This window comes from Balaenoptera borealis (assembly GCF_965194805.1).
Source record: "Balaenoptera borealis genome assembly, chromosome: X".
NCBI classification, from domain to species: Eukaryota; Metazoa; Chordata; class Mammalia; order Artiodactyla; family Balaenopteridae; genus Balaenoptera; species Balaenoptera borealis.
Window position 1 is genome coordinate 37,763,908 of NC_138881.1, and position 576,716 is coordinate 38,340,623.

General features: G+C 39.6%; 3 long non-coding RNA genes and 2 pseudogenes across 5 annotated transcripts; 3 read left to right on the forward strand and 2 right to left on the reverse strand.

Moving 5' to 3' along the window:
* Positions 1 to 43,590: 43,590 nt before the first annotated feature.
* LOC309621205 lies at positions 43,591 to 239,859 on the reverse strand. Its single transcript, XR_014239819.1, has 2 exons — positions 239,222 to 239,859; positions 43,591 to 46,263 (listed from the first exon to the last, which is right to left on the reverse strand). It is a non-coding gene; the product is annotated as an uncharacterized lncRNA (long non-coding RNA).
* Positions 126,469 to 347,093, forward strand: LOC309621112 (BTB/POZ domain-containing protein 3 pseudogene; annotated as a pseudogene). Its single transcript, XR_014249878.1, has 2 exons — positions 126,469 to 126,859; positions 328,658 to 347,093. The product of XR_014249878.1 is annotated as a BTB/POZ domain-containing protein 3 pseudogene (transcript).
* Positions 347,094 to 348,243: 1,150 nt separating this feature from the next.
* On the forward strand, positions 348,244 to 354,557 carry LOC309621198. Its single transcript, XR_014239811.1, has 2 exons — positions 348,244 to 349,153; positions 349,474 to 354,557. It is a non-coding gene; the product is annotated as an uncharacterized lncRNA (long non-coding RNA).
* A 175,461-nt stretch (positions 354,558 to 530,018) lies between these two features.
* LOC309620198 (small nuclear ribonucleoprotein E pseudogene) lies at positions 530,019 to 530,557 on the forward strand (annotated as a pseudogene). The gene has a single exon. The product of its transcript is annotated as a small nuclear ribonucleoprotein E pseudogene (transcript).
* Positions 530,558 to 534,143: 3,586 nt separating this feature from the next.
* Positions 534,144 to 551,366, reverse strand: LOC309620199. The gene is made up of 2 exons (XR_014239447.1): positions 548,181 to 551,366; positions 534,144 to 540,691 (listed from the first exon to the last, which is right to left on the reverse strand). It is a non-coding gene; the product is annotated as an uncharacterized lncRNA (long non-coding RNA).
* Between the last annotated feature and the right edge of the window lie 25,350 nt (positions 551,367 to 576,716).

Here is a 576,716-nt window from a genome sequence, read left to right on the forward strand (position 1 = left end):
ACACAATTAAGTATTGGGTGGTGCAGAGAAGTCCTGACCAGTGAAGACACCTTATCTTTGCAGTGAGGCCTCATGCTGTGCAGTGCTCTGAGTAGAATAATGAGAAATGACTAGAATAATGAGAAACATAGGCTATTTGGTCAATAAGGAAATGGAGCCAATTAGAATGTCAGTCAATGCCAGTTTGCATTCTTTGAAATCGATCTGGGTGAAATATATCATTCTCATGGAGCGGTGCCTTTCTTTGGAGATAAGTTCCTAAATGATTTGTATATCTGTCAACATCTGCTCTGCATTTCAGATCTTGCCCTGGCTACTGAAGTGTTAGGGCTCCTTTCATAGGATTGTTATTATATGGGACAGAGTATTGATGCCTTGTATTGTTGTATTATTTTGGACATCAGGATGAATTTTTATTTTAGGGATGCATTTTAGATTTCAGAAGGATGTCTTCTGTAATGTTCACTCAAATGCAGTGCCAGATCACCTGATATGGGCAAATCTCAATTTAGAGGATGAAGAAATTTGGGCGATTATTTGATATATAAAAGGTCTCACAGTGAGATTTCTCTAACTGGCAAGTCCTCAAGTGCATATTAAATACGATTAAGTTAATAGTGATGTGTCTTACAACTTTTTAAGAGTCCCTTTACTGAGAATGAGGTTATTGAGAATAAATTATCATGGTCATGCTCCCATTGTAGAATGTGATTGTAATTCTAGCAAAGGTCTTGCTGATTACTGGAATGAGAGCCTCCAGAGAAGTGAGATATGTGGAAGACTTAGCAGACCTCTTGAAAAGAGCAGGGAGTAGGGAAAGGGAGCGTGAAAGCAGAGAGAGAAGAAAAAGAGTAGTGTGAGGGGTGAGTGTGATGGAGAGCCAAGTGACATGATTTTTGGGCCCCACAAACTGGGCTAGTGGGAAAAGCCATTCTCTGGGGCCTACGCCTGTTAAAGCTGCTGTTTTAGACTAGATGGTTCTAGAATCCCTGTGGCCCCATCCTGCTTGGAGATGACTGGAGCTTTTTCAACAAAAGCAAAGACTCTTTTCTTCGATGGGGAGTTGTGAGGAGCACAGACGGGAACCAGAAAGCACACATCTTGCTCAAGAAGGCATTAGAGAAACAAGATCTGTAGAGAGAAAGCAAGTGAATAACAGAATTAAAACAGACAAACAAAAACAAAAACGTTGCAAATGAAGAGAAACTGGAAGGAGATAACAGAGGTGATTGACATTATGGAATAGAATTTTGGATATCTTTAATTGTTTCCAGATTTTTTGTGATGTGATATCATAAGTTTTTCATTTTAAGAGAAAGTAAGGTAATTCCAGTAGTGTGTGCTTGTGTATGCATGTGTGTGTGTGTACTTGTAGTCAGAGGCTCTGAGTTCAGCCTCAGTTCTGTTACAAACTACTCATAGAATTTGGGGCTACTTATTTAATGCTCCCTGCCTTGGCTTCTTCATGCTGAGAACTGAAACCAACATAAGTTCCTGTTCCTGTGTTTAACAGTACAGGGACTGGGCATATTATCTTGCCCCCATGTTATAAAACACCAAGAACAAGCAAAAACAACTTAAGCTACTTGCTCCAGGAAATAATAGTTCCTAGAAGCCACAACTGTTAACTAAACTAACTTACTTAAGAAGATTACCAGCTTACTCATAAAGACTCGTTCAAAACCCTTCTTTTGCTGTGTCCACAAAGCCAAAGCTGTTATGCCATAAACTTGCCCCAGTCTCAGCCAGCTTCCTACTTTGCAAAACCCAGCTTAAAGTCACCCAGCTAAGGCCCTAAAGCTCTATAAAGATCGTCTACAATTTCTAAGGTACTATTAAAACTGTCAAGATGGTGTTCTACCTTACTGAAGTGAGTCTGATAAACAGCTTTACTTGATAACAGATTTTTCTGGGAGTTTTTTGAGGACTTGAAAATATGTAAAAGCGGATTGTTGGATACTGTACTCTTGGAAATTCCTTTTATCTCTCACTTTCTCAGATTCATGCTGGTGACATTTTCTTTTTCTTGGCTCTCTTTCTTCCATGGATTCGGCCACTTCTACAAAATTTTTTTCAAGTTTTTACATTTTTATTTTACCCTCTTTATTTTCTTTATTTATTTTTAAAATTTTATTTGCAATTTTTGTATCCATATTTGTAAGTAATATTGATTTCTTGTTTTCTTATTGCCTTTAAAAAGATTAATTAATTATTTAATTTCTATTTTTGGCTGCGTAGCGTCTTTGTTGCTGCACGTGGGCTTTCTCTAGTTGGGGCGAGCGGGGTCTACTCTGTTGTGGTGCGTGGGCTTCTCATTGCCGTGGCTTCTCTTGTTGCAGAGCACGGGCTCTAGGTGCATGGGCTTCAGTAGTTGTGGCACGCGGGCTCAGTAATTGTGGTGCATGGGCTTAGTTGCTCTGTGGCATGTGGGATCTTCCCGGACCAGGGCTCGAACCCGTGTCCCCTGCATTGGCAGGCAGATTCTTAACCACTGCGCCACCAGGGAAGTCCCTACCCTCTTTAACTTTGAAGTGCAGTCGAAGCTGGACATTTCAGAGGAATGATCACTGTCAGGTTTTAGCTGCAGTTAAGAAACTGAGAGATGGATGATGGTGATGGTTGTACAACAATGTGAATGTACTTAATGCCACAGAACTTTTCACTTAAAATGGCTAAAATGATAAATTTTATGTTGTGTGTATTTTATTACAAGAGAAAAAAAGGAAAAGAAGCTCAAGGCAACTCCCTCCTTGCAATCTTTGTTCAGGCACCATAGGATCCCAGGAAAGGGCTGTGGGAAACTCCACCTCCTTCTAGATTAAATGACATACATGAAATGCACCAGGTCCCGTGCCTGTCAGGGAGTAAGGAAGTGCTCAGAGTGTCCAGACTTTCTTCTCCTTCTCCTGCTACAGGGTAGAGTAGGACTCAACTCTTTCCTTCCTATTTAAAGTAACTCCTATTTAAAGTAAACCTACTAACATAAGGATAGAGTTGGTAAATACCCAGAACCTGGTTTAGGAAGGCCTTGGTTCAGTACTTCCCTTTATTCTGACCCCATTTTTGCACTAGTAGATGAATGGTGTGATGACAGGAGGGGTAATGGCAGAACCAACCAGGATGTATGAATACCAATTTTTCTTTGGCAGTGAAAGGGTAAGGAATACACAGGTTATTTTAAATAAGTATAAACCTGATAAATCTGGGTTTTCTAGTTCTCATCATAAGACCCATTCGGGGTCAGCTACATAATTTGTGGGCCCAGTGCAAAGTGAAAATGCAAGGTCCCTTGTTCAGAAAGCAGGGGAAAGTACAGTTAAAGCTAAAATACAAAGCTTTTTTACTTTCTCCCATGGTTTCTCTTTTGACTTTCATGATGGTTTTTATCTGCTATTTAATGTGGTTCTAAGTAAAGAAAAATTAAAAATTTAAATTATTAGCGTGAATTTTACCATTCATATTTATATTGCAGAATGATAATTTTAAATGCAAATATAAGAGCATTTAACTCATATGTGAAATCATCAAATGACACAATTTGTATTTTGTAGTTTGTATGTATATATGTATTTCATTCTTATTAGAATGACCGAAATGCTGTGCGAAAGGAACCCAACCATTTTTATTTCACTGCTTGATTCACATGCATTCTACCCACACTCTCTACCTTTGCCTCACTGATGAGTAAGGAAGGCCTGAAAGGAAAGGAAAAGGGTTTGCCCTATCTTCCCCCACCCTTTTTATGTTATCATTTTCTCTGTAAGTGGTTGACTAATACAGAGAGTAAGAAAGGACATGATAGGGTTCCTCAGTATTTCTATTTCTCAGAATGTGATTGCTTTCTTTCTCTGTTCAAAGCAAGTTCTGGTTTATATGGAAAACACGGCCTCTCTGGACCACTTACTCAGTTGTAGACATCACACACTTACCTTATACTTGCTTTGAGTCTCACTGAACTCCCACGCATCATGGGTCCATTGGAATTCTGTGCTCATGGGGGCATCACAAAAGCTGTACATGAGTGGGGTGGCAAGAAAAAGTGGACAGGCATATTGCATGTATTGCTTCAGCTCACGCACATGCTCCCATTGGGCTTTGTTTATGAAACATAAGTTTAATGATAAAATTATTTAAAATTTCAAGGTGGCAACAGCAGACATTAAACCAAGCCCCGGGGTCCTTCTGAACATAGGCCCCTGTGGGACTACATATATTGCATGTTCATGAAGTGAACCCACCGTGGTATGATATCACACCCACCCCCTCAAATACTAAGCTGCGTCCAAAAAATCTGTGAAAATCAACTTTGTTTTCACTGAAATTTTCTTGAGACTACTAGGAGAGTGTGTCAGAGCACATTACCAAGTAAAATTTGCCCCAAATCCTTTTAAAATTTCTCATCAAATTTCTCCTGTTCCAGGCAGCTGCTATGTTGGCAGGCTCTGGCCCCTGGAGCTCCAGGCTCATCCGGGATGAATGAGGGAGAGGAGGGGTTTATGGCTGGACACCTACTTGGCTGCAAGCTCCTGCTTCCTTAAGGAAGCCAGTTGCCAAGGGAGAACCAGTAGCAGCGGACTGATAAACATAGTTCCCCTTACTTCATCAGAATGTTTAACCCGTTGCTCTTTTAATGCACATATAAGGCAACTGAATTTATTTTTGTAAGTTTTGAGATACCAGGGTGGGTGGGCTTGAAGGGAAAACATAAGTTATCAAATCATCTTAGGGCATGGTGCAACATGGAAGTTGATTGGTAGCCCCAAGGTGAGTGGTGTCACTGGAATTTGAACCTAACTCTCTGCCTCTGAAGTTGAACTCTATCCTCTTGATTATGCTGGTCTCCATAAAAGGGAAGAAGACAACTATTGAGCACCTAACGTGTCCCCAAATGCGTAAGCTGCTTTATGTAACAATTGTGTGATGGAGGTATTACTATTTTCCATTTTCCTGGTAGGGGACTAAGACTCAGTGAGGCTCAGTACCTTGACCAATGTCACAGAGCAAGTAAGTGACGACGCCAGCACCTTGGAGCTCCAGGCTCATTTCTGAGTCCAAAATTCATGATGTCGCTCCAATTTGCACAGGGCTAGGGGAGAACCCAGGCTTCCTAGCTTCCCCTTCATTGATCTTTCTAGAATACCAGGCTGTTTCTATTATTAAACCCTCATTGGTTGGTTGATTGATTGATTGAAAAAAGCTACAGTAATCAAAACAGTATGATACTGACATAAAAACACACATAGATCGATGGAACAGGATAGAAAACCCAGAAATAAACCCATGCACTTATGGTCAATTAATCTATGACAAAGGAGGCAAGAATATACAGTGGAGAAAACACAGTCTCTTTAATAAGTGGTGCTCGGAAAACTGGACAGCTACATGTAAAAGAATGGAATTAGAACATTTTCTCATACCATAAGCAAAAATAAACTCAAAATGGATTAAAGACCTGAATGTAAGACTGGATACTATAAAACTCCTAGAGGAAAACATAGGCAGAATACTCTTTGATTGATTGATTGATTGACTCTTAAGGACTGTTCTCTACTTGTCCAGGGACATAGGGCTTGATGTGGAGGAAGAAAGAACAATTCCACCAATTGCCTCTTTGATTCAGTTTCTGAACATAGGAGCCCCTCCCCCAGTCCCCATTAACTTTTCTTCACCTTGGCTCTCACAAAAACATTTGCTGGGGCTGGTGGGGCATGGTGGGGGGTGGGGATGGTCAGGAACGAGGAAAGAAAGCCATACCTGCAATTCTTTTTCTTTTTGTCCTGCCCCAAGCTCTGTTGGGATATTTCTTCAAACATGTTCAGTGACCTGTCACCGCAAGAATTTGCTTAGTTCAGTGGAAATAGTCTGAACTTATATGAGATTTTAATTTCAGCTGCTGACACTTAACCCAGATAGGTTAGAATTTTAGTGCATGTAGCCAAAGGCTATCAGAAAACTTCTGGAGCAAAAATCAGTTAAGATGCTTTCTTCAGAATAAATTGTGAAATAAAAACAAACCAGTAGTACTTCTAGTTTTCAACTATGATAACTCATACTTATTGTGTAATGGTCTATAAACTTTTTGTGGGAGGTCTACTTTTATTTCTTCATGCTTAGAGAAATGAAGGAGGTGAAGATGAGGAAGGGAGAGAGAAGATAACTCTGCTGGAAGCACCAGTGAGATCTGTGAGGTGAAAGAATTCCTGGGCCTCAGCTTCTGGGATTTGTTCAAGCATTTTGGATTTTGTGTTGATGTGTGACTCTCAACTAACTAGAGGTGGGAAGTTTGTCCCAAAGAACATCTCCCTGGAGGAGAAGGTGGGCATGGTGGGAGGGCCAGTGGAGAGAGGGAAAATCCATCCCTGGGGTCCTCCTTCTCCAGATTGCTGGGGCCCTAAGGAAGAATGGCAGGTGGGAGCCCCTGAGCAGAGTGAGAAGGGGATGGTGTCTCAAGTTCTTTATCTTTATGCATCTGGGTGACCATACTAGGTTGTCTGCATTCCTGGGTGCAGCCAGTGGCCTGTGGCTTTCAAATGTCAGCACCTGTTAGTTTTGTCTACAGGTTTTCCCTGGCTGTGGGGACTTGCCTGGTCCACACCAGGAGCCGGCCAGAAATGCCAGAGAGTTAATTCCCCCATGCTCCCCCTACCCCCATCATCCCTCCACAATGACTGATGTGAGCTGGTGGACCAGTACCTCAGCTTCCTGGCCCCTTGGCAGGGAAAACTCCAACGTGTGTTCTATCCCGTCTCCCAGAGTTCCCTAGCAGGATTGAGCTCCACTGCCCCACAGCCACAGCCCTAGCCGGCTTGATAACACGCCTCGTATTGGCTGCCTTCCTTTCTCATCTCCTTTCCCCCCTCCCCTACTGCTGCTTCTTGGATCACCTCCCGAATAAAAGACTCGTACTTGAAATGTTGTCCTCAGGGTTGGCTTCTGAGGGAGCCAAGTATAAGATAGATCTTTTGTAGCCAAAATGACAAAAAGCTGGAGGGTATCTTGTTACTCCAGGTGTGACTGAGGGTCTCACTGCTGCCACAAGGACATCAGCCTCCCTCATGGGGAACTCTGGCAGGGCAGTTTTCTTTCTGTGGTTGGCCAGGTAAAGGGCAGAGCTGCCTGGAGGTCAGGGGAAGTGCTTGGTGCCCTTGCATTTTTGTAAGGTCTCACTTGTGCTTTCAAATTCATCATGGGGTACAGTGAAGGATATGAAGATGGCAAGTGTCAGCCCATACTTTCTACTAGTTTATAATCTCCACAAGTAGAATGAGGCAGGTGTTTCAATAATTTCCATACATGGCAGAAAGGAAGGGAAGAAACCAGAGTCTTCCATGATTTGAGTGTTGACCACCAAGGATTTTTTTGGGGGTATTTGAGTTGTTAACTTGAGGCAATTGGAAATGAACAGGGACAAAAATTGCTTTCACTAAATGGCACTGTTATGGAAAAAGCAACTTATTAATCATATAAAATAATGGTTCATATTCAGGAGACCCACATAAGATTGTTGGTAATGACTGAGAGTCAGAAATGTAGATCTGAGGACTTCCCTGGTGGCGCAGTGGTTAAGAATCTGCCTGCCAATGCAGGGGACGTGGGTTGGATCCCGTGAAGATCCCACATGCCACGGAGCAAATAAGCCCATGTGCCATAACTACTGAAGCCCGTGTGCCCTAGAGCTCGCGTGCTGCAACTACTGAGCCCACACACCACAACTACTAAAGCCCGTGCACTCTAGGGCCTGTGTGCCGCAACTGCTGAGCCTGTGTGCTGCATCTACTGAAGTCAGCACGCCTAGAGCCCGTGCTCTGCAACGAGAGGCCACTGTAATGAGCAGCCTGAGCACCGCAACGAAGAGTAGCCCCCGCTCGCTGCAACTAGAGAAAAGCCCGCATGCAGCAACGAAGACCCAACGCAGCCAAAAAAAAAAAAAATTGTAGACTGAGAAATCTATTCCTTGAGTTTATATTCAAAAGGAGCCACTATATTTTAGGTGACTAGACCAAAGAAAGCTGTATTATTTTTAATTATTGTTATTATTTATAACAATACTTTGAATTTGTATAGTACCTTATGAGGAGCTCGAGGCATTTCACATATATTATCTCCTTTATCTTTTATAACATCCCAGCGGGAATATGTATTATTAACTTTCTTGTGCCATGGGACTGAATTTTTTGCAAATTCATTTTCCTGGGGATGAATGGAGCTGCATCATTATGGAAGAGGATGTTGGCTGAAGTCACTCACAACTTGCTACTGAGTGCGAGCTAATTAAAATAGCTCGTTACTCTGACTTTCCTTTGGGAAACCATTTTGCCTCTCTGCCTCAGTTTATAGGAAAATGAAGGAGCTTAGTTGATAAGAAATCAACTCATTACTATAAAAAGAAAAAACAGTAGGAAAACCTCATGTATAGTTAATTAATACATATGAAGTTTGTTAGTTACAGCTAAATATTGACATAGTATTTTCAGCAGAAAAGGTTACATATGAACTTTCTCTGCTACCCACTTTTAAGTGGCGAAATCTCCAGTTTACTGAAACTGCCTGGTTTTGGTCTTAGCTGAAAGGTAAATTTCTTTGTCAAGTTCGGGAACACTGTGTCCAATCATTATTGAATAATAGTGTTTAAATTCGATTTCTACTGCACCTAAGAGGAAAAGTTAGATACGGTTTTTCTCATTAACTGGAAACACTACAAAGTTCATCCATGACTTCTTCTCCATAAATTACTGTCTAGTAAGGTTTGCCGGAAAAAGTCAGAAGAAAAATTCTTTTTCCAAGTCACATCTGAGGAGTAGCAAGGTCTCTGAGAAGCCCTGCAGAACTCTGAGAGCCACAGTCATCTCTGGGCATGAGGATATGTGTGCTAAAAATGGGGTGCCTGTGTTAGCCAGGGAGGAGAATCACCCCTTCGGTTCCCTGTAGTCTGTGTGCCTTTCTGGCTTCAGTCTGTGTTGGAGCCTTCAGCATACTGGTCAACACCTCATTAAACATACCAAAAAGAACCTCTCCCTCAAACAGTCTGAAAAATCTGTGTCGAGAAAAGCCTTTTAACTAAATATTGTCAGGCTTTACAGTTTGAATTCAGGGCCACCATTTTAAGAATTTAATTGTCGTATTTCCAAGCTGCAGAAAGTTCCATAGGATTTGCAAATGCCCCTTTTATTGAAAAGGCCAGGACAGTGGAAATAGCTGTCCTGTGAGATACAGCCGAGGAAGCTCTGCTCCCCAAGAAAGCTTACAGTTGTCCCATTGCCTGTTTGGACAGGGTTAGGTCTTTTTGTTGATCTCAGCTCAACCACTCTCTTCCATGTCTGATTAATGGAGGTGACTTGCTTCCAATTTCATGCCAGGGTTCATGCTGCATTTGGTCAGAAAATTCTCCAACAGTCATACTAGACCTCTTGCTAGGCTTTAAAGAGATAACTCTATAAGCTTCATATTTTGTTTTCAGTAATCTTACAGTCATCTGTAAAAATGATTAAGTGAATCTGGCCTCTTTTAGTTCTTTTGATTCAACAGAGTTGTCTCCTGTTTATAAATCCCTTTCCGTAGTCTAATCCATCTGGCCATGCCTTGTGGCCTCTGGACTCCCAACAGCTACCAAAACTGTAAATAAAGGGCCCCTGGATGCTTAAACAATCCATTTCTGCTGCCAAGAAACATGTGCTTTATGCAAACCATGGAAATGGAGCATAAGGAGAAGTAGGTGAGGTAGGAGGAAGAAGAATAAATATGTCAGTGATTGGAGCATAGTAGGTATGCTCTAAATATGTAGTGACTGCAATAAAAATTAAAATACAGTCTGCCACATGAGTTGGATCTTTCTTTGGCTTTCTTGTGCCAGAAATGAGGATATGATATACCTAGAATGGTGGTAAATGGGCCAGGAGGGCTAGTAACAATGTTTAGGCTGATACGTTCTGGCAGCTTTGGTTTCACATGCAGTAAGGACATTCTGCATGTTTTTCGTTTTCATAGCGTCCCTGACAGTCCCAAGAGCTTCTTGGGTGCCCATTGTGTGCAGGGTGTGGTATACCTTCCAGTGGGATCATGAGCAAGACACAGAACCCAGAGACTGTACAGCTGAAAGATACACAATGTCATTTAATGGAAGGGATAAACAATGACAACCACACTTATGCCATTTAATAGTATATTGTAAACATTTTTGAATAATAGAAAAAATTAAGGAAGGCAGCCTGTGATTTGGAAATTATAAGTGTTCTTACCTGTTTACAGGTCTAAGAATTGTGATATAGGTAAGCACACAGTACTATGTAAGCACAGAAAAGGCGAACTTGGCCTAGCCTAAAGGTTCAGTGAAGGCTTCCTGGAGGAGGGAATAGCCTGGACTAGGTCCTGAAGGAGGTACTGGAGTTAGCCAGGCCAAGAAAAGAGGCAAGAGTGATATGGACAGGAAATCTAACCTGAAGCAAACCCACAGAGGCCTTTGCATAGGAAGATCCTGGTATTCAGTTTTACTAGAGGGTGGGAGATGAAGTTGGATCATGGAGGGTCTTATATTCATTCATTCATTTACTCATTCATTCATTCAGCAAATACTTGCTGAGTGTCTGCAATGTGTCAGGTAGTGTTCTAGGTATTTTGGTTACAGTTATGAACAAGATGGACAAGATTTGCTTCTCAAGGAGCTTCTGGTGTCAGGAGGTCTTGCAGATTTCACTTAGCAACCAGGTTCTTATTCAGTAGAATAGACATCAGGGAGTCACTGAAGGGTTTCAAGCAGCAAAATGATTTCTGTTTTAGAAAAATCATGCTAGTCTAGACAGATATAATAAGTGTGGCTCCAGATACTCGGTGGCTATAATCAGAATAGTTATAACTATGCTGATGGGAAGTTTTGATGATTGGCTTATTTGAGCACAAGAGACATTCAGGTTTATAAGAAAGAATTTATGGATGATAAAACGTTGAAATATGGGAGGGTTTGTCATTCTACCTCTAGAATTGTTCAAGAAAAGAATGTATATTCTTTTTCTCTGAAAAAAATGAAGAACATGTCTTGAATAGTTCAATTGTCCTCTTAACTAAAGAGAGAAGGTTTAAAGGTTTAACAGATGATCTTTTACAGTTTCTTATGGCTTTACTACTTTACGATTTATAAGGTGAAAATAACTACAGTATAAACTGTACTTAAGACTGGGAGTAAGGATGTGATCAGTGTTTTGCAGAGGAACTGTTTACAGAGAACTTATCACGGGGTAGGTGGCCTGTGGAAGTCCTCAATATTTATTATTGCTAGTCATCGTCTCCTTCCCCTCCCCTCCCTTGCTTGCCCATCTCCTCTCCCTCTACTCCTTTCTCTTCCTCCTCCTACTTCTTCAATCCTACTGTTTTCTTTTATCCTAGAGGGATGATATTCCTCTTACCATCTTATTGTGCATATTTTAGTTGAGTGGGGATATTAGCAATGTCTGCTAAATGGATTTCATTTTTATTTACTGTGGATGACTCTCTCATTGTTCTCAATTGCTCAATCCTGCTTTCCCTATAAGGGAATTATATATCCTCACCTATTGCCAGGTAAACTTTCCATGGCTCCCTGAGGAGGACTATATTTCCCCATCTTCTTGTCAGGCTTGACCAGGTGACTTGTTTTGGCCAATGAAATATGAGTGGAAGCTTTAAGTGCGTTTGCCAGCTCTCATTCTTTGTCCTCTGTTCCAGATAGGGGAGGCTCCTTTATCTGGGGCCCTAGAATGATAACAGAAAGTTGGAGGTGACTCATGGCAGACATGGGTGAGAAATACCCTTTGCTTACATAAGCCACTGAGATTTTCATGTTATTTGTTACTGCAGCATAACATAGCAAAAGTTGCCTGATACAGATAATCAAGGGATGTTAGACTCAATTACAATGAAAGATAGTGACAATAAAAATATCTTAATTTTTACAAATTTCCAAGGTTTGTGCTAAACAATGTTTATTGCAATGAAATTCCAGTTTCTAGCAACCCCAAATTTAGAGCATACTTGTTGAACCCTAAACTGTGGTCTGTATTTGCATAAAAGAGCCCACCCTATGAAAGGATTTGAGAGTTTAAGTGGTGCTGTGGTTTTTTTTCCCTAGCTTTATTGAGGTAAAACTGACAAATATACCTTTGTTGTAAACAAATAGATCATATATGCATGAATTTATTTCTGGGCTCTCTGTTCTGTTCCATTGATCTATGTGAATGTTTTTATGCCAATACCATACTATTTTGATTAATATAGCTTTGTAATATGGTTTGAATCAGAAAGTGTGGTGCCTCCAGCTTTGTCCTTTTTCAAGATTGCTTTGACTATTTGGGGTCTTTTGTGGTTCCATAAAAAGTGGTGCTGTGTTTTAACACATAAATGAGCACTGAATTCTGTTTGAATATGAGCTGGTGGTCCATAGTACTAATGTCTGAATTTCCCGTTATATTCATAACTTAAATAAAAGTTGCAAAAGGTTGTCTCAGCTCCTTAAGTAGCCAAAGACCATGACATTCACTTAATTTAATGCTCTTCTGGTTTCTAAATCCTTTGGCTTGTGAATGCTTCCATTTTTTGAAGCTGAAGATGATTAAGTTTTTTTGTTTTGTTTTTTTTAAATTAACTGACCTCCCTACACTCAGTGTGACATTATTAGGAATGTGGCACTATTAGGACACTCTCCTCATATACTTGGTCTGCTTCTTCCCATGCCTGTTTCTGAAAGGGCCACTTCCTCACTCTGGTCAGCTTCTCTTTCTGTTTTCTCTTCTCCTCTACCTTATGATGCTTCAAACCTACTTGGCTTCTTTTTTTCTCTCACAAGCTATTAGGGATTCTTTGATGGAGGCAAATGCATATAAAGTTTAAATCGCCATAACTTTTAATGAAGTATAATCTGTAAAACTACTGAATCACTATACTGTACACCTGAAATAAATATAATACTGTAAATCAACTATACTTCAATAAGAAAGTTGTGAATGAATATTGAACTGTCTCAGTGAATGATATAATTGTCCCCAAGGATTTGAGTGGTGTGATAGAATTGGCTGCCAGAGAAAGGAAGGAAAGTTGTGAGGAAAGAGGGACTCTGTGCTTACCTTCACTCTAATCCAAGGGGTCCCATGATAGATCATTAACCCAGCCTATCCACTAGGCTAGCTTAAGCTATGTATATAAGGAATATATAGAAGGACTGCTCACTATCTATTGTTGGGAGAAAAACTTTTCCTCTATCAACTTATGTTTGAGTAGTTGGGAGCCTGCGAATTAATTGGCAACAGATATGTTAACAAGAGAAAAGTTTATTTCACATGCATGTGCGAACCCTCAAGAAGAGTTGGCTTGCTGAACAGCCAGGGGTAAGGGTTAATACCAGTTTAGCAAAAGGGGGATGTTTTAGGGCTTCAATGTGAAAGTAGAGAGGGTTCTATTGGTCTTTTTTATCTGATGCTAATGGATAGTCTCCTTCCTAGCTGGAAGCTCCACTGAAGGGGGATTTATGGCAGCTGAATTCACACCTCCCAGGTGCTAAGGGTCAGTCTTCTCCCAAACAGGAAACACCTTTGGAGGGGGGTTAATGGCAGCTGTATTTCAGGAGGCTCTGCTTACGTTTAGATAAGGTTTCTTTTCTGTGGCTGCTGTTTGTTCAGGTATTTTCAGTTTAAAGTAATCTTCATGCTACTCTGATGGGCTGTTGGTCCCTTTATCTATCTATCTATCTATCTATCTATCTATCTATCTATCTATCTATCTATCTATCTATCCATCCATCCATGACCTTTTAAAAATCACTAATAAGTTTAGAGGTAGAACAGCTTGAAGGCACAGGGACAGAAAAGAGGTCATCGGGGTTTACTTTATCTCCTTTTCTATCCTTTGACAGGCTCTTTCCGTGTTGGAGCTGACCACTACTGGCCCCAAACTCACATCTTACCAGTTAGGCAGCTCTAGCAGGGAGAGAGCCTTCCCCTCCATTCCTCTGCCATCAAAGTCTCAGAGAAGATGCCAATTTACCTGATTGGTTACATGTGCCCATACCTGACTCAACTATGACCAAGTGGAAGGGGTCCCCTGGCCCAGTCTTAGGGGCACATGCCCTCCTTTTAGCATGAAACCACATGAAATGGGTTCTTCACAGGTTTCTGTTTCTAGAAGAGGTGGTATTCCAGGCAGGGAATGTCCCTCTGTGACTCCTCTGCCTATCTTCTTTGCCCTCTAATCTCCACCTCCATTTTAATGAAACTCGAGTAAAATAATTGGATGTTTCTGAGGGAAATGCTATAAAATCAGTGAGATGGAAAAAAATTTGAAATCATATTTAAAGATTTGTTTCTCCCAGACCTAGCCATTCTTGTGTAAGTCTTAGAGCTTTTCTGTCATGAGGTTTTTTGTGTTTTTTAAAAATTAATTAATTAATTAATTTTTGGCTGCCTTGGGTCTTCGTTGCGGCGTGCAGGCTTTCTCTAGTTGCAGATATCGTGGGCTACTCTTCGTTGCAGTGCGTGGGCTTCTCATTGCAGTGGCTTCTCTTGTTGTGGAGCACGGGCTCTAGGCGTGTGGGCTTCAGTAGTTGCGGCACGCGGGCTCAGTAGTTGTGGCTCGCGGGCTCTAGAGCGCAGGCTCAGGAGTTGTGGCGCACGGGCTTAGTTGCTCTGCGGCATGTGGGATCTTCCCGGACCAGGGCTCGAACCCGTGTCCCCTGCATTGGCAGGTGGATTCTTAACCACTGCGCCAGCAGGGAAGTCCTGTCTTGAGTTTTGTTTTGAGCTTTTGACTTGTCACTGAGACATACAATAAGCCACTTCACCTTTCCACCTGATAATTACACACTCTTAAGACAATGATAGTTTCATAGGGATATATAAGGACTAATTAATTAAGGCCCGTAAAGCTCTTAGGGATCATTCAATCAGAGGTACTTTATGAAGGTACAAAATGGTAATGTTATGAGTAAGGCTCATGATAATGAACTTCAGATCTTTTGGTTGTATTGGAATTGGTATCAAGTATCATTTGAAATACGTGGTCTGGAACCCGGAAATCTTTTTGGTATACAGAGAGTATGTTCTATCACAGTTTGATTTGTATCACAGCCTCTAAATAGTTGTGAGATTCTCTTTGACAGATGGTCAACTGAGGCGGGCTATCTAGTTTAACTGAAAATTAACATTGGTAGCTGTTCCTGATAAAAGATAATCTGTCTCTTAAATTGAGTGGAGCAATGCTGACCCCTTTCCAAGTCCTTTCCTATAATTGTGGGCAAATGACAGTTTCCCTCCTGTAAACACTAAGCTCAGACACGCTGGGCCCTTCATTCTAGGTCAAGTCAAATGGGATTTACAGCTGCCCTCTGTAGTAACAGCCACTGATAGCAGTTCTGGTTTCCGTTTAACCCTGTTTTCATCATAATACTCACTGAATGAGACAGGTCACCACTGGCCTCTTGTTTAGTCTTAATACCATCTAAAATCCTTCTGATAATCTTTACTCACAATGTAAGGAATTTGAGTCACTCATGTTTGGTGGGTATGAATTTCCTTATGTTTCTTAATTTGGGGAAATGTGGAAAACATCTGCCTTAGCAGGGTTCCCTGAAACCAGACTCTGAGATGGAGATTTGGGGGCTGCCCCTGGGCATACCACCTGTGAGGGAGTGAGGGAATAGGGTTAGGTAGAGGGAGATGCTGGGCTGCAATATAGTAACAGAGGCAGTTCCAGAGTTGGGCTGGCCCTTCACAGATATCTTAAATGATGGAAAATGGGACAAATTAAGGAAAGTTGTATCCCTTTATTGACCAGTGATTAATGAGGGCTGTCCCCAGGGAAGACGAGGAGTCTCGCTGGAGGCTCCTCCCTTCAGTAGAGAGCAATGCCTAGAGAGAGCCTCAGCTGTGAGCCATCAGCAGTCAACATTCCCAGCAGCTGGGAGAACAAACACCTTGTCCTGAAGGGGACATCTGGTGGTGCACTACAGTCCACTACGGTACCAGAAAGTACAGTGATACAAAGGACCATCACCCCTACTCCTTTTACCTGAAATGAACACTGGTGATGTTTTGACACATTTGATTCTTTCTCCTATGTATATATTTAAAAATTACTCAGGTAACATGAGCATAACCTTCTAAGAGTTAGAACATTACAAATAAAGTTCCTTTGAGTACCGTCTCCATTTCTAGTCCATTGGTTGCAAAATTTAAGAGGGCTCCAGAATACCCAGTAGTCAGGATACCCAGGGAGCAAAATCAATCCAAGCAGCAGCAGCGCCGTGGCCGCAGAGGGTTTCTCTGTCCAGTGTTGCTCCCACGGCTCTGTAGCATGGGGAATATCTCTGCGAACCTCTTCAAGGGCCTTTTTGGCAAGAAAGAAATGTGCATTCTTATGGTGGGTCTAGATGCTGCAGGAAAGACCACCATCCTGTACAAACTGAAGCTGTAAAAATTTCGATATTTTGTTCATCATGCATTCTTGCATTAATTTTGATTTTTAAAAAACAATTGCATTAAAATGTTATTTATCTTGATAACTGAGTATTTTGATACCCCCATAAATTTTGTGCCTCACATATCTTACCCTAGTCCCAACCCTGAGATGTAGCTGCTGTTATACATTTGGTGCATATATTTCCAGGCCTTGAAGAAAAATCCTTATATCTCTATCTCTATCTCTATCTCTATCTCTGTCTCTATCTCTATCTCTATATCTATCTATACCCATACCTATCTGTTTATCTATCTATCTAGTCATCAGCCATCCTGTTGACTTTCTCTCTAAAGCAGATCCCCAGTCCTCCTACATCTCTGCATCCCACCACTACATCTCAGATCAAGTCACCATCTTCTCCCAACTTTTGCAGTACCCTCCTAACAACTGAGCCCTTTGTCTACAAGGCAGTGATATTTTAAAACCATAATTCAGGGCATGCCACTTTCCCACTTAAACACCCCTCCTCTCCCAGTGTCATCTCATTTCCTTTAAAACATGAGTTTCCAATATGGTCCCCAATGGCCTACATGATCTGGGCCCTGCCTGTTTCTCTGTTCTCAACGTGACTACTGTTCCCCTTGCTCACTGAGCTCAAGTCACGCTGGCCTTCTCTTTGCTTCTCTATGAAACTACGCTTCCTCTTCCCTTAATGGGGCCTTCGTACCAACTGTTTCCTCTGAATGGCCTGCTTTCTGTTCTCAGCTCCACGTGGAAGCATCCTTTTGTCATTCACACCTTAGGTCTTCTCTGACCATCTAATCAAAATAATTCCCAGTCACATTTAAACATATCCTCCTGTTTTGTTTTCATTGCAGCATTTATTACTGCTGGATATTTTTTGCATATGTTTATTTGTTTGTATGCTGCTTCTTCCTACTAGAATATAAGCCCCATGAATACAGGACATTGTTAGGATCTCATAGTCTTGTTTACCATCTTATCCACAGTACCTGGAACTGGGTCTGGCACATAGTTGATGTTTAATAAATATTTCCTGAATAACTTAATTAATTAATGTAGTCATACTAAATATGTAGGATATTTTCAGCATATGGTTTTTTTCTTCTTTCCTTTTTTTAAAGTAGACTTTTTTTTTAAATAACAGTTTTAGGTTCACAGCAAAATTGACTGGAATGTACCAAGTGTTCCCATATACTCTCTGCCCCACACATGCACAGCTTCCACTACCATCAGCACTCTGCTTCAGAATGGTACATTTGTTCCAGTCAATAAACTTATATTGACACATCGTTATCACCCAAAGTCCATAGTTTACATTAGCATTCACTCTTGGTGTTGTACATTCTATGGGTTCTGACAAATGTATAATGACGTGTATCCACTATTATAGTATCACGCAGACTAGTTTCACGGCCCTAAAAATCCTCTGTGCTTTTCCCATTCATCTCTCCCTCTCAACCCCTGGTAAGCACTGATCTTTTTACTGTCTCCACGGTTTTACCTTTTCCAGAATTTCATATAGTTGGAATCATAAAATATGTAGTCTTTTCAGATTGGCTTCTTTCACTCAGTAATATGCATTTAACATTCCTCCATGTCCCGCTCAGATGGGGACCTGCACACTCAGATGCCTACAGAGCCCCAGCAGGTTATGTAAGTGAGCAAAGAGAGCCAGTGTATCATGGTGAATTGGGACTGCCAGCCGCACTCTTGGGGAACACTGGGGAATGGCGGGGCCTGTGGTGACATGAAGAATGCATGCCCTGCCTCAAGAGGTGGCCCTACTCATCTCTGATGGATTGTTACCAGGAAATCTTCCCATTTGTCAAAAAAAGCCAAAAGTCTAGGTTTTATGTGAAATCTCCTGACTTTAAAACAAAAACTGTTGACCAGTAGTTAAATTTAAAACAATATTGGTAGGCCAACCAGTTTATGATCTCTGTCTTAGAGCTTCAACCCCTAATTTCCTACAACACTGAGGACAAGGAAGGACCCACCTGCCCCAGGGGCTCTGGGTATCAGTATGTGGATGGACTGTGGCTCCCCAGCAGCTGATGAGAATAGAAAATCCTTCGCAAGAGGGATACAAGGAACAGACACGACCGCCTTAGGTACCCACTGAGCACCGGACCAGGCAGCACCACCAAGTAAAGAAGGGAAGAAATAGCAGAGCGTGATGCCACGAGGCACCATGACTGTCAGTCAGGAGACTCAAGCTCTAATCCAGGCTGGATGACCCTGGTCAAGCCACTTAACTTCTCTGGGCCTCCATTTCCTCATCTGACCTAATAAAATCTTACTCTCGCATAACAGGCCGAAAAGTTGGAAGTTCTCTTAAATACAATGGATCCCTAAAATAGCTCTGTGAGGCATGCAGGGAAGACACCATTACCTATTTTCCAGGTGAGGAAGCAGAGCTAGTGGGTGAGAGATTTGGGACATGTGAAGTTTGATATGCCTATTGGACAGCTCTACTTGGATGACTACCAGGCCTTTCAAACTTATTTGGCCAAAATGGAACCTGCCCCCAAACCTGCTCTTCTCCCAGCCTCCCTATTTCAATAAGTGTTACCATGTGGGTGTTCAGTCCAAAATCTTCAAAGTCATCTAGACTCCTCTGGTGTCCTCTCACCCCATATCTAATCACCAGTCATTCCTATTGGCTCTACCTCCAAAATACAGAACAAATCCATATCATCTCCATATACACGGCTACTGCCTTGGATGAAGCCCATATTGCTCTCACGTGGGCTGCTACAATGGCCCCTAACTTCTTCCCTTGACCTCATGACAACCAGAGAGTCTTTGAAAGATGTAAACCAAATCAACCTCACCCCCACATCCCCAGCCCTGCTGTAACCCACCCAGGACGTCTCATCACACTTGAAATAAGTCCTAACACCTGACCATGGCCTTACAGGTCCTACATCATATGGCTCCAGCTCCTTTCCGACCCCCCAGCTCAGCTCACTCTGCTCCAGCCACACCAGTCAGTCTCCTGCTGCTTCTCACTGGTTTTGCTGAGCACATCCTTTATCCCGACCTTCACAGACTGCCTCTTTCTTGTCCCTCAGATCTCAGTGCACAAATTCCTTCTTCACAGAGACTCCCTGAGCATCTGATGTTGGACCCCACCCAGTCATTATCACTTTGCCCTCTTTCTGTTTTTCCTGGTACTTATCACTATAATATATATAAAAGTCTTATTCATCAAAAAAAAAAAGATTCCTCCATGTCTTTTTATGGCTTCATAGCTCATTTCTTTTAAGTGTTTAATAATATTCAACTGTTGATGTATCACAGTTTATTTATCCATTCATCTATTAAAGGGCATCTTGGTGGCTTCCAAGTTTTGGCAATTATGAATAAAGCTGCTACAAACATCTGCTTGCAGGTTTTTGTGTGGACATAAACTCTTATCTCACTTGGGTAAATAGCAAGGAATGTGATTGCTGGATTGTGTAGTAAGAGTATGTTTACTTTTGTAAGAAACTGCCAAACGGTCTTCCAAAGTGGCTGTACCATTTTGCATTCCCATCAGCAATGAATGAGAGTTCCTGTTGCTCCACATCCTCACGAGTATTTGGTATTGTCAGTATTCTGGATTTTAGCCATTCTAGTAAGTTTAAAGTGGTATCTCATTATTGTTTTAATTTGCAATTCTCCAGTGATACGTGATCTGGAACATTTTTTCACATGCTTATTTGCCATCTGTATATCTTCTTTGGTGAGGTGTCTGTTTAGGTCTTTTTTTTTTTTTTTTTTTTTTGGCCGTGCCGCATGGCATGTGGGATCTTAGTTCCCCAACCAGGGATCGAACCCGTGCCCCCTGCAGTGGAAGCGCAGAGTCTTAACCACTGGACCGCCAGGGAAGTCCCTGTTTAGGTCTTTTGACTACTTTTTAATTGGGTTGTTTATTGAATTTTAAGAGTTCTTTGTATATTTTGACTAACAGTCCTTTATCCCATGTGTCTTTTGTAAATATTTTCTCCCAGTCTATGGCTTGTCTTTTCATTCTCTTGACAGTGTCTTTCAGACAGCAAAGGTTTTAAAATTTTAATGAAATCCAACTTATCAGTTCCTTCTTTCATGGATTGTGCCTTTGGTGTTGTATATAAAAAGTCATCACCATACCCAAGGTCACCTAGATTTTCACCTATGTTATCTTCTAGGAGTTTTATAGTTTTGCATTTTACATTTAAGTCTATGATCCATTTTGAGTTAATTTTTATGAATCTTTTAAAAGCACTGTTCTGCTAACGTTTTCAGTCAACACAGAATTTTTGAGATCTCTTTCTCTCTCCCTGTGGATATATACAAATAGTTTTACTCTTCACTGCTGTATAGCATTCCATCATGTGTATATACCACTTTTTATTGATGTGGGATATTCAGTGATGGACATATGGGTTTTTTTCCCTTTGTTTTTTGATATCATAAGCAATGCTTCATCCTCGCACATGCCTTCTTGTGCATGTGTACAGGTGTTTCTCTAAGGGAGATGCCTGGAAGTGGAATTGCTGCATCAGAGTGTATGCAGAGTACATTTTCAGTTTTAATGGATACTAGCAGAGTGCCATTCATAGGATGAGAGTACCTGTGTTCCCACAATCTAGTCAACATTTGATGTTGTCTAACTTTAACTTTGCCAGTCTTGTGGTTGAAAAGTGATATGTCATACAAATTTTTTCTCTCTGATTATTGGTGAGGGTGCACATATTTTCTTATTTATTGATTGTTAAATATTTCATCTTTTGTTAAATACCATTTCTAATCTTGTGCCTATTGTTCCATTGAGTTGTTTGTATTTTTCTGGTTAATATGAAGGATTTCTTTACATTGGTTATTAATATTTGACTGTTGTAATTCTTGCAAATACTTTTTCACAGTCTTTTGATTGCCTTTTAAAATTGTTTATGGTATCTTTTGCCATATAGAAGTTTCTAATTTGCCTGTAGTCAAATATATCGATTTTTCTCTTGTTTCTGCTTTTTTTTTTTTTTTTTTTTTTTTTGGCCACACTGCGTGGCTTGTGGATCTTAGTTCCCCACCAGGGATTGAACCCCGGTCCCAGCAGTGAAAGCACTGAGTCTTAAGCACTGGACCGCCAGGGAATTCCCTCTTGTTTCTGCTTTTTGAGTCTTAAGAAGGCTTTCTCTATCCTTAGATTACAAAGTTATCACTTTACATTTTCTTATAATAATTTAAGATATGTATTTGTTTGTTGATTTATTTATAGGTCTTTTATCGACCGGCAATTTATATTTCTGTATGATGTGAAGGATTTAATTTTATTATTTGTAATTAATGAAATTCTAATTATTTGCTTATGCCTTATACATTAACTTGTTTTTCCACCAAGTTTATCTTTGTGGGCTGTATCTTGGTGGGCATGATGGACAGGGCACTGTATCTATAGAGTCTGGACTACCCACTTACCACATCTTTCTGAAAACTGTAAATACTTAAATTTTTAGTAGTCACGGGCTAAAAAGGAGAATACTAAGTCACTAAATGGTCAGGATGGTTGAACTGTCCACTGTATCAGGGCAAGCTACCCAAGGTCTGACAAATGTCCTTGGATCTCGATTGGAGAGAACCTTTCTAGAAATTCCTTGAGGAAGGCAATATAGCACAATGCCTTTGCAATCAGACAGAGCTGGGTTTGAATCTTAGCTCTGCCCTTTTCATCTATGTAACCCTGGGTGAGTTTGTTAATCTCTGAGACTAAGTTTCCATATCCTTAAAAAGGCAGTTATAATTCTTATTTTGTGGGTTAGTTGAGAAGATCTGAGATAATACTTATAAAGTACTTGGCACATGTTTAGTGCTCAGTCTTGTTAACCATTATTATTTCTGTTTATGATAATGACTTCTGCAGAGATGTGAATATTTGGGGGCAGGGCAGAGGAAGAGGAAGAGGAAGAATTGAGAAATGGCAACCAATCTTCTCCTTTTAAAATTTATTTTGTTGAAGTATAGTTGATTTACAATGCTGTGTTAATTTCTGCTGTACAGCAAAGTGACTCAGTTATGCATATGTACATTCTTTTTCATATTCTTTTCCATTATGGTTTATCACAGGATACTGAATATAGTTCCCTGTGCTATACAGTAGGACCTTGTTGTTTATCCATTCTATATATAATAGTTGAGAAATGGCAACCAATCTTGAAGGGTTGAGGTGGGATGGATGTGAGGCTGTTGACACTCTCAGAGAAGCCCAGGAGAGGTGTTGTAGCCTGACCACAACAGTCTAACACCCATGCTAGGCCAGTAAAAAAGCACCTGGGGCTCTAGGCTCTTGCCTTGTTAAACAAAACCATGAGTCATGACCTTGGGAAAGAGTGGGAACCCAGAGAAGGAATGTATGAACAGATGGTCTATTGTCTGAGAGCAAATAAACTGAGGATATATTCAGGTAGAGGTGGAAAAAATTGTAGCATGAGAATGACTTAATAGGGCCTAATAGAAAGCTCCTAGGGTCAAATCTGAGAGCTGCAAAAAAGGAACTCAGAGGGATGCCAAGCTAGAACGCACCTGGAGAATCATTACATGCTTCTGTGAGCCTCATTGGTTGGCGCTGGGAAGCCCTGCACCATTCTCTAGGTAAGGCGCAGTGGCTCCTGGCTTGCTGGTGGGCTCGGGCTGCAGTGGTTCAGATGCAGTAAAGACAAAAGAGGGAGGACTAGGTTCTGGAGAACATGGTCACCAGCAAGACTTGGTGACCTGTGGTAGTAGCGCTTTGTAGACACTTTGTACTCAAAGTGGAGTCCATAGGCCGTCAGCATAGGCCTTATCTGGGAGCTTACTAGAAATGCAGACTCTTGGGTTCCACTCCAGACCTACTGAAGTAGAATCTGCATTTTACCAAGATCCCCAGGTTATTTGAATTCATGCTAAAGTTTGAGAAGCGCTTATCTAGGCCAGGGATAAAATGGGCTCACGTGGAAGAAGGAGTTTCTTAGAAGATTTGTTGTTTAGACTTCTCAAAAGCAAATACATACTATTATGCAGCATGAAACACTTTTTTTTACCCTAAGATTTCAAATAATCATATTCCAGAACTGTTGCATCTATTAGTTGGTCAGGTAAAGAATACTTTGGTTTGGGATTATTTTAAAACCTAAATAATCGAACCATTTTCTTACTCTAGATGAGATAGAAATCCTATGTTAATTTTTCCACAGGGCAAAAGACTTATCAATATTAACAAGTGCTACATTTAATTCTTTTCTTTGTTTCTAATTGGGAATCATGCTTAATTATTGCAATGCTGTGTAAGAAAAAAATGCCTATTAGATATTTACTGAGATACTTAAATCTACTCAATTGAAGAATTTTGCTCAGTTGGGATCACCTCAAACACTATGTCTTAACATTAAAGAGCCTTCTAGAGTTTTCTTTTCATTTTGGTAAGTCCAGGGGGAAGTGCCTGGTGAAAATTCATTTTGTTCCATCTGCCACACTCTGGAATAAAAGCAAAACTTCATTTGGCTCCCTACCTTCTAAAACCCCATTCTCAAAGTGTGGTCCTTGGAATAGCAACATCAACGTCCCCTGGGAACTTGTTAGGAGTGCAAAATTCTCCAGCCGCATCCAAGACCTACTGAATTAGAACCTCTGGGGGTGGGGCCCAGCAAGCCACATGTTTAACAAGCCTTCCAGGTGATTCTGATTCACGCTGAAGTCTGAGAATCCCTGTTAAAAGCCATGTGGGCCAAGAGATGAGAGGTCAAATGCATAAGCATTTGTGGGAGTTGGTACAGAAGCTGTGGGTTCCATTTCCATCTGTGGCACTTCACTGTGTGACCTTGGATAAGGCATCACACTACTCCAGGCTTCAATTTCCTCATTTTTAAAATGGAGGAGTTGGACTAGCTGATATTTAAGGTTCCTTAAGTCTCTGATAGATCAGAGACAGCAATTGGAACAGAGTGAGTTTTCATTCAGGCATTTCCCCTGGAATTAACAAGATAAAAAGAATAATCTAAAAAGATCTTTTTTTTAAGCAATTAAAAAGAATTTTTTTAAAACTTGTTTATTTATTTTTGGCCGCCTTGGGTCTTCATTGCTGTGCGCGGGCTTTCTCTAGTTGTGGCAAGAGGGGGCTACTCTTTGTTGCGGTGCGCGGGCTTCTCATTGTAGTGGCTTCTCTTGTTGCGGAGCATGGACTCTAGAGCACACAGGCTTCAGTAGTTGTGGCACGCGGGCTCGAGAGCACAGGCTCGGTAGTTGTGGCACATGGGCTTAGTTGCTCTGCAGCATGTGGGATCTTCCCGTACCAGGGATGGAACCCATGTCCCCTGCATTGGCAGGTGGATTCTTAACCACTGCGCCACCAGGGAAGTCCCTAAAAAGATCTTTAATGTTAAGGCATAGACTATGAGGTGATCCCAATTGAGCAAAATAATTTTTGAGTAGATTTAATGATCTTCATTTATATAGCAGATGTCTGTTCGTGATAGATAACATTGCCAGTTATCTATCAGATAATCATATATGGATCCACTTTGCTACAAGTTAGGTCTGCTATTTGACTCCTTGTATGGCAAACACTTATAAGTTCTAACTTACAAGAATTTACTTTCCTTTCTTTTTTTTTTTTTATAAATTTATTTATTTATTGGCTACGTTGGGTCTTCATTGCTGTGCTCAGGCTTTTTCTAGTTGCGGTGAGCGGGGGCTACTCTTCGTTGCTGTGTGTGGGTTTCTCACTGTGGTGGCTTCTCTTGTTGTGGAGCACGGGCTCTAGGCTCATAGGCTTCAGTAGTTGTGACACGCAGGCTCAGTAGCCGTGGCTCACGGGCTCTAGAGCGCAGGCTCAGTAGTTGTGGTGCACGGGCTTAGTTGCTCCACGGCATGTGGGATCTTCCCGGACCAGGGCTTGAACCCATGTCCCCTGCATTGGCAGGTGGATTCCCAACCACTGCACCACCAGGGAAGTCCCTACTTTCCTTTCTGAAACAATTCAGCTTTCACCTTGGAATTATACTAAATATGTCCCCATGTGGTTGAAATAGTTATCACAAAGTCAATGTAGTTAAGCCTATTTTATTTATTTTTTTAATTTAATTTTTATTTTATATTAGAGTATAGTTGATTTACAATGTTGTGTTAGTTTCAGGTGTGTAGCAAAGTGATTCAATTATACACATACATACATCCATTCTTTTTCGGATTCTTTTCCCATATAGGCTATTACAGAATATTGAGTAGATTTCCCTGTGCTATACAGTAGGTCCTTGTTGATTATCTATTTTATATATAGTAGTGTGTATATGTTAATCCCAAACGCCTAATTTATCCCTCCCCCTACTTTTCCCCTTTGATAACCATAAGTTTGTTTCCGAAGTCTGTGAGTCTGTTTCTGTTTTGTAAATAAGTTCATTTGTATAATTTTTTTAGATTCCACATATAGATGATATCATATGATATTTGTCTTTCTCTGAAGACCATTTTATGTTTTAGCACACTTGGTTACATGGTTTTCTGTCACATGGGTGATTAGAAACAACCAGCTATAAGGTGATATCAGTGGTCAGCAGGAAGGGGCTGCACCCTGGTACTGGGAAGAAAAGACTGCTGACCTCCAGGGATATGGAGAAAGCTATAGAAGTAGGCCCAAGTACCAACAGGATAGGGCCATTTACTAAAGAGGGCATCATTCTATTGCTCTGGGTGATCATTGATGTTGCTGCTAGCAGCTTTCAGTGATGAAAAGATTAAATTCTTTTCAGTACCTCTTTTGGAAGGTAGGGATTGTGCCCTTAAAAATATTTCCTTCAAAACCTTGTTTCTGAAAGAATTATGTTTTGGTTATCTGGAAGTTGAACTTATGTAATGTACTGTTCTTTCTAACAATGATGGATTGAGTCACTACTGTACACAGAAAAAAAAAGGAAATGGGTACAGGCAGCAAATGGAGATGTATTACATCAAAAAACTAAAAGCCTTAATTGGTCATTTTAAAAATAGTATTTATTGAAATGCTTTGAAAAAGTTATTTGTAGGGATGGATTCAGACGTATTTTATGTGTTGTGGGGTGTTATGTGTGAGTTCCGTAGGCAGAGACAATCCTTTTATTAAACTATCTTTTTTTTTCTCCCCAGAGATTATTCCAACAGGTGAGTACCTGGAATAAAAATGAAAAAAATATAGCAGAACATTATCACCTAGGTCTTGGGTAAATAGAATGTAGCCATTGTTATTCTTTGTCAATTATAGGGAAAGAAATCCACCCCATATCACTGGAAGTCAGGGGACTTGGGCTCTTAGAGTAATTGTATGACCTTGGGAAATTCATAGACGCCTTTTGGGTTTCACTTCCTTTACCTGTAGAATGGTAAAGACTAGATAAAATATAAGGTTAGACTAGATTAGATAAAATATAAGACTATAAGATAAAATATAGGATTATAAAATGTAAGACTATAATCTCTACCTAGTTTAGACTAGATAAAATATAAGATTCGTTTTAGGGTTGGGATCCCATAATTTTTTATTATGCCCTCCACTCAATCTCAGCTACATTTCGTCATCGTCATGTTCAGTGGCTTTACCCTCTTCAAGCTCTCAGTCTCAAGCATCTCACTCTTTGACTACTACCTCTATGTTTTTAGCTTACTTCTTCAGATACACCCAGTCCACAACTCTTTGACCCCATCAGGATCTCCAACGCATTGACTGTACCCCATTTTTACCTCCTTATATGTCATTATAAACCTTAATTAGAATTCATGGTATATGATTACAGTCTTCCCTTTGTTTAAGCCTTCAGTTCCCTTACCTCTGTCTTCCTCCATCATGATGACTTATTGAAATTGCTTCGCTGGTGTCTGAGGGCAGGATCTCTAGGAAATAGATTTGCATGCAAGAGTTTTGTGGGGAAGTGCTTTAGGGAACATTCACATGGGAGGAGTGAAAGAAGCAGGATTGGGCAGAAGGGGACCTTCTGAACTGTGATGCATTGATCCTATGGGGTGTGCCGAAGAGCTGGAATGGCCCTTCAGAACCGTCCCACCTTGGGATAAGGTGACTGAGCTTTTTTTAACTCCTTTCATTGACCAGTTATTAAGTGCAGAAAGTCCTGGGAAGTGGGCGCAAGGCAGATTTCTTCAGGTGAGGGCAATTCCTGAGAGTGATTGAGCTGAGAGCTGTTGGCTTCCAACACTCCCAGCAGCTGGGAGAATGAGTATCTCAGTCCTGAAGGGGGAATCGGGGTGGTGCAGCACAACATCCACTACACCTAGCTAAGGCCAACTCTCCACCCCCTCCAGGCCTGCAGCTGAGCAGCTGATGAAGGCTGGAAAGAAACTTAGAACCAAGCCGAATAGTTTTACTTTAAATTCATCACCACCAACCTCAAATAAGCTTCAGTTCTGCCCACAATCCTACTATTGACACATTTCTCTGTTTCATACCTTCCCCTTGTTTCTCCAATACCCTTTTCCCATCTTCACTCTTGACTGGTAACTGACTGACTTGAGAAAATATAAACAATTAGAGAACTTCCATATTTTTCTTCCACCAATATAGCAACATACACACAAACCTATCCTTTTGCTAAAATGGTGAATTGTTGATATTCTTATCTAAGTCCAATTCCTCCTTGTGCTGAATTTCATTCATTCTTACCTACTCAAGGGCATCCCTTTTACTATTTTCCGCATTCCTCTTGCATGGTCATTTCCCCCTTTGTGCTGGATCATTCCCATTGACATAAAAACACATGGGCAACATTTTCCATCTTTAAAGTACCCTGCCATGACCCACATCATTCTTCAGCTACCACCCCTTTTCTGCTCCACTTTACAGAAAAAGTCATTGAAACCATTGTTTATATTCTCTGACTCCCCTTTGTCACTTTTCTTCTCATTCTTTCTTAAACCTTATCCAATAACTCCTACTACCTCCTACTACCTCAGCAATACTGCATTTGTCAAGGTCTCTAATCTGTCCATGTTACCTTATTTTGCCCACCTGCAGCACTGAGCATAGGTGATCATTCTTTCCTTGAAACACTTTCCTCACTTGGCTATGGGGATACTGTCATCTCCTGGTTTCCCTCTTATCTCAGTGGCGGCTCCCTTTCAGTCTGCTGTTCTGGATTGTCCAGTCTGCCCAGTCTCTAAATTTTGGACAGCTTCAGGGCTGAGTCCTTAAACTTATTTCAATATCTTTCTACACATAGTTGCTAAGTGATTTCATGCATTACATTTCCAATTGCCTATTTGATATCTCCAGTGGATAATAATAATAATAATAGCTAAAGAGATTGAATGACTCCTATATACCAGGTATTGTTCTAAGCCCCTTATGTATATTTATTCAAATAATGTGTACAATAGACATCTAAAACTCAGCATATCTAAAACCGAACTTCTGATTCTCATTCCCACTAAGACCAGCTCCTCCCTCAATATTTACCACTTCAGTGAATGGCAGTACGTTTCTGATCTAGTTGTTCAGGCTCCAAACTTCAGCATGATCCTACCTCCACTCTTCTTTCATATCCCACATCCAATCCATCAGCAAATTCTGTTAGCTCCATTTTCAGAATATATACCCAATCCAAGCAGTTCTTATCACTGCCCCCTGATTCAAGGCTTCATCATCTCTTAGCTGGAATATTGCCTCCTTACTGGTCTTTTTGCCTTCACTATTGCCCCTCTCCAAGCAGCGACTACAGTGGGCTTTTAAAAACATGTTGGATTATGTCTTTCCTTTGCTTAAAACCTACTAATGCTTTTCCATCTCACTCAGAAAATAATTCAGAGTTTTAACTGTGACTTACAAGGTCCTATGGCAGGCCCCTAGTTAACTCTCTGCCTTCATCTCCTACCACTCTTTAACTCCATCACTGTTGTTGTGGTGCACTGGCCTCCTTGCTGTCCCCTGAGCCCCCTCCCTAAGCAGGCTTCCATCTTAGCACCTGTGCATTGCGGTTCCTTCTACAGGTTGATATAGGTATCAATATGCTTAATTAAAATTGGCATTTGAAGATTGCTCCCTGGAAGAGTTTTATTTGCATGTATGGTCTGATTATCTTGAAGTAGCAAACAAAGCCATGAAGTTATTAATTATTTTTGCATGATCTTCTTATGTAAACAGACATTCTCTATATAGAAGTCAAAATACGGAAAGCGATTAAATATAGAATTGCAGCTAAGGCTACATCTTTCTGGTGTTAAACTCAACAATGGTGATTTAGTTTTAGCAAAGCAATGTAATCCATCATATTTGATCATTTGAATTTTATTGACTCTGTGGTTTTGTTTGCATTTAATATATAATGTAGCTTTAGCTTTATAGTTGAAGAAGAGTGATCAGCATAAGTTTATTTTTTACTTTTATGTTTGTGACTTTTTAAGTAATATTATAATAGAAATAATGAGACAACGCTGGAGTCTGTAAACATATTTCTCCTTTAAAAGAGGTCTATATATTAAATCAAATTTGAAAAACACATTTTAGGTGATTACATAATGATTTTCACAATAAAATTCCTTATAATAGAGAAAGCAAGGGAAAAAGCATGAGAGGCCTAAATATTTCAGACCGAAGTTAAAAAAATAAGAAAAGCATTGGCAGTACATTTAGCCAATTATAAAGAGAACTACAGAAAAAGAAATTGGTGAAATTGAAAAAAAAAGTTTCCTGGATAAGGAATTATTAAACATTTAGAGCCAGGAAAGAAGTTTATATTAATTTTCCAGACATTTTCTACTTTTCATTCCTCCATTCCATTAAATACCCTCCTCATAGAAAAGAACTAGAGACCTGAAGATGAAATCAAATAACATGGAAAATATTGAGAGAGGCTTTTTCCTATAATAAAGCTAAATGTATCCTTTTCTTTTTGAGTTTTTTGGAGGTAATTCTCATAAAGAGATGTTTGAAGTCCATGCTACGAATATCTGGTGACTACAAGACAAAACAAAAACACAAAGCACCTCTATAAACTTAGCCTTCATTTCAAAGAAAGACTTGGAAGAAGTTTTGAAAATTTCCAAAGTTTCTTCATAATTTGACTCCCCCCAAGTCACTGAAAAAATGAATAAGCTTTATAAAACACAGTTAAAGTCATTGAACAGTTAGTTAAATCAGTGTTTGGAATTATTGAGAAAGAAATTGCAATAGACAGAATTCCAAGATGGCCCTCCAAGATTCTGGATCCCTGCTGTACATGCACTTTCTCCCAGTTACTCAGTCAAACAGTAATCTCGGTGTTGTTGTGAAGGGATCTCGCAGATGCAGTCAAGGTCTTAAATCAGTTGACTCTGAGATTATCCAGGTGGACTTGACCTAATCATATGAGCTCTTTAGAAGCAGAGTTTTCCCCCAACGGTCACAGAAGAGAATGTCAGAGAGACACACATTGGCTGGTCTGGAAGAGAGCAAATATCCACAGGAACTGCCTATGGGGGCCACATGGCAAGGAACTTTGTGCAGCTTCTAGGAGCCCAGAGTGGTCCCCAGCCCACAGCTAGCAGGAAAAGGGGACCTCAGTCTGATAACTATAAGGAAATGAATTCTGCCAACTTCCAGTGAATTTCGAACGAGACTGCAAGCCTCAGAGGAGAACCACAGCCCTTGGTGGCCACTTTGATGTCAGCTCGGCAAGACCTGAGTAGAGAATCCAGTCACACTGTGCCAAGACTGTCACCTACAGAACTAGGAGATAAGAAACCTGTGTTTTTTTAAACCTACTAAGTTTGTGATAATTTATATGGCACTGGAAAGGAAATGCAGAAATCATTTCTCTTTTCAGCCAGTTGTATCGGAATCATATAGAAACTGTCAGTGTTGCCTTTTGGAGTAGGGATGGGTAGAAGTCAAAATCGCTATTTTTATTTAATCCATAATCTGAACTTTAATTAAGATAGGACTATGTCCTAAAAAACTTCAGAATGTCAAAGAATACAAAATAAATAATGAAAACCGAACAGCAACAGGGAAACCATAGGGTGTAACATGGGGTGCTGAGTTCCTTCAATTCTAGCTGTGGACCTCCAGCTGGGAGTCTAGACTTAGTCTCGAGGAACCTCTGATGCACTGGGCAGAATTATAGGTACATGCTCAGTTAATAAGGCCTCAGGGGATGAAGCTCATTTGTAGGAAGTCAGTTTTAAATAACAGAAACTGTGATAAATCAACAATATAAACTCAGACTGCATGCAAGGCATACACTGAGTACTATGAAGGCAGAATTGTTGGCATATTCTGCTTGGCGAAAAAAAATACCTCTAAGCAGGTAAAAGTTGAAGAGTGTCTCTTGTCTTTCAGATTTATTCAGTAGGAGACTATGTATACCAGGGGTTGGCAAACTTTTTCTGGAAAGGACCAGATTTTAGGCCTTGTGGGCCATGTGGCCTCTGTTGCAACTACTCAACTCAGCTGCTATAGTGTAAGATCAGCCAGAGAGGATATGTAAATGAATGAGTATAGTTACATTCCAGTAAAACTTTATTTACAGAAAAGGTAGTGGACTGGATCTGGCCAGGGCTATAGTTTGCAGACCCTGATCTAGATGGGTGAGCAGGGCCTGAACTGGTGGTGGCATCTGGGGGAATAAAAAGGAGGGTACAAATGTGAGAGACATTGTGGAAATAGAACTCACAGGACCTGACAACTAATTGGCATTGAGGAGAAGGAGAAGGAGGAGAAGATGGAAGAGTTGGGGGTGTGTGTATGTGTGCATGTGTGAATGTGTGTTGGGGGAGTAGTGGAGAAAATGAGTTGGGTATTGAAGCAATAATATTGGGGTGACTTCAGAATATTTGTGGAAAAGTCTAGGAAGCAGGTAGAAGTATAGTATCTCTTGCGCGCGCATGCGAGCGAGAGACTGATTTAGGTGATTTGGGAGTTATCTCCATGGAGATGATGTCTTGAAGCCATAGATGTAGGTAAGATCATACATGGGAGGTTTGTAGAATATGAGCTAATGTATATAAAAGTGCTTTGAAAACTGTAAGGCATTACAGAAATGCAAAATATTCTTATTATTAAATGTGACAAACAGAAGCATAAAAGGCAGTAACAACTGTTTTATGTCTCAGAATCCCTGCTAGTTCCCAATTATTGCATTTTCATCCTGTGATGGCCTTTGAACAACTCTTTTTTTCCTCCCCTTGCATACACACTGAGATTATAATGCATTAACATTATCAATGTGGTGGCATAATGCCTTTTTTTTCCCCTAACAGATACTCTCAAACCTCTTTTGGTAGACATAAACTTCTAAGAGGGGTGGGACAAAGACACAGAGATGCCGCTTTGATATTAGGGTGCAATGCTAGGAGTTGGTTTTTTTTTTAATTAATTAAATAATTTATTTATTTTTGCCTGCTTTGGGTCTTCGTTGCTGCGCGTGGGCTTTCTCTAGTTGTAGCGAGCAGGGGCTACTGTTCATTACGGCGTGTGGGCTTCTCATTGCGGTGGCTTCTCTTGTGGAGCACAGGCTCTAGGCACGCAGGCTTCAGTAGTTGTGGCACGAAGGTTCAGTAGTTGTGGCTCATGGGCTCTAGAGCAAAGGCACAGTAGTTGTGGTGCACGGGCTTAGTTGCTCTGCGGCATGTGGGATCTACCCGGACTAGGGCTTGAACCTGTGTCCCCTGCATTGGAGGCAGATTCTTTTTTTTTTTTTTAACATCTTTATTGGAGTATAATTGCTTTACAATGGTGTGTTAGTTTCTGCTTTATAACAAAGTGAATCAGTTATACATATACATATATCCCCATATCTCTTCCCTCTTGCGTCTCCCTCCTTCCTACCCTCACTATCCCACCCCTCTAGGTGGTCACAAAGCACTGAGCTGATCTCCCTGTGCTATGCGGGGCAGGCGGATTCTTAACCACTGTGCCACCAGGGAAGTCCCTAGGAGTTTTATTTAAATGAGGAATGAGGCAGCAGGTTTAGGGGTATCAATATTTAATCACTAAGACAGGGAAAGAGACACAGAATGTAGGGGCGGAGTAGACCGAAGAGATAACATCAAGTTAGAGTTGAGGAAGCCCTGAAATCTTGAAAAGTCTTTTCTGTGGGGAATTGCTCTTTCCCCTGATCTCAAGGACAGCAGTGCTGTCCCTTAAAGCAGTCTTTTTTTTTGGCCACACCACGTGGCTTGCGGGATCTTAGTTCCCCAACCAGGGATCGAACCCATGCCACCTACAGTGGAAGCGCCAAGTCTGAACTGCTGGGCCGCCAGGGAATTCCTTCCCTTAAGCAGTCTTGACTTGCATTTCCAGGGTATTTCAGTTATCTATTATGGCTCAACAAATGATTCCAAAACTCAGTGGCTTAAAACAGCAGCCATGTTATTAAATTTCATGATTTTGTGGGTCTGGAATTTGGATATGGCTTGGCTGGGTGAGTCTTCTGTTCCATGTAGTGTCAGTGGAAGTCACTTGTTGGTATTCAGCTAGTGGATGGGCTGGTCTGGGAGGTCCGAGACAGCTTCACTCACATGTATGACACCTTGATCAGATGACTGGAAGGCTGGACTCAGCTGGGACTTGGGGCTAGGGTACCTACATGTGGCCTCTGTAGCATGGTGGCCTCAGGATAGTTAGATTTCTTATATAGCAGCTCAAGGTCCAAGAGTGAGTGATCTGGCAAACGAGACATATGCTGTGTGGGTTTTCATGACCCAGCCTTGAAGTCCCATTGTGTTACTTCTGCCATATTCTATTGGTTGAAGTGGTCATGAATCTTTGAGTCTTTCCATATTTAAGGGGAAGAATGATAAACCCCACCTGTAGATGGAAAGAGCATGAAATAATTTGTGGCTATGTTTTAAGACCACCACAAGTCCCTCTGGCAGAAGGATGTGCCTCCTTGATGACAGCTCAGATGATATGGACGCTAGGAAGCCCTGCCCTCCTAGGCCTAGCATTTCTTGGAGTGACGGAGGTTGCAGCATTCCATGGGGGTTGCATATTGGTGGGATGGGTTCCCCTACCTAGAGAGCAGATCTTGAGACCAGGACTTGGATGCAGGTAGTTTATTTGGGGAAGTGATCTCAGGGAACAGGAGTTGGAGACCGGGAAGAGTGAAACAGGGAAGGAGGAAAAGCCATCCCAGCATGCACTGTTGAGTTGGTCACACTGTGGGCTTTTAGGGCTCAGTCCTGCTGAGATCTTCTAAGTTGCTGTGTAGTTGCACCTGGGAATTGTCTGTCTGGAAGACAGAAGATAAATTCACCAACTCCCATCTCCCCTTGGTCAGGGGCTGCCCCACGGGATGTTGGCTTTCTCTTACTTCCAGCTCTACCCATGGGTAAATCTTGATGGGAGCCCATATTGTAACATCAGACAGATTCTGGGTCAGACAGCCAGACACACAGAGAGTTGAATTGAGGTGCTGTCAAATTATACATGCATGAAGATGGTTGCCATAGCAACAGATGGGGTAAAAGGTGGGCTGGGAGGATGTGAGATGGTTACAAGAGGTACCTGATATGCATGCACACGCTTGAACTTCCCCATTAACTAAACCAAGGATACAGGCTTTAAAGCAAGTGGCTACACAGCAGAAACAGATACAGTATAGCTTGTTTCAGTTTCTTCTCGTCCCGTGGATTCCCACCTGAGATGAACATGCAATTGCCACCAGGAACATTCTCCTCAAGGCTCATGTCACTATTCTGGGAAAACTTACATCAGTAATCAATGAACTCCTGTTTGAGAAAAGATCTATACAGATCAGACTTTCCTGGTTCATGAACAAACAGCCCTAGCAAGGGCCATATCCTTATCCCAGAGGACAAACAACAGTCAGTGACCTGTTCAGGTGTTCCCAAACAATGCCCCTGCCCTCAGCTCTCCAGTGGGCAGGAAAACTCAATTACCACAGTGGCAGACTAATAACCATTCTCCACTCTCTAGTCCTAAGAGGGGAGTTGACACTGATCATGGCTGGTGACGTTTATCATGGCATCTGCTTGACAGTATCAGGGGACAACCAATGGATGGAATTGGAAGGAGCAAGGAGATCAGTGTAGTTTCAGAGGCCAATTTCAAGGCCGCTAGTGAGGGAGATAAGTTTTTCCTATTCTAAGTGAACCTACGTGTGAAATCCATATTTCTGTATAAAAGAAGGATGGTTCATCTCTTTGCAAAAGAAGTCTCTAGGGGACTAATTTGCCTGTTGAGCTCCCCTGTGGCATTTTATTTGTGGTTTCATTTTATTGAAAGCATAGGACTGCATGGCGTGCTGTAATGGTTCTCAGAATGATTCTAGACCATGGATATTCTGTTTGAATGAAAGCTTTTGTGAAAGTTCAATAAGTGAATCATATGGAAAGGGCTGCTCAGCTTCAAGTGGGGGTAGAGACTTGTAATTGCAGATTCTTCTCTCAGTCTGTCTTCATTCCTCCACTTTCTTTGATCCTTGAGAGACAGCAACGTACCTTGTATAGCTCCTATTATCACGGTTTAGAAGTCTCTGATATGTAGTACAAATTAGGAATGTGTCCTGCTGCAAGCAATAGAAGATTGGACAACAGTGTGTTAAAGAAATAAGGAATTACTTTTTCATCCCTTATTGAGAAGTCTGGAAGCGGGTAAACACTATTGTTTCAGCAACCCTGGCCCTTTCTCTATTTCTGCTATGCTTATTCTATTGACTTGTTGCCTTATGGCTGCAAAAGAACTACAGCATCTCTGGGTGTCACATGAGTTCAAGGCAGAAAGAAAGTTGAAGGGGAAAATGTGGATTTTTTTGCCTTCTGAGTTGCTGTTTATTTTTTGGGAGGGAGGGGGAAGTGACACATTACTAGACAACTGTCCTTTAGATCTCATTAGCCAGAAATAGCTCACAGGCCCATCATAGACTGCTGCTGACCAAAGGGCATTAGAGGGCCACTTAATCCAATAATGACTTATTTCCTGAAGCTAAGAAAGGGGTCTTTCCTCTCTGAAATCACAGAATCTCTGCCTGCTTCTTGAACAAATCCAGATTTTATTAGCAGGCAGGTAGGGAATGGAGAAGGGCAGTTGGATGGACAATTGGACAGATAACAAAATGTGTCTCTCAGAGCCAGTGTGTCAGCAAACTTGATTGTGAGTTCTAACTTGGGCACTTAACTGATTGTGAAACATTGGACAAGCCACTTGACATGGCCTGGCTGCAGTGACCTCATGTATAAATTGACAAAAGTGAACAAGTTGAGTGCCAAGTTTCCTTCTAGCTCCTATATTCAATGGTTCTGTGCAATTTTAATAACTTCCTCAATGTTCATGGCTAAACCAAAACTGGTTTGTAATTGAAACAGATGCCCTAATGGAGCTGTTCTGGCTCTAAGAACTGGCTGCTTATGTTTTCATGCAGTAGATTATGTGCTGTGAATTTCAAAGAAATTCCACTTTTTTTTTTAAACTTTGAGGAAAAATCAGCTCTCTGTTCCCCTCCATTCCATAGTTAAATTTTATATTTGAATAGTACAGCTTTCTTCCATGTAATTCTTATTTAGTTTTTCTTGATAGAAAAAAGAAAAGAAAAATCAACCTTCCTATTTGGTATAAAGCTCCTTCTAAGTAACAGGAAATTATTACCTGCCCTCTGATTGATTGTCCAATATTAAAATAAAGTAAATAAATGAAGTCTTAAAAAATATATAATTGCAATTAGTGTTTGGCTGTATCGAGTATACAGTTTTCACCAGTTGTAAACAAAAGTAAAAGCTTAAGATTCTGATTGGGTGATATACCTGTGGTTAGCACAGTGCCTGACTTTTGGTAATTATTCGGTAAGTGTTTCTTGGATCCCTGAATTATGATAAGAAGCATAAATGAGCCAGAATTGACTAGGGTAGAGTTAATTCCTCAGAGTTAGATTTTCATAGTTTTAATATCCTTGATGTTATTAAGGAGGGCATTGGAAAAGGGCTTACTTGAAACATTTGATTGATAGCTTATATTATTTGTACATTAGTCAATATACAAAAGGAAGTCAGAAATAGTGCAGCATGCCAGTTCATTCACTGACTGTTTATTAAGTGTCCTCTAGGTGCCAAGCACTCTCGTAGATAGTGCAGTACAACAGTGAATGAGCGAGACCACGGTCCCTGCTCCCATGGAGCTGCACTCCAATGGAGGAGACAGACAGTAAACAATAAGCAAAAACTATTTCAAGTAGTGATAAGAATTACGAAGAAGATGGAACAGGATAATGTAATAGTGAGTGGGCGGGTGAGCAGCATTAGTTAAGGCAGTCATGGAAGGCTTTTCTGAAGACTTGACATTTGAGCTGAGACCATGTGAAGATCAGAGGGAACAGTAAGTGCAAATGCCCTTCGGTGGTAATGAGCCTGCTGTGTTTGAAGACCAGTAAGGAAGCCAGTGTTGCTCAAGTGTAGTGAACAAGGTTAGTCGGGAGAGGTGGCCAAGGGCCAACCTGTACGAAACCTTGTAGAACAAGGATATCATTCTAACTGCAATGAAAATCTATTTAGGATTTTAAGCAGGGGAAGGACATGACCTGCTTTAAATTTTTGTAAGATCTTCTATCTTCTGGGTAGAGAATGGATTAGAGGGGGCAAGACCCGACACATAGACATCAGTTCGATAGCTATTGCAGCAGTTCCAGTGGGAGAAGATAATGCCTTATGAGCAGGGAGATGGGGAAAAGTAGATAGATTGGAGATCTATTTTGGAAGCACAGCACTAGGACTTGCTAATGGATTGTATATGGGGGTTAGTGATAGAAGGAAAGGGATTAAGCATGGCCTCTAGGTTTTCAGCTGAAGTGACTGGGAGGAAGGGGTGACTTTTTTCTGATAATCTGAAGAGGGTGGGGAGAAGCAGTTGGGGTGGGGGTGGTGGCTGACAGTCAGAAGTTCTGATTTAGAAATATTAGATCTGAGGTGCCCCGCAGACATCTGCATCTTAAAAGTCTACTTTGAAGCAGGGGCTTTACAAAGGAGTCCTCTTAGGAATGCAATGGTTAAAGACAGAAGAAAAGCAGTAATCCTTAACAAACTCTCAATAACAGAATCTCCACAGTGCTGTGTCTCTCTCTTCTTAAGTAGGCAGAGATAACTGTTCCAACGTAATCTCCCTGATCAAGAAAAGAATTGAGAACACACATGTTTAAGACCTTTGGTATGGGCTTCCCTAATCCCCTCTTCACCTTTTTGACCAGTCCAAGTGCTTACATCGGCAGAAAAATTTAAGCAGACAGAGGCAACTTTGTAGAGAAATGAATTGTGGAGAAGTCTGCTAGGATTACCAAGATTAATAGAAAAGAAAAGAACTGTCCTAAAATAAGCACAAGATAAAATACCAGAATGATACAGGGAACAGACCAGAAAAGAAAAAAACCCCCCAAACCTAGGTTAGGTTTTCATTTTAATAAAGTAGAAATATGTAGGCAGGAAATTATTTTTGAAAAATTTTCACTTGGTGAAGCTGTTCAAATAAAATCTACATACTTTTAATTATAAATGGAACAGAAAGGATTTTGTGTGTCTCTAAATTTAGGATCTGAGTTTTATGCTCTTGATGTGGGTAGAAGGTGTGAGTGCTAGAATGTGCCAGGTCTGTAACCTCACAGGCCCCTATAAATTTTTTTTTTCAATTTAAACATTTACTAAGGGCCTTCTATATGCTAGATACTATACTAGGTATTTTTTAAAATATCTTTATTGGAGTGTTACAGTGTTACAGTGTTGTGTTAGTTTCTGCTGTATAACAAAGTGAATCAGTTATATGTATACATATATCCTCATATTCCCCTCCCTCTTGTGCCTCCCTCCCACCCGCCCTATCCCACCCCTCTAGGTGAACACAAAGCACGGAGCTGATCTCCCTGTGCTATGCGGCTGCTTCCCACTAGCTATCTATTTTACATTTGGTACTGTATATATGTCAATGCTACTCTCTCACTTCGTCCCAGCTTACCATTCCCCCTCCCCGTGTCCTCAAGTCCATTTTCTAGTAGATCTGGTTTTTATTCCCGTCTTGCCCCTATGTTCTCCATGACCTTTTTTTTTTTTTTAGATTCCATATATATGTGTTAGCATACGGTATTTGTTTTTCTCTTTCTGACTTACTTCACTCTGTATGACAGACTCTATGTCCATCCACCTCATTACAAATAACTCAGTTTCGTTCCTTTTTATGGCTGAGTAATAGTCCATTGTATATATGTGCCACATCTTCTTTATCCATTCATCTGTCGATGGACATTTACTTTGTTTCCATGTCCTGGCTATTGTAAATAGTGCTGCAATGAATATTGTGGTACCTGTCTCTTTTTGAATTATGGTTTTCTCAGGGTATATGCCCAGCAGTGGGATTGCTGGGTCATATGGTAGTTCTATTTTTAGTTTTTTAAGGAACCTCCGTACTGTTCTCCATAGTGGCTGTATCAATTTACTTTCCCACCAACAGTGCAAGAGGGTACCCTTTTCTCCACACCCTCTCCAGCATTTATTGATTCTAGATTTTTTGATGATGGCCATTCTGACCGGTGTGAGATGATATCTTATTGTAGTTTTGATTTGCATTTCTCTAATGATTAATGATGTTGAGCATCCTTTCGTGTGTTTGTTGGCAATCTGTATATCTTCTTTGGAGAAATGTCTATTTAGGTCTTCTTCCCATTTTTGGATTGGGTTGTTTGTTTTTTTGATATTGAGCTGCATGAGCTGCTTAAATTTTGGAGATGAATCCTTTGTCAGTTGCTTCATTTGCAAATATTTTCTCCCATTCTGAGGGTTGTCTTTTCCTCTTGTTTATGGTTTCCTTTGCTGTGCAAAAGCTTTTAAGTTTCATTAGGTCCCATTTGTTTATGTTTGTTTTTATTTCCATTTCTCTAGGAGGTGGGTCAAAAAGGATCTTGCTGTGATTTATGTCATAGAGTGTTCTGCCTATGTTTTCCTCTAAGAGTTTGATAGTGTCTGGCCTTACATTTAGGTCTTTATTCCATTTTGAGTTTATATTTGTGTATGGTGTTAGGGAGTGTCCTAATTTCATTCTTTTACATGTACCTCTCCAGTTTTCCCAGCACCACTTATTGAAGAGGCTGTCTTTTCTCCACTGTATATTCTTGCCTCCTTTATCAAAGATAAGGTGACCATATGTGTATGGGTTTATCTCTGGGCTTTCTATCCTATTCCATTGATCTATATTTCTGTTTTTGTGCCAGTACCATACTGTCTTGATTACTGTAGCTTTGTAGTATAGTCTGAAGTCAGGGAGTCTGATTCCTCCAGCTCTGTTTTTTTCCCTCAAGACTGCTTTGGCTCTTCGGGGTCTTTTGTGTCTCCATACAAATTTTAAGATTTTTTGTTCTAGTTCTGTAAAAAAAAAAGCCACTGGTAATTTGATAGGGATTGCACTGAATCTGTAGATTGCTTTGGGTAGTATAGTCATTTTCACAATGTTGATTCTTCCGATCCAAGAACATGGTATATCTCTCCATCTGTTTGTATCATCTTTAATTTCTTTCATCAGTGTCTTACAGTTTTCTGCATACTGGTCTTTTGTCTCCTTAAGAAGGTTTATTCCTAGGTATTTTATTCTTTTTGTTGCAGTGGTAAATGGGAGTATTTCCTTAATTTCTCTTTCAGATTTTTTGATGTTAGTGTATAGGAATGCAAGAGATTTCTGTGCATTAATTTTGTATCCTGCTACTTTACCAAATTCATTGATTAGCTCTCGTAGTTTTCTGGTAGCATCTTTAGGGTTCTCTATGTACAGTATCATGTCATCTGCAAGCAGTGACACTTTTACTTCTTCTTTTCCGATTTGGATTCCTTTTATTTCTTTTTCTTCTCTGACTGCTGTGGCTGAAACTTCCAAAACTGTGTTGAATAATAGCAGTGAGAGTGGGCAACCTTGTCTTGTTCCTGATCTTAGAGGAAATGGTTTCAGTTTTTCACCATTGAGAATGATGTTGGCTGTGGGTTTGTCATACATGGCCTTTATTATGTTGAGGTAGGTTCCCTCTGTGCCAACTTTCTGGAGAGTTTTTATCATAATTGGGTGTTGAATTTTGTTGAAAGCTTTTTCTGCATCTTTTGAGATGATCATATGGTTTTTCTCCTTCAATTTGTTAATATGGTGTATCACATTGATTGATTTGCATATATTGAAGAATCCTTGCATTCCTGGGATAAGCCCCACTTGATCATGGTGTATGATCCTTTTAATGTGCTGTTGGATTCTGTTTGCTAGTATTTTGTTGAGGATTTTTGCATCTATGTTCATCAGTGATATTGGCCTGTAGTTTTCTTTTTTTGTGACATCTTTGTCTGGTTTTGGTATCAGGGTGATGGTGGCCTCGTAGAATGAGTTTGAGAGTTTTCCTCCCTCTGCTGTATTTTGGAAGAGTTTGAGAAGGATAGGTGTTAGCTCTTCTCTAAATGTTTGATAGAATGCGCCTGTGAAGCCATCTGGTCCTGGGCTTTTGTTTGTTGGAAGGTTTTTAATCACAGTTTCAATTTCAGTGCTTGTGATTGGTCTGTTCATATTTTCTATTTCTTCCTGGTTCAGTCTCGGAAGGTTGTGCATTTCTAAGAGTTTGTCCATTTCTTCCAGGTTGTCCAGTTTATTGGCATAGAGTTGCTTGTAGTAATCTCTCATGATCCTTTGTATTTCTGCAGTGTCAGTTATTACTTCTCCTTTTTCATTTCTATTTCTATTGATTTGAGTCTTCTCCCTTTTTTTCTTGATGAGTCTGGCTAATGGTTTATCAATTTTGTTTATCTTCTCAAAGAACCAGCTTTTAGTTTTATTGATCTTTGCTATTGCTTCCTTCATTTCTTTTTTATTTATTTCTGATCTGATCTTTATGATTTCTTTCCTTCTGCTAACTTTGGGGTTTTTTTGTTCTTCTTTCTCTAATTGCTTTAGGTGTAAGGTTAGGTTGTTTATTTGAGATGTTTCTTGTTTCTTAAGGTAGGATTGTATTGCTATAAACCTCCCTCTTAGAACTGCTTTTGCTGCATCCCATAGGTTTTGGGTCATTGTGTTTTCATTGTCATTTGTTTCTAGGTATTTGTTGATTTCCTCTTTGATGGCTTCTGTGATCTCTTGGTTATTAAGTAGTGTATTGTTTAGCCTCCATGTGTTTGTATTTCTTACAGATTTTTTCCTGTAATTGATATCTAGTCTCATAGCATTGTGGTCAGAAAAGATACTTGATACGATTTCAATTTTCTTAAATTTACCAAGGCTTGATTTGTGACCCAAGATATGATCTATCCTGGAGGATTATCCATGAGCACTTGAGAAGAAAGGATATTCTGCTGTTTTTGGATGGAATGTCCTACAAATATCAACTAAGCCCATCTTGTTTAATGTGTCATTTAAAGCTTGTGTTTCCTTATTTATTTTCATTTTGAATGATCTGTCCATTCGTGAATGTGGGGTGTTAAAGTCCCCTACTATGATTGTGTTACTGTCGATTTCCCCTTTTATGGCTGTTAGTATTTGCCTTATGTATTGAGGTGCTCCTATGTTGGGTGCATAAATATTTACAATTGTTATGTCTTCTTCTTGGATTGATCTTTGATCATTATGTCTTGTCCTTCTTTGTCTCTTGTAATAGTCTTTGTTTTAAAGTCTCTTTTGTCTGATGTGAGAATTGCTACTCCAGCTTTCTTTTGATTTCCATTTGCATGGAATATCTTTTTCCATCCCCTCACTTTCAGTCTGTATGTGTCCCTAGGTCTGAAGTGGGTTTCTTGTAGGCAGCATATATACAGGTGTTGTTTTTGTATCCATTCAGCCAGTCTTTGTCTTTTGGTTGGAGCATTTAATCCATTTACATTTAAGGTAATTATGGATATGTATGTTCCTATTACCATTTTCTTATTTGTTTTGTGTTTGTTATTGTAGGTCTTTTACTTTTCTTGTGTTTCCTGCCTAGAGAAGTTCCTTTAGCATTTGTTGTAAAGCTGGTTTGGTGGTGCTGAATTCCCTTAGCTTTTGCTTGTCTGTAAACGTTTTAATTTCTCTGTCAAATCTGAATGAGATCCTTGCTGGGTAGAGTAATCTTGGTTGTAGGTTTTTCCCCTTCATCATTTTAAATATGTCCTGCCACTCCCTTCTGGCTTGGAGAGTTTCTGCTGAAAGATCAGCTGTTAACCTTATGGGGATTCCCTTGTATGTTATTTGTTGATTTTCCCTTGCTGCTTTTAATATTTTTTCTTTGTATTTAATTTTTGATAGTTTTATTAATATGTGTCTTGGCGTGTTTCTCCTTGGATTTATCCTGTATGGGACTCTCTGTGCTTCCTGGGCTTGATTAACTATTTCCTTTCCCATATTAGGGAAGTTTTCAACTATAATCTCTTCAAATATTTTCTCAGTCCCTTTCTTTTTCTCTTCTTCTTCTGGGACCCCTATAATTCGAATGGTAGTGCGTTTAATGTTGTCCCAGTGGTCTCTGAGACTGTCCTCAATTCTTTTCATTTTTTTTTCTTTATTCTGCTCTGCAGTAGTTATTTCCACTGTTTTATCTTCCAGGTCACTTATCCGTTCTTCTGCCTCAGTTATTCTGCTCTCGATTCCTTCTAGAAAATTTTAAATTTCATTTATTGTGTTGTTCATCATTGTTTGTTTGCTCTTTAGTTCTTCTAAGTCCTTGTTAAACTTTTCTTGTATTTTCTCCATTCTCTTTCCGAGATTTTGGATCACCTTTACTATCATTACTCTGAATTTTTTTTCAAGTAGACTGCCTATGTCCTCTTCATTTGTTTGGTCTGGTGTGTTTTCACCTTGCTCCTTCATCTGCTGCATATTTCTGTGTTTTCTCATTTTGTTTAACTTACTATGTTTTGGGTCTTCTTTTTGCAGGCTGCAGGTTCATAGTTCCCGTTATTTTTGGTGTCTGCACCCTGTGGTTGAGGTCGGTTCAGTGGCTTGTGTAGGCTTACTGGTGGAGGGGACTGATGCCTGTGTTCTGGTGGCTGGGGCTGTATCTTGTCCTCCTGGTGGGCAGAGCTGCGTCTGGTGGTGTGTTTTGGAGTGTCTGTGACCTTAGTATGACTTTAGGCAGCCTCTCTGCTAATGGATGGGGTTTTGTTCCTGTCTTGGTTGTTGTTTGGCATGGGACTTCCAGCACTGGACCTAACTGGGCATTGGGTGGAGCTGGGTCTTAGTGTTGGGACGAAGATCTCTGGGAGAGCCCTTGCTGATTGATATTACATGGGGCTGGGAGGTTTCTGGTGGTGCAGTGTCGTGGACTCAGCCCTCCCACGTTGGAGGCTCAGGCCTGACATCCGGCTGGAGCACCAAGACCTGCCAGCCATACAGCTCAGGAGAAAAGGAAGAAAGGTTAAAACAAACAAAACAAAACAAAAAATGTACAGAGAGAACCCTAGGACAAATGGTAAAAGCAAACCTATACAGAGAAAATCACACAAGGAAGCATACACATACACACTTGCAAAAAGAGGAAAAGGAAAAAAATATATATATAGTAAAAAAAAAAAAAAAAGGAAGAGAGCAACCAAACCAATAAACAAATCCACCCATGATAGTAAGCTCTAAATACCAAACTAAGATAAACATAAAACCAGAAACAAATTTGACGCAGAAAGCAAACCCCAAGTCTACAGTTGCTCCTGAAGTCCACGGCCTTAATTTTGGGAACATATGTTGTCGCTTCAGGTATTCTTCAGGTGTAGTGTTTATCAAGTTGATTGTGGGGATTTAATCTGCTGCTCCTGAGGCTGCACAGAGAAATTTCCCTTTTTCTTCTTTGTTTGCACAGCTCCTGGGTTTTACCTTTGGTTTTTGCCCTGCCTCTGTGTGTAGGCCACCCTCAGGAATCTGTTCCCCACCCAGACAGGAGGGAGTTAAAGCAGCAGCTGATTAGGGCTCTCTTGCTCACTCAGGCAGCGGGGAGGGAGGGGTACGGTAGTCATGGAATGCATTGCGAGCCTGAGGTGGCAGAGGCTGAGGTGACCTCGCAACAGCCTGAGGCACACCGTGCTTTCTCCTGGGGAAGTTTTCCCTGGATCATGGGGCCCTGGCAGTGGCGGGCTGCACAGGTTCCTGGGGGTGGTGTGGAGAGTGACCTGCGATTGCATACAGGATTCTTGGTGGCGGCGCCCACAGTGTTAGCAGTTCATGCCGGTCTCTGGGGTCTGAGCTGATAGCCGCAGCTTGTGCCCATCTCTGGAGCTCGCTTAGGTGGTGCTCTGCCTTCTGTGGACACACTGGGAAGGAATCCCCTCTCCTCACACACCCCGAAACAAAGGTCTCTTGCCTCTCTGGCAGGTCCAGACTCTTTCCCGGACTCCCTCCTGGCTAGTTGTGGCACACTAGTCCCCTTCAGGTTGTGTTCACGCAGCCAACCCCAGTCCTCTCCCTCGGCTCTGACCTCTGAAGCCCGAGCCTCAGCTCCCAGCCCCCACCTGCCCTGGCGGGTGAGCAGACAAGCCTCTCGGGCTGGTGAGTGCTGGTCGGCACCGATCCTCTGTGTGGGAATCTCTCCGTTGCCCTCTGCACCACTGTTGCTGCGCTCTCCTCCATGGCGCCAAAGTTTCCCCCCTCCGCCACCCGCAGTCTCTGCCCACGAAGGGGCTTCCTAGTGTGTGGAAACCTTTCCTCCTTCACAGTTCCGTCCCACTGGTGCAGGTCCCGTCCCTATTCTTTTGTCTCTGTTTTTTCTTTTTTCTTTTGCCCTACCCAGGTACGTGGGGAGTTTCTTGCCTTTTGGGAGGTCTGAGGTCTTCTGCCAGCGTTCAGTAGGTGTTCTGTAGGAGTTGTTCCACATGTAGATGTATTTCTGATGCATTTGTGGGGAGGAAGGTGATCTCCATATCTTACTCCTTAGCCATCTTGAAGGTCTGTCCCTTATAAAGTATCTTGAGGTGGTATTAAGGCAAGGTGAATTTGATACTGGCCTACCCATGATACTCTAGTCCTAGGTAAATGAGATTTTTCTTAGAATCTCTTGGTTTCTGGGTTTGTTGCTAAGAATTCTGTTTTGGCGCACTTTATTCAGGCAAATGGATTGCTTCTCTCTTTTCCTGCCATCCCCATGGCCAGGTTCTGGCTAATGCACACTTGATTAGGGGCCATTCACTGGGTGATCCACTCGGGCTGGCTTTTAGCTCTCTCTTCCTCCTTCCTCTTGTGGGTGAAGGGCTGTAGAGTGAGTGGATAATCAGGCTGTCAGGCACTTGACTTTGACGGACTGGTCTACAGAGATCTTCAAAGTTTCTCTAGAGTCTCATCTCAATGTGACATTTACACGTTTTATAAGTAGTAGTGTTTTTTTTAAAAATTGTGAGTGGTGATCCATGAATATGTCATGAAATGGAGTTAGTGGTATTGACCAAGATATTAAAGAGTACAATAAGATAAATAGAATAAAAATATCAGTGTGCATTGTGCATAGTAAGGTTAAGTATTGTTTCATGGAGCTTCATTTGTAGGTAAACCTGTACGTCCTGGATTATGATGTAGAATGTATTTTTTACTCCAACTTGTGGTTAAAAAGAAAGTTTGAGAAAGACTGCCCTAGAGTGTAGGGGCTGAGAATGTAGCCTCTGCAGTTAGAAGGCTTATAGAGAAGAATCTCAGCTTCATAATTATCAGATGCCTGACAGTGGGCAAGTTTTATAACCTCTTCGGGCCTCAGACTCCTCATCTGTAAAGTAGTGATAAAGATAGATCCTGACTCAAAGGGTTATGTTTGTTGAGAGGGTTGAAGCCCTGACTACAATGATTGACACACAATAAGTAGCAATTGTTATGATTATCTATGAAAGTTGGTTGTTAATTTGTTGTGAGTGTGTGTGGCAGGAGAGTGTAATTAAAATGAGTCATATGAGCCTGTTTCCAGTCTAGTAAATGGCTACAGACTGGTTGAGTCCTTCTTAAGCCCCCGGATTCACTATTGGTCTTCTATGTGGAATGACATCTGATACCTTATTTTGAAACACTTGTTTGAAAATCAAGACTCCCTCAATGGGAAATGCTTCTTAAGATCTTTAGAAAAGCATAAATTGTACTTTGATTTCTATTTCCCTTTCCCAAAGGAATAAGATTAAGAGTAATAGATGCAGTGATTGGGTAGGGAAACCTCCTGGTATGGGAAGCACAGGGCTGTGCCCCTCTTGCTCCCTGTAAGGTCTCTCTTTGTTGAAATCAGCCTTCTGCTGCTAGGAATTAATTTCTTCAGGCTGTGCTTCTAGTAAACTCATTCACACTAAGCTGTTCTGGGGGTGCTTAACATGTTTATTTGTAATTTATTTAGGGATAGCCTTTCCTGGTAATGGTTGTGTTTATTTTTTTAAACAGATTTATTAAAGCATAATTTACATACCCTGAGTTCACTCCTTTTAAGTGTACAATTCAGTGATTCTTGAATGAAGAATTCAATGATTGTTGAATTTATAGAGTTGACTAAACATCACAATCCAGTTTTGGAACACTTCCGTCACCTCCAAAAGATCTCTCATGACCATTTGTAACCCTTCCACCTCCAGCCCTAGGCAACCATTAATCTGCTTTTTGTATTTATAGATTTGCCTTTTCTGGACATTTCATCAGAATGAAATCATACCGTGTATATGGTCTTTTGGGTCTGGCTTCTTTCACTCAGCATAATGTTTTTTGAAATTCAGCCACATTGTAGCATGTATAAGAACTTCATCGCTTTTTATTGCCTGATAGGGTTCTACTGTATGGATATACATTTGTTTCTCCATTGCCAGTTGATGGATATTTGATTGTTTCCACCTTTTGCCCATTATGAATAATGGTGCTATGAACATGTATGTACAAGTCATTGTATGGATGTATGTTTTTATTTCTCTTTCATAAATAACCAGGAGTGGAATTGATGAGTCATATGCTAAAGGAAGAGTCTAGTTTCTGTATATCCTTGCCAACACTTATTACTGTCTATCTTTATTTATTTATTTATTTATTTAATTTATTTATTTATTTATTTATTTATGGCTGAGTTGGGTCTTTGTTTCTGTGCGAGGGCTTTCTCCAGTTGCGGCAAGCGGGGGCCACTCTTCATCGCGGTGCGCAGGCCTCTCACTATCGCGGCCTCTCTTGCTGCGGAGCACAGGCTCCAGACGCACAGGCTCAGTAGTTGTGGCTCACGGGCCCAGTTGCTCCGCGGCATGTGGGATCTTCCCAGACCAGGGCTCGAACCCATGTCCCCTGCATTGGCAGGCGGATTCTCAACCACTGCCCCACCAGGGAAGCCCCTGTCTATCTTTTTTGATGATAGCCATTCTAGTGGGTGTGAAATGATAGCTCATTGTAGTTATAATTTGAATTTCACTAATGAATAATGATGTTGAGCATCTTTGTACATATTTATTATTTATAGGTTTCTTTGCTGAAATGTCTATTCAAATCTTTTGCCAAAAATTTAACTGGGTTGTTTGTCTTTTTACTGTTGTGTTGTAAGAGTTCTATACATACTCTGGATACAAATCCTTTATCAGATATATAATTTACAAATATTTCCTCTCAGTTTGTGGCTTGTCTATTAATTTTCTTAAAAGTGCCTTTTGAAGAGCAAAGTTTTAAATTTTTATACAGTGCAATTTATCATTTTTCTTTCATTGATTGTATTTTTGATGTTGTATCTAAGAAGTCTTTGCCTAGATCAAGGTCATAAAGTTTTTCTCCTGTATTTTCTTCTGGAAGTTTTATACTTTTAGCTCTTCATTTTAGGTCTATGATGCACTATGAGTTAATTTTTGTGGATAGTGTGAGGAAAGCATCTAAATTCATCTTTTTTCATGTGGATATCCAGTAGTCCCAGTGCCTTTTGTTGAAAAGATTTTTGTTTCTCTATAAAATTGCATTGACACATGCAGGTCTAAGAAATAATACAGAGTGGTCCGTGGTACACTTTGGCTAGTTTTCTGCAATGGTAACATTTTGCAAAACTACAGTGTAATATTATAACCTGGGTATTGACATTGATATGATCCATAGCTCTTATTCAGATTTTCCTAGTTTTATTTATACTCATTTGTGTGTGTGGGGGGGTGGAGTGGGGGACCATAACTTTATTAAGTCCTATACAGTTTTGTCACCTGTGTAGGTTGGTGTATCCACCACCACAGTCAAGGAACTGAACAGTTTCAACACCACAAGGATCACTCCTGTTGCCCTTTTATAACCACTCCCACTTCCCTGCCACCACCACCCTTGCCCCTCCCTGACCCTTGGCAAACACTAATCTGACCTCTGTTTCTAAAATTTCATCATTTCAAAAATGTTATATAAAGGGAACCATGTGTTATGTAACAATCTGGGATTGGCTTTTTTCACTCAAAAAAATATGGAGCACTTTAAATTTGCATATCATCCTTGCAAAGGGGCCATGCTAATCTTTTTCATCTCATTGCCATTTTCATGTATGTGATGCCAAAGTGCATATAATCATTTATTTTTTAATGTAGGTATTGATGTATTTGTATCATATCTCTCGATTTTTATTTATTTTCTATGTATCATGTCTTTTTGTTCCTGTATTCCTCCTTTATTACCTTTTTTTGTATTAAATAATTTTTTTCTAGTGTCCCCTTTAAATTCCTTTGTTTTTAATTATATTTTTTGGAATGATTTTCTTAGTGCTTCTTCTGGAGGAATTATAATATGCTTCTAAACTTAAAAACAATCTATTTCAGATAATGCTAACTTAATTCCAGTAAAATATAGAAACTGCTCCAGTATTGCTCTATTGCCTCCCCCTTCCTTTGTGATACTATTGTCATATGTATTACTTCTTTATATGCTATATTCCTCCAATTATAGCTATTCTTTATGCGATTCTTTTTTAAATATGTTAAGAGAAGAAACGAGAAAAACTCTCTTTATTCTATCTTTTTTATTTAACTACATAATTACCTTTATTCATACTCTTTATTTCTTTGTGTGAATTTGAATTACTGTCTAGTGCCATTTCTTTTCAGCCTGAAGAATTTCCTTTAGTATTTAGTATTCTTTATACGGCAAGTCATCTTTATCTGGGAATGTCTTTATTTTGCCTTCATTTTTGCTGGACATGAGATTCTTGGTTGATTTTTTTTTTTCTTTCAGTACTTTGAATATGTCACCCTCCTGCTTTCTGGGCCTCCACCATTTCTGGTGTTAAACTATTGAGTCCCCTCCCCATTGTATGTGATGGATTGTTTTTCTCTTGCTACTTTCAATATTTTCTCTTTTTCTTTGGCTTTCAACACTTCAACTATGACGTATCTCAGTGTGCATTTCTTTGTGTTTTTTTCTACTTGGAGTTAATTGAGCTTCTTGAATGTGTAGATTAATGTTTTTGATGAAGTTTGATAACGTTTTTGGCCATTATGTCTTCAAATGTTCTTTTCTACCCCTTTTTCTCTCTCTTCTTCTTGGACTCCATGTATGCTTATGTTGGTATACTTAATGATGTCTCACAGATCTCTCAGATTCTGCTAATATTTCTTCATTATGTTTTTTTTCTGTTCTTTGGATTGGACAATTTCTATTGATTTACCTTCAAGTTTGCTGATTCTTTCTTCTGCCAGCTTAAGTCTGTTGTTGTGTCCCTCTAGTGAATTTTTCCTTTCAGTTATTGTAGTTCTAAACTCCAGAATTTCAAAATGGTCCTTTTAAAATAATTTTTGTCTCTTTATTGATATTCTGTATTTGATGAGTTGCTATTGTTATATTTCCTTTTAATTCTTTTTTTTAATATCAAAGAATCAATTTATTTATATGCACTGAGAAATATAACTTTTACACGAACTATAAGTATTTGAGTCAGCAGGGTTGGCACATTGCTTCCCCATGGCCAAACTATGTGGTCATGCAATAAACATTAACCAAAGTCTGTTTTAATAATTTACTGTGAAATATTATAGTGACAAGGATCATATAACAGAGAGGCAGATGTGGAAATTAGATTTCTTGGTGAGCATGGAATCAAAACAATGGGAGTTAGATGAATTGAATGTTTAATGGCAACAGGTGAGAATACCTGTTGGTCGTTTTCACAATAGAGTTGGACTTTCCATTCAGATCAGAAAGACTTAAGAGCCGTCCCCTGGCTCCAAATCTTAAGGGCCAACCTTGCCTGTGGGACATAAGTAACTTGATGTCTAATGACTAGGGTCCCTTCTTCCTTTCATGATCATTACCTTTTGCCCAAAGTCTTGGCTTCTTTTCCTGCATTTCCACAGTTGACTGATGCCCCTTCTGTGTGGCACCTTTTTTTCTTTAAATATGTTAAAACTTCAACCAGAAGCCATCTGGTCTGTCATAAGTCTGCTGATCTATAATCTAATATTGATTTTACCATTTATCTCCCAGAGAGCCAATTATTTCCTTCACTGTCAACATTCCTAGTGGGCTTCTTATTGTAGCCTCTTAATACTAAAGAAAAAAAAAACAAGGACACTAGAATGTGTAGTTAACAACTATTATACAAACATACATATGCAGTCAAGTTAAAAAAAAACAGACATTTTTGGTTATTTAATGATGTAGTTCCACTGGTGAGTTTTGACATTCTGGAGGATGGAAGTCTGAGATTGGGGTGCCAGCATGATTGGGTTCTGGTGAGAGCTTTCTTCTTGGCATTTAGACAGCCACCTTCTTGATGTGTGCCCTTGGTTTCTGGGTTGTCTTGATTGCTCTGGTTTGGGTGCTGTTCATTTTAGTCCCTTGCAAAGCCTGGCTGAATTTCTTATCCTTGGATTTTCTGAAATATGCCAAGATTGTCCCAGGTTTTGCCACTGGAACAGGAATAGTCTTCCCCACACCTTCCTGTAGTTGCAGCTTGAAGATCTTCTTTCCTTCCAAGCAGCAGAAAAGTGCCAGCCAGCACGGGGCGCTGAGCTGTAGCCAGGGCAGAAGCGAGATTTTGGAGGCACGCCAGTGCGGGGAAAGCTCGGGGTGACTGGCATCCCGCGCCAGGCCCGGAGACAGGGAGGAAGAGAGCCGCAGAACTGCTCTGCCACCGAGCCCTTGGCGGCGGAGCGTCTCTCCCACGCAGGCTGCTGGCCCCTAGCTGAGGCAGAGACTCCGCGTTCTGGCAGCAGGCAGGCCAGGCCCACAAGGGCTCCTCCCCCCTTTTAATTCTTTAAACATGGTTTCCTTTAGTTCTTTGAACATATTTGTAATACCTGCTTTGAATTCTTTGTCTGGTAAGTCCATCACCTGAGATCTTTCAGAAACAGCTTCTATTGCCTGCCTTTTTTCTTGTGTATGGGTCACCCTGTCTTGTTTTTGTTTTTTGCATGCCTCATAACTTTTTGTTGAAAACTGGACATTTTCGATAATGTATTATAGCATCTCTGGATTCTTATTCTCCTCTCCCCTGGTTTTATTGTTGCTGTTTTTGTTTTTTTGGTGTTTATTTGTTTAGTGACTTGCCTGGACTAATTCTATGGTGTCTCTCTCCCTAGTAGTGTGCAATCACTGATGTCTCTACTCAATATTTTAAGAAAACAATTCTTTTTAAAAATTGAGGTATAACTAGCATATAAAATCATATTAGTTTCAAGTGTACAACATTTGATATTGTATATATTGTGAAATTGTCATCATAATAAGTCTAGTTAACATTCATCACCATAATAGTTACAAAAATTTTTTTTCTTGTGATGAGGACTTTTACTGCCTTAGCAACTTTCAAATATGCTGTACAGTATTATTAACTATAGTTACTATGCTGTACATTACATCCCTATGACTTATTTATTTTATAACTGGACGTTTGAACCTTTTGACTGCCTTTACCCATTTCACACACCCATCAACTCCCCGCCTCTGGCAATCATCAATCTGTCCTTTGTATCTATGAGCTCATTTTTTTTGATTCTACATATAAGTGAGATCGTATGGTATTTGTCTTTCTCTATATGACTTATTTCACTTAGCATAATGTCCCCGTGGTCCATCCATGTTATTGCAAATGGCAAGATCTCATTCTTTTTTATGGCTGAATAGTATATATATATATACACACACATATGTGTATATATATCTATATATATATCTATATATATATCTATATCTATCTCACGTCTTCTTTATCCATTCATTCATTGATGGACACTTAGGTTGTTTCCATATCTTGGCTATTGTAAATAATGCTGCAGTGAACATGGAGGTGCATATATATTTTCAAATTGGTGTTTTTGTTTTCTTTAGATAAAAAACCCCCCACTCCAATTTAAAAAAAATAATTTTTGATTTTATGTTTAAGCCTGGTTTTCTGGGGTTGCTCCTTGGTTAGCATAACTTAGTGGTTAGCCAAAGATTGGTCAGATGTTTTGTTTAAGCACCTTGAGCCAGTAGGGCTTTTACCCTTGCCAGTGGATCTGTGTGTTTGGGAAATGACATTCAGAGTTTAGGTACTGTACAAGTCCTTCACAGCTTTTGCTTTCTGTGCTTGCAAAGTTTCACATTCATCCAAGGATGAGTAGCTCACTAAGGACCTCTCCAGTCTCTTCTGAGTGTAAACACATAGCCTTTCAGACCCCCAGGGATATTTGGGAGCTTATCAAGGCTGACCGTGGCTGTCTTGATCCCCAGATCTCACTGATAATTTTTTTAGCTTTCTGAGGGCATACCCAACCAGTATGGCAATCTCAAACTAGCTTTTTTGGTCTTCTTTGATTATTTACTGCCGAGATTGCTACTGTTTTCAACAATGCCCCTGGGCATGAATTTTTCTATGCTTACTCCAAATCATGTCAAGCCCTTTAGCAATGGAGCTGCTGGTGCTTATGGCCTGCCTTGCCCTTGTAGAACCCTTGTGCCTCAGAGCTGAGAGGTAGGGAACAGCTTCAGGCAGAAACACAGTAAACTCTCCCTGTTCTTACTGAGATTCAATAGTTCTTCTTAAATAAGTGCTTATCTGTTTTTTGCATTTGGTCAATTTCCAGATTCCAGAAATTGTTGTTTTTGACAATTTTGTCCAGTTTTATTGTTGCTCTTTGGGAAGAGGATTTACCAAGCTCCTCACTCAGCTATTCTGGAAGTCCTGCTCCAGTAATGACCTTCTGTGGTTGTGTTTGCCACAGACAACACCCAAACTGGAACGCTTCTCAGAACAGAGCAGATTCATATTTGGAGTAGTGCCTGCACATCTTGGGTGGGGCAAGGGTGGAGCAAGTTCCATTGATATGCCTCTTTAATATCTCATCAACTTTCAAAAGGAGACTTACAAAGAGACTGAGCATCCTGTATTCAGAGAGAGGATGAGTAATCAGTGCCCCAGAAGTTTGCCACTCTACGTGGCAGTGAATGTGAAGGCTGATGTGGATGGGGCATCCACACACATTTTTGGAACAGTCTTCAGGATGGAAAATTGAGAAGGAGGGGGAATGTTTTCCTTCATAAGACACTAATTGTGGGAAATAGAGGATGGAAAACCACTTGTGGAGAAAACTTCCAGATTAAAAAAAATTACTAAAGGATATGTTTCTCTTCTTCTTTACGTATTTATACATCTATAAATTGCTGTGTGTCTGTTTGTGCATTGTTAGACTCAGTGTTCTCTTTGGGCCTGGCTATCAATATACTCATGAAGCTAGATGGACATCCTTCATAGTGAGAGGGAGTGATGGCTCCTGTAGTGTTTTGGGGTCTCTGTGTGTCTGTGTGTGTGCCATAGGGAATCCCTTCCAACACAAACTTTCTTGGGGTACCAGAGCTGCTATATGCCAATGAAGCTCTTTGATGTGTATTTTCAATTAATCAATGACTCTTGCATAGAATAAATGAAGTTAATTTTTTCCCCTTACCAGTCTTAAATCATAGTTCATAATGTTAATGAAGGTTGGGTTTTTCCTGATGTTGCTTCAACTTTTATGCACTGTCTTTTGCTTATTTTACTAATACCTGTGCAAGAACATAGTGTCTAAATTGGTCTAAAGGCATCTTTCTAAGTTTAAAAACAGTGTTGAAGAGCAGTACTCTTCCCAAGTATGTGTCTTATGAATGAGGGTGAGCATTTAACCAATTACTGTGCAGGAACTGGGTGCCGATTGCTGAACAAATGCCTGAAGGGAGCAGCAACTTGCATAACCCCATTTTGAAAAAGTAGATCTGTTTTTATTTTCTCTTTCTCAGTTTTAGCTGGTATTTTAAAGAGAGATGTGATTTTGCAGCTTTGGGGAGCACTCGTCTATTTTGGGCAATTGTCAGAACCGAGAACGGGAGGAATTTAAGAAGAGGGCTCCAGTGCTCTGTTCTATAAAATATTGTAGGAGCAAAGAGTCTTTGGTTTTTAACAGCCAAGTTCTGTCCATTTTGTGAGCAAATGTCATACTAAAAGACAGAAATATAGCTTAGAGAATAGCTTCAGAGGACAAATGGCAGGGGAGGTCCAGGCAGCTATGCCTTAGTGCTTTAGTCATCTTTAATGGAAATGGAACCTCTAGCCAAGCCTAATATATAATGTATCATAAAACATATGTCTGTCAGTCTCCCAGGTACGATAAATAGGGAAAACACAGACCTCAAAGGGAAGCTATGGCAGGCCTTGCAGAGGGGCTCAAATTACTTGGTTTGTTGTAGGGGGGTTAGAGACTGTGGAGGAGGAATGATGTAATGTATATTTTTAGTGTTTCTAAGAAGTGACTGTCTCCAGCCCTGTTCCGGTGGGTCGTGGGAGGGGGAATGGGGAAGGGAGGGGCTAGATTTATAGATCTGCATGGGAAAATTGAGTTGGGTGCCCGTTTTACAGATGATTAAGCTTTTTCTTTTAAATTTAGAATATATATAAATATATAGGAGTGTGTGTGTGTGTGTGTGTGTGTGTGTGTGTGTGTGTGTGTGTGTGTGTGTGTATCCCCCAGGGAATATAGTACAGCAGGGAAGAGATGGGATGCATCTAGCTGATGGCATTTCACAGAATGTCCACCACCTTTGCATCTTGCTGTTGCCTCATCCTTTTCTCCTGGTGAAACAAGGGCCCAGGGCACCCTAGTAAGGATGGCTATCTCTGTCCCGCTGCTCAAGAGCCCCAGTTAACTGCATCTCTCAGGGTGCCCTCAGCCACCATCTGAATTTCCTGCTGTCCCAGCATGTTCTGCCCCCAGCTAGACAGTCCTGCTTGGTAGATTCTTGTCCTTTCCCATTACTGAGCCTACTTCTTTGAGTGCCAGTTCCACCTATGAGCTGAAAGACCTTGGGTGTAACCTCTATGACTCTGAGTTTCCTTATCTGTATGATGGGAAGAATAAACTATCTCTTTGGGACTCAAATATAGGTCTGCTGACTTCAACCCTAAAGCATGTTCTATGGCTCACCAAAGGGTCCCTACACTCAAAATGTCATTTCTGCTGTATTTTTCCAAACTATAGTTGGCCCTTGAACAACGAAGGGGTTAGGGCTACTAAACCCCCTTCCCCACCTTGGTCAAAAATTCACCTAAAAGTTTACAGTCAGCCCTCCATATTCATGGTTCCGCATCCTCAGGTCCACATCCACAGATTCAACCAACCACGGATCGTGTAATAGTGTAGTATGTATTTATTGAAAAAAACTCGCCTACAAGGGGACCTGAGCAGTTCAAACCTGTGTTGTTCAAAGGTCAACTGTATGCCCTGTCTCTCCCTAGAAAAGCCCACTGAAATAATTTCCTATATCAAGTCTCATCAGAATAGATCAACCTGGCTCCATTCATTTTATTTATGCTAAGAATTCTCTATGCTTTTGGAACTTTCTATCATTCTACCTCTCCTGAGCCTCAGCACACAGGTCAGCATGTGCTCAAGCATACACGTGTGCACACGCATGTGCTCAAGCATAGCCATGTGCACACGCATGTGCTCATACACAGCACCACAGAGCATGGAGAGAGTGGCTCTTCATGTGATGTGTGATATGATTTAAAGTTGTACTGAGACCAGAGTCTTTGCCCTAAAATGAAGAAAGCAGCCCTTTATCTAACTTTAGCAGCCTCATTCTTTTGATTCATGGTGGGTTTTCCATGCATGTTCTGCTGGGAACAACGAAATTATCACCTCATCCTTGGCGTGCATGGGCACAGGTGAGGTACCTAGAGAGTAGGGGTGGGCTGCTATCAGAGGGGTAAATGGGCACCTAAGTCCAACCTGACTCATGTGCCAGTATTTCTCAGGATCAGCCCAGTCCACACAGCTGTGTCTGGTTTTTAGATGTTGCTGTCACTTTATGAATATTTAAGCATATTCACACTTGCTCAGCTTCTCAATGATTTAAAAACCCCCTTCAGGGCCTAAGCCCTCCTTTTCTCCTTTTGCTATCTCTTCTAATGTTGTCTATAGGGATCTTTCTTTGGTAGAATAGCTTTAACTTTCGGCCGTGACCCAGTGTAAGAAATACATTTTATACTTCAACCCAGTTCATACATGCATGTATACAAATGTATAAGTGACTGAAGGCTTTTCCAAAACTACACTAACCCTTCCTATATGCCAGGTCAAACTCAGTTTGATCTATTCTATTGTGTTGTATCCCATTTTTTAAAAAAGATTTAATTTTATTTATTTTTGGCTGCATTGGGTCTTCGTTGCTGCGTGCGGACTTTCTCTTGTTGTGGCGAGCGGGGGCTACTCTTCATTGTGGTGCACGGGCTTCTCATTGCGGTGGCTTCTCTTGTTGCGGAGCACGGGCTCTAGGTGTGTGGGCTTCAGTAGTTGTGGCTCGTGAGATCTAGAGTGCAGGCTCAGTAGTTGTGGCACACGGGCTTAGCTGCTCCGCGGCATGTGGGATCTTCCCGGACCAGGGATGGAACCCATGTCCCCTGCATTGGCAGGTGGATTCTTATCTACTGCGCCACCAGGGAAGTCCCTATATCCCATTTTTAAATGATGCTCTTGACCCACTGTGGCAAAAATGGTTACGGAACCCATTTCCTCTCTGGGCACACAGCTAGTCTACATTTTCCAGCCTCCCTCATGGTTTGATGTGGCCAAGGCACTGAATTCTAGCTAATAAAATGTGGTCAGGAGTAATGTGCCTCTTTCAGGTTTGACCTATAAAAGCTTTCCACGTGGGCTCCATCAAGGCTTTTCCCACGCCACTGGCTTGATGCAGACAAACGTGGCAATCTTGAAAGCCACATGTTTAAGATGTCAGTGCCTCAAGGTGGAGTGAGCCTGAGCCCCAGGCCCTGAGTCTCTGGTTAGAGCACCCATTTTGGACTTTATCTGAGGGCCAAATAAGCTTCTATTGTTTTGAACCACTATACATTTTGGGTTTGTTTATTATCATAGCAGCTAGCATTATCCTGACTAATGTACCCCCAATAAACTCATCGGTTTAATTTACATACACCATCGTTTTTAATTTAAAGTTTTCCAAAGAGACTTTCTGTAGCACCCGACAGCTCTCTTTGATTCCCCTGAACCCACCAGCCCCACAAGCAGCACTTCATAATTGAAGGAATAAAGCACAGGAAACTGCTAAACAGATTGTTGGATGCAGTTGTCAGAATATGTCTATGACAAGTATTTGGGCCCACATTTGCAGGCCACTGGTACTTAACCCAATCGTCTTGTGTTCACAGCACAGTGTTTCTAAAAATGGCAACTGCAGGTTGTGATAGTGAGTAGTTTAACTTGATTAGTATGGGAGTTTCTTACTATAGATTTTTGAATAAAGCAATATTCCCTGTCTGGGATGCAGAATGAGGAAAGGGACTTTGTTAAGAACGGTAAAGCCTGTCCTTCCCCTTACTTGTGCTTTCTGAGACCTTTGGGGCTTTATGGCCCCTGATTATTGCTCTTAAACTCTGGATAAACTCACAGAATAAAATTAGCCTGAACAGGGGACAGACATCCTGGCCAGCCACAGACTCCTTCATCCCTGGGGGAAATAATCAAGAGAAGAATCCACAAGCTTGTCATTCTTCAACTTCCTCCCTTCCTCCCTGTAGCCCTTTAGCCTTCCCTCTCCCTGTCTCCTTTCCTAGAACCCAAACTGAACAAGTCTGGTATTGGTAAAAGCCCTTGTTGGGCTTTTTCTTACAGTCTTGACTTGAGAAGAGTGGCTTATGTTTTCCATCTGTCATCTTCTTTCCCATCCTGCTACGACAGATACTAATAATACCCCAACTCTGTAAGCGCAAAAACTTCTCAAGTGCAGCCAGGGTTGGGAACCATCTTGGGAACCTGCAGCCAGATCACTGCTTCTCAAACTTTCTGTGCATATCAATCACCAGGGGATATTGTTAAAATGTAGATTTTGTTTCACTAGGTCTGGCCTGGATCCGATATTCTGCACTCCTAACGCATTCCCAAGAGATGTCTTTGCAGCTGGTCCTTGGTCCACACTTTGGGTAGCAAGAAGCCAAGTGACCTGGTCGGATTGCTCTTCACCACTGGATGCTATAGGCTCTCATCTGCAAGAATAAGAGGAGTCAGGGATCATTTTCTGGCTCTCGTATTCATCAGGTGATCAAACTCTATTCCACAAGGCAGGCACTGTGAGGATTAACAACCATCTCCAGACAAGGTAGGATGCTTTTGCCAGACTCTACCAGACTCTGTCTCTTAATTGCTGGGTACTCAGGTTACGTGGTGATAATTTTGAGATTCTTTGTTTAGCTGAAGTTCATTTTTTAAAATATAATCATCCTTAAACCTTTCTGAAACTTTCCCTTTGAAAATTTCTCTAACAAATAAGTTACCCCACTGAATATTTTATACCATAATTTTATTGAAGAAATCATACAGTATTGACACTGGAAGGGATCTTGGAACCCAGCTTACCCACTACCCTGCATTTGAGGAAACTGGAAAATTGCAGACTCATTCCTCATGTTGAAGTATAATCTTCAAAATGTTAAAAACATGACTCTTATGCAAATATAGAATGGACACATGTCAAAGATTTTATTCATTTCATTAATTAATGAGGGTACCAGCAAGATGGTGAGGCTGGTTCAAAGGACACATATTTATATATACTGTCAAAGCAATGCTGAAATGAATTTGCTAATAAAGACAAAACTGGTAAATGTTTTATGGGAACATAAAAAAGAAAATGAAATAGAAAAGAAATGTCATCTTTTCTACTGGACAAAAAGATGCAAATTAACATCTAACTTCACAGTCTTGGGGCCCCGTTTCAGATAGAAAATAGCAAAGCCAAACGCAAGTGCATTCTCCTGTACAGTCAAATAGTTTTTGGGTGAACCTGGTTAAAATGACATTCAAAGGATATGCCATCATTCTCCTGCTTAAGTTCCCAGTTTTGGATAATTTTTCTTAACACGAGACAGAACTTGAACCAGTACCAGGAGCCCAGGATACTTTTAAACTTCCCTGTTCTTGGCAGATCAGCAATGACATCACTTTGGGCAGCTGTTTTGAAGTTTTTCTCTACCAATGATATCAGATGACAGCCACATGTGTGACATACTTCCCTGGGCTTGCCCAAGGTTATATGGGGCCTCTAACACCACCCCTTTCTCTCCCCCTAGAGAAAGTATATGTATATGTGACCCTGATGTTATTAGGGGGAATATATGTATTCATAGATATTCTTTTTATTTAAGAAACTGGTTCTTAAACTTTGCTATTTAAACCAGTATTAGTAAAAATACATTTCCTCACAACTCACCTCAAAACTGACCTCAACATGTTGGCATGGCATGGCTTGAGGAATGCTGATTTGTGAGAGCAAAACTCCCACATGTTTTGCAAAAATCCCCTACTGCCTTGATTGAATTTGTTTCTGTTTCTTTGTATCTTGCCTTGTTTTGTGCTGTGGAATCTCAAATTCCATGTACTTGGCTTGCCAGCAAGAAGTGCTGGAACATATGGAGTTTGAGACACATTGTGTGATCCTTAACCATTTACAGCCCGGTAATTACAGCCTGTGGTCACTAGGGACATGAGATGAGCCTCTAGTTCGTCACATGGTGTCTGTCAAGCCTGTGTCTCAACTCTCTAATAGGGAGGAGGATGCATTTTTCAAATCCTCTGGGTCACATGACTCAGTGGTTTCCCTTTGCTGAGATGATGCTCAGTCAGGCTCACAATGGCTTCAGGGTTGTGGTGAACACCCTTTTCCTGGACATGTCATGAAACTCAGGGGAGGCGTTCACGTCCGTGTCTGTACTCTGCGACCTCATTCCCCCTGGCATGGCTGATGGGGAGGTAGAAACCCAACTCCACTGGGGTAGGTGAGGCTCTCTCTTTTGGAAATTTGGACCTTGGAACAGAGACAGTACTGGAGAGGCATTGGCACCAACTCCCTGCTGATCATAACTCTTTAGGGAGAAACTCTGTGAATGCTTTCTCCCGAGGGCCCTGGAAGTGCCCTGGGGCTAACAATTCATTTAATTCTGTAAGATATACCAAGTACTTTTCTATTAAATTTCACTCCACCTTTTATTGTTGTTTCTAATTTTGTCAAAGTTGGTTTCAGTTGCTTAAAAGTGAGAACACTTTAACTAATAGAGGCCTCCTTAAAGTAATGAAGTAGATGGAGGCTGAACTGGCTTGAGTGAAGGAACTTTGCTTCTAGCCTTAGCTCTGTCACTCATTTAATGTGACTTTGTTTTTTTTTTTTAAATCAATTTTATTAATTGGCATATTGCTGTTTTACAATGTTGTATTAGTTTCTACTGTACAGTAAAGTGGAGTTACCTGTGCTATACAGCAGGTTCTTATTAGTTATCTATTTTATACATATTACTATACATATGTCAATCCCAGTCTCCCAATTCATCCCACCCTCCACCCACTGCTTTCACCCCTTGGTGTCCGTACATTTGTTCTCTACATCTGTGTCTCTATTTCTGCCTTGCAAACTGGTTCATCTGTACCATTTTTCTAGATTCCACATTTATGTGTTAATATACGATATTTGTTTTTCTCTTTCTGACTTACTTCACTCTGTATGACAGTATCTAGGTCCATCCACATCTCTATGAATGACCCAGTTTCGTTCCTTTTTATGGCTGAGTAATATTCCATTGTATATATGTACCACTTCTTCTTTATCCATTTGTCTGTTGATGGGCATTTAGGTTGTTTCCATAACCTAGCTATTGTAAATAGTGCTGCAATGAACATTGGGGTGCATGTGTCTTTTTATTTTTTATTTTTTGGCTTAAAAAACACACATTTATTATCTTGCAGTTCTAAAAGTCAGATATCCAAAATATGTCTTAGGGTCTAAAATCAAAGGCTGAACTTGAGTGGACTTAGAGATTATCATATTAAGTAAAGTAGGTCAGGCAGAGAAAGACAAATGTCATATGGTATCACTTATATGTGGAATCCAAAAAAAAAAAGATACAAATGAACTTATTTACAAAACAGAAACAGATTCACAGACACAGAAAACAAGCTAATGGTTACCAAATGCAATAGCGGAGGTGGGGAGGGAAAGATAAATTAGGAGTTTGGGATTAATATTACACACTACTATACATAAAATAGGTAAACAACAAGGACCTACAGTACAGCACAGGGAACTATACTCAATATCTTGTAATAACCTATAATGGAAAATAATCTGAAAAAGAATATATACATATATAACTTAATCACCTTGCTGTACACTTGAAGCTAACACAACATTGTAAATTAACCATACTTTAGTTAAAAAAAAAAATCAAAAGCTGAGTTCCTGAGATTGGTTCAAGATGGCGGAGTAGAAGGACATGCTCTCACTCCCTCTTTCAAGAACACTGGAATCACAACTAACTGCTGAACAATCATCGACAGGAAGACACTGGAACTCACCAAAAAAGATACCCTACATGCAAAGACAAAGGAGAAGCCACAATGAGATGGTAGGAGGGGCGCAATCACAATAAAATCAAATCCCATAACTGCTGGGTGGGTGACTCACAGACTGGAGAACACTTATACCACACAAATCCAGCCACTGGAGTGAAGGTTCTGAGCCACACGTCAGGCTTCCCAACCTGGGGGTCTGGCAACGGGAGGAGGAATTCCTAGAGAACCAGACTTTGAAGCCTAGTGGGATTTGATTGCAGGACTTCAACAGGACTGGGGGAAACAGAGACTCCACTCTTGGAGGGCACACACAAAGTAGTGTGCGCATGAGGACCCAGAGGAAGGAACAGTGACCCCATAGGAGACTGAACCAGACCTACCTGCTGGTGTTGGAGGGTCTCCTGCAGAGGTGGGGGGCAGCTGTGGCTCACCAAGGGACAAGGACACTGGCAGCAGAAATTCTGGGAAGTACTCCTTGGCGTGAGCCCTCCCTGAGTCCGCCATTAGCCCCACCAAAGAGCCCGGGTAGGCTCCAGTGTTGGGTCGCCTCACGCCAAACAACCAACAGGGAGGGAACCCAGCCCCACCCATCAGCAGTCAAATGGATTAAAGTCTTACTGAGCTCTGCCCACCAGAGCAACACTCAGCTCTACCCACCACCAGTCCCTCCCATCAGGAGACTTGCACAAGCCTCTTAGATAGCCTCATCCACCAGAGGGCAGACAGCAGAAGCAAGAAGAACTACAATCCTGCAGCCTGGGGAACAAAAACCACATTCACAGAAAGATAGACAAGATGAAAAGGCAGAGGGCTATGTACCAGATGAAGGAACAAGATAAAACCCCAGAAAAACAACTGAATGAAGTGGAGATAGGAAACCTTCTAGAAAAGGAATTCAGAATAATGATAGTGAAGATGATCCAGGACCTCAGAAAAAGAATGGAGGCAAAGATCCAGAAGATGCAAGAAATGTTTAACAAAGATCTAGAAGAATTAAAGAACAAACAAACAGAGATGAACAATACAATAACTGAAGTGAAAAATACACAAGAAGGAATCAATAGCACAATAACTGAGGCAGAACGGATAAGTGACCTGGAAGACAGAATGGTGGAAATCATTGCTGTGGAACAGAATAAAGAAAAAAGAATGAAAAGAAATGAAGACAGCCTAAGAGACCTCTGGGATGACATTAAATGCAACAACATTTGCATTATAGGGGTCCCAGAAGGAGAAGAGAGAGAGAGAGGACCCGAGAAAATATTTGAAGAGATTATAGTTGAAAACTTCCCTAACATGGGAAAGGAAATAGCCACCCAAGTCCAGGAAATCCAGACAGTCCCATACAGGATAAACCCAAGGAGAAACATGCCGATACACATAGTAATCAAACTGGCAAAAATTAAAGACAAAGAAAAATTATTGAAAGCAGCAAGGGAAAAATGACAACATACAAGGGAACTCCCATAAGGTTAACAGCTGATTTCTCAGCAGAAACTCTACAAGCCAGAAGGGAGTGGCATGATATACTTAAAGTGATGAAAGGGAAGAACCTACAACCAAGATTACTCTACCCGGCAAGGATCTCATTCAGATTCGATGGAGAAATCAAAAGCTTTACAGGCAAGCAACAGCTAAGAGAATTCAGCACCACCAAACCAGCTCTACAACAAATGCTAAAGGAAACTCTCTAAGTGGGAAACACAAGAGAAGAAAAGGACCTACAAAACGAAACCCAGAACAATTAAGAAAATGGTCGTAGGAACATACATATCGATAATTACCTTAAACGTGAATGGATTAAATGCTCCAACCAAAAGACACAGGCTTGCTGAATGGATACAAAAACAAGACCCATATATATGCTGTCTACAAGAGACCCACTTCAGACCTAGGGACACATACAGACTGAAAGTGAGGGGATGGAAAACAATATTCCATGCAAATGAAAATCAAAAGAAAGCTGGAGTAGCAATACTCATTTCAGATAAAATAGACTTTAAAATAAACAGTGTTACAAGAGACAAGGAAGGACACGTAATGCTCAAAGGATCAATCCAAGAAGAAGATATAACAATTATAAATATATATGCACCCAACATAGGAGCACCTCAATACATAAAGCAACTACTAACAGCTCTAAAAGAGGAAATTGACAGTAACACATTAACAGTGGGGGACTTTAACACCTCACTTACACCAATGGACACATCATCTAAACAGAAAATTAACAAGGAACACAAGCTTTAAATGACACAATAGACCAGATAGATTTAACTGATATTTATAGGACATTCCATCCAAAAACAGCAGATTACACTTTCTTCTCAAGTGTGCACGGAACATTCTCCAGGATAGATCACATCTTGGGTCACAAATCAAGCCTGTGTAAATTTAAGAAAATTGAAATCATATCAAGCATCTTTTCTGACCACAATGCTATGAGATTAGAAATCAAATACAGGGAAGAAAATGTAAAAAAACACAAATACATGGAGGCTAAACAATACGTTACCAAATAACCAAGAGATCACTCAAGAAATCAAAGAGGAAATCAAAAAATACCTAGAGACAAATGACAACGAACACATGACGATCCAAACCTATGGGATGCAGCAAAAGCAGTTCTAAGAGGGAAGTTTGTAGCAATACTATCGTGCCTCATGAAACAAGAAACATCTCAAATAAACAACCTAACCTTAAACCTAAAGGAATTAGAGAAAGAAGAACAAAAAAACCCCAAAGTTAGCAGAAGAAAAGAAATCATAAAGATCAGGTCAGAAATAAATGAAAAAGAAGCGAAGAAAACAATAGCAAAGATCAATAAAACTAAAAGCTGGTTCTTTGAGAAGATAAACAAAATGGATAAACCATTAGCCAGACTCATCAAGAAAAAGAGGGAGAGGACCCAAATCAATAAAATTAGAAATGAAAAGTGAGAAGTTACAACAGACACCTCAGAAATACAAAGCATCCTAAGAGACTACTACAAGCAACTCTATGCCAATAAAATGGACAAACTGGAAGAAATGGACTAATTCTTAGAAAGGTATAACCTTCCAAGACTGAACCAGGAAGAAATAGAAAATATGAACAGAGTAATCACAAGTAATGAAATTGAAACTGTGATTTAAAATCTTCCAACAAGCAAAAGTGCAGGACCAGATGGCTTCACAGGTGAGTTGTATCAAACATTTAGAGAAGAGCTAACACCCATCCTTCTCAAACTCTTCCAAAAAGTTGCAGAGGAAGGAAAACATCCAAACTCATTCTATGAGGCCACCATCACCCTGATACCAAAACAAAAGATACTACAAAAAAGAAAATTACAGACCAATATCACTGATGAATATAGATGCACAAACCCTCAACAAAATACTAGCAAACAGAATCCAGCAACACATTAAAAGGATCACACACCTACATTGTTTGGCTCCTGGCCACATCACTCCGACCTCTGCTTGCATCATCATATCTCTTCCTCTGTCTCTGACCCCAGTGCCTCCCTCTTACAAGGACCCTGGGGATTACATCTGGCCCATCTGAATCCAGGGTAATATCCCTATCACAAGAGTCTTAATTTTTTTTTTTTTGTCCGCACCCCGTGTTATGCGGAACTTCCTGCACCAGGGATCAAACCCGCGGCCCCTGCGGTGGAAGCATGGAGTCTTAACCCCTGAACCACCAGAGAAGTTCACGATCCTTAATTTAATCACGTCTGTACCGTCCCTTTTACCACTTAAGGTAACATATACAAAGATGATGGGGATTAGGAGGTGAACATCTTGGGGGGGGCATTATTCTGTTTCTTACAGAGAGAGTCAAGACAGAGAAGCTGTGATTTTAGACACGGGTGTCTGGGAGAGAGCCTCACTGAGAAGGTGACATCTGCCTGAAGACCTGAAGGAAGGGAGGGAAGGAGCAGTGTGGATATTCGGGAATGGCATGCCAGGAAGCAGGAACAGGCAATGCAACGGCTCAGAGGTCTTCCCTCAGACCCATTTCCTTTTCCTGGGAACCCCTCCTTCTTGCTGCCTCTAGTCTAAACTACAGGGATCAGAAGTTGGTGCTGTCCCAGCTGTCTCCCGAATATTGCTTGCAGAGCAGAAGGGTTTGAGATTCTAATCATCATTGGTCTCTTTCACAGTCTCTATTGCCCATGGTTCCTCAAGGGGCAGCTTGGCCTGGGCTTCAGTGGGCCTCTATCTACGCAGCGTCCTCCTGCGGTGCCACTGGCACAGGGTGGCCTGGGCCTGAGAGCTGAGCCCCTGGGGCCTGTGGCCCGTGTCGGGCTGTTAGGGTAGTGGGCAATGTGGTACAGGGCCCCAAACCACGTGGTCGGGTAGTACCCGACTTCTCTCCGTCGCTCGTCCAGATCCAAGAGCTCCATGAGAAACTCCACGTCCAGCTGCGTCTCTAATGTCTGGACTCCAGATTAGTTCCTCTGTTAGCACTGGAAGGAAGGCATCAACCCCCAGGGGCTCTTGGTTTTCATCCCTAGCCAGGCCCTCGTAGACGTTACTGCACACTGCCAGCAGGAGTGACACCCCGCGGCATGGGGTGCAGGCTGCGTGGAGGTGTGCCAGGCCTCATGTGTCTTTTTGAATTATGGTTTTCTCAGGGTATATGACCAGTAGTGGGATTGCTGGGTCATATGGTAATTCTATTTTTAGTGCTTTAAGGAACCTCCATACTGTTCTCCATAGAGGCTCTATCAGTTTACATTCCCACCAACAGTGCAAGAGGGTTCCCTTTTCTCCACACCCTCTCCAGCATTTGTTGTTTGTAGATTTTCTGATGATGGCCATTCTGACCGGTGTGAGGTGATACCTCATTGTATTTTTTTTTTTAGTGTTTATAGTATGCTTTTATTTGTATGAAAAATCAAAAGGTATAGCAAAGAAAACTATTCATATTTGCTTTTATAAGCATAAAACTTCTCTGGAAGGAAACTAGAATACAGTAGTTACCAATGGGATTGGAAGGAAACAAGATAATTTTTTTGTTTTTGGATGACTTGAATAATATATATATATATATATATATATATATATATTTTATACAGCAGGTTCTTATTAGTCATCAATTTTATACACATCACTGTGTACATGTCAATCCCAGTCGCCCAATTCATCACACCACCACCCCCACCAGCCCGCCGCTTTCCCCGCTTGGCGTCCATACGTTTGTTCTCTACATCTGTGTCTCAATTTCTGCTCTGCAAACCAGTTCATCTGTACCATTTTTCTAGATTCCACATATACGCGTTAATATACGATATATGTTTTTCTCTTTCTGACTTACTTCACTCTGTATGACAGTCTCTAGATCCATCCACGTCTCTGCAAATGACCCAATTTGGTTCCTTTTTATGGCTGAGTAATATTCCATTGTATATATGTACCACATCTTCTTTATCCATTCCTCTGTCGATGGGCATTTAGGTTGCTTCCATGACCTGGCTATCGTAAATAGTGCTGCAATAAACATTGGGGTGCATGTGTCTTTTTGAATTATGGTTTTCTCAGGGTATATGCCCAGTAGTGGGATTGCTGGGTCATATGGTAATTCTAGTTTTAGTTCTTTAAGGAACCTCCATACTGTTCTCCATAGTGGCTGTATCAACTTACATTCCCACCAACAGTGCAAGAGGGTTCCCTTTTCTCCACACCCTCTCCAGCATTTGTTGTTTGTAGATTTTCTGATGACGCCCATTGTAACTGGTGTGAGGTGATACCTCATGGTAGTTTTGATTTGCATTTCTCTAATAATTAGTGATATTGAGCAGCTTTTCATGTGCTTCTTAGCCATCTGTATGTCTTCTTTGGAGAAATGTCTATTTAGGTCTTATGCCCATTTTTGGATTGGGTTGTTTGTTTTTTTGATATTGAGCTGCATGAGCTGCTTGTATATTTTGGAAAGTAATCCTTTGTCAGTTGCTTCATTTGCAAATATTTTCTCCCACTCTGAGGGTTGTCTTTTCGTCTTCTTTATGGCTCCTTTGCTGTACAGAAGCTGTGAAGTTTCATTAGGTCCCATTTGTTTATTTTTGTTTTTGTTTCCATTTCTCCAGGAGGTTGGTCAAAAAGGATCTTGTTGTGATTTATGTGATAGAGTGTTCTGCCTATGTTTTCCTCTAAGAGTTTTATACTGTCTGGCCTTACATTTAGTTCTTCAGTCCATTTTGAGTTTATGTTTGTGTATGGTGTTAGGATGTGTAATAATTTCGTTCTTTTACATGTAGCTGTCCAGTTTTCCCAGCACCACTTATTGAAGAGGGTGTCTTTTCTCCATTGTATATTCTTGCCTCCTTGATCAAAGATAAGGTGACCATATGTGCGTGGGTTTACCTCTGGGCTTTCTATCCTGTTCCACTGACTGTCTTGATTAATGTAGCTTTGTAGTACAGTCTGAAGTCAGGGAACCTGATTACTCTGGCTCTGTTTTTCTTTCTCAAGACTGCTTTGGCTATTTGGGGTCTTTTGTGTTTCCATACAAATTGTGAAATTTTTTGTTCTAGTTGTCTAAAACATGCCCTTAGTAGTTGGATAGGGATTTTACTGAATCTGTAGATTGCTTTGGGTAGTATAATCATTTTCAGAGTGTTGATTCTTCCAATCCAAGAACATGGTATATTTCTCCATCTGTTTGTATCATGTTTAATTTCTTTCATCAGGGTCTTATAGTTTTCTGCTTACAGCTCTTTTGTTTCCTTTGGTAGGTTTTTTCCTAGGTATTTTATTCTTTGTGTTGCAATAGTAAGTGGGAGTGTTTCTTTAATTTCTCTTTCAGATTTTTCATCATTAGTGTATAAGAATGCAAGAGATTTCTGTGCATTAATTTTGAATCCTGCTACTTTACCAAATTCATTGATTAGCTCTAGTAGTTTTCTAGTAGCATCTTCAGGATCTGCAAGCAGTGACAGTTTTACTTCTTCTTTTCCGATTTGGATTTCTTTTATTACTTTTTCTTCTGTGATTTCTGTGGCTAATACTTCCAAAAGTATGTTGAGTAATAGTGGTGAGAGTGGACAACCTTGCATTTTTCCTGATCTTAGAGGAAATGGTTTCAGTTTTTCACTATTGAGAACGATATTGGCTGTGGGTTTGTCATATATGGCCTTTATTATTTTGAGGTAGTTTCCCTCTATGCCTACATTCTGGAAGGTTTTTATCATAAATGGGTGATGAACTTTGTCGAAAGCTTTTTCTGCATCTATTGAGATGATTATACAGTTTTTATCCTTCAATTTGTTAATATGGTGTATCACATTGATTGATTTGAGTGTATTGAAGAAACCTTGAGTTCCTGGGATAAATCCAACTTGATCATGGTGTATGGTCCTTTTAATGTGCTGTTGGATTCTGTTTGCTAATATTCTATTGAGGATTTTTGCATCTATGTTCATCAGTGATATTGGCCTGTAGTTTTCCTTTTCTGTGACATCTTTGTCTGGTTTTGGTATCAGGGTTATGGTGGCCTCGTAGAATGAGTTTGGGAGTGTTCCTCCCTTTGCTGTATTTTGGAAGACTTTGAGAAGGATAGGTGTTAGCTCTTCTCTAAATGTTTGATAGACTTCGCCTTTGAAGCCATCTGGTCCTGGGCTTTTGTTTGTTGGAAGATTTTTAATCACAGTTTCAATTTCAGTGCTTGTGATTGGTCTGTTCATATTTTCTATTTCTTCCTGGTCAGTCTCGGAAGGTTGTGCTTTTCTAAGGATTTGTCCTTTTCTTCCAGGTTGTCCATTTTATTGGCGTACAGTTGCTTATAGTAGTCTCTCATGATCCTTTGTGTTTCTACAATGTCAGTTGTTACTTTTTTCTCACTTCTAATTCTGTTGATTTGAGTCTTCTCCCTTTTTCTCTTGATGAGTCTGGCTAGTGGTTTATCAATTTTGTTTATCTTCTCAGAACCAGCTTTTAGTTTTATTGATCTTTGCTACTGTTTCCTTCATTTCTTTTTCATTTATTTCTGATCTGATCTTTATGATTTCTTTCCTTCTGCTAACTTTGGGGTTTTTTATGTTCTTCTTTCTCTTATTGCTTTAGATGTAAGGTTACGTTGTTTATTTGAGATGTTTCTTGTTTCTTGAGGTAGGATTATATTGCTATAAACTTCCCTCTTAGAACTGCTTTTGCTGCATCCCATGGATTTTGGGTCGTCGTGTTTTCATTGTCATTTGTTTCTAGGTATTTGTTGATTTCCTCTTTGATTTCTTCAGTGATCTCTTGCTTATTTAGTAGTGTATTGTTTAGCCTCCATGTGTTTGTATTTTTTGCAGTGTTTTTCCTGTAATTGATATCTAGTCTCATAACATTGTGGTCGGAAAAGATACTTGACACGATTTCAATTTTCTTAAACTTACCAAGGCTTGATTTGTGATCCAAGATATGATCTATCATGGAGAATGTCCCATGAGCACTTGAGAAGAAAGTGTATTCTGTTGTTTTTCGATGGAATGTCCTATAAATATCAACTAAGCCCATCTTATTTAATGTGTCATTTAAAGCTTGTGTTTATTTATTTTCATTTTGCTTGATCTGTCCATTGGTGAAAGTGGGGTGTTTATGTCCCCTACTATGATTGTGTTACTGCCGATTTCCCCTTTTATGGCTGTTAGCATTTGCCTTATGTATTGAGGTGTTCCTATGTTGGGTGCATAAATATTTACAATTGTTATGTCTTCTTCTTGGATTGATCCCTTGATCATTATGTCTTGTCCTTCTTTGTCTCTTGTAATAGTCTTTATTTTAAAGTCTATTTTGTCTGATATGAGAATTACTACTCCAGCTTTCTTTTGATTTCCATTTGCATGGAATATCTTTTTCCATCCCCTCACTTTCAGTCTGTATGTGTCCCTAGGTCTGAAGTGGGTCTCTTGTAGGCAGCATATATACGGGTCTTGTTTTTGTATCCATTCAGCCAGTCTGTGTCTTTTGGTTGGAGCATTTAATCCATTTACATTTAAGGTAATTATTGATATGTAGATTCCTATTACCATTTTCTTAATTGTTTTGGGTTTGTTATTGTTTGTCTTTTCCTTCTCTGTGTTTCCTGCCCAGAGATGTTCCTTTAGCATTTGTCGTAAAGCTGGTTTGGTGGTGCTGAATTCTCTTAGCTTTTGCTTGTCTGTAAACGTTTTAATTTCTCCGTTGAATATGAATGAGATCCTTGCTGGGTAGAGTAATCTTGGTTGTAGGTTTTTCCCTTTCATCACTTTAAATATGTCCTGCCACTTCCTTTTGGCTTGCAGAGTTTCTGCTGAAAGATCAGCTGTTAACCTTATGGGGATTCCCTTTTATGTTATTTGTTGTTTTTCCCTTGCTGGTTTTAATATTTTTCCTTTGTATTTAATTTTTGATAGTTTGATTAATATGTGTCTTGTTGTGTTTCTCCTTGGATTTTTCCTGTATGGGACTCTCTGTGCTTCCTGGACTTAATTGACTATTTCCTTTCCCATATTCGGGAAGTTTTCAACTATAAGCTCTTCAAATATTTTCTCAGACCGTTTCTTTTTCTCTTTTTCTTCTGGGACCCCTATAATTCGAATGGTGGTGCGTTTAATGTTGTCCTAGAGGTCTCTGAGACTGTCCTCAATTCTTTTTATTGTTTCTTCTTTATTCAGCTCTGCAGTAGTTATTTCCACTATTTTGTCTTTCAGGTCACTTATCTGTTCTTCTGCCTCAGTTATTCTGCTATTGATTCCTTCTAGAGAATTTTTAATTTCATTTATTGTGTTGTTCATCATTGTTTGTTTGCTCTTTAGTTCTTTTAGGTCCTTGTTAAACGTTTCTTGTATTTTCTCCATTCTAATTCCAAGATTTTGGATCATCCTTACTATCATTACTCTGAATTCTTTTTTAGGTATACTGCCTATTTCCTCTTCATTTGTTTGGTCAGGTGGGTTTTTACCTTGCTCCTTAATCTGCTTCATATTTCTCTGTTTTCTCATTTTGTTTAATATACTGTCTTGGGGTCTCCTTTTCGCAGGCTGCAGGTTTGTAGTTCCCATTGTTTTTGGTGTCTGCCTCCTGTGGGTGAGGTTGGTTCAGTGGCTTTTGTAGGCTTCTTGGTGGAGGGGACTGGTGCCTGTATTCTGGTGGGTGGGGCTGGATCTTGTCTTTCTAGTGCGCAGGGCCGCATCCGGTGGTGCATTTTGGGGTGTCTGTGACCTTAGTATGACTTTAGGCAGCCTCTCCGCTAATGGGTGGGGTTGTGTTCCTGTGTTGGTGGTTGTCTGGCATGGGGCATTCAGCACTTTAGCTTGCTGGCAGTTGGGTGGAGGTGGGTCTTATCGTTGAAATGGAGATCTCTGGGAGAGCTCTCACTGATTTATATTACATGGGGCCGGGTGTCTCTCGTGGTCCAGTGTACTGAACTCGGCTCTCCCACCTCAGAGGCTCAGGTCTGACACCAGGCCGGAGCACCTAGACCCTGTCAGCCACATGGCCAGGTACGTGGGGATTTTCTTTCCTTTTGGGAAGTCTGAAGCCTTTGGCCAGCAATCAGTAGGTGTTCTGTAGGAGCTGTTCCACATTTAGATGTCTTTTTGATGCATTTGTGATGAAGAAGGTGCTCTCCATGTCTTACCCCTCTCCCATCTTGAAGGTACCCCCCTTTAATGCGACTTTGAATAAGCCTTCTAAATTCCCTGAACTTTGATTTCCTCCACCATAATAAAAGCAGGTGGACTGGAAGAGTCCTAAGGTCCCAAAGCAGTTTTAACAAGTGGCTTCAACACTCTTTGACATCCTTGATTGAGAGGTGGGGTCTACGTCTCCTTCCCTTAAATCTGGGGGACTTGTGACTGCTTCAACCAATAGAGGATGGCAGGAGTGATGCTGTGTGACTTCTGAGGCTCGGTCTGGAAAGGCAGTGTAGCCTGTCCCTTCTTTGCTGGGACACTTACGTTGGAGCCCTAGCCACTGTGTAAGATGTTTGGCTATACTATGGAGGCCTTACTGTGATGAAGCCCAAGCCACATCCATGGGCCACGTGTGTTATAGTTGAGTCTCAGTTGAGCTCCTTTCCAAGCCAGTATCAATTGTCAGCCATGTGAATGGCCGTCTTGGGTGTTCAGCCCAGTCTATCCTTCAGATGACCGCAACTCCAGCTGACATCTGCCTGCAACCACATGACAGACCCCAGATGAAGACTGTATAGCCAAGCCCTTCCCAAATTCCTGACTAGAGTTCCCCCTCTAGATTCCTGTGGGCCTAAGAAAATTATTTTTTATTTTTTATTTTTTTAGAAATTCACGTTCTTATTTATTTATTTATGACTGTGTTGAGTCTTCGTTTCTGTGCGAGGGCTTTCCCTAGTTGCGGCAAGTGGGGACCACTCTTCATCGCGGCGCGCGGGCCTCTCACCATCGCGGCCTCTCTTGTTGCGGAGCACAGGCTCCAGACGCGCAGGCTCAGTAGTTGTGGCTCACAGGCCCAGTTGCTCCGTGGCATGTGGGATCTTCCCAGACCAGGGCCCGAACCCGTGTCCCCTGCATTGGCAGGCAGATTCTCAACCACTGCGCCACCAGGGAAGCCCATGAAAATTATTTTTATGCCAGTCAGTTTTGGAGTTGTTTATTATGTAGCCATAGTAACAAAAATTATCCCCTTTGGCTTTGTTACTCCTTCACTCTCTCCCTCCATTCTTCTATCTGTCAATTCAATTCTTCCATCCAGCCAGCATTTTTTCTGTTGAAGTATAGTTGATTTACAATGTGTCAGGTGTACAGCAAAGTGATTCAGTTATATATATACATATATATATATTCTATGTATTATATATATACATATATATATATATATTTTATGTATTATATATATATATTCTTTTTCAGATTCTTTTCCATTGTAGGTTATTACAAGATATTGAGTATAGTTCCTTGTGCTGTACAGTAGGTCCTTGTTGTTTATCTATTTTATATATAGTAGTGTGTATCTGTTAATCCCAAATTCGTAACTTAACCCTCTCCCCCCCTTCCCCCTTTTGGTAGCCATAAGTTTTCTTTGTCTGTGATTCTATTTCTGTTTTGTAAATAAGTTCATTTGTATCATTTTTTTTAGAGTCCAGATATAAGTAATATCATATGATATTTGTCTTTCTCTGTTTGACTTACTTCACTTAGTATGGTACTATCTAGTTCTATTCATGTTGCTGCAAATGGCATTATTTCATTCTTTTTTATGGCTGAGTAATATTCTATTGTATGTATGTACCACATCATCTTTATCCATTCCTCTGTCCGTGGACATTTAGGTTGCTTCCATGTCTTGGCTATTGTAAATAGTGCTGCTATGAACATTGGGGTGCGTATAGCCTTTTGAATTTGAGCTTTCATCTTTTCTGGATATGTGACCAGGCAGCCAGCATTTTTACAGGTCTGACTCTGTATGGAACTGGGGCCTCAAAGAGGAATCAGTCATTGCCCATGGCATTGGAAAGCTTCCAGAGCATATGGGAAGGAGAAAGCCAGCATGAGTAAAACCACTCAAAGCACAGGAAACACTATAAAAGAGTGACAAGAAGTCATGGGCAGCAAGCTTTGGAAACTCTGCATTAGGAATGGTTAAATCTGACTGCAGAGTAAGACAGATAAGGTCCTTGGTCTCCTCAGTGGACAGCCTAATGGAGGAGACATCCAACAAAGGAATACACAGCTAACCAAGGAATACAGTGACAGTGGGGAGGGTGGGGTGAATGAGGCTGTAGCCTGGGAGGCTAATTATGAGAGTGAGGTAAAGTCCAGGTAAGAGAGGAAGAGGACAGGGACTGGGTTAGAGAGAAAGGAGGAAAGGCTGACAGGAGAGCCAAGCACAGTGGGCACTCAACTGGGTTGGCGATCAACCGAAGTGACTGGATGGGTTGGCTGGCCCACATCATTGTTTGGAGAGCACTTTGCCCTTCCAAGGGGCCATCCTTGGACTCCCCTCACTAATCTCCATATCAAAATTTGCCTTTGGGAAAGATTCTGACAAAGTCATTCATGTGAATATTCCAATGACCAATAATAAGATTTAATATGGTATCTTTTCATGGGGCATCAGTAGTCTAACATTTCAACTAAAGGACTGAAGCCCTTAAGGATCAGAATGTCAGGAATTGACAACAGGAGTGTTGTATATGACTCAAGTCAGTCTGAGACAAAATGGGGTGAATGCAGCAGGGCTACATGAAGGACCATCCAAGAGCCCTTCCTCTTTCTCCTCCGAGTTTCTCTGCCTCTTCTCCCTGCCTCTCTCTGTGGCTCTGCAGCATTCTTCTTTCTTTCAGGTTGAATGGCTTCTTTTGCATCTCTGAGCCTGTGAGCCAAACATGCGAGCACCAAATGATGTCCTCGCCCCTATGTCTGTCATCTTACATGTCCATCACCTGTAGTTAACTACTGAACTGAGTCACACTTCCAAGTTTCAGTCAAGAGACCATAACCCAGCTTGGATCCAAGTACAGTGAGCTGTGGGCAGACTTGGCCAATCAGGAAAAGTTTATCTGGGCAGGTCCTCTCTGAGCAGAGCCCTGAATGGGGAGGAGAGAGTGGTCACCTCTGTTGCACTAGAGGTGAGATTTGGGGTGGAGAGCACCCCAGGTTGCAGATTCTATCCGTTATCTGATTACTCATAGGCTGAATTTGTCCTCAGTAACCATTCTGGAGGCTATTGGCAGCCATTGCTAGGAGCATCCTCCCGTCAGCTACACTGTTCCAAAAGGAGATGGAAAAGATCAGTGACGGTGGTTTTGTTTTTATTCTTTTAAGTCTCAGATGACTGTAGTTGTCTGTTAATTAGCCTCCAGGAAAGCCCTCTTTTACTTTGTTTCCTGTGATGGACCAATGGGCATTTAAGCCTAGACATGGTGGCACCTCCACGGCAATTTTGCTCACCCTGTTTTTCCAGAAATTAAGGTAGATGCCTCCCCTGTTGACTCAGTTGCTACAAGAAAGAAGAGAGTCTGGTGCTTCTGAGAAAATCCTGCCCACTCAAACCTCAGAGAGGGGCCGGGCACTAGGCTGCATTGAGCTCCTATTGTGTGCCAGGAACATTTCCTCCAACTGCCTCCATTCATCTCATAGCAACGATGTGATGCTCAGCAGTGAGAAGTCCCATGTGGTGGGTGGGTTTGTAACTACACAGCTTCTTATTTAGATATTACCTTTTTTTATCTCAACACGGAATCATCATAGTTCCCCTTGTTTCTTGGAGCATGAAATGAAGGCACGGGGCTGTTAGAACCCTTCTTTTTCTTTGAAGTAAAACAGCACAACTGTGTTAGTAAAGAACCCACCCCTAGAATCCTTTGGCACTTCTTTTTTTGATGTGGACCATTTTTAAAGTGTTTATTGAATTTGTGACAAGATTGCTTCTGTTTTATGTTTTGGTTTTTTGGCCGCGAGGCATGTGGGATCTTAGTTACCTGACCAGGAATCGAACCCACACCCCATGCATTGGAAGGTGAAGTCCTAACCACTGGACCACCAGGGAAGTCCCCCCTTTTTTTTAAAAAGTTTTTTTTCCCTTTTTACACTTCTAAGCAGGGATGGTGTATATGTATGGGGGATTTGCTATGGGGGGTATTTTTTTGTGAAGGATGGGGGACCACAAGAAGAGAAACCTCAAATGTCCTTTGATCTTAAGTCTTCTCCTAATGAATTTTAACATTCAGTATCTTGCCTCTTGGAATGGAAGAATTCCTTTAATTGGCTTCAAACAGCAAGTTGAATGTGTGTACATTCTCAGGTTGGCTAAACATTGCTTAGTTGCTGTAATGAAATTCCTGGTCACTTGAGAACCCTCCAGGATTAATCCCTAGTTTCTAAAACTGGGGAGCCTGCCAGGAGGAAGGTGAGCAGGAAGTACTGAGGTTGGTATTTAACCCCAAAGCTGTAAATGGCTGGAAATTCTGTACCCATAATAATAGACTGCTGAAACTTACTGAGCACATGAATGACACAGGCACCTTATTTGGATTTTTTTTTTCTTTTTGGCCACGCTGAACGGCTTGCGGGATCTTAGTTCCCCGACCAGGGATTGAACCCAGGGCCCCGGTAGTGAGAGCGCTGAGTCCTAACCACTGGACCGCCAGGGAATTCTCAAGGCACCTTATTTGGTTTTCACAATGATCCTAAAATGTAAGCAGTGTTATTCCAGTCTTAGAAGGAAGGGAGCTCTAGTTTCAGAAGTTAAGTAACTTGCTCTGGAGAAGCATAAGACTTCAGATCTTAAGGGATATGGATTCAAATCCCCGCTTATAGCTTCTTAGGTGTGGGAACTTAGCCTCAGGTGTCTCATCTGTAAAATAGTGATGATCAAAGTCACGTATTTCATAGGGTTTGGGTGAGGATGAAATAAGATCCTGTATGTTTGGGTCCTCCTCTGACTACTACATAAGGCCATGCAGCCTACAAGTGGCAGGCCTGGGACTTGAACCCAGGGCTGCTGGATTCACAGCTTGTAACATTCCACACTGCCTTCCATGGGGGAGATTTTAATTCCAAAATGAAGATAAACTGGCGACAAGGAAAAAGTTTGGGGTTCAGAGTCAGCTCCTAGGTTTGACTGATGGGTGACAGTCCCTCTCCCGCATACATCTGCACATACATATTTATTTGAGAACATGTGATTTAAGGAGAATTGTATTAGGACAGGGCAAGAGATATCATACCATGGTGTAGAATGTATACTTATTGACAGATGTTAGTTCTGCTAGGCAATCCTTTTGTTCTTATTGTTTTTCTTCATAAACCAACGTCAATGAAGTATAATTTACATATAATAAAATGCACCCATTTTGGAACTTCCCTGGTGGTCCAGTGGTTAGGACTCTGCACTTCCACTGCAGGGGGCATGGGTTTGATCCCTGGTCGGGGAACTAAGATCCCACATGCCGTGCAGTGTGGCCAAAAAAAAAAAAAAAATTAAAATGCACCCATTTTAAGTTTGATGAGTTTTGACAAATGTATACATCCGTGAAACCACCATGATAAATTACAAGCATTCTCATTATCCCAGAAAGTTCTCTCATGCCTCTTTGCAGCCAGTTCCCCTACTCCCAGCCCTAGGTAACCGCTGATCTGCATTTTATCACTATAGAATCTGCCTGTTCTAGAATTTCAAATAAATGAAATCACATAGTTTATACTCTTTTGTTTCTGGTTTCCTTTGCTTAGCATAGTGTCTGAGATTCACCCATGTTGGTTTGTGTACCCGTAGTTTATCCCTTTTTCTTGCTGTGTAGTGCATCCTTGTATGGATATGTATACATGTTTATCCATTCATGTTGACAGGCAATCATTCAGCAAAGGTTAGGGCCAGACAGAGCCACCTTAGACCTGGGCAACTGGGACCACTCCCTTTGGCCCTGGGCTTTAGAAGACCTCTCTTTGGCCCTCCTCCAGACACGTCCTTCCTCATGAGGTGAAATGGCTGTGGGCCAACAGGGATGTGACCACTCGGAACTCTTGCCTAGGTGCCCAGAAGCAGGCAATCCCCTGCCCAAATGGCCCTGAGTCTGCTGCCAGGACGTGTAGGGGCCTTTCTCCTGGATAGTCCTCCTGTGGGTGTTCAGCTGCCATAGACTAAATTGCTTGTGTCCCTCCAAAATTCATTTGTTGAAACTCAGTGTATTTGCAGGTGAAGTCTTTGGGAGGTTATTAGGTCATGAGGACAGAACCCTTATGAATGGGATTAGTGCCCTCATAAAAGAGGCCCAGAGAACTCCCTCCCTCCTTCTGCCATGTGAGGACACAGTAAAAAGATGGCCGTCTATGAACCAGGAAGCGGGTTCTCACCAGACACCAAATATGCCAGCGCCTTGATCTTGGACTTCGCCACCTCCAGAACTGTGAGGAATAAAATGTTTGTTGTTTATAAGCCACCCAGTCTACAGTATTCTGTTATAGCCACCCCAATGGACTAAGACAACAGTGCTATACTCCCCAGCCTGAGGGATTGTGGTCTGCAAGGGCTGAGGGAGTGTGAGGGGTAGGGAGTGTAGGGAGAGTGCCTGGCCCTTGGATATGCATGCTGAGCTGCCCATGCTCATGCACACAAGTCTCCTCATGGAAGAGGAGAGGGGGCCTGCTGCAGGCTGGGAACCTTTATTTGTATTCTTTACCCAGCCCACAAATGATAGGGGTGGGTGTGTGGCCATAGGAGCAGGAGCAGAAGGGTGGAAGAGATTCTCATGAAGAAATAAAAATTGTAAAGAGACAGAAAAACAATTTTAGAGGTCACAGAGCAGAGGGTTTTAGAATTGGAAGTGACTTTAGATTTCATGTTCTCTCATTATGTAATTTCACAGATGAGAAAACTGAGGCCCAGAGAGGTTAAGTGACTTCTCTAAGGTCACACAGCTAGTTAGGGGCAGAGCCAAGATAAGCTGTGAGATTTTCTAATCCTAGGCCTAGAAGAGCAGTGGTCTTCAAACTCTTTTGTTTGCATATGCCCTAAATTGTTTTTGTTAAACTTATGAACCCCCTTCACATATTTTGAAGTTAACATCTAAAATATTTATAATCATAAACTTAAATAGTTGCAGATAATTTAATTTCCAGTTTTTTGGAAATATTGTCATTTTAAATAAGACACTTATCTCACACTTGGAAGTGGAATCTAAATACCATAGCCATTTGCTACCCATTAACATCATTTACAAAACACACAAACAGGTTCTTCCTTAATAGATAGAAATTTTATATCATTCCTTTTTCTCTTTGAACTGGAATTTTCTTTCTTTTCTCCTTCAAAATTGTCCTGATGTACTGTACGCTTGAAAGATTTTTATTTAATCACTCTATTACAATTTCCTGCATACAAACATACACACATGCACACATACATATATAGATATATATGTTGAAATTACCCATTGCCATTTTCCATGTCCTTTCATTCATTTATTAAACAAGTATTTATTGAATGCTTATTATGTGCCAGACATTGTTCTAGGTGCTGTTCTAGTAAACAAAACAGACAAAAATCCCCACCCTCATGGAACTTACTTTATGGTGAGGGAGACATTCAATATACAGGATAAATAAGTAAAATATATGTAATTTTAGATATTGTAACGTGCTACGAAGAGAAACAAAGCAGGGAAAGGAGATATATCATGTCAGATGGGAGGTGGTGTTGACATTTTCGATAGGGTGGCCTCCCTGAAAAGGCAACTTTTGCAAGTGATCTGAAGGAAGTAGAGGACCCAGTTATGTGAATCTGAGGGGAAGAACATGCTAGATACAGCAAATAGCTGGCGCAAGCCCCCTGAGCCTAGCGTGTGACTGTCATGTTTGGAGAAGGGCAAGAAGGCCAGCATGGCCAGAGCCAGATGGAGAGTGGGAACCCCTGGAAGTGAATTCAGAGCTCATGAGTAGTAAGATTATGTAGGGTTTAATAGGGTATTTTGAGGGTTTTTAGCTTTGATTATGGAGGGTTTTGAGCGAAGAAATTATGTCATCTGACTTAAGCTTTCATAAGATCTTTCTAGCTGCTGTGTTGAAAATACCTCAAGGGGGTATGGGCTAAAGCAGGGAGAGCTGCTAGTGGGGTGCTGGATAGCTTTCATTTGCTCTTCAGATCTACTCTCCACCTTTCTCCAGCCTGCTCTGTGCCCTGGGAGGCTGACCTCTACGGGCTACAGCAGTGGGCTACTTGCTCTCTGGCTTTCAGTGGATTCAGCTAATGCGGACCAGTAGGAGACAAGAGGGAGAGAGAAGAATGAGATCTGGGTATATATTCCATTTAGTCCTCTAGTCACTGCAGGTTGGCTGAGTCCCTCTACCTGGGCCCACAACTCCTGTCAGGTGGTGTGTTTCCCTTGTAGCTACCCTTTTGGGCTTCTGGTAACTGCTGTCTTCCGTTGCTCCTTTAGGCCTAGACACGGACATGGAATCCCCCTCACGTGAGTCCCTGGTGCTTCATTATCCTTTACCCTGGTCACATCTTTGCAAACATGGTCCCTTAATTAAACTGTCTTCAGTTACCCCTTCAGTGTGCCATCTATTTCCTGTTGGGGCTCTGGCTCTTTCAGTTATTTATTGCTGTGTAAAAAACCACCCCCAAACTTAATGGCTTAAAACAACCACAATCGTTGATTTGCTCATGCTTTTCTAATTTAGGCAAGGCTTGGCAGGGATAGCTCATCTTCACCCCATGTGGCATCGGCTAAGGTAGCTGGGGCTGGAGGATTCATTTCCAAGATGGCTCACTCAAGTGGCTGGCAAGTTGGTCCTAGCTGATTTCTAGGAGCTCAGCTGGGGCTGTCGGCCGGGGGCTTTGATTCTCCTCCAAGTGAGCTGTTAGGGCTTCCACACAGCATGGAGGCTAGGTTCCAAGAGGCAGGAAGCAGAAGCTGACAGTCCTCTTAAAGCCTGGCACAGCATGGCTTCTTCTATATGCAATTGGCTAAAGCACTCAGAGGCCAAGGCCAGGTTCAAGAGAGTAGAAAGGAGAACAATGAATTTATGACCATCTTTCATGTACCATGCCACCTGAGACAGGAGGCTGTTGCCATAATCTGGTGAGAGATGATGATGGCTTGAACCAGGGTGATGGCGAGAAGCGGTTGGATCCTGGTTATAGTTTGAAGTGAGCCGACAGGGTTTGCTGGTTGGATGTGAGGTGTGAGAGAAAGGGAGGAATGTGTTAATCTGTGTTTCCTGAGAAGCAGATGCCCAGCTGGAATTAAACATATAAGCATTTTATTATTATTATTTCCTGTGTGAAAGAAAATAGGAAAGGAGCCAGGGAAAGCTGGGTGAGCCATCCGACCATGATGGAAGTTTGACCCTGGATGAAAGGGAGGGGGAGACAATGTTGGGTGAAAGAGTCCAAGGCCACCATGCAGTCTAAGGAAGGTTTGGGAAAGCCATTGGAGAGTTCTTAAGCCAAAGTTGGCCAGCAAAGGAGTCCTGTGTCTCCCGGGAGTGGGTCTGCCTTAGTATTCCTGCCATACTCAATTATTGGTGGGGAGCAGTCCATGGAAGAGGTGGCCTCCATGCAAATGTGTTGATGGATTTCAAGCACAGCGTCTGGTGCTCTCACTCAGTTGCACTCCCTGCATGGGAGGTCTGTGAGACATAGTCTCATGGCTGCCTCTGGGGTCAAGGACAACTCTAAGGTTTTTGACCTGAGCAGCTGAAAGGATGATAGTGCCTTCATGAGCTGTGGAAGCCTACAGAAAGAGCTGGTTTGAGGAGGAATACCAGAAGTCTGATTTTAGACATGTTAAGTTTGAGATACCTATTACACATTCCAGTAGAATTATCAAATAGGCAACTGAATAAACATGCCTAAATTTGGGGGGAGATATTCATGTTGTAGATAATACATTAGAAACAGTAAGACTCTAAGTGCTTAAAAAAATCTCTTCTCAATGAAGTTATCATTACTATATTATTGGTACCAAATTGATCAAAGCAATATAATATATATCAAAGTTTGATAAATAAAATGTAAATTATTAAGCATAAAAGTAAAATTTTATTGGAAATGCATCTCTTTATAAATGTATCTGTGAATGAGTATTACTTATTGCTAGAAAGAAAACAGAGTTCAGCATCAACTGTATTCCTATTTTTCATACTTATGGATTTAAGTACCCAGAAATCTTATTCACATAAATATGCAGATCAGAGTGGAAGGAATTTTATTATAGTAACATTGCTTGGCTCTTTAAACTCCTTCTGCATCACATGCTGAAGATCCTGTAGTAAACTATTACAAAAAATTGTTTTTTTAAATTTTTAAAAATTTATATTTTTGGCCACGCTGCGCAGCATGTGGGATCTTAGTTCCCCGACCAGAGATTGAACCTGCACCCCTTGCGTTGGAAGCACAGAGTCTTAGCCACTGGACCATCAGGAAAGTACCTATCAAAAATTATTAATTATCAGCTGACAACTCCAGTAGGTCTTCCTGCAGTTTTGGTGAAAGCAAAAAATTGGATACCACCTGATTGCAACAAGATTTGTTAGGGAATGATTGGAGTTATTTGCTTCATCAACACCAGCCCCAAATTTGAAATTTTCCCTCTGTTTGATGCCTAAGACATTTTTACTGCCTGGGGCAATGCACCAGTAGAAGATTCTGGAAGGATGGGAGGTGGGCTTTTTTTTTCAGCAGAGTGTAAAAGGGAGGTAGGAAAGGTGGGTCTGCATTTCCATCACAGGCACTTCTGTAGGCAGATTTTAGGAAAGAGCATCTGAAAGCTGAGTCCCTTGAAACCCTTTTGCATGTACGATGGAAAGTCTTCTTATATTTCAATTTGCACTGTACGAAGCAGAGTGATTGTGAGGGTCCTTGGATAAGGTGCTGGGGCTTATTTAGAAGGCAATTGGAGCAGGCCTCCAAGGCATTTTGACATAGGGACACGTTGGGGAGCTGATCTGAGAGGCCCTGTGTTGGTGCAGGGCAAGGCCTGTCCCTCAGCCTGTCCCTCAGCCTTGAGGAAGGTGATTCTGTTTTCCTGGTGTCTCAGGCTGTGCCGAAGAATAAAAGCCCAGGCGTAGGCTATGGCCAGAGTAAGGTGGAAGGATTGGAGAAAGCAAACTGATATTGATGCTAAGGGAGTAGCCTGATGTGGAAGATTGGGTGTGGGGTGTGGCTTTTAAAAACCCAAGCAATGAGTTAGGCCACTTCAAGCCAGTTTCAAAAATTGAGGCTGGGTGTATAGAATGGGGATGAATTTGGGATTGGAACCAGCCTGAAGGATTGTGTAAGGAGAAGGATAGTTAGGATGGCAGGTGGAGAAATTACTTACTCTCAAGAGCTCTGGCTCCTTAGGAGATCCCTTCCCAGTCCCTTGGGTGCCATGAAGTCTCCCCACAGTGAAGGTGGGTGAGTAGCCCACTAGGGGGCCACTGCAACCCATTTCCCCCTTTCTTGGTGTTGTAGAGAGATAATTGCATTCAAGTCAGAAGGCCATCTATCCCCCACTGGTTGTGTGACCTTTGGAAAACTCCATTCTGAGCCTCAGTTTCCTTATCTCTAAAATGGGAACAAAAATATTTACTTCTGCTGCTTTTTAAAAAATTAATTTAAATGACTATTATTTTGCTGCTTTTTAATGTTTTAAAAATCAAAGGTGCATATTTGTGAATGTGCTTTCTAAATTATAAAATGCTGTATAACTAGAGGCATGGGTAATTCAACTCAGTATCAGTGAGTACCCACTATGTGCCAGGCACTATAAGATGGGGGGAATCAGACACAGAGGGCCTTGCGAGGGCAAAAATTGCCTGGGGTGAGAGCCAGGCGCTGATAAAACTCAGAATAAGGGAGAGTAAAAGAGAGAGGCTGGATGTACCCGCAAAGCAATCTGGAGCCACAGGGGGAAGTGATAATGAAGTTCAACTCAGGGGATCGAGAAGGTGTTCATGGAGGAGGATGGATTTGCCTTGGACCTTGAAGGCCAAGTGGGAATTCACTAGGCAGAGAAGTGGGACAAAGGCATTCCAGGCTGAGGCACCAGCAAGGTGCTAATACGGAGGCATGGAAGTTCCTGGAATGTGCAGAGGACTGCTGACATTTAGGTTAATTTAGGTTAGGTCTTTTTTTTTCTCTTTGAAATATTACTTCCATAAACAATCATACATGTATGCCCTTATAAGTTTCTCCAGTTATTTTCTGAATATAAATATCGGATATCAGGTCAATGGATCAAAAAGCCCTTTTTAGGCCTCTGAATTTATAATACTATATTACCCTCCCAAAAGGTTGTGCTACCATCTCTTGTACGAGAGTACTGGCTTTACCGCATCCTTCCCCTGAATCTACAATGACTTTTTAAGCCAACGTAACAAGATTACAATGTCTGACGATGGTGTTTGATCCATGATCTATGATTTGACCCCAAACCTTCTCTTCAGTCTTGTTTTTGTCTCACAGGCAGTGTGTGTTGTGGTTAGGGCTGCGGCTTTGGAGAAGACTGTTTAGGATTGAATCCTGCAACTAGCACTTCATAGAAGGGCTGAGCATTTCTGCAAGGTTACTGAGCCTCTCCATGCTTTGGTTTTCTTATCTCTGGGGGAGGGGAGTGGCCCTATGAAACTTTTTAGGGGGGCTCATTTTTGGTCTTAAAATCTTTCTATGATAATTATCCATTATGTGTGTTATTTTAAAATATCTTATGAAATGTGAGTTGTTTGACATGATCAGTCTCTTTGGAAGGTCAACAGTTGCCATTCGGACAATGAATCTGAGAAGGCAGGGGTGGGAGGCTGGCAGAGTGGCTTGGATGGATGTGCTCAAGGGTGGGAAGGCAAGATGGGAAGGGCTGAGATGCTGGTGGTGACAGTGAGTAGGGAGGGAGTCAAGTGTAAGAGAGAGTGGTGGGTGAAGGTGGTCAGGAGGTACAAACTTCCAGTTATAAGATGAATAAGTTCTGGCGATGTCATGTACAGCATGATGACTGTAGTTTACAATATTGTATTGTATATTTACAAGTTTCTGAGTAGATTTTAAAAGTTCTCATCACAAAGAAAAAAATTTGTAACTATGTGAGGTGGTGGATGTTAAATAAACTTATTGTGGCGATCATTTCACAGTGTATACATATACCAAATCATTATGTTGTATGCCTTACACTAATTCAATTATATACCACTTATTTCTCAGTAGAACTGGAAAAATATTATACAACGTAGCTGAAGAAACATGTACTATTTATATAATGTTTAATTTTAAAATAAATGGAATGTAAGTTGAAAAAATTCAGAAAAGAGAGAGAGAGCGGAGAAGGCTAGTGGAGACTCAGTGGGGCCTGGTGAAGGTGAGGATGGGGTGTGAGCGTGTGGGTTTGAGGTTCCTTTCCCAAGTCTGGGGGATGCTGTGGTCCTCTTTCACACCACCTCTGCCTGTGGGGAAAATATTGGGCTTGTTCAGCACGCCAGAGAGAGCTGGCATTTATTGCTACCTCACTGCACCACTGGTTTTATCCCGGCTTCGAAAATGCTTTTTTAATAGCAAATGCCATTTTGATGAGACTGCCTTTTCCTTGTCCTCCCTCTTTCCTCTCCCCTCACTCTTCTAAACTCCTTCATTACTGTGCCGCTGGACACGTACCATGGGTAAACACCATGGCAGGTGCCATGGGGAACATAGAAAAGACAACATGAACCTCACTCTTAAAGGGACACGGCAGGGCACCTCCAATTCCTCATGGCCTCTTCCCCAGAGGACTTTGGAAATCAAAGCGTGATGAGGGAAGTAGAGAAGGAGACCACCGGTTGTTGAGTACCTCCTGCTACATGCCAGGTAGCCTGCTGGACACTGTACATACATTTTCTTGTCTAATCCTCTCAACCAGAGTGGTAAGTATTAGTATCTTGTCTTATAGATGAGAAAATTGTGGCTCAGAGAGTTTCAGTAACTGGTGCAAGGCCATAAAACTAGAGATTTGAGGACAGATCTGTTTGGTTGACATTTGACCCCACTCTGCCTTCACTATCTTTACATCCGTTGGCAGAGGGACCATGGAAACCCCTGATCATCCCTCTCCAGCTGTTTTGAGGACCTCATTTATGATTCTTCTCAGAGGGAGGTGAGGGTTCTGGAAGTGAATGAGGAGCAGGTTCCAGCAAGCTGTTGCCTCTGAAAGGAGCCATGCGCATTGGCCTGGGTCCCGGAGGGTGGTGATTGCCTTGGACTGGTGGAAGTTCAGGAAGGGCCAAGGGCGGTGAACTTTCTAGAGTGACTTCCATTCTCAGGCTCCTCAGGACCACACTGGTAATCTGCCTGGATTCCCAGTGGCATGAGGAAAGCCAGACCTGGGTCAGCAGGAAGCCTAGTGTCCTAGCTTTCTGCAGAAAACCCTGGAAGCCACCACGTTGCTGCTGGTGGTGATGCTGAGAATTGAAGCGATTATGAGAAACAGGCTGATTGCAGAGCCTCACAGCTAAAAGGAGGTTTAGCAACCAGGTTCTGGGCCTGCTTGGTTTTACCTGTGGTGTGGCTTCTTTCAGGTTGCCATTGATTAGCCCTTTTGAGAACAGTGCAAGCTTGGCTACTCTGTGGCAGCCTGAGGTGTCTCCCAGGACAGCCTGGGAGGCCCTGGTGGCTAGGATTCCTGAGGTGGCAGCTGCCAGGAGAACTGTGGGAAGCCTCGGCCACATCGTGCTCAGCACCTGGGGGCTTCAGAGAGCCCGAGTCTGACCACCTGATACCCCAGGAAGCCGTGTTTCTTGTCGAGGGAGAGGAGGACATTCCCCTGGCTCTCAGCTCCCCAGAGACTGACAGAGACTTTTAAGGATGCACATCTCTTGGGTTCCTCCCCGAAGGGAGTTCCAGGAAGTTCTCCTGGCAGGCTGGGTAGGAGGCTTCCCTCTGCGAGTCCATAACATCACATCCACATCTTAGGCCTCCATTTATCTCATTAAGTTGAGATCTGCCACTGAAGTTAAAGACAGATCATTAGAGGCAGATAGGGAAGACCATCCCCAGCATCTAGCATGGTGCCTGGTACACAAGAGATGCTCTGTCAACGGTGACCTGTTTGTTGGACTGAGAGGGCTACCCTCAAGGACTCAGGTTCTTTCCATCTTCTGGATCTGCTTGTGTCCTCATAGTTGCAAAATGGCTGATTTGTTCCTATAGCTCATATCTGTATTACAGGCAGTAAGAAGGAGAAATGGAGAAGGTGGAGAGGATGACCTTTTAGCAAGTAAACAGAAATCCCTGGCAGATCAGTGTTATATGGCCATCTCTAAGCAGCAAGAGAGTCTGGGAAGGTTGATGTTTTCACCTGGGCTTGTTTTCTTAAACAAAATCAAGGTGCTTTTAGCTGGTAAGGGAGTGTATTCGTTTTCTAGGGCTGCTGTAACAAAGTACTACAAATTAGGTGGCTTAAACAATAGATATTTATTGTCTCACAGTTCTGGGGGCCAGAAGTCTGAGATCAAGGTGTCAGCAGGGTGAATTCCTTCTGAGGGCTGTGAGGGAAGGATCTGTTCTATGTATTTTTCATAGCTTCTGGTGGTTTGTTGGCAATCTTTGGCATCCCTTGGCTTGTTCCTTGGGATCACCCAGATCTCTGCCTTCATCTCCACATGGCATTCTCCCTGTGTGTGTGTGTTCTCTGTGTCCAAATTTCCCTTTTTTATAAGGACATAGTCATATTGGATTAGGTGAATAAGGCCCACCCTAAGGACCTCATCTTAATTTGATCATCTGCAAAGACCCTATTTCCAAATAAGGTCACATTCACAGGCCTGGGGCTAGGATTTCAACATCTTTAGGGGAACACATTTCGACCTATAGTAGGTGGTTTTAAAACATGGCCTTCACATTCTTCAACACTCCTCCCATCAAGAGGTAGGTCTTGCCCCTCCCTTTGAATCTGATTGCTCATGATTATGTCTACTAATAGAGTATGGTGGAAGTGACTTCCAAGGCTAGGTTGTAGAAGGCCTTATAGCCCCTGCTTGGCTCTCTTGGGAAACTCTGGAAGAAGCCAGTCACCATGTTAGAAGTCTGACCATCCTGAGATCACTGTCCTGGAGATGTAGGTGCTCCAGTCATTAGTCCCAGCTGAGCTCCTGGCCAACAGCTGGCATCAGCGTCTGCCCTGTGTGTACACCATGTTGGACATCCAGCCCATTCAAGCCTTCAGATGACTGCAGCCTCAGCTGGCATCTGACTGCATCCACATGAAGACTCCAAGCAAGAACTGCTCAGACAAGCCTTTCTTGAAGTCCTGACCCACAAAATCATGAACAAAATCAAACTACTGTTTTAAAGCCACTAAATTTGCTAAGTTGTTGTACATCAATAAAAAAATAGAATGATCAGCAAGAAAAAGAAGATGAATATTGGTCACCCAATAAGAGCAGTGAGGAATTTGAGACTCAGAATTATCATCAGGAAGAGAATTATCATCAGGAAGATGGCCCCCATGGAGCCCTTCATCAGAGGCTTTGTATTTTCAGGTTTCCACTGAGGGTTGGGGTCCCTCTTTCATGCTGAGATACTTGGTTAAGATAAACCTACATTTAAGTAACCAAAATGGTGATTTTTATCTGAATGTTCAAATAATCATTTTCATGGGAGAAATTGTGTCAGGGATAATCACAGTTAACTATTGTAATGAAGGCAGTGATCCTTGGCTTGCCCTATTATCAACAGGCTGCTTTGCCTGAACTGGGGGCTAGTTGTCATTGGAAAACATGGCGCTAGCTTGTATAACTTCACCAAGAAGCAGGTACCTCTGCTCCCCCATTTTATAGTCAACGGCCTTATGGGTAGCATGTTTCTGGCAGACCCTGAATTCTATACCATAGTTTTCAGTTTCCTAGTTTATTCCGGGACCCCCAGAGCCAGAATCTACTTCTCAAGTGATGGGTGAAAATAGGGGCTTGTCTTGTGATCGAATTTTATTAACGTGCTAAAGGTCATTGTGTGCTGACCGGCTCATCTGTGGGTTTTTGTGCTGCTTCCAGTGTCCAAGTTCTACTGCATTTCTGTCCATGTGGCTCTGTTCCTCTGTATGCTTTACTAGGTCTCAGGACTCAAGATTTCTCTTTTATCCCTTCTTCATATTGTGTCTAAGCTAAATCCTTGCTTTGCTCAACTTTTGTTCTATTTTCCTTGACTTCTTCGTATTCAGTTTCATGCTTTGATCGACCTCCCCAACAGCAGTTGCCAAGCAACTTCCTTTCCCTTCTACAGATTCCTCCTAAAATTCCATGTTTCATGAAGCCCTTTGCTCAGCCACACTGGTGCTCTCCAGTTTTTGTTTGCACTGTGTTAAAACTTTGGATTATAAACCAAAGGGATACTACATGGAGCAGGATGCAAAATGGTTAGGGCATAGGCTTTGGAGTCAGAGAAGCCTGGGTTCAAATTTGGCTCTGCTACATATTAACTGGGTGATATTGAGCAAGCTGTTTAACTTTCCAAACCTCTATTTCCTCAACTGTAAAATGGCTGTAACAAATTGTATTTTCCAAAGGTGGCCACAACAATCTCCCATCCCCCATTCTCTTCTAGAACCTTGCCACTTCCTCTCAGAAGATGGGGCCTATGCCCCTTGCTTTTGAATCTGGATGGGTTTGTGGCTTGCTTGTAATCAGCTGAATGCAGTGGATATAATGCTACATGACCTTAGAGGGTAGGTCAGAAAAGGTGATGCAGCTTCCACCTTGCTTGCTGGAGCACTCACGCTGAAGCCATGACCTGCCACATAAGCTGTCTGGCTGTCTAGAACCCACAATGCTGTGAGGAAGCCCAAATGAATTCTGGTTAGAAACCATATTGAGAAGCTCTGAAAGTACAGTCGATCCTCACTATTTGCACATTTTGTGTTGGTGACTCTCCCTACTTGCCAAAATTTATGTGTAACCCCAAATCAGTGCTTGCAAGGCTTTTGTGGTCCTTTGGGGACATGTGCATAGTGACAAATGATTTGAGTCGCCCGATACACACTTCCCAGCTGAGGTCGAACAAGGCAACCCTCTGCCTTCTTGTTTCAGTGCTCATACTGTAAACAAGTGTCCTTTTTGCAGTCTAATATTTAGTGCCATGGTTTTTTGTGTGTTTGTGTGTTTTTTTATTGGTGTTTTTGCTGTTTAAAGTGGCCCCCAAGCGTAGTGCTGAAGTGCTGGCTAGTGTTCCTAAGCGCAAGAAGGTTGTGATGTACTTTACAGAGAAAATACATGTGTTTGATAAGTGTCCTTCAGGCATGTGTTATATTGCTGTTGGCTGTGAGTTCAGTGTTAATGAACGAACAATATGTATCAAATAAGGTGTCTTGAAACAGAAACACACACAAAACAAGGTTACATATTGATCAGTTGTTGAAAATATTGTGACCAGAGGCTTGGAGGAACCTAACCCGGTATTTCCCCCAGGAGCAATGGTTCAGCATTTGCTAATTTAGTGTTTAGGGTGACTTTATAGGACATAAATACCTCAAATAATGAGAATAGACTGAACATGAACCTGGAGGATGCTCAGTCAGCCCCCAGCTGCTCCAGCCTCCTGCAGTTCCAGCTACGGTCACTGTCTGACTGCAGCTGCATGAAAGACCCCGAGCCACACAGTCCAAGAGGGCCTCCCAGATTCCCGACCCTGAGAAACTGTGAGATACAATAACTATGTTTGTAAACAAAAATATTTAATATATCTTATTGTCATTATTTATATATTTATAATACTTATCATATTATTTATTAATATTAAAAACTGATGCCTCAGTAGCAGCCAGAATAGCGGGGTTAACAACACGTTCCTCACAAGGTTGGGGGAGGATTAAATGAAATGGTGTGCATCAAGTTGAAAGGACTAAATGATTTTATTAAGTGCCAAGCACTATGCTACCATTAATATCATGAGTCCTCTGTATTAGCCTTTATTTTATAGAAACGCAGATTATCACGTTGGAAAGAGACTTTAAAGATCACCTAGGCTAATCCCTGTATTTTCAGGTGTGAAATCAGAGGCCCAGAGAGGGGAGATTGTCTGCATCACACAGAAAATTGATGGCAGAGTATAAATTAGGAGAAAGGCTCTATCTCTATGCTGAATAGAAAAACCTTGTAACTGTTTCCTTGCTTGTTTTAATTATAGATGTGCCTTAGTTATTGAAAAAGCAAAGCAGAATATGACTCAAATATACAGAGGCCTTGAATTTTCACTCATCCCTTTTGTCCTGGAATCACAGGTGGGATGATCTTTTATTATTGGTCTTCACAAAAGAGAGTTGTTCAGAGGGATGGGAATTGTGCCCTGGGATATGCTTCAGTAGATACCACAGTTATTATTGGTTTTTGGTTAAGGGTTTGGTCCCTTTGTGGTAACTTTCAGCACACAGTGACAGGCCAGGGCATTAGCCGCTGGGAGGGTTCAGGGGTGAGGGTGGTGAGGATGTCCGTAGTCATGGTCTTAAAACTCTTGATTTCAGATCCTGTTGACAGTAGCTGGACTTTGGTCTTAGTTCCTATTTTATACTAGAAATGAGATGTTTCTAGGGTGGTTAAGATAGTCATTTTTTGTTCTGTGTTTTCTGGGTAATCAAGTGTCATCTTGGATGGATGTTGTGCCTGTGGGCTCTGGGCCGGGCTGGTGAGTAGCAACAGGAGATCTCAATGGCTCAAGCTGGCGAGTAGGGAGGGGGAGATAGTCTAGAGTTAAGCGGGTGCAGGCACCACAAAGGAAACCAGAAGCTCGAGTCACCAGAGGTAACGGTTCATTCACCCTTGCAAATTCTTTATAAAATATCTATCCCTTTTAATAGTACTTTGGCCCATAAATGTATACCTCCCCTGGTGCATTTATTAATGAATCTTTTTCTCTTTGCGTAACTAGCATAATCTTATCATTTTGAGAAGAAAAATTTAAAAGACTATATTTTGAAGAACTGAGATGCCATTTTGGATAAACCTTAAAAGTACCAAAGCCAAATACAAAATCAGACCAGTAGCTTGGCCCTATAATTTGTCAATCTCTTATGACTCAGGATGGCCCTCTGGAGGGCTTTAGGAATGTTCTTCAGGGTTCCTTTGTTTGTCTCTGGCCACAGTGCCACAGGGACCACACGTAGAACGAGGGCTGCTGTTGCTCCACTTCCTTACCCTCTGCCAGGAATTTTCTGTTTCCTTCACTGTCCTGGGTGCTGGGACCTTAAAACTGTGGTAATCCAGAACTTAAATTTGCTCCCCAAGAATTAATGGAAGACAGATTCCATCTCTTCCCTCTGATCCTTTATGTGGTGATGTTACAGCTTAATTCTCAGAGAGAGAAGTTTCTTTAAAGAGACAGGATGACTTTCATGTCTGTAAGCCACTACGTAATGTATCCAGAGAGAAGGGATTCAGTCATTATGGGTTAATTAATAATTCAATAGATATTTATTTTATGACTCCTAATGAGGAAATGTGTCCACCAGAGGAGAAGTTTGTCCCCTCCTGGACACATAGACAAACACATGTCACCCGGGCTAATGGCAGTTCTCTTCCAAGCCTTATCCAAGACACAGGCTGCCTTGGCCCATTGGGTCCTGGGGGGAAGTGGATCCCGATTATGCAGACAGATGCACCACGCCCTCTTAACCTCTCAGCGCCCAATAATGATTCCTCTACCCAAAGCCCTTGCCTGATTCCATGCCCAGTAAGCAAACTGTTGATTATAAGCTTCTTCTCATGTTAGATTTCTTCTAGGGAGAGAATGCAGGGGTGCAAGTGTTCAGCCCTCATCTGTGGACAGATATTTCTTTGTGAATCGGTAATCTGGCATTCCTATTTTACATATTAATCTCCCTGAAGGATGTGGTTAATGGGGGTCTGTCCTGGAGAGACAAATCCGTAAACCTTTCCTGGAGGTGCCATTGAATCGTTTGGGTCAGAAAAATGTAGGTGAGGAAAGGAAACTTGTCAGGACCAAACTTTTGGGAGTTGATATGCACTGAAAAAGGACCCAGTGGGGTTAGGCAGGAAGCTCAACAAATGCCTGACAGACATGTAGGCGCGTGTCTTGTGGGTGGGCAGACATAGGGGCCTGCCTTTGTAAGCCCCAGCTCAGAGTTTTTCAAAGTATGGCCTTCGGGTGTGGGGCCCTGGGATCTGTTCTCAACAAGCTCCCAGGTGATTCTGATGCTCACTCAAGTTTGAGAACCACTACCCTGGTCCATGTGATCTTTATCCCGTTCTCTCTCCCTCCATAGCAGTGGCAGAAATAACGAGTGAAAGGATAACATTGTGTGACTAAATCTGGCTCAACACATCGAACTTCCTCTTGTTTCTGTAGCTAAGCGTCAGCAGAGCTCCACCCCAAAATGAATTTCCTGTGAACTCGCTCCCTAGCCACCAAAGAAACCTGTTTTCTAAAATTTTTATCACCTTAGTTCACATATCCATTAGGTAATGAAATAATTTGGGGGAACAAGTATTGGGGTGAAGGAGGACAAACTGTAGATGTGAGATTTAAAAAGGCATTTAAATATTTTATCCTCAGAAATGGGATTATTATGCTCTTAAACAATTAAAAGAAGCATTTATTTAGCACATAATGTACCCTTTGTATCACGAACTACGTAGAAAAATTTGAATGAGGGAACCTTTTCTTTCTTTCTACCTTTCAACATCCTTCCTTGCCCTCCTGGTCTTGGCTCCAGGGCTCTCGTGCTGGTCCCTGATGGCTCAGACTCGGCACCTATACACCCTGTGATGCAAACTTAGCTTTCTCTCCTCAGAACTTTCCTGTGTTGAAGTTTATGCTCACATGCTACTCAACTAATTGTCTCTCTGGAAAGCAATCTGACTAACTTATTCATGGCAAAGTGTTGCTAAAGGATAATAGCTGAAGGTGTTTCCCCCAAGGACCCTCGAGGGCCTAATCTGTCAGATCAGGTGAAATACATTTCTAATGGTGGCGTCTAAGGCATCACAGAAGGAAGGAGGGAGGAAAATACTTGGGCAGGCAGACCTTCCTAGGATTCCTAAAATGATATCATAGACTATTATTATTAATTTTAAGGACAGTTTTACTCAAAGCTGAGGTTTAAAGAAATAATATAAGGATATTCAATAGAACTAAAGAACCAAAGCCAACTATAATAGGTGATAAAACCCCCATGTTCAAAAAAACATAAGCAGAACTCATTAATATTGAACAAAAACCATCCAGAGACTATCACCCCAGCAGCACAGTTAAGAGGAGGCTAGAAATTCAAGAAGGGGATTTAAGGAATCAGTAAGTACTTGGCTTTTCTCCCGCCATCCCAGTGTTTTCTTGGGATGGAACAGAGCACCATGATGCAGCTCTTGGGAGAAATCTATGTGCTTCCCTTGGAATTTAAGGGTGTTTAGGATGAAAGAGACTGATGCCTACTTCTCACCTGGAGAAGTCTGAAGGGCAAAGCTGGCTGGAGCAGCAGCAAGACCAGTCCAAGGGTAGGGCGAGCAGGATAGGCTGTGTTTCCACCGTTTAGTGGGCTGGGATACAGATCCTGGGGGCCAAGAGGACTGTGGGCAAGGTAGCTGGAGTCATCTTTCAGGGACCCTGCCCAAGAAGGTGGCTTGTTGGAACAGGGGGATTCTAGAAGTAAGAGGCTTCAGGATTTCTTGCAGTTGGAAAAGCTGAAGGGAGTCAGAACTGATCAACCAGAGTGTGTCACCAGAGCCAGGAGACTGCCACTCAGAGGTCCCTGTGCACTATCCAAAAGTCCAAAGATCCCACTCCCCTTGCAGCTGCAACCCATAGAAGATCCAGCACTTTGGTGGCTGCCATGACAGAGGCATTTTATAATAGCATCATTGACATGCGACGTTGCCCTTTTCCTATAATCTTCTCTCTATCCCAGAGGAGCAAGCAGAAGTGTGCAAGAAGGGGAAGTGTACCAGTCTGGGTTTGATGAGAGGAGTAGAATTATGATGAGTAATAAAGAATAGGGGTTTATTATAGGAATTAAACCTTATACTTTGTGGGAGCTGATGGAGAAATCTACGTGGGACTGTTGCTTCTATGTCTGGTGTTGGGGCCAGCGTCTCTATAGGTCAGCCAGGCCAACTAGTCAGGAAGGGAAGCTGGATGTGAAATGCGGAAGAGCAAGGACAAACTGGAACATGTGAGGACAAACTGGAACATGTGAGGACAAACTGGAACTTGATGTCAGAGGTGACCTGTGGGGGAGGCTGGCACTGTCTGCTAGAGCTGCAGGCGTGCCTGGCCCAGGACCTAGAGCAGCTGAAGGAGGAGATCCAGCGGGATTTGGAGGAGCTGCGGGCCTGGGTGTTGCCCACACCAACGAGGTGAGCCAGCAGATCAGCAGTGGTGCATGTGAGCTGCTGCTGTGCCTGGCGCCCTGCTCCCACCTTGAGAGCATGAAAATGGTGGCTCCTTCACTTCCATCTTATGCAGATTTCTCCTGTGCTCCTTCCTAACTCAGATCCATACAGGGGAGGGAATTCTGGGAAAAGTAGTTCCAGGCCACACTACAGGAGAAAGAGTGGAAAGAACTGTTATGACTTTTATTTTAAAAAAAGTATTTTATTGAAGTATATTTTACATGAATTGAAACACAGAAATCTTTTTTTTTTTTTTGGCACCCCGTGGCATGCGGGATCTTAGTTCCCTGCCCAGGGATCGAACCTGCACCTCCTGCAGTGGAAGTGCAGAGTCTTAACCACTGGACCATCAGGGAAGTCCTGTTATGACTTCTTATCCAACTTTTTGGTTCTCTGAGCCAGGGGAAGGGGAGAAGCTTTGAATTGGATATGAGATTAAAATATTGACTTAGACTGGATTTTTTATAACCAAAATAGGGCTTGTTCTTAAAGTGGCCTAAAAGTCAGGAGATCTTACATCTGAAACTAACACAATATTGTAAATCAACTATAGGTCAATTTTTAAAAAGTCAGGAGATTTGTCTAAGACGTTTTCAAGAGGCAGGGAAACTGGTTTGATGTAACCAGGTTGAAGGCGATAATGAAGAAAAATACAGCCATTTCCTGTTTATACCCAGTCAGGTTGAGCCTGTTTAATAAACCAGTTCCACAGGCATTTAACTTGTGTGGGTTCAACTGTATACGTTGCTACATTCTTCCACATTCGTCAGTCTATCTCATATAATTTAAAATACTTAAAATTCTATTTTGCATCTCTTCTTTATTAAATATTCTCCACCACTATATACTTTATATATATAAAATACATATAGAAATTCATATAAGTATATAGGGTTGCACTGTATATACAAAATCACCTGTACTGTTCATTTAAAGCACTTTTCAAGGGTTATTTTCACAGTATGGGATTTTTGCCTTATGTACTGGTTGCTGAAGCTAACACTCTATAAAGTGAAGGTGTGGCTCTTCTGTACCACAAAATTCAGGGGCAAGGGAGGGTAGGATGAAGAAAGCATATGGTTTTTAAACTCATTGATTTGCCCAATATATCCAGTTCATCCAGTCCCTTCTAGAGAAGGTGTGTTTTCACATTTTCACTTTCTAAAATGATAACATGTTAGAGATTAAAGCAACCTTAAAGGTCACTAGTCACCCCTCATTTTAGAACAGGGAAGCCAGTTCCTAGAGAAGTGAATGAATGTGTCCACGGTTACATGGTGCCTTGGTGTCAGGTCCAGAACTAGAACCCGGTACTCCTATATCAAAATTGACTTTCCCTTCCATCTGCCATGCTACTCTGCATTCTTGCAAGTCTTTCTAGCAGGCACTGTGAGCTTGACACGGTTTCGAGCCATCTAGGGACTGAGGGTCCCCACAGCTTGGACCCAGGCCATTGCCCTTGTTTCATTCTGGGCCAGACAGGGATGCAGGGTTGATCTCAGGAATGACAAGGGCTCTTTTGTTTCAGAACTGGTTTCTTCTTCAATGCAGGATTCCCAGGGTGGATGGGATCTTTTTTTCTCCCATTTGTCCCCTTGTGTGCAGCCCAGGCCCCTTCCCTGGGCATGCTCACTGCCTACTGCTCTACTGTGGTTCAGGCCCGGGGCTGAGGCTCATCTGATGACCAAAACCAAGACTGCCACTGTGAGCAGATCAACCCCAAGGCTGTAGTCCTAGCCATGCACGGTCTCTTTAAAACAGACTTCGAAAAGCACTCTGGTCTCAATGGTTTGAACTCACACTTGGAATCAGCTTTCCCCCAAGCTTCCCCTGGGATTCCATTCTCAGCGCAAGGCTCTGTCAGGGGTTGTAGTCGCTTAAGAGTTCTTTGTGAAGGAGAATGATCATGTTCATCCACCCCCCTCCCTGGCCCATCTGATTCGTGGGGAGATAGCACTTATAATTCTTCTTGGTCCCTTTGGGATATCAGATGCGGAATGCTCTTCTTCCCCTTCAGATGTCCGTCTTGATTTTGTAGCTTTTCCTTCTAGAGTTTCAAAGCAGGTAAAGCGAAGCCTTCCTATGACATTTGGAAACCTCACCACTCAGCCCTTTTTCTGAACCTCAGTTGGTAAAGCGAGTGAGATCTCCTGATGCCCCCAAATGTCTAAGCATCTTGGTTTTAGACAACCACGGAAAATCCCGGCCTCTATTTTTTTACACCTGCTGCTCCGTGCTGCTCCCCCTACCACAGTGAGCACTGCTCTATTTCCCAGCCTGGAAGAATTCATTTGCATCCCCCACTTTCCCTTAAGACAATAAAAAGCTTAACAAAGCCCATACAAAGAACAGCAGTGCCTATGAGTAGGGGGAATTTTTCTACTTGAAATCAGTATTGCATTTTTCCTGTTGTTTTTGGCAGCTGACCACATTGAGGCCTCTCAAATAATCCGTTAATTGCAATGAGCTGAATGTCTCTCTCTCATGGAACACACATCTGATTCATGCCTTCTGCTCTTTCCCGTGCAGCCCTGACACTGTGATGCTGATGCAACTGGCATATAATTCTTCTCACTCACACTGGAGCAGAAAATAAAAGCAGAGTGTGTGCCAGCCCCCTGGGTGCCGTGGGATAAAAGGAGGCAGCCACACAGCCAGAAAGGAGTGGATGCTGTGTTCCACCAGGGTATTTCCCAGGGTGTTTCACAAGTGTGTGTGTGTGTTTGTGTGTGTGAAAACCCCCAAACTCTGGAGAAGCCACCATCCTTTAATTGGCCTCTTTGTGTGTTCTGGAATGTCCTTGAGGGCTTGGGAGGAGGCCAGGGATGATGCTGAAACTATTTCAACAGATACATATTTTTATGATGTTTTCCTAATGGTGTTAGGGGAATTCAGAAGACCAGGGTTCAGCCTTTGATCACAACATGATATCAACAAGTGCTCAGACATCGATTGAATCAAAGAGTTGGAAACAAAAGTCTTTTTCTGCCTCCAGCTGGGCAAGTCCTAACAAGCTGGTGATCAGGAAATGTCAGTCTTCAGAGGGCTTTGCCTTCTTTTTCGGGGCCCAGGCCACTTAGACTAAAGGTACCCACCATGTGCCAAACCCTTGTGTGGAGGGCTGGGTACTGAGGGTACAATATGGAGCAAGATAGACATGTTAAGGAGACCTGAAGACATAAAGGAGGCTTGGGAAGAAAGATGTGACAACTCTAGGCTCTTCAGGAGTGGATCCTTCTGTATATATATTAAATTGTGCACATATACTTTAGGCCTTGTATGACTTTCATCCAACCAGCTTCTATGTCCAAACAGCTGGGTATTTTAAATCACAACCAGATGTTTCAGATTTTCTATCTTTAGGCCAGTGGTTCTCAGAGTGTGGTCCAACAGCATCAGCATCACTGGGAACTTTTGAGACATGAGGAGTCTCAGGCCCCATCCTAACTCTGGGATGAAGCCCAGAACTCAATGCATTTTAACTGGCCATCCAGGGGATTCTGATGCACATGCAAGCTTGAGAACCACTGCTTTAGGAGAGTTTGTGCCCACTGCTTCTAGTAACATTGTCCTTTTCTGTCCTCCAAAAAGAATCCAACATGGTCAAATAAAAATCAGGTGGAACAGTCCATCCAAGAACAGTGCAATTGTTGCCTGCGTTCACTTTCTAAGATTGACCTGGTCTCTTCCAGCACCTGGTTGTGAAAGTGGGTGGAAGTGGGTGGTGTAGGAAAAAAAATGAACCGTGGGAATGATGACCTAAGAGATTTTTAATAACTCGAATTTTGGTGAGCATTTGTTCCATGAACGACTCACCTTTTCTTTGCCTTCGGGGAATTTCTTTCTTAGTAAAAAAATAATTTGAGTTGCAAAGGGGCTTCATATTAAATTTCCGGTACAGATAAAAGGGGCACAGGGAATAGATTGTCTTATAAGATGTAATGCTGTATTGAATTGAATGTCAAGTTAATGATCTCTTTTCTTTGAAGTTAAGGTTATGGAAGATCTTGAATCAAAATGATTCAATGACGCAGAAAGGCAGCAAATTCCTTTTAGTGATTTACTTGGTAACTTTGAGTAATTCTTCTGCTGTCTGCCTCATCTACTTGCCCTACTTCCTTTAATGACAGACCTGTACAGATTGTGTTTGGTATTGACGGTGCTTCACAGATCTAACATCTCTTAAACATGACATTTTTGGTGTGAAGAATTCCTACGTATATTGAGAAGATAAGAGCTTTGATATTGTGAAAAGGGGGTCTTGAATGACCTTCTGCCCAAGGAGAGAGTATTTTCTACTGTGCCAATGGGTGCACGCTCAGCCGTGCCAACTGTCTGCCTAATTGGATCCATTAATCTCCACTGATAAGTTAGCCAATGTACGATCCTGCCCAGGTAACTACAGTGAGTGTATCAGTAAACATCTGTTGAGGACAAACTAAGTGAGGAAGATGCAGAGAGTTTAGGGCTCAGGAAGAAAAGAGATGTGTAAGATGCGTTTTTTGCTTTCAAGGAACTTCAATTCTGAACAAATGGGTCTTTGAAAGAAAGCCCTAACAGAGTGACCAAGGGTGGGCCTTGTAGGGATTGTTAAAATGCAAATCAGAATATGTCCCTCCTGTGTGCAAAACTCTCCTAGACTTCCCACGTCACACAGCGTAAATGCCCCTGTCCTTACTAGGCACTCCACGTCCCAGTCCTCTGAGACCCTTCTGATGGCATCCTCTTCCTAGTCACTCCTCCTCATTCACTTATTGGTAGGGGACCCTGCCAGGCACAATCCCAACTCCCTGCTTTTGGATTTCTTGTTCCCTCTGCCTAGAATGCTTTCCTCTTCATGCTTACCTTCCCTGCAGCGCACCCCACCCCCATCACCACCTTCCCCCCACCAGTCCTTAGCATTGGTCACCATTTAACATACTTTGTACTTTTATATAGATCTTATTTATTATTTGTGTCTCCCATCAGAGTACACAGTCCATGAGGGCAAGGTTCTTTGTTTCATTCAGACGATGAAAGAATGAATGAATGCATTTGGGTCGGCCACTGAACAGAGGACAGTTTCAAAGACTCAACAGACCCTGTTTCACTGCACAAGGGCAGCCTAGAATAGGAGCTGGGACCAATATTTAAACTTCTTCTATGCCAGCACAACCTTGCCTAAAACCATTATATTTTGTTTCTTAAAACTCATGATCAAAATTCTTAGGCAAGCAAATAAATTAACCCCAAATTATGACCCAATTTGCATGTTATGCTTTAAATTGTATTTTAGGATCAAGTAAATTCTAGGACATGTTCCTCAGCCCTAAAACATGCATATTTCTTTTTGCTTTCTTAAATATCATTATCCTAGAAGTACATCCATTCATCCTTTTAATTCATTAAAGGGATTATTTATTTACTAAGTACCTGCTATGTGCCAGATATTCCTCTAGGTGCTGTAGATACAGAAATAAACAGACAAGACAAAAACCTCTGCCTTCATGGAGCTTGTATTCGTGTGGGAGAGGAAGATAATTACCAAGACAAGTATATACTATGTTGGGAAGTGATGAGTACTAGGGAAAAAAATTAAAACTGGTTACAGGGCATGGGGAAGAGCTGCTGTTTTCAATAGAGCGGTCAGGGAAAGCCTTATGATTAGGGGATTTGGGGCAGAGCCCTGGAGAGTGAGCGAGCCAAGTGGCTGTCTGGAGAAGAGCTTTCTATGCAGGAGGAAGAGCATTTGCAAAGGCTTCGATGTAGGACCATGCCTGGCATGTTTGAAGAATAGCAAGGATGCCAGTGTAGCTGAGGCAGAATAAGCAGAGGAGGGAGTAGTATGAGATGAGGTTGGGGGCAGGTCACATAGGATCTTAAAAGCTCTTGTGGGACTTTGGCTTTTCCTCTGAGTGAGGTGAGAAGCCATTGGAGGACTTTGAACAGAGGGTTGGCATTAATTGACTTGTGTTTTTAAAATATCATGCTGCCTGCTTAGAGAACATACTGAGTTGGGGCATGGGCAGACACAAAGAGACCTCGTAGAAGGACTATTTCAGTATTCCTGGAGACAGATGATGGTGGCTTGGACCAGGCTGAGGTAGTAGTGGAGGTGAGAAGTGGCTGAATCCCTATATGCTTTCAAGGTAGAACCAGCAGGATTTGCTGTCCAATTAAATGTGGGCTGTGAGAGAATGAGATGAATCAAGGATAAGACCAAGGTCTTGGCCTCAACGTCTGGAAGACCAGAGTTGTCGCTTACTGGGAAGGAGGAGACTGGGGAAGAGTGGGTTTGGAGTGGGAGTTGGAATTTAGTTTGGGCCATGGTGAGTTTGTTTTTTTTTTTTTTTTTTAGTTGAAGTATAGTTGATTTACAATGTTGTGTTAGTTTCTGGCGTATAGCAAAGTGATTCAGATGTATATATGTGTGTGTGTGTGTGTGTGTATCTCAAGATATTGAATATAGTTCCCTGTGCTATACAGTAGGCCCCTGTTGGTTATCTATTTTATATATAGTAGTTTGTATCTGCTAATCCCTTCCTCTTTGGTAACCGTAAGTTCTTTTTCTATGTCTGTGGGTCTGCTTCTGTTTTTAAAAAATTTTTTAAAAATTTATTTAATTTATTTTTGGCTGTGTTGGGTCTTTGTTGCTGCGCGCAGGCTTTCTCTAGTTGCTTCGAGCGGGGGCTACTCTTCATTGCGGTGCATGGGCTTCTCATTGCGGTGGCTTCTCTTGTTGCAGAGCACGGGCTCTAGGTGCACAGGCTTCAGTAGTTGTGGCTCGCGGGCTCTAGAGCGCAGGCTGAGTAGTTGTGGCGCACGGGCTTAGTTGCTCCATGGCATGTGGGATCTTCCTGGACCAGGGCTCGAACCTGTGTCCCCTGCATTGACAGGCCGATTCTTAACCACTGCACCACCAGGGAAGCCCTCTGTTTCTGTTTTGTAAATAATTTCATTTGTATATTTTTTTAGGTTCCACATGTAAGTGACATCATATGATACTTTTCTTTGTCTAACTTACTTCACTTAGTATGATAATCTCTAGGTCCATCCCTGTTGCTGCAAGTGGCATTATTTCATTCTTTTTATGGCTGAGTAATATTCCATTATATATATATACACATACACATATATATATGTGTGTGTGTGTGTGTATATATATATATATATATATATATATGTATGTATGTATACACACCACATCTTCTTTATCCACTCATCTATCGACGAACATTTAGATTGCTTCCCTGTCTTGGCTATTGTAACTAGTGCTGCAATGAACATTGGGGTGCATGTATCTTTCAAATTAGAGTTTTCGTCTTTTCCGGATATATGCCCAGGAGTGGGATTGCTGGATCATATGGTAACTCTATTTTTAGTTTTTTAAGGAACCTCCATATTCTTCTCCATAGTGGCTGCACTAATTTACATTCCCACCGACAGTGTAGGAGGGTTCCCTTTTCTCCACACCTTCTCCAGCATTTGTTATTTGTAGATTTTTTGATGATGGCTGTTCTGACCGGTGTGATGTGATACTTCATTGTAGTTTTGATTTGCATTTCTCTACTAATTAGCGATGTTGAACATCTTTTCATGTGCCTCTTGGCCATCTGTATGTCTTCTTTGGAGAAGTGTCTATTTAGGTCTTCTGCCCATTTTTTGATTGGGTTGTTTGTGTTTTTGATATTGAGCTGTATGAGCTGTTTGTATATTTTGGAAATTAATCCCTTGTTGGTCGCATTATTTGCAAATATTTTTCTCCCATTCTGTAGGTTGTCTTTTCATTTTGTTTATGGTTGGGCCATGGTGAGTTTAAGATAGCTATTCGACATCCAAGTGGAGGTGTGAAGTAGGCAGGTAGATGGAAATCACTGATATAACCGAGGGAGCTGGTGCACTTTAGAGTAACATCACCTCCTGACTTATGAGGGGAACTGGGCCATAACTCATCTGTTAGGCTGACTGTCTTGAACATATGGCTCTCCTAGTGGTGGGAGGGCCTTGGTGGTATCTGCAAACCTGTGACGCTTCATTTTGTTAAAAAGCCACATTCTCATCACTTCCCTTATTATGTTCAGAGAAGCAAAGACCGCCAATCTACATGAAATTTTTATTAGGGTATCAGACCTATGTGAAATTTAACTTGTTTTTTTTTTTTACACCCGGAGACAATAGCCCATCAACTTCTGGCTTTTCCTTCTCTATCAATTGGTTATGCATGTTTTCATTTCTGTATTATCAGTGAGAGTAATGAGGTGATCATCACAATCCAAGACATTATAAATCACTTATTAATATGTGTCACTATGCCTAGAGGTAAAAAGGGCCTTCTGACTTCTTGTGGGCGAGGTATGCGTGGGATGGGGAACACCCAGAATGCAAGCTGACCACTGGCCATCATCTTGGAGTTGGCAGCAGGTGGGTGAGGTGGTGGTGGTATAGCCACCAGTAGTTGGCCTGCTGTCTTTGTCATACGTGCCGTAGGTTGTCAACCTGTATGTTAGAAAATGTACAAAGCAATTAGGAGGCTTCAAGGGATCAAGATTACATTTTTTTAAACAAACAATTAATGAGCACTGTGGTAGTCAGGTTAATGGCTCCCCAAAGATTTCCTTGTCTGAATCTCCAGAATCTGTGAATATACCTTACATGGCAAAAGAGACCTTGCAGATATGATTAAATTAAGGATCTTATGAAAGGGAGATTATCATGGATTATCCTGGTGGGCACCATGTAATCACAAAGGACTGTATCAGAGGGAGGCAGGAGGATCAGAGTTACTGAAGGAGATGTGACAATGGAAGCGGAGGTTGGAGTTATGGGGCCATGAGCCAAGGAATGCAAGTGGACTCTAGAAGTAATACAGTTAATATAAGTGCTTACTATCTGTGACACCTGTGCTAAGTCTTTATTATTTTGTTTTACCTTACAAACAGCACTCTGAGTAGTTATTACTATTGTCCATTTTAAAGATGGTAAAACTGAGGCTCGGAGTAATTATGGCTAGTGAGCTCACCCATGGTCACATAGCAAGGAAGTGGCAGAGCCAGGTTTTGAACCAAGGCCCTTCCTACTGCTAAGTTGGAATTCCAAAATAATATGTTGTAGTACTTCATATATATATATGTATATGAAAAGTTGACTTTAAAAACATAAGCAAAAAAGCAGAATGGATTTTTTTTAGGGAAGAAGGGCAAAATTTACTAAACTCAAGTCCCCTTGAGGTCAGGCAACCTCCTTTCATCTGGCAGATCCCACATCTAGCGTATGGTAGATACTTCTGAGGTATTTGTTGAATGGTCAAACTGCCAGTATATGCTATTTCTTTTATATATGTTGTGGCTTCTAAATTTATCCAGCTGAATGTTTGCAGTCAGGCTTGCGTGGGAAACCTCAGCAAGGTGGCCAACCCTCGCCACGGGTGTGTGTCTCCTGGCAGAGCTGTTTGAGTATAGTGCCTCTTCCTGGGCTGCCATGCAAATGGAGGGGATCTGTGAGCCCAAATTATTAAAAAGACTGAGAATAATCAGAAATCATTTCTCCAGGGCTTTTGCATGCACATGAATACCTTTACCTCCTCATCAGATTGCTCTTAAAATGGCTTTGCATTGCCTGAATATATATCAGCTCATGTTCAGGAAGGTTGCCGGATACAGGGTGGATGTGACAGAAAAGCCAGGCTAGGGTGTAAATTGTTCTATCAATCGTCCACCAGCTAGATAATCCAGTTGAGGATAATTAAGAGTGGGCGAACTGTTTCCGGGTTGCACTGCCTTGTGTTTACTTGTGCAGATATTTATGTTGGTTCTAACCTCTCTGAAGACCAGGTCTCATGGCACACAAGGTCCCTTTGCACCTCCCGCACTAGGGTTCTGCTCCCTTCCTGGCCTTGCCTGACATTTTCCAACACCTCTGCCCATTCTTGCCTGTGGTCACCAGTTTCTCTGCTACTAAGGCCAACTTCTCTGTCCCAGTATTTCCAGTATCTTCTGTCATGGCCATTAAAATCTGTTCTGTGTGGAGTTCTCTGACCTTCAGCAGCAGAGCCTCTAGGGGAGTCACCAGGCTGGGCCCTGCCCAGCATCCTTCTCCATGTTCTCTCACATCCTCTGTTCCTGCCTATTATGGTCACTTTTGTGAAAATTAGAGCAAATGGATGTCTCTGCGGTGAATGCCCTGCCGTCAGAAGGCCTCCTGAGGCTGAGGTCCGGCATTGAGGTCCAGTGGGGGAAGGGGTCACTATTTGATCTTCTGCATCAATCACACCTCAGCATGAATAAATCTGGGGCTCTTTCCTGAAAAGAAAGTTAATTAATTAACTAATTAATCGAACAGTTTTTAGTGGGGAGTCCAAGGAAGTTATCAGAAGATTTTGCACACGGTTGGGGTTCCACAGTGATTTGTGTTGAAAGGGTGAGAGAATTAGATCCTAAAAAAAGAGAAGAGGTTTGTCTTAGGATGGGGTCCTCGGAAGCCAACTCTAAGGTGAGGATGTGAGTGGAGAGACCAGGTGGTTTATTTGAGAGGTAGAAATCCCAGGAAGCACCGCAGGGGAGGTGCACTCCCGAGCCACTTACCATTTGGGAGAGACAAATGAGAGACAATGAGGGGATATGCCTCAGTTTGATCCCACTTGAGGGGCAAGGCAGCTGGGGTGTTCCAGTCTGCAACTGGTTGAGAGCTGCCTCTGGGGTTGCTGACTGCCCAGCGCTTGCAGCCTGCCGGCGCTCAGGAGAAACATGTTCTCTGAGCCAGAAAAAGCCCCCAGACAGAAGTTGCAGGTGTTTGCAGCAAGAAGCTCTTGGCATGGATGGGGATCAGAGATATGCTGAGGAGGTATGGGTGGGACTGACAGTAGCTGATACAGCGCCAGAGTCCCGAGGGCTGTTTCAGATGCAAAACTTCCTCCTCCACAATGTTTTTCAAGCTTGGTCTTAATGCTCCTCAAATAACCTAGCTTGTAATAAAGGGCTTTGCAGGCAGTGACTTAGTCTGTTTGGGCTGCTGTAACAAAAATATCATTAACTGGGTGGCTTATAAACAACCAATATTTATTTCTCACAGTTCTGGAAGCTAAGGAATCCAAGATCCTGGCTCCTGCAGATTTGGTGTCTGGTGAGGGCCTGCTTACTCATACATGGTGCCTTCTTGCTGTGTCCTCACACGGTGGAAGGGGCAAGGGAGCTCTATGGGGTCACTTTTATAAGGGCACTAATCCCATTCCTGACGGCTCCATCCTCATGACCTAACCACCTTCCAAAGGCCCCCACCTCCTAGTACCATCACCTTGGGTATTAGGTTTTCAACATATGAATTGGGGGGACACATAATTCAATCCATAGCAGGCAGTAAGCACATAGTACGTACAAGTTGATGGATCAAATGAGTGAGTGCCCTGTGGCAGAGGTTGGATCTTCAACCCAGACATGCCTATCACCCAATACTAAGAACTATTTCCTGTGGGCCAAGCATGTGCATCTTCCAGATGCACTTCAAACTTGTTCTAGAACCTGGGCTTTCTGAGAACGGAGACGTTTCCTATTGCTGCCTCAGCTTAGCCCATAGTTTGTAGGTAATATATTTCAGTAACATTTAGGAAAATTTACTGCACAGCTTGTTCTACACACAAAAGCTAAATGTTAATGCAGTGTTTTACTAACTGTGCTAAAATCAGCTAGCCAGCTGGTGAATTACCCAGAGGCCCTTTACTGTTGAGACTCACATGGGGTTTTGTAGCCAGCCTGAATGTCATTTATGTAAAATCGCAGTGGTGATGTCAGGCGGGTGCTCTTTAGCTTTATGGCCGGACTGAGCAGATTAGATATTTACATGGGGTTTTCTCTTAACCCCTGCCACGTCCCCTTTCTCTAATCCTGCCAGGTGGATGTGCTTGCCACGTGGAGGGCCTAGGGCATGGCAGAGCCACACCAGGGTGCCAGGCAGGAAGTGTTCCTGTTCAGTGGGTCCATCATTAGCAGAAGGAACCACAGATGTAGAGTGAAAGTGAGAGGCCCAGCTTTGCCACTCAGTCTGTCTGGCTCCTGGTTTGAAGGCAGAATAGTGCCAGGGTCGATACTGGTGTGGCTGTCAGCACAAGGGAATCAGAATCTGTCTGGTGGACTCAAACACTGAATGGGTCTCTGGGTTTGGATTTTGGCCTCAGGGTTATTTCCTGCCCTGGTTCACCCTGTGATTATTTTCAGCAAGCCATTTTACTCTCTCAGAGCTCTGGTTTGCTTATTGCTAGAACATGCAGTGAATATATTTTACTTTTTGGCATACATTGGTACTGGAATGCACATTCATTCACGCGTTCATTCATTCCTTGAGTGCCCACTATTGTAGGTGTTGGGAATGTAGCTCACAACTGAAAGAGTCCTGGCTAACTCTCCCAGCCAAATCCTGACCCAGATTGGAGGAATTTGGAGGCTGTGTTTCTAGTGACTTCACTAGTAATGGCTGAACCAGGGGCAAACCGTTTGGTCCTGTTGCCAGGTGGCAGTCTTTTTAAAGAATTTAAACTCACTATTGCTTCCTTGAGGAATTGGGAAATAAGGGAATCCTTATTTCTGGAAAAGTGAAATCTTATAGTTGATATCAAGGTGGGGGGGCTCTTGTTTCCTTTTGTTCTTTATCACAGATTAAGATGCAGAGTTTGATCTGCTAGTTGAAACATTATTCTTTTTTTAAAAAATTTTATTTATTTAATTTATTTATTTTTGGCTGCCTCACTTCTGCCTCCCATAGCCAAGATGTAAAGGATGAGTTTGGGGCTACAGGACACATAAATTGAAGACATCCCAAATTTCAATAGCCAAGAATTCAAAGAAACTATCAAGTAGCTCTTGACCTCTGGAAATATCCTGCCAACTGGTTCTTGGGGCTGTATTGGAAAGATCTTAACATTGCTCTGAATGCTGAGAAATGCTGAGCTCCAGAGGTACTCCTCACTCTTCCCATTTCAGCTGAAAGCAGCTATTGGAAAGCTCCGAACACACAAAGCATAGAGCAAGAATCAAAGTTTCTCATATAAATAAATAAAATCACGTTTCTGTGTGATGGTTGCCACATCATGTGGAAATAATTGAATGGATTTTCATCAGATTTGGAAGATATGTTTTGAATTGCCTGATAAAATATATGCTGAATGGCGTATGGAAATCATATTGAGTTGCCCATCAGAGCTCCTTCTCCATGAGAGAAGTACTCAGTCTCTAGACCAGGCAAAACTGAGGTGTGACAAGATACCCCTGGGCCTCCCAATGTGGAGAGACACCTGAAAAAGATTGATTTCAACTTTGAGTCCTTAAGTGGATTCTGTGATCTGCAAGCACTGATCTGTGATCGGGATGTTCCTAAGTTGGACAACTCTAAGAAGATGCTCCACGAGGAGCTGCAGCAGAGATTAATTTATTTATTTAAAGATAGCTAGTGATTCTCCTGAGTAATGCTGGGAGACTAGCTGGTTAATATAACAAAGGTAGACTGTAAGAGCAGCAGTAACAGATAGCATTGCAATATACAAAAAAAATAATTAACTTGCCACCTAGGTATTTTATTTCATTTACTCTTGTTCTCAGCTACATTCCTCTATTGTATTTATCAATTACAGATTATCTAACCACTTTACCAATATTAGAATAAAAGTTCTCTCTCTCATTCTCTCTCTCTCTCTGTCTTTCTGTCTCTCCCTCTCTCTCTCTCTCTCTCTCTCTCACACACACACACACACACACACACACACACACACACACACACACACACACACAGAGTTGTCTGACAGATACTATAGCAGCTTCTCTCACCTCCTCCTCAGGCATGCGTTGTTATATATGTCTGTCAACCTCTCCTGGTAGCTCCACGAATTGCAGGAATAATAATAATAATAAAATAATCCTGTGATAACATATCCCCACTCCTCCAATAATATGAATTCAGATATAAGTCTTCATCACAGTACTATCTGACTGGCCCCTCACCCAAGGAGAGAGCAGGCATTTCCACTTCTACCATAAACCCCTCTTTCTGCCTCTCTTCCACAGCCTCAGTGTTCCCTAACCACCACCATCACCACCACCCCCCCCCCCCCGCCCCGGGCTGTTTTTACTTCCCACTTTGTTTCCTGAATAAGTCAAACTTTACAAATCAAAGAGGGAGAAATGTGTTAGAGGATGAGAAGGAGAACAAATAATGGGCAAACTACAGCAGTTTCTCTCTGCTGAGCTGCCATGGAAAGATTTTCATTGTGATGACATGAATACCAGGAAGAAATGCATGGTTTAAATTGTTCCCCTCTGGGAAGGTAGAGGCAAAATGAAATTGCCAAACATTGTGCTATTAAGACAAATGAGTATGAAATTAGGCAGCTTCCACATGTACAGGAGTGTGTTCTATATAGTGCGTCTTCTTTTGCACTGTATTAAGCTTACACCCACTCAGCGTCTCGGGACGCACATTTAGATCTCCTTTCTGTTTACAGTCCTCTTGTGTTCACTCCCATTGGTAGACAGCTCTGGAAGCCAGCACAGAATATGAACCAGAAGAGGACAACTCCTCAAACCAGGTCAGTGAGCATGTTAGAATATTTGAGATTATAAGCAAGATTTGTCATTGTAAGAATAATGTTTCAGGGACTTCCCTGGTGGCGAATTGGTTAAGAATCCACCTGCCAATGCAGGGGACGCAAGTTCGAGCCCTGGTCTGGGAAGATCCCACATGCCGCGGAGCAACTAAGCCCATGCGCCACAACTACTGAGCCTGCGCTCTAGAGCCTGCTAGCCACAACTACTGAGCCCGTATGCCGCAACTACGGAAGCCCGCGCGCCCAGAGCCTGTGCTCCGCAATGAGAAGCCACCTCAGTGAGAAGCCCACGCACCGCAATGAAGAGTAGCCCCACTCGCCACAGCTAGAGAAAGCTCGCGTGCAGCAACAAAGACCCAACGCAGCCAAAAATAAATAAATTAAATAAATTTTTTTAAAAAAAGAATAATGTTTCAACTAGCAGATCAAACTCTGCATCTTAATCTGTGATAAAGAACAAAAGGAAACAAGAACCCCCCCACCTTGATATCAACTATAAGATTTCACTTTTCCAGAAATAAGGATTCCCTTATTTCCCAGTTCCTCAAGGAAGCAATAGTGAGTTTAAATTCTTTAAAAAGACTGCCACCTGGCAACAGGACCAAACGGTTTGCCTCTGGTTCAACCATTACTAGTGAAGTCACTAGAAACACAGCCTCCAAATTCCTCCAATCTGGGTCCGGATTTGGCTGGGAGAGTTAGCCAGGACTCTTTCAGTTGTGAGCTACATTCCCAACATCTACAATAGTGGGCACTCAAGGAATGAATGAACGCGTGAATGAATGTGCATTCCAGTACCAATGTATGCCAAAAAGTAAAATATATTCACTGCATGTTCTAGCAATAAGCAAACCAGAGCTCTGAGAGAGTAAAATGGCTTGCTGAAAATAATCACAGGGTGAACCAGGGCAGGAAATAACCCTGAGGCCAAAATCCAAACCCAGAGACCCATTCAGTGTTTGAGTCCACCAGACAGATTCTGATTCCCTTGTGCTGACAGCCACACCAGTATCGACCCTGGCACTATTCTGCCTTCAAACCAGGAGCCAGACAGACTGAGTGGCAAAGCTGGGCCTCTCACTTTCACTCTACATCTGTGGTTCCTTCTGCTAATGATGGACCCACTGAACAGGAACACTTCCTGCCTGGCACCCTGGTGTGGCTCTGCCATGCCCTGGGCCCTCCACGTGGCAAGCACATCCACCTGGCAGGATTAGAGAAAGGGGCCATGGCAGGGGTTAAGAGATATTAAATCGTGCTTTGTGCTCGCTACATTTTTGCCTCTTGGGTTCCGAGAAGGTTTGCTAACCAGATCATTTCCCCTGTCTTGGGGAGATTTATGTCACAGGGCTAAGTACCCTGCTGTGCTCCACTTCCCTTTCTGACTTTTGTTTTCAAAAGCCACAGCATGTAGTGTTAGGGATTTTGCATTTTCTTCCATGGCTGATAATGAAAAATATCAAACATATGGCAGAATTGAAAGAATTTTACAGTGAATACCCATTACCTACCATCTAGATTTTACCATTAACATTCAACTACACTTGCTTTATCACCATCATCCATCCTTCTATCCACTCAGAGAACTGCATTTTTTTTTTTGGAAGCGGATGGTACAAAAGCATAAAGAAAAGAGGGAAACGTCTCCAAGACTGGAAAGGGGGTGATGGATTGGCGCTTTGTGGTGATGGAGGCCTATGGCCCTGGATTTCACAGTGCCTGAGAGGTGGAAGAACTGAGAGGGGCACGGCTAGGAGGTGTGCAAGGTTATCAGGTCCCCAGGCACTAAGGTGCCCAAGTGGGGCACAGACATGGCAGATCTGCATTCCAGGAACAACGCAGGCTCCAACATTGGTGATAGAGAACTTGGATTGAAGACTAGCAGGCTTTCCCTGACCTCAGTCCTGCATTAAATCCCTGGGGGCGTTTGAGCAACTTCTAGGAGTCAGGGAGAGGTTAAGTCCCTAATGAGAGTTCGTTTTTTTCAGTCTGGTGGGAATGGGACCTCACTATTAGATGTGATTTGATTTCTGAAAAATAATGAACTTTTATTTGCACAGCTGGTTTTGTAGAGTTAAATTCAGTCCTGTTATTTATAAATCTACTTGTATATGGGAACATTGTCTAGTGATATTTTTGAACAATTAGATGATACAGGGGGGAAAAGATTCATGAAGGTATTTTCTTCATCTTTCTGGTAAGTTGCGCTTCAAACATCTTAAGGGTCTTTGAGAGAGTTACCTGCTTCTACTTGTTTAATTCAGAACTAGTTACTTAAATTCAGTCTCCAGTTTAATGTTCCTTTTTAACCAGGGCAATTATGTTTTTCATTATCCACCTGTAACCTCCCGCTTAAGGGGGATGGGAGGGGAATTTCAAAGTAACAGTGGGAAGGGTGCATCAAAGCAAGAGCCAATAATGAGCAGTGATTAGTTTCCAGATTTCCACCGGATAAAAGATGTCAAATTAAATGTTTCTTCACAAAGAGTGGGAAATTATATCAATTTTCATTCTTTGGTCCCACTCTCCTGTTTAGGAAGCAATTCTATTCAAAGAAACTGTCCCATTAGAATAAAGCATTTTAGGCTCCCTTTTGTCCTAAGCCCCAAATACATGTTTGACTGGAAGATGTGATATGGAGGCTGTATGGATTAATGGGTCTTTTCACATCCAGGCATGCTATTTGAATCATATTGTTACAAAGCCAGAGGAGATAAAGTCTTTGGTGGCGTAGCTAAGCATCTCTGGTCTATGTTCTATAATAAATCACACGTTGGGGGGCTTGATGCTTTATCTCAAGGCCTTGGATTCAGTCTGTGCTTGCTTCCCATTTCCTTTCCCAGCGCCTGTTTTTCCATAAAGGGATAGTGTCAGCTTAAGAGGCAGCTCCATCCTTGGCCCGTGTGGGGCTGCTCTGTTGTGTGTGAGCAGGTTTTTGAGCTGCGCTTTAGAAGATAAGGAAAGATTGGGCGAGAAGCTGCAGAGATCTCAAGATTAAACTCAGCCATACCAATGACAAGAGCAGTGAGGCTGAAACAAGCTGACTGCTACCCTAGAGGTGAGCCTGTGCTGCCTGTGCACACAGGGGCAGGCCCTGTAGCCATGGAGCATCCCCTGCCCATGTTTGTGTTTTAGGGTCTTTGTGTTTTAGGGTATAGCCATAAGCAAGAACTGTACACTGCCTGACAATTACATAAACAGGTTAAATTAAAGAGAGATTAGCCAGGCTTTGATATTATAAAGTAGATAAGATTGACAGAGAACTTAGTCTAGAAAGTGCCCCCTTCAAGTCACCCTCTAGTCTGGCCCACGCCTTTATGTTCACCATGAAATGACAAAGTGCCCAGCATAGTGCCTGGCACATCACAATCCCTCAATAAATGTTTGAATGAGTGAATGAATGAGTAAATAAACCAATATTCAAAGCCAAGATAGCCAAAACCTCTCTGGACTCCCAAGACCTCTCTCTAGTTAGAGACCTCATATTTTCATCTCTTTTTTGTTTGGCTAGAATTCTTTAAAAATGCATAGAGAATTATGCTTTGTTCAGACCATTCTCCTTTGGACTTGTTAGGCAAAAGTCAGGCTAACCTGCCACATATGTGTTGGTCTCTACTTAAGGAGTCAACTGGGGTGTGATCAGGAACTTCTTACAGTGCTTCAGGCCCAGGAAATGATACTGACTGACCTGGAACCCTGGGTAGAGGGAAGAAGGATTTTAAATAGCCAGAGACCCCTTGTCATGTGAGTGGTTGGTTTACTGTTACTCGAATGGTCAGGGTGTAGTGTGACTAATTTATTGAAGCTCAGCGTAGGAAATGGTAGACAAGTGGAGGTGGAAGTTTGGAGTAGAATGGAGTAGAGAACCATGGTATCTTAAAATACTTTTTGATTGACATAAATGATTATTTATTTAAAAAATATGTTAACTGTGTTGGGTATAGATTCCTAGAGAGGGCCAAGAAAGGGTCTGTTTCATCGGTCACATGATCCATCATGGTTACTGAGCAGCTACCGTGATAAAAACCCAGCATTGTGCAGTGTACTCCTGCATACAGAGAGGAATATCAGGTATGGTTGTTTTCAAGGAGACAAAAGTGGGTTTTGTCTTCCCAGCCCAAAGAACCTTGAAGTGTCATTCACTTGTCTGTAGTGGAGAATGATAACATGGAGGAAGGTGGCCATGAGCTGTTTTAAAGGACCACTAGGTCAGTAGCTTCTGTCAACCATTTAATGGGCATCCTTCAACCTTTCTTCTGCGCTTGCAAACAAACAAATGCAGGTACTCTGTAGCAAATTCCCATGACACTTATCAATTCTGTACATGCTGGTTGGACTTTTATCATCGAGTGTGGATCTTTATTTAAGGATTTTTTCCAACCATGAGAGCGTGTCCTGTCTGCATTCAAGACAAGCTGGCAGTGCGAAGGACTTAACGTGCCCCAGGAGCAGACCTTAACCAATTAACTGATGAGCATTGGTATTGTATATAATCCCCCCATGTCCTCACCTCTCAGTTGGGATAATTCTAGGGTGTGTTCTAGGGTTCCCCAGAGGGCCCCAGAGGAATTAAGCTCCAGTTGCCCACAGTGTTAACCTGCTTGGTAACACATTTTTTAATTGGCTTTCTTCCCTCCCCTGTCTCACATCTTCACTCCCCGGCTGGTGTTTCCCGCGATCGCCTCCCAAACAAACTACTTGCACTTGAATCCTTGTCTCACAGTTTGCACACTAGAATATATCTATGTAAATATGTTCTGCCACTTATTGGAGTGTTGGAGATTTCATGTCAGTACATATAGATTTGTCTCATTATTTTTAGCATTTCACAGTATGGATACATCCTATTTTAGTAACCATTTTCTACTGATGAAAATTTATTTTTCCTGTTTTATTCCCCCTCTCACTAACAATGAAGCAATGAACTCCTGTTAAGACTCAGTTTGCATTGTGTCTTTTACAATGTTGGTACCAAAAAAAAAATGCTTAAGAAATCCTTCTGAAAGGTTATGGTGATGAACTTTAGCACAACATGTGCTTGAGGATCAGGAATGGGGATAGTAGGATCATTTGCTGGGGGTGACAGTGGTGTCTGCATAACTTACTCCCCCAAGTTCCATGGGAAGAATCATCTGTTCATTAGATGTCTGTGGGTCCCAAATTCAGATTCTGAAAGGAAGGAAAAGGTCGACCATAGTTCCTGTGTGAATCTAGGAAAGCCACAGTGAGTGGGGGTAGAGCTTAGGAAACCTATAACCAGGGTGACTGTTTCATATTTTGGAAGAGCTGGTAGGCATGAGATTATGTGGGCTTCCCTGTCTTATCTTTGAGATTCTCTGTCTTTGAACATCTTTGAATTTAAGGGCACCAGATTTGGAGCTGGGTTTTAGTTCTTGCTTGAGTAGTTAATTGGAAGGGCCCTTATATGATCATGTGTAGCTACCTTCCTATTTTACATATGTGGAAACTGAGGCTCAGAGCAATTAATGTCATTGTTCAAGGTCACACAGTGAGATGATAGGTTATATGGAGTTGGGGACATAATCAGAAACGTTGTTAGATTGTCTTGATGGGCATTTGGGTCATCTATGGGAATATGATTCCAGATGTAAGCTCTAATAAACATTGAAATGGAGTTATCTTCCCTGGAGATATAAAAAGAAAGAAGACACCACAATGAAATATGCTGGGAGTTTTAGATGCCGTAGCCTTTCCTAGAAACAGGAGATTAGATCAGATCAATTAATTGACAGGTTTTTCTTGAACACCTGCTACAGGTAGAGGATGCAGAGGAGGTCATACATGGTATCTGCCCTCCTGAAGCTTACGGTCTACTTGGTAGTACAAGGTGTTGTCACCAGTGTGACTGCTCAGAAGGCTGCAAGCAGGGCTGACTTATCCACTATGCACAGTAGGCACAGTGCCTGGGGCCCAGGATACTTTCAGGGGTCCATGAAAATGTTTCAGTTTCTTTTAAAATCAGAAGAAAAAAATGAATTTTTAGGTCAAGGAATGTGTTCAAATATCTAATATTTCTATATTCATCTTTATAATGAAGTCATAAAATATAATTTTTAATATTTTTGCATGGAGAAGGTGGCCCACAAAGGCAAAAGTTGTCTAGGGCCACAGACATCAAAATGTAGCCCTCTATCCTCATTCTCACTTGCTAAATGCCAAGTTAGAATTAATATATTAGTTTGCTGGGGCCGCCATAACAAAGAACCACAAACTGGATGGCTTAAATAGCAGAAATGTATTGTCTCACAGTTCTAGGGCCAAAAGCGTAAGATCAAAATGTCAGCCGTGGTGGTTCCCTCTGAGGGCTGTGAGGGAAGCACCTGTTCCTGGCCTCCCTCCTTGACTTGTAAGATGGCCATCTTTCTGCATCTTCACATCATTTTTCCTTTGTGCAAGTCTCTTTTTCTTTGCATGGTATTCTCTTTATAAAGACATTAATCATATTGGATTAGAACCCACCCTAATGACATCATCTTAACTAAGTATATCTGCAACTACCCTGTTTCCAAGTAAGGTCACATTCTGAGATACTGGAGGGATTAGGACTTCAACATATGAATTTGGCAGGGGCACAAGTCAGCTCATAACAGGTAGTGACAGTAACTGGGCTGGGGGTGTTGGTGTCAGAGTGGAAGGGAAGGTAGAGAGCCTGGAAACTGGAGGACAGAACAGGGGGACATGGACCACTCTCAAAGGATGGGATGAGGAAGAGAGAACATGTCAGGTGTGTAGAAAGAGGTGAGGTGGAAACTGCATGCGCAAAGGGTGGCAGGTGGCAATGTAGAGGGTAAACTTGGTGGACACACAAGAAGCCAGTTTATCAGGTGTTAGGGGAGTGGAGTAGCAAAGGGAAGGTTGGAAAGGGAGCTGCGTGTGTGTGTCCTGGAGAGCCTTGAACACAGGCTAAACGGGAACACTGGATGATGCTATGATTTCTGAGAGTCTCTTCCAGCTTAATTATTGCTACCCTTCCCTCTTTTGTCTACCTAAACTAACCAGCTTGGGGAGATTTAAGACCCCAGAGGCTCATTCTTGTTTTAAAAGCTGTTGGTTTGTGATACAAATTTTCTCATCTCTTTTCTGATTTTTGGGCAACACCTAAGGGAGACACCTTTATTCTTTATTTCCATCTACTCATTGCATTTTTTTTTTCCTGAAAATACCTGAACTTGCTGAAAACAGTTGCAGCTCCAAAGTGTTGAAAAAGAGAGTTTGCCTTTCGCTGATAACCTTGAAGTATTAATTAATCTGTGTGTGTTATTTAATTGGCATAAATTTTCTATATTAAGGGCATGATGAGACAGAATAGAAACCTTAGTCTGTCTCAGCTTTCAAATAAAACTCAGTCCCTTTGGAAAAACATCTGGGACTAATGTGGATGCTAAAACTGTTACCTCACACACACCAGTTTTATTTGCTCTTTCATGATGAGAATTTTCCCCTTACAGTTGCCCAGATCCACACATATATTATTCAGGATCTGATGTAGCATGGGCGCCATTTGTGGCCATATCCTCTGAAAACCACTTTAAGTGGGTTTCCAGAGTCTTTAAAAATAGGCTGGATTCTGGCAAAGCTTACAAGCATAGGAGGGAAAAACTCGACAACTTAGCTTTTTGAAAATGGTTTTAATTGTAGCCTTCTCTTCCTACTTTTACTTCCTTACAGATCTCAGGGTATTAGTAGAGCGAATATTATGAATTTCCTATTTGTTTTTTTAAAATAAATTCGAACTGACCATCTGATTTAAATTCTTCAACTACAAAAATCCTGTCTTCTGTATTGTTCTGATCTCTTAAAAGCACTTAGTTTTGTGTTTTCTGTACTCAGCAAACCACTTTGTGGTGCTGATTGAACCTCGACCACTCCTTGATTACTTCAACTGTGACTCCTCCGACATCTCTGAGCAGTAGTGTGCTTCCCATCCAATGGTGACATTAGAGCATGTTGCTTCTAAGTGGCTGTCAAGCACGTTGCCATGGCATTGCAGCTCTGCTGGTCAGCTGGAATGGAAGTTCTTCAGTTTTTGCCAGCAGTCATTCTCAGTCTTGGTGTGCCACGGAAAGAATCACCTGGGTGCTTTTCAGAAATGCTCATTCCCACACTCTACCCTTAAGCATCCTGATTCAGGAAGCTTGGGGAATGAACCTGTATGTATAACCAACTTTCCAGGTGATGACCATTCAGGTGGCCTACAATCTCATTGTCAGAAAGACTGTGTACAGCACCCAGATATGGCCAAAGTTATGCCTCTTAGAGAGTGCTGATCTTTGTCCCCATTGGGTCAATGTCCAGTATTGCCCCCTCCTCCAAGTTGCAGAAGAATTTGCATTTTGCCTTTTGCAGGATCTTTATATGTGAGTATCTGCTATGCATATGCTTTGTGTTTACTCTTTTTTTTTTCAGGGTAAGATTCCCCAGCTCCAAAAGCAAGGTCATCTGTTAGTAATTCTCTGCTTCACTTGGCAAATGACCTACCAAGGACATGCAATTGAAATTAGCATATGCATTCTGCGAGGTTTACAGTTTCCTTCTGCCTGAGACTTCCTGGATAGCTTATTAGGTGTGTGTATGGAGAGGGGAGATAAATCGAGGCGGGTATGAAACCCCTTTGAAAAGAGCAGCACATCATCTGCATGAGAAAGCAACTCCTGCTGGACTAGCAAGAGTGTTCAGGAATTTGGGGGTTCTCTTAATCCATTCTGTACTTTAGATTTTTCAATAGAGGAGGATCAAGCATGTTGATTTATGAGAATGGAAGGACTGAATTCTTTGCTGAAAGTAGCGATCAGTATCTTTGCAGTGGGTACCATTCTCCCTAGTGTTTGGGTGCTTTCGTCTTTATTTGGTTACTTTGTAAACTTACAGAGGGGAAGCGATTAGCTAACTATTAAAGAGGTGAAGTGAGATGGGTGTACAGTTGTAGTGCCAATATTGACTTAGAGCAGTAGGTGAGCTTCTCAGACCCTACCATTGTGGAAAGCCTATTTCAGCCACCTCAGATGGAGGAATATCTATCTATACATTGATTAATTTGTTAACCTCTCAACTTCTCAAAGCATATCATAGATGATTCTTTCTTCTATTTAACATTGCTCATGAATTCAACTGTATTTATTCAATGTGCATATATTGAAAGCACCAACCTGATCTTGGGCATTGTGCTAACTGAAATAGAGATTAAAAAATAATCCTTTCCTAAAAGTGTTTGAGCCCCACTTTTTTCCCCAAATGAGGTGGTTCAAACAGGAAGGACTTCACAGGGCATATACTAAATATGCCTATTTGGAACCTAAAACACACGCAGGACAATGCTTGGCCAGTACTTCTTTTTCGTTTCCCAGTGAGGCTAGAGAATCACTGATTCTACTTTCCATTTTGTGAAGTAGAATTATCCTTCAGAACCTCAACAACTCTTATTAAAGTGCTCTCAATCTTAAATCTCTCTTCTAGGCTGAACAAGTTCAGATGTCTTTGATTTCTCCCTTTTGGTCTGAGTTTTTAATTTTTCCAACCCTTATCGTTTTGAAACAAAGTTTGCTGTAAACTGAGGCAGATTTTTGCATGGAAAACACATTGCTACTTGGAAATGACTTTGTCGCAAAACGCAAGTGGATAGTGTGGAGAAGAGATGGCGCCAGATGGATTTAGGTTCAAATCTCATCTTGGCCAATTAGTAGTTATTGGAAGCTGTGCATGTTTCTTAATATCTGAGCCTCAATTTTTTCTTCTGTGAGAGGTACTAGCTCCTTGAGGAGGTCGTTGTGATGACTAAATGAACCGCTCAATATAAAGCACCTGGCACATAAATGTCAGTGTCTTTTCTCAGCTTTCCTGCTACCCAAAATAAGAACATTTAAAGATGGAAATGCATTAAGGGAAGGCTGTATGTCAAGAGGAGAAGATGAGGGAGTTTTGGTCTTAAATGACCTTGATCTTTGGTTATTTATGGAGTTATCTCTTGGTTCTGAGATTTCAAATTAGGCTTCTAAAATGTATTGGCTATTATAACTGGAAACAAAGCCAGTCTCTTTCTGTTGTTCTGCCCACCCACCACCAGCCCCCCGAAATCCTTTCTTCAAAATAAAATATCGTGGAAATAAGGTAGTTGGCCAAATGCAGTCTTTAAAGCTATAATGGTCGACTACACAGTACTTCTCATTTAGGACTGCATCTGAGAATCACCTGGGAGCTTTTTATAACTATACATTCTGGCTCCCCACCAGACCTAGTAAATCCCAGACTCTGGGTATGGAGACTTGGCCTGGGAAAGGTCCCCAGGTGATCCCAGTAATAACCATTGCTTTAGGGCAGCGTTCGCACACTTGAGCGTGCTTCAGAATCACCTAGAAGGCTTGGCTCTAACCCCACCCCACCTCATCCCAACCTCTGACTCAGGGGTGGGAACGGAGAATTTGCATTTGCAGTAAGGTGAGGCTGCTGTTTCAGGTCTGGGGCTCACTCTTTGAGGACCACTGATTTAAGGCTTCCTGTTATATGAATATAGTGGGAGCTCAATGGCAACTTCAGCAGCCCTAAACCATTACTGTACTTTCTGACCCCAAAGGATAAAGTCTAGGGAAGAAGATACAAATAAATGAAGAAATAAGCCTTTTAAGGAAACTGAAAGAAAATAATTGTCAAAAACCGTGTATGGTAAGGTTTAGAAATGAAGATTACTGTCTTCAGTAAGGTGGATATTTTTGTTTGTTATTGAATGTGACTGATTCCAGGGGTTTGCAGAGAAGCTGGTCTTTGTACCTTACTAGTGAAGGTGGGCTATGGACAAGAAGGCAGTCACATCTGGAAAGGTGGACAGCCTCTTGGGGGCCTCAGTTCCTAACTTTCCGATTGGCTGTGAAGAGATTAGGTACGTATGGAGTTTGGCAAAAAACCACAGACCAAGATCCCTTCTTATGGTGGCACTGTGGGTTGAGGTGCCCCCCTGTCCTGTGCATGGTTTTTTCCAAAGACTTTATTTTTTAGAGCAGTTTTAGGTTCACAGCAAAATCGAGGGGAAGTTAAGAGATTTCCCGTATTCCCCCTGACCTCAGACATACTTAACTTCCCCCTGACCTCAGACATACTTAACTTCCCCCAATGGCATCATCCCCGAGCAGAGTGGTACATCTGTTACAGTCAATGAACTGACATTGACACATTATCACCCAGTGTCCATAGTTTACACCAGGGTTTTTTCTTGGTGTTGTACATTTTGTAGGTTTTGACAAATGTATAATGACATGTATCCACCATTTTAGTATCATACAGAGTATTTTCACCACCCTAAAAATCCTCTGTGCTTTGCCTCTTCATCCCTCCATGGGGTTTTTAAAAGTAAAAATAAAAAAGTTTCAGAGCACAGCAAACAAAAATGACAGATCTTCTTTCTGTTCCAAAAAAAAAGCAGAAAAAGCACAGAAAGCCATATTTTGAATTATGAGAGGTAAAAAATAAAACAATATATAGTTTTGTTTTTCAATGTTTTAATCATATCTCTGTGGAAGTCCACAACCTGAGCCTTCCAGCATCAGTCAAATGGAAATGTGATTCCCAGGGTTGCCATGTCTGCAGAAGAGTTAGGCTTCTTTGTGCAAAATATTGTCTTTCTCCTTGGGAAAGATCTTCAAACAATTCCTCAAAATATGAATTTTTAATGGAGCTTGAAAGATAACACCATAATTTTCACATTGATGAAAGTAAGACTATGGAGTTTGCAGAACACATTTAAAGAAGTGGATGGAATTTTGAGTGCTGTAAAAAGAAAATATAAAAGAATCCGGGGGCTATCTACTATCTCACAGGAAATAGAAATATGAAGGACTAGCAGAGTCTGAAAATTATATAGTTTGGTCAATTTGATTATCAGTGGGTGGAGTAATTCAGTTTGTTGATTATCCGCAACAAAATTTTAATCCCAGTATGGCTTCTTCAGCTTGCTTTGCCTACAATTAGTTAGCATGTGCTTGGGGAATGCCAACAGACTCTAATATTAGCTCCAGGAAAACATAATCACCAAGGTAAATCTGCAGCTGCTGCAAGAGTGAATGTGTCCCAAAGCCAGACGCCACTGGGTTTTCTTCTGGATGTGGTTTGGGATTATTCAGGCTATAAAAATGCAGATAATCAGGAATGGAGTGAAATCTTCCCTCCCCAGCATGTGCGATTTCCTTTTGGTCATCTTTCCATAGCCCTGGTTTCACTGGGCTACCTTCCTGCTCAGAACCGACCCAAGCTTCCTGAGCTGGGAGGTAGACCACTGGCGTTTATATGCCGGTGTGGGGCAAACACAGTGAACTCCCTTGGACTTCCCTCTCTACAGTTATTGTTAATTGCTACTATAAATTTTTTTCTTTTTATTAGTCATCAATTTAATACACATCACTGTATACATGTCAATCCCAATCGCCCAATTCATCACACCACCACCCCCAACCCCCCACCGCTTTCCCCCCTTGGTGTCCATACGTTTGTTCTCTACATCTGTGTCTCAATTTCTGCCCTGCAAAACGGTTCATCTGTACCATTTTTCTAGGTTCCACATATATGCGTTAATATACGATATTTGTTTTTCTCTTTCTGACTTACTTCAATCTGTATGACAGTCTCTAGATCCATCCACGTCTCAACAAATGACCCAATTTCTTTCCTTTTTATGGCTGAGTAATATTCCATTGTATATATGTACCACTTCTTCTTGATCCATTCGTCTGTCGATGGGCATTTAGGTTGCTTCCATGACCTGGCTATTGTAAATAGTGCTGCAATGAACATTGGGGTGCATGTGTCTTTTTGAATTATGGTTTTCTCTGGGTATATGCCCAATAGTGGGATTGCTGGGTCATATGGTAATTCTATTTTTAGTTTTTTAAGGAACCTCCATACTGTTCTCCATAGTGGCTGTATCCATTTACATTCCCACCAACAGTGCAAGAGGGTTCCCTTTTCTCCACACCCTCTCCAGCATTTGTTGTTTGTAGATTTTCTGATGATGCCCATTGTAACTGGTGTGAGGTGATACCTCATGGTAGTTTTGATTTGCATTTCTCTAATAATTAGTGATGTTGAGCAGCTTTTCATGTGCTTCTTAGCCATCTGTATGTCTTCTTTGGAGATATGTCTATTTAGGTCTTCTGCCCATTTTTGGATTGGGTTGTTTGTTTTCTTAATACTGAGCTGCATGAGCTGTTTATATATTTTGGAGATTAATCCTTTGTTGATTCGTTTGCAAATATTTTCTCCCATTCTGAGGGTTGTCTTTTCGTCTTGTTTATGGTTTCCTTTGCTGTGCAAAAGCTTTGCAGTTTCATTAGGTCCCATTTGTTTATTTTTGTTTTTACTGCCATTACTCTAGGAGTTGGATCAAAAAAGATCTTGCTGTGATTTATGTCAAAGAGTGTTCTTCCTGTGTTTTCTCTAAGAGTTTGATAGTGTCCAGTCTTACATTTAGGTCTTGAATGCATTTTGAGTTTATTTTTGCGTATGGTGTTAGAGAGTGTTCTAATTTCATTCTTCTACATGAAGCTGTCCAGTTTTCCCAGCACGACTTATTGAAGAGACTATCTTTTCTCCATTGTATATCCTTGCCTCCTTTGTCATAGATTAGTTGACCATAGGTGCGTGGGTTTATCTTTGGGCTTTCTATCTTGTTCCATTGATCTATGTTTCTGTTTTTGTGCCAGTACCATATTGTCTTGATGACTGTAGCTTTGTAGTATAGTCTGAAGTCAGGGAGTCTGATTCCTCCAGCTCCGTTTTTTTCCCTCAAGGCTGCTTTGGCTATTCGGGGTCTTTTGTGTTTCCATACAAGTTATAAGATTTTTTGTTCTGGTTCTGTAAAAAATGCCATTGGTAATTTGATAGGGATTGCACTGAATCTGTAGATTGCTTTGGGTAGTATAGTCATTTTCACAATATTGATTCTTCCAATCCAAGAACATGGTATATATCTCTCCATCTGTTGGTATCATCTTTAATTTCTTTCATCAGTGTCTTATAGTTTTCTGCATACAGGTCTTTTGTCTCCCTAGGTAGGTTTATTCCTAGGTATTTTATTCTTTTTGTTGCAATGGTAAATGGAAGTGTTTCCTTAATTTCTCTTTCAGATTTTTCATCATCAGTGTATAGGAATGCAAGAGATTTCTGTGCATTAATTTTGTATCCTGCAACTTTACCAAATTCATTGACTAGCTCTAGTAGTTTTCTGGTGGCATCTTTAGGATTTTCTATGTATAGCATCATGTCATCTGCAAACAGTGACAGCTTTACTTCTTCTTTTCCAATTTGGATTCCTTTTACTTCTTTTTCTTCTCTGATTGCCGTGGCTAGGACTTCCAAAACTATGTTGACTAATAGTGGTGAGAGTGGGCATCCTTGTCTTGTTCCTGATCTTAGAGGAAATGCTTTCAGTTTTTCACCATTGAGAATGATGTTTGCTGTGGGTTTGTCGTATATGGCCTTTATCATGTTGAGGTAGATTCCCTCTATGCCCACTTTCTGGAGAGTTTTTATCATAAATGGGTGTTGAATTTTGTCGAAAGCTTTTTCTGCATCTATTGAGATGATCATATGGTTTTTATTCTTCAGTTTGTTAATATGGTGTATCACATTGATTGATTTGCGTATATTGAAGAATCCTTGCATCCCTGGGATAAATCCCACTTGATCATAGTGTATGATCCTTTTAATGTGTTGTTGGATTCTGTTTGCTAGTATTTTGTTGAGGATTTTTGCATCTATATTCATCAGCGATATTGGTCTGTAATTTTCTTTTTTTGTAGTATCTTTGTCTGGTTTTGGTATCAGGGTGATGGTGGCCTCATAGAATGAGTTTGGGAGTGTTCCTTCCTCCACAAATTTTTGGAAGAGTTTGAGAAGGATGGGTGTTAGCTCTTCTCTAAATGTTTGATAGGATTCACCTGTGAAGCCATCTGGTCCTGCACTTTTGTTTGTTGGAAGATTTTAAATCACAGTTTCAATTTCATTACTTGCGATTGGTCTGTTTATATTTTCTATTTCTTCCTGGTTCAGTCTTGGAAGGTTACACCTTTCTAAGAATTCGTCCATTTCTTCCAGGTAGTCCATTTTATTGGCATAGAGCTGCTTGTAGTAGTCTCTTAGGATGCTTTGTATTTCTGCAGTGTCTGTTGTAACTTCTCCTTTTTCATTTCTAATTTTATTGATTTGAGTCCTCTCCCCCTTTTTCTTGATGACTGGCTAATGGTTTATCCATTTTGTTTATCTTCTCAAAGAACCAGCTTTTAGTTTCATTGACCTTTGCTATTGTTTTCTTTGTTTCTATTTCATTTATTCCTGCTCTGATCTTTATGATTTCTTTCCTTCTGCTCACTTTGGGTTTTGTTTGTTCTTCTTTCTCTAGTTCCTTTAGGTGTAAGGTTAGATTGTTTATTTGAGATTTTTCTTGTTTCTTGAGGTAGGCTTGTATAGCTATAAACTTCCCTCTTAGAACTGCTTTTGCTGCATCCCATAGGTTTTGGATCGTCGTGTTTTCATTGTCATTTGTCTCTAGGTATTTTTTGATTTCCTCTTTGATTTCTTGAGTGATCTCTTGGTTATTTGGTAACGTATTGTTTAGCCTCCATGTGTTTGTGTTTTCTACATTTTTTCCCTGTAATTCCTTTCTAATCTCATAGTGTTGTGGTCAGAAAAGATGCTTGATATGATTTCAATTTTCTTAAATTTCCTGAGGCTTGATTTGTGACCTAAGATGTGATCTATCCTGGAGAATGTTCCGTGCACACTTGAGAAGAAAGTGTAATCTGCTGTTTTTGGATGGAATGTCTATAAATATCAATTAAATCTATCTGGTCTATTGTGTCATTTAAAGCTTCTGTTTCCTTATTTATTTTCATTTTGGATGATCTGTCGATTGGTGTAAGTGAGGCGTTAAAGTCCCCCACTATTATTGTGTTACTGTCGATTTCCTGTTTTATAGCTGTTAACAATTGCCTTATGTATTGAGGTGCTCCTATGTTGGGTGCATATATATTTATAATTGTTATATCTTCTTCGTGGATTGATCCCTTGATCATTATGTAGTGTTCTTCCTTGTCTCTTTTTTTTTCTTTTTTTATCATTACAAAGATATCTTATTACTCCTTTTTTAAAAAAATTATTTATTTATTTATTTATTTATTTATTTATTTATTTATGGCTGTGTTGGGTCTTCGTTTCTGTGCGGGGGCTTTCTCTAGTTGTGGCTAGCGGGGGCCACTCCTCATCGTGGTGCGTGGGCCTCTCACTATCGCGGCCTCTCTTTTTGTGGAGCGCAGGCTCTGTAATTGTGGCTCACGGGCCCAGCTGCTCCGCGGCATGTGGGATCTTCCCAGACCAGGGCTCGAACCCGTGTCCCCTGCATTGGCAGGCAGATTCTCAACCACTGCGCCACCAGGGAAGCCCCCTTCCTTGTCTCTTGTAACAGCCTTTATTTTAAAGTCTATTTTATCTGATATGAGTATTGCTACTCCAGCTTTCTTTTGATTTCCATTTGCATGGAATATCTTTTTCCATCCCCTCACTCTCAGTCTGTATGTGTCCCTAGGTCTGAAGTGGGTCTCTTGTAGATGGCATATATATGGGTCTTGTTTTTGTATCCGTTCAGCAAGCCTGTGTCTTTTGGTTGGAGCATTTAGTCCATTTACGTTTAAGGTAATTATCGATATGTATGTTCCTATGACCATTTTCTTAATTCTTTTGGGTTTGTTTTTGTAGTTCCTTTTCATCTCTTGTGTTTCCCACTTAGAGAAGTTCCTTTAGCATTTGTTGTAAAGCTGGTTTTGTTATGCTGAATTCTCTTAGCTTTTGCTTGTCTGTAAAGCTTTTGATTTCTCCATCGAATCTGAATGAGATCCTTGCCGGGTAGAGTAATCTTGGTTGTAGGTTCTTTCCTTTCATCACTTTAAGTATATCATGCCACTCCCTTCTGGCTTGTAGAGTTTCTGCTGAGAAATCAGCTGTTAACCTTATGGGAGTTCCCTTGTATGTTATTTGTTGTTTTTCCCTTGCTGCTTTCAATAATTTTTCTTTGTCTTTAATCTTTGCCAGTTTGATTACTATGTGTCTCGGCATGTTTCTCCTTGGGTTTATCCTATATGGGACTGTCTGGATTTCCTGGACTTGGGTGGCTATTTCCTTTCCCATGTTAGGGAAGTTTTCGACTATAATCTCTTCAAATATTTTCTCGGGTCCTCTCTCTCTCTCTTCTCCTTCTGGGACCCCTATAATGCAAATGTTGTTGCATTTAATGTCATCCCAGAGGTCTCTTAGGCTGTCTTCATTTCTTTTCATTCTTTTTTCTTTATTCTGTTCCACAGCAATGATTTCCACCATTCTGTCTTCCAGGTCACTTATCCGTTCTGCCTCAGTTATTGTGCTATTGATTCCTTCTTGTGTATTTTTCACTTCAGTTATTGTATTGTTCATCTCTGTTTGTTTGTTCTTTAATTCTTCTAGATCTTTGTTAAACATTTCTTGCATCTTCTGGATCTTTGCCTCCATTCTTTTTCTGAGGTCCTGGATCATCTTCACTATCATTATTCTGAATTCCTTTTCTAGAAGGTGTCCTATCTCCACTTCATTCAGTTGTTTTTCTGGGGTTTTATCTTGTTCCTTCATCTGGTACATAGCCCTCTGCCTTTTCATCTTGTCTATCTTTCTGTGAATGTGGTTTTTGTTCCCCAGGCTGCAGGATTGTAGTTCTTCTTGCTTCTGCTGTCTGCCCTCTGGTGGATGAGGCTATCTAAGAGGCTTGTGCAAGTCTCCTGATGGGAGAGACTGGTGGTGGGTAGAGCTGAGTGTTGCTCTGGTGGGCAGAGCTCAGTAAAACTTTAATCCATTTGACTGCTGATGGGTGGGGCTGGGTTCCCTCCCTGTTGGTTGTTTGGCGTGAGGCGACCCAACACTGGAGCCTACCCGGGCTCTTTGGTTGGGCTAATGGCGGACTCAGGGAGGGCTCACGCCAAGGAGTACTTCCCAGAATTTCTGCTGCCAGTGTCCTTGTCCCTTGGTGAGCCACAGCTGCCCCCCACCTCTGCAGGAGACCCTCCAACACTAGCAGGTAGGTCTGGTTCAGTCTCCTATGGGGTCACTGTTCCTTCCTCTGGGTCCTCATGCGCACACTACTTTGTGTGTGCCCTCCAAGAGTGGAGTCTCTGTTTCCCCCAGTCCTGTTGAAGTCCTGCAATCAAATCCCACTAGGCTTCAAAGTCTGGTTCTCTAGGAATTCCTCCTCCTGTTGCCGGACCCCCAGGTTGGGGAGCATGACGTGGGGCTCAGAACCTTCACTCCAGTGGGTGGACTTCTGTGGTATAAGTGTTCTCCAGTCTGTGAGTCACCCACCCAGCAGTTATGGGATTTGATTTTACTGTGATTGCGCCCCTCCTACCGTCTCATTGTGGCTTCTCCTTTGTCTTTGGATGTGGGGTATCTTTTTTGGTGAGTTCCAGTGTCTTTCTGTCGATGATTGTCCAGCCACTAGTTGTGATTCTGGTGTTCTCACAAGAGGGAGTGAGAGCAGGTCCTTCTACTCCGCTATCTTGGTTCTGATTCCCTGCCACTGTACATTTTAGGTGAAGTCTCCAAATGCCCCTTATGGTCACAGGCAAAGACTACTCTGTTCCTAGGAAACTGTGTACATGTGAGTAGCAGAAGGTAGTAATGGAGGGTGAGATTGAGTTGAAGTTTAGCTATAAATAGAAATGTATTTTTCAGAGGAACCACTGCAAAATGAAATTGAAATTCTTCAGGAAAACAAAAACCCCAAACTTTCCTCAGGGCTCCTCCCCCCATTAGTCAGGCTTTCCTTCAGCTGCCTATGACAGAGCACCCAAAATAACAGACGGTAAAAAATCAGAGTAAAAACATCAAAGTTCAAGGTCCATTTCTCTCTTTAGTAGGAGGTGGTTTTACAAGGTTATCACAGTCATGGTCTCCTGGCAGCTTGAAACTCAGCTATGCTCAACAGGTGGTCTTCACCAAGTTGGCTGCTCAAGCTCCAGTCATCACATCCACCTTTCAGCTGGCAGAAGAATGGAAGGGTCAAAGAAGGGCTTGTCCTTTCCCTGTAAGGACCAATCCTGGAAGTTACTCAGGACTGTTCAGCTTACATCCCATTGGCGGGAAGACTTAGTCATGTGGTCACATCATTGAGGCTGGGAAATGTTGTCTTTATTCTGGATGGCCCTGTGCCCAGCTAAAAATAGAGGATTTGGTTACTAAGAAAGAAGAGGAGAATGGATATCAAGAGATAATTAACAGTCTCTGTCACACACTGCTTGTCTTTTATTAAGGGCAAAGCAAACAGACCTCTAGCAGGGATGGTCTTAGATTACAGGTTGTCTTTATGTTTCAGAGGGAGGGAAAACCTATTCTCTTTCATTGTCTCTCTCCAGGTCCTCTCCAAGTCCCCTCTCTTCTGTCCTTCTTTCCCAGGCCCCTGACCTCAAGGAGCAGCTGTCGGCCCAGACCACTTTGTAGAACTTATCAGGAAAAATTGTGAAAGTCTTTGAAAAAAAAAAAAAATCACCGTGTCTTGTCTAGTGTACCTTTCATGGTCATCTCCACAATTCATTGTATTCAAGCTTCTTTACAACTCTGTAAGTTGTTGAAAACTGATAATAATGCAAATTACGTTTTCCATAGAAATGCAAATTAGTTGTGTCTAGTGGAATGCAGTTGATTTTTGACTCATTTTGCATATATTTGTAATTTCATTTCGGCGTTCCTTATCTGCTTATATATGTGTGGTGCTTTGAATTCTCCTTGGAACAGTTTGTAATGTCTTACAGGTTCCCTCATTAATTAATGAGTTAAATAAAATCTTTGACATGTGTTCATTTTGTATCTGTAAGAGAGTCATATTTATATCTTCTTTGCAAAATTATCCTTTAACAGATTCTTGGGCCTGGCTCTGGGCCTGGTGTTTTGATATATTCTGATGTTCTTAATCCTCTTCACCCCTACCAAACCTAATCCCTCAGGGTCTTTCATGCACTCTATTGTGCTTTTAGAAAACAAATTGAAAGACTGTATCAATAATAATAGTAATGACAACATCATTTACTGAGTGCTAATTAGCCAGACACAGTAAACACCAGACCCGTTCAACCTTCCTAACCTCACCCTGTTGAAATGAATGTGATGAAACTCAGTCTGAAAACTGAGGTTTGGAGTGGTTCAAAATCGTTCCCAAATTCGCATATCTGGAGAATGGCAGAGACTGGATCTGAGCTCAGGTCCAATTCCCAAGACAGTATCTATTTCCCAGTTTTCTGAGCTCAAATTTAATGGCCTGTCCTGGCCAGGATGCTATCCCTTTTAGGGACATTCACAGAAAATTTTTTTTTAAACATCTTTATTGGGCTATAATTGCTTTACAATGTTGTGTTAGTTTCTGCTTTATAACAAAGTGAATCAGCTATATGTATACATATATCCCCATATACCCTCCCTCTTGTGCCTCCCTCCCACCCTCCCTATCCCACTTCTCTATGTGAACACAAAGCACCAAGCTGATCTCCCTGTGCTATGCAACTGCTTCCCACTAGACATCCATTTTACATTTGGTAGTGTATATATGTCAATGCTACTTTCTCATTTCATCCCAGCTTCCCCTTCACCCCTGTGTCCTCACGTCCATTCTCTACGTCTGCGTCTTTTTTCCTGCCCTGCCACTAGGTTCATCAGTACCGTTTTTTTTTTTAGATTCCATATATATGCGTTAGCATACAGTGTTTGTTTTTCCTCTTTCTGACTTAGTTCACTCTGTATGACAGACTCTATGTCCATCCATCTCATTACAAATAACTCAATTTCGTTCCTTTTTATGGCTGAGTAATAGTCCATTGTATATATCTGCCACATCTTCTTTATCCATTCATCTGTCGATGGACATTTACATTGCTTCCATGTCCTGGCTATTGTAAATAGTGCCGCAATGAACATTGTGGTACCTGTCTCTTTTTGAATTATGGTTTTCTCAGGGTATATGCCCAGCAGTGGGATTTCTGGGTCATATGGTAATTCTATTTTTAGATTTTTAAGGAACCTCCATACTGTTCTCCATAGTGGCTATATCAATTTACATTCCCACCAACAGTGCAGGAGGGTACCCTTTTCTCCACACCCTGTCCAGCATTTATTGATTCTAGATTTTTTGATGATGGCCGTTCTGACCAGTGTGAGGTGATACCTCACTGTGGTTTTGATTTGCATTTCTCTAATGATTAGTGATGTTGAGCATCCCTTCATGTGTTTGTTGGCAACCTGTATATCTTCTTTGGAGAAATGTGTACTTAGGTCTTCTGCCCATTTTTGGATTGGGTTGTTTGTTTTTTTGATAATGAGCTGCATGAGCTGCTTAGATATACCATCTTCTTGGATTGGAAGAATCAGCATTGTGAAAATGACTGTACTACCCAAAGCAATCTACAGATTCAGTGCAATCCCTGTCAAGCTACCAATGGCATTTTTCACAGAACTGAACAAAAAATTTCACAATTTGTATGGAAACACAAAAGACCCCGAATAGCCAAAGCAATCTTGAGAAAGAAAAACGGAGCTGGAGGAATCAGGCTCCCTGACTTCAGACTATACTACAAAGCTACAGTAATCAAGACAGTATGGTACTGGCACAAAAACAGAAATATAGATCAATGGAACAGGATAGAAAGCCCAGAGATAAACTCACGCACATATGGTTACCTTATCTTTGATAAAGGATGCAAGAATATACAATGGAGAAAAGACAGCCTCTTCAATAAGTGGTGCTGGGAAAACTGGACAGCTGCATGTAAAAGAATGAAACTAGGACACTTCCTAACACCATACACAAAAATAAACTCAAAGTAGATTAAAGACCTAAATGTAAGGCCAGATACTATAAAACTCTTAGAGGCGAACATAGGCAGAACACTCTATGACATAAATTACAGCAAGATCCTTTTTGACCCACCTCCTTGAGAAATGAAAATAAAAACAAAAATAAACCAATGGGACCTAATGAAACTTAAAAGCTTTGGGACAGCAAAGGAAACCATAAACAAGATGAAAAGACAACCCTCACAATGGGAGAAAATATTTGCAAACGAAGCAACTGACAAAGATTTAATCTCCAAAATATACAAGCAGCTTGCAGAGAATTTTGAGACCCAAACTTTAACCCAAAAAGATGAATCCTTATTTGTGGGATTTCAGACTTTTTGGTGCTGTTGGTGTGAGATACTTCCTCAGGGGGCAACTTCAATCGTCATGCAAATTGTTCCTTGCCCATTTAGCTTATGAGTCTAGCTGGCTCTGCTCTGTGAACAATGACTATTGGGGGATGGTGGAAAGAGCTCTGGGGGCTGGAGACCCAGCTTTAGTCCCAACTCTCCTAACAACTAGCTATGGGACATACAAAAATAGGGCCAGGAAGGTCTTCGTTGCTCACTACTCATCTAATTGATGAAGAAACTGAGGGCCAAAGAAATGGCTCTGACTTTCAGGGGATCTGCTTGCTAAGACAGCACGTAGCATGGAAAGGATTTAGAGGGCAATGATGAGGATGCAAAGGAGAGAGCCAGGGAAGTGGAAAGTGTCTGCGATTTGGACTTGGAGGACTGAGGGTTGAGGGCTAACTCTGCTGTGTGATAATGAATATGTTACTTTGGCTCTTTTCACTCAAGGGGTCTCATCTTTAAAATCAGGGATATAAGGTTTCCAGGATTTTTCTAGCACTAAAAATCTTTGATCCTCTGCAGTGAATGCATTGCAGAGTTTATTATTGTTGACTATAAATCTTATGACCTGTGATGAAAAGCCAGATATCTCCTTTGTTCCACCACCTAGTACTTGGAGTTTTCACATAATTACCTAATTTAATCCTTTTAACGATTTCTGAATTAACTCAGCAGAGTTTTCTATACATGTTTTAGAGATGAAGAAACTGAGGCTAAGAGGGGTTCAGTAATCTACCCAAATGCCCTGTTTGATTTCCAGGGCCCCTAGAGGTGGATTTTTAGAGGGAGAAGCTCCCGGAGAAATTGGTATGTCAGAGGGCTTGGGGCCTTAGGGAAGTGCCAAGTCCTCAACACTATGATGAGAATGAAGCATGCTTTCTAAATGTGCTTTTTAGTAACTTGCAAGTTAAAACATTTGAAAAAACTATTTGAAGGACTTCTCTGGCTAGGAAGGTAATAGTTGGCTTCATCTCGAAATGGCTTTAATAATACCAGCCTTGCAAGGATGTCGTGGGGACTAAATGAGATAATGCATGCAAGACATCTAGGACGCTGCAGGACACACGTTGGACACCCCCCAAAGATTAGCTTTTGAGAGTTATTACTCTAAATTAGATATTACTCTTAATATTGTTGTTGTTATGTTGTAGGTACTATTATTCAGACATCTTAAAAGAGATCTGTTTGGGATACCTGTCAATGAGGCTGCCTTTGCCAATAGGCATTCAACTCGAACACTGGGTATCAATACAATAGCCCTATGAATATAACTCACTTATCTCTAATTTAAAATCAAATAAAGCTCCTCTGGAGGAAAACAATCACCTAATAGCATAGGGAATACAAACACAGTGATCGACTTGGGCAAGAGGTACATCTGTCTTTTTAATTTAAGCTGTTGGATTTGATGGAGTGTTTTCAGTCTGCAGGACTTCACAGAACCATAGAGTTTTTTTAAACTACTTTTCTTTTTTTAGCATAAAACTAATACATTCACACAGTAATACATTCACACAGTAAATATGTCAAGCAGAATACGACTTTATAAAATAAAAACTGCTGTGTAGACTAGTTTTTTCTCTAACCCCCACCCCACCCTTCAGAAATAATCCTGTTAGCCATTTTTGGAATGCTTCTAAAAATTTTTGATGCACATATAAGTGTATTTATCTCTATATCTTCTTTGAAAAAAATACTAATAGGATCATATTATTCCATACCTTGTTTTTTCTCTTAATAATGGATCATAAAGATTATTCTATACCAGCTCATCTTTACACATTTTGTTCTTTTTAACAGTGACATAGTATTCCAGGTGTGAATATACCATAATTTATTTAATCGTATTCCAGGTGTGAATATACCATAATTTATTTAATCTGTCCCTTCCTGATGGTTACCTAGGTTACTTCCTCCTTTTCTTCAAGTACAAACCATACAGCAATGAACAGCCCTATAATGTATTTGCATAGTTGTGGGAGTATCACTAGGGTTGTGTGTGGACTCATATTGGGCTGCCAATCATTAAGGATGGGTTGGGGGCTTGAAGGTGCCCAGAAGACCAACTGTGACTCTTTACCACAATGTTTATACAAAAGCAGTGACTAATGGAGAGAATACTAAAGATCACTTTACTCATCTTATTAACAGGCAAATATTTATCAGGCTCTTCCCCAAATGGACTATCTCATTAAATCAGTATGGGTCACAACATTACAGTAAGACAAAAGAAGGGATTTGAAAGGGCTCTTGTAAAGTCAAAAGTGCTATACGCGTGCCAGTTCTGTTCTGATCAGCATTATGGTACTGCTTACTAGGGTGTTCCATTGAGGTGGGGCTCATCGAGACCCAAAGCCAAGTCCTCTCTGCTCCATTCCTCTCCCTCAACCTTCACATCAATCATTTATTGAATATGCTCAGTTTCTCCTTCACAGTTGGTCCAGTTCCTTCCATACCGTTCTCCCTCTTACTATTTTCTTTCAACAGACCATCACCTCTGGCAATAGGGAAGCCCTTACTACGTGCTAGGCATTGTGTTAAGTCTTATGTACATTTTCTCCTGTAATGCTCTCAACATCTCAGTGAGGCAGGCGCCACATTCTCCCTTTTATAGGATGAGGATGAGGAAACGGAGGCTCAGATAGGTTAAGTGACACGCCCAAGATCACACAGCCTGTATTTGGTGACCTAGGATTCAAACCTAGATCTAATGAACCCCAAAGGCTATGCCTTTACTTCTGCCTGCAAACTGGTCTCTGTTAAGACTCATTTTGCCCTCTCTAGTTAATTCTGCAGGACACAGCTAGATTAGGTTCCATAAAATATAACTTAAATACAACACTTTGATACCCAAAAGCCTCCGAAGACCTACTTCCCAAAGATTTGTTAAGCTTCTCAATGAAATCGGAATGTTAACCTTTGAGCTCAGAACCCTACTTAAATTTCCAGGAAAACTGTCTATGTGTGTTTGCCCCTCTATAGTCACAGGGGAAAGAGTTTATGCGGGGGAGCCAGCTGACCTGAGCTCCCGCCCCTACTCTACTACTTATTAGCTGTATATGACCTTGGGCAAGTGAGGTAACCCCTCTATACCTCCATTTCCTCCTAAGTATGTTATGGAGATAACATACTTATATTATCTCGAATCCTTACAACAGTTATGTAAAGGGCCAGGGGGCTATTTTTTATTACCTGTGTTCTGTACCTAGCCCAATACTCTGCCCTTAGTGGGTATCAATGACAGCTACTTGAAAGAGGGGATTGAGTGAAAGGTTTGTTAAGCTGGGCAAGGCAGACTTTGGCAAGGGACCAGCTTGAGAATAGGGGGATGATGTGTATTTGTCTGCTAGAGGGGTTGTGGTGAGGAGAAAGATGTGAAAAAGAGGGGAGTCCCCAAGAAAACACATTTTTGAACAGAAAATCTGTCAAGGCCTGTGCCTTACCCCCAATGGAGAGGCAGGAAAGTCTAAGAAAAAGACATTGAAGTACTACCTATCTTCTTTCCATCAGACAGTACTTGGGCTGATTTCTTTGTACTGATCAGGTGAGTGAAGTGAGACACAATCTACATTCTACAATCCCCATGACATAGAAAATGCATGGCTGAAGTCTCAACATTACAGAGTATTAGAGTTTGACATCCTCAAAAGGGAAGATGTATTAAAAATATGCTACTATTTAGAGGATTTTGATTGATGTTCACTGTAGTTTCTTTGCATTCTCTGAAGACCCTTATTTGCTCACCCCAGAACATGTTTATTGTAGTTTTAGACTGACCATTTTAAAGTCACCTGATTGGGCATTTGATGCTTCATGAGCGTGGAGGAACAAAACAAAACAACCTCTGGGAAACACGTTCCCACTAATGTGAAATTGGTAAGTGTTCTTTGTGTTATTATTTCACAGCTGGGCCAGTTCAATGTTTGCAAAAGTTTAAGTTTCTCTACACTGCTCTTTTAGATTTTTGACTCTGGGGGGTCACAGTGTAAAATGGAGTGAGAGGCAGTGTGGCCTAGAGAAAAAAAGGTAAGGAATCAAACAAAGAAAAGTAAGAGTGATAATATAAGTATGTTCAAATTCAAATGGTATTTTAGAAATAAGTAGATTTAAGCATATGAGGAATAAAACAGATTTGTGCAGAAAAGCAGAAGTACAAAAATAGTGAAGAAATAGATCTGTTCATTTAACACCCATTGATGTAAATGTTTGGTTATCTTACATAATTTAGAGACAAAAGCATGTTTTATTCAATCTCTAAAGAAAACCAAATGGCATTAGGGTTTTCCCCAAGGAAGGACTTAAAGGGCATCAAAGGAGTTGGCCCAGGACTTATCCCCAGAGAATAACAAGAAGGTCCCACTGTGTGTATATGTGGCGGGGGGGGGGGGAGGAAATGAGAGGAGTATAGACCACTCCAGGGGGGTGATGGTGGAAACCTGGGTGGAGTCAAGACGAGAAAAAAAAGAGGGGGTTTTTGTTTTGTTTGTATATGCATATGTAATATATGCCTGGGTTTTTTAGAGCATCTGGGCGGTTCTGTAAATGTAGTGTTTCTCTAATTTATAAATAATTGGATGTTAGCAGTTTTGCCTTTCTTCTACTTCTCTGTCTATACGCAATGGATCTCTCAACCTTAGCTGCGCATTAGAATCACTTGGGGAAGTTTTATAAAATAGTTTGCCTTACTATAGACCAGTTAAGTCAGAAATTCTGGGAGGTGGAACCTGGGCATCCAGGTTTTTTTTTTTTTTTTTAAAGCTTCCCAAGTGATTCTGATGCACGGTGAAAGTTAACCATTGGCCCAAAAGTACTGCTTTAAGTGCAGGGCTTGTTACTTCAATTAGGATTGTAGCCAGCAACCTACTTCTGGAATTTAAGGGTTCTTGGTGGCCATAAAGATGTGGTACAGCCTTTATATTGCAACAGTGTATGGGTTTTGGTGACCCAAGTAGAAATCCTGCTTCTATCTCTTACTACAGGTGAGGTCTTGAGCAAGTTGCATGCTTATCTGAACTTCAGTTGTTGCACTTGTAAATTGCAGATAACATCCACTTAATGTCATTGAGAGGATTACGCGAGGGAAAGCATACATTAACAAATTATCTGGTACAAGTCACCATTTATTCAACATTTTCCACTTGTTCATTAGACTCTGCCCCACCAAAACTTAATAAAGATGTTTAAGACATTCATCAAATCTACGACACAAAACTGGGTGGTATAGCTGATGTAAGAGATGTTAGAATCAAAATTCAACAAAGATTTTGACAGTCCAGAAGGTTGGCCAACACTTGCAAGATAAATGTGGGGTCTTGAACTTAAAATTTAATAAAAAGTAGGGACTTCCCTGGTGGTGCAGTGGTTAAGAATCCTCCTGCCAATGCAGGGCACACGGGTTTGAGCCCTGGTCCGGGAAGATCCCACATGCCGTGGAGCAAGTAAGCCTGTGCGCCACAGCTACTGAGCCTGCGCTCTAGAGCCCGGGAGCCACAGCTACTGAGCCCGTGTGCCACAACTACTAAAGCCTGCGCGCCTAGAACCTGTGCTCCGCAACAAGAGAAGCCACCGCAGTGAGAAGCCCGCGCACCGCAACGAAGAGTAGCCCCCGCTCACCACAACTAGAGAAAGCCCGCGCACGGCAACAAAGACCCAACGCAGCCAAAAATAAATAAATAAATTTACAAAAAAAAAAGAAAGTTCTGGGAGTTTCACTGACAACAAATTTAGTAAGAGGTAGCTGTATATTGTGAGTGTTAAGAAAGCTGATGTGGTTGGAGGCTGAATGAAGAGAAATGTAGGATGCAGGTCTCATGTGGCCGTAGAGACCACATTGGTAATTGCATAACAATTACCAATTCCACATTAGTGGGAACGTGTTTCCCAGAGGTTGTTTTGTTTTGTTCCTCCACTCTCATGAAGCATCAAATGCCCAATCAGGTGACTTTAAAATGGTCAGTCTAAAACTACAATAAACATGTTCTGGGGTGAGCAAATAAGGGTCTTCAGAGAATGCAAAGAAACTACAGTGAATCCCATTTTTTAAAGCTCATGTATTTCTGCAACAAGATTTACTGAAAACCTACTATGTGCCAGGCCCTGTTCTAGGTTCTGGGGATACAAACTTTTTGCCCCCTTACAGCTTAAATTCTATGGGGGGGTGGTGGGAGGAGACAGTACACAAAGAAATAAATTATATGAGCTGTCAGAAAGAAATGAAAGCTTTGGGAAAAAATAAACAGGGAAGGAGGAAAGGTAGTGCTTAAGTGCAAGGGATTATTTGCAATTTTAAATAGGGTGGCAAGGGATGCCTTCATTGAAAAAGTGACTTTTGGGCAAAGATTTGATGGCAGTAAAGAACAAGAGAAGTGGATATCTAGGGGAAGAGCAATCCAGGCAGAGGAAACCACAAGTGCAAAGACCTTGATGGGGCATGTGCTTGTCTTATTCAAGAAAAATGAAAGAAGCCCTAATTGAAATATTGTGTTCAGTCCTAGGCCTAATCTTTACTCGTTTTAGCTGAGTATAAAAGTGAAATATTTGGAAACAAAGGATGGGAAAAATACGAAAAAATTTGAAGACAGTATAAATCACCGACTATTCAAGTATTCTTGATATTTTGCACATTTCCTTTTAGCATATAAGTAGACTGACATGCAGAAGTAGCAGAAAATAGCAAAGGTGAATTGAGATTTATTTTTTTAGGGGCTCTCTGGGGCTCCATTTCTAGTTCTAGTGATTCAATTCTACATTCCTAGCATGTGGTATTCAAATTTGGGCCTAAGTATACTTTCAAATTACTACTGGTTAAATCTAGCCCTTGAGGTTCCTTTCACATAGTTGAAATCGTAGATATTTATGCTATATATCCTTTACATTCAGGTTTTATAATTTTTAAAGTGCTTGCCATTTTGGCAGATGAAAAGTGCCCTCCTACTTTTAGCTTTCATTACTGTTGGCGTTGAGCATTTTTTCCTATGTTTCTTGAGCAGTTATAATTCTTCTGTGATTTTCCTGCTTACCAATAACCCTTTATAACACTCTAAACTAGAGTGCTTCTAGAAGATGCTATGCTGAATGGTGAAGACTCTTCGCCTTTCATTCTAGGTTGTAACCTTCAATGATAGGTTTTTACCAAAAATGGCTGTAACAATTCCTCCCCGGTCACGTGCTCTTTTGCAATGTGACTTTGCCCCTCCTCCTACCAAGAAGTAGAGTTGATTTTCCCTCCCTTGAATTTTGGCTGGCTTTGTGACTTACTTTGACCAACAGAATGTGGCAGAAGTGATGATGTGACTTCCCAGCATGTCCTTATGTAGAAAGATTTTCTGTAAGTTTCTGACTGAGCTTCCCAGAGCCACTGAATCTCCTGCCATTCCCAAGGCCTGCTTGTTCAGCCTTTCCTTCAGTTCTGCAAAGTCGTTTTGGTTAAAGTTAGCTAGGGTTGATTTCTGTGGCTTGTGACTGAAGGAGAGGCTGAACACGATAAAATCCCAAAGTATTAATAATCTGAGTAGATTAGGAAGCCAGCAATGTTGACCTTTATAGGTCAGCATGGGCCAGACATGATACAATTTATTTAAAAAATCATTCTGGTCTCTGTGCTTCCTCTTCTGAGCCCTTCCTGCCTTCCCCAAAACCCACTTACGGGTGCACTCTACAGTTCAGTGAGAGGTAGTGTGCTTGGCCTAGAGTGAGGGCAGAGAAGTTGCAGAAAATGAGACTCAAGGAAGAGCCTGCTTACTCCTAGTTCTCTGCTGTAGGCAGGAGAGAGAACTTGGTGGCCTGCTCCCCCTTCTCTGCCACCCTCCCAGCAGAGTTGGTCTTGATCTGCCCCATTCTATGAGTGGTGTAAGATATAGGAGACCTTTTAATACACAATGATGCCACCAGTTAGAAAATATGATCCATTGAGAGTCTTGCAATTTGACCAAGCAAATTAGTCCTCATCCTTGTGGGTAGAGTAAAAAGCCTTGATTTTGATGCATCTTTCGAAGAGGAATGAAGGATAGAAATATTGGGTTGGCCAAAAATTTTGGGTTTTTCCGTAACATCTTACGGAAAAACCCGAATGAACTTTTTGGCCAACCCAATAAGATGGAAGCCTTACTCGTCTTTTAAAGTCAGCAGAAGGTTTCTAGAGAGTTGTATGGATTGGCCAGCCTTCAGTTCATCCTTCCACTCTTCTCCTGTTTTTCTGTGCCAGCTGGCCAGATTTCTAAGGCTCCCAGGGAAAGGATACAATAAATACCCATTACCAAAGGTAATCTGAGACTGAGGGTACAGAGGAATTTGTGGCAGAAGGATTTGCCCCCTTAGCAACCTAACCTTATGAGGACTGAGTTCTCTGGGCTGAGATATGAGCTGAGGGCTCCATTGGTAACCTGGAAAATAGTCCTCAATGGCTTGGGGCTGCAGCCATGAGTATAGGAACCTGCCTCATTCTTGTTCAAGTTCCAGAAGAGAAATTAGGTGGACAGAGAGAGGATTTGAGGGGTTGTTTGCCCAGGAGGATGTCCTACTGAGGGTGCCCTGAATTCCTTGCTCAGCTCATATATGGTTGCCCTCAGCTCATATCTGGGCCCTGATCCAATCCCTTGGGGACAGAGCAGGGACATAGAGCACCTTGCCTTGATGATGGTAAGTAGAGATGGAAACTTATGGTTGGGCTGCTTTTATCCTTCCACTCATGGTGGAAGGACCCATGAGTCTTCAGAGCTTAACCCTCACAGAGTCCACTGTGGTATCCTTCAGGTGGGCACCAGTGCCCCCAGTCCTATCCCTGTATTATATTTCCAGTCAAGTTCCTGGACATTTAGCAACTCCTACTATCCCCTCCCATGCACTATAATCTTATAATTTTAGTTCAGGATAGGGCCTTAGAAGCTATCTAGACAGCTGCTCCATTTTAAAGACATGGAAACTAGGAGTAGAGCTTAGAAGTGCACACTGTAAGTTGGGATCCTGAGGTCACCTTCTATGAAAATAAAATAATTCTATAAATGAAATATTTTAGGAAGCGAGTGTTATGGTGGAGTCCCAAGGAAGAAACATGTAATTGTCAAGGTCAGTGTAAGATCCTTATATAAATGGAATAATACAAGGTAGATTGTTTTTTTTTTTAACACACTATTTTATTTATTTTATTTATTTATGGCTGTGTTGGGTCTTCGTTTCTGTGCAAGGGCCCTCTCTAGCTGCGGCAAGCGGGGGCCACTCCTCATCGCGGTGCACGGGGCCTCTCACCATCGCGGCCTCTCCCGCTGCGGGGCACAGGCTCCAGATGCGCAGGCTCAGCAATCGTGGCTCACGGGCCCAGCCGCTCTGCGGCATGCGGGATCTTCCCAGACCAGGGCCCGAACCCGTGTCCCCTGCATTGGCAGGCAGACTCCCAATCACTGCGCCACCAGGGAAGCCCGGTAGATTGTTTTTGTGTCTGGCTTATTTAGCTACAAATAATGCTTTTTATTTATTTATTTTTGGCCATGCTGTGCGGCTTGTGGGATCTTAGTTTCCCGACTAGGGATTGAACCTGTGCCCCCTACAATGGAAGTGTGGAGTCCTAACCACTGGACTGCCAGGGAATTCTCATACAAATAATGCTTTTGAGATTCATCCATGTTGTAGTGTGCATTGAGAGTATATTCCTTTTTATTGCTGAGTGGTATTCCATTTCATGGATATACCTCAACTTATTCATTCGTTCACTTGTTGATGTACCTATGGGTTGTCTCTGGCTTTTGGCTATTTTGAATAAAGCCACTATGAACATTGATGTGCATGTCTTTGGGTGGACATATATTTTTACCTCTTGGTAAATATCTAGGATTAGACTTGCTGGCTTGGGAGACATGGACTTTAATAGCAGCTCTGACACTAATTTATATACCCTCTCTGGTCCTCAGAGTCTTCATTTGCAAAAGGAAGGGGTTGGACTAGATGAGTCTTTTGATAATTTATATACCCTCTCTGGTCCTCAGAGTCTTCATTTGCAAAAGGAAGGGGTTGGACTAGATGAGTCTTTTGAAACTGTGCTCCTTAAATCCTCTAGATTCTGAATCTGTTGGTGGGGGGAGAGAGGAATGAATAGTGAAGGACTGTCCCGAGACAGCTTCACTGATGCCTAAATATTGACCTTCCCTATTGGAGTTCATTTGAAGAAGAAAGTGTTCCATGAATAGGAATGCTTAAAAACCATTGGCCTACATGATCTCTAAGATTCCTTTGACTCTGTAAAATTTTTGGAGTCTATGAGAGAATTTGCCTTCTTCCAAACTTCTATGAGTAATGGTCTGGGAACAACATCTAAGATCACAAAATAGCAATCTTGGGTGAAAATCACCTCTCTTTTCTCTTTATATATGGCAGAAGGTGAAACTAAGCTGTAACTGAGCTGAAATACATCCTCAAAAGGACATTTCAGACTTCTGGTCCAGACAAGATGTATTATAGACATACTTTTCCCTGTTCCCCCCAGCTAAATACAATTACAAACCCTGGAAATAATGTAAAAGGCAACCAAAGGAGAAGTCTGAAAGGTGGTAAGAGAAAGGCAAACTGGTTTGGGACCCCAGAATTAGAAGAACCACACAGCTGCAGGGTGTCTTATGACCACCCCCACCAACAGAAGAAGGTAACCAGACCTGGTTTTTTCCGGACCCCCAACTTAGCAATAGAAGACAGCCCAAGTTGTCTCTTTCCTCCCCCAGATCAGATGAAAGTCCTTCTGACAACACCAGGCAATCCCAGCACCACCGGTAAGGGGGATCGATGGGGAGCATTGCCAACAGTGCTTGGTTGGGGCAAGTGCTCTCCTTCCCTGCACAGCCTGAGATTCCCCTTCCCTCCTGAGAGGAACTGAGAGAGATCTAGGTGGGCAATACCAGCAAGGGAGATCTCAGCACAAGAGGCCCAGCAGGCCAGGAAGACTCTTTGTCCCTGTGGGCCTAAGACTCCCCTCCCCCACCCACAGACACCTGCCTGCCTGCCCTAGGAAACCCCTTCTGCCCCGTCAAGCAACACACAAATGAAAACATGGAAAATCTGTGCAAAAAAAGAGACATTTCTAAAGAAGAGGATATACAGATGGCGAATAGGCACATGAAGACGTTCATATCATTAGCCATCAGGGAAATGCACATTAAAATCATGATACCAAATGCTGATGAGGATGTGGAGAAACTGGATCACTCACACATTGCTGGTGGGAATATAAAATGGTTGTATGACTCTGGAAAACAGTTTGACAGTCTCTTAAAAAAATTAAATATGCAACTACCATATGACCCAGTAGTTGTAACCTTGGGCATTTATCCCAGAGAAATGAAAACTTATGTTCACATAAAAATCTGTATACAAATGTTCATAGCAGCTTTGCTTATAAAAGCCCCAAACTGGAAACAACCCAGATGTTTTTCAACTGGTAAGTGGTTAAGTAAACTGTGGTATGTCCATACTATGGAGCACTTTGCAGCATTAAAAAGGAATGAATTACTGAGACACACAACAACTTGGATGACTCTCCAGAGAATTATGTTGAATGAAAAAAGCCAATCCCCAAAGGTTGCGTACTGTGTGATTCCATGTATGTAACATTTTCGAAATTACACAATTTTAGAAAGAACAGATTAGTGGTTGCCAGGTGTCAGGGGTTAAGGACTTGGTTGTGGAGAGAGAGAAGATGGGGGTCCTAGAAGGAGGTGGGTTTGGTTATGAAAGGGCAATGGAGTTATCCTTGTGGTGATGGAACTGGTTTGTATCCTGACTGTGGTGGCGGTCACAGGAACCTACATATGGAATGAAATTGTATTAAAACTAAACACACACGCAAATGAGCACAAGTAAAATTGGGGGAATCTGAATAAGATGGATGGATTGTATTAATGTCACCACCCTGATACTATACCAGAGTTTTGTAACATGTCACCATTGAGGGAAAGTGAGTAAAGGGTACACAGGCGCTCTCTGTATTATTTCCTAAAACAGCATGGGAATCTACAGTTATTTCAATAAAAAGTTCAATTAAAAAAGGAGGCCATTTCAGAAACAAGGAAGTAGATGGTGGACACATACCCCAACCCCAGGAAGAGCAGATGTTCGAGGGAAGTAGGGCCACTCTTCACTCCTAGAGAGGACAGTGACTGGGGAGGTTTTCTTGACAGCATGTGAGATGCAGGCGGCCACACTTGCCTGCTCCTGAAGAGAGTTCTTAAGTACCTAGTGCTCTTTATTTAAATTTGAAAAATGAGGTAGCCTGCTTTTGTTTGGGCCTGCCACTAAAGGAAACTGTAATTAGTGCAGTGTTTTCAGGAGCACTAGGGTTCCTACCCATTAGTCATACTGGATCCAGGATGTTTTAATTGCCTTTTTATAACAGGTGCCTTGACAGACCCTTTTGTCTTCACTCAATGTGTGAAAAAAAAAATTCCACAGCCCCAAACACCACAGCTTAGAAGAAAAACTCTTTTGAGAAAGGATGTTTTGAATATAACATCACATCGTTGATAGAATTTAATTATATATGAACACTTAAGTTTAGCACCTTGTAGCCAATTTTTACATTTGCGATTTTAGGGTTCTTTAATATATTTACTCAGTATGCCAGATGTAACTTATTTTTCTCTAAATACTGAGTCTACAGGGAAGTTTCCTCTCCAAGTCAAGGCTGGCTACAGGAGACAGAGATGATTGAACTTGCAAGGCTGTTGAAAATTGCCAAGAAGTGGTGACAAGGCAGTGATTTAGGGGATCCCTAGTGCTCGACCCAGTCCTCTCTTAAGGGCCAATATACTCTTACTCCGGCTGCTGGGAATATCGACTACTGATGGCTCACAGATGAGCCCCTCCCTGGAAACCCTCAGGGGGCTTCAGGGAACTTCCTCACCCAAGATGAGGCCACCTCCCAAGGGTGGCCTGGGGTCAAAGACTGGCAGAGCCTCAGTTGAGGACAACTCTAAGGGGCCATCTCAGCTCCACAAGTCGCATTAGGACCTGCTGAGGTTTCGGTTGCAGATACCTTTTGAGTCAGTTTCCCCTTTATCATTCCCTTATAGGTGTATCTCCTGAGGTCACTCCTCCCTGAAACTTCTGCACACAACTCTTCATCAGAGTCGACCTCCAGGGAACTCACTCTAAGATGGTATCTTTGATTGGGTTCCCTGAAAGCAGAGCCTGAGGGGGACTTGGGTGCAGGTGGTTTATTAGGGAGGTGACCCTAGGTATCAAAAGTGAGGGAGGGGCTTCCCTGGTGGCGCAGTGGTTGAGAGTCTGCCTGCCAATGCAGGGGACACGGGTTCGAGCCCTGGTCTGGGAGGATCCCACATGCCGCGGAGCAGCTGGGCCCGTGAGCCACAATTACTGAGCCTGTGCGTCTGGACCCTGTGCTCCCAACAAGAGAGGGTGTGATGGTGAGAGGCCTGCACACCGCGATGAAGAGTGGCCCCCGCTTGCCACAACTGGAGGAAGCCCTCGCACAGAAACTAAGACCCAACACAGCCAAAAATAAATAAATTAATTAATTAAATTAAAAAAAAAAGTGAGGGAGCAGAAGGGTGAAACAGGAAAGAAATAAAAGTCAATAAGAGGTGTATCATTGAGCTGGTGATGGCTGTGGGCACCTGGGGATTGATCTCGCTGGGGATGTCTGAGGAACATGTATTGAGAGAATGTGGCTCAGATTTGTCTCACCAAATAATGGGAAGCTGGGGGCATTTATCCATATACTGTTGCTCCCAGTTAAAGGATTGTCCCTAAGGACACTAATCTGGTTGTCCTGTGCAGACTGAGCCATTTTTCAGGGTTTCTGAGAGTACCTCGCTACAGAAAATCAAAGAGGCCCAGCAGATGTGTGAGGTGGGATGCTTGGCAGCTTGCAGGGACATCATCCACCCCATTTAGCCAAAATCAGAGGTGGTTGAGGGGTCTGTGGTGTGGGGTACTCAAGGAGTCTGCTACTCAGGGGAAAGAGCGCCAGCACTTTTATTTAACAGGAGTTCGAGAAGCTCCTATATTGCAGGGGGAATTTCCAGGGCGAACTCTATCCTTTCTCGCCGAGTCTCTGTATGTGGCACAGAACTAGTAGCGGGAAGAAGGGATGTAGAAAAGTCGAAAGGAGACCAATTAAAAGGTCTTTTGTTTACTTGCCTGCTGAGCTGGTTGAGCAGTCAGTCATTTTATTGGTCCCACTTGTCTCTGTGTCAAGCTAAACCTGTAAAAATTAGGTACTGATATGAAGTCCTAGGACATCCAAATTGTAAGATGTGTTTACCTTCAGAAATTGAGAGAAAGTAAGATTGGTTTCTGAAAAAAAAAATACACAGGAGAAAACCAATGAGAAAACATCAGTGGTTGATCTGTGTCCACTTTGAAATGTTCAGGCCAGTGGCTCTCAAAGCATGGTCCCCAGACCAGCAGTATCAGCATCACCTGGGGACTTGTTAGAAATGGAAATTATTGGGTCTCACCACAGACCTACTGGATCTGAAACTCTGGGAGTTGGGCCCAGCTGTCTGTGCTTTCACAAGCTCTTCCAGGGATTCTGATGGGAGCTAAACTCGAAGAACTACCTGTCTAATTCCAGATCATTAGCTTGTACCTATGATTTCAGCAACCAAACCATGGATTTAATTCACAAATTTTGCTCCAGGTAGGCAGGTTTAGAAATGAAGGGGCATAAAGTGAAAAGTTATTCAACAAGCATTCCCTTTGTTAGTCTCTGTTGCGTAGATATAACATGAAGACAAATTTTAAAGATTTTAAAACCATCTAGAACAGAGGTCCCTAACCTTTTTGGCACCAGGGACCGGTTTCGTGGAAGACAGTTTTTCCGCGGATGGGGGTGGGGGGGGTTGGGGGGTGGGAGGGGTATGGTTCAGGCGGTAATGCGAGCGGTGGGGAGTGGCAGATGAAGCTTCACTTGCTCGAAGGCCACTCACCTCCCACTGTGCGGCCTGGTTCCTAACAGGCTGAGAATGGTGCGGGGGGTTGGGGACCCCTGATCTAGAAGATAACTTTTAGTCTTTTATGTCTCTATACTCTGCTATTGCTTACTTCTGTCCTTCCCACCCACAAAACACTGATAATCTGCAATGTGCCAAGCACTCCTACAGATGCTAGGGATGTAGCAGTGAGTGAAACAGACAAAAATTCTTGTTCTCATGGAGCATGAACTCTGATGGTGTGTGTGTGTGTGTGTGTGTGTGTGATGGGGGAGGGGGGCAGTGAGGAAGTCATCATTAAATACAAAATAAATTACATAGTATACTAGAAGGTGGTAAATGCTCTGGAGAAAAATAAAGCAGGAGAGATGGAGAGAGAGTGCCGGGGATGGTGGAGGGGATTGCAATTTTAAATAGTGTGCTCAGGGAGCCTTCATCTTGGTAACATTGGAATCAAGTTTTCAAGGGGATGAGGGAGTGAACAGTGCAGATAATTAGGGGAATGAAAGTTCCAGGCAGAAGATCAGCAGGATCAAACAGATGCCCTGAAGTGGGATTGTGCCTCTAGCATTCAACATCTGTTGTAAACCTATGTACAGAGAAAATGCTGGGTGACTGGAGAGCTTTATTTGCAACTGTCTGTAATCGACCAGCAAAACCCAGCTAGTTTTGAAAGTGGAGGCATTTGCATCTGTGTTTAAAGTGATAGTGGTAGCTATTATGAGGTCTATTTTATATATAATATAATATATAATATTTATTTATAAGTTTACCTATAACTACATTTATATGCCTATTTGTGTGGTATATATTTGTGAAACTTATTTATAATACATAAATATAAATACAGCTGGGCTGCAGTTTTAAGGAGGCAGGGAACCTGAGTGGAAGATGGGACTCATTTCTTCTCCTTGGTTTTAGAAAATGTTGTGGAGCCATCTGAAGTCATGTTCAATGGTGCAAGCTCTGAGCCCAGTAGAAGGAATTCTAGACAGTGGATGAGGCTGGTCTGCCAGCCTTGCCTCAACATTTCCTTGCCTTTGTGTCTTTAATGGTGTGTGGCTTTAACTCACTTTTGTCTAACTTCAGGCTTGAACACTTTCCTATCACAAATAGCCCCTTGGAATAATTGTAATGTGGTGTCTTAATGGCAACCCTTTCCTTTTGGTTGTGTAAGAAAATTAGTAAGGATCTCAGGGTGGACAATTTCACCCTAGCTAATAAATCAGGCAGTTCCTTACATCAAGGCAAATAGCAATTGGGGCTAGAGAGCTGGGATGATAATAACTACAGGAGAGCTTCAAGTGATTATGAAAGGAGCCTGCTGATGTGCAGCTTTGGGCTTTTCATGTCAACACTAAATGTCTTGATTCAGGTTAAACAAAAACCACCTCTGCTTGGAAGTAGCAGTCCTCAGCACACTCTGTCACACGCAGTTTGCCAGAGATGATGATTTATTCACTGTATTAAGCATTCAGTGTACTTTTCTAATCAGTGCTGGGAAGTGTTTAGAAGGCAGTCTTGGGTTTCACCATAATGGGCGGGGTTATTCTCTCCATACATCTCCAGACAGCCCCTTGGATTGTGATATATTCTGTCAACAGGTCTGCAGGAAACCCATGAAATTTAATTACAGTGTGGTTTATAACTACTGAATTCTGGGTGTTGGTTCAGTACAATATACGATGAAAACTCAACACTGATGTACCCTATCGTTGGCCATGGAGAATTCCCCTTTTGAGGAATGTTTAAGAAAACCTGTGTGGAATAAAACTTTATACCTAAAGGAATTAGAAAAAGAAAAGAAAAGAAAAAAAAAACAAACCCCAAAGTTAGTAGAAGGAAGGAAATAATAAAGATCGGAGTGGAAATAAATAAAATGGAGACCAAAAAGACAATAGAAAACATCAATGAAACTAAAAGACAGTTCTTTAAAAAGATAAACAAAATAGACAAACCTTTAGGTAGACTCATGAAGAAAAAAAGAGAGAGGGCTCAAATAAATAAAATCAGAAGTGAAGGAGGAGGAATTACAACTGACACCAAAGAAATACAAAGGATCATAGGAGATTACTCTGAACAATTATATGCCAAGAAATTGGACAACCTAGAGTAAATGGATAAATTCCTCAAAACATACAATCTTCCAAGACTAAATCATGAAGAAATTAGAAAATCTGAACAGACCAATTGCTAGTAAGGAGATTGAATCAGTAATCAAAAATCTCCCCAAAAATGTCCAGGACCAGATGGCTTCACTGGTGAATTCTACCAAACATTCAAAGAAGATTTAATACCTATCCTTCTCAAACTTTTCCAAAAAATTGAAAAAGAGGGAACGCTCCAAAATTCATTTTATAAGGTTATCATTATCCTGATACTAAAACCAAACAAGGATACCACACAAAAAAGAAAATTACAGGCCAATATCCCTGATGAACATAGATGCAAAAATCCTTGACAAAATATTAGCAATCCAAATTCAACAATACATTAAAAGGATCATACACTCTGATCAAGTGGGATTTCTTCCAAGGAATGCAAGAATGGCTTGACATCTGCAAAGCAATGATACCACATTAACAAAATGAAGGATAAAAATCATATGATTATTTCAATAGATGCAGAAAAAGCATTTGACAATATTCAACATTGATTTATGATTAAAAACTCTCAAGAAAGTGAGTATAGACAGAATGTACCTCCACATAATAAAGGCCATATATGTCATACCCACAGCTAACACTATACTCAATGGCTAAAAGTTGAAAGCTTTTCCCTTAAGTTCAGGAACAAGACGAGGATGCCCACACTTGCCATTTTTATTCAACATAGTGTTAGAAGTCCTGGCCAGAGTAATTAGGCCGGAAAAAGAAATAAAAGGCATCTAAATTGGAAAGGAAGAAGTAAAACTGTCACTACTTGCAGAAGACATGATTTTATATATAGAAAACCCTAAGGACTCCACCAAAAAAACTGTTAGAACCAATCAACAAATTCGATAGCCCATATATGTTTGAGGTGTATAGTTTATTTAACCAGTCCACAGATGAATTCATAGTTTTCACTGAACTCCTCACTCTTCCCACATGAAGTCCACAGCCTAGCGGTTGGAAATTTAGGATTAGATGGCTTTCCATAGTGAACTCTTTTGCACCTAGTAGCGCTCTACCTCCACCCTCAACAATGCAGTTTGTTCAATGCCTACACTTGCATTCTGGAGATGGAGGGATGATGTAGGAAAAATATCCTTGATACGACTACTGGAGCCTTCCCACCTATGGCAAAGGGGAGAAAGCAGGACCTGTCTGGGGTCATTGTGCAAATTTTTCAGCCTGTTATCACCCTGCTGTGTCCATATTGCATTGCCAGAGAGTTACTGGGCTTTGCTCAGGATGACTTCCTGCTGTTTTCTCTTCACTGAGTGGATTTATTTAAATATTAAGGTCAATCTGTTCCAGTGTCATCATTTATAATCTCTCCTATGACAATCTTCTCTTGCCTGTGTCACCCATACATGGAGAGCACTTCCTTTTAAGAACAAAAGGGTGAGTGTGGATTTGATTCTGAAAGGGCAACCCAATTGGAATAAAGGCCTCACTGACCCTGTAGCTCATGTTGTTGGTAAGACTTAATTTTATTTTATTTTTGAATCTTGCAAACTTGAATTTCAAAACAAGAAATTTGCTCTTCCTAAAAATGTTAGTGAAATGGCTTTGGAGTAACTCCAGTTGCTTCTCTCACTCCAGTTATTGGGTGTGGGCGTTTTATATATCCTGCCATGCGAAGGACTCACACAGACCTTTTAAAGTTAATTAAAAAGCCTTCCATGGGCTGGCAGATTTGGGCAGCAGCGTTCCTCTGTAACCTTTTGTACCAAATTAAAAAACCTCTGACAATCAGGGACCAAATTTCAAATGAAGTGTTCAGAGTAAATTCAATAAGCTGTACAATTCAGTCAGCTTCACAGTGACTCCTGTTTCTAGTTCAGCAAGAGCTGGGGGACTGATGGGGACTGAACCTCTTCCTTTGAATACCTGCTTACTATCCCGCTCTTTTCTAGAGCGCCCCCGCTGCCCCATCACCCACAATGTTTCCAACCATAGGAGAGTGTTGCCCGATGTGTCACGTGTGTTCTTTTGACAAAAAGGTTCCCTGTTACGCGCAGGCTGGGAAACCCTGCATATCAGATTCGCAATGCACATAGCATATCAAACCTTCTGAGTATTTCTGCAGAAAACTGCTTCATTTTGTTTAACACAGTGTTTTCCAGATATGTTTGACCATACTGCCTATTTTTCCCTAATAACCTTTAACAGCTTCCCAACGAGCTTGCAACATCTCACAAAGGACTGGGTCGAAGGCTCTGTGGAAATGAACCCTCTGACACATAAATCTTGTAGAAGTCATGGTTCCTGTGATAAGCACAAAAGATACATCCTCAGCAGAGCATACCAGGAGACAGCGGGCTGAGGAGGGATGTTTGGTGAGCAGAAATTTTGAGCTTCCCCAGTTTCTAGCAGGAAACTTGCTCTGGTTGGTGGTAATGAAATATTCGGAGAGAGATTCGGCCAGGTCACAGGACTAAGCTCTTCATGCTCCCAAATATATCACCCTAAAACATCACCTTGTATGTATGGTTGTAAAATCTGTCTTTAGCAAACCACATCACCATCATCTGTCATATGGCTACAATTTTTACACCACCAGCACCATCTTTCTCCTTTGTCTGCTGTGTATACGGTAAAGAGCAGGCATCACCCATGTGCAGTGACATTGCAACTGCATAAGGAAGACCAGTCTTTGGGCACACGTGCTTAGTTTTTTATGAGGTTTAAGTGGAATTCAGCACCACAGACCTGGCCAGGGTGCTCCCCAGAACTACTGCTTTGTGGAGCACATTTTGATTTGTCGTTACTGGTTTGTAAGCTCCCAGCTGTCTGGGTCAGTAGAGTTTGGAGAACACTCAACACAACTTGAATTCTTTAGTAAGGGCAGAGTCAAGGTCCCAGCAGGGAATAAGTGGTACTCTCAGAGGGATTTAACTAGAAGAAAGTTTAAGGGAGAGCTTATTGAGGTGGGAGTGAGGTTGAGGCAATCAACAGGGGATGGGGAGGCAGGAAGCTGTTACTACCCTAGGATTTCCCATTTTAAATCCAATTCATCATTTTTTTCATGAAAATAAAATTAAATGACAGTGTTTCAAAGGACACAATTGGAAGCCATACCAAAGTCAGTTACACTTCTGAGTTTCTCGAAAGGAACCATGTCTAAGGACAAAGTTTGAGATTAAGTCTCTGTCTTATTGTAGGTAAAGGAAATAATAATCATAAATAATTAGCTATAGGCATGCATAGGCCAGCTCTAGAGAACAGAGAGACCCTTGTAAAAGTTTGCCTACGTAGTACTTTCTAACCTCATCCAACTCCATCTTCATATGGGGTAATAGGAACAACAAAGGGAGTTTCACAGGAATAGCCTGAGGGGTCTAGATAAGTAGCTCCAAGAGTCTTCACATATTGGGGTCCTATATTTAACTGTAAGTTCATTTATTTATTTATTATTTATTTATTTAATTTATTTTATTTTTGGCTGCATTGGGTCTTCGTCGCTGCGCGTGGGCTTTCTCTAGTTACGGCGAGCAGGGGCTGCTCTTTGTTGCGGTGTGTGGGCTTCTCATTGTGGTGGCTTCTCTTGTTGTGGAGCACGGGCTCTAGGTGCGTGGGCTTCAGTAGTTGTGGCAGGCGGGCTCAGTAGTTGTGGCTCATGGGCTCTAGAGCGCAGGCTCGGTAGTTGTGGCACACGGGCATAGTTGCTCCACGGCATGTGGGATCTTCCCGGACCAGGGATTGAACCCATGTCCCCTGCATTAGCAAACAGATTCTTAACCACTGCGCCACCAGGGAAGCCCCTACGTGTTTATTTTATTTATTTATTTATTTAAATAAATTTATTTATTTATTTATTTTAAATTTATTTTTGGCTGCGTTGGGTCTTCGTTGCTGCGCGCGGGCTCTCTCTAGTTGAGGCAAGCGGGGGCTACTCTTTGTTGCGGTGCCTGGGCTTCTCATCGCAGTGGCTTCTCTTATTGTGGAGCACGGGCTCTAGGTGCGCGGGCCTCAGTAGTTGTGGCACACGGGCTCAGTAGTTGTGGCTCACGGGCTCTAGAGAGCAGGCTCAGTAGTTGTGGCGCACGGGCTTACTTGCTCTGCGGCATGTGGGATCTTCCCGGACCAGGGCTCGAACCCGTGTCCCCTGCATTGGCAGGCGGATGCTTAACCACTGCACCACCAGGGAATCCCCTTTATTTTTTAATATTTATTTATTTGGTTGCTCCTGGTCTTTGTTGTGGCTCACGGGCGCCTTAGTTGCAGCTCACCAGCTCGTTAGTTGTGGCACGTGGGCTCCTTAGTTGTGGCACATGGGCTCCTTAGTTGTGGAATGGGAACTCTTAGTTGCGGCATGGGAACTCTTAGTTGCGGCATGCATGTGGGATCTAGTTCCCTGACCAGGGATCGAACCCGGCCCCACTGCATTGGGAGCTTGGAATTTTATCCACTGTACCACCAGGGAAGTCCCTAACTGTAAGTTTAGAAGCAAGTAATGTGTTACTAGTACATACTTCAGGTGTAAATGTTTTGAGAAGTATTTACTTATAAATTTTAAAAAGATTAAGAGCATTCCTTGTATTGTGATACCTTTTTTGAGTGAGAGAGACAATGAATAAGAGTAGTGAGTTCACGCAAGGAATTCAGTGCCCATGTGATCACAATCTAAATGGGTACAGCTGCATGAATTTTTTAAATTGAATAAATTAAATAACAACAGTGAAGCATAGATCGTTAGCTATATAAAAATGTGGATTTTGATATAAATGCCAAAGTAGACCAAAAGTAGTTTAATCAACTTTATTCCTACAAATTCACACATTTCTAGGTCACGTGCTGGTCATTAATCAATTTTTGATAAAGTTGATGTGAAACTTGACATTTTACAGATTGAATAGGATCTACACTTCTTCAGAAGAGCTTAATTAAAGTACTTTCAGATTCATTTGTCACTTCTAGACCATTGCTCCCACCCCATTTCTTTTGAGGGTGTATCATACTCTCCCTTTTTTCCTTGGGATCATCTGTTAACCTCCAGTGTACTCTCCTCCTCATTTATTAAAGATTTTAGCCTCTGTGTCACAATTTTCATCCCCTTTATTCTGGGGGTAAATTAAATGTCCTGTGGAGGACTCATCTAATACCCTGGCTGCGCAGTTCTTTGACCTCTTCATATTCAACGACTATCTCACCCACTGTCCTCCAGCCACCCAATTCCACAGTCACCTGGACACCATCATTACTGAAAACCACACCATCTCCACACTTACTCTTTGAACATCTCAGTCTATTCACAGCTTCCTACCTTTCCAGCTTATTGCTCAAATACACCTACTGTAACAGTTCTTAAAGTCCCTCAATCCACTGACCTCTCCACTTTCTCCCCCATATACCATCCTCCTCCCAACCTCACTTCCCTCTTTATCCGGTATAGATTAGATGGTTCTCACCATTAAAATCATTCCCTTGTAAATATTCTTAACTACCATTTTCCCCTTTCTTTCAGCCACTATCACCTGGCAAAAGTATTTCCTAGGTGAACTCAATTATTTGTCACCTCCATGAAGGTCAGTTGTAAAATTCACCATTGCTGGAGGAATTCCACAACAGAATAAATTATCATGATAAACTTATCACCAATCCCAACTAGGCCTTCAACACTGCCCAGCAAGCTTACTTGCTCATCTTTCACCCTTGGAAATCACATTTCACACCTTTTCTATCTTTTTCAAGCTTCTGATGAACTCTTCCATTCCCACTCTCCTTTCATTCTTAGTGGATAACTTTGCTTCACACGTCATACAGAAAATAAACACCTTTGGAAGGGAACTCCCTTAACCTCCAGGCCATGAAATTTCAAATTCTACTTGCATGTTAAATCATTGCTCATTTTCCTTCCTTTTACAATGGGCAAAGTGCTCCTGGTTATATCAAAGGTCAAACCGTCTACTGTCTTCTGGATTTCATTATTCCTGCTTTCTGGGGGAAACTTCATTTTATTATTATTTTTTAATCTTTCCTGTGTCTTTAGTGTATCACTTTCTCTGCTGGATTCTTCCTAAACATTAAAATTGATTTAGACAATGCTATCAAAGCACACAGACACACAAAAGACATACACATAAAGGCACATATACCCCCCCACACATCCTACTCCCTGGGCATCATATCCCTGTCTAACTTTCATCCTCTCTCTCTTTTTTTTTAAACTAAGCTTCCTAAAATGGCAGTCTATACTCGCTGTCTCTGTTTCCTTATTTCCTATTTTGTATCTATCTATCTATCTATCTATCTATCTATCTATCTATCTATCTATCTATCTAGATATTACTAGAGGTCTCCAGTAGCTGATTCTCCTCCTTGTCACATGGAAAGCTTCATTTTCTGGATCCTTTTTAGTTGGGACCATGTGAGTAGTCTGGCCAATGGACCAAAAACTTTATAAATGAGTAAATGAATTTCATGCTTTCTTCCCCTGCCACAACTACTGGGGCAGGTGCATATTATATAGATGGTCCAACTTTAGGATGTCACCCTAGATTACTGAGTGACTGTAGCAGAAACAATAAGTGAGAAATAAAGTTTTGTATGTTAAACCAGTGAAATTTTGGAGTTTATTTTTACAACAGCAATACCTACCTTATAGTGACTAATTCACTCTTCCGTCCACTCCCCTCTGGTCTTTTGCCTGATTACTGTCTACCAAAACTGCTTTTGATAAGGTCATAATGTCCTCCATATTGCTAAACACAATGACTACTTTTCAGTCCTATTTTAATTGACCTCTCAGTAGCAGTCAGTACAGCCTATCATTCTTCCTTCTTTTTTTTTTTTTTTTAAACATCTTTATTGGAGTATAATTGCTTTACAATGGTGTGTTAGTTTCTGCTTTATAACAAAGTGAATCAGTTATACATATACATATGTTCCCATATCTCTTCCCTCTTGCGTCTCCCTCCCTCCCACCCTCCCTATCCCACCCCTCTAGGTGGTCACAAAGCACCGAGCTGATCTCCCTGTGCTATGCGGCTGCTTCCCACTAGCTATCTATTTTACATTTGGTAGTGTATATATGTCCATGCCACTCTCTCACCCTGTCACATCTTACCCCTCCCCCTCCCCATATCCTCAAGTCCATTCTCTAGTAGGTCTGTGTCTTTATTCCCATCTTGCCCCTAGGTTCTTCATGACCTTTTTTTTTTCCCTTAGATTCCATATATATGTGTTAGCATACTGTATTTGTTTTTCTCTTTCTGACTTACTTCACTCTGCATGACAGACTCTAACTCCATCCACCTCACTACAAATACCTCCATTTCATTTCTTTTTATGGCTGAGTAATATTCCGTTGTATATATGTGCCACATCTTCTTTATCCATTCATCCGATGATGGACACTTAGGTTGCTTCCATGTCCTGGCTATTGTAAATAGAGCTGCAATGAACATTGTGGTACATGACTCTTTTTGAATTATGGTTTTCTCAGGGTATATGCCCAGTAGTGGGATTGCTGGGTCGTATGGTAGTTCTATTTTTAGTTTTTTAAGGAACCTCCATACTGTTCTCCATAGTGGCTGTATCAATTTACATTCCCACCAACAGTGCAAGAGGGTTCCCTTTGCTCCACACCGTCTCCAGCATTTATTGTTTCTAGATTTTTTGATGATGGCCATTCTGACCGGTGTGAGATGATATCTCATTGTAGTTTTGATTTGCATTTCTGTAATGATTAATGATGTTGAGCATTTTTTCATGTGTCTGTTGGCAATCTGTATATCTTCTTTGGAGAAATGTCTATTTAGGTCTTCTGCCCATTTTTGGATTGGGTTGTTTGTTTTTTTGTTATTGAGCTGCATGAGCTGCTTGTAAATCTTGGAGATTAATCCTTTGTCAGTTGCTTCATTTACAAATATTTTCTCCCATTCTGAGGGTTGTCTTTTGGTCTTGTTTATGGTTTCCTTTGCTGTGCAAAAGCTTTTAAGTTTCATTAGGTCCCATTTGTTTATTTGTGTTTTTATTTCCATTTCTCTAGGAGCTGGGTCATTCTTCCTTCTTGAAATATTCTACTCCTTGCTTTCTATGACACCAGATTGTCTTGATCACTCCTTCTTGGTGACTTTTCCTGGCTCCTCTTTTTCTTTCTTATCTTTACCTTTTGGAGTTTCTCAAAACTCAGGCTTAATAGTTTCAGCCATAGTGGCCTTCTCTCAACTCCGAAAGAACCACACTCCTTCTATCTCATGACCTTTACACTTCTTAGCAAGGAGCAAAGAGGGGAATGGAAGTGGTAAGTCAGATGGAAGGAAGGGGAAGAGTATTCCAGACAAACCCCTATACTTTAGATTTCAACATAACTGCCTGTTCTTCAGGGAGTATGTCCCTCACCTCTCCAGACTAGGTTGGATCCCCCTAATTATTCTCTCTGATAGTACCCTGAATGTTTCCTCTATAGCATTTACCATATATGATTGTAATTATAATTATTTATGCAATTATTAAGTATCTGTCTCCCTTGTTAATATGTAAGCTTCTTAAGGGTTGTTTCTGTTTTGCCTACCATTGTATTTTTGGTGCCTATCACAGTGCTTGGTTCATAGTAGGTGATCAGTAAATTTTTGTTGAATGATTGCATGACTGGTAATTCTCATCTTTGCTATTATACTTTTATGAAATATAATGCATTTTTCAAAGTCATATGGAGCAAAGGTATGGCCACATGGTTGGAAATTTCAGTTTAATCCTGGAAATAATACACATCTTCAAATTCCAGGGACTGCATATCTTTTTAAGGGAGCATAGTTCATGTTCAGCCTAAACAGTTCCTCTTGAAACGGAGCCACTCTTATAGGACAGATGCTTAATAATTCAGATACATTGTGAGGCTTGCCTTTCAAAGAAAGTTGTAGAAATTTAAAGTATAATTTAATGCATAAAAGTGAATGAATCTCTTCTGAAATTGCAATTTTATTTCTACCTAATAGGTCTATAATTTTTAAAGTCTGCTAAACTACACTGAACTCAATGGAATCTATATAAAATAAATGCAGTTTTAATGTCAATTTGCTCAATCAGTTTCAGTGTGAAAACTTGTACTTCCTTGACTAAACAGCCAAGGCAGCCTCCCCCCACCCCTGTAGAACTTTTTGATAAGAAAAAAAATTAATCTGTGGAATTAATTTGGATTCCTGGATTATATATGTTTGTTAAAGAGATTTGCTGAGTGGCATATATTCACTTATCTGTCAAATAGCTGTTCAGTAAGGACACTGATATGAATGAATTAATGATTTTTGATAAGTTCCTCCATCTCTTATGCAGTGAACCTCTTATTTGCAAATTTAATAGTATAAATTCTTCTTACAAATGTTGCAGTGAAAGCCATGAACCTACCTTCTATTTTCAATCAAAAGGAAAAAGAAAATAATTCTAACCACGATTTTCTCAATAGATGCAGAAGAAGCATTTGACAAAATCCAACATCCATTCATGATAAAAATTCTCAACAAGTTGGAAATAGAAGGAAACTTCCTCAGCCATATAAAGAGGCTGTACAAATACCCTACAACTAACATCCTACTTAATGGTGCAAGACTAAATGCTTTCCCCTAAAGACTGGGAACAAGGCAAGTTTTTCTTCTTCTGTTGCCACCTCCTATTCAACATGTACTTGAAGGCTTAGCGCAATAAGGCAAGAAAAAGAGGTAAAAGGCATCCAGATTGAAAAGGCAGAAGTAAAACTATCCTAATTAGCAGACAGCACAATTCAGTATATAGAAAATGCTAAGATATGCACAAAAGCTACTGTTAGAATTAACAAACAACTTAAGCAAGGTCATAGGATATACCGTCAATATACAAAAATTAATTGTATTTCTATTTACTAGCAATAAACAATCCAAAAGATTAAATTAAGAAAACAATCTCATTCACAATAGCATAAAAAAGAAGAAAATACTTAGAAATAAATGTAACAAAAGAGCAAGAATTCTACACTGAAAACTATAAAACATTGCCTATAGAAATGAAAGAGGATCTTAATAAATGGAGAGACATTGCATGTTTATAGATTGGAGGACTCAGTATTATTAAGATGGCAATTCTCCCCAAACTGACATAAATTCAATGCAATCCCTATCAAAATTCCAGCTTGCTGGTTTTTTTTGCCAAAATTGACAACCTGATCCTGAAATTTATATAGAAATGCAAGGGACTCAGAATAGCCAAAACAGTCTTGAGAAGGAAGAACAAAGTTGGAGAATTTATACTTCGTGATTTCAAAACTTATTGCAAAGCTAGAGTAGTCAAGACACTGTGGTACTGGCATAAGGACAGATATTTAGATCAAAGAAATGGTATAAGGACAACTGGATAGCCACTTGCAAAAGAACGAATGTAGACCCTTACCTCACATCATACACAAAAATTAACTCAAACTTGATCACAGACCTAACTATAAGAGCTAAAACTACAAAAGTCTTAAAAGAAGGCAGAGGAGTAAATCTTTATGATCTTAGATCAGACTTCCTTAAAGTAAAAACGCTATGCTTCAAAAGACACCATTAAGAAAATGAAAAGACAAGTGATAGACTGAGAGAATATTTTCAAATCCTGTATCTAATAAAGGAATTTTATCTAGAATATATAAAGCGCTCTTGCAGCTCAACAGTAAAAATAATAACCCAATTTTAAAATGAGCAATGGATATGAATAGATACTTATACAAACAGCCAATGAACACATGAAAAACTGCTCAAATGATTAGCCATCAGGGAAACCACCCAAATGTCCATCAACTGCTGAATGGATAAACAAAATATGGTCTATCCATACAGTAGAATACTATGGGGCAATAAAAAGGAATGAGGTACTAATACATGCTCCCTCATGACTGAGCTTGAAAAACATTATGCTAAATGAAAGACAACAGAAGTAAAAGACCACATATTGTATGATTCCATTTATATGAAATGTCCAGACAGAAAGCAGATTAGTGGTTGCCAGGGGTGGGGGTTGGGTGGGCTGGGGAATTGGGAGTGCCTGCTAATTGGTATAATTGGGATAATGAAATGTTCTGGAATTAAATAGTGGTGATGGCTGCACAACTCTGTAAATTTACTAAAAACTATTGAATTGTACATTAAAAATAAGTGAATTTTATGCTATTTAAATTATACTTCAATAAAGGCATTCCAAAAAAAATAAATGTAACATTCTAATAATTCCTTTATTACCAGTGCCATTTCTGTGGCAGTTGAACTCAGTTTCTCCATATTAGATCAAACTTGAAAAATTCTTTACGTGTGGAACGTTAGTCTGTTGTTTATGTGAGCAAACTAATTAGGCATTGGATTTTTCTTTCTTTCTTTGTTGGTTATTTTTTTTCCACTAAAAGCTCAGGAGGAATCTTTCCCAGGGTCAACTGGATTGCCTTTATTGTATAATGGTTAAACCCTTAGGCTCCGTGGTTTGAGGATTCTGCCTCCATCACTTAGCTGTGTTAATTTGGACCTCAATCACTTAAACTCTCAAATTCTCCCTCATCTTTAAAGTGGAGATAACAATAGAAATGACTTCATGTTTATTGAGAAGGATTAAATAGGCTTTTTACAGTTCCTGGTGCATTGTAAAGGCTCAATCAAAATAAATGCAATCTTCTCTATGGGCTGAATGGTAGACACCCTGATATAAACCAATAAGCTACTTACTAATTACAAGACTTGCTCAAGTTTGTCTCAGGCTGAGCTGGAACTAAGATCTTCTGGCTCTTTGTTCTGTTTTCTTTCAGATTTCAGCATGCAGAGTGGATGCCCTATTTCTTCCTCCTCCCACCCCCGCCCCATCCCAGCCTTAACCTGGTCTTGATTTTGAGTTTCCTAGCCTTTGGATGTATAAAAATCTCAGAACCAGCTGTTGCAGGCTGGATGCCGCTCAGAGTCACTGTTCTGCATGTGGGAATCGTTCCAAACCCTCAGAGCCTTTGAGTGAAGCAAAAGTGGCTCTGAGAATGGTCTTAGACCTATGGTGTATACAACAGGAAGAGTTTTTCCTTTTTTTATTTTTTTTTGGCAGTGTCTATCAAATTTTACTTTCTAGCTAGCTATGATGAGATTTTTCAGAGCTTCAAAACCAGACAGGAACTGTGCCTAAGGAGGAATTTATAGCCTGGATATAAAATGAAGTGGATATCAAAGGGGGCCAAGTGTCCTCTAAAAATAACAAGATCAGAGGATAGGGAGTAATGGTCTTAGAAGCAATACTTCTTAGAGAGAGATTCATAACAGAATCCAGCTCATAGTTAAATTAGCAGTTCATAGAGTGAAAGATCCTGTCTAATGACCTGGGTCCTTAAAAGCAACTGTGGTCAGAAAGAGATGTGACAATGGAAGTAGGGTCTAAGAGATTAGATGCTGCTGGTTTTGAAGATGGAGAAAGGGAGCCATGAGCCGGGGAATGTGGACAACCTCTAGAAGCTGGAAAGGGCAAGGAAACAAATTCTCCTTTGATGACTCCAGAAGGATTGCTGCCTTGCTGACACATTGATTTTAGCCAGATCTATGCCAGTAACCTACAGAAATGTAAGATAATAAATTTATGTTGTTTTAAGCCACTAAATTTATGGCAATTTGTTATAGCAGCAATAGAAAACCAATACACCTTCGCTGTCCTTTTTTTTTAAACTTTCACTCTTCCCACACCGCTGTAGGTAGTCCCATCATTAACACCCCTTCATTTAAAACATTTGGAGTGAAATCTGTTTTCTGTTTTTACAAATGTGCCCTCTCATTTTGTTCTTCCTTCCTTTTTTCTACCATTTATTCTATATTCCCACACCCAATCTTCTCTCCCATTAGGTGCCCTTTCAAATGTTTAATACATGTCCTTATATATGTAACTTAACCTAATAGATACATGTGAATGTATACATTTTAAATTTATATAAGCTATCTTCTACAATACATTGAATTTTTTCTTAGTTTTTAGGTTTCATCCAGTGCTATATTTTAAAGAATGATCCGTGTGGCTGTCTGCCCTCTAGTTCCTTGCTTTTGATTGCTGCATCCTTGAAACATGAGATCCAGTCATCAAAGGAACCAAGTGAAACCAGGAGGGGTCTGAAGGATCCTGAGAAGAGAGCAAGGTTCCTACCTTAGAGGGTGGGGTGAAGGCAGAGAGAAAGGAGATTGGAAATAGAGGGAGATGGAAGGTAAGGAGATGTGGCTGGAGAGATATCCTCAGGAAACTTTCACTATAAGTTTATAAAATGAGTGTGAGGGAGAGATTCCATCAATAACAAGTAGCTTACCAGCCATTTCCATTTGGTCCAGTCTCCCTAAATTTCTGTGCCTTTTATTGGCTTACCTCAGACATTTCTCTCTGATCCCAGGAAGTAAAGCAAAGCAAAGCGCAGCGTGTCTCAGCCAGGTTCTTAAATCTTGGTGCCAACCAAGACCTTATTTACTCTCCTGACACCTAAATATTCATCTCCGTTGTGTAAATTTACCGCCGCCTGAATTTGGAACTATATGTAGATTTAACTCATGCAAATGACTCCTTTTTTTGACCCATGTTAGTATTTCTTTCCAAGTAATTATATATTTTCTTCTTAGTGGAAATAGCTTTTTTTTTTTGCTTTTATTCCTGATTATAAAAGCAATTCATGATTATTAAACAAAAGCATTATTACAGTAAAGTATTACCATAATATAGAAAAGAATGAAGATATAAACATTACTTATTATCCTATCATCTGATTTTAACATTTTTGGAGTACATTATTTCAGCCTTTCTTTCTCATTAATAATATTCATTCAATAAATACTTATTTTGCAATCTACTGGGCTAGGTGCTGGGATATAAGGGAGAGCAAAAACAGACACAATTGCTGCCCTCTGGACCTTGTAATCTAGTGAGGAAGAATTATATTCAATTATATGATTATTTAATGTCTGCGGCAGTTAGGATGCTTTTGCTGATGCATCAGCCAGCTATTGCCACAGTAATGCTCCATAATAGATCACCCCAAAACTCAATGGCACACAACAATAAGCACTTATGATCACAATTCTGCAGGTCAGCTGGGGCAGCTGTGCTTTAGATTGTGGGTCCATGAACTGGCAGAGGTCACTCTGCTTTAGGGTGTGGATTAAGCTTAGGTCTACTTTTTATGTATTGATTCTGATATCAGGCTTAAAGGGAAAGCAGCTACCTGGGGGATGCTTTTCTCATGGTGGATCACTGGAGAGAAAAAGAGAGCCAGCCAAACCATGAAAGCACATGGTGAGCCTTTGCTTTCATCATGTCTGCTAACATTCCACTGGCCAAAACAAGTCACACGAACAAGCCCGAAATCAAGGGGCAGGGAAGATCACTCCTCTCACCGTGAGGACTTGGTAAGGGTGTGGATGTCTATTATAGAGGAATGAAGAATTGGGATCAGTAATTCAACCTACCACATAACACACAACCAAAAGTGTTACTTATATTTTCTTCTCATGGTCACAAAATGGCTGAAACATTCTTAAGCATCATATTCTCTTATAATATCATCCAAAGACAGGAAGAGATGAGTCCTATCTTGTTCTTTCCCAGTAATCCCCACCCCATCTCCATGTCCTTTTACTTCTCATTAGCAAGCGTTGCTTCACATGCCCATTCCTAATCCAGTCACTGGTAGAGAGACTAGAATTGACATGATTGATCTGTGCTAGAAAATATTTACACCTGGGGCTAGGGAATGGTTCCTGAAACACAGGTGCCCAATATCTGAACAAAGATATTCATCATGTAGACATGAATGATGAGGTGAAATGGCAGTTAGCAAGATAACCAATAGTCTTACTACAGTCTGCTTCAGTGTATTACTGTAATTGTCATAAGGGTTCTAAACTATAAGAGATTACGTTAGGAGAACTTAAGTTTGGAGAGGGAAGTCAGGGAAATGAGTATTAAACTAAAATATGAAGGATGAGTAGGAGTTACCTGCACATAGAGGACAGGTAAGAACATTTTAGGTAGAAGAACATGCATAAAAGTTTTGTAGTAGAGTGAGCTTGGGGTATGAGAGTCTTAAGAAATGTGGAAGTGTGGTGGTAAGCATGATGGGAATCAAGGCTGTAGAGGATAAGAACCATACCATTCAGGGCCTTGCAGATCAAGTTAAGGCTTTTATTCTTCATCCTAAGAACAAGTCACTAAGGAGTTTTAAGCAAGGTAGTGATATAATCAGAATTGAGTTTAAAGGAAGGTTATACTAGCTACAGTGTGGAGACAAATTGAGGAGATTCAAGAATGAATGGAAGGGAGATCAGTTGGGAATTTATTACATAGTTCAGCTGAGAGTAGATAATAGTTTAGTTAGAACGGTAGTGGTAGAGATAAAAAGATGTGACTAAATTTTAGAAATATTTAGGAGGTAAAAATAGAACTTAATGATGAATTATGTTTGGGGGTGGTGACAAATGCAGGTATCAAGGATTACTCTTAGATTTCAGGATTATATAGCTGGATCAATGTTGGTACCAATCATTGAGACAGGGAATACGGGAAAAAGTCCAGATTTGAGCAGAAGACCACAAGTACAGATGCTGAGCTTGAGATGCCTTTGAGATAATTAAAAATAATTATCCAATAATAATTGGATTTATGGGTGTGAGATATTATGGGTTATCTGCACATAAATAACAATCGATGCCAAAGACATTAATAAAAGAGAATATAAAATGGGAGGAGTAAAGGGTCTAGGAATAAGCCTTGAGGAATACCAGCATTTAGTGCACTAGTAGGGGAGGATGAGTTTATGAGATGGCAAAGGAAGCTGAGAAAGACTAGAGGGGTAAAAAAACCCCACAAAACAAAAACAAAAAACCCAAATATAGAAAGAAGACTAGAGACCAAGGGAACAGAGTATTTCAATAAAGAGGGAGTGGTGAAGAAAACTGAAGAAGTTAAATTGGATTTGATAACATTAAGGTCATAGTTCATAAGTAAATTAGCAAATACTGTTTTGGTGAAGTGATGAATGTAGATGGATTGGAGTGGGTTGAGGGGTAGGAGTTGAGAAAATGGAGATGTTGGGTAGAAGAAGCATTTAAAATTTATTTATTTATTTATTTATTTTTGGCTGTGTTGGGTCTTCTTTGCCGCGTGCGGGCTTTCTCTAGTTGCGGCGAGCGGAGGCTACTCTTCTTTGCGGAACACGGGCTCTAGGTGCGTGGGCTTCAGTAGTTGTGGCACACGGGCTCAGTAGTTGTGGATCATGGACTCTAGAGCGCAGGTTCAGTAGTTGTGGCACACGGGCTTAGTTGCTCTGTGGCATGTGGGGTCTTCCCGGACCACGGCTCGAACCCATGTCCCCTGCATTGGCAGGCAGATAGAAGAAGCATTTTTAAAGAGCTTGGCTTTGAAGTGGACAGAGTATGAAGTGCGAAATGCAGCTAAAGGAGGTTTGGGATGATGCAGAGAACTTAAAGCTGATGAGAAGTATCCAGTTGAGAGGAAGAGGTTTTATATATGAGAGGGATGACATAAGACTAAGACTCTTCAGAAAACAGGAAGTAATGGGATCTATGTATGTATCTTTATGTATTTATGTAGTTAAAACCTACATGTTTATATATCTTCATTTTATATGAACTATTGAAACAGGATATATTTGGTTGCAAGCAATAAAATGCCCCACCAACAGAGTATTAAACAATAAAGACATTTAACTAATCTCCATAATACAAAACTCGGAAGTTAGCACTTCCAGAATTGTTTCAGTGGCTCACATACCTCACCAAACACCTGAGCTGAGTCCTGTCTTTTCCATTCTGCCTCTTCAATGTGTCAGTGACATCTCTCCTGGTCTCCAGATGGCTGCCACAGCTCTAAATATCTCATCCTCATAAACAGCATTCCAAGCATGAAAGCAAGTAGGGGAGGTATGAGTAACTAAAGTGCTTTCTGTATTTGCCATTCTCTTTATTAGGGAGAAATCTTAACCTGAAGCTATCAACAAACTTCCTCTATGTCTCATTCTCCAGAACTGGGTCACGTGAGTATCCTTAGACCAATTACTAGCAAAGGGGAATGAGATTTCCATGGTTGGCATAGACCTATCATTTTTCATCCCTGGGACTGGGCACATTGCCACCCAAAAACATCAGGGCAAGAAAGAGAGTGGAATGGGTTTGAACTGACAGCTCCAAGAGTGGCTACCATTAAGAATGTTTGCCTCAGTAGCTATATTGATTGGTTACTCTGTGTGTGTGTGTGTGTGTGTGTGTGTGTGTGTGTGTGTGTGTGTGTAATTTTAAAATTAGTTCATAATATTTAAAAAATTTACATAATATTGAAAGATACAGTAAAATAAAAATAAAATCATGTATAATCCCATTAACCCCAAAATAAGCAACTTTCATTAACATTTTGATTTAGAGCCTTTCAGAACTTTTCTATGCTAAAAAATAACTTTTTTTCTCTCTCTCGAAATTGAGAATCATACTGTGTGTGTGTGTATGACATAATTTGCTTTTTTCACATGAAACATAGTTTTTAAATGACATGCTAAAACTGTAAACTAGATCTTGGTAAATTGTGTGTTTCTGTTATGTTTATAGTTCCACACATTATTCTAGCAGTATTTGAGCATGCTTATTTCTTTATATCCTTAACAATACTTGGTATATCAATCCTTGGAATCTTTGGTAATCTTATGAGATAAAAGTGATAAATCAGTATAATTTATACTTTTTGTTTTAGGTGTAAAAGCTTTCCATGAATATATTTGCCATATGAACTTTTTTTTTCTTTTGCTTATTTTTTTATTGATTTGTGTGAATCCTTTTATATGTTAAGGACATTGATTCTTTCACATATATGTTTCAGGTATTTTTATTTTCAGTTTGTGGTTTCTGCTTTTATTTTGTTAATGATTTTTGGTAGCATGCAGAAATATTTAATTTTTAGATAAATCAATCACATCTTTCTTTTATGGCTTCTGAGGTAGTATAACATAGTATTTAATATCTGGGTCTTTGGAGACACCAGACATGGACTTGAATCCTGGCTCTTTCCATGATGTGATTGCAAAGACCTTTGAGAAAATGACAACTTTTCAAACACTTTGTTTCTCCATCTATAAAATGGAGATAATAATGCCTCCTTCAAAAGACTGTTATGCAAAGTATAGGCAAATAATGTACAAAAAGAGTTTAGTCCAATGACTGACACATTAATGCTCACTAAATTTCAGTTACTGTTATATGAATAAATATTAATATTATGATTATAAAGGATCTTTCCAGTTAAATTTTATTAAAATATACACATATATTTTCCTGTCCTTAAATGTAAAAATGAAAATATAAACTTTACTTAAAACATAATGATAACACTGAAACAGTTTCACATAGATTACAATTTGAAGTTGAGTAATATAAATTCAAAATTACTGGGGATTTTGAAGTCTTATAGAAATATAATCTACTAGACATTTATATGTTTAAGTATAGGCTCTGTTTAATGGTTAAAAGTTATTTTATGAAATTATTTATCCTTTATTCAAGCATTCCAGCTTTCTCTATTTTCAGTGAATCAAATGAATTATTGACTATGGAAGAAATCAAATATTTTTCATATTCATGTTTCATCTGAGACTGTTAATTAAAAGAGAATTTTAAAGGTTTCATGGAAACATTAAGAAAAGAAACCATAGCTCCCTTTTCAGTGTTTTCTTCCCATTTCAGTTAATATCCAGAAGGGATGGCCATGTTCTTAAGGAAGTTGACCACAAACCGAGTTACTGATGTTGTCATGGATTTCCCCTACATTTCATGGGTGATGAAGAGTTTTATGTGTATGTGTATATGTGTGTGTGTGTGTGTGTGTGTGTGTGTGTGTGTGTGTGTGTGTGTGTATTCATTCTAAAGTGCTGATGTGATGTAATGGGTAACAGGAATTATTGCTTTAAGAATGCTGACTGTGTAATGATTCCTTCCATTGGACGAAACTGTGCTTCATGGCTATACAGACATGTTGGGAGGGTTACAGAATATGTTGCTCCTTAGACAGGAATTGTGGTGCGAAGGTTAGAACAGGGCTCCAGACTGCCTGGGTTTGCATTCCAGCTGTGTGGCTTAGGAGCTCTGTGGCCTTAGGCAAGCTACCTAACCTCTCTGTACCTTGGTGTCTTTGTTTGTACAATCGGGATAAGAGTAGTATCTACCCCATAAGGGTATTGTGAAGATTCAGTGACTTAATAGCTTTAAAGCACTTAGAACAGTACCTGACATAGTAAGCAGTCAATAAATGCTATTGTTATTACTATCCTGTCCTCTATACAACTTCTATCTTGCCCTGTGGCATTTACATTTGAACTATAGTGTTGCTTACAGCTATAGAAATATCTGAGGGGGCTTCCCTGGTGGCACAGTGGTTGGGAGTCCACCTGCCAATGCAGGGGACGCGGGTTCGTGCCCCGGTCCGGGAGGATCCCACATGCCGCGGAGCAGCTAGCCCCGTGAGCCACAACTACTGAGCCTGCGCGTCTGAAGCCTGTGCTCCGCAACAGGAGAGGCCGCGATAGTGAGAGGCCTGCGCACCGCGATGAAGAGTGGCCCCCGCTCGCCGCAACTAGAGAAAGCCCTCGCACAGAAACGAAGACCCAACACACAGCCAAAAATAAATAAATAAATAAATAAATTTATAAAAAAAGAGAAATATCTGGAATTTGTTGATTGTCATTATGGAGAGGAAACCCCAGGATCTCTTAAGGGTTCATGCTCCAATCTGAATAGAGAAGGATGGAGATGGAAGGTAAGGAAAGCAGAGAGCATTTAACAGTGCATCAAGATATCAGTGCCAGCACCTCTCTCTCTAATGAAGAAAGGCACTCTTTTATATCGTATACTAAGTAAAATCTATTCTAGGCATGCATAAGATAGTGTCAAAATACATTTACGATTTCTACTGGCTATTGTGTTATTCAGGTATCTGTTCGCATATTGCTTTGTATAACTGAATGATGAAGCACTCATTCAATTTGCAGACCTGCAGTACAGTGTATTTAGGAATTAGCTTAAAGTTTCATCAGTGTTTGTTATGAAATGGACAGAGAATAGAAAGATTGCCCTGCTGTCTCGTAGCAGAAACCTCTCAAGTGATGGCTGAATGAGGCACAAGCTCACATGGAAATCCAGGTACTCTTCCTCTCCTTTCTTACTTCCCCTTTCCATAAGAATTTCTTCCATTTCCTTTGTGCTAGCTGTGGCAGAGGGCTGTAGAAAATTATCATTACATGTGGAGTTACACCTTCTGGCCTGAATTATAATTCTGTCTCAGAATTAAACAGCAGCCCTTTAAGTAGAGCAGTATCTACAGAACCAGCCCCAAGAACATCAAGCACTGACATTATTCCTGTATCGAAGATGCTTTTTGGCAACACAGTGAGGTTGAGATCTAAAAGGTAATACAGAATGCTTGCTAATAACCTCAGTACTGAAGTAAGAGGGAAAAATTCAACAGAAGTCTTCCTTTTTTAAAGAAAATGCCAATTCTTAGTGACTTGAAAAATAATCCTTAGAATTAATAAAGTACAACGTTTTTTGTTCAACTTATTATACCTCAGGTAAAATTCCTCTTTAAGACTCTAGTAACATAGTACATTTAAAACCAGATTTAAAATAATAACATCTTAGAGTTGTGTAGGGCAACCTGGTGTCTGTTAGCATACACCACTTGAGGGAATGTAACCTTATTGGCGAATGTGGCACTGAATGTCTTAGGCGTGTAATTATAGGCTGAGTGCTACTAAAGAGCAACTTAATTCAAAGTCGTTGCCAACTCTGACCTTTTTCACTCTGGTGTGAAGAGACAGATGTGGGCTTCTTTCTTTCTTTTTTTTTTAAATAAATTTATGTATTTATTTTTTAAATTTTTGGCTACGTTGGGTCTTCGTTGCTGCGCGCGGGCTTTCTCTAGTTGCAGTGAGCGGGGGCTACTCTTTGTTGCGGTGCGCAGGCTTCTCATTGCGGTGGCTTCTCTTGTTGTGGAGCATGGGCTCTAGGCGCACGGGCTTCAGTAGTTGTGGCTCGCGGGCTCTAGAGCGCAGGCTCAGTAGTTGTGGCGCACGGGTTTAGTTGCTCCACGGCATGTGGGATCTTCCCGGACCAGGACTCGAACCCATGTCCCCTGCACTGGCAGGCGGATTCTTAACCACTGCACCACCAGGGAAGTCCCTGGGCTTCTTTCTGTGGTTTGGCTATTCCTTCAAGTGGCCTCTTCAGCATGTGATCTCTTCCTGAGTGGAGAATGAATCCTACACCAAGATGGTTGTGATGATAAAATGGACCAGTCCAGGTGTGAGCTTATTGTTTGCTGCCACAGATATGTTAATTCCTCTTATTCACATTCTTCTTTTTTTTTGTGGTGAAATATACATAACATAAAATTACCATTTTAACCATTTTTATGTGTACAATTTATTGGTATTGACTACATTCACATTGTTGTGCAAACATCACCACTACCTATCTCAAGAGCTTTTTCATCATCCTAAACAGAAACTCTGTACCCATTGAACAATAACTCTCCATTCTCCCCTCTCCCCTGGCAACCACCATTTTACTTCCTGTCTCTATGAATTTGCCTATTCTAGGAAACTCATACAAATAGATTCATGTAATATTTGTCCTTTTGTGTCTGGCTTCTTTAACTTAGCAGAATGTTGTCAAGGTTCATCCATGTTGTAACGTGTATCAGAACTCCCTCTTTAAGGCTGAATAATATTCCATTGTACATATATACTGCATTTTGTTTATCTATTCATCTGTTGATGGACATTTTGGTTACATTCATAAAAGGTTGCATACAAGTGACCGGAAAGCTTATGTTGGGCCCTCTGGGGTAGAGCCCTTTATCTTGGTAGATTGTATTTGCTTACAATTCTTCCTTCCCTCCCCACACTTTTCATGGTCCACTATGAGAGTACATTTCACCATCCCGTTCATGTTCATCTTTGCCATGTGACTTGCTTTGGCCAAGGAAATGTGAGCAGAAGTTTCAATGGTGCCAGTTCTGAGCCAAGGCCTTAAGAGGTATTGCATGTTTCTGTTGGTCCCTCTTGGGCTTCTGTTATTGCCACAAGAAAAATATGGCCTGTGTAAACACTGATTCCATAAGTAGGAGACACATGAAATAACCTGATCTAACTCATAACCTGGAGCCAAGGCCAGCTAATCTCAGCAAAGTCCAGCACAACCACAGACAATCCACAGACCTGTGAGTCAGAAATATATGCTTATTGTTTTAAGCCACTGAGTTTGGGGTGATTGCTTACATAGCTTTATTTCAGCAGTAGGTGACTAATACAGGCTTTGGTGAGAAAAGGAGGAAGCTTCTCTCCCATAGTTCTAGGGCTCACTGTAGTTTATGGGTACGGAGAATTCTCTCCAGGAAAAGTTCGCCTGATCTTGACATAGCCAAATATGTTGATAAAAAGAGACACTGCTTATAACTAAAGAGTTCAGGGATAAGGTTTGAGTTTTATCATAAGCAAAAACCTCCTTTGAATTTTTACCTAGAAATTTTGATTGGCTCCCTTTAAATAAGTAAAAGGCTATATTTTAGTATGAATGTTAAGAAACAATCACTGTAATATTGTCTAGAAGAGAATTGAAAATATGCATAATTTCCCATGGGAGTTAGGAAGCCTATCCCTCAAAGTTTATTCAGGGTTCCATTGACAGTTTAATTGGAAACTTCAGGTTGGCTGACATTGTCTATAGAGATTGTCTGTTTGTGTGTTACGGGTGACATTAAGTCCAACATTAGTGTCCACTTTTCTTGAGACAAGGGAGAGAAAAGAAAGTGACATCACCTTTTGATGACATCATGCAAAAAGCAATCTTCAATTTGAATTGGTTCTTTAAAAAGCCTGCCTTAACTTAGAAGAGTCTCAGGAAAAACTATGAGTAACAGTGTATGAAAAGCAGATTGAGAAATTCAGGACCAGAATACCATGTTGCTCAATGTGCAGGTTTGGTTTGTTTGGAGGACTCTGCTGTTTAAGACACACACACACACACACACACACACACACACAGCACTGAGCTGCAATGTGGATGCTGCCTTCAGTATTTTGCAGCTTCTGACAGTTGATGAATCAGTTTTTCTGGAACTTCCAAGGGCTTAGTTTGGGGTAAATAATAATCATTTAGTGCATTAATCTTACATTTTCAAAATTGCCATTTTATTTCCTCAGGACAATAGTGTCAAGTCACATTTACTCATGGACAAATTTCCCCTGATAAAAATCCTGGTGGGCTGAACTAATATTTCACAAGAAAAATATGCCAACTGAAGTAAAGCCGTTTATAATGAGGTTGTGTCATTGAATGATGACCTTATGCAGGCTGAAGCTGGCCTACAGGCTCAATGTTTGACGTTTATACTCTAGGATATTTCAGGTTTACTTGTGCTAATAATCAAGGTAACACTTTCATAGGCTTTCAGGCTTGGAAGGGATTTTGAGAGCTCATTTATTGATGGGGAACTGAATCCTTTTCTCTTCAGTGGGAGCTTTTGTACATATGTGATACAGATGACAATATGTATTCTGTTTGACAACACTTGAAGAAATAGCAAGAGGAAATAAGCTTAAAGTGGAGGATAAGAAATTTAAGTTAAATATGAAGAAGTTACTGATAGAATAAGCAAAACACATGAGAAATAGCTATCAGTGTTGGTTTTTGAATCACTCTCTCATTCTGTGGTTGCATATTTGTAGCTGCAGTTTGTTAATGCATATTACACAATCATGATTTTTGCATTTTATTTTCCTTCTTATTCAGATTAAGTTAATTCATGGTGTTGTGGACTGAAGAGGGCATAATGATGAGTAGAAGCCTAACCTGAGTGATTGTAATCTGGTCCAATGATTGGGTTTGGCCCTTACCTTTGTCAGGCATGGTTCTAATACATGGGAGTTGACTAAAGTAAACAAATCACAAGAGACAGATGTATAAATGGAATGCCAATGTATTATGTTCTAGTGGGAATATTCCTCTCTGGTGAGCAGAGTGATTGTATCTTCCACCTAAGGTACCCACCTCCCAGAATCTGAACCAATTGCAGCGGGAAGTGTTGGTTGTCATCTTAGCAACCACCCCCTCCTTTTTGATTCCTAACTAAATCTTTATTTTATCCAGGTGTCATTTACTCCCAGACATGGTCCATAGGCCTCAGGGGAAGCTGGTTGACCCCTGCCCTTGGAGTTCTGATTAGTCTAATCTGGTTATTTCTGCCCTGGTTTACGGATAGTCTGACCCAAATCAATTTGATCCAGTGAGAAACAAAAAACTTTTCTGAGAGTGTTTGGAAATGCAACTTTCTTGTTATGAAGCATAGTTACGGGAAGTCGGCCTCTCACTGGATATGAGTGAGTAGCCATTTAGCCCTAGTTCCTATAGGGGGCATCCTAGAGCCATGAGGGCAATCAGCCTTGGGATGAAGCTGATAGGTGTCAGAATGGAAAGATGGAAGTAACATGTGTTTTTGATGATATCCTTGATCAACTAACCCTGAAGCCTCTTCTACTGCTAGAATTCAGTTTTGGTAGCCAATATACTTCATTATTGTTAAAGATAGTTTGAGTTGAATTTTCAATTTTATGCAGCTTAAAGAACCCTAACTGTTACTGAGTTTGTTACCAGGAGTGGGGTACATCAAGAAGCAGATCTTAAGATACGGAATTGGCTGAGTAGAGGAGGTACATCAGAGGGACGCTTGGATTTTCTATCATTGTCATGCCAGAGTGAAACACTTGTCATTCTTTGCAGGGAGCTTAACAAAGTGCCTGACTTACACTTTGTGTACCAAAATAAATTGATAGAACAATGTTATTTTCTCCTCTGATAGATTACCACCCTCTTCAACACACACGAATAATCCAGATGTGAACTGGAAAATAAGCCATGGTCGTGTAAAATATTTGAAGAAGCATCATGTACTAGTAACTCTGGTAGGTTGGATTATTGTTTCCAACTCTTTGCTCCCACCCTGTAATAGAATGATACATTCACTCACTTTGCCATATGACTTGTGGTACTCCTCATTTGAATATGCAGAGTGTACTTCTCCACCTCATTGCTTTTTGGACTTGGCCATGTGATTTGCTTTGACCAAAGGATTGGTAGCAGATGTGGCATTATAGTGGGTCAGATAGTGTCTCTCCTAAATTCATGTCCACCTGGAACCTGTGAATGTGACCTTATTGGAAGTAGGGTCTTTGGAGATGTAATCAAGTTAAGGTAAGGTTGTACTGGATTAGGGTGGGCCCTAAATCCAATGACTGATACCTTTATAAGAGAAAGGAAAGGGAGGTTTGGTTACAGAAATGCACACAAGGAAGAAGGCCATGTGATGATGGAGGCAGAGATTAGAGTGATGCAGCTGTAAGCCAAGGAACATCCAGATTGCCAGGAGCCACCAGAAGCCAGGAAGAGGCGAGGAAGGATTCTTCCCTAGAGCCGTCAGAGGGAGTATAGCCTTGCCAACACCTTGATTTTGGACTTCTAGCGTCCAGAACTGTGAGAGAATAAATTTCTGTTGTTTTAAGTCACCTAGTTTGTGGCATTTTGTTATGGCAGCCGTATCAAACTAATACAGACATGTACACAAACTTTAAATGTGCTTGTATGTTTGGCTTGGTCTCTTACGTCTGTCATCTGCATGAGAAGAGCATGCTTGGAGTAGGTGCTGGTCCTAGAATGAGGAGACTTGTGGAGTATACCCAAACCCAACCCACAGTTTGGAGCAAATCCCAGCTATTCCCAGCAGAGCATAGCCAGCTCACAGACTGAGCAAGAAATAAATGCATGTGGTTTTATTATATTTGGGGCTTGTTTGTTACACAGAATTATTGTAGCAATAGCTGTCTAATATAGTGATAGATTGAGAATGAGAGATGGAGAGGAAGCAGTTTCTTAGAAACTTAAAAAGTTCCAGGTTACCCCTATGTTAGTCATTGTCTTTAGGAATAGATGCAGCCCAAATGTATTGGCACAGAGGTGGGAGGAAATAAGGTTCAGGTTTAGATAGCATTTTATCTTTTCATGAGAAGGAGGAAATATGACTACTTTGCAGTCACCCATCAAGTTTTCTAGGTATCCATTTAGATGAACAGGAAATGGAATACAGTGGAAGGAGGAGAAGGGAAAGACTGGGATGGCCCCTGAGCTGTTTCTGTTCTTGCTAAAGGAGCCAGCCACCCAAACAAGAAGGGGTTGTCTTTAGAAATGACATATAGCTAGGTAAGTTTCGAAAAATTAAAAATGGAAAAAGGTTTCCAGAGCTTCTAGCTTATTAAGGCATAAAAATGAGAAACAATTTGCAAAGATGTGGACAGTAGCAGAATGGATAGTGGAGGCTGATTAGGTATGTTTGCCCAGGGCAACTCATTAAAAAGCACCTGACTACAGTACTGAGACCCCTGTAATTTCCACTGCCTCCCACCATTCCCTCCTTATCAGCTTCAGAGCTAGCCCTCAAAAAGGCCCATTTCTGAAATGTATTTATCCCCAAAGTCCTTTTCTTTCTTGTAGAAACACACTGGAATCATTCAATTGCTTTTGGATGGATGTGCATGGCAATACGCCTCCGTAGCATTGAGGCAGGAGATTAAAGACTGATATTGTGCCTCTGTTTCTGACACTCCTCTGCCTTTGTCTTTCTTCTAGTCAACAACATACCCTTACAGATGAGGTAAGACACCATGTGCTCATTCTCTGTGTGCATTTAAAATGTGGATTCAGCAAGTTCATCTCTTCTCTTTGTTTTGACAACGGGGAAGGGAAGGCTGCTTTGATCTTCAAAAATTATGACTATAAATAATGCCTATTCAACTATTGGCTCAAGATTAAAACAGTGATTGCTTTTGAGTTGTTTTTAGAATCTTTCACTTCCAAAGCCCCCTTTCCTCCTTTGGATGTGTTAGATTCTGATCAAGTTCAAATTTCCACATTATATCTATGTAACTGAAGTGTATTTGACAAACAAAGGCTGTACTGTTTTTCAGGTAAATATTTTATGTTTTAGGTTTTTTTCTTATCGTGAAAGTAATGCATGCTTACTATAAAGTTGTACTGTATACAGAAAAAGGGTAAATAAGGAAAAAATTCAAAACCTGTAAGCATTCCATTCAGAAATACTGCTAGCGTCTATATCTATATAGTTTTATAAGTATGTGTAAATGCAAACCTTATGTATGTAAATAAATTTTCCTTGAAGATTATTCACTATATTGGTTATACAGTTTTGAATTTTCCTTTTTTAAATATATGAACTAGATGGTGCTCAATTCAGTGCATTTGTTGTGTTCATGGTGAGATTTATTATTTTTCCTAGTGGTGATTTGTTTAGGGAGCTTTCCATAGCCCAGTATTTTCATTCTGGCTTCATAGTGTGTGGAGAAATGCTCTCCTATGTGTGTGAATGAGGATCTTTCATTTGCTACTCTTTCCACAGAGAATGACGAATCCAATTCTGCAGTTTTAGATTTAACTCCAAGACTGATGTGTATTTGGCCATACACTTAAACTCTAGGTAGTCAGGCTTCCAACATGTATTAATCCCATGCCACATGCAGAATGAGATGCTGATTGTTTTAGAGCTTCTTGTGGATGTAGGGAAACATCAGTCCTCAAGCGACTAGCAGTTCATGAAACAGTTGCTGAGGAGAGAATGGGTTCTGGTGGAGTCTGGCACTGGCTGGTTTTGGGGGGAGGAGAATGGAGTGGACTGGCCAAACGTGAGGGCTCAGCTCTAGAATAGGAAATGCTGTACTCACATGCGCAGAGGCAGAAAAACGTCTTTACAAATGTAAGGAATGGCAAGCAGGTTAGCTTGGCAAAAGCAGAGGAGCCACGCAGGGGAGAACAGACCGGAGGCTGATTTGTTTGGAGGGCCTGGACACAGGGCAGACAAGCCTGAATTTGACAACACAGATGGGAAAGATCCCGAGTAGGTTTCCCAGCCGTGGAGTGACATAAAGACGAGGACATTCAAAGCAGACTATTTTATTGCCTGTGTGTATCTGCAGCTCCCATTATCTAGTATGATCGTCCTAAGAGCATGCCTGCTAGGCTTCTGCCCCGTCAGAGTCTGGCCATCAAAGTTGTGTGCAGCTTGTGCAGCTAGTATCACATCCTGTCCCACTGGGAAGGTCTAAGGTGGGCCAATTCCAGCCCCTTGAAATAATTAGTTTCCACTGCTCTCTGTGTACAGAACCAAAAGGAGCAATTTATTGGCATTGTGGGTAATGCCCAGAGACTGCCAACAGCAAGAATTAAACTAACTGGATTGCAGGAAAGAACAAGGGGGATTATTTTCCAACTATAAGCCCAATTTGAGGTTACTTGTCTTCCTTTCCTCTTCTCTCTAAAATTCGCACGAATTTTTACCACATAAAGCACATGCTCCTGCCCTCATACATTGCTGGAGGGGATGCAAAATAGTAGCTATGAAGGAGAATTTGGTCATTTCTAACAAAATTACATCTGCATTTATCTTCTCAATTACTAATCCCACTTCTATGAATCTATTCCAAAGATAAAAGGGCAAAAACTATAGGAAGACATATATACAAGATCATTCATTACAACACACTGCAGCAAAAGATTGGAAACAATTCAAATTCCATCAATGGGAGATTGAAAAATTGTCATACATCTACACAAAGGAGTGCTATGTAGCAATAAAAAAGAATGAATAATATCTCTTATACTGCTAGGAGTGGTTCCTAGCATATTTTTTTATGTGAAGAAAGCAAGGTAGAGAAACGTGTATGTGTTATTTAAGAAAGAGGATTATGAATTTATATATTCATATATAATATGTTTATTATATTAAAAAAGAAGGATAAGCCTAAACCTAAAAATTTTAAGGAAGAGGTTACCAATGGGGAAGGGGGGCAGGAAACAAGAAAACAAGATGAAAGGAAAGGGATAGAAGTGAGGTTTCTCTGAATATACCTTGCTTTGTAGATTTGAATTTGAAAACATGTAATTATTCTACATAATTATAATACAAAACTGAATTTAAAAAGCAATCCTTAAAAATAAAAAAAAAAGCAATGTGAAACAGCTGAAACAAACTACATAACAAGGTTTTGGCATAACCATGCACAGAGGAACTGTTCCATACTATTTCAATTAAACACAGTAATTTGATTTTACATTCCTAGAGGGATATATGCGAAGGACAGAAAGAACTGTAAAAATATCTTGGTAATGTTGGTGTTGTAATTTTGACATTGTTGTATGTTAGTGTGGGATAAAACAAATGAGTATTTATGTTGGTGGTGTTTGGAATCAGGATTTTTGGCATAAAAAAGGAGGTAAAGGTATAATAATACAGATGAGATTAAGTAAAAACCTTGTATTCCTGAATTTGAAATGGAAATATCAGTAAAAACTCGTGTTGTTCTTCATCTTTAAAAAATCTATCTAGCAAGCTTTGAACACTGAAAAGATCTAAAAACAAAGACCAGTAGCAATGAGTATCCCTGGTGTCCAAGTTGTGGTCTTTAAATACTATTTTCCATTAAAAGGAACCAGGGCTCCTTGGGAAAATAGCTGATACCGCAGCAGAAAATGTACAAGATAAGCCTAGAACATCCTATTATACCAAGAATCAAGGACGCTTTCAAAGACTACTGTGGGCTTCTCAAAAGGACACAAGACTACTTAAAGAAGAATAATTTCAATAAGAATAACAGTTGCAATGGATGAAAACAATTATATGTATTTAACCCATGTGCTCTTTCTGATTTAAAAAAAGTAAAGCTCATTGGCCACCTTTGGCTCTCTTTTGGATGTATTAAAGACCAAGCAGGTATTTTGAAAATTAGAATATAATGGGGGAAAATCTTGCTTTTTCTTGCCTTTTCTACATGAAAGGCACATCATGATAATAAAATAATTGATAAGGGGAAGTTCTTCCTTAGAGAAGCATATTAGCTAGTAATTGAAGAAGGAATGATAGAATTATAACACTACTATTTTGCAACGTCTAATGAAATACTGGCTCCTGACAATGATCATCAGTGACTACTAACAACACCCAAAAAAGAAAATATCAGCCTTTTTTGGCTTTCTAATGGATGCCCACAACACCACCTATTAAGAAGTATTGCCAAAAAATTGAAACTGAATATAATCAAAAGTTTAGCTTTAATTACTGATTTACAGGAAATACAGGGGACAAAGGAACAATTACAGGAAATACAAGGGACAGTTAAACAACTTCATGAGATATAATTAGCAAAATCTAGACTGTGGAAAATATTATGGACTTACAACCTAATTTATTCAACAAAAATTACAAGAAAAAAAAGAGATGGGGGAAATAAAAGAGACTTAAAATAAGTAAACCAATTACTAAGTATAGATCTTATTTGGATTCAGATTCAATCAACACACTGCAAAAATACAAATATGAGGCAATCAGGGAAATTTGTTGACTATTTGATAATATTAAGAAATTATTGTTAATTTTTACCCATGATATTGGTATTCTCATTGCTTTTTTTTTTTTTGAAGTAAACACTGAGATATTTGCAGATGGCATGATAAAAAATCTTGGATTGGCATCAAAATAAAGGAGTAGCATGGGATGGGGAGGACAGTGAGTGAGGCAGTGGATGAAAAAAGATTGGCCATGACTGGTTATTAGATAACATAGGGTCTTCATTAGTTTTGTGAAGAGGGAGAATGGTACTGTTGTTGTGTGGCAAAATGTCTTATCATTTAGAGATGCACGCTGAAATATTTGGGGATGAAATAATATAATGTCTCCAATTTACCTTAAAAGACTTCAGCCAAAGCATGGATATTGCTGTTATGACAAAGGTTTTGTGGTTATGTGGGAAAATTGTTCTTATTTTTTACAGTGGCTCACTGAAATATTTAGAGTTGAATGTCATTTATGTCTGCATTTACCTTAAAATACTTTAGGAAAAAAGAAAGGCAAAATAGCAAAATATCTGAATCAATTATACCAAGGTAACTTATATGTCATTCTATCTCCTCTGTGTTTGTAAAGGTTCATAATAAGCTTTCTAAAAAGTAAACTTCAAAAGGTAAAAAAAAGATTGGCCACAAGTTATTAGTTGAAGCTAAGTGATGTGATGACTACAGGCATCACCAACTCATGACAAACAGGCTTAATTCTCTCAAACAAATATGAAGAGTAGAACACAGAGAGAAAAAGCAGTGTCTTAATTTCTTTAAAGTTTACCAATCTGCTTCAAAGTTCATGAGTAATCTTTAAGGATGCTAAGACTCTATTATGATTTTTAAAATACAGTTTATTTCATTTTTGACTCTATTATAATTACCAAGCAGAACTGGGAACTTCCGTAGAAAAATTGAATTTTAACTCAATATTTAGTGATGAATTATACAATCCTGAATGTTGGGCTTGTTAGAAAAGGTGACATTTCCAATTGTAATACGTACGCATGAGTCATCTCTCCTATCAGAGTGCACTGTTGATAGTAGCCCAGGCTTTAGATAAGTTATATTTGCTGCAGACTGTGTGCTTTATTTCTTTGTAAGTCTTGATGGGTGTTAGTGCAAACACTGCTCATTTGTCATCTTTTACTAAGCAAAAATTTTCTGTGCAGATGGCATACAAATCTACTCTTTTATCCCTGACCTTCCTGGGACCTTTGTCCCCGTCAGCAGTCTCTTCCTCGACTGCCTCACTGTCATCTCAAACAGAATCTACCAATCTCCTGGTTTCTTCTGAAGTGCTTCTCTCTTGACAAAGCCTAGCACTCCATGACCCCCAGTCCCAGGAGATACTCTTTGTGTTTGTGTTTACAGTTTCAGATATCACCAGCCACTACTGAAAAGGAAGAAAAGTGAAACTCTCTTTCCTTTGAACTGTGGAGATAAAGATATTTTAAACTCTGGAGGCCAGGAAGCGAGGGCCTCACTGAAACCTTTACCTTCATTGTCACAAGGGTCTCTACTCTTTACTTCTTATTTCAGGGTGGCTGCCGAATTGATTTCAATAGTGTCCAATTCGGAGCATGATTTTATGGTAAATAGTACTGTATGACTTTGTTTCAGAATTTTATTATATGGATGAGTAAAAATCACCAAAGCATACTTGGGAGTTAGTTTTGAATTCAATGTGATAATTTATGCAATTAAAGAGATAAATCTGTGCCACCCTCCAAACAGAGGTTAATTTTGATAACCTTATTCCTCACACTTCTCTTTGTTATGTGTAAGCATATTAATAATAGACATTAATAATGCCTTGGATTTGTAAAGTATTACTGTATTCAAACCATTGACATTGATGTTATCTCATCTTAAAAGGTAGGCAAAGCAAATATTTGAGAAATTAAGAAATTTTGATCCGAGGATGTCAGAAGACTTATCAAAGTTAGTGGCAGAACCCAGAGTCAAGAAATGCTCTTTCTACATCTTCCTCCCCACTTCTCTCCCCACAAGAAAACTAGTGTGTAAGCTTGATCCCCACCTCACTTTTTAAAGAATCAGATTTGGTTTCATTGATTTTTTTTTTTTAGCCTGGAAAAGCACTAGTTCATTTATTATCTCACAGTTTTTGTGGAGTCTGGACACAGCTTAGCTGAATACTCTACTTAGGTTCCACAAAGCTTGCAATCAAGACGTCAGCTGGAACTGTGGTCTCATCTGATGCTGTTACAAGCTCATTCAGTTTACAGGCAGAATTCCGTTCCTTGCAGAGGTAGAACTCATGGAACCTTTTACCTTCTTTGAGGCCTGTAGGAGACTATCTCTCTGGTGCTTCATCCTCTTTTACAAACTCCCCTAATTAAGTCAGGCCCATCCCAAATAATTCCCCTTTTGATTAACTCAGAATCAACTGATTAATAATCTAATTACAGGAGTGAAATTCCACACTTAAAGGGAGGAAACTATACAGGGCACATATACAGGAGGTGCTAATCTCGGGGCTATCTTTGAACTCGGCCAACCACAACTTGTATACTGAAAACTTCAAAACATTGCTGTGAGAAATTCAAGAACTAAATACATGGAGAGACATACCATGTTCATGGGTTGGAAGGCTCAATAGTGGTAAGATATCACTTCTTTCCAAATTTATTTATAGGTTCAACGCAATCCAAATTAAAATCTTAGCAGGGTTTTCTGGTGGGGTAGACGTTGATAAGCTGATTTTAAAATTCGAATAGAAATGTAAAGGACTTAGAATAGCCAAACAACTTTGAAAAAGAAGATCAAATTTGGAGTATTAACACTACCTAATTTTAAGACATCATAATGCTACAGTTATCCAGTCTGTGGTGTTGGCATCAAGATAGATGGACAGATCAATAGAACAGAATAGAGATTCAAGAACTGGACCCACACGTGTATGGACAACTGCTTTTTCCCTTCATTTATTCATTTTTTAATACTCTTCATTTCTTTTTGTAGATCTGAGTTTCTGACATATGTAATTTTCTTTCTAAAGAATTTCTTTTACATTTCTTGCAAAGGCTACATTGATTGTTCTGTATCATTTTTCTATTTTCAAATTCATTGATTTCTGATCTTAAATTTATTATTTCCTTCCTTCTGTTTGCTTTGGATTGATTTCTTTTTCTTGTTTCTTAAGCCTGAATCTTTTAAAAAAAATTAATTAATTAATTAATTGGCTGCGTTGGGTCTTCGTTGCTGCTCACGGGCTTTCTCTGGTTGCGGCGAGTGGGGGCTACTCTTCATTGCGGTGCGCGGGCTTCTTGTTGCAGTGGCTTCTCTTGTTGTGGAGCATGGGCTCTAGGCGTGCAGGCTTCAGCAGTTGTGGCTCGCGGGCTCTAGAGTGCAGGCTCAGTAGTTGTGGCGCATGGGCTTAGTTGCTCCTCGGCATGTGGGATCTTCCCAGACCAGGGCTCTAACCCGTGTCCCCTGCATTGGCAGGTGGATTCTTAACCACTGTGCCACCAGGGAAGCCCTTAAGCTTGAATCTTGGATCATTGATTTGAGACCTGTCTTCTTTTCTAATAGAAGCATTTAATGCTCTAAATTTCCTTCTAAAGACTGCTTCCTGCATGCCACACATTTTGTTATGTCTTATTTTTATTTTCTTTCAGTTCAAAATGTTTTCTATCCATAGGTTATTTAGCAGTGTGTCATTTATTAGGTTATTAAGTTCTAGTTCAATTCCATTTTGGTCGGATAATATGCTTTGTACAATTTCACTTGATTTTATTTTGTTAAGCTTTGTTTTTGGATCCAGGACATGGTGTATCTTGAGTGTTCCATGTGCACTTGAAAAGAGTGTGTATTTTACTATTGTTGGATGAAGTGTTCTAAAAATATCAGTTAGGTCATGTTGAATGATAGTGCTGTTCAGGTCTTCTACATCTGTATTAGCCAGCTCGAGCTCCTGTAACAAAATACCATGGGCTAGGTGGCTTAAACAACAGAGACTTATTTCTCACAGTTCTGGAGGCTGGGAAGTCGAAGATCAAGGTGCTGGCCAATTTGGTCCCTGCTGAGGAAAGGCTCTCTTCCTGGCTTGTAGGTGGTTCCCTTCTCACTGTGTGTTCACATGGCCTTTCCTTGGTGCACAGAGAGATCTCTCTTCCTTTTCTTATAAGGCCTCCAATCTGATCGGATTTGGACCCCATCCTTATGAACTCATTTAACCTTAATTACCTCCTAAAATCCCTTTCTCCAAATATAGTCACAATGGAGGTTAGGGCTTCAACATATGGATTTGGGGAGTACACAATTCAGTCCATAGCAATATCCTTGCTAATTTTCTAATTATTCTATCAATTACTGCGAGATGAGTGCCAAAATCTGATTACAATTGTGAATTTGTTTATTTCTCCTTTCTGATCTGTTTTTGCTACATGTATTTGAAGCTTTATTGGTAGTGCATACATTTTTAGGATTGTTATGTCTTCTTGGTAAACTGACTCTTTTGTAATTAGGTAATGTCCCTCTTTGTCCTTGGTAATTTTCCTTGTTCTGAAGTCTTCTTTTTGACATTAGTATAATACTCCAACTTTCTTTTGATTAGAGTTTGCATGGTATATCTGGTATTCTGTTTGTTCTTTCTGTTTTTTGTTCCTATTTCCCTTTTCCTACCTGCCTACTTTTGGATTATTTGAGTTTCCTTTGGTATTCCATTTTATTTTATGTATTTTTTTGCTATATCTCTTTGTATTAATTTTTATGGTTGTTCTAGGGATATATATACACACACATATATATGTGTATATATATACTACTTCAAGTAAAATGCAGAAGCCATACAACCATATATGTCCCTTTACCCTTCCCTCTTTATGTTATAGTTGTCATATATATTACATGTACACACATTGAAAACTGTACCAGACATTGTTATAATTTTTGTTTCACAGTAATACATACTTTAAAGAACTTAAGAAGAGAAAAATAGTATAATAACCCTGATATTTATGATTTCTGTTGCTCTTCCTCATTTCTGAAGTTCCAGGTTTCCCTCATGTATCATTTTGCTTCTGTCTAAAAAACTTCCTTTAACATTTCTTTTAGAGCAGGTCTTCTGGCAACTACTTCTCTTAGTTTTCCTTCATCTGAGCATGTTTTTATTTGCCTTCATTTTGAAGGGTATCTTTGTTTTATATAGAATTCTGGGTTTACCTACTTTTCTTTCGGCACTTTAAAATGTTCCACTGTCTTATGGCCTTAGTGGTTTCTGATGAGAAATCTGTAGTAATTAAAATCATTGTTGTCCTATATGCCATGTATCATTTTTTTTTCTGGCAGCTTTCAAGGTTTTTGTCTTTGTTTTTGGTTTTCAGAAGTTTGATTATTGTCTCTCTGATGTGGTGTTCTTTGTATTTTTTATCCTGTTTAGGGTTTGATGAACTTCTTGATTCTGTAAATTTATATATTTCATGTGATTTTTGACATTTTGGGTAATTATTTCTGCAACTTTTTCTGCACCAGTCTATTTATTATCTTCTTCTGAGACTCATTGACACAAATGTTAGATCTTTTGATATTGTCCCATAGTTCCTGAGTCTCTTCACTTTTAAAAATCTTTTTCTTTCTGTTCTTCAGATTGGATAATTTCTGTTGACTCATCTTCAAGTTCTCTGTCTTTTTCTTCGTTGTCTCTATTCTATTACTGAGCCCCAACAGTGAACTTTTAAGGACATTGTATTTTTGTCCTCTAAAGTTTCCATATCTCTGCTGTGAACTTCTATCCTTTCATTTACAGCAAGTATGTTTTACCTTTCCTAAGGGAGCATAGTTATAATAGCCCCTTTAAAGTCTTTGATAATTTCAACATCTGAGTCATCTTGAGGTGACATTTGTGATTTCTTTCCCTTAGAAATGGGTGACATTTACCTAGTTCTTTGTATGTTGAGTAATTTGGGGAAATATCCTGGGCATTTTGAATATTTTGCTGTGAAACGGAATCCTTTTAAAGTCACCTGGAAAATGTTACTGTGTGTGTGTGTTTGTGTGCATAATTTTAGCAGAAAATCACCCCAGTTAAGTTTAGACCATAAGTTCTGTCTCATCTTCTGTCAGCAGTAGTTCCAGTGTCTGTTTTCAAAGACTTCACTCTGCGTCTTTGGGTCTGTCCCATGCATGTGCCACTCGAGTCAGTCTGGAAATTAGTAAGTGGTTTATATTGTATTTCAGTTCTCAAAGCTTTTGCTATCCTGTTTTTGTTCTGTCCCCATGCATATACCACTCAGGGATTATTCTGGAGCTTGGGAGTGATTTTATATTTTACTTCAGTTCTCAAAGTCTTTGCTATGCTGATTTGGGTCTTTCCCAGCCATCCATAGCTCAGGTGTGAGCCCAGGTCTTGTGTGAGTTGATATACAGAATTCAGAAATCATCTTCTCCAGTTCCCTCTTCTCTGGAATTCTTAGGCCCTGTGTACTACCGCCCCCCCCCCCACCATGGACTTGCAGAGATCACTTTTCTTGGTCCTACAGCTAGACAGACAGTGTTTCTCTTGGAGATTTTGTTTTTATTGCCATGTAGCCATTGCCATAGCTCCCAACCACTGCCCATATTTGGGTCAAAGCCATGAGAGAAAAGAGGGACGCTAACTTGGGAAAGTCACCCCCCCCCATGTGGGTCACGTCTTTGATTCTTCTCCCCAGTCTGCTTGCTTTTGTTTACTTTTCAGAGTCCTCAGGTAGTTGATTTTTGTATTATGTCCAGAGTTTTCAGTTATAATCAATAGGCTCACTCCATCTTGGCTAGCACTGGAAATCTCTCCCCACTTCACTTTTTTTTTTTTAATATTATATTTATTTATTTGTTTATTTATGGCTGTGTTGGGTCTTCGTTTCTGTGCGAGGGCTTTCTCTAGTTGCGGCAAGCGGGGGCCACTCTTCATCGCGGTGCGCGGGCCTCTCACTATCGCGGCCTCTCTTGCTGCGGAGCACAAGCTACAGACGCGCAGGCTCAGCAATCGTGGCTCACGGGCCCAGTTGCTCCGCGGCATGTGGGATCTTCCCAGACCAGGGCTCGAACCCGTGTCCCCTGCACTGGCAGGCAGACTCTCAACCACTGCGCCACCAGGGAAGCCCCCCACTTCACTTTTAAGAAGAGAATACATGCTTCATATTTTCTCTACAGTCTCCTGCCAGATTCTAGGCAAAACGCAAGCCTTTTAAACAAATCATAATAGCCCTGTGTCCACTAGGAGGCAGCACTAACAAACCCTTCATTGCCCCAGACCTCTGTAGCTTCAAGGACATGGATGTAATCTTGGCAGCCTGTGGCTTCAAGTTCCCACAAAGAGAAACACTGCGCGCTCAAGCTCCCCTTCTCCACTCTACCCCATTCCTACTTTTTCCTTGTGGGTTCTAGGTGGCTGGGGTATTTGCTAACTGCAAGTTAGCTCATTCTCAGTCTGTCACTAGTGCAGCTGCCATGTCCACCTGTGGTAACATCCATAGCAGTTACTATTATACTTCCAGTGTTTGCTCAACTTGCCATGGCTGCTTGAGTGGAAGAGGGCTTTTCTTCCTGGTAGTGTTTACAGTTCATTCAGTAGAATCCCAAAGCTGACTCTTTCAATGCTTTCAAAGTCTCTTCTCTGAAGAAAGCTCTCTATATTAGGTTGAAACCTGTGGGAGTCATTAGTTGCTGTTCCTCAAATACTTCTGGCTCTCCAATTTCTCAGCACTTAGTAGGATTGTCTTTTTGGCCCACTTGTGGTTGGGTCAGTGATTAATTCTGGCCTATAAACTGAGTTGAAAGTCATGAGTATCACTTCCAGGCGGGAACATTAAGTTGCCAATGTGAGACCTTCTAGAGTTCCCTAACATTCTAGGTTGTATCTCATCTGTCAGTCTAGGTCTCAGAGTGAGAGCCACATGAAACAGAGCCCCCTGAACACCTACAATGGCCATGTAGCATGAGTCAGAAATAGATCTTTGTTGTTTTAAGTCACTGAGATTTGAGGGTAATTTATTAATGAAACATTACCTCACCTAGCCTAACTGATACAGAAACCATATGAGAGGCACTACCTAGCATCATACTAAAAAGCATTATTCCTTCTTACCCATTGCAAATAAGAGTCTCAGGGCAGACGCTAGTCATTTTGACTTGATCCCAGCTAATTTTGAGTTCTCTGCTCATCCAGGCACTCCTCTTAGAACCTGAAGCTATCTCTGTCTTGCTAGAGATTAAATCTTGGTTTCCAGGACCTGACTGTCAGTCTTGACATTTATACCCAACATTCATTCCATGAAACCAAGTGCATCTTCATGCAACCAGAACAGCTGGCAGCCTGCCATTAAAACCTGGAATTCAAGAGATGGGCTATAATTTCAACCCTCTTTTCTCCTCCATTCTACACTGAAGTTATTTACTTCTTTCCCTTCCCTTACTCCAGTCATTTTTTAAACATTCTTTCTCCTTTTTACACTTTTCTTCTTTATCCCCTTTTTGTAACATCCCACACTGAAAACATCTGGTTACTTCTTGTTGTGTTCCTATACCCTTCTTTCTCTTAGTGGACTACCCTTTTCCTTGTTTAAATTAAACTTGGTGTTCTCACTTCAAAGTCCTTTAGCACTTTTATTAAAGTTGATTCTGTCTGTAGCCCTTGTTTAATTCCTGCATACCTGCCCTAAAGAAGCAATATATTAAATCTCCTGGAACAAGAAATTATAGAAAGGGTGCCAGCTAGTCATAACAGCTAATCCTCACATAGCACTTATTATGTACCAGGCACTTTTCTAACCTTATTAGAGTCTATTAACTCATTTATAACTCACAAAAGCTCCATACACATGCATAAGTATTATAATCTCTATTTTACAGATTAGGTAACAGGCACAGAGTGTTATATGACTTGCTCAGGGTCACACAGCTTATAAGTGGCAGAAGCAGAATTAGAAACTAGGCTATCTGGCTCCAGAGCCCATGTTTTAGCCTTTAAATTCTATTGTTTCTCTATATACGCAGAGGGTTTTAAACCATGGATCAGTAAACTGTGGTCCTCAGACCATATATAACTTGCTGCATGTTTGTGTAAATAAAGTTTTATTGGGATGCAGCCACATCCATTTGTTTAATATTGTCTATGATAGCTTTCAAGATACAAGGGCAGAGTTGAGTAGTTGTGACAAAGATTGCATGGCCCACGAAGCCTAAAATACTTACTATCTGATCCCTGTTTTAAAGGATGAATAGGAATGTTCCAGACAAAGTGTTCCTGGCAAAGGGAATGACATACAAAAAATCATGGGGCATCCAACCACAGAGCTTTTCTGCACCTGCACCATAAATGTTTTAAGGGAAGAGACTCTACTTTCTCACCACAGTGGGAACACCACAAGTATTCAATAAATGCTTGTTGAAAATATTTATCCAGGTTAATCACGTTGTTACACCACTCATAAAAGTATTAACAACTGCTGTACACATTTTTTCTGTTTCCTGGCATTATTGATTATGACCCTATGGGGTAGGAACAAGGATGGGTAGTGAGTAGCCCAGTGAACTAAATACATTATGAATTCACATCATGGAAATTCTAATTACATTACATTTATTAATCAAAGTATTTGTTGATAGGTTGCATATTTTGTGCTCAGATGTGGTTCATAATAGAAAATAGTCCTAGTGAATATGATGAAATGCCAAAATGAAATATTTGTCTGGGAATTTCTGGTGGTAATGGTAGTAAGGGAGTTAGAACACAGACACACACACACACACACGCACGCACACACACACTTAATGAAACTTCACCCTCCCCAACAAACACTCACCAACATTTTAATAATTAGTGTTTTATTTAAGCCCATTTCAAAATGAACATTTTACTGAAAAAAAATTTAAATAGAAGCAGGATCAAATGGCTCTGGCATCCTATCTTTCTTGCCTTAGAACTGAGGTAGATCATTAGAGGGACTCATATTACTTATTCAGTTCTCACAGTTGTTTATTGTTTGCAGCGGTAGAAAGGAATAGTTTTGTGTCATAATAACTTCACAAGGCTTTGACACTTAGTAAAAGAGGAAACTGTTGCCTGGAAGAATTTTTTAATACAGAAGGAAATGATTGCATGTGATAAAAAATTTTTGAAATGTCATGTATATGTTAGATTGACATTTATAGGTGAAAAAGTATTTGATCTCTCTGTTTGAAAGATCATGCTGTTTTTCTTTATCTGATGAATAAAATAATGCTTTTCTTTGTACCTATTTCTGCTAAATACCTAAGATAGATGATTCATTGTATAAAATCTTATGATTATAAAAATTAAATAGATAATTCCATGTTTCTTTAATTATTATCTATTTAGAACATTCTTATTTAGACACTAGGGTATCTTTTTGTATACATATATAGGATATATAAAACATATTATAAATATATTAATAAATGAATATATATGTATAGGAAAGCAACCTACTAATTGAAAAAAATATATTTTTAATATCCTAAGGACCTGATAGCTTCTCTTTTCATGTTGCAACACTATTGGATCATTCCTCTCAACAGTGTCATCTAATAATCTGAGACTTCTTGCACAAGCAGCTTTATCATTTTCAGAAGCATGATACCTCAGACTATATTTTACTTGACTGTACAGGTAATACTTGACAAAAATGTAAGTGGGGAACTGTAAGAAACACTATTATCTTCTCCCCAGCCATTGAATTCTTGCTTAATAACTGTAGCTTAACTTATTTAATATGCTATATTTCTATAACTTTTTAGATAGATATTTTTTCTAGGTTACTATAAAACAATTTAATGGGAAGTATAGTTTTCTCTTTGGTAGAAAATAGAAGTTAGAGAACCTAAAATTGGGTTATTGGGTTGACGTTATTTAGGGGACAACTTACTCAAGCACTCATTTTATCAGTCAGCATGAATTTATTCAGCACCTGCTATTTGCACTGGCATGTGATAGGCCTGGAGTTAGAGTGATAAAAGACACAAGCCCGGTTCTCAAGGAACTTTCCGTCTACTTAGGAGACAGATAGACACCTGCACAGTTGTAATACAACATGATAAATGTTATCAAAGAGGTAATGTGCTTATCATGGGCCCTCAGACAAGGAGGGCTACTATATAATTAAGGTACAATATATAAGGTAGAATTAAATAACTAATAAAACATCAAATAATTGGAAATTAGAAAACTTAGTAATTCATGAGTCAAAGAAAAAAATCAAAATTAAAATTAAAAGAATGTGAGCTGAAAGATAAAGTAGCAAATATTGTGAGATGCAGTCCTTAGCAGTACTAAAGAGAAAATTTATAACCTTAAATTCTCAAGTTAGAAAAGAAAGATTGATGATTAATGGGTCATGTATCCAACTCAAGAAGTTTTTAAAAAGAACAACAGTGTAAGCCCAAAGCAAATACAAGTAAGGGAATAAAAGGGGTGAGACTAAAACTTTTTAAAATAGAAAACAAAGCTATAAGACTAAGCATTATCAACCAATAACTGGTTCTTTGAAAAGACAGGTGAAATAGAGAACTCTCAGGCAACGCTGGTCGAGAAAAAAGCAGGCACAAGATAACTGTAGGAATGAGAAAAGGGCAGATCCAGGAATAGAGCAGAGACTGAAACATAAAAGAATATTATGAAAAATTTTACGCCAATGATTTTGAAAACTTAGACAACATGAGAATTTTCTAAGAGAATATAACTTCCCAAGACTAATTCAAGACAACATTTAAAAACCTGATTAAGATTATAAAACTAAAGGAATTGAATCAGTAGGTAAAATCTACCCCTTTCCTCCACACACAAAAATACCAAAGATTATTTTACAGAGTAATTTATACAAAATACTCAAAAACCTTATAATCCCTATCTTGTACAAACGAATCTAGGATATAGGAAAAGAAGGAACATATGCCACAATTTTTTCATGAGATTAATCTAGCCAAGTTAAACAAACCCAACTTGGCTAAGTTAGCCTCGTGAAGTGATAGAATGAAAGGAGAGTTTAACATTAACAAATCTATTAATGTATTATGTAAACCATATGAAATTGCCCTGTTCATCATTACAAAACAGTCATATATCAGCAACTTCATCTGGCTCAACCTAATAATTTACCATCTTAGTGGACTAAAGAGGAAAGATGATTTGACCATCTCAGCAGATAAAGAAAAAATGCTTACACTGAACATCAAACTTAGTGGTGTAGAATCATAAGCATTCCCTTTGAAATCAAGGAAAAGACAAACAGCCATCACTACTTCTATTCAACATGATATTAATTTATATGGATTGGAAAGAAAAATAAAAGAAAGAAATTGCATACTATAACTTTTTTCTATATAAATAACCCAAGAGAATCTACAAATTATGAAAAATTAAAAGAATTTGATGATGTTGCTTGAAGTAAGATAATTATACAAAAATTGAATTTTTACACACAAAAAATAAACTATAAAATAGCAGTGATAAATACAAAACATCTAGGGAAAAATCTAACAAAAATGTGTAAATTTTTGGAGAAAATTATAAAACCTTTAATGAAAAACAATTAAGATGACTGAAATAAATGAAGAGCTATAAATACTACTTGGTATTTTAAAGATATTAATTCTTTCCAGGCTATTTGATAAATTCGGTATCATTCAAATAGAATAGATGATTTTCATGAAAATTTACAGCTTAGTTGTCAGATTTGTATAGAAGAAAAAAAAGAGGCTAAGAATAGTCAACACAATGTTAGGAAGAAATAGTTGGGAGGACCTGCTTTATCAGATAGCATGATTTATTAAAAGTTAAAGTAATCAGGTAACATGGTATTATCTTGGAAATATACACATAGACCTGTGAAACTAACTCGAAAGTACAGAAACAGCTTCCATGTATAGAGGACTTGACACATGACAGAAGTGGCATTGTATTATTTTCCTAGGGCTCCTGTAAAAGTTACCACAAACTTAATGGCTTAAAACAACAGAATATCAGTATCACAGATCCGGAGTCCAGGAGTTTGAAATCAAGGTGTCGGCAGAGCTGTGCTTCCTCTGTAGGTTCTAGGGGAGAATCCTTCCTTGTCTCTTCCAGCTTCTGGTGCCTCCAGGTGCTTGGCTTGTGGTAGCATAACTTCAGTCTCTGCCTCCATCTTCACATGGCCTTTTCCTTGTGTGTCTGTATCTTCTCCTCTTCTTATAAGGGCACTTTTCATTAGATATAGGGCCTGCCAGCTTAGTCCAGGATGATCTCATCTCCAGATCCTTCATTTAATTACATCTGCAAAGATTCTTTTGCAAATAAGGTCACATTCACAGGTACTAGGGGTTAGGACTTGGACATATTTTGTGTGTATGTGGGGGGCACAATTCAACCCACTATAGCAGGTAAAGGAGAGAGAGTTCAATAAATGTTGCTAAGGCAGTTGGGTATTCATCTAGAAAAAAAATTGCATTCCTAAATCACACTATATCCAAACCAAACCTCCCTGTGGATAAAATACCCAAATATGAAAAAGGCATTTTTAATTTTGGAAGAAAATATGTAGACTACTATTCTGAACTGTGTAGGAAATGATTTTTTAAACAAGACCCCAAAAGCACAGGCATAATGGAAAATAATTGATAAATTCCACTACATTGAAATTTAAAACTTGTACACATCAAAGCTACCATAAATAATGAAAACACAAGTCATGTTAAGAGAATATATTTGCAATGAATGTAACTGATAATATATACAAATGGAATAAAAACAAAAAACAGTTTAAAAAAACAATAAAAATGGGCAAAGGTATGAACAGGCAATTCAGAGAGGAGGAAACCCAAATGGCCAATAAACCTATGAAAAGATGCTCCAACTTACTACCAATTTGAGAAATGAAATTTCAAGGAGGAATGAGATTCCATTTTACAAACATTAGATTTATAAAAATTGAAGAGCCTGAGATGTATACTACCTGATTTATAGTACCTGAGATTTATACTACCCACCCTTGGTAGTATAAATTGGTATAACCACTTTGGAGAGCAAACTGGCCCTGTCTAGTAAAGTTGAAAGTGCATATACCTAGAATCCAGAAATTCCCCCTGGAGACATATACATTGCAGCTTTGGGTCATCAACAAGAGAATGAATAATGTGTAGTATATTCATGCAGTGTAATGCCTGCAGCAGTTGAAATAAATGAATTAGTGGTATCTATGTCAACCTGGATGAATCTTTAAAATATGTTAAGAAAAAAAGTACATTTCAGAAGAGTAGATATAGTATGATACCATTTATATGACGTTTTAAAACGTGAAAATCAATACTATGTATTGTTTAGCGATACCAACTAAAGTAAGATCTCATGAGAATGCTAATCAAACTCTGGAGATTGGTAGCGGAGGGAAGGAAACTTAATGGGGAGAGGTGACATATAGGGTGTAAACTTTATTTGATACACTTTAATTAGGCTGGCTCATGAGTACATGAGTATTCATTATATTATTTTCTGGACTTTTAGTATTTCTTAAATCTTTCAAAATCTTTCATAATTCCAAAAGAGAAAGGTAAGAGACAATTAAGTTATTATCAGGAGGGTATTGTTCTAATGATTTGAGTCTTCTCAAATGTAAAATAAGATGAAGTTGTAAATAAAATTATAGTAAGATGGGATTTAGCTACAAGGGAGAATGAGTGAAGAAGGAATATGGGAAGTCTGCAGGCCTGGGACTCAGTTTTGATTTTGTCATCAATTAGCTCTGGGACCATGGACAAATCCCTTAACTTGTCCAGAGCTTTGTAAAGTTAGATTGGACCATGGTCTTGATCAAATATAGGTAAACTACCTTATGTTTGCAAAATTTACAGAAACATATGGCCATGTGAACTTAATGGATTAGAGGGCTGCCCTAGAGCAGGTAAGCAAAAGCTAAATCTTTGTTGATTAAAGTTCCAGAATACTATGTTTCTTTGAAGTTAAGGCTGTGGAGTAAGGAAGACTAGAAGTTGGATAAATTTGAGGCTATTTAGCAAAATTGAAAGTGCATATACCCCAGAACCCAGCAATTGCTCTGGAAACGTGTACAAAAATATTTACTGCAGCTTTGAAAGAAATAAAAAAGAAATAGGAATATGGCAAGGAATAATCTTCTAGTACAGACATGAGATGATCAAAACTGGACAAGAAAAATTGAGAAGGATTTTGTGTGTGGTGTTTCTCATCTCGCCAATCATGTTACATCTCAAATAACGTTTGTACTGACACTTTGTGAACTGTGTAAAACAAGATGCTGTAGAATAAGCATTAACTGCAAACTCTTTTGAAGGATAGGACTGGCAGGCTGGCCGGCTGGCAGGCTGACTCCTAAGGATCCTCAAAGGGTGACATTCATCATAGCAGACCAGAGACTGCCTCTCAGTCAGTAGAAAATTCTTCTAATCATCAAAAGTATAAAATTGAAGTAGAGGATTCAGATCTTATCGATGCTTAACCAAAAATAGATGTTCTCTTCTTGAAAGAGATTTTCTCTAAATTTAACAGATAATCTTAAAAATAAATAAAATAAATGACATTATTAATAAGTTATAAGCTAAAACTTTTCTAAACTGTTAATAAAATTTTTTGAACACTCATTTTAGGAAACTAAATTATCTTTCTATTGTCTTTATTGAAATAATATTAAAAATCATTATCACATGAAAAGGCAATTAAAGCATATGTATCAAAAATGTGAGAAAAACATTATAGAGGTGGGTCAGGCTTTCAATTAGTAAAAATATTATGTTAATTTTTCTGGATTATGTTTTCATTATGGTATTTTTCAGCTCTTTAAAATGCATACTTTATTGTGATTTTTTCATTCTAAATAGATATTTATCTTTACATGTAAGTCTGTATTCTTAATTTTGTATTCTCTTCCTAAAATGTGGTACTTCAAATTGCATAAACTTCAGATTCCACAAAATCTCTATCTTTCTGGCGCTCAAAAGATTGTAAAATTCCAAATGCCAATATACCATGTACATTATGGATCCTAACTGGGTCAGGAATTACCTATGACCAACTTGTTAGATGCCTGGTGTCAGACTTACTAGAATGATAATTGTTAGTTGAAAATGGGCAAAATTTGTTACAAGAGTCTGAGTAGTTGTAAACCATATAACCTGGTTAAGAATGTATGTTGGTAGAGCTTGTTAGAAATAATAATTATAAAAAATGATAATAATCATATCTAATTTTGTTGAGCACATACTGTGTGCCAAACTCATAGTATGCCCTTTACATCTATTCTCAGTTAATCTTTGCATTGACTTTATTACAGTAGCTGTCATATAAATAAGGGCAAATGCCCAGACAACACACATGCTAAGACCTGCCAGATCAGTGATCACTGGGAAAATCTCATGGATCAATAGCAGGTGTGCAGGTCCTCTCCTGCTTATTTATTCTAGGGAAGTACATGGTGGTCTAGCAGAGTCAGACATTCAATTCCAGGAGATGTGCCCTGACTCTTGGCTGTGGGGATTTAAAAAAAAATTTTTTTATTGGAGTATAGCTGATTTACAATGTTGTGTTAGTTTCAGGTGTACAGCAAAGTGAATCAGTTATACATATACATCTATCCACTCTTTTTTAGATTCTTTCCCATATAGGCCATTACAGAGTATTGAGTAGAGTTCCCTGGGCTATATAGTAGGTCCTTATTAATTATCTATTTTATATATAGTAGTGTGTATATGTCAGTCCCAATCTTCCGATTTATCCCTCCCCCCAACCCCCTGGTAACCATAAGTTTGTTTTCTACACCTGTAACTATATTTCTGTTTTGTAGATAAGTTCATTTTTTTTGAGTCCACATATAAGTGATATCATACGATATTTGTCTTTCTCTGTCTGACTTCAGCTGTGGGGATTTTAGGCTACATGATCAGCCTTGTGAGAAGGCTTTGTAATGTGTCAACTTGTCTAGGCTAAATTACATTTCCCAGAATTCCTTTCTTCTATATTTCTGGCTAGAGTGGGCCACAGAGGGATTCCCAGAGAGATTTGGAGGACTAAAAAGGAGGCAGCTGCTATTTTGTAGCAAACACATGTTATTGCTGATCTGCTTGCTTACCTCACTGGGGTGAAACATAGGTGGGGCTACATGTGTTTTTAAGTCTTTGATGAAGGGCCCTGCTTTCTTCAGGATACCCTGGTTTCAGAGGCAACAAGAATAGATATGAATTTTCGTCCATCCTTGTCAGTTTCCAGCTTGTGCTCATGGGGATCCAGCGTGCTTATGTTCTTTTCTTCCTGACTGCTTGCCCTGTGGACTTCTGGATCCAACATCAGATGTGGAGACAATCTTACAGAAATTGCTTAGCCAGTTCCCACAATAGTAAAAACAAATCCTCTAAAATAAATGTGTATCCCTATCTATCTATCTATCCCCTATTGGTTTTATATCTCTGGTTGAATCACGACTGATACAATTGCAGACGCACTGGCCCCTCCCCTGGTATAAGGGCTCTGGGGTCCAACATTTACAGTTATAGGTACATGACATTGCAAAGTAGTGCTAAGATTTACCACTTCACTATTAATTTTAGAGAAGAATTCATTCTTTCCCTGGCATAATTGTGGAGCTAGAGCCCAGGCCTGCAATTGAGCAGGGTTGACTGTGCTCCTTACTGGGCCGTAGCTGGCTTTCATGGAACTTTGCTAGAGGCTAACTCCTTTTCTAAGAAGCCAATTTGCCAGGAATTAGTCTTGGACAAGTGTGGCAGATTTTATTTTCCAAAGATGGCTGTACTAATATACATCACATCCCACATACTCTTCTAACAATGCAGTGTTGCTATTTCTCCACTGAGAGATGGGGTCTGTGTTCCCTCCCCTTGAACCTGGGAAAACCTTATAATTTCCTTCACTAAAAGAATGCAGCAGAAGTGATACTGTGTGACCTTCAAGGCTAGATTATAAAAGGCAATATGGGTTCCATTTAGTTCTCTCTCTCTCATTCTTGCAACACCATCTCATGGAACACAGCCACCATTGTACAAGGAAGCCTAAAGTAGCCATGCTAGTTCCCTATGGGAGACCATATGGAAAGGCCCATGTGGAGAGGAGCTTAAGTCTCCAGTTGATATCCAGCATTAACCACCAGATATGTGACTGAATGAGGCTTTAGAAGTTTCCGGCTGCAACTTTTGAGACTTCCGTCTGAGGCCTCAGACATGGAACAGAGTGGAACAGAGATGAGCTGTCCTCATGAAACCCTCCCCAGGTTAAAGATTTGTGAGCAGAATAAATACTGTTTTTCACCACTAAATTTTGGAGTAACTCGTTATTTGGTATTATAAAGTGGAAAGACAAGTTAGCCTTGTGTCATAGTTACCTATTTTTTTAAAACATTTTTAAAAATAAATTTATTTTTGGCTGCATTGGGTCTTTGTTGCTGTGAGCGGGCTTTCTGTAGTTGCGGCGAGCGGGGGCTACTGTTCGTTGTGGTGCGCAGGCTTCTCATTGTGGTGGCTTCTCTTGTTGCAAATCATGGGCTCTAGGTGTGCGGGCTTCAGGAGTTGTGGCACGTGGGCTCAGTAGTTGTGGCGCACGGGTTTAGTTGCTCCGTGGCATGTGGGATCTTCCCGGACCAGGGCTCGAACCCATGTCCCATGCATTGGCAGACGGATGCTTAACCACTGCACCACCAGGGAAGTCCCCATAGTTACCTATTGCTGTATAACAACTTACTCCAAAATGTAGTGGTTTAAAAGTATAAGTATTTATTATTTCGTGCAGTTTTTGAGGGTTGAGAATTCAGGAGCTGCTTAGCTTGGTAGCTCTGGCTCAGGGTTTCCCATGAGGCTGTAGTCAAGATGTTGGCCAGGGCTATGGTCATTTAAAGGTTGTCTAGGCTGGAGGATCATCTTCTAAGATGGCTCCCTCACATGGTTATTGGTAGGAAGCCTTAATTCCTTGCTGGATGTTAGCAATAGGCCTCAGTTCCTTGCACATAGACCTCTCACAGAGCTGGCTGAATGTCCTCATGATGTGGCAGTTGGCTTCTCCTGGAGCAGATGATCAAAGAGAGAGAGCAAGAATGAAGTGAAGATGCCTTTTATGATCATCCCCACCACATTCTGTTTGTGAGAGTGCCAAGTACAGCCCACACTCAAGGGGAGGATAGTTAGGCTTCACCCTTTGAGGAGGGCAGTGTCAAAAAATCTGTGAATATATTATAAAATCACTATGCCCTGACCTCAAAGGTAGCCTCTATGTCTCTGTCTCCTACTCTGTCAGCATCTCATTCTCTTTCCACAAAAGGAAGCTGTGAGGCTAGTTATGTCATCTCCCTAGGAAACACTGGAAAGTACTAGTTTGGAAGGGCTGGGAGACTATCCAAGGATGCAGATTATGTCCCCTTGATGCAGTTGGAGGAAGGCCATTAGTAAGAAGGATCCAGGAGGCATACATTGTCTAATCTGGAAAATATAATAAGACTGGCACCTGCAGCTACTTTGTAGAGGTTGAGAAAATATTAACCAGAATTTGCAGTATTGCTCTTAAATCTCTTCCAATGACTGGGAAACCTTTGTCATCCTGGAGGAAAAGAGAGCTCTCCTGCATTGTTACTCAGCCTTGGATCCTAGGATCCATTGGTAAGGATTGGGTGTTTTAACTAAGCGGAATTTGCAAGGAGATGGGAGATACCAGTAACAAAGTTGTGTGAGGAGAAACTGGGATGGCCTCCATTCTCAATTTCCCAATGTACCAATATGTCTGGTACTGAATAGAAGAGCCATTAACAGATTAGATTAAAAGAACACTTCTTTGAGAGCAGGGTCACTTGGATGACAGTTCTCCTAGAGTGCAAGATGCCCCCTGCACTGCCCCCTGAGCCTCCGGTAATTTCTGGTGTTCCATTACTACTAGTTGAGGCACTTCTTCTTCTGGAAATATTTATTCCATTTGGCTCATTATCAAATCTCAGTGGAAACCCAGAAGTTGACCAAACACTGCCACATTAAAAAAAACTGTTACTAGTGGTCACATATTGCTTTTTTTTTATGGTTGAGGTGAAGTTCACATAACATAAAACTAACATTTTCAAGTGTAAAATTACACTTGGCATTTAGTACATTCACAGTGTTGTGCAACCACCACCTCTATCAAATTCCAAAGCATTTTCATCACTCTAAAATAAAACCCTTACCCATTAATCAGTCACTTCCCATTTTCCTTCCCCATAGACCTTGGCAACCACCATTCTTCTTTCTTTCTTTACAAATTTACCTATTCTAGATTTTTCAAAAATGGAATCATACAATTTGGGACATTTTGGGTCTGGTTTCTTTTACTTAGCGTAATGTTTTCAAAGTGCATCTATGTTGTAGCATGTATCAGTACTTCATGCCTTTTTATGGGTGAATAATATTCCATTGTATGGGTAGACCACATTTTGTTCATCTGTTGGTAGACATTTAGGTTGTTACCACCTTTTGATTATAGTGAATAGTGCTGCTATGAATATTGGTGTACAAGTATTTGCTTGAATACCTGCTTCAACTCTTTTGGGTATACACCTAGGAAAAGAATTGCTGGGTCATATAGTAATTCTATGTTTAACTTCTGAGGAACCACCAAAATGTTTTCCAGTGGATGAACCATTTTACATTCCCACCAGTAATGTACAAGGGTTCCAATTTCTCCACATCCTCGCCAACAGTTATTTTCATTTTTTAAATAATAGCCATCCTAATGGGTGTGAAGTGGTATCTCATTATGATTTTGATTTGCATTTCCCTAATAATTAGTGATATTGAGCATCTTTTCATGTGCTTGTTGACCATTTGCATATCTTTTTTGGAGAAATGTCTACTTAAATCCTTTGCTTAATTTTTCTCAGCTTTATTAAGGTATAATTGATGAATAAAATTTTAAGATATTTAAAGTGTACAATGTGATGATTTGATATACATATACATTGTGGAAGGATTCCTCTGAGCAAGTTAATTAACATATTCATCACATCATATATTTATCTTTTAGGGGGTTGAGAACATTTAAGTTCTACACTTTTAGCAAATTTCAATTATTATAATGTTATCAGCTATAGTCACCATGTTACACATCAGATCCTCAGATCATATTCATCTTTTTTTTCTATGAATACATTTTATTCAAAGAAACATTTTATTAACTAGTGAATATATACGCATACACACACACAGGCAGTTGGTTCTCATTTTTTTTATTTTTTATTTATTTATTATTATTTATTTATTATTTACTTTTGGCTGTGTTGGGTCTTCGTTTCTGTGTGAGGGCTTTCTCTTATTGCAGCAAGCGGGGGCCACTCTTCATTGCGATGCGCGGGCCTCTCACTATCGCGGCCTCTCTTGTTGCGGAGCACAGGCTCCAGACGCGCAGGCTCCGTAGTTGTGGCTCACGGGCCTAGTTGCTCTGCGGCATGTGGGATCTTCCCAGACCAGGGCTCGAATCCGTGTCCCCTGCATTGGCAGGCGAATTCTCAACCACTGCGCCACCAGGGAAGCCCCAGGTTCTCATTTTTCACAGTAGTTATATTCTATAAAGTCACCATAGACACTGAATTAGTGAATACTGGACCATTTTCCTTAGGGTAAGTACAGAGTTAGGTTCCTGTGAGCCTCTGGTCACATTTTCATCAACCAATCAATACAACCTTGTTTTATTTACGTGAGATTATGCTTAAAGGTACTTTACTTAATATATATTGTTGATTCGTTAACTCTGAACTCACAGCCAAAAGCACTATAACTCATGCCTGAATGAACGTTATTGAATACATGTATTTTCTCCATAAAGGACGTCACAACCTTTGTGTGCTTAGAAACAATAGACAGCACTTCAGCACTATGCTTAAGGATCATTTTAAACAGAAAAATCACCAACAAAAAGCACAAAAATGCAGAAAATGTAGCACTAAACAGAGTGTGAAAAGGACACTTGTTTATAGTATGAAAGCTAAAACAAGAAGACAGAGTAAGTGTTGCCTTGTTTGACCTCAGCTGGGAAAGTGCATTTTAGGCAACTCAAATTTTTTGTCACTCTGTGTATGTCCATGAATGACTGCAAAAGTACTTTTTAAAATTGAAGTGTAATTGACTTACAATATTATTTTAGTTTCAGGAGACATTATTCATCTTATAACTGAAAGTTTGTACACTTTTATCAACCTCTCCCTATCTCTCCTACTCCCATCCCCTGTAACCACTTTTCTACTCTCTAAGAGTTCAACTTTTTTTTTTCAATATTCCACATATAAGTGATACCATGCAGTATTTGTCTTTCTCTGTCTGGATTACTTAGCATTGTGCCCTCCAGATTCATCCATGTTGTCACAAATGACAAGATTTCCTTCCTTTTAAAGGCTGAATAATATTCCATTTTCTGTATCTGTATCTCTATTTCTATCTCTATGTCTATATCCCTATAGCACATTTTCTTGATCCATTCATTCATCTACAAACACTTAGGTTGTTTCCATACCTTGGCTACTATGAATAATTTTGCAATGAACATAGAAATGCAGATATCTCTTCAAGATAGTGTTTTCATTTCCTCTGGATATATATCCAGAGGTGGGATTACTGGATTGTATGGTAGTTCTATTAATTTTTTAAGGAGCCTCCATACTGTTTTCTGTCGTGGCTGTACCGGTTTACATTCTCACCAACAGTGCACAAGGGTTCCCTTTTCTCCACATCCTTGCCAGCATTTGTTATTTGTTGTCTTTTTGACAGTAGCCATCCCAGTAGCGGTGAGGTGATATCTCATTGTGGTTTTGATTTGCATTTCTTTTGTAACTAGTGATATTGAGCACCTTTTCATGTACCTGTCGGCCATTTGGATGTCTTCTTTGGAAAAATATCTATTTAGGTCCTTTACCCATTTTAAAATTGGATTATTTCTTTTTTCACTATTGAGTTATATGAGTTCCTTAAATATTTTGGATATTAACCCCTTATTGTATATATGGCTTGAAAATATTTTCTCCCATTCCATAGGTTGCCTTTTCATTTTATTGGTGGTTTTCTTTGCTGTGCAGAAGCTTTTTAGTCTGATGTAGTCCCACTTGTTTATTTTCACTTTTGTTGTCTTTGCTTTTGGTGTGAAATCCAAAACATCATTGCCAAGATTAATGTTGAGGAGATTACCCACTATGTTTTCTTCTAAGAGTTTTATGATTTCAGGTCTTATGTTCAAGTCTTTAATCCATTTTGAGTTGATTTTTGTGTATGGTGTAAGAGAGGGGTCCAGTTTCATTCAATAGCATATGGCTATTCAGTTTTCCCAATACAGTTTGTTAAAAAGGCTATCCTTTGCTCATTGTATATTCTTGGCTCCTTTGTTGTAAATTAATGGATCATATATGCATGGGTTTATTTCTGGACTCTCTGTTCTGTTCCATTTATCTATGTGTCTGTTCTTATGTTAGCACTATACTGTTTTGATTACTATAGCTTTGTAATATAGTTTGGAATTACGAAGTATGATGCCTCCAGCTTATTCTGCTTTCTTAATATTGCTTTGGCTCTTTGAGGTCTTTTGTGGTTCCATACAAATATTAGCATTATTTTTTCTATTTCTATGAAAAATGACATTGAAATTTTGATAGGGATTGCACTGAATCTGTACATCGCTTCGGGTAGTATGGACATTTTAACAATATTAATTTTTTCCAATCTGCGACCATAGACTATCTTTCCATTTATTTGTGTCTTTTAAAATTTCTTTCATCAATGTCCTATAGTTTTCAGTGTACAGATCTTTCCCCTCCTTGGTTAAATTTATTTCTAAGTATCTTTTTGATGCAATTGTAAATGGGATTGTTTTCTTAATTTCTCTGATAGTTTGTTGTTGGTGTATAAAAATGCAACTGATTCTTGTAAACGGATTTCGTATCTTGCAACTTTACTGAATTCATTTATTCTAACAGTTTTTTTTTAGTGGAGTCCTTAGGGCTTTCTATTTATAATATATGCTGTCTGCAAATAATGACAGTTTTATTTCTTCCTTTCTGATTTGAGTGCTTTTTAGTAGTTTTTCTTGCCTAATTGCTCTGGCTAAGTCTTCCAGTATTATGTTGAATAAAAATGGTGAGAGTGGGCATCCTTGTCTTGTTCCTGATCTTACAGAAAACACTTTCAGCTCTTCACCATGAGTATGATGTCAGCTGTGGGCTTGTCATATATAGCATTTATTATGTTGAGGTATGTTTTCTGTATACCCAGGGTTTTTTTTTTGAGAGTTTTTCACATGAAAGTATTTTGAATTTTGTCAAATGCTTATTCTGCATCTATTAAAATGACTACATAATTTTTATCCTTAATTTTGTTAATATGTTGTATAATATTAATTAGGTTGTGGATGTTGAACCATCCTTGCATCCCTGGAATAAATCTCATTTGATCATAGCACATTATACTTTTAATCTATTGTTGAATTTGGTTTGCTAATATTTTATGGAGGATTTTTGCATCTATATTCATCAGGGATATTGGCCTCTAATTTTCTTTTCTTGTAGGGTCCTTTTCTGGCTTTTGTATCAGGGTAATGTTGGCCTTATAAAGTAAGTTTAGAAATGTTCTCTCCTCTTCTATTTCTTTTGGAAGAGTTGGAGAAGGATTGGTATTAGATCTTTTTAAAATGTTTGGTAGAATTCACGATTGAGACCATCAGGTCCTGGGCTTTTCTTTGTTGGGAATTTTTTGATTATTGATTCAGTCTCCTTACTAGTAATTGGTCTGTTCAGATTTTCTATTTCTTCATAATTCATTCTTGATAGGTTGTGTGTTTCTAGGAATTTATCCATTTCTTCTATGTTGTCCAATTTATTGCTGTATAATTGTTCATAGTAATCTCATGATTCTTTGTATTTGTGTAATGCTTCCTCTTTCCTTTCTAATCTTATTTATTTGAGTCTTCTCTCTTTTTTCCTGGTAAGTCTAGCTAATAGTTTATCTGTTTTGTTTATATTTTCAAAAATCAGTTTTTAAGTTCATCTGTCTTCTCTATTGTCTTTTCAGTCTCTATTTCATTTATTTCCACTCTGATCTTTGTTATTTCCTTTATTTTACTATCTTTGTGCTTAGTTTGTTCTTCTTTTACCTAGTTCCTTGAATGTGCTCATTTAAAAAATTGGGTTGTTTGTATTTTTGTTGTTGAGTTGTAAGAATTCTTTATATATTCTGGATATTAAACCCTTATTAGATATATAATTTACAAATATTTTCCCCATTCTGTAGGTTGTTGAAGGTCATGAATATTTACCCCTATGTTTTCCTGTGGTAAATATTAGCTCTTAAATAGAGGCCATCAGTCCATTTTGAGTTCGTTTTTTAATATAGTTTGAGGTAGGGGTCCAACTTCATTCTTTTGTTTGTGGATATCCAATTACCTCAGCACAATTTGTTGAAGAGACTATTCTTTCCCCATTTGAATGGTCTTGGCAAACTTGTCAAAGATCAGTTGACCATAGACACATGGGTTTGTTTCTGGACTACAAATTCTTTTTCATTGAATATGTCTATTCTTATGTCATTACCACACTGTCTTGATTTCTGTTGTTTTGTAGTAAGTTTTGAAACCAGGAAGTGTGAGTCCTCCAACTTTGTTCTTTTTCAATATCATTTTGGTTATTTGGGGCTTCTTGAAATTCCATATGAATTTGAAGATCAGCTTTTTGATTTTTGCAAAAAAGAACTGTTAGAATTTTGATACAGGTATTATTGACTATGTAGATTGCTTTGGGTAATACAGTAGTCCCCTCTTATCTATGGGGGATGCACTCCAAGACCCCTGGTGGATGCCTGAAACTGTGAATAGTACCAAACCCTATATCTACTATGTTTTTATCCAGCATCACTACTCTTGGGCTTTGGGACCATTAGTAAGTAAAATAGGCATCAAAGAGGGAAAACCAGCCCTAGAATCTTAACCAGAGATAGAATCTTCAGCTGGGAGTGATAAATAACAATACTCATTGGTTTATTGTTGTTAGTTATTCAAAGCATATCTGTATTAGAATTTCATGAGATTGTTTCAATGAGTCTATGAGAGAGAGAGGATGAGTATAATCAACTTCTCAAAGAATGACCTAAGATAAATTTAGAAGTAAATAAGGTGAAATTATAGTGAATGTGACCCTTCTGAGATATAAGAGAACCTGTGGTAGCTCAAACACACACTGTCTATCTTGTGGAGTAGAATTTTGTCCATTGGAGAAGTAGAAAATACCATACCAGTCATGTCACTCAGTGCTCTTCCCATGACCACCTTGCATTCTAATTGAACTACCCCACACACAGCCTTTGACCTCCTTCCACAGGATGCTCCTATCTCCCCTTGCTTGCAGCTATTGACTGAAATTGGATACTTTGATCCTGACCCTATAAAGCAGGGCTAGGCCAATCAGATTTTCTAATAACTGAATCAAAAGATTCAGTTATTAGCCCCAATTTTTTATTTATTTATTTATTTATTTATTTATGGCTGTGTTGGGCCTTCGTTTCTGTGCGAGGGCTTTCTCTAGTTATGGCAAGCGGGGGCCACTCTTCATCGCGGTGTGAGGGCCTCTCACTATCGCGGCCTCTCTTGTTGTGGAGCACAGCCTCCAGACGCGCAGGCTCAGTAATTGTGGCTCACGGGCCCAGTTGCTCCGTGGCATGTGGGATCTTCCCAGACCAGGGCTCAAACCCGTGCGCCCTGCCTTGGCAGGCAAATTCTCAACCACTGCGCCACCAGGGAAGCCCTAGCCCTAATTTTTAACCTTCCTTGCATCCATATCCTTATCATGATCTCATTATGGTCAGAGAGTACTTTCCCATCCCTGACTTTGGGCTTGCCAAAACATGACTTGTGTTGGCCAGTGGCATATAGAAGGAAGTATCACTGTGCCATTCTGAGCCTAGGCTTTAAGAAGCCTTGTGTGTTTCTGCTTATCCTCTTGTACCCCTGTCATCCCTTGAGGAGAACTGCTCCTGGACAACTTCTGCTCTTACAGCCTGGGTCTTAGAATGTGTACATGTGGGACTTCCCTGGTGGCACAGTGGTTAAGAATCCTCCTGCCAATGTAGGGGACACGGGTTCGAGCCCTGGTCTGGGAAGATCCCACATGCCACAGAGCAGCTGAGCCCATGCACCACAACTACTGAACCTGCGCTCTAGAGCCCACAAGCCACAACTACTGAGCCCACGTACCACAACTAATGAAACCCACGTGCCTAGAGCCCGTGCTCCGCAACAAGAAAAGCCAGCGCAATGAGAAGCCCACGCACTGCAACAAAGAGTAGCCCCTGCTCGCCACAACTAGAGAAAGCCCGTGCGCAGCAACGAAGACCCAACCCAGCCAAAAAAAATAGAATGTGTACATGTGAAGCAGAGCCACCGACCTCAGCTGGTTAAGGTCAGCTAACTACCAGCTGACATACAGATCCATGAGAATAAATGGTTCATGCTTTGTCAAGTTTTCAACTAACTTGATTGATGACCAATGCTTGAGCTGAAAGCTTATGTAGACTTACGGCTTGGTCTTCAATTTTGGGCCACAGCTGAGTGAATAAAGGAAGCCAGTGTACAGAGTGAAATAGGGGGTGGAAAATACAAATGCAGAGAGAATTCTTTGGCTTTCAGCAACTCTCTAGATTCAGCTTCTACAAGGCAGAAGTTATGGGAGTAGGTAGCAGGGCTCTGGTCTGGACTGAGTTTCCTGTCTGTCATTTCTATCTGTGGGAGGACTGGCTATCATTGGCCTGTCTTGGAGAAACTGGGATATCATGTTGTTTCTTCAAATTAGGCAGAATTATGAGCAGTAGAACTGAGGAGTCATGTCAGAATACGGTCTTTACAAGGTTGTCTTAAAGCTGAGTCACCTGAAAACAAGGACAGTTTACATCTTTCTAATGGAGAACAAGATCAGTCCAAATATCTAAGGAGTGTCTGGGCCTGCAGCTGGGGATCAAGAATTTCCAAAGATGAATAAGGAGGTCCAAGGAGCTTGTTATTTTGTGTGTCCAGTTCCCTTTCCCATGTTTGCTCTGAAAATGTTCCTGTGAGAAAAATACTGCCTTTTCTAACTTTCCTATCTAACTTAAGTTATACCATCCCTCTACCAGAATCATAAGTGGTCAGCCCTAATAGTGCATCACTCTGCCCTTCCTCTCTCCTCATCATGAAGTGGATTGAACCAAGGGTGCACTCCTGCCTGGCCCAAGGGAAACCAGTCCATGTGGCTTGGATGGGCCTAATCCTGGCTACAGGGGTGCACACGTGCTGGGGACCAGTCCATCTCCTTGGCTACGGTGATTGGTTCAGTCTCAATCCAGGGCCTTAGCTAGGGCAATAAGAGTCTTTCCTGGGATTTTTTCTTCCAGAAGTTTAAGGAGAGATTATTATTTCTGCGCTGATGGCTGAACTGTCAGGATCTGAGGGTAGAGCTGCTAGTGGCTATTTTGATGATATCCCGTGACAACCTGAAGATGAATTCTGGTAATGAAAGAAGTATGGTGAAGAAACAGGAGGGAGGGAGAGAAGGAGGGAAGGGAGGAGGGAGAGAGAGAGAGAATGAGTATGAATATGAGAGAGAGAGAGACATACCGACAGGCAAAGACCTGAAAATATTGTCTGAACTTGTGGATGTAGCTCAGCTAAAGCTAACTCTACCCCTGGATTTGCCAGGTACTAGACCAATAAATCCCCTCCTCTTTTCCTTCTTAAACTAGTTTGAGTTAGGTTTCTATTACCTTAGACTGACAGGGTCTTGACTAACTCACCAGGGCAACTGAAGGAGAAAGGAGGCAGGCCATCGTGAGGACTAGGTCTGCTTTATTAGCAAAGAGCTCAGCTCCTTCAAATACAAGAGGAAAACGCTGCATAGATTTTACTGCACGCAGGAAGAAAATGGTAAAATCACAAAGGAGACCAAAACAAAAATGATCAGGCCTAATTCAGTTTGCATTCTAATTAGTACATAGAGGTTGGTGTAAGACTTTTAAGACTTACTGTGATTTCGCAATGTCAGTAGTGGGTACTGGTTAAGCTACACTGCTTATAGTCAGGAATTCATGAAGGGCCGAGGTAGGAGATTTCACTTGAGGTCTCTCACGCAGCTATAGTCAAATGTTATCTGGGGCTGCAGTCATCTGAAGTCTTGACTTGGTTGGATGTCCAAGATGATGCACTCACATGGCTGGCAATTGATGGTGGTTATCAGCTGGGAGTTCAGCTGAGGTCATCAACAGGAGCACCTGCACCTAGTCTATTCATGTAGCTTAGTTCCCTCACAGTATGGCTGCCTCAGGGCTATTGGACTTTTTACTTGGGGGCACAGGAGTGCTGTAGTGAACAAGGCAGAAGCTGCCTTTCCTTTTCTGACATAGCCCCAGGAGTCACACATCACTTCTACTGTATTCTGTTGTGTACAGGTGAGTCACAAGCCTGCTTAGGTTCAAGAAGAGCAGATACAGATCCTGTCCTTTGATAGGTAGAGTGTCACAAAATGTGTGGCCATAAAAATAAAACTTCCACAATGACCTTCTCTATATTTGTAAGTTCTATCTATGTAAATAGACCTTGCAAGGGGGAGACTTGATGTTGGTCCTTCCCCAGGTTACCTGATGTCCTTCAGGGCATGAGTCACTGAAGTACCACCTGCTCTGTTTAAAGACCTTGGGTATACACACTTTTTGTGCTGCTGCGTATTTCTAGCTCAAGCCACCAGCGAGATATTAATCTTGCCTCTGTGTGACATGGTCCTTGCTCTTTGCTCCATACCTACCCCATTCTCCTTGTTCCCACTTTCCCTGGAGGTGAGGCTGTACCCTTTGCAGCAGCTGTTCCAGAGTGAGGCTGTCATCAGCCTATTCTCCCATAAGCACCCACTCTGTGAGTTCCACTCAGCTCAGCTCAGTGAATACTGCTTTGGTGTTACGTTCTGTTCCATTGCTTATAGCCCGAAGGGTCTTCAGATTAGGTCACCGTGGTTTACGAAAATCTCCTTCCTAAATTCTCTTTAATGGAGGATGAACAGAAGAGCATAGGAGTGATCTCTGCCACTGACAGACATGAGAGAAAGCCTTGAGAAAGTCTGATACTTTTCCTGCAGAAACTTCCTAGGGGTCATTAGCATCACTGGCCAGTGGTCTCTGAAAATAATGCTGATTCTGATTCTTTGGTGATTTTTCCAGGAACCATCTAGAAACGAAACACAACACTGAGACTTTTACTGTAGTAAAAATTTTAAAGCAAATCAAAACACAAAGAATACAATATGCAGATAGATGCAATAACTTTGCATTGCTATATTTAATATTTTCAACTTTTGAAAGGATTTGGTTCACTGCCAAAATCATCTGAAACACTAGAATTTTGTTAGTTATTAAGAACCAATTAGGTGGGAAGTTGTCAATTTGTAAACTAATTTTGGACTTTAAGGAAAAAAATAAATCTAATTATTTTAAGGGACCACAAGCTTCTCTCACACTCCTAAATATAATTATGCCACAACCAACATAGATAACACTGCCCAAAATGCAACTTTAAGATAAGACTGAACAAGAACTTTTAAGCCCCAAGGAAAATATTTATGAATAGTCTAAAAGAGGAAAAACTGTAACTTATAAAGTAGATTGGGAAATGAGATTCAAAGGAATATTATATTCAAACTATATATTGTGGTTAGAGTGTCCTTGAAGCTTACAAGCCAAAAAAGCTTATAGTCCTTAGGAGTTGAAAGATGTGGTAATTATCCCAGTTGTGGTTAAGGGTACAGGTAATTCATTTTAAGTAACACAGCACTGTATTTCCCTATTTGAAATCTCACCAAAAAAGCAATTTCAGTAGGATGAAAAACATCAAATTGAAAAAATGGTTGATTTGGCTTTTTTCATCAACTCATTCGCCAAATCAAAGACTGTTTGATTGCCCTGATTATGAAGAAATGTATGGGCCAAGAAAAATGAGTCCTCCCTAAGTTAATTCAGAAGCAAACTGTAAAATTGATGGGTATTTTTCTTAATTCTTTTTCATGTGAGAATAGAGCGTCTGTATTGCTCAGATTTTTAAAGAAAGAGAGAACTCAGGAATCACAACTGAACTGCTGTGATGGTGCAGGGAGATATTATTAGGAGGTTTAATAGAATCAGGGTGGGTTGTTGAAAATAGGAGACCTGGCTGAAGATACCTGGGAGGTCTGTGTTGTGTGTGCCCTTTTGTCTCTGATAGTGAGAGATGCAGTATGCTCCCTGGTGGGAAGGCCTATAGCTTTCCTAACTCTGGATCGCTGCTTTGTGTTAGCAAAAAGTTACTTTGGGAGTCGTTGCTATAAGATTTGACACTCCCATTAAGAATTTCAGAAGTTAGAGGCTTCCCATAATGTTGGACTCAGAGGGAGAGAAAATTACCAATGGGTAGGTGAAAAATCTGGTCGTTTTTTGAAGACATACTTCAAGAGATTATAGGTGCTGCCTTAACATGACCTTAAATTGACCTGGGTGCTGATAGAGCCACATGTTAATGAAGGCCACCCAAAGGGTTGGCTGTGGAGGATCAGGCCTCTACTGCATGTTCAAGGTTGTCAGGCTGACCTTTGCAGCTTCCCTCTGCCTGCTCCAGCCACCTGTCTGACAGGCCCAGTGTAGGGGCCATGTGATAGCTCTGGATGCCTCAGAACCTCAGAGAAACATACAGGAAGCTCAAGAGGACCTCACAGAGTCCAGATCCTTTAAGGGACAGAGAAGAGTACTTCCAATGGCATCTTGAATATTAGTTTTGGCTATTTATTTATTTATTTATGATTAATGTATTTAACATTTTTTATTTATTTATTTATGGCTGTGTTGGGTCTTTGTTGCAGCATGCCGGCTTTCTCTATTTGCGGCGAGTGGGGGGCTAAGCTTTGTTGCGGTGCGCGGGCTTCTCATTGTGGTGGCTTCTCTCATTGCGGAACACGGGCTCTAGGCACGCAGGCTTCAGTACTTGTGGCACGTGGGCTCAGTAGTTGTGGCTCGCAGGCTCTAGAGCACAGGCTCAGTAGTTGTGGTGCATGTGCTTAGCTGTTCCATGGCATGTGGGATCTTCCCAGACCAGGGCTCGAACCCACATCCCTTGCATTGGCAGACGGATTCTTAACCACTGTGCCACCAGGGAAGCCCCTTCTAATTTATTTTAAGAATTTATTTCCACAGGAAGTTCCCCAAATAACCAACATCCAACTAGCAAGAATCCTTTTTTTTGCAAAAATTCTTGGTTAGAGAAATGACTGTTATTTTGCCTTATTCCGCTTCTTGTATTAGGCCCCCTTTCTACATTAAAAAACATCTTGAATCTTAATTTTGGAGAGTTTGTGGGTTCACAGGTGAAGGAAGGAAGCTGTAAGAGAGGGTGAATTCTAAGGCAGGGATGGGAAGTACTTCTCTCTTACCATCTTTCTTCCTCCTATCCTGCTGCTCATTTCAACTTCTTATTTTTCAACTTTAGTTGAAGTTGGAAGGTAAGCATTTTGGGAGCACAGGCAGTTTGCTGATCTCTAAGCCAGACTTCTCTGGACTTCAGACCAGATCCAAATCCCATTCAAGACCTCTACTTGGATGGCACAAAGGCACCTCAAACTCAATGTGTCCAATGTTGAAGTCATAATTTTCCTTCCGTACCATGTACTCTTACTCCTCTTCCAACTGAACCTGTATATAGCAACCAAAGTCAGTTTTTCAATACGTGAATCAAATCATGACCTTTGTCTGCTTAAAACTCTTGATGGTTTTCAATGGCTCTTAGAATAAAGACCCAAATCTTTAACAAGATTTGTATGACCTGGCTCCTGCTGACTCATCATACTTCCCTCCTTCTGAGTTTTCCAGGGACAGACACTGAGACAAAGTTTGGGATACACAGTGTTTACAAATAAACACCAATATCTGTGAAAGGAAATGAGGAAGAAGCAGCATAGGGCAGAGGAAGAAGTCAAACTTCGAAGCAGGCTCAACAAAGCCTCAGCCAACCCAGTGGGGAGCTCCAGAGTGAGTTCTGCTCACCAAACTTGTCAAGCCTCTGGCCTTTACATCTTACCTAGAGTGAGCTCGGGCATGACCCCAGGTATGAAGTCTGGCAAAGTGTGTCTCTGTAGCCCTGGCAGATCCTGGAGGAGCAGACAGCCGGGGCAAGTCCTTTCCTGGAGGGGGTTCTTGGTGGCCTTTCTCCACATCTGCCATACCCATATTCCAGTCATACTTGATTTTTCCACTTCCTCAAAACTCACAGAGCACTTTCTCGCTTCTTACCTTCGTGTCTACTGTTCCTGTTCTTGAGGCACTCCACCTCCCTATTATATACCTCGTTACTTCTTATAGCATGTTTCATAGTCTGTAATTTATACTTTTTAGGGGTGTAGATTTTTGGCTAATTATTCTGCTTATCTCCTCTACTATTTATACTATAAGCTTCATGAAGGCAGGATTGCACATAGTTTATCTTCAGAGACCAGTGGGGTGCCTGGCATGTAATAAATACTCCATAACCATTTGTTGAATGAATACATAAATGTATGATTGAAAAGGCAACCTGGAGTGTCTGAGGTCCTACTGAAAGAAGTACTAGGAGATAGGAGAAGGGTATTGGTGGAAAGATGGAACCACGTTAAACTAGTACATACAGCTAGCTCTTCAACAATAAAGCATCCATTTTCCATTCAGAGATTAAAAATACAAATTATTCTATTCTTATAAGGTCACCATTTTCCTAATGCTGTTGAACTGAACATATATTTGGGATCTGGTAAGCCATTTTTGTGGCAAGAAGTCCTGGTCAGGGTTCTTCTTTCTTAGCACTAAACCTCATGGGAATTTTTCTTCAAATTTATGATATTATGACTGTTGGAAAGCTCAACAATCTATAATCCTCCTTTCAGGGGCTTCTGTAGATCAAGAGGTCTAAGACCCATAGTCTGATTAGCCCTGAAATAAACCTGATTCAGGTTCTTCCATAGCTGCTCTCTAACCCCACAGGGACAGGAGGATCTTAAACATCTTACCCGATCTTAAATCCAGGAGGCCCAGCCTGGCAGTCATTCAGACCTGTCCCTTGGGCAGGCAGGGTGGAAACAAGTATAGTAATCATTAGCTCAGTATATGCTGGGCATAGTTGAGTTTCCTTGTGGGAATTCTTTTCTAACATTTCCCAAGAAATATATTTTTCAAATCTAGAATGTTCAGAAAAATCAGTAGAGAAGTCAGGAAAATGAGAAAACATATCATAATTCTCCTGCAGGAATTAAAGTTTAACAATCAACAAAGAGATGCTACTGTTTGGAAGGAATCCACTGGCATCGAATGGAAGGCGAGAGCAGGAAATGCTGACACACCGAGTGGGAGGTTTAGGTCGACATTTTTGGGGCAGGACCATGTAGAAAATAGTCATGATCTAATCAGTCTTGTTTGCAACTGTTGTCACCTAATAAGTGTGTGTTTGTGGCCCTATCTGCTGCCAGCAGTGAGTCATGCCTGCGAATGAAATAAATATTAGTCAGTTTATATGCATAGTATTCTTTAAACAAATCCTATGAATTGTGGTCCAAGAAATAACAAGTTTGGGGAGCAAAATAAGTCCTTAACTTGGCAGTTTTGACGTGTGATTCTATGTAGTACTGTTAACTTTGCTAAGAGACAGAAATGTTATGTTATTTGAATACTACCCAATAATGTTTGCTGGCATTTTCCAGTTTAAATACTGGCTATTGGCCATAGTCCTTGTAAATATTACAAAACTTAATATTTCTTAGTTATTAAATATTTCCTTTCAGATATCAGCAATAATGAGTAAAGAATATGAGGAATGTTGCAAATATTTTAAAAATAGCTTTTGATTTCGAGAATTCTTGAGAATACCCCGAAATTCTGATTTCTCGTTGCAGAATCCCAAAGTTTATAGCTATTAGGAATTCAGAAACACTAGCCTGGCATAAACTCCAGGCACCCCCGGGCTCACTCTGCTGCAGCCTTCCTTGTCAGATACCTCAGGTAGGCCTCAGGTGGGTGGCTGAGTTTCTGGCTTGATTCCTGATTTGTGGGCTGCTTTCCTGTTCTAGGTCTGGATGCCATTCTGAGCTCCAGCTTCCTTGACTGAAGCCTCTGCTCCTGGGCCCGATCCCCCTAGGTTCACCTTCTTTGCCTTTGGCAGTGGACATTACTCTCCATATTCCATGCTGGAACTGGGTTCTTGCTGTGCCCCAAACGGGCCACCTGAAGAATTGTGTGCCTGTTTTTCTCTGTTAGTGTCTTTCCCCTGGGTCTAGGTCCATTCTCTCCCCACTTGTCTGCCCTGTTCTGTGTTATAGGAGGCTGACTCTGGTGGACCGCTTCACCTGGGCTCCCTTGGGTTTGGACTTTGGCCCGTGGGTCCAGTCCACTGCCTGTTTTTGTGGATAAAGTTTTTATCAAAACACAGCCATGCTCATTTGTTTATATATTATCTATGGATATTTTCATGATACGATGGCAGAGTTGAGTAGTTGTAACATAGACTTTGTGGCTCACAAAGCCTAAAATATTTACTATCTGGCCCTTTATAGAAAATGTTTGCTGACCCCTAAGTTAGGCCAACAGATGGAGGCTCTGGCATTCCATCAGAGCTCAGCTCTGGAACCAGCGGCATCTCTCCCGGGCTATAGCTTCAACTAAGAAGGCCTCTCCTCCAAGGCTTCAGCTCTCCTGAGCTGGAGGCCTAAGGGTGGTAGTGGCTTCCTGCTGTTGCTAGTCTCTGGGTGACTCAACATCCCGTGTTAGTTCCCTAATTCTCACAATTTTGTAAGTAGACCTTAATTAAAGGCTCTTCATTTGAACCACTTGGGGTGAATTTTTCCTGCCAGGATCTGACTAATGCAACATGACTACATGCCTCACCTTGGCTGCATTCTTGAACAGACCCCATGTATGAGGTACACTAGTTTATGTTGAGCCAGAGTCTGCTGTACTGCCATGGGTAAAGGTGATTTGCCTGTTGGCTAGCTCAGTGGTCTTCACTGCTGAGTTAGTGTTCCCAGTCCAGGCTTTGTCCTTAAGAATAGCTAATCCCTTTCCATTGTTGAACCATCCTCAAAGTCCCAGCATGCTCGGTGACTGAGTCTTGTACATATTACACACGATGCCAGTAAATCTCCTTATACTTTTCTCTAGTAAAATATGATGAGTTTAGGAATCCCATGAGTTAAGCTGGTTTTAACTTCTCTGCCGGTGTCTAGATCAATTGCTTCTAAAACGAGTTGAAATAGTTTCTTCTTTCAAGTCTTATCCTATCAGAAGCACAAGTGAGTTTCTGTCTAGACTTGTAGGGTTTGGGATGGAATTGGGCTGCTATGACAGCAACTCTAAATCTGACTTCTTACAGTTTTTATTTGATGAGGTGACTTACAAATCTCTTGTCTCACTATCCAAATAATCTGTGCTTGCTGGCATTTCTTTCTCTGGAAATTATAGAAGAAACTAATTTTTTACAATGTTGACTATAACCCAGGTTGCTCTAAAGTTTTCCCAAGAATAAAAACATAATTTTCACATTTTCTATTAGGTTTGCCGTCAAAGCATTAACTACAGAACATAAACTTGACCAAGAAAGATTATGAAAGGGACATTTCAAAAGGAGAAATACCCAAGTATGAAAGTCATATATGGTGACCTTGACTCCAATAATCTTGTTTCCCATCTTGCTTCTGCCTCTCTGTTAGACTGTTTAAGATTCCCTATACAGTAATTAGTTAAATAAAACCCTACACTCCCATTCAAGGTGAGTTATATACATTTTCGGAATGTAAGTGCTGTATTCTACAACACTGGTGGTTGTTTGTTACGTGAGTACAATGACGTGAGGATAGTAAGTAATAAGCAAACTTAATAACTAACACTTACTTAGTTCTTTATAGTTTACAAAGCATTTCCTCATGTATTCCTCACTGATACTCATAATAACCCTGTAAGGTTAACTTCCCGTTTGCAAACGAGGATATTGAGGCTAACTTATTTGTTCAATGTAATATGTCTAGTAAGTTTTCATATTGTTAATGAGCTCAAGGCTGGTGTGGAGTTGGGGGATTGGGACCTGCAAGAGGAAGAAACAGAAGTGTGGCAAACTGAACCGGCTGCAGAGAATAATACCAGCAAGAACACGTAGGCAGGCTGATCCCAGGAGCTGACAGGTAGAGCAAGTTTGGGCATGCTTTAGGCAATAATCAGCATCAAGGGAGAGGCTACTCTAGATGATAAATCATGGCGGTGGAAATAATTAGACACTGAGTTATTCTGGAGTGTTCAGAAAAGAATTCCGGGTAGAAGCTCAGTGCCATGGACTGGGCGTACATGGGAGGCAGGGAAATGCCTATCAGTGATGTTAATTCTAGGTTCCACCCATGGGTGTGCTGACTTCTGTTGTATTATATCCTGCCTCTATTCCATTGACTACCTCTATGCATAGGCACTTTCAGGGCCAGGAACAGGGATAATGAGGGCAAGAGACATTAGGCAGGGGCTGAACCTGGAGGGGCAACTCTTAGTCCTTTTCTTTCATAGCCTATGCAACTTCCATTGTCATGGATGGGGCAGGGCAGAAAATGAAGAAGAGGTAGAGACAAAAGTCAAGTGATCAATTGGTGTACAGAGAGATGGGTCTAATCAGGAAAGGTTCATGGTGCAAGTGAATTTTTAGGTTTTTCTCAAAGGAAACAACACATGGCCTATTATTTGTTGTGACCCTTAATAAGGTTAAACGATAACATTAATTGTCCTAAAGCCCAATCATATATTTTATCATCTGCTCCAGTTTGGCCAACTTTCTTCCAATTTTACTTCTTTTCTAAAATATCTATTCTTAGTTCCAAAGACCGATTGAAGCAGATGATCCTGTCTCACATTTTCCATGGATATAAAAACTCTTTAGAGCTGTACTGTTCAATATGGTAGCCATTAGCTACCTGTGGCTATTGAGTACTTGAAATGTGGCTACTCTTAACTAAGATATACCACAAGTGTAAAATATATAATGGATTTTGAAGACTTAGTATGAAAAAAAAATGTAAACTCTCATTAATTTTGATATTGATTACATGTTGAAATAATACTATTTTGGAGATACTGGGTTAAGTAAAATATATTAAAATTAATTCCACCTGTTTCTTTTGACTTTTTACTGCAACTACAGAAAATTTTAAATTACATAAGTAGGTAATGTTATATTTCTATTGGAAAGTACTTCTTTAAGGAGAAGCACCAAGTTCCTAAAGGGTTGCTCCCTTTCGGCCTTTGCCAAATAATTCTCTCCCCTCTAGGCCAGTTCTAACAAGTCAAGTAATGCAGATTTCATAATTGGAAGGAAGGCTGCAAGTTATTTGGAAATTAGGTGATGAAACTGCAATAGGATCATAACTCCTGCATGACAGTTTGCTTTCCTGAGCCTTTCTTATTCCAAATGGAATAGTCACTGCTCTGGTCTCTCCTCTAGTTAATTTACATCTTATTTTCTTTCTGTCAGAAGTGTCATTTCCTGTGACTGATGAAACTGTCTTTGCTAAGTGCAAAAACAAGGCCACTACGTTATTCAAACTGGATTCACTACAAATATTTTCATCCTCTGGATCGGGAAGAATTCATATATTTGCTTGGAAACCCTTTAAAAAAACCACAATGTTTGGTTACTTTCAGAAATTGAAATCAAGACTACAGGAACAAAAAATATCATTACCATTATAAATATGAAAAAAATTGAGACATTATATGGCAGAACAATTTTTCTTTAATCCTAGGTCATGTTTATACATGGCCTCTGAATTTGCCATTTTTTGACTCAAGGGTTTTAGGGGCAACCGAATGATGGGTTTCTATACAATTAATTAGATTGACAGTGCAATAGAGTTAATTCACTTAGAGTTGATTCAGTTTTTAGAGGTGATTTTATAAGCCTGTAGCCTTCATTTATGAACACATCTAAGTCAGCAACAGCAATGTTAGAACTTTATAATTGTTATTACCTGAAGATAAGGAAGACATGTTAACCAAAAGGAAACAGACCTTTTCTCTTTAAGAGGCAACTGGGGCCAACCACGTGGTTTTACATGCTCCCATGAGGCCTTTTTCCTGCTTTTCTTGAGTTTCTTTTTAAATTATCTTTATTGAATTTATTAAAATGTCAGTAGCTCAGACTTGTTTATTATTTTGTATTATTTTAAGTTGCATATAGAAAAATTCACTTTATATTTTTAACACAGGCATAGATTTTTGTAACCACCACTAACAGGATATAGAAAAATTCCAACACCCCTCAACATTCCCTTTTGCTAACTCTGCATTCCAACACTCCTTCTATGCACAATCCCTGGCAACCACTGAGGGATTCTATGTTCCTATAATTTTGCCTTTTAGAGAATACCATATAAATGGAATCATATAGTACGTAACCTTTGGAGACTGATTTCTTCTAATTAGCATAATGTATTTGAGGATTCATTCATGTTGTTGCAACTATCAATAGTTTGTTCCTTTTTATTGCTGACTACAACAGTATGTTTATCCATTCACTTAATGAGGGATATTTGGGTTGCTTCCAGATTTTGGTGACTACAAATAATGCTGCTATAAATGTTCATGTACAGGTTTTTGTGTGAACATAAGTTTCATTTCTCTAGAGTAAATACCTAGGCGTGGGAATGCTGGGTCATATGGTAAGTGTATATTTAAATTTATAAGATTTTGCCAAACTGTTTTTCAGAGTGGCTGTGTCATTTTGCATTCCCACCAGCAACATATGAGAGCTTTAGTTGCTTTGCAGCCTCAGTGGCACTAGGTATCATCAGTATTTTTTATTTTAGCCACTCTGATAGAGGGGTATAATGGTATCTCATTTTAGCTTTAATTTGCATATCTTTAATGATTAATGATGTTGAGCATCTTTTCATGTGATTATTTGTCATCCATGTATCTTCTTTGGTGAAATGTCTATTCAAATCTTTTGCCCAGTTTTAAAAATTGGGTTGTTTATTTTCTTACAGAGTTTTGAGATATAAGTCTTTTGTCAGATATGTGACTTTCAATTATTTTTCTGTCTCTGGCCTGTCTTTTCATTTACTTTATAGTATCTTTCACAGTGCAAAATTTTTAAATTTGGAAGATGTTCATTTTTAAAACTTTTTCTTTTATGGACTTTTAGGGTGCTTTTTGTGTCATATCTAAGAAGTCTTTGTGTAATCTAAGGCCACAAGGAGTTTTTCCTATGTTTTCTTCTAAGAGTTTGGGTATTTGATCCATTTTGAGGGTTTTTGTTTTTGTTTTGTTTTTTGTATACACTGTAAAGTACAGGTCAAGGTTCATTTTTTTTTTCATATGGATTTGTAATCGCTCCAGCACCATTTGTTGAAGACTGTCCTTTCTCTACTGAATTGCCTTTGCAACTTTGTCAAAAGTCAGTTGACCACATTTATATGGGTCTATTTCAGGAATATTTTTCCCATTGATCTATATGTCTATCCTTCATCTATCCTTTTGGTCAATATCAATCTGTCTTGATTACTGTAGCCTTAGAGTATGTTTTAATATTGGGTAGTGTGAGTCCTTCAAATTTGTTCTTTGTAAAAATTGTTTTGGTTATTCTACTTCTTTTACCTTTCCATAAAGATTTTAGAATCAGCTTGTCTATATGTATAAAGAATCCTAATGGCATTTTCATTGGGATTGCTTAAAATAGAAAGACCAATTGGGGGAGAATTGACATTTTAACTATACTGAGTCTGCCAATATATGAACATGTGTCTCTCCATTATTTAGTTCTTCTTGAGAAGAGTTCTTTCATTAGCAGTTTTCCACGTATAGATCCTATCCATTTTTTAGAGATTTATACTTAAGTATTTAATATTTTTTAGTGCTATTATAAATGCTAATTTTCTTTAAATTTAAAATTCTAGCTGACCATTGCTGGTATATGGGACTGCAATTGTCTTTTGCATATCAACTTTCTATCCTATGACTCTGCTATGCTTGCTTATTACTGCCAGGAGATTTTTTGGTAGATTCTTTGGGATTTTATGCATAGGTAATCATGTCAGATGCAAAGAATATCTTCCTTTCCAATCTATATACATTTATTTCTTATTCTTGTCTTCTTGCACTACCTAGGACTTTCAGTAGGATGTTGAATAGGAGTGGTGAGAGAAAACATCCTTGCCTTGTTCCTGATTTGGGGGGAAAGTGTCCATACTTAAGTCCAGTCTCAAGTATGATAGTAGCTGTGGATACCTTGTAGATGTTCTTTATCAAGTTGAAGAAGTTTCCCTCTATTTCTAGTTTGCTGAGAGTTTTTATTACAAATGGGTTCTGGATTTGTCAAATGCTTTTTCTGCATTTATTGATATAATCATATGCTTTTACTTTTTTAGCCTGCTGATGTTATGGATTATATTGATTTAATTTTGAATGTTGAACCAACCTTGCATTCCTGGAATAAATCCCATTTGGTCATGACGTATACTTTTTTTTACACATTGTTGAATTCAACTTGTTAATATTTTGTTCAGGATTTTTGCATCTATGTTCATGACAGATACTGGTCTGTAGCTTTCTGTTCTTCCAATGTCTTTATCTGGTTTTAGTATTAGGACAATGCTGGCCTCCTAGAATGAACTAGGAAGTATTTCCTTTGCTCCTATTTTCTGGAAGATATTTTGGAAATTGGTATCATTTCTTCCTTAAATATTTGGTAGAATTCACCAGTGAAATTATCTGCATCTGGTGCTTTCTTTTAAAATATTATTAATTGTTGACAGTTTTTCTGATAGGGTTATTCAGCATACCTATTTTTCCTTTTGTAAGTTTTGGTAGTTTGCATCTTAATAGGAGTAGGTCCATTTCATCTAAGTTATCAAATATGTGGGCATAGAGTTGTTCATAGTATTCATTTATTGTCCATTTGATGTCCGTGGAATCAGTAGTGATGGTCCATCTTTCATTTCTGATATTAGCAACTTATGTCTTCTCTTTTTCTCTTGGTTAACCTGGCTATAGGTTTATTAACGTTATTGATCTTTTCAAAGAACCAGCATTTGGTTTTGTTGATTTTCCCTCTTAATTTCTTGTTTTTAATTTCACTGATTTCTGCTCTAATTTTTATTATTTCTTTCCTTCTCCTTGCTTTAGTCTTAAATTGTTCTTCTTTCTTTAGTTTTCTAATGTGGATCCTTAGGTTACTGATTTTAGATCTTTATTCTTTTCTAATATATGTATGTAATGCTACAAATTTCCCTCTACACACTGTTTCTGCTGCATCCTTTTGATAAGTTGTATCTTTACTTTTACTTAATTCCACATGTAAATCCTGAACATATTTTGTTAGATTTATACCTATATACTTTATGGGGGGGGCTATTGTAAATGGTATTGTTTTTAAATTTTAGTTTCCAATTGTTCATTGTTAGTGTACAAAAATATAACTGTTTGAACATTGACCTTGTATCTGTGACCTTGCCAAATTCACTTAGTAACTTTAAGTGCTTTTCTGAAGGTTACCTGGGATTTTCTATGTAGACAATCATGTCATCTGGGAATATGGATAGTTTTATTTATTCCTCCCCATTCTATATGCCTTTTATTTCTTTTTCTTGATTCACTGTACTTGCTAGTACTTCCAGTATGATACTGAGTAGGAGTGATGAGAGTGGCATCATTGTCTTGATCCCAGTCATAAGGAGGAACCATTCAGTCTTTTATCACTAAATATGATGTATGTTATAGGGTTTTTATAGATGCCTTTTTATCAGATTGAGAAATTCCCTTTTATTTCTTATTTGCTGAGTTTTTATCATGAACGGATGCTGAATTTTGTCAAGTGATTTCTCTGCCTCTTTTGACGTAATCATGTTTTTTCTTTAGTCTGTTAATGTAGTGGATTACATTGATTGATTTTAAAATGTCAGACTATCCTTGCATTCCTGGGGATAAACGCCACTTGGTTATGATGTACTGTTCTTTTAATATATTGCTGGGTTAAATAGGTAAGATTTTGCTGAAGATTTTTGTATCTACTTCAGGAGAGGTATTGATCTGAAATTCTCTTTTCTTGTATTGTTTTTGTTTGTTTCTGATATCAGAGTAATGGTGGCTCATCAAATGAGTTGAGGTGTCCCCTTATCTTAAATGCTTAGTAGAATTCTATAGTGAAATTACCTGTGTCTCGAGTTTTCTTTTTTGGAAGAATTTTAACTATGAATTCAATTTCCTTACTAGATATAAGGCTATTCAAGTTATTTATATTTTTCTTGTGGTGAGTTTTGGTAGGTTTTGTTTTCCAAGGAATTGGTCAATTTTGTCTAACCTGTCATATTTATGTGCATAGAATTGTTTTCAGCATTCCTTCATTTCCTTTAATGTCTGTGAGTTGGTAGCGCTATCTCCTCTAATTCCCAGTAATTATCATATGTGTCTTCTCTCTTTTACCTGCTCATCAAGCTACAGGTTTATTGGTTTTACTGATTTTTTCCACAGTATCAGCTTTTGGTTTAATTTATTTTCTCTGTTGTTTTACTGTTCTCAATTTTATTAATTTATTTTCTTCTCTTTACTATTTCCCTCTGCTTGCTTTAGGTTTAGTTGTCTTCTTTTTCTGGTTTCTTAATGTGGCAGCTGAAAATATTGATTTGAGATCTTTCTTTTCTAATATAAGCATTTAATGCTGCATTTTTTTCCCCTGAGCATTACTCTAGGTACATTTCACATATTGGGATACACTTGATTTCTGTTTTTATTCAGCTCAAAATATTTTCTAATTTTCTTGAGACTTCCTCTTTGAACCATGGATTATATACTAGTGTGTTGTTTACTTTCCAGGTGTTTGGAGATTTTTCCAGACATCCTTCTGTTAGGGGGTCAATTTCTAGTTTAATCATATCATGGTCAGAGAATGTATTTTGAATAATTTTAATTCTTATAAATTTAACAAAGTTTGTTTGTTATATGACCTAGGATATAGTTTAATTTGGTGAATGTTTCCATGAGCACTTGAAAAAGAATGTATATTCTGCTGTTGTTGGGTGGAGGGTTGTATAAATGGTCAATTTGATCCAGTTGGTTGACAGTGTTGTTCAACCTTCAATATCCTCACTGATTTTATGACTACTTGTTCTATCAATTGCTTAGAGAAGAATGTTGAAATTTACAAATATAATTGTGAATTTATATCTCCTTTTAGTTCTTTAAGCTTTTGCTTCATTTGTTTTGCATCTCTGTTGTCAGTTGTACACACATTTAGAATTTTTATGTCTTCTTAATGAATTATCGTATAGTGCCCCTCTTTGTCCCTGGTTATTTTCCTTGTTCTGAAGTCTACTTTGTCTAATATTAATATGCTCACCTCAACTTTTTTTTTTGATTCGTATTTGTATGTTATATTCTTTTCTGTCCTTTCATTTTAACCTATTTGAATCATTATGTTTCAAGTAGGTTTCTTACAGACAGCATACAGTTGCTTCTTTGTGTATGTGTGTTGTTTGTTTTTAAGTCCAATCTAAATATCACTGTCTTTTAATTGGTTTGTTTAAACCATTTACATTTAATGAAATTACAGACATAGTTGTATTTTATTATTAGTATCTGCTTTTCTCTTACAGTTTTCATTCCTTTGTTTTCCCTTACTTGCCTTCTTTGAGTTATTCAAATACTTTTTAGAATTCCATTTAAATCTCTATTGAGTTTTTCGTGATATGTCTTTGAATTATTTCTTTAGTGATTGCTGTAGGGAATACAATAAGTGCATCAAACTTTGCATGATCTAATTAGCATTAATATCTTACCATGTCACAAAAAATTAAGAAAACGTATAAGTATTTGGTCATTTTAGTCTTCCTCCTTTCAAAAGTTTTCATATGTATTATGTCTACCTACAGTGAAAATCCCATCAGATAGCATTATGATTTTTGCTTTTGACAAGCATTATATTGTTTATCCAAGTTAAGGGACAAAAATTATCTATTTTATTTAGGCAGATATTTACTACCTCTGCTGCTATTCTGTCATTACTGATTTTTCAGGTTTCCTTTAGTCATTATTTCCTTTGTACTTGACAAATCTCTGTAAAGCAAGTTTATTAGTGATGAATTCTCTTAGGTTTCCTTCATTTGAGAACATCTTTGTTTTCCCTTTATTCCTGAAGGATATTTTCACAGGGTATAGAATTCTGGGTTGACAGGCAGATCTTTTCTTTCAGCACTTTAAAAATATTGTTGCACTGGTTTTTGGTCTCCATGGTTTCTGATGAAAAAATCTGCACTCATTTGGATCTTTGTTCTCTATATGTAATACATTGTTTCTCTTTGGCTGCTTTTCAGGTTTTATTTTAATCTTTGATTTCCATCAGTTTATTTATGATGTGTATAGGCATAGTTTTCCTTGAGTTTATTCTCTTTGGGTTTCTTAGATTTCTATATTTTGTCTTCCACAAAATTTGGAGAGTTTTCACTCGTTATATATTCAAATATTTTTCTGGTCATATCTCTTTCTCCTTTCCTTCTAGAAATTCAATGATATAAATGTTAGACCTTTTGATATTGTCCCACAGGCCTCTGAGGCTCTGTTTTTGTTTTTAATCTCTACTTTTCAGATTGTATAATTTCTATTGATGTATCTTCAAATTTACTAATTCTTTCCTCTAGTTCCATTCTTTTATTAAGCCCTTCCAATTTTTTATTTCTGTTATTAGAGCTTTCAGTTTTAGGATTTCCATTTGGTTCATCTTTATAGCTCCAGTTTCTCAGATGAGAGCTTATGTCTTTCCATTTCTTTCAAGAGTATTCATCCTTACTTCTTGTAGCATGATCATAATAGCTGCTCTAAAATCTTGTAATTGCAATATTTGGTTATCTCAAGGTTAGCATCTCTTGATTGCTTTTTCCTTTGACAGTTCTTCAGATTGTCTGATTCTTTGTATGCTGAGTAATTTTGGACTGTATTCAGACATTTTGAATACCATGAGACTCTGATTCCTATAAAAATTTTCCAGAGAATGTTATTTTAAAATTTTGTTTCAGCCAGCAGTTAACCTTGTTGCATCTAGACTGCAAGTCCTGAACCAGCTTCTGTGGTGTATGGTTCCAATGTCAGTTTAATCTTCAAAGCCATTGCAGTGCTCTTCCAGTCTGTACCCCTTTGCATGTTCTTAGTGTCAGTCTGAGACCTGGGCAGTGATATATGGTGTAGTTGAGTTTAAAAAGCCTTTGCTTGGACCTCCCTGGTGGCGCAGTGGTTAAGAATCCACCTGCCAATGCAGGGGACACGGGTTCGAGCCCTGGTCCGGGAAGATCCCACGTGCCGCGGAGCAATTAAACCCGTGTGCCACAACTACTGAGCCTACACTCTAGAGCCTGCGAGCCACAACTATTGAGCCTGCATGCCACAACTACTGAAGTCCGCATGCCTAGAGCCTGTGCTCTGCAACAAGAGAAGCCACCTCAATGAGAAGCCCACGCACCACAACGAAGAGTAGCCTCCACTCACCACAACTAGAAAAAGCCCACGCACAGCAATGAAGACCCAACACAGCCAAAAATAAATAAATTAGGTTGCTTCCATGTCCTGGCTATTGTAAATAGAGCTTCAGTGAACATTGTGGTACATCGACAGATGAATGGATAAAGAAGATGTGGCACATATATACAATGAAATATTACTCAGCCATAAAAAGGAACGAAATTGAGTTATTTGTAGTGAGGTGGATGAACCTAGAGTCTGTCATACAGAGTGAAGTAAGTCAGAAAGAGAAAAACAAATACCGTATGCTAACACATATACATGGAATCTAAAAAAAAAAAAAAGGTCATGGAGAACCTAGGGGCAAGACGGGAATAAAGACACAGACGTACTAGAAAATGGACTTGAGGACACGGGGAGGAGGAAGGGTAAGCTGGGATAAAGTGAGAAAGTGGTAGTGTATATATGGACATATATACACTACCAAATGTAAAATAGATAGCTAGTGGGAAGCAGTCACATAGCACAGGGAGATCAGCTCGGTGGTTTGTGACCAGCTAGAAGGGTGGGATAGGGAGGGTGGGAGGGAGGGAGACGCAAGAGGGAAGAGATATGGGGGTATATGTATATGTATAACTGATTCACTTCGTTATAAAGCAGAAACTAAGACACCACTGTAAAGCAATTATACTCCAATAAAAACGTTAAAAAAAATAAAAGCCATAGAAGTTCATGGGAAAAAAACCCACCAAAAATAAATAAATAAATAAATAAATAAATAAATAATTTAAAAAGCCTTTGCTGTATTCATTACAGCTGGTTTCACACACGAGCAGTTTGGGTCTGAGCTAATATTTCATAAGCATTTTTTTAAAGTCCCTTTTTCTAGCTTCATCATGTCAGTAGTTCTCTCTGACTCCCAGGGGTCCTTTTCCTAGTGGTCTGATTAGAAAACCAGAACTTTAATGTCCCTGCATTTTCATGCTCTTCTTGTGACTGGGCCTAACTTGGGGCAAAGTAGTGAGAGCAAAGAGCCTGTGGAGCTGCCACTGCCACCACTTTTGCTCAGTGCAGTGCAGGGAGAGTCAAAATACACTCCTCCACTCCACAGGGGCACCGTCTGCCATACCAGTGGGGGATGGGGCTGCCTTTTCTTTGCTGGCACTCAAAATGGCTTGGGGCCATCTCCATCTTGCTGGGGGCAGGGAACTCTTGTTTTGTTGCTCATGCTGGAGAGTCGAAAGGGGTTTGCCCCACACTGACCCCCTACTCCTGCTTCTCTGGCTAGAGAGAGTGTCTGGATCTGACTTTATTTGTGCCTGTCAGCAGTTTTGGTTTTGGTCTGCCACAGAGTTTAAGTCAGGATATAGAAGACAGAAAAAAAAACAAACAGGCAACTCATTGCTGCATTGTCCTTTGAGTACTGAATTCTATACCAGTACACCTGCCATTCTTTCCTAGTCTTCTGATAGCTGCTTTTTTGTGCATGTTTCTTAGCGATAATCAGATGGGGAGATAGGATTGAGTGTATTTACTCCATTTTTACTAGAAGCAAACTCACCTGCTTTGCTTCTACAAGCACATGGTATTTATGGTATGTAAAGAAAAATATCTAGATGGGGGGAGAGAGAGAGAGAGAGAGAAAGAAAGAGAGAAAGAGAAAACGGTGTTTTTAAAATTGCAGAGTCGCAGGCCCTATCTCTAGACAAGATAAACCAGAATATTCTGGGTGCAGAGACTGAGAATCTGGATTTATGAAATATCCTCAAGGGATTCTGATGGAACAGTCATGTTATGGACCTACTGTTTCTCATCTGATTTATAGATAAGAAAACTGAGGCCTAGATGGTACTCTGTCTGCAACCCAGTCTGTCTTTTATTGTCCACAGTTTTCACCCTGTGTGACATATTTTGTGCTAATAGGAAATATTTTAACACTTTATTAGAGGCCAAGCTCATTAGGAAAACTTTGGATGTTTAAACCACAAGGCAACTGAAGAGGAAAAATGAGTAAAAATGGCTACTTGTGATAGTTGGAGCTGGTTTCTTATAAACATTTTCCACTGGGAAAAGCTTCATAGCCAATGAGCAGAGAAAAATTAGTTTACAGAAATTCACAGAATAGAAAACCTGTGGAAAGTTGCTCAAATGAGATATCTTTTGGCTAAGAGAAGCCAAATTAAAGGAATCGATCTGAGTCCTAGATAGAGAAGGAGATAGAAGAGAAATTTTCAGGTTTGGGCTGAGAATATAAGGGAAAGATGGGGAAGAAGGACTGATAAACCATAGTCTAAACGTAATCTAACGATCGAGGCTAAAATAGGATTGGCTGAGCTACTTGTGAAATTACTTACAAAATAAAGACCATGATTAATAAGTTAAGCTATATCAATCTACTTTAATTTGATGGGACTCTGTACTCGTTTGTTCCCTCATATGTATCTTCTTGTATATCATGAATGGCTGTGCAGACTGTATACCACACAACTTCAGAAGGCATCTACTCATATAGATATATCCTCCCTGGAGTTGTGTACAACTGCAAGTGGTAGACCTTCTCATATCTCTTAAGATTTTTTCACTAAGCAGGAAAATGGTACCTCTTCTAGATGACTGACTGACTATATACTATGATTGAAAGTCAGTAGTGGACGGATAGTAGTGGAAAGTAAAGTGGAAGGGCCTTAGTGTAAATTAATTTTAAGATGTATGGGGATCTAGGAATAGAGAGAACTCAAAACCTGGACTCATTAAATTCTCTACTGCCACAACCAACTTTCCCCCTGCAACATTTCCTCCATCACCCCACAGAACTGGTAGAAACATTTGGCCAGAGGACAAGGCCCAGAAAATATGCACTCTTTATTACTGTTATTCCAATATAATTCCTGGTTAGCCAAAATGAGTGACATAGAAGATCCTTTTTTCTAGGCCTAAACTTAAAGCTATTCCTTCTCATCCTTCTGTGCTCAAACCCAAATCTTTCAAATCTTACCATGTCAGTTGCCCATTCTTGTAAAAAGTAGACTCAAAGCAAGAAAGATGGAAGGTGTATTGAAAATTAAGGTTGCTGTGGAGTGGTGTGAAAAACCTTATATAAAGCTAATTTCTCCAAAGGCAACCCTGTATAAATGTAAGGGTCACCCTGGGGTTTTGCCCAAAATGGTACATTCTTAGCAAGTAGTGTCTGTAGATGTCATGTTGCTACCTAGCACTGCAAAGGTATATTCTTGAGGGACTACTTCTGTCCTGAAAAATAATTTAAAAGGATGTTTTGATTTTGTTAAAAGAAACATTTGCAAGTCACTTGGGGGAACCCATAAATTTAATTTATATATTATAAAATAGTCTGTTACATATCCTTTGACCTAGGAATTTCACTCCTAGGTATTAACCCAAGAGAAATGAAAACACATGTTCATGCATGAAAAATTCATAATAATGTTCATGGCAGCCTTATTTATAATACCTCCCAAACTTTAAACAACTCAAATGTCCAACTTTAACAGAGTAGATAAATAAATTGTGGTATATTCATACGATGGAATACTATTAAGCAAAAAAAAAAAAAAAAAAAAAGAACTACTGATCTATGTATCATCATGGATGAATCTCACAAACATGCTGACTGAAAGATCCCAGACACAAAAAAAGCAATAATAGCATATACTATATGATTCTATTTATGGAGATCTAGAATAGGCAAAATTAATCTATGGTGTGAAAAAAACCCAGAAAAGTGGTTGTCTTTGGGTTGGGGGTGTAAATTAACCAGGAATGGACACGAGGGAACTTTCTGAGATGATGAAAATGTTCTATATTTGGATAAGGAATGTGAGTTACATAGGCATTTGTCTAAATTACACAGTTAAGATTTTTGCTTTCAAATTTATGTAAATTTTACCTCTATAAAAAACTATATATAAATAATAATTGTGTGGGGAAGAGAGAGAAGTGTAAGATGAAACAAGAATGACAGAATGTTGTAGTCCCCATGTTCCTTTCAAGAGTCCAGGCAACTTGGCATCTTCTAGTTGTGTGGAGCTGGCTTTAGCAATTTCTTGGTATGATATCACCACCACCTGCTCCTGCATTTCTATTCCTCTTTGGTCCTTGAACCTACAATCCCACTTCTCTGACTTACGCCACAAAAGTGGCTTTTTTGGAGCCTGCTAATGGCTACAATCCTTGGAGGGGAATCTGGGGGAAAAAGTGATGATTTATGATAGAAGAGACTGAGGAACCTGAATGACCACTCCATCCACTTGAGGGGCATTTATATCCCATGAAGCTTACCAAAACACACACCACAAATCATGCAAAACACAGCTGCTAAGAATCATGAAATAAAGAGGGACTCGCTTCTATGTCGAGAAGACCTTGTGGATAATAAAATGATGTGGCTCTTTTATACCCATCAATCATGACCTCGGAGGCAGAGAGACTCAAATAGTATACGGCTTCTTCCAGAACAAAGGGCCTTATTTACATTGTTCAAGTTTAGGATTAGGGTTAGGGTTAGGGTTAGGGTTAGGGTTAGGTAACCTCATGGTTAACTGTGGTGTGGGTCTCTGACTGAGGACTTCTGCAGCCTCTCTAGCTTGGCTCACAATAAAGGCATCAACCTCTGGTTGCTTGTGACAAAATTTGCCTATAGTGACCACATTCTTAATCAGGAGCTTGCCCATTCCCATAATAAATTCAGCCTGAACCTGAACCATACCCCAGCAGCAAAACCCAGACTAGCCTTGTCAGCCCATGAGTACTGGGGTTATCCACACAGATGGAGATTTCCACATCCATAGGGCAAGGCTTCCCAGATCCTGATAAGTGTGGGTTCTAAGAGCTTCCTCTCCTATAGTGGCCCACAAGTATGAGTAATTCTCTTGCTTGCAAATGAGAACCCAAGCTTCCTATATCCTTTCTGCTTCTCAGAACCATCTTTCCTTTGAGCCAGTTGCTTTTTGAATGATGGTATCATTCATATTTTAGTTTATATATTATTCAGGATTGCAGCTTCCCTGTTCATGGTCTGTCTCCCTTTATCCTTCTCTATCCAGCTTGTGGTAATTTTCAAAGATGAGTTAGAAGTATTTTTACAGGAAGGTCAGGTTAAAAACCAGTGAAAGAGAATACAATAAAAGAGAAACTAGATGGCCTTAGGCAGATACATTTGATTAATTCTATAAAGTTGCTGTGCATGAATTGCTGATATGCACTGTGAGGGAGAACAGACGTTTATGGTCTTCTTGCTATTGTTATTATTGACATTATTTCCTTGTAAAAGTAGGAACCTAACTGGCAACTCTGTGATTCCTGGGGCTCTGTTGGAAAAGAAGTTATTCTTGATGTTGTCAATAATTTATTAGATCTTACCGAAAGCTGTCTATGTTATGCACACCCCATACTCCTCATCCTACCTATCCAAGGTTAAGTTTTCTCTATTGAATTCTCTCTTGTTAAACACTTCTGGAATGGACATGCCTCAGCTGGTAGCAAAGAGAGTGAGGAACATCTGGAGAGGGATGAAGAATTGCCAAACATAAGGATGCCTTCCTTCTATGTTCCCACCAACTGTTAGCAAGTTGGCTGGCTGGAAAAGAAGGGGTTAGCTTTACAGAAAGTGCCCAACTCATCACCCTTTGCTTTGCAGATGATTTGTACTACAAATAGATGACAAAGATGCCTGGAGCCCTTTACCCTGGCAGGCAATGAGTGATCTAGAGAGGTGCATATAAATCTTATGATGATGATAAGGGTTAACAAGACATTAGTGCCAAGACTAATATGAAAATTCAGCCCCTTTCTCTATTCCATTACTTATGAAAGGAGAGATGTGTTTCAGGGATCTTACCAGCAATTAGAATGCATTTACCCTTAGTACTATTTCAACAACTGTTAACCTTAATAGACATCATTGTTTCTGTTAGTAGCTGTAACTCATGTGATGTATTCCACAAACATGATATAAATGACATATCCCTTGTATATGTCCATTTAAATGCTCAAGACCAAATTTCTTAGAAATCCAGTTTCTTTCTCTCACTCTCAAAACTCTTTCTTTTTCTTCATCTCCTCCCCCCATAACCCCACCTCAACCCAAATACTCTGGGAATGCAAGGGCTTACACAGTCCAAGTGGGAGTCAGCTTGGCTTTCATACCCAAGTGGAGAGAGAGCTGGGCCTGCTCAGTCTAATACTACCTGTGATTCTGGAAGCTAGAGAATGTTGTTGAACACTCGTTCTGCACAGTCCATGGTGGGTGCTTGTTCCCTGATGCAGTGAGGCCTTGATGATCAGATTCTGGAAATGGATGCCTGGTCCTTTCTAGGGAGACCATGTCATTACCACAATGTGGGCCAACCTAATGTGCCCTATGATGGTTGTTCACACTTCACACACTTTCATAATCCTGCCCTCCCCACGGTTCAAATTGACTCCTAGAGGGTTAGGATTGGTTTAGCCATCCATCACCTAATGAAGCCTGTACTACAATTCCATTTTGTTCCCTGGGGAATCTATAGCCTAGAAGTTGGATACCTTTTACTATTAAACTTTCAGAACACAATATATATGATAATGCCCATTTTCTCTGGCATCTGAGCTCCTGGATGGCTGCTGCAACAAATTACCGCAGATTTGGTGGTTTACAACAAGAGAAATGTATTCCCTCACAGTTCTGGAAGCCAGAAGTTCAAAATCAGTTTCAGTGGTCTGAAATCAAACTGCCAGCAGGGCCAGCTTGAGGCTCTGGAGGCTCTAGGGAAGAATTCATTCCAGCTCCTGGTGGTTTCCTGCCTTCCTTGGCTTGTGACTTCATCACTCCATTCTCTGCCTTCATGGTGACATTGCCTTCTCCTTTTCCATGTGAGTGAAATTTCCCTCTGGTTCCCTCTTATAAAGATACCTGAGAATAATCCAGGATAATCTCCCCAACTCAAGATCTATAACTTCATCACATTTACAAAGTCTTTGCCATGTAAGGTAACATTCACAGTTTCTGGGGACTGGGATGTGGACCTATTTTGGGGGGACCATTATTTAGCCTACCACACATAGCTAATTTAAATTTAAGATTGACTATGTAATATGTACCTCCTACTTGCCTTTTCCTTATTCACAGACGCTCATGAAACTAAGAATTATTTAACATGTAAATATCAACTGACTGGACAATGTAAGTGAAGAATGAAATATAATTATTCAATAATATGATGTTAGTGACTCCACAATATGCTTCTGAGACAGATAAGCTTGATCAGTTATAAACACTTGTAAACATTGAAAAGAAATGCATGAGCATCTTCGTACCTCTGGGAATAATTTGGCCATTAAAAAGAGACAAGCAAAACAATAAACCAATAGAAAAACTTGCAAAATGTTTAAAAAATGAAACATTGCTATATACTGGTTACCCACTTTCTCTTTGGTTTAAGTTCAAGTACTGTGTAAATATGTGAAATAAGCACATTTAGCATACTTGGTTTATAAAAATGCCTTTTGGCAGTTTGATGCAAACTACATTGAGGGAAATAAACAATAAAATCTAGAATTAATGTTCCAGATTGCAATTGCTGGGAGCAGGGAAGGACAGTGAGAAACCTCAAATAGAAATGACACTAAAAAATAAATCCTTGGGTGACTTCCAGCCTGTCTGATATCTATTTCCCAAAGCACAGAGCATTTGTGTCTCTCATCTGAAATGGATGGTTTTGTCTTGCTGGAGCGTACACGTATGTACATTTGTTTATTCTCTGAAGGTGAGTCTTCATCATAAGGTATTGGAAACAGATTCTCTAGGGAAAACATCTGCTCAGCTATAATGCTAGCATCTGCCAACTTAGGTGTACTAAGAAAAAAAGAACTTTATCTTAGTGGTTCAGGGACCTCAAATCCACAGTCTAACATAATACCAAAGGCAGACGAGCTGCATCTTTCCTCCATTGCTCCTGCTCATAGCCTGGCTCTGGTCATGCCAGGCGCAGAACACATAGTGAGATGGCATTGGTCCTGAGGTCAGGAGTCAGTTCTGGAGGCAGAAGCCATTTCGTCCACTTAGCAAAAGGGCCTCAGACCAAACCAGACACTGGCTCTGCTTTAACGTTTCCTTATTGCTCCAGGGGGGCTTGATGTTTATGGATCAGAGGTCTTGGGTCTGACACAATGTGAGAGAGGTATAATGTAGTGGATCGGAGTATGAGCACTAGAGCTAGATTGCCATGGTTCACATGCTTGGCTCTGCCACTAACTGTGTTGCTTGGGAAACACAAGTTAGTATTGGGAAAGTTACTTAATCTCTCTGAGTCTCTATTTCCTCATCTGTCAAATAGAGATAATTAGTTCAGAATTGGACATAAACGAACAAGAAGCGTAAAGGCACTATATGTAAGCTGGAAATACATGTTCTTAGAACTGTTCAGAATGAATAGCAAAATAGTTCACACTGTCCTAGTTAAACCTAGGTAATAACTAGCCTTTTGATAAGAGTCCCCTTGGGAGATGACTCTGAGCCTCCAAAGGATTTCAATCTACATATATCTCCACTCTACCCCAACTCTTCTTACTCCAACAGAATCAATAACTTCCTTCACCTTTAGTGTGTCCTCCCTGCCATGGGGATGGTGAGCAACTTGAGTCCTTCCTGGAATTTGCAGAGGATTTACAAGACCTGAGCCGATGGAGCTTCAGCTCCCACTCCATTGTCATTCCACAAATATTTTCTGAGTGTTTCTGGAAGGCAAGGCATTTTGGCGCTGAGTAGGAGTTTGGTGCTGGCAAACTTAATTTTCGGTTCTAAAATCCGTTCACTGTCCTGTGGCTCTTGATCAACCCTTATTTGATTCTGCATTACGCATTTAACTCTGTGCTAACAGCTTCTTTTGCTCCGTCTTCTCCATTGTTCCTGTATCCACTGTAATGCAGATCCACATTGTTGTCATTCTTGGAGGCCACAATGAGATGCCAACTTAGAAACTTAAAAAGTTGAAATGAGATTTCTGTTTGAGAGTTAAACTTTAAAGGTCATATGCAGTAGATCAGGGGGGATAATTAGTGCTTTAAAGAGGTAGCATAGCTCTCAGACCAGCAAGACTGGAGAGCAAACAGAACTGCTCTGTTACCATTTGTGAAAAACAAAACAGCCTGGATGGTGGTGGAAAGGGAGTTCCACACCATCAGGATCCTTCCAAGCACAGTACAGGGAATTAGGGCCAAGTAGAGTGGCAGGTAGAGCATCCTTGGCAAGACTCCCTGTGCTAGGTGAGGAAGCTCAGGCTATTTCAGCTGAAGAATATTTCTCAGGATCACCTAAAGTTCTCTTTTTTTAATTGGAGTATAGTTGCTTTACAATATTGTGTTAGTTTATACTGTACAGCAAAGTGAATCAGCTGTATGTATACATATATCCCCTCTTTTTTAGATTTCCTTCTCCTTTAGGTCACCACAGAGCACTGAGTAGAGTTCCCTGTGCTATACAGTAGGTTCTCGTTAGTTATCTATTTTATAAATAGTATCAAGAGTGTATATATGTCAATCCCAATCTCCCAGTTCATCTCACCCCAGCCTTTCCCCCTTGTTCTCTACGTCTTTGTCTCTATTTCTGCTTTGTAAATAAGAGCATCTATACCAATTTTTTCAGATTCCACATATATGCATTAAATATACGATATTTGTTTTTCTCTTTCTGACATACTTCACTCTGTATGACAGTCTCTAGGTCCATCCATGTCTCTACAGATGACCCAATTTCATTCCTTTTTATGGCTGAGTAATATTCCATTATATGTATATACCACATCTTCTTTATCCATTCCTCTGTTGATGGACATTTAGGTTGCTTCCATGTCCTGGCTATTGTAAATAGTGCTGCAGTGAACATTGGGGTGCATGTGTCTTTTTGAATTATGGTTTTCTCTGGGTATTTGCCCAGTAGTGGAATTGCTGGGTCATATGGTAGTTCAATTTTTAGTTTTTTAGGGAACCTCCATACTGTTCTCCATAGTGGCTGTATCAATTTACATTCCCACCAACAGTGCAAGAGGGTTCCCTTTTCTCCACACCCTCTCCAGCATTTATTGTTTGTAGATTTTTTGATGATGGCCATTCTGACTGATGTGAGGTGATACCTCATTGTAGTTTTGATTTGCATTTCTCTAATAATTAGTGATGTTGCCTAAAGTTCTCTTGCGTTGACTCCGTAGTCGTCAAAATCTCTAGCCTCCCATATAGAGAGGGAATGTGCTGATCTGCCACGTTGAGTCTTTTGTTACTCTTGACATTTGTATTTCTCATGGTAAATGGATGAGTCAGCATTTTGTTGGGTCTATCATTTTGGTTCCATGAGCTTGATGAGTATGAGGATGCATCTCAGAGCAGGGGCCATGACCAATGTCCAGACAAATGAGGTTCTGGGGTCTGATACCTAAGGCCTAGGCCTTGTTTGATGACACTATTGCCCAGTGCTTGTTTACTTTGACAAAAAAGTGACCTCTTGTCTAGATTGTGACATCACTTTCCTAACTGATTTCCCATTTTTCTGTCTCTTGTTTCTTTCCCATCTAGTCCATCCTGTATCTAACTGCAAATGCTTCTTACCCCCAATTTTTATTTTATCATGTCACCTACTGAAGAAACTACAATGGCTATCTATTGCTCTCCAAAAGAATTTGAAGGGGCATGTAAAAGATCCCCACCAAAGAATGTTTTATCCCATCCTGACTGCCAAACTACCAGAAATCTCACCATCAGAGCTTCATTCCTTTTAGTTTAAGGTCCAGAATCTTGGAGCATTTTATTTCTATTGTCTTCTTACCTCCACTGCTTTTGTTCAGAAGTCAGACCTCATTCTTATTGTTTCTTTGTATATAAATGTGCTTTTTTCTTCTGGCTACTTTAAAATTTTTCTTTTTATTTCTGGTTTTCAACATTTAGACTATGATGTGCCTATATTCGGCTTCCTTTGTATTTACACTGCTTTGTGTGGGTTGGGGGGAATCATGGAGCTCCTGAATATGTGGAGTTTTGATTTTTATTAAATGTGAGAAAATTTGGTCAATATTTATTCAGATAATTTTTATGCACTTTGTCTCTCTCCTCTCAGACTGAGGCTCAAATTACACTTATGTTAGACTGCTGGATACCATTCCACATGTCACTGTGGTTCATTTCATTCTTTTTTAAAAATTTTGTTCACTCTGTGCTTCAGTTTGAGTGATTTTATTGTCCTGTTCTCACTTTTACTGATTCTTTCTTCTGTTGGATACAATCTACTGCCAAAGCCATTGAGTGAATTTTTTATTTTGATATTATATTTTTTTAGTTCTAGAATTATTTGGCTCTCTCTCTTTTTTTTTTTAGCAGTTTGAGAATCTCTCTTGAAACCCCCTATTCCTCCACTATTTACTCATTTTTTTCCCCTGTAAATTCTTTAACACACTTATCACAGTGATTTAAAAATCCTTGTGTGTAAATGACAACACCTGGATCATCTATGGGTCTGTTTATATTGACTGATTTTTTTTTTTTTTAAACATCTTTATTGAAGTATAATTGCCTTACAATAGTGTGTTAGCTTCTGCTTTATAACAAAGTGAATCAGTTATACATATACAATATGTTCCCATTTCTCTTCCCTCTTGCATCTCCCTCCCTCCCACCCTCCCCATCCCACCCCTCTAGGTGGTCACAAAGCACCGAGCTGATCTCCCTGTGCTATGCGGCTGCTTCCCACTAGCTATCTATTTTACATTTGATAGTGTATATATGTCTATGACACTCTCTTACCCTGTCACATCTCACCCCACCCCCTCCCCATATCCTCAAGTCCATTCTCTAGTAGGTCTGTGTCTTTATTCCCGTCTTGCCACTAGGTTCTTCATGGCCTTTTTTTTTTTTTTTCCTTAGATTCCGTATATATGTGTTAGCATACTGTATTTGTTTTTCTCTTTCTGACTTACTTCACTCTGTATGACAGACTCTAACTCCATCCACCTCATTACAAATACCTCCATTTCATTTCTTTTTATGGCTGAGTAATATTCCATTGTATATATGTGCCACATCTTCTTTATCCATTCATCTGTCGATGGACATTTAGGTTGCTTCCAGGTCCTGGCTATTGTAAATAGAGCTGCAATGAACATTGTGGTACATGATACTTTTTGACCTATGGTTTTCTCAGGGTATATGCCCAGTAGTGGGATTGCTGGGTCGTATGGTAGTTCTATTTGTAGTTTTTTAAGGAACCTCCATACTGTTCTCCATAGTGGCTGTATCAATTTACATTCCCACCAACAGTGCAAGAGTGTTCCCTTTCCTCCACACCCTCTCCAGCATTTATTGTTTCTAGATTTTTTGATGATGGCCATTCTGACCGGTGTGAGATGATATCTCATTGTAGTTTTGATTTGCATTTCTCTAATGATTAATGATGTTGAGCATTCTTTCATGTGATATTGACTGATTTTTTTTTCACTTATTCTTATTTGCTTTTTATCCTCACAAACCTAATTATTTTTTCTTGTACAATGCATGATATATTATTGAGATTCTGGATTCTCTTATCTTCCTCTGAAGAGTACTGAGTTTTGTTTTAGTAGGCAGTTAAATTACTGGTGGATCACCTTGATCTTTTGGAGATTTGGTTTTTGGCCTCATTAAGGCAGGTCTATTTTAGTTTTGCCTTTTGCCCTTGGATGAATCCCTTGATCCCAGCATGTGGCATTTCTTACAAAGATGTGGCCCTGATGAAATTGCAATGGAAAGTTTGAGGTGTTTAAGTTTGAGGCTTGCCCTGCTAACCTGAGACTACGCAAACTCCAAACTCTCCTCTGCAGTGGGCAGTTGTTAAAATTGCTATTCAGTTTTTCAGCTTTCTAGCTATTGTTTCTCTTTTAGGCTCCTTGGACTCTTATTCCATGTGTTATAATTCAGAAGTCAGTCATAGATTTGAGGAGTGTTTGTATGCATATTTTGTGGCTTCCCTCTTTGTGGTGCCCTCTTTTCCAGAATTTCTCCCTCCTCAGTTCCAAACTCTGTCCTCTAAATCTTCAGGTAAATAACCTCAAGATTTCTTCTTTAGCAATATCCAAGATATTTGTGAGGATTAAAGGGTACCCTAAAAAAAAGACATGTCAATGTGAATCTCAGCTAGTGTGATTCTTACCACAGTGCCTGGCATAAAGTAAGTGTTCATTAAATCATTAAAAATTTGAAAAGTCAAGAAAATATCTTTGCTATCACCATGCTGTTAGAGAGGGCAAAAGTAGCAAATTCAGGATGAATTTCCCCTGGATCACTGTTTCTCAGAATGTGATCAGCAGACCCCCTGCAACAGAATTATCTGAGATTGCTTGTTAATAAGGTAGATTTCCTGGATCCTACCTCAGAACTACTAAACCTAAATTGGCAGGGGTGGGTGGGGGGTCTAAGAATATGATACTAATCAGCTCCCCAAGTAATTCCTTTGCTCACTACATTTTAAAAACTACTGGATAATTCAGAGGCAAAGAGAAATTTCTGGGGGAAAGGGTTGGAGAGACTGCAGAACTTTGAACTCCTGCCTCATCTTCCAGAAGTCTAGATTTTATTGCCTTTCTGGCATTGATGTCTATACGCTTATTACTTTAGATAGAGACTGAAAAGTTTTAGTCATCCTTAAGTGTCTAGCTGGAGGGCAGTCAGCAGAGTGATTAAACCAAAAGAGGTTATAATTCATCCTTCAAATTCGTGGTTAAAGGCATTCTGCTGCATAACTTTTCACCTGTGAAGTACTCCACAGCTCTTAAATCATCTTTCACTAAATGGAAGTCCCAGCTTCCTAGAAGAATAGATATTATTTTTAATCCTTCACTTCTCTTGCTTTCAACAAACATGTTAAAAACAATTAAATTTTGGCTTGCAATTTTCATTTCCTTTTTATTGTTGAATAGTGACAGGGTTCTATAATCTACTTAATATTGCATCTAGACTTAACGTAACATAGGGTGATTATGAGGGCCTTAGATACGTGTGATCATGGTTTTAAAAATCTGATTCTCTGGAAAGAAAACACAAGTTTCTATCTTTTGTCAACAAATACATAGACTGAGACAGTGTGACCAAACTCAAAGGGAAAAGAGGTGAGGACAGGACTCACGGAGATCTTAGGCACTCTTAGGATCTTTGGATTCTTAGGCATATAGTATATTGCCTGTCACTCAATAGACACTCACTAGAGATTGAGTACATGAGTGAATAAATGAATGAATGCACATTATATGCTTTATACTTGGAATTGATGGAGTCCCACTTTTGAGTGGTTAAATGGTACATTCTCTCTTATGAGAGTCCTCCCCTCACAGCTTCTCCACTTTCAACCAAATGTGCTGGGATTGAATGACTTGGACAAGTGCCAATTACAGAAGTTGCTGAATGGGCTGCCAGGCTAGGACAGGGTCAGGGATGATGTATCAGTGGGTCCCTGCCTATGGCTTCCTCTATGACCAAGCTTCTCTCTATCCTGCCCTTTATCCCACAACCCACTTCCCAGAATCTGCCCCCATTTTCTCAGCATACTCATCTGTATTGCCTCCCAGAGTACTACTCAACTCAGGATCCTTCCCTACCTCCCTCCAAAGGGACCTTTTTGGAAATCTTACCAGACAAGTGAGAAGCAGAAACATATCCATGAAACAAACCCCTTTGATCTGGAAAAAAATAAATCCAACACCCGCCAAAAACTGACAGACACCTGCTCATGAACAGCAGTGGCGGTGTTGTGGATTTGCTTGCTAGCTGTTTCACTTGCTGAGGGAATTGTTTTAATTTTGCAGGCTGTGGCAGATCTGGAGAAACATACTTTAATATGCAAAGCATAGGCCCCAATTAATGTTTCACCCATTGTGTGGGGCTTGACAGTTCTCCTGACTTGCTGCAATCATAAGTGTGAAACTCTGGGGGTTTCAGTTAAATTATTTTGTGACACACAGCCTAACTTTTTCATTCCAAACCTTACCTTTTATTGAAAGAATTTTAGGGTACTGCCTGTATACAGTGACTATATATATATATATATATATACACACATATACATACACCATGTTTTGTTCAAAGAAAGATTTGTTGTAAGTGTAAGGGGCATCCCATCCCTGCTTATTGTGGTTACAGCTCTTAAAGATCAATTTATGTCTGATAAATAACCAATAAATCCACAGTTCTGTATAAGACAAGCATTCACACTATAAAAATACATAGAGGAAGGGGAAAAAAGTTGGTAGTTAACGCAGCACACACGTAGCTGAAAGCTGATCTTAGGTGAGTGGTTTGTGCTGGCGGGCTAGGAATAAGAGGATACAGAACAGGTTGATGGTGATTGTTAAGAATCACTGGATTGCAGCAGACACTGTTGAGGTCCTGCTCATACCCCCTCACCCATTCCACCTGTGGTGGGTTGAATAGTGGCCCCCTAAAAGATCAATCCATGTCCTAACCCTCAGAATGTGTGAATATGACCTTGTTTGGAAATAGTCTTTGCAGATGTAATTAAGTTAAGCATCTTGAGGTGAGATCATCTTGGCTTTAGGGTGGGTCCTAAATCCAAAGACAAATATCCTTAGAAGAGAAGAGAAGAGGAGAAGATACAGAAACACGGAAGAGAAGGTGATGTTAAGACAGAAGAAACTGGAGTGATGTAACCACAACCCAAGGAATGCCAAGGACCACCTGGAGCCGCAAGAAGCTGGAAGAGGTGAACAAGGATTCTCTGCAGAGCCTTCAGAAGGAGTGTGGCCCTGATGACACCTTGATTGCAGACTTCTGGACTCTAGAACTGTGAGAGAATCAACTTCTTCTGTGTTTAAGCCACCTAGTTTGTGGTTAGCTGTTATGGCAGCTCTAAGAGACTAATACCCCACCTCAGTGTGTGCTGGCAGGCTGGAATTCCGGCTACCAGAATCTGCATTTCTTTACCCGAAGTCTTCCTCTGGCTGCCAAGACCTACTTTTGTCCACTTGTTGATCAGGCTAGGCCAGTTGTTCTGGGGAAGAGGTAAGGAACATCCATATTAACAACTAGATGCTCATAGTTTTCAAAATTCCTTTCTCATCCTCATTGTCCAGTCAGGACTGATGGGAGTAGATGTATAAGGACACTAGCCCCCTTGCCCCTTGGGTGGGGTGACTCTGAGGCATACATCCTATGCTGGCTCCTAGAATTTAACTCCAACTATGCACAGTGGTAACTAGTGTGACGAACTTGGTACTGGTGTCCCTCCCTTCCCCAGTTTCAATTGTCTACTTCCATATCAATTTTTGGTGAGATCATCTCCCAAATAAACTCCTTCTACTTGAATGCTTGTCTTGGGGTCTGCTTCAGGGTGGAACCCAATGCAAAACATAAATATAAAGGAAATGACACATTGCCCTGGTAGCTTAGAGAAGGCACCATCTCAGTGATGTGATGCCTTGGGCATTTTCCTGGGCCGTTTTATGAAAGTTGTCTGATTCTGACCTTAGACCAAACAGAAACCTGCTGTCATTAAAAGTGATCTCTCAAGATGTGTATTTATTCACAGCCTCCTTTTGAGAAGGATTTGAGGTAGTATTTGAATTGTGCTATTTAATGTATCATATCATATTCCTTTTTCTCCCCACTGTAAAATAAAAATTATGATGCCCTGGTACATAATTGGTGCTTAATAAATATTTGTTGAATGAATGATTTACTTAATATATACATATTTTAATACCTCAGAAAGCCTCCCATATATATATTATAAAAATTAGTTTAGGTAATATCCTGGAAATGAATAAAACATTTGTCTTTCCCTTCAAGTGAAAATATTTGATTGATACTGTTTTCTAGACCACTATTCAATGAAATATGTACTTTAATCTAGTTAATATCCATAAGTAGTTTATCATATTTCAATTTTCAATTGTTCATCAGTCTATATTTTATATGTAGAAGTGATTAATAAGCTATATCCCTGCCCTCTAGGTTGGGGTCAGTGCTAGTAAATGGCGAGTGGCCATTTTTATTTTATGCAAACACGTTTTTCTCTGTGTTAGCCATCAGATGCTCTTTTTTTAGAGTTTTCAAAGTTCTTTTCTCATCCTCAGTGTCCAAGTCTACATTAGTTACTCTTCTACATACCGATTTTTGTGAAATTTGAAAAAAATTATGATAATTTAATAAGTAAAATATCATAATTAATTTTCCAGATATTATATTTCAGCTTTTCCATAAGTTTTAATTTAGTATGCCTTTCCCTTTTTGGTTCCCATAGACTCTTTCTTTGCTTGCATTTAAAACAAACAGACCAAAAATTGCTAAGTGGAGAAAAAGGTGAATCTTTTCTCTTATAATAATTTTCGCTGAATGCAAAACCTGTCCTCGTATTAAAAAATGCTTGCTTGTTTGATGTTTGTCTTAAATAACGGTTAAATGAATCTTCTCCAAATATTGATAAAAATTTTTGAAGCCACTGACTTCATTTCTCTTTTTATCTCTTTTCAAAACACCGAGGAGATGGACTGAAGGTCAAGTAAACAGGTTTATAAACAAAGGGTAATCCACTCTACAGGATTTAAAGAATAAAACCTTTTTAGTGGTGTGCCTTGGTGCAGCCAAAGTGTGTTAGTTTCAAAATTATCTGGAAATAACGACACAGTACAGTCTCTGTAGAAAATATATTTGACCTTTTAAAAATGTACTGCCCACACTGACGATTTTTTTTCCTTAAGAAAATATAGGAAATTATGACAAGTTTCAAGTTTGTTGAAAAAGAGGGCAACTGGCTGTGGAAAATTCTACTGAGGTCATACAACCAAGAAATGACTATTTCCCTCCTTCCAAAATCAGCAGGCTCTCTTTAAATTCTTATTACTCATTTCTTAACAGAACACTTTTGGGTCCATGCAGTCAATCCAGAAATCTTTATTGGAAGTTTCTTAGATCCTCAGAATGAAGTAGATAATCTTTCTTGCTTCCATTTATTAATTTATTATCAAAAACACCATTCACTGGAAAAAGTATGAGCAAACTTTATATTAATATAACTAGATAGTATATTAACTTTAATCTTTAATAAAAATTTACAGAGTGGGATAGAAATGTGATAATGTTTCAATACCCATTCTTATTGTGTGTATTCACAGTGAATGAAATGCTTATCCTTGTTTTTCCACGGCAGGAAACAAAGTATTTTTTATCAAAAGGAGGCCGTTTGCTGACTTGCAGATTTGTATGCGATTTTAAACATTGTTGAAAAGTTCAAAGTCTGGGGACAAACATCATAAGAACGAAATTAAACTGAGATATTTTGTATTGAAGTACAAAATCCAGGAATTAAGGAACTGATTGAGCCAAGGATGAAACCTAAATTAAGATTCCATTATTGTGTCAGTCTTTGAGGGAGGGAAGAAACCGCATCATCTAGATTTTATCATAAATTTAGGTGCAAATAAGTTTTCAGTTGAGGTTATGAATTGAATTTAAAGTAGCACAAAGTACTTTATTAATAACTTTTAGATCTTTTATCACTTTACGTGGCAATCGGTCCAGACATCACATAAATAAAAAGGGAAGCCTCAGCGTTTCTTTGCTGCAGAAACTATTTCACATGATTTTTTTTTTCATTTCTAGACTAATCTACTATTAGTATACTTCTCTCAATGACTTTGCCATGATTTTTAATGGGTTTTGGATGGCTTCTTTTTACATTTGTGATGCAATTTCAGGTGTAAGGATAGACCACTTCTTCCCAATTATCCTTTGGAATAGTGAGGAGTTAGAGTCAATGATAATTTAATGATTCATACACCGCTCTGTAATGCATTATGTGATATTCTTACACAGATCTGCCCAATCTGGCTGCTTATGCCAGTTCAGAAAGCTCTGGGGTCTCAGCAAAGTGGCTTCTCTGGCTTTGACGGTAGGTTTTAAGATATAAAGTTTCATCTAGCCATCTAACCTAGCAGTTGAGATAATAGGAATAATTACTGTTCTTCACTCTGGGTCAATGTGCCAAGAACTGTGTGCTAATCAGGCCTCTCCCCTAGTCCAACTCTGAACTCGGGGCTCCTGGGCTCACCAGCCCAAGGGAGATTGAGGACAAATCTCTCATCACAATGGATTCTTGCACACAGTAGTTTGGTCTCAAATTTTAAAAAAAAATTTAAAAAGAGAGAAAGCCCAAACTTCTTGCACAAAAGGAGACTGAACCAGCTTTCTGTGTGAGGTGGATGCCGCAGGGAACCGAACTGACAGGTCAAGCTTTTCCACAGGACTGGGCTGTCGTTGAAGGCGTGTGCGAGGCAAGATTCTCGTCAGCACTCAACACAAAATATCGTGCTTTGTGTTAAGTAGGATCTCAAGAGCATGTGAACTGGGACTCACCATCACCCGGGTCTGAATGGAACATTTTTCAGGGATTCTGTCACTGTTTGTCACTCCTCAGGACGCTCGTGAAGAAGGAAAACACTGAACAGAAGAGCTAGACACTCTTATACATGGAGTAGGCTTTAGCAGATTACCGTGAAAGCCATCCGTCTTCGTCAATAGCCTGTAGAAAGAGTGGCAGGATGGACACAGCACTGTTCTGTTGTCACCAGCTTTGCTTCTCTGTTGCCTGCGATTTCTGAGCCTCTCGGACATTACAGCAGAATTGTAGAACAATGGAGATTTTTCTCAGGGCTTCTGTAGTCAAGCAAATCCGTTTATAAAGAGTGATTCATTGTAGAGGTTATGTGAGACACCACCATTCAAGACATTTCCAGACACAAACCGGATGATAGCTTAACAATTCAAATACGCATGAATCTTTTCCCCCTACAGGTTTAAGCTTTATGATACTAAAGACATCAATACTTGTGTTTGGGCAGATATATTCTGTCTACAGGACTAATGATTTATGGCAACTTTATAATCCCACCAAGCCTAGCCAATGTCTTCTGTATTCCTTGGGGAGCTGGTCCACTAATGTAGGATTATAAAGAGCAGAAATTGTATCAATTTGTCAGACTGCGCCCATTGCAACTCTCCATGACAAGGCTCCAAATTATATTTATCCCTAGGATCAGCTGAGATGAACTCCTTTTACCTTACCAAAGCCTAGTTACATTGCCAAAGTATAATGTTCAAAAAGTTAAAAGCACAACTCATATGCATGTAGTATGAACACATGTTGGAGATTTATTAACTCATTAATGAGAGAATTGGTAACATGGTGAAAGCTGGTTGAAAGAGCATTTTTGAGGGACTGAGTATTTATAGGCATTTAAAAAGGATATTAAAATAAATTGCTATTAGATACAAAACTAATTTATGTTCTACAGGACAATAAAACACCGTAACCGTTGGGACTTCCTTTTCAATTGGATAGAAATTATTTGCATTGTAACTGGAAAAGATCTGCAAGTTAACATGTAATTTCACACAATTTGAGGCAGTGATTAATAGTAAATAGCAAAGTCAAACAAAGGTACATTCCTGTAGATAAGTAGACAATCCTTAGTAAGCTTGCCCCAATATGACATTGAAAGGACTTTATTTTCAAGGTTTAGATATTTTTTCTTAACACCTTGTGTTACATTAATAAGGTGAGCTTAGATTCCATTTGCTCCTGCCTGCCTCCCCACCCCTGCCCCAGTTGGATTTAAGGCCTTTAGGCCCTGCAAAATATCCACTTCCCTCGGCCAGTAGGAATTCCGGGGACTAACCAGGGGGACAACAGATCATCTTTCTGCTTGACTACAACTCTACTCCGCTGGGTGCCTTGGCTGCCACTACTGCCCCTCTGGCCCTCACAGTCTCTATTGTTCCTGCTTAGCTGTTGATGGGGTATTAGCAGCTTCTACAGGTGCACTGGAACCTTCGGTCCTGCTGTCGAGTGCATGGTGGTCTCTTCTTGGGTGGATCTGCCCTGTTCTGATAAATGTTTAACAACTGGCTCTCAAAAAAAGCCCTGATTTGTAACATTTGACAATTTTCATGGTGTAAATACTTCCACTGTGGCCAATTTCAAGCTGTCAACCAGCTAATCTGGTACAAGCCAGCTCCAGCACACCATTGGCTAGAGGCAGGAAGGGTGCCTCTCACAATTGAGATAAAAACTGTTCAAGAATCCCACAGCAGCTCTCCAGAGGCTGTCTCCAGGGTTTAGTAACTCTCAGCACTTTTTCTTACAGCTTTCCATGTTCCTCTTGATGACCTGGTAGGAGAGTCTCAGCCATTGCAGGGAAGAGGCAGTTCCAGTGGGCTTGCCAAGCCTGACCAGCACTTGGTTCACACCTGAGTCTTGAGAATGCAAAGCTATAAGAAAAAAAGCTTGGAGCTGTTTTACTAAAATCCCTGGAAACACTCAGCCTCAGGAACCCTACTGTGGGATCCTGGAGTAATCGAAACTTGTTTGAAACTGCTATAAACTAATGTGCACAACCCAAATACAAATGTACTCAGTGTTCTTTCTTAAATCTAAGTAAGAATCATATATTTGGGGGTAGGCTTAAAGGCCACCCATTTGCCAGAGGGCTAAGAATCTGCCCCAATGTTTATGCCCTGCTATTATAGCTAATACCCAAACTCTTGCCAGTTCTGAATGACAGAATAACCAATAGAGCTTTGCTCCATTGTTATGGCTAAAATTGACCAACCTAAGAATTGCCTGTCAACCTTGTCTTCTTTGAGGAGTTGCTCATTTAGGATCCTGTTTCACCACATCACCTGGAGCATTTTGTTTTCTTACACCTCCTCCTGATCCTTCATGTACTTCTTGAGTGCTGTGAACAGAGCTGCACACAGTGTCCCAGCTGGGAACACGTTGCATTTGGTACAAAGATAGAAATAAGTTCTGATTTATTTTATATACCTCTTCAGAGGTGTCGCAACATTTTGCTGGTTTCTTTTGTCTGCAGAAGCGTGCCAAATCAATGCCTTCAGGAGTTCAGCCAGATATCTGCATGTCTGGGAAATTTTCTGTTTGTTACACTCCTCACATGGGCAGGGACCCAATCATGGCTCCTGCTAACCCATTCAGGGCCTTTGTCCAAAATAGAAAGATGCTCCTTCCTCTAAGTGAAAGTAGCTCTGTGCCAAGGCACAAGACTTATTGAGCAGAACACAAGCTGGATTTCAGCATTAATATCTAGGGTGTTTGACTGCATTCACCTTCCTACCCAGAGCACTGCTGATCATTCATCCTTTTCTACTGACTCTAAACCAGACCTTTTCCCTCTACAAGAGTCCCTTCAAAGCAGAACCTTTTCCAGATCCTCTCTGAAGGAGAAATGCTACAAAGGCTATCCATTTTTTTAGAATCTGGGAAATGCAGCAGGCTGGGCATTAGCCCCATGAGGCTGAGATGCCCACTGCCTGCCCCCATTCCAGACCTCTGTTCCTGGCTAGTGGGCTTCCAACTTTTAATTTTTGCATACCTCCTAAAATAAAAAGAATTTCAATGAAAACTATGTAGCCCCTAGGACATTTTTAAGTTGACATTTAAATTTTTAAATCTTAAACCTAAATAGCTGTAAAGGATGTGATTTGTGGTATATTACAAATATTGACATTTAAAAATAAAACTCTTACATCAACCTGTCTTAGTTCGTTTGGGCCGCTATAACAAAATACTATAGACTGAGTGGCTTATAAACAACAGAAATTTATTTTTCACAGCTTGGGAAGCTGAGAAGTCTAAGATCAAGGTGCCAGATTTGGTGTTTGGTCCAAACTTCCTGGTTCATGGATGGCCATAATTTTGCTGTGTCCTCACATGGAGAAGGGAAGAGGGAGCTCTCTAGGGTCTCCATCAGGGCACAGATATCATTCGTGATGGTTCTGCCCTCATGACGTAATCATCTCCCAAAGGCCCCAACACCAAATACCATCACATTGTGGGTTAGGTTTCAACATATAAATTTTTGGGGGGGATTATTCAATCTATAGCAGAATTATCCAAAGGAATCTAAATATCATAGTGATTTGATACCAGCTATCACTCTTTTAAAACATACATGAACAAGCTCTTCTTTAACAGACAAAAATTCTATATCCTTCCTTTATCTCACTGAACTCCTGTTCCATTCTGCGTCCCTCACAGGATTTTATTTTAATGTAGTATATTTGTGTGTTTGAGAGAATTTTATTAATCACTGTATTATACTCTCTACACTAAAATATATATAAATTAACATCATTATTATTTTTATTTCCTATGACTACAAGCTCTAAGTGTTTAAAAATGTCTTCTGGGTTGAGTAATTGTTATAAAAATTAGTTGTTCCCAACTGATTAAAATAATACAAATATATTACAAATTTTGGTAACCATTAAACATAAAAAGTAAAATTTTATTGAAAATACATTTTCTAATAAAGCAAATGGGGATCTTTAAAAATATTTCATGTATCTATGGATGAATATTTTTTATTGCTAGAATGAAATGGGGCTTAGCATGATTTTATTCCAATTTTTTTAAATGATGTCAGCCATAAATAGTATTAAGGGAAGGGGTTTGTTATATCAATTTTACTCTGTTGTTTGAACTCCTTGCAAGTTATGTACCAAAAAATCCATGGAAAATGGAAATCTATTTTCAAAAATAATCTTAAATGACCTATCAGCTGGCAACTCAATAATCTGATGAGATCTGGAACCACCTGACTTGCAAAAGTTTTGTGACCCAGTCTTCAGAATCCTTCACTTTTTTAATGCCAACCCCAGTTATATTGCATTGTACCTTTGGCATTTTGGAGATTTTCACACCCCAGGGCAATGTACCAGAGTAACATTCAGGAAGGAAGACATTCAATTAACAGTCACTTTTTTTTTTTTAATATTTATTTAGTTGTTTATCTTTGGCTGCATTGGGTCTTAGTTGCTGCACGAGGGCCCTCTCCAGCTGCAGCGAGCGGGAGCCACTCTTTGCTGTGGTGTGCAGGCCCCTCACTACGGTGGCCCCTCCCATTGTGGAGCACGGGCTCCAGGCTCGCGGGCTTCAGTAGTTGTGGCATGTGGGCTCAGTAGTTGTGGCTCACGGGCTCTAGAGCACAGGCTCAGTAGTTATGGCACACGGGCTTAGTTGCTCCGTGGCATGTGGGATCTTCCTGGACCAGGGCTCGAACCCGTGTTCCCTGCATTGGCAGGCGGATTCTTAACCACTGCGCCACCAGGGAAGCCCCAACAGTCACTTTTTTATTAGGGGGGCAGCTACACTGTAATCAATAAGAGTTTGGGTTCTCAAATACAACTGCCTGGATACAAATCACTTATGAGAGTTGTGTAATTTCTCTATGCCTTAGTTTTCTCATTTGTATAGTGGAGGTAATAATAGTATGTATTTCAAAGAGTTGCTTTGAAATTTAAATGAAATAATGCAGTGTTTAGCACAATGTCTGGCACACAGTAAGCCCTTAATACATCTTGTTTGCTATTGCTACTATTATTATCTGTATTAATATGGAAAGGGAAGAATGTGAAAAAAAGTGTGATTTCATTTTATTACCTCTTTCCACTTGCACACTAGACCTGATCTCAGGCCTGCTTGTTATACCAACATGGCTGAGAAGTACGGTCCTTTAATTAATCAACCATATTGATTAAGAGACCATGGACATATATTGATTAGCAATTTCCAAAGCAGCACTGTACAATAAAATATGCAGAAAGTGAATTTTTTCATTGTATATAATCTACTCTTTAATGGATTAGGAGGGTTTAAGCCCCTGTTACAGATTGGGTTCCCCAAGAAGCGGATTATGAGATGGAAATTAACATGCAGGAAGTTTACAGGAGAGAGCCCTTGGGGTCAGCAGGAATGGAAAGAAGGTTAAGGAAGCAGGAATGAACAGGGAAAGACATCAAGCTACAGTGCAACCTCTATTGATACCTACGCCCATCTCATCAGGGAGCTCTGAGCCTTGGATACCCCCTCAGAGTTTTCGTGAGTTGGAGCAAGGGTGTCCAGCCTTTATATCTGTGCATTGTCCAAACATTTGATGCAAGCTACCCGGAAAGGAATCATGACCATGGGCAAGGTAGTTTACTTTAGCAGAGGCAATCCTCAAAGAGGGCTGACAGCTGAGGGCCACCTTCTGATAGCACTACCAACAGCTAGGGCAATAGTCCGTCCTCCCTTCTGAAGGGGGATCTGGGTGCCACATCAGAGTGTCCACTCCCTGATCCTTTGAGCACCATTATTTTAATGTCAGTTACCCGAATATGATAGTTGTACAGTTTTGTTAAAAGAGAACCTTGACCAATCAAATATCAGATGAAAGAAATTCCACAGTGCTTTGGCTTTTCACGGAAACAGAATTCAAGTGGTCTATTTACTGCCTGTGAAGCAATGTCATCCTTGTACCATGGAGGAGTTCTGAGAACTTAAGTGTTTTCGTGCATGTGTGTGTGTGTGTGTACGTTTCAGTACGATCCAGAGGCACTGTTCTCTTTCTCTCCCTTCCTGCAAACCATCTTCCCACTCTCCCAGTGTTGCTTTATCTGTCTCTTCTGTTCAGTGTTTTTAATACTACATTTCGTTGTAACAGAAGAGAATATAAGCCAGAGCCATGGGGGAATTGACCTTTTTGTGTTGGTTTCTACAGATGCTGAGGATTAGCTGAAACAGGCAGTTTTGAGGGGAAGGATTACCTGAAGGGCACAGTAGTCCCAGGGGAGGGAGGTCAGTGTTCTGGCAGAGATGATAGTCATAGCAGCTGGTATCATATGGCAATGGTGGCCTGGGGACAGTGGGGTGAACACTGGCCATTGGGTCTCGGTTTGCGAATAATGTAGGAGTGGCCATCTTTCTACCCAACCACTTTGTGCCCAGTGTCTGCTGGAGCTGAGGATTAAACATGGAGCTAGCACTAGCTTACACCTTCCTTCACCTTCATATTAACTTGTTCTATCTGGGATTTATACTTCTCAAGTTATTGAAAAGCATTCCTCTTGCCAGGACTGCTTGTTAGTAAGGGCCTGAGGAGGAAGGCAAGACACCATCATTGTTCCTACCACCGTTTCAGTTCTTATGGTAGTGCAGGTGATTATTCTTGGTAAACATTTACCATAGGGAGAACAAAGAAAATCTCAGAGACCTTATCTCTAGTGAATAGGAAATAGTGGCAGTAGATAGTGGTGTTCAAGTGAAGGGTTCCAGCATTGTTTTCCCTCCACCTCAATCCCACTAGGGATTTCTTATTTTCTTCTTTTGTACATAGGTATTGAGAATTGAGAACTAACTGGTCAAATGCATGGCCTTTTCATGGAGGAAATAAATACTAGTTATAGTGGAGTGTAGGATGTGGTAATGCAGGATGCAAAGTCAGCCAGACAACAAACATTTGTTGAGCATCTGCTGGTGGATACGCAGGAAAGCAAGGGGGCTTGAGGCAGTAGCAGATGCTGTCCATGGTCTGCCCTGTACCTTGTCTTTTAAAAATTCTTTTTAATTTTAATTGTTTGCAGGAAAAAAGTTAAATCTATGATTTTTATCTACAACTGCTTTAATTATACAAATTAAAGTATTACTGTGATAGTTTACATGAGGAGATTCTACGTGTAAATGGAAATTCATAGAATGCACAACTTTTTTCTCCTTTTGAAAAATTGTTTTCTTGTACATGTTTTATATGGTGAACATTTTGCATAAGATTTGTTTGCCAAATGAGTTAACTTTTAAAAAATACCTATTTTTACTTTCCTTTCTTAAAAAAAATTTTAAATTTTATATTGGAGTATAGTTGATTTACAATGTTGTGTTAGTTTCAGGTGTACAGCAAAGCGATTTAGTTATACATATATCTCTTCTTTTTCAGATTCTTTCCCATATAGGTTATTACAGATTACTGAGTAAAGTTCCCTGTGCTATATAGTAGGTCCTTGTTGATTATCTATTTTATGTATAGTAGTGTGTATATGTTAATCTCAACCTCCTAATTTATTCCTTTCCTTTGGTAACCATGAGTTTGTTTTCTATGTCTGTGGGTCTATTTATGTTTTGTATATAAGTTCATTTGTATCATTTTTTTATATTCCACACATAAGTGATATCATATGATATTTGTCTTTCTCTGTCCATGTTGCTGAAAATGGCATTATTTCTTTTTTTATGGCTGAGTAATATTCCATTGTATATATATACACCACATCTTCTTTATCCATTTATCTGTAGATGGACATTTAGGTTGCTTCCATGTCTTGGCTATTGTAAATAGTGCTGCAATGAACATTGGGGTGCATGTATCTTTTCGAATTATGTTTTTCTCTGAATATATGCCCAGGAGTGGGATTGCAGGATCATATGGTAGCTCTATTTTTAGTTTTTTAAGGAAACTACATACTGTTCTCCATAGTGGTTGTACCAACTTACATTCTATACACTAACAACAAAAGATCAAAAAGAGAAATGACAGAAACAACCCCATTTACCATCACATCAAAAAGAATAAAATACATAGGAATAAACCTACCTAAGGAGGCAAAAGACCTGTACTCTGAAAACTATAAGAAATCGAAGATGACACAAACAGATGGAAAGATATACCATGTTCTTGGATTGGAAGAATCAATATTGTCAAAATGTCTATACTGTCCAAGGCAATCTACAGATTCAATGCAATCCCTATCAAATTACCAATGGCATTTTTTACAGAACTAGATCAAAAAATTTTTTTAATTTGTATGGAAACACAAAAAACTCCAAATAGCCAAAGCAATCTTGAGAAAGAAATACGGAGCTGGAGGAATCAGGGTCCGTGACTTCAGACTATACTACAAAGCTATAGTAATCAAAACAGTATGGTACTGGCACAAAAACAAAAATACAGATCAATGGAACAGGATAGAAAGCCCAGAAATAAACCCAAGCACCTATGGTCAATTAATCTACAACAAAGGAGGCAAGACTATACAGTGGAGAAAGGAGAGTCTCTTCAATAAGTGGTGCTGGGAAAACTGGACAGCTACATGTAAAAGAATGAAATTAGAACATTCTCTAACACCGTACACAAAAATAAACTCAAAATGGATTAAAGACCTAAATGTAAGACCGGATACTATAAAACTCCTAGAGGAAAACATAGGCAGAACACTCTTTGACATAAATCACAGAAATATCTTTTTGGATCTGTCTACTAGAGTAATGGAAATAAAAACAAAAGTAAACAAATGGGACCTAACTAAACTTAAAAGCTTTTGCACAGCAAAAAGAACCCCATAAACAAAACAAAAAGACAGCCAACAGAATGGGACAAAATATTTGCAAACAATGTGACCGACAAGGGATTAATTTCCAAAATATACAAAAAGCTTATACAGCTCAATATCAAAAAAACGAACAACCCAATCAAATAAATGGGTAGAAGATCTAAATAGACATTTCTCCAAAGAAGACGTACAGATGGCCAAAAGGCACATGAAAAGATGCTCAACATCGCTAATTATTAGAGAAATGCAAATCAAAACTACAATGAGGTATCACCTTACACCGGTCAGCATGGCCATCATCACAGAGTCTACAAACAATAAATGCTGGAGCGGGTGTGGAGATAAAAGGAACCCTCCTACACTGTTGGTGGGAATGTACCTTGTCTTTACTATTTCAGTGCATATGGGTCCCACTTACGATTGTCAGCATGTGTATTTCATTGCCTGGGGTCTTTCTCTGGTTGTCAGAGCTCTCTTGCCTGCGTGTAGGAAATCTCAGAAGTGATGGAAATTAATGTTCCTGAGGTGCAGCCCTCAATCATGATTGACAGGAGTGGGTAAAAAACAGCTCACCTCCCTCCCTCTCTACACTGGCTCTGGTAGGTCCCCACTGGATGAAGCCCAGTGTAGTTGGCTTGATAATGGAGCGTTTATCGGCTGTCTTGTTTTTCCCTGTCTCACTTCCCTACTCTTTTGTGGGTGTTTTTAAAGATTATTTCCCAACTAAAGTACTTGTACTCTGATCCTTATCTCAAGGTCTCCTGGGGAACTCAAGCCCAATCTGTTGGGAGAAACAGACATAGTGATAAATGTGAAGAGTGCTACAAGGAGAAGTACAATTTGCTTCAACCTCAATCTTTCTGCTTAATTTTCTGTGTGACATTCAGGGTCCTTTGTCATGAAGAAGAAGAGAAATAAGTAAAGAAGTACTTGTTTTGCTATATACAATACAGCAAAGAAGTTTCATTGCTTTATTGAAAAAGGAGAAATACAATTAGGAATCCAGCTAAGAGCATGATGCCTCTGTCCTCTGTGTGGAGCAGGTTGGGCATAATTCTGAAGTGCATGGCAGAATCTGGTGAGGCATGGGGTTACCGGGCTCCACTAGGCAGCAAGGAGAGGGTAAATGTGGGTCACATTTTTAAAGACTTCTGTGATGGATTCAATAATCTTAAACACACATTTGATAACTTGATATGCAGAGTTCTTTGTTAGCCTTTAAAACTAAAACCAAAAGGACCAAAAGTAATAGAATTCGGACGAAGGAAAAATCATTTCCCAGGCTGTTGCTAACCATTACAAAGTGGTTTCCTTATGTTGATAGCAACAAGCCTCTAGCTGCCAAATTATTTATTACAGTGTAACAGCTGCAATTCTATGGATGCATTTCCTAAAATCCCTTAAGCTTTCTTTCAAATACTGATTTTAACAGCATCAGTGATTGTCTCTGTTGAGTAGTCCAGCATATAGTGAGCTGTACTGTTTATCTTTAGCCGGAGCTCAGAAAATGTTACTTAAGCAATGCAAAGGAAAGCCATTTTGTTTGAGGCACACTTGCTCAAATCACTGCTCCTCTGTTAGCCTGCTATTTACTTAAGTGTGGAAACGGCACTGCAGAGCAGAAATGGAAAGTAGGACATAAACTCCCCTTTCCATCCCTGTTCTCCATTCCCAACCCCTTTGGCACAGAGGACCTCCTTGCCTCGTGAAACAGGGGAAAGGGTGCTAATAGCATTGGGGGCAAACTGCACTCAAAATCTCAGCCACTGTGGACTGGTGTTTCATTTCCTTCCCTCTTGGCTGGAGGAGAGTGCTGTCCCAGGTATCTACCAGGCTGGGAGGAGGGCTCGAGGAAAAAGGGTGGGTTTGAGCTTCTAATCAAATGCTTGCCAAGGTGTGGGAAGTTGATTCTGTTCTCCCCACTGGAAGTATCTCCTCTGTAGTCATGTCCGCTTTTATCCAAATAAGTGCCATGTGCAGAGTAATGCATTTAGTATCCAACACGAATAGCACATCAGTATAGCTCAGTTCATCATGTCCCCTTTGAGAAGAACCTTCCTTCTTCTGAGTAACAGTAGAAAGTTGTGTTGTTGTTGTTGTTGTTTTCCCACAGGGAGAATAATAGATACCTTGATATGACAGATTCTGTGTAATGGGGAGCCCTGGCAAACAGAGCCTGCTGATTTCACAGAAAATAATTTGATTTCTGAAATTCTTATTTAAAGAGCACATCGATTTTTTTTAATGAGGAGTCCACCTGCTGTACAAGGAGGAGTGGCACCTTAAAGGTGCCAGGAAATGAAAGCCTGGTGAGGGAAATTAGAGATGGCAAAGTATTCTTAAGAAGCCACATCTAACACTGTGCATAAAGGCTGGCGTTGGAAACGGGCCAGCCTGTGAAAAAGGAGCTGACTGTACTCGCCAACTCCAGTGGGCAGAGCTAGCAGAGGGGAAGCTGAAAAAGGGCAGTTGAGGAGGATAAAAGTGAATAGGAGACTATTAATTCCTGTCTTTAAGAAGAATTTGTGCTTGAACACTGCAGCTGTTATTTAAGTTAAGGAAACCAAAGGGGAAAGAAAGGATAGAACCACAAGTCTTCTCCTAGAAGAGTTAGCAGTAAAGAACACAGACCTTTCTCTGTCACTTCATCAAAGCTTTATTTGTTCACTGCATAATTCCCCCTGGTTCTTGCTCCTCTATAAAGGCATCTGATGAATTAAGCTACACTGATGTGTTATTGAGTATTACACACTCACTGTGTTTCTTTGCACAGGTAGCATATTTGTATTTAAAAGAGGTCCAAACTTGAAGGAGTAACTTATCATGAGGGAGTGGTAAACTCAATTAGGTGAAAGCCACATTTTTCCCCCTCTTATTCTTGTCACACATCCATTCCCTGTGAGTTCAACAAAATTCTCCCTCCAGGTTTCTGTTGGACTGTTTACCACATTCCTTAAATGTGTGAAGTGTAAAATGTAAAATATTATTATAGAAGGGTGTGAAGAGATAACAAAGGCAAGTTACAAGACTGAATGGCAGAGATACATGAGCTTACCAACACCCTCACTCCAACCAGCCCCATGCTTGGGTGAAGGCATCTCTAGAAGCTGCAAGTTTTACGATTGTGTGAGGTCTGCAATGACCATCAACAGAAGACTAAATCTGGAAAGGATTCAATCAGAGCTAGCCTCTTGCCAGAATTTTCCAGGATACAATGGGTTGTTCTAGAGCCTCTCTATGCCTCTGGTACCTTGTCAGTTGACTACCTAACTCATCATTTATACTCTGGGGTACTAGGCAAGGTATAAAAACCAAATTCCAGTCTTTAGTGAATAGGTTTATTTCGATGTGCTTTAAGGTAGACTAGCACTGTTCAGTAGAATGTTTTGTGATGATGGAAATGTTCTGTATCTGCGCTCTCGTCACTAGCCACATGTTACTGAGCACATTAAATGTGGCTAGTTAGATTTGGGAAGTGGATTTTATCTAATTTTAATACTTTAAGTTTCAATAACCACATATGGCTAGTGACTACTGTGTTATACATAGCGCAGAAGTAAACCATGGAAAATAATAAAATGGGATAATTAGCAACATTTATCTTTAGCATTAAAGAGAAACCTGGTATCCTGGAGTCACCCATTTAAATAGCTGTTTATCCTTGTGGCCACATATGTCTGTGAGTTTGCATGACTAACATGTTGCTCAGTGTTTCCTTGGGGAACATGTAAATTTGGTGTCAAAGGTGAAGTCCCCTTGTCCTCTTTTTCAGCCTCTAGGTCAGGCTAATATGTAGAGCAGCTTTCACCTCCAGACAATAGGCATTGCCTCCCAAAGCTGGATCTGTTTTTTTCAGTAAGAACAATAAGCTGGAGTCTTTCCAAAGAATAAAAGCTTTCCTTAAAGACAAGACATTCTCTAGGCACTGGCTATGGAAACAAGTGGAGGCCTCTTAAGTAGAATAACAGCAGTCTGTCCTTCTACTCTCACTAGGAATGACAGCATTAGTGGTTTGAATACATTAAAGGCTGGATCATTATATACCCACTTCAGGTGGATCATATATATACATATTTTTAATTCCTTGTCCTTGGTCAACCAACAGAGGGAATTGGGACTGAAATCCCATGTGAGCCTTCTTGGAATTTAAAGCCCACTTTGCTGAGACAGGATTAGGCAAGATAAAGGAAAAAGCAAGAAAATGAACACAAACACAATTAGACTAGACCAGCCCTTAAGTCAAGTCATGTGTAATTTCCAATACAAAAAGATTTAATTATGCCATCATGACCAAAATCACTTATTAAGTGCCCATTTATATGTGATGCTGAACCAGGAAGATATACAGAAAAAGTCAGACTCGGTCTCAGCCCACTAAACAGACAAAAATGAAACAGAAAGATATTCAGGATGAGAATTAAATATATTAATGAATATTTACATTCAGTGCAAATGTAGCCCCCACAGAGCAGGCTTGAAACTCAAATGGCTAAAGAACAAAGTTCTGTACTGTTCTCACTGGATGCAGAAGGTGGGGGAGAGGTAGGATGGAGGAGGTTGTTTGGATCTCTTATTCTCTTTGCAATATGCATGACCATGCTATTTGTCCTTTGGGAAAGGTGTGTGTATGGCAGTGGGGCTGGTTCAGGACTTTGCAGCCTGGAAACTGTTCTCTTCCTGCCCCAAACCAGAGAAACACAGTGAGCCACCGCCCCTCCTGCAGCATGCACTAATAAAGGTCACAGACAGTTTGTGGAAGAGAGAGAGGGAGAGGGAGAGAAGAGAGAATGAATGAGAGTTTGAGTCAGTGAGCAATGGAACTCCATCTTCACACACCACCACAGGAGTCCCTCTAGACTGGGGTTGGAGCAGGGATTTTTCTCTTCCAAGACTGGGGAGGTGAGAGAAGCAAACTAGGCTTAAAGCTAAGCACAAGGCTGATGACCAAGAAACCAAGAAGAGCAAGAAGTGCAAAGTAGGTATGAAGTACAGAGCCAGGAATCCAGAAACCAGGAAGTTGGGAGAAAGAAAATGGTTTGAGAAAAAAAGATGAGGAGACCTTCAAGATGGTGGAGGAGTAAGACATGGAGATCACCTTCCTCCCCATAAATACATCAAAAATACATCTACATGTGGAACAACTCCTACAGAACACCTACTGAAGGCTGGCAGAAGACCTCAGACTTCCCAAAAGGCAAGAAACTGCCCACGTACCTGGGTAGGGCAAAAGAAAAAAGAAATAACAGAGACAAAAGAATAGGGACAGGACTCGCACCTCTGGGAGGGAGCTGTGAAGGAGGAAAGGTTTCCACACACTAGGAAGCCCCTTCGCGGGCAGAGACTGCAGGTGGCGGAGGGGGGAAGCTTCGGAGCCACGGAGGAGAGCGCAGCCACAGGGGAGCGGAGGGCAAAGTGGAGAGATTCCCGCACAGAGGATTGGTGCCGACCAGCACTCACCAGCCCGAGAGGCTTGTCTGCTCACCCGCCGGGGCGGGCGGGGCTGGGAGCTGAGGCTTGGGCTTCGGAGGTCAGATCCCAGGGAGAGGACTGGGGTTGGCTGCGTGAACACAGCCTGAAGAGAGCTAGTGTACCACAGCTAGCCGGGAGGGAGTCCGGGAAAAAGTCTGGACCTGCCGGAGAGGCAAGAGACCTTTGTTTCGGGGTGCGCAAGGAGAGGGGATTCCTTCCTCGTGTGCCCACAGAAGGCAGAGCACTGCCTAAGCAAGCTCCAGAGATAGGTGCAAGCCGCGGCTATCAGCTTGGACCCCAGAGACGGGTGTGAACCGCTAATGCTGCTGCTGCTGCCACCAAGAATCCTGTGTGTAAGCACAGGTCACTATCCAAACCCCCCCAGGAGCCTGTGAAGCCCGCCACTGCCAGGGTCCCGAGATCCAGGGACAAGTTCCCCAGGAGAACACATGGCACGCCTCAGGCTGTTGCAACGTCACGCTGGCCTCTGCGGCCTCAGGCTCGCCCTGCATTCCAATTATGACAACCGTACCTCTCCCTCTCTCTGGCCTGAGCGAGCAAGAGAACCCTAATCAGCCACTGCTTTAACCCCCTCCTGTCTGGACAGGGAACAGAAGCAACCTAAGTGTCCATTGACAGATGAATGGATAAAGAAGATGTGGCACATATATACAATGGAATATTACTCAGCCATAAAAAGAAATGAAATTGGGTCATTTGCAGAGACATGGATGGACCTAGAGTCTGTCATGCAGAGTGAAGTAAGTCAGAAAGAGAAAAACAAATATCGTATATTAACACATATATGTGGAACCTAGAAAAATAGTACAGATGAACCTATTTCCAGGGCAGGAATAGAGACGCAGACATAGAGAATGGACATGTGGACACAGGGTGGGAAGGGGAGGGTGGGATGAATTGGGAGATTAGGTTTGACATAAATTCATTACCATATGTAAAATAGATAGCTAGTGGGAACCTGCTGTATAGCACAGGGAGCTCAGCTCAGTGCTCTGTGATGACCTAGATCAGCAGTCCCAACCTTTTTGGCACCGGGGATCGGTTTCGTGGAGGACAGTTTTTCCACGGACTGGGGGTGGGGGGATGGTTCAAGCAGTAATGTGAGCAATGGGGGGGATGGATCAGGCAGTAATGCGAGTGATGGGGAGCAATGGGTAGCAGCAGTTGAAGCTTCACTCGCTCGCTTGCCTGCCGCTCATCTCCTGCTGTGTGGCCTGGTTCCTAACAGGCCTTGGACCAGTACCAGTCCATGGCCCGGGGGTTGGGGACCCCTAACCTAGATGGGCGGGTTGGGGGGGGATGGGAGGGAGGTCCAAGAGGGAGGGGATATATGTATACATATAGCTGATTCACTTCGTTGTGTAGCAGAAACTAACACATTGTAAAGCAATTATACTCCAATAAAAAAAAACACGTGAATAATTGATGGGTCAAAGAGGAAGTCTCAAAGAAAATAAAAAGCAGAGCATAATGAAAATGAAAAGACAACATATCAAAATATGTGGGATGCAGTTAAAGCAGTACTGAGAGAGAAATTTATAGCACTAAATTTTTACATCAGAAAAGAAGATAGGTGTCAGGTCAATAAACAACTACTTCAAGAAACTAGAAAAACAAGAGCAAAATAGTCCAAATCAAGCATAAGGAAGGAAATAATAAGGAACAGAAGTACATGACGTTGAAAATAGGAAAAGAACAGAGAAAATCAATGAATCAAAAAGCCAGTTATTTTTTAAAAATCAATAAAATAGACAACTTCTAACAAGACTGATACAGATAAAAAGTGAGAAGGTGCAAATCACCAATATCAGTAATGAAACAGAATATTAGTACAGATCCCACAACCCCTATGAATAACTTTACACTCATGAAATCCAACACTTTAGAGGAAATGAACTAATTCCTCAAAAAAGCACAAACTACCAAAACTCACCAAGATGAAGTAGACAATATGAATAGATCTATAACCCTTAAAGAAATTGAATTTGTAATCGAAGGCTTCCCAAAACAGCCATCTCCAGGCCTAGATAGTTTCACTGGAGAATTCTACCAAACATTTAAAGAACTAACACTAGTTTTACACAATCTCTTCCAGAGAATAAATGATTATGGTTGTTATAAGCTACTAAACTTTGGGGTGGGTTGTTATGTAGTAATAGATAACTGAAACACCAGATCACTTACATTCTCTTCTTGTGGTTCTTTTCTATTCTATAATCCATGCCAGTGCAAATTGCCCCTTCTTTGTGAAAGAGCTATTATATTAATTGTAGAGAATTTAGCTGGTCTATCTGTGGTTATTCAGTCTCCACACTTGGTGTACAGTTGACCAATGCCTTACTTACATCACTCTGTTATTCCTGTTTTGAAATGGTTTATCCCTTAGCTCATGCAATGCGACACACTGAAATAAAGTAAATATATAGAGTACGCTCCAGCTACCTGTCATCCCCAGTTCCTCTGTCTATCTGCCTTAGGTCTTTACTCTGCTCAGAGTGGCCATGGAGCCTGCTCTGTCTTATGGTAGGAAGATATCTCAGGCTGGTCATTAAGGTTACAGCTGTTATTTATTACTAACATTTGTTGACTTCTTACTATGTACTGGGACTGTACATGTATTCTTTAATTTTTACAATAACTTCATAAGGGAAGTACTACTGTTATCCACATTTTACAGGTGAGGAAACTGAGGCTTAGAGGGTGTAGTAGGTTGAATAGTGTCTTCGCCAAATTCATGTCCACCCAGAACTACAGAATGTGACTTCATTTAGAAATAGAGCCTTTGCAAATGTAATTAGTTAAGATGAGGTCATACAAGAGTAGAGTGGGCCTCTAATCCAAGGACAGGAGTCATTATAGGAGAGGGCACACAGAGACACAGAGAGAAGAGGCCCTGTAAAAACAGAGATTGGAGTGACACAGCTGTAAGTTGAGGAAAGCTAAGGATTGCCAGCAACCCCCAGAAGTCAGGAGAGAGGCATGGGACCGGTTCTCAGAGCCTGCAGAAAGAACCAACCCTACCAACACCTTGACTTAGGATTTCTGGCCTCCTGAATAATGAAAGAAATTTCTGTTATTTTAAGCCACCCAGTTAGTGGTCATTCGTTATAGCAGCACTAGGAAACTAATACAGAGGTGTTAAGTAGCTTGTTTAAGACCACACTGTTGAAGCCATGGCTTGAAACAAAGTCTGTCTGATTCCAGAGCCAGAATATTTAACAAATATACTCTCCTTTTTCTCTATAGTACAACATCAAACATCTCCCTACTACCCAAAAATTGCCCCCTTTATGATATACTGAGGAAGCATTAAACATCTGCCTTGGCCCCGGGAGCCTAGGTTTTGTTGCTTGACCATTTCCTGTCAACTCTATGTGAGTTACACTAGTTTCTCTGATTAAAAACATAGGTACAGGTATAGGTGCAGATGCAGATACAGATATAGATAGATATAAATAAAATTCAGTGTAAGAAAGGCTTTCTGTCCTATTTACCTTTGTTTCCTGGGTACGTGGTATAGCGTTCTCTGTATCTAACAAACGTTCAATAATGTCTGTTAATTAATTAGAAAAGAATGAATAGCTATCTTCTCTTGAGGGCCTTATAATCTCATTTCAAAGATTAAGTAAATCTCTAATCCCAAGTCTGTGCATCTAGTTAAATAATGTGAGGAGAGCTCGTAAATTAATTTTTTTTAATATAGTAATTAAGAGCATGGGCTTTTGAATCACTGTTTATGGGTGCAAATCCACTCTCTACCACTTCTTGGTTGTGTGTCATTGGGCAAGTTGATTTATCTCTCCGAGCCTCATTGTCCTGATTTTCAAAATGATGGTAATAATAGCTACTGCATAGGGTTTTGTTACTATTAACTGAGTTCATGAATAGAAAATGCTTAGCACAGTACTTGGCCCATACAAAGTGATCAAGGTATGGGAGTTTCAGAGTTTTAGATATACATATCACAAATATATACAGCATGTGCATGACTAGGATTTTTGTATTATCACACGAATATATAGAGGAACACATATATTTTAATTGCTACTAAAGGTGGATTCAATTATTTGAATGAACCTTTTGTTTTCTTCACAAAGTCCTCTGTTAATGAATCCCTCTAGGTCTCATTAAATATAGCTAATTCATAAAGGAAGTTCCAGAATTGCGATTGCTGCCAAGATTTGGTGCACTGAGTGGGCAGAGGAGGTAAGCAGTCCCCTCACGGAAAGCTGGTTGCCTTCATTAACCACCTGGACACCCATGGATGTCCCACACCTTCTACTACTGCAGCGCCTACACAGAGTAGATGCTATTTAAATGTGTCCATGGCTTGAACTGAATTTTTATTAATATCAGTCTTTCAGAAAACTCTTGGTTGGAGATTGCTAACAATCACATATCTACAAATTTCTCAGTGGGGAAGAGCTGTGTAATATCACGTAATTGGAAGATACTAGTGATCTGGCTGTGACTGTGTTTGCAGAAAGCCTGGCATCTCATCCATTTCTGGGCCTTCTAGGTTAAGCAAATGCCTGGAATTCTGATGCTCTGAATGTAAACTTCCTGGTCAGCCAGTTCCTCTGAGGCAGGCCCAGATAAATCTCCAGAGCTCTGTTCCCCTTCCTGCAAAGTAACATTCTCCTTCCTCACCTCTCATTTCTCTTGCTGAGTGGAGAAAGTGATATCTTTATGACCCTTAGCGGCAATGCATGATTTAGAATAGCTAAAGAAAGAGAGCCATAAACAATGGTTGGGATGCAGAACACTCGCCACCTTCTAATTTATTTCCTCTCCATCTGACTTCAGATGGGAAAGGAAAAGTTTCTGTTTATTTGCAGGAACAATATTTTTATGGCTCAGCTTTATCAAGTTAGGTTTTGAGTCTGTTTGACGTAAATTTCTTAGAGTTAAACCTCAATTCCATCTAAATTTTCTAAGGTGGAAGTACAAATTAAGTGAAAGTTGGGTAAGGTAAATAGTTCAGTAAAATCATCTATATAGTGCCCTCTGTGGAGGTTTCGGGTCCAGCTGGGCTGAACATACCCAGAGGAAGGTGCGTAGGCCCTCTCCCCTGTCACTGAGACTCCAATAAATGGTTGTGTTGACCCTCCAACCTCTGGATGCTTCCTCTTTTAGACTTCTCCTGCTTCCCACTGTTATGCATGTCTAGCCTACTGTCTTGGTTTAGATCATCCTCCCCCACACCCAAAAGCAGACCCTGACTGGATAAACAGCAAGGTCCTACTCTATAGCACAGGGAACTATATTCAATATCCTGGGATAAACTATAAGGGAAAAGAATATGAAAAAGAATGTATCAATATATATGTATAACTGAGTCACTTTGCTGTACAGCTGAAATTAACACAACATTGTAAATCAACTATACTTCAGTTAAAAAAAATGAGAAAAGAAGCAGACCCTGAGATGGGGATTTGGGGGCAGCTTATTTGGGAGGTGATCCCAGGCAGCACTGTGAGAGAGAGGAAGTGAGATAGGGAACGGAGGATGCCAGTAAAGGGGGTGTAACTGGGCAGGTTACCTCTGTGGGCAACTGGGGTGCATTCCCACTGAGGAGCCTCTAAGAGACTTTGTGGAATGTGCCTCAGAGGCAAGGTTGTTTATCTGCCAGCTCCCATCTCTCTTTGGTTGATGAGTAATCAAAGGGATGTTAATTCCCTGACACTTGCAGCCTGTCCTGAGGTAGGCTGAGCATTTTCTTGTAGCCAAAGTCCCCAGGGAGTGTCACAGGCACTTGTCATAGAAAGTCACTCTAGGTGGGTAATGACAATAAGGAAACTCTCCACTGAAGCTGCATGACTTCCTGAGAATGGGGAACCAACAGTGGCTGTAACTAACACCTATATTCTGCTTCCTTTATGTCTGCTCAATCCCATTTCCCACCCCACTTCCCTTGCCTCACAAATCTCATTCCAATCAGGTCAGCTCCACCCAGCAACATTTTCTATTGTCTCACACCGCCCAAACTCACATATTTAAACTCCCATGTTTAAATTATCTGCTTGGCCTCTGTAGGAATTTACTTTGTAACCCCTGGAGTAATAAACAACTGATAAGGAGGAGCCAGAGGTAACTGTTGTGACTGGGTAAGAGTGTCAAAAGTTGAAACTAGGAGAGATTAGGGCCAAATCTTGAGGCTTTGGAAGTATAGCTAAGGAATTTGGGCTGTACCATATATTTAATGATGAGGTACAGATTTTAAAGTAGTATGATTAGATAGGCATTGGAGATAGATAACCCTGGAGCAATATGGTGGGAGTAGTGTGTGTGTGTGTACACGTGTGTGTGTGTGTGTGTGTGTGTGTGTGTATAAAGCCCTCCAGGTGATCCTGATGTGGCTCCTGGCTTGAGATCCATTGACACACAAGATGAAGGGGAGGGGAAGAGCCTTTTAGAGGGAGAAACCAATGAGGAGCTGTGATGGTCAGTTTTCTGTGTCCACTTGGTTAAGGCTACAGTCCCCAGTTACTCAATCAAACACTAATCTAGGTGTTGCTGTGAAGATATTTTGTAGACATGATTAACATCTACAATCACTTGGCTTTAAGTAGAAGAGATGATTTTAGGTAATCTAGGTAGGCCTGGCCTAATCAGTTGAAAGGCCTTAAGAGAAGAACTGAGATTTCCCTAAAGAAGAAGAAATTCTGCCTGTGGATGTCAGGAGAAGCTCCCGCCTAAGCGTTTCCAGCCTACTAGCCTGCCCTCTGGATTTTAGATTTGTCAGTTCCCACACACACATCTCTCTTCTGTTAGTTCTGTTTCTCTGGCAGAACCCTGACTGACACAAGGGCCATTGACAAAGTTCAGATTAAAGGCAATGAAAACTTATCTGGGATGGTGGGAACTGAGATGAAAATTGTATTTTGAGAGGCATTTCTGAGCTGAAATCAATGGGAGTTAGAGATGAGACTTAAGGTAAGGGTGAGAAATAGAAAAAAATATATATAAGGTGAGTTTTATAGTCTGGAGATTGCATAGATGGTTATGCTATGGATGGAGATTAAGAACTCAGGTATGATAAAATGTTTGGGGAATGAAAAGAAGCCAGTTATTTTGGGACTTTGCTTTGCTGTATGTCCAGCTGGCATTTGAAAATGAGTTTGATTCTCAGGGGGAGATCTGGATGCAGAGAAGTATCTGAATATTAACTTGATTCTTGAAAAAATGTTCTCTTTTCCTTTAATTATGCCCATTTCCTTTTAGTCCAGTTCTATTTGTTCATCTTTGTTTCTTTGTTTTTTCATAATATGGCTTTCCTCAAATTTCTAGTGATTCTTGGAGGTCAATTCATATCTAGCTAGATGCTATACCCACTATATATGCTCTTGTGAAAATGTGTTAAGGAAACCTAACTCAAAATGGGAGTTGGGAAGCCATGAAGGGAGGGCTCTCACGCATGTTCCATTCATCAAAACTTGCATAGTCCAGCAGGAAGAAGGATGATTTCCTCTTGGCAGCCAACAACAACAAGCTGCTTTCGCCTGCAGCCAATGAGAAACCACCACTACTTCAAACTCTCATTTTCCTCCAATGAACTTTTGTTTAAAACAACCCCTCCCAACTTCCTCCTTTCCTCTGTAACAGAACACTCTCCTCCTTTGTTCTCTGGACTTGCCTATGGTTTGCCATAGTTTGGTTGTCCCCAGTTGCAATTCCTCTGCTATTCCCAAATAAACTTGATTTTGCTGGCTGAATCACTTACCTTTTTCTTTTAAAAGGTTGACACCTTGTATAACAACGGGGGAAGGTGTGTGAAAGCCCATTGACAGTGTGTACCTAAGGCAATTCTTTAATGAAGTACCTTAGAGACTTTTTCACTCTTAAAATTAGTTGGCTCTAATCTTAAACCCTTGAAGATGGTTACCCTGATACTTTAAGTTTCTGGTTCCCAGTTATTTTTTCCATAAACAAATTCTATCAGTTTTCCATCTTCTGGGGTTTCAGAATTTTTGTCTCTTGATTTCCTTTCTTGTGTTATGATTTCACTATTTTATGTTAAAAAATTATATTTTCCTGTCTTTGGGACCTTGGAAGGGAGGTGGTGTGGATATTCTGCACTTGCCTCTTTAGATCCATGCTCCACTCAGCTCTGCTCTGCTCTCTTCCCCAGGAGCTGAGTTGTATGGGCTGCGTCAGTGGACCCCTTTGCCTCTGTTCTGGTTGATGTCGGCCAACAGGAGGCACTTGCAAGAGAACACAGAGCAGGAAGAGAATGAGAGAGGTTAGGATACTTATACCCGCAGTTGCCTCCCTGTCAAGGTGAAAGTTTGGTAAGGCTCCATTCCTCTGCTGGTAGCCATGGCTCCTACCCATGATCCTCTCCTATAGCCACACGTCTTGCCAGGTTCTGGTAACTGCTCCCTCTTCTTGCCCATTCAGCTATGCGGGTCATAGTAGTTTACTGCTTTTGCTAACCCTGGAGTGCTTCACCATTTCCTGTTGCTTTCTCTTAATTCTGCCCATACCTTGTAAACAGTTCCTTAATTAAACTCTTTTAAATCATGCCCTTTGAGAATACCCTTTAATTCCTGCCAGGATCCTGACCCACATAGGAGTGGAGGACGATGCTTGAATTAGAAGCCCAGTGAAAGACATTAGGAAGTCATTTGGGTAAAGCAGTTTTCAACACCTATTATTTAACTTCAAATGGCCAATTCTTCCATTTGTCTATTGTTGAGACACAATCCAGAAGTTAAGACTCCGACCCAGGAGTCAGATTGCTTGGGTCTAAATACCAATTCCACAATTGCTAGCTATGCATCCTTGGAAATTCACCCAACCATTTTTAGCTTCAGTTTTTTTCATTTGTAAAATAGAGATCATAATAGTATCTACCTCATTGGGGCTGTTTTGAAGATTAAATGAGTTAATGTAAATGAATTGCTCACAATAGCTCAATAAGGACTTAGGATATGTTAGCTGCTACAATTATAGTGGTTATCATTATTATTGTCCTTCTTGTTCCCTTATCCAACATGTAAGAGACAGCATGACTCAACACTAAATTTAATGCTAGAAAGACTATCTTCTTTACAACAGGCTGCTTCTCTGGTCCCATGTGCAAGATTATTTAGGGGAACAGAAAGAAACTGAACACTTGAATCAATTCTGAGAAGTTCCCACATTCACTCCATTTGTTGCACCCAGTGCGTTAGTGCCCATGCCAGGATTCTTGACTCTTCTCTCCTCTTTCTCCTTTTCAACCCTCATAATTTAGAGGACTAAATCATGCTCTCCATCTTAGGAAAGTGAAACAGTATTTCTGTTGCTGAAACTTAACTGCATGAGTCCATGGGTCAGGGGGATTTCTAACCTCTGTACTCTGGTGTCATGCCTGTTTCCCAAGTGCATTCTCTTCTCAATGTATTTGGTCTCATGTCTAATTGAGATGGAAAATGTAGAGGTTTTACAGTTTTCATATCTGTAGCTAACATATACTGGAGACTCTACAAACAAGAAATGATAGAGTGTGAATCATAGTTACTACTCAGTGATGTTAACAGAATAAGAATCCTGCCTGTCATAGACAAGGTTCTTTTAGTTGTAAGAAATAGAAACCCACTCAAACTTGTTTAAGCCAAAAAGAGGAATTTTTTATGAGAATACAGGGATAATCACAGAGCTCAAATGAAGCAAGTGGAGCCAAGCCTCTTTGTGAACTGGAAACAAGAGTAAAAAGTTAAAACAGTAGGGTGAGCTTGCCTGTCTGTCACACTTCTTGATCTCTCCCAATGTGGCTTCCTCACTCTTTATTATTTGTAGGCTGGCTTCTCCCCATGCATGATAGGTAATGTCTGGCCTGCTGTTCCCACATTTATCTGTCCTCTCTTCCAGTCACAGGAGACTAACCAGCTATTCAGAATCTCAACTGTACATTCCAAGGAAAAAGACTGTGATTGGTCCAGTTTAGAGGCAGAGTCAGCCTTGGGTCCAATCAGCTCTGACCTGAGGCTCAGGGTCACATAATATAGACATAGTTGCCCCATCCCTATGGATGAAGAAAGCAGTTCCTTAAAGGTGTTCCTACACCTTCATTTTCTTCTTTCCACTATTTTTCCTGTTCTCCCATGGTAGAAATAAATTTTTTATTTGATTAAAAAATAAGGAGCTCTTTTTCACTCTTTTAACAATTTCTCCATACAACTAAATTAACTGAACTTGACTCAGAAATTAGATCTTAAATTATAAAACACCAGGATCTTGGAAATTTCTGTAACTAAAAACTCTAGACATGAATGGTTCCTGGTAATTTAAAGCCAAATTTTGTGGTCATAAGTTTGGGCATTTAGCATATATTACAAATACACCATTGTACTTTGTGAATAGTCAAATTATCTTCTTTGTTTTTATTACCTTTTCTAGAAACCAGCTTGAGGGAATCTTTGGGGAGTTACTGATGTCTTGTGGTCTGAAGTGAAAGTCCAGGCTCCAATTTTGGGTTATAGTTACTTCCTTAGTCCAGGATATTGTAACCCATTGATGTACAGATTGTAGTTTGTTCTTGTGAGTTGGCACCAGGAGTACAGCCTGGCCACAAAGATAGAATGAGGATTTCTCAGCAGTCAGAGCAGTGGCAACAGCAGCAGGGAAGGAAAAATGCTTATACAATGCACTGAATGCTCAGCAGTATCTCATAGGTGGAACCCATCTCTTTACGTGTCTGTGAGCAAATGGGTAATGGCCATTGGGTACAGCCTTGGTGATTTTGAGATTTATGTGTTGGCAAGGACCTTAAGAGAGTGCTTGGGACAGTCTCAAGAGAAATGACACAGGTTTCCAGTTAGGCCTGTTTTCACTTTATGTTTCTAAAGAACATCATGCTCTTGTCATTTTGCTCACTGTTAAGCCCAGAGCATCAGTGCGGCCATGGAAGGGTAATTTCTTTAAGATGACTGAAAAAGAAGGCTTAGAGTGTGAGGAGAATGTGGCTCAATTGCCTTACAGTAGTCAACTGGCTATCAGGGTCAGGCTGATTAAACATTTTGGACAGAAAGACAAAGAAACTGCTGTGAGCTCTCCATGGGGAACCTTTCAGTTTAGAAGTTTCTTGTTCACAGGACTCATCTGTTGTCTAACAAATAACACCAACAGCATTTAGATACTATGCACTCAATGGACATTTTAGTTTCTGTCTTTCTGATTTGTTTTCATTGTTGAAATAACAAGCTTTGAAAATATCATCAATGTCAGAGACATATACCTTGACCTTCACCATTCGTTCCTGGCAACCCACAGGAAAAGCAGACAGTACAGTGAGCAAGGGCTTAATCCAAAGCAGGATTTTAATTTATCATTTCTGGAACACAGACTGAAATGGACGTCATAAAAGGTAGGAGTAAGTGTGAGTACTGCTTAGTGAGTTTAACCACATATACCTTCTTAGTGGTCAAGCAAAAAAGTCACCACCCAGAACATTTAAGAAAATAAGCCATAAATAAAAAACAGTAAAGTAATGAAATACTCTTTTCCCACTAATTCTCCAACACTACTTTTTTTCTTCACCGTGGTTGAATAGGGGAACGGCATTTCTGAGGTTGCTTTACTCATTCTTTAAATAAATGTTTATTGAGCACCTACTATACACAAAAGATTATCCTAGGCCTTGTGTAAATGACAGCAGCACATGGATAAATATAAAAAAAGGGACAAACGGCACTCATGTAAATGTAAGAGCACAGATTCTTATTTCTCCCTGCCTTTGTCTTGTGCTGATTCTTTTTTCTTCATTGATCTGAAAGGATATACTGTAACTTGACAGCTTGTAACGTTCCTCCTAATCCACTTGTTATTTCTGTGGCAAAGAAGCTCTTAGCACTTGTGCTGAGTGGAGAGCGGTGGGAGCCTCCTCGCCAGTAACATCCCCCTAAGGCCTTGGGGTAACTGAATGAGAAAATACCACTTTAGTCCAGGAAGCATTTGAATTGATTTTGGTGTGCCCACACCTACTTCAGTAATACACCATTCTCTAGAGCACAGGCTTTCAGGAAACTCAGCTGTGGTGGTTGCCATGATGGGCTGATCCCCCTTTAGGAACAAAGTACTTACTCCCCCAGCTGCTGGAAATGCTGCCTGTAGACAGTCTTCAACTATTTCTTTGGAGATTGCCTCCACTGAATAAAACTGCCTTGCCCAAGATCTTGCTTCCCTCTGGGGGTAGTCTGAAAGGCTCGACCCCCTTGTCCTAACTTGAGATAACACTGAAGGCCATCCCAGCTCCATAGCTACCTGTGGGACTGGCTGAACCTTTGATGCGCTGGCAGCACAGCCCAGCTTCTCCTTCTGCCCACTCTAGCTTTCTTCCCCTCCCTTTCACAGGGATGAACCTGTAAAATACTCCATAATAAATGTCTTGGCATGCTAATTTCTGTCTCAAATTCTGCTCTCTGGAAACCCAAACTGTGACATGAACACTTCAGAACATAGCCTGAACTCAGAAGTAGGTAGGAAAGAAATGTGAGAAACTACAATAATTATCATGAACCTCTTACATAAAAGGCTTGAGGACCATGTAGAGCAAAATAGACACAGAGATAGGCGAGCAAAGTATTCTTTGTTTCTGTGTGCACTTGGTGAGCGCCTATGTTATACAAATGAGTGTGTGTGAGGCTGTGTGTACTGGGATAGTGGCTGACCATTGCTAATGACTGCCTCTCCACAGTGGAATGACAGTTGGCAGATAGAGATGGAGGTAGGGATGGGCATGAATATAGCACTTTGTTGGATTCATGTCTGTAGCTGCTTGCAAGCAGAGAGACTCCAAAAGCCCTATGGCTCTGTGGATCCTGTGTGTGCCTTTCTGGCTGGTGTATTTGTCAGTTTTGAGCATTACACATACATTCTGATGTCCTTGGCAGATGGTATTGGGAAATGCCTATCAAACCTCTGGCTTGTTTGAGAGGATAAAGGGTTTCTAAATGGAATGGAGGAAAAATTGAAGGGAAATAACTGCTTCTAAAAATGTTAAAGGGCAAGAGAATGTAGGAAAAGATCTAACTTAATAATGTGTGTAGGCACCTACTATGTGAGTAGCTGCTTCAAGGCCAATATCAAAAAATAGATGATGGAATATGGGGAGAAAATTTGAGCACTTGTGACATGCAATGAGAACACGCTGTTGAAAAAGTAAGGGTCATCTCTGATTTACTCATCTCTCCATCACTAGTGCTTAGCATAATGTCTGGTACATAGTTGGTGCTCACTACATGTTTATAGCATGAATGAATAAATGCATGGAGGTAAAAGGTGAGTGTAAGTATATGAGGACTGCAGGGGAAGAAAAGAGCATACGGTTTGGGTTGATTTAGGAAGGCTTCATGGACTTTGAGTGGGTATAGTTGGGAGTGAAAATTTTGGAATGTAGACAGCAGTGTTCTAGGCAGAAGGAGCCGTAGGGGTAAAGGTAGAGAGGCTGGAGTTTGAGGGTAGAAACAGAGAAAGGTCATGAGAACAAGTTCTCCGTTGGTGACCAAGGAAAGAGAAGGGCCTAAAGGTAAGGTGGCACCACTTAATGGGAGGCCTTGAGGGCTCCATCTGGCTTTGATCTGATGATCAGTGAGGAACCATCCAGGGCTCTTAAAGAGAGGACAGAAAATGGTATTTTGCAAAAGTAGCTGTCTTTATCTTGCTTGACAGAATTTGTGTCTTCTAGTTATCATTCCTATCACCATCACTATCATCACCTTCAATCAATATTTAATACTCAAATTATAAAAAACAATGGCCAAATTCTCTATCAAATCTGATGAATTGGCCACATGCGTTTATCTCCTCTTCCTCCCAACACCAAAATGACGGAAAGGGAATGAAAATGTCTAAGCTCATGGCAATGACAAGAATGATAGAGAGGGCTGGGAGCAGGTGAGATATTTCAACAAATTTCTAGAAGACAGAAAATATATGCAAGAGTTTACACTAAGGAAGCAGGCAGAAGATGCCATAGCCCATAGCATGCATGAAGGGGTTACAATTAAGGAGGACACATCCTGTCCTGCAGAACTACAGATATAACGTGGGGTGATAAGGGAGAGATATGGAGGACTAGTTTCTATGAAACACAAAACTCACCCATCCGCTTTGAATGCAGCACATACAGCATGTCTTTCACTCAAGCGAAAATGAGAGAATTCTTCTCAAAATAAATTAAATGCCCCCAGATAAAAATTTTCTACACTCTAGCATTTAATAGCTACACACTATAATGGCAGAGGTTACAGGTCAACAATATCCAAATATGGAGAGCTCCCTTTCTTTATCCCCTCTCCCCACCTCCAGCGGGCATTTAAGGAAAAACTTCAATATGAAAAGAGACTTAAATAAATAAATAGAAAAAAAGCAATTCCAGAGACGAGAGATAATTTGAGCAAGAAAAGAGAGTTTGAAAGTCAGAAGAAATAAAGTAAATATTGTATTAATAAAACAAGTATGGGATACTATGAAAAGGGAAAAATCTGAGAACAAGAAAGAACACTTAGAAATTTTAAATATTATTGCTAAAATAAAAAAGATGTGTAAAGAATTGGAAGATAAGGTAAAGAAAATCTTCCAAAAAGTAGTACAAAAAGATGGTATATCTGTCAGGGTTCTACCAGAGAAACAAAACCTTGACATATATATTTATATCAAGAAATTGGCTTATGTGACCCATGGGGGCTGACTAGGCAAGTTCAAAATCATTAGAAAGGGTAGGCTGGAACTCTTAGACAGGATCTGATGCTGCCATCCACAGGTGGAATTTCTTCTTCCTCATGGAAACCCCAGTTCTGCTTTTAAAAGGCCTTTCAACTGATTGTGTCAGGCCCACCCAGATTATGGAGGATACTCTCCTTAAAGTCATCTGATTGTAACTGTTAACTACAGCTACAAAATACATTCATACCAATACCCAGATTACATTTGACTGAATAACTGGGTACTTTAGCTTAGCCAAGTTGATACACAAAATTGACCAACACAGATGAAAACAACAAGAAAAGAAATAAGAAGATTCATTCAGGAGGTCTAACATCTGACTAAGAATTCCAGAAAGAGAGACTAGAGAAAATGAGAGGGGGGAGTTATCCTTGAAATTTCTAATTGTTTTTCTATTGCACTGATAAATTAGGCCCTTGACTTACAGAGGTATTCTTAGTTGAAGAGTGCTTATTTCATTAGTTAAAAGTGTCAGAAAATTCCCAGGTCTCCTTTTCTTACATTAACATGCCTTTTGGTCCTGTTTTAATTTTATTTTGGCCCTGATTCATCCTCATTTCTGGTTCTTAGTGAAGGCTGAGCTTAGGTTGCTCCAGGATACAGAATAAGAAGGAATATATGGTTCTTCAAAGCTTGCTCTGGAGTAAAAGACCAACAAACTAAATTATTACCTGAATGCTGAAAGGTCAAGATTTCCTTCCCTTACATCAGTATTTTTTAAACTACAGGTTACTACTTAATAGTGGGTCATGGAATCAATTTACTGAGTCACAATCAACATTTTAAAATAGTGAAGTAGAATAGAATAGACAGATTTCATCACCCATAGTATAGTTGAAGTACTATTTCAATAATATGTATGTATATATATTTGTATGTGTTCTGGCTGCATGTGGAATTTATATTTTACTTATTTTAGTGCTGGTTGCTATTGAGAAAGATCCTATCTTCCATGCTGGACTGGTCTTTTTTTGGCCTGGTTTCTAGTGCGGAATTTGCCCTCCTTGTCTACTGTATAACACTCCTTGGTTTAAGGAGCGGGGACCACCCCTCAGTGTATCTAATGGAGCCCCAGGCTCTGCTCCCCTTTTCCTGAGCTGTATCTTCCCAGGTGGGTTACTGAGACCTGTTATGGTTCAAGTTTCTCCTGGACTTCTAGACCTCCAGCTCCACCAGTGGGAAACTGCGGGTCTTGATCAGCGCCGCGCCTGGTGTATTGATAACCAGAGGAGATCATTTCTTAACAAAATTATCTTCAGGAATAATCATGAAATAAAATGAACAATATACTAGTTAGAAAAGAAAGGTAAACATGAGCATTTGCTTTGATTGAACTTCGAATATATTTTACCACTTAAAAAATAAATAATAAATATTACAGTAGCAAAAACCCCCCAAAAGGTACCAGATTGATAAATTTTAATTACATTACTGTCATTTTTGAAAAGCAATAAACAAAAGACACAAAAAAGGAAAACACATGAGGAAACATTTCTGAGAGGATGACTGCCACTAAGTTCAGAGATTTCATCCATGAAATGACAAAATTGAAGTAGCTCATTTTCTGTTTCTTGTCTTTACAATCATTGGCTCTCATTCTTTATTTTGAATCTACTGTTTCATTGTGGCTGGGGATTGGAGACAGGAACTGCATTCAAAGTGAGCATCAGCCTCCCTGACTTCAGACTATACTACAAAGCTACAGTCATCAAGACAATATGGTACTGGCACAAAAACAGAAATATGGATCAATGGAACAGGATAGAAAGCCCAGAGATAAACCCACACACATATGGTCACTTTATCTTTGATAAAGGAGGCAAGGATATACAATGGAGAAAAGACAGCCTCTTCAATAAGTGGTGCTGGGAAACCTGGACAGCTACATGTAAAAGAATGAAATTAGAACACTCCCTAACACCATACACAGAAATAAACTCAAAATGGGTTAAAGACCTAAATGTAAAGCCAGACACTATAAAACCCTCAGAGGGAAACATAGGCAGAACACTCTATGACATACATCACAGCAAGATCCTTTTGACCCACCTCCTAGTGAAATGGAAATAAAAACAAGAATAAATAAATGGGACCTAATGAAACTTAAAAGCTTTTACACAGCAAAGGAAACCATAAACAAGATGAAAAGACAACCCTCAGAATGGGAGAAAATATTTGCAAACGAAGGAACTGACAAAGGATTCATCTCCAAAATATATAAGCAGCTCATGCAGCTCAATATCAAAAAAACAAACAGGGCTTCCCTGGTGGTGCACTGGTTGGGAATCTGCCTGCCAATGCAGGGGACACAGGTTCGAGCCCTGGTCAGGGAAGATCCCACATGCCACGGAGCAATTAAAAAAAAAAAACCAAAAAAACAAACAACCCAATCCAAAAGTAGGCAGAAAACCTAAATAGACATTTCTCCAAAGAAGATATACAGATTGCCAACAAACACATGAAAGGATGCTCAACATCACTAATCATTAGAGAAATGCAAATCAAAATTACAATGAGGTATCACCTCACACCGGTCAGAATGGCCATCATCAAAATATCTACAAACAATAAATGCTGGAGAGGGTGTGGAGAAAAGGGAACCCTCTTGAACTGTTGGTGGGAATGTAAATTGATACAGCCACTATGGAGAACAGTATGGAGGTTCCTTAAAAAACTAAAAATAGAACTACCCTATGACCCAGCAATGCCACTACTGGGCATATACCCTGAGAAAACCATAATTCAAAAAGAGACATGGACCACAATGTTCATTGCAGCACTATTTACAATAGCCAGGACATGGAAGCAACCTAAGTGTCCATTGACAGATGAATGGATAAAGAAGATGTGGCACATATATACAATGGAATATTATTCAGCCATAAACAGAAATGAAATTGAGTTATTTGTAGTGAGGTGGATAGACCTAGAGTGTGTCCTACAGAGTAAAGTAAGTCAGAAAGAGAAAAACCAATACCGTATGCTAACACATATATATATGGAATCTAAAAAAAAATGGTTCTGATGAACCTAGGGGCTGGAAAGGAACAAAGACGCGGACGTAGAGTATGGACTTGAGGACACAGGGAGGGGGAAGGGTAAGCTGGGACAAAGTGAGAGAGTGGCATGGACATATATACACTACAAAATGTAAATAGATAGCTAGTCGGAAGCAGCCGCATAGCAAAGGGAGATCAGCTTGGTGTTTTGTGACCCCCTAGAGGGGTGGGATAGGGAGGGTGGGAGGGAGACGCAAGAGGGAGGAGATATTGGGATATATGTATATGCATATGTATAGCTGATTCACTTTGTCATAAAGCAGAAGCTAACACACCATTGTAAAGCAATTATACTCCAATAATAATGTTAAAAAAATCTATAAACAATAAATGCTGGAGAGGGTGTGGAGAAAAGGGAACCCTCTGGCACTGTTGGTGGGAATTTAAAGTGATACAGCTACTATGGAGAACAGTATGGAGGTTCTTTAAGAAACTAAAAATAGAACTACCATATGACCCAGCAATGCCACTCCTGGGCATATACCCTGAGAAAACCATAATTCAAAAAGAGACATGGACCACAATGTTCATTGCAGCTCTATTTACAATAGCCAGGACATGGAAGCAACCTACGTGTCCATCAACAGATGAATGGATAAAGAAGATGTGGCACATATATACAATGAAATATTACTCAGCCATAAAAAGAAACGAAACTGAGTTATTTGTAGTGAGGTGGATGGACCTAGAGTCTGTCCTACAGAGTGAAGTAAGTCAGAAGGAGAAAAACCAATACCGTATGCTAACACATATATATGGAATCTAAAAAAAAAATGGTTCTGATGAATTTAGTGGCGGGACAGGAACAAAGATGCAGACGTAGAGAATGGACTTGAGGACATGGGGAGGCGGAAGGGTAAGCTGGGATGCAGTGAGAGAGTGGCATGGACATATATACACTACCAAATGTAAAATAGACAGCTAGTGGGAAGCAGCCGCATAGCACAGGGAGATCAGCTCAGTGCTTTGTGACCACCTAGAGGGGCAGGATAGGGAGGGTGGGAGGGATATGCAAGAGGGAGGGTATATGGGGATATATGTATACATATAGCTGATTCACTTTGTTATACAGCAGAAACTAACACAACATTGCAAAGCAATTATACTCCAATAAAGATGTTAAAAAAAACTGAAGAAAACAAACAAACAACAACAGAAAAAAAACAAAGTGAGCCCAAGCGATTTGGAGTCGGATCTTCTCTAGAAATGAACTCATGTAGCTGAGTCTGTGTGAGGGCTGGCTCTAGGACTGGGAGTTCTCTGAATTCATTTCCTTGGAGAATCCCATGTTGATTGAAGGATAATCACTAAAGATTGCTCTTTTGAAGTTTACCTACATATCATAGTATTAAAACTTGAAAGGAACAACAGCAACCAAAGAGTTTTTGGAGGAAGACTATTTTGTCACTGACTTGTGTAGAATTGCCAGCGCATGGTGAAAAGAAAGCAGACCCGCTAGTTGGCGTTATTATTGTTTTTAAATTATCTACAAACAATGCAACCCCTTAGGGCCTGCACCTGGGACTGACCTTTCCCACTGCCCCACCTGTGGTCCACCAAATTCCGGGAAGGAAAATTACTCCCAGTCTTTCACAAGTTCTTTTGATAACTTGTTTAGAGCCCTTGAATAGCATTAGGGAAATAAGCCTGTGACACACAGCACAGTGACTCTTGCTCGAAGTTAGCCCCTCATTTTCTTTTGCTGGGCCTTAAGCCAGAGAACAGGTTTATGGACTTTTCTTGGCTCTAAGGGAGCACTCCTAGTGTGTGTGTGTGTGTGTGTGTGTGTGTGCACATTGAGGGGGCCACAGGGGAAAGAGGGTGGGTATTGGGTGGAGTGAGAAAAACACAGGAAGACAGATTTGACTACTCAGTGTTAGGGTATATGTATAATGCCAAGTGGAAGAAAAGCCCTGAATATTCCATAATACTCCTAAGATAAAGTATATTCACAACCTTGTAATTTTTTTGCCAGTATACTTGCAAGTTCACATGGCCCTCCTCAGGTACTGTCTCTGTGCTTTCCACTCACATCCCCAGTTGTTTTCCTCTCCTACAAAAGGCAACTCAAAATAAACTCTCCTCGGATTCTCTAATCAGAGCCACAATTCCCTTTGGTCCGCCCTTGCTTTTATTTTTCTTCACTGTTCGAACAGGAGAACATTTGAAACTGACTCAGTCGGCCCCCAGGATTGTCAATATGCCTCCCCAGCTTACTTTCTCACCTGCCTCAATGGCAAAGGTTTCTTTGCTTAGTGCACATGAGGCTGAGCACGTTAAGTCCACCGAGCCTAGCCTGGCACTCAGAGCCCAATGCGGGGATTTCTTCTAGAGGGAACACGAGGCTGAACATGGAGGAACAGCTAGACACCAATGAAATCTTTTGAAACGATGACTCTGGCTTTAAACAGGCTTCTCATCTTATTTTGAGCTCACCCTTCTTCTGCCTCAATTCCAGATAAGAATCAGCCTGGGCTCCTTAATTGCTCCTCTTGTTTTAGACACACCTGTGGCCTGCAGTGTGCCCCTGGGCCACCTTCTGGCTTTACTGCCAGCCTGGCCTATGCTTCCCCTTCAGCTTCAACTAGGGAAGAAGGCCCGCTCATCTTTCAAGTTTCAGCTTGGAGGCTGGGCCTTCAGTGCAGTCTAGTACTCCAGCCAAAGGTTCTTGGTCCTTCCTCTACACTTCTAAGCCCCTTACTTCCTTGTTGCCCATGTGACTTGCATAGCTTGCTACTCTACACTGTAGACATCCACTTGGGGGCCTTATGCAGCCAGTGGACTGTAAGCCACTTAAGGGAAGAGTCTACACATGTTGAACAAATTGTATCTACTAGAGTGTGTGGCACATAGCCTTGACCATGATATATGCACAGTAGATTTGCCTAGTGAATCAAAAGGTTAAAAATAGAAGGGATGAGAGAGTCAGAAAATATACTCCTGTATTAGTTTGAGTATTGAGTGTGTATGCAAAGTTATCATTTAAAAATCTTCCGTGATTTCAAGCAAAACCTTTCAAAACAACAAGAAAAAGACAAACATTGCAATAGATAATTTGGAAATGGTGTGACTATTTTTTTTAATAGATCTTTATTGGAGTATAATTGCTTCACAGTACTGTGTTAGTTTCTGTTGTACAACAAAGCGAATCAGCCATATGCATACACATGTCCCCATATACCCTCCCTCTTAAGCCTCCCTCCCACCCGCCCTATCCCACCCCTCTAGGTCATCACAAAGCACTGAGCTGATCTCCCTGTGCTATGTGGCTGCTTCCCACTAGCTATCTATTTTACATTTGGTAGTGTATATATGTCAATGCTACTCTCACTGTCCCAGCTTCACTCTCCCACCCCATGTCCTCAAGTCCATCTTCTATGTCTCCCTCTTTATTCCTGCCCCGCAACTAGGTTCATCAGTACCATTGTTTTTCTTTTTTTTAGAATCCATATATATGTGTTAGCGTACAGTATTTGTTTTTCTCTTTCTGACTTACTTCACTCTGTAGGACAGACTCTAGGTCCATCCACCTCACCACAAATAACTCAATTTCGTTTCTTTTTATGGCTGAGTAATATTCCATTGTATACACGTGCCACATCTTCTTTATCCATTCATCTGTTGATGGACACTCAGGTTGCTTCCATGTCCTGGCTATTGTAAATAGTGCTGCAATGAACACTGTGGTACGTGACTCTTTGAATTATGGTTTTCTCAGGGTATGTGCCCAGTAGTGGGATTGCTGGGTCATAGGGTAGTTCTATTTTTAGATTTTTAAGGAATCTCCGTACTATTCTCCATAGTGGCTGTATCAATTTACATTCCCACCAACAGTGCAGGAGGGTTCCCTTTTCTCCACACCCTCTCCAGCATTTATTGTTTGTAGATATTTTGATGATGGCCATTCTGACTGGTGTGAGGTGATACCTCATTGTAGTTTTGATTTGCATTTCTCTAATGATTAGTGATGTTGAGCATCCTTTCATGTGTTTGTTGGCAATCTGTATATCTTCTATGGAGAAATGTCTATTTAGGTCTTCTGCCTATTTTTGGATTGGGTTGTTTGTTTTTTTGATATTGAGCTGCATGAGCTGCTTGTATATTTTGGAGATTAATCCTTTGTCAGTTGCTTCATTTGCAAATATTTTCTCCCATTCTGAGGGTTGTCTTTTCATCTTGTTTATGGTTTCCTTTGCTGTGCAAAAGCTTTTAAGTTTCATTAGGTCCCATTTGTTTATTTTTGTTTTTATTTCCATTTCTCTAGGAGGTGGGTCAAAAAAGATCTTGCTGTGATATATGTCATAGAGTGTAGAGTGTTCTGCCTATGTTTTCCTCTAAGAGTTTTATAGTGTATGGCCTTACATTTAGGTCTTTAACCCATTTTGAGTTTATTTTTGTGTATGGTGTTAGGGAGTGTTCTAATTTCATTCTTTTACATGTAGCTGTCCAGTTTGCCCAGCACCACTTATTGAAGAGGCTGTCTTTTCTCCATTGTATATTCTTGCCTCTTTTGCCAAAGATAAGGTGACCATATGTGTGTGGATTTATCTCTGGGCTTTCTATCCTGTTCCATTGATCTATATTTCTGTTTTTGTGCCAGTACCATACTGTCCTGATGACTGTAGCTTTGTAGTATAGGTGGCAAAGGTTTTTAAAAAATGTATAATACCTACTGTTGGGAAGGGTTTCACATGGTGTCTCATATGCTGCTTGGAAAATGTAAAGGGAGAGAACCTTTGTGAATGGCAGTTTGTATCAAGATACTTAAAATGTACATATTCTATGACTACTTTGGAAAAACTGTTTGACAGTATCTACTAAAGTTGAACATATGCCATCTTTACGACCTAGCAATTCCACTCCTAGGTACATATCCAACAGAAATGTGTACATATGTTCACCAAAAGACATGTACTAGAATGTTCATAGCAACACTATTCATAATAGCCTTAAATTGAAAAGGACTCCAATGTCCATCAACAGTAGAATGGATAACGAGTGTGGCATATGCACACAGTGGAATACCATCCAGCAATGATAATGAACAAATGATTGCTACCCCCAACTACATGGATGAATTGCAGTAATGACATACTGTTGAGTGAAAGGAGCCAGATAAAAAGAGTACATAACATACAAATGATTCTATTTATAGGACGTTGAAAAACTGGTAAAATTCATTTATTGTGTTAAAGGTCAGTATAGTTGTTACCTTTAGGGTGTTTAGGAACTGGGAAGGTGGCTTCTGGGGGGCTGGTAATATTTTTTGATCTGAGTATTGGTTCCATGGATGTTTTCACTTGATAAAAATTCATCAACTGATAATACTTAGGATTTGTGAACTTTTTTGGATGGATGGTATCCTTTAATAAAAACTATCTAAATTCTGTATGCTCTTTCACCTAGTAATTTCACTTAGTGCCTAGTAATTTCACTTAGTGCTTTATCCTGGTGAAATAATTATGGATGCCCCCCCCCAAGTTTATATGCAAGGCTTTTCATTCAAAGTGTTACTTTTAACAGTGAGAAATTGAAAGTTATAGAAGCATCAGATGGTAGTGAAATGGTCAAATATATTATGGTAGGATATTTACAGCCCTGAAAAGTCATGTTTATGAGGAAGATATAATGACATGGAAAAATATGACTCCATGTAAAATGAAAAAAAGCAGGTTGCTAAACCATATACAGAGAATTATCTAAGTTCATTAAAAAATATATCCAGAGTCAATGCTTACACTGGTTATTTTGGAGTGATAGGTTTTTCAGGTGGTCTTCTTTTCTTTATTATACTTTCTTTAATTCACATTCTAAATTGTATGCAGTGATTTTACATGATTACTTTATAATCACAAAATGTATTTAAAATTTTTATAAATACGTCATCCAAAGAGGATTCTGCCATCCTCAGCCCATGCTTTTTCAAAGCCTATGAAAGCAGAAAAGTCAAACAGGCAAACTCTGTTCTCCTTGCCTTGGCACTCAAACCACATCTCCAGGCCTACTGACACCAATAGAACTATCTGAAACCCATGGAAAACCTTACAAATCCTAGAGGGAATTAAAGAGGCAAGTGAATTAACCTTGTCTCTTAATAGCGAATGTGGACTGGTGGTAGAATATAGGAACTGCAGGAGGCAGGAAACCATAAGACAGGAATATGGTAATTTTCCCTTTCCCAGGCTTATAGTGAAGTTAGCTCTCTGTGGGCTTGGAGAAAGCACTGTTGTAACAGCTGTCTGTTCTCTTTTGTCCTTGAAGCTTCACATTTGGATAGTGACAGTGGAAGACAAACCCTGGGTGATTTTTCTGTTTGTGAGACTGGGTGATAAACGACCTTGTGCCCACATTGGGGGAGAAGGCCTGGTTTGGATTACATTCTTGAAGTCAATCAGAGGCAAAGGAGAGTGGCTTTTCTTAGACCTGGGCACCAAGATTTTATCAACTGATCAGTTGAAGCAAAAAATTCTGAGTGAAGTAAGTCAGACAGAGAAAGACAAATATCATATGATATCACTTATATGTGGAATCTAAAAAAATGGTACAAATGAACTTACTTACAAAACAGAAATAGAGTCACAGGTGTAGAAAACAATCTATGGTTACCAAGGGGGAAAGAGGGGGAGGGATAAATTGGGAGATTGGGATTGACATATACACACTACTATATATAAAATAGATAACTAATAAGGACCTACTGTATAGCACAGGGAACTCTACTCAATACTCTGTAATAACCTGTATGAGAAAGGAATCTAAAAAGAGGGAATATATGTATACGTATAACTGATTCACTTTGCTGTACACCTGAAACTAACACAACATTGTAAATCACCTATACTCCAATAAAAAATTCTTGTTAACTGTAATATACACAGTTCATCTTAGATATTATAAATCACAAGGCATCTTTAAAATCAGTGTACAGAAATATATCATAATTCGCAAGGCAGTGCACCATACCTAACAGTTTGTTGTATGGTCAAAGGGACACTGTAGGCAATGATTTGCAAAATGTCCAGAATATTTGTCCAGGTCATAGTCCCTTTGCCAAATGAAGGTCTCAGCCAAAAGTGTCATAAAATGTTAAAACTATTCCTGTTCAAATGCACAACATCTGTGATTTTATTCATTGTAAACATTATAATATTAAATATAATGTGAAGATGTAGCTATATGAGGTGGTGCCTTAAGAACTCAGTAAAGGAGGTAAAATCTAAACCATATTGTATATGGGATGGTTAGCTTACTGCCTGAAAGAAGAAACCTGGAGAATTCTCTGGAGGAAACAAAGGCCCTTCCAGCTGACATCAGTCTGCCTGCAAATTGTATATTTCCACTGTGGCAGAAATACAAAAAGTTACTGAGGCCTGATGCCATCAAATCATATACCATCCCACCACCTGCTCTGATGCTCTATGAAGATGGAGACCATGCAGTTTGGGTTGCCGCTGTATTCCTCATGTGCACACAGCTGACACGCAGTTTGTGCTTATATTAGTTTCCTATAACTGCTATAACAAATTATCACAAACTTGGTATGTTAACAGAAATTCATTCTCTCACAGTTCTGGAAGCCAGAAGTCTGAAATTGGTATTACTGGGCTGAAATCAAGGCGTTCTCCCTTGGGGGAGAATCCATTCCTTGCCTCTTCCAGCTCCGGGTGGCTGCCTGCATTCCTTGGTTTGTGCCTACATCGCTCCAACCTTAAAGGACGCCATCTTCAAATCTTTATCTGCTCCATCCTCACATGGCCTCCTCTGTGGACGTGAAGTCAAATCTCCCTCTGGCTCTCTCATATAAGGATACTTGTGATTGCATTTAGAGCCCACTTGGATAAATCCAGGATAATCTTGCCATCTCAAAATGCAAATACCACTTTTCCAAATAAAGTAACATTTACAGGTTCCAGGGATTAAGACTGGTTATTTTGGGGTGTTATTATTGAGCCTACTACAGTGCTTCATAAATATTTGTTGAATGGCTGTTGTTTCTACCAATATTTGATGGATTTTTTAATCCATCTAGAAGTTTTATTTCTCATTGCAAATTAATAAATTTGCACTCTGAATTTACATGTCAGTCCCTAATGAGTTTTGTTAATTGGAGGCAGCATCCAGCATATAACCATCTTGAAGACTTCGAGAAGGCTCAGTTTGCCGAGGAACACTCTGGGACTGTGGAGATTGCTAAAGTGACTTGTGAGCACCAACCACGTTCCGAACTTTACTGCAAGTAACTTTCCTTAAGAGAAGATTTCCCAAACCGAAAGTTCTATAGTTTTGTTTTGAAAAAAATTTAAAATAAGCAATTTGATAAAATGCTTTTGAGAAACTTTGCTGCTGGCTCAGCATTGCTCAAAAATAGTTAAAAATGGATTTCAAAACTCATAGCAAAATAAAAATACATGTAAGTTCTTTTTCTTTCTTCTTTATGTTTGTTGGTAGGATTAAACTTCCAGTTCAAGCCCTGCCCTTTGTATGTGAAAGCAAGCTGCAGGGGGAATATTGCTGGACTCCATGTCTTTCTGCTTTCACACGTGGAAAAGGTGACTGGGCTGTTCCACTCCAGCAAGCCTCCCTTTTCTTCCCTGGTCTGCCTTCTCTCCTTTCATTCTCTCTGATGCTGGATGGGGATGATACCATTCACCAATCTAGGCTTTTCTTCCTCAGCTGATGACCAAGGTGAGCCCACTGGGTGAGTGACACTTTCCATATTACCACCACTAGTACCCTGGATTTTACTGAAGGATTTTCTTTGATGGGCTCTGAAGCACTTACACAGATATACATGTTATCCCCTCTATAATCCTTTGAAGTGGCAGAGACTGTGGACATTTATAAAAGACAGAGACAATGCTGGCCCTGCCCTCAAGTTGACTTAAGCATATTATGTCTGTATCTGGCATTCTGTCAACCAGGATTCTCTATTAGTCAGCAGATGTGAGTGTCAAAGTAGGCTGAGATAAAAATCCATGTTATTCATGTAGCCCTAAGTCACTGCAGAATCCTGAAGGGTTTTTAGAATTATCTGAGAAAAAAATTATATTTATCGTGGCTTTAATAGTCAGTATGGATTTATAATAGTCAAAATTTTTGAGAATTTTTAACCCCCAAATGCCACATCCTATTACTTGATTAATGAGAATGCTAAAGAACGTTGGACCTTTAAAAAAAATTCAGGTTCCCAAATCCTGCCCCTGATCCATTGATTCAGGATCTCTTGGGTGGGACCAAGGCATATCTATCTCTCTCTCTATTTATCTATCTATCATCTATCTATCTATCTCTATTTCTATATCTCTCTATATAAAGTATATGTATATATGTATATAGTGCTTTTTAAAAACTTATTATTATGTAATTTCTAAACATACACAAAAGTAGAAAAAATAGTATTCCCCATCCAACTTCAACATTTATCAACACTCTGTTGTTTTAGTTTCAACTCTTCTCTCCCTCCCCCCTTTTGTTTACTGGAGTATTTCAAAAGCAAAAACCAGACTTCAGATAATTGATTCCAAAAGATATGTCAGTATTTATCTCATGTTTTAAGAAAACATGACCGAAATATTATTATCATACCCACAAAGTTAATAATAATTCTTTATTATCTGATGTTTAGTCTATGTTTAATTTTCCCTAGTAGTCTTATAAAATGTCTTTTATATAGTACATAAAATCAGAATACAAACAAGGTTCACACATTGTATTTGGTTGTTGTGTTTCTGAAGTCTCTTCTATGATAGTTCTTCCTCCATTTATTAGCATACTATATACACTTTTCTCCATCTAGCTGTTTGTAGAGATAGTCTTATTCATTTTTATAGCTGCATAGGACTCCATTGGGTAGATATACCATATTTTATTCAATCCTTCTCTTGGTGATGAATATTTATTTGTGTTGTGTCTAGTCATTAGCTATTACAAATAGTATATTTTTCCCAGTGTATTTTTGGTATAGATTCCTAGAGATGACATTGCTGAGTCAATTATTGCATATTTAATTTTGCTCTATCATCAGGAGATTCCAGTATTTGATAATATATTTTGCTTTTATCTCAACTTTCATGCTGTTTTATGGGGAATGATGCCAATTGCTACCTTGCTGCTTTGCTTGTCACCAGCTTTCCTTTTCCACCCTGTGACTTTCTTACACTGGAATAAATGACTAGCTTCAAAGTCTTGAGGTCTTTGTTCCTAATGGTTACCAGGTTCTGAAGACTGTACACAGCCAAAAAGCCAACTCACTTATAATGCAGTTTTTTGGCATTGTTAAATTGTGCATGTTATCCATTTGGTTAGAAATTTCCTCAAGACTTTATGCCTATAAATTGGTATTTATATTTCAAAATCTACAAACAGCAGCCCTGTGGGACCCCTATCCATCACTACCCTTACTCCAATGTTATCACAATTAAGGTAATTACTCCAAGGAAATTTGCAAGAACAACAGTTATTCTGCGTCACATTTCCTGATTGAAATTGAATGACTCAATAAATTTAGGAAAAAAAGAAGGTACTCTGTATTTTAGGAATTAGGTTCATTACTGATAGCAAAACACATTCATGCTGAAAATGGGGGCTAAAAGAACTTGAGATGTAAGAAAATAAGAATACAAGAAGAAAAACAACTATTAAAGTATTCAAAACAAAAACGATCAAGTTATTATGGATAAATGACAGTCCAAACATTCAAGAACACTAATATGCATATTGAAATCTCCATGCTAATTTAGCTAAGCTATACCTGTACTTTTTCTGAGACTGAACTAGACTGGGCCAATTCATAGTAAATGGGCTAAATAGGCAACCAGGCAGGTGAGGGGACCTTGGAATGAACCAACAGTGGATCTTTCCACCCCCTGATGCAAAGCATTTGTGGTGATTCCTTCCAACCAAACGCTGGTGACTGGGGCATATGGGCAAGAAATGTTCTGTTGTACCTCGATTTCAGTCAGAAAATGGTATATTCTTTCCTTTCCATTCTCACGCTTCGCAGAAATCACATTGAACTGTTGCTTAGAAACTGAAGATGTTCCATTAACCATTTGCAAGCTGAACATGCTTTTGAGGTCAGAGACCAGAGTTTAACCTCAGCCTCTCAGTGGCTGTGTGACTTTGTGGATGATATAAGCATCCTAAGCTCCATTTCCTCATTTTAAAAATGGGCATGATGCATATCTGTGGTGTCAGGCTTAAAATTAAGGCTCAGTATTGTGTGCTACCTTGACAGTGATAAAATTGTGAGGGCTTTGAATGGCCTAACCACAAATTCCCTCCCCACTCTGTTCTGGTGGATAAGGTCCCCTAGGCACGCAACCCTCCTTATCATAGGGACCAAGCACAGTTCCTGCCTATCCCTGACTAGTGGGTTCCAGTTCTCTGCCAGCCCATTGAATTATACAAACAAGCCAATCACATTCTCCTATGGGAGCCAGGGGCCATCCCACCATCTTGATACTACAAAACCTGCCTCCTACAGCACATAAGGGTTCACTCTGTTCCCAAGTGCAACCCACATGTGGTTCTGCATGGTGTGGTGTCCTCTTCCTCTGGGTTATAAATAAATATATGTGACTAGCAAATTGCTGTCAATCTCATCTGTCCAGTATTTGGTGCCATGTGCTCAGCCATCCCTATTGCCCTAGGGTGGGAATTTGTCCCTCATTAATGAGGTAAATAGGAGGCTATTAAAACAATATCTCATGGGGTATTGTGATGAATAAATGGAATTAAGTGAAATACCTGGAGAAAAGATCTATGTTACTTCTCAGGGTATGTTGAAGTACTGAAGAGGAGAGAAAGAAGTTTGTTCCCTCAAGACATTCAAAACATAGTGGAAGAGAGATATCACATACTTGTGGAAGTGAAGGTGTAGAGGTAAACCCAGGGTTCTCTGTGAGCAAAAGAAAAGTATACATTTTAGTAACCTTTATCACTTCATCTGTAAAATGGAGATAATAATATACCTACCTCATAAGGCTGTTCTGAGGATTTAAATAAACAATGAGTAAATCCCTTATTCCAGTTTCTGGCACACAGAAAGGCCTTAATAAATAGTAGATTGAGGGACTTCCATGGTGGTGCAGTGGTTAAGACTCCACCTGCCAATGCTGGGGACACGGGTTCAAGCCCTGGTCCGGGAAGATCCCACGTGCCGCGGAGCAATTAAACCCGTGTGCCACAACTACTGAGCCTACACTCTAGAGCCTGCGAGCCACAACTATTGAGCCTGCATGCCACAACTACTGAAGTCCGCATGCCTAGAGCCTGTGCTCTGCAACAAGAGAAGCCACCTCAATGAGAAGCCCACGCACCACAACGAAGAGTAGCCTCCACTCACCACAACTAGAAAAAGCCCACGCACAGCAATGAAGACCCAACACAGCCAAAAATAAATAAATTAGGTTGCTTCCATGTCCTGGCTATTGTAAATAGAGCTTCAGTGAACATTGTGGTACATCGACAGATGAATGGATAAAGAAGATGTGGCACATATATACAATGAAATATTACTCAGCCATAAAAAGGAACGAAATTGAGTTATTTGTAGTGAGGTGGATGAACCTAGAGTCTGTCATACAGAGTGAAGTAAGTCAGAAAGAGAAAAACAAATACCGTATGCTAACACACATACATGGAATCTAAAAAAAAAAAAAAAGGTCATGGAGAACCTAGGGGCAAGACGGGAATAAAGACACAGACGTACTAGAAAATGGACTTGAGGACACGGGGAGGAGGAAGGGTAAGCTGGGATAAAGTGAGAAAGTGGTAGTGTATATATGGACATATATACACTACCAAATGTAAAATAGATAGCTAGTGGGAAGCAGTCACATAGCACAGGGAGATCAGCTCGGTGGTTTGTGACCAGCTAGAAGGGTGGGATAGGGAGGGTGGGAGGGAGGGAGACGCAAGAGGGAAGAGATATGGGGGTATATGTATATGTATAACTGATTCACTTCGTTATAAAGCAGAAACTAAGACACCACTGTAAAGCAATTATACTCCAATAAAAACGTTAAAAAAAATAAAAGCCATAGAAGTTCATGGGAAAAAAACCCACCAAAAATAAATAAATATATTAATTAATTAATTAATTAAGTATTTAAAAAGCAAACCCAAAACAATTAAGAAAATGGTCATAGGAACATACATATTGATAATTACCTTAAACGTGAATGGATTAAATGGTCCAACCAAAAGACAGAGGCTTGCTGAATGGATACAAAAACAAGACCCGTATACATGCTGTCTACAAGAGACCCACTTCAGACCTAGGGACACATACAGACTGAAAGTGAGGGGATGGAAAAAGATATTCCATGCAAATGGAAATCAAAAGAAAGCTGGAATAGCAATTCTCATATTAGACAAAACAGACTTTAAAATAAAGACTATTACAAGAGACAAAGAAGTACACTACATAATGATCAAGGGATCAGTCCAAGAATAACATATAACAATTGTAAATATTTATGCACCCAACAGAGGAGTACCTCAATACATAAGGCAGATGCTAACAGCCATAAAAGGGGAAATGGACAGTAACACAATCATAGTAGGGGACTTTAACATCCCACTTTCACCATGGACAGATCATCCAAAATTAAATAAGGAAACACAAGCTTTAAATGACACATTAAACAAAACAGACTTAAGGGCTTCCCTAGTGGCGCAGTGGTTGAGAGTCTGCCTGCCAATGCAGGAGACACGGGTTCGAGCCCTGGTCTGGGAAGATCCCACATGCCGCGGAGCAACTAGGCCCGTGAGCCACAATTACTGAGCCTGCGCGTCTGGAGCCTGTGCTCCGCAACGGGAGAGGCCGCGATGGTGAGAGGCCCGCGCACCACGATGAGGAGTGGCCCCCACTTGCCGCGGCTAGAGAAGGCCCTCACACAGAAGTGAAGACCCAACACAGCCATAAATTAAATAAATAAATAAATAAATAATTAAAAAAAAAGATTGAAACTTCTTTCTAAAAAAAAAAACAGACTTAATTGATATTTATAGGACATTCCATCCAAAAACAACAGAATACATTTCCTTCTCAAGTGCTCATGGAACATTCTCCAGGATAGATCATATCTTGGGTCACAAATCAAACCTTGGTAAATTTAAGAAAACTGAAATACTATCAAGTATCTTTTCCAACCACAATGCTATGAGACTAGATATCAATTACAGGAAAAAAAACTGTAAAAAATATAAACACATGGAGGCTAAATACGCTACTAAATAACCAAGAGATCACTGAAGAAATCAAAGAGGAAATCAAAAAATACCGAGAAACAAATGACAATGAAAACATGATGGCCCAAAAGCTATGAGATGCAGCAAAAGCAGTTCTAAGAGGGAAGTTTATAGCAATACAATCCTATCTCAGGGAACAAGAAACATCTCAAATAAACAACCTAGCCTTACACCTAAAGCAATTAGAGAGAGAAGAACAAAAAAAAAAAACCCCAAAGTTAGCAGAAGGGAAGAAATCATAAAGACCAGATTAGAAATAAATGAAAAAGAAATGAAGGAAACAATAGTAAAGATCAATAAAACTAAAAGCTGGTTCTTTGAGAAGATAAACAAAATTGATAAACCATTAGCCAGACTCATCAAGAAGAAAAGGGAGAAGACTCAAATCAACAGAATTAGAAACGAAAAAGAAGTAACAACTGACACTGCAGGAATACAAAGGATCATGAGAGATTACTGCAAGCTCTATATGCCAATGCAGTGGACAACCTGGAAGAAATGGACAAATTCTTAGAAACACACAACCTTCCGAGACTGAACAAGGAAGAAATAGAAAATATAAACAGACCAATCACAAGCACTGAAATTGAAACTGTGATTAAAAATCTTCCAACAAACAAAAGCCCAGGACCAGATGGCTTCACAGGCAAATTGTATCAAGCATTTAGACAAAAGCTAACATCTATCCTTCTCAAACTCTCCCAAAATATAGCAGAGGGAGGAACACTCCCAAACTCATTCTACGAGGTGACCATCACCCTGATACCGAAACCAGACAAAGATATCACAAAGAAAGAAAACTACAGGCCAATATCACTGATGAACATAGATGCAAAAATCCTCAACAAAATACTAGCAAACAGAATCCAGCTGCACATTATAAGGATCATATAAGGATCATACACCATGATAAAATGGGGTTTATCCCAGGAATGCAAGGATTCTTCAATATATGCAAATCACTCAATCTGATACACCATATTAACAAACTGAAGGATAAAAACCATATGGTCATCTCAATAGATTCAGAAAAAACTTTTGACAAAATTCAACACACATTTATGATAAAAACCCTCCAGCAAGTAGGCATAGAGGGAACTTACCTCAACATAATAAAGGCCATATATGACAAACCCACAGCCAGCATCGTCCTCAATGGTGAAAAACTAAAATCGTTTCCTCTGAGATCAGGAACAAGGCAAGGTTGCCCACTCTCACCACTACTATTCAACATAGTTTCAGAAGTTTTATCCACAGCAATCAGAGAGGAACAAAATAAAAGGAATCCAAATCGGAAAAGAAGTAAAACAGTCACTGTTTGCAGATGACATGGTAGTATACATAGAGAATCCTAAAGATGCTACCAGAAAACTACTAGAGTTAATCAATGAATTTGGTAAAGTAGCAGGATACAAAATTAATGCACAGAAATCTCTTGCATTCCTATACAATAATGATGAGGAATCTGAAAGAGAAATTAAGGAAACACTCCCAAAGATCATTGCAACAAAAAGAATAAAATACCTAGGCATAAACCTACCTAAGGAGGCAAAACACCTGTATGCAGAAAACTACAAGACACTGATGAAGGAAATTAAAGTTGATACAAACAGATGGAGAGATATACCATGTTCTTGGATTGGAAGAATCAACATTGTGAAAATGACTCTACTACCCAAAGCAATCTACAGATTCAATGCAATCCCTATAAAACTACCAATGGCATTTTTCACAGAACTAGAACAAAAAATTTCACAGTTTGTATGGAAGCACAAAAGACCCTGAATAGCCAAAGCAATCTTGAGAAAGAAAAACGGAGCTGGGGAATCAGGCTCCCTGACATCAGACTATACTACAAAGCTACAGTAATCAAGACAGTATGGTACTGGCACAAAAACGGAAATATAGAACAGTGGAACAGAATAGAAAGCCCAGAGATAAACCCACGCACATATGGTCACCTTATCTTTGATAAAGGAGGCAAGAATATACAATGGAGAAAAGACAGCCTCTTCAATAAGTGGTGCTGGGAAAACTGGACAGCTACATGTAAAAGAATGAAATTAGAACACTCCCTAACACCATACACAAAAATAAACTCAAAATGGATTAAAGACCTAAATGTAAGGCCAGACACTATAAAACTCTTAGAGGAAAACATAGGCAGAACACTCTATGATGTAAATCACCACAAGATCTTTTTGACCCACCTCCTAGAGAAATGGAAATAAAAACACAAATAAACAAATGGGACCTAATGAAGCTTAAAAGCCTTTGCACAGGAAAGGAAACCATAAACAAGACGAAAAGACAACCCTCAGAATGAGAGAAAATATTTGCAAACGAAGCAACTGACAAAGGATCAATCTCTAAAATATACAAGCAGCTCATGAAGCTCAATATCAAAAAAACAAACAACCCAATCCAAAAATGGGCAGAAGACCTAAATAGACATTTCTCCAAAGAAGATATATCAATTGCCAACAAACACATGAAAGGATGCTCAACGTCACTAATCATTAGAGAAATGCAAATCTAAACTACATTGAGGTATCACCACACACCAGTCAGAATGACCATCATCAAAAAATCTACAAACAATAAATGCTGGAGAGGGTGTGGAGAAAAGGGAACCCTCTTGAACTGTTGGTGGGAATTTAAAGTGATACAGCCACTATGGAGAACAGTATGGAGGTTCCTTAAAAAACTAAAAATACAACTACCGTATGACCCAGCAATCCCACTACTGGGCATATACCCTGAGAATACCATAATTCAAAAAGAGTCATGTACCTCAATATTCATTGCAGCACTATTTACAATAGCCAGGACATGGGAGCAACCTAAGTGTCCATCAACAGATGAATGGACAAAGGAGATATGGCACATATATACAATGGAATATTACTCAGCCATAAAAAGAAATGAAATTGAGTGTTTTGTAGTGAGGTGGATGGGCCTAGAGTTTGTTATACAGAGTGAAGTAAGTCAGAAAGAGAAAAACAAATACTGTATGCTAACAGATATGTATGGAATCTAAAAAAAAAAATGGTTCTGAAGAACCTAGGGACAGGACAGGAATAAAGCCTCAGATGTAGAGAATGGACTTGAGGACACGTGGAGGGGAAGGGTAATCTGGGACGAAGTGAGAGAGTGGCATGGACATATATACACTACCAAATGTAAAATAGATAGCTAGTGGGAAGCAGCCGCATAGCACAGGGGGATCAGCTCGGTGCTTTTTGACCACCTAGAGGAGTGGGATAGGGAGTGTGGGAGGAAGACCCAAGAGGGAGGGCATATGGGGATATATGTATACCTATAGCTGATTCACTTTTTTATATAGCAGAAACTAACACAACAATGTAAAGCAATTCTGCTCCAATAAAGATGTTAAAAAAAAAAAAAAGAAATACATGGAGGTCAACCATTTTGCCACACCTGGCATGTTTCTTAGGCAGCTAGAAGTAGTTGATTCCATAAATTTTGTTTGCTTAGTTGTTTCTTTCCTTTTTTCTTCTTCTTCTTTTTTTTTTAAAGTCGTCTAGTAGACTGCATTATTCTCTTAGTAATTAAAAATACAGGCAGTGTTCAGGATGCAGTGTGATAAATACCACCCCCGTCTTGTAATGCCTTCTTAAAAATGACCCATATGTAGTGGATTTTGCAATAGAGCTCTTTTAATGTGAACATAGGTTTAATTGACAATTACCTGCAATCTTTGGTGTTTTATTACCATTTATCAGATGAAAGGGCAATATGGCAGAGTAGAAAGTGACCCATTCAGGTGTCATTAGGCAGGGTGTTTTTTCGTAATTCTGCCCCAGCTAATTGTAGAATCTAGAGAATGTCTCTTAACCTTTTCACTTTTTTTCCTCTGTGAAATGAAGTGTTGGGCTAACTCAAAGATCCCTCATAACTCTAACTGGTTATAAATGGGAGGGTCAGAATTAGGGGTTTGGAGCCTGACAGATTTGGCTTTGAATTTTGATTTGTCGCTCACTAGCTCAGGGACCTAGGTAAGATCTCCTTGGTCCGTTTCTTCATCTTTCACAAATGTTATTACCCTTGCTCTATCTAGTAAGTGTTGTTATGAAGCTTAAATGATATAACAAATCCATCAATAATTCCATTGGCTCTACCTTCTAAATAATTCCAGAATCTGATGACATCTCATCTCAAAGCCACTATCGTCTCTTCCCTGGATTATTCCAGTAGCAACCCAAATAGTCTCTGTAGCTTCTTCCATCTTGTCTTCCTCACCTCCAGCAGTCTGTTTTAAGTGCAGCAGCCAGATCAATCCTTTAAAAATATGTGAACTCATGTCATTCTTCTGTTTGAAAATTCTCCAGTGGTTTCCAGTCTTACTCAGAGTGAAAACTTGAATTCTTATGATGGCTAATAAGGCTCCACATGATGAGGCTTCCCATTGCTTCCTCTCCTGTGACTCTTGGAAAAATCCACCCCAGCCACACCGGCCTTCTTTATGTTCCCTAAATACTTTTCTTTCAGATACCCTCTGGGGGCACTCCTTCACTTCCTTTGAGTATTTTCAGCTTTTTTCTTTTCAGAGGGGCTTTTCTGTCTCTTCCTCCTCTTCCCCATCCTCCTCCTCCTTCTCCTCTTTCTTCTTCTTTTTTTCATTTTGTTTACAAAGGTGTAGTGGAGATGATGGGCCCCAGGACCTCATACATGCAAATCTGTTTATCTTCTTTAAAATAGTATCCTCCAGCCTTCATCCCATCACTCTCTATCATCCTTACCCACTTTTATTTTACTTTATAGTACTTATCATCATTTTCTGTCTCTCACTGTCTGGAATGTAAGTTTCATAAAGGCAGGGACTTTATTTGCTGAGGTGGCCTCATCCCCTAGAGCAGTACTTGGCACATAGTAGGCAGTCAACAGTGATTTGTTGATGAAATTATTACTCTATAAATTTTCAGGCACTAGATAAATGTCACTTCCCAATGCTTCTCTTAAAAACATAATAGTTGGTATCTTTTAGTCATATTATTTGATTAAAATGCAATGGTGGACAGACCCTAGTTTCAGCTCTGACATGTAAAGAGCTTAGAATTCCTCACTCATATTCTTATGAGAAGAAAAATCTATACAAACTGAAAATCAACAACTCTTTTTGGAACCACTAGAGAACTGAGTTTCTGGGGCAAATCACTCTGAAGTCTGTACAGAAAGGTGCATCCAGATAGTCACAGCTGAGATCTGCTAACCTGGAGTAGAAGCCTCTGGAGATATAAACTAATAGGAACACTTAAATGGTAATTTTGATGAATTGCCGGAGGCTGAGTGCAGACTAGCAAGAGAGTAAGAAAATCCTGGGGCTGCAGTTTTAAAGAGACGCAGAATTTTGTGGGTTTTACCTCCAAACGCCCACTAGATTCTCCTGGTGGAGGTTGGAGAAAGATCCCCTCATGGTTCTGGCAGGGGGAGGAGAATAGTAAATGTCATGAAATACTCCCAGGGTCTTCTCCATAACAAAGACCTACCCTTCAGGGGAAAAGACATTTCCTGATACTTACCTCAAATGGAGGAAGAGCATCTCTCCCACTTCAGCCAGGCCCCTCTAGCCCTCCTGTCTTACCTAGGGCGGAAAAACATGATCAACAAGGGTCAGAGCTTCACTTGGGAAATAGTTTGTGAATATTGCAGCCAGGAAGAGAGTAGGGGGCAGGGAAAAAAATCTATGCCACTGGAGAGATATTTGTGAAGGTTACAGCCCTGAGACAGGACCACTAAAACACTGAGATTTAAGCAGAACATTATAGAATGCTCACCTCCCACATACTTACCACCACACCAACAAGGCTCCAGTATAGTAATGGTGAACTATAGCGGAAAGAACAGTGAGACACACTTTCTCTGAGGAGGAGTACTTTAGGAAGTGTCCTTGTTTTTGTTTTGGGGAAGAACACTAGAGTATTTTGAAGTCTTTGGCACTAATAGCTACAGAAAGCATTAAACAGAGCCCAATTTCTAGCCAGATTAACATTAATACTCACATTAAAGGCCTCTTTACCTCAGTACTTATTACCGAGTATAACATGTCTGGTTTTCAACAACAGATTACAAGGCATGCCTAGGGGCCAGATAAAACACAGTCTGAAGAGATAAAGCAATCATAAGAACCAGACTCAGATATGACACAGATGTTGGAAATATTAGACAGACAGTTTAAAATAACAGTGATTAATATATAAGGGCTGCTGTCTAAAAAATTGTACAACCTAAAAGTTGAAAGTTATGTTTTATTCAGGGTCTTACTGAAGGCTATAGCCTGGGAAGGGAGATAGCTTCTCAGACAGGACTTGAGGGACTGTTCCACAGATGTAAGGGAGGAACCAGGATATATTTAGGAGTTTTTGCTGGGAAAAAAAACAAAAGAAAACAAAACATGTAGTCAAACATCAAAAGGTTTCTGCTAATCACAAAAGAACAGACATCTCAAGTTAATGATTTTAGTGCTTTTCTATGTATGGGAACATGCCAGAGTCTGAGCTCATTGAAATTATTCCTTTGCTATGCATTTTAACTATCTAGGGCCAGTATCCGGTTTTTCTCCATCCTGAATTCCCCTCAGGGTGCACTGTCGGGGGTGGGGGGGCTGCAGTGGCTGATGGCTTGATGGCAGGCAGTAGTCATTGTTTAGTAAAATGGCAGGCAAAATATATTTTTTGTACACAGGGCTCTAATGGAAAAAGTAGACAACATGGAAGAACAGATGGGTAATGTTAAGTACAGAGATTGAAACTCTAGAAAGAATCAAAAGGAAATGCTACTGATGGACTCATCAGTAGATTTGACCTGACAGAGGAAAGATTCAATGAGTTTGAAGATAGGTTAATAGAACCTTCTCAGACTGAAGTGCAAAGAGAATAAACAATGGAAAATAACCAGAAAAGCACATCCGAGAACTGAGGGACAATTCCAAAAGGTATAATATACATGTAACTGGAATACTAGAAGAGAAAGAATGGAGCAGAACAATTTGAAGCAAAAATGGCTGGGAACTTTCCAAAACTAATGACAGACACAAGGAAGCTCAGAAAACACCAGCAAGAAAAATAGCTCCCCCTCCAAAAAAAAAAAAAACAACTAGATATATCATATTTAAACTGCAGAAACCCCAAGACAAAGAGAGAATCTTGAAAGAAGCCAGAAACTTGGAGGGGGGTGGCAGGGGGAGTGGAAACACTTTGCCTATACAGAAATGAGGATAAGAATTATAGTGGCCTTCCAACATTAGAAAGTCTACAAATAACAAATGCTGGAGAGGGTGTAGAGAGAAGGGAACCCTCCTACACTGTTGGTGGGAATGTAACTTGGTGCAGCCACTATGGAAAACAGTATGGAGGTTCTTCAAAAAACTAAAAATAGAACTACCATATGATTCAGCAATCCCACTCCTGGGCATATATCCAGAGAAAACCATAATTCAAAAAGATAAATGCACCCCAATGTTCATTGCAGCACTATTTACAATAGCCAAGACATGGAAGCCACCTAAATGTCCATGTAGAATGGATAAACAACACGGTCTTACTGTATAGCACAGGGAACTATATTTAATATCCTGTAATAAACCATAATGGAAAAGAATAAAAAAAGAATGCACTTATATGTATAACTGAATCATTTTGCTGTGCAGCAGAAATTAACATGACACTGTAAATCAACCATACTTCAATAAAAAAAAATTATAGGGGCTTCCCTGGTGGCGCAGTGGTTGAGAATCTGCCTGCTAATGCAGGGGACATGGGTTCGAGCCCTGGTCTGGGAAGATCCCACATGCCGCGGAGCAACTAGGCCCCGTGAGCCACAATTACTGAGCCTGTGCGTCTGGAGCCTGTGCTCCACAACAAGAGAGGCCGCGATAATGAGAGGCCCGCACACCGCGATGAAGAGTGGCCCCCACTTGCCACAACTAGAGAAAGCCCTCGCACAGAAACGAAGACCCAACACAGCCATAAATAAATAAATAAATAAATAATTTTTAAAAAAAGTAAAAGCAAGAATAGAGAGAAAATAGAAGAGTAAGAGAGAGAGACACAAGCACATCAAAAAAAAATTATAGTGGCCTTCTAATCAGAAACCATGCAAGCAAGAAAAGGGTGGTATGAAATATTTAAAGAGTTGAAAATAAAAAATCACCAACCTATAATTCTATATCCAAAGAAATTATCTTTCAAATATGAGGGAGAAATAAAACCTTTCTCAAACAAAAAACTGAGAGAATTCATAGCCAGCAGAATTGCCCTGCAAGAAATGTTAAAAGAAGTTCTTCAGGTAGAAGGAAAATGATATAGGTCAGAAACTTGGATCTACAAAAAGAAAGGAAGAGCACTGGGGAATAAATAATTGAAAATACAATAAAATCTTTTAATTTTTTATTCTTAATAGATCTAAAAACAACTGCTTAAAGTAATAATAGTAACAATATATTGAGTGATTATAACACATGGATAAATGAAATGAAATCTGAAATGAATGAATGACAGAAATGTTACAAAAATGGGAGGGAAAATTGGGAATACTCTATTTTAAGGTACTTGTACTACACTTAAAGCAATATAGTGTTATTTAGAGATGAAATTAGATTAGTTAAAAGCATATATTGGAAACTCTAGGACCATCACTAAAATTTTTTAAAATTGACTATAATTTATACTCTAAGAGAGGAGATAAAATGGAATCATATAAAATACTCAATTAACACCAGAGAAGGCATAAGAAAGGAGAATAAGAAACAAAGAAAAATGCAATGAATAGAAAACAATTACATAGTAGATATTAATCCAACTATATCAATAGTCATCTTAAATGCAAATGGTCAAAAATCTACGATTAAAACACTCAAAAGAAAGCAGAAAGATTCCTTTGCTGAGCAGAAGCTTTTTAGTTTGATGTAGTCCCATTTGTTTATTTTTGCTTTTGTTTCCTTCACCTGAAGAGACATATCTAGAAAGATATGCTAAGACCAGTGTCAAAGAGCATACTATGTATGTTTTCTTCTAGGAGTTTTATGGTTTCAGGTATTACATTCAAGTCTTTAATCCATTTTGAGTTGATTTTTGTGTATGGTGTGGGATAGTGGTCTAGTTTAAATTTTTCCAAGTGGCTGTCCAGTTTTCCCAACACCCTTTATTGAAAAGATTATCTTTTCTTTATTGTATGTTCTTTGCTCCTTTGTCATAAATTAATTATGAATGGATAAGATGTCACACACACACACACACACACACACACACACACACACACACACACACACACAGTGGAATACTACTCAGCCATAAAAAAGATGAAATCTTGCTGGGGGGAAAAAGAAAGTAAGTACAGTGGAGAAATCTGACAAACAGTATCTTAGCCAGGTGATCAAGGTCAACATCAACAGTGATAAAGCATGTTGATAGTATGTACCCTGGATATGATGTGTTGAGATTGGTACTTTGTTTCTGTGGTTTTCTTTCCCAAAACCCATAATCCCTGTCTAATCATGAGAAAAATATCAGAGAAATTCCAATTGAGGGACATTCTACAAAATATCTGACCAGTGCTCTTCAAAACTGTCAAGGTCCAAAAAAGTAAAGTCTAAGAAATTGTCATGGTCAAGAGGAGCTTAAGGAGACATGATGACTAAATGGAATATAGTGTCCAGGATGGGATCCTGGAACAGAAAAGAACATGAGGTAAAAACTAAGAAAATCTGCAAAAAGTACAAACTTTAATAAATAATAATGTATCAATATTGGTTCATTAATTGTGAGAAATGTACCATACTAATGTAACATGTTAATAATAGGGAAAACTGGGCGTGGGGTATATGGAGACTCTTTGTACGGTTTTTGCAACTTTTCTGTAAATTTAATCCTATTCTAAAATTTTAAAAGTTTATTTAAAATTGCAGTGCTGAAGTAGAATATTTAATTTTTTTAGATATGAGACTTTTTTTGAGCACAAGGAATGTGTTCAGGAATCTGTTGTTAGGGTAGAGAATTGGGAATTCAATGCACTGGTATTATTCACTAAAGCCCAGATTTTATCAGTAAAGTCTTCTCATTTTGTTCCTCTGCCTTTATTAGCATTTGCAACACTCTCAATTTAGCATCGGTTGGCAATGTCATTACCATGCTGGTTATTTCCTCTTCCAGATCATTAAGTTAAAATAGACCAACTCCGACACCACACCCTGTGGCAGTTTTGAGACCTTGTCCTCAAATGGCTGCAGAGCTATGAAGTTAGAAACCAGCTAAATAATAATTATCTGCAAATGGCAATTTCCTAACTTAATTGGTTGAATTTCATTCTGCAGGTGGTGATATTAAAGCAGACACTTTCCTGCTGTCCAAACAGACCCTCTGTGGTTCTGAATTCTGATGGAAAAAGTAACCAAATGAGCTTGCTATGGCATATTATTTGTCACTCCCCAAGGCTAATTGTTTATATCTCAGAAAGCTGATCATTATCAGATCAGTATTTCCATGATCCACCTTTGTCACTCTGTAAATACTACTTTCTTGTGTGTTTTAGGTTTCCCCATAGTAGCAACTAAACTAGATGTCTGTCATCAACTACTTTTTTTCTCTGGAGTCACTAGCCATAGAGAAAGGTACACATATGGCAGCTGTACAGCTCAATTCATTTTCACAAGGTAAGCACGTTCTTGTAACCAGGAACTAGATCAAGAAATAGAACATTACTAGCATCTCAGAAACCCCTCATGTGCCACTATCTAGGCTTCAGCCGCCACCACCTTCCAACCTCAAAGAGTAATCACTATCCAGATTTTGAAACCATAGATTCATTTTGATTGTCTTTTGCATGTTTTAAATAAGTAAATTGAATCATACATTATGTGCTCTTTGGGGCCTGAGTTATTTTGCTCAATGTTATGTTTGTGATATTCATCTATTCGTTGCATGTAGTTTAGATAATTCATTCTCATGGCTGTATAGCATTCCACTGTGTAAATATGCTACAATTTATCTGTTCAATGGCTGATGTGCATTTGGGTAGTTTCTAGTTTTGGGCTTTTAAGAACAGTGCTACTACTTAACTTTCTAGTTAGTATGTGTCTTTTGGTGACCATGTGAATGCATTTTTGTTGGTCGTTTTTTAGCTTTAGTAGATACATTAGGCAATGGATTATAAAGCAGCGGTCCCCAACCTTTTTGGCACCAGGGACCTCTCTGAGCTCACTTTTCTAAAATCTTTCAAATAGGGATTCAAATAGTTCCTATCTCATAGGGTTGCTGTTCAGATTAAAAGAGGAACTGTATGGCCAAAATTTAATACAGTGCTTGGCATTGAGCAAGCAAGCACTCAATATGTCAGCCACTGCTATCTTTTAATATTATTTATTGAAAAGTTGCTCAACATTATTTAAACTCGAAACAGAGGTGAAATAAACAAATTATTTACAGCAACCTTTTTTTTTAACTTGTAGGATCTTGAAAAAAATGTGTACAGACCCTATAAATACTATTCTTAAGACCTCTCCACTCAACCACGCCCCAACTATTGTTCCTTTCTCCCTCAAATTCTGAGCACAAAGCGACAAGGTCTGCAGCTAAGCCTTTTCCATGCCACAGGCTGTCATGGAAGCTGAACAGAAAATGAGGGGAATAAGTCTTCATTTCTGTCACAGTTTCCTTGTGGAAAGAATTGAGAGGATATTTGATACCTAGGACTCACTGCCAAATTTGTATCCATTTTGAACTCTTTATCTATTCTAGCTTATTCAGACCAGATCTTTATTATTAAAAATATATTTCATAGTATTGTACAAATACTATGTTGAAATAGAATGTCACACTCAAGAGATACCCATATCTTCTTTGTGTAAAAAAGAACTTTTTCCCTTTCAATAAAAATAATTCATGGTCTTTGTAAAAATACTGAAAAAATACAGAGAAGTATCAAGAAGAAAATGAAGAATATTTGTAATCCTACTGCCCAGAGATTTCTGGGTATTCTTTGCAGTCTTAAATAAATAATTTTTCAATTACAAAAATTTGAAAAGAATTTAAAAACAAAATAGCAAAGCCAAAACAACAACTAAGAAATCCCTTGCGATGTCACCATTCTGGGATGTATGATAAAATATCAACAGAGGTTGCTATTCCATTATTCTTCTCTTTTCCCTTCTCTCTTCCTCCCTTCTTTTCTTCCTTCTTTCTCCCTCAAAATAATAGTATCATGTTATAATACTCTTCTGTGGTCTTCTTTTTTTATCTTTTTGGACATATCAAATATTTTGTATTTCAATAAATATTCTAAAACCTGATTTTTAATGACTGCTTAGCATTCCATCTTATGAATCATTTGCCTAACAATTCCCTAGTGTTGAGTATTGGGTTTACATTTTTTTCACTATTATCAAGATGCCTATGAAGAAAATCATTGTATATTCATCTTTTTGCATCTCTGTTTCTTTAGGATGATTTTATAGAAGCAAAATTACAGGCATACCTCATTTTATTGCACTTCATTTTATTGTACTTTGCAGATATTGTGGTTTTTTTTTACAAAGAAAAGGTTTGCGGAAACCCAGTGTTGAGCAAGTCTTTCAGCACCATTTTTCCAACATTTGCTCACTTCATGTCTCTGTGTCACTTTTTGGTAATTCTCTCAATATTTCAAACTTTTTCATTATTATTAGATTTGTTATGGTGATCTGTGATCAGTGATCTTTGATGTTACTATTGTAAAAGTTTTGTGGCACGACAAGCCATGCCCATGTTAAATGGAAAACTTAATAAGTGTTGTGTGTGTTCTGAATGTTCCATCAGCCAGCTGTTCCCTCATCTCTCTCCCTCTCCTCGAACCTCCCTGTTCACTGAGACACAATATTGAAATAAGGGTAATTAATAACCTTACAATGCCCTCTAAGTGTTCAAGTGAAAGGAAGAGTCACACCTCTCTCACTTTAAATCAAAAGCTAGAAATGATTAAGCTTAGTGAGGAAAGCATGTTGAAAGCTGAGACAGGCTGAAATCTAGGCCTGTTGCACCAAACAGTTAGCCAAGTGGTGAATGAAAAGGAAAAGTTCTTGAAGAAAATTAAAAGTGCTACTCCAGTGAACACATGAATGATAGGAAAGCAAAACTGCCTTATTGCTGATATGGAGAAAGTTTTAGTGGTCTGGATAGAAGATCAAACCAGCCACGAGGGCTTCCCTGGTGGTGCAGTGGTTAAGAATCCGCCTGCCAATGCATGGGACAGGGGTTTGAGCCCTGGTCCGGGAAGATCCCACATGCTGCAGAGCAACTAAGCCCGTGCACTACAACTACTGAGCCTGCACTCTAGAGCCTGCGAGCCACAACTACTGAGCCTTTGTGCCACAACTACTGAAGCCCGCGTGCCTAGAGCCCGTGCTCCACAACAAGGGAAGCCACTGCAATGAGAAGCCCGTGCACCGCAATGAAGAGTAGCCCCCGCTCACCGCAACTAGAGAAAGCCCGCAGCAAAGAAAACCCAATGCAGCAAAAAAAAAAAAAAAAGAAAGAAAAAGAAAAAAACCAGCCACGACATTCCCTTAAGCTAAAGCCCAATCCCGAGCAAGGGCCTAACCCTCTTTAATTCTGTGAAGGCTGAGAGAGGTGAGAAAGCTGCAGAAGAAAAGTTTGAAGCTAACAGAGGTTGATTCATGAGGTTTAAGGAAAGAAGCCACCTCCATAACATAAAAGTGCAAAGTGACAAAAACAGACACAGAGATCAATGGAGCAAAATAGAGAGCCCAGAAATAAACCCATGCACTTATGGTCAATTAATCTATGACAAAGGAGGCAAGAATATACAGTGGAGAAAAGACAGTCTCTTCAATAAGTGGTGCTGGGAAAACTGGACAGCTACATGTAAAAGAATGAAATTAGAACATTCTCTAACACCATATACAAAACTAAACTCAAAATGGGTTAAAGACCTATATGTAAGACTGGATACTATAAAACTCTTAGAGGAAAACATAGGCAGAACACTCTTTTACGTAAACTGTAGCAATATTTTTTTGGATCTGTCTCCTAAAGCAAAAGAAATAAAAGCAAAAATAAACAAATGGGACCTAACTAAACTTAAAAGCTTAAAATATCCAACATCTATAAACAGCTCATACCAACTCAACATCAAAAAAAAAACCTGATTAAAAAAATGGGCAGAAGAACTGAATAGACATTTTTCCAAAGAGGAAATTCAGATAGCCAACAGGCACATGAAAAAATTCTCAACATTGCTAATCATCAGGGAAATGCAAATCAAAACCACTGTGAGATATTACCTCACACCTGTCAGAATGGCTATCATCAAAAAGAACACAAATAACAAATGTTGGCGAGGATGTGAAGTAAAGGGAACCCTCGTACACTGTTGGTGGGAATGTAAACTGGTGCAGCCACTGTGAAAAACAGTATGGAGTTTTCTCAAAAAACTAAAAATACAACTACCATATGACCCAGCAATCCCACTCCTGGGTATATATCCAAAAAAAACAAAAACACTAATTCGAAAAGATACATGCACCCCAATGTTCATAGCAGCCTTATCTACAATTGCCAAGCTATGGAAGCAACCTAAGTGTCCATCAACAGATGAATGGATAAAGAAGATGTGGGGTATATATATATATATATATGTGTGTGTGTGTGTGCGTGTGTGTGTATATATACACATACACAATGGAATACTACTCAGCCATAAAAAGAATGAAAATGTGCCATTTGTGGCAACATGGATGGACTTGGAGGGCATCGTGCTAAGTAAAATAAGTCAGACAGAGAAAGACAAATACTGTATGATATCACTTATATGTGGAATCTAAAAAATACAACAAACTAGTGAATATAAAAAAAAGAAGCAGACTCACAGATATAGAGAACAAACTGGTGGTTACCAGTGGAGGGGGGAGGGGCACTATGGGGGTAGGGGAGTAAGAGATACAAACTATTAGGTATAAAGTAAGCTGGAAGGATATATTGTACAACAGAGAGAATATAGCCAATATTTTATAATAACTATAAGTGGAGTATAACCTTTAAAACTTGTGAATCACTATCTTGTACACCCGTAACTTATATAATATTGTACAGGAACTATACTTCAATTAAAATGTTTTTGAAGCTGTTAGAATTGAACAGCGTGAAGATTGAAATTATAAAGTGAGTAGCATTGTGGGGGAAAAAAAGTGCAAGGTGAAGCAGCAAGTGCTGATGTAGAAGCTACAAGTTTTCCAGGACATCTAGCTAAGATTATTAATGAAGCTGGCTACACTAAACAGCAGATTTCCAATGTGGATGAAATAGTCCTCAATTGGAAGAAGATGCCATCTAGGACTTTCATAGATAGAGAGGAGAAGTCAACACCTGGCTTCAAAGGACAGACTGACTTCCTTGTTAGGGGCTAATGTAGCTGGTGACTTTAAGTTGAAGCCAATGCTCATTTACCATTCTAAAAATCCTAGAGCTCTTAAGAATTACACTAAATCTACTCTGCCTCTGCTCTAAAAATGGAACAAGAGAGCCTGGATGACAGCACATCTATTTACAACATGGTTTACTGAATATATGGAGCCCACTGTGGGGACCTACTGCTCAGAAAAAAAGATTCCTTTCAAAATGTTACTGCTCATTGACAGTGTACCCAAATGCTCTGATGGAGACGTGCAGTGAGATCCATGTTGTTTTCATGCCTGCTAGAACAACAGCCAGAGTAATTTTTACTTCTAAGTCTTATTATTTAAGAAATATATTTTGTGAGGCTATAGCTGTCATATGTAGTGATTCCTCTGATGGATCTGGGCAAAGTAAATGGAAAACCTTCTGGAAAGGATTTCTCATTCTAGATGCCATGAAGAACATTCGTGATTCATGGGAAGAAGTCAAAATATCAACATTAACACAAGTTTGGAAGAAGTTGATTCCAACCCTCATAGATGACTTTGAGGGATTCAAGACTCAATGGGGGAAGGAACTGCAATGGAGTGGAAATAGCAAGAGAACCAGCATTACAAGTGGAGCCTGAAGATGTGACTGAATTGCTGCAATCTCATGATAAAACTTTAATGGATGAGGCATTGCTTCTTATGGATGAGCAAAGAAAGTGGTTTCTTGAGATGGAATCTACTCCTGATGATGATGCTGTGAAGATTGTAGAAATGACAACAAAGGATTTAGAATACTGCATAAACTTAGTTGATAAAGCAGTGGCAGGGTTTGAGAGGATTGACTCCAATTGTGAAAGAAGTTCTACCATGGGTAAAATGCTATCAAGCAGCAGTGCATACTACAGAGAAACTGTTCATAAAAGGAAGAGTCAATTGATGCAGCAAACTTCACCACTGTCTTATTTTAAGAAATTGCCACACCATCCTCAATCTTCAGCAACCATCACTCTGATCAGTTAGCAGCCATCCACATCGAGGCAAGACCCTCAACTAGCAAAAAGATTATGACTCGCTGAAGGCTCAGATGATGGTTAGTTTTGAGCAATAAAGTATTTTTAAAATAAGCCAAGTACATTGTCTTTTTTTTAGACATAATGCTATTGCACACTTAATAAACTACACTATAGTGTAAATATAACTTTTATATGCACTGGGAAACCAAAAAATTCGTGTGACTCGCTTTATCACGATATGTGCTTTATTGCGGTGGTCTGGAACCCAACCCACAATATCTGGGAGGTATACCTGTACTGATTTATAGACTATGCACATGAAAAAAATTTGGTAACAATTGCCAAATTGCCTTCTAGAAAGTTTGTACCATTTTAATTTCTACCATCATTTTACAGGAGGGCCGTTTCATCATGCTTTTGATAGTATTGAACATTGTAATTAAATTTCTACAAATATAGTAGGTAAAAAATATTTCACTGTTCTTTTATTTTTCTTTGATTAGCAGTGAGGTTGAATATTTTTTCAGCTATTTTCCATTTTTTCTTCTATGAATTAGTTTCTTATGTCTTTTGACCATTTTTCTTAGTGTATTTATGTTTTTCTTATTGGGTTGTTAGCTTTTTGCATAAGTGATGGTTTTTACATGCTTTATATATTTTTAATATGTTAAATGCTTAATATTTCTTTTTATTTATTATATATTTCCTAGTTCATCAAATGACATTTATGGTGTTCTCGGACATATAGAAATTTTAAAATTTAAAATCAAGAACCAAATCTTCTTTTTATGTAATCATGTTGTTAGCTGTTTATAGTATGATTTCTTACTTTATATGTATACTTAGAAATCCCTTGTCAGTCAGAAATTAATGAAATTATAATTTCTGGTTAGCTCTGCCTTTAAAAAATAGTTTTGTTCTTCTCATTTGACTCATTGATTCATCTGGCATTTACTTGACATTATGAGATTATATTATAAAATAGGGTTCTAACTTGATTTTCTACAAATAGTTAATTTTCCAAATCCCTTGTGTTAGATAAGCATCCAATTCCTATTGCTTTGTGATTCCTTCTTTATCATGTTTGAAATTACAGTATATACTAAGGTGTGTTTCATGGTTATCTGTTTGCTCCTGTTGATCTTTTATTTACACAACATATTTTTTATTGAGTACCTATACTTACTATGTCCCAGACCCTGTGGCAGGCACTGGGACATATAAAGGTGAACAGGAAAGGCACCCTAAGCCCCATAAGGACAAGGACCATCATATTGTAAGAGTGTGTTACCACCCCATTGGGTCTAGTTCAAGTCTTCTTAACACTTTCTATTTTTTTCCACTTGCTTCTTAACATGCAGTTAATTTGAAAGCCTTTGGATGGTAGAAAAAAAGTCCTCTTTTTCCCCTAATTCCTGCATGGCATCTTTGCCAGGGCCAGATGGATTATAATAGGCCCTGATTGATTGGGGAAATCAAGCAAAAACATTTTCTGCTCCTTCCCTTCCACCTTGATTTAGCAAAGGCATAGATTTTCCTCTTCAAGATGCAGCTATGGTACAGGAGACCATTAAACCAAGAGTCAGAAGACCTGGGTTTGAATCGTGATTATGTATTCACTTCATGACCTTAGAAAAATGTCTTTACTTCTTGGAACCCCCGTTTCCTCATCTTTAAAGTGGGGTTAATTGTACTTGTCTTATAGGAATCTTTGAGGATGAAATGAGACTAGGTATTAAAACTCTTTGAAAAATGGAAAATGTCACAGAGATATAAATTATTATTGTTACTTTTAGTCAAGCTAAAGTACAAATAACCTGAAAGCGGGGCTCACATCTTGCTGCCTTTGTGATCCCTTGTCTAAGCACACTATTTATTTAGTACTTTACTCATAGGGAGCTCTCAGTAAATACATAAATAAATTTCCCTGCTCAGGCGGTGGCTGTTCTGACATAACCTGATGAAAACAGCCCCTGCCCAGGAAATCTAAGCAAATAACTTATTATTTGCTATGGATTTCAGTTGCCTTTAGTAGCTTATATAAGCTTCCTGCTATCCCAGAGTTTGGGAACCAACTTAAATATTGTTTAAAAGAATAGAGAGGATCTATAAGATAATACATTAAGCCTTTGACACTTGAGAGGGATACCTCCCTAAACCCTCATAAATCTCCAAATTGGCAAATACTATAATAGTGTACACTTTCCATCATTGAGTACACTAAGATGTTAACTAAAATATTTTGATCAGAGTTTTGGTGAGTCTATAAATTTGCTGCCCCCTTGGTCTTGAGTCAAACTGGTTGGACTTTGCTTTCTCTTGGGAGGTAGTCTTTCCTGTTAGCTCCTTGGCCTGCCCTTAAACAGACCCCAGCCCCTTCCTGATTTGCCTGAATCCCAAATCCAGAATGAACAGAGCTTATGCCCAATTTGACATCCCTCCTCAAACTTGAATCTTTTCTACCAGGAGGACAATTCAAAGACCTTAATGAGGTGGGTGAGGCCAGATAAATAGCCAAAAGGTTGAGGAGACTTGAGAACTCCAGCTGAAAAAAATGGGTAGCTACAGTTCATCTGTCCTGTCAGAGTTTTAATCTCATTTTACAGATGAGGAAGACTAGGACTCAGGAATTTTTAATAACTTGCCCAAGGTCAAAGAGCTGATGTAGTCAAAGAGCTGATGGAATCCATATTTCAGACTCCTAATCACCTTGTTCTATGACAATGCCAAGGGCTCTTTTGAATATCAGTTTTCTTCCTATTAGGTGCTCAATAAATATCCAGATAAGTTCAGGAATTGTAGGGAACAATTTAGGCATGTTCTGCAATTGGAAGGTAAATTTTATTCTGCTTCAAATATCTCTGTGAACAATGAGGAGAAGTAGCAGCCGGTAAGCAGTTAGGGGTCTGGACAGCTGAGCTCCACACTGGCAACCTGGTGACCCTGGGGATTCTAATCCCTGCAGCCCCATAGCACCTCCACTACTATGCTTAATTAATTCCTGCATCTGTCAGTAGACACCCAAACGTCTCCAGTCCTCATGCTGATAGCATTTGGTCTAAAGAGAAATCTGGAATGAGGAGGTCCTGCCTGATGCCCCATCTAAGAAGGGGGTTTAATTTTGTTACTGCAATATCATAAGGTTCTTTTTTGCATCTCTTCTCAGCACTGCTTGGCCTATTGAAGATACCAAATGTGCCTCCCCATAATAATACCCTTTCCCCACCCCCTGATCCATGTCATCTGTCAGGGAGACCCCATCTCACTTCTCTTATTCCCTTAATTAGGGTAAGGGAGGTAGGTACATCTTCCCATCAATGCCAGCCCTCCTCTGGGAACCAAAAAACCCACTCCAGATTTCCCTTTATTCAAGTTTGGAGCCACAGACCTCTACCAAGCATTGCAGGGATTATCTATTTCCCATCAGGACCCATGCATGGTTTTCATTACAGTTCACTGAATACACGCTTTGGCCAAATACTAAAAGGCCAGTGTTAAAAAATCACATTAAGTCAAAGCTGAAGCCAAAGCTGAAAATCGCCATCATAAAATGAACTCCTAGGTCATAAGGATAAACCTGAAGATGTACCAAAATATTTATTATGAAGAATCTAACAGTGAACTTTCACAAGATTGACATTATGGATCAGAAACATGTTTCAGATCATGACAATGTTTTCTCAGGTACTATCAGCTGCTTGATTGATTGTGTGATCACTATAATACACATTTATGGTACCAAATGGATGCTCACTTTCAAATGAAGTTGGTGGATAAGCAAGAGATTTTGAGGCTCTTTCTGTCAACATAGGATTCTACTGGGGGTAAGGCTGCCACCACATTATTAAGCCTTCCTTTCTCTCTACTAGTAACCAGCTAAGGCTAAGGATATCTATTCCTCATCTGTTGGACTTGAACTTTGGTCATGGTGATGCACTTTAGTTGAAGCAGTCCCCCTCGAAAAAGCTCTGTGCATTGCTTGAGAAAGAGATGCTTTCTTAACTGTTCAGAAACAGTCTTACATGTTATCTTGTTTAATAGTATAAATGATAGCACTGAAAACAATCCCTGGAAAGATAGACTTATGATATAGTTTAATCTGTATTATTTGGCTTTGTATTTAAATTGTTATAAAACGCTTGCTGGTTTAGAGAGGAATTAATCTTCATTAATTTATCAACTAATACTCTCACTTAATATGGTATAAACTGTCAATCTATGTCCCTACTTATTTAACTATTTGAAAATTCTAATTGTCTTTGAATATAAAATTAACAGCTTTCACATCATTATTAATTGTGGTAGTATTTAACTTTTGCGAAGATCAATATGCATTTATACTTCAACAGTTTGAAAGAATTTCAATATGTAAAGCACATGAGTTTTTTTACTCCAAGTTATATCTAGAATGCCTACCTCCAAGTACATCTAGAATTTTGATGTGAACATTCTGATAATAACAATAAATCAGAATTGTATGTGTTATTCATTCACAAGTGTTATATTGACTAAATATTAGGGTAATCTATACCATCACATGACCTTTGATTACATGCAAATATAAAGATACCAGAAATGATATGATACGTGTTTATTTATTTATTTATTTTGCCTTCCAAGGGCCAAGACAGATTCAGATTTTGTCTTTATTTCGAGTCCAAAGCCTAATGTTGGGTACATCCTTAGTTTCAGCTTAGATGGTTTTAGGACCAGGTTTTGAACCAGTCCTCCTTCACTTGACTTTAATATTCCAACTCACTATGGTTCTACTACTTCCCTTCTTTCACAGCCACACCTCTCACCAAAGGTCTTCCCCTTTTCCTCCTATTTCCACATTACTCACTCTCTCATTTATTCATCAACGTTCTCTGAACTTGTACAATATGGCAGGCAGTGTGCTAGGTCCTGGAGATACAGCTGAGAACTAAACATTCCCTCCTCCCAAGCAGCTTCTACTCTAGAGGTGGAAAGATGGGTAAACATGGGATTGCTATATATACAGTATGTGATTAATGCTATGGGCCAGGAGAGCACACGGTATATGTGTGTGTGTGTGTGTGTGTGTGTGTTATTTATTGCTGCTCAACAAATTACCCCAAAACTTAGTGGCTTAAAACAACATTATCTCATAGCTTCTGTGTGCCTGGAATTTGGGAATGGCTTGGCTGGGTGGTTGCAGTTCAAGGTTGCTCATGTCACATGACTGGGGCTGGAGGATCTGCTTCTAAGATGGCTCACTCATGTGGCTGTTGGCAGGAGGCCTCAGTTCTTTGCCATATGTGCCACTTTATTGTGCTGCTTTAATGTCCCCATATGGCAGCTGGCTCCCATAGAGAGAGTGGTGAGACAAAGAAAGTGGGAGAGAGGATGAGAGGGAGAGAAGGAGGGAGAAAGAAAAAGAGAGAGGCAATGCTTTTTATGACCTAGTTTCAGAAATTGCACACCATCACCTTTGCCACATTTTAATAGCTAGCAGAGAGTCACTAAGTCTGACCCACTCTCAATGGGAAGGAGATTAGGCTCCACCTTTTGAAGGAAGGAGTGTTAAAGACTTTTTGGACATATTTTAAAACTACCACAATTTGTGAAAAAATATTTGTAAGAATAAATGCAACATTTTAAACAATAATTATCTCTAGGTGGTGGGATTAAGAGTTATTCATTTATTTGTATTTAAAATGTTTACATGGACATGAATGTATTAAAATAATACTGTGCACATTTTTTAATAGACCACAAAAATGTTATATAGTGTTGACATTGTAGAATGCTGAACACATTTCTTGAAACATTCTCAGTGGATTTACTTAAGATGATGTGGCCAGAAATGGTTCCATGACACAGAACTTCTGAAGTGCATATCACATTATCCCCAGTTGACAAGTGATGAAACCAAGACATAGAGAGGTTAATCAAGGTTAACTGACTGCCCAAGGTCATGGAGTAAATAAGTGGTATAGATGAGGTTTGAATCTAGGTAGCCTGGTTCCACAGTCCAAGCTCTTAAACTAAATGAAACATCCACAGTGCATAGTGGACTGTATGTAATTGCACTGTAGATGATACAAACAATAGCTCAGAGAAATGAAAGAGCCAGAGCTGATCTATTCAGGCAAAGCTTCATAGAAGAAGCAAACAGTGAGCTGTGTCTTGAAGAAAAAAATGGGATTTGGGTGATCTAGGGATGACATTCAAATGAGGGGAGTAGCCTGGCCAAGGTCCAAAAAAGGGTTGAGAAGATTGGTCCTGGTAAAGTACAGGGGTTCCTGGTGAGTTGGGTGAGTAAAGGCAAAATGGAGTGCGATAGGGGATAAGGATGGAATGCCAGATTCACAGGAGCTCTGGCTGCAGGCAAGAGGGTTTACCCTTAACCTATGTTCACACACAGACTTAGAGATCTTGGTCTCTTGCCACCAGGAAGAAACTTAGAAATTTTCTGGCCCATGCCCTTTATTTTACAAATGGGAAACTAAGATCTGTAGAAGAAACCAATTCACTCACTTCCCAATTTTATTTTAATTACTTATTCTATTATATTAGGAATTGTTGGAAAGTTAGGGCATTTTTTTTTCATTTAAAGTCCTTAATTGCTATATTTTTACCATTAAAATTTTTTCTAATACAAATAATAGTAAGTTTTCTAAAATGGACCACTGCAGGTTATAGCTTATTCCATCATAACTGAACTTATTCCATCGTAATTGAACTTATGTGTGCTAGACTAGGACGCTGCCGTCGATGCCATCAATGCCCATCTCCAAAATCACCCAGGGCATTTCCTGTTGACGTTGGATGTATATTTATTTGTTTATTTAGTACAACATGTTCTGGATACAAAGGGGTTTTCAAACCAGATATACAAACCTGTCCCCAAGGATTTAGCAGTTTATGGCCCATGAAAACTTGGAATTTACCAAAATTAGATCTTTTCAATGGACATTGGTATCTTATTACTCTTAGAAGTAATTTCCAGGATGGAAAATTTTAAAATATCCAAATAACAAACGATATCATATTTGCTTTCTTTTCTTCTGTTTATCAAAGTTTACGTTGAAATGAAGACCCTAAAGAGCTGAGATCAGTTCTCCATGGTAGTACCCATTTCACACCATGGGCTCTTACATGATGTCATGTTAATTACCTGGAAAAACTGGATGAAACAGTTCTCTTCCCTTTGATGACTAATGATAACTGGTGGGTTTTATCGTGCTCTCCCTGTTTTTTACAGCAAGGATCCAAAGAGTCTGCTACAAATTGGATATGGACTCCAAGTTCTGGATCACTTCAAGTCCCCTTTTTCAGACTGAAGATCAAGGTAATTCAGAGTATGCGCATACGGCCCTGGGAACTGAACAGGACATCTTTACTTTGCTGGTAACTCCCAGGATACCAACACTGCCTTGTCCAGGGGCTGTAGTAGTTACCAAGAGTGAATTATAGTTTGCTCTTTGCACCTCCTGTCTCCTTCCTCCCTCCCTCACTCCCTCCCTCCCTCCCTCTTTTCCTTCCTTCCCAGCAACAAGGTAAGAGAAACAATATGCAATTATTGCGGGGGCAGGGGCACTTCAAAGCCAGTCAGGGAAAAGAATTGTATATGTGACATTATCAAAGAGGTTAGACCATTAGCAGGGCAGTTAATGTACCCAATGGTATCTCTCACTGAGGGTCAAGTCTCCTTAGTAGCTAATGTGGGCAAAATTATCTTCAAGCACCCATTAAGGCTCTCAGATAAATGCCCAAGAGAATTAATTCAATGGCTACCTCTACTTGGGAACAATGTTCTCCTATGACCCAGACCTTCTTACTCAGCCACAGTGCTAGCCTCTCTTAGACGACTCCTCTGGCTCAGATCCACTTCCAGATCACTGCTCGGCCTTTCACTCTTCTCACTCTTCCTGCCCTTTTGAGGGCCTCTTAATCATAGACCCATGTGGTTATCTATCTTGCTGAGCTTCCTTTCTTCTACCTCGCATCATTCAATCAACCTAAATTGTCCCCATTTTGTGTTACTTCTCAGGCTTTTTATTGAGTGCCATTTCCTCTGCATTTTTCTGCCTCTTTGATTCTTCTTGATTCATAATTTTTATTCTTAAAATCTTCCCTACTACGGTATTTTTAAAAAGACAATTGCCCCTGCTAATGAAGATTAAGTTGTGGGTATATAAGATACACATCTAGCAAATGTTTCCCAAGGACACCATATATGATTTCCCTCTCCATATATGTTTATGTGTGAATTTGTAAATTCAGGACTTTATTGTGGAGTGAAATTAAGCTGTGGATGTTATATTGGGGGGAAAAACATTTTAGCTCAATACCTGGTTATTCAATTATAATTTCTGTCACATATTAGTCATATTTCTGCTAAGAGAATGCTGCTTTTTATAAAGCAACCCCTCAAATTTTGGTAGTTTACAACAACAAGCATTTTTTTCTCACTATTGGGTCTATAGGTTGGCCAGGGAAGCAGCAAATAGGTGTATGTGATTGAAACACACACATGGGGAGGGTGTCAACAGGAAACAGGTGAAAGAAGATTAGATTGAATAGGTAGGCAGGTGACAGGTTTAGAAGGGCCTCATGCAACAAGCAGACAATGGGGAATCCCAGAGCTTTTAAAGTAAAGAAGTGGCATGATTTTATTCTAGAGGATAACACTGATGCTGTGTGGAGGGTGGGCTGAGGCTGGAGTTCCCTGGAGTCAGGTGCCCACCTGGGAGACAATAATATGAGTTGAGACAAGAGCTGGTGAGCCTGTGAAATAGGGTCTGGGCCGTAAAGATAGAGCCCAGAGGACAGATACTAGAGGTTATTTTCAGGAAGCAAAATTAGCAGTCTATTAGATGTAGGGAGTAAGGAAGAGGAGAGGCTAGGATAAAACCCAGGGTTCAAAGGTCATCTGGGAAGCGAGTGGTTCAGCCGTGGAGAGAGTAGATGAATACAGGAGAAACAGGGAGGAAAATGAGACCCCTGGCATCCAGTGCAGACCTCTCCAGTATGTAATGGGACCAGTACACCAACTTGTTTCCTTAGCCACTGAATTAGTTCAGAACGTGGGAGAAGTAGCTAGATGATGACAATGAAAATGATGCTGATAACAATTGCCATTGATGTTGACAATGAGCTAGGTGCTATCTCTTTCCATGCATTATCTCATTTGATTCTCACAACAATCCTATGGAATATCGGTACGTTTTAAAAAATTTTATATTGGAGTATATTTACTTTACAATGTTGTGTTAGTTTCAGGTGTACAGCAAAGTGATTTAGTTATACGTATAGATATATCTATTCTTTTTCAGATTCTTTTCCCATATAGGTTATTACAGAATATTGAGTAGGGTTCCCTGTGCTATACAGTAGGTTCTTGTTGATTATTTTATATACAGTAGTGTGTATATATTAATTTACTATCCTCATTTTACAAATGAGGAACCTGATGGATAGAGTTGATGAGATTCCAAAGGCACACAGCTGATGAGTAGTAGAGCGGAAATTTTATCAAGTGTGTCTGTTTCCTTTCTACTTCCACTTTGGTGAGGTGGTTGTAATCCCAAGCCTGGACTTTTTCAGGTAGGGCTGGCTGGTCTATGCCCAAAAGGATGATTCACACTTTTCTGAAGTCCTCTTGAAATAATCTGGGTCTTATAAGTCAGTGCCTTTCTTTTACACAGTCATTGACTGATTGATTGCAGTGGCTTCATGACAATCATCTTCCTAGTTAATAAAGTTGACCCCTGACATGAGTAGCATTTTTCACTTCATAAAGATCTTTCACATGCATCTTCTCATTTGTTCCTTACAAAAATGCTGCAGATGTTATGATCACCAAAGGTTTGCAAACTCTTTCCTTAAAGGGTCTGATTGTATGTATTTTAAGCTTTGTGAGCCAGATGCTGTCTCAACTACTCAACTCTGCCCTTATAGCATTAAAGCAGTTAGAGACAATACATAAATGAATGAGCATGTCTGTGTTCCAATAATGCTTTCTTTACAAAATTAGGTGACCAGCTATATTTGGTCTTTGAGCCATAGTGTGCTCTTATTCTAGATGAATGAGCTTCCATTCAAAGTGGTTAAATGATCCTCCCAATCTCACACAACTTACAGAAGCAGAAATGGAACTTAGGTCTCTTTCTTTATTCATTCTGCAAGTATTTGAGTCCCTATTATGTGTCAAGCACTGTTCTAAGTACTATGGATAAAGAAGGTCCAGATTCCCATGTAGCTTACATATTTTAGGGAGACAGATGATGAACAAGTACATGAGCAAAGAAGATAACTTCAGAAAGTGAAAAGTGCCATGAAGAAAATAAAACAGTGTCAAATAGAGGCCGACTTTAGCTGTGGGAATCAGACAAAATCTCTCTGAAACAGAAACATTTGAGCTGCAACCTAGAGGAAGAGAACAAGTCAATTACACAGAGATTTGGGGAAGATTTGTTCCAGGCAAATGGCATAGCTAGTGAAAAAACAGTGTGGCTAAAGTGAACAAGGGGGAGGGGAAGATCTGAGAAAGAGGGGGGAAATAAGGGCAAGAATTATAAGCCGTGACAAAGAATTTGGATTTTATTCTAAGTGAAGTGGGAAGCCAGTGCTGTTTCGACTATAACATGCTGTTCTTAAATCTCTTTGTGTTTCCTCTGATGCCCAAGCATGTGGCACATGCTCTCAGAAAATATTAGTTGATCGATGGGTTCTGTCACTTAGGTTCCTTCAAGGCATGAAAAACCCATCAGTATGCTGGGATCATTGATGACCTTTTGCAAGGGGTCATGTTTAATAGATCCTCTCTCATTGGAGGTTTCCAAGAAGGCTGTGCCTAATACATTTGTCCAGGGACAGCACGGCAGCCCTTTGTTCTCCCCTGGGACAGTGCTGGGCACCATCCAGACCATCTGCTCTGGCCCAGGTTCCCTGGCCATCGGCTCTGCCACCATTTGCCAAAACACCCCAAAAGCCAGGAGTGTGATGTGTCTGACATCACAGTTACTTTGTCAGGATGAGCCATCCTAGTGAATCAAGAGTTTTGTGGTGATTTAGTTCTAATTATACAATTGACCAGCTGTGGGTAAGTTTTCTGTCTCCTTTTTCTCATCTGTAAACTTTTGGGCCGGTGACATGAAATTATGTATGTTAAAGGCCTGAGCCAGAAAGTGCTCAGTGAAAGTCAATTCTTTTCCTTTTCCAAATGCTCTGGTATTTAGTGATTACTAGCTAAGTTCCATGGAAAGTAGTGATTCATTTGAATCTTCATCTTATTAGGACTTTAAAAAGTACTGAAGAATTACAGGAAGCCTTAAAGTAATTGGAAACGTTCTGAAGCAGTTTGGTCATCTCTGAAATGCCTGACTTTTCAGAGAGGATCATTGTGGTGGATCCTGTGACGCTCCTCTGCCTAGATCCCCCTTCAGTGAAGGAAGAAAGGTTGTTGCCAGCAGTCAGCCTTCAAGGTCAGCACCTTCAGAGATTGCCTCAGGCTGCAAAGAGCGGCTTCACCAAGGCCACTCCCTTCTCAGATGTTCCTCTTCCAATTGCTGATTGAGAAGACATTTTAACAATCTGACTATCTTGACCCAAAGAGGGAGAACTCCGAAGGCTCTGACCTCCTTGAGAGGGTTAGCTGAGGCCGTTGATCTTGCATCACAACCCAGCTTCTCCCGCTATTCAATCCTGCTGCCTTTTCGTTCTTTCCACAGGTGTTTATCCCAAGATTACTCCCTAAAAAACATTGTGCATGTTAAACTCCATCTCAAAAGCTTTCCAGAAAATCCAATTTGTAACAATTTTGTATAGGTGTTTTGCCTTCTTAGCATTCCCGTGACTATCTACTAGTGAATCTGGTGCTCATGTAAAGTACTTCTCTACAATTGTTAACATTTTATGTCATGTATTTCTCTGAAAGGGTATACGACCCATATATTCTTTACAAAAGACCTTTCTTCCATAAAGTTTACAAAAATGGCCCAGAGAAGTAAAACATTCACTCAAATACCTGGAACCTATCATTTCTCCGACTAAAAAAATTTTTAATTTCTTTGACTTAAATTTGGTTACTAAATGCCCAATTATGAGGCATGACTGACATGAGATATATATCAAATGAGAGATTAATCACAGAGATAGCTAATGAGGTTATGTATCACATCACCATGCCAGGGAAGGAGAAGGAAATACTGGCATTTGAGGGGTCAAGTCAGGGTCAGAAAGGCTAAGAAATTTAGAAAAGCATTAAAAAGATGGTATATTTGTTTGAATCCCAGACAGCCTGGAAGTTTGCAAATGATTTTAAATACATGCACATGGCAGTGCGTGCCCTTAGCAGAGAGTGTCCTTGGCAAACTGGTCTTAGAGAGGTTAAATGAGGGTTGTTGTGGTGATTAAATGAGAAAATGGATGGATGGTACATGGTAAGTGCTCAGTAAATGTTAGCTGTTGCTGTTGTTATTCAAAGTGGCATCTGGCTAACAGTCCCCAGGGAAGCCTCTCTCCACAGCTAACAAAAGACACTAATGAAGGCCTATGGGGAAAAATAAACCTCCCACCATGGAAAACAAAACTGATAGGTCATATAATACCAGAACCTTGAAGAAATTGGAACTAATTTCAGGACAACGGGAGCTGGGTTTGGACACAAAATGCTTCATAAAAGGTAGAAAAATATTTTGCTCTTCACCCACTAGAGATTCACCCAGATATTCAGGATTTGAACCAGCCAGAAATATGAGCATCTTTCTTTTCTCCTGAGTATGGGAAGGCATAGTACCTACACAGGTAATAAGTTTATGGGGCATTATTTACATGGGGCCATTGTAGAAAGAACCCAGGTTGTAGTGCATGCTGAGAATTACAGTTTTTCGTGTAACACATCAGTTCAGAGAACCAGAGAACCAGACCGTGGGGTAGGAAGAAGACACCCTCTCACATGGTACAAAGGTACACAGAGTTAAATTTTGTTTAAACTTGCACATCAACCTGTCATTCTGTTGTAAGTAGGAGAAGGGTATTCTATCACTAGCCGGGGACAGGGTACGGTACCAAGGACTAAGATGAATAAAGCGTAAAGTAACAGTAAGGCCTGTGAAAAATACCACAGAACAAGGGGGAAAATGGATCTAGAAGACTCAGAATAACAAACTTCTGATAATTATCTACCAGTGAGTCCAGAGGAAAACTTCAAGAAATGATTTGACATTTACAACGGGGCACAAGAAGACACAGTTTTCATAAAATAGCTGCAGAGTAGAAGGATAGTAACATTAGTAAAAAAAAAAAAAAAAAAAAACTCATTATAAAATCAAAGAAAATTGTTCAAAAATCATTCCAAAATGAGAAGATCCATGATTATTAAAAGAGATGGTGGATCTAAAATTCTTTATTATTTATTAATAAAATGTGGTGGGGGCCAGGTAGTGAGGGTAATGAATCTAAGATTGTATTGATTCCTTTGTCTCAAACAGAAGAGCCTCAAATGGTATAATTTCATTCCTCACTCATATAGGTTAGACTATAAATTGTTGATAAAGGTAACTTGTAATAACCACTAGCGAAATCAAGTCAGTTATTGTCAAAGAACAGAAAACAAAGGAAACCAGAAAGAAGTGTAAAAGGTATGAAAATATAGAATAAGATGACAGAAGCCAAATTAGTAATAATGATAAATGTCAGTAGGTTAAACCAGTGAGTTTCAAAATTTCAAGCGCTTGAATCTTATTTTCAAATAAAATACTATGTTTAATCCCAAATTACAAAACTGTACATTTTTTAGCTGCATGTATTGATTATAAAGTCAATTAATAAGGCCAATGATAATGAGAAAGTAGCCTCCACTATGTGCATACCAATGTCTTGGGCTGTCAGTTTATCTGAAAATTAATCTATAGAGCAATGTACTTCCAATCATAATGCAATACAATTTTTATTAGAACTTGACAAAATGATTCTGAAGAACATTTTGGAAAAAAGGAAGATAAAAATCAACAACAAAGACCAAAAGAAGAATATGAGGGGTGGTTGTAGAGTTGCTATACAAGATATTAAAATGTACTGAAAACCTAATAATTAAAGGCACGACAGTAGGCCCAGAAGAGTAATAGCATTTAAATAATCCAAGTATGTGTGCAGTTGTCCATATTTTTTAATTTAGAAAAGTTTGCAAATCAACTCAGTTGGGAAAGTATGGTAAATGATTTTAGACCAGAGGGCTAACTCATTTGAGAAAAATTAAATCAACAAAGTTGATTATAAGTATATTAAAGATAGAAGTTTAAAAAGTGAAGCCACAAAGTAAGAATAGATTATAGAAAATATATATCCTTTTGGTGGAGAACCACTTTCAAAACATGACACTGATAGCTTAAACCAGAGGTGGACAAACTACTGCCCACCCATGGCTGAATTTAGAATGAAGACACGCCCATTCATTGACTGTCCTCTAGGGCTGCTTCTGCTCTACAAAGACAGAGTTGTGACAGACCATTTGGCTGGCAAAGCCTGAAATATTTATTACCTGGCCCTTTATAGAAAAAGTTTGTTGACTCCTAACATCAATCATAATACAATTTTATATGGTCAAATCTAAAAAGTTTAAACTTTGGCATGGAAAATAACATCATAAATAAAAAGGAACTGGGAAGAATATTTGCAATATATATGATAGATACATGGATGTAACTGGCTTTTACAAAACAGTAAGAAAAGTTGTACAGTAGTAGAAAAATGGGCAAAAGACAGAAACAGGCAGTGCATAGCATAGATATTATAAATAACCAATAAACCAATGAAAAAATGTCAGCTCTCACTAATATTCCAAAAAAGTGCATTTCAAAATAATACCACAAATAGATATTAAGCAACTCAAAAAAAGGAATATACTCAGCGTGGGCCAAAATGCAGAAAAACAGACTCTCATGGGCTAGCGGTAGATGTGTAGAAAGAAGGAGAATTGGCAGCATATAGGAAAAGCTCTAAAATGTATATACCCTTTGATAAAGGAACTCTGCTACTAGGATTTACCCATAGGAAGTAATTAAGGAGAGGTACAAAAATTTAGTTTTAAGGATGTTCATTGCAGGATTATATATAATGGTAAAACATTGGAAACAACTTTAAATATGAAAGGATATGGCATTTCTTGAGTAAATTATAATCAACTCACAGGATACAATATTCTAAGCTATTAAAATTATGTTGCTGGGAATTCCCTGGTGGTCCAGTAGTTAGGACTCCACACTTCCACTGCAGAGGGCCCAGGTTCGATCCCTGGTCGGGGAACTAAGATCCCTCAGGCCACGTGGCGCACCCTAAAAAAAAAATTGTGTTGTTAAACACTTTTGTTAAAAAAGCACAAATGTTCAGAGTATATTCCTGAGAATAAAAGATAGGTTAAAAAACAGAAAATACATTGTAATTCAATTTTTGAAAAGAAATTCACATAAAAATCCCTGGCAAACATCAGTTAATATTAGTTATAGCCGCCTTGTGGGATAACAGATGATTTTTGTTTTCTCCTCTTTGCTTATTCATATGTAAGTGCTTTATTGAACTGTCTCATCTCTGTGGGGTACAAAGAGGAAATGGTTTTATTTTTCTCCATTCTCAGCCTTCACTCCCACAACTGTGCTATATGAAAAGTCCCACCCCACCAGGTCACAGACCCCTTAAGGACATTTTGGGATGATTCCTTGACTTCATTTTTGGATATTAAAAATCTGTCAGTTTCGTTTACCCTTCAGAGTTTTCTCTTTCTCTGGGTCTGCCAGGTTGTGGCTCAAGGGGCCTGGAGTGAACCATGGTGTGTGGCGGGCTCCTGGGGGATGCCCCTTCTTGGCACTCCTCTGTTGTGTCGCAGGGGAAAGGAGGAGGGATTAGGGAAAAGTGTAAGTAATTTAGCTGCTTTCCCTGGCAATCTGCTCTTAGTCATTGCTGCTTCTCTGACAGGTGCCAGATGCGCTCTGAGTGACAGGTCTAAACACTGGCTCTCACAAGGGGCAATGAAATGTTTACCACGTGACTCTTGGATATCTTCCAAACCCCACCTCCTCTCCAGCCTTGCTAACCACCAGCTTCCCGCTGTCAACACAGCCAGCTCAGTGTGGGGGAAGTACATGCAAATTTGCTCAAGTTTGGCTTCCTTAGAAGCCATTCACATAACCCGCATGCAACTCAGGCATTAATGCCAAACTGACCATCCATCAGGCATGCAAACTGCTCCACGGCCAGCCCTGCTCAGAAGGGCCCCCGGGAGGATCAGCAAGTCCTCTCCCTAATTACATTTCAAGACAGGACCTGGTGCCAGTCTTCACCTCTTGCAGGGACCCCGGATGTCTCTATGGGTGATTCCCTTGGAGTCTCTCCCCTGGCTTGACTTTCACTGTATTTTATAAACTGGTGAAGGAAGACTCTGCGCTATTTTGGGGTGGGGAGGGGAAGGGAACTCGGCAGCCTGCTTCACTTCTCCCATGGCTCTGGACTCCAGCAATGCCTTGCTTTCTCTGCTCCCTGGCCTTTCTTATAAATTGCTGCCATTTATGGCAGAGTGTATTCTGCCTATGTTTTCCTCTAGGAGTTTTATACTGTCCAGTCTCACATTTAGGTCTTTAATCCATTTTGAGCTTATTTTTGTGTATGGTGTTAAAGAATGGTCTAATTTCATTGTTTTTTACATGTAGCTGTTCAGCTTTCCCAGCAACATTTGTTGAAGAGACTGTCTTTCCACCACTGTGTAGTCTTGCCTGCTTTGTCATAGATTAATTGACCATAGGTGCGTGGGTTTACTTCTTGGCTTTTTATCCTGTTCCACTGATCTATATTTCTATTTTTGTGCCAGTACCATACTGTTTTATTGACTATAGCTTTGTAGTATAGTCTGAAGTCAGGGAGCCTGATTCCTCCAGCTCCATTTTTCTTTCTCAAGATTGCTTTGGCTATTTGGGGTCTTTTGTGTCTCTATACAAATTTTAAGATTTTTTGTTCTGGTGCTGTGAAAAATGCCATTGGTAATTTAATAGGGATTGCAGGGGCTTCCCTGGTGGCGCAGTGGTTGAGAATCTGCCTGCCAATGCAGGGGACACGGGTTCGAGCCCTGGTCTGGGAAGATTCCACATGCCGCGGAGCAACTGGGCCCGTGAGCCACAACTACTGAGCCTGAGCGTCTGGAGCCTCTGCTCCGCAACAAGAGAGGCCGCGATAGTGAGAGGCCCGCGCACCGCGACGAAGAGTGGCCCCCACTCGCCGCAACTGGAGAAAGCCCTCACACAGAAACGAAGACCCAACACAGCCAAAAATAAACATAATTAATAAATAAAAATTAAAAAAAAAAGTAGGGATTGCATTGAATCTGTAGATTGCCTTGGGTAGTATAGTTATTTTGACAATATTGATTCTTCCAATCCATGAACATGGATCTGTTTGTGTCTTCTGTGATTTCTTTCATCAGCGTCTTATAGCTTTCGGAGTACAGGTCTTTTGTCTCCTTAGGTAGGTTTATTCCTAGGTATTTTATTCTTTCTGATGCAATGGTAAATGGGATTGTTTCTTGAATTTCTCTTTCTGATCTTTTGTTGTTAATGTATAGAAATGCAACAGATTTCTCTGTATTAATTTTGTAACTTGCAACTTTACCAAATTCATTGATGAGCTCTAGTAGTTTTCCGGTAGCATCTTTAGGATTTTCTGTGTATAGTATCATGTCATCTGCAAACAGTGACAGTTTAACTTCTTCTATTCCAATTTGGATTCTTTTAGTTTCTTTTTATTCTCTGATTGCCATAGCTAGGACTTCCAAAACTATGTTGAATAAAAGTGGCGAGAGTGGACATCCTTGCCTTGTTTCTGATCTTAGAGGAAATGCTTTCAGCTTTTCACCATTGAGTATGATGGTAGCTGTGGGTTTGTCATATATGGCCTTTATTATGTTGAGGTATGTTCCCTCTATGCCTACTTTCTGGAGAGTTTTTATCATAAATGGGTGTTGAATTTTGTCAGAGGCTTTTTCTGCATCTATTGAGATGATCATATGGTTTTTATTCTTCAGTTTGTTGATATGGTGTATCACACTGATTGATTTGCAGATACTGAAAAATCCTTGCATCCCTGGGATAAATCCCACTTGATCATGGTATATGATCCTTTTAATGTATTGTTGGATTTGGATTGCTAGTATTTTGTTGAGGATTTTTGTGTCTATGTTCATCAGTGATATTGGCCTGTAGTTTTCTTTTTTTTTTTTTTTGGTATCTTTGTCTGCTGTTGGTATCAGGGTGATGGTGCCCTCATAGAATGAGTTTGGGAGTTTTCCTTCCTCTGAAATTTTTTGAAAGAGTTTGAGAAGGATAGGTGTTAGCTCTTCTCTAAATGTTTGATAGAATTCGCCTGTGAAGCCATCAGGTCCTGGACTTTTGTTTGTTGGGAATTTTTTAATCACAGTTTCAATTTCAGTGCTTGTGATTGGTCTGTTCATATTTTCTATTTCTTCCTGGTTCAGTCTTGGGAGGCTGTGCCTTTCTAAGAATTTGTCCATTTCTTCCAGGTTGGCCATTTTATTGGCATACAGTTGCTTGTAGTAGTCTCTTATGCTCCTTTGTATTTCTGTGGTGTCAGTTGTGACGTCTCCTTTTTCATTTCTAATTTCATTGATTTGGGTTCTCTCCCTTTTTTTCTTGATGAGTCTGGCTAAAGGTTTATCAATTTTGTTTGTCTTTTCCAAGAACCAGCTTTTAGTTTCATTGATCTTTGTTATTCTTTTCTTTGTCTCTATTTCATTTATTTCTGCTCTGATCTTTATGATTTGTTTCCTTCTACTACTTTGTTCTTCTTTCTCTAGTTGCTTTAGGTGTAAGATTAGATTGTTTATTTGAGATTTTTCTTGTTTCCTGAGGTAAGATTGTATAGCTATAAACTTCCCTCTTAGAACTGCTTTTACTGCATCCCATAGATTTTGGATCATTGTGCTTTCATTTTCATTTGTCTCTAGGTATTTTTTGATTTCCTCTTTGATTTCTTCAGTGATCCATTCTATTGGTTGTTTAGTTGCATATTGTTTAGCCTCCACAAGTTTGTGTTTTTTATAGTTTTTTTCTTGTAGTTTATTTCTTATTTTAAAAAATTAATTAATTAATTAATTAATTTGGCTGCATTGGGTATTAGTTGCGGCATGCAGGATCCTCATTTTGGTATGCAGGATCTTTTGTTGCCGCGTGTGCGCTCTTCGTTGCAGTGCACGGGCTTCTCTCTAGTTGTGGCGCGTGGGCTCTAGAGCATGCAGGCTCAGCAGTTGTGGTGCTCACACTTAGTTACTCTATGGCATGGGGGATCTTAGTTCCCTGACCAGGGATTGAACCTGCGTCACCTGCATTGGAAGGCAGATTCTTAACCACTGGACCACCAGGGAAGTCCCTCTTGTAGTTTATTTCTAACCTCATAGTGGTGTGATTGGAAAAGATGCTTGATATGATTTCAATTTTCTTAAATTTACTGAGGCTTGTCTTGTGGCCCAGCACGTGGTCAGTCCTGGAGAATGTTCCTTGTGCACTTGAGAAGAATGTGTATTCTGCTGTTTTTGGATGGAATGCTCAATAAATATCAATTAAGTCCATCTGCTCTAATGTGTCATTTAAGGCCTGTGTTTTCTTATTGATTTTCATTTTGGATGATCTGTCCATTGATGAAAGTGGGCTGTTAAAGTCCCCCACTATTATTGTGTTACTGTCGATTTTTCCCTTTATGACTGTTAGTATTTGCCTTATACATTGAAGTGCTCCTATGTTGGGTGCATAAATATTTACAATTGTTATATCTTCTTCTTGGATTGATCCCTTGATCATTATGAAGTATCCTTCTTTGTCTCTTATAACATTCTTTATTTTAAAGTCTATTTTGTCTGATATGAGTATTGCTACTCCAGCTTTCTTCTGATTTCCATCTGCGTGGAATACCTTCTTCCATCCCCTCACTTTCAGTCTGTATGTGTCACTAGGTCTGAGGTGAGTCTCTTCTAGATGGCATATATATGGGTCTTGTTTTTGTATCCACTCAGCCAGTCTATGTCTTTTGGTTGGCTCATTTAATCCATTCACATTTAAGGTAACTATCAATATGTGTATTTCTATTGCCATTTTCTTAATTGTTTTGGGTTTGTTTTTGTAGGTCTTTTTTCTTCCCTTCCTTCCTCTTTTGTTCTCTTCTCAAATAGTTTATGACTTCTCAAATAGTTTGTTCTCTTCTCAATAGTCATAGTTTGATGACCATCTTTAATGTTGTGTTTGGGTTGCTTTTTATTTTCTCGTGCGTGTATCTATTGTAGTTTTTGGGTTTGCTGTTCCCATGAGGTTTTGATATAGCAGTCTCTATATGTACAAGTGTTTTTTTGTTTGTGTGTTTTGTTTTGTTTTTTAAGCTGCTAGTCTCTTTCCCCGCCACAGGAGTTCTTTTAGCATTTATTGTGAAGCTGGTCTGGTGGTGCTGAATTCTCTTAGCTTTTGCTTGTCTGTAAAGCTTTTGATTTCTCTGTCCAATCTGAATGAGAGCCTTGCTGGGTAGAGTATTTTTGGTTGTAGGTTCTTCCCTTTCATCACTTTAAATATACTGTGCCACTCCCTTCTGGCTTGCAGAGTTTCTTCTGAGAAATCAGCTGATAACCTAATGGGAGTTCCCTTGTATGTTATTTGTCATTTTTCTCTTGTTGCTTTTAATATTTTTTCTTTGTCTTTAATTTTTATCAATTTGCTTACTATGTGTCTTGGCATGTTCCTCCTTGGGTTTATCCTGCCTGGGACTTTCTGTGCTTCCTGGACTTGGTTGACTGTTTCCTTTCCCATGTTAGGGAAGTTTTCAGCTATTATCTCTTCAAATATTTTCTCAGGTCCTTTCTCTTGCTTCTCCTTCTGGGACCCCTATAATGCAAATGTTGGTGCATTTAATGTTGTCCCAGAGGTCTCTTAGGCCATCTTCATTTCTTTTCATTCTTTTTTCTTTATTCTGTTTTGCAGCAGTGATTTCCACTATTCTGTCTTCCAGGTTACTTATCTGTTCTTCTGCCTCAGTTATTCTGCTATTGATTCCTTCTAGTGTATTTTTCATTTCTGTTATTGTAGTGTTCATCTCTGTTTGTTTGCACTTTAGTTCTCCGAGGTCTTTGTTAAACATTTCTTGCATCTTCTCGATCTTTGCCTCCATTCTTTTTCCGAGGTCCTGGATCATCTTCACTATCATTATTCTGAATTCTTTTTCTGGAAGGTTGCCTGTCTCCATTTCATTTAGTTGTTTTTCTGGGGTTTTATCTTGTTCCTTCATCTGGCACATAATCCTCTGCCTTTTCATTTTGTCTAACTTTCCTTTGTGGTTTTCATTCTGCAGGCTGCAGGATTGTAGTTCTTCTTGCTTCTGCTGTCTGCCTTCTGGTAGATGAGGCTATCTAAGAGACTTGTGCAAGCTTCCTGATGGGAGGGACTGATGGTGGGTAGAGCTGGGTCTTGCTCTGGTGGGCAGAGCTCAGTAAAACTTTAAACTGCTTGTCTGCTGATGGGTGAGGCTGTGTTCCCTCCCTGTTAGTTGTTTGGCCTGAGGTGACTGGAGCCTACAGGCTATATGGTGGTGCTAATGGTGGCCTATGGGAGGACTTATGCCAGTGAGTACTTCCCAGAACTGCTGCTGCCAGTGTCCTTGTCTCCATGGTGAGGTACAGCCGCCCTCCCGCCTCTGCAGGAGACCCTCCAACACTAGCAGGTAGGTCTGGTTCAGTCTCCTATGGGGTCGCTGCTCCTTTCCCCTGGGTCCTGGTGCATGCAAGACTTTATGTGTGCCCTCCAAGAGTGGAGTCTCTGTTTCCCCCAGTCCTGTGGAAGTCCTGCAGTCAAATCCCACTGGCCTTCAAAGTCAGATTCTCTAGGAATTCCTCCTCCTATTGCTGGACCCCCAGGTTGGGAAGCCTAATGTGGGGCTCAGAACCTTCACCTCAGTGGGTGGACTTCTGTGGTATCAGTGTTCTCCAGTTTGTGAGTCACCCACCCAGCGGTTATGGGATTTGATTTTATTGTGATCGTGCCCCTCCTACCGTCTCATTGCAGCTTCTCCTTTGTCTTTGGATGTGGGGTATCTTTTTTGGTGGGTTCCAGCATCTTCCTCTCAATGGTTGTTCAGCAGTTCTATTGTTTACATTTTAAAAACAGCTTAGTTGGGGTATGACTGACATACAATAAACTGCATGCGTTAAAGTATGCAATTTGATACATTTTGACATATGTATATGCCTGTAAAACCATCACCACAATCAAGATAATGAACACAGCACGATTAGAATTTCATTATGAAAATATATATGGCCTAGAAGGAACTACTCTACAATGCTCAGATTATTTATATTTAGAAAATTTTATTTTACTCTTTCTGAATGTAGTTTCACAATTTTCTGCAATGTGCACATGTTACTTTTCTGAGCAGAAAAACCTTGAGGAAAAGTTAGTGACAGTGACTGAGGGTGAGTGGCAGAGTGGTAGGTCAGGAGGTTGTACCTTATGGAAACCAAGGAAAGAGAAATTCTTAGTAAGGAAGGCTCAGGAGTTTTAAATCCCATATATTGGATAATTAAGACTCTACCAGAAAGGATCCAGAGTTTGTTCTGTGGCACATCAACAGTGGAGATAGAAAATAGTGGGTTAAGGAATAAATGGGCTTGGCAGAGTAGAAGAGGAGGGGCCCAGGCCCAGCTGGCAACATAAGCATTGACCGTAAGGAGGGACACCTCTTCCCCTGAGATCAGAAGTAATGGAGCTAGAGAGAGGGGAGGTGTTAGAATTTCACGTTGGAAGGTGGAGAGTTGACAGCTGCACTTTTGCCTGTGATAAAAGAGGCAACGTTTTGTTCTACCAATAATGTGACTTAAATGGTGTGATGGAAGACATTGGTGAATTTTGTCAGTGGCAACTAGGAAGTGGCTGGTATGAGCAATGTGTACCTGCATTGAATAACTACCTCAGGATGAAGGACCACTGTTTGAAATGGTCTCTATTTCCTTGTTTTGATTTATTTTATCAGAAGAGGAAAAGTGAGTTGTGAGATTAATTCAGTGCTGGAGAAGGGGGAGGTGGGTAAACAAGGAAACAAAGAGTTAGGTAACAGATGCTTTATTATTGGAAAAGCAATTGTTAGCTGGAATATAAATTAGGAGTGCCTGCTGTTTAAGAAAAGCAGAGGTTGTTTTTTATTTTTGGTACATGGTTGATTTTGGTCTATTCCAACTTGGATTATCACATTCTCCTTCCAGCTAATTCTTCACCCAATATTTAGTTCACATTTTTTTTAACACTCCATGTGCTAAGCCATTTCATTTTTACAATGGAGTAAAATAGTTCTTGTGTTTCAAATCAAATGCCGGAAGCAGTGTCTGCACACAATAAGCATTCTACAAATGTACCAAATAGATGACCAGACATTCCTGTGCATCTACAGACATATATAAAACGGCATCATTGAATAATGGCTTTGAGATTCTTTCAGATAGACCCTAATAAGTAAAGGCAGAGTAAACATTATCTGTGGTAAATACTCGGGAAGAAAACTAATTTATAAGTATTCCAGTGTCTCCAAATGGAGGAATAGCCCACCCAACCAAATCAATGACAAATCTGGTGGTATTGTCAGTTCTACACAGATCAGATGACAACTGCAAATAGGTGTTATCTAGTGAAAACTTCCCACCATATTATATTTGCTTGCTTCAGGCCTCTTCATGTTTTATTAAAGTCACTAAATAAGTTGCCATTTCCTTAACTTGGCTCTTGGAATGTTCTAAAGTTTGAGAGTCATTGCTTTTCAGAGAGCACATGACGTTACAGAACTTGTTTACCAGCACTAGGTATTTCCTTGGAGGCTTGAGCTTTAGCGAGAGCATATATTTATTTCCACCAATCATGAAAGCTAAAGGAAATTGTCAATGACCAATGTTAAACAGCCTTAATATATTTGCACAACCCCAGATCTAGCATTCACGGAAGATCATTTTTGGCAGGTTTTTTTTTCTTTTTGTGCTTCCTATCTCTACTTTCCTTATTAAAGCTATCTTCATCTTCGAAGAGTCACTGTCTTGAATTTATATTCTGAAAGATGCCAGCCTATTGTTGATTTATAGAGTATTTCTGTGCCTAAGTTTCAGATCTAAATTTCATCCTTTTATCCAGGAGGAGCTTCATACAGTGGCTGGGTGAAGTGACTTCCATACTCTGTTTCTAGAGTGATATCTCACTGAAGGCTCTTGACCCTTTCCATGCCTCAGTTTCTTCATCTATAAGATGGTAATAATATGCCAGGTTTATCCTACAGGACTTTTCAGGGATTCAATAAGATTTTTATGGAAAAGCACTTTGGAAAGAATTCAGGATGAATGGATAAAGATATTTTATATATATATATATATATATGTATATATATATATATACATACATATATACATGTATATATACATACATACCTATATATATACACACACACACATACACACAATGGAATATTACTCATCCATAAAAAAGAATGAAGTTCTGTCATTTGCAGCAACGTGGATGGATTTAGAAAATATTATGCTTGATGAAATAAGTCAGACAGAGAAAGACAAATACTGTATGATATCACTTACATGTCCATGCAAGTATGTTTAGGGAGGGAGGATGACAGCTAAAGTCAGTAAAGGGATCATGGGAGGATGATGAGTGACCTTACAGATTCAGAACATACAACTGTTCATGAAGGCTGTAATGGCATCAGGGAGAAGATTTTCTGTCTTCAAATAAAGGGACAGGTGAACAGGTAACTGAGTTCATGCTGCTGAAAGAGAGCACTTGAAGGGCAGGAAAAGAGCTTGAACGTGGCAGTGGCAAATGAGGGCGTGGCAACAAGAGATCTCTCCTTTACCACCCTATGTTACTGCCACCCCTTAGAAGGCAGGACCAGGACTTGATTATCAGATTTCTGTGTATGTCTCCCCAGCTATGTGATTTAAAAAACAAACGTGGGTAGACCGTTATGGTGGGAGTGAGAAACGTGTAGGTAGTTAGTATCCCCAGTTAAGGGGCATAGAGCAGTGCTGTTAAGAGTAGCAAGATGTTGTCTGACATTTAAAAATAGACCTAACTCTACCAATTGGTCTGTTCTGCCCATGGTAACCTTATTCAATGCTATGGTGGTAATCATTTCTGGAAAGCTTTGACATATTTTATCATTGAACTGCCAGGTTCACACTTAGCTGTATTTCATTCACAGATAAGTGTGTCTTGTTAACCAAATTATGTTGACTCCCTTGGAAAGCTGGTGTGAGGACTTTCCTGTTTCCTGTCTTCATGTGGTTTTACGGTCTCATGACAGACCATTAGCGTGATGAAAGATTGATTATTGTCTTGGGTGCCAAACTGTAATTTGGCCCCATTTTCATTTTTCTTTTTCATCAGCTGCAGAATCATATGCATTTATCAAAATGGGTGTCATCTGTTTTGAAATTCATGAAGTTAGATTGCACACTTGTCAAACATTTTTTTTCTGGCATTGACAAATACATCAACATCAAGCTTTGCTTAAACTGTTTAGAAATGGAGATGTCCAGGTGAAAGAATGGTGGAATGAAAATGAAAGACTAGGGCCTGGAAGGGCTCATTCATTCCACCACTATTTTTGAATGCATTCGGTACACACAGCAAATTGCCAAACATGGACTGAAGCCTGCGGGGGTTGAAGGAATGTGAGGCTGACTCATTTATTGAAAAATATTTAGTGCTTACAGTGCTCGGCACTGTGCTAGCCACTGGAAACAGTAGCAACAACACCAGCAAAGTCTCTTCCCTCATAGAACTTATATTCTAAAGACTTTATATGAGATGAAAGAAAGGCACTGTTTAGCCCTTATCCTCAAGGATCTTATAATCTACTTGGAAAGAAAAAAGTAAATGCACTAAGTTAAAATTTCAAAACAATGCAAAAATGGGGCAAATGAGTAAAGAATGCATTTCAGATGTAGGAGATTGAGGCAAGCACAGTCAAAGAATGACTCCACACTGCCTCTGCCAGAGACTGGCTAGGACACTCCTCTAGGAAGTCACTTAACTGCCTCTGTTTCCCAGAGCAGCGCTCCAGGGACAGTTTTGCTGCTGATTAGAGCTTCTGACTATCCATCTTGAAGGCCATTCACAATGAGTAATCTGGAAGAAAGGCAATCTCTGAACGCAAGTTCAGACAACTACAGCGAATATCATACTAACTAGCGATATATGTGTTCCTTTAACAAGATAAGACTGTCTGTTTCCACTGGAGTTAACGTGGTATTAGAGGTTGTAAGCAATGCAGCAGACAAGGAAGAGTAATACGGTTTTAAGAATCAAAAGGAGGAAGTTAAATTGTCATTATTTTCAGAAAGTATAATTGCTTACATAGAAAATTCAAGAGAATCAAAAAGCTATTAGAACTATTAAGAAATTGCAACAAGTTTAGTGGATAAAAATAAAATTTAAACATCAACAATATTCTAATACATCAGCAACAGCCAATTAGAATATGTAATTTTAAGAATGCAATTCATGGGACTTCCCTGGAGGTCCAGTGGTTAAGACTTCACCTTCCAATGCAGGGGGTGTGGGTTCCATTCCTGGCTGGGGAGCTAAGATCCCACATGCCTCGTGGCCAATTAACCAAAACATAAAACAGAAGCAATATTGTAACAAGTAAAGACTTTAAACAAATGGTCGACATCAACAAAAATAATCTTTAAAAAAAAAAAAAGGAATGCAGCGTGCGGGTGCCCGCCGAGCCCGCCGGGCACTGGATCCCAGAGTGCCCGGGACGGGGCCTGAGGAGCGGGCACCGGGCCGAGGCAGCAAGCTGTAAGCAGCGCAGACGGCGGGCGCTGCCTGAGGCGACAAGGACCGCGAGCGAGACGGTAAAGAACAGGTCCAAGAAAAGCTCGAAGGAAAAAAATCCCAGCAGTAGCAGCAGCAGCAGCAGCAAGTTGCCTCCAGTTTGTTATGAAATAATTACCTTGAAGACTAAAAAGAAGAAGACGGCTGCTGATATATTCCGCCGAAGAAAACCAGCCAACTCCAGCAGCACCACTGTCCATCAGTACCACCAGCAGAATCTCAGTAACCACAACCTTATTCCAGCCCCGAATTGGCAGGGTCTTTATCCCACCATTAGAGAGAGAAATGCGGTGATGTTCAATAATGATTTGATGGCAGATGTACATTTTGTGGTTGGGCCACCAGGTGGGACTCAGCAGTTGCCAGGACACAAATATGTTTTAGCTGTTGGGAGCTCGGTGTTCCATGCAATGTTTTACGGAGAACTTGCCGAAGACAAAGGTGAGATCTGTATACCAGATGTCGACCCTGCTGCTTTTCTCGCTATGCTGAAATAAATCTATTGTGATGAAATGGACTTCGCTGCTGTCACAGTCTTGGCCACTCTTTATGCTGCCAAAAAGTACATCGTCCCTCACCTCGCCCGGGCCTGCGTCAACCTCCTGGAGACCAGCATGAGCGCCAAGAACGCCTGTGTCCTCCTGTCCCAGAGCTGCCTGTTTGAGGAGCCGGGCGTGACCCAACGGTGCTGGGAGGTGATCGACGCGCAGGCCGAGCTCGCTCTCAAGTCTGAGGGGTTCTGTGATATTGACTTCCAGACACTAGAAAATATCCTCCGCAGGGAAACTGAATGCCAAAGAAATTGTGGTTTTTGAGGCAGCTCTCAGCTGGGCTGAAGTGGAATGCCAGCAACAAGATCTGGCTTTGAGCATTGAAAACAAGCGCGGAGTCCTCGGGAAGGCGCTTTACTTGATCCGCATCCCGACCATGGCCCTGGACGATTTTGCAAACGGTGCCGTGCAGTCCGGAGTCTTAACTCTGTACGAGACCAACGACATCTTCCTCTGGTACACCGCGGCCAAGAAGCCCGAGCTGCAAAGCCCGCAAGGGCCTCGTCCCCCAGCGCTGCCACCGTTTCCAGTTGTGCGCCTACCGGAGCAACCAGTGGCGCTACCGGGGCTGCTGCGACAGCATCCAGTTCGCCGTCGACAAGAGGGTGTTCATCGCGGGCTTTGGGCTGCACGGCTCCAGCTGCGGCTCGGCCGAGTACAGCGCCAAGACCGAACTCAAGCGGCAGGGCGTCGTCCTGGGGCAGAACTTGAGCAAGTACTTCTCAGACGGCTCCAGCAACACCTTCCCCGTGTGGTTTGAGTACCCAGTGCAGACTAAGCAGGACACCTTCTACACGGCCTGCGTGATCCTGGACGGCAATGAGCTCAGCTACTTTGGACTGGAAGGCATGACGGAAGTTCAGTGTGGCAAAGTCACCGTCAACAGCACCGGGGTGCAGGGGCGGCAGATCCCCGAACTTATATTCTACGCTTGAACACGCTTCCCGGAGCAGTGCGGGCTCTGAGGTGCACACCACGCTCCTACTTGCTTGATGCTTAGCTCAGCTGCAGATATGCGATCAGCGCAGGTAATTTGTAACGAATGGAGCTGTAGGCAGGTTCTAATTTCTTTCAACCTTTTAATTATGTACAGGCAAAAATGCAGCATTCGGCTTTTAACCATATGCCTAAAAGAGCCAAGTTCTCACCAAGGCTTGTGGTTCTTAGAGTTGCGTCTATACATCTGGGGAGATTCTGCGTTCTTTTCCAACTGCCCCACTGACCTCCCAGTTTTGTCCCTCTTAGGAAAATTTTTGGATCACTTCAAATTCTCTTTTGGGCTTTATTTTAAGTAGGAATAAATAGTCTAAAACAACAATAACAAGAATTATTTTTAAACAGAACCCCTCCCTCCCTCCCCCCAAAACGATAAACCTCAGTGTACAATTTTGAAAGACGTTTTGCTTAATAATAAGTAATAATTTAGAAAGTAGCCAGTAGTCATGTTTACCTTCTTATTTTATTTCCTTTTAAATATTTTACTTTGGGGCATTGCTTTTTCTTAAATCCTAAATTCGTAAGATTGTTAAATTTTAAACTGCAAAGTTTCAATGTAAAGTAAGCAAGTAAGAAATTGGAAGTTTTAGGTCATGACTTTTGCTACAAACAGATTTATATTCTTTTAGTTTAGAAGACAAAATATTGCAGTACAGAGACTTCTTTTAGAAGTAACTAAATTATAAAATTTTATTGTCATTAGAAAAAAGTTGCAGGCCCATTAATTTAAACTAAAATGGTTTTAAAAGGAAGCCTAAAAAAGTCCCATACGACAAATAGTTTAATTGATGGCATATTATAATAAAGAGTTTGAAAAAGTCAAACTCTTTTTCCCCTATTTAGCTTCTGATCCCTGCCATTTGCAGGTTTTCAAAAGTTGTACTGTATAGAATTCCTATTCCCTTTTTCCCATGAAAAGAGGACCAAACGATTCTTTAGATGAATGGAATAACAATTAGTTTTGTAGCACCACATGTTAATGTAATAAGATACTTTTATTCATTGATTTTTTTTAATCTGAAATATACTTCCCCGGATCTACTTTGACCACATTGTATCTTCTTAGTTAATTATAATTCTGTCCTGTTCCTGGACTGCTAGAATCTGGCCTCTGGCCATCTTAAAGTGCCTATATATGCCTGCAGGGCTTTTAGAAAATGGTCTAGAAAGATACTCTTGAGGATACCTAATATTCACTGCCTCAGCATCACATCCAGCTCTCTTATTTGTCCATGGATAATGTAAACAAAGGAGGGAAAAGCTCATCAAAACATTCTCCTTCAGCGAAGGCTTGTGCTGGCTTAGTGCCCGTGACCCTGGTGGTGTCCACTGTGTTCACTCACAGTTGAGGTATCCATGTGTTTCTGGGCAGCTTTTCTGCCCAGCGTGATCCTGAGATGGCTTCCCCGCCACCCAGAGTGGGGCCGCTGGCCGCCTCCTTCTCCTGCTCTGTGAGCCCGAAGCTGGCTCTGGAGCAGGGGTTAGTCCTGGGGTGGGTGTGTGCGTGTGTGCCCGTGCGCGTGCAAGTGCGTGCCAGCTCAGGAATTGTCTCCTCCCTGCCAGGTCAGTGAGGGCTGGGACAGAAATGGTCCCCCTGCTGGCCCCAGCTGGGCCCCAGTGAGTGATTACCTGTGCTTCTGGGCCACCTCTCCCCCTGTAGACGTGGGCTTGTTGCTTCAGCCGGCTTCCCTAATGGAGGAGATCACTGGATTATGGGAAATGTTTTAATCACCTTTGCCATTACCTATGTCTGTTAGCATAGATGATCAAAAGCTGTTATGGTGATTATAGATGAGTACTCCCAGGACAACTTTCCAAAATTATCTAACAATTATTTCTTATTAGCGAGATGACAGATAGTAGTTTTGGCAAACTGTGAAATGAAGGTACATTTTCAATTTAAAAAATACTTCTACAAAGGGTTTTATTTGTAAATTATGGTTAAACATTTTGGTAATTCATAGTTATCTTGCAAATTGGTAGACTATATACCTGATTGGAAGGCACTCATTTTTAAGCCAGAGGAGAAGAAACTTTATTTAGTACTAATTTCATCATATCAGATTGTTGCGGTGGGTGTGATAACCTTAGAGTGAAGACTGTTCATTCAGAAACACCCATGGTCAGTGCTCCTGTTCGTAGCTGCCCGCCAGAGACTGGGGAACCGCTGGGTGAGAGCTGCGTGAGATCTGTACACTAGGTGTGGAAGAACTTAATTTTATGTTATTACTATCACCTGAAAAAGAAAAAAAAACAAAACCCATACATCATCTGATTGGCTGGTGCCAAGAGCTGTGGGTTAAATTTGAAAATTGTATTTAAAACAAGAAAATTTTATCTTTTAAATCCTATTCTCGCTTCTGCATTTTCAACGACATGGAATTAAAGCTAATATGCTTGCTTTATTTTCTTTGGTAATCTCGAATTTTGTATCTTTTAAAACTAGAAACCATTGTTCTGACAAGGCAGGCAACTTTAGTGTATAAACGCAACTTTATTCAACAGTGCCCTGTAGATGCTTTTCCCAATGTATCTGGCAGACTTTGTCATTGTTCATATCCTGGGGATAAGGGGAACTAGGCTAGCAATTCTAATGTAACATTCTTTAAGCATATCTTAATATAGTATTTAAGTAAATGGTCTAATTTCTACATAACTATTGCACTGAACTGTCTTTTTTTAAAGGTGTTTAAATAAGCTTGCTAATTCAAGACACTAGCCACTTGTGCATCAGAGTGCTTGAATTCAGTAGCTTAAAACATTATTTATGAAGGAAAAATATGAAGTACCTCATGTTGAATGTTATTGTACTGTATTTTTATTTTGTTTTTTTAGTTTTATTGGAGTATAATTAATTTACAATGGTGTGTTAGATTCTGCTTTATAACAAAGTGAATTGGCTATACATATACATATATTCCCATATCTCCTCCCTCTGGCGTCTCCCTCCCACCCTCCCTATCCCACCTCTCTAGGTGGACACAAAGCACCGAGCTGATCTCCCTGTGCTATGCAGCTGCTTCCCACTACCTATCTATTTTACATTTGGTAGTGTATATATGTCCATGCCACTCTCTCATTTCGTCCCAGCTTACCCTTCCCCCACCTCGTGTCCTCAAGTCCATTCTCTATGTCTGCATCTTCATTCCTGTGCTGCCCCTAGGTGCTTCAGAACCTTTTTTTTTTTTTAGATTCCAAATATATGTGTTAGCATATGGTATTTGTTTTTTTCTTTCTGACTTACTTCACTCTGTATGACAGACTCTAGGTCCATCCACCTCGCTACAAATAACTCAATTTCATTTCTTTTTATGGCCGAGTAATATTCCATTGTATAGATGTGCCATATCTTCTTTATCCATTCATCTGTCGATGGACACTTAGGTTGCTTCCATGTCCTGGCTATTGTAAATAGAGCTGCAATGAACATTGTGGTACATGACTCTTTTTGAATTATGGTTTTCTCAGGGTATATGCCCAGTAGTGGGATTGCTGGGTCGTAGTTCTATTTTTAGTTTTTTAACGAACCTCTGTACCGTTCTCCATAGTGGCTGTGTCAATTTACATTCCCACCAACAGTGCAAGAGAGTTCCCTTTTCTCCACACCCTTGTCAGCATTAATTGTTTGTAGATTTTTTGATGATGGCCATTCTGACTGGTGTGAAGTGACACCTCACTGTAGTTTTGATTTGCATTTCTCTAATGATTAGTGATGTTGAGCATCCTTTCATGTGTTTGTTGGCAATCTGTATATCTTCTATGCAGAAATGTCTATTTAGGTATTCTGCCCATTTTGGGATTGGGTTGTTTGTTTTATTGATATTGAGCTGCATGAGCTGCTTGTATATTTTGGAGATTGATCCTCTGTCAGTTGCTTAGTTTGCAAATATTTTCTCCCATTCTGAGGGTTGTCTTTTCATCTTGTTTATAGTTTCCTTTGCTGTGCAAAAGCTTTTAAGTTTCATTAGTCCCATTTGTTTATTTTTGTTTTTATTTCCATTTCACTAGGATGTGGGTCAAAAAGGATCTTGCTGTGATGTATGTCATAGAGTGTTCTGCCTATGTTTTCCTCTAAGAGTTTGATAGTGTCTGGCCTTACATTTAGGTCTTTAACCCATTTTGAGTTTATTTTTGTGTATGGTGTTAGGGAGTGTTCTAATATCATTCTTTTACATGTAGCTGTCCAGTTTTCCCAGCACCAATTATTGAAGAGGCTGTCTTTCTCCATTGTATATTCTTGCCTCCTTTATCAAAGATAAGGTGATCATATGTGCATGGGTTTATCTCTGGGCTTTCTATCCTGTTCCATTGATCTATATTTCTGCTTTTGTGCCAGTACCATACTGTCCTGATTACTGTAGCTTTGTAGTATGGTCTGAAGTCCGGGAGCCTGATTTCTCCAGCTCTGTTTTTCTTTCTCAAGATTGCTTTGGCTATTCGGGGTCTTTTGTGTTTCCATACAAATTTTGAAATTTTTTGTTCTAGTTCTGTGAAAAATGCCATTGGTAGTTTGATAGGGATTGCATTGAATCTGTAGATTGCTTTGGGTAGTAGAGTCATTTTCACAGTGTTGATGCTTCCAATCCAAGAACATGGTATATCTCTCCATCTGTTTGTATCATCTTTAATTTCTTTCATCAGTGTCTTATAGTTTTCTGCGTACAGGTCTTTTGTCTTCTTAGGTAGGTTTATTCCTAGGTATTTTTTCTTTTTGTTGCAATGGTAAATGGGAGTGTTTCCTTAATTTCTCTTTCAGAATTTTCATCATTAGTGTATAGGAATGCAAGACATTTCTGTGCATTAATTTTGTATCCTGCTACTTTACCAAATTCATTGATTAGCTCTAGTAGTTTTCTGGTGGCACCTTTAGGATTCTCTATGTATAGTATCATGTCGTCTGCAAACAGTGACAGCTTTACTTCTTCTTTTCCGATTTGGATTCCTTTTATTTCTTTTTCTTCTCCGATTGCGGTGGCTAAAACTTCCAAAACTATGTTGCATAATAATAGTGAGAGTGGACAACCTTGTCTTGTTCCAGATCTTAGTGGAAACGGTTTCAGTTTTTCACCACTGAGAACGATGTTGGTTGTGGGTTTGTCATATATGGCCTTTATTATGTTGAGGTAAGTGCCCTCTATGCCTACTTTCTAGAGAGTTTTTATCATAAATGGGTTTTGAATTTTGTCGAAAGATTTTTCTGCATCTATTGAGATGATCATATGGTTTTTCACCTTCAATTTGTTAATATGGTTTATCACATTAATTTGCGTATATTGAAGAATCCTTGCATTCCTGAGATAAACCCCACTTGATCATGGTGTATGATCCTTGTAATGTGATGTTGGATACTGTTTGCTAGTATTTTGTTGAGGATTTTTGCATCTATGTTCGTCAGTGATATTGGCCTGTAGTTTTCTTTTTTTGTGACATCTTTGCCTGGTTTTGGTATCAGGGTGATGGTGGCCTTATAGCATGAGTTTCAGAGTGTTCCTCCCTCTGCTATATTTTGGAAGATTTTGAGAAAGATAGCTGTTAGCTTTTCTCTAAATGTTTGATAGAATTCGCCTGTGAAGCCATCTGGTCCTGGGCTTTTGGTTGTTGGAAGATTTTTAATCACAGTTTCAATTTCAGTGCTTGTGATTGGTCTGTTTATATTTTCCATTTTTTCCTGGTTCAGTCTCGGAAGATTGTGCTTTTCTAAGAATTTGTCCATTTCTTCCAGATTGTCCATTTTATTGGCATAGAGTTGCCTGTAGTAATCTCTCATGATCCTTTGTATTTCTGCAGTGTCAGTTGTTACTTCTCCTTTTTCATTTCTAATTCTATTGATTTGAGTCTGCTTCCTTTTTTTCTTGCTGAGTGTGGCTAGTGGTTTAAAAATTTTGTTTATCTTCTCAAAGAACCAGCTTTTAGTTTTATTGATCTTTGCTATTGTTTCCTTGATTTCTTTTTCATTTATTTCTGACCTGATCTTTATGATTTCTTTCCTTCTGCTAACTTTGAGGTTATTTTGTTCTTCTTTCTCTTATTGCTTTAGGTGTAAGGTTAGGTTGTTTATTTGAGATGTTTCTTGAGGTAGGATTGTATTGCTCTAAGCTTCCCTCTTAGAAGTGATTTTGCTGCATCCCATAGGTTTTGGGTCATCGTGTTTTCATTGTCATCTGTTTCTAGGTATTTTTTGATTCCTCTTTGATTTCTTCCATGATCTCTTGGTTATTTAGTAGTGTAATTTTTAGCCTCTATGTGTTTGTATTTTTTTACAGTTTTTTTTCCTGTAATTGGTATCTAGTCTCATAGCGGTGTGGTAGGAAAAGATACCTGATATGATTTCAATTTTCTTAAATTTACCAAGGCTTGATTTGTGACACAAGATATGATCTATTCGGGAGAATGTTCCATGAGCACATGAGAAGAAAGTGTATTCTGTTGTTTTTGGATGGAATGTCCTATAAATATCAATTAAGTCCATCTTGTTTAATGCATCGTTTAAAGCTTGTGTTTCCTTATTTATATTAATTTTGGATGGTCTGTCCATTGGTGAAAGTGGGGTGTTAAAGTCCCCTACTATGATTGTGTTACTGTCGATTTCCCCTTTTATGGCTGTTAGCATTTGCCTTATGTATTGAGGTGCTCTTATGTTGGGTAAATAAATATTTACAATTGTTATAGCTTATTCTTGGATTGATCCCTTGATCATTATGTACTGTCCTTCTTTGTCTCTTGTAATAGTCTTTATTTTAAACTCTGTTTTGTGTGATATGAGAATTGCTACTCCAGCTTTCTTTTGATTTCCATTTCCATGGGATATCTTATTCCATCCCCTCACTTTTAGTCTGTATGTGTCCCTAGGTCTGAAGTGGGTCTCTTGTAGACCGCATATCTATGGGTCTTGTTTTTGTATCCATTCATCCAGTCTGTGTCTTTCGGCTGGAGCGTTTAATCCATTTACATTTAAGGTAATTATTGATATGTATGTTCCTATTACCAGTTTGCTTAATTGTTTTGGGTTTGTTTTTGTAGGTCTTTTCCTTCTCTTGTGTTTCCTGCCTAGAGAAGTTCCTTTAGCATTTGTTGTAAAGCTGGTTTGGTGGTGCTGAATTCTGTTAACTTTTTCTTGTCTGTAAAGGTTTGAATTTCTTTGTCAAATCTGAATGAGTCCTTGCTGGGTAGAGCAATCTTGGTTGTAGGTTTTTCCCTTTCATCACTTTAAATATGTCCTGCCACTCCCTTCTGGCTTGCAGAGTTTCTGCTGAAAGATCAGCTGTTAACCTTATGGGGATTCCCTTGTATATTATTTGTTGCTTTTCCCTTGCTGCTTTTAATATTGTTTCTTTGTATTTATTTTTTGATAGTTTGATTAATATGTGTTTTGGCGTGTTTCTCCTTGGATTTATCCTGTATGGACTCTCTGCGCTTCCTGGACTTGATTGATTATTCCCTTTCCCACTTTAGGGAAGTTTTCAACTATAATCTTTTCAAATATTTTCTCAGACCCTTTCTTTTTCTCTTCTTCTTCTGGGACCCCTATAATTCGAATGTTGGTGTGTTTTATGTTGTCCTAGAGGTCTCTGAGACTGTCTTCAATTCTTTTCTTTCTTTTTTCTTTAATTTGCTCTGCAGTAGTTATTTCCACTATTTTATCTTCCTGGTCACTTATCCGTTCTTCTGCCTCAAATGCTATTGATTCCTTCTAGCGAATTTTTAATTTCATTTATTGTGTTGTTCATCATTGTTTGTTTGCTGTTTAGTTCTTCTAGGTCCTTATTAAACGTTTCTTGTATTTTCTCCATTCTATTTCCAAGATTTTGGATCATCTTTACTATCATTACTCTGAATCCTTTTTCAGGTAGACTGCCTATTTCCTCTTCATTTGTTTGGTCTGGTGGGTTTTTACCTTGTTCCTTCATCTGCTGCATATTTCTCTGTCTTCTCATTTTGTTTAACTTACTGTGTTTGGGGTCTCCTTTTTGCAGGCTGCCAGTTTCTAGTTCCTGTTGTTTTTGGTGTCTGCCCTCATTGGGTAAGGTTGGTTCAGTGGGTTGTGTAAGCTTCCTGGTGGAGGGGACTGGTGCCTGTGTTTTGGTGGGTGGGGCTGGATCTTGTTTTTCTGGTGGGAAGGGCTGCTGGTGCTTTTTGGGGTGTCTGTGAACTTAGTATGATTTTAGTCAGCCTCTCTGCTAATGGATGTGGTTGTGTTCCTGTCTTGCTAGTTGTTTGGCATGGGGCGTCCATCACTGGAGCTTTCTGGCCGTTTGGTGGAGCTGGGTCTTAGCATTGAGACAGAAATCTCTGGGAGAGTTCTCGCCGATTGATATTACGTGGGGCCTGGAGATCTCTGGTGGTCCTATGTCCTGAACTCAGCTCTCCCATTTCATAAGTTCAGGCCTGACACCAGGGTGAAGCACCAAGACCCTGTCAGCCACATGGCTCAGAAGAAAACAGAGAAAAAAGGAAGAGAAAAAAATAATAAAAAAAGTTTAAAAAACCAATATAATTATTCAAATAAAATAAATTATTAAAATAAAGGAGGGGCTTCCCTGGTGGCACAGTGGTTGAGAATCTGCCTGCTAATGCAGGGGACACGGGTTCGAGCCCTGGTCTGGGAAGATCCCACATGCCACGGAGTGGCTGGGCCCGTGAGCCACAACTACTGAGCCTGTGCGTCTGGAGCCTGTGCCCCGCAACGGGAGGGGCCGCGATAGTGAAAGGCCCGTGCACCGCGATGAAGAGCGGTCCCCGCACCGCGATGAAGAGTGGCCCCCGCTTGCCGCAACTGGAGAAAGCCCTCGCACGAACCGAAGACCCAACACAGCCAAAAATAAATAATAAATAAATAAATAAAGTAGCTATAAAAAAATAAATAAATAAAAAAATAAAGGAGAAAGTAATAAAAAAAAGAAGAGAACAACCAAACCAATAAACAAATCCACCAATGAAAACAAGCACTAAGAACTATACTAAGATAAACATAAAAAAAAAATAAGAAACAAGTCAGTTGCAGATATGAAACCCCAAGTCTACAGTTGCTCCCGAAGTCCACTCCCTCAATTTTGGGATGATTCGTTGTCTATTCAGGTACTCCACAGATGCAGGGTACATCAAGTTGATTGTGAAGATTTAATCCACTTCTCCTGAGGCTGCTGGGAGAGGTTTCCATTTCTCTTCTTTGTTCGCACAGCTCCCAGGGTTCAGCTTTGGTTTTGGCCCCACCTCTGCATGTAGGTTGCCCTCAGCCTTCTGTTCCCACCGAGACAGGATGGGGTTAAAGCAAGCAGCAGCTGGTTAGGGGGCTCTGGCTCTCTCTTGCCAGGTGGAGGGAGGGGTTCGGTAGTTATAATTGGAATGCGGGGCGAGCCTGCATCGGCAGAGGCCGGCGTGACGTTGCACCAGCCTGAGGCACACCCTGTGTTCTCCCAAGGAAGTTGTCCCTGGATCGCGGGACCCTGGCAGTGATGGTCTGCACCGGCTCCCAGGAGGGGAGGTGTGGAGAGTGACCTGTGCTTGCACACAGGCTTCTTGGTGGCGGCGGCAGCAGACTTAGCGTCTCATGCCCGTCTCTGGGGTCCATGCTGATAGCTGCGGCTCGCGCCCGTCTCTGGAGCTCCTTTAAGCGGTGCTCTTAATCCCCTCTTCCTCGCGCACCAGGAAACAAAGCGGCAAGAAAAAGTCTCTCGTCTCTTCGGCAGCTCCAGACTTTTTCCCGGACTCCCTCTCGGCTATCCGTGGCGCACTAGACCCTTCAGAATGTGTTCACACAGCCAACTCCAGTCCTCTCTCTGGGATCCGACCTCCGAAGCCCGAGCCTCAGATCCCAGCCCCCCACCCTGCCCCGGCGGGTGAGCAGACAAGCCTCTCGGGCTGGTGAGTGCTGGTCGGCACCGATCCTCTGTGTGGGAATCTCTCGGCTTTGCCCTCCGCACCCCTGTGGCTGCACTCTCCTCCGTGGCTCCGAACCTTCCCCTCCGCCAACCCCGTGTCCGCCAGTAAAGGGGCTTCCTAGTGTGTGGAAACCTTTCCTCCTTCACAGCTCCCTCCCACTGGTGCAGGTCCCATCCCTATTCTTTTGTTTCTGTTTTTTCTTTTGCCCTACCCAGGTATGTGGGGATTTCCTTGCCTTTTGGGAGGTCTGAGGTCTTCTGCCAGCGTTCAGTAGGTGTTCTGTAGGAGTTGTTCCACATGTAGATGTATTTCTGATGTATTTGTGGGGAGGAAGGTGATCTCCACGTCTTACTCCTCTGTCGTCTTGAAGGTCCCCCCCTCAAGTATGCATTTCTGAAAAACTTCTCATGCTGTAAAATCACACACTAGAAATATTAGCTTATGGGAAAAATATATTTGGGGCAGTCCTCTCAAAACATATGTAATTTTCTAACAAGACTACTAACAGAAACTGTAACAATACTAGTAAAAATATTGGCATAGTTCAATCTCCACTGATATTTACACTCAGCCTCACTATCAGCTGACCCTTACACCTTTGAGATGTAAGATATTGGGGACATTTAATTCTTCTTTTAATTTTTAAATTTTTTTATTTTTTAAATTGTGGTGGAATATAAATAGCATCAAATTTAGCATCTTAAACATTTTAAGTGTCCAGTTCAGTGACATTGAGTACATTCATATTGTTGTGCAACCATCATCACCATTCACTTCCAGAGCTCTTTCCGTCTTGCAAAAATTAAACTTTGTATCCATTAAACAATAGCAGGGACATTTAATTCTGATGAGAACAGTTTCATCAAAACTAAAAATCATATCTAGATTGTAGACATTTTCAAATTAAGGTCTTTCTTCCTTCCTTCCCTCCCTCCCTCCCTCCCTCCCTCCTGCTTCCTTCCTTCCCCCTTCCTTCCTTCTTTCCTTCCAACATAGGGAGAAATATCTTTGCAGCTGCCTCAGGTAGTTTTTTTTTTTGTTTTTTTTTTAAATTTTATTTACTTATTTATTTATTTTTGGCTGTGTTGGGTCTTCGTTTCTGTGCGAGGGCTCCCCCCAGTTACGGCAAGCGGGGGCCACTCTCCATCACGGTGCGCGGGCCCCCCACCATCGCGGCCTCTCCCGTTGCGGAGCACAGGCTCCAGACGCGCAGGCTCAGCAATTGTGGCTCATGGGCCCAGCCGCCCCGCGGCACGTGGGATCTTCCCAGACCAGGGCCCGAACCCGTGTCCCCCTGCATTGGCAGGCAGATTCTCAACCACTGCGCCACCAGGGAAGCCCAGGTAGTTTAACATAATAAAAATTGTGGTGGTTTTTTGATCCACTAAACTAGCTACTACTTAAAAGGAAGGCACTTTGGATGGAGTTTTCACCATTATCCTTACTGTCTTTGCAATGGACTGAATGCTTGTGTCCCCCCTGACCAAATTCGTATGTTTAAATCCTAACCCCCAATGTCAGAAGGTGGGGCCTTCAGGAGGTGATTATAGGTCATGAAGTTGGAGCTCTCATGAATGAGATTAATGCCCTTATAAAAGGAATCCCAGAGAGCTCTTTTCCCTCTCTTTCCACCATGTGATGATACATAAGTTGTCAGTCTGCAATCCGGAAGAGGGCTCTCACCAGAACCTGACCATGCTAGGTCCTTGATCTAGAACTTTCAGCCTCCAGAAGTGTGAGAAATAAATTTCTGTTGTATATAAGCCACTCAGTCTGTGGTAATTTGTTATAGCAGCCTGAACTGACTAAGACAGTCTTTATATATTCTAGGACTTTCTCTCTAATTATGAGAAAACTTGCCCCTGATCTTTTTCAAATTACTAGCATGCTAGGAAAAACCACATATGAACCAACACAAATTCTGTATAATACTGCAAAGTTTCCCATATTACCTATCACATTTGAGCTAAATCATGTTAACCAAACACAAGCTCTAATAGAGTGTACAATATAAAAAATATGTAAACAACAAGATACTAAAATGGGATATAGTCTCAGTTCTAAGACCCCAAAACAGTAGGGGAAGTGAAGAGCTAGACCAGCTAAGCACCTCCAACTTATAAAAATGTTTGAAGAAGATGAGAGAGTTGGATGTTAGATCATTCTTGAGAGAATGCTGTTGTGCATTGTGAGTGCCCTGTCACCATGGAAGAGGGGTATAGAGCCCCTTGCCCATCACCTCAAGTCTCTTTTGAGAAAGCCATCAGTGAGCTCACTTCAAGATTTTAGTATGTGTCCTCTGGAGTTTGGGAGACACTGTAGACTGGTATATATTATACTTCTGAGGAATCTAAAGTTCTAGGGCCTGGCTGAAGCAACCCGCCCTTGTGGCTGGGGAGTAAAGTGATAACTATTCATGACTGGTCAAAGGTTTGAATTTCTGTTGGACTAAATATGGGTGGAGAGAGTAGATGAGCCTGAAACTACTTAAAGGGACTTTGCCCAACAGAGCCTTGAGAGTTGTAATTGCAGAAGATATATGTGGAGGAAGAATGCCAAGAAACAGTGGATAAAGGGTAGATTCACAAAAGGCCAGGTGGAGAATGCATCACCCATGTCAGGGACAGTGGGTGGAACATCCTTGCTGATGAGTGTGGATGAGTTCTCCAAAGAACCCATGGAGCATCCCACAAGAGGAATAAAATTAAAAGTTCACCACAGCTAGAGGAAACCAACACTCACTCACAAAGCCTTTTTTGTTCCCTTCATTTCTCCTTTTGCGCCCCCAAATTTGGCTCCAGAGTGGTCAGAAACTGTGGTTAGTAAGCTGGGGAAAGAAGGGTAGATATTCAAGGTGGTAAACTAGAGAAGAAGCAAACCTGTCTCTCTTTCTCAATGCAAGTTTTCCACCTGGGTAAGGGCTCAGCTGGGAGAAGGGAGAAGATCTGACTTTGAAGGGAGTTTGACATTTTTAATATTATCCCAGAGTGAAATTACTGATGTGAAGTTGTTTTGGGAATTGAACTTTTCAGTGTATCTGAGAGTGAGCAGAAAAGCTATGGGTCTTACCATAGTTTTCCTATAAGAGGTAAGGGAAATGTCACAAAGCGAGCTATGGGATGAGGAAGGCTACTGGTAACTGGGCGTCTTCTACAGTATTCTTCATGTTGTGTGTGTGTGTTTTAAGTAGTTCAAAATTAAAATTTTAACAAGAAAAAAAAAAGACCAAATGGCATCTAATTGACCAGCTTTGTATAATGGCTTGCTCAACATAAAGAATCTTGGTGTCAAATTTTGGAAGGTGCTAAGAAGCCATTTAATCAAAACTATTGAAAAGAAGTTTCAGTAAAACCATGAAGGATGCTCACCGGCATGTTGGTCCATCTAGCATCTTATTTCTACATCATCACTTGCTCAGCTTGGTTGATGGGTTGTCTCACCAGTCATCTCTTGCCTTTTACCTGGCCCTCCATTAACTACTCAGCTGCCAGGCCTGAGACTCCATGGTCTGTGTCTGATTTACATCCCATTTCTCTTGTGTCTTTCTGTGCTTTCTGTGTGGTACAGATATGTATGTGTCAAAACATAAAAACTGCTAACTAAACATTAAAATAAAAAATACCTCCACATATCAGCTAAAACCCATAACATTGTTGTTGGGATAACTATTATCTAGGAAATGGTGTTATATAAAATTTAAAAGAAAAAATTCAATTAAAGACACCAAAAATGTACTAGATGCTTGAAAAAGAAAAATATAGATTTCTTTACCAGTGACCACCAACTGTAGGTAGCCAAGAGTCAAGAGGAGGAGGTGAACTGGAGGGAAAAGGAGATGGATAATAAGATAAACTATTGGGTCACCAAGCCGATTTATAGAAGAGTTTCTGTCAAAGTCTCTTCTCTCCTTCTGATCCCATCCTAGCCTGTGCCTTCAACAGGGCACCTCCTTTTTTATGACCAAGTCTCCTAGACCCATTGCATACTTGTTTAATATGTATCTTGACTGCAGTAGTTTCCACTGCTTGTGCATTTCTGGCTTTTTGTAGCAGAATTTTCCGCCTGTAAATGCAGAGTGAATGAGAGAATTGCAGTCCCATGTTTCTGAGTGATCCACAAAGGTGAAGCCAAGTCTTGGGGAACACTCTGTTTCTACTGAACTATGTAATCTTTTGTGATCCTATGGTATCCAAAGGAAGTCTAACCTTGTGACTTTATCAGTGATCACAAAGATGGCACTTGAGTTTGATCACACTTGAGTTTGATGGGGCACAATGGATTTAAATAGTTTCTGAGATTAATCTCTTTCTCTTGCTTTTTTTTGGCTGAGCTGTGTGACTTGTAGGATCTCAGTTCCCCGACCAGGGATTGAACCCGGACCACTGCAGTGAAAGCACCGAATCCTAACCACTAGACCACCAGGGAACTCCTTCTTTCTCTTGCTTTAAATGAAATTATTTATTATTGGTCAGGGGTCCATATTTCTAACACATATCAAATAATGGGACTGGTATCAAGGTTCTCATCCACTTGTTTCCAAAGTCCAGGCTTAGGTAACATGACCATCAAGTTCAGAACAAGGGATATAGTTTGCTGGGAAAGTTAAGAGTGTGATACCTTTGTGACTTGGCAGGCTGTGTATCACCACAAAAGGATCAGACTCCCTGTTACGCAACATGAGATTAGAATCTCTGCAATGATTCCTACCTACTTTGTGACCTTGGGCAAATTTCTTAACCTCTCTGAGTTTCTACATCTGTATGAAGGGAGTAATGATTTAAACATTGTGAAGCTGTGAGAATTAAGTGAAATAATGTATGTAAGGTGCCTCATAGAATGCCTGGAACATTAGGGAACAGTAAATTAATATCTTGCTGTTCCACTTTTGAGCTCTATATTACACTTTTCGGGCACTGAGCTGACTAGGACAAGTTTGGTGTCTGTTTAGTCAGGATGGACTGGGTTATACTGTTATAATGAACAAACCTAAAATCTCACTGCCTTACAACAACAAAGGTTGATTTCCTACTCGTGTTATTTGTCCATCGTAGGTTGACCCTGGTTCTATTCCATATCATCTTCTCTCTGGGACCCAAGGTATCAGAGCAGCCTCTCTCTGGAACATTGCCAGTAGTTGTGGCAGATGGAAAGGAGAACATGGTGAGGAAGGTGCTAGCCCTTAAAGCCTCCATCCAGAACGGACACTTCTGCTCACTCATTGGTCAAGGTAAGTGACTTGGCCATACATAGTTTTAGCAGAATGGAGAAGTATAATCCTTCCATATGAACAAGCAACAAATATTGGTGAAGAATAGCAGTTTACCATAGGGTTGATCCAGCTGAGTGCTTATTTTCCTGAACTCTCCAGAAAAAACATAGACAGTGAGTGTCTGATCATATAATTATGTTCATATGAAAGCCTTTTATGTAATCCTATCTACTTATCCTTTAAGTTTCAACTCAGATGCTGCTTCCACCATAGTCTTCCTGGATTCTTCTTGCTGGAAAATGAACAAACTCTACTGTGGCATGACATTTTTCTTCTAAGAGCATGTACCACACTCTGCCATGTGTTACGATGTATTATTTCACACATATTTTCTTTCTCAAGGGTTCTTAACTTCAAGGAGTTTACAATCTGTGTCTTATTCATCCTCAGGACCCTCACAGTTCAGTGTCTTTTACATAATTGGTTCATATATTTGTAGAGATGAATTGAAGAGCTCAGATGAGACGCAAACAGTATATGTGGATGGGGTGGAGGAAGTGGGTGCTACGCAATGAAGAAATATCTCCTCTTAAAGTCAAATATATGTTTTCCAGAAGTCCTTGGTAGTAATCATGGGAAACTCCCTGGGGAAGCTAGAATGTCAGCTGAGACTCCTGAGAATCACTTTTGCAGGGTTCAGGAAAGACAGAGGCTGTTAGAGAAAATTAAAGCCATTGGAGAACTATATCAGCTAGTTTATAACTAGCAGTTACCACAGAAAGGAGAAACATTTATTCCATTCTGACAACAAAGATTGCATAATGGCACCAAGAGTGTCCACACCCTTTCCAGGATGTGTTAAGCATTTACAAAGAGAAACAAATAGCCATTGGTGGTAAAAGCAAGGAAACAGACTTTCTTAGGCTGTCCCTGATCCATGGACACCAGGCAGTAATATGTGGTATGGTATGGTTGCCATGTGGGCGGATTAACCATGTCTTCCTGTTCTTTTCTTAACCAACAATCTCTAGTCCTATGTCGGGTCTGAGAAAGAACCAAGAAAGATTAATTCTTTCCTGGTGACTCGAGATACTCAAGGAATCACCTGTATTTTCTTTACTTCAACTACTATTCATTGAGAATCTACCATGTGCTAGACACTGTGATAGTCTGAGTCTATTCAATCTCTTAAACAATCTAGAGTCTTATTCTTTTTTTTTAATTAATTAATTAATTAATTTTTGACTGCACTGGGTCTTCGATGCTGGGCACGGGCTTTCTTTAGTTGCAGCGAGCAGGGGCTACTCTCCGTTGCAGTGCATGGGCTTCTCGTTGCGGTGGCTTCTCTTGTTGAGGAGCATGGGCTCTAGGCGTGCGGGCCCAGTAGTTGTGGCTCACGGGTCCTAGAGCACAGGCTCAGTAGTTGTGGTGCACAGGCTTAGTTGCTCCACGGCACGTGGGATCTTCCCGGACCAGGGCTCGAACCCGTGTCCCCTGCATTGGCGGGTGGATTCTCAACCACTGCGCCACCGGGAAGCCCCAAGTCTTATTCTTAATTTGTCTTTATACATGTTATTCCTTCTGCCTGAAATATTCTCATCTCTGTCCTGAATAATCCCTACTTATCCTTCTGCTTTTGGTTTTGACATTCCATTATTTAGGAAGAATTTCTTGTCCTACAAACAAAGGTTTAGCTTCTCCCCTTCTATGTGCTTTCAAAACAGGATAGACTTCCCTCATCATAGCACAATCAAACTGTATTGTGCTTTCTTGTTTAATTGTCTGTAGCTCCCAGTGGCCTATACACTCTGGGAGGGCAAGGCTATTTCTTGCTCATTGCTGTAGCCTCTACACCACTGTAATGTCTGATGAAAATTGATTAATGTATCATTATCTTTTTATGGCCATTATATGATTATATTATTACAATATATTACCATGTCAATTCTCTAAAATAGTGCTAAATGTTTATCTTTGAGGAATTTAGCCATTTGCCACTAGCTGTAATTTTTAAGGAGTTATCTTCAGAACTTCTATGGATGACTTTGTCAGGGCAATTTGAATAGAGTGTTCTGTTTTTCAGTGAGATGAACAAAGCCAGGAATCAAGACCTCTGTTCTAGATTTGGCTCTGTAACTATCTTGCTGTGTGTTCTTGGGGAATAACTTAACCTCTCTAAACTCTTTTCCACATATGTCAGAAAAACAATGTGGGATAGAGATGTTATATGCCTGACATTCTGTGACTACCATTGTGTGGTGATTTTAAAATATTACCCAAACATCCTCTGACTGTTTTCCCACTGAGGGGTGGGGGTCTATGTTCCCTCCTCCTGAATCTGGGCTCTGTGACTGATTATTCAATAAAATATAGTAGAAGTGATACTGTGCCAGTTTCCAGGCCCAGCCTAAGAAATTGACAGCTTCTACTTTCTGCTTCTTGGGATGTTCATGCTTGAAATCCAGCTACCATGCCATAAGAAAACCCAGGCATCCTGTGGAGAGGCCCACCATGGAAAGAAACTGAGCTCCCTTGTCCCCAGCCCCTGCTGAGCTCTCAACTGACAGCCAGCACCAAGTTACCAGCCATATGAGTGAGCTATTTTGAAAATGAATCCTCCAGCCTCCAACTGAGCTTCCCAAGCTGATGTTACATAAAGCAGAAAGGCTCTGTCCCTCCCCAGTGCTTCTCAACATGCAGATTCATGAGCAAAATCATTGATTATTGTTTTAAGCCACTAGGCTTTGGAGCAGTTTGTTACACAGCAAGAGGTAACTGATACACACCTTTAGTTACCATTTCACAGTATCTCAGACCTTTTATCCACTGAATTATTCTGGTACATGTAAAATTAGCTCCAGACCTTTGACAAATCAATGTTTACTTCAAAACTGTAAGAGGAACAACAGCAGTAAGGAGAATATACCATTAAGTGATCACAGGCTGGATGAGTAGCACTCCTCCTGGGCTTCTCAGCAGAGGTTAATGGAGAAAGCTTTGGTCAAATTAACTGATATAAGTGACAAATGGGTCAACCACTCTCCACTGGGATGTAAGATCTATGCTCTATGAGTTATTGCCGGACTTTCTGGAGATGAGTAGCAATTATGGGTGAGTCCCCAAACTACAATGAAAACTTGCCCTTCATTTATTTTGTGCAAAGTGATGTTCTCAACAGTGGCGTGAGGTGTCCCTTTACTACCGTGTCCCCTCAGTTACCTAAGGCTGGGAACGAAGGCCATTTCTTTAAAATGGCATTGTTATATATAAAATAATATTTTTATACCCAATATAAATAAATCTCTAGCTAAAACAATCCAGGGTGTATAATGAATACCCTCAGTAGCTAAGTAGTTAATTGTCAACGGACTCGGGAAATGAGGATTGATGGTGATGTCTTTGTGTTGCCACTGTAGTTTCTGGGACTGGTGGCTTCTAGACAAGGTATGGCTTCTGGGATGATTCCCCCTTCTATATGAGGGTAGTGGCCTTTCCCCCTTAGGGCATAGGGGTTATGAGCAAAAACCATGGAGCCAAATAATCTGGGTAAAACACCAACTTATTAGCTGCATGACATTGGACAAATTACTAGGCCTTTCTATGCCTCAGTTTTCTCACCATGGTGCCAATAGTAGTGACTGTCTCCTGGGGTTATTTTAAAGGTTAAATGAGTTAATATGTGTAAAGGACTTCGAACAATGCGTGCAACATAAATGCACTACATGTGTTAGCTCTAAATGTTACTGCTAATATTGACATTAGTTACTGTTATTTTTATTTCTTTCTTAACTTGTGGCTGAGAACCCTGCCTAGAATTAACTCCTTTATATATGGACACCAGACAGAGACCACCATATCCAGGAGGCCATTGATTAATTTCAAAAGTCCTAAGCATACCATTGGCATAGGGAGCATTCGAGCATCCTTTTTCCTCTTATTCCTGCCTCCTCTCCAGAAGTGCCCACTTCCATTCCACTTCCACCAGCCACTTTTCACACCACCATTTTTTTTAACATATTTATTGCTTTACAATGTTGTGTTAGTTTCTGCTGTATAACAAAGTGAATCAGCTATACATATACATATATCCCCATATCTCCTCCCTCTTGCGTCTCCCTCCCGCCCTCCCTATCCCACCCCTCTAGGTGGACACAAAGCACCGAGCTGGTCTCCCTGTGCTATGGGGCTGCTTCCCACTAACTATCTATTTTACATTTGGTAGTGTATATATATCCATGCCACTCTCTCACTTCGTCCCAGCTTACCCTTCCCCCTCCCCATGTCCTCAAGTCCATTCTCTACGTCTGCGTCTTTATTCCTGTCCTGCCCCTAGGCTCTTCAGAACCTTTTTTTTTTTTAAATTCCATATATATGTGTTAGCATACAGTATTTGTTTTTCTCTTTCTGACTTACTTCACTCTGTATGACAGACTCTAGGTCCATCCACCTCACTACAAATAACTCAATTTCATTTCCTTTTATGGCCGAGTAATATTTCATTGTATATATGTGCCACATCTTCTTTATCCATTCATCTGTCGATGGACACTTAGGTTGCTTCCACATCCTGGCTATTGTAAATAGAGCTGCAATGAACATTGTGGTGCATGACTCTTTTTGAATTATGGTTTTCTCAGGGTATATGCTCAGTAGTGGGATTGCTGGGTGGTATGGTAGTTCTATTTTTAGTTTTTTAAGGAACCTCCATACTGTTCTCCGTAGTGGCTGTATCACTTTACATTCCCACCAACAATGCAAGAGGGTTCCCTTTTCTCCACACCCTCGTCAGCATTTACTGTTTGTAGATTTTTTGATGATGGCCATTCTGACCAGTCACACCATCGTTAGTAACAGAAGCATCTGGCTCTGTGAATAAAGGAATATATAGATGTTTGGATGGAAAAAAAGCACTAGAATGAGATTCCTCTTATAGGTATTAAAAATAGCACTTTTAGGAAACTGATTATTATAAATGTTTCATTTTATCTCATATATATTTGGCATTGGAAGTTTAGCCTTTACTTGAATGTATACTGTAGATTTTTAACAAAGCAAGTTCTATATTTATTATGTTTAGTGTGATTTGAAATTCCTTCTTTCGTATGTTTTACGTAAAGTGATATTTATGTATGTTTCGTACATAGATATACATAATTATGTTAAGAGGCTTTAAGATTTAAAGATTTTACATTTGATCAACATAGCTGAGATAAGATTTGTGTTTTGAGGCCTAGTGGGTGCTTGTTTGTTTGTTCGTTTTCTCTAACATTCAGGTTTAAGTCTACCTTAGACTGAGTTCCCTGGAAACTGACTGAGACCACATTGTGTGCGAAGGTTTATTGGGGAGTGCTCTAGGGAGATATACCCATGAGGAAGTAAGGGGGCAGGATCAGACAGAGGCAGAAGCTGACCCCTCCATGTGGTTGCCACAGAGGCCTCAGCTGATTGTACAGGGAGTGCTGGAGCTGGGAAGGCCTTCCAGAGTCATCCCAAATTGAGGTTGAGGGCCCAGGCCTTTGAATCTCCAAAGCAGACGCTGAGGCTGAACTCCCTGGAGGAGACATAAACTTGGGCAAGACTGCTTCCTGGAGCCAAGGGCACTTCAAGCTAAGGGTCGCAGCCGTGTCTGCAGCTGATCATCCCAGCAGCTGGGGATGGGAGCACTGGCCCTGACAAGAGGACCTGGACAGAGCATGCAGTAGTATCCGCTAAAGTGCAGACGTGTTTTAAGAATGATATATTTCTAACGAAAAGTACTTCCGCATCTACTAACAAGAAGCAAATGACTCAGGCAAATTACTTAATCTCTCTGAGCCTCATTTTCTCCTGTTCATTGGAGATGAGATCATTTATAAGGGCTAACAGAGCTCTACTCCTGTGCCTTTCCCATAGGAGACGCTCAGTCAATTCTAGTTCCTGTCCCACGTGGCTCAGTTTTGTGGGATCAAGAACCTTAGGTCGGGAAATTCTAGCCCCTGTGTTTTCAAACAACTCTGGAGCCTGTACTTCTGCTTTTACTCAGGGTTAGCTCTCAGGGCAGGAGATGAATGTCACTGAAACACCTACAATGGGCCAGGCTCTTTGCCAATTCCTTTATCCCTCGCCACAACACTGGGGGGCAGGCGTGAGCATCCTCATTTCACACAGAAGGAAAGTGAAGCTCAGAGAGGTGAAGTGACTTGCTCAAGGTTACGTGGCTAAGGAGGGGCAGAGACAGGGTTCCAATCCAGGTTCACGCAGGTATGAGTGCCCTTCACTTTAAAGCTCAGGCTTCCAGAATGCAGCTGGGAAAAGGAAATTAAAATTTTAAGGGGGGTTAATATTTTAAAAATATTGATGTCATTTTCTATTTTGCTTTCCTGAGCATGTGATCTTATCCTAGTTGGCCCAGGATACTCAATTGCCTAGACCTATTTTGAGGTTGTGTGTGTGTGTGTGTGTGTGTGTGTGTGTGTACGTGTACTCACGTGCTAGTGATAAGCGTTAAAGAAGAAATACAGAAAAACATGAAGATGTTCACAAAATATGATTGTGCAGCAGGAAACAGCTTTGTAAGTTCAGCTATGATCTTCAGAAAGGATTTGCTCAATTTTGAAAGCAGACCCCTCTCTCATTCCCCTCTTGCACCTCAGCATATCCAGCCTCAAGGACCAGGAGTAGAACAGAAACACGCCGAGTCCATACAGCAAAATGATGAGGCTTGCTGCTTCAGTGCAAGAAGAATACAACCCAGGGGAAATAAGAGACAGCTGAGCCCCTTTCCCTCCTAGAGGAAAGTGAGAAAGAAAGAGAAAGGAGAACAAACCAAGCAGGTGTGGGTCCCTGATTCTTATCTCTCTAGGCTTCAGTGAGGAGATGGGGGGGGGTGGTGATTTAGACAGAAATTAGGGTGACACCAAGAATGAATCAGGCACAGCTTGGCTGGACAGAGGAAGACCCTGGGTTTAACTTGCTGGCAGTGCCAGCTCTCAATTGCCACGTGCCATAAACTCAGAGTTGAGTACCCATCGACTTTTCATAAGGACCCCCTGTGGCAGGATGAGGGACCCTTCAGCTGAGTCTCAGGGTGGACGGCTGGGCTGGCAGGTGGGATGGAGCACTTGGTCGAGACTCAGGGATTAGTCAGTGACCAGTGAGGGTTGAGGTGAGGACAGGTCGCCACTGAGCCCTAAACAAGCTGAGAGGGATAGCAGCCTGGGGTTGTACCACGCACAACCCTCAGTGGATGGCGCAGGCAGGGCAGGCAGGACATTCAAGGGGAACTGAGGTGCTCTCCTTGTTGCCTTGGAAGCAGAGATCACCTTGCCTGAGGACCCCATGCCTCTCCTGTCATCACGAGGATATGTAAGTTCTTTCCACCACTGAACCTTGTGTTATTTATTCTCCCCCCCCCCACCTCCTAACATAAGATCCATTTCCACCCTTTTCCATCTTGCTCTGGACCTCAGGAGACTGACTTTCATAGGCTGTGTCAACTGGGCTCCCTTGCTCTCTGGCTTCTGGGCGCTTTGCCAATGGAAGGCACCATCCGGAGGCCAAAGTGTGGGTGGAAAGAGAGAGTGGGGTATTTTCCTTCTTCCCCCTCCCTATCTGGCAGTAGCTTAGAAGTGACTGCATTCCCCTGCTCAAGGGCAGCCCTCTTCTGAATCTAGAAGTCTCATCGGTCTCTAGAACCCCTCCCTCTTTTTACCCTTTTAGACTTAAGGGTGGCAGCACCCTCCTGCTTTTATGAACCTTGGTGCTTCCCAGTGTCTCCTTGGCTTCTCTTAACCCTGTCAACACCTTTGACAGTAGTCTTTTTTTTTTTAATTGAAGTATAGTTGATTTACAATGTTGTCTTAGTTTCTGGTGTACAGCAAAGTGATTCAGTTATACACACACACACATATATACACATTCTTTTCATATTCTTTCCCATTATGGTTTATTACAGGATATTGAATATAGTTCCCCATGCTATACAGTAAGACCTTATCGTTTATCCATTCTATGTGTAATAGTTTGCATCTGCTAATCCCAAACTCCCAATCCTTCCCTTCCCCAGCCCCCTCCCCCTTGGCATCCACAAGTCTGTTCTCTATGTCTGTGAGTCAGCTTCTGTTTGTAAATAAGTTCATTTGTGACAACAGTCTTTAATTAAACAAACCCCCTTTGCATGTGGCTTGCTGCTAGGTAGAATGACTTTCTGTCCTGGTTTGCCCCAGACGGTCCCAGTTGATTCCAACTGTCCCAGAGTAATGGTTGCAGCATCCTCCTTTCACGCTTAAAAATCCTGTCTGGATAGTGTTCTACTCCCGGGATCCTGGCTGCCGCACCATCTCAGAGAGGATGGCAGGTCGAGGCGCTGGTGAATAGGCTTACAACTTGAACCAGATTGGGCCCTTAACTAACTGGCTTTCCTGCTCACTCACAGGAGGGCATGAGATTACCTGTAGACACGATCAAAGAAGCTAAATTTTCTCCGCACTTGCAGGTTGTGGTGTGAATGATTTGTCTGTCAAGTCCTGTTGCTCAATTGTCACTCCTGGGGGATAAGACTCTACCTTATGCGTCTTTGCCAACTTCATTCTGCCTGGTGCCCTGCCTGTCCTGGGGTTCATAAACACTGTCTGAATGAACAATAAGGGGACGGTGTCACCACGTTCCATCAGTGTGACAACTCATTCACACATAGAGGTAACCATGGCACCAGTTCTCCCAGGGGCTGTGTACACTTCACAGAGGGAGCTGCTGTTAAAGGGAAAGGAATTGGCAGAGTGGTTGTGTGTGTGTGTGTGTGTGGGCATGAGATTACAATCTAGATGTGAACTCACAGTGAAGAGTCATTTCTGTTGTTCGGGTGAGCATGAAATTTAGAGGAGCAGGGTACATTTTGTGTTTTTAAATCCTCCTGCTTTGCCCCTTTTCACTACACACAACAGAAGCCACAGGGCTGGCCAATGCATTGCCTGGGTCAAGATGGTTTCTCTCAGTTCTGTATGATTTAGCAAAAGCATTCAATGAGCACACGCTGTGTGCCAGGTCTTAAGCAAACAGGTGTTTCCTATATTTCTTTGGTGACTGGTTTACTTTAGTTAGCATGCTTGGAGCTTCATACACATTGTAGCATGTATCAGTATTTCATTCCTTTTTTTGGGGGGGGTTTCACTTGGCATATTTTGGAGCTTTATTGTTCTCTTTTTAATTGAAGTATAGTTGATTTACAGTGTTGTGTTAGTTTCGGGTGTACAGCTAAGTGATTCAGTTACACATATACGTATATCTCTTCTTTTTCAGATTCTTTTCCCATATAGGTTATTACAGAATATTTAGTAGAGTTCCCTCTGCTATACAGTAGGTCCTTATTAGTTATCTATTTTATATATAGTCGTGTGTATCTAACAGGTGTCTTCTTGGAGGTCGACTTGCAGATATCGTGGTTCCAGCCATGAGCATCCCTGGCTCCGGTCAGTCTCCTTGCTTCTCAAGTTAGAACTCACTGCCTCTGCCTCCTTCCTGACCTCGTTCTCTCCTTAGATGAATAAATAGAAGGATCTCAGCAGAACTCCAGTTTGTTCCTATGGAAAAGCAGGGGCGTATTGTGCTCAATTACCCCGCCACTGCCTGCGGCAGCTTCTCAGAACTCAGCCTTCTAAGAGCAGCCTTATTCCTTTCTGGGTGGTTTTGCCCTTCCTCTTGGTTGGGCAGTGGTGCCCATCAGTGAGGCAGGGGTAGTGATCAAAGGCGGGTGCTGTGACACCAAGCCTCCTGTGTACTCAGCACAGGTCTGCTCCTGGGAAGAGCCCTGAGCTGAGCCTGGGTGGTACCACAGTTGTAGCCCTGGAAACAATACTCACCTCGCTCTATCAGGGGTGGCTCTCTAAGTGCTCTTTCATTTTGACTGCTGCTCTTCTGGGCTCGTTCTCTCTGCATATATGGGTCACCCTCACATTAAACAGCCTCTACTCTCAGATCTGGGTTTTCCTTGGGGCCACCATCTTGCTGCAGCAACTTGTGCTGACCTTCCCCACTCTGGACCTTGTCCCTGGCTCCTTTTTACATTTTCTCTGGCAATGGCCACAAACAACCCTAAAATCCCTGACAGACCCCCTGAGTTCTAATTCTGGCCTCTTGTGGCCAGCCCCACTTGCTTCCTACACACTGAAAGGACACTGTGTTTCCCAACTAAAGAGATATGTTACAGTCTTAACACATGGCTGCCGACTTTTTGTTACTCCTCCCTTTAAGTGGTGGAATCTAAATTCCCCTCCCCTTGAACATGGGCCAGCCAGAGTGATTTGCTTCTAGCAAATAAAACGTGGTGAAAGCAATTCTCTATGATTACCAAGGCTGTATCATAAAGGAAGAGACAGCTTTGGTCTGGCTCTCTGTGTCTCTTGGGAGTCTCACTCTTAGAACCCAACCCAGGCCACAGGGACGGGCCACACGTGGGTTTTGTGGCTGACAGCCCCAGCTGGGGTCCTAGCTGTCAGCCAGCGCTGTTCTCCAGACAGGTAAGGAAGGAAGCTTTCATGATGACTCCAGGCCCAGTCACTGTCTGACTACAACCACGTGGGAGAACTCCAAGGGAAAACCAGCTAGCTGAGCCCAGTCAGCTCCCCAGACCCATGAGAAATATTGATAAATAATTGTTGCTGTTTTAATGCCATATGTTAGTGGTGGTTTGTTAGCCAGCTATAGACAGCCATAAGGAGAGGCAAGAAGAACTTGTAGAAAGGTCACCGAGAGCCAGAGGGTGATTTAAAGGTTATATATAAGACACAATAACGTGGTGGGGAGTCTGAGCTTTTTAGTCAACCAAAGGAAAGATCAAGGAGAAATTTTAAAATGTCTTTAAAAAACATAGGAAAGGAGATGAAACCTGCTTGATTTCCAGTGAGGACAGCAGAAGAGAAAATCAGCTTAAATTGCAGCATGATGAATTTGGGATTGATGTAAGCAGTGATTTTTTTTAATTTTAATTTTTTGTGAATTTTATTTTATATTTTTATACAGCAGGTTCTTATTAGTTATTTTTTTACACATATTAGTGTATACATGTCAATCCCAATCTCCCAATTCATCCCACCACCACCACCACCGCCCCCCACCGCTTTCCCCCCTTGGTGTCCATACATTTGTTCTCTACATCTGTCTCCCTATTTCTGCCTTGCAAACTGGTTCATCTGTACCATTTTTCTAGATTCCACGTATATGCATTAATATACGATATTTGTTTTTCTTTTTCTGACTTACTTCACTCTGTATGACAGTCTCTAGGTCCATCCACGTCTCTACAAATGATCCAATTTCGTTCCTTTTTATGGCTGAGTAATATTCCATTGTATTTATGTACCACATTTTTATCCATTCGTCTGTTGATGGACATTTACATTGGTAAGCAGTGATTTTTGAATGGGGGGTGAAAAGCCATGGGCAATCATATTTTAATGAATCATATGTTGTCTTTATTGCCCTCTCATCCAGTTAGGTGCCTGCCCTTCCTTCAAGTTCACTGTGGTCTCTAAAAAACTATCAATACGAAATATAATAAATACATATTGAAGGTAAAATGTGTTAATATCTTCAGATATACATTATTTTGAGTTTTGAAGAATTGTAAAAGAAAGAAATTGTGCCCAAACCAAATTTCCTTAGAATGGTACCATCTCCTTAAATAATATGATAAAAAACCTCTGGGCTAATTGGTTTGGAGGTATGTAAATATTATTTGCCAAAAGACTCACATAGAGGCTGGTGAACTGGAAGGCTGTCACTTCTCAGCATTCTCATTAGACAGAAGGCTACTTTGCAATTCCATAGCTTCCAACTTTGCTCAGCCTGGAAGGTCGCCCTGGCCCGCCCATCTCACCTCATCTGCCTGTCAGTTACGTCTTGCTAAAGAGCTACCACTCCCTACCAAAAGTAAAATATTATGTAGCTTAACAACCATCTCTATAGTTCCCAATTCTGTGGGTTGGCTGGATCAGGTTGCCTCCTATGGTGTCTATGAAACTCTGATCCGAGACTTGGTGTAGACAGTTTTGAGATGTGTTGAGCCATGGAAAATGTGAGGTGCTCTGTAGCTACCAGGAATATGGTAGCTCGTGAACAGAGACTCTGGAACCCTTGACTAGGACCTCCCAACACCACCCAGTCTTGAAATATACTTTTGTTCCTTTTTTCCACCCCTTCCACATTTATCCACCCACTGCCACTCTCTGGGCAGGGCAGAGAGCTAGATTTACAAAAAGCATCCAGAAGCCTCGTGGAGGAACAAGAGCAGCCCTCCTTCCGAATCTTAAACGTAATCACAAAAGCCGAACTCAGAGAATTTTTTTCCTACTGCTTCTGCTGCAGTTTTTTCATGCTGGAGGGCATTTATTCAGCTTTTATTATTTTCTTGTTAAAGAATTTTAATCTCACTGGTGGGTGGGTGTGGGTGGTGATCACATCAGAGGGAAGAGAAAGAAATCCAAGTGTGTTTCTGAGGGAAAAAAATGGATTAACTGTTATATGGTGGTACATTCTTTGTAGTTAATATGCAGCTCAGGAAAGAACATAGTAGAATAGCTTCCAAACTACGCAAAAAGCAAAATCAGCTCTGCATAGACCATACCCTTTGTTAACGAATTCAGAGCTGTATTTTCTAGGAAACCAGATTCGTATGCTGGGAAAGTTTTTTCAGAATTAACCTAGTGTTTATGAAGTGTCCTGGGGCTAGAAAGTAACATTGGCTAAACAATGTCAGAGGTTCTCTTGACCTACAATGTTGAAGGCTCAACATAGAAGGCCTAAGAGTGCTAAGAGAGGGCATTGGAATGTTTAGAATATAAGTAACAAGGCCAGAATCTGGGAGAAAACATCTAAATGACATTGCCATTAGCAAAATCACAGTTCAGTAAAATCTTATCGATTTACATCTATCATAAGATTTACTATAATGCAACAACTCTTTCAGTTTGTCCCAGGAATCAATACTCTGTGATATGTTATTTCTTTGTTAAGCTTCAGTTTCCTGATCTGTAAAATGGGAGATAATAATAATATCTACTTTGCAAGGCTGTTGTGAGAATTCCATGAGGTAACGCTCGTAAAATTCTTAGCCTAGTGTCCAGTACCTTATAGAAGCTAACATTTAGAGTAATTATTATTATTACTGCTGGAAGGCAGTATAGTATAGAGAAGAACATGTGTTTTGAAATTTGATAGAATTGGATTTAAATCCCAGTTTATTTTTAAACGTAAGTAGCAATGTGCCCTTGGGCATATCACTATAAAACTGTGATAATATTACTTATATGGTTGCTATGAGGCTTAACTGAAATTACTTACAAAAAGAATTGAATGTAGTGTCTGGCACATGAAAATTGATGAATGATAGCTTTTATTACTCTGTGGACTTTTTATAGTATCTAGAGAGACATGTTTGGCCTGTGCTATACCTGATGCTATGCAAAAATGAACCACTGTACTTCAGGATTTGTGGTGATTGTGGGCGGAGTCCATACAGGTTCTCCTAGAAGATGGGATTAGATGCAAAGGAGACTTATTGGGAGAAATACCTGTGAATGATCAAGGGAGAAGGAGCAGGAGTAGGCAGGGAGAGCCTTCAGACTGTGATGCAGGTCTAACCCCTAAGAAAGGAGAAGTAAGAACAGAGGATGGGGTGGGAAGAGCCTCAGACGAGCGCAGCTCTGAGGAAGTCTGCACCAGGCCGATGGGGAGCCCCGGAGCAAAGACTGCCCATCAGAGACGTCCCACGTCCGGCAGAATGGCCCAGCTCTGGTGCCCCCATCTTGCGGTCACTGGGAGGGACAGCCTGGGGAGCATGTGGCCTTGGCAGGAATGCTGCAGTGGGTCCTAAAGGTGCAGCAGCTGGGGGCTGTCAATGAACAATGCTCGCCCACTGTCAATGAACAATGCTCGCCCATATTCCTGGTAGCTACAGAGCACCTCACATTTTCCATGGCTCAACACATCTCAAAACTGTCTACACCAAGTCTCGGATCAGAGTTTCATAGACACCATAGGAGGCAACCTGATCCAGCCAACCCACAGAATTGGGAACTATAGAGATGGTTGTTAAGCTACATAATATTTTACTTTTGGTAGGGAGTGGTAGCTCTTTAGCAAGACGTAACTGACAGGCAGATGAGGTGAGATGGGCGGGCCAGGGCGACCTTCCAGGCTGAGCAAAGTTGGAAGCTATGGAATTGCAAAGTAGCCTTCTGTCTAATGAGAATGCTGAGAAGTGACAGCCTTCCAGTTCACCAGCCTCTATGTGAGTCTTTTGGCAAATAATATTTACATACCTCCAAACCAATTAGCCCAGAGGTTTTTTATCATATTATTTAAGGAGATGGTACCATTCTAAGGAAATTTGGTTTGGGCACAATTTCTTTCTTTTACAATTCTTCAAAACTCAAAATAATGTATATCTGAAGATATTAACACATTTTACCCTCAATATGTATTTATGCTCGCCCTTTAAGGGTCTCTTAAAGGGAGGCTGAAATGGTGTACCTCTATGGCCACCACAAGGGACCAAGTTAAGCTCTATCCCAGTGAGAATTAACTTGTTCATATTAGTTAGTTCCTAGTCTGGGTCAAGCCCTCTTAATAGACCCTCTGTAAGCATGGAATTGAATTTTCTAAGACAAGAAAAACTGGCAAGAGTATTTCTGGAGAATAATTGAGGCATTTAATCAAACAAATATGATATCTGTTGAAAAATAAATTTATTAAAAATCAACTTAACAGTTTCCATCTGGAAGAGAGCAAGGCAGGTGGCAATTTGTCCCGTCTGATTCCTTCAAAGAAGCTAGGCCATAAGTCTCCTTTACACGTGTAACTGAAAAAAAACATGTGTATTTTTAAGTGACATCTTTTAGTTATGAAGTTTTGATAATTCATTCTGGTTTCTCTTCCTGTCTAATTACACTACTCAGATTTATTTAAATTTTCTGTTTTAGAAGGATGTCAGGAATATAATAATAGAAGTAGATTGAGGAGATATAGCAAATCTGCTTTTAGCTTTTTTTTCCTCTGGTATGAAACCATTGTTATTTCCGTGTTTCACCTTTATCTTCCCCTTCATTAGTAACATCAGGGAGGAAAAACTTTTCCTCTACTCTCTCTATTGAGTGTTTGGGGATTGCAAATTAAACTGACAAGAGACAGATCAGCTAAAGAAAAGGCAGATTTCAATCATGTACATGGGGGAGTTCACAAAGAAATGTAACTTGAAGGGATGTTTAGAATTTGGGGCTTATATACCATCTTAATAGGGGAAGGGGGAGAGGATGAAGAGCATTATGGGAAAACGAATGACTTTGTGGAGAGATAAATTGGCCCTTAGGAGAGGGAGATATGACAGTTTTGTGACAATGTCTGTTTAGGTGCGGTGTGGAGACTTTTTATCTCCAGTAATGCGTCAATCTTCCCTGGTTGCTCCTGGGGAGGGAATTTACGACAACTGAGTTCTTTTAGGAGGCTCTGCTTTTAGGCAGAGAAGGAATTTCAGGAACTCAAATGCCTTCTGCTCAAAATAATTTTTATGTCACACAGGTGTATTCTGGACTCTTTCGGTGATGTGGATGCTGAAATGCTGGCTTATCACACAATTTGAGGACCCAGATCAAAGGCAGCATGTACGATCTGGTAATACTACTGCTATTGTCTCAGTAGCTCAGTGTTTATTCGATAGTAACAATTTAATGGTGGTGAAAAACAGAAGCTAACTGGCATTCACTAATGGCATGGGTCATGGAACCAACTCTCTGGAAAGAAAAAAATTACACCCCTTCCGATCAGAACAGTACTGTGATGAGGGAGAGGCACTGAAGTTGAGGGCCGGGGTGGGGAGGGAAGAAAAAGGATGGAAAACACCAGACAGGATATTCAGGGCCAAGCAATAACTGGCTTGTGACTGAATTGACTCACTGCTTAAGAAAAGACAACAGGTGTTAGATATGTGAAACCAATTGAAATCATCACGTCAGCAGGGAATTGACAGTGCTAGGAAATCAGCAGCAGGCCTGGATAAATGAAACCTGGCCTGTGCAGGCAGAGGCCATAGCCACAGTTGTTATGACCCCTTCTAAAATTTCTACCCTGGTTGAAAATGAGATGAGGGTGAAAACAAAGGTCAGTGTTCATGCTGTGGAATGCATCTCGCACAGTCATTTTAGAGTTTTTGATTTAAAATGATGTGGGGTTTTGTTGTCGTTGATGATGTTGTTTTAAAGTTGGGCATCTCTGAGAGGCAAGGGTAACAAGGTTATATAATGTGTGAGTTTGTTGGCATGACTTTGCCTGTGATCAGAGGGATATAGGACTAAATAGTTTACTCAAACTTGTGTTAAGAGTGTGTTTGAAGGTCTACTGGAAGTGGGCATCTACTTGATACTTTTGACTGAAGAACACTCCTATACTACTTGAGAATTGATTCTCTTTGAACAAGTGGTCTTACATTTAATAATATTTGTTGCATCATTGTTTGTGGGGACAAAAAAAGCCTGTAAACAATCCAAATATATATCAATAGGAAAATTATCAAATAAATTGTAATATATTCATACTATGCAGCTATTAAAAATGAATTAGATCAATACCTATTGACCTTGAGAGATATCCATGAAGAAAGAAATAACATGTTAAAAAATATTCAAAAATCACACTTGAGAGACTTTAAAACTTCTTTTGCTTATGATACGAACTATATATGAATCCGCCTTGATAATGAATAGCAAATTTATTAAATTATACTTCTTTGAATTTAGCTGGTAGATAGATGAATTCCCTACCTGGAGCTTGGTCCACTTTTTCTATGCTTCAACATAGCTAAAATAATCCCGAGAAGATGATGATTATAATATTAAAAGTACCACTTTTTAAAATTTAAAGAAGTAAGAAGATTTAGGGAGGTAAAAGGTGGAGGAATAAATGTGTTAAATTATTTGCTGGGGTAAGGTGCTTTAAAAAAGTTTCTATTGAGAAGGAAAGACTAGAGGCTACATACTACTGTTGGAGTACAGATAGAGACAGAGGAACAAAAGTAGTCAATGTAAAAGGCCTAGAATTGCATATGCAACCTCATTTCTGTATAGAGCATTGCAGTTTTAAAGACATTTTTACATCCAGTTCCTCACTTGTCAGAGAGCTGGATATATGCCTGCCATTTCACAGAAAAAATAAAAATAGAACTAGATTAGTTCTGCCTAAGTTCTGTCCCTGAGTGCTAGCTAAATTGGATAATTGATAAAATCTGGATGTGGAGCCAGTGAAGAGAAAATTAAGGTTTTCTTCTTTGGAGTTCGGAATTGAGATAGTCTTCAGAGTAAATAAATGCATGAACTGCGCTGTGGATGATGCTCTCAGCATTCCTGTATCTTACACAGGCTCCGGCAGATTGGAAGCAGAATGAGAATGGAGCAGAAGGGACACCATCAGGGTAGTGATGCAGGTTAAGTGGGAAGAGCAGAGAACCTGGGTTAAGAGGGTCACAGGTGAACTGATGTGATGATTGTGCTGATCCTGGATATAGAACTTCCTCTGCTGGTAAGGGTGGACCAGTTAATTAAGACCAACCCTCCTGCTGAAGACAGCTAAAAAAAGAAGCTGGGAGATATAGATATAGATACATAATAATGAGTACACTATATAATAATATGTATTATATTGAATATAATATATTATTATTAATACATAATATATAATGGTATATAATTATATTATAGCATATATTAATATATTATTAATAATACATAATACATATTAATACATGATAATATAATATAATATTATATTTAAAATATTCTGCAAAGTGCCAGTTCAGATAGCTAAAAATAGAGTGAAGAATTACTGGGCCGGGGCAATAGGAAAGAAGATGGTTACCTAGGGAGTGAACCAGAGTTGGGGGTCACTTTTCACCTGGAGCATTTGCCAATTCCTTACCAGGTGACTGAGAGCCTAAAACGCTTGAATTTTAGCAGCCTTGAATGCCACTTTTGATAGCTTTATAAGGATAGAGATACAAGGTATGGCATTCAGGACTCTGTGGCCTTGGCACCATAGACAGGCTATATCCTAGGAGTGAGGGTGCACCCTCACAGATACTGCAGCTCAACTTGTTTCAATCCCTGAGTGGATTCAAGTGATCTTGGGTTACCTAAGTCCCCAGACCATGGCAGAAGCAAATGAAAACCTACTCTGGAGGAGGCTAACATGATCCTATGCCTCATATTATTTCTATAAATATTTTATAAATACGATATCTGACAAACAAAAATTAACCAGATGCATAAGGAGACAAGCCCAAATACCTTGGGATGGCATCTTTAAAATGTTGAAAGAAAACAACCACCATCCTAGAATTCTATACTCAGCAATCATTTCCTTCAGTAATAAAGGTGACACAAACACATTGTTTTAGTTATCTACTGCTGCATAACCATATTACCACAAACTTAGTGGCTTAAAATAACAGGTATTTATTAACTCATAGTTTATGTGGATCAGGAGACTGGACATGGGTTAGCTGGGTCCTTTGCAAGGCTGCAATGAAGGTGTTGGCCAGAATGGGGTTCTCATTTGAGGCTCTGCTGAGGAAGAATCTATTTCCATGCTCATATGGTTGTTGGCAGCATTCAAGAGCCTCAGTTCTTGCTGGCCTTCAGCTGGAAGCTGGAGATTTTAACCCATGTATCATATGAGGAAGGGTGAAAATGAATGAGCTAAGCATTCATTTCAAGAAATTAGGAAAAGGAAAGCAAATTAAACTCAGAGGAAGTAGAAAGAAGAAAATAATAAAACACAAAAATTAATCAAATGGAAAAAAAGTACAAGAGAATCAGCAAGGATAAAATTGGTACTTTGAATCAAATAAAATAGATAAAAAATCACAAAATATCACTGCACATTCTACAGATATAAAAATATATTAGAAGCTATTATATACAACTTTATGCAAATAAATTTTTAAAATTTATATTAACCAGACACATTTATAGAAAGATACAACTTTATAAGCCTGAATAAGAAAAGAGAGCCTGATTAATACAACATTTAAAAAAATGGAATTTAGAAGATTTTCTACAAAGAAAATTCCCAAATGACTTCACTAGTAAATTCTATTTACCAAACATTTAAGGAAAATAGAATGCCAATCTGGCAAAACCTCATCTAAAATATAGGAAAAAAAAATGGAACATGTTCCAAGTCATTTTATGAGACCAGCATAACTAAGATAATAAAAATCTAAAAAGGATATCATAAGAAATAATACTTCAGGAAAATGTATGTCCCTTGAGAACATTTATGTAATATCCAAACAATCTAATAGTCATTCAAATTTAGCAATATATAAAAAATATAATACATCTGAATCAAGTTGAGTTTATTCCAGAAAGGCAAGGTTGGTTTAATACTAGAAAATTAATCTGTGTAATTCACCACAATAACAGGATTAAGAACAAAAGTCATATGATCATCTCCATAGATGCTGAAAAAAATTTGATAACATTCTATATCCATCTATGGAGGTAAATACTCCAATAAGCAAACTTGCAATAAAAGAGAACTTTTTTAAACTGATAAAGTTATCTACAGAAAAAAACTACCACAAGTACTATTCTTAATCATGAAATGCTGAAAGCTTTTACTTTGTGACTGAGAACAGGACAAGGTTGCCTGCCATCATCATTGTACTGGAGGTCTTTGACAGTGCAATAAGGTGAGAAAGAAACTCGGAACTAACATAGAGGAAAATAAAAATAACTGAACTCTACAAGTTTGCTTGGCTCCGCTTTATTTTGAAAAGGGTGTGGCTAAGACTATTTTGTTCTCATTTTGGTATATGGTTCTATCACCTTTTAAGTCTCCTGAAGTTAGCTCTATGCAAGTAAAATAGATCACCTGGGGAAAATATAAAAATATGATTAATAGCAATTTGAATTGACTTCTGAGGGGAGAAGACTTTTGGGATCAGCCTCTCTCTAGTCAGATGGGGTTTTCTGAGGCCTGGTGAAAACCCATACTTGTGCCCTATCCAGGCCAATATTGCTGGAATAACTTATTTTGATTTTACTATGGTTGAGAACAAGGTGGAGTACTGAAAGGATACTATTTTGGAAAACATTTTCTCTGGGGCTATTTTTTTAGTTAGAATGAAATCACCAGGGTACCGACATATGTTTGGGGACCTGGAGACTGACTGATCAGTCTTGTGACTCATCCGCTCTTAAAGAAAATGATATGCATCCGGCTAGTGCACACATATGAAAGTGGCTACGTCTGATTCTAATGGATGAGTAAGCTTAGCTTCAACAATTGGGATGATAAAACTATTTATTTTAAAATTTGCAATTATCAGATGAGTTCAAGCAGCAGGGACAATCATGCTAGAATCAATGATGGTCTTTGCTTGATAGATTGACAGGCCATGCAGATATAAAGGAAGCAATGGATGTAATCTACACAGACGTCAGTGCAGCTTTGATTATATTAAAATGATCTCTTCCAAAAGACAGGAAGATTTATCTGCTATTCTTAGATATCTACTAGGAGGTTAATAGGAAGTAAAGGGTCATCAAGGTAGTCAGTGTGTACATGAAAAGAATAAAACAAATTATGATTTGTCAAAGTCAGCATGACTGTATTTGGGAATGGGTTTATAGGTCCCTAAGTGAATTTAGGATATTTCCATAGATGGCATTAGTGTCGTCTTCTTTTTAGTCTGACTTAAGTGGTCACAACTAACCATGACAAGTTCTTTCTACTGATTTGGCTGTTATCAAGCTGTATATATGCAACGTCAAAAACCACGGAGCCCTTTTGAACCTTAGCCAAAGTGGGTGATTGACTCACATCGCCAGTTAGATAGTGATATCTAGGGGTCTTCCATAGACTGAAGTGCCGATGTTTGAATTCATTTTACTTCTCACAAACACATAAAGTGTGATGAAGCTCACTGCTCCTCAGTAGGCAATTGAAAGCTCAGCAACACTGAAAAGATGTGAGCGTAGCCATATGCTGCGCATTACTAGCAATTATGGAATGCTTTAAAATAGGATAGGTATTCATGTATCGAGGTTATTATTTTTAGATGTTTATCTCCTTTGAGGCAGCCAACTGAACCGAGTCTTCTGGAGATTTGGTTTAGCAGTGTGATTTCAGGATTCTAGAATGAGCACTGCTCCTCATGACACCCTCCTGCCCCCAGTCTCTGTGTAAAGTCGTTCAGACTGTGCACTGTACAAAGTTCCCATATCTATGGGGGTACCATTCACACTGTGGACATCTACAGAATTAACTTACACGAGAGCACTGAAGGGGAGTGTAGACACTTCAGGCCTCTTGGCTGAGTCCTGGAGTACACGGTCAATGCCTGCCCCTGACTGTACTTTGAGTGTCTGGATGCCCTCAGTAAGCAGTCCCCTTTACTCTGCACCTGTCTCAGTCACCTCACCTGGGGACGGAGCATGTGTGGCTTACGTGCTGAGGAGGGTGGAACTGTGCAGTGATGGAGGGCGGGGGTATGCCTGGGCACAAGCAGCTGCTGCTTTCAGGCTCTGAAAAGATCTTCAGACTCACATGGGATGAGTTTGAACAGGCCTTGTCCAATTTTTAGTGAGATGCATGTGTTCTAGCCAACAACTTACAAAGCCGTTTCACTTACAACCTCACTGGATGCTGCTGCTTTAGCCCTAAAGATAGTGTTCCACTGCTTTCTTGTCCTCCTCTCCTGCCCCTCCCTGTCCTTTACACATAGGCCACTTCTAGGGTCACTGTGCTAGCCTGAAAAGTGAACCCCCCAAGGTATATGTACTCCCTAATGCCAAGAATCTGTGATTATTACTTATAAGGCAAAAGATGTGATTAAGGATCTTGAGATGCGGAGTTTATTTTGGATTATCCTGGTGGGCCTATATACAAATACATGTATTCTTAGCAGAGAGAGGCAGAGGGAGTTTCGAGACAGATACAATCAGCTAAAGTGGGTGAACAACTGGTTGCTGTGTGTCATTGCTGAGACTGTGTATTACTATATGTATTAGTTGTCTATTGCTGCATGATAAATTACCACAAATTTAGTGGCTTACAAAAACACACATTTGTTGTCTCACAGTTTCTGTGGGTCAGGACTCTGGGCATGGTTTAGCTGGGTCCTCTACCGGGCTGCAATCCACGTGTTGGCCAGAGCTGGGTTCTCATCTGGAGGCTCTAGTGGCAATGGATATGCTACCAGGCTCTGGGGGTCACTGGCAGGATTCATTTCGTGGCTGTAAGACCGAGGGCTCCAGCTTTGCACTGGTTATTGGCTGGAGGCCACTCTCAGCTTCTAGAGGCTTCTCATAGTTCCTTGCCATGTGTCCCTCTCCAAAGGCCCTCTCACCACATGGCAGCTTGCTTCTCCAAAGCCAACAAGGCAGAAAGATAGCAAGTTTGCTAGCAAGATGGAGTCATGTAATGTAATGTAATTACAGGAGTGATATTCCATCACCTTTGCCATATTCTATTGGTTAGAAGCAAGTCATAGGCCCTGCCCACACTCAAGCAGAGGGAACTGTACAAAGGTGTGAACTCCTGGAGGTGGGGATCATGGGGCCATTTAGCGTCTACCTGCTTTTGATACAGTGTAGTCATCTATTAAGAAATTATCGAGGAAGGAGAACCTTCTAATTCACACAAAGATCTCACACAGGTTAGTAGCAGCTCTTTTTCCATCTCTTCTTTCCTCTTTTTCTTTTTCTGGCTAAAGTAGTGCTAAAATGATAAGCCAAGGGACAGATGTGTATTTATCAAATGACAGAAAGTGACTAAAATCTGAGAGAATGTTATCATGGTGGAGTTTTATAAGAGTTCCTTCCATTTTGATAACATTTATTAGAATGTGCCTGGTTTTGGAAAAGAGAAATTTCAATAAATAAACCACCACAACTGAAAGTATCCCCTCTTGGCTCAAATTCTTCTTTTGATAAGACAAAATATCTTCCCACACAGGTTCTACAAATATTCATTTGTTGTAAAGTTGGGTGCTCATCTTAGTGGATTTAGAAAGCATTCACTTCCTAATGAGGTTTCTCATTAGGGTTGATCCAGTGTCTCTAGGTTCCTCTGATTGGAAAGTATTATGAGCAATAGTGCATTGGATGGGCAATTCTTGAAAATAAATTTCTCCTTCTTCAAAACCTCCATTCCCATTGGTCCAGGCAGGGATTAGGCCTGAGTCACCTCTCACCTTGACCATTACCACAGATTCATGACTTCTCCTTACTCTTGTCTGTGCCTCTCCGATTTATGTTTCTCCTTAGCTTAGAGGCTTTTTGTAGTTCTTCATTCCCTTCATCTTAAATTCTGTGCCCTTTTGCCTGTCCTCAAGGCCCTGCATGATCTTCCTGCCAGCCCATCTAGCCTCATGGTGCATTCCTCCAGACCCTTCCCCAGTAATCAGGGCAGCCATATTGAATGAGGAAAACATGCTCCTGTATGCCATAGGCTTTGCACATTTTGTTCCTTCAGCTTGAAATACAGTCTTCCCTTTCTTCAACTCATCAACTCCTACTTATTTCTTTAGTGCTTTGTTTTGTTTTGGTTATTTATTTATTAACTTAAATTATGAAACATGTCAACCATAAAGAGAAACATAGAAAGTAACATAATAAACAAGGATGTCTCCACCATCTGTTTTAAAAATATTGATATTTTGCCGTATTTACCTCAGATGTATATTTCTTCAATTTTATGATGAACATTTTCAGATATATAGAAAGTTGAAAGAATAGTACAAAGAACTCCCATATAATTGATACTGAGTTCCAACAGTTGTTAATGTTTTATCATATTATTCTCTTGCTCTCATTTCTTCCATTGCCACCTCTATCTCTAAACACATGCACACACACACATACACACACACACACACACACACAAAACATTTAAACATAAGTTAAGTTGCAGGCATCATCATGACAATTCATCCCTAAATGCTTCCACATACATTTCCTAAGAATAAGGTCAACTCCTATATAACCTCCACATCATTATTGCAACTAGGAAAATTAATGGTTCCCTTACCTTATGTAATACTCTGTCCATATAAAAATGGCAATTTCCCCCCGAATGTCCTTTTTCTTAACAATTTTTTTCTACACAGTATCTTATCAAGTTTCACTCATTACATTTGGTTTGGTTTCCTTAAACGCTTATCCTAGAATAGTCATCCCTACAACTTATTCTTATGATATTGACTTTTTAAAGTGATCAGGACTGTTGACTAGTGGCATATCTCATAATCTGGATTTCTCAGAATTTTCCCTCATGTTTTCATTTAACATCTACCTTTATTAATATGTCTCCTGAAAACTGAAAGTTTTTCTCTTTCCCATCACCCTTTTACATAATGGTTTTAATGTACATTGATGCCTGGATCAATGATATCATTTGTGGTTATAGAATGATAATTTTCTAAATCTGTCAAGTACTCTGCGTTTATTAGTTGTCATTCTGCTGCAAAGAAGAACATTCACTGATCAACTGGGAATGAATTTCAGTTCTTCATCGAGGGTGATTACTTCATTCTTTCCCTTTAATTAGCAATTTTCAGAGTAAATCATCTCCAGTGATGGCAAGTGAGTTCATTTTCCCCCCTTTTTCTTATTTTGAGAATTATAGTAGGCTAAGTGTGTGTTTTCCCAGAAACAGACCCTGAGACAGGACTCAAGTACAGGTAGTTATATGAGGTGATTCCAAAACCACTGGTAGGGGAATAGGGAAATGAGACAGGGAAGAGAAGGAAGATAATCAGGGAGTGTTACTTAGCTGTTTACCACTGCAATTAACCACTGCAATTAATTAATTAATCCTGCTGCAGAACTCAGAGAGCTAGTGTATGTAGTACATGTGTCTTAGAGTTATCTCATTTGAGGGGTATTTATCCACCAGCTTCTGTCGGTCATTTTTTGAAGACTGCTGGTAGGGAGCAATAATCCCCTGGTATTATCAGCCAAAAGGGCTTCAACATCCAGAAAAAGCCCTCAGGCAAAGAAATACAGGTGCTGACAGTCAGAAGTCCACTGACTAGGGGGTATCAGTAGGACACCATCACTTAAGTAGGACTAGAGGGTATCAGTAGGACACCATCACTTAAGTAGGACTAGGGGGTATCAGTAGGACACCATCACTTAAGCAGGACTAGGGGGTATCAGTAGGACACCATCACTTAAGTAGGACTAGGGGGTATCAGTAGGACACCATCACTTAAGGTTAAGATTTTTGATGCTTAAAATCTCCCAAAATTGACCAATGGTAACTTTTAAAAATTGAAGTATAGTTGATTTATAATATTATGTTAGTTTCAGGTGTACAGCAAAGTGATTCAGTCGTATACATATATTATTTTTTCAGATTATTTTCCATTATAGGTTATTACAAGCTATTGAATATTGTTCTGTGTGTTACACAGTAAATTCTTGTTACTTATCTGTTTTACATATAGTAGTATGTAGTGTGTATCTGTGAATCCCATACTCCTAATTTATGCCTCCCCTCCCTATTCCCTTTGGTAACCATAAATTTGTTTTCTATGTCTGTGAGTCTGTTTCTGTTTTGTAAGTACGTTCATTTGTATTATTTCTTAGATTCCACATATAAGTGACATCATATAATATTTGTCTTTCTCTGACTTACTTCCCTTAGTATAATAATCTCTAGGTCCATCCATGTTGCTGCAAATGGCATTATTTCATTCTTTGTACAGCTGAGTAATATTCCAGACCAATGAGAACTTTATAAAACCTGCTTACTTTGTATCTTTTTGGCATACTTCCGTTAGTTTTGAGCACTTCCTTACTTTTGCCACGTGATGAACCAGACTAACTTTAAATTTTCCCTGCCCCAGACCTGAAATTAACCATTTCTCCAATGAGCTCTGATTCATTTCAGAGGGAAAATGAGATGTGAGAGCTAAAAGTACCCATTGCTGCTGGATGTGTGATTGCTTCTTGGCCCTTTTAGTGGCCTAGTTTCACAAGTCCACATGGGAATTTTCAATCCAAATTTAACAATACAGAATTTTTACTGACTTCTTTGACTTGACCTTTGTTTTTCTTTTCTCTTACACGGAAAATGTGGTTTCTGATAACATTAACTTAAGATTTCAAAATCACTATTCCAATACTACTATTAAGTGAAGAAAGATTATCATGGTTTCTTTTTGTTCTTTTTGTGCTTACTATTATGCCAGTAAAGATGTACAATCAGAGTACTATGTTCTGTAATCACTTGAAATAATTTTCTCTCTTTCTTTTTTTCTTTTTTAACCATTCTGACACACAGGATCACTTTTTCCCACTTGTTTGCAATTTTAGGATTTTTTAAATTCTATTTTTGAATACAGTGGAACATTTACACAGTTCCTGCATCAAAACATATGCAAAGAGGTACTCAGAGAAATCTGCCTTTTTTAGTTTCCTGGTTTACCTTTCCAGTGCTCATTTTCGTATATGTATTTTTATTTCCCTTCCTTTCTTATCCATATGGCAGCCTACTATATATACTGTTACGTGCCTTGCATTTTTCTCTTAACAGTATATCCTGGAAGTTATTCCACTTCAACTCATAGAGATCTTCCTCATTATTTTCCAAAGCTGTATAACACTCCATTTTGTGGCTGTAATATAGTTTATTTATACAGCCTCTATTGAAGGACATTTGGGTTGATTCCAACCTTTTTTATGTGTGTGTTTGTATATTTGTGTGTGTGTGTATTTATGGAGGTGTGAGGCGTGACTTTAGAGTAGATTATCTGATGTGGAATTGTTGCTTGGTCAAAAGGTAAATGCATTTGGTAATTTTATGTGACATTTCCATATTCCTTTTCATACTGGTTATACATTTTATTCTCCCACCCTATTGTCCATAGCTTCAACAGTAGAGTTTGTTGTTACTAATGCACTTGATTGTTTCCGTTATATTTCTATATTATTTTAAAACTGAGATAGTATCACATTTTACCATCCAAAATTCTTTTGCCTCCTAAAGTTTCCTTTTATCTAATTTCACTGGCTAATATTTCCAATGCAGTGTTAAGGGTATTAGAAATAGAGGGATCAAAAAGAAAAAAAAAAGAAATAGAGGGATCCTTGCACTGTTTCTAACCTTACAGGGAAAGCCTCCAATGATTCCGTGTCAAGTAAGATGCTGGCTTTATTTATTTTTATTTTATCATAAGGGAGGATCAATTCCTATTTTATTAAATGTTATTATAAGAATGTGTTTTGACTATTATTTTGTTAACATCTATGGGGATAATATAATTTTAAAGATATTAATATGGAGATTAAATTAATAGATTTTTAAAAAATATTGAAACTTTCTTGCATTCCTGGAAAAACTCTACTCGTTTTGTATATATATTATCTGGAACTTTTGCATCAGTGAGATTGGTATCAGCTTCAGGTGTCAATGTTATATCCATCTCAAAAATACATCTGAAACATTTTTCTAAGTTCTAGAACTTTTCTAAGTTCTAAAACTATTTAAATAACATTGGGATTATCTGACTTTTGAAGATTTGGTAGAAATCCCCTGTGAAACCACTTGGTTTGCTGATTTTTAGAGAGAAGTTCTTTGATAACTTTCTCTATGAAAACTGATCTTTTTAAACTATATGTCTCTACTGGCATCAGTTTTAATGAACTACATTTTCTTAGAAAATTACGCACTTCATGAAGGTTTTCAAATGTATTTATTTGCATAGAGGTATACAAAGTAATCTCTTGCTATGTCTTGTAATTTCATTGGTTTCAATGGTTACTGCTCCTTTGTCATCACATATTTTAAGTATTTGTGCTTTCTCCCTATTTCTCTTGAGCAGATCAAATAGTATTTTTATTTCATATTTTGCTGTTTTAGTGCTGTTCATTTTCTTAGTTCCAACTTATTATTATCTGGTTTTATATTTATAATTTCCCTCATTCTGATTTCTTTTGCTTTATTTTCTTACTCATTTTCTAACCTTTGTTTTCCCTACTTTTTGAATTTGTTGTTAATTTCACTTGTTTTCTAATTTTCATGTTTATTGTTATAAAATACTTAAGGCTATGAGTTTTCCTCTTAATGTTGTAGTTGTACCTTTTAGATTCTAATACATAATTTTATTGTCATTATATTCTAGACAAACTGTGCTTCTGGCTTACATTTTTCATATGTTGCAAAAGTTTCTTAGGAGAGGGTTTTTCTATTCTAGGTAGAAGAGTCTTTTTGCTTTTATGTTTAATTTCTGGTGATATGGTGTTGTAGTAAGAGCATGCCGTTTGTATCATCTCTACTTTAAGAAACTTCCTGAGGAATTCCACTTCTGGCCTGGGAATCTGAGGAGCTCTTTGGACCTGCTCCCCAGAAAAATTGGTGAATATTAGTTAAAAACACAAACACACACAACAAGTATTTAAAATCTCTGAAAATGGCCCTAAGGCCATAATACAAATGAAGAAATATTTATTCAAGAAAATCTATGAAAACTATAAGAACTCTAAGAGTCTGTGTATCTGAATAAAATCTGTACCTCCCTCCCCTCTCCCAGCTCAGCAAGGCAGAAACTTCTACTCCAGACTAGTACAACTAACAACACAGGGCTCCCTCTCCCCCCAGCTCCAGTCAGAGAGCTATCTTCCTGGGAGAGGTGCAACATCATTTGTTCTCATACTGCCCCCAGCTACCTGTTCTTGAGACTAAGTTCTGGGCGAGTACAAGTGAGAGGTAGGGGATCCCTTCTTCTTCTGAGCCCCCACTTGTAAGCACCCTTGGTGTGATGATAATGAGAATACTGGGGCCCTGATCACAATCACCCTTAACCCAGATCATGGGGTGGGGGGTTTATGCTGAGGGAGGCAAGTCAGGGAGACCTGGAGCTGCTGGCGCTGGCCACCAAGTGCTTAGCAGCTGAAGTGTGGCTGTCACTCAGAGAGAAGTGCACCAGTGTCCTCACACCTAGCTTGAGAACTCTGGCTCAGAGATTTTGCCTATGGGGAGAAGCAAGCCATAGAACAGAGAGCTCCAATCCCTCCTCAGAGGAACTGACACTATTTGCAACAGAGTGTGGAAAAGTTCAAACCTAAGGGAGCTCTCAAAAGCAGTGGAAGTTGTAGCAAAAAAGCAACTGGGTGGAGATTGATAGATTCATTAGAGATATAGGCTAAACTGTGGGGTAGCTAATTTGCCAGAGAGAAACAGGAAATAAGAAAGGTGGGAAGAGCCCTACTGGGATCATAACAAACTTCAAACTATAAAGTTGGGAACTATTTCTTCAAAGCAGCCAAAATTTGATTGAATTCATGGGTGAAACAATTTATATCCCAGGGCATTATTGGAAAAAAATAGAGCAATCAGCTGGCAATTAGTGGAGCATAAATGCTGATTGTGGTCAGGGAAAGAGACAGTAAAAAGAGCCTTGCCAGAACCATTGTCATCTCAGGGTGACTGTGGGCATATCTAAGGTTGCATCTCCTGAGAAGAGGCATCGAGGACTTCACACTGTTGGAGTAAATAAACTTCACTGAAATAATTCAGCCAGTTATTAAGTGAGTAAACAAGGAAATAACAGTAACAAGGAAGAAGAGTGACCATTACCCAGAGTTGCTACATTATCTAAAATATTTGTTTCAACAAAAATTTGTGAGACATGCAAAGAAACAGGAAAGTATGATCTGTATACTGCAAAATAACAAAAATGACAACAAACAAGCAAACGAACAAAAAACAGGCCTCAGAAACTGTCAGAGTGATCAGATGTCTGATTTGACAGATAATGAAAGTAGACATTACAATTATGTTAAAATAAACTAAATGAAATCATGATTAAATAAGTGAAAGAAGTATGATGATAATGTCAAATCAAATAGTGATAGAAATTGTGAAAAAGATACAAGTGGAAATTCTGGTGTACAATTTTAAAAAGTACAATAACTGACATGAAAATACACCTTGGGAATCAATAGTAGGTTTGAACTGACAGAAGAAGTAATTAGTGAACTTGACAATAGATCAACAGGGATTGTGCAATCAGAACAATACACAGAAAAAGAATGAAGAAAAATAAAAACAGCCTCAGAGACATGTGAGACAATATTAAGCACACCAACATATGTGTAGTGAGAGTGTCAGAAGGAAAGAAGAGGAAAGAGCATAATATATTTAAAGAAATAAAGGATGCAATTTTATTGAAAAATATTAGTCTACACATCCAGGAAGCTCAATGAGCTTCAAGTTGGATAACATAAAGGGATCCACAAACAGACATATCAAAGTAAAAATTGAACTTCTATTCAACATTCTACTAGAGGTTCTAGCCAGAGCAATTAGGCAAGAAAGAGAAATAAAAGGCATCCAGATTGGAAAGGAAGAAGTAAACTATCTCTATTCACAGATGACAGATTCTTGTACATAGAAAGTCTTAAGGAATTCACTAAAAAACTGTTTTATCTGATAAAAAAATTCAGCAGAGTTGCATGATACAAGATCAGTATACAAAATTCCATTGTATTCTATACACTGAAAATGAAATTAAGAAAACTGTTTCATTTATAATAGTATTAAAAAGAATAAATTATTTAGAAATAAATGTAACAAAAGGACAAAACTTTGTACTCTGAAAACTATAAAACTTTCTTAAAATAAACTTTAAAAGATATAAATAAATGGGAAAAAATTCCATGTTCATTAATGAGAAGACAATGTTGTTAAGATGGCAATACTCCCCAAACTGGTCTACAGATTCAATGCAATCCCTATTATATTCCCAGCTCCCTTCTTTGCAGAAATTGACAAGCTGATTCTCAAATTCATATGGAATTGCAAGGAACCAGGAATAGCCAAAACAATTATGGAAAAGAACAAATTAGGAGGATTCACACTTTCTGATGTCAAAATTTACTACAAAGCAATGGTAATCAAGACAGTGTGGTACTGACACAAGGATAGATATATAAATCAGTGGAATAGAACTGAGAGTCCAGAAATAAACCATACATTAGTGGTCAACTGATCTTTGACAAGGATGCCAAGACTATTCAATGGGGAAAGAATAGTCTTTTCAACAAATGATGCTGGGATGACTAGATATCCACATGCAAAGAATGAAGTTGGACCTTTTCTTCACACCATATACAAAAATTAATGCAAAATGGATCATCATTGAGTATGATATTGACTGTGAGTTTGTCATATATGGCCTGTATTATGTTAAGGTATATTCCTTCTATACCCAATTTGTTGAGGGTTTTTATCATGAGAAGATGTTGTATTTCGTTACATGCATTTCCTGCATCGATTGAGATGATTAGGTTTTATATCTTTCATTCTATTAACATGGGATCACATTTATTGCTTTGTGTAGGTTGAACCATCCTTATATCCCAGGAATAAATACCACTTAATCATGGTGTATGAACCTTTTAATGTGCTGTTGAATTCAGTTTACTAATATTTTGTTGAGAATTTTTGCATGTATATTCATCAGGGGTATTGGTCTATAGTTTTCTTTTCTTGTAGTGTCCTTAACTGGCTTTGGTATCAAAGTAATGCTGGTCTTATAAAATGAATTTGGGAATGTTCCCGCCTCTCCAATTTTTTGGGAAGAGTTTGAGAAGGATTAGCATTAATTCTTTAAATGTTTGGTGGAATTTACCAGTGAAACCATCTCGTCCTGGGCTTTTCTATGTTGGGATGTTTTTGATTACTGACTCAATTTCCTTACTCATTACTCTTCTGTTTAGATTTTCTATTTCTTCATGGTTCAGTCTTGGTAGGTTGTATGTTTCTAGGAATTTATGCTTTTCTTCTAGGTTATCCAATTTGTTGGCATATAATTGTCAATAGTAGTATCTTATGATCCTAAGTATTTCTGTGGTATCAGTTGTTATGTCTACTCTTTTATTTCTGATTTTATTTATTTGAGTCTTCTCTCATTTTTTATTAATCTAGCTAAAGGTTTGTCTACCTTGTTAATCTTTCCAGAAAACAAGCTCTCTGTTTCATTGATCTTTGTTATTGTTCTTTTTTTTTTTTTGTCTCTATTTCATTTAGTTCTGCTCCGTTCTTTGTTATATCCTTCTTTCTACCAACTTTGGGCTTAGTTTGTTCTTCTTTTTCTGATTGCTTGAAGTGTAAAGTTAGGTTGTTTATTTGAGATCTTTCTTTTTTATTAATATATGCATGTATTGCTATAAACTTCCCTCTAACAACAGCTTTTGTAGCATCTCATAGGTTTTGGTGCATTGTGATTCCATTTTCATTTGCTTTTAGATTTTTTTAATTAAAATACCTTTTTCTTTATAGGGACAACCAAAGAAAAAATACATAATTTTATACGTAAAATACAATAAAGTCTTGGGAATGCAGAATAGGTTTAAAAAAATTTCAACAAAGATTTCATTAAAAACAAACTTTAAATATGTGGCTTATTTATATTTATCTCATTTTCCAGAAGTCTTAGTTTCTCTTCTCCATTTTGATGCTATTCTGATTTATAGTTATTCAAATATTCTAACATTTTATCACTTTTGTTTTCTCAAACTTTAGAAATCATATTTCTAAATGAAGGCCTCTCTTTTATAGCATTTATGTAAACAAAGACTTATTGCATTTGAATTATCATTTGATTTGGTGCCACTGTTATGAGTACAGTTTCAGTAATAATGCTTTTAGATATTTTTAAAATTTCTCTTTTTATTTCTTCTTTAACCCATCTATTGTTCAGGTGTGTGTTGTTTAGTTTCCACATGTTTGTAAATTTTCCAGCTTTCCTCTTGTTGATTTCTAGTTTCATACCATTGTGATAGGAAAAGATACTTGTTATGACTTCAGTCTTCTTAAATTTGCAAAGACTTGTTTTGTAGCCTATCATATGACCTATCCTGGAGAATTTTCTGTGTACACTTGAGAAAAATGTGTTTTTTGCTACTGTTGGTTGGAATGTTCTATATGTGTCTGTTAGGTCTATTTGGTCTAAAGTATGGTTCAAGTCCAACTTTTCCTTGTTGATTTTCCATCTGGATGATCTATCCATTGCTGAAAGTGGGGTATTTAAGTCCCCTACTATTATTGTATTATTGTCTATTTCTCCCTTCAGATCTTTTAGTATTTGCTTAGTATATTTAGGTGCTCTGATATTGAGTGCATATATATTTATGACTGTTCTATCTTGATGAATTGACCACTTTATCATTATATGATGACCTTCTTTGTCTCTTGTTGTCTCCTTGCTAGCCTGAAGCTATCATTAACTTCAGGCACTGCTGTGTTTTTCATCCATTTTCCAGGAGTTGGGGAAGTATATTCCAGTCCTTCATTTCAACTGATGAGGCTGGCTCTGTTTCCTTATTTCATATGGAGTTCTTTTACTCCCTTTACCCTACAAGAGATGAACTGTTAGCCACCATAGCCTATTTCTAGTCTCAGAGCCCAGCAAACCTACTTGGGTTGTGGCCTAAGTTTTAGTCACCATTTTGTGTTTCTGTTCAGTTTCTGATATGGAGATATGTATTTTGTTTGCAAGCCTGGCTATAACTAATTTTGGTCGTTATAGTTTATCAGTTATGCAACACACTGGAGCAGATGGAGTAACTTATAATATGAGCTTGATTCCATCCACATCTTGTCCAGAATTTTCCTGTTCATTCTTGAAACTCCTGCTTAGACAATACCCCTTGCAGAATTCCTCCCTTGGCCATCCTCTGTCCATTCCACTTACCGTCATACACTCAGATTGATAATTTCCTCCTTTTTGGTTTCTCTTACATGGTACTAATAACACTGTAAGATACAGACATACCCAGTTTTATTGTGCTTCACTTTGTTGTGCTTCACAAATATTGCATTTTTTACAAATTGAAGGTTTGTGGCAACCCTGCATTGAGCAACTCTATCAGTGCCATTTTTACAACAGCATTATTTTTAAATTAAGAAATGTACATTGTTTTTTAGACATAATGCTATTGCACACTTAATAGTCTACTCTATAGTGTAAACATCACTTTTAGGTGCATTGGGAACCAAAATATTCATTTGACTCACTTTATTGCATTATTCACTTTATTACAGTGGTCTGGAACTGAACCCGTAGTATCTCCGAGGTCTGCCTGTAATTGGTACTGGCTTCCACTTGTTGTGACTCCCCCTCTCCCCAGGTCATGGAACCCTGATGTGTTGAGTAATTCTCAAATTTCAGAATCCAGCTCATTAGAATTCGTTGTGTTGATTACAATCTGCTCTAAGCATTTAGATAACTGTAGTTGATATTGTTGGTGCTCTGTTGAAATCTCCTCAGGTCCCTTTTATCCTTTTTAGGTTCCCCTCTTTTGGCTTTGGTATGCTTTAGCTTTGAAAACTCAACACCTTGCACCCTTCTTTAGAGGCCTGTCCTTGGGCTACAGGAGGCTCTGCCTTCAATTCTAGGAGCTGGAAGTACTTAGGAGTTCATGTTAGCTCATGGCTGCCTTAGCCAATGGTTAATGAGTATGGGAGTATAAAAGCTCAGCTCATTTGCTTTTGGTGGCAGCAACTCTGAGGCGTAATTTGCTCTGTGGAGCTTTCCTTCAGGATCAGGCTGAAGTTACCCTCTATAGGATTTTGCCTGGAATTGTACCTTACTTGGTTTCCTCCTCTTCCCTGACCTGCTTTTTTCACTCCCTTAGTGGTTTCTCCTGGGAAAAAGTTCCTTAATAAATTATTTGCATATGAATCCTCATCTTATGGTCTACTTTTGAGGATCTTGATTTGATATACCAACAGTTGGGAAAGCCCAAGATATAGAGGCAGATAGAGGTAGATTAGCTAATTCTCTCTCCACTGATGCATCCAGGTGTATTCACCCAGCACATCCACTCTTGATAGAACTTGTTCCTTGTCTTTCTCTCTTCCCTTGAGATTGTTCTATTTTGTCCTTTTGTCCCTTACTTTTGAGATCTCCTTTCTTTTCCTACTTTACTTAGGCTAATAATGGCCCCTAAATCCCAGGAACATATGTCTCAATATTTCCCTTTGTTTATGTTAACTGCAAGTCTTATGTACTAACAAAGTTGCGATGCAATTTTGAGCAACGAGATAGAAGGAGCCATAGGGTCTCCTTTTAATATGGGGGCTCTGGGTGTCCCTGGAGTACCAGGCATTTTAGGACTTTGTATTGTAATGTATTTTTGGTATGTTTGCCATATGTGGTAGACTATTACCTTTTTGAGAGCATAGATTTATTTAATTAATTAATAATTATTTATTTAGCTTTCTTTTTTTCTTTAGCTCCTAGTGAATGTGCCTAGGGGAGTGTTTTTCAAATTGTAGTCTGGGGACCACTGAAATCAAAATTACCTGCAGAAAGGAGAACAGAGGCTATTAAAACTTAGAGTGATGGGTCCCACACCAGATGCACTGAGTCAGACTCTCTAGGGGTAAGGCCTAGAATTCTGCATTTTAAATAAAGTAACCAGGGAATTATTACACAGCTTGAAAATTCCTGGCCTAGAATTTAGATCACTCAATAAACATTTGTTGAATTAAATGGACCTACTTACTTATGATAAATGTGGGAAATGAAGCATATTGGAATTGTTAGATCACTGCAGATTTGATAAGACTTTTAAAATGATTAAAGAATTCTGGAAACATCCTATCCCCCTCACTGGTGGAAATTCGAATAGGTAACTTCTATAACACAAATCAACTTAAAATTATGGAAGGAGGCACTGGGCAATTACCCATAAATAGATGCTGCAGCTAAATGTTTGGCTGAGCAGTCTTTAGTTAATACTCCTTGCCTCAGATAACTAGTCCTTGGTTATTCATTTTGTTTCTTTTTGTGAAAAAACACCCTTCATTCTAGAAATTAGTTGGAATCTCTTATCTGTTGGTATTAGAGAATTTCGGTCGGAGCAAGTCCCAGCCAGAGCTCACCAAAATTGATAAGCAGTCTCTGGCGTTTTTACTGCAGGTTGCAGGGAAGCCTGTTTCCATGGAAACAGACGCCAGCTTGCTGAAAACAGAGGAAAGAACTTTAGCATTAATTACTATTTCAATTTGAATTCAATTGATTTCTGAGTAAATCTGGAGACAGCTTGGCAGTATTATTGTGAGAGTGCTATAGGCATGCCCTACACTATATTAAAACAGCTTAACAAATATAACGAGGTACTGTGGGATATAAAAGAACCAGAGCTGAATTACTGAAGTAAGCACAAGAAAAGTAAATACCAAAGTCTCAAAAGTCAATTTTGACCTGGGTAAATGAATGAGTGACTCGCTTTTAATGAATCTAAATTTCCTGCGACAAAGCCAAGTCATTAGAGGATTGCTTTTTATATCCTTCCCACAAACACTAAGGAAAAAAAATACAAAAAGAGGCAAAGAAAAAGAAGGCTGATTTTGGAGACCTCTACATTTGACTCTGTGCAGTTTGAGGGTGAGAGTGCTGAGGTTCCTTAAATTATTCCTCTTAGTTTCAGCCATTGCATCACTTAGTTTCATTACCAATTTTGGTGAGCTCAGGCTGGGACTTGCTAGGACTGAGTTTCTCTAACACCCACAGATATGAGATTCTAACTAATTTCTAGAATAGTTGCAGCATCTACCTATATATCTTCAAGACTTCCTACTTTGAAAGAAAATGGCCTTGAAAGGGGTTATGTTCTAGAATATTATTCAGCCTGGAAAGTAATAGTTTAGATTAGTTGCAGGTTGGCTCAGAGCTAGAAGTGGACAGAGAATAAATAATTGGTGGGAAGACAGGATGAGGGGCCCAAAGGAGAGACAAAAGGAAGAACAAAGTTTGCCCAAAGCAACTTTTGTCTATTGAACTATTTCACTGAGGCTCAACTCAGACTGTAAAATAATATATATTTAAAAAAAAAACCTAGGAAACCAAGATGGAGAGAATGTTGGCTATCAGCATTCTATCAACTGGGACTTTTAGAAAGTCAAATTTCTCCCTAGAGAGGTATGTAAAAGGTGTGCATTTCTTTTCTTTTTTTTTTTTTTGGTCTAAAAAAGCTTTATTTAGGGGGCCTCTATTCTTGTTTTTATTGAGGTATAATTGACAAAGGTGTACATTTCTTGGTCACAGTTGCAAAGCAGGGGATCTTGACAAAGCCAAAAGCCAAATGTTGCAAGATAGAAAGCATTACGAATGAGAATTCTAGAGTAGGACATACCTGAAATAGAAGGACACTGTTAGGACCCCACCTAGATTCCTTCTGTTCCATTTACTGATTGTCTGAGCCCATTCTCCAGCTTCTGTGTGTTTTAAACAGCTAACGTCTGTGACCTTCTTCCTAGTGCGATCTTTCAGATTACTGGAGCTGTTTTCTTTGCATAGAGAGCCAGAAATACTTGGGAGTTCACATACCATTTCAATACCTTCTTGTGTGGGATTATAAAAGGTCAGATCCCTTTTCTTGGGGTGAGACAAACTTTGAGGTGTAATCAACACCTTCCAAGTTCCCTGCAGGATCAGGCTGAGGCTGGGACTTTGCCTGAAATCTTATCTTTGCTTAGCTCTTACCCCTTCTCATCCTGTCTTTAACCAGCCTCCAAAATGGCCATTGTCGTGTCCCACAATGAATAGAGTAGACCTATGTAACCAATAGGATATTGTAGAGATGATGGTGTGTGACTTCCAAGGCTAGATCATAAAAGTCATTGTGGCTTCCACCGTGCTCTCTCTTGTGTTGTCCTCTCCAAGGGAAGCCATTTGTCATGTGAGGCAGACACTCAAATAACTCTAAGGTCCATGTGGCAAAGAACAGAGCCCTTTCGCCAATAGGCAGCACAAACTTGCTATTCACATGGGTGAGTCATCCTGAAAGTGGATCATTCAGCCCCAGTCAAGCCTCGAGATGGCTGCAGCCCTGGCTGACATCTTGACTGTGTTGGGGAGGAAGAAATTTTTCTCTACCCTTCGAGCTTTTTCTGGTTTGTCTAAGAATTAAATTGACATGGGACAGATTAACAGGAGAAAATCACAAAAAAATTTTTTTTAGATAAATTGGACTTTATCAAAATTAACTTTCATTCTTCAAAGGACACTATGGAGAAAGTGAAAAGACAACCCACATAACGGGAAAATATTTGTAAATTATGTATCTGATAAGAGGCTTGTATCCACAATATATAAAGAACTCTTACAATTCAACAATAAAAAGGCAAATAGCCCAGTCAAAAATGGGCAAAAGACTTGTATCCATTTATCCATATAAAATATACAAATGTTCCATTGGCATATTCAAAGATGCTTAATATCATTATTCATCAGAAAATGCAAATGAAAACCACAGTGAGACACCACTGCCATTAGTACGGCTAACATAAAAAGACAGAAATTAACAAGTGCTGGTGAGGATGTGGAGAAAACGGAACCGTTATACGTTGCTGGTGGGCTTGTAAAATGGCACAATTTCTCTGGAAAACAGTTCGGCGGTTCCTCAAAATGCTAGACATAGAGTCACCCTATGACCCAGCTCTTCCACTCCCAGCTCTAAACCCAAGAGAAAAGAAAGCATACATCCGCACAAAAACTTGTGCACAGTCTCACACAAAAATTTAACAACATGTTTATACAAGGGAGAGACCCAGGAAAAGTAAGTAACTCCCCAAAATGGCTGAAACTCTCACCTTAAATGTCAATTCAGCTAAAGACCAAAGAGGATGTTGGGAGTAGTGGTCTGGGATTTCAAATATGAGGAAGGCAATTCACATGAAGATGGAAAAGTAAATGTTTGATAAATGAATGTTTGCTGGGCCATGCAGACAATGGGACACAGAGTGGACGCTGACCTCTAGGCTCTGCTGAGTTTCCCTCACCACACCATCCCCTGTGCTTTACAGTATCTCTGGTGATAGCTCTGTTCTGGGAACAGACCCTCTATCTAAATTTTTTTTTTTTTTTTTTTGGCAATTAGGGGCAAGGTCAAATTTTCTTCCTGGGTCTTTTGGACCTTGAGTTTTTTTTCAGCTTGAAATAATCCACATGCCAAAGAAATATTTCGGGGTAGCATATTTTGCTCTGCTACAACTACAACTTCACGAGAGACCCTGAGCTAAAACCACCCATCTAAGCCACTCCTGAATTCCTGCCCCTCAGAACATGTGTGAGATAAAAATGCTTGTTGTTACTTTAAGCCAAGTTTTGAGGTACTCTTTAATGTAGCAATACAAAACTGATACATACTGCTTCCTCCACTCTTTTACTGTTTTCTCCTGGTGCTGTCTGCTTAATAAATAACCTACACCTGAATCTCATCTCAGGCTCTGCTTCTGGTGAACCTGACTTAAGATATTTGAATTCAAATCCCAGCTCTGTCATCTATTAGCTGTGTGACCTTGGGCAAGTCACTAATCCCGCTATTGTGCCTCAATAAAATGTGGATAATGATAGAACTGACCTCTTAGAGTTGTGTGAGGATTAAAGGGATCAGTGCTTGGAAAGTGCATAGTATAGTGCCTGGCACGTTGTTGAAACTCAGCAATGTTAGTAATTTTTATGAGAGTAGCATAGGGTGGCACTTGTCAGCTGTGAGGTCTAACCAAATCTAATTTTTTATAGCCTCTGTGGCCCTAGTCATCCATCTTGCTGGCTTTTAACCATATGGAAGTATAAAAAGGTGACTGTGGATACTTCAGCCCAATTTGGGAAAAAAACAATTCACAGCACATGGCTCCATGTGGTAGGTCAATAGTGTCATCTTTATAAATGAAACTCAGACCATTGCATTATTGTGATAAGATCTGCTATTTTACTTGAAATAAACAAACCTTGCTGCCTGATCCATCACTGTTCCCACCACAAAGAAGGCGTGGAGCTGAAGCAGCTATTTTAACAGCTAAGTGACAATGTTTTTCTCTTGAAAATTGAAGGATAGACACTGCCCTCCTCCCATAGATTATTTTTTTTAACATGTACATGTATACTCCAATAAAAAAAATTTTTTTAACATCTTTATTGGAGTATAATTGCTTTACAATGGTGTTTTAGTTTCTGCTTTATAACAAAGTGAATCAGCTATACATATACATATATCCCCATATCTCCTCCCTCTTGCGTCTCCCTCCCTCCCTCCCTATCCCACCCCTCTAGGTGGTCACAAAGCACCGAGCTGATCTCCCTGTGCTATGCGGCTGCTTGCCACTAGCTATCTATTTTACATTTGGTAGTGTATATATGTCCATGCCACTCTCTCACTTCGTCCCAGCTTACCCTTCCCCCTCCTCATGTTCTCAAGTCCATTCTCTACGTCTGCGTCTTTATTCCTGTCCTGCCCCTAGGTTCTTCAGAAGCAATTTTTTTTTTTTTAGATTCCGTATATATGTGTTAGCATACGGTATTTGCTTTTCTCTTTCTGACTTACTGTACTCTGTAGGACAGTCTCTAGGTCCATCCACCTCACTACAAATAACTCAATTTCGTTTCTTTTTATGGATGAGTAATATTCCATTGTATATATGTGCCACATCTTCTTTATCCATTCATCTGTCGATGGACACTTAGGTAGCTTCCATGTCCTGGCTATTGTTGATAGAGCTGCAATGAACATTGTGGTACATGACTCTTTTTGAATTACAGTATTCTCAGGGTATATGCCCAGTAGTGGGATTGCTGGGTCATACAGTAGTTCTATTTTTAGTTTTTTAAGGAACCTCCATACTGTTCTCCATAGTGGCTGTATCAATTTACATTCCCACCAACAATGCAAGAGGGTTCCCTTTTCTCCACACCCTCGTCAGCATTTATCGTTTGTAGATTTTTTGATGATGGCCATTCTGACCCGTGTGAGGTGATACCTCATTGTGGTTTTGATTTGAATTTCTCTAATGATTAGTGATGTTGAACATCCTTTCATGTGTTTGTTGGCAATCTGTATATCTTCTTTGGAGAAATGTCTCTTTAGGTCTTCTGCCCATTTTTGGATGGGTTGTTTTTTTGATATTGAGCTGCATGAGCTGCTTGTATATTTTGGAGATTAATCCTCTGTCAGTTGCTTCGTTTGCAAATATTTTCTCCCATTCTGAGGGTTGTCTTCTCATCTTGTTTATGGTTTCCTTTGCTGTGCAAAAGCTTTTAAGTTTCATTAGGTCCCATTTGTTTATTTTTGTTTTTATTTCCATTTCTGTAGGAGCTGGGTGAAAAAGGATCTTGCTGTGATTTATGTCATAGAGTGTTCTGCCTATGTTTTCCTCTAAGAGTTCTATAGTGTCTGGCCTTACACTTAGGTCTTTAATCCATTTTGAGTTTGTTTTTGTGTATGGTGTTAGGGAGTGTTCTAATATCATTCTTTGACATGTAGCTGTCCAGTTTTCCCAGCACCACTTATTGAAGAGGCTGTCTTTTCTCCATTGTATATTCTTGCCTCCTTTATCAAAGATAAGGTGACGATATGTGCGTGGGTTTATCTCTGCACATTCTGTCCTTTTCCATTGATCTATATTTCTGTTTTTGTGCCAGTCCCATACTGTCTTGATTACTGTAGCTTTGTAGTATAGTCTGAAGTCAGGGAATCTGATTCCTCTAGCTCCGTTTTTCTTTCTCAAGATTGCTTTGGCTATTCGGGGTCTTTTGTGTTTCCGTACAAATTGTGAGATTTTTTGTTGTAGTTCTGTGAAAAATGCCAGTGGTAGTTTGATAGGGATTGCATTGAATCTGTAGGTTGCTTTGGGTAGTATAGTCATTTTCACAATGTTGATTCGCCCAATCCAAGAACATGGTATATCTCTCCATCTGTTTGTGTCATCTTTAATATCTTTCATCAGTGTCTTATAGTTTTCTGCATACAGGTCGTTTGTCTCCTTAGGTAGGTTTATTCCTAGGTATTTTATTCTTTTTGTTGCAGTGGTAAATGAGAGTGTTTCCTTAAGGTCTCTTTCAGATTTTTCCTCATTAGTGTATAGGAATGCAAGAGATTTCTGTGCATTAAGTTTGTATCCTGCTACTTTACCAAATTCATTGATTAGCTCTTGTACTTTTCTGGTAGCATCTTTAGGATTCTCTATGTGTAGTATCATGTCATCTGCAAACAGTGACAGCTTTACGTCTTCTTTTCTGATTTGGATTCCTTTCATTTCTTTGTCTTCTCTGATTGCTGTGGCTAAAACTTCCAAAACTATGTTGAATAATAGTGGTGAGAGTGGGCAACCTTGCCTTGTTCCTGATCTTAGTGAAAATGGTTTCAGTTTTTCACTACTGAGAATGATGTTGGCTGTGGGTTTGTCATATATGGCCTTTATTATGTTGATGTAAGTTCCCTCTATGCCTACTTTCTGCAGGGTTTTTATCATAAATGGGTGTTGAATTTTGTCAAAAGCTTTTTCTTCATCTACTGAGATGATCATATGGTTTTTATCCTTCAGTGTGTTAATATGGTGTATCACATTGATTGATTTACGTATATTGAAGAATCCTTGCATTCCTGGGATAAACCCCACTTGATCATGGTGTATGATCCTTTTATGTGCTATTGGATTCTGTTTGTGAGTATTTTGTTGAGGATTTTTGCATCTATGTTCATCAGTGATATTGGCCTGTAGTTTTCTTTCTTTGTGACATCTTTGTCTGGTTTTGGTATCAGGGTGATGGTGGCCTCGTAGAATGAGTTTGGGACTGCTCCTCCCTCTGTTATATTTTGGAAGAGTTTGAGAAGGATAGGTGTTAGCTCTTCTCTAAATGTTTGATAGAATTCGCCTGTGAAGCCATCTGGTCCTGGGCTTTTGTTTGTTGAAAATTTTTAATCACAGTCTCAATTTTAGTGCTTGTGATTGGTCTGTTTATATTTTCTATTTCTTCCTGATTCAGTCTCGGAAGGTTGTGCTTTTCTGAGAATTTGTCCATTTCTTCCAGGTTGTCCATTTTATTGGCATATAGTTGCTTGTAGTAATCTCTCATGATCCTTTGTATTTCAGCAGTGTCAGTTGTTACTTCTCCTTTTTCATTTCTATTTCTATTGATTTGAGTCTTCTCCCTTTTTTTCTTGATGAGTCTGGCTAATGGTTTATCAATTTTGATTATCTTCTCAAAGAACCAGCTTTTAGTTTTATTGATCTTTGCTATTGTTTTCTTTGCTGCTTTTTCATTTTTTCTGACCTGATCTTTATGATTTCTTTTCTTCTGCTAACTATGGGGTTTTTTTGTTCTTCTTTCTCTAATTGCTTCAGGTTTAAGGTTAGGTTGTTTATTTGAGATGTTTCTTGTTTCATGAGGTACGATAGTATTGCTAGAAACTTCCCTCTTAGAACTGCTTTTGCTGCATCCCATAGGTTTTGGGTCATCATGTTTTCATTGTCATTTGTTTCTAGGTGTTTTTTGATTTCCTCTTTGATTTCTTCAGTGATCTCTTGGTTATTTAGTAGTATATTGTTTAGCCTCCATGTGTTTGTATTTTTTACAGATTTTTTCCTGTAATTGATATCTAGTCTCATAGCGTTGTGGTCAGAAAAGATACTTGATATGGTTTCAATTTTCTTAAATTTACCAAGGCTTGATTTGTGACCCAAGATATGATCTATCCTGGAGAATGTTCCATGAGCACTTGAGAAGAAAGTGTATTCTATTGTTTTTGAATGGAGTGTCCTATAAATATCAATTAAGTCTATTTGGTCCAATGCGCCTTTTAAAGCTTGTGTTTCCTTATTTATTTTCATTTTGGATGATCTGTCCATTGGTGAAAGTGGGGTGTTAACGTCCTCTACTATGATTGTGTACTGTTAGCATTTATGGCTGTTAGCATTTGCCTTATGTATTGAAGTGCTCCTATGTTGGGTGCATAAATATTTGCAATTGTTATATCTTCTTGGATTGATCCCTTGATCATTATGTAGTGTCCTTCTTTGTCTCTTATAATAGTCTTTATTTTAAAGTCTATGTTATCTGATATGAGAATTGCTACTCCAGCTTTCTTTTGATTTCCATTTGCATGGGATATCTTTGTCCATCCCCTCACTTTCAGTCTGTATGTGTCCCTAGGTCTGAAGTGGGTCTCCTGTAGACAGCATACATACGGGTCTTGTTTTTGTATCCAGTCAGACAGTCTATGTCCTTCAGTTGGAGCAATTAATCCATTTACATTTAAGGTAATTACTGATATGTATGTTCCTATTACCATTTTGTTAATTGTTTTGGGTTTGTTATTGCAGGTCTTTTCCTTCTCTTGTGTTTCCTGCCTAGAGAAGTTACTTTAGCATTTGTTGTAAAGCTGGTTTGGTGGTGCTGAATTCTCTTAGCTTTTGCTTGTCTGTAAAGGTTTTGATTTCTCCATCGAATCTGAATGAGATCCTTGCTGGGTAGAGTAATCTTGGTTGTAGGTTTTTCCCTTTCATCACTTTAAATATGTCCTGCCACTCCCTTCTGGCTTGCAGAGTTTCTGCTGAAAGATCATCTGTTAACCTTATGGGGATTCCCTTGTATTTTATTTATTGTTTTTCCCTTGCTGCTTTTAATGTTTTTTTCTTTGTATTTAATTTTTGATAGTTTGATTAATATGTGTCTTGGCATGTTTCTCCTTGGATTTATCCTGTATGGGACTCTTTGCACTTCCTGGACTTGATTGACTATTTCCTTTCCCATATTAAGGAAGTTTTCAACTATAATCTTTTCAAATATTTTCTCAGTCCCTTTCTTTTTCTCTTCTTATTCCAGGACCCCTATAATTCGAATGTTGGTGCGTTTAATGTTGTCCCAGAGGTCCTGAGACTGTCCTCAATTCTTTTCATTTTTTTTTCTTTATTGTGCTCTGTGGTAGTTATTTCCACTATTTTATCTTCCAGGTTTTATCCATTCTTCTGCCTTAGTTATTCTGCTATTGATTCCTTCTAGAAAATTTTAAATTTCATTTATTGTGTTGTTCATCAATGTTTGTTTGCTCTTTAGTTGTTCTAGGTCCTTGTTAAACGTTTCTTGTATTTTCTCCATTCTATTTCTAAGATTTTGGACCATCTTTACTATCATTACTCTGAATTCTTTTTCAGGTAGACTGCCTATTTCCTCTTCATTTGTTTGGTCTGGTGGGTTTTTACCTTGCTCCTTCATCTGCTGTGTGTTTCTCTGTCTTCTTATTTTGCTTAACTTACTGTGTTTGGGGTCTCCTTTTCCCAGGCTGCAGGTTCGTAGTTCTTGTTGTTTTTGGTGTCTGCCCCCAGTGGCTAAGGTTGGTTCAGTGGGTTGTGTAGGCTTCCTGGTGGAGGGGAGTGGTGCCTGTGTTCTGGTGGATGAGGCTGGATCTTGTCTTTCTTGTGGGCAGGACTGCGTCTGGTGGTGTGTTTTGGGGTGTCTGTGATCTTATTATGATTTTAGGCAGCCTCTCTGCTAATGGGTGGGGCTGTGTTCCTGTCTTGCTAGTTGTTTGGCATAGGGTGTCCAGCACTGTAGCTTGCTGGTCATTGAGTGGAGCTGGGTCGTAGCATTATGATGGAGATCTCTGGGAGAGCTTTTGCCGTTTAATATTACGTGGAGCTGGGAGGTCTCTGGTGGACCAGTGTCCTGAAATCGGCTCTCCCACCTCAGAGGCAGAGGCCTGACACCCGGCCAGAGCACTAAAACCCTGTCAGCCACACGGCTCAGAAGAAAAGGGAGAAAAAAGAAAGAAAGAAAGAAAATAAAGTTTTTAAAATAAATTATTAAAAAGTAATAAAAGAAAGAAAGAATTGAGCAACCAAACCAAAAAACCAATCCACCAATGATAAGAAGTGCTTAAAAAAACTACACTAAAAAAAAAAAAAAAAATGGACAGACAGAACCCTAGGACAAATGGTAAAAGCAAAGGTATACAGACAAAATCACACAAAGTCCACTGCCTCAATTGTGGGACGATTTGTTTTCTATTCAGGTATTCCAGAGATGCAGGGTCCATCAAGTTAACTGTGGAGATTTAATCTGCTGCTCCTGAAGCTGCTGGGAGAAATTTCCCTTTCTCTTCTTTGTTCGCACAGCTCCCGGGGTTCAGCTTGGATTTGGACCCGCCTCTGTGTGTAGGTCGCCTGAGCGCGTCTCTTCTTCGCTCAGACAGGACGGGGTTAAAGGAGCAGCTGCTTCGGAGGCTCTGGCTCACTCAGGCCGGGGGGGAGGGAGCGGTACGGAGGAGGCGGGGCGAGCCTGCGGCGTCAGAGGCCGGCGTGACGTTACACCAGCGTGAGGCGCACCGTGCGTTCTCCCAGGGAAGTTGTCCCTGGATCACGGGAGCCTGGCAGTGGCGGGCGGCACAGGCTCCCGGGAGGGGAGGTGTGGAGAGTGACCTGCGCTCGCACACAGGCTTCTTGGTGGCTGCAGCAGAGGTTTTAGCGTCTCATGCCCGTCTCTGGTGTCCGCGCTGATAGCCACGGCTCGCGCCCTTCTCTGGAGCTCGTTTAGGCGGCGCCCTGAATCCCCTCTCCTCGCGCACCAGCAAACAAAGAGACAAGAAAAAGTCTCTGGCCTCTTCGGCAGTTTCAGACCTTTTCCCGGACTCCCTCCTGGCTAGCTGTGGCGCACTAGCCCCTTCAGGCTGTGTTCACGCCGCCAACCGCAGTCCTCTCCCTGGGATCCGACCGAAGCCTGAGCCTCAGCTCCCAGCCCCGCCCGCCCCAGCGGGTGAGCAGACAAGCCTCTCGGGCGGGTGAGTGCTGCTCGGCGCCGAGCCTCTGTGCGGGAATCTCTCCACTTTGCCCTCTGCACCCCTGTTGCTGCGCTCTCCTCCGTGGCTCCGAAGCTCCCCCCTCCGCCACCCGCAGTTTCCGCCTGCGAAGGGGCTTCTAGTGTGTGGAAACCTTTCCTCCTTCACAGCTCCCTCCCAGAGGTGCAGGTCCCGTCCCTATTCTTTTGTCTCTGTTTTTTCTTTTGCCCTACCCAGGTACGTGGGGAGTTTCTTGCCTTTTGGGAGGTCTGAGGTCTTCTGCCAGCATTCAGTAGGTGTTCTGTAGGAGTCGTTCCACATGTAGATATATTTCTGCTGTATTTGTGGGGAGGAAGGTGATCTCCGCATCTTACTCCTCCGCCATCTTGAAGGTCTCCCCTCCCATAGCTTTTTAAATCCAGGAAAATGTGTATAAGGCAATACCCCAATTAAGAATCTTTATAATGAGAGATTCTTTTCCTCTCGTAAGCCTGATTCAAAAAATTCATGTAATATTAACATATACATATGAATAGATGATAGGCAATTGTAATAGACTGGAGAAAAAGATTATCATGTTCTGTCAGAATTCTGCAAGCTGAACAGGGAGTTTAAGATGGGAAGATTCTGGACTTCAGACTCCAGTTAAGTAGAGAATGAGGAAGAACTGTGCATTAATGAGGGGTCTAAGGGAAGAGCCTTGGCTTTAAAGCTGCTAGATGAAAGTTTGTACTCACAGGGACTCTGAGAAAATTCTCTTCCGTGCCATTCACTTCTCTGCCATGGCAGAGAAAAACAGTAGCCCCAGTAAGATGTTAGACAACGTTTCCTCCTGAATTTTGTTTTAACTTCTACAGCCTAATTTGTAATTACCAGCTATGAAGACTTGTTGATTACTTATTGTGAGACAAAGCATTTGGAGAAGTTGAAGGTGAGAGGTAGAATTAGCATAGTTGGAGAGAAGGCCAAATACCCCAAAGAGTTTTGAGACTTGACAGTTTGTGGGTCCATCACAGTTTGCTCTATTTCCAGGATACTCTGAGGAATGCTCCCTGAAGTAGACACTGCTGGTTATATTGGTTATTCAGAGCCTTTCTTGAGATTCCTGTGGAATTGGTGATTAAGCCAACACATCAAACTGGCAACTGATGCCAAGAGAGAGGTTCCTTTTGGCTCAGTAATAGCTGTGTTTAACACATGTTGGCTGAGCCTGTCAATAGTCAGAGGAATGATGCACTGGAGTTTAAAGAAGGAACTTCAGTTGAGGGCAGAAGTCACATAGAAAGCTTTCCTGAAGGTCCTTGGTCAGCTCAAGAATTGTTCTTGCATGGTACAAGGAGAGGGAAATCTTGAGCAGCTCTGACCTTTTATTCATCATGATGAATTGACCATCATCGTGTACATCACTGACTCTCAAACCATTTGTTTGAGAGCTCTTATTAATATAATACTCCCTCTCCAGTAGGCACAAAGTGGGTTAACTGGGCACTCTAATGCACTGTTGGCAGGAGGAAAAATGACTACTGTCTTCTGGTAGACAATTTAGGAATATGTATCAAAAGTTAAAAAGCATGCTTTCAGTTAGGGTCCTGGCATGAAACAGATGGCACTTTCAAACAGGGTATTGAGAGCGTGCATGCAGTAAGAGTTTAGGGAAACCAACAAGGGATGGTACAGTACCTGAGGCTGGCCAGAGCGAGTAACCACTACCACCCTAGGACTGAAGGGGAAGGAGGAGGGAGTGGTTAAGAGAACTTGGAGCTGTATGGAAGGGTACCCCACCTGGAGCTGTGACCTTTGGTAGAAGGATGCAGCCCTATTTTGGTAGAAGGATGTGCTGGCAGTGGGAGTGCTGGGAGAAACAAATAACCTCAAACTCACTCTCTTCCTTTCTTTTAATCTCTTGTTAGCATCTCCCAGTAGCAAAATTGACCAGAAGCCAGAGGCAAAGAAGGCACTCAAGCCCTTTGAGCACTCAAGCCCTTTGCTTGCCAGCAACTGACCAGAGCCAACTGGTTACGTCTCCCCTAGATCGTCTCTGCTGGTAAGATGCGTTATCTTCCAAATAGTTTGTTCCCCCCTTCCCTTATCTCACACAGTTGCTCTTTGGGATTTAGTTATTCATGTCCTCAGAGATTGCACTGGAGAAGGCTCAAGTTCACTTCTCTCTACTCCCTACCTGGCTGCATAATTTGAAGCAGGTGGTATTCTTTGGCTATCTGCTTCTAAGATTGCCATGTGTGTGTACTGGGGGGGTTGGGAAAATGTAAGTTCCAAAATTCTACACATGGCCCTTCCTTTGGGGCCTAGAAATTCCTCTACTCATGGAGCCCCAGGGCCTGCGTAAGCACCTCAGGGCTTCCTGAGGTGTGCATGCAAATTAGGCCCAGACAGTGATACCAGATGACACTTTATTTTTATTTGGGTTTGAGTACCTCTTAAAAATAAATGCACATGGCATTCAGAACCACCCCCAAGGGATTCATTTTGACTGTCTCTTCTTGGAAATAACTAATAGGTATTAGAGCTGAATATTTTAAAGAACTATTTCAAGGAAGGTTTCTTGGGTTTGTTTTTCCTTTCTCAAGGACATTGTTGTACTCTGTGTAATTGGCAAATTATATATTATGAAAGGGGAGAAGAAAAAAGATCAATGAGGGCTGTGAAATGCCAGGAGGGCAGAAGTAGAAGCAACTAATGGCTGGGGTTGTTTTATAGGCTTGCATTGGGCAGGCACAGTTCCCTTTCTCAGAAGAGCCAATAAATTAAGCTACAGAAAGATAAAACAAGCAGGTGAAAGTGTTTGGGTATTGGGGGCTGCTTTGTAAATATTTTAAGTGCTGCGTTTCTTATTCTTTGTCCTTTCCTGGGATATCACCTTGGTACTATCATTTATGTGACTTTGCAAGGTAGCTCTCTGAAGAATGACACCTTGTTAGACGGGGCTCCTCTGGCAGAAATGTGCCAGGAACAAACATTCAGGCTTCCATGAGAACTTCCAACCAGAGAGAACCAAGATAATCTGGAGGCTGGAATCAGAACGAGACCCACTGTGTGCTTAGCCAGCACTGCCCTGTGTCCTGTAGCAGTTATAATGAGTTGTGTTTCTAATGACTCAGCTTCTATGCAACCAATGTAGCTCCTTTCTTTCATTAAAAAAAAGAGGCTGCTAGAGAGGGAACCTCGGATACATGAGGGCTTCAGCATATCAGGCTGGTAGAGAGATGGATGCAAAATGGGAAGATGAGAAGTCGAAGTCAATTTGGGCCTAAGAGGATTCAGGATGTCATAGGCTCTGAGCCACTTTCCAAGGTCATTAATCCTTGCACAGAAGTTGTGATCTGTAAAGGATCAATCCCATTTGCCCTGATTGTGCTCACAATCAGTGAACCAGTGCCCTGACTAATGAAACAAATCTAGGCTTCAGTGAAGTTTAGTTTGGGTTTATTGTGATGACGGGTTTTGAAACTCTAGTTTCAGACTGGAGGAATTAAAACTTTTAAATCAAAGAAAAAACAATCAGATACGAAGTGTGCTCTCTTCTAAATGTAACTTTATTTTTATGTATTTATCTATTCAGACTGTGAACTTCTCCAGATAGGGGTGTATTTCATTCATCTCTATAATGCCAGGCAATAGCCCAGAGCCGGCCACTTAGAAGATGCTCAATAAGAACATTTGTATCTGTTGAACAAATAAATAAATGAAGGAAAGAATGTTGGGAAGAAAAGATGCAGAGACCTTGCAAATGGTTTGGGCTGTCAAGAACTATACAAAAAGTTCCCAGGATCTACATGATCCTAGATTGAGCAGCTGGGTTAAATCCTTGATCTTGTGATGCTTGAAATTTTGGGCAGTTGGGAAAAGAATCTAGAGTGGAAGAATTCTAGGAAAGGGAAATTTAATTTCTCCACGGTAACTCTAAGTACTGTTTTGCAAGCTTATCAGTTTCAGATTTATTGTGAACTCCTTAGTATATTGACTGGGCTTGTCAATATCTAGGAAAAAAGATGTTAAATTTACTATTTGTTTACTCCTCGCCTATTCCAAAGGTACTTGAAAGGGTTTAGGTAAGGAAAAATGTAATTAATAATAGGGAATAATCTGATGAGTAGGGAAATGGATTAATTTGTGTGTGGAGATAATATGCTTTAAATTATTTGGAGGAAACAATTCTTTTTTTTTCCCTGGTGCCAGTCTCAGGGAACAATGCCTCACAGGTGACATTGTGTATGAGTATTAAGTGATAAGCCACTCATGCAGAAGTAACAGTCACAAGATTAATTATTTTTTATAGTCACTTTTGCTAAAAGTTGAAAGCATAATTTTAAAAATAATAATTTACCGAGTGCTATTCAACAGGAAACTAGATGCTGGGCTCTAAAATGTGGTGTGGAACTGCCTGGCATCAAAGGTCCCCAGACCTGGACTTGAACTTGTCTTGCAGTGAAGTCCAGCTCTGCCTTTTACCTGCAAGGAGATTTTGTGCAAGTTAATCCACAAAAGGCTAAGTTTCCTCAACTAAAACAAGTATAATCATGCATTTCCTAGGAAACTGTGATGTTTAAGTGAGACAGTATGTGAAACATTCTTAGTATACTGCCTGGCTATATAATTGCTCAAAAAAATGTCTTTAAAAAATTCTCTTACTATGTCCTGTTAGTGGTCTTAGTTATCTCGGTTAACATTTAGAATACCCAACATAGAGGAGAAGCAGTGTATCCCAGGAATGTTAACTTGGTCAAGTTTTGCTTCAAGTGTACAAAAGGAGCATATTATAATTTACAATTTAAATTTAGTAGGTTATATTATGCATTTGTTAAACTATGTTCTCCAATCATAAGATCTTTCCTCGTGGACAAGGATACTGAAAACAATTTATAGAAAATACTTTCAAGGTTAATGTATGTGAATCAACACAGTACTTCAGGAGATGGGAACACAATTTTTTTTTTTTTTGGTTAACAAGTAGCCCTAGAGTAACAAGTGTCCTTGCATAACACTGGGCAAAAATCACTCCAAGGCTCTCGTGTGACTGGCAAGGTATCAGCAGTGAAAAAAATAGTAGTGCAATATTCTGTGAACATCTTTTATGATAAACCTTATTAACCCCAATTTTTTTTGAAAAGTTTTATTTCATTTTAAAAGAATCAACCTCAAATTAAAGGCAAACATGTCTGTTCTGAGTTGCATCTCATTTTTGTTAAATTGGATTTATCTTCAGCTTTTCTGGTAACATTGTAAAGAGCGCTGATGTCTATTTGTTGTCATGGCCACTGGTTTGGTGCTTTGTGTTGGTTATCCTATTGTATTTCATTGACTCTACAATGCCGTTGATTGTCAGATGTGCCATTATTTTATGTAACAGTAAGATACTGCCATTTAAACCATGGCATAAATCTTTCTTATCACCTGGAATTTCTATTGGTACTATCTGAAAGAGCTCTTTCAGACTTATGTGGATATAGATTTTATCATATATCACACTTGTTCATTTATAAAAAGGGAAACATGAGTGAAATAAATTGATTAATGTATTCCTAAAACATCTTCACATTTAGAGAAAGTCTGATTCTTTTGACTCACTTCTTGGCTCAAAAGTTGTTGATGTCCATGTTCTTTTCTTCACGTAGTAATATCTTCTATGACAGCTAGCATGTTGATGGTGCAAACGTTTTTTAAAACCATGATGCTCTATTGTCTTCAGAATTTTCTTCCAAAGCGTTCTGCACATTCTGTAAGCTTTGATTTGACAACACAATGTTCGTGGAAGATTTTCATATGACAAAACCGGGACTCATATTCTTTTTTTAAATTAATTTTTATTGGAGTATAGTTGATTTACAATGTTGTGTTTCTGCTGTACAGCAAAGTGAGTCAGTTATACATATACATATATCCAGTCTTTTTTAAGGTTCTCTTCCCACATAGGTCATCACAGAGTATTGAGCAGAGTTCCCTGTGCTATACAGTAGGTTCTTATTAGTTAACTATTTTATATATCGAGGTGTGTATATGTCAATCCCAATCTCAGGACTCATATTCTTTTATCAAATGGTCCTTCAGTGGTCTGTTGTTTGAGATGTCAAAAGGTTGTAGTTGTCCAGTCACATCACTAAGAAAACAACTAAGTTTTCCCATATGCAGATACTGACAACTACATCATGAATGCTGCCTGTCTGACAGCAATTGTAAGATGTCATTTTATAGGCTGTATCCTGATTTCAGAGATGTTAAAATACAACACATTGTATATTAGTATTAACGAAACATAGTACTAGATACATACATTAAAATAATATATTTTTTAAAAATTTTATTGAGAAAAATATAAGTCTAGTTACCATCTGTCATCATACAAAGATATTACATTATTATTGATTATATTCCCCACACTGTGCATTTCATACCTGTGACTCATTTATTTTGTAACTGGAAGTTTGTACATCTTAATTTCCCTTACCTACTTCTCTTAAAATGTACTTTAAGCATCATACTGCTAATATGAGTCTTTAAATATCAGTGGCAAGGCCCATGTCTTCTTATATGTCGCCCTCTAGCCTAGCACACAACTCTACCCACAAAAGAACTCAATATATGCTGGATGCTCGTGCCTAAAAGTTTTCCAGATTTTTCACCTTTGTTTTTCCACTGAGGAGCAGAGAGCAATTTGCTGTAATGAAGGACTGGAGTTAAGGAATGCTATGGTCTGAATGTTCGTGTCCCTCTCAAATTAATATGTTGAAATGCTAAGCCCCTAGGCGATGAATTAGGACACAGGGCCTTTGGGAGTGATAGAATCGTGAGGGGAGGACCCTCACAAATGGGATTATAAAGGAAGCCTGAGAGGGCTTCCTTGCCACTTCTGCCAAGTAAAGATACAATAAGAAGTCAGCAGTCTGTAACCCAGAAGAGGGCCCTCCCCAGAACCTGAACATGCTAATTCCCTAATCTTGGACTTCCAGGCTCCAGCACTGTAAGCAGTAAATTTCTGCTGTTTGTAGGCCACTCAGTCTATGATATTTTGTTATAGCAGCCCACAGACTAAGACAAGAAAGGTAGCAAGCTTTTAGTTTAAATCCTTCAAACAAAAGGAATCACACACACACACAATTTTTTTGGCTTGAATGCATTCACCTGATCTTAGAGTCAGGCATGAGGAATTTACATCAAATACAGCCAACTGCAAACAAAAATTCTTGGCTTGTTTTTCAGAGGCCTCTGTTCTGTACAACCCTTGTATCATTAGCTCCGCCCCCTTGCCCTCCTCTTCCTGCACCACTTCCACCACTTTCTCCTCTTTTTCTTCTCCTACTTAGTTGTTTTCCTTCTTATGTCTCTCAGTCAGTGTCCAATATTATTACATAGTAAAATATACATGATTGAAAGTCTACTCTATCAAAGGAGAAACCCATCTTTGCCAAGGTCAAATCATATTCATGCTCTATCACATTTATTTTTTGTACTACCCGAAATTAATTATGTTGATATTTTACTCACCATTTTTGGCACAGAAGAGGCAAAATGTACTATAATATTTCTAGAGGGACCCCGACAAGAGTGATTTCATAAGTTTATGTAACAAATTTTAAGAATTCTAGGTTCATCCGTTGAGTAGTCATCATTTAACAAATACTTATTGAGCACTTAGTATGTGTCAGATACCCTACTCTAAAATTCCAATTGTGAGCAAAGATAGATGTAGACACTCCTTTCATGGAGCTTATAATCTGGTGATTTCAAGTTCCATCCCTAATCTTATCTTCAATTTATCTAGCCAAGACCTCTTCATTGAGTTCCAAAGTTGTATTTCCAACTATCTACTCAATATTTCCACTTGAATATCACCTCATGGTCAATACGTCCAAGACTAAACTTATCAACCTGAATTTATGGTCACTCCCCACTATCTTCCAATGAAGAAAAGTAAATGTAACTCTCTCTCTTCCAGACTTTCCTATTTCAGTAAATTTTACCTTTATCAACACAGTGTCTCAAGGAAGAAACACAGAAGTAGAGATGATACCTCTCTTAAGCCAGCTTCTAATTTATCGCCAAGTCCTGTTGATTTTACCTCTTGACATCTCACAGCTGTGTCCACTTCTCTCTACTACCCACTGCCCCAAACCAAACACTATCATATTTCATTTGAACTGCTACAAAAGCTTACAAACTAGTCTCCAGACATCAATACTGACCCCCCTCCAATCCTTATTTTATCCTGAAAACAGGATGGACTCAAATGTGATCATGTATGTTTTTAATTTATTACTTTATCCTCAGCATCTAGAAGACTGCCTGGCAATAGGAAGCACTCTGTTTGCTGAAAACATAAATGAGCATTTCCTCCTTCCTTAAGATGTTAAAGACCAATATCTTTGACATGGCCTATACGATACTGCATCACTTTTTCCTGCCTAGTGCTCCAGAATATCTCTCATCAGTGTCCCTCCCGGAGGCTTCTTACTCTTTGTAACACACAAAGTAACTCTTTGCCACCAAACTGGGCTTCTTTAAGCTTCTCAAATCCTTCTCCCTCTCGCCAAAGGGTTTTTGCATACACTGTCTCCTTAGTCTGAGTTTGTAGCCCTCCTTCACCTAATGAGTTCTTACCCTTCCTTCAACTTTTAGGTCACATGCTGCCTCTTCAAGAAAGCCCACCCTCTCTGCACTCCCAGGTTGCAACAGTTTTCTTTACAATTTACTTAAGAGGCTCACACCCTTTTCTTTCACAACATTTTTCTCCATTTGTAATTATGTATTCACATCAGTGTGATCAATTGATTAATGTCTATTTCCTCATTGAAATGAACAGCTCCACTAGCGCAGGGAATATAGGGAATATCTTCTTTTGCTCACTGTCACCTGGCACAATGCCTGGGTTATAACTGAAACACTATAAATGTTTACTAAATGAGGCAAATGCTTTCTTGAGAAACTAATTAATTATTAATTATAACTAAGTGTATGATTATTTTATAAAAACTCTAGGTGTCATTGCAAATAATTTGGGCACAGTTATGGTATCCTCTACCTTTGCATCATTTCTTTCCTTCAGTAGAGTGTAGTCCACTATAGGTGTTGGTTTTTTTTTAATTGAGTTGTTTATCACCATAGGGAAGGCAGTAATGAAAGTATTCATTTAAAACACAAGCCGTAAACAGACAGAATCCTGACTTCTATGTTTATGGAGTTAAAACTTAAGAAGTTTATCGTCTATAACTGTCATCAGGTAGCAAAACACTTTTAATTCGCATTTTGGGACCTAAGAGAAAATGAACTAGGTAAAAAGCAAACAGAAGCAGCCATGAAGTTGAAGGGCTTGATTTTTCACTCTGCCAACTGTCTGAGGGGGGAATTATTTAATTCAGCAAGTCAACAAATCAGTCTAATTCTCTAAATCTGCTTATTTTCCTTTGCAAAATGTATTTGTTCTCTCTACCACAAAAGCATATTTGCAGAAGGCGTTGACTATGAAATTCTCTTTGCCATAGATATTGAAAAAGAATATATGGAGCCCATAATAATTAGACAATTGATGTTTTCAAAATAAGATTAAGGTTTTCATTCCCATTCAAAGTCATCCTTTGTCAACTGAGCTATGAAAACTCTCTCTACCCAAAAAAGAGCTGAATTTAAGAACTTGTAAAATTTCTCTAACATAAATCCTGAAAACTTATGACATTTTAGTCATTCAGTGATATGTTCTTACTGAAAATATTTGGAATTATTAAATATTATCTTCACCATATTTCAGAATTAAAAGTGCCAACTGTTTTTTCAACCCTCCATATGTACTAAATTAAGAAAAAATTTTAAGGCAAGGAAAAAAAAGATGCCTTTTTCTTGATGGGCATCCCAGGTAACCAATATGCAACAAATACTTCCATGTCACTTTACAGTCTATGACATGCATTACCTAATTTGACCCTCAGAATAATCCTATGAAGACAGCATTTTATCCTCTCCTGCTATCCCCAGATGGCTAAGCTGAGGGCTACCCATCATTATCAGATAGTAAATGACAAAGCTAATATTTCATTCAGATCTTCAGATTTCAAGTCCCATGCTTTTTTGCTCTATAGCATTCTGAAGAGAAGAGATATCAATATGTGTAAGTTACTGGGAAAATAAACCAGAATAAATTGTTATAAGTTCTAGTATCTCTAAACTTCAATAAGGGAAGTCTGTGAAGAGGTGATAGTAATTATTAAATGTCTTCAGAGTTCTTGTTCCAGAATGAGAAGAAATAAACTCACCTAAAGAATAAAGTCAAGATCTGCTTATTTATTGAGCTCCTAGTATATTATATGCCAGGCACTGTGCAAGGTGCTGGGAATGCAAAGATGGATAAGACGTGGCCCCTGCACCGTGGGATCACAGTCCTTAGGAGGAGATGAACACATAAGCAGACAGTGATTAATCAATGTGGTTAGTGTAGTGAAAGAGATATGTAGAAGGGCTTGGAGAATACATATACCTTGGCCTGCAATATGTCACAGAGGTGTCCTGACTGAGGATAGCCCCAAAGGCCAACTGGACACATCATCATGATGCTTTTGGGCTGTAAGTTCTGTGAGGACAGGAGAACTTGTCTTACTTATTTTTGTATCCCCAGCATCTAATACATGACTGGTGCTCAATGTATTAGTTTGTTTAACAAAACTGAACTTCCAGGTCAGAGATGCTGAGGAGACTCATGAAATGCTGGTCCCCTCCCTTGGAAACAAATATGACTCTCAGGCCGTGTAATGGATGTCTTTTCAGTTCCTTAGTTTGTCTGATCTTTCTTACCATGCAAGATTCTTAAAAATTGGTATCTTAAAGAAGCCTGTGAAATTTCCTTCTACTGAGACTTTTCACCACAGACTTTATCCTTTTTAAAAGATAGTCCTACGTGAGAGGGAACTCTCAAGGTTTCCTCCAGTCTAATGATCTTTTGACCCTTGTTTTGAATTTCTCTTACTTAATAGAAAAAGAGTTTTCATCTGACAATCAGTGCCTCTCACATTTAATGGCCTCACACATTATCATTGCAGTTGATAACACTATAAAAAAATTAGTCTTTTGGCAGTACCACGCGGCTTGCAAGATCTTAGTTCCCTGACCAGGGACTGAACCCACACTCTCGGCAGTGAAAGCACAGAGTCCTAACCACTGGACCGCCAGGGAATTCCCTGATAGCAGTATAAATTAAATGACCCCTCTTTTAATCAGTTACCAATACCTGTCAGTTCTACCTCAAAGCTGACTCTTGAATCTCACCTTTCATTCTTTTTAAAAATTGATACTATCTAGTCATCATCTCTTGCCTAGACTTTTGCATTAACATTTTAATCCCATGACCACAGAGCTTCCAAGGTGATATTGAGACTTTATTTTTCAAAAACTTTTGATGGCTCTCCTTTGCTAGTGAGATAAATTCAATGCCCTTTTGCATAGTTTCCCAGGCCTTTATGCCTTGAAAAGTGGATTGAGTTGGAATGAATTACAGTGTTTTATTTGTAAACAGAACAGTCATGGGCATGATCAATTAGTTATTTCTATAAATTGAAGTTGGTTTATAAAAACAGTCTTATATATCTTTTTTTTGAATTTTTGAATTTTATTTTACTTATTTTTATACAGCAGGTTCTCATTAGTTATCTAGTTTATACATGTTAGTGTATGTATGTCAATCCCAATCTCCCAATTCATCCCACCATCACCACCCCCCGACCCCCGCCACTTTCCCTCCTTGGTGTCCATACGTTTTTTCTCTACATCTGTGTATATCTTAATTTCTTACCCCACCAAGTACAGAGTTAGAACATAGAGTTACAAAACTGCTATGCCTAGATGCTGAAAAGACTGTCTCTTTGAAAAAAAATTGCTTTCTTGGAGAAAGTGGAAGCTATGAAAATAACAGTTTTTTCTACTGATGGAAGGCCACTGCTGCATTCTATGGTGGTGATTTGGAAACATTTATTTTTAACCAAATTGGGATTATAACCATTTTCATGCATCAACAGAGGTTTAGGAGTCAGCCTCTTAAATTCTATTGTCAAGTCTTCTGTAGGTTGAGCCCTGCCTGTAGACTCTCCAGGGTCTGTTGAAACTTTAACTGCTGAAAACTTTAAAGATATTGCCTCATCCAAAAATGCTACAGAGGGCTTGCTATGTTGGCTTAACTTGTGGTGTGTGTGTGTGTGTGTGTGTGTGTGTGCATGTGTGTGCAAATCCTGTCCTTCATACTCTACTAACACAACACAGCCTTTAACAATAAGCAAGACATTTTTGAATTGTTGTCTAAGCAGTCATGGTACGTCATACTGAATCATTCACCTTCTCCTGTCCTGTCCAATGGTCTGGTTTACCTTTAGATACTAAAGAGAATGTTATAATAAGAAGGAAAAATTTCTATGAGTCAGAGAAAATAAATTGATTAAATTCAAGCCTCTCATTTTTGAAAGTGGAATCTGTCTGACACAACAGCTGGGCCTTAATTCACAGGAGATAACACAGTAGCTTGGGTCTTGAAAAGTGAGTTATTAAAGTTCTCTTCTGAAAAAACTCTGCTACTTCCTTTCATTTCTATGCCTTGACTCCTGTTCCAAGGTAATACAAAAAGAACAGTGTAGGGTAAGGTCAGTTAATATAGCTCTGGGAAATGTAGAAATGAATGAGGTCTCTTCCTGTTTGCTGCACTGGGAGTGTCTAAGAAGCACTCCTGGCAGAAGAACTGTGATCTGGGTTTGAGTCCTGTTTCCTCCATGAATGGTTGTGAAATTGATTCACCCATGGGAAGAAGGGGTTGTTTGGTTGATACTGTGGGGACGTTTTTGTCTCTAACATTCTCTGCTCTGTGATCTGTTCCTGTAATTCTAGTAAGGATCTCTCTATGGATAATAAGGGAGATCCTGGCCTCCTGGCCCCCTGTGTAGGTGGGTAGAACAGAGGAGAGAAGGGGAAGAGAAGGAAATATAAAAATGCAACTTGGACCATAAGATCTTACCAACCACCAATCCTCTCATCTGTGTCTCTAGGGGCTTCTCTGATCAAGCTTCCTCCAGGACTTGGTAGAGTTTCAGGCCCAGGTCTGCCTCTGTACTTCTAAGGGAAACAATCAGCAGCTTTAGTTTAGGATCAGGGGGAAGAGTAGGCATAATGGTGGTAAGAGGAGGCAGATATTTGTGTCAGATGGTAGGTCTGCTCAAAGGTAGAATACATGATTCGCACCAAAGGTAGAGCAGAGCTTGAGGTGATCAAGAATGAAAAACAGTTTTGTGCTCACAGTAATTACCAGGTACTGCATACCTACTATGTGCTGGGACTACACTAAATGCTTTAAATGTGTTAACTGATTGAGTTTCTTCAATAACCCTGTGAGTTAAGTATTATTAGTCACGCATGATGAAACTGAGGTTAACAGTGACTAAATACTTTGCCTAAGGTCTTATAACTAATAAGTGGCAGAAACAGGATTGAAATTATGGTATGACTATATTCTTAATCACTCTACCTTATACTTGTCTTCCATGGCCATGATGTGATTTTTTCCTCTATTCAAAATTGTCATGATAACAGATGTTGCTTAAAACAAATGGGGTTTGGAAATAAGTCATCAGAAACTTTTTTTGCCACTGGAGATACAGATCTACAAACATTGGAAATAACTAAAAAAGAGTCTGCAGAGTGTGTGTATAAACATGGATATGAGCAGAGACTGTGGGAGCCCCCAGGAGTGAGTTGTCAGGGTCCACCAGCCTTATGCCACTAAATTCTGATTACTCTGATTCATCCAGAGGCTCCAAGTTCTTTCCATTAACTCATTTATTCACTTATTTATTTATTAGCACATTTAAACATTCACTTATTCGATAAATATTTATTGAGTGCCTACTAGGTGCCAGACTCTATTCTAGGTGTTGGGGATACATCACTAAACAAAAAAGTAAAATATCCCTTCTTTCATTGGGCTCAAATTCTAGTACAGGAAGACATAAGCAAAATAAGTGAAATAAGGGATATATTTGAAAACAATAGGTGTTACTGAGAAAAAATAAAATAAGAAAGTACTGAAAGGGTGTTGTAATTTTAAATAAGATAGTCATGGAAAGCCTGAGAAAGTAAGAGTGGAACAAAACCTAAAGAGTGAGAAAGCTGTGTATATATCTGAGGGAAGACTGCTTCAGGCAGAGACTGGATATGAAAATGCCCTTAGATGGGGGCACATGTCTGCGTATTCAGGGAACATCAACAGAGACAGTATGACTGGAGTAGAGAAAGAAAGATTGAGAGTAGTAGGAGTAAGGATCAGAGTGGCAATAAGGAACTAGATTGTGACCTTAGAGGCCATTGTAATGACTTTGGCTTTTATTTTGAGTCAACCTGAGAAGCCATTGGACATTTTGAGCAGACAACAGACATGATCTGACATGGTTTTTTTGTTTTGTTTTGTTTTTTTCAGAAGCAAAAGGAAGCTTTTATTCTTTTTTTTTTTAACATCTTTATTGGAGTATAATTGCTTTACAATGGTGTGTTAGTTTCTGCTTTATAACAAAGTGAGTCAGCTATACATACACATATATCCCCATATCTCCTCCCTCTTGCGTCTCCCTCCCACCCTCCCTATCCCACCCCTCTAGGTGGTCACAAAGCACCGAGCTGATCTCCCTGTGCTATGTGGCTGCTTCCCACTAGCTATCTGTTTTACATTTGGTAGTGTATGTATGTCCATGCCGCTCTCTCACTTCGTCCCAGCTTACCCTTCCCCCTCCCTGTGTCCTCAAGTCCATACTCTACATCTGTGTCTTTATTCCTGTCCTGCCCCTAGGTTCTTCAGAACCTTTTCTTTTTTAGATTCCATATATGTGTGTTAGCATACGGTATTTGTTTTTCTCTTTCTGACTTACTTCACTCTGTATGACAGACTCGAGGTCCATCCACCTCACTACAAATAACTCAATTTTGTTTCTTTTCATGGCCGAGTAATATTCCATTGTATATATGTGCCACATCTTCTTTATCCATTCATCTGTCGATGGACACTTAGGTTGCTTCCACGTCCTGGCTATTGTAAATAGAGCTGCAATGAACATTGTGGTACATGACTCTTTTTGAATTATGGTTTTCTCAGGGTATATGCCCAGTAGTGGGATTGCTGGGTCATATGGTAGTTCTATTTTTAGTTTTTTAAGGAACCTCCATACTGTTCTCCATAGTGGCTGTATCACTTTACATTCCCACCAACAGTGCAAGAGGGTTCCCTTTTCTCCACACCCTCTCCAGCATTTATTGTTTGTAGATTTTTAATGATGCCCATTCTGACTGGTGAGAGGTGATACCTCATTGTAGTTTTGATTTGCATTTCTCTAATGATTAGTGATGTTGAGCATTCTTTCATGTGTTTGTTGGCAATCTGTGTATCTTCTTTGGAGAAATGTCTGTTTAGGTCTTCTGTCCATTTTTGGATTGGGTTGTTTGTTTTTTTGATATTGAGCTGCATGAGCTGCTTGTAAATTTTGGAGGTTAATCCTTTGTCAGTTCCTTCATTTGCAAATATTTTCTCCCATTCTGAGGGTTGTCTTTTCCTCTTGTTTATGGTTTCCTTTGCTGTGCAAAAGCTTTTAAGTTTCATTAGGTCCCATTTGTTTATTTTTGTTTTTATTTCCATTTCTCTAGGAGGTGGGTCAAAAAGGATCTTGCTGTGATTTATGTCATAGAATGTTCTGCCTATGTTTTCCTCTAAGTTTTATAGTGTCTGGCCTTACATTTAGGTTTTTAATCCATTTTGAGTTTATTTTTGTGTATGGTGTTAGGGAGTGTTCTAATATCATTCTTTTATGTGTAGCTGTGCAGTTTTCCCAGCACCACTTACTGAAGAGGCTGTCTTTTCTCCACTGTATATTCTTGCCTCCTTTATCAAAGATAAGGTGACCATATGTGCATGGGTTTATCTCTGGGCTTTCTATCCTGTTCCATTGATCTATATTTCTGTTTTTGTGCCAGTACCATACTGTCTGACATGTTTTAAAAAGACCACTCTGTCTCCTGTATTGAGAATATGCTGGAGGGGGCTAAGAATGGAAGTAGGTAGATCACTTAACTTAAGAGGCTTTTGTGATTACCCAAACAAGAGATAGTGCCTGTATTAGTCTCCTATTGCTGCTTTAACAAATTACTACAGGCTTAGTGGCCTAAAACAACACAAATTTATTATCTTGCAGGTTTGTAGGTCAGTAGTCAAGGACAAAAATCAAGGTACTGACAGGCTGTATTCCTTTCTGGAAGCTCTAGGGGAGGGACGATTTATTTCCCGCTCATTCAGGCTGTTGACAGAATTCAGTTCCTTGTGGTGTGGGACTGAGGTCCCCATTTTCTCGCTGACTATAAGCTGAGGGCTATTCTAAGCTTGTAAAGATCTCTCTCCAGTCCTTGCATGTGGCCCCTTACATCTCAGAACCAACCACAGATTCAGGGTGTTGAACCTTTCTCACGCTGTCAACTAATTCTTCTTCCCTTGTCACATCTTTCTCTGACCCACCTGGGAAAGATTCTCTGCTTTTTGGAATTCACGTGATTAGACTGAACCAGACAATGCAGATAATCTCCCCCATCTAAAGGTTTTCACCCTTAATCACATCTTCAAAATCCCTTTTGCAATGTAAGGTAACATATTCATTGGTTCCAGGGATTAGGGTGTGTATATCATTGCTGAGTGGGGGGGATTATTCTGCCTATCACAGCCATGAAAATCCATGGTTGAGACTTATGTGTGACCTTAAATTATGTCTCTGTTTATCTCATCTCTAAATGGAATTGATAATATTGCCCCTTCATTGGATTGATGAAAGGGTTAGAATAATATCTCTACAATGTTTGCCATATACACACCTATTATTGTTGCTATTGTTGTTATTATTCTCAACTCAAACAAAGCAGGTCCTTAGTATTTCTTACTTAGAGCTCGCTTTCAAGAGTTTGGGAGTGAGGGGAGAGATGAGACTTACTGGGAATCAGAAATGCCTGGAAGGTGATTAAGAGAAGTGGTCATTTCTTTTCCCAGTATTCATGCACTCATTCTTCTCTTCATTTCACCATCTACTTATGACATTCAATGACATGATGAGAATTCAGAAGGTGCAACAGCACTGTGTTGTATAAGAACTGATCTCTTGGGAAATTTCAAGAGTGAATTGTTGGACATTGGGACAAATCTAAAACTCCACCTTGACCAGGACTCCTTATCCCAGGTAGTTTGATATATTCATTACTGATTACCCTGCCCTTATCTGTAAGAGGTACTTATGAAGAGGGCTGAGAGCATGGAAGAGGTGGAGAAAGCCTGTTCCAGGGCCAACTCCAGTTACCCTTGAAAGAGGGCTATGGAGAGGGCTGTCCCAGGGTGGCAGCTTCAGTTTCCCATCATCTTCTGTCCCAGAGTTTTATGTGGTGGCAGAGGAGGAGGGCAGCAGCGTCACGATGTCCCTGGGCAGCAGCAGGAGGAGTGGAAGAAGGAGGGAGTGGCAACATTGCCCATTGAATCTACTGAAAGGTGCTCACATGCCAATCACCAAAAGCACCAAACCTCCTGCTTTCCTTCCACCACAACCTTCCTATGGGTCATGAAGTCTCGTCATCTGGCACAACAACTTCCCACCTCCAGTGTCTGCCTCAGTTTTTTGGTTCTTGGGATGCTCAGTGAACAGGACTAGGATGGGGCATAAAATTTGTTTTTTAGTACCGGCTAACTATGTGACCATGTCATTTTCCCTAGTTGGGCTTTAGTTTGAGGCAGGGGGTAGGCTAGATACGAAGGTCCTTCTAATTTAGGAGTTCTATGATCCCACAGTGATGCTGAAAACTCTGCTTCTGTGCACCAGTGCTGAATCGAATCTCAGTGACAGAATTTTGGGTGAAGGAGAAAAGAATAGCTTTATTGCTTTGCCAGGCAAAGGGGGACACAGCGGGCTTGTGCCCCTCAAAACTGTGTGTCCCAACCTGGGAGGATTTGGTGAGGAGTTTTATAGCAATGGTTCAAAGGCAGAGTTGCTGATAAGATTAGGGTGTGTGTTCAGGGCCTGTACGCCTTTAATCTGGTCTCAGGTAATCTCCTGATGGCTTCCCTGGTTCCTTTAATCTCACCTCAGGTGGTCTTCTATGGAATGAAGAATGCTACACCTACCATTTGGGGGTTTTAGTTCTGTAAAGAGCTCAAAGCTATTGCTATGTGTATCCCTTGAGGCAAAACCGGGACCCTCCCCCAAGACTGCACTGTTGTTTCCTGACTGCTCCTCCCTTGTCTCTGCATCCCCTCCCTTCCCTGATTAGCAGCTGTTCAAATCTGCCCTTTGGGAGTCAGGGAAGGTCATGGAGGCTGGAATCTATTCTCTACAAACAAGAAATGGGGGATGCCGAAAGGCTTCCATGCCCAGGAGCCCCACAGGGTCCTGCTTGGTTTCAACAGGAGCCCAAAAACTGAATGGTGGAAATAATGTAATATAATCACTTGAAAAACAAGTTTGAAAACAAGTATTGAGAAACAAATACAATGTCTAATTTTCATTTGAGTGACTACCTTGGAATAATATAGATAAAATACAAAACATTGACTTTACCTGGTTTTCCTAAGCCCCAACTTTCTCAATTTAAACAACACATTGCTATTTTTCTTGATAAATACTAGATTATAAAAATTTCTGCTTAAATAAAAATGTTAAATAATTTAAAAATTATGTTTGTATGATGTTCCTCAGGGACTTATTCATCTCCCAGTTATCACTACTCTTGAGTGATAATATTTTTCTTCACTAATGATTTGAGCGAAGAAAAATATTATCACTTATCTACTTATTTTTCAGTCAGAGTTGCTGTAATCCTGAACTCTTTTGAGGGGTGAAGGGTGTGGGTAAAGATTTCTGAAAGTATTTGTTACATAGGCATTTTTAAAAATTTCTAAGTTATTTATCATTTACCCTGTATTTATTTATTTTTAATTTTTTTAACGTCTATAAATTGCTTTACAATGGTGTGTTGGTTTCTGCTTTATAACAAAGTGAATCAGCTATACATATACATATATCCCCATATCTCCTCCCTCTTGCGTCTCCCTCCCACCCTCCCTATCCCACCCCTCTAGGTGGTCACAAGGCATTTTTGTTTGATCAACATATTAAGAAATCACATTGATGGATGGCAAAAATCTTAATTTAAGAGAATTGAACCCCCTGCACATGTCAACTGTGGTCAATGTCAAATGTGTTATGCCCACATGAGAAAAAGCATATGGGGTCTGGCTGGAGGTCCAGATCCTATGGTGTCTGTTCTGAGTTTCCTTCTTGGATGTGGATGGTACCTAGTATAACTGGTAACTCTCATGTGCCACCTTAGATTCCTTTGGCTTCATCTATCTCTGGGGCCACTTATTCTGCCCTAGTCACTGTGTGGTGATGGACTCCATGGGAGGCCCTTGCCACAGGGTATCTCTGGTTCCTCCCACCACTTGTAGACTTAAATATGGCTCCACACAGCCATATGTGGGATCTGGCTTCTCCAGCTGTTGCTGAAAGGGCCATGTGATGCAATCCAGATGTGGGAGGGTGTTAATTCCCTATGATTTGAACTCTTAACAAATGGGGTTAGAAAGAAGATAGGAGCGAAATGGCCGATGAACTCCCAGTCTGGCCCCCTTCTCAGTTGGGTTGTTTAGAAAGATTGTAGTGTTGTAAGCCCTCTCTGAAGAAATCTAGCAAGTCAAAGCAGTTGGCTGAACTTTTTACGAAGCTGTGGCTAATTTGCTAATGCATTTCCTTACATTTGCTCTCCCTTATTCCCTGCCTTATGCCTCCTTCTCCTTGCAGCTGATTACCTTGGATTGCATATCCCCCCATGCAAGAGTGAGTTAGCATGTACACTTTTGCCTCAGACTGTTTTCTAGGCAACTCAAGCTAAGACACGAAGCATTGGTGTGATTACTAACATGGTGAGTTGAAAGTTGAAGGGCTTGGAATATTGAGCTTAAGAATTTGGACTTTATCCCACTGGCTGTGAATAATGGGGAGGGCATTAGACAGGGTTCCTGGTTGTAAGTATTGGAAACCAGCTCTGACTAACTTAAGTTAAAAAATGAAATTTATAAGAGGAATATCAGGAAAGCCCTTAGGATGGAAAGTGGGACTTGAGAGGGATTTTGGAGGAACTTGAGAGAGACAGAAGTGAAGAGAGTTCTGGAAAGCTCTGGCAGAATTCCTGAAACTTCACTTTATGAGACTTCCGTCAGAAGACTCCCTGCAAATTACATGTGGAACAGATGTCGACCACTCATTCTCAATATTGGAGAGGTAAGTAAGGGAGAAATAAAGTCTAAGGAGAGATGGAAAATTTTAGAGAATAGAGGAACTGATGAAGGAGCTCTTCCTCAAGCAGAGGGGTGGGGACTGAGATTGTGAAGCATCTAGAAGGAAGAAGGATGTGTTCTCTTCCTGAACAGGACAAAATGAAGTTGATGCTTTTAAACATAAAGATCTTCTGAGATGGTGAGAAGTGGTAGGTGAAGGAATGCAGGCTAGATAGGACTTCCAAGAGGATGGATTCACCTTTGTTCATGTGCTGCCTCCACTGATTATGTTATTTGCTTCTCTTTGGTGACTCAGTTTCTTTATATTTTCAAAGAAGTTTTCAGGCTCAAAAGTTCTTGTCTACCTAAACAGTTCCATATCTCTCTTGGTGTTAGGAAGGGTGAGGAATAGGTTTGGAGGACTCTTTGGTCAATTCTTGGAAAGATGGAGCCCTTTAGGTTTTTCCACTTTCACCAGCATTTTCCAGACATTTTCTTCCAAAGTTCTTCTCTGACAATATCATTGCTCTAAACATGGATGGAATGGGCTGTGATTCTTTCATATCACTGAGAAGGGGCATTTTTACCACTTGACCGATCCCCACATTTTGTCTCTCCTTATGGAAAGATGCTCTCCTGAAACCTGGACATCTCAATAAGTATGAAATCCATTGAAGTATGGTACTGCAAGCTGGGGGCTATAGGAGCAGAATACCTTCCCATTATGCTGTCAGGTTTAGCCATACGGCTTGTCTTGACCAATGAATCACTAGGAGAAAGGAAGTGAGTCACCTTTGGCAGAAGCTTCAAGACCCCATGTGAGGCTCTTTTTTCCTTTTGTCTTGGTGACTGGCAACATCCATATTGGCTGCTCCAATAGCCTGAGACTCAAAGGGAGGATGATGGCAACAGCATAGCCCCAAGCCACCCTTCTAGAATTGTCACAAAAGTGAGAAATCAACCTTTAGGCTACTGGGGCTTGGAGATTGTTACTCTGGTGTACCCTAGCTTATCCTGATTGGCACAAAGACTCAGTACTCTTCTACTGAGTGCAGGGGTATGTAATTCACCAAAGACTGAAGAAATGCTGCCATGGCAACCCCCTTTACTTCTTTAATTTTAATGTAGGGTGATATATTTACCGAAACTATTATGTCTTTAGCTTTATTTCCCCCTTTCCTCCTCCCCTTCCACTGCTCTTTCTCTGTCTTGCTACTGTGCCTCTTTATCTATCATGTTAGAGGTGTTAAGTCTCTTTTCTTCTGTAGGAAGAGAGTCACCCATGCTTAGCTCAAGGATCTGCAGGATCACATATCATCTCTTTCATTACAGGCATTGAGACATTTTTTTAAACACGTATTATTCACCAAATGATGGTCTCTGTTCCAGTGCATAATAAAAAAAAAAATAGAAAGCCCGATGCATTTTCTGCCTATGCCTGTAGAAACAGACAACCAGTGATTTAGTTTATCATAATAAAAAAGTACTTATGCTGTGATTCATGTCTCTAATGCAGTGTCATTATTCTGTGGTTGTGCTAACTGTAGAGGAAAAGTTGTTTATAGTCACAGACAGAGCGTCAGACTGAGACCCAAGAGTTATTCCAAGAATGGTGACAAGAACAGCGTGTGTTAGAAGAAACTGCTCAGCTGGAAAGAGGATTGTGTGAAGTAGAAGTAACCTAAATATTTCTATTATCTTCTGTGCTTTCTGTCTCCTACGGAAGAATTTCTTTTGTCTGGTCTTTATTTGAAGGAGCAGCTAGTTCCTTCAAATTCCACTCTTTACTGGTGACTTTCTTAAATATCTAAGTTTGCAATGGAGTCATTCTCCAAAGATTCCTTTGAGATTGCCACAGAAGAAGATGTACATATTGCTAGCTTGAGAGTACACACACCAGTATGGACAGGTCTGGACCAGTCACAGGACATGAAGATCCTGTGTATAGTCTGCCCACTTGACCACTTCTAACAAAGCCTTATTATTCTCTTTCCCTGAGACTGATAGACCAACAATGTTTCTGGAATAATGCTAAGGGACTTGATTTTCCTTTAGAAAGCCACACTTTTCAAAACGATATAGGAAACACTCATATTATCGTGTCCCAGATATTAAAACTATTAATAAATTTTATATTTCCTTCTAGCCTTTGTATGTGTGTGTATTTTTTTTAAATCACACATGTTATATATTCATCTTTTATTTTTAGGAAAAAAATAGTAAGATTTAATACTCCCATTTGACCATATCTCCAGACTCGTTGCCCTCTCCTTGTTTCCCAGAGACAGACCTATGATGAGTTTGATAGTCATCCTTTTTAATACTTTTACATACATCAATAGAAATTCAGAAACAAGATGTAATGTTTCTATGGGCTTTGAAAATAAATTTTATATAAGGAATCATTCTATACATTTCATTCTGCAGCCTTTAAAAAAAAATAATATTAAGAGTTCTAGACTTATCCTTATTGACTCATATAGCTCTGGTCCCTTTCTTTTATCTAGACAGAAATACATTGCATAAGGATACCATATTTTATCCATTTCTTTATTAATGGGCATTTGGGTAGTTCCTAATTTTTCTTTTTTTGCTATTTCTGGCAATGCTGTAATAAACATCCATTTGTATGTCCCCTCGTGTGCATGTACAAATGTTTCTCTAGGGTGTATACCCAGAAAAGGAAATGCTAGTTTATAGAGTTAGCACCTTTGTAATTTTACTGTCACACTGCTCTCCCAAGTGGCTATTCCCATTTACATACCCGTAAGCATGGTATGAGATTATCTGTTTAGCCATCCTCCTCCTCTATACTGGTGATTGTCACACTTTTTAATTTCGGCTAGTCTGATGAGTAAAAGATGTTCTTTCGTTATAGTTTTAACTTATGTTTCCCTAATTACTGGTGGAATTGAACGTCTTTTCGTACATTTATTGGCCATTTGTGTTTCCTCTGGATTCATTATATGCCTAAATTATCTCTGTTGATTTTTTCTTGCACACACAAAAAAGTACACTCAAAAGTATTTATCTATAAAAAGAACCTGAAAGAAAGGGAAAATCATCTTTAGCCTTGTTTACTAGACCAGTGTTCCTGAATCTACCTGAAAAGAGGGACTTCATTGTGCAATTTCATTCTAGGAAGAGGAGACTATGGCATCACATTCACGTACTGCATAGACATGTTAGTCACAAATCACCTTCAAAACCGAAACAAATTCTATGTAGCTTCCTTCAGAATTAACACATTAACATGCTTTAAGTGAACGTCGCTCTGTTATGGCTAAAACATGGGCTTTGTAGTCAGAAGGAGCTGACTTCCTATTTCAGCTACATCAATGTCTACCTGCAGGAAACTTAGGAAGACCACTTAGTGTCTCTGAGCCTCCAGGATATTTTCTTACTTTTCTCGGTCTTTCTAGCACCAGGCTCAGAGTTCCCTTCTTCATCCCCTCCCTTGTTATCATTCCTGGTGAATTCATCATCCATGTTCATGCCAATTCTACAGCCTGATATCACAATCTTGAACTTTTCCATCTTGACACCCTTTGTCTTCCTGCTACTTCAGTGACGCATTAGTTTAGTCTTACATGGAACCATGTTATTTATTTATGAACCAACTCCAAGAACTCCAACTCCACACTTCTTTTTGGCCAAAACATAATGCTGTTTCATTTTTGACCCTTCTCTGTTTTTTTCATAGTATCTTCCACCCCACTAGCCCTGCCCTCTCTTTGCAAGTCCTTAGCTTCCTTTCCCTTACCAGCTTGTCCACCACTCTGGAGCCTTGTTCAACAATGTCTTCTCTCTCCAGAGCTCCCCTGGTCTTTCCACTGTATCCACCTTGTCAGTCTTTGGCCCTGAGCACATGCTGCTGTCATTGTCTCTGCCCTCCCCATCATGAGCTATTCAGCACCAGGATAATTAGATTAACTATAGCAACGGTTCCCCGACTGTGGGTCCTGGACCAGCAGGATCCACATCACCTAAGAACTTGTTCGAAATGCAAATTCTCAGGGCTCACCCCAGATCTACTGAGTTAGAAACTGGGGGGCAAGGACCCAACACTCTGTGTTCAACATACCCTCCTGGTGATTCTGGTGAATGCTAATGTTTGGGAACAAAATGTTCTACAGACTCCTGACCTCAGCTGATCCTTCTTGACAGTTTTTTGATTTATCCTTGAATGCTTATTTGCCAAAATTCTCGAACTATAATACAGGTTCACCAGAGTCAACCATTCTGATTTAGTACATCTTAGTGAGATTCAGGAATGCATTTCTAATGTGTACTCATGTTAATTTTTATACAGGAGGATCTATGGACTATACTTTGGAAAGCATTGAAAAAAGCCCTCATGCTGGTCTCCTAATGCCCCTACTTCAGCCCATCTCTCTTCCTTCTGAAAAGCACAGGGCCTCTCTTTTGCTGAACTCATGCAGACAAAAGCTTAATCCCACCCTCTCCTGCCTCCACAATACCCTCACTCAATCCCTTCTCATTTGTCTTCCCCAACATCCGGAATTCTCCTGTATGCTAAAAAATATTTCTAGGACATTGCCACCCCTTTGAATTCTCATTCTATTTTATTCCTTTTCTTTACTAATAAAGTGCTTAAAAGCGTGGAGTACTGACACTGACACTGCTTATATCTCCTCATTCACTCATTCTTACCACCCTCAACACTTCACTGAAATTATTTTCTTGATGTTTCCCAGAGACTTCATATTTGTCAAATCAAATGCTTTTTTCACTTTACCTCCTCCTCTCCCACTCTGAAGTTTTATCCTGAGGACGATCTTCTCCTTATTCAAACTTTCCCCTCTCTGGGCTTCTTATGACAACTCCTCACTGTTTCCCTTCTACTACTTGTATTTTACCTTCTTTCTCTGTTTTTGGCTTCAGTTCCTCCAACTCTCCTAGTGAAGGTTTTATTCTCCCTGCTCTTCTCTTTTCTCTATATATACTTTCACTAGCTGATGACCCATGTCAATCTGTTTTTGTTTCTTTTTTTTCATTTTTCAATTGAAATACAATTCACATATGATAAAATTCACCATTTTAAAATATGTAACTCAGCACTTTTTGGTATATTCACAGAGTTGTGCACCCACCACCATTATCTACTTTTAGACTATTTACATCATCCCCCCCAAAAAAGCCCCACTCTGTACCCATAAGTAGTCACTCTCCATTTTTCCCTCCCTATAGCCTCTGCCGACCACTAATTTACTTCTTGTCTCTATGGATTTTCCTATTTTAGACATTTCATATAAATGGAATGATACAATATGTGGCCTTTTGTGTCTGGCTTCCTTCACTGAGCATAATATTATACTTTCAAGATATATCCGTGTTGTAGCATGTATCAGAATTTCATTCTTTTTATGGTTGAATAATATTCCATTGTATGGCTCGATCATATTTTGTTTTATCCATTTGTCAGTTGATGGAAGTTTGAATTGTTTCCATCTTCAGGCTATTATAAAATATGCTGCTATAAAAATTCATGTACACGTCTTGTGTGGATATATATTTTCAATTCTTTTGCATATATATCTAAGATGGAATGGCTGGGTCATATGTTAACTCAGTGTTAGCTTTTGGGGGAACTGCCAAACCATTTCCAAAGCAGCTGCACCATTTTACACTCCTACCAGGGGTGTATGAGGATTCTGATTTTTCCACATTCTTGACAACACTTGTTATTGTTTGTGTTTTTTGATTATAGTCACTCTAGTGAGTGTGAAGAAGTATCTCTTTGTAGCTTTGATTTGCATTTCCCTAATGACTAATGATGTTGATTATCTTTTCAGGTACTTATTGGACATCTGTATATCTTATGTGGAAAAAGTCTACTCAAATGTTTTAAAATTGGGTTATTTTAACTTTTATTGTTGAGTTGTAAGAGTTCTTTGCATATTCTGGATACTACTCCCTTATCAGATATGTGATTTGCAAATATATTCTCCCATTCTATAGTTTTTTGTTGGTTTTTTTTTTTACCTTCTTGATAGTGTCTTTTGAGCATAGGTGCTTTTAGTTTTGATGAAGTCCAGTGTATCTGTTTTTTCTTTTGATGCTTGTGCTTTTGGTGTCATATCTAAGATTCCATTGTCAAAACTGAGATCATTCAGATTTACCCCTCTATTTTCTTCTAAGGGTTTTATACCTTTACTTACACTTAGGTCTTTGATCCATTTTGAGTTGATTTTTGTATATGGTGTGAAGTAAGGGCCCAACTTCATTCTTCTGCATGTGGATATCCAGTTGTTCTCACACCATTTATTGAAAGACTATTCTTACTGCCATTGCACCCATTGAATTGCCTTGGCATGTTTATTGAAAATCAATTGGTCATAAATGTAAGAGTTTATTTCTGGACTTTCAATTCTATTCCATTTATCTTTATGTCTATTCTTTTTGTATATTTTTAATTTTATATTGGAGTATAGTTGATTAACAATGTTATGTTAGTTTCAGGTGTACAGCAAAGTGATTCAGTTATACATATACATGTATCTATTCTTTTTCAATTCTTTTCCCATTTATGTTATTACAGAGTACTGAGCAGAGTTCCCTGTGTTATATGGTAGGTCCTTGTTGGTTATCTATGTTAAATACAGCAGTGTGTACATGTCAATCCCAAACTCCCAATCTATCCCCCCCCCCACCTTTTCCCCCCTGGTAACCATAAGTTCATTCTCTAAGTCCATGAGTCTGTTTCTGTTTTGTAAGTAAGTTCATTTGTATCATTTTTTTCTAGGTTCCACATATAAGTGATATCATATGATATGTCTATTCTTATGTCAGGACTGAGGTCTTGATTGTTGTAGCTTTCTAGTTGATATTTGTGAGTCCTCAAATTTCTTCTTTTTCAAAATTGTTTCGGCTATTCTGGATGCCTTGTAATTCCATATAAATTTTAGGATTAGCTTGTCAACCCCTGCAAAATATCCAGATAGGATTTTGATAGGGATGGAATTGAATCTGTAGATCATTTGGGGGAATATTTACATTTTAACAATATTAAGTCTCTCAATCAGTAAAAATGGGATGTCTTTCCATTAACTTACATCTTCTTTAATTTCCTTTAGCAATGTTTTATACTTTTCAGTATAAAATCTGGTACTTCTTTGGTTAAATCTATTCCTAATTATTTTATTCTTTTTGATGCTTTTGAAAATGGAATTGGTCTCTTGATTTTATCTTAAGATTGCTCATTGCTAGTGTATAGAAGTATAATTGATTTTTTTAGCCTTCCTTATAACTAATTTTTGGATGTGGATCTTGTATCCTGCAACCTTGCTGAACTCATTTATTAGTTCTAATAGTTTTTTATTTTTGGTCAGTTCCTTAGGATTTTCTATGTACAAGATCATGTACTATGTGAATAGAGATAGTTTTACTTCTTCCTTTCCAATCTGGATTACTTTTATTTCTTTTTCTTGCCTAATTTCCCTGTGTAAAAACCTCCAGTACAATGTTGAATACAAGCAGCAAGACCAGACTTCTTTGTCTTGCTCCTAATCTTAGGGAAAGAGCTTTCAGTTTTTTGCCATTCAGTATGTTTTCCTAGATGCCCTTTATCAGGTTGAGTAAGTTCCCTTCTATTTCTAGTTTGCTGAGTGTTTTGATCTTGAAGTTGTGTTAGAGTTTGTCAAATGTATTTTCTATATGATTGAGACAATCATGTGGGATTTTTTGGTCCTTTATTCTATTAATATGGTGTATCACATTGATTGCTTTCATATGTTGAAATAGTTTCGCATCCCTGGAATAAATCCCACTTGGTCATGTTGTGTGATTCCTTTTATACATTGTTGGATTCCATTTGCTAGGATTTTTTGTGGATATTTGCATCTATAATCATAAGGGATATTAGTTTGTAGTTTTCTTTTCTTGTCATGACATTTCCTGGTTTTGGTATCTGGGTAATTCTGGCCTCATAGGACAAATTGGAAAATGTTTCCTTCTCTTCTATTTTTTGGAAGAGTTTGTGCAGTTTGATGTTGATTTTTCTTTAAATGTTTGGTGGAATTCACCAGTGAAGTCATTTGGGACATGGCTTTCTTTGTAGTAACTTTATTTTTATTAGAAATTCAATTTCTTTACTTGTTATAAGCCTATTCAAATATTCTATTCCTTCGTGAGTCAGCTTTTGTAGTTTGTTTCTTTCTAAGAATTTGCCCATCTTATTTAAGTTATCTAATTTATTGGCATACTGTTGTCCATAGTACTGCCATATAATTATTTTTCTCTTGGTATTGTATGTAGTAATGCCCCCTCTTTCTTACCTGACTTTAGTGCCTTGAGACTCCTCTCTTTTTGCCTCAGTCATTCTAGCTAATGGCTTATAAATTTTGTTGATTATTTCAAAGAACTATGTTTGGGTTAATTGATTTTCTCCATTATTTTTCTATCTTTAATTAATTTTTGTTCTAATTTTTATTATTTTCTTCCTTCTCCTTGCTCTGGATTTAGGTTGCTTTTCTTTTTTTCTAGTGTCCTAAGGTAGAAGTTTAGGTTACTGATTTGAGATTTTTCTTCATTTAAAAAAATTAAACTTTTATTTATTTAAAAAAGTTATTGAGGCAACATTGGTTTATAACTTTATATGTTTCATGTGTACAACATTATCTTCATTTTTAATACAAGTATTTACAGGTATAAATTTCCTTCTAAGCACTGCTTTCACTGCATCTCATATGTTTTGATATGTGTATTTTTGTTTTCATTAATCTCAAACTATTTTCTTATTTCCCTGTGATTTCTTCTTTGACCCATTTGTTATTTAGGAATATGTCTTTTAGTTTCCGTATATCTGTGAATTTCTCAAATTTCCTCTTATTACTTTCTAATTTCATTCCACTGTATTTAGAGAACATATTTTGTATAATTTCCTCCACTTAAATTTATTGAGATTTCTTATAGATCAGTGGAACAGGATAGAAAGCCCAGAGATAAACCCACACACATATGGGCACCTTATCTTTGACAAAGGAGGCAAGAATATACAATGGAGAAAAGACAGCCTCTTCAATAAGTGGTGCTGGGAAAACTGGACAGCTACATGTAAAAGAATGAAATTAGAACACTCCCTAACACCATACACAAAAATAAATTCAAAATGGATTAAAGACCTAAGTGTAAGGCCAGACACTATAAAACTCTTAGAGGAAAACATAGGCAGAAGAACACTCTATGACATAAATCACAGCAAGATCCTTTTTGACCCACCTCCTAGAGAAATGGAAATAAAAACAAAAATAAACAAATGGGACCTAATGAAACTTAAAAGCTTTTGCACAGCAAAGTGAAACCATAAACAAGATGAAAAGACAACCCTCAGAATGGGAGAAAATATTTGCAAACGAAGCAACTGACAAAGGATTCATCTCCAAAATTTACAAGCAGCTCATGCAGCTCAATAACAAAAAAACAAACAACCCAATCCAAAAATGGACAGAAGACCTAAATAGACATTTCTCCAAAGAAGATATACAGATTGCCAACAAACACATGAAAGAATGCTCAACATCACTAATCATTAGAGAAATGCAAATCAAAACCACAATGAGGTATCACCTCACACCAGTCAGAATGACCATCATCAAAAAATCTACAAACAATAAGTGCTGGAGAGGGTGTGGAGAAAAGGGAACCCTCTTGCACTGTTGGTGGGAATGTAACTTGATACAGCCACTATGGAGAACAGTATGGAGGTTCCTTAAAAAACTAAAAATAGATCTACCATACGACCCAGCAATCCCACTACTGGGCATATACCCAGAGAAAACCATAATTCAAAAAGACACATGCACCCCAATGTTCATTGCAGCACTATTTACAATAGCCAGGGCATGGAAGCAACCTAAGTGTCCATTGACAGATGAATGGATAAAGATGTGGTACACATATACAATGGAATATTACTCATCCATAAAAAGAAACGAAATTGAGTTATTTGTAGTGAGGTGGATGGACCTCGAGTCTGTCATACAGAGTGAAGTAAGTCAGAAAGAGAAAAACAAATACTGTATGCTAACACATACATATGGAATCTTAAAAAAAACCCCAAAAAACTGGTTCTGATGAACCTAGGGGCAAGACAGGCATAAAGACACAGACGTAGAGAATGGACTTGAGCACATGGGGAGGGGGAAGGGTAAGCTGGTACGAAGTGAGAGAGTGGCATGGACATATATACACTACCAAATGTAAAATAGACAGCTAGTGGGAAGCAGCCGCATAGCACAGGGAGATCAGCTCGGTGCTTTGTGACCACCTAGAGGGGTGGGATAGGGAGGGTGTGAGGGAGGCGCAAGAGGGAGGGGATATGGGGATATATGTATGCATATAGCTGATTCACTTTGTTATACAGCAGAAACTAACACAGCATTGTAAATCAATTTTACTCCAATAAAAATGTTTTAAAAATTTATTGAGATTTCTTTTATGATCTAGCATATGTTCTATCCTGGAGAATGTTCCATGTGTACTTGAGGGAAATGTGTATTCTGCTCTTGTTGAGTGGAGTATTCTAGGGGTGTGCACCTTTATTGAATTCATTAATCTAACAGTTTTTTGATGGAGTCTTTAGCGTTTTCTCTATATAATATGTCATTTTGCAAATAGAGACACTTTTATTTCTTACTTTCTGATTTAGATGCCTTTTATTCCTTTTTATATCCTAATTGCTCTGGGAATTGAATTTTATACTTTCATATGTTTTCATGTTACTCATTAGCATCGTTTTGTTTCAGCTGTAAGAACTCCTTAATATTTCTTGTAAGGCATGTCTAGCAGTGATGAACTCCTTCAGCTTTGCTTGTCTGGAAAGCTCTTTAACTCTTCTTCAATTCTGAAGGACAGCTTTGCCAGGTAGCATATTCTTGGTTGGCATCATTTTACTTTCAGTGCTTTAAATATATGCTTCCACTCCCTTCTGGCCTGCAAAGTTTTTGGTGAAAAATCTGCTGATAGTCTTAAGGGGATTCCCCGGTACATGAAAAGATGCTTTCCTCTTGCTGTGTTTAAGATTCTGGCTTTATCTTTAACTATTGACAACTTAATCATAATATGTCTCAGTGTGAGTCTCTTTATTTTTATTTTTTTTCAAATTATCTTTATTTGATGTTGATTATATCTCTGGATTCCTGGTTTTCCCATTTAATCTATCTGTTTATTACTTTTCACCTCATGGAATCCCGAGATTTTAGTTGATTTACTTTTTTTTTTAACATCTTTATTGGAGTATAATTGCTTTACAATGGTGTGTCAGTTTCTGCTTTATAACAAAGTGAATCAGCTATACATATACATATATCCCCATATCTCCTCCCTCTTGCATCTCTTTAGATTCATCTTATTTGGGACTTCTTGGGCTTCCTGGATCTGGATGTCTGTTTCTTTCTTTACCTTAGGGAAATTTTCAGTCATTACTTCTTTGAATAAGCCTTATGCCCCTTTCTCTCTCTCTTCTCCTTTTGTGATGCTATAATTCATATAACGAATGACACCATTCATTTGATGGTGGCCCGTAAGTCCCTTAAGCTATCTTCTCTCTTTAATATTTTCTGTATGTTGAAATTATCACTTTGTTCATGCATTGTTCTCTGACCTCAATGAGCATCTTTATGACCATTATTTTGAACTCTCTACTGAATAAATCACTTACCTTCATTTCATTAAGATCAGATTCTGGAGATTTATCTTTATTGTTGTTGTTGTTTGGAACATATTCTCCTGATTCTTCATTTTCCTCGATTCTCTGTGTTGGTTTCTGCACATCAGAAAAAAAAGTTCCAGTGATTTTCATTTCTTGCTGAAGATTTGAACTACTGTCTAGTGTCATTTCTTTTAAGCTTGAAGTATTCCCTTTGGCATTTATTGTTGGGCAGCACTATTAGCAACTAATTTTCTCAGTTTTTATTTATCTGAAAGTGTCTTAATTTCTTCTTCCTTTTTATCAGAATAGTTTTGCCAAATATGGAATTTATGTTTGACAGTTGCTTTCTTTTAGCAACTTCTATATGTCATTGCACTGTCTTCAGGCCTCCATGTTTTCTGATAAAAATCACTATTAATCTTATTGAAGATCTTTGTATGTGATAATTTGCTTTTCTCTGGCTGCTTTCAAGATTCTCTCTTTGCCTTTGACTGTTAACAGTTTGATTATGGTGTGTTTAGGTGTGGATCTCTTTGAATTTATCTTACTTGGATTTCATTGAGCATCTTGAATTTTTAATTTAATGCTTTTTATTAAATTTGTGAAGTTTTCAGCCATTATTTCTTCAAATATCCTTTCATTCCATTTTTATCTCTCCTTTACTTTTGAGACTCCCATTATGTATATGTTGATATGCATGATGGTGTCCCACAGCTCTCTGAGGCTCTGTTCATTTTTCTCAATTATTGTTTTTTTTCTGTTCTTTAGACTTGAGAAACTCGATTGACCTCTATTCAAATTATCTGTTTTTTCCTTATGCCAGCTCAAATCTGATGTTGAGCTCCTCTAGTGAAATTTTCATTTCAGTATTATACTTTTCAACTCCAGAATTTCTGTTTTTTAAATAATTTCTGGGCTTCCCTTGTGGCGCAGTGGTTAAGAATCTGCCTGCCAGTGCAGGGGACACGGGTTTGATCCCTGGTCTGGGAAGATCCCACATGCTGTGGAGCAACTAAGCCCATGTGCCACAACTACTGAACCTGTGCTCTAGAGCCCGCGAACCACAACTACTGAAGCCTGAGCACCTAGAGCCCGTGCTCTGCAACAAGAGAAGCCACCACAATGAGAACCCTGTGCACCACAAGGAAGAGTAGCCCCCGCTCACCGCAACTAGAGAAAGCCCGCACCTAGCAACGAAGACCCAAGGCAGACAAGAATTTTAAAAACAATAATAATTAATTAATTTTAAAAATAATTTCTATCTCTTTATTAATTTTCTGTATTTGGTGGACATGATTCTCATACTTTCCTTTAGCTCTTTTTTTAAAGATTTTTTTTGATGTGGACCATTTTTAAAGTCTTTATTGAATTTGTTACAATATTGCTTCTGTTTTATGTTTTGGTTTTTTGGCCGTGAGGCATGTGGGATCTTAGCTCCCTGACCAGGGATCAAACCTGCAGCCCCTGCATTGGAAGGTGAAGTCTTAACCACTGGACCACCAGGGAAGTCCCTCCTTTAGTTCTTTAGGCATAGTTTCCTTTGGTTCTTTGAATATGTTGAAAATAGCTGATTGCAAATTTTGTGTAGTAAGTCCAACGTCTGTGCTTGCTCAAGGACAGTTTCTATTGACTGCTTATTTTCCTGTGCATGGGCCATATTTTCTTGTTTCTTCTCATGTTTCATAATTTTTTATTGAGAGCTGGAAATAATAGATTGTGGCAACTCTGGAAACATGATTCTACCCTCTCCCTCTTGTTGTTGCTACTTGTGGTAGTTGCTATTATTGTTTGCTTAGTGACTTTTATGAATTAATTCTGTAAAGTCTGTATTCTTTGGCATGTGTGGCCATAGAAGTTTCTTTTCTGTTAGCTTAATATTCAGCTAATAATTGGACTGAAATTTCCTTAAATGCCTCAAGCCTGTAATTCTCCTAATCTTAGCCGAGAAACTCTGTATGTGTTTTGGTCATGCCTTCAACACTCAGACAGGGGGTTGCAATGCTATCACAGTTTCACTTTCTGCTACTGCAGATCCTCAGTGTCAACTAAAAGTGAGTGCTTGGAGCCTTCTCAGGTCTTTCCTGGACATGAGTACAGCCTTGGATTGTATACTGTCCTGTGCATGTGTATGGCCTTCTAGATTCTCAGGAGTGTGTTGGAGCTTTTTGAAATCCCCTATGGACATCTCATTCTCTAACTTTTACTTTTTTGTTTTTTGGCCAGTTCTTATTTGCTGCAATTGTCATCAGTACCTCAAGGAGCTGCATCATTCAACAATTGCAGATGATTATTTTCACAAATGCCTCCAGAGAAAAGGCTGTCTGCACTTAGTGAGGTCTGAGTCAGGTCAAATAAAGACAAGCCCTGAGAATGGGGATTTCCATGTATGTGCCAGAGAGATAACCTAATGACAATTCTCTGAGAATAGTGTTTTAAAGGGGCTCCTAACTTATTCTGCCACTTTTAGTGTCTGTGGGGCTGTTGGAATGGGAATAGTGAAAGTTACAATGGGAAATACCTCATTGTTCTTCATGAAATTTAGTCATTTTTCTTTAATAAATACTCCTCAAATTGTTACAAACCTTTGGTTAATTTTCAGAGTTCTGAAAATGCTGATTTTGACATATTTTTGCCAACAATCTCACTGCTTTTATGGGGGGGGATTGGCTTTGTAGAGGTCCTTGTCCTGTCTTTCCTGCTGATGTCACCACTGTTAATCTAATATTGATTGCTACATCTGTATTCCCATTTACTTGACCTTCACCTGATTTTCCCTCGATACTTACCTCAAATTCAATATATTTTAAATAGAACTAATAGTTTCTTCCCACAAATTTGCTCCATCTTCCCATGTCCCTGTTAAAAGCTTCACTTCAAGGCCAGAGAAAATTAAGCTGGCAAAGCAGGTGGAGAAGTCATTAGAATGATAGTAGAATCTAATTATAATTATCTGTTTTAATCTGGCACTGCTGGGTGTGAAAGGAATAAAAAGATTAGAAGTTGAAAATTTAGAAATTTGACTCACAGTAAGATTAACACCAAACTTACCCCTGCCCCCATAATCTTTGACTCAATTTAATAATTCTCTCCCCTGTCCAATTAATTGTTTGCTCCATAGACCAGGTAATTTGTGACCCATCTCATTGAATCCCCTGCACATAATAGGTGTTCAATAAATGCCTGTTTATTATTAGCAAAAAACATAAAAATAAGTGGATTTCTTTTATTCTCTCTTTCTCTTTCTCTCTCTCTCTGTCTCTCTCTCTGTCTCTGTCTCTCAAACCTAGACTAGATATTTTGTATCCTTCATAGCTGGAAGTTTCTCCAAAAATCCATGAATATAATTACCTTTTTAAATATTTCATTGACATGTCAACCTGAATTATATACCAAAAAGAGCCAAAATTAAATTTTGGTATGCGATATATGTTCTAATACAATTTCATGCCTCCTTGTGGGCATTCAATAAATACTAATTTTGCTGGGAGTCAAACTAGCATATGATGGCTAGCTTGACTCTCAATAACTCTGTTATTACCCAGCTTTTGCATTTTGTAGAACCTGACAAGGCCACTGGAAATCACGGACTGGCATCTGCCACAGTGAGATAAACAACAAAATTATTAAGCAGGAAATCTGGCCCATGCAGCTTACCTAAAAACGTGAAGTCCCTTACTTAGGTCTTCAAGACAAATTTACATTGAGAATCTCAAGACAAGCCCATGTGACACAAGTGCATCTAAACTGCTTTTTATGGTGATTTTTTTCACATTTCTATGTATATGTATGTGTGTGTATGCATGAGAAAGAGAGAGAGAGAGGTGTAGGTATGTTTGAATATGTGTACATTCTATATTTACTCCTCAGGCTAAAAGCTCTATAAAGTAAGAGAATGGAACATTAAAAAGGGATCAGAATTTATTAAGAGGTACCTAGCAGGAACTACTTAAAAGATTTTAATACTACTAGTAGTTATTTGTTTCTTATAGCTAAATAAAAAAGAAAATACACATTTCTCTGAAGAAATAAATTCTTGGGAAATAATGTTCCATGAAAGAATGAATGAACAGTGAATGAAAACTTTTTTCCCTTAAAAATTAAGTGGAAATATGATGCAACATGTTGGCATTTAAGTTAATAACATTTGCGTCTTTTGCAAAATCATAATCAAATACACTGTCTAATGTTACTAAATGTCCTTTATTAAAGGAAAGATTTCTTCTATCAGCCCCTTATAAAAACTGATTCTACTGTATTATATATTAACTGGTTATAGACATGTCTTGCAATGGTTTAAGCACATTGCTTTTTAATTTTTTTTAACTGGATATAATTTACAAATAGTAAAGCGTACAGATCTTAAGTGTATACAACTTGGTGAATTTTTACCTACATCAAAATGTAGAACATCCACAAAGTATCATTAGACTCCCTCATGTCCCCTCTCAGTCAAAACCCTTGCCCAAAGGCAACTGCTTTCTTGACCTCTTACAACATAGATTAATCTTGCCTGTTTTTGAACTTTGTGTAAATGGAATCATACCATATTTACTCTTTTGTGTGTATATCCTTTTATTCCACAATATCTCTATTGTTGCATGTAGCAATAGTTTATTTTCCATTGTTGTGTTATATTCCATTGTATGAACATAGCCCAAATTATTTATCCAATCTACTGCTGATGGACATTTGGCTTGATTTCTAATTTTTTACAATTTTGAGTACTGCTCTATGAACATTCTTATACTTATATATTCTTATATTTTTGTAGAAAAAAGCACACATTTTTATTGGAATAGAACTGTGTCATATGGCATGCGTATATTTAGCCTTAGTAGATACAACTAAACCATTTTCCAAAGTGACTGTACCAATTTGCATTTCCACCAGCAGTATATGAGAGTTCCAGTTGCTCTACATCATGCACATTGCTTTTTAATGATCTCATTCAGAAACATAGGTGCTCTTCATTCATTTGAGCTTTATTAGAAGCAAGTTTTTTTTTAAAATCACATTGCAACTCATTCTAAACCAATTTCAGTTGGTGAGGGGTGTGGGGTTCTCGAAGTAAATGATCCTTTACAAATGAAAAACCCAGATTCTTTTTTTCAATGGAAATAATACAGACTTCTACAACAGATTGTTTTGCCCCACGTGTCTGCCAATGAGAAGAAAATCCCAACTGAAAATTTTTTGAAAATATTCAGTCTATTCAAGGAAAATACATCCATTGAAAGAGATTGCTTAGTGTGGAGCAAGTAAGGCAACAGACCAAGAGCCTCTTTGTGACACCCAAGTAATCAATATGAAAAGTAAAAACTCAAGTACGATGTTCTCTAAAATGGGCCAGAAGCAGTTTGATGCAAGTCTTTGCCCATCTTTGCCCTTTTTTTATGTCTCAGGCAAATCCCTCTCAGACTCAGTGAAGAACAGGCAGATTTCATACACTGTAGCTTCTTTAGCTGTTATCAAGTCTCAGGGGAGTGGTTGAAGAAGAAAATCAAGCAGAGGCTCTATCATGCTGGGAGTTTCATTTAGAGTTGTGGTAATTTCCATTATATTTCATAATGCAAAGCATTACTTTGAATCTGGGAGTCTTTGCATAATCATTATTTTTGCTTGCTTTAAACAACATATACTATAATTAGGAGTGTATCTAGTTAATGCTTTGAAGTATATCAGCAAAATTAGATGGCATTAAAATATAGTTCCTTCTGAAGAAAGCTTATGGTTTTGTGAAACAGTGAAGAGGTAAAACTGTTTAACAGATTAAACATTATTTCATGGTTCATGGAAAACTTTGAAAAACAATCCTAAATTTTGAAATAGTTCTTGGACTTTTGTATTGTTCTCCTAATCTGTTTTTTTTTCTCTTAATGATCAATGATTATAAATTAGATGTTTAGGATGATCAGACCATGCACATGTGGACAGTTACAATGCATGAAATTGTATTTTGTGTCTTGTTTCACTCAATCACTTAACATTTACCTATCAAATGCCACTTGGTCATGTCCCTTGTATATATAGCATTGGCCCTGTCAGTATAATGTGGGTTCTATGAAGTGTGTCTTTTCTTTCCTTCATGAGCTTAGTTTTTAAATGGAACTTATGTCTTCCCAGTGCCCATAATATTTAGTAGTACTGAAGGAAGAATAGTTTAAGAGGTATATCATCTTTAATACCTCTAAGTGCTAAATTCTGCCTTTGGAAATGGAAACATCTTCGAAAGATACACATGATTTTGGGCTTCAAAACGCCCAGTTTGCATATGTCTCATAAAGATTTCTTTAACAGTTTATCTCATTAACAGCCCTTTGTACTCATCAGTTCAGGCTGTGTTTTCCCACTGGGACATCACTTACAGTGCCCTAAACATATTTTCACAACATTCACCTGACAACATCAGCTGAGAGAAAAATCTTCAGACTGCAGAGAAACATCAGGAGGCCATGAATTCTTAATCAATACACCAAATTACAAAAATTGTGTGTATATCTCTTTGAAAATATTCTTAACAATAATTAACCAGAAAAAGAAACAGTATAGGTCAAGGACTTCGACTGAGTGACCCCTTCCCCTTTGGGAAGGTGTTAGTGTGGTGGTCAAGCTTCATGATTGCTGTCTACCTTGGGGAGGATGGTTTTAGTCCTTTGATGTTCACCTAGAAGCAGGAACAAGCTAACCAAGTATCATCTGGTGGAAGGTCTCCTTTAATGAGCAAATAAAAATGATTTATAATTAGTGCACATACATGCTTTTTTAATGAGACCACACCAGAAAGCAATCCATTCCCTTAATGGATAAATGAATAATTTCTTCTCTAATCTCCTTTAACACATTCATTTGTTCAACAAGTTCCTTTTCCCCTGCTTTATAAAGTGACCCTTAAGCTTTCTCCAGAGTTTCTGTGTTGTATTTTACTCAGATTGCATTTTATTATACCGAGAACATGGAGATGCCTGATGTGATAACTTGAAGTGTGCATTAGGTCTCTCAGTGTATCCCCTGGAGGTGTGGTTGGAACTCAGACTGGATGGCATTTCATTGTGGTCTAGGTCCTTGCTACCCAAACTGACTCAAATTATGGTATCCAGACCATCAGCATTAATATCACTTCGGAACTTGTTCAAAATTCTAGGGCCCTTAACCAGATCTTCTGAATTGCAATCCTTGGGTGAGATGGAGGACCAGTAATCTTTGTTTTAACAAATATTCCAGAAGAATCTTCTGTATGCTTAAATGTAGGAAGCACCTGTCTAGGATATACTCTTCAAAGTTTTAGATTATTTATTCTGCCACAATGCCTCACATCTCCTTGCCTTTGAGTGGACTATACCCTCTATCTGAAATTCCTCTTCTTTTTTCTACTATAGAAAAAAGCCCACAAGCCCCTTTGGTAGCCAGTTCTTACTCACTCTTTATATGTTACTCCAAGGAAGCATCTCCATACCCTAAGATGCACCTTTTCTTCCCTTGGGGTTGAAGTGGTGCTTTTCTGCTACCTCCTTTTGCATATTGTGCACCTTACATCACAGTAATCACATAAGCCTCTTGACAGTTATATGAAAAGGTAAGATATTCCTTCTTACTATGGTCAACTCTTGGAAGGCAGGAGTTACAACTTATCCCTGATACTGAAAATAGAGCTTGATTTTCAGTAGGAAGAGGAAAGAATCAATGAACTGGAATATAGAACAGTAGAAATTACCCAAACAGAACAACAGAAAGAAATAAACTAAAATAAATAATAGAGCTCCAGGGACATGTAGAGCTATAACAGAAGATCTAACATTTGTGTCATCAGAATCCTAGGAGAGGAGAAATAAGGTTGGGCTGAAAAGTCCTGGAAGAAATAGTGGGTGAAAACTTCCTGAATTTGGCAAGAAACATAAACTACAGAGTCAAGAAGCTGAGTAAACCCTGAAGAGGATAAACCCAAAGAAATCCATACCAAGATACAGCATAATTAAATTTCTGAAAATTAAAGACAAAGAAAAAATCTTGAAAATAGACAGAAAAACCTACCTTACTTATGGGGGAAAAACAATTAGAATGACAGCAAATTTGTCATCAAAGCCATGGAAACCAAAAGGCAATGAAGCCATATTTTTCAGGTGCTGAAGAAGAAGAACTGTGAATCACAGAATGTTCATAGCAGCTTTATTTGTAATAGCCAAGAACTAGAAACAACCAAAATGTCCCACAATTGGTGAGTAGTTAAACAAAAGGTGGTACATTTCATACCATGGAATACTACTCAGCAATAAATAGAAATGAACTACTGACACATGCAACAACCTGGATGGATATCAAGAGTATTATGCTGAGTGAAAAAAAGCAACCTTGAAAGGTCACATACTGCATGATCTAATTTATATAACATTATTTGTGTGACAAAATTATAAAGAACAGATTAGTGGTTGCCAGACTTCAGCGATGGCTGGGGTGGGGGAGGGGATTGGTGAGACTGTAAAGGGGTAGCATGAGGAGATGATTGTGGTGATGGAACAGTTCACTTGATTGCAGTGGTGGTTACACAAATCTACATATGTGATAAAATGACAGAGAACTATGCACAAGTTGTACCAGTGTCAATTTCTGGTTTTGAGATTGTGCTACAATTGCATTAGCTGTAACCACTGTGGGAAACTGGGTGAGGGTATGTGGAAATTCTCTGTACTACCTTTACAACTTCCTGTGAATCTATATTTGTTTCACAATAAATTTTTTTAAAATAGGCTTAATAACTGGCATTAGACAGTGAGAGAGGGAATGGAGTTGGGGATGAGAGTAGCACCTCTAGAACACACTAGTGCTCACAGCCAGAGATAACTCAAGAAAGAATTTATGCGGGTTAACTTGAAACTCAGGGAAGGAATCCCGGAGATAGTTGGGGGAGAAAATTTCTTTCTCTAAGTACTAGGATGCAGAGAAGACCCACGGTGGGCTGTGAGATCCTCCAGGGCCATACTTGTGATGTATTTGACAGTTGCTCAAAACAAATAAAAATATTTGTGGAATGAACAAATGAATAAATGAGAGTGCCAGGTCCTAAGGAATGGCTTGTTGGCTGCAGTCAGAGAGAAGATCTAGAAATAGGCTTTGGGCAGGAGTAAGAATTGCAGCAGATCTCAGAGAAGTTCTTGTCAGAAGCTGTCTATTAACCTTAACCTTGTAGGTTCCTGGATGTATGGTTTCTAATATTTCAATTTAGGAAGAGAGGAAAGAAAGATGCTTAGGTCCTGAGTTACTGTTGTCAAAGCAGCTGATCTCTTGCCAGACTTGTAGTGTCAGGATCAGGAATCTGTATGCTGAGACATTTATTATACTTTTGTAAGTTCTTCATTTCCCTTAGATTCTTGGTAAAGTTATTTAGAAAATTCTAATTTGTCATGAATATCATGAAGCGGAATGATCTGCCCGTGTCCAACAGAGCTCAGGAGGCAAGTATAGAGGCCAGATCACATTAGCAGAAGATTTTTCAAGCTGGACATCAGGCAGAAAACAAGGAGAGATGATGCAGTTACTGAGGTGGACCCTGTTAGAGAGAGAAAGAGGCATCAGAGAAAACTGCAACCTCTGTTTTCATCCCCAGAAGCCTGGTCATGGCCATGGGCCCTGGGAATTGTTCAGCTTATAAATATATTAGTCTAATCTGGTTTGCTTGGGCCTGTCTATGACATAAAAGTACATGACAATAGAATAACATATACTTATAGCACTGCCACCCTCCCCCAGCAGGGATCAGCATGCAATTCAGAGAATAACAGCAAGAATGTCCCATAAAATAGTCAACAACCTATAAAATCACTTCATGAGGAGTAACAAATAGACTTGATTTAAAAGCCACAAAGCTACAGTGACCACTTAGATTTTAAAACTAATGCAAAATGCATTAAGAATTCATCTTAAAACATTTTTGAAGTGAATATTAAATCTACATAAATTCAGTCAGTCAATGCTTTTGTAGCAGTCGTGTGAATTTTAGGGCATCAAACAGTCAGATATTTATTGAATGCCTACTGAGGCAAAGGATTTTATATCTCAAGGATCATAGAAAGATGGAATTTTGCTTGAGTTTTTAAAAAGTGTGTGTGTGTGTGTTAGAGAGAGAGAGAGAGAAAGCCTTCCCAAACTTACTCCAGCCAAAATATTATTATATTCATTCCTTCACCTATAGGCCTCTGTTCCCACAGTCTTAAAACTCACATATATGACCTTAGTCCATTTATTTATCCAATCATTCTCTAAGATTATATACAGCACTAACTATATGTCAAGTATTGTGAAAGAATAAAGGGTTCCTTAATGACACAGAAGAAATATTAAAGAAGAAAAATAGACATGAGCAGGTACAGGGAAACTCAGGCTAGAGGGTAGGAAACTGGAGAATGGAAGGATGAAAGGAGGGACAACAGGAAAAAGGGTAAGAATCCTTGGAGATATCCTACTGTAGGGGAACAAAATTTGTCATCCTAAAATATCTCTTTGGCATGTGTATTATTTCAAGCTGAAAACAATCAAGGCCCAAAAGACTCAGGAAAAAAATTTGACCTTCCCCCTGAACTGTTAAAGAATTTAGATAGAGGGCCTGTTACAGGAATAGAGCTTTCATCAGGGATATCTGCAAATAATAGGGGCTAAGTCTGGTGGGGGGAACTCTTAGAGGTCTGAGTATACTCTGTGTCCCACTGTCTCAGTATGGCCCAGCAAACATTTGTTTACCCAACATTTGCTTTTCCATCTCCATGTATTATACATTGCTTTCTTCCCCTTGGAAGTCCCAAACCCCTACTCACAACATCCTCTTTTGTTTTTAGCTGAAGATGGTATTTAAGGTGAGAGTTTCAGCCATTTGGGTGAGTTACTCAGTTCTCCTGGGTCTCTCCCATGTATACATGTTATTAAACTTTGATTTCCTCCTGTTAATGTCTCATATTAGTTTAGTTCTCAGACCAGACAGAAGAACCTAGAAGGGTAGAGGAAAATTTCTTTTTTTCTCGACACAACAGTAAGGGGCTCTGAAATCTGGAAAGAAGATGCATAGGCAGCAGCAAATGTGAGTCGTCCAGTGGCCATCCAAAAGGACAGTAAGCTTCCTGAAGTTGGGGATTATGTCCTCTTTGCTCCCCTCTGACTAACCTATGCCTAGAATAGAATTTTATACATAGTAAACATTCAATACATATTAGTTCAACAAAGGAGTGAATGAGGAAGTGGCACCTCTCTTCTGAGGAATACAGAAATATTTACATACCATTTGACATGGCATATTGTCACTGCCTTCTTACAGAATCTTTCAAGACTTATCAAAGTCACTGGCTGCTACCCAAACAAGAAAGTTAAAAGGGATGAAAACATCCCTGGACCCCAGGGTCCTTCACTTTTCCCCCCACAGGATTGATTTCAGAGTCTTTAGAGAAGCTCTTCAACTTCATCCAAGTGGGTAAAAATTGAAGATTATGACTTTCAAAAAGAAAACTCTCATAGCCCATTGTTTTCTGTTTTTAAGTATTTGTAATACTCTTATGGAAAACTGGAATGTACAGTAATAATATACATAATAATATGAGATTAGAGTTTTATAGAAATCTCAGGGCTGAATATTGATACTTGGGTGTTTCCACCATGAGAGTGGTCCCAGGAGCTGGAAAGGAGTCTGCTCAAGCATTTGAGATACAGGTCACTCTTCCTATCAGTCAAAAGGCAGTTACCTCCCTTTGCTCTGTGTCTGGGTAAAAGTCACTAGATCAAAAGAAAAAAAATCTTAGAGAATTTTGAACTGGACCATGTGACCAGATGGATATAAGCCAGAGAAGCACATAATTAGAGAGAAAGTGTGAGTTTGTCATATTATAAAATGCAGATTCAGGAAATGCAGTTGAGATTTCACACTCTGATACCTATATTTTTAGGTAACTATGATTTTTAGGAAGAAACATTATATTAAAAGAAAAAATACATGTAAATACTCTTGCCTTTTCCATCTCTTTCTCTTTTTAATATGATTTCTGGAAGATTTTCTTGACTTTATCTTCCATCTTATGCATATTTTTTAAATTTCAGAAGTCATTCTATTAATTTATTTCATGAAGCTCTTTCTTGTTCTTTGTTCTTTTTCTCAGCCTCCATGTGCCCTTGCTAGTGCTGAGTTTGTTTTAAAAGTTGTGGCCTTCAGTAGAGAGAATTAGCCAACACATGGTGATCCTGTAGAGAGAAAGATAGGGAAACAAAAATATCCCAGCCTCATTCTTCTCCCATATTCCCACTTCAGCCAGTGTGTCCCATTGACTGAACCCAACCAGAAGCCAGAGGGCAATGAAGCCCACTGATACAGTTCACATAAGCCAGTTTCCTTGGGCACAGAGTAGGTGGAAAAGGTCAGAGTGGAGTTGGGCCGGGCAATGGAAAATGTCCAGCACATCATGAAACCTCATGTTTGTAAAAAAAAAATTCCTTAAATGGAGTAATTAGCGTGAGTACTTCTGGAATAGTAAGGTAAATACATAAATTCAGGAGAAAGTAGTATAGCAAGCTCTTGCTTATTTCTCACTTCTAGAAGGCCTCTACCTGTGTGGAAAATGGCAGGCAGTTCCATAACCCATAGGAAAGCATGCCCTGTGTAGTCACCTTTTTCTATAACCTTGGTAAAATAATTGAGAATTCCTTTCCTAAGTATATATTTGTATGGTTGTGTGCTTTTTCTACCCATCAATTCACAGGCTACCTGAAACACTATATTTGCCTTTTAACCATAGAAGTATACATCACTTAATTTTGCTAAAGGTTATTCTTTATGAAATACAAGTGGAGTATTAGTCACTTGATTACTGTTGACTCTAGTATTTATTTATTTATTTATTTTTACACTTTTAAAAATTAAAGTATAGCTGATTTACAATGTTGTGTTAATTTCTTCTGTACAGCAAAGTGATTCAGTTATACATTTATATATTCTTTTTCATATTCTTTTCCATTATGGTTTACCACAGGATACTGAATATAGTTCCCTGTGCTATACAGTAGGACTTTGTTGTGTATCCGTCCTATGTATAATAGTTTACATCTGCTAACCCCAAACTCCCAGTCCTTCCCTCCCACCCCTGGGCAACCACAAGTCTGTTCTCTATGTCTGTCTTTACTCTAGTATTTAATTTTCATAGTTACTATCTATAATTATTGATAATGTTAATAAAATTATTCTAAGTATATTTAGATGGAGAAGGAATCCTGGATAGTGACCAGATGAGGGCAGGACAGATAGCTGGGAAGGAAGGAAACTGATAAGAAAAGGAATGTGTTTAAAGTAGAGTGCTACATTTCTATCACTATGGAGTATATCCTGACATGGGTGCATTACCTTGATGTAAGGGCCATTAGCCAGAGACAGATCTAGGATCTGTGGGTTCTGAAGATTATTATGTCCTTGTTCCATTACAATCTCTGGCCCTGCACTGGCATAGTGATGCTGGGTTAGCTGGCATAAAGAGTGACCGGAGTGTTTCTGGAAGCCATTCTTACCCTTGATTGGCTAACAATACCTTAACTCTACACAGAAGTGACTGTTTCCCACATAAATATACTTCACTAACTCTACATTAAAATTAAGCCCAACTCAGGTTCCCTCTAACAGAATCCCCAAAAATGTCTGTGGCCACTCCATTGCTACCTGACAGAAGGAAAATTGTCATAAAAGGTGTCAGTGATCTTAACCAACTATGATTAAAATATCTCATTTTGTAACTTTTACAAAACTACGTGATGTGAATATACTTCTCAGACCTCTTCTATGGCCTTGGAAGGGAACTCTGTAAACCTTATTAGCTTCATGATAAATCTACATTTAGGTAATTGAAATAAACTGCACAGTGCCTCACCCTCCTCCCATGGAGGTTATAAGAAGAGGATCCAAGGCCAAGTTAATTCTGCTGCTTCTCCCATAGAATGATGGTGGAATCTGGAAATTCAAGTTCTGAGTCCTTCCCATTTACCACTCAGCCTTGCTTGGCTTAGGGAGTGGGGGGAATGCTTGTAGACAATGGCTATGATAACTTTCTCTTGTATTCATTCATTAAACAGGTATTTGCTGATTGTCCATTATGTGTCAGGCACTATCTGAGATGATAGGGATAAAATGGTAAGTACAACAGATGCAGTTTCTGTCTTCAGTGATATTAAAGTCTAATGGAGGACAGGCAACTTACATCTTTATGTAAAACAAGTGTATGAAAAGTCATAGAGTAACTCATCTGCCATCCTGTCCTTACCTTGGCACAAAGCACTGGTGATTCTTGATACATAGTTCTCTAAAGTCCCATTCATGGCCCTGGTATCTCTGGTCTCTTCTTGTCCCTGAAAAATGAGAGGAAAGGAAGGCAAGAATTTCAAGGAGTGGAGAATGTAGAAACTGAGAAATCAACCCATCTCCAAGTCTTTGTTCTTTCTTTTGAAATGTCCAGTCTTGTGCTCCTTTGGACTGGATAATGTAGAAGAGGTATAGGCTCCTGTACTCAGCCAATCATCAGTGATGAGTGATAAGGGAATAGGTACCATGTGAATGAAGCTTCTTCTCTTTTAGACTCATATCATTCCTATCACGATGGCTGCAAAGCATTTGCAGGCCATGTAAAGGCTCTCGTTAGTGAATGGAGAGAAGATGAAGACTTCACTTTATGTTCACCCTTGCCTCAGACTTTCAGAAAGCCATCTAATTTCTTAGCATATCAGATGTATATCAGTGAAACAAGGTCAAACACACAAATTCGTTACTTATCTTATTGGAATACAAACTGATCTAAGTATTAAAGCTGTGAGTCAGTGGGATTTCCAGCGTGCTTGCCTATGGTTGGGAGAAGTTAAGCAGAACTCAGTGGGCTCTAAAGAAAGGATAACCATACAAAGTTGTGCATAACTAAAAAGGAATGAATTAAAAAGGAAATCCTTGGTCAGGAGGAGATTTGAATTAATATTGAATCAATACTAGCATCAATACTCTCACTGATCAAACCACACGTGGTCTACTCTCATGAATCTTTAACTGCTTGATCATCGTCCCTGTTCAGATATACCTTCCCAGGAATGTTGGTATTCTGGAAATGGTGATGGGAATTCCACTGTCAGGTAATAGCTGCAGTGATGACATAAATATGCAAATAATTGATTGTGTCTGCCAAGCATCTTAAGTATCTTAAAGTCTGCTAATTCTAGGCCAAACCTGTATGATCTTTAGAAACATCAAAACATGAAAAAAGAATAGTGAGTTTGAAACCTGGCTCTGCAACTTTCTGGGTGGTATATGTGACCTTGGACAAGTTACTTGACTTTTTGAATTTCAATTTTTCTAACCTATGAATTAAGGATAATAATAGCTCTTGTTGCAGGATTGTTTTTGATAATTTAAAGAAATGTTATACTTACATAAAGCATGTGCCATAAACTAAGTACTCAATGAATGGTAGGTATTACTAATTATGAATTTCAGCACAATAGTAAGCGATTTTTTAAATCACTTGTTCTTTCTAATGTTTAAACTTTGGGCTAAGAAAGACCTTCTCACAAGTTTATCTTGATTTGTAAACATGAGTCAACTTCTCTGTAGCAATTATTTTGCTGGGAAGTAAGCAAGGTCATAAATCAATAATGACTCCTGTAACCTCAGGACTTATTGATCTTTCTGTTTATCTTCTGGAATGTTCCTGGAAAACCCAATTATTTTGGGACGTTACCCAAACTAGTTTAGCCATTTTTCTATATTAGTGTTATTAGTAACAAGTTATGAAAGCATTTGATTGATTTTCTTGGAAAAACAATACCTTTATAGTACAATAGAGATATTACTTTAGCCAATAAATTTCTTAGCATATTCTATTTTTAAAAAAAAACAAACTGGGATAAATAGCTAGAGATTCTTTTCAATGCATGTGTTATGATAAACTCCATCTTTTTCTGGGTATCACAGTTAAGAATTAAAGAGCACTTTAGCGAAAAAACTCTAGGAATACATGGACCTAGTTCATCTTATGGGGCTGGACACTGGCAATGTTTTGAAGTAGAAGTATCTTTTAATACACCTGGTTTTGTTCCCCAATTCTCAGTATAACTCTTGGTGTGGAGTAAATGCCCAGTGAATGTCTGTTGAATGAATGAGCAAATGAACGAATGAAAGCATGAACAAATAAAATCATGAAAGCATAGAGAGTTACCCACTGTAAACCCTTGTGAGGGTAGCTCTACTTCCCTTCCCAGTACAGATGTTTTCTTGGATTTGTAGACTTGTTTAAAGGCCTATGTCTTTAACACTGGATTCTCTTTATTGTTAAATTCAACTGCCTCTCTATTCCTTTTTTCAATTGATTCCATCTGACAAGAGCTAGTCTCTATGAGGTATAAAACTTTTTTGTGTGATTGTGAGGTAGCTTAAATTTGAGCCAAAGGGAGCTATTTATTAAAACAAAATGGAGTATAAAGGAGGGTAGCAGTTCCCCAAACTGGTCTCATATAAGAATCACCTGACACACATGTTAAAAATGTAAATTCCTAGCCATCATCTGAGAATCTCCAAAGGCAGTACACCAAGTGCTTCTTCTGACCAAGCAGACTGGGCAAAGACTGGGATAGGGGATGACTGTAATCTTAATTATCAGAAGACTGATGGAGCTTACTTGAGGTAGCGGTTGACTGAAAAAAAAAATCACAACCTAAAAGTTGAGAATTATGTTTTATTCTGTGGACTTACTGAAGACTTAAGCCCGGGATACAGCCTCTCAGATAGCTCTGAGGGACTGCTCCAAAGAGATAAGGGAGAATCCAGGATATATAGGAGTTTTTGCAAACTGCCCCCCCCAAAACACCCCCCCCCAAAAAAAACCCCCAAAAGAACAGGTAGTTGAACATCAAAAGATTACTGCTAATTATAAAAAACAAACAAATGAACAAACCCAGACATCTTAAGTTAACGATTTTAGTGCCCTTCTATATATGGGAAGATGCAAGAGTCTGGGCTTACTGAAATGATTCCTTTGATATGTACCTTAACTATCTAGGGCCAGTATCCTGCTTTTCTCCATTTGAATCCCTTCAGGGTGCACCATTGGGTAGGGGGGCGGCTGCAGTGGCTGAGGGCTTGATGGCCGCAACATCCTTTGTTTACTGAAATGGCAGGCAGCATTCTTTGTCCACATAGCAATCTCCCCTAGCTTCTGTTCTTTCCTATTTAATATAGGGATATCAATATCTCTCCAGACCCCATCAAAGGATTTCTGTGAAAATTGTAAGAGTTTTAATTCTCAAACCTTCACATTTTATGCAGACTTGAAAAATCTATCCTGAAGACAATAACAAATCCATTAAGACTGCAATGCTTCTACTTAAAAGGCACTAATTCACAGTTTTACAGATACTTTTTAGCAACTCTCTCAGGTGACCTTTCATTGTGACCAACCCACACTAACCAAGAGCTCCCAATCTGCCTTGTCACTATTTCCCTGGAAATGAGCTACCATATTTGTGCAGTTAAGAAATATTGGCTCTAGAAATGAAAAATTGAACTACCATGTGATCTAGCAATCCACTTCTGGGTATATATCCAAAAGAAAGGAAACCATTATCTTGAAGAGATAACTGTACTCCCATATTCACTGCGGCATTATTCACAATAGCCAGGGTATGAAAACAACCTTAGTGTCTGTCGTTGAATGAATGGATCAAGAAAAGTTGGTACATACACACAATGGAATGTCTTTCAGCCTTAAAAAGGAAGGAAATCCTGTCATTTGGTACAACATGGATGAACCTGGAAGGCATTATGCTAAGTGAAATAAGCCAGACAAAGAAAGACAAATACTGCGTGATCTCACTTATATGTGGAACAACAACAAAAAATAGTCAAACTCATAGAGTAGAATGGTGGTTGCCAGCAGCTGGGGGGTGGAGGAAATAGGGACCAATAAAAGGGTACAAATTTTAGTTATAAAATGAATAAGTTATAAAGATCTAATGTATAACATGGTGACTATAGTTGATAACACTGTATTATATAATTGAAATTTGCTGAGATAGTAGAACTTAAATGTTCCCACACACACAAAAAAGTAAATCTGTGAGGTGATGGATGTGTTAATTAACTTTATGGGGGAAATCTTTTCACAATATATACATATATCAAGTAAAGAAAAAAGAAATACTAAAATGTGGAAAGAAATGTGTCTTTGCTTTAAAGGAAAGGAAGAATCGAGGCTACTACCTGGTTACTATTAGGCATTAATCAGTTAGGCTTATTTTCTTGGTTAGACTAGCATCCTGTCTTTAAAAAATGCTCCTACAGTTATATTGAGAAGAAAATAAAAATAACTCTTGTCCCTATATTAATAACCATTGTAATATAGATAACCTTTTCAACTCAGTATGTGTTGGGGCATTTTTGCTAGAGGCAGGGGATTTGTATTAATATAATAAGACTTCTGTAAAATAAAGAGGTTAAGTGAAATATTAATATAGCCAAGAAAATATACTTCGCCCCCTCATGGTTATTGCCAGTTAGGAACCCAGCACTAAGAAAGACTCTCCCTTTCTTTTAACAATAAAAAATATTATTAATAAAAATATTATGGGAAAAGCCCTGAGCTAAGTGTTTTACATGCTTTATTTCTTTTAAAACACATGACAACCTTCTGGAGTAAGTATGATTATTATCACCATTTTGCAAATGAGTATGCTGAGACTCAGAAAAGTTATAATTTGCCAGAAGTCTTACAGCTAGTAAGTGGCAAACTCAGGATATGTATTCATCTCCATCCAACTTCAGAAGCCAAATACTTAATCATGATCATTTATTGATTCTTAACCAAAAACACAGAAATTTAAAGGTTCATATATCTGCTTTTTAAGGTAATGTGTCTTCATTTATTTATACTTCCTGCCTAATTTTTTTAAAACCTTGAGAAATCAGGAAAAGTACAACTATCAATTGCTTTAGGCTAAAACTTTATTTAAACATCTTTTGCTAACTTCTGTTACAAATGGACAAGTGTGTGTGTGTGTGTGTGTGTGTGTGTGTGTGTGTGTGTAAATAAGTATTCATAGTGATGTGAAAGTCATAAAATCCAATTGTGAAACCTGTTATCTTTGTTCTGAAGCCTTTCTTCTGGGTAGCTTCAATATCTGTCCCAGGAGCTGCTAGGCACCAGTAGGTGGTGAATGATCCTGTATTTGTGCTCAGATTTGACTGAGCAACCTTCTCAAGAGATCACAAGATGCCTTTGTCAAGGTTTAGATATCAATGTTGATATACATTGGATTCTCTAGAAGCAGACTTTGAGATAGGATTTGGCATGGGAGGTATTTGTTTAAAAAGGGAAGGGAGCAGGATTAGGCAAAGGGAGAAATTGAACAACAAAGCAGGCCTGGAAGAGCCTGGGACTATCTTGCAGATATGCCTGTAGAGACTATTGAGCCCCTCGGAGTTGTCCCCCATGTAGGATTTCCAGATTTAGCAAATTAAAATACAGAGTACACAGTTAAATTTGAATTTCAGATAAACAACAGATAACTTTTTAGTATAAGTATGTCCCAAGTAATATTTGTCCCATGCAATATTTTGTCTGGCAACTCTACCCGCATTGGACCAGGATGTCAGTCTTTATACCCCAATTTTGATCAGTCATTGATTGTGGGCCGGCCCAGGAAAGGTATGAACTTAGGAAAGGTGGCTTTCTGCAATAGATCCTGTTTAGACAATCCTTTCTCAGGCAGATCCTAAAGGAGCTGAGAGCTGGGGCAACAAAACCTTCCTTGAAGGGAGATCTTGGAGGCCTATATCTGTGTTCCCTACAGATTCATAACCAGGTGAAGTCTCAGCATAACTTAAAGCTACAGAACAAGGGTTTTAACAAAGGAACTCCAGCAGCTCCAAACTATGCTGATTAGTGATGGACTTGTGTTGGTACTGCAAATGGGTAAGCCAACAACACAGCTCTTTTCAGTCAACTGTGAAAGCAGTGAGGCTGAGCATATATCCATGGAAGAGAGATCGGAACTGAGGAGTTCAGAGCAGGGTCAACTTTACAGGTGTGTGACTGCTGCAGTCACTTAGGGCACCATGCTCAGAAGGGCCTTGCACTTGGTCTCATGCTCTGAAGTTGCTGTCTTGAAATTCTTAGTCATTTTATCTTTGATCTTTTATTTTGTTAGTGAAGTCTGATGGGACAATGGAGCATGCCTGTGAGCAGAGAAGAGGCATACACAATCTGTCTGTCTGCCATTCCTTGTGTCCTCATTCATGAATAGTGTTCAATATACCCCATGAGCACAGAATTCTGGTGGACCCACTCTGCCTGGGAGTTCAGTGAGACTCAAAGTGAATATAAGGTACATAGGCTACATCTATGACTGATCAGCCCCAAAAGGCTATGTTTCTATTTGAATTAGAACTTTGACTGCGGAAAGAAGGCAATGGCATCCTAAGAAATACAAATGACCAAGGAGCTCTACCATATCCTTTTTTATTCACGTTATTTCCCTGCATTAGCCAATCACTTATGCTGAAAATGATGACATAGAAAGGGAAAGATGAGACAACCCATAGTTATTTGTTCTTTTCTCTCAGACCTTCCAAACTCATCAGTAAGCAAAAGGGAGAGTGTTGGTAGAATGTATGTGTATCAAGAAGTGAAATGAAAACAGTTGAGTTAGTTTTTACAGTGTTTCCATTTTTCTGGTAAGAACGGAAATATACATGAATGTACAGACTGAAATACAAATTGCGATTTCAGTGATTCTACATGAGTTAACTGCTCTTATATTTGCATTTAATACTAACATTGCACAATATAAACATGAACAGTAACATTTATGCTAATAGTTTAAAATTTTAATTTTTCTTTGCTTAGAATGACATTAAATGACTGATTAAAAAAAAAATCATGGCAAGCCTAGAGAGAAACTGCAGAAGAAAGGAAAAGGCTTTATTGTTTAGCACAAGCATTTTTTCCTGTGTTTTGAACAGGATGCTCTGCATTTTCATTTTGCACTGGGGCCTGCAAATTATGCAGTGAGGCTTAGGTCAGAGAAATGAATTGGCAAGAATAAATGGATGGAGTGGGGCAGGATCCTGAAAATCAGTTTTAGGAGAAAACACCAGTCTTCCAGGACCATGACTATCAATGGATAGACTTGCACTACTTTTAACAATTTGTTTTCATAACTTGTGACTTAACCAGCATTGATTTTCTCTCCTCATTCTGTTACCAATTTATTGAATATTTATTGAGAGTCTATTGTGGATACAGCAATGAGCTAAGAAATATGAAGGAGGACAAAGTGGGGTTAGGCTATGGGGACAGTATCAGCTACCTTCAAGGAGCTTGCATTTGAATAATGGAACTTTTCTAGTTATTTCTAGGTTCTGATATGCACCTACATCACAGTACATGTGCACAAACACACATTCACATCTGCCATTTTCCTTTCTTCCTCTTTTAATCATATTCTTCCTTCTTCTTTCCAGATCACCAGTCATTTCTAGGATAGTGATGATGATGATGGTAATAATGATGATAATGATGGTAGTGAACATTATTCTAAGCACTTTACACATGTTAATTCAGTTACTCTTCACAGTAACTGAGATATATACCATTTTAATCTCCATTTTACATAGAGGTTAAGTAATTTGCCCAAAATCGAACAGCTAGAAAGTGGACGAGCCAGGATTTTAACTAAGATAGTCCCCATTATGCTGCACTGTAGAAACTTCCCCAAAGTTTTGGTCAATAGTGATTTTGAGCAGTGGTCTTCAAATTTACACATGTGTACTACGGCAGATGGGAGGTACTGAAAATTCAAGCAAAGTTTAAGGGGATTAATTTCTAGACTCTCAGCTTCACTGAGCTCTCTTTCCTAAAAATGGACTGCCTAGAGCAAACCTGTAATTGAGGCTGGTTCCCTTTGCAATAGCACTTTTCTCTTTTTACAGAAGAAAGGCCCTCATACTGAATCTTATTATGGCTCATTGCTCTGGGGTCTAACACACTCCAGAGTGCCAACCAAAGACTAATTTAAAGTATTGGTAAAAGTATTGAGAAAGTGAATGACTTTTTAAGGCTGGACAACGATATTCTTTATATTTCAGGGGTTTCTAATTTTTGCAATTGATATAAGTGAAGGAGGACCTAAACACATTACCAAGTGATAGACTATTAAAAATAATTTTTGACAATAGATCACTATTGGAATTTTGTCATATAACTTAGAAAGCGTTCTAAGAATTGGGTGGCAGTTTTATAACAAAGCTACTTCTATTCCCCTCTTATTTAAGTGACAAGTATTCTTAGTATACTAATAGAACAGAGGAAGTGAATTTATGTTGATTCCTGTTTCATCCTAAGGATAAGGACCATTCATTCATGCATACATAAACTGATTGTGTAAAAATAATTTAACCTATCTTATTAAGAAGTGCATTTCCATTAAGATTATATTTTTATGTTTAATAATTTTTTATCAAAACTATATTTGTTGTTTCTGATCACTTTTTTTTAACATCTTTATTGGAGTATAATTGCTTTACAATGGTGTGTTAGTTTCTGCTTTATAACAAAGTGAATAAGCTATACATATACATATATCCCAATATCTCCTCCCTCTTGCATCTCCCTCCCTCCCACCCTCCCTATCCCACCCCTCCAGGTGGTCACAAAGCACCGAGCTGATCTCCCTGTGCTATGTGGCTGCTTCCCACTAGCTATCTATTTTACATTTGCTAGTGTATATATGTCCATGCCACTCCCTCACTTTGTCCCAGCTTACCCTTCCCCCTCCCCGTGTCCTCAAGTCCATTCTCTACGTCTGCATCTTTATTCCTGTCCTGCCCCTAGGTTCTTCAGAACCTTTTTTTTTTTTTTTAGATTCCATATATATGTGTTAGCATACGGTACTTGTTTTTCTCTTTCTGACTTACTTCACTCTGTATAACATATTCTAGGTCCATCCACCTCACTACAAATAACTCAATTTCGTTTCTTTTCATGGCTGAGTAATATTCCATTGTATGTATGTGCCACATCTTCTTTATCCATTCATCTGTTGATGGACGCTTAGGTTGCTTCCATGTCCCGGCTATTGTAAATAGAGCTGCAATGAACATTGTGGTACATGACTCTTTTTGAATTACGGTTTTCTCAGGGTATACGCCCAGTAGTGGGATTGCTGGGTCATATGGTAGTTCTATTTCTAGTTTTTTAAGGAACCTCCATACTGTTCTCCATAGTGGCTGTATCAATTTACATTCCCACCAGCAGTGCAAGAGGGTTCCCTTTTCTCCACACCCTCGTCAGCATTTATTGTTTGTAGATTTTTTGATGATGGCCATTCTGACCAGTGTGAGGTGATACCTCATTGCAGCTTTGATTTGCATTTCTCTACTGATTAGTGATGTTGAGCATCCTTTCATCTGTTTGTTGGCAATCTGTATATCTTCTTTGGAGAAATGTCTATTTAGGTCTTCTGCCCATTTTTGGATTTGTTTGTTTTTTTGATACTGAGCTGCATGAGCTGCTTGTAAATTTTGGAGATTAATCCTTTGTCAGTTGCTTCATTTGCAAATATTTTCTCCCATCCTGAGCGGTGTCTTTTCGTCTTGTTTATGTTTTCCTTTGCTGTGCAAAAGCTTTTAAGTTTCATTAGGTCCCATTTGTTTATTTTTGTTTTTATTTCCATTTCTCTAAGAGGTGGGTCAAAAAGGATCTTGCTGTGATTTATGTCATAGAGTGTTCTGCCTATGTTTTCCTCTAAGAGTTTTATACTGTGTGGCCTTACACTTAGGTCTTTAATCCATTTTGAGTTTATTTTTGTGTATGGTGTTAGGGAGTGTTCTAATTTCATTCTTTTACATGTAGCTGTCCAGTTTTCCCAGCACCACTTATTGAAGAGGCTATCTTTTCTCCATTGTATATTCTTGCCTCCTTTATCAAAAATAAGGTGACCATATGTACATGGGTTTATCTCTGGGCTTTCTATCCTGTTCCATTGATCTATATTTCTGTTTTTGTGCCAGTACCATACTGTCCTGATTACTGTAGCTTTGTAGTACCGTCTGAAGGCCGGGAGCCTGATTCCTCCAGCTCTGTTTTTCTTTCTCAAGATTGCTTTGACAGTTTGGGGTCTTTTGTGTTTCCATACAAATTGTGCAATTTTTTGTTCAGGTTCTGTGAAAAATGCCATTGGTAGTTTGATAGGGATTGCATTGAATCTGTAGATTGGTTTGGGTAGTAGAGTCATTTTCACAATGTTGATTCTTCCAATCCAAGAACATGGTATATCTCTCTATCTGTTGGTATCATCTTTAATTTCTTTCGTCAGTGTCTTATAGTTTTCTGCATACAGGTCTTTTGTCTCCTTGGGTAGGTTTATTCCTAGGTATTTTATTCTTTCTTTCGCAATGGTAAATAGGAGTGTTTCCTTAATTTCTCTTTCAGATTTTTCATTATTAGTGTATAGGAATGCAAGTGATTTCTGTGTATTAATTTTGTTTCCTGCTATTTTACCAAATTCATTGATTAGCTCTGGTAGTTTTCTGGTAGCATCTTTAGGATTCTATATGTATAGTATCATGTCATCTGCAAACAGTGACAGCTTTACTTCTTCTTTTCCGATTTGGTTTCCTTTTATTTGTTTTTCTTCTCTGATTGCTGTGGCTAAAACTTCCAAAACTATGTTGAATAATAGTAGTGAGAGTGGACAACCTTGTCTTGTTCCTGATCTTAGAGGAAATGGTTTCAGTTTTTCACCATTGAGAATGTGTTGGCTGTGGGTTTGTCATATATGGCCTTTATTATGTTGAGGTAAGTTCCCTCTGTGCCTACTTTCTGGAGGGTTTTAATCATAACTGGGTGTTGAATTTTGTCAAAAGCTTTTCCTGCATCTATTGAGATGATCATATGGTTTTTCTCCTTCAATTTGTTAATATGGTTTATCACAATGATTGATTTGTGTATATTGAAGAATCCTTGCATTCCTGGATTAAATCCCGCTTAATCATGGTGTATGATCCTTTTAATGTGCTGTTGGATTCTGTTTGCTAGTATTTTGTTGAGGATTTTTGCATCTATGTTCATCAGTGATATTGGCCTGTAGTTTTCTTTCTTTGTGACATCTTTGTCTGGTTTTGGTATCAGGGTGATGGTGACCTCGTAGAATGAGTTTGGGAGTGATCCTCCCTCTGCTATATTTTGGAAGAGTTTGAGAAGGATAGGTGTTAGCTCCTCTCTAAATGTTTGATAGAATTCGCCTGTGAAGCCATCTGGTCCTGGGCTTTTGTTTGTTGAAGATTTTTAGTCACAGTCTCAATTTTAGTGCTTGTGATTGGTCTGTTTATATTTTCTATTTCCTCCTGGTTCACTCTCAGAAGGTTGTGCTTTTCTAAGAATTTGTCCATTTCTTCCAGGTTGTCCATTTTATTGGCATATATTTGCTTGTAGTAATCTCTCATGATCCTTTGTATTTCTGCAGTGTCAGTTGTTACTTCTCCTTTTTCATTTCTAATTCTGATGATTTGAGTCTTCTCCCTTTTTTTCTTGATGAGTCTGGCTAATGGCTTATCAATTTTGTTTATCTTCTCAAAGAACCAGCTTTTAGTTTTATTGATCTTTGCTATCATTTTCTTCATTTCTTTTTCATTTATTTCTGATCTGATCTTTATGATTTCTTTCCTTCTGCTAACTTTGGGGTTTTTTTGTTTTTCTTTCTCTAATTGCTTCACGTGTAAGTTTAGGTTGTTTATTTAAGATGTTTCTTGTTTCTTGAGGTAGGATTGTACTGCTATAAACTTCCCTCTTAGAAATGTTTTTGCTACATCCCATAGGTTTTGGGTCATCGTGTTTTCATTGTCATTTGTTTCTAGGTATTTTTTGATTTCCTCTTTGATTTCTTCAGTGATCTCTTGGTTATTAAGTAATGTATTGTTTAGCCTCCATGTGTTTTTATTTTTTACAGATTTTTTCCCGTAATTGATATCTAGTCTCATAGTGTTGTGGTCAGAAAAGATACTTCATACAATTTCAATTTTCTTAAATTTACCAAGGCTTGATTTGTGACCCAAGACATGATCTATCCTGGACAATGTTCCATGAGCACTTGAGAAGAAAGTGTATTCTGTCATTTTGGATGGAATGTCCTATAAATATCATTTAAGTCCATCTTGTTTAATGTGTCATTTAAAGCTTGTGTTTCCTTATTTATTTTCATTCTGGATGATCTGTCCATTGGTGAAAGTGGGGTGTTAAAGTCCCCTACTATGATTGTGTTACTGTCGATTTTCCCTTTTATGGCTGTTAGCATTTGCCTTATGTATTGAGGTGCTCCTATGTTGGGTGCATAAATATTTACAATTGTTATATCTTCTTCTTGGAATGATCCCTTGATCATTATGTAGTGTCCTTCCTTGTCTCCTGTAATAGTCTTTATTTTAAAGTCTATTTTGTCTGATATGAGAATTGCTGCTCCATCTTTCTTTTGATTCCCATTTGCATGGAATATCTTTTTCCATCCCATCACTTTCAGTCTGTATGTGTCCCTAGGTCTGAAGTGGGTTTCTTGTAGACAGCATATATACAGGTCTTGTTTTTGTATCCATTCAGCCAGTCTGTGTCTTTTGTTAGGAGCATTTAATCCATTTGCATTTAAGGTGATTATCGATATATAAGTTCCTATTACCATTTTCTTAATTATTTTGGGTTTGTTATTGTGGGTGTTTTCCTTCTCTTGTGTTTCCTGCCTAGAGAAGTTCCTTTAGCATTTGTTGTAAGGCTGGTTTGGTAGTGCTGAATTCTCTTAGCTTTTGCTTGTCTGTAAAGGTTATAATTTCTCTGTCGAATCTGAATGAGATCTTTGCTGGGTAGAGTAATCTTGGTCGTAGATTTTTCCCTTTCATGACCTTATATATGTCCTGCCACTCCCTTCTGGCTTGCAGAGTTTCTGCTGAAGGATCAGCTGTTAACCTTATGGGGATTCCCTTGTATATTATTTGTTGCTTTTCCCTTGCTGCTTTTAATATTTTTTCTTTGTATTTATTTTTTGATAGTTTGATTAATATTTGTCTTGGCGTGTTTCTCCTTGGATTTATCCTGTATGGGACTCTCTGCACTTCCTGGACATGATTGACTTTCCTTTCCCATATTAGGGAAGTTTTCACCTATAATCTTTTCAAATATTTTCTCAGTCCCTTTCTTTTTCTCTTCTTTTTCTGGGACCCCTATAATTCGAATGTTGGTGCATTTAAAATTATCCCAGAGGTCTCTGAGACTGTCCTCGATTTTCTTTTCATTCTTTTTTCTTTATCGTGCTCTGCGGTATTTATTTCCACTATTTTATCTTCCAGGTCACTTATCCGTTCTTCTGCCTCAGTTATTCTGCTATTGATTCCTTCTAGAGAATTTTTAATTTCATTTATTGTGTTGTTCATCATTGTTTGTTTGCTCTTTAGTTTTTCTCAGTCTTTGTTAAATGTTTCTTGTATTTTCTCCATTCTTTTTCCAAGATTTTTGGATCATCTTTACTATCATTACTCTGAATCCTTTTTCAGATAGACTGCCTATTTCCTCTTCATTTGTTGGGTCTGGTGGGTTTTTACCTTGCTCCTTCATCTGCTGTGTGTTTCTCTGTCTTCTCATTTTGCTTATCTTACTGTTTTTGGGATCTCCTTTTTGCAGGCTGCTGGTTCGTTGTTCCCGTTGTTTTTGGTGTCTGCCCCCAGTGGCTAAGGTTGGTTCAGTGGGTTGTGTAGGCTTCCTGGTGGAGGGGACTGGTGCCTGTGTTCTGGTGGATGAGACTGGATCTTGTCTTTCTGGTGGGCAGGACCACGTCCGATGGTGTGTTTTGGGGTGTCTGTGACCTTATTATGATTTTAGGCAGCCTTTCTGCTAATGGATGGGGTTGTGTTCCTGTCTTGCTAGTTCTTTGGCATAGGGTGTCCAGCACTGTAGCTTGCTGGTCGTTGAGTGGAGCTGGGTCTTAGCGTTAAGATGGAGATCTCTGGGAGAGCTTTCGCCATTTGATAATACATGGAGCCAGGAGGTCTCTGGTGGACCAATGTCCTAAACTCGGCTCTCCCACCTCAGAGGCACAGGCCTGACACCCAGCCGGAACACCAAGACCCTGTCAGCCACACGGCTTTTGGGAAGTCTGAGGTGTTCTGCCAACGTTCAGTAGGTGTTCTGTAGGTGTTGTTCCACATGTAGATGTATTTCTGATGTATTTGTGGGGAGGAAGGTGATCTCCACATCTTACTCTTTCACCATCTTGAAGGTCTCTCTCCGATCAGTTTTTAAATAATAATTGTAATGACATTTCAATCCTGGAGAAAATTTTAATATGTAATGCCATCTGATCAAAGGAAATTTTTAAAAATTTGATTTCAATTTCAATACAATATTTATTGAATAGAAGAAAAGTAGGTTAATTAGTAAAAGGTTTTCAGGGGAAAATATATTACAGTATGTAAAAATTCTGAGGGAGAAGGGACTGGAAATATAAAGTCAAAGAGAAAAAGAAATAGTGTAAAACTTCTGACAGTTAAAGAAGAGCTTGTTCACATAATTTTTCAAAAATAGATGTTGGTGAGTAGCACTGTAGTAAGAGATTGCTTTGGGTACCTTTAAGAGTGATGTAATAGTTTGTGTAAAAATGGCAAAACTTAAAATATATCCTTTGCACATATTTAACATTTTAATGAAAAAATTTAAAAGTCAACTTAAAATTTTGTGAAAGAGCATTTAGTTTAATAAAACTTTTTAAAGATACACTAACATAAAAGTTTGAAGACCTCATGACCTGGAGGAATTGTCTTGTAACCTAAATATATTATGTTCTATTCATCTCCGTTACACACTCCTTCAGCTCTTTTTAATGCCTAGAGCGTCCTTTGAAGTTGATGAAAACCTTGTACCAAGAAGGAAGGAAGTATTAGAGAAAGGGGTGATAGAAACCCATCAATTGTAGTGTCTCCAAAGGGGATATTTAAATGAGTAATCAATTTTATTCTTCTCTTCATCATGTTCAGGGAACTTCCATCTTGCTTACTTATTCAATTTCAAAATTGCATCTCTCATAATTGCTTTTGGGCCTACATACAACATTGATGAGTAAAAAAGTATTTACGTTACAACTTCCCACTGTAATAACCCTAGAAAAAAGAGAAAGGAGAGTAAGATTTTCTAAGTGAGAAAATGAAACAGGACAATTGCTTTCACCTTGGAAACGGAAAGCAAGATGACCGACTGACAGAGGCATAACCAAGATACAAAGAATGAGGGACCAAATCACTTCTGACTAGCTGTGTGTTCTTAAAGTTAGTGATTTAACCTCCCTGAGACATAGTTTCCTCAAAAAAGAAGGGGAAAAAAATGGCCTTAGATGTCACTGTCAGGTATGAATGAGATTAAGTGTGAAAAGTGTGGCAAAATGCTCAATAATAAAAAAAAATTGTACGAAATCTGTGAAGTTGGCCAGGAAAGGAAAGAAACTTATTGAAAAAATAAGGCCAAGAGATTCACTTTAATATATTATAGTTTTCCTCTTCTAAGCAGTGCCCTTTAAAGCTATATGATTATTTCAGAGATACTGTCATTGCTAAGACATTTCAGTATCTTCTGTTTTGTGATTGTCTTCAAAACACAGTAATTTAGAATACTCTGTCTCTTCAAGAATTTTAATAAAGTTTTGGTTTTGAGATAATTGTAGATTCACATGCAGTTGTAAAAAAATAATACAGAGAGATACTGTATACCCTTTCCCCTGATTACAACATCTTGTAAAACTGTAGTATGATATTACAACCAGGATATTGACATCAATACAACCCACTGATCTAATTCATGTTTCCCCAGTATTACTTGTGTGTGTGTGTGTGTGTGTGTGTTAGAAGACATTTAATTTTGTAAAGAAAATATAAAAGAGAACTTTCATAATTTTCAATTATCAGTCCCCTGCCTACCTATTCAGAATCTGGATCAGAATTTGAGGACCCTTAAAAAAGGAAAATAGATGGAAATATTCAGAAGGTTCACTGCTTGGTAAAATTGTCCCGAGCTTGGGAAAACCTTAATAAAATACAAAATGTACAAACCAGAAAGGAAAATTTTGACCCATTGTGGTATTTCAAAATTAAAACCTTCTGTATGAGAAAATACACCATTAACAAAGCTTAAAGGCAAGATATAGGCTGGGCGAAAATATTTGCTACAGATATAAAAGGCAAAGCATTAGTATCGAAAATATACAATGAGATTCTGTAAATGGACATGAAGACAAAAAAAAAACACTATAGAAAAATGAAGTCTCTAGGCTAATACTTGATTCATAGAAACAGGGGTATAAACAAAAGTATAAGTGACAACAATGCTCAGTTAGGGAAATGCAAGTCAAAATAACAAAATATTACCTTTTATTATTTGTAAAAATCTGAAAGTTGATAATATAAAGTGGAAGTGGAGAAAATAATAATAATAGCACCTATTAACTGAGTGTTATGTGTGAATTATCAAATTTAATCCTCAAAACAGAGCTATGAGGCAGGTGATGTCAGTGTAAGTTGAATTAGCTGCATCAGAGGGCAGTTTGGTAGTATCTATTAAAACTTAAAATGTGGGGCTTCCCTGGTGGCGCAGTGGTTGGGAGTCTGCCTGCCAATGCAGGGGACACGGGTTCGAGCCCTGGTCTGGGAAGATCCCACATGCCGCGGAGCAACTAAGCCCATGAGCCACAACTACTGAGCCTGCGCGTCTGGAGCCTGTGCTCCGCAACGGGAGAGGCTGCGACAGTGAGAGGCCCGCACACCGCGATGAAGAGTGGCCCCCACTTGCCGCAACTAGAGAAAGCCCTCACACAGCAACGAAGACCCAACACAGCCGAAAATAAATAAATTAAAAAAAAAATCTTAAAATGTGCATACTCCATGACTCAGCAATTCACTTCTTAACATCATCTACCCTGGAGACCTACTTGTTCATGCACACAAAGAAGCATGTACAAGAATGTTTGCTGCAGCAGTATCTGTAACAGTGAAAAATTGGAAATGAACTAATTGTCCGATAATAAGAGAGTGGTTAATTGTCTAATTCATACAGTAGCTCAAATGAGTGAATATAGCTATAGATACTAACCTGGATAGATCTCCAAAATATATTGTTGAGTAAAAAAAGCAGGTTATAGACCAATATGATTTATGTTAAACACATAACATCATCACTATACGTTTTACTATACAGCATATCTACATGTATATAATATATATATTAATCTTAATTAAACTTAATTCTTATTGAGAAGAAACTAAAGCTCAGAGAGTCTAAGCAACTTTCCATTTGATATTTATGAGACATCTCAAAGCATTGTAATTACTTGTTGTTTATGTGCAATGGCAGAAGGATACACAGGGATAAATCAGGCTGCTAATCCCAGTTCTGCTACTAACTGGCTGTATTATTATTGATAAGCCAATTACCCTCTCTGACTCTTATTATTCCAATTGAAAAATGGCAATAATAATACCCATCTCTCTTACAGGGTTTTTTTCAGGATAAAACAGGGTACCATATATAAAGATCTTTTTTATATATATAAATTTATTTATTTATTTTTGGCTGTGTTGGGTCTTCGTTGCTGCGTGCAGGCTTTCTCTAGTTGTGGCGAGTGGGGGCTACTCTTTTGTTGCGGTGCGCGGGCTTCTCATTACGGTGGCTTCTCTTGTTGCGGAGCCTGGGCCCTAGGTGAGCGGGCTTCAGGAGTTGTGGCACACGTGCTCAGTAGTTGTGGCTCACGGGCTCTAGAGTGCAGGCTCAGTAGTTGTGGCACATGGGCTTAGTTTCTCCACAGCATGTGGGATCTTCCCGGACCAGGACTCGAACCCGTGTCCCCTGCATTGGCAGGCAGATTCTTAACCACTGCGCCACCAGGGAAGCCCTATAAAGATCTTAGTACTGTACCTGGTGCAAAGCAAGCCCTCAAAACATGGTAGCTATTCTTCTTTTTTTAAGCTATTCTTCTTAATAACACTGAGAAAGTGAAAGAAAAACAGCACTGGTGATTAACTCTGGGAATGTTCAGTGAGAGGTTTATTAGGAAATATCTTAGTTGAGCTTTGTTCATAAGGATAGGAAAGGTGTTGTAGGCTGTAGAAGTAGTATACCTGCATGTTGGAATGCAAACTGGGGTGAAACACAGTGGGAAATTTGATGACCTACTTTTGGCTGAGTAAAGAAGTGGCAGGGAGAGGGAGTTTGGGTGAGATTGTGGAAGAACTTGGTTGCTTTGCTCTGGTATTTGGGTAATTCTGTTGATCAAGAGGAATACAGAAGGATTTTAAATAGTTATGATTAACCCAAGATGGCAGAGTTGAGCATTTATTGTAGCAGGAGGACTAGGAGGCTTTAACTGAGGATGTGGCAAGGAGAGAAGCCAAGCAGAGTCTGAATAGTAGGTTCAAACCAATAATTAAAAGCATGGTACTTGCTACAAAATCTAGTGACTCATGTGTCATAAAACAGTAAGGAGAACCAGGGAAAAGTGAGAGGAGGTAGATCATACTAAGAATTGTATAGAGTATATTACAAATCCTGCCAAAAACATTATTATTTCTTGTGGCAGTAGCCATATATACATATATACATGCATCATAGCCATATATATATAATATATATAATAACCATATATATATATAATTGAAGTACAGTTGATTTACAGTGTTTCAGGTGTATAGCAAAGTGATGCAGTTATTTATTTATATATATATATATATATATATATATATATTCTTTTTCAGATTCTTTTCCCTTATAGGTTATTATAAGATATTAAATATAGTTCCCCGTGCTATACAGTAGGTCCTTGTTCTTTATCTATTTTATATATAGTAGTATGTATCTGTTAATCCCCAATTCCAAATTTATCACTCCCCCCCTTTCCTCTTTGGTAACCATAAGTTTGTTTTCTATATCTGTGAGTCTGTTTCTGTTTTGTAAATAAGTCCATTTGTATCATTATTTTAGATTCCACACATGATATCATATGATGTCTTTTTCTGCCTGACTTACTTCACTTAGTATGATAATCTCTAGGTCATCCATGTTGCTGCAAATGGCATTATTTCATTCTTTTTTATGGCTGAGTAATATTCCATTATATATACACACACACACACACACACACACACACACACACACACCACATCTTCTTTATCCATTCATCTGTCGATGGACATTTAGGTTGCTTCCATGTCTTGGCTATTGTAAATAGTGCTGCTATGAACATTGGGGTGCATGTATCATATATTTTAAAGAACTTAAGAGGAAACATTTGTCTTTTATATTTACCCAGATATTTACCATATCTATTGCTTCATTTCAGAAGATCCAAGTTTCCCTCTGGTATCGTTTCTCTTCATCCTGAAGAACTTCCTTCAGCATTTATTGTAAAGCAGTTTTCTGGTGACAAATTCTATTAGTTGTCCTTCATCTGAGAATGTCTTTATTTTGCCTTCATTCCTGACAGGTATTTTTTCTGGATATAGAAGTTGGGGTTGGCAGTTCTTTTCTCTCAGAACATTAAAGATGTTCTACTGTCTTGGCCTCCATGGGTTTTGATGGAAAATCTGAAGTCATTTAAATCTTTATTGTCCTATATGTCATGTTACCCTATCTGCTTTCAAGAGTTTTTCTTTTTCTTTGGTTTTCAGCAGTTTGATTATGATGTGTCTAGGCATATTTCTATTTGAATTTTCTGTTTGGGGTCTGATGAGCTTCTTAAATTTATAAATGTATGTCTTTTACTAAATTTATGGAAATTTTCCTCATTATTTCTTCAAGTACATTTTGTTTATCAGTTGTTTTCTGCTTTCATTCCAGGACTCCCAAAGACCCACGTTATACCATTTGTTATTGTCCCACAAATCCCCAAAGCTTTGTTCAAATTTCATTATTCTTTTTCTCTGTTACTTAGATTGTATATTTTCTATTGATCTATATATCTTCAAGTTCATTGACTCTTCCTTCTGTCATCTCCATTGTACTATTGAATCCATCTAATGATTTTAAAATTTCAGATATTGTAGTTTTCAGTTCTAGGAGGTCCATTTGGTTACATTTTACATCTTATACTTCTCTTTTAAGAACGTAATCTTTTCATTTACTTCAAGCATGTTTATCTTTACCTCATGGAACATAGTTAAAATATCTGCTTTGAAGTCTGTTGTTGTTGTTGATACTTCCAATATTTACGTCATTCAGGGATTGTTATCTCATGATTTTCGTTTCTCTTAAGAATTGACTACAATTTCTCTGGCTCTTTCTATATTGAGTAATTTGGGATTGTATCATGGGCATTGTGAGTGTTCTGGTATATAGACTCTGGGTCCTGTTATAATCCTCTAGAGATTTTTTATTTTATTTTCGTTTGTTTTAGTAGGGTATCAACCCAGTTAGGTTTAAACCACAATGTCTGCATTACCTGCTCTTGGTGGTGGTTTCAGTCTCATTTCCATTTCCTGGACCTTTGCTATGCTGGTTTGGATGTGTAGTCCACACATGCATAGCCCACGAGTGAGCCTGAGATTATTTGGGTTCATACACAGAATTAGGGGGATCCGTTTCTTTGCCTCTCTTCTTTCCAGGGTTTTCTTTACTCTATGGCCCACAAGGTTCTCTTTCTTGATTTCTCTGGCCAGTAAAATTCAGTTGGGCAATTCAAGAAATTAGACCTACTTTGGGGGCAAATCCATGTAAGAAAAGAGATTTTAAAAATTCAGAAACTCTTCTCCCTGCAGGTCATTTCTCCAATTTTTGACTTCCCTCCATAATTTGCCTGCTATTCTTTATTCTTTGGAGTCTTCAGGTAGTTGTGTGTGTGTGTGTGTGTGTGTGTTGTCCTGTTTTCAGTTGTAATCAGCAGGAGAGATGGTCTGTTATTGGGATTAGGTTGCCATGTCAAAAAGAGAACCTCATTTATCGTTTTTATCATACTCATGTTAAAGTATTTGTTGAAATGTCCTGTAATGTGATATTCATTTGCTAATTGTTGAGTGTGTTGGTTTTCTTTACTGCCAAAAGTTTTATTTGTTTTGGAATTTTGTTTTGTAAATTCATTTTGAGAAGGTATCTTTGTTATATCTCTTTCTCTCTTCTTCTCATTTCATTAATGCAATCTGTAACTTATAATCTATGAACTATCCTAGCAACTTTCATGGAAGTATAGTACTGTTACTACTAAGTATTAATAATATTTAGTACTAATATCTAACATTTATATGTCTTATACTACCTGCCAGGTTTTAGTTCAAGTGGTTTAAATTTAATTTTTATACTTTAAAATAACCTTTTATATATGTGCAAAGTGTCTTGCTAGGATTTTGATAGAAATTGCATTAAGTCTATAGATCACTTGGGGAGAAGTGACATCTTTACTATGTTCAGTGTTCCAATCCATGAGCACAATATGTCTCGCTATTTTATTAGATCTTCTTTGATTTCTATCTTCGGCATTTTGTAGTTTTCAGCACACAAGTCCTATATATTTTTTTGTTAGATTTATACCTGTTTCAGTTTTTGAGTTAATGTAAATGATACTGTGTTTAAAATTTTTGTTTCCGTGTGTTCATTGCTAGTGTATAGAAATACATTTGAGATTTGTATGTTTATCTTGGTCCTTTGATCTTGCTGAGTGCACTTATTAGTTGTAGGAGGGTTTTTTTTGTTTGTTTCTTGGATTTTGATATATTCCTCGGGATTTTCGATAGAGACCATCATGTCATCTGCGAAGAGGGATGGTTTTATTTCTTTCTTTCCAATTTGAATGCGCTTTATTTCCTTTTCTTGCCTTGTTGAGCTGGCTTGAACTTCCAGTACTGTGTTAAATAAGAGTGGTGAAAGTGGGTATCCTTGCCTTGTTCCTTGTTAAAGGCATTCAGTCTTTAATCATTAAGACTGATGTTTTCTGTAGGAGCTTTTGTAGAAACTCTTTATCAAGTTTAGGAAGTTCCCCTTATTTCTAGTTCGCTGAGAATTTTTGTCATGAATGGCTATTAGATTTTGTCAAATCCTTTTCTGTGTCAATTGATATTATCATGTAATTTTTCTACCCAGTTTTAAATGCACTGATACCTGAACACCCAAATTTGATGAGGATAAATTAGAGGAAATTATTCATTTTCCAAAAGGATTGAGTTCCTTTAGTAAGTTTTCCAGTACACTTAAATTTAATGTTTTTATTTTATAATATTAAGAGGGGCAAATCAATTTTCAGTCTTTTCAGCAGCATATCTAATGTGTAAAGCCAATGTACCTATTCATTATTACTGATTACTTTTCCCAGAATTTTCTAGAACATAGGATTTGACAAAAGAATTTGGACTGTTTCTGGATGTGAAAAGCCAGTATAGATGAATTATTTGGAGATCAAAATTTTGAATGTCTGACACATTTAGATGGCTTATGGATTTGCTAGAATAGAATATTTGAAATTAAAACACTCCAGAAAAATCCATGGCTTATGGGCACAACATTGTTAGGACTCATAAGAACCAAGTGACAGTAAGGAGCAGCTCTTATCCTCACTGTCTCTTATCAAGCTTCTGCCTGTTCTTGTGGTGTATTAGGTCACCCACTGGAAATGATTATTAAAATGCCCTGAAGTCTTTATTCAAACCACATTTTTCTTTTTAACACTCAGCTTAGAATTAGTTCTGCCAGTACAATGCTAGACTGCCTGAGAGGTATGTGTGTGTGTGTGTGTGTGTGTGTGTGTGTGTGTGTGTGTGTGTGTGTGTGTGTATGCTCATGTGCACACACTTCTGTACCATTTTGGGTTTCCCAGACTATATTTGCTGATGAATAATTTCAGTTGATAGATATTTCCACAGCCTTTCATTTCCCTGAGATTTGGTAATGCCTACTTATGATTAATTTTATTAGCCACTTATGTAGTTTGAAATCAGATTTACTATAAAATTAGTCCCTCAGTTTTACAATTTGGCAATAAATATTTTGGCCTTTTTTTTCTTTTTCCTTCTGTCTCTTTGTTTTAAGTTGAGTGAGTTTTTACTTCTCAGTTTAGGGTGATACATAACCCATGTTCACAAAGTAAGGTGTGAAAAGTAATGTCATAACGGTTTTGTGTTTTATAATTTACCTGAAATTTACAACATATGAATGCTTTGTCTTTCTCATGTAAGTAGAGAATGTATCTCTAGATCAGTGGTTCTCGAACTTGAGCATGTATCAGAAATACCCTGGAGGATTTGTTAACACACAAATGCTGGGCCCCGACTGCAGAGTTTCTGATTCTGTAGGTCTAATGTGGGGCAAGGAATTTGCATTTCTAACAAGTTCCAAGTGATGCTGAGGCTGCTTCTTCAAGGACCATACTTTGAAAACTTTCGCTCTAGGAAGATGGCAAAATGGATTTTAATCCTGATTTGAGTACAAATTATTTGAGTGAGCTTAAGCAAGTCATATATATTCTATTCTTCAGTTCCTTCATCTGATAATTAAGATCAGTGATATCAGGTCAACCTACTTTGTAGAGTTTTTGGGAGGAGCGAGTGGAATAATGCATATGAAAGTGTTTTTAAAATTAAAAGAAATAAACACTTGTATGAAATTGTGAAATGTTTTCAGAGGTTCTGAAAGAATGATAATGTAAGAAATATTCACTTAAAAATACGGTGGCTCACACGATATTTGCGATTTTATGTCCCTCATATTTTTTCCCTCTCTTTCCAGTTTTATAGCACATCAATGATTGCCTTTTTGTTTTTATCAAGCAGCAAATAAGTGGTCGGTGAATCAATAAACTCTTTGGCCTTGAGTGTCTGATTTTGCTTTTTCCCAAACATGGTCTCTGGGTAGCTTTCTGTTTTCTCCCAATGCTTATTGCAGAAATATTTCACAGGGAATGGGATGACACTAAGCTTCAGGATATTGCTTCTTTTTCCTAAACAAACATCCTTATCACTAGAGGACAATCCTGCCTTAGTCGATGACATATTAATTGATATAAATAAAGGTGTTCCTGTTAGTCTCTTTCAGCTATTCACATTTCCTACCTATAAATCAGTGAAAGATACAATATGAACTTGATTGCTTAGAAAGACATGAAGGCAGGGAGGACAGGTTGCACTTCAACATTAAATATTAAAGGACAAGCTTGCGATCAAAGCCATACCATTTGCTTCATTTGATCTATTGTTTTTAAACTGAAGGGAGTCTGGAAAAAGGAATGATCATGTCGTGCCAATAGCTAATAAGGAAAATTTTTCAGCATTTTGTATTTGTATCAAATATAATAATGAGGTGGGGGGTTTTTTGTTCATATAAATCTGTACAGCAATCATTTCTCTCATTTGAATGCTAATTACATTCTCAATGTATGAATTAATTATAACTTCTATTGACTATGTTGATATTGTTTAGAAAAATTATCTCTCAGATCAGATGAAAAATTTTGCCTATGTATGAAAGGCTCAAGTGACTTATTCTGGCATATGGCATTAATATTCCTTCGTGTAAGCTTCATAAAACATTAAAACCAAATTAAACTCAGAAAGGGGACCAACCCTGCCGATTTATTTATTTAAAGTCGAGAGAGGAGACCCCCTTTCTTTTTGTATGTGTAGATAAAGATGTATGTCTGTCCCACTGTCCCTGCCTTTTTGCAGCATTTTTAGAGGTTTCATCAAATCCACCTAAAATGATTATCTTCAAAGCTAGAGCAGGATTTATTAAACCCTGAAGTGTTTTGGGCAAAGGCAGTAATTTTGTGTGAGCATGCTTTGTCTAAAGCTGTTTTGAACATTCCCTGTTCCAGAGAGAGAGAGAGGGAGAGAGATCCCCCAATATAGGAAGAAAGACTAAGAGTAAATGAGAGTTGACACTTTCCACACAGTTCTTGCTCAAAAAGCTAGAAGATTTCCAAGTGCTTCATTGCCCCTTCTTGCGTCTTCCCCTTTGGGACTGAAGTATAGTGTAGAGAAGCCTGTGGTGTGGGGGACTAAAATGTAAAGAAATCTATGATGATAATTGACCCTGAGTTATGCTTCTGGAAGAGAGACAATAGAATTTAACTTCCATTTGTTACCATTCCTTTTTGGGTCAAAGAGATTCCTAGCCTGGTAAAAACAGTTGGAAACAGTCAATATTCTGATAACTCCCCAATATATATCTTATTCATTTATTCATTAATTTATTTGACAAATATTTATTAAATGCTTACCATGTGCCAAGCAGTGTTTTAGTTGCTGAAGCTACGGTAGTGGATAAAGCAAAGTCCCTAATCCCAAGAAGTTTACATTAGTGGAAGGAGGCAAACAATAAACCAAAATGTAAGTAAAGTTTAAGCATATCAGAGGGTGTCAAATGCCAAGGAGAAAAATGAAGCAGGGTGCTACGGTATGAATGTTTGTGTCTGGTCCCCCAAATTCATATATTTTTTTTTTTGGCCACACCATGCGGCTTGTGGGATCATAGTTCCCTGACCAGGGATTGAACCCAGGCCCTGGCTGTGGAAGCATGGAGTCCTAACCACTGGACTGCCAGAGAATTCCCCAAATTCACATGTTAAAGACTAAACCCCAATGTGATGGTGTTAGGAGATGGGATTTTGAGAGGTGATTAGGTTATGAGGGTGAAGCCCTCATGAATGAGATTAGTGCCCTTGTAACAGAGACCCCCAAAGAGCTTCCTCACCCCTTCTGCCATGTGAGGACACAGTGAAAAGGTGGCCATCTGCGAATCAGAAAGTAGATCCTTACCAGGCACCTAACCTGCTGGCACCTTGATCTTGGACTTCCAGCCTCCAGAACTATGAGAAATAAATGTCTTATTTTTAAGTGACCTTGTCTGTGGTATTTTTTTATGGCAGCCCAAATGGACTAAGACATGGGGTAAGAGGGATAGGCAGGGATGGAGAATGAGGGTGGGGTTCCCTATGAGGAGGGAAAAGATCACTTCAGAACAAGATCCAAGGTGGGAGTGTTCTTGGCATGAACGAAAATAGTAAGGTCAGAGGGGCTGGAGAAAGGTGAATGAGGGAAAAGGTGGAAGGAGATGAGATCAGAGAAGTTGTGTGTATGTGTGTCTGTGTGTGTGTGTGTGTGTGTGTGTGTGTGTGAGGTGGGGGTGGGGATCAGATCATTTAGGGTCTTGTATTCTGTTATAAGGACATTGGCTTTTAAGTCAGAATAAGCTAGAAAACCATTAGAAGGTTTTGAATGGAGAAAAGATGTGACTTATTTCAGTTTAAATGAATCTGGATGCTCTGTGTAAAATAGACAGTGGGGGACGAGGGCAGAAGTGAGGAGACCTATTAGGAGGATTTTGCAATAACTCAGGGTAGAGATAATGATGGCCTGACCCAAGATAGTAGTGATGAAGGTGGAGAAAAGTGATTAATATATTGGATAAATTTTGAAGAAAGAGATTTGCTGATGGAATGCCTATGGAATATGACAGAGAGGAGGCATGATGACTCCAAGGTTGTTGGCCTGAATAAATGGAGTTTATATGTACTGAAGTGGTGAAGCTGGGGATTGAGCAGATTTCAGGTGTGTGTAAAGTAACCAGGAAAATAGCTCCCCCCCCCCACAAAGAAAAAAAAACCTTTCTCCTGAGTATAGGCTCATATATCCAACTGATTGCCTGAAATCCTCACTTGGATGTCATATATTCTTCAAATGTAACACTTTAATGTGCAAAATGCAACTTCGATCCCTTGACTCAAACCTCCTCTTCCCCAGGCTGCCCCATTTCAGTAATCATTGCCATGTTCTACCAGGTTCTCAAGTCAGGAATTTTAGCATTCTTCTTCTTTTTTTTTTAGCATCTTTATTGAGGTATAATTGCTTTACATTGTTGTGTTAGTTGCTGCTGTATAACAAAGTGAATCTGCTATATGTATACATATATCTCCATATCCCCTCCCTCTTGTGTCTCCCTCCCACCCTCCCTATCCCACCCCTCTAGGGGGTCACAAAGCACCAAGCTGATCTCCCTGTGCTATGCGGTTGCTTCCCACTAGCTATCTATTTTACATTTGGTAGTGTATATATGTCAATGCTATTCTCTCACTGCATCCCAGCTTACCCTTCACCCTCCCCATGTCCTCAAGTCCATTCTCTACGTCTGCATCTTTATTCCTGTCCTGCTCCTAGGTTCATCAGAACCATTTTTTTTTTAGATTCCATATATATGTGTTAGCATACAGTATTTGTCTTTCTCTTTCTGACTTACTTCACTCTGTATGACAGACTCTAGGTCCATCCACCTTGCTACAAATAACTCAGTTTCGTTTCTTTTTATGGCTGAGTAATATTCCATTGTATATATGTGCCATATCTTCTTTATCCATTCATCTGTTGATGGACACTTAGGTTGCTTCCATGTCCCGGCTATTGTAAATAGAGCTGCAATGAACATTGTGGTACATTGTGGTACATGACTCTTTTTGAATTATGGTTTTCTCAGGGTATATGCCCAGTAGTGGGATTGCTGGGTCATATGGTAGTTCTATTTCTAGTTTTTTAAGGAACCTCCATACTGTTCTCCATAGTGGGTGTACCTTTTCTCCACACCCTCTCCAAATTATTATTCTTGATTCTTCCTACTTCATCACCTCCCTACATCCAGTTCAGCTATAAATGTTGTTTTTACTTCCAACATATCTTTGAAAAACCCTCCACTTGTCTTCATCCCCACTGCCATTGCCCTGATCCAAGTCACCATCATTTATTAATCTGAACCAGGGCCATAGCTTCCTAACTAGCTTTCATGCTTCTGTTCCTGCCCACTCCCTATTCATTCTCTACATCTCAGCTAGAAGAAACCCTCTACAATGGCAAATATGATTATTTCATTCTTCTGCTTAAAACCCTTCAATTGGTTTCCACTTCTCTTAGGATAAAATGAAAAATCTTTCTAATGGCCTAACGGACCCTGCATGAGTTGACTGTAGACTCCTCTCCCATCTCATCTTTTTTGACCATCCCACTTGCCGTCTGTGGTCCAGCCACATGGGGCTTTTTTCATTCACTTAAATTTGCCCAGCTGCTTCCCACCTCCAAACTTTGCTCCTTCTTTTCAACTTCAGTAGCCTCCTCCTCAGAGAGGTCTTCCTTGTCTGACTCTGTTCATGCATGCCCTGTTGCTGAATGTATGTTGTGTAACCCAAGACATTGAAAAGGTGGAAAATTAATTGTGCCAATCTGGGTGATAGAGAGAAATCAACTTTTCCAAATGAATGTCTTGCCTTAAACTCTCTATTTCCTAAAATATTGTCCCTAATTGGTATTTTCAAGTGTAATATTGTAAGAACACTATTTCAATATTTGATGTTGTGTGCTATAAAGGGATTTTGGGGGAATTTGCAACAGGATATTTAAGATTGTGGATACTTTAAAAAATGCAATAAACATCTCTGTATTTGGAAACAAAATTTGAAACAATCTCTATTCATCACCCTGTTCTATTTTTCCTTGATCTGGATCACTATTTGATACTATCTGTTTTACTATATATTTACTTGTTTCCCTTTCTAGACTGTAAACTCGATGATAGCAGAGATTATAGCTGTTTTATTTACCACTCTGTACACAGTGTTTAGTACAAGCTCTTGTCCTTTGGAGATGCTCATTCCTGAGACAGATGTTATAGGGCAGAAAATCTCTAAAATTTGGGCTAGTGTTGGTCAGAGAAGATACTGTCATGAATTTGTGACCAAATGAGAAAAGACAATGTAGTGTTTAGATATGTGTTACTTTAAGACTCTACTTTAAGTAAAAACTACTTTCTTAGAAAGGACTGACCTTTATTTTGATATTATATCCCTGTGTATGGTAAAATGTCCCCATTAAATATAAAAACAGTGATAGTAAATGGCAGTTCTTTTAAAGTACTCTTAACTGCCAAAATAAAAAATTTGTAGCTCTATTTTTGGTCCCATGCATGCCCTTTTTCTTAATTCTGCTGTCCTAAGAGAGGCAAGTCTGGAAACCATTACTTAAAACAATGCAAGCTGAATAAGGTACAGTTGCTGCCATCAAGAATTCAAAAAAACTAATGCAACGGAACAAAATCAGGACACAAATTTGAGGCCTGATCTGAGGGGCTGCTGTAGACTGTGTCCCCCTCAAAATTCGTATGTTGAAACTTAATCCCCAATATAATGGTATTAGGAGGTGGAGGGCCTCTTCATGATCATCAGTTCATGAGGATGGAGTGCTCATGAATGGGATTAATGCCCTTATAAAAGAGGTCCTGAGAATGTAAATTGGTACAGCCACTCTGTAAAACAGTTATGGAGGTTCCTCAAAAAACTAAAAATAGAGCTGCCATGTGATCCAGCAATCCCACTCCTGGACATATTTTTGGACAAAACTCTAATTCAAAAAGATACATGCACCCCTATGCTCATAGCAGCACTATTTACAATAGCCAAGACACAGAAGCAACCTCAGTGTCCATTGACAGATGAATGGATAAAGAAGATGTGATATATATACACAATGGAATATTACTTGTCCATAAAAAAGAATGAAATAATGCCATTTGCAACAACATGGATGGACCTAGAGATTATCATACTAAGTGAAGTAAGTCAGAAACAGAAAGACAAATACCATTGATATCACTTATATGTGGAATCTAAAATATGACATAAATGAACTTATTTATGAAACAGAAACAGACTCAGACCTAGAGAACAGACTTGTGGCTGCCAAGGGGGACAGGGGGTGGGGGAAGGATGGACTGGGAGTTTGGGATTAGCAGATGCAAACTATTATATATAGAATGGGTAAACAATAAGGTCCTACTCTATAGCACAGGGAACTAACTATATTCAATATCCTATGATAATCCATAATGGAAAAGAATATGAAAAAGAATATGTGTGTATATATATATATATATATATATATATATATATATATATATACACACACACACACATATATGTGTGTGTGTGTGTGTGTGTGTATAACTGAATCACTTTGCTGTACACCAGAAACTAACACAACATTGTAAATTAACTATACTTCAATAAAAAATAAATTTTTAAAAAGTATAGAATTTAAAAATAAAATTCTAGTTAGATGAAGTCTCCAAAGGGTGGCATGAATAAAGTGTTATAATTGGCAAAAAAAAGAGGTCTCAGAGACTCCCTTACCTCTTCTGCCATGACAGGTTACTGGACAAGATAACCATCTACATATCAGAAAGTAGGTCCTTACTGGACACTGAATTGGCCAGCACCTTGATCTTGAATTTCCCAACCTCCAGAACTATAAGAAATAAATTTCTGTTGTTTATAAGCTACCCAATCTATGGTATTCTGTTATAGCAGCCTGAACTAAGACAGGCACAGTATTGGAGAAATCCAATGTGTCATGCATATGAGTGTATGGAGAGTAGGGAAGTGATGAGTGAGTGGTGTAATGAAAAAATCCTCATGAAGTCTGAATTTTGAAATAGACATGAAAAAAGAGGGAGGAGTTTGAGAATTATGTGGAGAGAATATTCCAGGCAGAGGGTACACAGGAATAAATATGTAGGGAGGTTGGAAAGTATGGACTGAATATGGAAGTCAGCATTTAGAAGTCTAGTTTAGTTGGGGTTTAAAGACTACATACTAGAAAGTAGTGAGGAAGAATGGCTGAAAGATGAATTGAGGTCCAGTTGTAAAGGGCTTTGGTTTGAGGAGCTTGGGCGTATCTCCTCAACTGATAGCAATGAGTCAATAAGGCAATAAGCCATTGGAAGTTTGTTGAGAAAGGTAATATTATCTAAGCTGAACTTTAATGAATTACTTCAGGACTAGGTGTAAAACGAATGGTTTAGTGGTTTTAAAACATGTTCACAAAATCAGTGGCATTCTTCCAACCAAGAAGTGGAGTCTACGTCCCTTGAATTATCCAAGAGAGTACAACAAAATCGGTAAGACTAGGTCATAAAAGGCCATATAGCTTCTTCCACTGTTTTTCTTGGATCTTTGAAATACCATCTGAGAAGTCCAATCCTCAGGCTGCCATTTTTTGAGAAAACTCAAGCCACAAGAAGAGGCTACATGTGGCTCTCTCACCAACATTTCCAACTCCACCCAGTATTCGAGTTATTCTAGCCCAGGTGCCAGGCTCGTGAGTAAACAAGTCTTCATATGATTCCAGCCACCAGCTGTTAAATCATCCCCAGCCTTCAAGTCTTTCCTGCTGAGGCCACATATATCATTAAGCAGATGTAATTCATCCCCACTCTACCCTCTTCAAATCCCTGATCCACCGAATCCATGAGCATAGAAAATGCTTGTTTCAGACCACTAAGTTTGGGGTAATTTGTTACACAGCAGTAGATACTTGGAACAGATGGAATGTAGAGAGAACTAGGAAGCAGCGATCATCCTGGAAGTTCTAGTGGTGCTTTGCATAAGAGACATCTCCATCTCTATGGAATCTAGTTCAGAGATTGGGAAACCAGGCAGAAAACGTGATTCATGAGCTACTGTACCATATTTTAATTGAGCCTCATTGAATTTACTGACATTTGGAGTTTTATTAGTTCTTTGAGGTATATGGGCTAGACGAGGGTGACGAAAATATTGGCCACAAATATCTTTGTGACTTAGGGACAGGAATGGACTTCTTATAAAACACAAACACGTGGAAAATGACACCAAAATTAGAGACACTATGGACAAAGTTGATAGCAGGTTAAAAATGAGAGACAGCATTTGCCTGAAACTGACGTGGGATTAGTATCTAGAATATACAAGCAATTCCAACAAATAAGCAAGAAGAGATGATACTCTTCATAGAAAATTGGGCAAAAATATGAATAAGAGATGTACAGGATAAACTCGAAAAGCCAACAAGCATATGTGAAGGAACTCAAAATCAAGAGTAATCAGAGAAATGAATATTAAAACAATAATGAGAATCCACTTTACACCTGACTGGGAAAAAATTGAGGAAATTTGGTAATGTCAATTATTGTTGGGAATGTGGGGATATATTGCTGATGAGAGTGAGGACCAGAGCAGCCACTCTGTTGGAGAACAATTTGGTATTCCTTAGGCTAAGCAGCAATATGAATACACTGTGACCTGTCAGTTCTTCATCTGGGAGTAATTTGTAATAAATCCTCACACAACCCCATAAAGGGAAATACATGAGGTTGTTAGTTACTTTATTGCAGTCATAATGATTTGACACTACTTGGACGTCCATTAACTGGGAGACTGGAGAAAAGAAATGTAGTGGATATTCATCATGGAGTATTATACAGCAAGTAGAAGCAAGAATTCAGAACATGTATGAATCCTAAAAGGAGTGCAAAGTCAAAAAAGTGAGAACAAAAGAGATAGATAACAAAGTATCAGTTTCATAAATTAAAATCTCATCAGTACAAAATAATGATCCACATTTTACAAGAGCTTAAATGAACCGAGAGAATAGTTGCTGAAGGGCAGGGTACTGGAAATGAGTAAGAGATGAATAGGGAATAAATAAGTAAATAAAATAAGAGAAGCCTTGCACAAACCAAAGATTATACCATGAACTGAAAGGTATGATGAATGTAACTTTCTGCACCTGAAATCCAAAGATCATAATGAAACCAATAAACTCGGTTCAAAGCTTCTGGCATCTCTGGTAGTTCTGATTAGTTTTAATTCTTCCTGGAATTAGATTATTTTGTCCTGTCTACATTTCTATCTGGATGTATACATTTAAGTCAGACTACCAGGTGTGGGTTACTAATATGCTACACATTTCTATCAAGGAATTTCACGAGAGCTCATTTGGTAATCTTGTGATTCTGCACCTTGATTCAAGTGACTTAAATTTTTCCTTGATTATGAAAATAATCCATATTCATTGTGGAACATTTAGAAAATACAAGAAAAAGGTCAAGAAAAAATAATTTAAAAAAGAATCAAGAAGAAAATAATCTCCACTATAATCTCACCACCCAGAAATAATTACAGTTAGTATTTGGATATATTTACTTCCAGTCTTTTTCTAAATATGTCTATGTAAGTATTAATATTAAACATGCATATAGATATGCAAATATATGTGCATATGTATAATTTTTTGCAATCATACTATATGCAAATTTCACTATTGTCAGAATTAAGTAGCTTATCTTTTATAATCTTTGCTTAGTTTACACGTATTAATGGCATCTCATTATTTCAGTTTGCAGTTATTTGATTATGAGTAAAGTTTTATTTCTTATGTTTTTTAGAGATTTTTATTTTCTCTTTTGTGAATCGTTGTTTATTATTCTATAGGATTCTTGTTAAAAATCAATTGTTTATTTTCTCTATATATGAATATCATTAAATCTTTGTCATGCTTCTTTTAATTTAATTTAATTTATGCCAAAGTATTGTAGAATTATTTTTTATACAGTCAAAACTATCATTCTTTTCTGATTTTCCACAATAATCTTTAAGCTTAGAATGTCTTTACCCACCTATTTCTCTCTCTTGTCTTTGTATCTGTGAGTGTATTTATAATTTTTAAAATTTTATTCTTTGATCAAACCAGGAACTTATTTTTTTATACAGTATGAGAAGGATGTCTACATTAATTTTGTCAGCCCCTGTCATTGAATAGTCCTTAATTTTCCTATTAATTCTCAATTCTTCCTTTATGATGAATTAATTCACACATACATGTACACACACATACACTTGTTTCTGTCTCTACTGTGGCATTAATCGATTTGTCCATCCTTGTGGCAGAATTAAAATGTTATCATTATTACAGGTTTACAATATATTTTAATATCTGGTAGGCAATTCCTGTAATACCCTTTTTCAAAACCATATTCTTATCTATTCACTTCTTTCCAGTTGAACTTCAGAATTATTTTAGGTTTCAAAATTAAATTCCATTTGGAATTTGACTGGCAATTATGTTGAAACAACACAATCACCTGGGAATAAACAGAATCATCAAGATATTTAGAATTTATATCCAAAATGATGTGTTTCTTCATTTACATGAGTCATTTAAAAATCTATCAATAAAGTTTAGTCAATCTCTTCATATGCATTGTTCACATTGTCTTGAGTAAAGTTATTCTTGATGGCTGCTCTAGTCATCAACCACCATACAACCTGGCATCAAACTACTTCAACTGTGGCCATGATGGTCATCTCTGACTGACTATGAAAAGAAGGGTTTTGATGGAAACTGACTTGGAGAGACTCACCCCCATCTGCTTTAGGAAGAAGTTGAAGTGCAGAATTGCAGTGGCTGCCTAGGTGTACTTTTCCCACAGACCTTGTAATCTCTAGGGGAAGACAGTGAGGGTGGGTCAAAGGCCCAACCAATATTCTGTCCTTCAAACTCTACCGTTATTCCAGAGGAGCGATCCATAATGTTTTTCTAAATTTAGTCTCATCTCCACTGCATTTCGTGGAAATTCCTTGTAGGATTCAGCCAATAATTAGGTATTACTCACATTTTCATTGGTACGGCTTTGTATCTTATTTTGCTCTTTTATGAGCATTTTAATGGAAACATGGGTCAGGACAGGCTAAGTACTGCTGCAGTAACAATCAATCACCCAGATTTCAAGAGATTAATACAAGACAAGTTTATTTTTCATTCTTATTGTTTGTCCAATACAGGTCATCTCGAGGAATCTCATTGTTGTAGGCTTAAGGAGATTCCATCTCAACACTGCTTGCATTATCACTGCAGCAGGGAAAAGAAATGTGGTGAATCACATTCTGACTCTTAAAGCTTCCACACAGAAATATCACTTTAACACTCTTTCATTGACCAAAGCAAGTCATACAGCCTTACCTGATTTCAAAAGGGGGAGGGAAGTATAATCCCATCATATGCCAGAAGGAGAGCAAGCTATTTGTGAACAGCCTGAATGACTAGCACACATTCACATTTTAAAAGTCTCATTTCAGTGACTTTTTAAAAATGTTGGTCACCTGGCTTCTTAATCATTTACAATAAATAGACTGGATCACTTATCAAGTGAGTAGTGCATTAGAAGCCAGAAAGGTGTTAATCCTCCTAGAAAAGCAATCTATTTTTAAAGGCAAAGACCAAATAAAACAGAAGTTATGTCTTTGATACTGGAAGGTCTATATTTCGGCATTTGGTATTCAGATGGAGATTGAAGGGGATAAACGTCTCTGCTGTTTTATCCATGGAACAACTGTAAAGCACATGCATTCAGAACTTTTTTCATTGCCTGAATACTTTATTATGTACATTGACTTCTTCTTCCTTCCAAAGACAGAATCTCAATCTCAGAGCATGAGTGTAATCACTTGAATGCTGAGTGTCCTCTTCTATTAGTTTTTAGGCATTCACTGTTACTTTTTAACAACAGAGGAGAGGGAAATCCTGTTGCTCTAATATGTTATTTCAAACAATGCTGGACTGTGAGGCTGCCAACTCAGACATCAGTTAAGTCGGGATCAGGGTGCATTGGGTAGTGAGTCGGGAGGGACAATCCACCTAATACATATCTCACACTGATTAAAATAAATGACTGCTCTGTATCTCTAACTGGTGTCAAAAGACATTTACAGTTTTCCTAGCTTGTTTCCCACGTCTGCTTGGCACCGAGACTGCCAGGATCAATGGTCCAATTTTAGTTCTACTTTCTTCTTCCATCATTCCCCTCATTCAGCTCTTCGGAAGTGAGTTAATAATGTAAAATCTGGCTGAATTAAATTCATTTAACTGTGCTGCCAATTCTCTTCCCTTCATGCATTTTTAAAGAGATCTCAAAACAGTGATGGATTTCTAATGCTCTAGGAAAAGAAAGCAAGGATGAGACAGTAAACCTGAATGGGATAAATTGTTTATTATAATTACTCTGTTGAATTATCTCCCTTTTACCCAGAAGGAAGAGAAAATATCAACCTCTATAGACTTTGCAAGGGGTAATATGAGTGGTGGAAAAAATTGTATAAACTGCCTCTTTCATCAGTCAAAGAAGCGACACAGTGCAGCTTCACATGGAAAGCTGTGAACAGTAAAATACGAGGTAGGAGAGGGGTCCGTTTCTATAGCAACCTAGCATATTCCATCTAGGACGATGATGATTTTTTTCAACTTACAGTTAGAAATAAATTAGCAACCGGGCCTCAGACTGTGCTTGTGTTTGACACTGTAAGTATGTGAGCTACCTGAAAATATGGCCTAATTTGAACCCTATTCTTTGCTGTTATGTTGTCTCCAGTTCTTTCCAAAGCCTTTTGGCTTGTTAAGCTGACTGATGGAATTAGAGTGTAGAATCTTAAAGTAATGTTCAGAAGAAGAGCAAAAGACAAAATTTCTGTCAGATATCTCATAACAAAAGATTAAGATTTCAGTGAGCAGAGACCTTTTCATGGGGGAATATTCCTAGAAATTAAATATCAGTGTATTTATTAACTTGGGTGAGTCAGTTGGCATTTAATTGTTAAAGTCATCTGCTTTCAAAGCCAGGAGTTAGGAAGAAATTGTTCTTGGCCCTTTTCTTTGGAACTTCTTCTAGTCACAGGATTTTCCCCCCCATGGCAAACAAACAACACCTGGAATTTGGTTTGATTTCCAACCTCCCTACTTGCAATATCTGCTCCCATAGAGCTGTCTTGTTTATCCTAACTATAAAATGGTTCTAATGGTGTTATTGGGTTTTTTTAAAATAAATTTATTTATTTATTTACTTTTGGCTAAGTTGGGTCTTTGTTGCTGCGCGCGGGCTTTCTCTAGTTGCGGTGAGCGGGGGCTACTCTTAGTTGCGGTGCGTAGGCTTCTTGTTGCGGTGGCTTCTCTTGATGTGCAGCACGGGCTCTAGGCGCACGGGCTTCAGTAGTTGTGGCTCATGGGCTCAGTAGTTGTGGCTCGTGGGCTCGAGAGCGCAGACTCAGTAGTTGTGGCGCATGGGCTTAGTTGCTCCACGGCATGTGGGATCTTCTCGGACCAGGGCTCGAACCCGTGTCCCCTGCATTGGCAGGCGGACTCCCAAACACTGCGCCACCAGGGAAGCCTGGTGTCACTGGTTATTGACTCAGTTCTCTAGTTTATACTTTCATGACAAATGAGAGAGTTGAAAGACTCTGCATTCTGATTCCACACTTTCATATATTGGGTTCCTCACGTGGAACCAGGGACTACCCTGCTATTAGATACGTTCTTCATCACCACAGAGTTCCTGAGACGTCCTTTGTGCAATTTGGACACAAGTTGGAATGGCTCTGGAAACCGTGTTCCTGTTAATTTCACTTTTTTAGCAAGACTAGTCTGGAAATCCAGCCCACAGCAGTGGTGAAAAGCTGGGTGGTTTATTCAGTCTTTCACCTGGCGAAACAGCATTTGGTGGAGCTTTAAGAGTGCACATGCTCTTAATAAAATAGGAAATGCTTTTTCTATTAATAATGCAGCACACTTTGTCCTGTTGTCTCTGGATCCTTTTGCTGACTCAAAAAAAAAAAAAAAGAAAGGAAGAAAAATACTGTGGTGTACTTTTACACAAATCCCAAACACCTCTGGAGAGAGCACTATAGATCAGCCAGTGACAGAGGGAAGATTTGAAATTTGAGATGCAGGATTTGGGAGGAGTTTTCTATTACTCTGAGTTGACCTCTTTTTTTTTTTTGTTATCTACCAACCATGTGCTGCCCCATTCTTGAGAGTTAAGATCCTAATAGTGTCTCACATAAGACTTTTTGTGCTATATCAATGCACGAGCAACTTAACTTTGACAGGGCCATATCCCAAAGTTTTCACCTATGACTGGGCTATTGAGGTCAGTTAAATTGACCAAGTACCCCATCTAGTCATCCCAAGCCACCACCTAAAAAGTAAACTCTTCTGGTACCCTGTCTGCCCATGTATTCTTATTCCAATGTATTCCTCTCTCATGACCCTTTATTTGCTGCTGCCCTCCTTACACCCAACTTTTCCCTCCGAGCACAGAACTCCTGTTTCACTGTTGTAAAGATCCATTCTATCTTCAGCCTTGTCACAGAATTCCTTACCTCCTGACTCCAGCTGAAAAATGGTTATCTCCTAAGGGCTCTCCTGCAGCCTTCCTGAATGGTGGTGGTTGTTCTTCCATATTTCTTTTCCAGTTATCTCTTACAGCATCACAAACTATCAAAACTTAAGACTTTAAAACACCATTTACTTTTGAATTTTATTATTATTTTATACAGCAGGTTATCATTAGTTATCTACTTTATACATATTAGTGTATATATGTCAATCCCAATCTCCCAATTCATCCCACCACCCCCCTCCCGCCAGCTTTCCCCTCTTGGTGTCCATACGTTTGTTCTCTACGTCTGTGTCTCTATTTTTGCCTTGCAAACCGGTTCATCTGTGACATTTTTCTAGATTCCACATATATGCGTTAATATATGATATTTGTTTTTCTCTTTCTGACATACTTCACTCTGTATACAGTCTCTAGGTCCATCCACGTCTCTACAAATGAATCAATTTCGTTCCTTTTTATGGCTGAGTAATATTCCATTGTATATATGTACCACAACTTCTTTATCCGTTCGTCTGTTGATGGGAATTTAGGTCGCTTCCATGACCTGGCTATTGTAAATAGTGCTGCAATGAACATTGGGGTGCGTGTGTCTTTTTGAATTATGGTTTTCTCAGGGTATATGCCCAGTAGTGGGATTGCTGGGTCATATTGTAGTTCTACTTTTAGTTTTTTAAGGAACCTCCATACTGTTCTCCATAGTGGCTGTATCAATTTACATTCCCACTAACAGTGCAAGGGGGTTCCCTTTTCTCTACACCCTCTCCAGCATTTGTTGTTTGTAGATTTTCTGGTGATGCCCATTCTAACCGGTGTGAGGTGATATCGCATTAAAGTTTTGATTTGCATTTCTCTAATAATTAGTGATGTTGAGCAGCTTTTCATGTGCCTCTTGGCCATCTGTATGTCTTTGGAGAAATGTCTATTTAGGTCTTCTGCCCATTTTTTGATTGGGTTGTTTGATTTTTTAATATTGAGCTGCATGAACTGTTTATATATTTTGGAAATTAATCCTTTGTCTGTTGATTTGTTTGCAAATATTTTCTCCCATTCTGAGGGTTGTCTTTTCATCTTGTTTATAGTTTCCTTTGCTTGTGCAAAAGCTTTTAAGCTTCATTAAGTCCCATTTGCTTATTTTTGTTTTTATTTCCATTACTCTAGGAGGTGGTTAAAAAAAGATCTTGCTGTGATTTACATCAAAGAGTGTTCTTCCTATGTTTTCCTCTAAGAGTTTTATAGTGTCTGGTCTTATATTTAGATCCTTAATCTATTTTGAATTTATTTTTTGGTATGGTGTTAGGGAGTGTTCTAATTTCATTCTTTTACATGTAGCTGTCCAGTTTTCCCAGCACCACTTATTGAAGAGACTGTCTTTTCTCCATTGTATATCCTTGCTTCCTTTGTCATAGATTAGTTGACCATAGATATGTGAGTTTATCTTTGGGCTTTCTATCCTGTTCCACTGATCTATATTTCTGTTTTTGTGCCAGTACCATATTGTCTTGATTACTGTAGCTTTGTAGTATAGTCTGAAGTCAGGGAGTCTGATTCCACCAGCTCCATTTTTTTCCCTCAAGATTGCATTGGCTATTTGGGGTCTTTTGTGTCTCCATACAAATTATGAGATTTTTTGTTGTAGTTCTGTAAAACATGCCAATGTTAATTTGATAGGGATTGCATTGAATCTGTAGATTGCTTTGGGTAGTATAGTCATTTTCACAGTATTGATTCTTCCAATCCAAGAACATGGTATATCTCTCCATTTGTTTGTGTCATCTTTGATTTCTTTCATCAGTGTGTTATAGTTTTCTGAGTACAGGTCTTTTACCTCCTTAGGTAGGTTTATTCCTAGGCATTTTATTCTTTTTGTTGCAATGGTAAATGGGAGGTTTCCTTAATTTCTCTTTCTGATCATTCATTGTTAGTGCATAGGAATGCAAGAGATTTCTGTGCATTAATTTTGTATCCTACAAATTTACCAAATTCATTGATTAGCTCTAGTAGTTTTCTAGTGGCATCTTTAGGATTATCTATGTATAGTATCATGTCATCTGCAAACAGTGACAGTTGTACTTCTTTTCCAATTTGGATTCCTTTTATTTCTTTTTCTTCTCTGATTGCCGTGGCTAGGACTTCCAAAACTATGTTGAATAATAGTGGTGAGAGTGGACATCCTTGTCTCGTTCCTGATCTTAGAGGAAATGCTTTCAGTTTTATACCATTGAGAATGATGTTTGCTGTGGGTTTGTTGTATATGGCCTTTATCATGTTGAGGTAGGTTCCCTCTATGCCCACTTTCTGGAGAGTTTTTATCATAAATGGGTGTTGAATTTTGTCAAAAGCTTTTTCTGCATCTACTGAGATGAGCATATGGCTTTTATTCTTCAGTTTGGTAATATGGTGTATCACATTGATTGATTTGTATATATTGAAGAATCCTTGCATCCCTGAGATAAATCCCACTTGATCGTGGTGTATAATCCTTTTAATGTGTTGTTGGATTCTGTTGGCTAGTATTTTGTTGAGGATTTTTGCATCTATATTCATCAGTGATATTGGTCTGTAAGTTTCTTTTTTTGTAGTATCGTTGTCTGGTTTTGGTATCAGGGTGATGGTGGCCTCATAGAATGAGTTTGGGAGTGTTCCTTCCTCTGCCATTTTTTGGAAGAGTTTGAGAAAGATGGGTGTTAGCTCTTCTCTAAATGTTTGATAGAATTCACCTGTGAAGCCATCTGGTCCTGGACTTTTGTTTGTTGGAAGATTTTTAATCACAGTTTCAATGTCATTACTTGTGATTGGTTTGTTCATATTTTCTATTTCTTCCTGGTTCAGTCTTGGAAGGTTATACCTTTCTAAGAATTTGTCCATTTCTTCTAGGTTGTCCATTTTATTGGCATAGAGTTGCTTGTAGTAGTCTCTTAGGATGCTTTGTATTTCTGCAGTGTCTGTTGTAACTTCTTTTTCATTTCTAATTTTATTGATTTGCGTCTTTTCCCTCTTTTTCTTGATGAGTCTGGCTAAAGGTTTATCAATTTTGTTTTATCTTCTCAAAGAACCAGCTTTTAGTTTTATTGATCTTTGCTATTGTTTTCTTTGTTTCTATTTCATTTATTTCTGCTCTGATCTTTATGATTTCTTTCCTTCTGCTAACTTTGGATTTTGTTTGTTCTTCTTTCTCTAATTCCTTTAGGTGTAAGGTTAGATTGTTTATGTGAGATTTTTCTTGTTTCTTGAGGTAGGATTTTATTGCTATAAACTTCCCTCTTAGAACTGCTTTTGCTGCATCCCATAGGTTTTGGATCATCGTGTTTTCGTTGTCATTTGTCTCTAGGTATTTTTTTGATTTCCTCTTTGGTTTCTTCAGTGATGTCTTGGTTATTTAGTAGCATATTGTTTAGCCTCCATGTGTTTGTATTTTTTACAGTTTTTTTCCTGCAATTGATATCAAGTCTCACAGCGATGTGGTCAAAAAAGATACTTGATACCATTTCAATTTTCTTAAATTTACCAAGGCTTGATTTGTGACCCAAGATGTGATCTATCCTGGAGAATGTTCCATGAGCACTTGAGAAGAAAGTATATTCTGTTGTTTTTGGATGGAATGTCCTATAATTATCATTTAAGTCCATCTTGTTTAATGTATCATTTAAAGCTTGTGTTTCCTTATTTATTTTCATTTTGGTTGATCTCTCCATTGGTGAAAGTGGGGTGTTAATGTCCCTTACTATGATTGTGTTACTGTCAATTTCCCCTTTTATGGCTTTTAGCATTTGCTTTATGTATTGAGGTGCTCCTATGCTGGGTGCATAAATATTTACAATTGTTATATCTCCCTCTTGGATTGATTCCTTAATCATTATGTAGTGTCCTTCTTTGTCTCTTGTAATAGTCTTTATTTGAAAGTCTAGTTTGTCTGATATGAGAATTGCTACTCCAGCTTTCTTTTGATTTCCATTTGCATGGAATATCTTTTTCCATCCCCTCACTTTCAGTCTGTATGTGTCCCTAGGTCTGAAGTGGGTCTCTTGTAGACAGCATATATACGGGTCTTGTTTTTGTATCCATTCAGCCAGTCTATGTCTTCTGGTTGGAGAATTTAATCCATTTAAATTTAAGGTAATTATCGATATGTATGTTCCTATTACCATTTTCTTAATTGTTTTGGGTTTTGCTTTTGTAGGTCCTTTTCTTCTCTTGTGTTTCCCACTTAGAGAAGTTCCTTTAGCATTTGTTGTAGAGCTGGTTTGGTGGTGCTGAATTCTCTCAGCTTTTGCTTGTCTGTAAAGCTTTTGATTTCTCTGTCGAATCTGAATGAGATCCTTGCTGGGTAGAGTAATCTTGGTTGTAGGTTCTTCCCTTTCATCACTTTAAATATGTCGTGCCCCTCCCTTCTGGCTTGTGGAGTTTCTGCTGAGAAATCAGTTGTTAACCTTAGAGAGTTCCCTTGTATGTTATTTGTCGTTTTTCCCTTGTTGCTTTTAATAGTTTTTCTTTGTCTTTAATTTTTGTCAATTTGATTACTATGTGTTTTGGCGTGTTTCTCCTTGGGTTTATCCTGCCTGGGACTCTGTGCTTCCTGGACTTGGGTGGCTATTTCCTTTCCCACGTGTTAGGGAAGTTTTCGACTGTAATTTCTTCAAATATTTTCTTGGGTACTTTCTCTCTCTCTTCTTCTGGGACCCCTATGATCCAAGTGTTGGTGCATTTAATGTTGTCCCAGAAGTCTCTTATGCTGTCTTCATTTCTTTTCATTCTTTTTTCTTTATTCTGTTCCACAGCAGTGATTTCCACCATTCTGTCTTCCAGGTCAGGTATCCGTTCTTCTGCCTCAGTTATTCTGCTATTGATTCCTTCTAGTGTATTTTTCATTTCAGTTATTGAATTTTTCATCTATGTTTGTTTATTCTTTAATTCTTCTTGGTCTTCGTTCTTTAATTCTTCTAGGTCTTTGTTAAACATTTTTTGCATCTTCTCGATGTTTGCCTCCATTCTCTTTCCGAGGTCCTGGATCATCTCCACTATCATTATTCTGAATTCTTCTTCCGGAAGGTTGCTTATCTCCACTTCATTTAGTTGTTTTTCTGGGGTTTTATCTTGTTCCTTCATCTGGTACATAGTCCTCTGCCTTTTCATTTTGTCTGTCTTTCAATGAATGTGGTTTTCGTTCCACAGGCTGCAGGATTGTAGTTCTTCTTGCTTCTGCTGTCTGCCCTCTGGTGGATGAGGCTATCTTAAGAGGCTTGTGCAGGCTTCCTGATGGGAGGGAATGGTGGTGTGTAGAGCTGGGTGTTGCTCTGGTGGGCAGAGCTCAGTGAAACTTAATCTGCTTCTCTGCTGATGGGTGGGGCTGAGTTCCCTCCCTGTTGGTTGTTTGGCCTGAGGAGACCCAGCACTGGAGGCTACAGGCTCTTTGGTGGGGCTAATGTTGGACTCTGGGAGGGCTCATGCCAAGGAGTACTTCCCAGAACTTCTGCTGCTTGTGTCCTTGTCCCCATGGTGAACCACAGCCCCCCCCCCCCCACCTCTGCAGGAGATCCTCCAGCACTAGCTGGTGTGTCTGATTCAGTCTCCTATGGGGTCAGTGCTCCTTCCCCCTGGGTCCTGATGCACACACTACTTTGTTTGTGCCCTCCAAGAGTGGAGTCTCTGTTTCCCCCAGTCCTGTTGAAGTCCTGTAGTTAAATCCCACTAGCCTTCAAAGTCTGATCCTCTGGGAATTCCTCCTCCCATTGCCGGACCCCCAGGTTGGGAAGCCTGACGTGGGGCTCAGAACCTTCACTTCAGTGGGTGGACTTCTGTGCTATAATTTTTCTCCAGTTTGTGAGTCAGCCCCCCAGCGGTTATGGGATTTGATTTTATTGTGATTGCACTCCTCCCACCATCTCATTGTGGCTTCTCCTTTGTCTTTGGATGTGGGGTATCTTTTTTTGTGAGTTCCAGTATCTTTCTGTCGATGATTGTTCAGCAGTTAGTTGTGATTCCAGTGCTCTCGCAAGAGGGAGTGAGCTCATGTCCTTCTCCTCTGCCATCTTGAACCTTCAACTCTAAGACACCATTTTATTTTGCTCAAGATATTGTAGATCTGGAGTTCAGGAAGGGCTTAGTTGGGAATTTCTTTCTCTAATCTACGTGGCATCAGCTGGGGCATCTAAGACTGGAGTCTCCACCTCCAAGATGGTTACTTCACTCACATTTCTGGTGTCTCAGTGTTTCTTGGCCTCTCTAGCTCCTCAAATTCTATCACATCCTCACAGCATGGTAGTCTCAGAGTAAACAGTTTTGTTACAGAGTCCATAACTTTCTCCAGAGTGAGTATTCCATGAGATTGAGGCAGAAGCCACAAGGCTTCTTATGGTTCAGCCCAGAACATAACAAGCTATATTCTGTTGGCCAAGCAAGTCACTAAAGCCCACCCAGATTCAAAGGCAGAGAAATTAGACTCCACCTCTCAATGGGAGGAATAACAAAGAAATTGTGGCCATTTGTAATCTACCATATGTCTCATACTTCAGAGATCAGAGATGGGACAGCATTCTCCCATCTCCCGTTTTTCTTATTCCAACTAACTCCTCCATCCTCTCTAGTTTGAGTTCTGCCCCATCCCTTCCCTAAAACAGCCCTCCCAGTGATGCTAAAGCTTTATTCTGACTCACAGCATCCAATAGAAGTTTTCAGTCTCAGCTTACTGATTGCAGGAGCATTTGCCACGTTGATCAATCCCTTTTTCTTTGGCTTCCGTGACACAATACTCCTGATTTTCTTCTTACATCTTTGGCCCTTTCTTGTTTCCTTTGCAGATCATCCTCCTCTACCTGGTCATTACATATTGAGTTCCAAGAAGGGTCTCAGAATCTCTTGTTGTATTCTAGATCAAGCAGTGGCCCAGCAGGTGGCAAATTAGAATCCACAGTCCAACCACCTGTTTTTGTAAATAAAGTTCTATTGGAACTGTGCCCATTTATTTATGTATTGTTTATGGTTGTTTTTAAGCTACAGTAGTAGAGTGACAGGGAACGTATGGTCTGTAAGCCTGGAGTATTTACTGTTTGGCCTTGTACAGAAAACATTTGCCAACCCCTCCTCTAGAACCAGTGGTTATCAAAGTGTGGCACCCAGATTAGCAGCATTAACATTCCCTGGAACATGTTTAGAAATGCAGATTCTCAGGCCCTACCCCAGACCCTCTGACTCAATGACCTATGTTTTTACAAACCGTCCAGGTGATGCAGGTACATGCTCAAGTTTGATAATCGCTGCTCCAAATAGTAATACAATCAAAGAGAAAGCCAGACATAACAAAGGTTGGATGCAGCCACTACATCTGCCATATTTGAGCTGGGTGGTGCGGACTGAGCATGCCAGCCACAGGTAGGATCTGCAGCAGTAACACAGGAAATCTGCTTCAGCCCAGGGCTAGAGACAGCAGCCAGGGCAACCCCACAGGCCTGTAGATCTTTCTTCTCTTCTCAGTCTTCTCACCCATGCAGAGTAGGTGAAAGGTTAGAAACTTTATAATTTTAGGTGGGACCTGAAGAATAAGCATTATGATTTGTTATATTCCTATGTGTGAGACACTTTATGTATTTTTTATATATGTATTTAACTATTGTAACACAGCGATAGAGAGCATGTGGCAGGAGAAAGAACAGAGGAGGTTATATGCAGTGGGAAGTAGACAATGTCCAATACTCTGTGAGCTCTATATTCCTAAGCCCATTAAATCCCCATTACCAGTCTGGGAATTACCTTGTCAGTTCTGAACAGTTTTTATTTATATGTTGGACCTTGGCTTTTATTTCTTGATGTCTGTACTTATTTCTTCCAACCATATTTGTTTATCTCTATATCTTTCCCTTTGTGTTCTGCCAGAATTTCTGAATTTTTCCATTATATTGTGGATTCAATTTTCTGTTGAGTCAACTTTGCTAGTTATTGTCTCCATTGTAGATTTTAATTCTATTACTCCTTTTGAGTACCTTGTAAACTTTTCATATGCAACACTTGTTTCCTTTTTATTTCATCCTACATTTTTCTTATCATAAATCTCTTCTAGATTAACATTAAAAAGAATTTTATGAATTTCACTGAGATCAGATCAGAAATTTTCTAAAATTTTCTTTCAATTTTTGCTTATTACATTTCACTGAGTTTGTTCCTTTTTCTGAATTGTCCCTTCTCTTATAAGTAGGACAGAACATTTCCTAGGCTCTGCATTTTCAATTGTTTTATTTCCAATCATACCAAATGAGGAGAAATCTATACTGGTCCCATGTTTGTAACAGGTAGGGGCCTTATCACCCTCATTCACTTTGACTATCTACTTGGAAGCTGAGAGAATTCCCTTCTCAGCTATAAAGCCAGATGCTAGTTTGATTTGCATAACCCTGAGCCCCAGATTCATTGCTCTGTAAGCATTAATTTCTTATAGATCTGTTGAACTGGAATGGAAACTTTTCCTCTTCAACTGCCTCATTCTTTGACTCTGCAGAATGTGTGAGTGATGATGGGGTTGAAGGAGGAGGAGGGGAGTAGGAAGAGGAGAAGGAGGAGGAAATAATCTTGGCTACTCTACTGGGCACTTCTCTAAGATCTTTACATTAATTATCTAATTTATTCCTCATAAGGACTCTATGAGAGAGCTACTATTCTTATCCCATATTACTTATCAGGACACTAAGGTTTGGCTAAATTAAGTAACTCAAAATCGGGAAGAGTAGTAAGAGGATGTAGGACTCCACCTCAGGTCTGTCTGATTTCAGTCTATGTTCTTGACCATCATGCAATGCTTTATTCCATAGAAGTTATTTTTGACCAGGATGGTTCATGCCAATCCACCTCGTCCTTTGTCTGCACATAGCGTGCTTTGCCCTAGAGGGTATTCCAGGATTCCTTGGCCCTGTTTTCGTCCTCCTCGCTGCTTTGAACCACTCATCATATTGCACAAGGAACTCTATAAAAGGAGGCTGGAGAAGGTGTTGGGAAGATGATGCCTCCCCCAAACCCAAAGATAGTCCCTGTGTAGTTAAGAGAGTGACACTGGCTTTTGTCCTACTGCAGCTTTGTGCTTTGAGCTAAAGGCAGAAAGCGGTGGTGGCCCTAACCTCCTTCCATTCACTTCCAAGCTGTGCAATTCTGTTCAGAGTTTGAGCATGCCTTGGTTATTGATTGTGTTTCTTTTTTTTTTTAAATTAATTAATTTATTTATTTTTGGCTGCGTTGGGTCTTCTTTGCTGCACGCGGGCTTTCTCCAGTTGTGGCGAGTGGGACCACTCCTCGCTGCGGTGTACGGGCTTCTCACTGCGGTGTCTTCTCTTGTTGTGGCGCACAGGCTCTAGGCATGCAGGCGTCAGTAACTGGCACGTGGGCTCAATAGTTGTGGCTCACAGGCTCTAGGGTGTAGGCTCAGTAGCTGTGGCACACAGGCCTAGTTGCTCCGCGGCATGTGGGATCTTCCCGGGCCAGGGCTCGAACCCGTGTCCGCTGCATTGGCAGGTGGATTCTTAACCACTGAGCCACCAGGGAAGCCCTTGGTTGCGTTTCTTTTTTTTTTTTTTCCATTTTTTAAATTAATTAATTTATTTATTTATGGCTGTGTTGGGTCTTCGTTTCTGTGCGAGGGCTTTCTCCAGTTACGGCAAGTGGGGGCCACTCTTCATCTTCATCGCGGTGCGTGGGCCTCTCACTATCGCGGCCTCTCCTGCTGCGGAGCACAAGCTCCAGACGCGCAGGCTCAGTAGTTGTGGCTCACGGGCCCAGTTGCTCCGCAGCATGTGGGATCTTCCCAGACCAGGGCTCGAACCTGTGTCCCCTGCATTGGCAGGCAGACTCTCAACCACTGCGCCACCTGGGAAGCCTGGTTGCGTTTCTTAATACTCACATATCTGTGATGAAATTGATGAAAGTTTCTCCCTACTTCCACACTGTTGGAAATTCCTCCCTGGTTTATTGTGCTATCTTATTCTCATAATTAGTTTATCACGAAACCATAATGTTTCCCTTTTATTAAGTTATTATACATTTTAAAAAGGAATCTGAGAACAAGTTGCATCAAATACTTTAGCTAGCTATCATTTTGATGCTAAACCTTCACTTTCTTCCCAATGATCGTTCTTTAATAATATTGTAGGAAGAAAAAAATGTTAAGAATTGCTATCCTTCAGCTAAGATGTAAATCCTAATTAGTACACGTCAGGATAACATCCTAGATGTGAAAGTAGGCTCAGATTTGGACAGAATCTGAGCAAGAGAACTCTAAGTTCATGTCACAACTGCAAGCTTACCATAGAAATGTTTGATCTCGAGAGTAAGTTGAATTTGGGTGGCCCTTATATATCTAGGGAGCAAGCTTGATATGGTAAGTTTTGGAATCCTTCTATTTTATAGATATAAGATTTGTGCCTAATGCCTATTTTTTTCTTTGTTGTCTTTTTTTGTTTGTTTATTTTCTGGCCATGCCATGCTGTGCAGCATGTGGGATCTTAGTTCCCCGACCAGGGATTGAACCCGCACCCGCTGCATTGGAAACATGGAGTCTTAACCACTGGACCACCAGGGAAGTCCCTGGTCTTTAATAAAGTCCTTAATGAAGGACTGTTTTCTTTAATAAAGTCCTTCAGAAGTTTCAGATATCTCCTACTAAACAAAAAAGAAAAAAGAATTGCTGTCTTTGATGCTGTAGTTCTATTGATATTAATTCAAATTAACAAATATTTATGAAGCACTAAGAATGTGCAAAGTGCAGTGTTCAGTGATTTGAGGATATATAGAGAAATCATAATTCTCATCTTCAAGTGCCTAGTGGGAGGGACAGATATATCTGTGATTCACTGTATCTTTTTTTATATTCCATTTGCCACTTTCCCTCCTATAACAAAGCCTTAAGGGAGCCCGGAAGGGGAAGGAGTTACTTTCTATGGGGTCACTGGAAAAGGATTTCCGAGAAATCTTGGGTTAGATTCCCTGAGAAGTAGAGACTGAGAGCAGTATTTGAGCACAAGGTTTATTTGGGAGGTGATCTCAGGAAGCCAAAGAGGGTGCTAAGCAGGTCACTTGTTATGGGCAGTTGGGGCTCAGTCCCACTGGAGACCCCTGGGAGATGGTGAAGAACACATCTCAGTGCTGTTCTACTTGAGAAGGAAGGAAGATGAGATATTTATTTACCGAATCCTGTTCATCACTGTTTGAGGGCTCTGCCCAGGGGTGTTTCCAATACTTTCGAGCTGTCCCACATATGGGCTGAGTCCATTCCTGTGCAGCCATTGAAAGGCCTCAGACAAAGAGTTATAAACTTGAGTGGTGCATGGAGACAGAATTTGGCTGAGGCACATAGCATCTGCTTCCCTGGAGGAGGTGGTATTTAAATTGAACCTTAGACGATGTCGTGATATGGGGGTAAGCATTTTAGCATACAAGAGTAGGAAGGACTAAGGCAGCATTTGTGTGGTCCATGGCAAATATAATAAAGCACCAAAGTTTGAAGATGATTCACATTTTTAAAATTAGAGAAAATTCAAGGTTATCCCTATAAATATTCATTTTCACTCCCTTGCTTTGAGTGGGAGAGAACTTAGCTCCCAGGAGTTTGCTCAGAGGGAATCGTGCCTCACTAGCATCCTGTTTCCTCTAGTTAATATCTGGGTTGCTTTGACTTATGACACTGTTTTACTTCTCTGGCAGAATTTTGGGGTCTGTCAACATCTAGACATGGCTATGTGAGTTGTGTTTTTGCACATGGGGATGCCATTCCTTATATGTGTTGCTTTGAGGAAAAGGTTAAGAACTACTGATACAAGACTTGAAAATGTGACGGATGGGTTCAAGAAAAAACAGATAACCCAGTGGTTGGGGCATAGGTTGTAGTGTGCGGGGATAGGGGTTGAGGGTGGATGAGGAAGGGAAAGGAGAGTTGTATATGGCTGTGTAATAACCGATTATTTCAATAATAAACATATATTGTACATTAACAATGAATATATTCAAATAAATTGTGTATACATTATATATTATATATATATTACTTTTTCTAGTTTAATATTGGGCAAGTGTTCACAGGCCTTAAACCGAGCATCTCTAAAATAATGAAGAGGAGATACACATCACAGGAGTGAAGATGGTTCATGTGAATTTTCCTTTTAGTTGTGTGTAGGAGTGAGGAGAAATATCAAATCGTATCATCTACTTCACAAGATGCACTTGTACCCCGCCAATTATACCCGTGTGAGATTTCATTTGAACCTTAGAAAATATTGAAATTTTTAACAAGGTAGGTTATCAGTAGGTTGGGAACGTGCATTACAATTTGCCCTTGTTTGAAAATGCTTCATTCTGGACAGACAGCTGTCACCTCTGATAATACACTTCTGTGAGTCCCTGAAGCTTTTGGGAAGCTGAGTAACAGCTACACCACGTCACCGCTGTTCTTAGCCCGAATTTCCCATGGGGCACAAGGCTGTCAACCGTGAACAGGTGAGGTTTATTTAAAACATCTTCATTTCTGGTTTGCACAACTTGGCATAGAGTATTCTGTGTCGTGTGAGTACGTGGAACGCTGAGTATATAGAGTCCTTGTGTAGGAGCTAGACTTGGTCACCCGGATTGTCATAGAAGTAGAAATGACATTCTTCTGAGGGAAGTTAATGAAACAGTGACAGTGCACAGACATTCTTTTTAGAGAGAGAAACAAAACGATGGATGAATCTCATTATAAATATAATATCAAAGATGAAGCATAAGATTTAATACCCTCTTCAGAGTTGCCTCTTCAACTTTCAAAGTTCATCTTCTTCTGGGGTAAGAGGAAGTTTCATGTCATTTCCGTTCCAGTTGGCTAGCCCACAGTGCAAACCTAATCGCTCCTCCCTGGAGGCTCTGTGATTGCTAGCTCAACATCTGAACTCCCTAAGCTCATTTTCTCAGAGCTGTTTCTTCAGGAAAGCCAGGGCCAGTTTGCAATGGGACCAGCCACACTTCCCTTTGACACCCTGTGCTTCTGTTTGTTACTGTGTCTCCACACAAGGCAAGAAGGGTGGGATAAATTTTACTGAAGGAATGGGGGGGGGGGGCGGATCGATTTAAGATGGGGACAACTTAAAATTCAGTGCTATATCCTGATTTTTTTTTTTTATATCATGATTTTTTCAACAGCTTTTTGGGAGAAAACCTGGTAAGTTGAACCTCTCACAGGGAAGTTATCAACTCCATCCTTGTTCCTGACCTGTTTTTCCCCATTCATGCTCTCAAAAGGAGAAAAGGAAGTATCTTCCTATTTTCTCTCTAAGTGTTAAGTTCTCTCCTTCTCAAACAAATTATTTTTTTCCATTAACATTCAAAGAGTGTTGAAGTCCTCTTTTTTCTTCTTCATCCCTTCCTCCCCAGTTATTCGCCATTGGAACTGTTGGGAAAAATAAATAGGCCCCTTGTTGAGCTTTTTGTCTTGTACCAGCGACTTTCTTAGCTGCCAGTAGAGAAACTTGAGATTACCACCTTTCCAGCCAATGATCTTCATTTCTCCAATCATCCTCTTCATTATGAGGAGAGGAGAGATTATTTGTTAACTTTTTTAAAAAATAGGATAATGTAAGGCTCTATAGGAGTGATACTGTCATTTTTCTGAACTTTAAATAATCAGTGGAAACCGATTTCCATTGTGGGAACTGATCATAGACTCCTACACTCCCCTAACTGTTTTCCTTTGTTTCCTGGTACAAACTCTCCTGTGGCCCTTATCTCACTGGCTTAGACTTACCTATGCATTGTCCAAAGACCATACCGCATTGGTGTTTATTCCTCTAGAGCCCAGTATTTAGAAAGGCACAAAACTAGTAATAAATGCTTGTTGAATGAATTTGTGTCCAAGCTGCTATCCACTCTCTGAAAGAGTCCCATTTAACAAATTCTAGAACAATGAGAGTCCCATTTTAAAAAGCTTCTGGAAACCTATTCCACTATTCACTACTGGGGAGAAAGGGGATGGAAAGAAGAGGATCAACATTTAGGGAGTATTAACTCTGTATCAGGTACCAAGCATGATACACTTGACCTCGTTAATTCTTTAAAACAGTCTTATTATGAGGAAATAGAGGAACATAAAGTTAAGAATTTTTCAGGCCATAGGTTATTATGAGACAGACCTGAGATACAAACCTGGGACTATCTTCAAGGCCCAAATCTTTCCCATCTTACTTCCTCTTAATCATTCCCCAATAGAGAAAGAAACTAGTCTATTCCGCATAATGTTGCTAGATTAATTTTCTCAAAGCTTTCTTTTTGCTCACACCTCCCCAATCATGCCCCTTCATCTAACATTAGAGTCCATGCTACTCAGCTTGAATAGCAAGGCAGTATAGCCCAGTGGTAAACAACTTCTGTGGGCTTCTGTGTGTCATTGCCAATGGGGGCTCTGTAACTTCTTACTTAACCTCGTGAAACTGTTCTCTAAAATGGGCATAATAATAGTGTCTTAGTCAGTTTGGGATGCTATAAGAAAATGCCATAAACTGGGTGGCTGATGTATAACAGAAATTTATTTCTCACAGTTCTGGAGGCTAAAAGTACAAGATCAGATTGCCAGCGTGGTTGCGTTTTAGAAAGGGTCCTTTTCCCAGTTACAAAGTGCCAACTTCTTGCATACTCACAGGGTAGAAAGAGCACTAAGTAGCTCTATGGCCTCTTCTTATAAGGGCACTAATTCCATACATGAAGGCTCCACCACCCTGACCTAATTACTTACCAAAGGTCCCACCTCCAGCCCCCATCACATTGGAATTAAGGTTTCAACATATGAATCTGGGGCGGGGGGACACAAACATTCAGTCCATTGCAAATTGTATTTACCTCACATAATTTTTTGAGGATTAAATAATATAATACATATAAAGTGCTCAGCACAGTACACAGTAAGGACTTGGTAAATGTATGTTAGTACTACTATGTGTTGGTGTTATTAATAGAACTTTACCATACCCTTCCTTTCTAACCTTTTGGGTTTTTTCTCAAAAACTTCATCATAGGACAAACTTGCCTCCAGTCAGGCTGGGCTTTCCATGCTTTGCCAAACACTATGATTATCCCTTTCGTTATTCTTTTGCTTAAACTAACATCTCTTCCTTTCCATCTGCTCATGCAAATCTGATCAATTTTCTCACTTTCTCAGGCAAAGCTGGTCACTCCAAATAGCCATCCTGTGGATGTTAGTCAGCTTCTTTCCCAAGCTACCTTGTAACAGATTGTGCAAAGTGGCCGTGGCAGCAGGGATGGGGGTTAGGCATGGGCTCAACCGCATTGACTTTGTCTCACTCAGGCTGTTCTGGCTACCATCACTATTGATTGGCCTGACTGCCAACACTAGAAACAATGCTGAGCCCTGATGACATCATTCCCCCGAGGTGGAGGGGGCAGGCAAGGGAGATCAGCCAGCTGCCTGGTGGGAGATTGATTACCTTCAACCTCTTTCATCATGGAGAGAGCAGCAATTTGTCCTTCTTGTAATATATATGTATTCTGAATATAGATTGCCATCCCTGCCTGTGATACTATTGCCAGTACCACCATCATTCATAGGTTTATATAATGAATTATTCACTATCAAATTATTTCACATAAAATTGCTTTCTATCAAATATCTAATTTTGGGGGAAAAGAAATGTGGCTTGGCCTCTTGGCCATGAAATTCACTCCTCTTGCCATGTGCTCCCCTACTCAAAAAGCAGCTGCTCTCATAGAAGGTTGAAATAGCCTATTGAAGATACGACTATAGTGCCTATTACAGTGGGAGATTATATCTATGAGGCTGGGGAACTGTCCTCAAGGATATGACGTATGCTTTCTACCAATGACCAGTATTGGTACCATCTTCCCATAGCCAAAATGTATAGGGGTGAAGTTGAGAGTGGACTCTCTCACTATTCTACCTATAATCCATTCCCCGAGGTTTGTTAAAAATCCTTCAAACTATGTCCTCTGCTTGTTAAGAAGTATTGATTCCCAAAGGGGTAAATGTTTCCACCAGGGGACATAGCAATAGTTCTATTGAATGGGAAGCTGAGAATGCTACCTGATCTTGTTGGGTTCCTCAGGTCAATAAACTTACCACAGGCAAAGAAGGGGGTTACTCTACTAGACAGGGTGCTTAATTCTGATTAACAAACTGGATTACTCTACATAATGCGGGCAGAGAGAACTATGCCTAGAACTCAGGGGATTCCATGTGCCTCCATTTCCAGTCATAAAGTTAGTTGAAATGTGTACACCCATATAGCCAACACCCAAATCATGATAGCGAACATTTTCATAACTCCAGGAAGTTCACAGGGGCTCACTTAAATATTCGAAGTTTCACAGAGTGCAAACAATATTAGTTGTATTCTCAGTATTCATTGATTGAGAAAATACATATCGACAGAAAACTGTTAGTAATTCAGTAATGTTTTTACATAATTATTTGTTTTAATAATCATAATTGTATGGAAATATTTGAGTAATAAAAGAACTATTCACATGTAAGAAAAATAAAATAAAGTTAATTGAAGATGACCCAATTAATGCAGAATCACTATGGGTTGAACCACTAAGGGCTCAGATTCCTTACAATGAACGTTTGAGTCATTCAGCCAGCTAAAGAAATTTGACCATGTGAGGTGAAGGCTAAGGGTAAAGGAACGTGGAATAAGTAGTGGACGAAGGAACTTCAATTTCTGCTAGAGCTTAGTGTCCAATTATAGAAAGAAGAACTGTAGCATATTTTGTGCACTGTGTATATTTTGTTTCTTGCTTGATTTATATACTTGTGTGTTTTTATCATTCTCTCCCCTTCTTCTACTATTTTAGATAAAAAATCGTAGTAATAGTTAACTTTTGCAATATAGTCTTAAGATATTAAATACCCCAGTGGACTTTTTACTGATCTAGAAGAGAAACTAACATCACCAGAAAGGGATATAGTGACTAATAGGACCTTGAATTTCCTTTGGGGAGAAAATGAATGTCTTAATTTGTGCAAGAAAGAGTTGGCATGTATACACTGATGTGTATAAAATTGATTACTAATAAGAACCTGATATATATTAAAAAAAAAAGAGTTGCAGAGATGATGTCACAGAAATGGTAGATTAGGGATTTCCAAGAATTGGTTCCTCTGCTGAAGCAACCATTAAACTGGCAAAACCCAGCAGAATCAATTATGTTGGAACTCTGAAATCTAATCAAAATCTTACAGCAACTAGGGAAGTGCTTAATGAAGACAGATGCTGCTAGATTTTGGTAAGAAAATATTATGGTATTTTTTCTTACTTGCCTACCATCCCCCTTTCCCCAGCTCAGCATTGGCTGTGGGGACAGTGGCCCATGTTCCTGGTGTGATTTTCTGATGTGATATAGATCTTGTTCTCAAACAATTTTGGTCGCGTCTTTTGACCAGTCCAGTGTTTCCCTGAGAGACAGATCTTTGTTTCCCACCCCCCATCCTTGGGCTAGAGCAGCTAAGTGTCATCTATTGAAAACGTTTAAAGATATACTGCCTATAGCTGCCCAGGGCAAGGTCAAGGGACAGAAGATGGGACAAGCAGAAAACAGACCAAAAACTCTGGGAAGGAGAAGACTGAGAAAGAAGATTCTCAGGGGAACAAGGATTTGAATGGCTACTATGTATACTGGGGAATTCAGAATGCAACTTGCACGCCCAGGGTCAGGATGCATGCTCACAAAAGACCTGAGATAATCTTAGGCTTGCACCTCTGGCTGATCCTTGGGCTCTGCACAAGCAGGATGTGAAGGCTGAGTTGTAGGTGGCCTGAGGGGCAAAGGAGCTGGAGAATTTATACACCAACTGCCATCAGTCCTTGGGTGTTAATTCCCTGGTACTTCTGGTCTGCCATGTGTGTGGGCAGAGCAAGTTCTGGGAGTCAGAGAAAGCTCTCAGACCAAGGGATGCAGATTCTGGCATTTGGAAGTTGAGCTGGCTTGCACTGCTGTGGTAAAGCCAGGAGATGGGGACGGGGCATCGGCAGCCTCAGCTACACCCACAAACTCTATTCTAGCTAATCCAGTCCCAGTTCCCCTCCTTCCTGTTAACCAGCACACATAAATTATATGCACCAGTCTCGAACAAAGGAGTGGCTTGAAGATAATAATAATGTGTGTATTTTTTCCCTTAGCAGATCTGCTGGGTTTTTAAGAGCAAGAAACATGACTTACTTTTCTTTTATATTTCTCACAATACTGAGCAACAGGTTAAACATATTATAGGCACTCAATATATATCTATATTTTTGAATTGATTACCATAATTACGTAATGTCTATTTCTTACCCTTGAAGGTAGCACTCTACTGAGCTTTCTCCTTTCTTCTTCTTTTCAATCGATTTTTTCCATATTTTCTTTCATTAAAATATTTTCATTGCACATTAATAAGGGATCATCACAACTAGGGAAATAATCCAAAGATTTTGTTTTTAATGTAAGTATCTCCTTACCTACCTCCACGTTTGTTTACCTTTTGAGGCAGCCAGTGTTAATACCATACCATTAGCTTTCCAGTATTTTCCATTTCCTTACAAACATATATACATACACATGTACCCATGCTATGGTTTTGTCTTTATGAAGCAATGATTATACTATGCGCCATCCTTTGCCACTTGCCCATTTACTTAATAATATGTCATAGACACCCCTGGGTCAAAATAGATCTAATTCATTTATTTTAATAGTTGCGGAATATTGTCCTTTGGACATACTGTAATTTATTCAACCATTACTTTATTGATGGACACTCAATTTGCTTTCAGTTTTTTGCTTTTTTCAACAATGCTGCAACAAACATCCTAATACAAATATTCATATGTATTCCTCAAAGTGGAATTACTAAGGGTGCGTGCGTTTGAAATTTTTGTAGATATTGCCAGATTATCTGCCACTTCTTATCCATATTGAAAGGTCTTGTTTCTCTTAAACAGTCCGTAATTTATTTATATGTAGTGAGATTTGCCTAAAAAGAATTAATATATACTTATTATGAGTAATAAACTGTCATGGTGCTGCTAGGAGGCACTTGCATTCATCAGTCATCATGAGGATTTTCCACTGAATGGGAAGGAAAGGGATTTTCGCCTGTCCTGGGGGAGAGGAATGTGGCAGATGTTGAAGCTTTTGCCCAAGCGAGGAAATATGATGCAGTTTGGGGGAAGCAGGATATTTCCCCACTTCTAAGTGGAAAACAATGTAGTTTTGTTGAGGATAGTGGACATAAACCAGAAGAATACACACACACACACACACACACAAACACACGACATGGTTCATTTGAAACATCCTAGGGGATTAGCAGAAATAACTGGGTTGTACTTTGAGTACAGTGGGTAGCAAAAGTCAATGAAACTTGAAGCAACATGGATGGACCTAGAGATTATCATACGAAGTGAAATAAGCCAGACAGAGAAAGACAAATACCATATGATATCACTTATATGTGGAATCTAAAAAAAATTCATACAAATAAACTTATATACAAAACAGAAATGGACACACAGACATAGAAAACAAACTTATGGTTACCCAAGGGGAAAGGGGGGAGGAATAAATTAGGAGTTTGGGATTAACATATACACACTACTATATATAAAATAGATAACCAACAAGGACCTACTGTATAGCACAGGGAACTATACTCAAAATTTCATAATAATTTATAAGGGAAAAGAATCTGGAAAAGAATACATACATATAACATACTTACATATATAAATAAAACTGAATCACTTTGCAGTACACCTGAAACTAACACAACATTATAAATCAACTATACTTCAATTAAAAAAAAAAAACAAGCAGCAAAAAAAAAAGTCAATGAAGCAAGTGTTATTGCAATTAAAGTAACATCTCTGTTCCCCCTATATTCGTATCCATTGGATGGCAAGTTGTGGGGAAACTTACATTACAAATAACTGAACTTGAACTCTCAAATAGGTCCAAAAATTCAGATCATTTTGAATAGGCCCACTTCCTGAAATAGCAAATTATTCTTCTCTGTTGATCCTTTTTCACTGTGAAAATATTTTGGAGTTGAGAAATATAGTGACAAGATGATTATACATCTTATTAATATAGTTGTGAACTTTTTAATTGAAGATTATGCTTTGTATTGTTTGCAAATGAGCTTCCAAAATCATAAGCAAAACTTTTCTCCTTTCTGGGAAATTCCCACTGCAAAGCTAATATGAAAGCCTTTTTCAAAAAGAAATGTTCAACAAAGAAACAGTGTTAATGGATATACCTAAGGACAATTTAGTGGAATGAAGAGGCATATGTATTTTTTGTACTAACCCAGCTTTGCCAATTTACCTGCTTTGCTGAAAAGTTCATTTTCAAAACATCAGTGCTCTATCATTTGACATTTTGCTGCTTCTTGAACTCTAAATTTCTGGTGTGCAGCTAACGTACGTACATTGAGAAAGCACGAGATCTGAATTCGTATGTATGCAACTCTTAAATTACATGAGGCTGTCGAGTATTGACTTTTATGGTTGATAGCTTTAATATTACTATTTGTGTCTCTATAAATTATTTTTGCAGAAGCCCAAACAAGAGGAAATCCAAGTTTTATTAATAGATATACTAAGCATCACACTCAAGACATAATTGATATGAATATCAATAGCATGATTTTAATAACATCAAACATTTTAGTGTCATAGGGAAATGTCTTTTAAATGCAGAACGTGAGTGGTGCAGCGAATCAGGGTCAGGATCTTAGGAGGAAATACCTGACTGGAATCTATGAACAGAAGAGTCTGAAAACCATTTGAGACAGCAATAGAAATCGTCCCAAAGATTCACACTTAACATGACCTTGAATTTCACACCCCCAAACAATTAATAAATCGGCCACAATGAGGTCACCAAGATTTCTAGAACTATGCAAACAACAGTTATTTGCTTTTCTCCTTAAATGTTGTGTGGAAAAAATTGTGTGTGTGTGTGTGTGTGTGTATGTGTGTGTGTGTGCTGGGGAATGGAAAAGGGGGTGCTTGATTGAAGGGACTCCTTTAGGGAATTTCCTTCAGAGAGGAATTTCACATTTTAGGAATGCTTGGCTTCTCTTCAGGCTTGAGGCCTGGTTTTCCAGCATGGCAGGTGTGTGGGGAGAGGGAGTCTTTGGCAGGGATTTTTGGAGGGTGTAGGAGAGGCCAACGTAATGTAGATGTGACAGAGGGCAGAAGATCCCTTAGTGGAATTCCGAGCTAATCAAGTTTGAGAGAAGCACTTGCAGAGTGTGGCCTGAAGCCAGAGTTCCACACAGTGTTCAACGTCTCTGTAATTTGACTCATGGAAAAAGGGCCATTGAATGGACCAAGGCCAAAGCTGAGGTAGGGAAAATTGGTCTTTAACATTTCCCATTCATTCCCTTCTCTCCCTTCCTAACTTCAAGCTCTCTGACCTCAGCCTGCCCTCCACTTACTCAGGACTCCTCAGTTAGTTGTTTCCTAACCAGATATATCCTTCTTGGGCAGTACCAAGTGGGATTTGACTATCATCCTCAGCCTTCATTTCCTTTTACCCTAATAAAACTTTAGCCTTCCTGAAGTTCATTCCCCCAGAGCCATACTCTTTACAAATAAAGCAGTAAGGAACATTGACTCAAAATGATGTCCTTTATCTAATATGCTTACATCTTAACAGGATCTCTCAGAGCCTCAAGCAAAGAATAGGTTCAAACTGTGGTCTTTTTTAGTTGAGCAGCTTGATTGGGGAGCTATTTTGGGGCGGGTGAAGATTTCTTGGTTTTCCTCAAACTGCATGATGTAAGATAGCTGCGTATTTTGCCTAAGCATAAGCCCGTCCTTGATCCACTGGCCCCATGGGCTCCTCTTGCCGTGTCTAGCTCACTGTCACATACAATATGATGCTCAGTATACTGCACGCAGGTTATGTTACCTCTCACCTACCAGGTCTTTCCTGGGCCTTGTCACGTCCCTTGCTTGCCAGTAGGAGTGGCCCTAAGGAAGGCCCACGCTTTACTTGGGGTCTTTAACACCCTGGCTGCCCCACCAGCGGAGCTGAGTGATAAGGAGAGACCACCACGCCGGCACACGGGCTGGACTGGGCCCACAGAAGACCTGCTTTCCTAGGGGTTTCCCAGGAGGCCCAGGGAACTCAACCCAGAAGTGTAGGCAAGCTAATATCTTGTAGACCAATAAGAAACTGGAGATGGGAAGAAGCCATTGTTCTTCTTTTTTTCCCTAATAGACTGTTCTAAGACATACAGCCTCTCTGGACCCATTCTATGTGAGTGAGTTGTATTTTGCTGTGAGGTGGTGGCTAGTCCCATAATGCACCATCTTCTATTTGCTCTCTTTCCTTCCCTGCCTCACTTCCATTTTTTCCCCTCCTTCTTGCTAACCTGAGATTACACTCCCTAATAAAGGGTTAAAGTGTTAAGCTTCTATCATTGGTTCTGATTTTTAGGGAATTGGAGCTAAAACACAGTAAAAATTGATTATTGACAAAGATCAAAGAAAGATCCAAATGTATGTATATTCTCCTAACTATAAGCCAGATTTTGTCTTGTTAAAGTCATCCAAGTATGTGATAGAAGTTGTTGAGTGCAACATGACGTGGCAAGGATGTCTGAGACATAGACTCCAAAGGGCAATGGCCCAAAGGCACAGGAAAGTTCATATAAACAGAATGTGATCAAAGCGTCCTGCTACAGTGTCACTAGTGCCCCACACACAGTGTGGAAAGAGAACAGAGGCTGGGAGATGGTGAGCAAAATCCTGAGGGTACTTTTTCATTCCAAACATGGGCTCTGTGGACATTTCAACTTCTTGGCTTGGCCAAGGCTCTCAGAGCTGGGTTCAGCTAGGGATCTCCAGGGGGTCCTGGGGAGTAACACACTGCTAAAGTTCTCCTCTGGGTCTGCATGTTCTCAAGGCCAAGTAAAACTTATATGTGTATATGCTTGATCATTGATCTGCCAAACAAAGAATCCACCTTTACATGTGGTTTTTAAAATACTTTCTACTTTACAACCAACTTCTACTTCCATTTCTTAGCAAGCAAAAGATTTGGAATGACCATGTATGTAATAGGATAAGCATCTCCACAGGTCCATGTGTGAAACTAGAGGCTGAGAGTAGATAAGTGCCCTCTAAATGAAATTAAGAGGAAATGTAATAATGGCTTTTAATAAGGTCACATTAAAAGGGAGTGACAGGATAAATTGGACCATTTGAGAAATTTGCCAAGTGTAAGTATTAAAGTTACATTACTAAAAAATCTATCTAGATAATCTTGTACTCTGAAAAAAAATTAATGGGAAATGGACCTAATTATTTGAGCTGAGAGGCAGAAAATGTAGTTGACATACATATTTAAGGATACATCATTTTTGCCCAAGGTATCTGAACAAAAGGGCTGACAGAGATGGATTTAATACTGAATGACATTTCAGGAGACCTAGAATCTCTTTTTAAAAAGAGATTTAGGGGGGAGAATCTGCTTAAATAAGCAAATTGTGAAATAATATTTAATTTATCTCTGGGTCAGTGGATAAGATAAATTTGATTTTCAAATATAAATAAAATTGGGAAACTAAAAAAAAGACTTGATAAAAATAGAGCAAGTGTTCTTTAACCTAAAATCAAGGAAGGATAATGAAAAGCAATATGGAAACAGTTGGGAGTAACAACATGTTTGGTTACTCTCTTTTTTAAGAAAAATGCAGCACATTTTAGGAATTTAAAGCTTTCAGGTGATTTTAGATGGATTTGTTTTTTTTTTTTAATTTATATGGACAATCTTAAAATATGAAAATAGTTAAACTAGAAAAAAATAATCCTGTAAAAATTCAGTCATTAAAGTTTCAGGAGTTAAGAAAAAGCATTTGGTTAAGGTTTTTCTATATATTATCTTGTCTGCTCAGAAGAACTCTATAAAGAAAAAAATGTTAATAACTTTATTGTAGGTAAAACAGCTTTAGGAAGGTTAGCTAACTTCCTCAAAGTCGTGCACCTTGTAAGTCGAGACTTGAACTCATGTCTCTGGGACTAAAAGGCTTGGTGGACAGTGGGACTTAGGCCCTGTGCGATCCCCAATATGCTTGGTGCTAAGAGCATCCCACAAGGCTGGGCCAGACACACAGAATAGATCTTCTATGGGGAATTTTTGGTGCAAATGTCTGACAAAGTTTGACAGCCCTTGCTTCTCCAGCATTCATTTTTTAGCACTGCAAATTTTTGTTAATATTTATTGAAAGAGCTCCTTTGGACTTTGTAGACATGGATCAGATGTCACTCTTTTTTCTTTAATCTTCCCTTTTCCCCCACCACCCAGCCCCTAGTAACCAATATTCTAGTCTCTGTTACTATGAGTTCAGCTTTTTTAGATTTTATATATAAGTGATATCATACAATATTTATCTTTCTCTGTCTGACTTATTTCCTTAGCATAATGTCCTCAAGTTTCATCCATGTTGTCACAAAAGGCAGGATGATCTTCTTTCTTTCTCAAAGCCAAATAATATTTATATCTATATCTGTATCACATCTCTTAAATCTATTCACCAGTTGAAGGAAATATAGGTTATTTCCATATCTTGGTTATTGTGAATAAGCTGCAGTGAACATGGAAGTGCAGATACATTTTGATATCCTGTTTTCATTTCCTTTGGATATATACCCAGAGTTGGAATAGCTGGATCATATGGTAGTTCTATTTTTAATTTTTTGAGGAGCCTCCATACTGTTTTCTATAATGGCTGCATCAATTTACATCCCCACCAACAGTGCAAGAGGGTTCCCTTTTCTCCACACCCTCTCCAACATTTGATATCTTTCTTCTTTTTAATGGTAGCCATTCTAACAGGTGTGAGGTGATATCTCATTGTGGTTTTGATTTGCATTTCCCTGATGATGTTGAGTACCTTTTCATGTACCTGATGGCCATTTGTATGTCTTCTATGGAAAAAAAAACGTTCTTTCAGTTCCTTTGCACATTTAAAAAATTTTTTTAATTTTATATTGGAGTATAGTTGATTAACAATGTTGTGTTAGTTTCAGGTGTACCACAAAGTGATTCCGTTTTACATATACATGTATCTATTCTTTTTCAAATTCTTTTCCCAATTAGGTTATTACAGAGTATTGAGCAGAGTTCCCTGTGCTATATAGTAGGTCCTTGTTGGTTATCTATTTTAAATATAGTAGTGTGTATATGTCAATCTCCCTTTGCACATTTTTTATTCAGATTGTTTGATTTTTTGCTATTGAGTTGTATGAGTTCTTTATATGTTTTGTATATTAACCCTTTATCCAATATAGTTTGCAGATATTTTCTCCTATTCTGTAGGTTGCTTTTTCATTTTGTTGGTGGTTTCTTTTGCTGTGCAGAAGCTTTTTAGTTTGATGTGGTACCCTTGCTTATTTTTGCTTTTCTTGCTTTTGCTTTTGGTATCAAATCCAAAAATAATTGTCAACATCAATATCAAGGAGCTTATCCCCTGTGTTTTCTTCTAGGAGTTTTATGCTTTTAGGTCATATGTTGAAGTCTTTAATCCGTTTTGAGTTGGTTTTTGTGTATCGTGTAAGAGAGAGGTCCAGTTTCATTCTTTTACCTGTGGCTTTCCAGTTTATATAACACCGTTTATTGAAGAGCCTATACTTTCTCCATTTTATATTCTTGGCTCCTTTGTCATAAATTAATTGACCACATGTGCATGGGTTTATTTCTGGGCTATCTGTTCTGTTCCATTGATCTGTGTGTCTGTTTTTATGCCAATACCATACAGTTTTGATTGCTATAGCTTTGTAATATAGTTTGAAATCAGACCGTGTGATGCCTTCAACTTTGTTCTTTTTTCTCAAGATTGCTTTGGCTATTTCAAGTATTTTGTGGTTCCATATGAATTGTCGAATTTTTTTTCTATTTTTGTAAAAAATACCATTGGAATTTTGATACAGATTGATTGAATCTGTAGATCACTTTGGGTAATATGGACATTTTAACAATATTAATTCTTCCAATCCACAAGTATGGAATATCTTTCCATTTCTTTGTGTCTTCTTCAATTTCTTTCACAAATGTCTTATAGTTTTCAGTGTAAAGATCTTTAATGTCCTTGGTTAAATTTATTACTAAGTATTTTACTCCTTTTGATGCTATTATAAATGGTATCATTTTCTTAATTTCTTTTTCTGATAATTTGTTGTTAGTGTATAGAATTGCAACTGATTTTTTGTATATTAATTTTGTATCCTGCAACTTTACTGAAATCACTTATTCTAACAGTTTTTTGATGGAGTTAGGGTTTTCTATATACAATATCATGTCACCTGCAAATAGAGATAATTTTACTTCTTTTCTTCTGTTTTGGATGCCTTTATTTCTTTTTCTAGTCTAATTTCTTTGGATATTTATGCTGAATAAAAATGGTAAGAGTGGACAACCTTGTCTTGTTCCTGATCTCAGAGGAAATGCTGTCAGCTTTTCACCCTTGAGTATGATGCTAGCTGTGAGCTTGTCATATACAGAGTTTATTATAATGAGGTACATTGCTTCTATATCCAGTTTGTTGAGAGTTTTTATCAGAAAAGATGTTGAATTATGTAAAATCCTTTTTCTGCATCTATTGAGATGATCATATGATTTTTATCCTTCATTTTGTTAATGTGGTGTATCACATTGATTGATTTGTGGATATTGAACTATCATTGCATCCCTGGAATATTTTGCTGTGGACATTTGCATCTATATTTATCAGGGATATTGACCTGTAATTTTCTTTCCTTTTAAAAATTTTCTTTTCCTCGATTGGTTTTGGTATCAGGGTAATGTTGCCTTTGTAAAATGAGTTTGGAAATGTTCCCTCCTCTTCTACTTTTCAGAAGAGTTTGAAGTGGATTGGCATTAATTCTTTAAGTGTTTGGTAAAATTCACCAGTGAAGCCATATTGTTCTGAACTTTTGATTGTTAGATTTTTGATTACTGATTCAATCTCCTTACTTGTAATTGGTCTGTCCAGATTTTCTACTTTTTCATGATTCGGTCTGGGTAAGGTGTATGTTTCTAGGAATTTACCCATTTCTTCTAGGTCATCCAATTTTTTGGTGTAAAATTTTTCATAGTAGTTTCTTATGATTCTTTGTGTGGTATTATTTGTAAGGTATCCTCTTTGATTGCTAATTTTATTACCATCCTATCTCTTTTTTTCTTGGTGAGTCCAGCTAATGGTCTGTCTACTTTGTTTATCTTTCCAAAAAACCATCTCTTTTTTATCTTCCCTATTATCTTTTTAGTCTCTATTCATTTATTTCCATTCTGATCTTTGGTATTTTCTTCCTTCTGCTAACTTTGGGCTTAGCTTGTTCTTCTTTTTCTAGTGCCTTGAGGTGTCAAGTTGGGTTGTTTATTTGAGATCTTTCTTACTTCTCAATATGGGCCTTTATTGCTATAATCTTCCCTCCTAGAAATGCTTTTGTTGCATCCCATAAGTTTTGGTATGTTGTGCTTCCATTTTCTTTTGTCTCAAGATATTTTAAATTTTTTCTTTTGATTTCTTGTTTAACCCCCTGATTGTTCAGTAATGTGTTTAATTTCCATATATTTGTGAAATTTCCAGTTTCCTTCTTGTGATTGACTTCTGGTTTTATACCATTGTTGTCAGAAAATTTACTTGATATGATTTAAATGTTCTTAAATTTATTAAGACTTGTTTTGTGTTCTAACATATGATCTATCTTGGAGAATGTTCCATGTGTGCTTGAGAGGAATGCGTATTCTGCTGCTGTTGGATGGAATGTTCTGTAAACACATGTTAAGTCCATCTAGTCTAATGAGTAGTTTAAGGCCAATATTTCTTTATTGATTTTCTGTCTGGATGATCTCTCTATTGTTGAATGTGGGGTACTGAAGTCCCTTACTATTATTGCATTGCTATTTCTCCCTACAGATCTGTTAATATTTACTTTATATATTTAGGCTCTCCAGTGATGGGTGCATAAGTATATACAAATGTTATATCCTCTTGTTGGATTCCTCCTTTTATCATTATGTAATGCCCTTCTTTGTCTCTTGTTACAGTCTTTGGCTTAAGTCTATTTTATCTGACATAAGCATAGTACCCTTGCTTTTTTTTGGCTTCCATTTGTATAGAATATGTATTTTTTATTCTTTTATTTTCAGTGTGTTTGTGTTCTTAGAGCTGAACTGAGTCTCCTGTAGGTGGTATATAGTTGGATTTTTAAAAATCTAGTCAGCCAAAACTCTACATCTTTTAATTGGAGAATTTAGCCCATTTACATATGAAAAAAATTATTGATAGGTGTGGACTTACTATTTACATTTTGTTCATTGTTTTCTGGTTGCTTTATGATTCCTTTGATCCTTTTTTCCTCTCTTGTTCTTTTCCTTTGTGGTTTGATGATTTTCTGCAGTGGTATGTTTTGATTCTGTCCTCCTTATCTTTTGTGTATCTACTATAGGTTTTTGCTTTGTGGTTACCATGGCACTTACATAAAACATATTTATAATAGTCTATATTAAGCTGATAACACTTAACTTCAAATGTACACAAAAGCTCTACATTTATATACTACCTCCCCATATTTTATGTTTTTTGATGTCACAATTTACATCTTTTTACATTGTATATCCATTAATGAATTATTATAGTTACAGCAATTTACAATACTTCTGTCTTTTAACTTCATACTAGAATTATGTGATTTACCCACTATTACAACATTAGAGTATTCTGAATTTAGCTATTTTTTTCTTTACCAGTGAGTTTTATACTTTGATATGTTATCTTGTTGCTAATTAGCAACTTTTCATTTTATGAGCAAAGTTTCTTCAATTTATATATTTTAGATTCTTAAGTCAGTATATTGATTTTAAGGAGTAAAGGACTTTACAGAATGAATAGTTATGATATAGGCCATTTAGTCCATGAGCCTAAAATAATTAACTGTGTAGCCTGTTAAGAAAAATGTTACCGATCCCCTATTCTTTATGATTTTAATCATGTGAAATTTGTTACGACTTGGTTTATGGCCCAGAATTTCATCATTTTTTGTAAATGTTCCATGTGTCTTTAAAATATATGTATTGTGCAGTTGTGGTTGTAATGTTCTATCTAGGTCAACTAGGTCAAGATTTTTTCAATTCATCTTTGCCCTTACTAGTTTTTTGTTGTCTTGTTCTTTTAGTTGCAGAAGAAATGTATATTAACCATATTCATGGAAAAAAGAGGAGTAAAGGACTTTAAAAAATGATAAATAAATGTATATTTTCCCATTTTCTTTTTTCCTCCACCTCCTTATCATCCACCCTCCATCTGCCTTGAGAGAGAGGGAGAGAAAGGCAGAAAGGAAGAGAGGGAGGGAAGGAGGGAGGGAGAAAAGAGGGAAGGAAGGAAGGAAGGAAGGAAACAAAACAAAAATTATTTTTTCCATACCTTCATAGTTTTCAGAAATTCGACTCCTCCAGCTGCTGCTATTTAAAATACATAGCTGCTATAAACTACTATGTATAAAATATATAAACAACAAGGTCCTACTGTATAGCACAGGGAACTATATTTAATATCCTGTAATAAACCATAATGGAAAAGAATATGTAAAAGACTCTCTCTCTCTCTCTCTCTCTCTCTCTCTCTATATATATATATATATATATATATGTATCTGAATCACTGTGCTGTACCCCAGAAACTAATATGATATTGTAAATCAACAGTATTTCAAAAAAATACATAAAATAAATACATGTATAATTCAATATAAATTTAGGAAAGACATTACACTGAAAAATTTCCTCTTTGGTAAAACTGACACCAGCAAGTCATAGAGCTTGTCAGCATCTAAGGCTTCCCTGGGAGTCACTACAGAAACCTGCAGCAGGAGAAGGCATCTAATGGAGTGGCCTGCAGTTCTCAGCAGTGAATCCCAACGGGACTGCATTAGCATGATTCCAGCAGGAACTACTGCCCAGCTAGTTGTCAGGAGGAGTGTAGACAGAGGCTGACATCCTTTCTGCCTCTCTTATTTGGTCTCCCAGTTACAGAGCTTTCTGATGGTGGTCAAATTTTTCAGGCTGTCCACACTACACATGAGAAAGACCCAAATTAGCCTCTGTACTTCCTTCTCCCACTTTTAGTAGTCTGAGGGCTGAAATGTTGTCAGAGAAAGATCTGGTTTGATACTGTGGATCCTACTAAAATTCTGTCATTTTTACTTTTACTGTCAATTTTTAAATAGTACAAGCTTGAATAGTAGAAAAATAATAAATCAGAGCACTGTAAATAACTTATTAGTAGCTCCCTAATACTTGGGGCAGGAAATTATCTTAATCTTCCACTATTAGGGAGATGGCATGAAAAATTATTTCATCACAAGATACACAATGTTTATCCCTAAAATCAATGCAGGGTAATGTGATAACCAAATATTCTATCATGATTTTAAAGCCAAATTGGTTGCTGAAAAAAGAAACTAAACATAATAAGAGCTGTGGAACCATTAATAATATTCTGGTCTTCCTAAAAGTTAGCAATAAGAATTCTCATCCAAAATTACAAACATAATTCAAAAATCACAGAGGACTCAAAGCAAAACACAAAATGACAGTCATGAAATTCATCAACAGCTCTAATAGCAACTTACATTTATATGATGCCTTACACTTTGAAATGCAATTTCACAGATGTTTTCTTAATATAATAATCCTTTGAAGTAAGTGTATATGCACCATTATTCCTGTTTTTCATATGAATGTACTGAGGCTCAGAGAGATTATGTAACATGGCAGTGTCAGACCTTCAATTCAGTTTTCCTGTCTTCAGAGTAGGTGTTTTTCTTTCTTTCTCTCTGCAGGTCATAGATGTTAATATTCATTACACAGTGGCCATTGGAAACCATCTCGAGTTGCCTGCAGAGCTCAAATATTCACCTATACAAGGTGTGTGTGTGTGTGTGTGTGTGTGTGTGTGACCCTGATGCTAATGTTGTGCTTGTCTGTGGCATTGCTGGTCCCAAATGAAACACTTGGTAGTCATGTCTTCGCACGTTCTTCCGCCTTATATCTAGGCTGAGCCTGTATTTATATTAGCCAAAGAATACAGTGAGATTGCTGCTGTGCCATTTCTGGGCCTAAGCCTTAAGAAGGCCTGCCATCTTCTGCTTTATACTCTCGGGAGCCTGGGATATCATGAAAGTCTGACTATTCTGCTGGAGCAGCTATCTGCATGGAGAGATCATGTGGAGAGGCCACATGGAGAGAGAGAAAAGCCCAGTCCTTCCAGAATCCTGGCTGGGCTGAGCCCCCAGCCGGTCAGCCTGCTGAATTTAGACACACTAGTGACCACTGGGAGGACTAACCGAAGAACCCCCCAGCTGAGCACGGCTCAGGCCACAGAATTGTGAGAAAAGAAAATGAATGTTGTTTTAAACTACTAAGTTTTACGGTAGTTTGCTACACAGCAATGGATAATTGAAATAAATGTCAAAGCATTGTGCCTCAGGCTTCATTACTCTTTCCAAGTACACAGTTATTGAATGAGCGAGTATTCCCCAATCCTGTATCTCAAAGTCCTGATGACAATTCTATGAATTCTGCATTGGATATTTTTCATCATCAGGGAAAAAGAAAAGCCTGCCGTGAAAGACCCCAAAATTCACAAAATTGACTTATTTTTTTTCTATCAGAGCAATAATGCTATGCAATGCCCCACTAGTTGTTTGAACCAAAGACCCAGGCACAACGTGGCTGCCTAGATATGAAATGACACTCCATAAACTTGCAATTTCATTTCTCATCCATGAATGCATTTGCATCCTATGAGGACTGCTCTGTATGCGGGCGCTTTCAATTCTGGAAATGTCATCTGGGAAAAGATAGCAGCAGCTTGGCCATGAAACCACAGGTTTGCAAATGAGCAAATTTTCAGCACTCTGTTCATTAGTGAAATCAATGAGACTTTTAAAGGACTGAGAAAAACTGTCGAAATATGAGAAGATGAAAATGATGAGATGAACGGGACTTCAGGTGCTTAGGGGTGAATGCAGGGGAAGCTCAACACGCTGAGTATCCTTTTATACATCCCAGCAGACCCCAAGCAGACTAAAGTCAGTCACATCAACCACATCAACTGCTCTGCCTCTAGGTCATTTGCAACTTCTGAGTATGTGTAACATGCTCTTCTGGGTCATTTCTTGGTTTAATTTCCTTTCTCTTCAGATTAAGACCATATCAGATATTGAGAGGTTTCCCTCAACTGTATGGTTTTAAAGACAGTCACTTTAAGAGATTTAACTTATTGTATATTTAAACCTTAATGCAAAAAATAATCAAGGTTTACATGATAAAACGGGGGAGGGGGACAGGCCTGAACTGATATATCATAAGATCGAGCTCTTTCATCTCACCCTCCAATGACTTGTGTTAATTTTTCTAGAGGCAACTGATGTTTGTTAAGAAACTAGCAAGGGACAAAGAAAAGCATAACATATAGCCCTTGCCTTCAAGGAGCTTAGAGGTTAGTTTGGAAAAAGAGTGATATGGGAGGATTTTAACCATTCTGAGTCAGAGAGCCTCAGAGGGGCTAATGATGAAATCAATCTCTCCTTCATTTGGAAAAAAATGGGCTCAAATGAAATACACACATTGGTTTCCTCACTTCTTTGTGCCAACAGGCAACAGGATTCCCTAGTCCCACCTCTTTTTGGTCACCAGAAATGCCTACGATCTTGAAATATATCGGGCAACCTATAGCAACTTAGATGAAATGACGTCTTACAGTTGACAATGAAAAGGAAATTTCCTAGATATTTTTCTTAACAAAATAATCCTAAAAGGTAAGTGGAGCACGAACTATTATTCCCACTTTTTGGATAAATAAACTGAGGGAGGTCCATACAATAAATTTAAAAGTCAGGAGGTAATACACTCATAGATAATGGGTTGATGACTTTGAGCAAAAATTCTTCAGAAATATAAATCTTATTTTGTCCAGTTATCCCAATTGGCAATCAGAGGGAGCAATTATGAAGGAGTAGAGGATTTATATGAAAAGAAAGATAAGTATCCTGGAATGTACTAAGGGTAACTGTTCTTATGGAAAAAGAGGAATCCTAAACTCAGAGGTCATGAGGTTGGAGTCAGTCCCTCTCTCTACATACTGTTTGTAAGTGGGTGCCAAAAACTACACAGAAACTGCCAACTCAAAGTAGAAAAGGAATGACAGGATTAACAGGGTGGAAGTTTCCTTTTCTTTCCCAGTGTTCAAACAATGCATGCTTCCTGGTGTGTAAGATAGTATTAGGCTTACTGTGTCTGGGTTATTTTCACTATATTGTATGCCAGCACACACATATGCATATTCACATGTACACAGACACACACGTTATCATCTTAGTTTACTGTATTTAGTGGACACATACCCTGGAAAGAACACAGGGCCCTTTCTATTTTCATCTGCATCATACTGATTGGCTGAGACGCTTTCAGCACCATGTTGAATAGAACTAGAACAAAATAGACTATTTTGTGGAATCTCAACTGTCCTAACGCTTGACTTATAGAGTAGAGAATCTTTCCCATCTTCTCATGCCCCACAGCATCCTTTAGAATTGTTTGAACAGGATGTATTTTCTAGAACAAATCTAAGACATGAACTGGACCAATGGAAAATTCAGTTTTAATTTCTGGTCTCTAGTAAACGACTGTTGGGAAGTGGAGATATAGAATAATATCCTCCAAACTGAGAAGGAACTTTGAGACCGAAAAATGAAGTGGGCAACTCTGTAAAGTGCAATTATGAAGTTTATTGTGGGTAACTTACAGGCAGGAAGGATCAGGTAGATGGAAGATCCAGAGGCATTTGCAGCTGTACTCCACACCACCGAAAGGGGTACACGGGAATTTAAAGGGGCCAAAGCTAAAAATAGAATCTGACTACCAAGTGAAAAAGCAGTCCACACCAACTGGAAGAGGGGATTTTTTCTCCCCCCGGGCATCTCATGACCATTAACCATCTGCATCAGCAAAAGGTACTCTTCCAGTTTTCATATCAGATGAAGGCAAGGGTAGAAGTTGATAGGGAACTTATCTGACTTGGGTGCATTCCTTGTGAGTGGGCTAAAGTTCAATAACACCAAAAGGGGAGGGGGTAGGAGTGCAGGCCCAAGATGGAGCTGACAAAATGGAGTCACTGTGGTTCAGCCACACAAAGATTCAAACTCTTTGTGCCTCAGCACCTTTTTAGTAAATTATAAATTGGGGATGATTAGAATAGAGTCCAGTCGCTTCCTGATGGACATTTAGCCATGTTAGAAATTCCTTGCTATTAGTTTGACATGCAAGAAACAAATTTATTGTAAATATGGGATCGTTGTTATTTTTTCCCCATTGATCCTGTAGACTCAAATAAGAGATAATACAATGTATAACCTTGTTTATACTGGCATTTTTTCCCTCCTCCCTCCGCATGAGAGCTAAAGGAAAGATACAGTTAATCTAACCATGGCAAATGAATAAGCCTCCTCTACAGCTCAGGCCAGACATTTCTCATGCTTTGTCTAGCTGTCTCTAATTTTCTGTTTGATTTTCTACCACTCACAAGTTAAGATAGACGGTTGCTTTGGCAGAAATTAAATCTGCAAAAACGTTTTACCATCTGCCAGGATATTCTTGGATGTTATTTCTCCAGAAGCACTCATTATTAAAAATATTTATTGGACATCAAACATATATCAAATTCTGTTCGAAATATGGCTGCCTCACAGTTACTACTCAAACAAGAATTAAAAAACAATATTTATTGCATCTAAGAATGGGCAAGAGTTAGGCCTGCTCCTGAATTCTGTTATTTTGACACTATTTTTCCCCTCCCAAGAGGAAAAAGTTACTTAAGGCAAGAATTGTGTTTCTCTTATTTAGAATATTCACAGCCCTTAACACAATGCTTTGCACCTAGTAGAGACTAAAATGTTGATTGATCAATAAAATTGTGAAGACCTGTTTCATCATCTAAACTTCCAGTTTCTTAAGGGACAGTGACAGGATTTAATATTTCTTAGGTATGTGAACATCTGTTAGTTTTTGCTTTTCATGCTTAGCACCTGATGGACCAGTCTTGATTTGGAAAATTGCCCACTATAAAAGCTGAAACAAAAAATACTTGTTTCCCCAGGCTCCCTTGAGCAGTGGCAGGTGACCTAGTTAGATCTATTAGAAGCTAATAGTGGTAAGAAGCAGGTACTGTGGAGAACACATTTGCAGTAGCAATGTTTGCCATTCCAGGAGTGGCAGTGATAGCACAATTAGCAATGCAGGCTGTGGTGGCCAATGTTCATGAAGGTGGCAGAAATCCTCTCTCCCAACCTTCACAGTTCTTATTCCTATAACAAGATCTTGCCTGCCTGTTTTACAAGCCTGGTTTTATGGCTCTCTGAATAATTCTACAGCCCCAATATACTGTCAATGAATTTTTTTCTCCTGCTTAAATCCTGCAGGGCAATTCCTGTTGCTTCCAGGTTAAGAAGCCTACCTGATACATTGGGCCTCTAGCCCTCCATAATAGATAATAAGTAAATATCCTATGGTTCATTTTCCACATATCACTTTGTGACCCACTCACAAGCAATTCTAATTCTATATTCTTTTGTATTTTTAACTGTTTATATGCTGTATATGTTATATTCTCCTATGGTATCATAAGGTCCTTGAAGCAGAAATTATATTATACTTTTTAACCCCAAGGACATAGTAATGTCCTTAAAAAAGAGTACATGCTGAATAAATATTTTACTGATTGATATCATCTCAATAATATCAGAACAAGAATCATTAGCACAGTGCATACATAACTCAATAAAAAGATGTCATTCTTTCCCGGCCAAGGTAGAAAATACATGAGTTACTTAAAATTAAAATTCAGTGTCATAGAAGAGGAACAAAAGATTTTACTGAATTCATACTGCTTTGAATTTAATTTAGTCAAATCAATTTTTCTAACTAGGCAGTTCTAAAATGGAGACTGATTGTAGGTGCAGCCTTCAGGCAAAAATTAGATAAAATAAGAATGAAAGGATGGATTTTCAATATCATTGGTCTAATGTCATTGTCAGACTAATAGTGCATGCTCTCCCCCTTCCTTTCCTTCTTCTCTCCTGCCCCAAGCATATTCATATAATAAAGTCAGAGGAAGTTGGTTTGGGATTGTGTATCAAAGAGGTTAAAGAAAGGATGGGGGAGGGGATGTGGTAAGAGAAAGCTCTGAAACTGTGTTGGTTATGAAAATAGACCTGGGGACTGAACTCTGTGTTCTAGGGAGGGGAATCTGCTGGCCAGCTGTGGGGGGAGGGGGTGGAGAACTGCCAGTGTCAGAGCAGTGAAGCCATTACCTGCATTTAAATAATCAGCAGCTGATCCTACGGATGCCAGTGCTATGAATCAATGTGAAGCAATTCATTCTTTTTGTGTTGATTCAATAATCATTTATTGAAGACTTGTTTTGTGTCATGTGTTGCTCTAGGCTCTGGAGATAGAGCAATGAATGAGATGGATAAATCCTGAATTCAAGGAGCTTATATTCTATTTATTTTACTTATTTTTTCTTTTCCATTATGGTTATCACAGGATATTGAATATAGTTCCCTGTGCTATATGATAAGACCTTGTTGCTTATCCATTCTCTATATAATAGTTTGCATCTGCTAACCACAAACTCCCAATCCAACTCTCCCCCATCCCCCTTCCCACTTGGCAACCACAAGTCTGTTCAGGAGTTTATATTCTAATAAGAGATAATAAGCCATCAAGGAAACAGAAATATATCCTAGTTATCAGATAGTAGTAAGTACTATGAAGAATAATTAAATAGGGTAGAGAGATAGAGGGTGACAGGGGTTGCTATTTTGGGTAGGGTTGTTAGAGAAGTTCTCTCTCTGAGGTGGCTCCATTTGAGAAGAGACTTAGATAAAGTAAGGAATTAATCCAAGCAGATAAGTGTGCTCCAGGGAGAGGCAAGAGCAAGGGCAAGGTTCCTGAGGCATGATTGTACTTGACTTACTTGCGGAACAGCTAGAAGGCTGTTTTACGTGGAGCTGACAGACCAGTGGAAGAATGATAGGAGATGAGGTGGGAGAGTGTATTGGGCACTGTGATGCACTGACCAGATTCCCTTTAATGGACCTGTTGCCCCAGCTTTAGGAGTGCTGTGGACAGACCTTTAAGGGACTGCCCCATCTGCTGAGAGCCATGTCAACTAAGTCCATGCCTCTTCCCAGCGCTGCCTCTATCCAATGAGTGATCGCTGAGGGAGTGTAAAGGCCCAGCATCTTGGCCTAACTTGGAACAACTCTAAAGGGCCATTCTAGCTCCAGAGCTCACCATGAGGTTGGCCAAGACTGTTGTTGAGCCTGCATTGCAGTTGGATGCTTTCTTCTACCACGCTTGCTTTGTTCCCCTCCTTTCCACACATGCTGATCTCAAGGGCACTCCCTAATAAATACCCTGCCCTCTAAACTCCATCTCGGATGGGGAATCCAGCCTGCAACAGAGAGTTTGATAAGGACTCGTGTAGGTGATTAAAAGTATTGTGGAAAGATTCTGTAGGGTTCTAAGCAGAGGAGTGATGCTATTAGTCTTATCTTTTAAAGGTGTTACTTGGCTGCTGTATGAAGAAGAGACTGTAGGGGGAGAAGAGAGAAAATTGGGAAGGTATTGTGGTCCAGGCAAGAGATGATGGTGACTTAAACTAGAGAAATAAGAAATGAATGGGTTCAGGATATTTTCTAAAGGCAGAGCTTCAAAGGATCAAGCAATGCTCTTTAGCCCATCAAAGGGGCCATAAGCCTCAACAATTAGCATCAGAAACAAAAGAGTTGATTCAAAATATGGCTAACTATTTTACAAGAACAAGTATTGTTTAAAATGCATAACAATACTAATAAAACCAAGTCACCTCTTATATTCATAACCCAAATTGCTTGTCTATCTCACAGGAGCAAATATCACTGGTTACCTGGTGGAATGCAGTTAGTGCTGGTGGGCTATGCACTCTTTATATCTGGGTTCAGCAAACTATAGCCCACAAGACAAATATGGCCTGCTGCATGCTTTCTTGTGGCCCACAAGCTAAGAATGGCCTTTGCATTTTTAAATGGTTGAAAAAAATCAAAACAAGAATAATATTTCATGACACATAAAAATTATATGAAATTCAAATTTGTGTCCACGTATAAGTTTTACTGGCACATAGCCATGTGCATTTGTTTACATATAGTCAATGTCTGCTTTTGGTCTACAAGTGTTGAATGATTGTGACAGAGATTATATGGCCCACAAAGCCTAAAATATTTATTAGCTGGTCCTTATAGAAAAAGTTTGCTGACCTCTCATTTATCTCAGAGGAGTGTAGCCTAGGGTCACCTGGTGGAATGCCCAGTTAGTGCTGGTGGCACTTTTGACCTATTTACTTACTCTAATATTGTTCGTGCGAGATACCAGGTGATGAGCAATCATTTAGGGTCAATTTTGTTCAGGTTTGTTTGAAGGATCTATTGAATTCTGGCTTTTTCTGTGATTCCTTTTGCTCATGGCAAGGTCTATTGTGATGCCTTGAGTATTAGCTGTTTCTTCTTATTATAAAACCTGGACTTGGGACCTCTCTCACTAACCTTGTAACTTTCAACTAGTCATACCCACTATACAGCACACAGTAACAAATGAAAGCAAACAGCAAGTAGTTCAGTGCTGTTCTCCACAGTTCTCTATGGCACATGTTCCAATTTCTCCTTGTTGTTGAACCTTGTCCCTGTCTCTCATGTTTTTCCCCAGCCCCAGCAACTTGGATTTGACATTTAGATGTCATCTTCCAAGTACTGAATCTCAGCATTCTCTAGGAATTTTGACTCATGTTGGCCTTTTCATCCTTCTGCTTATGGCTATCCCATAGGAAGCCCTAGATGGGCTCTGGTCCCAGAACCCAACTGCAGTGCTGCCCTCCCTGGGTGAGTCCTCCCTGCCGCTAGAGGCGGCTTCGCCAGCTGTCTGTCTTTCCACTGAGCTCCTTCTGTTGCTCTATGGTCATCTCCTCTTTGCATGAGCACATGTCAGAAAAGCCCACACCCAGCTTCACTTTGCTTGTTCTCTGTCCTTTGAGCTCTACCCTTTTGATCACAGCCCCATACCTACCAACAGAAGCCTCTTGGGCACCTAAGAATGTAGGAAACATGTCTTTTGCCACAAGGCCTGTAAATTTACTTACATTAATTATAACATTAAACATCATTATTATAGCTTGCATTTATTGAGCACATAACTCTACATCTGATGGTGCATGTATTAGTCAGCATAGACTTCCATAACAGCATACCATAGACTGGGTGGCTTAAACAACAGAAATTTATCTCTCACAGTTCTGGAGGCTGGAAGTCCAAGATCAAGGTATCAGCAGTTTGGTTTCTCCTTTGAGGCCTCTCTCTTTGGCTTGCAGATGGCCGCCTTCTCACTGTGTCCTCACATGGTCTTTCCTCTGTGCATGCATGTCCCTGGTGTCTCTCCCTCTTCTTATAAAGATAACAGTCTTACTGGATTAGGCCCCCACCCTTATGACCTCTTTTAACCTTAATAACTTCCTTAAAGGCTCCATCTCCAAAATTATCCACACTGGGGGTTAGGGCTACAACATAGGCATTTTGCAGGGACACAATTTAGTCCAGAACAGTGCATTACCCACTTTACATACAAATCTCATTTAATCCTCTCAACAATTACATTACATAAGAAGATGCTCTTGTCCTCCCCATTTTACCTATGTGGAAACTGAGATTTACTTTGCACAAAGTTACACTTGTAATTTTAGGTAGATTTAGGACTGAATCCCAGTTCTGAGTTAATCCACAGCTCATTCCCTTAATCTCTCTCATATACGTCTTCTCAAAGTTTATCTACTTCTTGTATAGGATTTACATCAGGTTACGCTAACTATTGCATATGAGTCTTTTTTTTGTCCACTGGCTGTGAGCTCCTTGGTGACCTCTAGGGCTAGTTCGGCAAGAGCTGTTGGAGCCTACAATGACCTATTCAGTGGCAAGGCCTGTACCGCCTCAGGCTGGTTATGGAAGAGTCCTGGGAGACAGTGGAAGTCAACCCACTGCAACGGTGTTAAGGCTATAGTTTGTACAGGACTCTGTGGTTTGGTTTTATAGCATGCTGGGAGAAGGACAATTTGATAAGGTCCCATGATTTTGAGTGGGAATAAAAAAAGTATAAACTGTCTGTGTGTGTGTGCTTGGTTCTATTCAGTTTTAACCTATGTGTAGGTTTGTGTGTCCACCACCACAGTCAAGACCCAGAACAAGCAGTTCCATCAACACAAGGATACCTTGTGTTCTCCTTTCATAACATGTCCAGCTCCTTCCCTATCCTGAATCCCTGGCAATGACTAATCTGACCTCCATTTCTAAAATTTTGTCATTTCAAAAATTTTATGTTAGTGGAATCATACAGTATATAACCCTTTAGAATTGGCTTTTTTCAGTCAGTATAATTTCAGAGATTCATCCAAATTGTTGTATGTATCAATAGTTCATTCCTTTTTATTACTGAATAGTATTCCATGTGTATATATATACATATACCACAGTTTGTTGACCTATTCAATTTTTGAAGGATATCTAGGCTGATTCCAGTCTTTGCTATCATGATTAAAACTGTTATTGACATTCGTGTACATGTTGTTCTATGGACATAAGTGTCCATTTCTCTAGAGTAAATGCCTGAGAGTTCAACTACAGGGTCTTTCTGAGTGAGAGAAGAGAGTTTCGGCCTCAGGGGGACAAAGAAGCTTCCTGGATGGAGCCACTTGCTGTAGTGAAGTTGCCTCTTGCTGGTTGCATCCACCAGCCTCAGTATCTCTCTGTGGGGTAGGGGAGTCTAAGGCACGACCAAGATGGAGAGTGCTTCTCCAGGCTGCTTATTGTTGGTGAGGCTCCCTATTGGTACCTCTTGTGAATGATGTCTTGCCTGATGTTGTCAGACGGAATTCAGATTCAATCTGGGGACAGAATGAGCCTTGGGCTGTCTGCTGTTGCTAGGTCATGGGTAGGAAATGTTCAATCTGGGTTGTCTTCTTCCATTGGGTGGAGGAAGTAACATGTAAGATACTGTGTTACTGGGTTGTTCCTCCAATCCTGGGGTCTCAAAAGAGTTTATCTTCTTCTTACCACCTTTCAGACTTCTCCTTCAGTGGTTTCTTTCATAATTTCCAGGCTTTATAGTTGTGCTTAGTGGAGAGGAGCTAGGCAAAAGGGGTCTAGAGAATCTTGTCTGGACTGGAAGTCTGGGCACATTTTTAATATAAGCAAAGAGGTGGAAATTTTAGGATAACAAAAATCTAGGCAATAGGTAATGGGTGTTTTTATTCTTTTATTATCTACTTAGAACAATATTACACAGCAGCCAGTTCGGACCCTTACTGGTTTCAGCCTTTTGCATGGGAGAGTTCTCCTAGTTTTTGCATGTCTAAGCAAATCACCATCCTGAGGTAGGGGTGGAGTGGAGGGACAGGCATAGGAGGTGTTACCCTTATACTGGGCATCTGTTTCAAAACCAGGATTCATGAGCCTTTTATAATTTCTTCTAGGACAGAAATGATTGGCTATGGTGAGATCCAACCAAAACTCCATGCCCTTATTGAGGTGGATCAATAAGAAGGTCTTTTTTTTTTTTTAACATCTTTATTGGAGTATAATTGCTTTACAATGCTGTGTTAGTTTCTGCTTTATAAAAAAGTGAATTAGCTATACATATACATATATCCCCATATCTCCTCCCTCTTGTGTCTCCCTTCCACCCTCCCTAGCCCACCCCTCTAGGTGGTCACAAAGCACCGAGCTGAGCTGATCTCCCTGTGCTATGCGGCTGCTTCCCACTAGCTATTTTACATTTGGTAGTATTTATAAGTCCATGCCACTCTCTCACTTCGTCCCAGCTTACCCTTCCCCCTCCCCATGTCCTCAAGTCCATTCTCTATGTCTGCGTCTTTATTCCTGTCCTGCCCCTAGGTTCTTCATGACCATTTTTTTTTTTAGATTCCATATATATATGTTAGCATATGGTATTTGTTTTTCTCTTTCTGACTTTCTTCACTCTGTATGACAGACTCTAGGTCCATCCACCTCACCACAAATAACTCAATTTCATTTCTTTTTATGGCTGAGTAATATTCCATTCTGTGTATGTGCCACATCTTCTTTATCCATTCATCTGTCGCTGGACACTTAGGTTGCTTCCATGTCCTGACTATTGTAAATAGAGCTGCAATGAACATTGTGGTACATGACTCTTTTTGAATTATGGTTTTCTCAGGGTATATGCCCTGTAGTGGGATTGCTGGGTCGTATGGTAGTTCTATTTTTAGTTTTTTAAGGAACCTCCATACTGTTCTCCATAGTGGCTGTATCCATTTACATTCCCACCGACAGTGCAAGAGGGTTCCCTTTCTCCACACCCTCTCCAGCATTTATTGTTTGTAGATTTTTTGATGATGGCCATTCTGACTGGTGTGAGGTGATACCTCATTGTAGTTTTGATTTGCATTTCTCTAATGATTAGTGATGTTGAGCATTCTTTCATGTGTTTGTTGGTAATCTGTATATCTTCTTTGGAGAAATGTCTATTTAGGTCTTCTGCCCATTTTTGGATTGGGTTGTTTGTTTTTTTGATATTGAGTTGCATGAGCTGCTTGTTAATTTTGGAAGCTAATCCTTTGTCAGTTGCTTCATTTGCAAATATTTTCTCCCATTCTGAGGGTTGTCTTTTCATCTTCTTTATGGTTTCCTTTGCTGTGCAAAAGCTTTTAAGTTTCATTAGGTTCCAAGGAAGGTCTTTTCCTATACTTTATTTTTTATAAATTTATTTATTTATGTATATTTTATTTTTGGCTGCATTGGGTCTTCGTTGCAGCGAGCAGGGGCTACTCTTCGTTGCAGTGTGAGGGCTTCTCATTGCAGTGGCTTCTCGTTGCGGAGCATGGGCTGTAGGCACACAGGCTTCAGTAGTTGTGGCACACAGGCTCAGTAGTTGTGGTGCACAGGCTTAGTTGCTCCGTGGCATGTGGGATCTTCCCGGACCAGGGCTCGAACCCGTGTCCCCTGCATTGGCAGGCGGATTCTTAACCACTGTGCCACCAGGAAAGTCCTTTTCCTATACTTTAGAACCAATATTGAACATCTGCTAGCATAAGCTTTGGACAAAGACACCTGTCAGAGACTGTACAAGCATTACATGTTCCATTCATCGCAATAGCATGAAATATTTCTTTCTGCAAAAGGAACACTGAGAATTTTTTTGGACTAATTTTAGAAGAGTTAACAGACACAGTTTTTTATTTCCATCTTTTTCTTGAGAGACAGAAGAACTAATAAATCCATGATAGGGGTCAGGGGCTTTAAGCTTCTAAAGAAGGATTTGCATAAGAATCACCTGAATCATGCTTATAAGAATCTTGTAAGAGAGGTATTATTTTCTCCATTTTACAAACGTGGAGCTCCATCTCAACAAAGGTAAATGTCTTAAACTCTGTCTAACAAGGGATAGGAGAATCCACCCAGCTTTGAACCCTAGTGATGACTCAAAAGCCCATGCTGTTCCCTTAATTTAAACTTTTATTGTGTCTTGATTTGTGTTAAGCTCTGAGAACACAATAAGGAGTTAAACATAGTCACTACTCTCTGGGAATTCACAAACCTATGGGTATAATAGATATAATAGAGATATCTCAATATCTCTATTGAGATATTAGCTTATGTTTTATTCTCTTTCCTGTAAGTTTATTCAACACTCCCCCAGCTCAGCCTCTTTGGCTTTGTCCATCCTGTAGGGATTAAAGCTATACCTTTATACCCATCAAACACTGGTCTGAGCCAAGAAACATTCTATTGTAAATTTAAAAATTCTGTGAATGTGCTCTCCCCAGTTTTCCTTTAGGTGAGAGCTACATGGACACAGAATCAAGGTTCAGATTTGATGGCCAAAAAGGGACATGATGCATTTCCCAGACTATAGCTGTATGGAATCTCTCACTGTCCTTTATCTGATGTCTGAAAGATGACACTACTGATTTTGTTTCTAGCCAAAGGGTCAGTCTTACAAGATTTCCTAAATAAAGTATATAAATATAGTGGCTACCTAAGTGACACTTTAATGGGCAGCTTTTATAACGGCTTAAATATTTCAATGTTCGAAATGAGAATTTTACTCATATTAAGAAAAAAATCATTTATTTTTGCATCATATTTCTCTTACTGTACTATAGTAAATATTTTCTCTCTTTTAACTTTATTTAGATGTGGCAGCAGGTAGAGAAGGAAGACTCCAACTGTAAGTAAACCCTTTGCAGTTAGGGACATCTGATTGGAATCCCAGCTCTGCCATTTACTTACTCTGTGATCTTAGGCAAGTGGCTTAAGTTCACTGAACCTTACTGTCTTCACTGAGAAAAATGATAACAGTTCCCTCATATGGCCACTTCGAGGATTAAATGTGGTAAAGTACCAGAACATAGTAGGATCCCCAAAATGCTAGTTCCTTCCTATTTCCCTCTGTCCACTCTCAATGACCTTTGATTAAAAGGATTTATATTAAGTTCTTACAAGGGAATAGTTTGTTGCCAATTGTGAGTCTGAATTCCCGAGTTGAATCCCTTGTTTTATCAATGACACATGTGTCAGAATGATCTATTGAGATATTAGCTTATGTTTTGTTCTTGTCCTCTTTCTGTGAAAGGTATGCGGATTATTCCCACCCCTACTCTAACCTCAAAAGTCTTGGTTTCTGAGTTCAGAGCTCTTTGCTGATGGAAGCGTTATTGATTTGTGTACCGTAAAGCTAAAGATATCATTTTTGAGGTACCAGGAAAGCCTCCCCACCCAACTTTTTGTTTTAGACACGCCAGGCTCTGAGAAGCAGAGCTGGGCAAATGAGGAGATGGATGTTTGAGAGGAAGCATTTTCCCAAGATCAGAGGGTTTATTTTAGATGGAGAATTTCCCATAAGGTGTGCCATGTAGTATGGTGGATGTCCATGGGGCCTTCCCCACAAATCAAGAGGTGGCCAGAGGAGTTGAAGGCTAAGAGACGTGAACTTGAGAGTTTAGATATGGATTTGGGAGTCACTCGCAGGATTGGACACTAAGCATCAGCCAAGATGACAGGATCCTGCCAGAATGTCCTGGACTGTGTAAGAGAGCCTGTATCAGTCATGATAGGCAAGGCAATACTGTGGAAACCAGCAATACTTAAATCTCAGTGACTTCAAATATGAGAGGTGGATTTATTGCTTGGTCTTCATGGCTGACTGGGGCTCTTGCTCCACACTGTTGCCATCCACACTCTGGGACTCACACTGAGGGCAGCCATCCTCTGAAAACATGGCAAAGTATGCAGTGGCTCTCAGAGCTCCTGCCCGAGAGTGACACACATCACTTCAGCTCACATTTCACTGGCCAGTGTAAGTCATATGGCTGCACCTAACTTCACACAGGTGGAAACACAACCCTACCGTGTGCCTCGAAGGAGAGAGAACAGAATGTTGTGAAAAATCGTAATGCCTTAAACAATCTGCCATTCTGATCACTAAATGTTCAGTTTACTCTCCTTTTATGCAGAAGACACTCATACTTACCCCAAAGGAGGCAATCCAAAAATGCCATTCAGGGACTTCCCTGGGGGTCCCGTGGTTAAGGCTCCACACTTCCACTGCAGGGGGCATGGGTTCAGTCCCGGGTCGGGAAACTAAGATCCTGCATGCCGCGTGGTGCAGCCAAAATTAAAAAAATGCCATTCAGTCTTGGCATTGAGCTCAAAGTCCAGCATCTCTGGGTGATACATGGTAGTCTCTACATCTAGGAGTGATATGCAATGATGACTACATGAGTTCTGGATAGACTGCCCTTGAACCAGAGACATATGGACCAAAACTTAAAAGTGTCCCCACATATACAACATACATGCTAGAACAGAGGCAGGCTAACAGGCATAAGAATCCTATTTAAAAATTGGAAAAAACATTCCGGAAGTTGCTTTTTGAGGCAGTGTGCGGGATAGTGTGGTCTTTGTGAGCTTCCACCATGGCGTACTGGGGCCAGGGCCAGAAGGTGCAGAAGGTGATGGTGCAGCCAATCAATCTCATCTTCAGATACTTGCAAAATAGATCTCGGATTCAGGTGTGGCTTTATGAGCAAGTGAATATGCGGATAGAGGGCTGTATCATTGGTTTTGATGAGTATATGAACCTCGTATTAGATGATGCAGAAGAGATTCATTCTAAAACAAAGTCGAGAAAACAACTGGGTCGGATCATGCTAAAAGGAGGTAACATTACTCTGCTCCAAAGTGTCTCCAACTAGAAATGATCAATGAAGTGAGAAATTGTTGAGAAGGCAATACAGTTTTTTTAGGTGTGCTTTGTTAGAAGTGTAGTTCTAAAGCATTTATTCATATTGTTTTGCTCACCTTTATGTTATTACCAGATGACGATAAATGCTGTGGGATTGTTTTTATTAAAAAAAAAATTGGAAAAATGGAAGACCTTGGTCTGCAGAGATTCTACTGGGCGGACGTTGTGGAGCGGGCTTCTGGCGGGGGGTGGATGGTAATTATTCAGCCCCAACTCTGCTTCATAGGCCTTAGTCATCCTTCTTGGCCTCATGTACAAAGGCATGGGAGAATATGCCCTCCTTGAGCAGTTTTCTCAATCTGCTTTTGCTCGGTCATGTCAACCTGTCACAGACTTTCTTTTCCAGGCCTGTGGTTTCTTTGGCAGTATAGCGTCCCCCCTCCACAATTAGCTTTTTATCTATGTAATTCCAATGATATCCAGGTGCCAGTAGCCAGACACACACACACACACACACACACACACACACACACACACACACACACAAACACACACACCTTTTGTAAATATCTGTCTTTTCATTTAAATGAGGGAAACTTGAGGCTATTACTGTTTGGTGGGAAAGCTATGTTCTCACGTTTGTAATAATCAAGAGAGGTTAGTTTATGCTGCATTGACAAACAAATGCAACATTACAGAGACTTCACAAAGAACGGGTCTAGGGAATTCCCTCGTGTTCCAGTGGTTAGGACTCTGCGTTCTCACTACCAAGGCCCCTGGGTTCGATCCCTGGTCGGGAAACTAAGATCCCACAAGGCGCACGATGGGGCCAAAACAAACAAACAAATAACGGTCTATTTCTCACTTGTACTACAAGTCTATTGAGGGTCAGCTGGGAGCCCTGCTCTGTGTCTCCTCACTCCCGTACTCAGGCTAAAGGAAAAGAGAGCAGAGTGAATCCCACTGTGGCTCTAAGAGCTCCTTTTTGAGCTCATACATGTTATGTCCACTCACGTTTCACTGGCCAACTCAAGCCAAGTGGGTAAAACTAATTTCAAGTGGCAAGAAAAAAAAAATCCTGCCATGTGCACTGGAAGGAGAGAGAACTGGAATATTTGTGAAGAGCATTAATAACTATCACAAATGACCTGAACTTTTGCATGATCTATTGCAGGGTTTCCAAAATATGACAAAGATGGCATACCAGCCAGACCCGTGAGGCTTTGGGACAGATGATCTGATACAGAGACATAATGGTAGCGGGCTAATATTTTAATGTTAACTGATAGGCTTTTTTTTTTCATTTTTTTGTTAAGTACCTTTGTCCCATGACTCCTGTCTCACCTCATCTGCTTGGCCACCCAGGAGTTACTGAATCAGCGTAGGAAAGATACAGCAGAGCAAAAGAATAATCTCTCAGCTGGGGTAGGGAATGATGGGCGATTTTCAAATAGATGGTTGAAACTCCTAGCAGAAACATTGGTTGAACGAATGGGTTTTGAGTCTCGACAGCACGGTGTTTTGAGTACCAAAAATCAATATTTAATGCTGTAAACAGTAGATTGGTGATAACGCATGCTGAGAAGGTCAGTTCTCCTTCCCTTGACTTGAGAAAGATTCTATTGCCAGGGTAGTAGAGAGGAGAGGGCATGCAGATGGAAACTGGGGTGGTCTGAGTCTGTACTTTAGGACCCCTTCCCAGGTTTTCTTAATCTCTTATAATTCTTTTTAATTCAACCAGTTTACAAAGGTAAATCAGGCATAGTTCTTATTCTCACAGAGCTCAAAACCTTGGCAGAGGGAATAGATATGTAAAGAGATAATTATAGGGACTTCCCTGGTGGCACAGTGGTTAAGAATCTGCCTGCCAATGCAGGGGACACGGGTTTGATCCCTGGTCCGGGAAGATCCCACATGCCGCAGAGCAACTAAGCCCATGCACCACAACTACTGAGCCTGCGCTCTAGAGCCCGCGTGCCACAACTACTGAACCCGTGAGCCACAACTACTGAAGCCTGTGCGCCTAGAGCCCATGCTCCACAACAAAAGAAGCCACTGCAATGAGAAGCCCGTGCACCGCAACGAAGAGTAGCCCCTGCTCGCCGCAACTAGAGAAAGCCCGCGCACAGCAACGAGGACACAGCGCAGCCAAAAATAAATAAATTAATTAATTAATTTTAAAACAGAGATAATTATAGACTGTTTGACTAAAATTCAAGTACAAAGAAGTGCAATTGTTACGGGAGAAGAAGAGGAAACCAGTGTCTCTCTGGGGGTAGGGTACGCAGAGACAAGAAGAAAGCTTCAACTTTCCCACCTCTTCTAATGGGAAGGAGAGGACCAAAGTCATGTAGCATTTTTTTTTAAATGCTATTGTCATCACTCTTACTCTATTTCTTCTACATCCTCTGTTATCCCCACCCCCTACCATAAACTGGTTTCCATTATACTCATGCTCTGAAGATCCTGCTTTTTTCCAAATTGGTCCTTCCCAAAACATAAGACCCTTCTTTTAGACCTTCCTCAACACAACCACTGAGGCTGCGTTGAGGCTGAGGGAGATTCACTGTGAAGCTAATGAGACTGAAGCTTCAGAGCCCCTCATTCACCTGGGCCCCTTCTAAGGTCCTGGGAGGGGCCTTCATGATAGGCTCACATTGTCGTATGATTGTATACAGTTTCCAAAAGTATATATTTCAACAGCAATTGCTTAAGATCACTGTCTCCTTCCCCTCCAACTTCTCCTCTTCGCCACTTCCCCTAATCACATTGTCGTGTGATTTTATACAGTTTCCAAAAGTATATATTTCAACAGCAATTGCTTAAGATCACTGTTTCCTTCCCCTCCAACTTCTCCTCTTCTCCACTTCCCCTAATGTAAAGTAGTGGTGGAAAAACTGTGGCCCTGTGTTGGATCTGGCTACAAGGAAGTTGAACTAGAGATCTATACTGGTTCCCTAAGGCTACTGCAATAAATCATCACAAATCTGGTGGCTTAAAACAATAGAAGTGTATCCTCTTACAGTTTTGGAGGCCAGAAGTCCAAAATCAAGGTGGCAGCGGGACTCTTTCAGGAGGCTCTGGGAGAGAATTCATTCCTTGCCTCTTCTAGCATCTGGTGGCTGCCAGCCTTCCTTGGTGTTCTTTGGCTTCTGACTGCATCATTCCAATCTCTGTCGCTGTCTTCACATCACCTTCTCCTCTGTGTGTGTAATCTCCGTCTCCCTGTCTCTTATAAGGACACTTGTGATGATCTTTAGGGTTCACCTGGATAATCCAGGATAATTTCCTTATCTCAAGATCCTAAATCATATTCCCCGAATCCTTTTTGCTTATAAAGTAATATCTGCGTGTTCCAGGGATTAAGACATGACATCTTTGGGTTGCCATTATTCAACATTTTAGTCATGTTTAGTGGGATATATCTATGCAGATTTGCAACCCCATTTCCTTGTACAGTTAAGCTGTTGCTAAGCATCCTGATAAAATAATCCTACTTCCCAAGGGGCTGACTAACCTCATACTGTAACACGAAGGACAGGGCCATATTGTGATATGAAACTGTCCTGTGGTGCCTGGAACCAAAAGTATGTAGAAGGTAATAGAGGAAAGATAAGTGTAGGGAGACTGAACCTGATCTGTGAAAAATTATTCTCAAAATCACAGCATATCTATGAAAAAAATTGATAGAGATTTTCCTAAAATTGACAACAATCCTAAAAATGTACATGTCACTGTCTATAATAACTTGTGAAATGGAAAGAAACATTTCCTAAACTATTAATAAGAAAAAACCAAATTTCTATCATACATGCTAAAAGAAAGACTGAATTATTTTTCTATTTTCTATATAGAAAAGGATTCTGTGAAAGCTCAAAGAACATGTAGCCAAAAATGTAGGAAAACTGTATTATAGAGGTGTGTCAGGCAGCTAATTCATAAAAAATATTTAATTTTTAAAGATTTTTGGGATATTTGCCAGGTTTTAAAAATTTTATAATTTGTTGTGTTTTCTCCTTCTAAATGAAAATTAACTTTTGTAATCAATCTTGTATTCATCTTCTAAAGTGACTCTCAGAATCGTGTAAACTTTAGGCCTAATAAAACTTAGAGGATTCCCTAACTGGGAGACCCTCCTCAGACTATTTTATGGTTCAGGCTCTTTCTGGAGCGAGTGAAGGAGACAGCTTCTTATATGCATAAAGGGAAATCGTCCCAGGAGTCAGAGCTCCTCAACATTACCAAGAAGTCACCCTTGTTCCCAGCTTGGCAAAGCTGGCAACACAGAATAGTTGCTCTCCAGCTTCTTGTTCAGGGTGTCAGCCTGAACTCAGTGCTTCTCACAAGCTTAAATGAAAAAACAAATACTTCTGGGTGATTGAATAAGTGATGCACAGTGCATCCATCCATTCTTTGCACATGCTAATATCCTTCCCTGGAGCAAGCCAGGCCCTCAGAGATACGTGTGGGTTCCCCTGCCGAATGGCTCTTCCTCGATCATGTTTCTATGGTGGCACCAAGGGAAATATAAGAAACTGCCTGTGAAGCCTGCTTCTGTACTTACTGTGAGGATGCTGTTGAGGAAGTTATCGATTATGTTCCTGTTGATGAGGCCCCAAGGGAAACATTTCCCTCTGGTTCTCCTGAGCATCAAGTTTGATTTTTGTCTTATGGAAGTTGTAAATCACGTGTCTGGTTTTGTCTCTCACATCTCATGTTTCTAGCGGAACTCCGAGGACTTAGAATACACATTTCGGGTACCAGTATTACCCCGGCTCCTTGTTACCTTAACTACTTGAATTTTTTCCTTTACCTTGATTTTCTTATTTGCTTCTTATCTTATTAAATGTATTTATGTAAGCCACCCTAAAACCAGTCTGCAACAAGGTGGGCATAAATAAATCATTTAAAAACCATGTTAAATGATTAAAAAATAATAAAACACCTAAGGCACATTTCCCTTCAAGGCATTATTAATTATGTGATATTTCTGCACAGGTCTTTTGCCAGCAAGTCAGAACCTCATTTAGTGAGAAAGGGTCCAAGTTTCATTAATGAAACCTTAGTCATTCTCATTTGAGAAAAAAAAAGAAACAAAGAAAGAAAAGCAGCCTCATTTTCTTTCCTCTTACTTTTTTTCTTTTTCTCCTTTGCACTATGATTATTGTTCATTTAAGAGGACAAAAGTTCTCTGAGGCCTCCAGTTCTTTCTTATTCAAGTAGGTTTAGTCAAATTACACACGACAAAGATGACAAAGGCCTCCCTAATCTGCAGTGCTTTCTGCTCCTGGGAGAACTGGCCTTGCATCTCCTTTCCCTTGCCTGAGTCAGCATTTGGCTCATCCAAAGCTATGGGGCCCCAGCTTAGACTTAGAAATAATAAGCAAGGAGAGAGAGAACAACAGCCCATATTTTAAATTTGAAAAGGAACCCTGCTCTTTAGAGCAATTGTGTTGTTAATACAGTTCAGAAAAAAAGGGACTAGGGGGATTCAAGGAAATGAAAAAACAGTCTCTCTACAATCCCACTTAATTGTGACACTGAACTCTAGAGTCGGGTAATACCTCTCAGGCTAAAAAGATACCAAGATATCTAGCTAAGTTTATTTTACCTACTCAGGGCTGAATTCCCTTATCTTGTTATTCCCCAAAGAAAAGTTCATCTGGTCATTTGCTGATTAAGTGATATAAGCTGGATAGTCTACATTAATTCTGATAGTCTTCTTTTTTTCATATTTTTTCCAGCTTTGGTTAACCCAGTTTCTAGTTAACTTGTAGTAACAAGTAACTGACCACAAGTTCGTGTGCCCTACGCATGGTGAGGCCAAACAAACTGAAACGTTGGACTTTGGGGTAGAGAAAGGTTGATGGCAGCGCCAAGCAAGGAGAGTGGTTGGCTTGTGCTCAAAAAAACCAAACTCCTTGATGGTTTTCAGGGAGACGTTTTTATAGGCAAAATTTGGGGAGAGGGCTGCAGGGTATGTGACTTCCTTCTGATTGGTTGGTGGTGAGGTAACAGGGCCGTGCTCTAGGGATCTTGTGCTCAGCCTGAAGTTACCATCCTCCACCTGGGTGGGGACCTTAGTTCCTGCAAGAGAACTCAAAGATATTGTTATGCATATTCCTTGAGTAGGACCCTGCTTTAATGGCTTCGCTATAGTTTCTTGATTGCTCCTTTGTTTCTGCATTCCCTTACTTCCCTGATTAGTAACTCTTTGACTCTTCTCTTTGGTATTGAGGAAGGTCTACCGAGGCTGAAGCCTTTATCCTGCAAGTAAGAAATGGGAGATATGGAAAGGCTTTGTATCCTGGAGGGCCCCACAGGATCCTGCTGAGTTTCAAACCTTTTATAAAATTTTTAGATTATTTTTTCTTCACTTCCATTATTGCTAAAATTTCTTGCCCCCTTAACAGGGCCAATTTTTAACTGCATATCTAAATTAAATTCCTTTTAATTTATTTTTGACCTGGTGCCCACCCGATTTCAAGTTCAGGTAATTATGTTTCATCTCAGAATTAATGAATCAATTTTCTATTCTACATTTCCCTATCAACGTTCTTCTGATCTTGACATGGCATTCCTTTATTTACTTCCCCCAGGCATATATTCCATCTTATACACCATCCTCTACCTTATGATTTACTGTCTGCTTCTATGTCCTGTCCACTGGCAATTCACCGGAACACTTCAGATCAATGTTTGCCTTGTGACCCTATGCAAATTACAGTCACATTTTCCTGACAGCCTCTGCTCATTCTGTGTCCATTCATGAAGGCTCCTTGTCTGCCTCTTCCTAAGCTGCCTTAGAGTTCCTCCGAGGTCACATCCTATTTTGAATGATAGGGATGTGAAATTGAGGCCCCAAAACAAATCATCTAAAGTAAACAAGCAACTCTAAACCCAAGCATCCATCAGAGAGGAATCACATTTGTAGAGAATAAAAAAGATTAAGGTTGATTTTGAATGGCTCTCTACTCATGGTGGGGGGGGTGTGCATGTGTCTAGGTGAGTAGGAGAATATTTGCAGCCTGAAGTGAAATAGAGGCAGGACCTCACAGAGGAGAGGCTAACCTGAAACCCCACTGGGAAGACATGTAAATGATGTTACCAGGGACCTATCTACTCCAGCTGCCTGGGAGGTGGGGGCATGATTCCTGTCCCATGGCATACACCAGTTTGGCATCTGGAATGCTGGCTTTCTCTGATAAGAGGAGGATGCTGGAGAGTCTTTTTATTTGACTCTACTTACTTCTTAGTAGGTAACAAGGAAGCCTACACATCTTGCTACCATGCCGTGTCCCAGAGGGGGCCCACCTGCCATCTCCCTGTTGTCTTATATCAACCTTTCTGACCACAGGTGAGCCAAGGGCTCCATGAATGCTCAGTTTCAATGAACTGGCAAGACTATTTGTTTTCCTTAGAGTGCCATTTCTGCTCCATGTTTGACTCATTAAACATGTTTATGTGACAGTTGCTTAAATCAGGATCCTTTCCATTTGGTGGTTCTGTCATGAGGCTTTAGAAGCTATGTTTATTGTGTGTCAATCATGCTGCACATGCATTTTCTTTCTTTACCCCAACTCCCATAATCTCAATTAACAAAAACATCCAAAAAAGAAGTCCAAGAAAAGTATTACACATCATTTGATCAGTAAAGACCATATTATACAATCAAAGGGACATTAAACAAAACAGTAGTAGTGCTTAACGTGTTGAGAACTTATAAGGTGGCAGGCACATGCAAAGGTACAAAACAATTTTCATGTAGTTTGTTGAATCTTAATAGCAACTCTGAAAAGTGGGTATGTAGAAATACAGAAAAGTACAGTTCTTATTCCCCACTCCAGAGGGGGAAAGGCCAGCTGGCTGGTTTCTAGAGGAATTTGTTACCCTTATGAACTTCAGCCTGACTCAGCTTATGGGCCTAAAAACTTGATTATACTGGTTTGGTGAGTGTAGAGCCATCTTTCAGGGATAAATCATAGGACAAAGGGAAATCACCATCAGACAAACCAGATACTCAAACCCACATGCTCAGCATATGTATCAGTCAGGGGCTCAACAGGAGACAGATGGCATGCTGAAATTAGGATAATTGGGGGAGGGTTTAATAAAGGGATTATCTACAAAAGTGTGGGCAGGAGTTGGGAAACCATATAGGATAGTACAGAACTGAAGGCTAGTAAAAATTGCTCTATTTCCACTTCTGTGCCTGAAAGGATGAGGAGAAGGAGTGGTCTCAATGAGAGAGTTTTGGAGAAGGGACCACCTTGACAGGAGCTGCAATCTTCAACTGAGGGACTTAGCCTACCCAAACCAATCTTACAAAGAGAAAGCTGTAGGAATAAATAAATGTTCTGAAATCACTCTTCTCTCCAGTTTCCAGGTAGGGCTTCCCATTGGAGAAGCCCAATAAGAAGCCAAAGGCAAGATTGTTCCTTGAGGCAGTCCATGGAGGTCAGCTTCCTGGAGTAAAGAGTAGGGTAGAGAAGGGTGGAGAGTAAATATTTAGAGACATAGAATATCTTCTCCTTAAGCCAAACCTTGATCAGGGCCACTTCATTAACTTATCATGAATAATAACCGTACCAAGAGATCCTTAGAATTTATGTGGTCAGCCCATTGCCCACTGTAGGCAGACTATGTAAAAGGTCAGATCGTAATTAGAAATATGTTAGTAAGCATGGACCCAGGGTAAGGGAAGCCAGAAGTAATTGATGATGTCAACATAAGATTGCCTGATATATTCATATTACAGAAGGGATGATTTCATTCCTGGGACTGGAATACTGAAAGCTAAAAAGCCCTCTGGTATCTATTTCTGCATAACAAACCACCCCAAAACTTAGTGACTTAAAGCAATAAACAATTATTTTTCATAATTCTTTAGGTTAGCTGAGTGTTTTTTCTGAGCTGGCAACTTCTTTGGGGCTAGATGGTCTAGGATGGCCTCACTGACATATATGGGGCCTCAGCTGGGATGGCTGAGATGGCTGGACAGCTAAGGCCTCTCTACAGGTAGGCTCTCATCATCCAGGAGGTTAGCCCAGGCTTGTTCACATGATGGGGAGAGAGTTCCCAGCAGCAAGGGAAGGCAAGCACCGCTATGTAAGTGCTGTTTGAACCTCTGCTTGTGTAATATTTGCCAATATCCCATTGGCCAAAGCAAGTTACATTGACAAAATCAGATTCAAGGCTGGAGGATTAGATTCTACCTCTTGATGGAAGGAGCTTTCAATCTACCATACCTGTATTTCCATGTTAGAGATGGTCTATCCTGTTGGACAGGAAATACTCAGAATTTGTCAGCTTACACTCTGTCTCCCTTTCCCAACATTTGGACAATTGTGTGTGATGTTCTGCTATGTTTCTATGGCTAACTGCAACCCCTATTCTGACTGCAGTTGCTACCAGATCTTACAGCCATCCTGTCTTTTTAAGGGCTATTGGGCAATGAGTCATAGTATTAATATTTAGCTTAATTTTCAGACAAAATTTTATTTTTCTGGTTTCCAATTTCTTAAGGGGCTCTAAAATTTAGTCCCAAAGCATGGACAATATGTTTATGATTCCCATTTTTCAGATGATAGAACTGAGAACACAGACAGTAGAAGTTAGATTTGAACTCAGGTCTAACAGAATCCATAGCCTGTTCTCTTTCCTTTATACTCAGTTACTTTTCCAAATTTATATGAAAACATTTGTAAACCACAAAGTACTACTGAAATATAAAGGAACATAATCATCATCTTTATTATTATTAGAATTGTCAGTATTATTCAGAGTAGAGTCAGGGTTCATAGTGAGGTAACAGCTCTCTAAAGACAATTTTCTGTTTTTTTTTTTCTTTCTTTCTTTCTTTCTGGCTGCTGCATTGGGTCTTTGTTGCTGTGCACGGGCTTTCTCTAGTTTTGTCGAGCGGGGGCTGCTCTTCGTTGCAGCGTGCAGGCTTCTCATTGCGGTGGCTTTTCTTGTTGCAGAGCACAGGCTCTAGGCATGTGGGCTTCAGTAGTTGCGGTGTGTGGGCTCAGTCGTTGTGGTGTGCGGGCTCTAGGGTGGGCGGGCTTCAGTAGTTGTGGCATGTGGGCTAAGTAGTTGTGGCTCACAGGCTCTAGAGCGCAGGCTCAGTAGTTGTGGCGCGTGGGCTTAGTTGCTCCACGGCATGTGGAATCTTCCCAGACCAGGGATCGAACCTGTGTCCCCTGCATTGTCAGGCGGATTCTTAACCACTGCACCACCAGGGAAGTCCTAAAAGACAATTTTCGTTCTTTTCTTCTCTCTGGAGCCAGAAATTAGCACTTCATAAGACTTACGTAAGAATCAGTCTGTAACAGAAGGTTGAGTTTAATGGTTTTCCATTCTATTAAATAGCCATTTATTCTTTTAAATTAGCTGTCATTTCAATAGGAAAGCCAATTGGTTGAGCAACTGGGCTATAAGGTGTACAAATTAAAACAACTGTGGAGCATGCATGTCTCATGTTCCCATTATACTTTACATCAGGGGCATGGACAAGCTCACAGGTTGATGAAAACTCAGTCTTTGCCCTCAGGAAAAATACTGTCTAATTTAGGGTCATCAACTAATATTTAATTATGACTTAACTGAGTCCCCTATATTCAAATAGATTGCAGGTTTCTTAGTGGCAAGAATTGAGATTTTATGCTTCTTTTGTGTAGCATTTAGCACATAACACACATAATAAGTGCCTGAGAATATTTTAATTAATGAATTGATTGAAGATTGAAAGAAGTTAATGAGCAGAATTTGAGGGGGAATAGTGACTCTTTTTATAAAATACGATTGATAAACATTAATAGTTTGGATCAGTAAAGAATTTGGTTTGGCTGCAATAACAGATACCCAAATAAGAACATCTTATCAAAGATAGGGGGTTTATTTTTATTTCAGATAACATTAAATCCAGAGCTAGGAAAAAAGAGGTATGATGGATTCAGGGATGTCATCAAGGACACCGTCTCCTTGGCTTTTTCTGCTCCATCATCTCAAGCATAAGCATTTACAATATGCATTATCAATTTATCAGCATCTCACAACACATACTTTGGGAAATGTTAATCTAAATGAATCCCTTTATTTTACAGATTCAACAGAATTTTATTCAACAAATATTTATTAAGCAGTTACTAGATGCCCAAAATAGGTTTTGAAGCTATGGAAAAGGACAGATAAGGATATCAAGATCCAAAGGGGTGAAGTGGTTTGAAAGTTGACGCATCAAGTAAATAAACTGAGCCAAGGCTAGAGTCTGAGCTCTCCAACAGCTGTGTTCCCTTCCTTTGACAAACATGACTAAACATCACAAAAAATTATAGAGGGCAGGTATTTTTGTAATAATTCTCCTTCTCCAGATCAGTAAATGTGGCTCAGAGACAGAATAACTTGCCCAAGATCACCCAACTAACAAAATATTGAACAATAACTCTATTATGACCTGTCTGACCCCAGATTCTTTATTCTTCTACTACAGTATGTTTATTGTTTTCCTATTATGACTTTGATATGGCAAAAGATAGAATCAGCTGGCTGCTCTAAGGAGCTCAGGGCTGGAGTTTAGGGTTAGTTCCTTGTCCTAAAGGGACCTGCTGCAGGAACATGAAAACAAGGCTTGGGCATTCAAGATGCCAGTGAGCTGACCATCTCTGATGGGGGTTAGTCTATACATTAGGCTGTACTCTGCCCATCTGCGGTCACTGCAGACACCATATGTGTTAGTGCCAGACTACTTCAACACTCTATTGCCAATAGAGTCTTCAGTGAATGATCCAGACATCATTGTCTCAAGTCTTGAGCAGGGCTGAACTTGTCAGTTGTATAGAGTAGTGGCATCCATGAGTTTTCTGACACTCCTTTTATAATCCTTTCTTTCCTTGCAACATACTCTCTTTACTGTACGTGCTCTTTATATCCCATCCGCCACCAAGTCCTTTCTTACATTTCTTCCTTACATAAGTATTTTGAAGTGTTTCCTTTATCTTTTCCATTGACAGTCTTCAGTGTTGCATTCCTGGATTATTGTCATGGAGAGACTAAATATAAGGCTATTTTCAGCCTCTCCCATTCCACAGCATCTTGCCCTATGCTTCCAGAAAAATCTTATTTACACCTAATGCCGTTTCCATGTTCAAAATGCATACACAATACCTAGCCTGTCATTACTGTCTTTTGCCAAATGTGGCAGACAGTCCTAATGACTTATCCACATCCCTTTCCCCCTTGTGCTTTAATAACAGAGCTCTAGTTTTATTCAGGTCAGCAAGATACCTAGTGAAAAGACTACATTTATAAGTGTTTCTTGAAGATATGGATGACCTATCCATTGCAGTAAGAAGAAAACACTTAATAGACCCCTAGAAAAATCTATTAAAAGATAGTTGACTTAGCTAGGAGAAACTGGAATGTAGACTTGATGGATGTTAGTTTGGGAGGTAGAATTCATGCACTAAAGAGCAGAAAAACAGAAGGCACTTGCCTCTGAAAACTTCATGGACCTGCCATGACAGCTCTGGACAGGCTACTTCTAGAATTATTTTCATGTGAGGGAAATAAGTCTAAGCCAAATATACGCAGTTACCGATTAACATTAATAATCCATTGCAGTGAATGAGACATACTACATTAAAAAGCTAAATGGGAGTTTATTTCCCATTATTTTAAATGAGAAAAAAATGGGTTAAATATCAGTGTCAACCAAAACCAGCTCACCAATTTCTTAAAACATAATTAAACACAGTCAAATGCCAACATGTAAGTAACAATAAATTGTGTTGAGATGTAAAATGCTCAAACTATCACTTCCTGACATGCAAACAATCAATGTAGTTGTCAGTGTAGTTGGGCTTTCACTTCCAGCCAAAATGGAGTAACAGGTACCAGATTTATCTACCCAACAGAAACAACAAAAACATTGGATAAGCATATGAGACAACAGTTTTTAAGATACTGGACATTATGTAAAAAAAGACAGTGCTTTCTGAGGAATGAGAAAGAAATGAGATAAGCCCAATGAATTGGCCCAGTTTACTGATTTGAAAGAATTTCCAGGCTGAAGTGCACAGAGGGGGAACTAAGGCAGAGCCAAAAGGATTCCCTGAGTTGAGAAAATGTGCATGAGAGTCTAGAAAGAAGAATATGGCTAGAGTTTGCAAGACAGGGTATCAAAGAGGAGTTAACTGCACAAAGAGAAAACTTCGGTAATTTGCAGGGGATCACACTTGAGTATTCAGCAGAGTATTGATCAGTGCATGCAAGTGTGAAAAATCCTGAGGCTGAGGGAAAAAACACTCCAAAGGATTATAAGTAATAGTGCATAGTGCTCACACTGAGTTGGGAATAATCCCACTAGCTATACTGGAAAACTTCATGATGCGTGAAGGATCAGGCAGGGGACACAGAAGGGTCTTATCTCAGTAGTGGGGAATAATTAATACTAGACAGCACTGTTCCAGTCCTACCTAATGAATTTTAAAAGCAAAACTCAGAATATCTGGCATTTAATAAAAAATTACCGAGCATGCGTAAAAACAGGAATACATGACCTATACAGGCATATCTTGGAGATGGTGTGGGTTCAGTTCAAGACCACCACAATAAAGCAAATATCATAATAAAATGAGTCACATGAATTTTTCAGTTTCCCAGTGCATGTAAAAGTTATGTTTATACTATTCTGTAGTGTATTAAGTATACAACAGAATTATGTCTAAAAAAAGAAAAACCCAATGTACATATTTAATTTAAAAATACTTTATTTCCTAAAAAACGCTAACCATCATCTGAGCCCTCAGTGAGTTGTAATCTTTTTGCTGGTGGAGGGTTTGAAATATGGCAAGAATTACCAAAATGTGAGAGAAACATGAAGTGAGCAAATACTGTTGGAAAAATAGTGCCAATAGACTTGCTTGAAGTAGGGTTACCACAGACCTCTAATCTGTAAAAAACGCAATATCTGTGAAGCACAATAAAACAAAGTGCAATAAAACAACATATGTCTGTAATGACAAAAATAATCACACAATTAAAACTGACGCAGAACTAGTAAAGTGGTTAGAATAAGTAAACAATGACATTAAAACAGTTATTATAATTATATTCCATATGTTCAAAAAGTTAAATAGAGATATGGACGATATAATAGATGACCCAAATCAAAATTCTAGAAATGAAAATGGTAATGTCAGAGATGCAAAATACACTGGATAGAATTGACGGCAGATTAGTCATTGCAGAAGAAACAATTAGCAAATTTGAAGACATAAAAAGAAACTAGAAAATAAAACACAGAGAGAAAAAAATAACTTTAAAAAAAAATGAAAAGAGCATCCATGAGTCGTGGAACAACAGCAAGTGTACTAATACACATGTAATCAGAGTTCGGGAAAGAGAGGTGAGGAATAAACTTTTAAGAAATAATGGCCCACAAATTTCCAAATATTATGAAAAACATATACCCAGAGATTCAAGAAACTCAACATACCTGAAGTACAAGAAAGATGAAAGCAACTACTCTAAAGCACATTATAATAAATTTGTACAGAATTAGTGATAAAGAGAAAATCTAAAAAACAGTGAGAGAAAAAAATTATATGTTATATACAGAGGAGCAAAGATAAAAATAACATCAGATTTCTCGTAGGAAACAATCAAGTGAGAAGACAATGAAGCAACAGGTTTAAAGTACTAGAAGGGGAAAAAAAGTCGATCTAGAATTTTATACCAAGTGAAAATATCTTTCAAAAATGAAGGCAAAGTAAAAATCTTTCAAAGATACAAAGGCTGTGAGAATTTATCACCAGCACACATGCTCTTTAAGAAATGTTAAAGGAAGTCATTCTGGAAGAAGGAAAATGATACCAGATGGTAAAACAAATCTATATAAAGGAATGAAGAGACCTGGAAATGGTAACTATGTGGATAAATTTCTATTTTTCTTATCATATAATGATTTTTAAATCAAAATTGACTGTTTAAAATAATAACAATGTACTTTGGTGTTTATAACTTATGTAGAAATAAAATGTATGACAACTCAGAAGTTGGGAGGAGTGAAATGGAGGTATACTATTATTAAGTTCTTATACTATATGTGAAGTGGTATAATATCATTTGAAGGTAAATTGTGATAAGTTACATATGTATACTATAAATTCTAAAGCAACCACTAAAATAAAAAAACAAGGAGTTAAACCAACTTCGGAGAGAAAGTGGAATCATAAAAAATATCTATTCAGGGCTTCCCTGGTGGCACAGTGGTTGAGAATCTGCCTGCTAATGCAGGGGACACGGGTTCGAGCCCTGGTCTGGGAAGATCCCACATGCCGCGGAGCAACTAGGCCCGTGAGCCACAACTACTGAGCCTGCGCGTCTGGAGCCTGTGCTCCGCAACAAGAGAAGCCACGATAGTTAGAGGCCCATGCACCGTGATGAAGAGTGGCCCCCGCTTGCTGCAACTAGAGAAAGCCCTAGCACAGAAACGAAGACCCAACATAGCAATCAATCAATCAATCAATCAGTCAATCTTTAAAAAAAAAAAAATCTATTCAAAAGAAGGCAGAACAAAAGAACACAGAACAGATGGAACAAATAGAAATCAAATAGCAAGAAGATAATTTAAACCTAACTGTATCAATAATCATATTAAGTGTAAATGGTCTCAATATCCCAATTAAAAGACAGAGGTATAAAATTTGATAAAAAGGTAATATTCAATTATATGCTGCCTACAAGAAAGCACTTCAAATGTAAATACACAAACAGTTTTACAGAAAAAGGATGGGAAAAAAAAGATATGTCATGCTAATACTAGTTAGAAAAAAGCTTTAATGGTAATATTAATATCAGACAGTGGATTTTAAAACAAAGAATATTACCATGGATAAAAAAAATTTCACAATGATAAAGGTCACTTTATCAAGAGCACATCAAAATCTAAAATATTTAACACCTACTAACATAGTTTAAAAATACTTGAATCAAAACTGATAGAATGTCAAGAAGAACATAGTAAATCCACAAAGATAGTCAAAGATTTCAATATTCCTCTCTCAATACTCGATAGAACAAGTAGACATAAAATTGCTAAGGATAGAGGAAAACCTAACAATATCAACGAACTTGACCAAATTGACATTTATATAGAACATGTGACCCAAACACAACAATTTTTGTCAAGGGCACATGGAACATTTACCAAGTTGAGCATACGATGGGCTGTAAAGCAATTGCCTCAATAAATTTAAAGTGTTCAGTCCTACAAAGTATGTTCTCTGACTCTAGTGGAATTAAAATAGAAATAAATTAATAATAAGAAGATCTCTGGAAAATCCTCAAATATTTGGAGACTAAATAGTCCACTTCTAAAAAACTCACAGGTCAAAACAGAAAGAAAAAGAGGAATGAAAAAGTATTTTGAACCAAATAAATATTAAAATACAACTTTTTGTTGGGTGCCACTAAACAATATTTAGAGGAAATTTATAGCACTAAACACCTATATTATAGAAGGGAAAAGGTTTCAAATCAATGACCTCAGCTTCAACCTTAAGAAACAAGAAAAATAAGAGAATTACCAAAAATAAGAATTTTTAAAAATGAAGTTTAGAGCAGAAATCAATGGACCTGAAAAGATAAAAACAATGAAAAAAATCATGAAAACTTAAGTTGGTTCTTGGAGAAAATCAATAAAATTAATAAAACTGTTGCCAGACTGATCAGGAACAAGAGAGAGAAAGAAAGAAGAGAGAGAACACAAATTACCAACATCAGGAATGAAAAAGATGATATCACTACAGATTCTATAGATATTAAAAAGGATAAAAATGGTATGGTATATTAAGAACTACTTTATGCCAATCAATTTGATAACAGATAAAACGAACAAGTTCTTTGAAAGCTACAAACTACCAAAGCTCTCTCAAGAAGAAATAGATAATATAAATAGTCACATATCTGTTTTTAAAATTAAATATGTTGTTAAAAACTTTCTCACAGGCAGAGTCAAGATGGGGGACTAGGAGGACATGGAATTCACATCTCCGCACAACTAGGGCACCTACCAGGCACTGCTGGGGGACCATGGACCCCCTAAGGGGGCGGGAGGAACCCCCAGCGGCTGGGTAGGATGTGGGGCGTGGAGGGGAGTGAGGGGGGAGGAGAAGTGGAGGTGGGATGGGACTGGTGCCCCTGAGGGGCAGCTGGGGGAGGGGAAGGGATCCCATGCCCGAAGGGGGAAACTGGGGGACCATTGGGAGAGCAGAGGATCAAAAGGGAGTGTGGCCAGGTTCCCCCTGCCCACTTGGGCCCCCGGGAGCCTGCTGAGATCCTGGGCCTGATCCTCTGCCCATCGAGGCCCCCTCCAGCCACGTGGGTCCTGAGGGAGTGGGAGGGAGGGAAGGGGGAGCAAAAGTAAAGGCAGGACCTCCAGGTCTGGAACCCCTGAGGAGTGGCTGGGGGAGGCAGGGAGGGGAGGAGTTCCTACACCCAGCAGGACCCACCCACGGTTAGGGGTCCAGCGGGGACGGTGGAGACCCTGGGGGAGACGGGGTGGGAGGAGAGTGGAGGAACGGAAGGGAACGCAGCCAGCACTTTCCCTGTCCACTTAGGCACTGGGGAGCCTGTTGGGCTCCCAGGCCTAATCCTCTGCCCCTGGATCCTCCCTCCTTCTGCGCAGAACACAAGCCCCACCCCTACACCCCCACACAGGGCCCCACCTCTACACTCGGAGACCCCCTCTGAGAACCCCTCCAACCGCGCTGGGCCTAAACCCCACACACACATCCTCACCCAGGGCCTTACCTCCAAACTCTGGAACTCAACACTCTGGAGGCCTTCCTTTGGATGCGCTGCCTCTCTCCTACCGCAGGCAGGTCCTAAGCAGAGGGCCCACCCCACACTTGAAGTTGAACGTCACCCCATCTAAACCCCGCCCCCAAGGCCTTTTCCAGTTGCATGGGTCCTGAGTCTAGGCCCTGCCCCATGCTCAAATGTCACCCCCCACCTGCCTAGGTCCTGCCCTACCTTAAACCCCGCCCCTGCCTAAGTTCCACTCCCATCTAAACTCCACCCCCCACAGCCAAGGCTTTTTTTTTTTTTCTTTTTTCCTCTTTAGATTAGGGTTCTGTTTTACCTTATTGATTCATTTATATTTTTATTTTTTCTAATAAATCTTTTATTTTTCTAATTTTATTTTATTCTTTATACTTTGTTATTGTTCTGCTCCTTTTGGTTTGTTCCCCTTTTTTTGTTTTTTTTTTTTCTTTTTTCTGTTGTGGTTTTATTTTACCTTGTTGCAGTTGTTTCAATTATATTTTTATTTTTCCTAATGTATATTTTACCTTTCTAATTTTATTTTGTTTTTAATCCTTTGTTATTGTATTGTTCCTTTTTTTCTTTTTTCTTTATTTTTATTTTTTATTTTTTGCCATGCCACACAGCTTGCAGGATCTTGGTTCCCAGGCCAGAGGTCGGGCCTGAGCTCCTGTGGTGGGAGCTCCGAGTCCAAACCACTGGACTAGCAGAGAACCTCAGACCCCAGGGAATATCAATCAGAGTGAGACCTTCCGGAGGTCCTCATCTCAGCACCAAGACCCAGCTCTCTCCAACTGTCTGCAAACTCCAGTGCTGTATGCCTCAGGCCAAACAACCAGTAAGACAGGAAAACAGCCCTACCCATAAAAAAAAAAAAAGAAACGACAAAAAAATATGTTACAGATGAAGGAGCAAGGTAAAAACCTACAAGACCAAATAAATGAAGACAAAATAGGCAACCTACCTGAAAAAGAATTCAGAGTAATGATATTAAAGATGATCCAAAATCTCGGAAACAGAATGGAGAAAATACAAGAAACATTCAACAAGGATCTAGAAGAACTAAAGAGCAAACAAACAGTGATGAACAACACAATAACTGAAATTAAAAATAGAAGGAATCAATAGCAGAATAACTGAGGCAGAAGAATGGATAAGTAAACTGGATGATAAAATGGTGGAAATAACTGCCAGGGAGCAGAATAAAGAAAAAAAAATGAAAGGAATTGAGGACAGTCTCAGAGAACTCTGGGACAACATTAAATGCACCAACATTCAAATTATATGCAACAGATTGCTAGATATTTGGCACTAGGCCCCCAAGAAACTCTCTCTATAAAATGCACTCAAGGACACTGAGTGCACTGTCCACTGGGGACAGTGTGTAGATAACAAGGACAAGATTTATCCATTGGTTCCTGTTTCCCATTGGTCAAACATTAACTCCACAGGATATTAACTTGCCTACACTGATGGTTTATGCAGGCCAGGGTGAGAGTGCAGGGCAGAGTACCAAGGAAAGAGGCTTTAGGTGCAGGTAGGAGGTGAGGCACTCTTTGGTTGGGACTGGAGGAAGAAAGAGCCTTCATAGAGCTGCCTGTCACCACAACAGCGCAAAACAAAACAAAACAGATGAAGCCAAGAGGATCTGAAACGGACATCAGAAATGTTTGACACATCTATGTTCCATGATTATTAAGAACTGGGGTGAGTCTACAATAGTTTTTTTGTTCTATGTCTTAGATGGGTATGTCATCACCAGTGAATCCTACTTGACACATAGAACCTATCACTTTGTTTCACATGAGTTTGCTCTTTTAATCAGTCTTGTGGCACTCATCCCTGATATACACTAAATTTACTTCGAGTGCTTTTATAAACCACTGCTGTCTGGGCTTCATCTCCTACCAATTAAAACAGAATACCTGGGATGGGCGTGGGTATCAGTATTTTCTACAGTTTCCAGGTGATTCTAATATGTCAACAAGGTAGAGAACCCTTGAGTCACTTCGGTCTCCTAGCTGTCCCCTGTATGTTCCATGCTTGTTACCAATTCCAACATAGTACTGGTATTAGTATTCATGCCTTCATGATTAGTATTCATGCCTTCACTATGTAATGGAATGATCTCTTCATCTCTAAATACTCTCCATTATTCAGAGTATATTTTAAGTTCTACCTCACCTACATATCTTTCCCTAACCATTTTATCCTTCATGACCTTTTCCTTATTTGACTCTGTATTAGCAAAGCATCCTCCACACCTCTTAGCAGTCTATAATGAAACCCTTTTAAAATTTCTTTCCACACTTAATTGCTTTTCTCTTTCCTTCCATCCTTGAGTTCCTAGGTATTAATTTACACATGTTCTTAACATGAAGAGATTCTTTCCCTGAAAATTCTGTTTGTTCTGTTTATCTTTAAAAGGGCCAGTGTGGAAAACAGATTGTAAGATGACTCCAATAATCTCCACCTCCTTATGTTCGTGTCCTTGTGTAATCCTCTCCTTTGGAATGTTTGTGAAACACGTGACTTGCTTCTTTTATATATATATATATTTTTTTTAATTTAATTTTTATTTTTATTTATTTATTTATTTATTTAGGCTGCATTGGGTCTTTGTTGTTATGCGTGCGCTTTCTTTAGTTGGGGCAAGTGGGGGCTACTCTTCGTTGTGGTGCGCGGGCTTCTCATTGTGGTGGCTTCTCTTGTTGTGGAGCACGGGCTCTAGGCGTGCGGGCTTTCAGTAATTGCAGCATGCAGGCTCAGTAGTTGTGGCTCACGGGCTCCAGAGCACAGGCTCAGTAGTTGTGGCGCATGGGCTTAGTTGCTCTGCAGCATGTGGGATCTTCCCGGACCAGGGCTCAAACCCGTGTCCCCTGCGTTGGCAGGCATATTCTCAACCACTGCACTACCAGGGAAGTCCCTATGTGACTTGCTTCTAACCAATAAAATATGGCAAAGGTGATGGATGTCACCCCCATGATTATGTTACAGTATGTAAGACTCCATCTTGCTAGCTTGCTCTCTTTCTCTCTCTTCTCCCACACCACCCCCCTTCATTGCTGGCTTTGAAGAATGAATCCTACAGCCACAAGGAAATGAATTTTTCTAATAACCTGAGGGAGCTAGGAAGTAAATCATTCCCCACTCAAGCCTCTGAGTCCTGGTTGATATTTTGATTCCAGCTTTGCGAGACCCTAAACAGAGGACCACATTAAGCAATACTCTAATTTCTGATTTATAGAAATGGAGATAACAAATGCGTGTTGTTTTAAGGTGCTAATTTCACTGTAATTTGTTATGCAGTGATGGAAAATGAATACATAGTTTGGTACAGGAACTGGAATACTGCTGTAACAAATACCTAAAAATGTGGGAGTAGCTTTGGAACTTAGCAGTAGGTAGACGCTGGAAGAATTTGGAGGAACAGTATAGAGAAAGCCTAAATTGCCTTGAGCAGACAGTAGAAACCTGGAGTTGGACGATGCTGCTGCTGAGGGCTCAAAAGAAATGAGGGATATGTTACTGGACACTGAAGGAAGGAGAATCCTTGCTATGTAGAGGCAGGGGGCTCAGAAAAATTATCGCCTGCTGTTAAGTGGAAAGCGGGACTTGTAAGTGATCAACTTGGTCATCTAGCTAAGGTGGTTTACAAGTGGAGTGTTGAAAGTGTTGTCTGATTTCTTCCTGTTGTTTATAGTAAAATGCGAGAGGAGAAAATAAATTGAGGGAAGAACAAAAATAAATGAGGACTTCATAATTTTGAAAATCCAGTCTTTTCAGATAGTAAAAGATGCTAAAATTAAGACAGTTCAGTCTAGAGAAAAAGTTGAACGGTATAACCCTACAACCTTTTGCTAAAACGTCAGAAAGTTCAAAAAGTCAGAGTGTTCAGTCCACAAAGGACCTTTTCAAGAGATTAGGAGTGTGTCTCATCGATCCTCTCAATCAAACCTTTTGGGAAGCTTCTAAGCTCTCTCAGCAAAAGTTCCAGCTAGAGAAGGGATTATTTTGAATAAAATCTGTGAGTGTGTTTTGTCTAATGAAGTAAAGCCCACTGAAATCTACAGGACCCCCAAAGTTTCTGAGAAAACTATTTTATAATAAACACTGCCAGCTTGAACTGAAGGGGACCAAAAGAGTACAAAGTGAAGGGAGGCCCTTGAATACTCAAAATTATACCGACAGGAAGCAGGCTGATAAAAGTAATCAGCTGCAGACACATGCTACCTTCATGAAAATGGAAGGATGATTAACACAGAACCAAAAGTCCAGAGGGTGGAGCTGAGAGCCATGAAGAATGATTCCCAGACTCTGAAGTCAAATCAAGTAACCCTCATTATTTGCCTGGCTAGATTTCAGAACTGCTGTGGATCATTGACACCTTTTTACTTTCCATTTCCCCCCCCCTTTTGATCTGGAATGTCTATAGCTGTAATGCTGTGCTCATCTCATTGTATGTTGGATGTGTTGGGAGCACATCGTGGGTCTCTAGTTTTACATGTCCACAGATGGAAAGCAATTATGGCCCAGGAGCTGTACTTAAGAGATTAGAGCCAGTAGCTTCCTTCACCTTTGGACTTGATTTAGATTACAGTGTGGGATGTTGGACTTTGAGCTGATGCTATAATGGGATGAGATTTTTGGGAACCTTTGAACATGGATAAATGTATTTTCCATGTGAGAGAGACATGGATCATCATTGGGGGGCCAGAGGGCAGACTACGGAAGACTTGAAGGTGGCTCCTATGATCCCCACCTCCTTATGTTCATATCCTTTGATAATCTCCCACCCTCCTCTTGAGTGTAGGTGAAACCTGTGACTTACTTCTAACCAATAGAATTTGGCAAGGTGATGGATTGTCACTCTCGTGGTTGTGTTATGTTATATAAGACTCCATTTAGCTTGCAGTCTCTTGCTCCATTGCTGGCTTTGAAGAAGCAAGTTTTCATGAATCCTATGACCACGAGGCAATGAATTCTGCCAACAACTGGAAGGAACTTGGAAGCAGATCCTTCTCCATTCAAGCCTCTGATGGGAACCCCATCCTGGCTGACACCTTGATGGCAACTTTGTGAGACAATAAGCAGAGGACCCAGTTAAGTCGTGCCTGGACTTGTGACCCACAGAAACTGTGAGATAATGAATGTGTGTTGTTTTAAGCTACTAAGTTTGTGGTCATTTGTTATGCAGAAAAAGAAAACTAATACAGTCAGATTTTCCATTGCTGTATTTTAGTCACCATTCCTATTCAGGTAAACCACAGGGAAATTATGAGATCATATTTGCCTTCCATTTTTAAACTTTTATTTTCGTTTCTTTATTATCCACACTCTGCAGTTTTGGACATTGGGAGCTGAAGCTGAATTTCCTGACCCTTAGAGCTGCGGTTCTCACATTTTAGCATGCATCAGAATCACCTGGGGGGCTTTTTAAAACACAAAGTGTTTTAGACCCTAGAGTTTCCCATTCAGTAGGTACTGAGTGCGACTCAAGAATCTACATATTTAATAAATTCCCAGTGATGTTGATGCTGCTGGTTCAGGGCCAATATTTGAGAACAACTGTCTTTACTCTTGTTCTTCTTTCTGTGGCCTCCGTGATAAACACTTTTTGCAGTTTGCTCTGACCCCTTTTCTCATGGTGATTGATATTATAGGCTGCTGGAATTTCCAGGTTCTGGCTGGCAGTTGCTATGGCAGCACACCCAGGGTTGCCCTGTACTTGAGGCCCTGAGTGAGGACAGCACCAGTTGAATCACTGGCATAAGTGACTTGTAAGTGGCATGGACATTTCTCTCGAGTTGTCCATTTCCTTCCGTGACCTTACTCCTGGTCCTTTCCTTTTTTGGTAATTTGTTTTTGGAGTCTCACCCAAGATTCTTCTCTATAATATGATTAAAAACAAAGCCTTAGATTTTTGTTGTTCTTCACATTTATAAAACAATGTCTTTTCTATCACAAAACTGGATTTTATTAACATAGCAACTTTACGAGGCATGCTGTGGAGGCCTTATTATTCCTGTTAACAGATAATGAATATAAGGCTCAAAGACACTCAGAGATAATTAAGGTCCAAAGTGACACAAGGTAGAAAGTGGAAGAGGCAAGTCTGGAACCCAGAACATTGTGCTGGCATTGCCCAGGGCTCTGGCAGGAAACAGATGGCACACTCAAAAGGATGAATAAAGAGAGCTTAACAAGGAGAACTAACAAGAGATAGTAAAGTGCCCCAGGGCAAGAAACTAGCCCTGATGGTAAAGAGGAGATAGTGGTAATGTCACCTGGAAAGAGAGATGTAGCTACAGCTGTAGCTATAGGAGAAGGACGGCCATCAGGAGCTGTGACCTTCAGTGGAAGAATGCAGCCACTGCCAACCCACGGACCAGCAGGAAGGGGGCGGTGCTATAAATAACCCAACTTCTCTCCCCAGAACGTGACGGAGACTTAAGATGAGGCAGAGACACTTTGCCACTGCTGTCTGATTAGGAGGTCATTGCAGATGTTTGAACAGGGAGCGATACATGAAAATGGGGTATTAGTAGAATTGGCCCGGCAGCGTGATACAGGGCAAATCAGAGGGAGGAGAAGTTGGAGGCACAGAGATCAGTTAAAAGGTTCCTATAGAACTTAGAACATCTTCCATTTCTGTCCACACTGCAGTGGTCCTGAACAGAGTGGTCAAGGAAAGACACATAAGAGCTGTGGAGGGTTGTCACTCCTCCATCCCTAGGACCTGTTTGTTTAAGAGAATTATCCTTCTGTACGTGGTTATGCGATATTGAGCTTGAAGTCCTTTTCAGGTTTTAAGTGGGGGTATGACTGTCCTTTGGGTTTTGGTTTGGGTTCCTGAAGAGCAGACACAGAGAGATAAGGATTTGAGTGTAAGTAGTTTATTAGGGAGGTCCAGAGAATACCAGCAGGGAACTAGTGAAGTAAGGGAGGGAAACCAAGAAAGGAGGTATTATCAATCCAACTATCACATTGAGTGACAGGTGCTAATTCCATGGGTAAATTCTGGGAAGTAGTATAATACACACATCTCAGAAACATCCCACTTGAGAGGCAAAGGATTTAGACTATTTGTATACCAACTCCTGAGCATCACTGGTTGAGAGTTGCTCTTGGGGAGTGCTACTTCCTGACACTTCCAGCCTGCCACAGGCACAGGCAGAGTGACCATCTGTGGTTCTGGAAATGGCCTCCTGACCCAGAGATGCAAATGCTGGCAGTCGGGAGTCATTTTGAATGCAAGGAACTGGATATGGGCGGGGCATCGGCAGCACCCGCTACATTGTCATTTGCAGGATAGTACTCATCAGCTCTATGGTCTCTACCCACTTAATACAGTGCCCGAAACCACCACGTCCAAATGGAGTTCTACTTGACACAAAATCAAGCCAACATGGTTGTTTTGAAGGTTATGGCATTGTTGGGCAAATACAATATTGGGCAGTGGAATTTGTAGTTAAACACAGGAGGTAAACTAGGATGCTTTTTTAAGGTTCCGGGAGTGGCGGAAAGATATTACCAAATGGGTGGGAGATTAATGTAGCTAACATATCAGTTGGTAGTTAACAAATGATTTGTACCCAGGATCCTAAGCTGTCAATCCAAAAGCAAAAGGGGAACACAGTACACAAGGAAAGTAGCCAGAAAGAACTCTTCCTGCTTTGCATAGAATGTATATTGCTCTAACCAGGCTGCAAAAGATACCTAATAGCCCTGACTCCACTTCAAAAGCAAAAAGCTTCAAAGTGGTGTCATTTTCCATCCAGTTTCAAAACAGCCAATCGTCTCATGACTTACACTGAGTTTGTATCTACCGATTCAGCCAGGACATCTGCCCTGCTCTACATGAGAGCACTCAGCATGATCTTGAATCCACACAGACACAAGTTTTTTTTAAAAAAATGAGGCAGAGGGAAGCATTTTCTGGGCCACACTGTGCTGAATTATTTACTCCCGGCCTGGGATTCAGAGAGCTAGCTCTTTCTCAGCCTTGAATTTTACTGCAATACAAAGATATAAAATAAGTAAATAAGGAGAGAGAGGAAATAAATTCCTTGGAGACCTACTGGCGTATGAAGTATCGTTTGAAATGGAGCCTGATGCTGAAATAATTGTGTCATTTTAGAGCACAGTACTAAGATGCTCACAACTATGGTTAAATGCTGGAGCAAAGCACAATTTTGCAGCAATAAACGTGTGGCCATTTGTTTAAGCAGAAGAAATAAACCTAAAATTTGCGTGGATTTATTTAATTAAGCATCCCAAAATTTAGATACTGACTCCAGAATAATGCCTTCAAGCATTATGAGCAAAATAATAATAAGCACAGGTAATAAAAATGAGGATATCTGAATTGCTTCTGAGATCAGGGTGAGGAAAATGGATACAGTATAGGTTGGACGGTATTTATATGCTGTAAAAGAGAGCAGTCCGCCTCCGTTCAGGATCTGTGTCCTGGAAGGGATAATGGATGTTCCCAATGTATTCTGAAGGGGCTGTAATCATGTAATCATATATACATAAGGTAACTTACTTTTGGTCTCCCACTACTCCTTTACATTTATTCAGAAGGATAATTCCTTCCCAGCCTCTAGACAAAAGCCGCATTTCTTTTTTGGAGTGCTTAGGTAATAAAAATTCCTGTGGCCACTTTAAGCCCAAAACACATTCTCTTTTTTGTGATTATCAGTAACAATCATTTCCAGGTCCAGGTAATGATCACAACTTTAAACATGACTTGATTCTTTTTTCTTCTTCTTCTTCTTCCTTTTGGTCCCACCACATGGCTTGCGGGATCTCAGTTCCCCGACCAGGAACTCAACCCGGGCCATGGCAGTGAAAGCACTGATCCTAACCACTAGACCACCAGGGAATGCCCAAACATGACTTGATTCTGATAGGAGGCCTGGAGCAGGGATTGGGTGGGGAGAGAGATGGTCAGCTTTTTATCTGGAGAAGAAAAAGCAGGGCTTCTTTTTTCTTCTCCAAGCTGGTCACCTGGTTCCTCACCCCTCCTGCATTGGTGTGTGGGGAAGGAGAAGGACACAGAGAAAGACAGCCCTTTAGCAACTGGATCGCTTATGAGCCCTTTCTTCTATGAGCCTGATTGGCATGAAACGCTCTTTTCTTCTTGAATGCTTTTGTGAGGTTTTTGGAGATCCCTCCCCCGACCAAATGCTGGGAATCTCTCACCTGTAGTTCCCTTAGCTCAGGTGATGGACTCTCTCCTGTCTCATCTCTTTGCTGTTTTCTCAGTTGCTGGCTGCCCTCTTAGGTTCATCATTAGCTTTATTCTCTGGAGATCCTTTCACTCTTCCAAGCGGGTCCTCCTGAATAGTTCTTAAATTGATCCTATGCTGCTTGTTCGTTCTGTCTCTGTCTCTGTCTCTGTCCCTCTCTGTCTCCCTCACACACACACACAGACACACACACACACACTGGTTCAAACCCGTTTCCCAGCAAACACTTATGCATCCTTTTCTCCAATAAATTCCAGGAGCGTTGGTCCATCCCAATGCAGCCACTCACCACAACAGCCAGTGTATCCATTCCAGGTATGAGGTAGACATTAACCCACTGTGTCTTCCCCTCAAACGTTAGGCAACACATATTACCCCATCAAAGGGTCTCCTTAAAGCCCCTCTCTCTTGAGTTGAGGTCAAGGCACTTCGTGGCCTTTTCAACAGAGCTTTCTTAAATAAATCATATCTAAGAAAATCTTCGTCTAAACTCTAACCCTCAACCCTTTTTCCCCATACTGTGAGTGAGAGTCACAGAACTCATAAAATTGGTTTGGAGACATTTCTTTCTGCAAATCCTATAGAAAAATCTATCTCACAAGTCATTTTGGTATCTGGTATCTATTAGTGTCTCAGCAGAAATTTCGATTTTAACATCCAGTTACAAAATAAACAGTGTGAGGAGGCTATTTTTTTCCCCTCAGCCAACACTTGGAAGTACCCACAGACTCAGCAATAAGGAACCCTTCTCTGGTATTTTTGGATTTGCAGAAAGCTTCAGAATCACTTTTTACTGAAGGCTAGTGTGTCGACAGCATTTATTGGGAAACCACCATGTGCCCTCAAGATAGCTATGATGTATAAAATACCATTTCTATTTTTTCCCCAGGAAAAGAACTAGAGATATAGAAAGATGAAGTGGCTTGCCTAGAGACATTAATGAGTTGTTAGAACTTGAGAAAGAACTTTATTATTGTGTGATCAGCCAACTGACTATGCCTGTTAACAAACATGTGAGAATTCAACCTAGTAATTTCTTCCCGTCCCACAGACCCATAGGCTGAGGTTGATCTGAAAGATAGGACTGTCAGTGATCTAGGATCAGAAGAGTCAAGGAAAGTCTGGAAATTTCATCCTTGGAGCAGAAAGTAAAAGCCTTCAGGAGCCAGAAGAGTACCAAAGATGGAGGGCAAAAGATCATTGGATTAAATCATACCAGCAGACTGGACTTCAGAAGAGTGAATGCACCAGGGACAAGAAAAACTTAAAGTTACAGCAAAGTTCCTTCATCTTGGAGGGTTCTTCCACATTCCTTGCTCAAACATGAATCGCCCTCATGAAGAGGAGATCTACCTTGGAGATGACCACAACTCACTCCTCTCAGGAGACCTCAGATGTCTACTGAGGAGCCCACTGGCCTAGCTTTCTGCTTCCCCCCTTACATCCATCTTGCTTCAGATGAACCTTCCCATGCTCAAAGCTTCTCTCACTCTCTCTCTCTGTCTCTCTCTCTCAGAGAATGGCAGCTACTCATTAAACCTTTTTCCTTGACTTCCTGAGCACACCCCTGGATCACATTTTCAAGCATCTCTTGAGGTTTGGTGTGGTAAGTCCTAGCATGGCATTGGGAACAGTTGTGTGCCACTGTCATATCTGGCCCATAATATCCTCCCACATGTTACCCTCCATGTTGTTTCCCTTTCTACTGACTTGATGCAAATGAACTCAGCAAGCTTGGAAGCTACATGCTGCATATGTGTCTAACATCATGGAAGAAGCCTGGATCTCTGAATCACTACTTGGAGGATTGCTGCCCACCAAGTGGACCACCCATTTTGGACTTAACATGAGCAAGAAACAACTATTATGTTTGAAGCATAACATATGTTTGGATTTATATGTTGCAGCATTTAGGGTTACCTTAACCAATACAGATACCCTGAGAAAAGTTGTTGGACTGATATACATCTCAGCTTGGGTTTTAGCTGAGAAGTTTAGAATAAATATTGTAAATGACTTTGAACTTCTTTAGGGCAGAGTCCATATTCTAGTTATCTTTGTATCCTCCTAATAATAGTTCTTGAAAGAATATCACATATAGTAGGAATTCAATAGCTATTTGTTTAAAATGTTCAAGTCTTAAACAGAAGTATTGGCTGTGAAAATACTGATGAGCCCTTATTGGGCTAAATTAAGCCATATTAAATAAATGAATGAATGAGTGAATAAATGGTGTAGTTTGGTGGAAATAAGTCCCACCTGAGGAGTTACAGAGAAATTTGCTCATCTGTAAACTGAATATTATAACATATTGCCCTTATTATCAAATCAGACAATAGACTTCCAGGTATTTAATTTCTAAATTTCTAAGTGCCAGACACATGCAAGCTCTCCAGTATAATTTGAATATGTTATGTTATGTTTTGGTATTATGTTGACAGTATGCTGATAATAGGGTTGAAGCTCAAGGAAAGAGAGTCAGCTGTGAAGCACTTTTGAACATCTTGGGGAAAATTAAAGAGTTGTATTTGTGTCCTAAAGACTTTAGACCTCTCAAAATTCCAAATCTCTACTAATTTTCAGGCAAAATAATGCCCACCATTTGCCACTGGACCCAAGAGAGCATCTTTGCATCAACAGTGCCCTGCAATCATGAGCAGATATTTGCCTTCTGTATCTCCCTAGGGAGTACCTGCCACTTCTTAGGTTCCTGCTTAGTGATCAGAGTCAGAAAAGAATTAGGCAACACTACCATGCCAAATATTATGGAAGTTCATTCAGCCATATTACCTGATTGAAATGTCAGAGTGTTTGAACACTGGCAGCCACATGAAAAGACATTTGGACATGTCTGGAACAAAGCTGGCAGAGAACGACCAGAGGGAATGTTCCTGTAAAATGAAGAACATCCGATGATCGAGGGAATGGTTCTGTGTTGACTTTTTGTCAGAAGTCTGAGAATGCGGACTGGACAAAAGTGGCTGCCCAGTGTGCCAATGGTAATGGTAACCCCTCACCAGCTGAAGTTGGGAGATATATGCAGCGGGCTTCAATAGCTGCACTCATCGCTGAAAGAATATTTCTTGTATTGGCTGAGCAAGCAACCATCACCAGGGGTCAAGAGATTTCCTGTGAGTTCAATGTAAGATCACCCCTCCTTTAGTCCCCCAGTTACATCAGAAGGAGGAAGCCTGCATGTCAGGAGCAAGGTTTCCTTTATACAGGCTTCATTCTCCACCAGTAAGAGGGAAGGGATAGCTTCCAAATTCCATATATTCCCATCACCCCTCTTGAATGCCTGATCTTACAAGCACTATCTGCTTTGGAACATCAAGTTTTATATTCCTGTTCATGTCAGTCACCAGGAGAAATCAAGGGCTCCAGGCCCTCTCCCATCCCCTGGCGTCAAATCTCCTTATGGCTCTAAACGTTCCTTTTTCTGTCACCATTTCCTCTCCCTCTGCCCCATCTCCTGAAAGAACTGGAACTTTCTGTCAGGCATCTATCAATCGTCAGTCAAGTCCCCTATATCCCCTCACACTTCCTTGACTATTCCCTTCATTTTCTTGCTCCAGCTGAAACTTACCTCTCCTCGGTGGAGGCTGTTTTCTCTCCCAGATCCATCATATCACTGGGTCTAGATGTGAGGTAGTGTCATCCTTCCTCTTCATTATCTCTTTCAGATCATTCTTCCTTACTCCTCCCTAAAACTACACAGCTGGGATGACCTCCATATTGCTAAATCTAGCAGTCCATTCTGAGTCTGCATTTTACTTGGTAGATCAGCAGCATTTTACCCAGTTGAGTACTCTCTTCCTGTTGACACACTTTCTTCACTTGGTTTCCAGGACAACACACTCTCCTGCTTGCTTGCTATCTTATTAGTTGCTTCTTCCCCATCCCTTTGCTGCTTCCTCCTCATCCCATTGACCTCTAAATGAAGCCACAGGGCTTAATCATTGAACTTCTCCTTTCTGGATACACTCACTGCCTTGATGATCTCATTCAATCTCATAATTTTCTGTACTCTCTATATGCCCATGAGTCCCTACCTTATATCTCCATCTCAGACCTTCTCTTGAACTTCAGATATGTCCATCCGGGTGCCTGCCTGACATCTCCATCTGGATGTTAATAGGCATTTCCCATGCAAATTAACTGCGCTTCTGATCTTTTTCTCCAAACCTCTTCCTATTGAAGTCTCCCTCCCACCATTAAAGTCAGTTTATGACAATTCCAATCTTCTAGTCATTCAGGCCAGAAACCTCGAGGGCATCCTTGACTCTTTTCTTTTTCACACTGCACATCAAATTCATCAGAAAATCCTGACGGATCTTCTTTCAAAATATATCTGCCATCTGACCAGTTCTTACCAGCTTTGCTACTATAACTCTGGCCCAAGCAACTGTTATTTCTCACTTAGATTGCTTCAATAGCCTCTGTTACTTCTGTCCTTGTCTCTTTCGTTTCTATTCGAAACATAGCAGCCAAAGTAATCCTATCAAACATAGGTGGAACCTATCGTTTCTTTGCTTACAACCCTACAATGACTTCCTAGCACACACTATGTAAAAGGCAAAGTCCTTACAGTAATCTGTCAGGCCTTACGAGATCTAGTCAGTCACCAAATCTCTAACCTCATGTCCTACCACTCAAGACCCCAAAGCTTTCTTGTCATTTTCTGACCATTCCAGGCACACTTCTGCCTTAGGGGCTTTGCATCTGCTCTTTGCTCTGCATAGAATATTCCTTCTCTAAGTATTCATATGGCATACTCCCTCACCTCCTTCAGGTCTATCTAAAATGCAATCATCACTCCATCTTTGACACACTCTATCTCCATTCCCTGCTTTATTTTTCACCTCAGCACTTATTGCTATCTATAAGTAGCAATACTAGATATTTTACTTATTTATCTTATTGATAGTTTGCCTCTTCCACTGAAATGTAACTGGCATTTGGGTAGGGATTTTGGACTATTTTATCCACTGTTGTATACCTAGGACCTTGAAGTATGCTGGTACATAGTAGGTACACAATAAATATTTGTGGAAATAATTATCTTACAACATACCAAGTGCATAGTAGGTGTTTAGAAGGTGTTCATTGACTATTGTGTGACTTCTCTTCATTGACCAGAAATCCAGTACAGGACCCCTCCTGCCCCCAGAATCTTAGTTAGCACCTTAGCCAGTGACCCACATTCAGAATCTGTATCCTTCCTCAAATGCAGCTTCCGTGAGCATTACCTGGGTTGTGTCACCATCTTGCTCATGCATCAGCTAGCATTCTACCCATACTTACCATGTGGTTTGAGTTACAGTGACACTTTATATTATAGCATTTCTTTCTTTAGTGTTCATATTTAGGGTCTGAAATAGTACCAGGAGACTACAATCGTTCTGAAAGAACAAGGTTGAGATCACACCAATAGTCATAATGGATCAGACCATTCCCAAATGACCTCTAAGTCAGTCTAATTGTGAACTAGCCCCCATGATTTGGAGAACTGCTGGGAGACAAAATCATGGCCAGAGCTCTAGAGCCTTACTATTCCTTTGGGTGCCCAGAACCTCTTAGGAACAGATTATTATAGCTTTAATGTCATTAACCTTTATTGAGTTCTTACAATGTGCCAGGCATGGTCCTGTGCACTTTACATGATTAACTCATAGAAGTCTCTCAACAACCTAATGAGGTGGGAGCTATTGTTATCCTCATTTTATAGGTGAGAAAACTGAAGCCCAGAGAGTTCAGCGACTTCCGAAGTCACATAGTTTGAAAGTGGAAGAGATTGGATTCCAACTCAAACAATAATCACGGCCAATGTACCATGGGACGTTGTAGTCCAGACACTATCAAGCTGTGATCTAGATCGAGGAGTCCTAATCCTATCACTTCCTTCTCTAGTAGATGAGAGAAAAGGAGCAGGAACTAAGTCTCCCACCCTGACTGTGTGGGACTTGGCCTTTCTTGCTTCATGTACATTGAAATGGTGGGCGGGGGACCATTCCCAGCTTTTGGTGTCAGACAAACAAAGATGAGATGCACTTTTCCACCTTTCACACCAGCTCATACTTTATTTATTTATTTATTTATTTATTTATTTTTGGCTGTGTTGGGTCTTAGTTTCTGTGCAAGGGCTTTCTCTAGTTGCGGCAAGCGGGGGCCACTTTTCATCACGGTGCGCGGGCCTCTTACTATCGCGGCCTCTCTTGTTGCGGAGCACAAGCTCCAGACGCGCAGGCTCAATAGTTGTGGCACACGGGCCTAGTTGCTCCGCGGCATGTGGGATCATCCCAGGCCAGGGCTTGAACCCGTGTCCCCTGCATTGGCAGGCAGATTCTCAACCACTGCGCCACCAGGGAAGCCCGCAGCTCATACTTTAATGGTTGGAAATTTCAAATCACATCCCAGGCTTCTTGGAACTCAAAATTGAGTTATCTGACTCTGTAAAATGTAACTTTTTCACTTAAAATGATTTGCCCAAGGGACCTCTGGGATTTCAAATGTACTTAAAAGCAACAACTGTGTTGAATCACAGAAGCATAAGGGATTGCATTTCCGCTGGAGAACACACAGGATGTTTTAAAGAGAGGGGGAAATGTTTGAAGTTCAACAAGCTTTGAGTTTCCTCCCACCCACCACATCTGAAAACTATTCGAGTCATTTGATTAAGGCAAACTACAGCTGGATTCCCTCATTCCTGGTGTTCTTGTGGCTTTATTGCCTTGACATTGAGATGCTATCTCTATAGGAACGTTTGCACCAATATCTTCTAACCCCTTTTTACAGGAATCAGGAAGAGCCCATTTTCCAAAGGCTATCTGGAGGAGGGTGGCTGGGGGTGGCTGGGAGCAACTACCCCATCAACAGAAGGCTAGACTTCTCACAGCAGTAGATACAGCTCTAGACAAAACAGTGACGGGGAATAGGCTTATCCAGGCCCTGAGCTGCTTTCAAAAAAGTTCCAATAATATATTAATAATTCTATAATTAATAATAATATAATTTGACTTTAGGGAAATTACTTAACCTCTCTAATTAGGTGTTACTTTCATTACTATTAAATGGGGATAACACTAGCTACCTAGGAGGCTTATGGTGAGGATTAAATGAGAAAATACTTATAAGGTGCTGGGGACAGTGCTGGGCACATAACAAGTATTCAGTAAATGTAAGTTATTACTATTGTTGTGTTGTTACTGCCTGTCCCGCAAATGTGCATTGTTCTTTTTTTTTTTTTTTTTTTTTTTAAATTGAGATATAATTGACATATAACATTGTATTCGTTTTAGGTGTACAACATAATGATTTTTTTTTTAATAATTCTTTATTTATTTTTTAAATTTTTGGCTGTGTTGGGTCTTAGTTTCTGTGCAAGGGCTTTCTCCAGTTGTGGCAAGCGGGGGCCACTCTTCATCGCGGTGCACGGGCCTCTCACTATCGCGGCCTCTCCCGTTGCTGAGCTCAGGCTCCAGACGCGCAGGCTCAGCAGTTGTGGCTCACGGGCCTAGTTGCTCCGCGGCATGTGGGATCTTCCCAGACCGGGGCTCGAACCCGTGTTCCCTGCATTGGCAGGCAGATTCTCAAACCACTGCGCCACCAGGGAAGCCCCATTGTTCTTTACTATTTATTAAAACCTGCTTTCAATGAATTTGGTAAAGTACGAGGCTACAAAATTAATGCACAGAAATCTCTTGCATTCCTATACACTAATGATGAAAAATCTGAAAGAGAAATTAAGGAAATACTCCCATTTACCATTGCAACAAAAAGAATAAAATACCTAGGAATAAACCTACCTAAGGAAACAAAAGACCTGTATGCACAAAACTATAAGACACTGATGAAAGAAATTAAAGATGATACAAACAGATGGAGAGATATACCATGTTCTTGGATTGGAAGAATCAACATTGTGAAAATGACTATACTACCCAAAGCAATCTACAGATTCAATGCAATCCCTATCAAACTACCAATGGCATTTTTCACAGAACTAGAACAAAAAAATTTCACAATTTGTATGGAAACACCAAAGACCCCGAATAGCCAAAGCAATCTTGAGAAAGAAAAATGGAGCTGGAGGAATCAGGCTCCTGGACTTTAGACTATACTAGAAAGCTACAGTCATCAGGAGAGTATGGTACTGGCACAAAAACAGAAATATAGATCAGTGGAACAGGATAGAAAGCCCAGAGATAAACCCACGTGCATATGGTCACTTTATCTTTGATAAAGGAAGCAAGAATATACAATACAGAAAAGATAGCCTCTTCAATAAGTGGTGCTGGGAAAACTGGACAGCTACATGTCAAAGAATGAAATTAGAACACTCCCTAACACCATACACAAAAATAAACTCAAAATGGGTTAAAGACCTCAATGTAAGGCCAGACACTATCAAACTCTTAGAGGAAAATATAGGCAGAACACTCTGTGACGTAACTCACAGCAAGATCCTTTTCGACCCACCTCCTAGAGAAATGGAAATAAAAACAAAAATAAACAAATGGGACCTAATGAAACTTCAAAGCTTTTGCACAGCAAAGGAAACCATAAACAAGATGAAAATACAACCCTCAGAATGGGAGAAAATATTTGCAAATGAAGCAACTGACAAAGGATTAATCTCCAAAATTTACAAGCAGCTCATACAGCTCAATATCAAAAAAACAAACAACCCAATTCAAAAATGGACAGAAGACCTAAATAGACATTTCTCCAAAGAAGATATACAGATTGCCAACAAACACATGAAAGAATGTTCAGCATCACTAATCATTAGAGAAATGCAAATCAAAACTACAATGAGGTATCACCTCACACCAGTCAGAATGGTCATCATCAAAAAATCTACAAACAATAAATGCTGGAGAGGGTGTGGAGAAAAGGGAACCCTCTTGCAATGTTCGTGGGAATGTAAGTTGATACAGCCACTATGGAGAACAGTATGGCGGTTCCTTAAAAAACTAAAAATAGAACTACCATATGACCCAGCAATCCCACTACTGGGCATATACCCTGAGAAAACCATAATTCAAAAAGAGTCATGTACCACAGTGTTCATTGCAGCTCTATTTACAAGAGCCAGGACATGGAAGCAACCTAAGTGTCCATCGACAGATGAATGGATAAAGAAGATGTGGCACATATACACAATGGAATGTTACTCAGCCATAAAAAGAAACGAAATTGAGTTATTTATAGCGAGGTGGATGGTCCTAGTGTCTGTCATACAGAGTGAAGTAAGTCAGAAAGAGAAAAACAAATACCGTATGCTAACACATATGTATGAAATCTAAAAAAAAAAAAAAAAGGTCATGAAGAACCTAGGGGCAGGACAGGAATAAAGATGCAGATGTAGAGAATGGACTTGAGGACACGGGGAGGGGGAAGGGTAAGCTGGGACGAAGTGAGAGAGTGGCATGGACATATATACACTACCAAATGTAAAATAGATACCTAGTGGGAAGCAGCCACATAGCACAGGGAGATCAGCTCGATGCTTTTTGACCACCTAGAGGGGTGGGATAGGGAGGGTGGGAGGGAGACGCAAGAGGGAGGAGATATGGGGATATATGTATATGTATAGCTGATTCACTTTGTTATAAAGCAGAAACTAACACACCATTGTAAAGCAATTATACTCCAATAAAGATGTTTAAAAAAAAAAACCTGCTTTCAGATGTTTTGTTCACCTAAGAAGTAAATGAAAATAATTCAGTCTTACGTCCTTTCCTAAATTCTTGATCAGCACCTGACGTGGAACTCAGAGAGCAAGGAATAATAAAATATGGGTCCTCCCCAGGAGCAAGTTTGTTCCAGGCATGTCCGGCCCTCCACAATGAGGCTACAATATAGTGGAAAGAGCGCTGGCTTTGGGGCCAGATTTGCAGGTCAAATATAAGGAAACCTATATAACTTTGGAACCTTGGACAAGTCACTTCCACTCCTTGGGCCTCCTTATAACAGATGAAAAGACTTAGGGGGTCTTAGATCAGTGTTCTTCAAATCTGTTTTTGGCCATAGAACTATTTATTCAAGTCAGCTCTCACAGGGAAATACCATGTGTACATCAGATGAAATGGATTTGGGAGGTGAGTTTCTGGAGCTCCTCTCCCCAGGCCTTGGGAGGCTTCTGTGACTCCCTAGGCAATGCAAAATATGCTGTAGTACTGCATACTACTCAACTACAGGATCACCAAAATCCCTTCTGGGTCTGATGTCCTAGGCACGTTACCTTCTTTCCTTAAACATCAGGCTGGATTCCCATCATCCTCTGAACCTGCTCTGCTTATACCTACCTTTCATCTTGAGGTTCTTCATACTTGAAAGGTATTCTGGTTTCTCCTTCCCCTTGGATCTATATCAGTAGTCACAGTCTCTCACCCTTAGACCATTTTAATGGCGGACTTCTTGCAATTGATCACAATGTTAAAGAATATATATTAAAATATCTCTAAGTGAACATGCATTTTCCAGTTCCTGGTAGGCCCCACTACTCCCTACTACTTGCTCTCACCCAAGTCAAGCATGTATATTACTTGCCTGGCCCCAAAAGGTGTCCAAATTTGTGATGTCAGCTCTGTCACATGTCATTCAAGGTCCTGCTCAGGTTTAGCTTTCAGACTCCTCTTGTACCTCTCAGCTCTAGGATCTTCTTGTACTTACAGTATGGTTGTAAAGATAAAAATAACAAAAACAAAAAAAGTAGAGAATAACTTAGAGTTTAATTTTGGAGAACTAATTATAAAAAAGAGAGCAGCTGGTCATCTTCTTCTGGCTCTCTTACGACAACTTACAACAAATATGCAATCTTTTCTTGATTGAGTAGTCAAATATATGTTCATGGAATAGAATTAATTTGAAAAGATTGGTTTAATAATTATAATCCGTAGTATATTAAGGTGACACTAATTTCAATTTTAAAAAAGTCTCGACTCTTCAAAGGCTTAACAGAATAGAATTTAATTTCTTACATACAAGCCCAGTGTGGGTGTACTTAGTATATGGATAAGTTTTTTAAAAGTTTTAAAAGAATTTTAGGCTTATAGAAGAATGACAAAGACAGTGCAGAGAGTTCTCAGCTACCATTTCCCCAGTTTTTCCTAATATTAACATGTTATATAATTGTGCATTTATTAAAACTATGGAATTAACATTGGTACAGCCCTATTAACTAAACTACAGACTTTAATCAGATTTCACCAGTTTTTCCACTAATTTGCTTTTCCTGTCCCAGTGTCCAACCCAGAATACCACATCGCATTTAGTTGGCATGTCTCTTTAGTCTCCTCCAATCTGTGACAATTTCTTAGTCTTTACTTGTTTTTCATGATCTTGGCACTTCTTTTTTTAAAATAGTACACAGTAGTAGTTATTTGGTGAAAAATCAGCCTTTTCATATTTAAAAAAATAGCTCTATTGCGGAATATACAACATTAAACAAACTGCACACATTTAAAGTGTACAATTTGATACATCTGACATACATGTATCATATATATATACCCATGAAATTATCAAGAAATACACATATCCATCACCCCCAAAAGTTTCTTCCTGCCCCTCTGTTATTCCTCCTTCCCATTCCTCTTTATTTGGCTTCCTGAACTCAGTCTAATTATTTTATGATTCATCCATGCTGTTTCACGTATCAATAGTTGTTGGAGGAGGTCACGCAGAAGATGTGACTGCCAGTTGACCCCTGAGCTTGACCTGGGCATGCGTTCTGCTTGCCTTCCAGGCACTAGAAGCTGCCTCAAGGAACCAGCCTTGAGACAGTAATGTGATGTTGAGACCATCTGGATGGTATATATGACTGAATCCCATTAAGAGCTCTATATGAACTTTAAGATTCTGGTGGGCAGGTGCGGAGATCTACTCGTCTTGTGGCTGCCCAAGATAAGCCTCCTAGGTAAGTTCCCTTGCTTATTAAAGCTGCCACCTACTGAGCTAGAGTGATCTGCCTCTTTCTTTGGTCTCTCCTTGCCTTGAGGGGGCCAGGTTGAGAACCAAAGGTTGGCAAACCAGCCAAGGAGACAAGACGTGGGCTTTGAAAAAGAGGCATCCGAGGGGGAAATCCTGAGTTGACCATCGACCTCTATGTGGGGAGGGGTGGCCCATATGTTAGATGCTTGTGGACCGTCATGTGAGTACAGGGACTCCCTGAGTGCAAGCTGGTCTGATGCACTTGTTGGAGGGGCTGCACGTGGAACCCTGCGGCAAAGAAGGGGACGCGTGGTTATGCAGTCGGTTGACCTTGCTGTGGGCAGGTCACTGGGCACCAATACTCAGCTAGAGGCAGAAGCTCAAGTTAGAAAGATGGAAGAAGAGCTGCGGTTAGGGTTTAGAAGGAGGTGCGACGGTCCACTGCGTTGCTAGCTTTGGGGCTGGTAGACAAGTTGGCAGAATAGGATGTAAGTTGGAGAACGTAGAATGCCGTTTTGCAAAGCTAGGCGGGCATCTCCCAAGCAGGGCTACTATTTGAGTTAGATGTGTCTGTGACTCCGGATGCTGTGGCTTGGGCACCGTGACAGAGACAACAAAAGGAGAGAAGACGGCTAGGATGTTGGTCTCAGCTCTGGAAGGGTGCCGAAACCTGGTACACCCCCACAGAGCAACAGCTAGTAGGTCCTGTAGAGTTTGTGGATCCTCCAAATGCCCCCACCCCTATTCCTATGGCGGTCCCTGTGGCCAGTAGAGGAGTGGAAGAAATTCCCACTTGTGCCTGGTATACACATGCCTGGAAACAGGAACGAACTGTAGCAGCTAATGGGCCTGAACTCAGAGCAGTTTGGCTGGGGATCGCTCATGAGCCCTGGTAGATTCCACCACATTTGCTACATAGGTGATCATATGACAGTTTTACTTCATTTTCAATCTTTTTTTTTTTTTTTACTAGACAAAAACTTTATTTTTTTTACATACGTATGTATTTGGGTTTTTTCAGATTCTTTTCCCTTATAGGTTATTACAAAATATTGAGTATAGTTCCCTGTGCTATACAGTAGGTCCTTGTCGGTCATCTATTTTATATATAGTAGTGTGTATATGTTAATCCCAAACTCCTAATTTATCCCTCTCCCCCGATCTTGGCACTTTTGAAAACAGATGGTTTGTAGAATGTCCAGCAATTTGAGTTTGTCTGAGGTGTTCTTGTGATTAGACTAGGGTTATGGAACTTGGGGAAGAATAACTTCTCATCACATCATATTAGGGGATACATAATATACACATGACTTATCACCAATTATGTCTCCTTCCATCGCCTTGGTTAAGGCAGTGTCTGCCAGTTTTCTCCATTGGAAAGTTACTATTTTTTCCATTCCATACACTATTCTTTGCAAGCAAGTCATCAAATCCAGCCCACTCCACTTTCTGGAGGAAGAAATTACAAGGAATTTGTGGACATATGCTAAAACTACCACAATAATTAATAAATATTTAGAGGAAGATACTTTGAGGCTATGCAAATGTTTTGTTTCTCCTTAAAGTTTTTCCCACTAATCTTTGCATTCATCAGGAGACTGCCTTCAGAAATTATTACTGTGCTGTTCTAATGCTGATTTTCTATTTCTTTCATTCCTTCTATGTGTATTGTTTGGGATTGTGTTATAACAAGTTTTTCCTTTCTCCCCACTTATTTATTTATTCAATTATTTATATCAGTATGGAATCATGGATATTTATTTGTTTTTTGGGTTTATAATGCAAAATTTATATTTTGTTGTTGAAATTGTTCCAGCTTTGGTCATTAGGAGCTCTTTCAGGTTGGTTCCTGTGCCCTTTTGATATACTTCCACTTAAAAAATTATTTCCTATTATTTATTAATTAATTTATGTTTTAGAACTCCCTTGCTTTCTGTTACTACAAGATGCTCCAGGGTCATTTCCTGCCTGAACCCTAGAGTCAGCTAATTTTTGATATGTCATATTTTCATTTTCATTTAAGTCAAAATATTTTCAACTTCCATTGAGACTTCCTTTTGACTCATAACTTATTTAGAAGTATGTTGTTTACTTTTCAAATATTTGATGATTTTATAAATAGCGTTCCACTATTGATTTCTACTTTAATTCTGGTATGGTCCAAGAACATACTTTGCAGGACTTCTATTTTAAATTTCATGAGGTTTGTTTTATGGCCCAGAATGTGGCCTATCTTGGTAAATTTTCCATGTGCACTTAGGAAGAATGTGTATTCAGCTGTTGTTGTTTATTTAGAGCATTCTATAAATGTCAACTAGGTCAAGTTGGTTAATAGTGTTGTCCAAATCATCTATATCTTTACTGATATTTTTTAGGCAAAATATCAATCAATATATTCCAAACAGAATTGTGGATTTGTCTATTTGTCCTTTCAGGACTGTCCTTTTTTTCCCCTTATGTATTTTGAATCTCTCTTGTTAGGCACATAAACATTTAGGATTATTTGGAGAATTGACTTCTTTATGATTATGTAATGTCCCTCTTTAACCCTGATAATATTTCTTGTTATAAAGTTTACTTTTGATATAATTAATATAGCTACTCCAGCTTTCTTTCGTATGCCTCTGAGATATTTTTTGAAGGCTGGGCATGCTATATAGGACAGTAGATGCTAAGGTATACATTTTTTAATGCTTGGAGATGAACATGCCATTCCTTTTGCTATGCCTTTAGTGTGAAAATTTGTAATAACATAATCGGGAGACTGGCTGGGTTTGAAGTTTGCTTTCCACTTGGCTTTGGGTCTTCTTGTCATGTTCCCCAAAGAGAATCTTTCTTCTGCTGCTCTCCCAGCTCTGTTCCATTGTTATTTTTACTTGACATTTGTTAGCATGGTGGTGGCAGTATTGAGGAGGGGGTATTCTCTAACATTCTGATTAAGCGCCAGTCTAAAGCAGGTGCTATGAACCTGAGTTGGGGGTGTGGCCTTCAGAAGTATTCCTGCCCCTCTTCCAGACGTAATGCTGGGCCAAGCACCCATTCTTGTCTCATCCCAGGGGAAGTTTTTTCTTTTTTTTCTTTTTTTAGTTGTTCCCAGCTGAACTCTGGTTTCTACTGGTGCCATCAGGCTAGTTTTTGTTGCCCTTGTCCCTGCAGATTGTTTTTGTTTCTTATGGGAGATAGAGGTGGAATCTGGGTGGAGTTTCAGCAGTGGCTGCTGCTCCTCTCCACCAGTCAGTAACACAGGGAAGGAGAGACCTTTTTCAGGATTTCCTCTATCACCCCTGTGAGCACCTATGGGATTCCAATAGAAAAATCCTGCTAGAAAGTGAGAACTTTTCTATGTCTGCAGCCACCAGAGGCATCATACTCTCATACTAGTCCACACTCAGCCTTGAGCAATTTGATCTAAAAAAAAATCTAGCTAAATCCTCTTCCTGGCTCATATGGCTTTTGGTAGCCTCTGTGCCAGGTAAGTAAGTACTGGCATCCTATTTTTTCTCTGCAACCACCCATCCATCTCTAGATTTCAGGTAGTTGTTTGCCCTGTGACCTTAGTTATCTCATGTGTTTAATAAAAAACCATTAATTTGTAGTTTGTTCACCTTCCTTGCTGTTGTTGTTGAAAGGATGGGAGCAACCCTTTTTCCAGCTGTCTACATCTCCAAGCTGAAACTGGTGGATGAAAATTTACATGCGTTGATTCAGGGCCCTATGCTCCTTCCTCTGGTGGCTTTACTATCCACTAGGGCCCACATATAATTATTTATGTTCATAGTTGGATTTTACTTAGGATATAATCTTAGGTGTTAAATTACTGGGTGTTGCATTGTGTGTTCTCTAGGAAACAGACTCTAAGATGGAGATTAACATGTGGAAGTTTGTTAGGAAGTATTCTTAAGGTCAAAACCTCTGGAAGGGAAGGGTAGAAAGCAGGATTGGGCAGAGAGAGAAGTTCAGGTGTGATAGAACTTCAACAAAGTTTCAGTTGATCTCATGGGAAGCTCTAGAGCAGAGATGGCCCTAACAAGATCTCCTATATGAAATGAGAGAGCTAGGCCTTTATATTTCTGCATTACCCAGTCATTTCATGTGGGGTGGTCCAAAGGCATACATTGGAAAGGCAGATGTCTCCAGCTGAGGGAAGTATCTAGAGGGGGCTGAGAGCTGAGGACCATCAGCTGGTAGCAGCTGGAGAAATAAGACCTGAAGGGGATCTGGGCAATGCATAATGGCTCCCACTGCACTGAATCAAAGCATATACATATTTTAAGGCTCTTGATAGACCACTGTCAAAAATTTCACAGTTTCACAAAAAATGATCCAGAAAGGGTATACTTAATCACTTGTACTTACCTTTCTCATCTGTTAAGTAGAAATAATAAAAACATCTACTTCATAGAGTTTTCATTGTGACAATTAAATGAGTAAATATAATACACTTAGAACACTACCTGGAATATGCTAAACACTAAATTCTTTTTTTTCCCATAAATTTGGCATGTTACATTTAGGTGTACAGCATGTTACTTTGATACATTTATACATTGTAATATTATCATTGAAGCAATATTTATCACATTACATAATTGTAGTACAATATTACTATCTATATTCATCATACGATGCATTAGATCTCTATGACTTAGTCACTACTCATTACAAGTTGGTCACCTTAAACACTGTCACTCTTACACCCCCTCCATCCCCTGGTAACCACCGTTTTACTCTCTGTTTTTTTAATAGGTTTGACTTTTTTAGATTCCACACATAAGTGCCATCATTTAACTTAACTTAGCAAAACTAACAGTTCTGGGTGATGGAAATTACCAAAAGATTTGGGAAACTGTTTTTAAGTAGACATACCACAAAACAATTATTGCTGAAAAGTTCACCTAAAAATTCTTATCCTACTTATATCTAGCTAAATCACTGTTCTTAACAATTATGTTTAGACTACCTATAAAAACTTCATGAGACATTAGACAAAGTCAACATCATCTCAAGCTATTTCTTTTTTTTGCTGACAAGTTTTGAACTTATGACTAGGAAACTCAGAATAAAAGTTGTGTGTCTGCATTATATTTAATGCTGATAACTCTGAAGACATATCATTTGAATTAAACCAACAAATTTAAGCAAGTTTTATTTACCGAAGATTATCCCAGATCACGTGAACTTGAAAAACATTTGGATTAGTTTCTCTATTTCTGAGAGTTTGGAAATACCCATTCCTTATAAGAGCTTCTCCTTCAAACCAACCAAATAGAGCTCTTTTACAAATTAATTTTGGCAATATCATCTGAAGGTAGAAAAATATCACACATACATCGACACAGATAAACATATAGACAGATGCAAACAGAGACCTTATAGCTATTGCTCTAAAATTTTAGTTATGGTTCAGGTACAATAATACAAAACTCACTAGTTTATAAGTAACAGTTGGATCCAAATTTTGTTTCTGGCAGTTGGAATAAATTTCCCCACTCAGAGGGCTGAAACTTTTTTTTTTTTTAGCTAGTAATTGTGGAGAAGATACTTAAGTTTTTCATTTGCCCATATTCCAAACAGCTTCTCTCTTTTTTTTTCTGTTGAGAAACATTTCTTTTAAGTTTGCATTTCAAGGAATGGCTCTTAGGTCCTAGAAAAGATGGAGGTAGAATATTTATATCTCAGAGGCACAGAGAAAATATCCAAGTTTTTTCCAAGGAGTTTTAAGATATATTTATCTATTATCAGAGGTATACTGTAATTACTTAAAAAAATTTTTTTTGTTAGGTGCAGGACAGTTCTGTTTTCAATGTCCTAATCTTTTACTATATCTGCAAACATTTTGAGATGAATAAAGGAGGTTTGGGAATTGGTGAAAAGAATAGGTAGACTTTGAATTGCTTCTAGAACTGCATTTCTGGCTTCATACAGATTTGCAAGACAAAGACAATTGTTTCATGTTTCTCAAAGAATTGAGTTGTAGCCTCAATGGTATCAAAAGGCTGAATCTCCCATCCAACTACATTTTCTTTAATTTACTTCTTTATATCAGGGAGAGTTCTAACTAAGATATAAATCAAAAGATTTCTGTGCTCTAGAACTTCAGGGTTTGATGCAGTACACCTTTAAAAAATTCTATATAAAGCATTCAACAAAGACCTTCTTTTTGAGTGCACAATTCAACTTTGGACCAATTCATCTTAGGGGGGAAAACCTCTGCTATTGATTTTATCAGCCTGTGAACATCAGCCTTCAGCTGATCGTCTGTACAAGGGCCTAGGAGAAAATCTGGTCACCTGTTTCCTCAGTGAAATGGGGTTTTCCCCAGGGGACCATTTGGCTTGTCTGGTAACTACAGTATAATCATGGGTAGGAAGAACAGACCTTAGCAGCCAATCAAGGTACCTGTGAGTGGGGGTTCTGAATGGCCACTAATGTTTCTAACTCCTCACTAAGTTTGGTAGGATTTTCTGAAAGTGGAGGCAAAAAGAGCTTTGTAATTTCATTTTTTAAGGGAGTCCCTAAGACTAGCCATCATAATCCTTTGTGTCCTTTTTTCAATTTGGTCTTTCCATAGGTACCAATCAGACAATTGTTTGTGATGAGAACTCTGTAAACATTTTTTCAAGTATAGAGTTTTTCCAATTCAAAGAGTCTGTAGTCTGGCCACTGACCAGTAGGATCTTATATTAATCTCAGTAGCAACTTAAGCTAACAAGCCTTTTTATGGCTTAATCATGGACGCAAGAGGCATCCCAAAAGCGAGGGAAAAAGATGCAGTTCTCACAAGATCCAGAAAGCTCACTCCCAGAATTAGCCTAAGAAGGGAAAGACCTTCATTGTCACAGGCAGTAAGAATGGCGTAGTGAAAAAAGTGTCTCCAGTTTCCCACAAGAACACGAGACAGCTCCAGTCACAGATCTGATAATCTGTAACACTGGGCAGGTGCTACTGGAATTAAACTTTTCCAGTACTAATGAGACAATGAAGTTTGAGATGACAAAGGCCCCTAATGGGCTGGGATCCCTTATGACAAACTCCCTGAGAGCTGGCACAGTCAGACAAAGAGAATGCTACTTCTAGGATCCACAGCCTATTTGCTATCAGCCAGCTGCATGCCAGTACATGCATCCTCTGGATGGCAGAAACCAGAAAGAATATTCTTACTGGTCACAAAACCAAGCTCTGAAGACAGAGAACAAGATGAAAGGAAAACCTCATCGGACCTATGGTTCTCCTCATGACAACCAACACAATAGACAGAAACAAAAGAAAATAATGACCATTATTTTCAATTAGGATCAATAGAAATCAAAACCAGCTCCTGCTGGTTTTCCAG